At 45.3% G+C, this 576,716-nt stretch overlaps 1 protein-coding gene across 1 annotated transcript; it reads left to right on the top strand.

Moving 5' to 3' along the window:
* The first annotated feature begins 46,690 nt into the window (after positions 1–46,690).
* On the top strand, positions 46,691–458,358 carry AGBL1 (AGBL carboxypeptidase 1). The gene is made up of 23 exons (XM_090028682.1): positions 46,691–46,811; positions 71,676–71,739; positions 74,034–74,180; positions 74,966–75,097; positions 77,919–78,012; positions 121,901–121,938; positions 133,666–133,874; positions 138,389–138,554; positions 139,846–139,919; positions 141,984–142,100; positions 144,539–145,143; positions 146,649–146,732; positions 147,639–147,725; positions 148,196–148,344; positions 152,062–152,149; positions 161,058–161,202; positions 166,602–166,755; positions 207,962–208,142; positions 272,308–272,437; positions 283,477–283,608; positions 293,494–293,670; positions 339,301–339,464; positions 456,815–458,358. Exons 1-23 carry the CDS (start codon positions 46,761–46,763, stop codon positions 457,122–457,124), a joined length of 3,498 nt encoding a protein of 1,165 aa, XP_089884808.1. The 5' UTR covers positions 46,691–46,760; the 3' UTR covers positions 457,125–458,358.
* Positions 458,359–576,716: the final 118,358 nt, after the last annotated feature.

Genomic DNA, 576,716 nt, shown 5'->3' on the forward strand with positions numbered 1-576,716 from the left:
TCCTAGGTATAGCCCTTAATCTCACTGAACCTGTGAGTGCTGCCACTGTCATCACAAGTGACAAATGGAAGTGGTTTTCGATAAGCAGGTTTTGCGAGTGGAATTACTCTGGGCACAAGCTGCCACAGCCTTGAATCTACTCTGCTGCAAGACAAATAAGCAGAAGACAAGGAGCATTTTGCACTGATGCTGAAATTTAGCTGGAATAAATAAACTTGGCTGGGACTGCAGGATGGCTTAGGTGTAGAGTGTGTGCACATTCATGTGCATTCATTTGTGATTGTGTGTGCACACGCATGCTTACATGTGCAAAAAACCATCTATTTTCCTCCGAGGCATTAGGAAAACTGGATGATTCAAATCAGCAGGACACTGAGTAAAGGGAATCTGTCAAATTGTGTTAATCTCAATAAATGAAGCCTGATTCCCTGCATTGACATTTTGTATGTACTGTGCAAAGCACATATAAAATACTACAGTTCTGATCTTCTGGTACCTGCTTTGTACAAATGTAAATTCACCAGATACAGGGCACTAGAGAGGAGAGTCATGTCCAGGGATCATAACATGATAGGAGTTACCAGAAGGAAATGTGCCATTAGATTTCTGCATCCACACAAGTTGAGGTGAGCTTGGTAGAGGCATTGACTGCATAATGTGACCAATACTCTTGCTTGCCTGTAGATTCAATGCATTTCTGGCACATCTCTCCATAACCATGACACAGGCCCATGGTTGTATCAGTGCAAAGGTTCTAAAGCACCAACCACATCATGGCCAAGGCATTGCTTGAGGCAAAGGGGTTGGAGTGATTTTCAAAGATGAGGAACTGCACTGTCAAGTGGAAGGAACCAGCCAGACCACGACAGCATCTAAACTTCTGTTTTCCTGCTCTTATTGGACAGAAACATCACTAGTAAGTGCTGGTTTGGCATTAAACTGAGACAAAGACGTCCTCCTCGGTACTGAAACCTCCATGGCTCACCAAAAGCATCCGGGAATGTCTCCTTGCTAAAAAGGAGGCTTACACCCAATGGAAAGAAGGGGTCATCACCAGGGAGGACTATTCTGTAGTTGCTCGGGGATGTAGGGGGGTAGTTAGGAAGGCCAAGGCGGAGATGGAACTGGGACTAGCTTCCCAGATTAAGAACAATAAGAAGTCCTTTTTTAAATACATAGGGGGTAAAAAGAAGGTCCTGAGTAATGTGGACGCGATGGGAAACTTGGTCGTCACACCAGACGGCAAAGCTAACATGTTTAACGATTTCTTTGCCTCCGTCTTCCTAAGTAGGGACCAGAACAGCCACCTTCCTGCTGGGCCCCCCTTGGGCCCCAGGGGAGGCACACCTGGGCCACGGGTTAGCGAGGATTTAGTTAGGGAGCTTCTGGAGGGGTTGGATGTATTGAAGTCAGCCGGCCCGCATGATCTCCACCCTAGAGTTCTAAAGGAACTGGCCGAGGTCATTGCAAGTCCCCTGGCACGGCTTTATGAGCACTCGTGGTGCTCTGGTGAGGTACTGGAGGACTGGAAGAGGGCCAACGTGGTCCCCATCTTCAAAAAAGGCAGGAAGGAGGACCCGGGAAACTATAGGCTGGTTAGTCTTACCTCGATCCTAGGCAAGCTGTTCGAGAAAATTATGCTGATACACATCCAGGAGGGGCCAGCAGGGGACTGCATGCTTAGGGGCAACCAGCATGGGTTCATCAGTGGCAGGTCCTGTCAGACCAACCTGGTGGCCTTTTACAATCAGATCACCAGATCATTAGATGCAAGGGTAGCAGTGGATATAATCTTCCTGGACTTCCGGAAGGCTTTTGACACTGTCTCTCACCCAGTTCTCATTAAGAAACTGGGGGCTGTGGTGTAGACACCCACACAGTCAAATGGGTCACCAACTGGCTGGAGGGCCGCACCCAGAGGGTGGTAGTGGATGGGTCCTTCTCAACCTGGAAGGACGTGGGCAGTGGGGGTCTGCAGGGCTCGGTCCTCGGGCCTGCACTGTTCAACATCTTCATCAGTGATTTGGACGAGGGGGTAAAAAGCACCCTGTTCAAATTTGCTGATGACACTAAGATGTGGGGGGACGTGGGCACACTGGAAGGATGCAACAGGCTACAATCAGACCTAGACAGGTTACAAGGGTGGGTGGACGAAAATAGGATGGGTTTCAGCACAGACAAGTGTAAGGTGATGCACCTCGGGAGGAACAACTGGCACCATACCTACAGGTTGGGGAACTCCCCTCTTGTCAGCACGGAGGTGGAAAGGGATCTGGGGGTCATCATTGGCTCCAAGATGAACATGGGCCAGCAGTGTGGGGATGCAGTCAGGAAGGCCAACCGCACCTTATCGTGCATCCACAGATGCATCTCGAGCAGGTCCAGGGAGGTGATCCTCCCCCTCTATGTGGCACTGGTCAGGCCACAGCTGGACTACTGCATCCAGTTCTGGGTGCCACACTTCAGGAGGGATGTTGACAGCATGGAGAGGGTCCAGAGGAGGCCACTCATATGATCAGGGACAGCAGGTCAGGCCCTATGAGGAGAGGCTACGGGACCTGAACCTGTTCAGCCTCCAAAAGAGAAGGCTGAGGGGGGATCTTGTGGCCTGTTATAAACTAGTCAGGGGGGACCAGCAGGCATTGGGGGAGTCACCGTTCCCCCGAGCACCGCCAGGAGTGACCAGGAGTAATGGTCACAAGCTGGCAGAGGGTAGGTTTAGGTTAGATATCAGGAGGCGCGACTTCACGGTCAGGGCAGCTAGGGTCTGGAACCAGCTTCCAAGAGAAGTGGTGCAGGCTCCTACCCTGGGGGTCTTTAAGAGGAGGTTAGATGAACATCTTGCTGGGGTCATTTGACCCCAGTAGTCTTTCCTGCCATGGCAGGGGGTCGGACTAGATGATCTGCTCAGGTCCCTTCCGACCCTAGAAACTATGAAACTATGAAACGAACCAACCTCTACAACCAATGCTGATCAAATGCCTGAGTTGGTTGTTACTGCAAGTCCAGCCTATTCCACTTACCACTGGGTAGGTCTTGACACAAGAAACACAAGTCATGTCAAAGCAGCTGATGCGGAGTAACTCTCCTCCCCCTTTTATTGTTATACAATTTGTCTGTTCATCTACATTTAGTCATTTTATTTTCTGACAAGACTGTAGCTGCTGTCCCTAATGTGCATTGTTCAAAAAGGAAAGTGTGTGTGTGTGGGGGTGGAAACCAGAAGTTGCTATATGCATTACTGAAGCTGCAAAAGACCCGGCCTGTGTTGAACAGGGTCCCTATCTTCCTGGCTTGGCAGTGCACTGGGAGTCCTAAAATGGACATGAAAGTGAACATGGAATTGGGAACGCTCATTGAACAGACAGCTTTGTTATTATTACTTTTATTTAGTGATGATGTTGTGTGAGGGTGTGCAGATATTGCAGGCCAGAACAGAGCCACGTTATCCAAGGCATTGTACAACACACAGAGTCAGGGTCTCAGCCCCAAATAGCTTACAATTTAAGTTCACAATGCTACTTTGAGCAGCGGGCAGTGGTGGATGATATAGAGATGCTACCCCTCTCCACCCTCTTTTTTTTCTTTTTTTGACCGATTCTGTCTCCCTTTTTTGGTGATACTTTTGCTTCTTTTTTTTAATTGATCAAATGTCTTCTGGAACTTTGGGCCTGCTTTTCCTGTTTTATCTCGGAAGCAAATAAGACAGATTTATGGCTCCCTGTAAAACCCCAACCTTGTTTATAAATTGCTTGTGATTGATTAAGTAATAAAAATGCTTTTAAGACAGGGAAGTAAATCTTGCAGCTAATTGCTCAGAGCTTTACACTATAACCTTGTTACACTGCTTGCTGCACTCGGGGCTGGACAGCTTTGCTATTTCCATCATGCAAGAAAGTCACATTGGAGCAATCATCCATAGCCTTCTACTGTATCCTGGCTGTTAAGAGACACAGACCAATAATTAATGGGTTGATAAACAAAGTTAGTGATGTATTTGAAACACAAGAACAAATCTTTTCTTTTCAAAGTTGATTTCTTATGTGGAGGTGCTTTCCTATTCGGGCAAGCCACCAAGTTCTAGGCATGGTTTGTTTTAAAATCAGCAGAAAAGTTCACCCTGTTCCTCCATAGCAGCCTAACCATGGGGCACCAAGCAGAGAATCCACCAATGGTGCTGGTTGCAACCACAGCTTGAGACACGGATGAAAGGAAAGCTAATGTTCAGAGTCCCATATGGTTAAACTGGAACCTCCTTCGACTCTAAAACTTTTGGGCGAGAAACTTTTTTGTTATGTCTTTGTACTGCATGGAGCGCAATTGAGTTCTGGTTCATGGCTGAAATTCCCAAGCACCTCTACTATGCAAATAATAATAATTATTGTTGGGGAACCACAAAATCATTTTCCCTTTCAAGCTTTGCAGACCACCAGCGGGGAAAGGAAGAACTGAGGACTATCTTACTGAATTCCCTACTTCAGCAGTTGGCACCAGACCAGAATGACCCGGGCTCAGTTCAGAAGTGGATGGGTCGGTGGCCATTAGCACCTGCCTGCATCTGCTGCTTCTCTCTGTGGCAACGTGGGTAGAGTGACCACTGCTGAACACTGCTGAAGCCCCATGTCCACAGAACGGATTGAATGGCTCTGCCAGCCTAATCCCACTCCCTGAAGCACAAACACACTGCTTCTGCTTTAGGAATTAGCCCAAGCAGAGCAGCATGGGGTGATCAAGGAGGCCACTGCAAGCATGGCAGGTTTGCTGTGCAGACATGGCTTTGGTGTGGTGATGCTGCTCTTTGTTGATCCCTGTCCTAGCCTCGGTGGGATGGTTCCTGTGGGTAGATAAGCACTGGCACTGTGATGCAGTGGTGAAGTGCTAGGGCATTATGAGATGAAAAACCTCTGCTTGCAACATGTACAAGCCGCTAAGTGCAGAACCAGTCCGAACCAGTGACATCCAATCTGACCTATTTATTTAAAATGCAAGGTACTCAAGTTACCAACAGCAGATATACCATTAATTAATCAATCTATCAGTCAATCAATACACAGGCTGCTCTCTCCCATCCCTGTCTTGAGAGGGATCAAAATTAGACTTCCAGAAATAACATCAAAGCAGCATGGAACACGTTGCAGTATTGGACTCCAGTCCAGATCTCATTTGGGATCTCATCAATCTAGCGAAGGCTGTTGTGCTGACAAGGAGCACATGATTAACTCACTTCTGCAGAGAAAGGTTTAAAGTGTCTGGCCCTGTCTTCACATTGACTATATGAAGCTGTTGCTTTCTCTCGCTGGGATGTGAGGCAAAAACAGCAAGAATAACAGGGATGGGAATACTGCCAGGAGCAGACAATCCTAGCAATCCATTCATATGTTTCATACAGTACTGAGAAAAGCATGGACCATCTCCATCAGCTGGCATAGCTAGATGAGTTCTGGAGTTCAACGCACAAAGTAGCTTGATGTACAGAGATAGTAATCCCTGGGAACGAATGGCTACAAAAAAGATTGTGGCCGAGTAGGAGGGACTGAAATGGAGAGAGAGTTTGTATCTCAGTATCCAAGTCATTAAGGAGTGTGAGAAAGATGCTTCCTCAGAGGTTCAAAGACCTTCTGTTCTAAGTGAGGAAGAAACACTCTGCATAACTCTCAGAGAATGGAAAGGGCTATCAGGAAAGAGTACAAAGCTCTGAAATAACCTGCCACCAAGTCAGGAATGATCTAAAATACTAAATTGACGCAGGGGATCCAACCCCAGCTACTCATGCAGAATGATGTCCTAGGCAGGTCCCTCGACACACTGCGCTGACTTTTGATAGATACAGTCTGCTACTGTCTTGGACATGCTGGCAATGCTTATATTGCTTTTTTGAATGTGAATGTAAATCTTGGAAGCTGAGCGGCTCCATTCGGCATGAGCATTTGTTGGGCTCTGACAGCTCTTTTAATATTACCTTTCCCTTTTCTGGGTAATCTGAACCTGCCTCAAATGGCACCTTTGGGTCCTTCTTTTATTTTACTTCCTGAATAGCTCTTTGAAAAGGAAGACCCAGTCTGTGCAGGCCTCCTGTCATCTCAGGGACTCTGTGGTAGTTGGGAACCTGTACAGACCTGAGTTCTTCAGATGCAGAACGGCCTTTGATTGCAGCTGAATTAATTGCTTTCATTGCTGCATACCCCTTGATTGTGGGACAGCAGATACACAGCACTTCCTCATCTGAACAGTTCCATGTAGAACAAGCTGTGCTGCTCCAAGCCACTTATTTGAGCAGTGGTAAATTTGATTTCCTAGGAAGTCCTTCCCCAGCTGTAAGAGACCACTAGCTGCGTGCCACCAATGTGAGCATACTTCAGTCTTTGCCAGCTCATAAGGAGAAATGCATCTACAGATGATCTTCATTAAAAGCCTGAGTTTAGCTCTGCTTCTGCTATCTCCTTGAGAAACTTCAGATGCCAGCCATGATGTGTACGTTCTCTCCTTTCTCTTTCGTTAGTGACAAAGCAGTCAATTAGTCTCTTAAGTCTGTGGTGCCTCCCCGGTAATCATCTGCATCAGTGGTGGGAGGCTGATTGCCAGGGATGATTGCAGTATCAAGGGTGCTGATTACAGAAGGTTTATTGCAGTGTCTAGGGAAAGACTAAAAATCCTCTGATCCTTAAATCCAGTGTGGATGACGTGTCCAGCTGCTGTGGAGAGCTTGTCTGCAACCAGATAAATGGCTCTCTCTCAGAACACACTCTCCCTGTCCAGTTAGGGCAGAGATCCCCGGGCCCCGCGGACAGACAGTCAGTCAGCATTTGCTGAGCCATGCAATAGGGCCCTCAGTGGCCACATGCAGTTCCTGTAGCCAGCAGGCATCATTGACAAGATGCAACATGGTGTGTGTTTTGCCGCAGCTGCAATCTGGATTGTTGCGAAGATCCCGACGGAGGGGGTTGGCTGCCCTGTCTGAAACCTAGTCAGCAAGGCCCGCAGACGGCAGATGGCAGACCGTAGCATCGCTGATAAGGAACGTGTCTGGTGGTAATGTCAACCTCCATTCCTCACACCAGAGGGTCTCCTCCATGTGGTCCTGGTGCGGCAGTTTGGACCACACTGGGTGTCGTGATGCTAGATGTGCAGCAAGTGGACTTAAGACATTGTCGTATAGCAGCAGAAGAGAGCTCCCTCCCTGTGCCCCTTGCAATACCATGCCAGTTCCTTGGGGTACACTGTTCCTAAATTGAGTCCGTATGGTAACTCATCATCCCTGGCAGTGGCACGCTGTGGGGGCTAGAAGTAGACGCAGCGTAGTTGCATTGATAGAGCTGTGGCCAGTCTAATTAGTAAGGGGAGGGGTACCCCTCCTCATCCATTGTGTTAAATAGGTCCCTGATGTACAGTGTGGACACAGCCATGCTGCTTCTACTTGAAGAATTAGCCCAGGCAGGGCAGTATGGGGTGCTCAGAGAGGCCACCGCACGCACGGCAAGTTCTCTGTGCACACATAGCCTTGGTGTAGGGCTGCTGCTCTTTGTTCAGTGGCTGTGCTGGCCCCGCAGTGCCTTGCACAGAAACGCCCCTCCTTTGTATCTCATGGTGCCATGATGGATTGCAGCACGGTGGGATAGCAGCAGGGGTCTTAGAGCAGTACCTTCTCCAGTTCACAGAAATCCAGTCCGTTCTTTAACTCTTATCTAACAGATCCCATGGATAGGGGGTTTTCTTCCATTCCTTTTCTTTCCCTTCCTCCCCAGCTCTTGTGTTTCGCCTTAAGCACTCCCAATACATCCCCTAGCATTCTCTGTGTGATTATCTGAGATCCAAGTGGTGAGCGACTACACAGGTGGTTGTAGACAGGACAAAGTTGGGCTCTAACGAAGTGCCTGGTCACTGTGCACATAACTTTACTCCCTGTCTCTGGCTTCACACGCTCTCTTTAGCCACATGCACACACATCAGAGATTTAGTTTTTCAGGGATGAATACTTCCTGCCTTTCCACTGAATATTAATTAAATAATAGCTTGAGCCAATCAGTCAGCAATTTAATAGGTCGCAAGGGAGAGTTTAGTATTCCCAGCCCCTACCTAGGACCTGCTACTGGTTTACACAATGAAAAAAAACCCTGCCTGTCCCTTTGGACTGAATTGCAATCAGTAAGTCCATACAGCAATTGCAGACACGAAAGCAGGTTTAGGCTAACAGGATTTGTCTTCCCGTTTCACAAGCACTTAGAGAAAATTAAGTAGAATTCACATTCAGGGTAGAAAAAAGCAGAGCATTTTATTTTGCTGGCATCATGTGCTTGCAATAAAAGTGTCTCTTTTAATAAAAATCAACGACGACTTAAAATATACAATAAATGTTGCAATATTAATAAAACATGCTCCACATTAAATTAGACTTTACTGTTCAACTTGCACTGCTATTTACAGCCTGCATTTCAGGCCTTATCATGCTTCCAGTGGAGAGTGAAATCGTCTAAAACAGCTGTCAGACGAAATAAAATTAATACGGTCACCACTGCAAATAAAACACAACAGAATCCTTGAGATTCCTAACTCTGAACATAGCTATCGCTCCCAGACAAACTAAACCCAAAGGGTGCATGTGTGAAACTCAAGCATTGATTAAAATTACTTTTCAGATAACAGTCCTGTATCAAAGCATCAAAGTCTGCACAAACCGGCAGAAAAGGCATCATGTAGTGTCTGCCTGTCTGAAAGTCCTCAAGAAACATTAGGAGGTTTAAGGTATTGCATTTCTGACAAAAACTCATATTTGCAAGTTCACCTCCTACGGTGTACCTACGCAAGTAGTTTTCTAACCGTGTGTTTCTGTCCACGTTTCCAATCCTTTTAGCTTTTCTTCATCCTGGGTGCAGGAATTTGCATCAAGCATTTTGGGCCAAATGCTGTTCCCACTGCCTCCCAGTTTGTACCAATATCGTCTGTTGATTTAAATGGATTTTACACTGATGAGGTTGCTACTTGCTAGCCATATTACTCTGACGACAGGCAGACAACGGGGTAGAAATATACCTTATAAACTAACTGAATCAGAGATGCACACGCTTTTGCGAGCCACAGCAAACTTCATAGAAATGACTGAGAAGCAGGGCTGGAAGCATTAGCACAGTTGAAATCCCCAGCCTTTAAACCCAATGCCTCGGAGGGAGTTTAAGAACACCCTGACACACATAGCAGAAAGGGGGGTGGGGGAAGCAGCCAAACCCAGAAGCATGGGAAATACCCATATTAGATTTTATCAGATGCACCTCTACCCTTCTTTCTGATAGTACTGTATATGCAAATGGTAAGTAGGGCATATGCAAATGCCTCATTTCTCTATTTCCACTTTACCCACGTGTGAAAATAAGATAGGCAAATGTGGCCATGTTGCATGTCTTAACATAGCAGAAAATTCTGTGGCAATCATGTAATGCTGCATTCGGGTCGCAAGAGTCCAGAGGAGAGCCACGCGCATGATCAGAGGCAAGAGAATAGGCCTTATGAAGAGAGGCTGCAAGCCATGGGACTCTCCAGCCTGGAGAAGCACAGCCTCAAGGGGGACCTGGTGGCAGCCTGTAAGTACATGAGGGGCACACATCAGGATCTGGGGAAGTCCCTGATCACCAGCACGCCCCAAGTGATGATAAGGTCCAAAGGTCACAAACTCTTCCCAGACCGTTTTAGGCTGGACATAAGGAAAAAGTTCTTTCCTGAGCCCCCAAGGCCTGGAATAGACTGCTGCCGGAGGTGGTACAAGCACCTACTCTGGACTCTTTTAAGAAACATTTGGATGCTTATCTTGCTGGGATCCTTTAACCCCAACTGATTTCCTGCCCCCGGGGCGGAGAGCTGGACCGGATAGTCTTCCGAGGTCCCTTCCAGCCCCAATAGCTATGAAATCTATGAAATATTGCCATCCTCAGGAGGGCTTTGCTTTGTGGAGGAGGACAACAACTCAGTTTTAGATCAGGCCAAAGACATTTGGACATGCACAGGATGGTGCAGACGGGCTCCAGAGAAAGCTGGGTCTGGGCTCTCAAGGATGGTAGAAAGTGAGTGTTGTAGGGAGGAGGGGAGAGGGGAGAGCATGAGCTAATCTGTCTATCTATCTATCTATCTATGTTTCTTTGGCAAAACTAGACCACTTATCTCAGTAGTGTTTTTGTGCTGATGCCATGGAAACCTTGAGGGCATGCACAAGGAAACATATATGGAGGCTGTTTAGTTCAATAAAAATGTTTTTAGCTTAACCAGTGATGCAGACACAGACCTACACAGAGGTTTTATTTTTCCAAATGAGTCTGGACCTACTAGCTAAAAAATGAATTAACAAGTAGGTTTTACAGAACTCTTCCTCTGATTTTTTTGTCTTTCAACAAAATTATTTTTCAAATGGTTTTTTGACAAATTTCACTTCCTGAAAAGCATATTTTCTTACCGCAAGCTGGGGCATCTCTTAGTGGAACAAAATGATGATCATTTTGAAAATCATCCTTGTTGAAAAATTTCAGTCAGGTTTCCTTTAGAAACATTTCAGGTGATTTACTCACTGAACGGGGGAGGCAACCTAGTGACAGATGATGCAGAAAAGGCTGAAGTACTCCATGCCTTTTCTACCGCAGGCTTCACAGGCAAGGTCAGTTCTCAGACTACTGTACATCTCAGCACAGTTTGAAGAGATGAGCAGCCAGAAGTGGTGAAAGAACAGGTTAGGGACTATTAAGAAAAGCTGCATATGCACAAATGCATGGGACCAGACGCAATGCACCCAAGGGGGCTGGTGTGATGGCAGAGCTCCTGGTCATTATCGTTGAAAACTCATGGTGATTTGCAGAGATCCTGGATGATGGGAAAAGGGCAAATATAGTGCCTATCTTTAAGAAGGGAACAAGAAGGATCTGGGGAACTACAGACTAGTTGGCCTCACCTTAGCTGCAGGGGAAAAAAATCATGGAGCGGCCATCAAGGAATCCATTTCTAAGCACTTGGAAGAAAAGGTGATTAGGAAAAGTCAGCATGGATTCACCAAGGGAAAGTCATGCCTGACCAACCTGATTGTCCTCTGTGATGAGAAGTCTGGTGCTGTGGACACAGGGAGACCAGTGGATGTGGTGTACAGGTAACCCTCGCCATTCACGGGGGATAGGTTCTCGAGATCCCCGCAAATGGCAAAATCCGCGAATACCAGTAATAGGCTAGAAGACAGTAATTGTGCTAACTAGCAATAGTAATTGTGCTAACTGATCGCTAATCAGCTGATCACTAATCTCCCTCTAATTTCTTGAAATGGCTCCTTTGCTCTTGCTCTCTGTCTCATAATCAGCAGAGGTGGTGGCTGAAGGACTTGGGGGGGCTGACAGGGGAGGGATTGCAAAGGAACATCGTGATGGGAAATTGTTCAGCCTTTTTCTGGAGGTCCTTATAAATTTCTCGGTAAGACTTCATTGCAGCCTCAGTTTCCCTCTTAACCTTAAGGCTCCAGTCCGTAGAGGGATCATATTCAAACATTTTGTCAGTGAGCTGTTTGCCGTATGTGAAGAGCTCGGCCGGTGTTCCTAAATTGAAATTAGGTCTTTCTCTCTCTTCGATTTCGTTTTCATCATCTTCATCACTACTTGTTATGAGTTCTGCTAGGTCCTCATCAGTCAGTTCCTTGGCATGCGATTCAATCAGTTCTTTAGCCTCCGATTCCTCCATATCCTCAAAACCCTCCCCTCCAACATCATGGGCCATTCTCACAATCCTTTTGATCACCTCACCAACAGATGGGAGACCAGTGAAATCTTTGACTGCTTCCTTCACAACTCCCTCCAAAAGGCACTGGTGTTGATGGCTTTATTTCATCGTTCGACTCCTTTATGTTAGTGATGGAGTTAGCAATGTAGTGCTTCCAGCACTTCTTAACTTCAAGCATTTGAGCACCTTCCAGTGCATTACAAATTTGACCGAAGGTGTGCCTGGTGTAATAAATTTTGAAAGTGGCAATCACATCCTGGTCAAGAGGCTGGATGAGGGAAGTTGTATTTGGCAGTAGGAAAACCACTTCCACATCAGGGTGGGCAAATTGCAGACTTTGTGGGTGGCTTGGTGCATTGTTCAAAATGAGTAGCACTTTGAAGGGGAGCCCTTTGCAGTCTAGGTATTTTTCTACCTCTTGGACGAAACAGTTGTGGAACCAGTCCAAAAAAAAATCAGCCATGACCCAGTCCCTCCTGTTACACCTCCAAAAACCCAGCAAGCTGTGCTTATTCTTACCCTTTAATGCCCTGGGGTTCAATGCACAGTACAGCAACATAGGTGTCACCACGCAGTCACCCATGGCATTAGCACAGAGGAGAAGGGTTAGCCTGTCCTTGGCTACCTTGAAGCCCAAAGCTTTCTCCTCCTCCTTGGGAAGGTATGTTCTTGTCGGCATCCTTTTCCAAAACAAGGCAGTTTCATCCACATTGAAAACCTGTTTGGGCTGGTAAACCCTTTCCTCAATGATTTTAAGAATCTGTGGGGGACAATCCTGGGCTGCCTCATGGTCTGCTGATGCCGATTCCCCCATCACTTTAATACTCTGTAGGCTGTGCCTCTTTTTAAATTTCTCAAACCACCCCTTACTTGCGGTGAATGAAATTGCACTGCCATCACTACCCCTCTCACCACCTGATGCTTCTGCAAAGTACTTCCATAAGCTTAAAGCCTTTTCGCAGATTGCAGGGCCATCCATGGGTGCTCGTTTCTGTGCCGTATCTTTAATCCAAATGCTTAATGCTTTTTCCATTTTCTCCATTATGGGATCATGATTCACACATGACACTTTTGCACTAGATGGAGCACTTGCAGCAATACTATCCCTTAAGTTTTTCTCTTTTTTCTTAATGCATCGCACAGTGGACTCGTTAATGCCACACATTCTACCTACTGAGGCTGCACTAAGTCCATTTGCAAGCTTATCCAATAATTCAACTTTCTTGCTTAAAATCATCGCTTTTTTTCTCTTTTAGCCTCTCCCCCACTCACTGCACTATCATTTCCTTTTCTTTTAGGTGCCATGATTAAGGGTACGCATGGCAACAAAGTGTGATCATGCTGCATGAGGAGAGAGTGAGGCGCACCTCGAATATTTGAATCCGTGAATCACAAGTCTGTGAATGAGTTTCCTGTACTTTGATTTTAGCAAGGTTTTTGACACAGTCTCCCACAACATTCTTGCAGGCAAGTAAGGAAGTACAGGCTCGATGAATGGACTGTAAAGTGGACAGAAAACTGGCTGGAGCATTGGGCTCAGAGGGTAGTTATCAATGGCTTGATGTCTAGTTGGCAGCTGATATCAAGTGGCGTGCTCCAGGGGTTGGTCCTGGGCCTGGTTTTGTTCAGTCTCTTCATCAACAATCTTGAAGATAGCACAGATTGTGCACTCAGCAAGTTTGCAGATGACACCAAGGTTGAGGGAGGAGTAGATACACTGGAGAGTAGGGCTAGGACTTAGAGTAACCTAGATGAAGGATTGGGCCCAAAATTATCTCATGAAGTTCAACAAGGACAAGTGCAAAGTCCTGCACTTAGGACAGAACAATCCCATGCACCGGTGCAGGCTGGGGGTGACTGGCTGGGCAGCAGCTCTGCAGAAAAGAACCTGGGGGTCACAGTGGAAAATAAGCTGAGTATGAGCCAGGAGTGTGCCCTTGTTGCCAAGAAGGCTAATGGCGTACCGGGATGCATTGGTAGGAGAGTTGCCTGCAGGGCAAGGGCAGTGATTCTTTCCCTCTATTCAGGACTGGTGAGGCCACATCTGGAGCACTGTGTTCAGTTGTGGGCCCCCCACTACAGAAAGGATGTGGACAAGTTGGAAAGAGTCCAGCGGAGGGCGACAAAAATGGTTCAGGGGCTGGGGGACATGACAGATGAGTAGGGATCTACCTAATCTGGGGGACTGCCTCCTTATTTCTTGGGTAGAACACAATCCCGGGAAGCCATTTTATGGGTGGAGCATGGCAGGGTCTCCATGCCTCTGATTGGCTGAGGGGTCCCAGTGGCCCCTCTCCTCACCACTGACTGGCTGCAGGAACTGCCTGTCATGTGGCCCTGCCCCTCACTGTTGATGGGCTTTAAGGGCTCTCCATCATGAAGCCCCACCCCTCCTCATTGATTGGGGGAGAGGGATGGGACCACATGACAGGCAGTCCTCACAGTCAGTCAGTGGCAAAGGGTAAGAGTGGCAGCCGTCTTGCCTGCAGCCCTTCAAGGAACAACTTTCTCACTAAAAGGATAGCAAAACACTGAAACAGGTTACCCAGAGAGGTGGTGGAAATGCTGTCCTTGGAGGTTTTTAAGGTCTGGCTACATAAAATCTTTGCTGGGATGATCTAGTTGGGGACAGTCCTGCTTTGAGCAGGGGGTTGGACTAGATGTGACCTCCTGAGGTCCCTTCCAACCTTCATCATTTATGATTCTATAATTTAACCAAAAAAGAAAAATTCTGAGAGCATGGACCCTTTTTAAAGAAAACATTTGGAATAAAGGATATTTTTAGACTAAGATACATTCCTACGTGGAAAAAAAATCAGTCAGTTCTAACCAGAAGGAAAAATTAGAGTCATCATGGACTTTTTTTTTAAAGGAAATTTCAGTCAGGAAAAGGCCATCCCAGGTTCCTAAAATTAACTGAAATGCTCACCCTTCTCTTTGCTGCTACATATTTCCCATGATCTTTACTTTTTTTAGCAAATGGTCCCTTTAAATACCAGTAGTCATCCAAGTCATAAAAACAAGAGACTGTCTCTCTAAATGACATTTAACAAATACTACAGAAGTACATCCATAAGTTTTTTCCTGATGTGTCTGGATATTGGTGGAGTGAACTGGGTCAGAATTGTGAGTTTTTCCATATGGTTTTTATTTTTGCAAAATATTTTGTATCATTTCAATCCTCCAATTAGATAAACACACACAAATGAGCTTACCTGCTATGATATAATCGTGGCTACTTACAATATTCTGTTGTCACTATGCTATGCACATTGTGCCACGTGAGATTTCCTGGCTGCCACATACATTAAATTTAGATCCTCTGCTTCAGGACTACTGGCCTAGATCATTTGAACTCAAGGAGGCTTTCCAGTGGATTTTTGCAATATGGGGCTTGTGATGCACAGCTGAGCAGTTCCAGCTTCTGCCATAGGAAGACAATGCTGAAGACTGACACTAAAACCCTTTACTGCCACAGCCTGGTCGATGAGAATTCCCATTACAGGATATCCAGCACCCTTAAAAACCCATATTAAAGAAAAGTCTGCTAATAAATGACTCCTTAATCTACTAGAAAAAGGCAGAAGGTGATCCCTGGTGGAATGCCAAAGATAGACAAATTTAGACAGACAAACAAGGCACGCATTTTTAAGTGAGGGGCATTAACCAGTGGAACAATATAGTTAGGCACATGCCAAGTTCTCTATCTCTTGACATGTCTAAATCACAACTGTGTATCCTTCTGAAAGATATCCTATAGCTTGGGCAGAAGTTATGGATTTGATGTTGGAATTTCTGAGCGAAATTCAATGGCCTGTGTCATTCAGGAGGTCAGACTATTTGATTGTAATGGCCCCTTCTGGCCTTAAACTTCATGAATCTATATTGTACCAATCTGTCCTTTTGAATGAAAAGAGCTGGATGAGGCTACTTCCAGATACTTTCAATATTGTATGGCAGCTACTCCAATGAGCTCCAAGCAGCAATAGTCTACGCTGAATATTTTGCCCCTTTGTTATGCTTTACAGTGCTGTGCCCTGGGTTACACCTGCAGGAGTCACTACCTGCACAGAAAAGCCTAAGGCAGACAGGTGGGCTTCTTGCATCAAACAAACCTGTCTAAGCATACCTGACTCTGCATGGGCAAATGGGGTGCATGCTCTATTTTGTGATTGCAGTTAATGGTCTGTGCAAAAAATAAGCACAAAACCAGAAGAGCAACTTTAAGCTGGGTAAAAAAGTAGTTCTGGTACCACATATCATGTTCTGATACCAGAATTAACAAGAAGTATTAACCTCAGTAGTTGGGCTAAACCCTGATCTGGTGTACATGCTATGACTCCACTTAAGGAATCGGTGCAAATTTGGCACATAGACTTTTTATGCTATAGCATCATGCACATTAAAAATAGAAAAGACTTATGGCATCTCATAATTCAGCTTCTATCTACCCACCCTTTCTACTCAGGATTTTTCCCTATAGACTGTTGAAGGGTGAAGTTACATGTTACCCTTAGACCATAATAAATCTATCGAATGTTAAGCAGTGTCAAAGTTAGAGCAGTTGCATGTTAAGGGTTAATACCACTTCTTGCCTTCATTGCTCTGAATTGCCACTAGAGGGTGGTTGAGCAGGGGTATAGCTAGGAACCAGGACAGCTGGGCTCTATTTCTGCTTGGAGGGAGGAGGAGACTTGGAGAAGTGCATCCTGGGATGATGGAGGACTGGAAATTGCTCATTTTATCTCTGTGGAGCAGATTGAAGTTACCCTAATGCAACCTAGGTAGCACGGCTCAGAGTTAACCCTTGCCTGAAGTAACCTAACTTTGAGATGCTCGGAGGGCAGCTCACCATGACTTTACAAGCTTTAATATGCAGATAGCCCATACTAAGGGCACTTAAAACATGAGTAAGTCAGTGGTTCTCAAACTTTTCTTTTTGTGGACCACTTGAAAATTGCTGGGGGTCTTGGCAGACCACTTAGAGTTTTTTTGTTCTACAAATCAAAGCACACAACTCATATTTTAATATCAGTAATCTTACTTTTCTAATGTGGTGGAAGTGCCTTTTTTTTGAGCAAAGTTCTGGGAAGTCAAGTGTAATGTTTGTCAGCTTTAGCCTTAGGTCACCTTTCTGTGGACCACCTGAATGGAGCTCGTGGACCAGTGGTGGTCCATGGACCCCAGTTTGAGAACCTCTGGTCTAAGTGTAATGTGTAACTTCACCCCCTGAGGGTTATTTATTGTCTCTATAACTTTTAATGTCACCCCCTAGCAGCAGACCTCCCTGTCCCTTCCTGAGGAAAGCTGTCTATCTCCTGCAGCCTGATCTAAAGCTCACTGAAGTCAATGGAGCCTTTCAATTGAATCCAGTGGACTTTAGGTTAAGCATGGGTTTAAAATGTGTCAGTCTGTAGGGAGGGCATGGAGGTGGTCTTGAAATACAGCCCATAATATCCTATTAATTAATTTAATCTCATTGTTCCATTCCTTAATACCACTCTAAATAATTTCTTTCCACCTCTGCTTATTTATACTCCTCAGATAGATGTGGTTGTTGTGTACCCCATTAGTTGTTTAGCCAAGCTAGGCTATTTTTACTTATGCTAATCTTTCCTCATAAATCATTCGTTCCAGTTCTCTAATCATTCCAGTTGCTCTTCCCTGCGCTCCCTCCATCTTGCACGCCGAATGTACTGTACGCCCTTTTATTTCTTCTGAAACATATTTTCCTGTTTTAATTAGAAGTGGCAGGTGAGATCATGCTGGTGATGGATGGAGGGAGCCAGCGAGTCACTCCAAGTACAGACAGATGGTCCAGGGGGTTCTTCTTTTCTTCCAGTACTCAGGGAAGTTGCACCAATAGTTTCATTGGCAGGAAGAGGACTGGAAACACAGACAAGGCAGAAGTGACTGGTGCTGTTCTAAATGCTTTGAACCAAAACTGACAATGCACAAAAATGTTTCTCCAATTTTGAGTATCGGGCCTGAGACTAGGGGTTTTTCTGAGGATCATGACACCTTCCCCCGAACTGCGGCTGACAGTGGTTTTGCATATGCTGATACGTATGAAACACAAGGGCACATGATTTTTGTAGGCCCTGGATAAGGACAATGAAACCATTTGCAGTGAACTTTGGCAGCTTTTCTGATCTAATGCCAGGCCTGAACTTTACAGTTCCTCCAGTCTGAGAGCTGTGGGACTTTGGGACGGTTGGGATCTGGATTAAGTTCTATAGAGGCATTGCTGGGCGAGCCTGCACCTTGGGTGGCAATGGCAGACAGGGCTGAAGATTGGCTTTTCTATTTCTACTTGGAGCACTGGCCAGCTACAAGGCTTCTTCTTTGCCACTGTCATTCCACTTTCTATTTAGGGCTGAGGGATGATATAATCAGCACCCAGCATGCCTGAAATGGACACGGCCAGGAGTTATTCTCCACTTGCATAACTTCGATGAATCCAGTAGGATTTATGCCTCCCACTCCCCAGGCTACTAGAAGCAGAGCCAATCCCGCCTGTCTCTTCTTTATTATCCCTCTTAAAGTTTATGTCTTCAGATATGGTCTGGTTATGAGTTAACAATACTGCAAAGATCAATACCAGAGTCTGACTAGGGGAGCTCAAAACATGTTCATAAAAGTTAAATTAGAATCATAAAATGATTATGGGCACCATTTTTTTTCCTTTACTCTGCTCCCTATTTTAGATGGCTGCTCACCTGCTAGACCGGAGTTGCTCACATCTACATTCGCTGTCCTTGGCTTTGCCATAGCTTTGTAGCTGGTACAAAAAGGGCCAGATGCTATGCCCATTGGAGTTCAGGGAAAGATTCCCTATGATTTTAATGGGCTCCTGGTCTCGCTGCTGTTTTCTGTATTTTTACTGTCTGGTTTCCAAAGCAGGATTTTTCAAATGTAATGCTCAGAGCTGATCTCCAAGACCTAGAAACACCAAAGGCAGTCTCATGTTCAGCCTTCATTAAAAAGAAAGCTGCAGTCAGTGTCTCTAACACAGTGGTCCTTAACCTTGGTAGACTTGTGGTGCCCCTTGAAAAATGCAAGCTCTTTGTTTTCAATCATTTTCTCAACAATAGAGCAATTCTGCTGTTGCAAAGAACTCAGAAAGACCACAGCAAGCCAGCATGTTTTCAAGTTATGTTTTGGTAGCATTTAGGTGATGGTCCAGATATGCAAGAAGTAAGAATAAAATATAAATATACCCACAAAAATTCTTGCTTTTTACACTATGGACTCCTATCTGAAATCTCTGGGTTTATCTTGTGAATCATGCACGTTGCATGGCACCCTGTGGCACCCTTGAAAGGATTTCAAAATCCCACAGGGTGTCGCGGCACCCTGGTTGAGAATCACTACTGTAACACCTCAGGCTTAGAGGTGTTAGAGGGCTCATGCTGGATTGTCCCTTCATGTCCCAGTGGGGAGGATTTTTTTCCTTGAGTTCCTACTTGCTCCACAAGAGAAGCCACTTCTTGCAACCTTTTCTTGTGTTCCAGTTATTTCTCTTCCTTCCTGCCTCAAGCTGCCTCCGTTCTTCTGGGTGACAGAGCCAAACCCATGCTTATTCATCTACCCACCTGTTCTGTGGGATGACTGGGCTTGCATCAGTTGCTCGTCCCCCTGCTACGCATTAATGCAACTCCACAGACAGGAGAGGGCTTACTTTCTTCAGAGCTGTGTTAGCCTGGATACGACAGGGTGCTTGACATGCTTGTGACTCTAAGGGAGAAGAAGCTTACAGGTGTGGCAGGGGCTAATTAGATAGCCAACTTACAAGAAGAGGGCTGGGCTTGCGACATATAAGCCCAGGGCCTGAGTAAGTCAAGGAGGCTGGCCCTGGGAGCCAAAGAGTGAGGGGTTCCTTGCAGCAGTGCTCCTGGGAGAATAACTGAGCCCAGGAACAGGCCAGGCCTTGTAAGAGGTAGGCCTGGAAACAGGAGCAGGTGATCTTATGACACTATGACTATGACACTATCCCATAGCCTGCAGAGGGGCAGCAGAGAGTGGTCCAGGGTGCCCGAAGCCCGGCTAGTGAATAGAGCACAGCCTGAGAGGGCAAAAGGGCCCAGTCTTAGGGGCTGAGACCATGGCCTGAGAGGGTTGTGGAAGGGACTAAGGCAGGGTAACCACCCATCTCTAATTGGGGGGGACAGTCCCAGAATGGGAACCTCAAGTCCTGGTCCCAGGCTGCATGACTCCGGGACAGCATTTGTCCTGGATCTGTGGCATCATGCAGGTTGCGTTCTTGTCAATCCTTCTCATCAAGGGAAAGGGCCTGGGCAAGACCAGGTGCATCCTACAAAGCAATACCTGGGTAGTGTTGCCAGCAGGGCTTTGGCTTCTTCAACCATGGGATGTACTTCCAAGAAGAAGGATTGCTGGGAAGAGCTGGGATCCACCTGACGAGGACAGGAAAGAGCTTTTTTCCAGACAGGCTCACTAACCTAGTGAGGAGGGCTTTAAACTAGGTTCTCAAGGGGATGGAGACCAAAGCTCTTAAGTAAGTGAGGAACTAGGAGACCCGGAGGTAGCGCAAGCAGGAGGGGGCAACAGAGGAGGTGGTCTCATACTTCCTGAGAAATTAGGGCAATCGACTAGTTCCCTCAGGTGCCTGTACACAAATGCACGGAGCCCGGGACACAAGCAGGAAGAACTGGAAGTCCTTGCACAGTCGTGGCACTGTGACGTGATTAGAATAATGGAGACTTGGTGGGAGCTCACATGACTGGAGTACTGCCATGGATGGGTACAAACTATTCAGGACGGACAGGCAGGGGAGAAGAGGAGGAGGAGGAGTTGCACTTAATGTACAAGATCTGTATGATTGCTCAGAGCTCCAGTATGGAACTGGAGTTTGACCCTAATTCAGAGACTTTCAACAGGCCTAAGGGGAGAGCAACAACAGTGATGTTTCGGCAGGGGTCTGGTGTAGACCACCAGGCCAGGAAGAAGTGGTGGATAAGGCTTTCTTCAAACAGTTTCCTGATCACAAGCCCTATTCTCATGGAGGACTTCAGTCACCCTGACATCTGCTAGGAGGGCAATACAGCAGTGCACAGGCAATTCAGGAAGTTTTTGGAGAGTGCTGGGGACAACTTCCTGGTGCAAGTGCTAGAGCGGCCAACTAGGGGCCATGCTCTTCTTGACCTGCTGCTCACAAACAGGGAGGAATTGGTGGGGAATGTAGCAGTGGATGGCAACTAGGGCAGCAGTGACCATGGGATAATTGAATTCAAGATCCTGAGGAAAGGAAGGATAGAGAACAGCAGAGTAAGGACCTTGGACTTCAGAAAAGAAGAAAGGGGAAATTGTTGGTCCCTTACTGAATAAGGGAGGCAAACTTGTGGTAGAGGATGCAAAAAAAGCTAAAGTGCTCAATGCCTTTTTTTGCCTCAGGCTTCACAGGCAAGGTCATCTCCCAAACTATTGCACTTGGCAGCAGTTTGTGGAGGAGGTGAGCAGCCCTCAGTGGTGAAAGGACAGATTATGGACTATTTAGAAAAGCTGGACAAACACAAGTCCATGGGGCCAGATGAAATGAACTTGAAGGTGCTGATGGAGTTGGCTGTTATCATTGCAGAGCTGCTGGCCATCATCTTTGAAAACTCATGGTGATCAGGAGAGGTCCCAGATGCTTGGAAAAAGGCAAATATAGTGCCCATATTTAAGACAGGGAAAAAGGAGGATCCAGGGAACTACAGCCTTACCTCAGTCCTGGAAAAATAATGGAGCAGATCCTCAAGGAATCCATTTCTAAGCACTTGGAGGAGAAGAAGGTGATTAGGGACAATCAGCATGGATTCACCAGGGGCAAGTTATGCCTGACCCACCTGATTGCCTTCTATGACAGGGTGACTGGCTCTGTGGATGTGGGGAGACAAGTGGATGTGGTGTTCCTTGATTCTAGCAAGGCTTTTGGACAGTCTCCCACAATATTTCTGCAGGCAAGCTAAGGAACAGTGGGCTGGATGAATGAACTCTCAGGTAGATAGAAAAGTGGGTGGCGCATTTGGCTCAAAGGGTAGTAATCAATGGCTCTATGTCTAGTTGGCAGCCGGTATCAAGTGGAGTGCCCCAGGGGTTGGTCCTGGGGTCTGTTTTGTTCAATGTCTTCGTTAATGACCTGGAAGATGGCATAGAGTGCGCCCTCAGCAAGTTTGCAGATGATACCAATCTGAGGGGAGTAGTAGACATGCTGGAGGGTAGGGCTAAGATTCAGCGTGACCTAGAAAACATTGGATGATTGGATCAAAAGAAATCTCATGAGGTTCAACAAAGACAAGTATAAAGTCCTGCACTTTGGGCAGAACAATCCCATGCACTGGTAAAGGCTGAAGACCAACTGGCTAAGCAGCAGATCTGCAGAAAAAGACCTGGGGGTCACAGTGGATAATAAGCTGAATATGAGCCAGCAGTGTGCCCATGTTGTGAAAAAGGCTAATGGCATACTGGGCTGCATTAGTAGGAGCATTGCCAGCACATCAAGGGAAGAGATTATTCCCCTCTATTCAGCAATGGTAAGGACACACCTGGAGCACTGTGTTCAGTTTTGGGCCCCACACTGCAGAAAGGATGTGGACAAATTGGAGAAAGTCCGGTGGAGGGCAACCAAAATGGTTCAGGGGCTGGGGAACATGACTTACGAGGAGAGGCTGAGGGAACTGAGCTTATTTAGCCTAGAGAAGAGAAGACTGAGGGGAGGGTGGGGGAATTTAACAGCAACTTTCAACCCCCTGCAGGGGAGTCTGAAGAGGATGGAGCTGGACTGTTCTCAGTGGTGGCAGATGACAGAACAAGGGGCAACAGTCTCAAGTTGCAGCAAAGGAAGTTTAGGTTAGATATTAGGAAGAATTTTCTCACTGGGAGGGTGGTAAAGCACTGGAACGGGTTACCCAGAGAAGTGGTGGAAGCTCCATCCTTAGAGATTTTCAAAACCTGGCTAGACGAAACTTTGGCTGGGATGATCTAGTTGGGGCTGGTCCTGTTTTGGGCAGGTGGTTGGACTAGATGACCTCCTGAGGTCCCTTCCAACCCTAATTTTCTATGATTCTTTGATTCTATGATCCAGGGGAAGCAGCCAGTTTCCCCTTGCAGGCTGGCAGTGTTCCAGCCTGCAAGGAGCTGCTGCAAATGGGATGCAGGGGGTGCCGTGTGCATGTGTGCACCTGCATGCATGCACATGGCTGGGAACAGTGAGGCAGCCTGGAGAGCAGCTCCCTGCAGGTAAATCTCTGGGAGGGTGTGAGGAAGGTGTGAGGGGAGACAGCTTGAGGGCTCCATGGTGAGGGAGGGAGTGGGGCAGGGGCTGGGGGTGCTGCTCAGCCAGGGGGATGCATGGGGCCGGGGCAGGGGGCAGGAAGGAGCTACAGGCAGTTTGTGTGGGGCGAGGTATGGGAGGGCATGTGCCCTCCCAAGTTTGTGCTTGGGGTGAGGTGGATGCGGGCTGCTTGCTTAGACCTTGGAGCTCCCCTCCCTGCTGTCCTGCCCCTGGGAGCCCCGTGCTGGCTGTGCCACCATGGCGACATGTCCCCTTCCTGCCTGGCAGCAGTGGTGGGGGTGGTGGCGTGGAGTTATGCCCCATGCTGTTGCTGGGCAGGCAGGGGGTGCACAGCTGGCGCGGGGCTCCCAAGGGAAAGCCAGCAGGGCAGGGAGCCCCGAGTCTGCACTGAGCAGCCCACATCTGTGCCTGCTCTGATCAGCTCTGGTACAGTTGTACTGCTGCTGCTGGCAGCAGTGGAAGGGAAGGCGGGTATGTGTGTAGTGAGACTGAAGGTCAGGGACCGGTGCTGGAGCCAGGGAGCATGGAGATCTCCACTGGCCTAGGACTGGACCAAGGACTGGGGGTGACAGCTGGAGACTGAGTGGGGCAAGGAGCCCATGGCTTAGAAGGACTGGGAGCCCATAGCCCAGGAAGGGCATGTGCTAGGATATCATCTGTGAGGCATGGGAAAGGGTATTGGGAAGGATGGAGCCCATGTAATTAGCCCTTAAAGCAATGACCACAGGCACTGATGGCCATAAGAGTAAGACCAGGCTTGGGAAGCCGTGGGGCAGCCTCCCTTTCCTCAGAAGCTAATAACATCAAGGCATGATATTTATCCTCCTAATACCGCTGCAAGATAAGAGAGCTCTGCCATCCTAGCTTTACAGAGAGAAACCAACAGGCACAAGGCAGTTAAGTCACATGCCCAAAGTTATACAGGAATCCTGTATAACCAGAGGAGAGAACTGAACCCAGGTTTTTAGTAGGTCCCATAACCATTGGGTCACCCATCCTCTTAAAGTACAGTATAGCAAATGCCAGATGGGATCTGTAAATACCTGCCAAGGTGTTTGTTAGGATATTAGTAACAATGAATTTGTGTATGTGTGTGCACCCATGTGCATGGACCAGTGGGTGTGCTGCATGTGTGTGTGTGTGTGTGTGTGTGTGTGTGTGTGTGTGTGATGCAAAATCCCTCTCCGAACTGTCTTTAAACAAAAACACTCCTCAGTGATTTAAATTCCTTTGTAATCTGATGTAATGATTAGCAAATCTCTTCACTGTCATTTTTCTCTTCAACATAGCAACGAGCAGCCCCTTCAGTGGATTAGAGAAGAAAATGTCAGCTCTTGATGTGGAAACGAGCCGGCCGATCATCTGCAAACATCAGGGAGGAGCAGTGAGTGAGAGAGACCTGAGTGAAGGGAACATGACATGGCCTTTAATTTGGTCACAGATTTTGGTTGCAGAGAAGAAAATGCACGGTGGGAAGTGTTCTCAAAGGGACAGGTGGTTTCCCATTAGGGATGTGTAGATTCTGGGGATGTAAAACAGGGAGTCCTTAGGAGTAATGCATTATTATAATGTTATTTCATGTCACCAGAAGTAACACCACAGCCCATTTTAACTGTACCTTCCCCCCTTCTTTCTGCTTCACCTCTTGCAGGCATTGATTTAGGGAGAAGGTATATTTTCCCTTTACTCTATTTGGTATATCCCACACCTAATTCTTCAGGACAGGTCAGTGGTAGGATTCTGGTTTAGCTGAACCCAAACTCACACACACCCTAGAGCAGGGGTAGGCAACCCCTGACACAGGTGCCAGAGCGTGGCATTTGAAGACATTTTGCTTGGCACATGTACCTCTGGGTGCATGGCGGGGAAGGGACTGGGGCTACATGGCAACAACAAGGATTGGGCCCCTCATGGCTCCCCCGCCATCCATCCCTGGCTTGCCAACATCTTACAAGTTGAAATTGTGGGTGTTTTTTGGCACTCTAAGAAAAAAAGTTGTCGACTGCTACTCTAGAGTCTTCCTCTCCCTCCTCATTTGTTTTCTGAGAATGGCTTTCACCTGTGTCCGTGAACTAGCCAAGGAATGATGAGTTGTATTTCTGTAGCACTTTTTAGCGAAAGATCTCAACTCAGGTAGGAACAGAAGCTTCACAAGCAGGTGGGAGGCAGTTTTGTATTGGTCAACCATTTTACAGATCGGGTAGTTACGTGACTTGCCCAGGGTCATATATTGTAAGGCAGAGTCAGGCCCAGGAATAGAAGCCAAAAGACCTTCCCTCCTTTAAGTTTCCCACCCCCTTCCGTCCACCCAGGCCTGTTCTCTGTGGCATGTAAATGTTTCTAGTACTAGTTTGACTGGGCCAAAGTTTATGGTTCGAAATTTGATGTACTTCAAAAAATGTCAACTTTCAGTCCAAAAACTTGGCATAATTCAGAAAGAAGCAATAGTCTCAAGTTGCAGTGAGGGAAGTTCAGGTTAGATATGAGGGGGAAAAAAAAATCACTCAGAGGATAGCCCTGGAACAAGTTACCTAGAGAGGGGATAGAGTCTCTGTCCTTGGAGGTTTTTAAAGTCCAGCTAGAAAAAGTCTTGTCTGGGATGATCTAGTCAGGCCCGGTCCTGCTTTAAGCAGGGGGATGAACTAGATGTGACCTCCTGAGGTCCTTCCAACCCAACCCTCACTTTCTATGATTGTATACCACACTCCTGTGGTGCCACATGAGGGTTTTAGCTCGTGAGCTCTGCCAGTGCTCAGATAGGAAACTTGCCTTGAAAACCAAGGTGCTTGGGAACTAGAGCTGCAGTGGTGAGTGGGTCTCTATTGAAATTTGAGTGGTGAGTGGGTCTTTACTGTACTCTACTGTTATTTCCTGCTAGTCAGGAAATAACGTGCTATGGAGTAGACATATGAGATTTAGACCTATGGTTTTGGTCACCTCTCTGTGAAATACCCTAGTCTCTTTTTTGAAGCCTTCGTGCTGAAGGATCCCACTTTGCCTACTTAGACCTCCCGCTGTTGTTTCAGGCAGACAAGGTTCTCTATTGTTTCAGTTCATTTTCCCCTTGTAAGATTTGTCAGATGGGGTTTCTCTACTCTGTCATACAGCTTCCATGTTCTTTTCTAGAGGTTGGTGCTCTTCAATAGTAGGTGAGCTGTGGTAAAACGCTTTGTTATAGCTCGGTTTAAAAATCACCCAACAGCAGTGTAGGGTTATTCTTCAAGATGGAGTGCCTCTTTCCATAGCCTGTCTTTCCTCTAATGCAAGTAACTTTCTCCTTCTTTCCCCAGTTCTATACAGAGATGGCTTTGAAACCCCAAAATAAGTTTCTTTCTGAAAGAGAGAGACAGAGAGAGAGAGAGAGAGAGAAAATGAATGCCATTTATTGGGAACAAGGGCCAAGATCCTATCCCACCTATTAGGAGGATAAGCAGACTTCATCACCTAAGTGCAACTCTGTTCCACCCTGCTCAAGTCTCTGAAAACTGTGGATACAAAAAAAAAAGTGAGTTCTCTTCCTTCTCACAGCATTTTGTGACTCAGTCTTGCGGACCAGATGACCATACGTTACCAAAGTGGATACGTTTAATGGACTTGAGAAAGATGGAATAGAGTAACATTAGGTGCCTAAGTCCCTTTGCACCTGTAACAGAACTGTTCCATGCTAGAGTCAGGTGCTCAGACACCCAGGTGGCAGTGTCCTTAATATTAAATTTAATCCATCAGTCAATTGATCAAGCTCATCAATCAGCTGATAAATAAATTCCCATTTCGGTTATAGCTTCATCCAGGAGGCCTGCTGTTCACAACCTAGATCAAATGAAACAAGGCAGGTGTCACTTCAAAGGCTCCGGTCAGAGGAAGAACTATTAGCAGGAATCCACTGAGCTCACCAGGCTGCCACCATACGCTATCAGACAGCAAGGCTTTGTCTGGCTTTGAACAGTATTTGGGGAGGTCTGGCATAGTAGCACACCGCAGTGGGGAGCTGCCTGCAGCTTGGAAGTCTGACAGCACTCCAGAGAGGGGGGCGAGGTATGATTAGTCCTGCAACTTGAGTATTGCTCCAAGGTCCTTGGGTCTCAGCTCATTCCCCAGAGCGCTAGTCTCTTGGAGGCAGGGCAAAGGAGATTGCTGCAGTCACAATGTCCCTGCACACTGAGAAGCAGGGGCAGCTTGCTGTTGCTTTACAGTTGCAGTCACTCAGGCTGTGATGGGTAAAATTTAGTTTCCTTCTTCTGACCTTCTTCCAATTGTTTTCTTTGTTCTCTGATTATAGCCAATCAATGATTTTTAACTGCTGCTATAAACACCAATACTGTAGCTAGACAGCTGCTCTTTATTACAGCAGCATTCCTCAATATTATATAATTATCTTTGCACTTCTGTGCCACCTTTCAGCCAAGCCACTCAAAGTTTCTAAGTCTTATGGTCCCCTTGTGATGTAGGTCAGTGTTACAGAGGAGGAAACAAGTGCACAGAAAGATGATATTGTTCAATCGAATGAGTGGGTGGAAGAGAAAAAGAGTGCAGGAGACTTGATTCCAGTCCATAGCTCACCAGCAGACAACATGCCCTTCCTAATAAGGACGTAGTATTGCACTGTGTATATGGAAATGTATAAATGGAGAGGGCCTGAGTTCCAGAGCAGCATTCAGAATTCCCATGGAAATCAGTGGGAGAACTGAAAATTAAGCCACTACTCACCTAAACTTTCTATATTAAAAAAAGAAAGTCTTTTATAAGACCCTGTAACAGGTCACCCTTCCCAGTGCCATCTTCCCTGGAAATCCACACCCTTGGAGTCTTCTTTGGAGTTCTTATGTCTTGTCCTCTACTCTCCTGCCACGTCTTGATGGAAATTATTGTTCATGTTCTTGTGAGCAGGAAACTGCCTATTGTATTTTGTATCTTGGGGCCTTTTGCCTACCCAGGCCTGACCCCTGTCTTTCTCTAGCTAGGCCTCCCGGTCTAAAACCTACCAAACAGGGTTTGACTCTGAGGCTCTAGCCTTTTCTGGTGTCTTGAGCTCCAATCTGAAGCCCGGCCCTGCCCCTGCCCCAGAGGCAAGGCCACTGGCTCCACAGCCAGGGGGGCCAAGTTTAAGGCCAGGGGAAGGCCCTGAACTCGCCCTCTCCCAGTCCAAAAAAAAACCACAACAAAATTGCATCTCAGGTGGACCAGGCCTCCCCAGCCCTTTAGGATCGTGCCTTCAGGTGCCAGTATCAGAGCAATCCAAATCCTGCACCCCCATGGGGTCCGGTGCCTAGGTACCCCCAAAAAAGCCACACCTTTGCTGGTGCTGGAGTCTGTGCCCCCAAAAGTTGTGGCCTCGCTGGTGCCGGGGTCCCCATTCCACAGTGGGCCCCAAAAATGAGGCCTCCTTCTTCCCCTAATAGCCTCACCCAAACCATGGGTTGTTATTCAATAATTAAAAGGGAAAAATAAACAGTCCCATCCATGCATAATAACTGCCACCAGCAAATATGATCAAGAAAAGTAGCATGCCAGCTTACATTCACAGAGTTTGTGCTTCAGCTCCCCACTGTCAGCTACAGTCCTTACTGTGGTGCAGCTGCCATCTCTTCATGGCTTCCATAGTTCCCCTCTTCCCACCTTCGGACCGCTCACCCAGCTTCTCTGTGGAGCTCTCAGAGGCACTCCTTCCCCTTTGGCTGCTGTTCTCCTACTGTCCCCAGGGTTTTTATAGTCCTGCCCCTTCTGATCAGCTGACTAGCTGGCCAGGCTCAGCATTTAACCCCTTCCTTACCAGCACTCCGTGCCCAGGAAGTTCTGGCCTTAAAGGGGTGGACCTGCTTTCTGGTGACAGGGCTAGGGTTCCCTGTTACAGACCCACATGCAGTTCCTGCTTCCCAGGTGAACAGCTCTAGATGTCAATAGCTACATAAACATAGATGTATTCATATGTATACATACACACACGCATATATACAATCTGAGGTCCCTTTCACACCTATTTTTCTATGATTCTATGGAGAGATTGTTAATGTCTCATGCCCTTTCTCCAGGTATTGGCAGGGAAACAGAAAGTCAGTGCAAGTGCTCACACCAGTACCTGGAGGGATCTTTTTCCTTCACTGGATGTCTCCTTCACTTTATTGTTTATGGACCACATGTCAGAGCTTGTAATATGCAGATCACTAAATATTATTGAACTGGGACTGGCTTTCTGGTTGCACATAAAGGAGACATGCATAATTTCACGTGCAGTTCTTAGGTTAAAAATATGCCTGTTTCTCTTCTGACATTCAAAACCCCTCCTGTTTTCCATGACTACTGTGCAGCCAGGATTGCTGAGTATTGGTTTGCTTCACTGGCACAAGGGGAAAGTTGAAAGTCAATCACAGCAGTGACTATATGGCTTGAGGATTATAAAGGGCATGGTGCTACACACTTCTAGGTCACTGGGTCAAATCCAACCTAATACAGCAGCTGAGAGCCACTACCATTGAATCGTTGACCTACTCATACTCGTTCTACAATGTGGGTTTGTTCACCTCACCAAAACCATTCTCACCCACAGCGCTATTTTTTTCTCTGTGCTAAAAGACCTTAAAGGCTGGATTACTCTCTGACTCCTATAAGAGAGGTTCATCCAAACCAGGATATAGGCACGCGGCAGAGACAGTGATGGGGAAAGGGCCTGGCCTCTAGCATCCCTTGGGCTTTGCAGAGTAATTGTCAGTCACCAGGGCTGTCAGCCTGACACCTCTCACTGAGTCTAAATTCACTTTGCTCTGTAAATAACTGAAGGAAGAAATAAAAAGAACCTGGATAAGGATTAATTAACCTTTTGGAGAGTCTTGCTACCTCTCCAGGTTCTTCCACAGGCTTCCCACTTCCCAGAGCATCCTTTGTAAGTGCTGAAAGGCAGCCAATGAGCAAGATCTGATTCACTGCCTGAATTAATCTATATGAATGACTATGGGATCCATTTCAAAGCAGCATTGAGAATTGGCCTATAAAAAGGCAGCCCAATTTGTCTCGGAAACTACACTGGGAAATGAATGAGGACTTTACAATCTCCTTCAGCCATAAAAAACATACACATCTCACACTGCTGCTTGCCTATTTTAATTAAACCTATAATTAAATTTTAATGCAATGAAGGCTTTCTTTATAAAGAGTCAGCACATGCATTTTTTTTTTTTTTTGCTAATGGAGTGGGGTGGGAAAGTAGATATTGGATCCAGGGTTCACCTCCCCCCAGCCAGTTGTAGGAGAGAAACATGGCTAACCAGGCTTGTATGCTTGTCAGGCAAACATTGCAACAGGAAACAGCCATGCTAATGGCGGTGGGAAAGGGCTCACAACAGGCTCTTCTCTTTGCATATGTATCCTCTCTCTCCCTTAGAGCATCAGTGGACACACACTGTGCCTGCCTTGCAGTTGAGAGGCTATATCAGAGTTACAACTTCTGACCTACAGTTATCAGCTCTATTGTTTCATGCAGTCGTGGGGCAGAACCTAAGACATTCATCCTTCTGTTCCAAAAATACAGGCTTTTCTCCTATTCTTTAGTCAGTACAAACAGGGCTTCCCTCAATCACCTGTAGGGGACAGTGTTATATAGACACATTGGCTTGGCTTAGCATTACCAAGTCACTGAGTTCCTGGCTGGCGAGCAGAATATCTGCCCCAATAAATCTAAATACTGGACGACTGCATGAATGACCCTCCCTACCGGAAGAAGAACATGTACCTTGTGAACTGCCCATGGCCTCAGCTGGCTCAGAGAGAGATAATGAACAAATTGTCTACGGAGGGAAATATTTAGGATTTCAATATTATGGCAAATCCAAATCAAATACTTTCACTGGATAAATGTTCACTAGAAATGAGTCCAACACGATAGATCTAGGTAACCTACTCTCCCGACTTCAGACTCAGTCAGGTGCACACACAAAAATATATATGCACAAAGTGGAGACTTGATAAAAATCTGACCCCAAAGATAAAGGAGGAGCTGAGCATGTGAATGCAAACCAGGGCCTCATCTACTGAAGCTGGCTTTCTGAAAGTAGGGCAAACCTGCCATACTCTCCTTGCTTATAGGAAAGAAAACCCAGAAGCAGAATTGATTTTTTTCTCTAGCTGTTAGCAACACTGTGATTTCAGTGAAAATGAATGACTGTGAGGACTGAGCGAGAAAAACAATTTGATTCTGTTCCTGGCTCCGCTACTGACTCTGTGTATGTCCTTGTGTAAGTCACTTAAAAAGTCTTCCTTGATTTTTCTAAGGGTAACATAAAGACACTTACCCCCAGAGGGGGAGCTGTGAGAAGCGATCAATTCTTTCATGCTGCTTTACAAATGTTAAGAGCTTGACATTGATACACCAGGGATTGACCCAGAGAACCTGTGGAGCTATAAAGGAGGAGTTACTGTAGCCTGAATCTACAGAGCCATGGCTCTGTAGCTAAGGTGTCTATTGCTGAGGGCTGTGACAACTCATATCCTCTGTGACTGGCACAGAGGGGAACTTGTAACACATAGTCACTAGTGGGTTACCCTAAATGTCACTGCTATTCTTCAGCTGAGATTTGCACAAAAATAGGAGGGACTTATTAGTCTTCAAAGAGCTAATTTTTGACACAGACTATTCCACAGGGAAAAACTGAGAAAAGCGTTCATCTGAAATTGTATCAGCTCAATCTTCAGCAAACCCCGTCAAGTGCTTCACTCCAGCCAAAAGGTGTGGTTCAGCATTCAGACTAGTGAAAGCTTCTCTAGGGAAGTGGATGCTTAGAGGCACAGGTAAGAGCTGTATACTCCATGACTTATGTCCCTAATTACCGTCTTTAATGTGTTAACATAAATGGAAAAACAGGGCCAGCTCTTTTGGACAGCATCCAGCCTGGAGTGTTTTCAAGAAACTATTTTCTGCATGATAGTCCAAGATGTGGGACCAAGATGTGGGATGAAATTCCGAGAAATAAAGAGCAGACAGAAGTCAGGAGGACATATCTTTCTAAGAGACCCTCTTGAATTGTTTTCAAAGGCAAGGATCTGGGAACCCTGCCTGCTGCCATTCACTCCAGCCAGAACATAGAGAAGACAGTCCTTCAGTATTGAAGATTTCCTTCTCTGCAACATGAATTCCATTGGGAAACATTTAGATTGTACTGGAAACATCCAATTACATCAGGCATAGGATGAAGACATACCCTATGCAGGGTATGCTCCAGAAAAACAAGAGCACTCAGTATTGACTTGAAGGATTTATACTCACCTAGGCCACATCTACTTGAGACGCGGACTGCACAGGAGGTTGTTATTACTGTGCAGTAGCATTGTGTAGCATGAACAGTGACGTGATGCTACTGCACAGTAGTAACGAGCATAACGAGTGACGTGATGCTACTGCACACTAGTAACGAGTAATGACTGCATGTAGTACTTGTGCATACAATAAACGACTGTGCAGTAACAACTGCGCAGTCAGCATTTTATGTAAATGTGACCCTAGTTAAGGGCAAACAGTATAAAATGCAAATGCATTTATTAAACCTCAATAATTTCCCATTGCTGGAGCCATACCCTGGATTGGATAAAACACTTGACAACATGCAGGAGGGCACGGTCTTTGTGGCTGATGTGATGGTCAGGATTGCAGGTTTAATAGCATAAAGTGATTTTCTGTTTCCTGTTTCCCTAGACATTTCCCATTTCCAATTTTCTTGAAGAATCCTTTCAGCCACTTCCTTTGATGAGCTAGTTTGCATAATGTTAAACATGAATACATAAAAAAGACTAACATCTCCAGCCTTCAGTGATGAATCTGAGCCAATACCCTCTGCATTAACCTGTACTATTGCTCACTGATGGAGAGGCAGTAAGTCTGTGTGTGTTTTTATCCTTGTAATACAAGAAGATTCTGGTGATACAGTTTCAACCTTGTAGCGAACAGGAACAAAACCAAGTCATTCACATTTTTTAACCTTCATTAATCATAGAAGAATAATAAGCAGCAGAACAGGCCACTAACCTGGATGTGCCTTGAGAAAGGAAGACGTTAAAAATACCATCAGTGCTAATTTTTATGATCTATGCCATAACAGAACAGGCCATTCCATTATCTGGTCTGTGACAATGGCCAATAAAGCGACCTTCAGAGGAAGCTGCAAATCTGCATAATGAACTTTTTTGTGCACAACTAACCAGTTTGCTGGTTTGGGCTCAGTTCTCTCTCTCTTTTTTCTACATTTCTTATTCTTTCCAGCCTATTGTTTATGCTGCTGCCTTTGTAATAGAGAACACACATAGCTTTGTGTGATAGAAACACTCATTGTGAGAGCATTGAAGAGTGAGACATATTTCAATCCATCCATTTTAGCGGGCAAACAGTGCATGGCATTTTTCTGGCCTGCATCTTAAAAACTCAATGAACCCAAGTGGTCACTGTCTTCTGCTTTATGTTGGCATTTGCACATATGCAAAGTAGGTGCAACAAAATCAGACTAATACCCTTTTTAACAGATGAAGCCGATGATATAAAATACAAAGACATGGAGAATTAGGGCCAGGAGCTCTCAGGGTAGAAAAATCTTAATTTTTAAGTAAGGAAGCTATACAAACATACACACACACACACATACATATGAAATAATCAACAACAAACACCACCATAACAACCTCTCCATCTCAGAGAGAAAGGTCATAGAATCTCTAAGATCCAACCACCAAATAGTACTAAAACCAGCAGATAAGAGGAGCTATAGTTATCCTTAACTGCGAAGACTATGTGAAAGAAGCCAACAGACAACCCTCTGACACCACCTACTATGAAGAACTAGAGCACATGCCACACACACACGCACAGAGCTAAGTTTATAACCAAAATGTGGCAAGGAGAATATGATTTGGGGTAGAAACATTCAGTGATGCACAAATGAGGAATCAAGGAGCCACTTTTTCTTGTGGCAAGGTCTGTAAGCATTGATAAAAGAGATGCTACTAAGGGCCATGGGGTTTGACACTGCTAATTTAACTATTTCGTGGTTGCCTCCCCTCCACCTACTGTTTTCCATTAAGGTTAAATTGAAACTGTTGAATGTTTGGAGATAGGTGGAATATTCAGCCACGCAGTATGTGTTCTCCCAATATCCAGGCAACTCAGCAACACAGCAAGTGTTTTCCACCTGAATATACCTGGAGCATTCATCAGCACAACAGGTGTCTGCTGTCTGGATGGATCTGGAGTTATCAGCAGCACAGTTGGTATGTCTGGCTTGGAGGAACCTGCAGCATTCAACCCTAGAGCAGGTATTGTGTACCTGATGCATCTAAGTCATTCAGTTGCACAGCAAGTGTATTCCGTCTGAACAGACTGGGAACATCTGACAGCAGTCAAGCAATTAAATAACTTTATTTCAGTCCAAGCTGTATGTTTTTTATAAAATGGGTTTATCATAAATGAGAGTTGAACAAGAGCTTAACAAAATAGATTTGTGAATCGTATGACAAACTGCCAAGGTTGAGGAAGCATAAATGTATCCTGAGAAAAACAATAACTTTAAAAGAATAAGCCCAGGTAGAATGGAAACTGTGTCTTACTCTCCAGTTTCTGGAGACACAAGGAGAGGGTGAAGGTATCTCCCACCTTCATCAAAGGTCCCAAGGGAGGTGATCAGAAGCTCAAGCTGCAGTTTTCCAAGTTACAGCTGACATCTATTCCAAGGATCCAAAAGGCTCCAAAGAGAGGTCGGATCACATGCCTATCCTTTGAGGTACCATGAGCATACTCTCTGCTTCTATTCTGAGATCTCCGGGTTAGCAGGTATTTCCATGCAGGGCACAGCAAGGTCTCTATCCAGTTCTATTAATGCTTTCGGAAAGGCATAGAATTCATGAGCAGGGAAATAAGGCAGTGAGAGCATCACTGGGACACTTTGATTAGAAGAGGGAGGTGTTATACAAAGATCACCTTGACTGCCCAGTCCTGACCCCAACACTGCCCTATCAATCCACTTTGGACCTAACCTGCAGTTAGCCTCTACTCTCTCATAACGTCTTAAAAAATGCCCTACCGGGTCAGACCACAGGATTCCAGCTCTTCCTTCTTATCCATCTCTACCAGGTAGTCCCAAGGTCTCATTAAGATGCCCCATGGGTCTGGGACAGAAGTTTCATAAACCAGTTTGACCCAAATCAATTAAGTCTGATACTACATTCAACCAGGTCTATCTTAAACCAGTTTTGGCCATTTTGAAACTGGTTTATATGCACTGAACGTCTGTTCTGTTACAAGTTGAAGTCAGTTTCTGATCACTTAAACCGGTTTATGCATTACTTCTGTCCCTAGCCATGAAGTACATCTCCAGAACATCTCCATCTGCAGAACGTAACAACATACCAGTAACACAGTACCAGACGGACAGGGCAATGACCTCTCATGAGAAAAAGGCAGACGAGGTTCTTTGGGTAAATCTGATTTCTTTTATTTGGGTAAATCATGATATTGCACAAGAAAAAAGAATTCCAGGCTAAGCCAGCCTGCCCTGCCTCAGACTCAGTCTTGCTAGTCAGAGCTTCACATTAAGCAGTAGCAGTAGGAGGAAGTTAGACTGTGTCTGGTTCAAAACCAGAAAACATTACACCTTTCCACGTGGTAGTAGCAGGAGCTTTGATCCACTTCCATCAACATTTGAAAATCAGGGGGCAGTATTGTCTGGGAGTGGTTTCATTTTCATTTGAACCCCTTCACGACTGCAGTGAAGCACCCATTCCCTGCAGGATCGCTACTCAGAGCAATGAGTGGATGAGGTTTTTTTTCTTTTTAACTTTACATGAATATTTATTATTATTTTATTATTGCTCCATGACAGCGCTGCTTTGGAAGACAAGGAAAACAAAGGGCATGCCATAAAAAAAAATCAGAATAAAAAGAAGAGATTGCATAAAAAAAGAAACAACGTTCCCATTGTTATTGTGTACATCTTGCTTGGAAATGCAGAAATCTGTCAGAGGAGCGGGCTCTGTTGTTTAATCTAAATGAAACGTGGACAGTTAATCAGGTGTTTTCAATACAAGGCTTGTTAGGCAAATTTAGCAGAGCTCAGGCAGAAGTTTGAAATGAAGATTTTATTTTTTTTTCAGTTTGGGTGGATCCTGAGGCAGTGGACATGGGCCTGAGTTATCCTGTGAAAATGCTGGCTGGCCCCAGAACCCCCCCCCCCACTTGTGATGCAATTATTTTTGAAGCATCTCTTGAGCTAAGATAATATCTACCCTAATCTGGGAAGTTTTATCCTCGTTGCTCTTCCAGGATAGTTTCTTACTTGAGCAAAGCATTTTCCTTCTAGGATGGCTATTTGTTTTCAGTTCGTTTATAGCTGCTACATCCATGTTTTCATAGGATCATAGAAAAGGGTGTGAAGGGATCTCATGAGATTATCTCTAGTCCCTTGCTCAGGGCAGGATCATCCCTGGCTAAATACAGTAAATTCTGTATGTTGAGGCAGCTTCACGTAGCCCTGGCCTGAGTCTCCTCTGATTTATTACACTGGTGTAAATAGAAATTGCAGCATTAAACTTAATGGTGTCACATGAATATAAGACTGATGTACTTATGACAGGCATCTGCCCCAGATTGTCTGCCACCTAATCACAGATTTTGTTTTCTTCTCACCTTATTTGATGAAAATGTTCACAAATGTAATTTATTTTTCAAACGCAGATACCTTCATTTGACACTTAATACTCTATTTGAAATGCGAAGCTCAAATGTTGGTCACGTGATCCAGAAGATATTGCTTTGGTTCTTTGACTTGTTAAGAGTAATTCTTTTGGGCTTAATTCCGTTTTGAAAGTATGCGCGCTCATTATTTTTCAGAAAAAGATCTGCGGGGATTCAGACTAGTAAGAGCCTATCAGATGACCGTTTATGTAAAACAGATATGAAGTGGATGTGAATACAACCCAATAAAATGTCATTTAAATAGATTAGTTTCACATTAGTTCCCCACCTTTAAGGGAAAAAAAAAAATCAGTAGTAGCTAAGTTTCTAGGCAGGTGACAAGGGAACTCTTTCAAGATCTTGTCATTTTCCTCAAAACATAACTGCCTAGAGTTTCTAATCCAAAACCAGAATTTATCATTCATTTTACTGCAGTATAACTACTGATAATTCCAGGTTTAGATGGCATCTTTGAAAGGGGATCGTACAGCACTTTGCAAACATTAGTTAAAACTTTTCAATGCTACGACGAGAGAAGCTTTGTGATCTTTGTATTCAAGGGGGTAGAAACAAAATCACACAAAAGTCTACTGGGCTATTGGGACAAAAGTACCAATGGCAGAACTTTTCTTTTTAAAACAGTGGATCTCAACCTTCTTTGTATCAGGCCCCTTTTATAAAAATTGATGGCCAGTCCTGATCCAGTGCCCCTCACTCCCAACTTGTTGTCCCCCACCCCAAGACCCCAGCTCCCCAGTGTGTGCAACCGGGTGGGGGGGTGGGGGGCTCCAAGCAGCCCCTTGCATGTTTTTCTCCTTTAAAGAAGAATCCATTTTTCAAGGTTGTTCACAACCCTTTCATATATTCTCGTGACCCACTTTTGGGTTGTGACCCATGGGTTGAGAAACAGCGTTTTAAAACATTTCTGCTTGTTTTTACTTAGTTGCTTGTTTCCACCCCCTTGAATACAAGGATAAAAAAGATATACTGAGGACACTGTTGCTAGCCCATCTCCAGTAGTATCCCTCTTCTGCCTTATGAGACACCAGTGCTCTTGTCTTGCCTCCAAGTGCACAGGAGCTTTAGAAACATTTACCAGCCATTCCCTGAAAGTCAACCGGGCTACTGGGATGAGAGTATCAATGGCAGAAATTTTCAGCTTTCTAAAAATATTTCTGCTTGTTTTTACTTAGTTGCATCCATGGTCTCATTTTGCTTTCAGCTTCATAGAATCATAGAAAATGAGGGTTGGAAGGGACCTCAGGAGGTCACATCTAGTTCAACCCCCTGCTCAAAGCAAGACCATCCCCAACTAGATTGTTCTAGCCAAGGTTTTGTCTAGCCAGGTCTTAAAAGCCTCCAAGGATGGAGAGTCCACCATCTCTCTGGGTGACCTGTTCCAGTGCTTTACTACCCTCCTAGTGAGAAAATTGTTCCTGACATTTAACCTAAACTTCCTTTCTTGTGACATGAGACTATTGCTCCTTGTTCTGCCATCTGCCACCACTGAGAACAGTCCTCAGGTAGCCGAAGGCTGCTATTAAATCTCTTCTCAGTCTTCTCTTTTCCAGACTAAATAAGCCCAGTTCTCTCCTCCTTTCCTCATAAACCATGTGCCCCAGCCCCCTCACCACTTTTGTTGCCCTCTGCTGAACTCTCCCATTTGTCCACATCCTTTCTGTTGTGGGGAGCCCAAATCAAATAGATAGGATAACCTCTGCTATGAGGAGTTGGCAGTCCAATGTAAGAAAGGATGTAATAAGTGGGTTTAAGTAACAAATGGAAAAAATTGGGAAATGGAGGATAAAAGTGACAGTGATGGCTGTAAAAGTAAGCTAGCTATGTACATGATGGATACACTTATAAGTCAGTAAACCAGCAGATCTCAGTAGCTGCTTCCTATTGGCCGTATGTAGCCAATACTTGCATATTTCTATTAGTACTTTCCAGCTTGTAACCCCCTTCTAAACAGCTCTCCCCTTAAGGGCTGAATCAATTGGGAAACACATACCAGAAGAGATGCAAACTAGTAAACAGCTTGTCCTTCTTGTATGCATGGCATGCACCCCCAAATCAAACTGGTTGAGCATCAGCTTGCTAAAATTTGCACTAACATCACTAGAGGGTGCTATATACCCTGTGTCCTTTTGGGGTTTTTTGTTAATTGAGCTAAATGAAAATCCAACGTATTGCTACTGTTAGTTGGTAGAATTATAGTTTCATACTTTCATAGTAGCTAGAGTCGGAAGGGACCTAGGTAGATCATCTAGTCCGACCCCCTGCCTTGGCAGGAAAGAGCACCGGGGTCAGATGACCCCGGCAAGGTGCTCATCTAACTTCCTTTTAAAAATCCCCAGGCTAGGAGCCTGCACCACTTCCCCTGGAAGCCGGTTCCAAGCCCTAGCCGCCCTGACTGTGAAGTAGCGCCTCCTAATATCTAATCTAAACTTACCCTCCGCCAGCTTGTGACCGTTATTCCTGGTCACTCCTGGCAGCGCACGGGGGAACAGGGACTCCCCCAATACCTGCTGATCCCCCCTGACCAGTTTGTAGCAGGCCACAAGGTCCCCCCTTAACCTTCTCTTGTGGAGGCTAAACAGGTTCAGGTCCCGTAGCCTCTCCTCATAAGGCCTGCCCTGCTGACCCCTGATCATACGAGTGGCCCTCCTCTGGACTCTTTCCATATCGTCCACGTCCCTCTTGAAGTGTGGCGCCCAGAACTGGACGCAGTACTCCAGCTGCGGCCTGACCAGTGCTCTTGGAGCAAAAATTGAGTGAATTGGAAGCACTGGACTTAGTCTGGACACCAGGATTCTCTCTTTGGACTGCCTTTGATACATTGAGTGACCTAGTAGATTTTTGGGGAATGGCTGGTAAATGTTTTTAAGCTCCTTTTCACTTGGAGGACAAGAGCACTGGTGTCTTATAAGGCAGAAGGAGGATGCTACTAGAGAAGTGTTAGCAATTATGTCTTCTGTATGAACAAATGTGTTACACCAGGCTAGGTGGACAATCAGTTTGTCCTAGTGAAACTGGAGACCACATACTGAACCAAGTAGACCCATGTCCAACCCTTGTATGGTTTGGAGAGACCATATGGCCCACTGATTGTCCTGTTTTCTGTATCCCCAGCTGAGCAAACAAGTAAGTTGGCAGTGAACTCTAAGCACTTGCTTAAGTGCCTTTGACATCAAAGCTGAATGTGTGCTCGCATGTTTTACTAAATAGTAGGGCTGTGTGAAGCTTAGGTCCCTGATTTGATTTGGTGGAGATTTGGCCGGATTCAGTGGCTGAATCCCCAAATCCAAATTGAATATTCTCTCTGAATCGGATCAGAATCCTCCGAATCAATTCAGAGAGATTTGGAAAGGTTTGGCAATTTGGACATAGACACAGCTTTAAATGTTTTTTCTACATACCTCCAGGTAGCAGGCAGCACATGAATGCTGTGATGCTGGGGCACATGGAGCGTCCCACAGCACGGGGGGGTTCCCCAGCACTCTTGGAAGCAGACCCGGAAGTGCATCAGAAGTACTTCAGGTCCACTCCTGGGTTCACTGCCAAGCACATGGAGCCCCAGCATCAAAGCATTCACGAGCCGCACTGATACCTCTAGGTAAGAAGAAATAACCATTTAAAGCTGTGTCTATGTCTGAATTCCTGATTCTCTGAATTAGAATCAAATCTTCAGATTTGGATTTGGCTGAATCAAATCAGGGACAGTGATCCGAATCAACGAATCGAATCACTGTCCCTGATTTGGGCCGAATCCGAATTGAATAGGGCCCACTTTGCACACCGCTACAAAATAGGGATGGACTGAAGCATGAGCCTAACATTAAGCATGCACCTAAGGGAACTGACAGAAGTGCAGCTCCCTGCTGTAAGTCACAGTGCTTTACAGAAAGTGCCATGAGTTAGAGCCACTACCCCATGACCCAACAGACATTTTTCTATTGGGTCAGTGGGGAGGATCAAGCTTCACTTTGGAGTCAAGCCAGTGGAGAAGCCTGCCTGCAGCCTCTCTCCCTTAGCACTGCCGCTCCCCTCTCAGCTCTGGTGCTGTCTGCAGTATGGGAGGAGGGAGAAGGGAGGGGGAGGGAGCTGTGGGCTGGGTTTTGCCCAACCTGAGCTGGAGACAGACAGAACTGGGATGGGGTCACAAGGCGGGGGGCTCCAATCCACCCCTCCTCTCCTCCAGCTCAGGCAAGGCAAGCCCCATCCTGCAGATCCTGCCCCCTCCCCCTCCCTTCTCCCTCCTCTCTTCCTGAAGACAGCACTGGGGAGTGGGGCGGCGCTGAACCAGCCCAGCCCTGATTATGCAAGGGATTGACCTAAGTTCCCTAAGGTACTCTACTTTGGAGCACCTTCCTCTGATCTCTCATTAGATGAAGGTCTACTTATTGTGCGATTTCACTTTTAATGCGCTCTGCAGCCATGCATGTGTGTCACAGCATGGCTGTAGAGAGCTTCCTGGGGGTCAATCACTGGACAAATGTCATTTCTGTCAGTAGCCTAAGTGCTTTCCTACAGTGATGCCTATAGAAGATGATAGAATAATGCACAACAAACTCCATTAGCTTTTCCAGATAAATGGGTAAGTGGATAGTTGGCCAGTTCTGGTGAAATACTGGTGACCCTTGTAGACCTGAATCATGGATCTGCTTTTATACTTCATTTCTCATTTGCATTTGAAAATTCATGCAGCAGAAATTGATAGTTTCACACAGCTCAACTGACAGGTACAATTGTCACTAGAAAGAGAACAAAGAGACAATGCAAAACATTCCTTTAAGCTGCCTTTAATTATCAGTAGCTCTTAAGTCATTTTCTGTCGATGAATTAATCACTGTGAGATACAATGTGCTGGCAAAGCTCATAAAAAATGTTTAAAAAAACCCTCTTTTCAGCCCATTTGAGAACACCGTTCCTTGATTCTTCCCTAATACTCACATAAAGTTCTGTTGTTATATTTTATCGAGTCCTGCTAACATGAGACAAAGTTCCCAAGCCTGGCCCTGGCATCAATTGACAAGTGTGTTCATTCTCAGAGACAGATTCCATTACACTCTACAGTGGATGTTTGCATTTTGTTAGGATGACTTGGTAAATCTTTGGGCACATGACAGCAAAGGATCAATATAGCTGAAAAGAGTGGAGTACAGTGTGGGCTGTTACAATGCACACCTCCTTGGTAGCCTACTGTAACATCCTTCTAGTCCAGGGCTTTGTCTATATGTAGCTAATGTGCTTTGGTCTTGCTGGGCAGGACACCTGCCATTCTAAGCACCTGGTGGACCTTTCTTCTTACCTGCAGGACTCCTTGCTATTTCAGTCTTACCTCCCCACATGGCTTGGCTAATTCATTTCACATCAACTAAAGGTAGGATTTGCAGCCAGGCCTCCAGAAGTGAAAGGCTGGTTTCCTAGACTTGTAGCCATCTGCTATAACCTCCCTTACCTCCCTAGCTGGATTTCTACCAAACTATATCAGACACTAGAATGTCCTCTGCATTTGCTCTCCTAGGTGTTGAATGAAATATCCCGATCAAGGTTGTTTGAAATTTCTCTGGTGAAATATTCTTTTGACAGAGTTTTTTCTTTATGAAAATATAACTTTTAATGGCAAGTAACTGTGTATCTTGAAACAATTATTTTTTGCATAAAATCACAATCCTAGAGTTTATTTTATTTAATCACTAACAGCAATAACAACAAAATAGCTTTGTGAATGCAGTCAAACTTACCTGCACCTTGGGACTTCTATGATGCTATGAAGAAAACTCAAACCTCTAAAGACCAGGAAATAGAGAATTAAGATGCCTGGCAACATAACCTTAACTCTGAACCCCTAGTGCTGGCCATTGCCACGATGCTCCCACAATATTTACTTCATTAGGTATAAAGCAGGGTAGAGTTGCACCTTGTAAACTAATCAATTCAGAGATGCATCAGCTTGTGTAAACAACAGCTCAGTTGGTCAGATGTTATGAAAGGACTTGCAAGGAGCAGGCATTCAAATAAAGTGTGATTTCAATACAAATTAAAAACACTGGTTATGACATATCACCCCTCCCTCAAACCTACATGGAAAACCCTCAAACAATTGCAACCCATACTAGAAGGTGACCCAATTCTTAAAGAGATCTTCCCAGATCCACCCATACTAGCCTTCAAACAAGCACTGAACCTTCCTAATCTCATCAGCTGAACCAAACTTCCAGAACATGACATGACAAGAAATGTAAAACCTGCCAGCATATCTCTACTAGCCCCACAATAACTACGCCCCACAACAGAAACATCAGCATTCCTGGATCTTACAGCTGCCTCTCCAGAAATGTAATATATCTCATCCAATGCACCAAATGCCCTGATGGAAAATACATAGGAGAGACCAAACAACAACTGCGCAGCAGAAGGAATGCACAGTGGAAATATAATAAAGACAAGAATACCCAACTAGCTGTGGGGGCACATGTCTCACAAGAAAACCACTCTCTCCCCAGTCGCTCAGTTCTAATTCTCAAAGGGAATTTACAAAACACTTTTCACAGATGAGTCTATGAACTTCACTTCATCAACCTCCCGAATACAAAAATTCATGGGCTAAATACAGACATTGGATTTATGGCACGTTATAACCTGCCAGATATCTGACTCCCCAGGTACCTCTCCACTATTTACCAGCTACATTCATTCCCCTTCCGCTTCCCCTGCCCGCCCCAGCCTCTCTCTCACCTACTGATTCCTCAATTTACATCATCACTGACTGCCTTTCTTGCATGCATACCAGCCTCTGGTTTCTTCATTCCACCCAGGAAGAGCACAGACCAACTGCAGATGCTTCCTCAGCCTGATGAAGTGTGTTTGTGCCCGAAAGCTTGCAAAGAAGAATTTTTCCAACAATTTAAGTTGTTCTAATAAAAGATACCAGATTTTTGCTTTTGTTCTTAGACCAATGGGGCTACAACCTACACCCCTGTACTCCCTGCAAGTCCTTTCATAGCATCTGACAAAGAGAGCTGCTGCTTACGAAAGCTTAGGCATCTTTCAATTGGTTAGTCTCTAAGATGCAACTCTGACCTGCTTTCTGTCTGACTTCAGAGTGATGCCACTAACTTCCTGTCTCTGGTTAGGTCTGGCAGTGTTGAATGGTGGAGGAAGTAGCTTCTCAGAGCTGTGATTATGCTCTGAGGAGAGCTGGGGCACCCTGTTGCTTTGAGCTGCACTTCCTTACCTCCCATGCATGGGATCCAAGAACAGAGATCTATGTTTATTGTGAAGGATCTAGTGTGCCTCATTTTGGTCCTGAGCTTTTTTAGTATGTGTTAGATGTGGGAGACTGAGGTTCAAGTCTCTGCTCCAATAAGTATTTATATAATGTGGATCAGGTCCAACAAGAGAGAAAGCAGGAGAAGCACCTTGGATTAGTCAATAGCCTGATGAGACAGGTGCTGACTTTGCATGTGGTACACTGAGGTCCAAGTCTCCAGTCTGAAGCAGGCAGATCAAGGACTTGAACCTGGGTCTCCCAGAGCCCAAGCAAATGGCCTGGCCAACAAGGCTCTTGTTATCCTGGAGTGGGCATTTTTTCTCTCTCAACTAGAAATTCCATCCTGGACCTGAGAAAGCTTCATTGACGCTGGTGTATTTATGAAGAAGCACTGAGTTTCCACTAACCAACATTTTCAGATGAAAAAAAAAATCATTAGAAAATTCCCCATCAACAGTGGTCCTGAATTCTTTTCCCCTTAATGGGGGTGGGTTACATTCACTGATATAATTCCACTTGTGCTATAAATCACATTTTCCACCCTTATAAGAATTTAATTTGTACGCAGAGTTGCATGTCAGCACAGTTTGCACACCAGGACATGAATTAGGCACACTGTTACAGAAGTTATATAAAGAGGAATGTGAATCAGTATAATGAAAATATAAATGGTACATTAACGTTTCATTATTTTAGACCAAGAATGTCTGACTAAATAAATACCAGGGGGCATGTGAAGTATTTTAATTGAAATTTGTAAACTTCAATGTTGAAAGTTGCTGATTATATTGCAAATTTGCAAATATGTCCTCATTCTGGAGTTAAGCAAGTGAAAGTTTACAGTTTTGCCTTCAGTAATTGGTCCAGATTTCCAGTGAAAACAGGTATTCACAGTAATACAATTTTAAAATTTCCTCTTGACAATATTTAAATTTTTTCAGCGAAAAATGTGAAAATAAGAATGTTGGTATGTTTAGATGCTAGGGTTGGCCATGTCATGAAAAATGTTATTTCCTATGACATTTCTAGGTTGCAAAATGGTCCAGGAAGCATTTTCACAAGTCATCAAAGTTCCTAGTATGATTATTCAATGAATAATAAGTTTATCCATGCCCTAGGCTGCAGAGGAAAGGAAAATAAATACCATGGTGCCTGCTAGTTTGACCTGAGAAAAAAATTATTTTCTGCCCCCAAATCTGGTTAGTAGCTTGACCCTGAACATGTGACAATGTGGATGGTGGTCTTTGGGTCAGAGCTGGGCTTTTTTTTTCTCCCCCAAGAAGAATGCCCAAATTTGCCAAAAGTATAAACTTTTGGAAGGCCACAATTGGCACATGTTCAATACATGTTGCCTGTAACTTTTTAGCCCCAAAACAGTGACTCTATCTGAACTGAGCTTCAGCTGTGGGCTATTAGAGGCTGAGTGAACTTTCCTCTGAAATTCCTGCTGCTGGCCAGAGATGAGTTTAGATGTCTGTATCTCTCCTGCACTCTCAGTGTGTTTCTGTCCCCAGGCAAGACAGTGATAAAGGAGGAAATGTCCTGATTCAAATACAGAGGTGGCAAGAGCTACACCTTCAGGGCAGGGGTAATAGACTGGGGGAAGGATGAATGTGTGGGAAAGCTGGGAGAAACGGAGACTGGAAATAGGAGCTGAGGTTGGGGGACAGGTGGTAATTAGCCCAAGAGAGATGGCTGGGAGCTGAGGAGGGAAATTGAGCTGGGACAAAGAGTTGGCAGGGATGGGATGAAAAGGGAAGGAGCCTAGGACCGGGGATGAGAAACACGGGAATGGGGGTGTGACCGGAGAGCAGGTGCTTGTGGGAGAGTAGATCAGGGGAGGTGAGGAAGGGAAGAACCAGGACTGGAACAATGAAGGTAAAACAAAATATTAAATAGATAGGCGCGTGTCAAGGACAAACCATCCATTGTGCACATTGAAGAAGGCTTGGTCCCATGGAAAAATGAGTGGGTGAGACTATAACTACAAAGTGCATCATAATCCACACAAGGGAAGTGACTTAAGGTTGCACGTTGCTTATTTTAAGTGCTCACCTCAACGTGCCCATCCTGAAGGCAATGTCTTCAGTATGACCTGGACTCTCAGGACCTCTTTGTTCCATGCAACTCGCTTGGCCAAACACCTTCGGTGTCCTCAGCTGTTTGGTGTGGTGGATAGGCATCGGGCCTACGCGAGCCAAAACAACCAACTTTTGCTGTCCCCATGTGTCAGTTCATTGTCAGTGCTAGCTAACGCTGAGAGTGTCTCTGTGTGTGCACGTCTCCAATTTCACTGGAAGGGAGGCAGACAGAACAGTGTCCGCTCCAGGCTTTCTGGAACAGGTCAGCTGGGAATGTCTGTCAGCCAGCCAAGGCTTCAGCTCTCCCTCCCTTCTTCTGGCTTTCTTTGAGGTTTGTGGCTCTCTTGCTTTCTCCCGCTGCCTTTGCCACCCTCCCCACACACCAAACATCCAGACCTTTGCCGAGCACTTTACTTAATCCCCGGGATTCTTTATATAGGAATTAATCTTCCTGTCACAGTGGGAGAGCACGGAGGGAGGGGGTACATTTATCTCTCCTGCTGAAGTCTAGAGTTGCATTGCTGTGATTATTAGTGGTAGCAGTGTGCATGTGTCTGGGATCTCTGTTTAGCTTCTTCGTTTCTTAAACGGGACGAGGCCAGCAGCAAGGCAGCTCTGTTTTCCAGCTGCATGCTAGCTGCTGCTGCGAGAGAGGGCGTGTGAGTGGGGACCAGCATGGCTGAACAAGAAGCCAGTGGCTTGAAAGTTCTTCTCACCACCCTGCAGGTAAGAAGAGCTTGAACTAATGAGAGAGATGCTTGTTTTCTTCTGTAGCCAACAAGCTGTGGCTTCTTGGGCTGAGGGCGTTCAGATAAGCTCCCTGTCTGGCTTGCTTCAAAGCTGCGAGAGTGCAGGCATCCCAGACTGCATCACCCACCCTGAGACCCTCAATCAAACGAGGTTTCACTATGCAGGTGATTGCTTCTACACATCAATTCCTGAGCCTGGGTAGACTGGAGCTTCCCGGTCCTGCAATCTGTCAGTGCTCACCAGGGGACAGAGAGGTGTGAGAAATGACCTGGTTTGCAATGAATGGGACCTGTCAGTAGTGTCAGTTTGAGATTTAGGCAAATATGAAGCACTAGCTAGCAGGATAATAAGAAGGTGGCAGCAGATCTGCCTGGAACAAAGAAGTTCACGCTGTCACGCCGCCCTCTTCAACTCTCTGGGAAGTGGCTATGCACATTCCGAAGAACAAGACAGCAGAGGTACTTCTGAGAGGCTTTGGTGCCACTCACTTCCTGTCCACAGCTGCAGATGGTATGAAGAACCAGGGAGAGGGAGACTGAAATGCTCATCCAGTACCATCAGCACATGCCTGCACCACACACAGGCAGCTCCTTGCTGATGGTTGCGAGCCCATAGTAATGACAGTCCTTGGAGCTACATTTCTACTACATTTCTGCTTATGTTTGAAGGTTTGGTACCCAATGAGGGTAGGAAGAGTTGTGTGCATGCACACGCACACATATACACACCCACACACATACTTCACACCATAAAAGCTCCAGCCTAGCTGTGGCCATTTGTATGAAATAGTGCCTGCTTTGGGCTGGGAACCTGTGGTTTACTGAATGTCATATTCAGTGCAGTGAAATGCCTTTCAAGCATCTATCATTTTGTCATGAGAGGTGGGTGGAAGGGAAAATGAGTTTTGCATGGGCAAATTTCTATAAGAATTGTGTCTAAGACCACTAGAAAATCCAAAAAATCCACATCTTCTTGTGATTCTCTGTTCCCAATACATCTGGCTGGACAGAAGGGAGATAGAGGCTAACAAGAGACAAAGCTTGCATGCATTGCATGTTAATAGTCTGTTTCTCTCACACCTTAACACCTTCAAAGGCAATAGCATCCTGTGGAGTAGGCTGCCACTGTTATCTGTGTAGTTTGGAAATCCATAGTAAAGCGAACCCCAGAACTCATATAAAAGCAGCAGAAATTGCTGCATTGGGCAAAACTAATTATTTATTTATTCCAGCACCTTGTCTCCAACAGTGACCAGACAGATGCATGTTTAGAGGTATAAAATCCCATAGCAGCGTAGCTGGTTTCTGAATCATACCCTGCGGGATGATGTGCCTTGACATGTTTTTCCAAATTGATAAAACTGCGCATTTTTATTAATCATATCAATATCAAATCCTGTTTGAGCCTGTCAGCTCTGTTGTTTCACTGGTATCTGGGGGTACTGAGATCCACAGATAAAAGCTGTGCTATGTTTAAAAAAAAAATCTCATACGATTTTTCATTGGCTGTTCCTTGGTTCTGTTATCTGAGGGTGTAACTAGAAGCACCCTATTTGCCTTATCTGTAGATGCTTATTACTAGGGCTGTCAACTGATTTAAAAAGTTGAGTGCGATTAGTTGCTCGATTAAAAAAAATGTGCTACAATTAATCGTGATTTTAATTGCACAGCTATAAACTCAAAATTATGCACAGAAAAACTCAAAATTATGCAAAATTATGGACGTACTTTGTATGGTTGGGGGTGAGATGTGCATGCACATGTGTGGGGAATTTGTGAAGATGTGGGAGGCTGTGGGTGTATGTGTAGGCACACACATACACACACACTGTCCAGCAGGTAAGTCTGTGGAAGGTGAGGGAAGAGTTGGGGAGGGGGGCAGATTGCAGCCCCCATGGTAAGGGGGGGGAATGGGACAGGGGCAGGCACTGGGGTGAATGGGGCCCTAGGGCCAGGGGGGGTCATGGGATGGAGCTGTGGGTGGCTCGTCCAGGGGCCCAGGGATGCGAAGCATGGCTCCCTGCTGCTGCACACACCCTTGGGGGAGGCATGGGGGGCACATGCCTCATGATTTGTGTGCAGGGTGGAGGTGGGCTGCCTGCTGGAGGCTGGGGCTCTGTGCCCTGCTGCCTTTGCCCCGGGAGCCGTGTACTGGCCACACCACATTCCCTGCTCATCCAGTGGCCGGAGGCACAACATGGCACCGTGCAGCTCCCAGGGCAAAGGCAGCAGGGAGCAGAGCCCCAGCCTGCACCAGGTAGCCCACCTTCGCCCTGTGCACAAATCAGGGGACACATGCACCTCATGCCTCCCCCAGGGGTGCAGGTAGTGGTGGGGAGCCATGCCCCCCTGCTGCCCACAGCTCCATCCTATGACCTATCCTGGCCCCAGGACCCCATTTATCCCAGTTCCTGCCTCTGCCCCACTCCCTCCCTCACCATGAGGACCTTGATCGGGCCCCCCATCCCTTCCCTCTCCCTCCGCCCCTCCCCCTTCACAGACTTACCGGTGTGGCACTGCTCTACACATAGTGTGCAGGCTGTGGCTGTGTGTGTGGGTGCCGCCCCCACAGATTCAGTAAACATTGGCATACAATGAATGAGAAGAACTAGCAATAAAACGTATTTGTGGAGCAGTAGGCAACTTCTGGAAACCCTTTCTAACTCCAACTTGACTGAGGGACCATCTCCTAATTCCCAACTTCTCTAAATTATAACTTTTAGCACTGCAGAGATCAGGGATGAAATTTCTTGATAAAGCTGTAGAGGGGTCTAGGATTAGACTAGCATGTGCTGCTACAGGTCTAAAAGGACTAAGTAGCACAGCTGGGCTGTGTACATAGCAAACTTGCACAGAATCTGCCATCTATATCTGAAATTCAAACCCTTATTATAAGCCCCTTAGTTTCAATAATATTAAACTCATTTAAGAATAAAAAAGTTCTGGCTTATCTCTATTCCACTGGGATGTCAGGCATTTAGTGCTGTGCCAGCAGCAATAGGTTGTTGATGAGCAGAACAATATTGGCATGTTCAGCTTATCCCCCAGGAATGATCACTGGTGTTAGTCCACAATACCATCACATAACACTGCTCCAAAAACTCTGGTGATAAAGGCCATTGCTGGAACTTAAAATAGCTATAAATGTTTGCTCTGCTTTGGCAGCACTGGGTTGTGAAATGACGGCTTTTGTTGATGTTTGCATCTGTTGATGGCATCTCTGCGCGCTGAGTTATTTTGTATGATAGCTCTTGCAAACTGGTCTCATTGTTTTGTGTCCTGTTGGATTTCGTGCCCTTTTACTGGGCCCAAACAACTTCTTTTGATACATAGGGTGAGCTGTTTTGCTAGGTATTTTATTTTCTGCATGTTGCTTGCTTTGTTTCACTGGCATGGCCAGGATGGGGTGAGGCAGGGGGTGGGGATCCCACACCATGGTGGCAGCAGCCCCTTCTTCTCTCCAGCATCTCTGCATTGAAGTTGCTAGTTACACCTCTTGGTTGTTATATACCATAAAGGTGCCTTATCCACAGAGTTTTCTCTCCCAAGAGATCTGCCTCCAGTGCAGACTTCATTGTCTACAGAACAAAAGAGCCCTTTTCCCAACAGCTCAAGACCCTATCGGCTCCAGACGGAGGGAACTTTCCTTCCTCCGGACACTGACCCAGCCTCTCATTACCCTCAGCTTGAAGGAAGGAGTCCACCTTAGAGAAAGTGGCACAAACCCTGGCTTGAGGGAGCCCTTTCCCCCACCCGCTCTAACAAAACCCCATTACACTCAGGCTGAGGGAACCCTATTCCCACCTAAGGCTGGCACAGATCCTGGCACCAGAGCTGTCCTCTGTTCAGCTGGCCCTGGCGTGGAGTATAACACAGAGCACGTATCGCAGACCCGGTTCCGAGTGTGGTTGCACTTAGTAAGGAAATTCACACTTTAGCCATACCAAGAAATTAATTTAATTTCTGGGCTCTTCGAAACTTTTTCCTGAGTGCAATTAGGGAACTTGTTCCACCAAAGACAGCCCAAGCCAATTAAAGGGCCGCATGTTACAAATGCTGTAAAAGTGACAATGCATGCTGTAGAAACCACTTCAAAGCAGCGCTGCTTCTTGTCACAGAAACGTTATGGCAGGGAACACGGCACTTCAGCTCATATCTCTATGTGAAAGCACTTGACTTGCTTACAAGCTTTGTCTCTGAAAATGCAAACTGCAGATCAAAAAAACACTGTCTCTGCCTAATAGGCTTCATGTTTGTACTGCAAAGCAAAATGCTTAACAGTTCAGCCTAGTTCTTTCTCGTGTTTTTTTTTTTATTTTTTTTTTTGCACTTTACCACATAGTTATCTCTTCCACAGATACTGCCTTTCTCTCAGCTCACCCCCTTCCTGGGTGTAGTTGCTATGGTCAGCTCCTGCTTCTCTTACTTTGACCGGTTGACCTGGCAATTCTTGCACCGTATTGAAACTCTTCCTCTTTGCCTACAAAGCCCTACTTTGACTTTTTCAAGCAGTGCAGTGTTTTTACCAAGGCTGGACTTATTTAGAGCTGCTTGCTGTAGTCCCTGTGCCTGTTACATAAACACCCACCTGCACACTGCCCACAAGTGGTGGGAAATATGACAATCAACCTATAGCCATATACCAATGTCAACTTATCTGGAGCAGCTCTTATCTAAATCGGCAGGAGAATGCATTTGAGGACTGATTAAAAAGGCCTTAAAATGACTTCTTCCATTATACAATAATTCTTCTTTAACCCATTAAAGCCTCTAAAGTCAATTAGGGGTCTCTGCAGCTCTCTAATCGTGCTGAAACCTGACATGCAAAGGGTTTATCTTCACTGTGACAACCTCATGTCTTGCCTCTTCTCCTTTCTCTTCCTTGTAATCCAGTTAGCCAAGCAAGAAGTAGGCTGAATCTTCAGATGCCTCCTTTCCTGTCTCTTTTTCTGCTTGTCATGCCCAGAAATGAGATGGCCTATGCTACTATTCGGGATGTCTCATTATTCTGTGGCACTGCATGCCAGCATCGTTTATGGCATCCCAGTTTTTTCTGCCTGTGCTCAGACCAGATGGGAGCTGTATTCACATGCTTCTCAAGGCCACAGCCCTCGTGCATACATTCTGCTTTGCTGTCACTTGCTGGGCTGTTGGCAGATCTTTGGCTGGAGCGCCGTCTGACTGTGCTGGATTGTAAGGTTCACAATTGTTACAACTCAGAAGGAAAGGTGAAAATCTTACGTGTCAATGGAGGATGTGTCTGAATGACACTGGTGCCCAGAAGGAAACAGATACAGAAGCCAGTGTTTGCCAACTTGGATCTCCCTACTTCTTTGCACCGGGTTTTTAAGAGCTGCTTTGCTGGCTGGCTGACACAACAGTTCTACTGTTATCCTGAAGTCAAGTGGGAAGATCTTTGCTGCTTTAGTGACAGTGAATTTAAATGTATTTTGTGCTTATCTATTTGGAAGTGCAGAGGGGATTTTTGGCTTTATGTAAAATAAAAGCTAACTCCTAAGACAAGCTGAGTAACACCAATTCCCGCTGGCTTTTGCAGGGACTGCAGGTGCTTGGGATTTGGATGTGTATTTGGAAGGAGAGCCAGGACTCACTGGCAAGATTTAGCTGAACATACCCAGAGAAAATCTCAGTTTAAAAACAGATGCCCATTATTATGCAAATTCATCACCTTGGGACCGGAATAATTTGCGAGTTGTCACACCTAAAGTGGACTCCTTTGTCCTATGGACTCCCAGCCTGTATCCATGGTCTATCTGAAGGACCCCCTGGTTTTGGAGTAGTTAACACCAGACTGGTTGAGGTGCTCAGGACTGGGCAGCAAGGACAAATGTTGCATTGGATGTCCCAGTAGGTTTCTTCTGTCTTTATTTTCTGTGCTGCTCTTAGTCACATACATTTATGATATAATTTGCTGGAGGGAGAAAAGGAAATTGTGCCTTGTGAAGAGCTCTGAGGGGCTTCCCCAAATTAGTCAAAAAACCTCAGTCTTCAAGGCCACAAGTTATGGTCTCCACCACCCCGCCACCTGCTCCCTTATCCCAAGAGGACTGGGAGGAACTTTTTCTGGAACTTGGCAGCACAAATCCTTCTTCCCAATAGGGCTGGCTTTGTGCAGCAGCCTCCGATTCCCTCCAGTCCACAAAGCAAGAAAGGTGCTAAAAGGACTTGCAGCTCAGTACAAACACTCAACCCTAGGGGAGAAATCTGAGGTACATTTTACACTGCATTGGCATCAAAGGGATCAGACTTTCATGCCACGTCACCAGGTCGGTCTCAGCTGTTCTCCTAACGTAAGGTCAAATCCTTCCATATTCCTACTCTGCTACTTTTCTACCAGAGCCCTGCCTCATCCAGTGCATGTGATGGACCATGCTTTGGGAATGAATCTGTGCTGTGCAGAAAGTGAGGTTGTTGTCTATAGCACCCATGCCTCATTTGCTGTTGAAAGTGGCAAGTATGTAGTGAAAGAAGCAGAGGAGTGCAGGAAGAGAAAGGTTGGCCCTGTAGTGAAGGCAGCTGAATACAAGCTTGGAGAATTAGATTCCACCGTAGCCACTGTGGCTCAAATTACCCAGGTGTAAAGTGGGGTTAACAGTAACACAGCTCCTCACTTCACTTGAACAATTAAATGTTTGTGAAGATATAAGATACTGTAATGAAAAGAGCATGGATGAGCCCTGGAGTACATATATCCTATTTCTGTGCCAGGTCTGGATGTTGCACAGTAAATAATGCATGGTTCCACACACTGAATGACAAGAAAGTAGATGCATTGAGTAGCTATCCATTTGGTGTGCACCATCTGCCCCATGCACCGAATGAATCAACAGTCTTGTGGAAAAAAATAGTGTAATTAAAACCTGACTGCATATACCCATGGGGGCTGAATGAAAGGTAAAGTTGCAGAGCCACCTTAATTCTTGCATTTCCTAACTTCTGCAGGCTTGATTTTACAATCTTGTGTTCCTTTAACATAAATATTTGAGATGTAATATAGCATTATACTATAAAATGTATTGTATTCTTTCAGCTGGATCTTATATATATGCACAAACATTTCAGACTGTAAGACATATAGTAAATATGCTACACAAGAATGCATAATGCCACAATACAGCCACAGCGTCCAATGTAAAAAAGTCATGACTGCAACTACCAATCCACTGGGAGGGCATGACATAATATATATTATAAGTAGGTGATCTGTATAACTATTTATGTATTTATCCATCACATCAATGCCCTTTTTCATATGTCATCTGAACATATCATATTCCTTCTTGTCTCTGCTCCATACTTATTTTCTTTCCCCCGCAGGCATTACAAATGATTTAACTTTGCAAAGCATCTTCAGATAGAGCTTGCACCTAACAATGCTTGTTTGTGTCAATCTATATTTTGCTTGCATTTCTGCATAACATGATTTTTTCAGTATCTTTTCCTGTGTTTTGCTGACATATGACCCCATATTTTCCGTTCAGTTGCATTGGTTCAACTCCACTGGTTTTGAATGGGAAAATGGGTTGGGGTACAAATTATATTAGAGGATGTGTTCTAATTAATGTTTGTTAAACACCACTTAAAGCGTAATGCTGAGAAAGGCAGTCAGGTTTAAAAATGTGTCAGGCGGTAGCACTTCACTTTGAACATACCTGTTAACTTCAGTAGATTTGCAGTGATATGTGGCAGCAACAAAGAAGGCACTTCCAAAACATGCTGGGAATTTTAAAGGACGTGTTGGCTTCTAATCTTGGGGCAATATGGCTGGATCAGTCCTTGTCCTAGGCAGAGGGACACTATAGGTATGTTGCTGAAAGACTGTTTGTACCAGTACAGGTATTACACCAGTAGATTAGTGGTGGTGGAGGACTCAGGCCATGAGGGAACCTAGTTAAACCTTGCCAGCTAGAAGTCAGGGTTTTGCCGTGAGACTCAGCACAGAGAATGGATACGCTCAGGGATATGCAAAAATAAGGGAGCATTTAGCACTAACATGTAGCAGCGTGGGCCGGGTTCTTGAGATGTGGCGCTTTTTCTCAGTGGGCATGTCTACATGTGCACTATAATGTGCATTAGCCTATTTTAATATTCATTAAAGCATCAGGAAAAAACCCACTCATTCGCTAATGCGCATTAACTTAGGCTAATGTGCTTTTTGCTAGTACCTCACAATGGTACTAGAAAATTTAATGTGCATTAGCAAAAGCACATTAATGAATGTGTAGACGCGTCCAGTGTGTGATGGGATAGAGTGCAGGGACCTAAGTCTGTGAGCCACCTTGGACAGTCCTAAATTTATAACTGTATTTATATATCTAGAAGCCGCTTTAGGATCTGGGGACCTTGCCACCACTCCAGCCCCCTGCCTGCATTCCTGTTATCACCCCGGGAGGCAAAATTATCTCTTTTCACCTTTCCCTGTTCTTTTAATAAGTGCTTGTCTAATAGATAGTCTATGCACACCTGTTTATACAAAGAGGGGGTGGAACAAAGCACCCACCCATGGACCAAAGCCATTCTGCATGCCAGAGAGAAGCATATGCTAGTCTTCTCAGTGGGGAGAGATGAGGGGAGTGACAGCTTCAGACAGACAAAATCGTGTTCTGTGCCTCTCTCATTGGGATAAAAACTAAGACAGGGAGGACAGGAGGGGAAGGGAAAGTACAGTGTGTATTATTGCTCAGACTACTGTACGCACAATCAGTGCAATAGTGCACAGACACTGGTTAGCTGGACCAGTAATCTTGGTAATTGTTTGTACAAGTTGGTGCAACTTTGTGCTTCTGTTCCTTGGGACAGGGATGTCTTTGGAGAAGAGTCTGTGGATCTAAGTACCATCAACATTTTGGGGAAGTTCAGTTTTTTCTCCCTTATTTTCATTACTGAACCAGACACTGAATAAACCAGATCTTTGGGAGGGACTGAATCACATCGCAGTTTTAAAGGCTGGGCTCCTCTCTGGTCTCTCTCTATGAAGGAGCTCCTCATTTTTATAACTATAGATTTGGGAATTAATATCTAGCACAATGATTCTCAGTCAGGCACTGCAAGGTCCTTGTAAGAGTGCTGCAGGGTGTTGCACAATTGTAGCACTGTTAGGTATGCAAGCACCTGGGCATGATTACAGGATAAACCTAAACATTTCAAATAGAAGTCCATCGTGTCAAAAATGTTCTGACCTATTATGGCCTTTCTGAGTTCTTTGCAACTGAAAAATTGCTCTATTGTTTTTCTGTTGTCAAGAAATGAGCAAAAGCTTAGAGCTGGCATTTTCCAAGGGATGCCTTGAATCTAATGAGGCGTGCCTTGAGTCTAAAAAGTTTGAGAACCGCAGATTTAGCACAACAAGAAATACCCTTTGAAGTCAAGAAAAAGATAGCTACCTTACTGTTTAGGTTCATGCAGAAGCACCAAATTGTCACCTCATCGCAGCATCTCTATAGCCTTTTACCTGACACTGCCTTGTTGGGTGGTGATCTGCCATCTTTTCAGAAAACCAGATCAAAATGCGTACCTCACTTTTAGGTCACGTTTTTCAAAGAGGAGAGAAAGGCATAATGGAGACTGTCCTGCCCAAGGGCACTGCCAAGCTGTGCAGCAAAGAATGACTTTGTTCGTTTTCAGGCCTGCTCCCGATTCACAGAATAGCATCTGCTTGATGGGAAATTCACTGGGCAAAGCCAAGGCTGTATCCCTCAGGTGGCCTGGAGCACAATGAGGTTGTTTTTTTCTTCACAGGCTATTCTCTAGAAAGAATACAGCTTGGTTTTTCAAGAGGTGCTATAGGTTGGGGTAGAATTCATGTAAGTGGCAACACTTTTAGTGTTATTATTATTAAAAAAAACCCGGAGCAATCTTATCATCCAAAGTCCTAAGGGAAAAATAGCTGCTCCTCCAAAGAACCTTGGCACTTCTTTTTCTTTTCCTTTTCAAGAAAGGAAGTCTGAATGTGACATCTGCATTTTGCTAACGTAGTAGAGCATAGAGAGAGCCACCGTGTTTTGGTTTGCTGCCATCAGCTGCTTTGAGGGGTCTTTCATGCACAGTATTTGCCAGTGTGATTTATAAAACCAGCTCAATTTCTGTATTAGGCCCAACATCAGTATGATCTCTCTAGAAAGCAGACAGAACCAACACCGCCTTCTCCTTTGGGCTCGAGTCTGCTCCATAAGCCAGGCCTGCCATTCTTTTGCTTGTCTTTTGAACACTCAAAGCCAGTCTATTTTGGTGGCTTAAGCCAAGGATTGAGAAGCAAGAGAGCTGGCTTATATTGTTAGGTCTGCTACACATTTTCTCTGTAACTCATTTAATCTGTGCCTCCAATTTTCCCATCTGGACAATTAATGGGGAGAACACTTAGCTATCAGGCTGGGGTGCTGGGAGGCTTAGCTCAAAAGAAGGGCTCAGACTCCATCACACTATGTCATTTAGAAAAGTGACTTGCCCTACGCTAAGCCCGACTCATAGAGTGTGAGAGTAGCCCAATGTTTGTAAAATGCTTAAAACATGGGACTTCCCCTTGAAGGACAAAACTGTAGCATTATAATGATGATATCGCTGGAGCCCTCCCTTTGGTTCATGATGAACCTAGCAAACAACAAGGGCAGAGAGGGAGAGGGAGAGCGCTGCCCCTAGGCCGTGTGCTTGTCATACTAAATACCCACCTGTCTGCACCACAGACAGAAAGGAGGAGGGGGAACTGGGGAGCTGTGTCCACCTGACCTTTCCCTATGATTAAAATGCTGAGCTGATGAAGTCACAGGAACAAACTGAGCTGCCACTTTCGACCCTCCACGCCTCCAGGAATAAACCAGCATCCTGGCTCCAAAGGGAGACAGCTTTGGGGGTGGAGGGAGGTTGGCAAGGGAGAGGAATGCTCCCTTCACTAAATGCATCTATGTCCCATAAAGAGAGATTTCCCCTTTGGGGAGATTCCAGCTTAGTTAGGTTTCCTTGCTCCAAACTTAGAAAAGAAGGTGATAGGGAAGGTTTGGGTCCTAGCCTGTGTTTGTCTGGGGCAGGCTTCCCAAAATTGGGCATTGGGTCTTAGATTGCTTGATGGAGGAAAAGGGATATAGCCGCCCCGCATGGAGACTGGCAGTGTTACCTGGGTGATGCCATGACAAAGCGTTTAGGGCACTGTTTCAGATACAGGAGCAGGTGAACCAACTTGAGTCAAGTGGGAGGAAAATAGTAGTTTTCCCTTCCAGAGTTGTCATTATTCAGATGCTAAGTTGTACCTTGGACCAGTTGCTGGCAGCAGACAAAAGCCCCTACCCATTATTCGCTGGACCGTTCTCCTGCCTCTCAGAGAGCAAGCCGTCATCCCGTCAGCATGCTGCCATGTTGGTCAGAGCTCCAGGACAGAGACATGGGTTGGTCTACAAACAGATTGATGATCCCGTCTATTTTTACTGCATCTGAGCAACTGTAGAATGGGCGACTGTTGAGGACCGTAATTAGGCCCTTCTCTTCCCAAATTTCATTTATGAAAAGCTGCACTAAGTTGTGGGCCTTGTTGTTTGCAAGATCAAGGCTGGGAAGAGACTCTGTCAATTGTTTCTGTAGGTCTTGGGGTGTACGCAGATCATCTCATTTTGCAATGATCCTCCAAGGGTGTGGAGTGCACAGGGAAGCTTCTGCCCCATCATCAGACACCTGACAGTTACCAGATTATAATTGCAAATCCTCAGGGGAGGAAATTCAGAATTGGATCAAAGCCACCACTTGGACTGCAATTCTGAGCAGAACAAAGGTGTGGAAAGTTAAGCTGATATGTCTGCTGCCTTTCTTCTGTGTAAATACAAGACCAAGTCTCTCCTGCTGCTACATCAGAAGAGGACAACAGGCCATGGAGGGTGACCTCTGTTAGTTTAGGTTCTGTCTTCCATTTTTCACATGGCAATTCCCTCTGCTCTATGACATACAGAGATCAAATCCTAGAGGCATGTTGGCCAGGGCAGGAAGCTGGCCTTTCTAAGTTTAACTCTATCACTTTTTCCCTCCAGTGTAAATGATTTTGTTCACAGGACTCATAAAGTGCTTGTTGACCAGATGCACCACAGCTTCATTCAAGCGTGCTTGTTGCAAGCAGCCTAATCAGCACATGTGTGGCTGAAAAAACCCCTTCCTTTTAAATGGAGGCCTATCAGCTTCTGGTGCTGTGTGGCCAATGCATGGGTCATAGTTTTAAAAGAAAATAAAAGGTTTTGTTGCAGCACAGACTGAAAGCTGTATATCTAAATCAGACCTTTCAACAACCTGGAAGCCTTTTGAAAGAGCCCAGGCCAGGCCTTTGTTTTTAAAAGATCATTGTTAAAAAAATTGTTAAAATTATTGATAGATCATTGTTAAAATAGATAGATCATTGTTAAAATTGTTGGTAGATAGATAGATGCTTTTCAATAATGTATATAAATGCTCCTCCTTTTAATACTAGCAACAATATTTCAGATCATTAAGAAATTTAGAATATTATTTGCTATTCAATATTGATGCTATTTGTTTGGGTCCGTCTGATTTTTCACTTAGCTTGGATGGGAAAATTAGACCAGTCACTTCCATTTTAGGGTTTCTCTACCTTGGGAAAATGACCTGTGGCTGAAGGTAGTTGGCAGCAATTTTGTTTCCACTCCTCCTACCTCAATCAGTGTAATCAATTTAATGTCCAGCGTTGACTGATTAAAAGCACTTTAATTGTCATTCTAGAAAGCACATCAGAAACCAGGAGAGAGTGATACGTAGGGATCCTTACCACAGCAATAGAAAGGACTATTTCTACTGTTAAACATACATAAATCCTGGTGCTAAACATACCAGGATATTCCCATCAGGGCATTTCTGCTCTAGCTTGCACAGGTTGTCAACTGACTTACATGTAGCAAATGAGTTACTGTCACACTGGCAGATACAGGGCAGCCTAAAACTAACACAAATGAGCCCAGTACCTTGCTAGACAGGAATCAAAATGATTGAGAAAAATGCATGAACATGGTTATACTTAGTCCAATCAGGAGCACAGAGGAATAAAACGTGATCTGTTTGCCCCCTTACAGCTAGTTTATTTTCACTAGCTTATCCCTGCTGTTTTATCCCCCCAAAAAACAAAAGTGTCCCCAACATTACTCTGCTGTAGTGTCAAAATTTATGCTAGTTTATTAACTGCTAGGGATGCTGGAATTCCTCCAAAGATCCCAAAGTGTCGCTCAGATTGATACATACGGTATCTTGCAAAAACTTCAATTCACAAATCTACTTCTTGAAAGGTTGAGTATTCTTTGGAGTGACCTTGATAAAGTCTTCTAAATGGAGATTGTAGCATGTCTTGCTACTTTTACTGCCACCATAGAATAAAAAAGCTATGCAGAAAACACAGATGAGGCTTTATTAGGCTTGATTTCAGATATATCTTACAAGTTAGGGGTTAACATTTAAATCAAAGACAGGCTTTTATTAAATCTTGTGATTTTATAATTAACAAGAAGGTAATAAAAGTATAGGCATAAATCAAAGAAATACGAGTAAACAGTAGGAGCTAGTGCACATACAGAAATCATTATGCAAGGGTAGGCAAAACTATATAAAACCCTTATTAGAAGAGTATGAAAGAATTATGATGATAGAATAATGGGACTAAACAAAGCTAATTCTGTATAAAAGCAGAAAATAGATTAAATAGAAGGAAAAAGTGAATGATGGTTACATTAAATCCAGTCAAAGTCTGTAAGTATCATAAGCAAGTCATTGCGAAATAACAGGTCAACCCCAAGAGAAATTATCTACAGTGCTAATTATTGAAAGAACAGTAAAGGAAAGTTTAAAAGCTCCTTGCAAAATTTCAGGTGTTTTGATTGATCTCAAAGTTTCTTGATTCTTTTAATACTTCCAATTTGAAAGAAGCGTTTTAAGGTTATATAATAATGTGTTTTACCACTAGTTCTGCATAATAAAGTAATTGCTCTATTAGAGATGCATTAGTAAGAGGAGGAGGAAACGACACAAAGGAACTTTGCCTCAAAAGGAACTTTCACACAAGGGCAAATTTGTTAAAAAAGGAGATTAAGAGAACACTAAAATTTAAAAAAAAAAAAAGCAATTTACTTTGCAAAAGGGATCCAAGAAATTGTGGGATATCACAGTCTAATTGATGTAGATTTCTAAGTTAAAATAAATACCTTTTATTTCTGGCAACTTTAACCCAGAGCAAAACCTTCCCGTGGGTAAAGGCTCTGGCATTGTTCTAGATACCAGAGGTGAAATCCATTCCTTGGCTGAATGCCAGATCAAGATCTATTCACCATGAACTTCCTAAACAGATGGCTTAAATTCTTCCTATTTCTTGCCTGAGCTTTGTGCACAAAGGTGACTATTACTCTCTGTAGATAAGGCCAGATTCAATGCTCCTTGCTTGTCCTTCCCTTTCAGGAGTCAAACTGCAGCATAGGTGACTTCTTGGAGGGTAAGGGTCTTTTCAAATGTGAGTAATGGGAACAAAATCCATCCCGTGATGAATCATCTTCGTAACTGCACTTTGTCGGTAATGTCACAGTGCAGTCACACGGGATGTGACACTTTGTTGAACAGCTGCCCATGTAGGTAGGTGGAAAAGATGGGTCCATAGGGAGGACGTCCTTGTTCAAACACAACTAGTTCTGTATTGTTGTTTAAAGACTAAGGAGAAAATGCAGTAAATCCAGCAGGTGAAACAGGTGGAAGTGCTTGATTAAGTTCTGTAGTTCCTTCCCTATAGCACATTTTTGTTCCATATTTTATTTGAAATGAATTGTAGGTGCTTTTCTTAGCCTTATCACAGATATGGTGTGACTGTGGCCTCACCTCCCTGCACCTTATATTTTACCCTCTGTAAAGTGAGGGACAGTGATGGCAATCCACATCATGGTGAGGCAGGGAAAAGGGTTGGGGGTCTGTCTTAATGTTTGTAGGGAGCTTTGTGATTGACAGCTGAAAAGTGCTGCAATTTATTGTTTTAAACAGTACGGTTCCTTGACAACATAGTGTATTCCTGGGTACACATGCTTTTCCCCAGTTCCATGATATTTGCCTTCAGAAAAGTAATTTTGGTTAGGGATGAGCCCAGACAAAACTTCTGCATATTCATGCTCGCAGATTTTAAGGATGTTTATATACAACTTTGCCATTTGAGCACGTCCCTAAATTGGATCAGTTCAATCCTGGAGTGTGCTGTATTCATTCCTTCCAAAAGGAAGCCCTGCAATGCAATGATCAGCAAAATAAAACAAGGAGCAGAAGCCAAAGAGAAGTGTTTTTTGAAGCGATGGCTTCAGTCCAGGTATCTGGATTGTGAATAGAGTCTAGTTGCCAGACCCAGCAGCGGCCTGATGTGTTACTGGGAAACAATTGCAAAATATCATACCTAGGTGCAAAGGACTCTGAAGGCAGCCATAATATCAGGTTCTTGGGTCTGTACACCGACCTAGGTACCATGTTGCGTCAAACCAGAGAGAGAGAAGGCTTGTTAATGACTTCATGCTGCAGACAGGGTAGAGAGCTACTGCTTTTGGGTGGGTGTATAATACCTGACTTGGTAACTGGCTGGTAACTGGTGCGTTACTAAGCAGACTGCTGGTTACAGTACAGCCTCAGAGAGGCATCTGAGAAGCAAAGAAAAATACTGCTGCCAAGATTTGGGAACAGGAGCAAGAACTCGTCAGACACGTTTCCTCTTCTAGGACGGCTGCCTTGGCTGGCTGCAAGAAGTACAGCTTGAGGGTGATGTGATCCTCCACAGCTGTGAACGCCTTTCTTGGAGGATTAAAGGTGTCACTTAGGACTGTATTCAAGCACAAGGGCCTCCCCTCAGCATTTTTAAATAGACCCTTTTTCTTTCCAGTGCCTTTTTGCATTTTCTAGATCGGTCTGACTCTTCTTCTGAGGAACGTGGAAACCTGAAGGTGTGATAATGGGCCTAGCCGATTCTATTCCAGTTCTTACACTATGCTCAGACACCAGGGTATCTGAGCACTTGCCAATAGTAAGTTGAGTGGGTAATATCCGTCTTGTGCTCCCTCAGCGTTTCCCTCTGGGAGTTGTACAAGTTGTGAAGTGTTCTGCGTTGGAACATATATATACTGTATAGTATATGCCATATTTTCTCGCATACAACCTGCACCTTTCCCCCCAAACCTTCCTCCCTCCCCAAAACTTGGGGTGTGTATATTAAGTGGAGAAGCTGATTTTCTGACAGTGATAGAAGCACCTTGCTTTGATTCCTGTTACAGTGTACCAACTGTTGCATTATTATTCAGGTACCTGAGGGAGTCAATTGACTTGATGGCTCGTTCTTCATTCCACAGGCGTTAACAAGCATCTCTCCTTATTAATGGTCTTGATGCTCCACTCAAAAAACTAACCTTTCTTAGGGCAATTCTGTTGCATTTTTAGCTGCTTCTGTTGCTCCCCTCCTATTTCACAGCCTTGAAGGGTCTTTAGCTCTTTTCAGAATCATAGATCTACCCATGGAGACCTGTCTTCAGAAACAGCTAGGGTTTCAGCTTTAGATAAGCAGGAAAGGGAGGGTGAGTCATCTGAAGATTAGGTTATGCCCCTGCTTTATGCAGCCATAACTCTGGAAAAATATTTTTTTCCTTCATTCTGCATTTCAAAAACAAAGTGCATATTATATTCTGGGGTGTGTTGTGTATGAAAAAGAAGGTATTTAAGAAGCACATACTTATGCATTGTTATATTTTTTGTCAGAAAAGGCAGGCCAAAGAAATGTCCCACGGACTTAGAGCAGTTGGTGTGCTTTGCCATGGGCTTTAGTTTCTGTGGGAATTCAAGTGCCAGTGCCCATTAGCCTGTCCTCATGCTAATTAAATCAATATTGATGCTTTGGGACTGTGGCTATTCCCCTGCTGGCATGGTAAGTTTGCCATACAGATATAGTCTGGTGGAAACATGGAAGGAGGAGGAAGCAGTGGTATGTTTTGTCTATGTTAGTCTATGGGTGGAGATTTGCAGAATGATAGCATAGCTTGACTGGCGTGGTGATGTAGTTAAGCCTGGGAATCACGTTATTCCATCCTACACCCGGCTGATTTCTGGCAACGATTCATAAATCCTGGAGCAGCATTTTCTGTTATGAGTTTAGGAGCTGTAAATCTAAGTCTGTGTATTTACTTCAATGGAGCTGCTGGGTCTTAGTATTCATTCACAACCTAAATCTATCACAAATCTAAATTTCCAAAGTTTGCCTTAGCAAAGGCTGGAGATAGGACCTGATAGGATGTCTCTGTTTAACCAATAAGATAATTGCAATCATTTTTTTGTATTCCAGTACAGCCAAAGGTTTCAACAGGGATTGAGGCCTCATAGTGCTAGATACTAGAAGATAGTGTCTGTGTGCAGTCTAAATAAACAAGACATAAACGTCCAGTGTCCCATTTCCATGTCCTACCCACAGTATGGTATCTAGTGTACAAACCTGCCATTTGAACCTCTCAATCACCAGCTAAATGGATACCAAGGAGAACATTTATAGACAGTGAATCTGCTATTCGGCTGGCCTTCATTTTTGTGTGGGCTTAGTGCTATACCTGCCCTTTTTGCCTGCAATAAACTGAGTGCAATAACCTGATTTGCAAACATAGGCCTCACACAGGTAGGTAGCTTCTGGGTGGGGGAAAAAATGTGGTTATCTGTGAATTCAAACTCATGCTGCCCCACCCAAAGCCAGAAGTAATGATGTCTGACTCCACAGACTATGCAAAAGATTTGCAAAGAGATTGGAAATATGGTAATGCAGCATAACAATAGCTCTCCCTTTGAAGCTAATCAGTTCCGATATTTCAAAAGTAGTCAAACAACTTGGGGATTATATTCAATGATTAATTTAAAAGGAGAATAGATGGAAATCCAGGAGCCTACATCTTGCAAGAGTGACTCCTTTAATTGCTCATTTATTATTTCTGTGGGTGACATAGCAGCTTTGTATTTCTTTCTCCAAATATAATAAAATATTTATTGGTAAATAGCGCACTGAAATAAATTAATGCTGTTTAATTTCTTTTTGGGCATTCTCCTCCTCAAGCAATAATGCTTACATACACAATAAACTTCTCAGTGGTTAATGTGGATCATTTGGTAAAACATTTGCCACTGGGCAAATGCAATACGAGCTCAAGAGTTTCACATGGGAACGAGATCATGCAGAATTCCCTGTCCCAGTGGAGTGCTAAACAGTGGGTGCATTGCTAGCTACACATCTGTACAAAGGACCAGTGCCCAGCTCTGCTCTAACCGTCTGTTCAAGCAGTTTGTTAAAAGTCCAATGACACATTTTGGAGAGGCTGCTGGCAATTGTCTTGCATTGTCGAAGGGCTAGGTTACAACCTTGCAGTCCATCTTGAGTAAAGAACAGCTCACTCTGGCAGTCTCCCAGATGCTCACTAGGGTACTCCCAGAACCAGAAGAAAATATTCAGCATAATAATGGCAACAAACTTTTGGATTTTCCCTATGAAACTAATGGCACTGGCTGATCATTTGACTTTTTAAATATATCAGTGGTATGATGGGGCATTCTCGATGCCTGCTGTATCTAGGGCAGCAGTGTATTAGGAGGAGGCTTGGCTAAGGTAAACGATGGGATTTGAGGGATGACATTCCCTGAGAGCATTCAGATGTAGCTCCAGAGGAAACTATGAGCTAAGTGCAGCTGAGTCCAACAGTGTTTAACTCCCAGACATGCAAGAAAAGTTACCAGCTCTGCTGAAGAGAGGCGCAGGTGAGGTGCTATGGGCGAACCTAAGAGCAATGTTGTATCGTCTAAATCAGGGATGGGCAAAATGTAGCCCAGGAGCCAGATGTGCCCTGCCAGGCTATTTTATCCGGCCTGCGGGGCCCATAAAAATTTTAGAAAATGAATATTTATCTGCCCCTGGCTGCCTGTCATATGGCCCTCGATGGCTTGCCAAAACTCAGTAAGCGGCCCTCCGGCTGAAATAATTGCCCGCCCCTGGTCTAGATGATGTGCTTTTTAGTTTAGCCCTTGAGTGATAGCATGCCATGTAATGTAGCTAGCAGCTGTGGCCAAATGAGTAACAACTTGGCTTAGATCCTAAACCCTTTCAGGAAAACTGTGTGTGGAGAGGGTGATTCTGTACTTTGGCTTGAACTTTCCCTCTGGGAACCTTTTTCTCCCATTTTTCCACTCCAGCTACTAGGACAATGTGTCCGTGTTGTTGTGTGGATGTATATACACCTAACATACATGGATGTTGCATGGAAAATATTAAACAAGAGGAATTTTCCTTCTTTCCCTCTTTCTGATTTTGAATCTGAATCCTACCCACATTACCAGCAACACTTTTTCAATACTAAATAGTGCCTTTATTTTCACAAGAACTAATTCATGGAATAATTTACTTTACACTTCATTTTTAGGCTAGGAATGGATTATGATTTTTCTCAATTTTATTTATTGTTCTAATTATTGTTTTTGTATGAATCCTTTGTTTGTTGCTCATCTAGAACCTGTTGCCTGTACTAATTAATTAAAGGTTATTACTTTTAATGGGAATTAGATGACCAAACCCTTTGATGACTTTGAAAATCTCAGCCTAATTAATCAAAATTTAAGCGGTCTCCACTGGACACAGAAGTCATGGAGCTGGTTTGTCTTCTTGTTGGATGATCATAACTTTTAGATTTGGCTTGCTTGCACGGATCTAATAGCCATTTGCTAGTATGAATATACACTTTGCTCTTCATAGGTAGTCTCCAGTATTCACTGTTTGAGTTCTCGATGTCAGCAATCGGTAGGCGTTTTGCTATTGATTCAATGGGACCAGGATTTCATCCAGTTTCCTCAAACAGGCTGGCCACCAAACTCCTTGATTAGGGTGCTAGTGGAGAGTGAACACAGGCACACTGAGTATAGGTGATAAAATATTCAGAGCAAATAATCAAGATATAATATTTGCAGGTTTCCAACAGGCCTGATTTCAACATTTTAAAAGGTGGTCCTTCATGTCTCTCAGGTCCCATGCCTACTCGAGGTCCTGGATAAAACACTGCAGCAACTCAGAGAGTATCTGGCATTATCACTATTTGTGTTAATGGCTTAGGAAACCCACAACCCAATCAATTAAAATAAACATCCCAGTGTGATAGGATCATCACTGAAACCTTAATATGCAATCATCCACCAACAGAGGAAAGGGATATTGAGAGACGGTGAGAAAAAACTGGAGGGGCAGTCTGGTTTAGAAGAGCCAAATTTTTGAAGGTGCTCAAATCCTCTTTCTCATTTGAAGCCACTGGGTGGGTATTCATCACGTCAGAGACAGGCTCTGAGGGCCCAGTCCTGCTTTGAAGGAGATGATGAGCTCTTTCATTTACTTTATGGCCCCTGGAAATTGAAAGGGGAGCACTTCACAGGAGAGGGCTGTCTTAGAGAAAAAAGAGCCAGAGAGACATGATCTAAGCTAGGATGATACATCACTTAGAAAAAACGATTTGCAAAGTTATTTTGGTAATCTGGAGTATTTTACTGAGTGGCTCATGAAACGATCAATAGGAATGTGGAGCCAACTCCAAAATATAACCAGAGTGGACTCCAAGAAAGTCTAGTGAGCCCAGGGATTTTGATTTTCATTAAAGCCGTACATTATAGCTGGCACAGGTGCAGCTGCCTGTAATGAGACTTTATTTTCAGATGCTTATGAAGTTAGTCAAACACTAAGCATTTGAATGGGGATTTGTTCATGCCAGGTATTTGACTCATGCTGAACATTTTGGAAAATTTCAGGGGAAAAAAATTGCTCGGTCATTTGCAAGAAAACAATTAGGTGAATATATGTTATTTTCCTCATAGCAAACCATTCTAACAGCCCTTCTGGTAAAAAGCTTTTTTTTTTTTAAAATCAGAAATGGTTTAAATTTAAATGGTTGCATGAATTTTTGTCTCTAGGCTTTGGAGTAGGGACTTGAAATATGGCAGAGGAGGGGTCTTCATATCATGGATGTGCCTTGATATTGTTGTGAATATTGTTCACATTTCTCCAAATGTTGAGCTGCTGCAAGTGTTTGATCATGTTCTGCAACCAATGAATGGGACTTTCCCTAGAATTGCTCCTCCCAGGTGCTGGAGGCCTGTGCAGCACTATAAACTCTCAAGTGCGGACCTGAGTGTGAGGTTATGGTAATGAGGAAATGCAGTTGAAGGGTATGTGGGGACTGAGACAAGGGAGCAAGAAATTGTTGGGAAAACTGGAAGAAAGGGCAGTGGTGAGGAATGACCGGGGTTGAAGAAGGAAGAAGACAGATGGAGGAGACCAGGACTAGGATGTGGACAGACTGTAGGCAACAGGCACAGAAGTGGGAAGAGAGGCTTGAGGACTAGGACACATAAGCATACATTTCTGTGACCACGACTCCCCACTCTGAATCTGAAATGAAGCTTCGGCGATCCTCTATTGTTGGCTGAAACCTTCTACCATAGTGCTTATGGGCCAGACCCAGACCACAGAGCCATGTCATTCAGCCCATGGAGTTCCCCTTAGGTCTAGACATTTGGTGGCAGAGGAGCAATGGCAGCATTAATTACTGCTCCCCTTTTGATAATTTTACAGACCCATGGGAAGTGCTGTGGGCCAGATAACATGGTCCTGTGAGTTAGATCAGGCTGGCATATGGCTGGATCTGCCACGCGGGGTTGCACCCATGAACCAGCCTCCCACACCAACCTGCACACTGACCTCCATGCCACTCATCTGGCTCACAGGGCCATAAGCTTCAGCAGCACTGCTCTAGCAGAATGTGTGTCTAATCCCTGCTAGTAGCTGGCCCATGCAGAATATGACCAGCCACCACTTTTAGTTACCACGTGGGCCTTTATGCTGGGTCATTTAGTCGTCACATGAGTGTCTCATTGACCCTGTGGGCACATGATTTGCCACTGCTTTCAGGTACCACATGGGCTCCAGGTTAGATGTGTGCTGTGGTTCTGATGGTTCTTGCTCTTCTAGCAGACCACAGCATGCTTTGAGCTGATGGAATCCCTGTTTTTTTGGTTGCTCTTTGAAAAGAGTAGAACATTACATTTAAAAAGTCTGTATTAAGAGATTATTAAGGTTGCAAACTTAAACATTCAAAAATTGGAAGATGCCAGAAGTAAGTTTGCTTTTTCACCCAAACCTAAAATAGGGAACACACGAGTAGTCAACGCTTGCAAAATGACATTTTAGTGGACTTGCTCAGTCTCTCACAGGGACTCTGTACAGAGGCAGCGATATAACCCAGGTCTGCAGTGTGGCAATCATACCCTAACTGTAACACTGTCATTTCTTTCCCTGTAAACCTCTGCCTCATATGCTACGTACCTTGTAACTTTGGCAGCCAATGAATAAGGCTTCATTAAATATACAACCCTAATTGGTAGGGCGGTGTGAGGCTTCAGACCATGCTTCAGATCCGGAGAAGTTTTGGACACTTTGGCATTCAAAGCAGCATGTCTGGATTGAAGCACTGGCTTTGTGAAGCTTTCTAAAGAGGTTCACAGCTTCTGAAGCACTCTGGAAAAGCTTTGGCGCCGCTTCGGAATTGATTCCCCATTATACCCGATCTGGCCATAGGGTATAATGGGGAATCAATGAAATATCTATAACTTTGTTGTTTTTTGTATGATTTGGATGAAACTTACAGGAATGGTAGCCTCTACTGAGAGCATAAAGCCTGCCACGTTTCAAGAAGATCGGTGCAGGGGTTTGGGGGGAACTGCACCCCAAATTCTTGAAAGTAAAACTCATGTCACATCTACGTGTTACACCACAGGGAGGCGAAAACTGCAGGGGTGGTAGCCCCTGGTGAGGCCACAAAGTGTGCCATTTTCAGTTTGGGGGAAACTGCATCTCAAGCTGCTGACAGGCAAAACTTGTGCCATGGGTGATACTGTGCATGTTAAGGCGCAGCAGCGTAAAAGCTGCAGGGATGGTAGCCCCTGCTGAGGCCATGAAGCTCTGAAGCTTTGGAGCCGCTTTGGCCAGATTGAAGTGGGAACCTGGTCCAGAGCTCCGGATTGGATCACTGGCATCTGAAGTGGCCAGATTTGAAGCCGGATTGAATAGCTGCCTACTCACACAGGCCTGCTAATTAGCTCCCTAAGTAGCACCCTATTCTGATTTTAGCAGTGGAAAAAAGTAATATATGGTCATGTATCATATGTACATACAGTAGGAGGAGTGTATTTAAGTTTCCACTGTCTTTCATATACTCCCTCTGCTCTCTCTCTTAGATAGGAGGCACTTCATCCCCGGTCTTCAGCTACTGCATACTTTGACTGTAAAATGTTTAACATGCCAGAGGTTGTTGTGGCTCTTCAGTGACTGGTAATATGATTCCAAGCAACTAGTGTGCGTAACAGGAGATTAAGTTTCTAAAACATTTTGAGAAAATTCAGAAAGAAAGGTTTCATATATTTCTGAGACATTTGTAATATTATGACAATTCTGGTGGAAGTTCTGGTGGAAGGTGAAGTGGCTGTGTTAGAGACATTGCAGTTTGTTCAACGTATTTGATGTTCCTTTCTAATGACAGGTGCTACAAGTTTGGAAGGTTTCTATTTTATTAGGAATTCTTGTGGAAAGTATAAGTCCCAGGTCCCCTCCCTCGTGACAACACAGACTATAAGCACTTGATCGTTCCTATAGCAGTGAAATCTTTCAGTCTTAAGGACAACGTCCCTGAGCATGATCCGGCCTGCAGACCAGCTTCCATGCCACTCGTCCAGTTGGCTGTGTACAAAATGACTATAGAAATTAAGCAAAACTTTTATTCTAACAGTCTATCATTCACTTTAGTGCAAGATCTGCATTAGATCCTCTCCATCTAGTGTACATCATGCAGTGTCCACATATAATGTCAATTTAGTCCTAATGAAACATAGGACTAGATAACTTCCCTCCTGAAAGTCCTGTTTGCTCTGCTGTTCTAGTTACCAGGCTATAGAATCAATGGATTCTCACTGTAAACTGCACACCTGTGTTTGAAAGCATTTAGGCTGGGTCATTAACTCATCGCATGAGTGCGTCATTGACCCAATGGCCATGTTTTTATGTTCTAAAAGTCTCTATATTGACTTTGAATATTTTAGGTTAGGTCTGAAAAATAAAGAGCTGGAAAAGAATGACTTAGCTAAAAAGAAGATAGGCAAGTTAAAAAAAACAACATCGCCTCAGTTCTTTCATCAACAAAGAATGGGATCGCTAGGCTTGACTAACACTTGAATATGAGGTTGTAGATGGTAACTGAAGCTGCTCCACATTTCACCTCCTCCTCCATTATTCCCTTTGTCAGAGCCGTTGTTAATGCACTGCAGTGTGTGGCTTGTTCAGTTCTTGTTCTAAATTCAGCAGTTTTGTTGGGTATGAAAGCAACTCAGATAGTTTGGGGGAAAGGTGATGAATTAAAGCATGAAAAATACAGTAGCTGGGAAACAGGCAGAGGTGTGTTGGCTTGATATGGGCTCAAGTGGAGTGATTTCATGATGGTTTTTTTTTTTGCTCACTACCTCCACCATGTCCTGATCACTACTTGTAGGAGGTATGACTAGAATGGCCCCAGGAACTATTAGTGCATTAGTTACATGGAAATGCTGACATCTGTCAGCCAGATAAGATGAGGAATACCCACTATGCATATGGGGACACAAATGTCTCTGGACCCCAGAGGCTTTGCTTGTATTCCAACCCTGAATAGCATGAAGTGTTTTGTAGAGGAGATCCTCTGCCTCACTATTTTGAACTCCTTCATAAAGGTGGGCATTTGTGTTCCTGTTGCAGAGTTCCCAGGACAGAGACGTGATCCTGAACATCCTCGGTATTCTCGCTGACCTATTCTCAGTGGGTAAGTAACTGGTGACCTTCGCAGGGTGAAAAAAACAGAAATTCCTGAGGCTGGGTACAGGTCACACTTCCCAATAACTCTGACTTGTTCTTGCCAGGTTGACTGGGCCTGGTTTGTATCTGGAGCCCATCAATTCCTCTTTCTACCTTTCTGGGAGACTGGGGTTTTACTTTGCTCAAAGAAAGAGGAAGTTTCTAATGTTATTTTTAATTTTATCATGTAGAGAAAGGGCCAAAAATGTTTTAAATGGTTCCATGTTGCTGGGTTTTTGGTTGAAGCCATGTTTGTCTAAGGACATAGGCAGGTAAGGTCCTTTGGGTAGATGTGGTATCTTCTTTTATTAGACCAAGTGAGTAGCTGGAAAAAAGTTCTCAGCGATCTTTCCTATTAGGGCTGTGTGAAACGGCACCGTTCTGCTTTGCCTTGAGTTTTGATGGTTCGATGGAACAGAGTTCTGTTTCGAATTTCATTTCGATTCGAAACAGAAAGGCTGTTTCGACGCTATTTCAATGTTTCGCTGGGGACAGGGAATCATCCCAACGGGGATGAGCTCGTTTCCCCAGCACTATGGTTGAAATGTTTTGACTTTCCAAATGTTTTGACTAGCCTCATTTTGTTTTGAGGCTGTTTCGCAGCCCTTTGTTTCATTTCAATGTTGCTGTTTCGACCTCGAAATGAATCGAAATGGTGTTGAAACGAAAGGGCCAGTGAAATTTTGCACAGCGCTGTTTCCTATGCCTGACAAAAGGTGACTGCACCTGAAAGCTTGCTAAGAATTTTTTTCCAGCTTCTCACTTGGTCTAATAAAAGAAGATATCACATCTACCCACATTACCTGCCTACGTCCTTAGATCAACATGGCTACAACCAAAAACCCAGTAATATGGAAGCATTTAAAATATTTTGGTCCTTTCTCTATGTGATAAAATTAAAAATAACTTCCTTCTTCTTCCAGCAAATAAAAGAGATCACAATTACCCAAAGAACCTTGCCTGCCTTAAACGATGCCATGCATGTCAAGATATTTTACATTCCGGGGAGCTTGGAAAGGCTCAAAGTCACCAGGGCCACTAGAAAGTGAGAACCCTGAGACATGAGCAGGAGGCCGACTTCCCAGGCTACGACAACTCAACTCTGTAACAGGCTTCCTTTAATAGCCAAAAGAACAAATGGCTTCTCCTCATCCCCATTTGAATAGGGTAGGAACTATTCTGCAGGGGTGAAGAAACTCAAAAATTCCAGGAAAAGTGTGGGCACAGCATTTGCAAAGGCTCTTCTATTTGTGAAAGTGTTACTACAAGGGCCCCAGTTATGTGGAAGGAAGAGCTGCCAATAGAGCTGAAAACAAAATTAAACTTTTCCCACTCATTCCTCTAAGAAATTTCATTTGAGCAAAAAGTGCCAGCAGTTTTAAGTTGCCAAAATTCAGAGCTTTGTGTGCATTATGTAGTTTCTACAACCCTGTGCCAAGCTTCTCATACTCCCCCTTCATACTCCTTACTTTTCAAAGTCCTGTTAGAGACACTTTCAGTTCAGCGGTGACTCTTTTGTAGCCTTCAGTACATTCCTCCATCAGCTGGGGGGATTTTTTATGGCGAATAGGAAGTACTGTCTCCCCTGAAATATCTTCAGGGGCTAAATATGCTGCTCCCACAGTCTCCCTAGTGTGGGTTACCACAAAATAATTCACAGATGACCAAAATGACAGAGAATTGCCCTGTAGGGCCTCCAGAGCCAGCACTGGTTTCTTTGGAGACTTTTTCTTTTCTTTTTCGTTTCTTTTGCTTTGTTTGAGAGCCATCTCCAAAATTTTCCTAGCATTCCTTGTTCTGAGGAAGTGGTCAGTTGAACTTTTATACCTTTAATTGCTTAACTTTTGCTATCTCAGGGAAGAGCATGGAGCTTTCCACTCCTTTGAAAGCTTTGGGTGACTGCTTATTTCTCTCTAGCCTATTTAACTGCACAATGACAGCCCTAGCTGGATGTAGCCTGTAAAGATAACAACAGCAAGGGCAAGAGACAGCAGAACACATGGCTTGGAGGAGTAGATCTGGGTCTGGACTACAACTTCAGCTTGGGCAGGGTCTGTTTGAAATCCAAACCAGATGCAGGTTTTGTAAATGTCCCTGCATGTAAAAAAAGCCTGACCAAGAAGGCACTGGAGAGGATCATGCAGTTGATTTCTACAGATCCCAGTAAGCATCATCTGCACCATGGAAAGCTCACTTCTTTCTAGGTTTTAGACTCCATGGCAGGAAAGTTTAACCTTCTTTTCTAATTTTTCCCTCTCTCAGGAACAGATCGGAGAATTCACTACATGATCAGCAAAGGAGGCAGTGAAGCCTTGCTGCAGGCCCTTGTAAATGCTGCCCAGACAGCTGAGCCAGACTACAGCATCCTTTTACCTCTGCTTCGTTTGTTGGCTAAAGTAGGCCAAAGAGGTATTGCTTGCCCACAATTACTTAAAAGTATAGGGAAGGGGGAGGAAACGATCCAAAAGGTCACAATTGTGGTCAGGACTAGGATCAGTAAGTAATAGCCTGTATCCTTTAACGAGGAGGGACCTTTCAACTCAGAGGGAGGGATGGCGGGCTGCAAGAGCTGCAGTGGGAAACTGTGATAGTTTCAAATGCTGATGGAAGGAGGCTTGTCCAATGAATATGAGCACAGCTGATGGAGATCATTATGGGTTAGCTGAATTGGTAGACATGCTGCTTTCTGGATCCAGGGTCCCTGGCTGAAAGGACAGGTGGGCAAAATTCCATACGGAGCTTGTAACAAGCTGCTAAACAGCATGTTATATAGTACTGATAGAGCCCAGCTGCTGGGTCGTAAGAGGCTCCATTACAAAATATGACACTTTGCAGAGGCTCTTTCTGCTACTCTGACATAGACTTTATACTCCAATGATGCATTAAAAAGGTATTATTGTGTGTACAGTAATAGATGGCTGTGTTCCTTTCATTTGAGGGACTGTTGTTTAGTGACTAGAGCGGGCCTGCCTGTTTGAGTTCAATGGAGACTGTAACACTGGTAAGTCAAGTGCCTCAGTTTACCCATCTGTAAAAGAGAGAGAGCAGTGCCAGTGTGCCTTGCAGGTTATTTTGAGGTCATAGCAATAAGTATTTGTAAATGCTTTAGGATCCTTCTGTCCTGTAGCATTTTTCCATCTCTCCTGAAGGCTTCTCTTCATTTACTGTCATTTTATTCCCATTTCCTTTTGCAGACAGGAAGTTTGGGCAGAGGGTGCAGATGCTGGAGGCAATTGATGTGACCCTGAGCTTGGCAAGGAAAAATCTAGGCCATCACCTGCATCTCATCCACTGTCTCTGGGCCATGAGGGTTTATGCTTCCAGTGGTATGTGTGCTGATTTCCTTCTGTTTCTAATGTGGGTAAGATGGTGACCTAGCACCTGATGAAGTAAACTGATGCCTAAAAAAGCTCATACCTTTCTGATCCAGTTAGTCTTTAAGGTGCCATCCTACCTTGCTTTCAGACTAACCACCTCTCTGCTCACGTCAGTGTCAAACCCCTCTTTCATTTATCTTGGTGCAAACTATTGACACCTGTAGAATAGGGACTTGTGCATTATTACATATCTGTTGGAGTCTATTTGTGATGATAGATAGCATTGCATACCAAAACTAGATTGATCCCAGGTTCAATCCCTTGCGGCCGCCCTTCTACTCTAGTAGTATTTGAACCTGCCGAGCTGCAGACTACAGAAAGCATAAATATTATGATAGAAAATAGCTTCAGAAAAGGCTATTTAGTTCAGATGATGCAGGGTTGCTCCTATTGTAGTGCTATCTTAGGGCATGACCTACTTTTCTCCCCAACATAGTGCTGGAGTACATGGCACTCCATGTATTTATCCACACAAGCACTATAATCCCCACTTTACAGGTGTGGAAGCTGAGGCACAGAGAAATACATGGCTTACCCCAGGGTGCATAGGAGGTTTGCAGAGTTGCTAGGAACTGAGCACCTGTCCCCAGAGTCCCTAAACTAGGGGACCATCCTTCCTGTTCTCTGTACTGGTCTTAAAGGATGATTCAAGCCATGGGATTTTCAGTACCTTCAGTCATTGTATATTCAGTCCCTCCAAGTGCCTTTTACTCCACAGGTAATACTAGAAAATCATCTTGGTTTCCCCCTTATGGGTTACTCTCTGACCCAGCTGTGCATCTCTAGCTTTCTAAATCATTCCTCCTAAAACCCAGCATCACTAGCACTCAGCCCTGAAGGCACAGGAGTTGTTCTCAAGCTATGGGCCTTCTCCAGCAGTTGGTCCGTCTCCCTGAGATAAGCATTATTTGAAAAGGTGAGTGTCACTGAGCCTCTGACACAGACAAGCAACTATAATGTGCTTCAGTTTGGGTTATACAGCTTCACCACCAGCTGCCTCCTGTAACAAGACCTCTCTTCCCTCCCTCCCCTTCCCCTTTTAAGCATACCTGCATCCCAGTTAAGCTAATACCTGCAGAGTCTTTAGCTGTTAACTTAATGGCAGGACCTAACTCATTCTCCAGGTTGTTAGTGACATCTGAGCATCTCCTAAGGCATAGAGCAGTGTCAAGAAATGGACATAAATTTTAGTGAAAAAAGTGCCTGCATTTTTCTCAAAAAAAAAAAAAAAGAATAATTCAGAAATGTTTATCTAGCTCTGCTTAATAAAGCTCTTGTCGTTACAGTTCCTACATCTCATCTGTGGCATGGTGGGTGGGGATTGATATTGCACTGTGCACTATAGCTAGTGCAAAGGATTTTGCACAAGCCGTTGTGGAGAGCCCTCTAATTGCTCTGTGCCAGGCAGAACCAGTTCTTCCAGGTCCATGCTCCATCTCCAGGCAGCCTGGGTATGAGGACTGTTCTGGGCTAGGCCAAGATTGTATGGAATTCGTAGGAGATGATGTTCCCTGGTCCCCAAAATAAACCTCATTGAGTGGAGCAGTAGCAGATCCAGGAGCATCTGTAGATTTGAAGGTTGTTTGGGGGTGAGAATCTAAGCACCCAACCCAGACTCGTTGAGATCTCATTGCAGCTGCTCATTGCTCTGTGTTGCTGCCTTCCCAGCCTGTGCCGCCAGCCCTGTGTGTGGCATGCGTTGCGGTCTACGGGGAGTGCAGTTCAAGCAGCCTCGTATGCCGCCTGTCCCCTGTGAATGGCTTGTTGTTGTGAAAGTAGCCGGCAAAGCCTTCCAAAGCTCTCCATCAGCAGGATGACTTGGCGGAGACCCGATAGGGGCTGCATAAGTTGATGGGCCCTTTGGCAGCTTCCTGACGGCCAGTGGGAAATGGTTACAAAGCAGCCAAAAATCAGCCCCGGGCTGGCATCCAGGGCACCTGCTGGCTGCTGACAAGGGTGTTGATTTCTTACCCTTTCCCCCTGTTAGGATACCTCTGCCATTTCCCACCCTCTCCCCCCCAAAGCTCTTGATTATCATTTCCCCGTGGCATTTTCTCTCTGCTTATGCAGAGCACTCTCATTATTAGCATCATCTGTGTGAACCCCTGCCCCTCCCCTGCTCTCCCATCTCACTGATTGGTTGAGGGACTGCTGTAGGCTTAGTTTTTCAAGCCAAGCAGCCAATTTCTGTGCAGGTTTTTTTCTTTTTTTAAATCGACAGACTGCTGCATCTGAGGACAAGAACTAACAGTGTTACCAAGGGAAGGATTATAGATAGGAGTGGCTGGTATGGGACTTTGGTTACACTCTGAAGTACCCCCTGACTTACCAGGGTAGAAATAGTGGGGGGTGAAGTAGGAGGGACAGAGACCCTTCTTTCATATGTCCCATGTCTTGAATTGCTCTGGGAAAATGTGGTTTGGATTTGGAGCCCTGTCTTTTGGCTGGGATGTGGCCCCATTTAAACCTAATTTGTTCCTAGAGAATGATTTGTACAGAAGGAGCAGCTCTGAGATGCTGGGATGAGTGCCGGGTTAGGCGTTAGGAGGTGGCAGTTTTATCCTTGAGTGTCACTGTCATTGTTTGACCTTGGATTGCTTTGGACCTCTATTTCCACATCTGTTAGATGCTGTAAGGGGTCTGATCAGGAGCCCACAGAAACTGGGCAATAATTCTACCTGCTTTAGCTCCCTCTGCTGCTCATTCTCCAACTGCAGTAACCCAAGCTTCCTGCTGTGGGTCTAACTGCCTTTCTTTCTCGTTGGTACAGTTACTGCAGGAACTACCTTGGGCATTAATGGAGCCATGGAGCTGCTTTTCAAAGTCATCACTCCTTATACCAAGAAGCACACCAGGACAGTCAGGTAGGGAGCTGATTTGGGCCTGTCCAGCTGCAGCAACTATGCCAAGTATAGGGCTGGATGAACAGGTTTAGCTCAGAGCTATGCCGTTTGGAGCCAGATCTGGATCCAGATGCTTCTGGACACTTGCAGGTGGCTGGAAAGAGCTTGGTTCCACCTGTAAAGGAAATCAGAACTGACCGAAAATGTCACTGCAAATACAAAATGAAGGATTTCATAGGTGCAGAAAGGAATTGCTACTGGGCCATGGTTGTACTTGGTGTTTTATATCCAGAAGTGGCCAGCCTGCGGCATTAGGGCAGCCCATGTGAGGAACGTGGCCAGTCGGGGAGGGGACAGGTAGCACAACAACAGATAGGGCAGGTAACAGAAAGCAAACCAGCAAATCAGGCAGGGAGTAGAAGACAGAGCAGTAGACTAGGCAGGGGAAGAGGATGGGCTTTTGGGGAGGGTATGGGGCTCACTTGTTGCCCCCACACTGTGTTTTATTATCATGCTAGGGCAAGGGTTTTCAACCTTTTTTAATGACTCTACCCCTTCTCTCAATGTTCCAGCTTGTGTCCCTTTTATTTGTTTTTCTTGTTTTTAAGGGTGAGGGGGTGCAGATTGAGGTCCCCGTGGTGATGGAGAGGGTGGGGCTGAGGCTGCACAGCCGTGAGCAGCTCATTCTGGAGGCGTGGAGTGGAGGGGTGGCTCCTGTGAGTGCATGCACCCTAGGAGGGCATTGGGGCATGTGCCTCCAGATCTGTGCTCAGGGTGGGACAGACTGGCCCAGCAGTGGGGAGCGAGTGGGGCTGGCAGCTGCCCAGCCAGGGTGGGGCACAAGACTAAGCTGCATGGGGGGTGGCTCCTACAGCTGTGCACACCCCAGGGGGGCACAGGGCATGTGCTAACAGATCTGTGTGTGGGGCAGGGTGGGCTGCCACTGCAGGCTGGGGCCAGCGCCATGCTTTTCCCAGCAGGGGGCTGGGCTGCACTTGGGGTGGGTGGTGGTAGCACTGGGAGGGGAGTTGTGGGGTCTATGGCGAATTCTGGGGTGGCTGCAACCCTTCCCCACCCCCAATACCTCCCTCCCAGCACCTCTTCCTCCTGCCCTGAGTGCTGCTTGGCCCAACCACCACCAGGAAGAGCCTGGCACAGCTCCGGCCCCAGCCCGCAGCGACAGCCCACCCTGCCCTGTGTGCGGATCTGGGGGCACATGCCCCTGTGCCCTCCTAGGGTGCTCGCAGTGGCAGGATCCACCCCCCATGCGGCTCAGTCAGCCACTCCCACCTTGGCTGGGCAGCCCCAGCCCCACTCCCTTCCCCGCCGCTGGGGTCTCGATCTGCCCCTTCCCTCACAACACACTTACCAGCCAGACCCAGCTTCTTCCTTGGCGGCCTCCATACTGCACTGCAGCTGCGCACACACAGGTGGCATTTGTCAGCCACATTAGGTCTGCGTGCCCCCTATGACTTTTAAATACCCCTAGGGGTCTACGTACCCCCAGTTGACAACCGCTGTACTAGGGACTTGGGTTCGGGTCCCAGCATCAATTCCCTGCTTCCCCATGTCCGGTGGTAACGAGCCCCTTGTATCCATCTCCAAGAGCCTCTCGCCACAACCTGGCCTGAGAGAAATGACAACTGACAGCTCAGGGTCAAACCACGATCGGATCCGGGGGCTTAAAGAAATGTTCCTCTAGGTCAGATTGACAGGGCGGAGGGGCGGGGTAGCTTTTCTTCCAGGCATGGGGTGTTACCTCTTTCCTAGATGCTCTCTGAGTGTTTATAAACTGATTACTTGTCTCCCAGTGCAGTGGTGGCTGTTGGCGTGTTGCTGGGTGCTCCTGGTACTTGTGGTTTGTGCTCATCTGTGAGGGTTTGGAGTGGACTGTTTTGGGGCAATTTGCGATAAATGGTTGTCTCTGAACTGGGCAAATGGATCTGATGGCTTGGGAGGCCCCTGCTATTCCTTTGTTCCTTGAAGCCAAGGTTTGTCTCCATAACTCTCAGATGTGATTGGACCAAACAGGGGTTTCTGGCAGGGAGGTGGGCTGGGATCCTTGTCACTCCAGATAAAATCCTTGAGTCAGGCATAGTCTGGAGTTATTTCTAGCACATGCTGACTCTTATTTCAAAGTGACTTTGCCTGTGGAGAACAGCCCTGCCTTGCATCTCTGGCTTGAAACTGAAGTTAGCCATGCAGCTGTCTGTCCCTGACCAGTTCTCGGGGCAAGATTTACGATGCCTACACACCTATGACAGAGGGAACACGTGGGTGAAGACAAACAGCCTGGGCTTGGCACCAACCCAGCTTGTCACAAGCCATAGAGAGGTCGCGTGCTCCCATGCATGTTTGTACAGTGCAGAGCGTGCACAGCCTGTCTACCCAGGCAAGGTCGTGCGCTTTGGTGTTTTGGATGCACAAGCTCAGCCAGACGTGTTCTCGTGTTTGCTTGTTGACTGCAAAGCACATGCTCGTGAGCCTACATGCCCTGAGAGGGAGGGGAAATTAGCCCATACAGAGACATGGACTGGTCCTTGATTTTTATCCTGAGTGCAGCTAGTTCAGGGATTTCTGCACCACACTGCTGCGTGTTGTGGACATACCCTTAGGGAATCAGGCAGGAGCCTATGGCACTAGACTAAGTGAGTGGCTCTTGTGTTGGTAGTACTGTGGCAGGTAAGCTGGGTATAGACTAGACAGCTGTAGGCTGAGAAATCTCCGAAGGAGAAGAGCAATTAGGTATGTATGACTTCTGCCCAAATCCTGGGTTTGCTGTCCTAGACAAAAGCATGGGTCCAGCATCCTGACTAGTCAACAGCAAATGCATGTTGCTCTGGAAGAGGGTGGCCCTTTAAAAGAGGCTTACACATTGGCCTGTGCTGCTATCATTTTGGCAATGCCAGCACTTGACAAGAAGATTTCTGAGGACTTTTGAACTGGCCTGCACCAATGGCCTTGTTCGGTGTTTGCTTCTTAAGACTTCAAGTGGAGCCAGCTGATGCATGCAGCTGCCTTTGTTAGCACAAATCAATTCGCTTATGCTGTGGTTGCATTTTTGGCTTTTCAGGGGACTGTGAAGAGCTTCAAGCAGCTTTGCAGCTTCTGCTTGTCTCTTGACAGGGCACCTGTAATCCCTGGAGACCTTTACTCCTAGGGTGTGGGGAGACGAGGATGTTTTCTGCAGAGTGGTTCTGTTCTCACCTGCTCTGAAAATATTGTCCCCTGTATTCCCAGGGACGTGTTGGAGCACCCTGCAGCATTCCTCTCGGGCCTTGGATTATGATTTATCTCTCTAAGACTCAGGGCCATGGGGGAATTGGTTTACGTGATGCGGCATGGCCTAGAAGGCATTTCCCCCAGAGCACCTGGGCTCAAATACTGTAGCAATTGCAAATGATTGATGTGTCCATGTCCACACTTAACTTGGAAAGCAAATTCCACTCACTCCCCTGCTGTCCTTTCTGCTGAATTGTTCGTCTGTGATTGGAATAGTGTTAGTCACGGTAGTACGATCGTCTAGCTCTGCACTCTGTAGCTGGGGTACTGAGCGTGACTGGCCCTACACTGGTATCAGTTCAGAAGTATAATGTGGGACTGACTAGGACTCTCTTTTATTTTTTTATCGTGAATTTTGTACTAGTGAAAGATGCCATGGAAAATGAAATGCTCAGCCCACAGCACAGGCAGAAGGAACGCAAGCTTCCTTCTTTGTCCCCTACCCTACTCGGAAATAATGAAGTCTTCAGTCTCCATTGCTCAGTTTCTTACTGTATCTCTGCTGAAAGTCACTTTTTGGGTATTTTGAAGTAGCTTAGGAAATGAGTTGAGGCTATAAAATTCATTCCATATATTGGAAGAAGGGAAAATGGAGGGCCTTCCAATAAACCTTGGACTTGATTTGTTCTTATATTTTTCTAGATTTGTTTCACAAATCCGAATCCTAACAGCTATTTGGGACTTTTCTGCCTTTTATTTTAACAAAAAAAAATCAAAAAAAAAAAATCAAAGTTTGCTTGGCAACTTTCAGTTTTGCCAAAATTGTTTTTACTTTGCCCCCCTTCTTTTCCACTGGAAAAATCAAACCAGAATATTTTGTTTTGATTTAGGTGAACTCCAAGCCACGTGGTTTTTTGTTTTTTTTGAGGGGGGGAGGGTCTTTTGGGCTGTTTTGTATTCAGCTGTCTGCCTGAGCTGCCATGCAATCAGGACTTGTAGTAGATGATCTATTTTATTAGACAAAGAAGATTTTTGCAAAAAATAATTCTTTAATTGCAAGTTTTTGGACGCAAACACCCTTCGTCAGGCACTGGAGAAATTGTAAAAGTTCTCCTGGGTAGAAATGAAAGTTCATATTTCACAGAGGAGCCAATAAGTGCAAAACCCCCTGGGCAGTCGGTTCCTAGCTGGTATGGAGCCTCTCGCCTCCTGTGAGGATCTGTGATGATGCAAGTTGCCTTGAAACAAAGGCAGGAGCAGTGTCTTGGGTTTCAGGTGGTCACAGTTGCTTCCTGCTTGAAAAAACATGAAAATTCCACTTCAAAAATGAGCTGCCATGGTGCTTCTTAGAAGCTGTAGGTCAAATAGGTCACCAAACCTATACCCCCATGAAGCGCTTGTCCCCCTTCTGCTTTGGTACATCATGGGAGATGTAGTTCAGCCCCATAGCTAGCCCATAGAGAAGGAGGCATGGGGACTACAAACTATCATTTACCTGAGGTTTAACTAACATGATCATTAATTAGCAGGAGTCTGGTAGACCCCCAGGGAGCCTTCCAAGAGTCCATCACTGGTGTTGAATTTTAACACCAAGGAGTTAGGAGCAGTGAGTGTCTGCACTGGAAACGGCTTCCTGTTCATCAGTGGAAACACTGTGAACATCAGCCTAAATCTGTGCTGGTTTAAGGGCAGTTTGCAGCCAATTTAAAGGTGTTATTTTTCTCTCTCACTCAAGGGACAGAGGATTGTGCTCATCTCGCCTTATTTGGTGACATTGCTTTTATTCTGTCCGACAGAGGGAGAGGGAAGAGGTCTTGGGAGACGCTGTTGGCATGAAAGGAGGGCTCGAAATGGGATGATAATCCACCATGAAGAGAGGGCTGAGGATCTCTTTTTCTCTTGAGCTCCAAGGGAAGCTTGGGATGGTGACGGTCTGAAAAATCTCAGGCATCCTCCTCACAATTTGCCAGACTACGGAGGAGGGAATGCGTGTAAATAATTTTTTTTTTTTTTTTTTTTTTGACCAACCCCACTTAGAAATCCCTAGAAGAGGAAGAATAACTTGTTCTGGTTGGCAATGAGATCATAGGTTTCTTTTTAGCTTCCAGGAGGAAACTTGGAGAGCAGTAGTGGATGGCCTGGGGCTAGGTGGGTGGACCTGGCTTATTGCATGATCCCTATGGGCACCTACTCCTCCCCTTCTCTTTGCCCTTGACATCTTATTTTTCAGAGCTACATGCCACCCTGATTTGCCTTGCTGCCTGGAACAGCCCGCATCTCTGGGGGCTGATATTATCCTCACTTTGATCAGCTGCCAGGAAGGCAGCATGGAAAATACACCCGCACCATGTCCTCTCTCATCGATATACCATTCTTCTACTGGCCCAGTGAGCAGAGGGACCAAGGTCACTTGAAGAATGTGCTCTGCAGAGCACCAGGTTCAGCGCTATTTATTAAGCCAGCTAAGATAGGGAAACAAGATACATAGTTCTATTTATTTTTTCCAGCCGCAAAGCCCTAGGTTATTTAGGTGCAGACTCTCCTATGCTCCAGTTTATTTTGTCTGGATGTATGCCAAATAGCTCTAATTTCCCCCCTGGACTATGACCCATGGACTTTATTGGTCTCAGTTTGGGGGCTGAGGTCTTCATATTGGCATGTCCTGATTTGTGTGGGTCTAAGCAGCAAGTAGCCATATTTAAAGAAAGCAGCAAAACTTTTTGAAAATATCCACTAGAACTTAAAAAGATGCAACTTATGGCCGTTGGCAGAACGCTCTACGTATATGTGCTATAGCCGTGCTCCCAAACTTTTCATCCCATCATGCCAGGTCTGCCCATGGGCCCAGTCCGGTGTGGGGACGGGTGTGCCCGTGGCTTGATCTGGTCATGGTCCTGGGGAGGAGGGTATCAGCTTGGGCTTGATCCGGCCATGCAGTGGTGGCCTGACCCAGACCTCATCCGGCTATGCAAGGCTTGGAAAGTTGGCAGAGAGGCAGGGGTGGCTGGTGGCCATGTTAATTGCTTCTGATGCCCTGCCACCAGGTTTCCTGACCATTGGGGAGCGCCCCCAGGCCAGATGCCATGGCTCTGTGGGCTGGATTTGGCCTGCAGGCTGTGGGGGTCGAGCACCCCTGCTGTATAGAATGAAACCTTTATTTGGCAGAAAGAGCTGTCTGGTAAGTGTTACACAATGGTTTAAATACCTAGGATGTTTTTAGTTGAATGCTATAGGATTCTTCTATTAGGGAAGGGCTAGTTTCCAAGCAGGTGGCAAGAGTTGGTGTCAAAAGAGTGAGTGATGCTTCTTCTTTTTTTTTTTTTTTTCCCCCCCTATATCTGGGAGCAGACTGCCATTTCCTCAAACTTTAGTAAAAATTATTCAGTCAAATTCCCTTCAGTTGTTGTTTTTTTTTGGTTGCTCAGGAGGTTAAACAATTCTCTGTGACTAACCACACTTAAAACCCTACTTGCTATTTTGAGCCGTGCTAGTTACTGGTAGTTGTCATTTGTTAGATAAGCCACGTGATGGACACATCTCTTCCATGATTGGATGAATGCACTTCAGATGTGGATGCTGGCCAAATGAATTTGAAACTCGGACTCTGAACGTTCACACACATAATCCTGAAACTTGCAATATGGAAAGGTTTGTTCCAAAAATCCTCAAATTACGAGCATAAATTAGACAGAAAATGGATAGAAAAATGGCCAAAGTTGGTTCAGCGGAAAATGAGACCTGTTTTGTGCAGTATTTTTCCATCTCTGTTGTTTCATAAAAGTTCTTCTAATTTTATTAGTATTCCTGGGATATGTAGAGTTTGTCTGGAGGTCGCTGTTCCTGAGAGCGTGTTTCTGAGAATCTCGGCTTTCAAAAAGGAGGAGGGCGAGGGGGAAGGGCACAAAGCATAGAAGGCAAATAAAATAAGCCTCAGACGTATGTACGTGTGGCTTATGGTTTTTGAACACGAAGGGTGCGGCATTGCCAACCCCACATGCCAGAAAGTGTTTTACGCGTCATGGAACTCATGTCAGAATGTGGGAAAAATGGAAAATTTTCTCAGGGGCTTGAAAGCCAGGGGCTGTCAAATTAAGGACAAACACTAAAATGTTAAGCCAAAATCTAGCAATCTGTTAGGTTTGGATTCAATCAGCAGCCATATCTGCCTGATCAGCCAGGATGGATTCATGGATGGGAAGCAAAGAGGCTGAGAGTGCTGCATAGGTGGGGCCTGTGGCATTGCAATACGTGTGCGATGTATATGTATGCTCATAAGAGCTTGCACACGCGGCAGTGACTCTGCTTCACCTCCCAGTTCTGTCTTGCAACATGCTTCTTAGGGCATGATAAAACTGAGCTGTTGGGCTCAGCTGTAGAAAGACCTGTTTAAAAAGCGATTGGGTACCGAATTTAATAAGGGAAGGAGAAATCACAATAGCAGTAGATCAGACAGATGTAGTTAGCTGTGTTAGTCTGAAGTCGCATAGAAAGCGGGAGGTATATCTGCCTGCTTAGAGACTCGCCAAAATAGATAAATATAAAACAAACCTTTGTGGTCTGAAGTTTATTTATCAGATGCTGTGTCATCTGATAAACTGAGTTTCACCCCTCAAAAGTGTGCGAGTGTGTAAACTAAGTCAAGTAGAGATATAAGGTATGAATCTGCCTTGCCTCCTACTGAATCAAGGATCATTTCATGTCTAAGAGGAGGCTTGGGGCCATTCAAATAAAGCAGAGGTGGGTAAAATACAGCCGATGGCCTGGATCTGGCCTGGCAGCTGATGGATCCGGCCTGTGATTATCCCTTCAGTGCTCTGCTTGGGGCTGAGCCCACAGCGCTGCCACCTGCGTTCACGGACGTGGGCCCTGACCAGTGTGCACAGCTTCCAGTGGGGCTGTTCCCAGTGCTGCTCTGCTCCCCTTGCCTCCAGCCGAAGCTTCCCCTTGTCCACTTGCCTGCCTGGAGCAGGGGTGGGAGTGGGAGAAGGAGCTGCTGCTGGGCATGAGACAAGTAGAGCAGCACTTGGCTGGTTGCAGCCACACCAGGAACAGCCCGGGCAGAAGCTGCGTGCTGGATGCAGCCCGGGCCTATCTGCTCCACTTGCCTCCAGTGGCGATTCCTGCCTCAGCTTCTGCCTCAGCTGGTGGGGCTCTGGCTCTGGCTGCCTTCGCCTGCTCTGCCTGGCTGGTGTGATTGGCAGTGGAAAGTGGCCAGGAGCTGGAGCCGGAGCCCTGTGTGCTAGAGCAGGAACAGGAGTCGGAGAAAAAGCAGATCAGCCGTGCTGGCCCAGGCCCTGGCCAGGGCATGCAACTTCTGGGGGGCTGTCCCTGGTACAGCTGGCTGGGAGCTGCTCTGCTCCTCTTGCCTCCAGTGGTGGCTCCTCCTGTCAATGCTGCATTGCTTGGGGCAGGCCGGGGGGAAAGCTTCGGCCAGGCAGCTCCTGCTGGAGGTGAGGGGAGTGGAGCAGCACCTGGCTGGCTACAGCTGCAGCAGGAACAGCCCCGCCAGACGGTGCGCACTGACTGGGGCCAGGGCTGGTCTGGCAGGCATGGGTAGGAGCCCAGTGTGGGCAGGGCTCAGCCCCATGCGGAGCACCATCGGGGTAGCCACAGACTGCATCGCCCAGGCAGGCTCTGCTGCACATGCTCCCTGCCTCCCTCTCCCTCTCCTCACCCCTGCCCAGCTCTTGGGCCCTAGAACCCAGGCAGCCCCCGACATGTGCACACACCCTGCCCCACATACCCCATACAGCTCCCCCCATACCACCCCCCTGCAGGGTAGGGTATGCAGGGAGCATATAGTCATTGCCTGCTTCTCCTGCTCCTGAATATTACTCTTGCCTGCCCACAGCTCCATAGGGAATTTGGTGAATTGTTGTGGGGGTGGGGGGTGGTGATCTGGCCTGCAACAGCTCATCAAAGCTCCCTACATGGCCCTTGGGCCCAAATAATTGCTCACCCCGGCTTAAAGGGTCACTTGAAGCATTAACATTTAGCTTCTGTGGCAAAGAGGTAACTTGTATATTATGACTGATGAAAAGATGCATGAATGGGTCCCAACTGCTGCAGAAGGAAGCATCAGGTTTGACCCAGTGAGGCCAGTTTCACCCTCCCACCCTAACCCTGATGGTAGCAAATGCTATATTGTGTTTCTAGGGCCTGCTCTGTGCATTCGCTGTAGCTCCCCCTCCCAACTGTTCTGTGTTCAGCTGTGTGCAGTTGAACAGCCTGCCCTGTCTCCCTGGCTACTGCCAGCCAGTATTTTGGGCAGGAGAAATGAGCTTGCTGCACCAACATGATGACCTGGGATCCTGGTTTTCTTTGTTTAAAAATCACAAATTCTCTGATTAAAAAATTGCAAATTCTCCAATTAAAAACGCCGAAATCCATGATTAAAATGAAATTGTGCATGCACGCACGCCCATCATGCGTTAAAAAGTGTTTACATAGCCATCCCCAAAGGGTGGCCTTGCCCCTCACTACCAAACCACAGCCCTCCCAGTGCCCCTCACTCACTGAACTGCAGTACCCTGCTCCCCTGGGCCCTGATGGTGCCTCTCACTCCTGACCCATAGCCCCCTGGTGCTGCCAGTGCTCCCCACATTCCCCCACCCCCACCCTGGTGCCCCTCACTCCTGACCCACAGCCCTGTGGTGCTGCCAGTGCCCTTCCCAACCCACAGTCACTTGCCCCCACCCCAGTGCCCTTCACTCCTGACCCACAGCCCCCTGCATCCCCAGCCCTGCTGGAGGGGCCCAGCTGTCCCTGTCCTGAGCAGGCCAGAGCACTGTGGCTCCGATTCATGTAGGCAGTGGTGGAGTGTGTCCGGCCCTAGCGCGGGCTGAGGGAAGAGGAGGGGAGGCATGTGGCACCCTTGCCCTGGGACAGGGCTGCAGTGCCCTGTGGGCAGCCTGGCTACAACCACTCTCCTCCCTGCCCCTCCCGGGCAGAGGCTCCTGGCCACTCAGTCCCTCTGAGTACAGGCGCTGGTGCCCGTGCTGCCGCCTGGCCACGGAGTTCCCCATTGCCCCCCTGCCCCTTTTTCTTGCTGGAAGGGCAGGCAACTCTTCCCTCCCCACCAGTCCTGTCACAGCTGCAGCCCCCACTCCTCCTACCCTGACCAAGTGTCTGGGATTTTGCTGTGCTCCGGGGATGGGATCAGAGGCAGCAGGAGCACCACATGGGTCCGCAGCTGCAGGCAGGTCCAAGTGTGCTCCCTGCTGCCTCCAATCACCCTCTCCCTGCTCCCACCAGGGAGCAAAGGGAAATCCCTGGTGCTTAGGCAGATTTAAAAAAACCCACCTGGACAGTGATCAGAGGGCTTAAAAAGAGAGGGGACATGTCTGGGGAAACCCAAATGTATGGTGACCGTATCTCGGTAGCATGTGTGCACTTGAGCAAAAATGTTATGGATGGACAGACAGACAGATTAAGCCGTTATTAGAATATAGAGATGCTTCTATAGATATAGATGGATGGATACGTGTGTGTGTGTCTATATAGGTAGATAGATACATCTATATATAGAGAGAGGTATCAATTGAACACAATATTTTATCAATATATTTACAATTGTAAAGTAATTTGGAAGCCTGCCAGTACCTCAATCATTATAATAAAATAATTTCTAAGTACCTATAAATTTTGGTATTTGATTTAGGGTTTTTTATCATGGACAATCAGAGCTCCCCCTGTCCCCTTTGCTCACCAGTACGCAGGTTCAGGCCCCTCACTCCTCACCAACAGCCCCCTGCCCTGCCGGTGCCCCTCACTCCCCACCTATACCTCCCTGCCCCCTCCAGCCCTGCTGGAGGGAGCCCCAACTTGCAGGGCTATGGGGCCAGGGACCCAGGTCCACAGCCCCATACCCCTTGCAGCAGTGCCTGAGCCGTGGCTGCTGTCTGTGGTGAAGTGGAGTGCGGAGCCCAGCTCCCTCTCCCCTGTGGGCAGCATGGCTGGAGGGGAGCGGATACGGGCTGCCCGTTGCAGGCTTGAGCTCTCTGCTCTGCTGCTCTCCACCTGGGGCATCCGCAGCCCAGCAGGTGGGACCTGACGGCAGAGCAGAACTGGGCAGAGAAGCTCAATGCTGCCACAGGAGCTCTGTGCTCCCGTGGTGAGGCACCCCCTGCCTGCCTGGTGGCAGTGAGGGGCACAACTCTGCTGCCACCCCCCACACTGCAGAGTGGGCAGGGGGCACTTCTAGGGTGGTGTGTGGTTTGCAGCAGCTAGGAGCTTCCCCGCCTGGCCCCGCTCTGCCCTCCTGTGCTGGGTCCCACCCGCTGGGCTGCAAAGGCTTCAGGGGCAAGCGCAGACTTGGGGCTCCCTGCCCTGCTACAGTGGGCAGTCTGCATCCACCCACAAACCTGGTGGGCATGTTGCCCCCCACTCCCTCCCCCTCGGGAGTGATGCAGCGGTGGGGATTTAGCCCCTCCTCCCTGCCTCCTGTCCCCCAGACGAGCCACCTGCAGTCCTGTCCTACTCCTCACCAGGACCCTGCTGCAGCCCCAGCGCTGCCCAACTCCCTCCCTCCCTCCCTATGGCAGCCTCAGTCCCCCCCCTCCCCTGCCAGGGAGCTTCTTGCGCTACAGCTGCTCTCCAGGCTGCCTTGCGGCCATGTGCATGTGCAAGCATGCACATGCCCATGGCAGCCTCCACTGATTGCTGTCCCTGCTCTGCCCCCAGCCCCTTGCGGGCTGGCACTCTGCCAGCCTGCAGTGCACTCTTCACAAAAGCAGAAAATCCACGCGTTTCTCCATTAAAATGAAAAATCTACATTTTTCTCAGTTAAAAGGGAAAATCTGCAGTTTTTTCCCCCCCTTTTTTCCCAGGGGAAATGGAAAAACCAGATCCCTTATGAGGATGCGTTCTTCAGCAACCTGATATGCTGACTGCTGAAGTGGTCCAGCCCGAAGAATAGTTCTCAGTCAGCTTTTTGTGCATATTTATCTGGCAACAGTCTCTGATAGTAGATTGGAAATGAAGCATCCTTTATTCTTGTTACTCACCAATTTCTCATTAATCTTGTAGAGGTTTTTGGATATTTGATTGGAAGGTAGCTTTCTACTGGACTGTTGCCAAAATGAATCATTGGTTAATGCCCACTTATTTTGCAATTGCTGCATGGTCCTCTTGATCCCTCTTGAAAACTTGGAGAAGGGGCTGAAATACAGCTCCTGAGCTATGTCACTGGCAGAATGACATGCTTTATTTCCAGGTCTAATCTATGTGGGATTTAGACTAGAAAATAAACAGATAAATATTGTTTTGATTTTAGAGCCATGGAGATTCCAGCAGTAGAGAAAATGTTCCTTCTAAAGCTCTCTTTTTATATCGAGTGGCTATTCAATTAGACTAATATCTTGGATGACATGGAACAGAGATAGGCACAGCATTGGGATAAGTAAATAAAGCACAGCATTTGAATTTAATGCAATGAGCTGCTGTAATAGAACAAATGAGGTCTGAGCCAGAGGTGCTTTCATTTATGCAATTCCTTTTCCTCTGGTCTCTTTTTATGGTCGATGTGGTATCTTTCCAAGAATGACTTGCTTTAATATTAATAATAAGTAATAAAACCTTATTTCAGACTGATGGCATCCCTGCAATACTTTGCAGGGTAAATATAGTTACGCTGCAGAATTATGTGTTACTGGCATTGCACTGTTAATAGCAGGAGAGAGAAATTGAAAAATTAAGAGGTAGAAGCAAGGGAGAAAAGAGATGCTTTCAGATGAGATTTGAAAATAGATGAAGAGTCGATGAGGCGGAGAGAAATACTGTACAGGAAGGTTGTTCCACATGGCAGCAGCAGACATAATGCTTATAGAAATGCGGTGCCATCTATTGGTAGCCTCTAGCATGACAAAATTAGCACAGGTAAACACGTCTCAGATCACTGAACACAAATATTTGATAAACAAGGAGAGAGCAAAAAATGCAATTCGACATTTAACTTAATTTGTGTATTGGTTTTTTAAGGGGGGAAATCCGATTTGTTCGACTGACTCTTTTCAATGATAATGTTTTTTCAGAGAAGATTTGTTCACTTAGCTCATAGATATGGATGACCACTCGTTTGTATTTTATTAATGGGTTAGATTTTAAAAGGTAGTATTAGGGTAAATTTTTGCTATTCTCGGTGACTTGACCTTCATGGCTGGAGCTGCTATAATTCGCATCTGGCCTTGTATGTGGCTATGCCTCAGCAGCAAACAAAGCTGTAACCATGGGTAAAGATTGCCATGCTGGATTTAATTTGTGCTGTTAAGACTGGTGGTGAAGCAGCTCAGGCGGGACCAGAGGTATACACTTTGGTTGCCAGCTGATGCTGAAGTCAGTGCTGTCATATCTTCACTACAGTTGTTGTTTAAGCCTGTGGGAGAATGCCTGATATTACAACCACCTCTGCATTTGCCATGAAGAAGCACTCATAGAGGCATAGCTGCTATTCAACCCGAGCTGTTGTCAGCCTGATCCTATGTATGTATTTAGCTTGAGTTCATTTAGAAGCTTTCATACCAGTGGCATCCCAGAGTGCTTCCTGGTATTGAATAATGCATAAGCAATAGGGCAAAATAATAAATTGTAACCAAGGGAGAAGGATTTTGAGCCTTCAGCCTTCATAAGAGAAGGCTGAGAGGGGACCTGGTGGTCATGTACAAACTTACCAGGGGGGACCAGCGGGGAATGCGAGAGACCCTGTTCACCCGAGCACTTCCCGGAGTAACAAGGGATAATGGCTGTAAGTTCAGAGTAGGTTCAGGCCAGATATCAGGAGGCGCTACTTCACGGTCAGGGCGGCTAGGAGCTGGAACCAACTTCCAAGGGAAGTGGTACTGGCTCCTACCTTAGGGAGTTTTTAAAAGGAGGCTTGACAATTACCTGGCTGGGGTCATATGAGAAGAAGTGCAGAGCCCATTTTGGTATTAAAATAAAGGCCAGATTTTTAAAAGAGCCCCTTGCATCCAGCATATTAAGCTCGTCTGCAAATCTGGCCTGTGGTCTCTCTGTGCCGTAGTTTCCCATTTTTCAGTGGAGGTAATCTATCTAGCTCTGCTTCACAGGGGCACAACAATTATCAATCCATTCATGGTAGAGCCATTGGGACAGGATGGGAATGGGATATGGTGGTGGGGTGGAATATGATCAGGTAGAGAGAAATGAGCTATGAGTCAGGAAATCACAGAGTTTGGAAAGGTTTTCTGCACAGGAAGGGCAATGTAATGTGAATGAGGAGTCTGGGGTGGAGGGAGAGGGGAAGTCCTACTCCCTTGCATGTGCTTGGGGGGGCAGCAACAAAGCTGTAGGAGAGCAAGAAATTGTTAAGGAGAGTTGTGTGGATATCCACACGAGTCCTGCTTCTGAACCCTGCCTGCTTGCTCTATCTGCAGTGCTTGCACCACAAACCAAACAAGTGGCCACAGGCCCACAGGTTCGTGACCTAACTGGACAGTCCTCAGGGCACTGTGAATGGGTAGAGGAAGTTTTTAGTAAAACCTATCTGAGTTCTCGCCCCTGACAAGATGAGTGGGCGCCCTCCCTTACTGCTTGCTTGGCTCCATTCCCATGTGTCGGTGAGAGAAAAGTAGACTTCCTCAGAGAGTGCTAAGCTGTCTGATGACACGCCATTCCTGATAAGTGGCAGAAAATGAGCAAATGAGTAGATAAAGCTAAGGGTGCTTGCTTGTGTCTTGGCACATTCATGATAGTCCAGTTGCCCAGGCTCAGAGTAAGGTCTCTGGGGTTTTTTTTATTGAGGGATTTTTATTTTGATGAAGCCCCAGAGCTGTGCTATGCCTTTCACAGCAAGGACAGGAAGGTGTAAGAGGTCCTGGTCTGGAAAGCTTACATCCTAAATGCAGGTGAGGTTAGCAACCAGCAACAGGGAGAGGAGGAGGGCCTGAGAAAAGATGGGGGTTTCACTGGTCAGATCACCAAGTGTCTGTTCACACGATGGCAGCAGGGTTTCCTGACTGGGGTGTTCTCAAGCACCTCCCCCGGCCCCATTTTTCATAATCCAGTTCTAGAAAAACACTGGTAATGCATCTCTCAAGACATTGCATTGGATTCTGGTACCTTGGGTATGGGTTCAATCGTTCAGCAGCCTCAGAGATATACTTCTATTTGGAGGGTGAGAGCAGAAGGTGCAGACATGTCTCTGGTTACTTTTGCTTAGTTGGGAGCTCTCTTTACTAGTAAACTTTTCTAAAGAATTTCCCAGAACTGCTACTGTTTGTTCACCTATGCCAATGCTTACAAGGCTGGGTAATGAAGTATAACCAGGCCTCTAGTATTATTGGGAGGTGGGGGGTGGGAGGGAGAAAGAGAGTTGGATTGAGTCCCCTGGGCTAGGGATAGACATTCAAAAAGCCTGAGCCTGAATTGATTCAGCCTTTGCAAGTTAGTTTAAACTGCAAAGCTTGAACTGATTTGGAGGTGGTTAGACATTATCTTTTTATTCTAGAAATGTAGGCACATGCCTGCAGTGGCTCAGGCTAGAAACTGAGTGGGGTTTAGAGCAGTCCTCCCTTCCCTTTGACAGTACTGAGCTGAGAGGGGTGTGGCCAGGCCCCAGCAGGGTGCTCTGATTAGGGAGGGCTGTAAATTCCCACTCTGCCTGCACCATCCCAGGCTTCTCCCCACTCACTGCTCAAGGGTCGGGAGTGTTGCCAGACTCCAGTCCCGGGCTAGCACTCTGAGGCAAAATGGGGGTGTGCAGTGCATGCATCTGTTGACGATATGGAGCTTTTCAATCTCCTTCTCCCTGTCTGCAAACCTGACAGGGCTGGAAACCAGCAAGGGGGCTAATAAAACCACAGTGTTTATCAGCCTATCAGCAAAACCAAAACTTCTCTCATTAGTTCAAGCTCTTCCTAAACAGCTTTTTCCGAGGAGGGACATTACCAGCTGACCTGTTGATTAGCTCCAAAAAACCCTGTTCTGTCTGCCTTTGTCGTGTCCCAGTGAAATTGGGACATGCATACACACACATCTCCCCCCCTCCCCCAGCATTAGTTACCATACCACATGCCTACGGTCCCTGAGGCTGGGGTCTGTGCTGTGGGAAATGGGGGGGAGGGAGGAATCCTGCTTGAGCAGTGAGGAAAGCCAGGCAGACCCTGGTGTACCTGTAGTTTCCCCTAGAGCTTTGGTTAGGGAGGAGAGGTGCAGGGCCAGCCTGGTCTTTGGAGTGGAGAACACAGCCCAGCCCAGGGCTTCAAGGCATCTGGTTCAACTTAGACCAGGAAGGGGTCTGGGACACGCATTGCATAAACTGGTTTGACCCAGATCAGTTAAGTCTGATAATACATTCAACCAGGTTTATCTTAAACCAGTTTCAGCCATTTTGAAACTGGTTTATGTGCACTGAACTTATGTTTCGTTACAGGTTTAAACCAGTTTCTGATCTCTTAAACTGGTTTGTGTGTAATGTCTGTCCCTAGCCCTATTAGACCTGCTCTGAACAGAGTTATCTGATACTGTTTCAAAGTCTTTAGCAGCAGCTTGTCTACACTACAATTCCCCGTCTCACCAGCAATGATGCTAGCAACAGTGGGAATGTATTGGAAGATTCTACTCGTGCAGATGGGTTCTTTATCATTTATTTATACATTGGAATAATATCTTGGACTGACTTGCATGTGGTGGATGTGATAGAGTATTCAGGGCTCCAAGCTTGCCCTCAGGCTCCCAGCACTGTTTGCATGGATAAGGGTGATGGCTTAATAATGGCCAGGGAGTGAAGCAGTGATACTTAGAGTGCTGTGGGGTGTGAGGAGATAAGTGCAGGCTCAGGCTTGTCCCTACTTGGCTGATCCTGCAGGCCCTCTGCAAAGAAGTAGCTTTGTAATAGATAAGTTAGTAGTTGCCACTCCATTTACAGAAGCTATGAATGGGTGCCTTGAGTCCAGTGAGGAGTGTCTTGAGTACAAAAAGATCAAGAACCAATTTTTTCCAACTATTTAGTGGGCAGCTCCACACCTAGACACCTGGCAGCCCTGGGTAAACTTTTAGTATTGGGCTACACCCTTGTCAGAACTAATGATAATAATAATTTAAAAAAAATACCATATTCAGGCCCCCTTTCTGTCCAGCCCCAGACTGCCTCCCGGTTCACCCATGCCTGTGTCCAGCCCTGTTAGTGGGTCTAATAAAAGACATCACGTTTATCCAAAGAGAACAATTTTAGCATTGTAATGCTGAGAGCAACCATAGGTGAAATGTGATTGAGTGAGGTAAGGAACAGAGTAACTTGACCCTGTCTGGGTCCTGGCTTGCTAACACAGGCAGCGCTCTTCTTGGCAGCCTGATCTTCCAGACAATGCCTGGAATGGCAGCAATGAGAGGAAAGCCTGTAAATACATCTGGAGTGGCGCTGCCCCAGGCTGTGTTGGTGCACACGGGGGAAAACCTGAAAGCTTGAAGAAGTAGCTGGTTAGAGAGACCAGGTCCTGCTGTGTCCAAATACGGTGGAGGCAGCGACATTGGCAGTGGAGTCCCCCTGTTCCTGAAGTTGAAATCTTGCAGATGTCATGGCTCAGAGTGGGCTTTACAGCAGAGCTGCTGCAGTAGTCAGGGTGGTGAGGAAGATAAAATAATAATCAGACGACTCTGGCTCATTTGCTATTTGTTTTTTCTGCCTTTTTTTTTTTTTCTCCTCCTGTTCAGTGGAACAATGTTGTTTGGCTTCTCATGAGCCATATGACACACATTACAATAACAAGGCAATGATAGCTCTGTTCGGCTCCCGCTGCCTAGCTGGGAAGGGTGTTTATTTTTCTGTTTTAAATCTCACTTGTGTGTTTGCAGTCATGCCAGCTTTTACTGCCTTCCGAAGTTTTCTGTGGGGGGGAAAAATAGCCCAAACCCAAGAGCACATGGTTGAGCAAGCCTGATAATGCTCTTATTTTTTTATTTTTTAAATCTGTCAGTTCATTCAAAAAATCTGCACTGAGTCCATGCCACCCTAGGCTGCAATTTGATCTGCTCTCAAATAGGCAGAATTTGACCTAGTTGGTTTTTAGACTGAAGCCTTGCAAGGAAAATAGTAACGTGTTATTGATAGGTTTCGTGACCCCAGTCCCCTCCGTTCTGCCAGTGTAACCTCATGTCTGGGATGTGCAATCTACTTCTCTGTCATATGGCTTAGCAGCCAGGCTTGCTGCTGGTTTCAGGAGCCTGCCAGATAAAAACAGAAGCCCTCCTAGTCCATAGGCATCGTTTTATTAAATTCACCTAAAGGAAGCTTCCCCCTGGCTCAGTCATGAGGGGCCAGACTTTTAAAAGGGTTTAGGAGCTTCAAGATGCTGATAGGAACTTTTTGCCACTAGGCCCCTGCCCACTTCTTTAGGCACTTAAATACTTGCGACTGTCAGTCCCTGTGTGCCTTGCTGACTGTTATCTGGATATCCTTGTACACACACCATTATACTAAAGATCAAGTTATATTGAAAACTGGCTGTGTCTAGTTCTCCCCCTGTATGGAGGGGAAGGGTAGAGGGTAATGACTTTCTCATTCAGAAGAGATATTGGATCTGTGTGTGCTTGCTTTGGGGCTGCTGGTATTTGAGGCTATTCCTATTTCTATTGGCCACTTGTGATAGTGGTTCAACCTTCCAGCACAGAGAGATTCTCAGAAGCAAAATCCTCATTTGCAGCAGCAATGGGAAGCTATCCAATTTGGTTTGAACTTCATCGCAAGTCCCCAGAGGGCTTTCCTGCTTTTTCCATTCCAGCTTGCAGGTTTGATGTGCAGACAGTTGCTGCAGGGCTGCAACAACTGCTCAATTTCCATATCTTGGACCCTTTTCATAGACATGTATTATGCAAGACAACACCATGGCTTGGGAGGCTTCACTTGCCGTGTCTGCCTCCCCTCCAGTAGGACAGAGCTGACAGAATGGCAAAGCAGAGTGAATGGCAAGGCTGCTTCTCTGCAATTCTTGTATTGATATTCCCAGACACGGTATAAACTCCCCGCCTTGCTGTGTGGTAGCAGCATCTGTTTCCCCAAAGACTTTGTGCTACCTGTGACATGCATGCAACGAGCCTACTTAAGTGCAGCACATTCCTAACACACATCCTATATGCACGCTCTATGGACCTATAGGCCCGATGTGTACAATGTGCCAAATTTACATATTTCTTTTGCGTTAAAGAAAAATGTGGAGAATTTGTGAATAAGCTGGTTATTCGCACTGATTTTAGGTGATTGGAGCAGTGAAGATTTGAATTTTTTGGGCAAGGTGGGGGTAGGAGCAAGGTCACAGGGGTCCTGCTTTTAAAAAGCCTGTTAAACACCTATCTGCCTATTCAGACAATTTAATGCCTTCTGAAAAAAAAAGCTAAGTCAGTAACGTGTCTAACTCCTACGTCTCGGACAGAAGTTTCACAAACTGGTTTGGCCTAAATCACTTACAACAAGGTTGATCTTAAAACAGTTTCGGTCATTTTGAAACTGGGTTATGTGCACTGAACTTCTGTTCTGTTACAGGTTTAAACCAGTTTCTGATCACTTAAACCAGTTTATGTGTAATGTCTGTCCCGAGCCCATATGAATTCAGTTATATTTAAGTGTCTAACCTGTATAGTAGTTTTTAAAAAGAACTTGCAACATGCCTATCTTTAGGCATGATGCTTTAAGCACAGAAATAGCTTTGGCCATCTGTAAAATGGGATACTTTGCATTTCTCTAGTACCCTTGTCCATTGATCGGCATGTTGTGTCCAACTCCCAATGAAATTCAGTAGGAGTCAGGGGTTTATGGGATGATTTTTCAAAGCATTTAAGTTTATGAATGGGGAGCGATCACCAGAATAAATACAAATTAGAGTCAGTTGGGAATGGGGGTGGGGTGGGGAGGGGAGCTGTGAAAAACGTTTACAAATATATTTCTCCAACTCCTGCTGAACATTCATTTGGAACAACATTTGGAAAGATGGAAACTTTCCAAGCAGCTGCAAAGTAGATTCACAGATATGTGTAACGTGTAATTCCTGAGTTATAAATGGGGATTATGATACCTACCTCCTCTGTAAAATGCTTAGGGTGGAATTTTGTTTCTCCTTGTGTGCCTAAATGGCTGTATTCTAGCTGCATACTTGGCTGTTCTAGGCCTTGCCTCTACACTGTGGATATAAAAGTATGCCAGGGGGTGGATCCAGAGGCGGTACACTGTTGCACTGCTACCGCCCTCCCCCTTGATTTCTGGTCCACGCAAAAGCCAACTGCCTAGCAAAAAACCTGAGGCTGAACCAGTTCAATCTTTGCAGGTTAATTTAAGCTGCATAGATTGAACTGATAAGCAAGTGAATGGACAGTCGCTTTTGAGTCCAGAAATGCAGTCGCATGCCTGCATTGACCCAGGCCAGAAGCTGGGAGACACTAGAGCACAACTTCTGCTTGGCTGGAGCAGACAGCTTGGGCTAAAGCTAGCCTGCCCATCTTGCAAGCGGCAAGGGGGCTTGCAGGGGGGGTGGACTTGAATCTGGAGGGGATCTGGGACAGAAGTGCAATAAAACAATTTAACTTAAACCAGTTGAGACTGATACTATATCCATCCAGTTTCTCTTAAACTGGTTTTGGCCATTTGAAAGCAGTTTATGTACACTGAACTTCTGTTGTGTTACAGATTTGAGCCAGTTTCTGATCACTTACATCAGTTTGTCACTTCTATCCCCAGGCAAATTGAATAATATAGGCCTTTCACATTATTAAAGCTTCTGGTTTATTTTTCAGTGGAGAAAATATGTCTCATTTTATATGTGAAGATGCACCTCTCCATGTGCTTGCCCCCCTTCCAAATTCTAGATCCACATATGAGCATTCCCAATCAGACTGAGCATGGACAGTTGGGCTATGCTCTGGCTGGGTAGGGACAAGATGATGGGGGTGCGGAGAGAAGGACTCTCCCATGTGGAAAAAGCCAAGGAAGCTAGGTACAGATTTTAGGACTCCTTGCTGAAGAAGGTTTGAAACTGACTTCCCAAGCACAATGCTTTTAACTATCATGCCATAAATTAGACATTATTTGGACCTCCTTCCAGGGCTCCTTTTGAAGTTTCATAGATTCATAGATGCTAGGGTCGGAAGGGACCTCAATAGATCATCGAGTCCGACCCCCTGCATAAGCAGGAAAGAGTGCTGGGCCTACATTACCCCAGCTAGATACACATCCAACCTTCTCTTGAATACCCCCAGGGTAGGGGAGAGCACCACCTCCCTTGGGAGCCCGTTCCAGACCTTGGCCACTCGAACTGTGAAGAAGTTCCTCCTAATATCCAATCTAAATCTGCTCTCCTCTAGCTTGTGGCCATTATTTCTTGTAACCCCCGGGGGCGCCTTGGTGAATAAATACTCACCTATTCCCTTCTGTGCCCCCCTGACGAACTTATAGGCAGCCACCAGGTCGCCTCTCAACCTTCTCTTGCGGAGGCTGAAAAGGTCCAGTTTCTCTAATCTCTCCTCGTAGGGCCTGGCCTGCAGGCCCTTAACCATACGAGTGGCCCTTCTCTGGACCCTCTCCAGATTATCCGCATCCTTCTTGAAGTGCGGCGCCCAGAATTGCACGCAGTACTCCAGCTGCAGTCTGACCAGCGCCCGATAGAGGGGAAGTATCACCTCCTTGGACCTATTTGTCATGCATCTGCTGATGCACGATAAAGTGCCATTGGCTTTTCTGATGGTTTCGTCACACTGCCGACTCATGTTCATCTTGGAGTCCACTAGGACTCCAAGATCCCTCTCCACCTCTGTGCCACCCAGCAGGTCATTTCCTAGGCTGTAGGTGTGCTGGACATTTTTCCTCCCTAGATGCAGCACTTTGCATTTCTCCTTGTTGAACTGCATTCTGTTGTTTTCTGCCCACTTGTCTAACCTGTCCAGGTCTGCTTGCAGCTGCTCCCTGCCCTCCGGCGTGTCCACTTCGCCCCATAGCTTAGTGTCATCTGCAAACTTGGACAGAGTACATTTCACCCCCTCGTCCAAGTCGCTGATGACGACATTAAAGAGTATCGGTCCAAGCACCGAGCCCTGCGGGACCCCACTGCCCACACCCTTCCAGGTCGAAACCGACCCATCCACCACAACTCTCTGGGTGCGACCCTCCAGCCAATTCTCCACCCACCGGACTGTGCAGTAATCCAAGTCACAGCCCCTTAACTTGTTCACCAGTATGGGGTGGGATACCGTGTCAAAGGCCTTCCTGAAGTCCAAGTATACGACATCCACCCCTCCTCCTGCGTTGAGGCGTTTTGTGACCTGGTCATAAAAAGAGACTAGATTGGTCAGGCACGATCTACCTGCCACGAACCCGTGCTGGTTTCCCCTCAGCATAATTTGTCCTGCCGGGCTCTCACAAATGTGAGCCTTGATGATTTTCTCAAAGATTTTGCCAAGGATGGAGGTGAGACTGACTGGCCTATAGTTACCCGGGTCCTCCTTCCTCCCCTTCTTGAAAATGGGAACCACATTGGCCCTTTTCCAGTCCTCCGGGACTTGACCCGTGCGCCACGAGCATTCAAATATTCCCGCCAGTGGCTCTGCAATGATGTCAGCCAGTGCCTTCAGTACCCTCGGATGGAGCTCATCTGGGCCTGCCGACTTAAAGGCATCCAGTTCTTCCAAGTGACCCTGCACCACCTCAGGGTCCACGCATGGAAGTCTGGTGCCTTGCTGCTGCCTCCCTACACTCCCAGGGAGAGACTTGTCATGCCTCTCGCTTAGGAACACTGAGGCGAAGAACTCGTTGAGGAGTTCAGCCTTGTCCCCTCTGTCCGTCACCAATTGTTTCTGCCCATTTAGCAGAGGTCCTATTCCTCCCTGGGCCTTCCTTTTACTCCCTATATATCTAAAAAACAATTTCTTATTGTCTTTTACTTGGGTTGCCATCCTCAGCTCCATGGTAGCTTTGGCCTGTCTAACTGCCTCCCTACAAGCATGAGCAGAAGAGGTATATTCCTCTTTGGTGATCTCTCCCTGTTTCCACTTTTTATGTGCTCCCCTTTTGGCCCTTAGTCTGCCCTGGATTTCTCTGGTCAGCCAGGGAAGCCTCCTGGCCCCTTTCCCTCTTTTACCTCGCACGGGGATCGTCTCGCTTTGTGCTCGAAGGATAGCTCCCTTAAGGCACAGCCACCCTTCTTGGGCTCCCATCATTTCAAAACTACTACTCTGCAGTGCGTCCTTCACTAATCGCCTGAGTTCGCTGAAATCAGCTTTCCTAAAGTCCAGCACGTTCACCCTACTGGTTACCTTACCCACTCGACGCCTTATGTTGAATTGTACTTTTAGGTGATCACTGTCCCCCAGATGGCTACCGATCTGTAGGTCCCCTACTATGTCATCCCCCGTTGCCAATACCAGATCCAGTAAGGCATTCCCCCTAGTGGGACCATGTACCTCCTGCGTCAGGTGGAGGTCCTGTACACAGGTTAGAAACCTGCGTGAGCGGTGGGACTTTGCTGTCTGTGTCTCCCAGCAGATGTCCGGGTAGTTTAGGTCCCCCATGACCACCGCCTCTTTAGCTTTTATGGTCTCTGAGAGTTGCCTCAGGAGCCCCAAATCTATTTCTTCCCCTTGATGTGGGGGTCTGTAGCAGACCCCTACCACCAAATCCTTTTTTCCTTGCCCCCCATGTAGCCTAACCCACAGTCCTTCTACTTCCTCATCCTTTGATTCTGTCTTGATGAGGGTTGATGTATATTGCTCCTTAACATAGAGTGCAACCCCTCCCCCCCTTTTCCCCACTCTGTCCTTTCTGTACAATCTATAGCCCTCAATATGTACCGCCCAGTCGTGGGATGGATCCCACCAGGTTTCCGTCAGCCCCACTAAGTCGTAGTCATTTAGTGCAACCAGGAGCGCTAGTTCATCCTGCTTGTTCCCCATGCTCCTAGCATTAGTATATAGGCACTTGAGCCCTGTGACTGGTGCTTTTGCTACCCCCTCGCTCCAAGTCCTAAAGGGCTTTTTGTCTCTAACCTTCCCGTTCCTTACCTGTGCCGTATTGCTGTCCACCCCCTGTCTTTCACATTCCCAAAGCTCTCTTTCTTCAGGCTGGGCTGTCCTTGTGGGTGCCACCTGGTTTGGTGGTCCACAGCCTCCCCCACCCTCATCTTCCCCTCCCCCCGACGAGCCTAGTTTAAAGCCCGCCGGAGGAGATCCGCCAACCTGGAAGAAAACACACGCTTACCTTTGGGGGACAGGTGAAGCCCATCCCAGCTGAGCATGTCCCTCATTGTAATGTGTGGGTCATTGTCCAGGAAGCCGAAGCCTGCCTCGAGACACCAATTCCGAAGCCGCCAGTTGGTCTCTCGGATGCAGTTCTCATGCCGTCTTCCGCGTCCATTCACTGGTAGGATGGAAGAGAATACCACCTGTGCACCGAATTCCCTCAGCACGCCGCCCAGAGCCTGGTAGTCCGCCATCAGGTGATCGGGGGTTCTCCTGGCCGCATCATTAGTACCCACATGGACAAGGACCATGGGGTAGTAATCGGTGGGCTTGATCCTGGCCTGGATTACCTCCGTCACATCCTGAATCTTAGCTCCAGGCAGGCAGTAGACCTCTCGTGCTGAAGGGTCCTGGCGACAAATGGGCCCTTCCGTACCTCTCAGGATGGAATCGCCTATGACGAGCACGCGTCTCCTCCTCTTCTGGGTCCTCTCGGATCTCTTGATCTGTTTGGAGTGTGAAGAATGATGCATTTCTTCCTGCCCAAGGGTTTCCTCCTCCCTTTCCATCTCCTGCAGAGTCGCCAAGGCCTCGTACCTGTTGAGCTACTGTCTCTTGCCTTTAATAATTCTTGTTTAAAATGAACAGAGGGCAATGCAGTTGCTGCTCCGCTAGGAACAGAAGCCCCAGGGCCTTTCCCTTCCAGAGCAGCAGCCATCTTGCTGAGCCACATACCCCCTTGGTTTGGGCTCAGTCTCCTGGTCCCACATATCTTATCTTGGCTGTCCAGGCAGTCAGCTTCAAAAGGAGGGCTGAAGAGTAGCTTGGATAATGCCTGATCTATGATAAGGTGTTCAGAGTACTGTGCTGGGAAGTCAGAGAAGTGCATGTTCAAGCTCCTCTGCACAAGGTGGGGAGCCTAGAACCTGGGTCCAACCCTTCTCCAACCATTCGGACATTAGGAGTGAAACATGGAAAGCCCTGCTCCTCCTCTTCTGGAATCTGTCTACCATCTGTTAGTCATGGGTTTCTGGTTGGCTTTGTTATGGGTATGTGTGCAGAACTGCACGCCTGCTCATTCTGTGTCTGCTTACACAATTGCACTAGTAGAATCAGTAGCTGCACATGAGTGCCAAAACACTACTTAAGGGGCTAGAAACCTTCAGTTAAGATGCTCAACAGGAAGTAGAATTCTACCTTTGGTCAATGGTCCATGAAAAGCACTATCTAAGAGCCAGGTGTTATTGTAACCCATAATCTTCCCATTCATTCTTTAAGGTTGTATCTGACTTTGTGCTCCTTCCTGCCTTGATACCAGCTGCAGCCAGTGTGCTTGTCTTAGGGGTAGGGGTCTACCCAACTTGAGGAGGTGGCTGGCCAATTTCATGGGCAGGTTCTGGGGCCTGTCACTACTTTTGAGGGCTGATGATGACCAGGGCCCTCCCACGACTCTGGCCAAAGGGCCCCTGTGACCCTGCCTCCCCCCACCCCTGCTGATGACTGGTGGAGAGGGCTGTGTGTCATACAGCTCTGCCCCTCATTACTGATTGGTTGAGAGGGCTATGTGTCATGTGCCCCTGCTCCTCATGACTGATTGGTGGAAAAGGGTGGGGCCGCATGACAGGTAACTCTCAGCCAATTAGTGGTGAGGGCAGGGTTGGCAGCATCTTGCCTATTTGCATTCATGCTGGCAGCCCCACTTCCCCTTTCCACAGGTGGGAACGTGGAGGACTGCAGGTTCCCACTGGGGAGCCAACACTTTATTTTTAGTAAGTTCTCCCTCCTTGCTGCCTCCCCCCCGCCCCAAATTTGCAGAGATTGCCCAATTTGTGATTGCAAAATCTGTACAGCTCTGATTTGGGTAGGTCCCTACTCATGGGTAATTAAACAGATCTGGAGACTCGTAATCAAACTGTGACCCAATGGCAGGATCCCAATGATGATGCAAAACCTTGTGCGACTGAGATGGGGAAACTGGAAGATTATATTGCATGCTTGTTTACAGAAAGCTGGCTCCACTTTGTTCATGCAGTGTGGAGAGAGCTATTTTATTAGCCATGTTTGCCTGAAACCAGGGCCAGATCCAGAATTTACTGTAAGGTGTGCCACAGCACCCCTCATACCTTTGTGGGATGAGGGTGTGGCCTAGCTGGTACTCCCATGTCAGCAGAGGATGCTAAAGAACTGGGTAGAGAGCACCATTATCACTGCAACTGTTGCCAGCTGACCTGAGGGTGAGGTGGGAGCCAAAGCTGCTTTTGCGTCATTCTTGCTGTGGGCTGCAGGGAGTCGCTGTGCAGGGTTCTGGGCTTGATGGGGACAGCAGCAATAATATTCTGGTTCTTCTTTCCAAAACTTGCTTCCCTGCCTGTCTTTCTTCCTCCACCCCCTTACACCATCACCACATCCTGGCTGGACCCATCCCTGCCTGCATCTGTCAGCTACAGTGGGGTATTCTAGGAGGGCCTGCAAACCCATTTTCTTTAGGTAGTGATCTTAAATTTCCTTTTGGCTGGTCTTCATCTGAATAGGGGAAAGGGAAGTGCTATTAAGATGATGTATCTGAAACTAGTAAGATAGCAACATTTTTTTGTGTGATTCCATTAGATTAAAATGAACAAATCCTCTCCCCTCAGTCCAGTATCACTTATTTTCCTTTTTTTAATTTTTGAAACATCCAAAGCATCTTTAAAGATAGGGATATAGGTTGTAGTCGTGTTGGTCTAAGGACATAGGCAGACAAGGTTCTTTGGGTAAATCTGATATTTTTTATTACACCAACTAAAATAGTTGGAAAAATTCTTGCAAGCTTTTCGGTACAAGCACCCATTGTCAAGCTGAGGAAGCATCTGCAGTTGATCTGTGCCTTTACTGGATGGAATAGAAGTCAGAGGCCGGTATGCAAGGTAACCATGGACTAAATATAGACATTGGATTTATGACAGGTTATATCCTGCCTAACATCTGATACACGCCAAGTAACCCCTCTATACCACCTGTATTCTCATCACCAGGTCTACATTCCCCCTTTTTTTCTTCCCACCCCCCTAGCTGTTTCTCATCCATTGACTGCCTCAATTTACTTTTCACTGACTGGCTAGCTCACGTGCATACCCGCCGCTGGCTTCTGTTCCATTCAGGAAGAGCACAGACCAACTGCAGATGCTTCCTCAGTCTGATTACGGGTTTTTGTACCCAAAAGCTTGCAAAGAATAATTTTTCCAACAGTTTTAGTTGGTCTAATAAAAGATATCAGATTTACCCAAAGAACCTTGTCTTTAAAGACAGAGCTAGCCTATAAGTTAACCTAGTTTCTGAGAGTAGGGAGAATTGCACTGTCTAAAAATTGTTCCTTCATGTTTTTAGTTCTTTTCATATCTGTTAAATTTTACTGGTTTTTTTTCTTCCATATTAGTTCATGTAGGTTCATTATTTATTTATTTTTAACTTCACTGTTTAAACATAGTAGAGATATGGCTAGAATAAAAACTCATCTCTGTCATATATCACTGCAGCCTAGTTACACCCAGTAAAGGATGCTATTTCAGTCACTAATGCTTTACATTATTAGAAGGTCTTTCATTCCCAAGTTCTTGATAGACATCCAGTACCTTGGGAATACTGCTGCCTGTGAGACTAAGGGTGGTAGCCAGCGTGCTACACTTTGCGAAAAAGAGAACTCAGGGACTTGAAGACTTTGAAATCGGTTTCCCGATTTGTGCTTGAAAATAACTGTAGGCACAAGCAATGATATTTGGATACTTTTCTAATGGTTTGCTGGCATGGCCAGGTATAGTTGAGCATCTAGCTGATGGCAATTTGCCATCAACCTATTGCACCCACAAAACAAAATGCACTTGCAGCTGTTTGTGGAAGTAACTTTGTGAGTGCAGAATGGGTACCTGATACAGAGCCAAGCCCTCATTATCTTCAGAGAGCTCCTTGCCTCTTTGAGTAGACTGAAAGACTCCTGCGTAGCAGAGGACTTTATATTCAATTGATATTTTTCCCTATGAGGACGGAAAGCTGCAATAATGTGAGGGTGCAATAATTTGAGCCATTGGCTTTAAGGACTCAGTGACCGTGTCTACTTGTGCATTAGCTGTGGCACCAGTTTACCTGCAAATAAATTACATGCAAGGAAATGGTGCCAGGCAAGTGTCTACACATGCAGGGGAGAGGGAGAAGATTTGCTGCCAATCTGCAGTGGGCCCCATCCAAGACCGGGGGGAGCTCCAGGCTCAAGCTGCAGCTGTCAGCAGCCCTCTTCAAAAGACAGTCCTGCTTGCTGCTCTCTGGCCAGCCACTTCCCTGGCCAGGAGCAGCAGGCCCAGCAGAGAGACAGCATGTGGCAGCGCTCTCCTTGCTTCCTGTGCCTCCCTACAGTATGGCTGTGCCAGCCTCTGCCCCTGGCAGTAATGACCAGTGCCCTGAGCTCCTGCTGGATGCTGTGCTGGCCCTGCTGTCTCGCCATGCCAACCGCTGCCTGGCCCATGACTGTCTCACCCCTCCCTGCTGTCTCATGTACAGTGACCACCTGCTCACCTGCCACATACAATCCCAGGGCTGCTGCCACACAGCTGCTGCCTAGAGCTTGCCTGCCTGGCTGGACCCCACCAGGGATGCTGATGATGGACTCCAGGATGTCACCACTGGGGCTGCTGTCACCCTCCTGGCCCTCCAGCCCTACTGCATCTCTGTCAGGCCAGCCAGGATTTGTTGTGGCATAGCCTCCAGCACATCTGGGATAGCAAGCAGTGGCTAGAGGCCTTCTGCATGACCTAGGCCACCTTCCAGGACCTTCTGGAGCAGCTGCAGCCATACCTGGAGCAGCAGGACACCGGCATGCAGCTTTTCGTCACTGTGGACACCTACCTGGCCCTCTCCCTGCTCAAGCTGGCTATGCCTGCCAGCTTGTGGCACACTGGCCACCTGTTTGGTGTGGGCAAGGCTACTGCCAGGAAGACCATCCTGGAGGTGTGCAGCACTCTCTAGGATGTACTAGGGGATAAAGTGCTCCACATGCACGACCCCCTAGTGGTGGTGGTGGGGTTCCATGCCCTGGGTTTCCCTTAGTGCATTGGGGCCCTGGACAACCGCTGCCTGCCCTGGACCTCCTCTTGAGAACATGGAGGCAGAAAGGGATCTTGAAGTCATTATTGACTCCAAGATGAACATGGGCCGACGATGCGAGGTCATGGTTGGCAGGGCTAACCGGACCTTGTCGTGCATCCACAGGTGCCTCTCTAGCAGGGCCAAGGAGGTGATCCTCCCCCTCTATGCAACACTGGTCAGGCCACAGCTGGAGTACTGTGTCCAGTTCTGTGCACCCCACTTCAGGAGGGATGTGGACAACATGGAGAGGGTCCAGAGGAGGGCCACCTGCATGATCCAGGGAAACAGGGCAGACCCTACAATGAGAGACTGCGGGACCTGAACCTGTTCAGCCTCCACAAGAGAAGGCTGAGGGGGGACCTGGTGACAGTCTATAAACTAGGGGGGACCAGAAGGGTTTGGGAGAGACCTTGTTTCCCTGAGCGCCCCCTGGCATGACAAGGAATAACGGCCACAAGTTGTTGGAGAGGAAGTTCAGATTAGACATCCGTAAGAACTACTTCACAGTCAGGGCAGCTAGGAGCTGGAACCAACTTCCTAGGGAAGTGGTGTTGGCTCCTACCCTGGGGGTCTTTAAGAGGAGGCTTGATGCCTACCTGGCTGGGATCATTTGAGCCCAGGTTTTTTTCTCCTGCCCCAGCTGGAGGTTGGACTTGAAGATCTATAAGGTCCCTTCCGACCCCACTTCTATGATACAAGACCCCCATCACTGGTACCTGCTTGCAACATGGAGACCACCCCTATTGCAGCCAGAAGGGCTCTCACTCTGTGGTGCTCCAGGCTGTGGTGGGCTACAGCAGGGCCTTCACACATGTGAGTGCTGGCTGGGTGAGAAGCACCCAAGATGCCGCAGTCTTCAGGAACTCTGGTCTTCTGGGCCTGGTGGAGATCAGCCGTTTTATGCCATGGGGGCTGGACTCGCAGTTGGGTGCCATGGTGGTCCTGCATCTCCTCATCAGGGACCCCACCTACCTGCTTATGCCCTGGCTCATGCAGCCCTATATGGGTTACCTGGACCCCTGTCAGGCCGACTTTAACCACTGCCTGGGCTGGACCTGTGCCCTAGTGGAATGTGCCTTCAGCACCTGCCTTGAGTTCTCTGAGAACGACCTCCCTGGGTCATTGTCGCAGCCTGCATGCCGAATAACATCTGCAAAGCCCAGGGGAAGTTCTTCTGCAAGGCCTGGGTGAAGGAGGAATGGCATGAGGAGGGCATCTGGCAGCAGAAGTACCACCTGCAGTGACAGTGGTAGTGCCTCCCACCCACTGCAAGGCCCCAGGAGAACCGAGAAGCTGCCAGCAGAGGCGAGGGCACTGGGTGTGGAAGGTACTGGTCGCCCACCTCCTCCAGCACTCCCCGCTCTAGCCTGCCTGCAACACCGCCCATGGGACTCCCACCCTGCTGCCAACACCCAGCACCATGCTCACTGAAGACGCATCTCACAAGAACAGGTTTTTATTCCCCTCACCTCAAGCAGAGCCCCTCCACCTCCCAAACCAACCCACCTCCCAACAATAAAACACCTTCTTCCCCATGAAAACTTTGTACAATGTCCTGTGTGTGCCACCATGGGGTGGAGGCACCTAAAAGGCAGAGCCCAGAGACAGCCAGCCAGCACTCCAGCCTCTGGCCATTTCACCTGCTGGTGCACATGCTGCAGCAAATGTGGTGGGCAGGGGACTCACCCAGAGGCGATGGAGGCCGGTGCTCCCCCAGAGGCAGCTGGTGTCAAGGTCCTGCTGCAGGAAACTTTTGCTTTGCACCTGCGTGGAGCCAGGGTGAGCAGCAGACCTGGGCCTAGGTTGGGGAGTGAGGTGGTGCTGGATCCAGGGTGGGGTCCTGGGCAGGGGCTCCTGGCTGCTGGAGGCAGCACAGGACCTTTTCCCAGGCCCAGGTGGGGGTCTGCTGCTGGGTGATGGGTGGCTGCCAGGGCGCAGGAGGGGCTAGGGCTAGGGCCAGGGGCCGTGCAGGTGGCATGAAGGCAACTAGAATGGTGTCCAGCACCCGGTGATTATCTTCCATGACTTGCATTGTCTGGGCTAGGATGGCTTTCTGCTCCTACATGCCTCCACCCGCTTGTGCTCCAGGGCCAGGAGCTGCACCCAGAATTCCCTGTCTGCCCAGTCCTGCGCCTCCTTGTGCCATCCCACGTGTCCTGGTGGGCCATGCCCGCTGCCCGCCAGGTCCAAGCATCCACAAGCCGGTCCTCTGATGCTGTGACCAGGCACCTCAGATGCTGTGGAGCCAGCGCATCTACAGGGTCCTGGATGTGGGTGATGGCAACTCTGAGGCTGCATCTTGGCTGCCAAGTGTGGCCTCTCCCCTGTGTGCAGCTGCAGGCCCTGTAGAGCCGCAAGAATGAAATGCTGCAAACTCGCACAAACAGCTTCTGAGATGAAATGCTCTGTACCAGGGGGTGTGCACTGCCTGACCTCAGACTGGAGATCAGGCATGTATGGGTGCCTAGGGACCACAGTAAGTTGCTGGACAGGGCTGGGCCCAGGTGGCTGGTGGCGGAGTCCCCCATCCCCGCTCACTCCCCTGGGGCCAGCCGGTATCAAATTTACTCACAATTATGGGTTTTTACTGCACCTAAGCATGCACATGTGTAGACGCACACGCTTCCGGTGCAGTAAATTACACTACTTTGCAGTTAAGCATCACCCGGTGTGAATCACTTCAATGGAGACAGCTGCACAATAAACAGATTTTCCTAAACATCCAAGTTGTCCCTTTTTTTTCAGCTGTGTGCAGCACTCCTCAAAGTGTGAGGCAGCGAGGTGGGGCTAGGAGTAAGCATCATGAGGGGGTGGGGGGTAGAGGGATGTCCCCCTCCCACTTGGGCTTTGATAACTCTCCTCAGTCCTGCTGCACAGTGCGGCATACCTGCTGCCTCTGTCAGTCTCCTGAGCATAGGCTGCCAGTCCTGTAAACTGGTGTGAGGGAGTATCTGTCAGGGACCCAGCTAGGAGACCACTAGACTCTTCTTTGCTGGTGACTTAAATGGGATTGGAAGGCTGTTGATGGACACATTTTAATTACATATGAGATGATTTGAGGCTGCAACAAAGAGCTGTGCTGGCTCTGCGGAGAACATTGCTATTTATTCCCTTCCCTCCCCTTGCCTCTCACACCCCACTATAGATTCACCAGGGATAACAGCAGCACCTCTTTCTCTGTGTCTCTTCATGTGTGCCCTTTTGATGGGAAAACTGGGTTCTCGCACTGGCATGTGAAGCCACCCTGGGTAATTAATCTGTTAAGACTTCTATTTGCCTGTGCCCCTTTTAGCCCTTTCATCTTGATGTGAGTGACAAGCTGTCACAGGCAGCCTCAGCCATGTTGGTGACATATGGCCCCTGAAAGGGAGCTGGCAAGAATGAAAAATCTTTGTGAGAGCTCATTTCTACCTTCAGAGGTGGGGCTACCTCTAACCCCCATCCCCTGACCCAAATAACTGCTGGGGCTTTGCTTGAATAGGGATTAAAATGTATTTCTTGGGCAGGCTTGCACTTGAGAGAAGCAATCTAGGTGCTGAAGACCGGTGGCTCAAACTGCTTAATGCTCTCATGTATCATCATGTGCATACGGGTACAGTCAGATTATGTGCATATGAAGGAAAGATGCTTTATGTGGAAGGCTGGAACCCTTTGCAGGAGTCCTTCATGAAATCGGGTCGACAAAACCTAGCTAAACCATTGTATTGTACAGTTGCTTCATCACCTAAAATGACCCCAGCAAGGCCCGGGACATCCGTTTGCCTTATAGTCCCAATGTTGAGGATGAGAGAGAATGAGCATCTGTGCTTTCTGGGCCTCTCTTTTCTCTGGCACCGGTTTCACTTTGGTATAATTCAGCGCTGCTGAAGCCAGAAAAAGAACCGTTGGGATCATCTAGTCCAACCTGCATAATGCAGACCAGAGCGTCTCACCCAGCAACTTCTGCATAACTTTATTTGGAAGTATAGCATTTTTTTTTGTAAAATCAACTATCATTCCCCAGATGCAAATAAAAGGAAGCATCAAGCCCTGTGTCTGTGAATTGAACATAAGAAGCAGACAGCCAATACACCTCTGGTAGTGGTGGGTATCTTCTTCTGTGGCTTTGGTGCCCATCTGCCACTTCACTTTCAGACTGCAGAGACTCCTATGGCTCTTGAGAAACACCATTCTTAAATGTGCAGGACTAAAACCCTACTTACTTGCATGTTGGGGTCATCTGATTCACTGAAAGATATCTAGTACAAACATTAGAGTCGCAAAAAATGGCTACTAAAAAGACATGAGTTTTGATTCAGACTGGGTAGCCTTTATTGAAAAACTGAGATGGGGAGGATGAAAAAGGCCATGCAGGTTCTCTCTCTTTGCTAACTTGCAGCACTGCATCAAGAGCCACCACTGCAGAACACCAGGAATGCCGATCTCCACCTGTTGATGTTGCGAGGGTGATTTCAAACTGCAAGCAGGCTTTGGTTTCAACATCCCTGCTAGTGTTTCGTTGAATTGGTTGGAATGGGGGGACATGGTGATGACTGTTTATGTACCAATCCTGGACCACTGTTCCTAAGAAAATGCCAACAGCGTCTGCGGCGTTTGCCCACCCATATGTCCGGGATCTGTCAAATTGTTATTTCTACATCTTTAATGCAGCTCTTTATGCACATGCCTTCATGTTTAAGGCCAGTACTGTTGGGCCACCAGGGAAATGATTATTCAAGGCATCTACCTGGGATGAGTTCTACCTTCTGTTACAGCTTATAAAGCACCTATTGCCGTGGTGTCTAAGTGTTGTAACTAAATGGCCCTCTGCAGTCTATTGTGCAACTCTATTTCTAGCAAACTGCTTTTGTGACTATGTAAACACTGAGAGTGAAGCATAAATCCCTAGGGTTGCAGATAAAAATACATCCCGATGATGCATATAGCTTGGGTATAGTTTATTTCCTTCAACGCTCTAGCCATCATCCTTCAAGCCTGCTTTACTGTATCTGGTAGCACTTGAAGGTCCCTATCAGGGCTGTGAATTTGATTGTACTAGGTGCTGTACAAATGCGCAGGCAGTCTCTCTGCCCCCACACTGTTTGTCATCTAGTTAAAGAGAAGATACAACAACTGAGTATAGCGAATGACAGGAAGGAAGGAAGGTTGAAAGAAGGTGAGAATGCAAAGACCATGCCGCCTGCCAGCTACAAGCGAAACCTCTGAGCATCAGGGCAGACATGGATCTTGAAGAGGCATTCAGCAGATTGCAGGTAGTGGCTCTGTGCACTAGATTGAGCAGGGTATTTCACGTGCCAGTGTGGAAAAAGTGCAGGGATGCTTACTGCAGAGGTGGACAAGTGGATGCTGAAAGCTTATTGAGGCTGATTTTGAAGAGACCCTTCGGGGTAATATTTCTGCCTATTCAGTCGGTGGCCTCTCTACTCTTGCCAGTTGTCTGGTGACTCTGAAGGGGACCCTTGCCCACTGAAGCTGAACTCTGAACCCTCTACTCATTTCTTCAGAGCCGTCTCATCCTTCAGATGATTGCACTGGTCATCTGCTGTACAAATGGGAACTCACAAAGCTTTCCGACACTGATGCAGGGCAGGGAGGCATTATTAATCCATTCTAAAGACAGAGAAACCGAGGCACAGAATTAACCAATCTCCAGTCACAGTGCGAGTCAGCAGTGGAGCAAGGGACAGAGCTTGGCAGGTCCTGGCTTTGCATCTTTTTGTGACGACTTTCAGGCAATGTTATCGTGGTGGTCTGGAGCTGAACAGTCACTAAGAGAGAGAAACAGTCCAGTTTTTCTGGCTAATCCAATTTGTATTTGGCTTAGAGAAAAATGGACTTTTATCTTGTTGTTGTTGTTTATGGGTCTGACACCCTGAATTTGCAAGATGCATTTGTTGCTCTGTTTGTTCGTTGTAATCCTGCCCTGTTATCCAACCTGCTGATTTGGAAGCACTTCAAAGTCCTTTGTTCTTCAGAGTGGCTGTCTCCACAGCCATTTCAGGGAGGGCCTTTTATGTTTTCTGATTACAGTGTAGCATTTATTATTATGTCTTTTTAGATACGGCAACTTTATTTATGCCTTCTTCCACTGAAAGGTGTGAATGAGACACTTTTGGGAGGGTTGCTTTTAATATCCCAGGGTAAGATTTTAGTGATTTATTGCTGCAAAGAAAAGAGAATCAGCTGAAGACATCTGGGCAGGTCTATGGGGCTTTTCATATATATATTTTTCCCCTCTCATTTCTCTCTGAGACAAATGTAAAGTTTTACACTGGGCATGCTATCAAATTCTCTGGTATAACATATGCTCATGGCTTCATCTTTCTTGTGCTCTGCAGCCTTTCCCTCCTGTTCCTGTCTTTTAAAAAAAAAAAAATTGTTCTCTCTCAGGCATGGTTTATTATCTGTCTTCCCTCCATCTATCCCTGTACCAAGTTTTTCTTTCATCCCATCATTTCTTCAGATGCCAGAGAAGAGCCTGTTGTGTTACCATATGGTGTTAGTAGGTGACCGTGTAGCGCACATGCCAGTTATCTGGCTCACTAACGTTTCATCAGTGCATCTACCAGCTTGCTGCCTGCATATCCCTCTTTCCTCCCCTGCCTGATTTGAGAAGTTATTAGTTTCCCTCTGGAACGTTTTGCATGCTTCGGTTTGTTCTCTGCCCCAGACCCTAGTTATTTTCTGGGGATGCTCACCAACAGTTTGCTCAAAGGCTCTCTGTGTATTTCTCGTTACTCTGTTGTCTTACATGGGAAACACTGGGTCAGATAATCGGCTGATGTAATCCCATTGCAGCCAGTGGATCCAAGCCAGATAATACCCGGCCAAGGACCTGAAACCCCACCTTTACTTTTCAGATATGTCTTGCTCATTTGAAATGGGTTTGTACTTACATTTAAGCTAGAGGGATGTAGAACTGGAAAAGGGACTTCCTGAGTCCCAGAGTCTAGTGCTGTCATGGGCAGCTCTACCACATTATTCTGCTCCTAAGCTTATCAGCCTCCATCTTCAAATTAAGTTAGGTTTTGCTCCCACTGCTCCTACTGGAAAGCTATTACAGACCTTCAGTGCTCTGATGGTTAGAAACCTTCTGATATTCAGCCTAAACTTATTCACGGACAATTTATATCCATTTGTTCTTGTGCCAACATGCTATTTTAGATTAAATTGTTTTTTTTTTTAATCCCTAGTGTTTATTCCCCTTCCCCACCAATGTATTTTATGGAGAACAATAATGTCCTCTCTCAACCTTCGCTTTGCCAGGCTAAATAAGTGAAGTTCTTTTAATCTTCTCGTATAAGATAGGCTCTCTCTATCTCTTCTCATCCTAATAGCCTTCCTCTGCACCTGTTCCAGTTTGAATTTTTTGAACATGGAACACTAGAATGGCATACAGTATTCCAGATGAGGTCTTGCTAGTGTTTTCTACAGTGGTATTAATATTCCCCTGTGACAAACAGAAATTGCTAGTGTTTTGTACAGTGGTATTAATACTCCCCTGCAACAAATAGAAATACCTTCCTTGCTGTGTCTTGGGATTGCTTTTGCCTTTTTCATGGCCACGTGGCCACATTCACACTTGTTGACTCAGTCACCCTGTGATTAGCTCATCCATTTTCCTTCAGCATTTCTCCCAATGCATTAATGCCATTCAGAATATTGGGTTTGCAATTGTCCATAGCAGTATATGGAGCACCTGTACAAATGCACATAATATGATGCGTAACGGACTGTGTATTTCACATTCTAAAATCTTTGAAAATGATTGTGATATGAGAAGAGTGGCAACATTTTTGTGTTTTCTCTATTTGGGTTGTTACAGGAATACCCAGAGGTTCTAACTGCAATCAGGGCGCCGCTAAACTGCTAGCCTCCGACTTAGAGCGCTCCAGGTCAACCTCAGATCTTCCACCGGCTTCCTTTGTGACCTTGGGTATGCTGCTTAGAGCAGATGCTGTTTTCCCTTTGCGCTCCTACATGGCAGTTTCATAGTATCACAGAAGCTGGGTCGGAAGGGACCTTGTAGATCTTCAAGTCCGACCCCCCGCCTGGGCAGGAGAAAAACTGGGCTCAGATGACTCCAGCCAGGTAGGCATCAAGCCTCTTCTTAAAGACCCCCAGGTAGGAGCCAGCACCACTTCCCTTGGAAGTTGGTTCCAGCTCCTAGCCGCCCTGACCGTGAAGCAGTTCTTACGGATGTCTAATCTAAACCTCCTCTCCAACAACTTGTGGCCGTTCTTCCTTACCATGCCAGGGGGCACTGGGGGAAACAAGGTCTCTCCCAAACCTTCTGGTCCCCCCTAGTGAGTTTATAGACTGTCACCAGATCCCTCCTCAGCCTTCTCTTGTGAAGGCTGAACAGGTTCAGGTCCCACAGTCTGTCATTGTAGGGCCTGCCCTGTTGTCCCTGGATCACGCAGGTGGCCCTCCCCTGGACCCTCTCCATGCTGTCCACATCCCTCCTGAAGTGGGATGCACAGAACTGAACACAGTACTCCAGCTGTGGCCTGATCAGTGCCTCATAGAGGGGGAGGATCACCTCCCTGGCCCTATTTGAGATGCACCTGTGGATGCACGACAAGGTCCGGTTAGCCCTGCCAACCGTGACCTCGCATTGTTAGCCCATGTTCATCTTGGAGTCAGTAATGACTCCAAGATCCCTTTCTGCCTCTGTGCTCTCAAGAAGGAAGTTTCCCAACTTATAAGTGTGCTGCTGGTTACTACTGCCCCAGTGCAGCACCCTGCATGTGTCAGCATTGAAGCGCATCCTGCTTTTGTTAGCCCACCCCTGTAACCTATCCAGGTCTTGCTGCAGTCTTTCCCTCCCTACTAGCGTGCTCACCTCACCCCAAATTTTGGTATCATCAGTGAATTTAAACAGGTTGTTTTTCACCCCATCGTCCAAATTGCTGATAAAGAGATTGAACAGCGTGGACCCAAGGACCAAGCCCTGGGGGACTCCGCTGCCCACTTTCCCCCAGGTCGAATATGACCTGTCCACCACCACCCTCTGAGTACGACCCTTCAGCCAATCTGGAATCCATCTGACTGTGTAGGCATCAATGCCACAGTCACCTAGTTTTTTAATGAGGATGGGGTGGGAGACGGTGTCAAAGGCCTTGCTGAAGTCCAGAAAGACTGTGTCCACAGCAACACCTGCATCCAATGCTTTTGTGACCTGATCAAAAAAGGCAATCAGGTTGGTCTGACATGACCTGCCCCTAATGAAACCATGCTGGTTGCCCACGAGCATCATCCCTGAAGCAGGCCCATCACAGATGTGCTCCTTGATGATCTTCTTAAAGAGTTTCCCTGGATGGTGAATTCCAGAAAGCGATAATCGCTATCGTCCAGGTGGTCAAGGACCTGGAGGCCCCTCACCAGGTCATTGCCTGTGGCCAGGACCAGGTCCAACAGGGCATTTCCTCTGGTGGGACTGTGCACCTCCTGAATTAAGTGGAGGTCCTGTATCTCGGCCAGGAACCTCCTGGAACGGTCCATCCTGGCTGACTGTTCCTCCCAGCAGATGTCTGGGTAATTTTAAATCACCCATGACAACTACATCCCTTGCCTTAAGTGCCTCTGCAAGCTGGCCCGAAAATTCCCAGTCCAGCTCCTCCCCTTGGTTGGGGGGTCTGTAGTAGACCCCCACTGTTAAATCCCTCTCCCCATAGTCCCCTTGTATCTTGACCCAGAGCACTTCAGCCTGCCCCCACTCTGACCCCGTTCTGCTGGCAGAGGATGTGTATTGCTCCTTGACATAGATGGCCACACCCCCGCCTTTCCTTCCTTCTCTATCCTGCCTGTAAAGCCTATAGCCCCTAACGCTAACTGCCCAGTCCTGGGATGAACCCCACCACATTTCTGTAAGCCCTATTATGTCTGGGTTTGAACTGGCTATTCTGAGGGCGAGTTCCTCCTGCTTATTCCCCATACTATGAGCATTGGTATATATGCATTTGAGGCCCTGCCTAGGTGCGTGTGCCACCCCCCAAATTGGGAGACTGTCTGGACCCCTGTTTCTTACCTGGGCACTCCTTGCATTTGTCACCTGTCTTGCTTGGGTGGTGTCTCCACGTCTTCCTGCGGCCCCCTCCCCCGGCGAGGCTAGTTTAAAGTTCTCCATACGAGATCAGTCAACCTGGAAGAGAAGACATGCTCGCCTTTAGGAGGGAGGTGAAGCCCATCCCGCCCCAGCAAGCCCCCTGCCTGAAAGCACGGGTCATTATCTAGGAACCCAAGGCCTGCCTGGTGGCACCAACTGTGTAAGTGCTGGTTGACCTCACCAATACAGGGCTCATGTCGCCGTCCCCGCCTACTCACCGGAAGAAGAGAGGAGAATACCACTTGTGCCCCTGTCTCCTTAAGAGAGGAGAATACCACCTGCACCCCCGTCTCCTCCGTTTCTGTGCTGCGTGAGTGGCACACACAGACTGAGCGGCACAGTTGGCTCAGCGCTGTGGCTGGGCAGTTATGCAGCTATGTATTAACGCTCACTGTGGATACATAAGTCACAAAAATATAGTTACCCAGAAGCTGGTGACTAAAGGGTGTTAGATACCAACCTGCGTTTTGGTCCCAGTAGCTGAGTGGCTTGGGTGCGTGTTCAGTCTGTCGGACATGCAGGTTCTAGGCCCCTCTCACCTGGGTAAGCTTTGAACCCATGGGGCCAGCAGGAACATAGCAAGTGAAAGGGGGTGCAGCTCAGTGAGGTGGATGCTGCTCTGGAGAAGAGCAGGCCCTGGGTTCTAGCTTAGACCTTCGCTCCCGCTGAAGCAGAAACTTCTCTGGTACATTACTCACTATACCATTTGATCCAATGACTATTAAATGCAAGAGGCAGTGGCTTTAAAAGGAGTGCTGGATAACAGATCAGATAACCTTGAATATGGTCAGTGGAGCACTGTACTTAGGAAGACAGAGATGCAGGTTCAAACACTGTAAGCAAGCTGGTGTGGGAAACGTGCTAGAACCCACATTTCTAACTTCCTGGCCACTGCGCCTCTTTCCAGCAGCCAACTGGCTGTTGTCTAATTCCTGCAGAAGCCCCAGTATTTTTCCTGCTTTCTCACTGGTGAAATTTCAGCAGCCACTGTGTTGGCTTCCCCCCTCCCCTCCCCCTGTAGTCTGTAATGTTTGTAGTGCTGACGCTGGGTTCTGACAGGCTTATTTTAAAAGAATTTCATTTGTGAAGAAGGTCAGCCTGGTACCTGGGTACCAGCAGGAGCTATTGTGGCATCTTTTCTTTCCCCCCTTAGCTGCTGATTGGATGCACAATAAATAGCTGTTTGGAAATAAATATTGTATTGTCGGCAGCTGGAGGATGATAATTGGTTCAACATGAAAGTTAATGCGATTTATTTGGGGATTTTGTTTGGAGAGAGATTATGTTGTTAGGAAACCATGGGCATGAAGAGCTTCATAGATATTGTTATCTGACCTGCTGTGGGCGCTTGGAACTTCATAGTAGCGGAGCTATAGCACTGCTCTAAAAGTGCAGGCCTGAAAAGGAGAATCTCTTCTGAAACTAGCTGTGTAGGATCTGTGTCACAGAGGATCAACTCTGATCCCATTCAAATGAGATCCCTGGTGCTTCTGTACGCTGGCGTGTCATGAAATACAGGATGCCCTGATACACTGGGTTGTTTTTAGCAGGTTTTCTGAGATGCAAGTGTTAGTGGTCATGGTCTCATTTGAAAACCAGGCGTAGTGGTTGGCTAGGTTCATGCATTGGTCCAGCTGGTGACATTGGTCACCTGTGCATGAAAATGCATCTGTTTTTGTGGCTCTTATGAGATTCCCTAGCTGGCTCTTTTCTTCCAAGGAACTCTCAGCTCAGCAACAGCCTGTGTAATCCACTTGATGACATTTCCTCTTGAATAGGAGCCAAAGCATGCTGGAAAGGTGACACTTTAATGAAGTGCAGCTGATGCCATTGCTGGGTAAAGATTAGGAAAGTCAGTCGGGGAAGGGTGTGAGGGTTGTTGAATGAGGGGTGGGATTTGGGCTTCCTAGTGAAGAGCAAATCCTGAGAGATGCTTAATCTGTTGTGGTCCCAGTAGCTGAGTGGCTTGGGTGCATGTTCAATCTGTCGGACATGACCATAGCATGCAGTCACTTTCTTAGGGATGCCCTTTGCACTAGGGACAGACATCCAAAAAGTCTGAGCTTGAATTGATTCAATCTTTGCAGGTTAGCCTAACCTGCAAGCTTGAACTGATTTGGAGGTGGGTAGACATTCCCTTTTCATTCCAGAAATGCAGGCATTTGCCTGCAATGGCTCAGGCTAGGAACTGGGGGCCACTAGAGCAGCCCTCCCTACCCTTTCACAGGGCTAAACTGAGGGGGGTGTGGCCAGCCCTGGCAGGACGCTCTGATTATTCTTCCCCGCCTTCCCAGTCTGCCCAGCAGGGAATGTTTATCACCCATAACTCAGTGTTTATCAACCTATTAAGAAAACAAAGCCTCTCTCCAAGCTCTTCTTAAACAGCTTTTCCAAGGAGGGACATTAAGCTACCTGTTGATTAGCTCCAAAAAGCCTGTTTGCCTTTATTGCCTCTCACGTAGCCAGCATGTGGTCTGCTAGCTGATGCTGAGGTGTCTGTGTAAGGCAAAGGGGTGGGGGGAATAATCTCTGCTTACCAGGGAAAAGCCAGGCAGATGGTCTGTGCCTGCAAGTCTCTGCTGGAGCTGCAGCCAGAGACCAGAGGGGAGGATCCATACCTGCTGTGGAGTAGAGAGCCCTGCCTAGCCCAGAGACCATGCTGGGATGCTGGGGGTGTCTGTTTTATCTTAAATCAGGAAGGGGTCTGGGACAGACATTGCATAAACTGATACTATCTTCAACCAGGTTTATCTCAAACTGGTTTCAGGCATTTTCTAACTCGCTTATGGGCACTGAACATCTGTTTTGTTACGTGTTTAAACCATGTTCTGATCATGTAAACTGATTTATGTGTAATGTCAGTCCCTAGCCTTGGTGAAATGACCACTCTTTTGTTTGAATGGTAGAGCTGTCAAAGGCTGGCAGCACAGAGCTTTCATGATGGAAGGTTAGAATGCACTTGGCCCATTTACACCCATATTTATTTGTCTCTATTCTTGGATGAAGAACCCACAACCCAGTGGGCAGTGCCACCACTATGGTGAAAATCTAGTCCTCCACCACTGCAAGGGGGTAAAAGGTCCTTTGTAGAAATTCTTGCTTTTACAAAGATGGTTTGTACACTTTTGTGTCTCTTGCCTATGGGATTATGAACATAACGGGACCCCTCAGTTAGTACAGAAACAGAGATGTCTCTCAGGTGGGGCTGGGTCATTGCTCTGCTTCAGCAAAGTTGCTCAGCACTAGCTAAGGGGAAGGATTAAGAGATGGTGAGTATGTCCCCACTATACCCTTCCAGAGATATTGCTTTCTAGCATGCTCTGCCTTCTTACTCCTACTCTGCCCACACCAAACTCATGCACACTAGGGGTACTGTCCCCCTTCCAGTGCTTTGAAGGTCTCTATCTCTGGCATGCCTAGCATGTGTCCTTAGTGTGGCTTCACTGCTTCCTTCCTGGGTGTGGGGTGTGTGAAGCAAGAAGTGGGTAGGCAATACCTGACAGTGGTGCCCTCAAGAGTGCTGGGAAAGTGGTATAGACTTATCCAGCATGTGGTTGAGGTTGTCGCATTCACCAGGATTTAGGAGGTGGGGTTCCACCCCAGGCGCTTCCACCGATTTTTCTCTCTGAGGCCTTGGGCAAGTCGCTTTGTCTCTGTGGGTTCCTTTCCCTTCCAGCCCTTTGTCTGTCCTGTCTGCTTAGATTGTGAGCCACTGGAACAGAAGTTGGCTCCTACTATATGTTTTGGCAATATCTACCACAGTGGGGTCCTGACTTCTGTTGGTGCCATTATGCATGACTGTAATACTGGTAGTAATGATAATAAAGGAAGAGGCGAAAGCTACCAGGGGAACATTTAATTGGGCCAAATGAAATTTCTCTAGTGGGAAGTTGGCCAGAACATTAGAGTTAACATTACGATGGGAAGTGTGAGCCTGAAGTTGAAGGCGGCAAAACGTTATCCTGGATCCAGACCAAGTTTGACTGAGCCTCTGGTGCAGAAGGTAGATGGCTATAGTTCGAAGGTTGGAAACCTGCCACTTCTTTTTTTTTATATATATATATGTGCGAGTTTGTTTATAACACTCAATACAGAGGAGTGTAATGTTCAAGCTGGAGAGCTAATGTTGCTCTTTTTGGATTGAGTCAAACGCAGAGGCCAGGTTTACAGCGAGTACCCAGCAGTGTGCCCCACTGACTGATATCAGCAGGGATCTGGCCCTCAGACTATGAAGACAAACGTTAAAGAAATTATTGAAGAAATTGACACTATTTCTTCATTTTTTCCTTCCCCCAGGGCAGCCATTGAGGCTCTGGCAGCTTTGCTGAAATCGAGTAAGTTTTTTCTCTTTTTATTCTTATAGACTTTCCTTTCTGTGCTGTCTACCTACATAGGAGCCCAATCCCACTTACCGTTCACTTAACCTCACACCCCTCTGAGCACTCTGCTCAGAAACGGGAGGGGATTACCTGCCATACATATTCTGCCATGTTTCCTAGACCCTATACCTCTGTGCTGATGCAGGTAGGAGATCACAATCTAGAGACGAGGCAGCAAACTGTATAAGGGGATGGCAGATGCAGCTCTCATACAGGGTTTAAATTATATTGGTGTTCTTTGTAACTGTTATGTTTCTCCATTCCTATACTGGTGTAATTGGAGCCAAACCGCTGTACAATTTAGCTCTTTCATACAGTGATTTGGTTCAGTTATATAAAGAATGGACAAATACAATGCTTAAATCAGAACTGCTGAAACATTCTCCCAAGTAGCAAATCCCCCGTCCCCTTTTAAAATAGTTTCAAGCAGGTGTGTGAAACACGGCCTCTGTAGCTGCTCCATTCGGCCTGCCGGGCTGTTGGCAGGGGAGGGAATTTGGGGACTTTCTGACTGAGGGTGGTTCAGCATCAGAATAGGCTGCCTAGAGAAACTGTGGCATCTCCACCCTTGGAAGTTTCCAGGAGCAGATTAAGCAGGCATTTGGCTGGGTTGATTTAGTCGAGGATGATTCTGCCTTGAGCAGGAGGATGGGCTAGAGGGATTTATGATGTCCTTCCTGATCCTCCGGGGAGCGAGTCCTGCTGCATGCTCCAGGGGGTGGCAAGGGAGTCCCGTTTACCTTGTGGCCACCTGCCCCCTTGCTACTTGTCCCTCTCCCCCACCACCACATGTGCTGCCTCTGCCGCAGCGGACGACCAGTTGGCCTGTAGCTGATGACCTTGCCTGTGCCTCTGTGGCAGGCCCTGCCCTGCCCCTCTGCAGTTGCTGCTTGCCCCATGGATCCAATCTGCAAGGAGCCCCATGATCTGTATCTGGCCTGGGGTGTGAGGTGAGTTTGACACCTTCAGCTTCAAGTGATGTCTGTCTGCAGCCCCGGTACTGTCGCTTGTTCTGAGGGTCAGGAGAGGCCTGGAGAAGACTTGGGCTTCTTACCAAGTTGGCCACTTCTACCCTACTCTCCCATATTCCCCTGTACCAGCAGATTTGATCCTTACTCATGGTTCAAGCCCTGCGGATCCTAAAGCCAGTCTTGGCAGGTAGCGATTTGCTTTGGTGTAGCCAAGCTATGGCAGGGAGCATCTAACCCTTTCAGCATCTGTTATCATGGGACCCAGCCCACAACACTGGATGGATTTAGGTTGTGCCATGACAAGACATGCAAAACCTGCCAACAATCTCTCTGGTATGGAGGTATCTTCACAGTATAATACATATGGGCACCAAGTGCCCTGATGGAAAATACGTGGAGATACCAAACAGTAACTGCACCCCAGAATGAGCACACACCAAAAACCTATCAAAGACAAGAACACCCGACTACCTGTCTCCAATCTCTCAGGCCTGATCCTCCAAGGGAGGACTCCTGGGTCCCTAGCTCAAAGGGCACCCAAACCCACAGACTCCTGGCTTGCATGTTCTTAAAGTGAACGCTTTACCCTTTTCTGCCTTTATCCCATCCAAGAGCACTTAGCTTTTTATTACCCGAATTTAATAAAGCTTTGATTAAGAAAGAGTGCTCTACTATTGCAGACAATCTCCTCTACAATAAATCATAGTGGCATATTGTCCTCTCACTCTCTCCTCCGCCCCCCCCCCCCTTCTCGCTGTTCTCCTCCCTTCTTTCCTCCCCCCCCTCCCCCCCCTTTTCATAAGCATTAGAAATAAATGCATTTGTGAAAAATTGTAGCCCTGGAAGCGGTACTTAAACGAGCAGGCTGCAATGGGATCATGTCTGAGTCGCACCAGCTCGAGTGATGAATTCTCAAATAATGCTCTGGTATTAACCTTGCTGCCCAGATTTAAAGGTCATATTATTGCAACAAGGAAACACCTTCTGGTTCAGGCACTAAATCTTAATAAGGGGGTGGTGGGGCTACTCCAGAGCTGTCTTCCACTTAAAAGCAAAATTAGCATTTAGAAAAGGTGAAGCACATAGAAAGGAGCGAGGAGAGGCAGAAAGCTCAGGAGGCGGCACAAGCATCTTGATGGTGCTCCTGCTTTAGAAGCAGCACCAGGTGCATCAGGTGGGATCCTGCTGTCCAAAGGTTGTTGATGGGACCAATCTTTCTGCTCCAAGGCTGTCCCCAAGTGTGGGGCAGCTGGCTGTGGAGAATTGTTCTCAGAGGGAAGTGGTGGGAAATCGCTTCATCACTTGGGAGATTTTAAAATCAAACTGGGTCAGTTGTTGGCCATGGAAAGAACGCAGCCCTGGGGGAGCTGGGGATGGGCCTGGGAGTCTAGCAGGGCTGTCTCAGCAATGGTTGCTGGCTCCACAGCTCACAGTAACTCCAGATCAGCTTTCAAGTCATTCTACATTAACTTCTTGCCAGAAGGAAATCTTTTTTGTGCATGTCCATTCTCAGCTCACCTTGAGTTGTGGTTGCTCCCTTCCATGACTTTTCTGCTGGGGAGCATGTGCACACTGGAGTTGCAAACCTGAAACAGCCCATTGGTTACCCAAATCAGATGCTGCCAGAGAAGAAACTGAAATGAGCTGTAATTTGACCAATCTACTGTGCAAAATGGTCCATAAGAAATCAAATCCCACATGGGTGATCAGTACATGGTCCAGATTAGCATTCTTATTCTGTCTTGGAATAGACCGTGTATGAATAGGGAGAGGAGCTGTGGAGAACTTGTCTGTCTTTGGTCTCATGTGGAGGACCTCCATTCCTATTTGTTATTGCCAATATAGATGTGGCCCTGCCAGCATTACCAGTGACATGGAAAAGTGACATTAGGAAAGCATATCGTCTGTTTTTAGCTGGTCTTTAAAGTATTACCTGACTGGAATCAAGGAGGGGACGTCATGTTCGTGTGAGCAGGCGTCTCTTCACAGACCACTGGCACGTGCTTTATAGCTTATCAATTTGTCCACAGTTTAAGGGTCACTGTACGAGATCGTGATTTGGGTTCGTCCACATGCATAGTGTCTTTGAATGGTAATGAGGCTGTGAGCAGAGGGGAAATGTCTTTGAGCATGTGCTTGGAAAATGCTGGTGAAGACAAAGGACAAAATCAAATGGGGCTGATGTTGTGAAAGCAATCTGCATGGTTCAGAGGCGCATTCAGCTGTACGAGGGTGGAAATTTTGGTGCTGGGCACAGAAATGACCATATGAGCCACCACATGCATTGTTCTGGGCACTGGAAAAGTGGCTTGCCTGTGCCCCGGTAGTGGGATTAGATCCTGCCAGGAGTGAGGAGGAGAGCACCTGTCATGCAGAGGGGACCAGAAAGCATCCAGGCTCCGAGGTCTTCCTGCAGGGTAACATGAGCACTTCACATCACTCCCGGTGGAGGCGTTAGCTTACTGGTCACTTACTAGGTTTGGAAAGGATGTCGGAGGGAGGGAAGTTGCTTCTGCTTCTGGCCCACAATTGCAATGGGGAAGGTATCCACTATAGTTTTAACTGAAGCTGGCAGATGTCAATTATGGCAATGTTTCTCCCTTATGTCTTTACACTGATCCATCACCCTGCCCCTCAGGCTTCCTCCAGTCCTTGCAGATACTTTGGTCACCTGCACAGCCAAGGGCTATCTGTAAGCTTCTGTCTCTGGCCTGAGTCTTGCCTCTTTCTTGCCAAACAGAAGCTGATGCAAAAGGCCTGCACGGTGCCGGTCAGTGCTGGGGAACTGTTAGGGCAGCGAATGCGAGGAGCAGGATCTGTCTGAGAGCTGCTTAGGGCAGAGGGCAGCGATGTAAGCAGAAATTAGCAGCCTGTCATTAGCTGGTAAATTTTCCTGCCTGGTGAGTGTCTGGCTGAGCAGAGAAAATGCCAGGTTTGCCAACAGAATAGCTGCTGGGATATTACAGTAAGTGTCTCCTAGGATTTCTGATGAGCTTCACCCTCTGTTAAGAAAGGACTGAAATGGTAATTTCTACCCAGCTGCAGCGCACTGCCCTTTTCACGCTCCCACACGAACAGGACACGGTCCTCAAGCACACTTGCAAAGGATGGGCTCCGCTGCACAGCCAAGTAAAGCACCTCACCAAAAGTCACAAGCTGAGCCGGGGAAAGAGGTGGAAACAACTCTGATCTGCCTCCCAGTGTCATACCACACCCAGAAGGCAACCAGCATCCCCTGGTATTACTGCACTGGCTTTTTTCCCCTTTGGAGACTCAGTGTCATATCCTGTCTTAATTATGTCGCACGAGATGAGACTAGCAGTCTCAGAAGAGGCATCTCTGGGCCCTTTCTTTGGTCAGAAGAAGCCCGGGTCTCCAATAGCTGGGGGCTGGGTTGCAGTTAGGGTTGCCAACTCTAACTGAAACTGTTCTGGGAGATTTTATTTTTTCAGTATGACGTTATGTCATTAATTGTACTGTTCAGCCCGTTCACAGTATCAATCTCCCGGATTGCTTTCAGTAGTCATCGGGAGATGGATGCCGATTCCAGTAGACTCCCGGCCAATCCGGGAGGGTTGGCAACGCTAGCTGCAATTCAAGCTGGAAGTCGAGAGACAGCAGGGGAGAGGGAAGCTTCCACAACCACTGTTACAACACCTGTGTGATCCTCTTGCTTTTCTCAATGCCAAATCGGTACCAAAAGCCATAGTACAAAATCAGGGTTTTTTTTTTTGGAGGAGACGGCGATAAACAACTAGGTTGTTGAAATCAGGATAAACATCTATGTGGCGGGGTCTGAGGGGTTAAACCTGAACTTTCCTGCTTGCCCTGGCCCTGTGACACTACAAGCCAGCTGGTTCGCTCCAGCACCACATGGTGGTGCTCTTATTATAGCTATCCCAGGTCCCACCACTGCTTAATCCAATATTTATTTTTGGTGAGTAATTTGTTTATCAGCAGGTTATTTTAATCTAATGTTGGTCATATTTGTTATTCCTGACTATCTGTGCTTCCCAGTGTTAGCAGCTTGCATGTCTTTAAGGAAATTAGCTAGAGCCAATCTCGGAGTCATTTGCTCAGTGGTTATTGAAGGGACAGGGTTAGGGAGACAGGCAGGGACCTTGATGCCTTGCTTTCCCCGTTAAATTGTAATGAGCAGTTTAAAGAGACAGGCTGCACTGACCTCCCGAGCACGTCTGTCTTCTCGAGAGGATTTTCTAGTATTGGCAGCCGTTATTGCAAATGACCTTCCTCCTCCTTCTATGTCTTGCCTTCCTCTTTTCCTCTCCCCTTTTCCTTTTTTTTGAATTCTTCCCTCTTTGCCCCCAGTCTTTCCTTTCCTGCACCTTTGGCCCCCCACCCCTGACTTCCTCCCTGATATAACCTTTTATTTAATTGTTCTCACTCCTTTATACACTCAAGCATGCGGATTATGTCTTGCATCTGATGGGTAGAGTCTCCAGCACGGGTCTTTTGCACCCTGAAAGGTCCCTGCAGCGGGCAGATAAGCTCGGCGAGAAAGGGGAGGGGAGAGGTCTGCCTTGCAAAGGTTTTATAGCCGGGCATAGGTCCACCTGTGCATTTCCACGTCTGACACCGACTGGAGAATCAGAATCTAGATCTGAATTTGGCAAATGCTGGCTGTGCTTATCCATCACTCCCATCAACTCCAGACTCATCTCTTTGCTCTGGAAAGGGGAGTAGATATCTTGATTCCATTTCCATTCCTGAGACTTCATCACGTGTCTTTTTAAGACCCTGATCATTCAGTGTAAGCAGGAGACTGGAAGGTGGGTTTGGGTGTCCTTTTCATTTCCTGTTCCCACTGGCCTTTCTTAACTCAAGGAGGCTTCACGGTCCAGTTGGGCCGGCTGGCCAAGAGCAGAAGGATGGTTCCATTTCGCCATCAGACAAGTCTTTCCCCATCGGGATATGCCCTTGAGGGTGAAATAATAGATTGGAGATGACAAGATGCTGCATCACATCGTTTATGTCTCTCTTCGTGATAATTGGCTGGTGCCGTGAGAAGCACACGTCTTGGCAGAGGCACAGTGCTTGTGCCACCAATGCTGGGCACCCTTCACAAAGGTCAGAGGCTGTGCGTGGGGGAAGTTCTCCAGATTTCTCTCTCCTTATTTGAACTCTTCAAACAACTTTGGTCTGAACAGCTAAGTTGGAATTTTTGTGCAAACAGCATTTCTCTTGGAATTTCAATGTTCAATTTGGCTTCCATCCAGGAAGAGAAAGGGCTGCGAAAATGGAAAGTAAAGGAGAAAAACGAAACATTTTTCAAACCTCGGACAAGATTTGTTTCTGTTTTGGGGTGACTTGAAAGCTTCAAAGGAGCTGGTTTTCCCTTCCTTAGTCTTGATCAGTTGTTGCTGGAACCTTGGCCAGTCAGAGTACGGTCCTTGGGTCATAATATATCGTGGTGTGACAAATGCCACTTAGGCCAACATCAAAAATTGAAACCAGGACCTGAAAGCATGAGTGCCTACAATGTACAGTAAAGCTGAGCCTGTACCAGATTTATTTTCTTCTGTGGATTGGGCACAGAGGGAAACGTACTGACCCATGGGTCACCTTTGCACCTTTATCTTCATGCCAGTGTGCACAGCTGCCACAATGATAGTGTGAAATCCTAAGAACCAGAATAAATGCTGGGTCTGTAATTGCCATCCTGCAGGTTGTCTGTGCAGAAGGTGGGACATGATCAGGACCTTCCTTGGAAGCCTTGGAGGGTTGGAAACGATATCAAGCGTCTTAATGAAACCACTGGTTTCTAGAGGGAGCTCTGATGTTTCTCACTAGCAACAATGGGCTCACAACAGTTGTTCTCCCTTCGGAGAAAAAGTTTTATGCCCTGTAATCCCCAAGGGCAAGTGCTGGTAGACAGTGGAGAACCGCCCTACTTCTTTCACTCCCTTGGGAGCTCACAGGGTTAATGGCACAGAGCATTTAAGCTCCAAACCATGGAAATGTATGTTCCTGACAAAACGAATCATCGACTGAGAACAACAAAGAAAGCCCCAAAGAGATTTAAATAGATAGACAGAAAGATAAATATCTCTTTGTTCTGCCTACTAAGCAGTGCCTTCCTCATCATATTTCAGGTCGACTGTAATTCAGTTATGAGAGTAGATAAGCCGGGTGCTCTCAGTTGGTCCACGTGTCTTGCTGAATAGCTGCAGAGGGGATGGGATTGGGAGAGTGGGCTTCAGGACCATCACTGGAAATGAGAAAAGCTATGGTGCAGTTGTGACAGCTGGCTAGTGGTATTTAACATTTATCTGCTTGCCTCGCACCCTTGTTTTGGGATCTCCCACACAGCAATCTGTGAAAAAGTTGAAATTGGAGAAGCCTGGTTATTTCTCTTTCATGTGATCCCCTTGCTAGATTAGATACCTCCCTAACTATCTGATACAACACCAGTTGGGGCTCTTTCAGGTAGAATGTACCTGTTACTATTATTTTTTTCTGGGAACAGTTCGGCAAATCATGCCTCTTGTCTCATGGCAGGCTGGCTATGTTCAGGAAGAGAGACTGGCCCAGATATGTCCTCATTTATCCATAGGCAGCAATGGAACTTGAGTGAGAATTTGCAGCACAGCAGAATAAGAGGCAAAAAGGTCAAGAAGCAAAGAGCATTTGACAACTAACTCAGGATACACAAATCTACCGTGGGAGGAACTGACTTCTTGCTGCCTACGAATCTGTACAGTGCTGCTTTTATCTTGGTGACTCATTCCCACCATCTGCATTTTTGCCAAATACCGACAGAAACACAGACAGGTGCATCACTTAGATGGAGAAACCAACAGACAGAGACAGTTGGGGAGGTCTTTGGTTTCCAGCCTACCTTCTGGAGATTTTGGCATTCTCCCCCCTTTGATACTATCCCTGCTTTGTTGACTATAAAACTGAACAGGAAATGCAGAAAAGAACCTGCCAAAGAAAGGAGAGTGGGACAAAACTAATGAGGCGACAGCCAGGAGGACAAAAAGGAACTTCTTGGTGGGACAGGCAATCTTGGTTCATTGCAAGTAATTCTGATCCCAAGTGGTCCAAGTGTTAGGGGAGAAATAATCACCTTCCTGTCCTGGTCCAGCTGAGGGTGTGGGGACAGAACGGTTCCAGTACCTTGCTGTGGATCTAGAGAAGTGGTTGTCAACATTTTGCGACTCCAGGCACCGTTGGAAAATGCAGTTATTAGCTTTCACTTGGCTTTTTGGCTACAGAAAAATAACAGAGCACTTTTGTTGCAAAGAGCACAGAAAGACCACAGCAGATCAGAGTTGTTTTAACATACTGAGAGATTTCATAGGATCCCATTGCTTCTCATGAATCATGTTTGCAAACCTAACAGTGCTAAAATTGCGTGGCATCCTGCGTCACCCTTGAAAGGATCTCAAGGCACCCCAGCGTGCTGTGGCACCCTGGTTGAATCATTGATTTAGCTAGAGGCCTTTGTCCAGGCTCATGGCAAATGCTTCCCCCTGTTGACCCAACTATAAATTGATACCTGGTCATTTGGGGCGCCTATACGTGTGCAACAAAGCTGCTCCAACGCATTGTAATTACAGCGCGTTGGAGCAGATTCAATAAATCGAGTCTGCTGGAGCATGGTAATAATCGTGCTTCAGCATCACGTGCATCAAGTGTCCCATGTTGATAAATGGTGGTGGGGCACTTTAGCTAAAGCTTGTTCGAGAAGCTTTAGTTAAAGTGCTCCCACTGCCATTTTTCAGCAGGGCTGCTAATACACATTACACTCCAGGTGCTTTACTTAGAGTGGCTCTTGGAGCTGCTCTAATTAATGCACCTCCCCCCACTCTCAGAGCTTGTGTATAAATGCCCTTGAGCTTGTGAGTCAAAGGAAGCTGGACATGAAGCTAGCCATAACTTTAGACAGGAACAATGAATTCAAATCCTACCAGCCCTGGGAGTTGAGCAGCCTTTGACCTTTGGGTTTTATTTTGTCCTGTCCCAAAATCTTCCTTTCTTTGGAACAGGCTGTACCCTCAATATCTAAACACTTGCACTGTGAACAACAGAAGTGAGAAGCACTGCATGCAACCTAAGGGAGGTAAATAATAAGGATGCTTTGCCCTTAGACTGCAGTGTTTTCTGTGCATATCAGTGTGGAAAGATGGAGAAAATGGGTGATTCTACATTCAAGTCTGTGGTAGAGCCAGGAAGAGAAGCCAGGTGTCATGACTTTGAAGAAAAACTGGTTGAAAGGCAGGAAAAAATCTGCATGTTGTATTTTTCAGGAATTTTGTGTATGTTGGGAGGTTAGAAATTTCTGTCAATTGTCCACCCTGCCCCCATCCTTGCGGAAAGCCTGATTTCAGGGAAATGGATGCAAGCACTAAATGACAGGGCTGCAGATCCCTGGATTTAAGTTTGATTCATTAGTCTCTTTGCAGTGCAGAGAGCGCTAAGCCTGGTCCAAACTATCCCCACCTCACGTTCCCTGACTCTGCTCTTCCTCTTGTCATGTTTTATACACTTATTGACTTTTGCAGAACTCCCCGAGTAATTCTTCAAGGAAGATTGACTGATTTAAGAGGTTAGTCATCCTGGAGGTTAGTAAACATGACAGCTGGTTGAGGATTAACAGGAAATCATGAATAAAATCATTGGGATTGATAAGGGATTCTCAAGCAATTAAAGTTTTCTAGCACAACAACAAAAAACAATCTACTGAGTGAAGGTCAGAGGAGTAACACACGCGTGGTCTCCTGCAAGCTCACAGTTGCCAGAGCTGAAAGCATGGCCTGAACAGCTAAAGGATGGGAGAGAGGGGGCAGGGACAAGCACAGGAGTGCAGGTCAGAGTTGGGGTGCATCAGCAGAGTTTGGGGGGCAAGGGATTGAGAAGGAATAACAGGTAGCGTGGGGTACCCAGGACTGGAATAACAGTAGGGATGTATTCCCATACCAACGGAGGGCTTCCTGGAAGCAGAATGGCAGGAAATGCTGCTGCGTGCAGGGCCTGGGAGGCTGCAGGTCAGGGCTGGGTGTCTTGGCAGTGCGGTGTGTGGCCTGGCCCTGCTACCTCCTGCCTCCCTGGATAAGATCTTGCTGATGTATCAGAAAACAGACTGAGGCAATTGGAGTTGTGCCCTTTCCTCACCCCTCCTACTATGCCCTCTCTCCTCCTTCCTATTCCTGAGGCTAAGGGCAGTCTACCCTTCACCTCCAAGCTCTGTTCCTGCCCCAGCGACCTCTAATCTCCTCTTCGCTACTGACCTTCCTTGCCCCAAATCTTGTGTCCTTCCTCTCTCTCTTCCTTAATCTCTTTTCCTCTCTTCTCACCCTCCCCTATAAGGCAAATGCTTGCTGATGAATGTCATGCTCTAGGTGTAAGTGGCTCCGGCACTCTGTTTAATGAACTAGAAATGGATTGGAACCTACCAGCCCTGGAAAACCCATACCAAGAGCCATCTGTTGCGAGACGTATACTGATCGGTATTCAGGGAGTTGAGCTCTGGCTTCACATACGCTTCCTGGCCTTATGAGTTGATTAACATGCTCCTGACAGCTTCCAGCGAGTGCTGGAATGAGGAGCACGGTGGCCCAGTTGGGATCATATGTTCAGTCAAGGGCTGCTTTAAAGGGGAAGGAACTGCCTTGAGTTTAGTGTAGTGCTAACCCTGTATACCATGAGGTAGGGCCAGTGAGATGAGGAAAACGTGCATCAGAAAATTTGGGCAGCAGTATCGCCCAGCCTTGTCATTTTATTGCACGTCCCACAGTATTTTCTTGTAGAGCGCCAGCACCTGGAAGCACATGATTAAGGCAGCATCCGAGTCTCAGGCTCTTTAGCATAACCTTCTAGGTCCTACAGCTTGTTGAGCAAACGTACCCGAATAAATGTGACCTGCATATGCCCCCGCAAGACCTAGAAATCAGCAAGCAAAGAACAAGAAACCATATTTGTTGTATGGGTATTTAACACCACCCCCCCAACTCCTAGAACCTGATTAATTTTAACTTAATCTCCTGACTTTGGGGTCTGCCATACAATTTCTGGAAGTTTAAAGTTGGCAATGTGAAAGAGAGGAGGTTGTGGCTGTATACCCCGTCTTGAGAATCGGTGTTCATCTCGATGGTGGGTGTGTGAAAAGTGTAGGTAGGGAAATCAATCTAATTGGCTGAGGGAAGGTCACATGACCAAATGGTGTGTAGCTGTGTGACCCACAGCTGGTCAATCCCTTCCAGTGTCAACAGGCATCACGCTGATATATGAAGATCATATCTTTTCTTAACCGATCGCATTGTATTTCTCTGGCTTTCATCTCTGCCTCATTCCTCTTTCAGTCTGAGCAACATTTATGGTGCTGCAGGTCAGGAGAAAGGTTTATTGGCAGATGAAGGCAGACATGGCTGCTGCCTCTATGCCTTGTTCTACCCCTTGTGGAGATCAAGTTAAAAAAAATACCATCCTTGCCTACTGCTCTCAATGCAGGATCTCCCCCTGGCACTAACCTGCTCCCAACAGGGACGGTCTTTACTTTTTGCTTTATTCTGTACAATGCCGAGCAGATGGCCTGTGCTTAGCAAATAATAAAGGTCACCACACTTAAGTTAAAAGTGGCCAGGCCTGCATGCACAAGATTAAGTGTGCATGTGCACACGAGCATCGAGTCGCCACATAATCATCACGGCAGCGCTAATGGTGGGAAGCCTTTCTCTTGTGGTTTCAGAGTCTAACAGTCGGCGGGTGGTGCACAGAGGCTACTTGTGTGGACTTCTGAGGCTGTATCAGGACTGGCACCAAAGCGACGTCTCCAACAGCTACATCCACATCCGCAGGGGTCTCCTGCTCTGCCTCAAACACATCACCAACATCCGGTCTGGCAGGGAGACTTTTCGCTGTGCTCGAGGCATGGAAATCCTCTTCACCACGGTGCAGGTAAATACAACCCAAATTCTGAAATGATGCAGTTCGGCAGCTGCTTCTGGTCCGGCTACCTTACCCTGTGTTTTCTCAACACCTCAGACTGCTTTTTGTGTTTTTAAGTAGAGGAGACTGCAAAATAGAAACTTCTGTCCTGGAGGAGATTCCAGTGCAATAAAACATGTTCCCTTCAAAATTATTTGGCCATGTCACTAGTTTTACTTTTGTATTCAGCAAATGTAGTACTGGCAGCCTTGGAGACAGGTGGTGAGAGGACAGAGATTGAACAGGCAGCCGTTTCCCTTCGCTGCCTTCCTACCAATGTGTCTCCTCCCTCTTGGCATGAGCTACCACCATAAAGGCTGATTCAGGATTAGACCTGGGAGACTGCACAAGGAATATGACTCGATGGTCTTACTGGCCTCGGCATCGTGTTCTGATCTGGCATTGCCACATCTAGGGGAAGCAACACATCCCTCTTGTCTCCTAGGAAAACCCCATGCAGTGGGGGCCAGTCCTTCCATTTTCCTGCCTCTCAAAACCAACCGTCCTCTAGCTACCCCTCCTCTTTGTTATAGGTACCTTACAGGTGGGGTTGCTTTCCCTTCCTCTGCAGTGTAACTTACTGCTGTTCACATGAGGCATGGGGACCTGGCACACCAATGCCCTTGGCACACTACTGCATCTCCCCAACTTGTGGGTAAATGAGCAGAGATGACCGCAGTGCTATGAAATCAATATCTGCGAGGGCCAATCTTGGCTCATTCCTATCAAGAGCCTCCCACAGTCAATGTTGCTTTCTGAGCTAACGTTTCCTGATAGCTCAGCCTGGGAGCAACACCCTGAAAAGTGAAAATACTGGGTCACCTTGGGTGAATAAACAGGAGATGACACACCAAAAATCCCCCCGTGAAGTGTGAAAACGCTAATCCTTCCAAAGGTCAGAAGTGGAGCAGAAATGACAGCTTGAGGGGTTTCCCATTTGCTTTCTCTGCCACATGCCATGGGAGATTTGTTGGGAAGGGAATCACCAAGGTTAACAGGCCCAGAAATTCACCTCCCTTAGTTGCTGTGTTGGATATTTTCAGTTCTTGCAATGCATCCCTGAGACAGGTGATGTATTCCTGACATCCAGGAGTGGGGGTTAAGGCCCCATGAGGTCCTATCCAAAACCTTGGCTGAGTGCCTCCGCCCCTTGCAAAGACCACAACTAAGTGTGCACATGTCATATCGCTGTCACTGCAGTGCTTTCTTAGCATCCAATTGATAGAGAGATACTGAAGATTGTGTCCTGGGAGAGTGTGCGGGCTGCTCTGAGCAGGGAGAGAGAAAGAACTTGCTTTGAAAGAATGAAGCAGCTGTGAGGTCTCGGGGAGATAGTGTTTCAGCACCTTTAAAAATGTGTTAGCTGTGCTGATTAGCTCTAGACATACCCTGGGGATTGTCTATGACCAGCAAACATAGTGGGAAACATTTTGAGGAAACGTTTTTTCATCAGAATTTGCTGTGACCTGTCAAAACCAGCAAACTTTGCAGAGATGGTTGGATTTGGACAAAGCTCCAGTGAAGCTCTGCTGCTAGCAGGGCTGACCTTAGGGACCTCTCTGGTTCCCCACCTTCTCTCATGACTTTTTGGTAGTCCACTGGATGGGCTGTTGGATTGCTGAGAGCCTGAAAGGCCTGGGAACTCATGTCTGAGGGCCCAGGCTCATGGCTTCTTGTCAGGGAGGGCCATTGGAGTCTGCTCTGTATTGCTTTGTGAAGAACTTGGAAATGAATTTCCTTTCCAAATCAGAATAAAAGCATACGATTTTTCTGTGAAATGGGGGCATCTTTTTCTGCAGGGCTCTTGTGTGAATTTCCATCTACCTTCACGTTTCAGTTAAACTATGCTGGCTAACCTGACTGCGCACCTGGCCTGTCGGCTGAGTCTAGACACCTTGGCCTGATGGACAGAGCTGGCTGCCATGAGAAAGGAACATGTTTTCTGCCCTATGCAAATAAGAGGAGAACTGTTACCTTTCCATACCACGTGCCTGCTGCACTTTAGCCTCATACTATGGCTCCTGCATGAATACAAACACACCCATTCACAACAAAACTCCCATGAGCTGGAGGATAGACTCTCGTAAGGTGCTCTCGTAAGGACACGACCTCGTAAGGTGCTTCCCAGCCCCACTTTCCTATGATCCTATAAATATCACTCTAGTAAGCTGCGTGCATGGTTCATTTTAGCTGTATCTTATAAGATTTGATCTCCCCACCTTTAGGCTGAATCCAGAATATTCGTGTGTGATCATGTATTTCACAAGCTTTTGCAATGGGGACCGAGGAGGTAAGGAAGGGGTTCTAATAAGCACACCTGTGGACCATGTTATGAGAGCATCTCAAAGACTTTTATAAATGCTAATCAATTTAACCTGTCAAAATCCTTGCAAGGTAGTGGAGGGCTTGTCTACACTTGAAATCTAATTTGGATTAAGGTAGACTGAAGTTGAAGCAAAGTAACTGTTTTTGAACAGGAACATGTGTGAGGACTCTGATTCTGCATTTAGCCTCCCTTCTGCCTGCTTAGCTTAGCTCACTTCTAACTGGGACTTGTTTTCCCAGAGAAGTGTGTCTACAAGTTATTTAGGGGCATAGGTTGTAGCCGTGTTGATCTAAGGACATAGGCAGACGAGGTTCTTTGGGTGAATCTGATATCTTTTATTAGACCGACTTAAATAGTTGGAGAAGAATTTTTAAGCAAGCTTTAGGAATAGCAACTCTTCCTTCCACATGTAGACAAATTATCGTTACTCTTCTTTCAGTGAGAGGGAAAATGAGGTAGAGGAAAGCTGCCCAATATCAGACAATAAATCAGTGGAAGAACAGGGAATAGAAACCAATTCTTCTAGGCCGTTGCTCTAACCCCAGGAAAACCTTCCTCAGAGTCGATTTCAGGATTGTCTGTTCTCTCGCTCTTGTTCCTAACAGCTAGAGATCTAGAAATACATATTAAGATTCTTGTAGCTGAGACTTGTAAGCATGTCAGCTTAGATGATTTTTCTAGCCTCCCTACAGGAATCTTGGCTAATCCCACAGAATCTTATAATGCCCTTCAATCATACATGAGGAAATGGAGCAAGAGCCGGTTTGAAATGCAGCAGTTTTCCTGTTATTGCTTCTTACGGAGCGCTTCGGCCTGTTCGGTGAATACCCTGCTGGACTAGTAGAGTGCTTCAACCCTGGCATACTTCTTCCCAGGTGCTGCTCAGCCAGTGGCAGTAACCTTTTATTTAGGCTTCTGCACTTTCCATTTCCCCTGTACACTGGGGGGAAGGAAGTATCCTGATTTATAGTAAGATATCATTTTAATGTTGCACTTCCACACATTGGTGTCTTCGTGGTGCTCTTTGCAGTTTCTGTTCATAGTCTGGGGACTGGATCACAACTTGGGTACTACTGATGGGCATGGTTTATCTTAAGAACCTAGATAGATTGCTCATAGCTACATTTGCTTGCAATCTAATTCTCCCCCATGGACGCGGTGGCATATATGCACGATGACGATGAAATTGAAATCTGTTGGTTTTCCATAGTTTGCACATTTACATTGCTAAGTATTGTGCTGCTGTGCAAAGGCACCAGCTGTTTTGTTCTCAGAGCTGAGGCCTCCAATGTAGGACACGCGCACACATACACACATGTGTGCGTGCGCACCCCCCCCCCCACACTCACGCTCTCGCTCCTGATAGGACTTTACTTTTATTCTCGCCGGTTTTCTTTTCCTTAATCAAATGTAAAACCTATGGTTCCTCTTTTCATAGTGGGGAAAAGGGAGAAGGTAGGGGGAATAACAGAGGTCTGGCATGCTCTTTCTGCATGGAGTGTGTGTATGTCATTAAAAAGGACCCTCTGCCCAACCAAAGTGTATTAGGAGTCTTCTACCAGTAGCTTCTGCAAGTCTTCTATAACAACTGGGAGGTTCTAATAGGAAAAAAAAAATTGAGGCCCTGCAGGAGCTTAACTTTGTGGCTAAGTAGAGTGTGGTATATCTTCTGATTCAATACTGAGCCCAATGCTCCCAGCACAATGCTGGAGGAAGTTGTACCATAGGAGGTGTACGGATGACTCACTTGAAGGCATTTTCAATTTTTGAGGCAGTATAGACCCCAGTGCCATAGTGTGGTGCTAGGGGACGCTGTGTCCTTTGCATGAGAGATGCCAGCAGATGGGGAGTGAGCTGCAGGAGCAGATGAGCTATTAAAAAAAATCAAGATTCTGTTCTCCCATACAGACTTTTCTACTGTGGTAAGAAAGAAAAGAGAGAGAGGGAGAGGAGAAAAAAAAAAAAAAAGCAAACAAACAGGATATATAAGGCATTGAAGCTGCACTGCTTCTAAACAGAGCATTGTTTGCATAAGGCTCTGGCAGCTCTTTAAGGCTTTCAGGGAAGTGACAGTGCTCATGTCTGGGGGTTCTGTGCAATGGGGAAGATGCTGCTGAAAGGCAAACATCTTTGACTGCTGTTCTTCACTGGTGCCTAGGATTGCCTGGCTAGCAAGAGCCTGGATTCTATAGTAACTACAGTGACCCAGATCCTGAGAAAGTGCTACCCCAAGGAGTCTCTGCCTTTAGCAACAGCAAGCAGCTCCTTTTCCTTCTCTCCACCTGGGAGCATCAGCTTTCAATCTCCACGTTCAGGGCCTGAAGGTAAATTGCTGAATGGTAATTTGGGGGAGGGGGTGAGGAAGGTCCAGGGTTTTGGGGAGATGGCAGGGAGGCTGCCATCCAGTCCTGCACTTTTCATTAAAAAAAAATCACTTGGTGGCCTAACTTATCATGCCCCAGAAGAGGGTTTGAATCCTTCAATCTAGTCCATTCTCTAGGACCAGAAGGTGCTGTGCAGAGAATGGATGGAAGGCGGGGAACATGGGATCAGCTCCTCAGATTGCTTGAAAGTTGCAGAAAGGCATGGCCTTGGCACTGAGGAAAGTTAAAAATATCTCCCTTTTCAGTAAACAGGCACTGCTGGCGATCAGCCATTTCCCTCCCTAAAAGAAAAAGCAGGTAGCAGGCAGGATGCATGAACAGACAATGTGCAAGCAACTAGGGCATGCATTTAGGGAGATGAATGACATGCGTGTAATAGGAGTGCCCAAAGGGGGAGCAAATATGTGCTTGTCTAGAAGTCTGAAATCCTTCTACTGCTGGCCTTCACGCTGCATTCCAGTATTGTTGTGGTATCTGATGTCTTTTTTTGGCCTGTGCAAAAAATTTATGCAAATGTTGCAATAGCTTCTTGGCGGCTTCAAATGCTTACCTTACCTCTGTAGGTGGAGTTGTTTGTCATGTTCCCCCACCCCATTTTCGTGGGGTGTGTCTCCTTTCCTCCAAACCATCCTGCTTTCTATAATCTCAGGACATGAACACCATACAAAACTCGCACCCCATCTGCCCAGATAACCACTCACTGCTCTAACCCTGAGTCCCCCAAACCCAGCTTAAACAAACAATACAACCTGTGATCCACGCAGACAAGAGCTGGCTTCTCCATGAGGTCCACCAGGGACTTTGCCATTGCTATTGATTGTCCACAGAAAAATGTCTCCTACTACAGTGTTGGGTTGCTGTGTAAAATGCCTAGCCGGGAAATGTAGATTAAGAGCATTCCCTAATGTGATGGCAGCCAAACTATAACATCATCTGATTGCTTTACAATGATTGCTTTACTGCATCATGGTGATCTTTGACCAGGAGTTGAAAAGCAGTGATTTTGTTGAGGCCAATACTGAAAATGGAGGAGACTGAGGCCACACGCGTGCCACTGTATTTGACTCAGCACTTGGGATCTGATGTGGATTTTTAGTCTTGCATTCAGCATTGTGGTGGCTTGTAGACAGCCACCTATCACACACGGGTCTCATCTTTTTCTGTTGGGGGATGAGAGAAAAGAGGTATTCAAATGGAGGCCACCTGCTCCACTTCTTTTTTACTGTTACAGATGAGAGTGAAGAGGATGGTGAAGAAGAGGTGGAAAAAGACTTTGACAATGATGACCCGGAGAGCAAAGAAGAAGTAGGTATATGAACTATAGCTTCCTTTAAAACCCTCTGTGCACTGTGAAGGACAGCTTTTCTCACTCGGTGTCCTAACTTGTGCCCTACTGACTGTTTTCATCTGAAAATTAGGGGTGGTCAATCGGTTTGTTAGGATGAAGGTGCATTACAAAGTATTTACTTCTTTGTTTGGATGCATTTTAGCTATTATTTTTCTCATGTGACTGGCCACTTAACCCATAAACTAGTACCTTCCAGCTGGGTTATGAAATGGAGGATGAAGAGTGAATTTATAGTTGAGATATTTGGGTGAAGACTAATCACATCTTCTAATTTTTGTCATACTTATGTGACTAACATTTTATAGCTATCTTGTAGGCATTGATGCATAATGACTAGTGCTAACTTAATGAACTTGGCACAGGACTTTCAAAGGGAAAATATTTGTCACCCCACTATTTGATCAGGTCTACCAAAACTGCAATCCTCATGGGACTCAAATATCCAGGCCTCTTATGGATCCTTCCACCAACCCAAACCATCGATGCGTCTCCCAACTAATTCCACCTAGTGCCCTAACCTGACAGGTCCTCCAAATGGAGCCCCAACGCCCAGCAACACCTCCAGGGCCTGCTACTGACTCACCCGCAAAACCACCACAATTTCCTCCAATGCAGCTGCAGCTCCAGATTGGAAATGCTGTGGACACCCTTGCGTTTGCAGGAATTTGTTGATAAATAGAATCATTTCTGAAGTTGTTATCAAAGCAAATTGCTTTTTTTGCTGTGGTTTGGCAGTGCGTGCTTGCTAACAGCATACTGAATTATTTGAATAATGCTGTCATGTAACAGCCATTCATCAATGCCACTTCTCTCCCCCCTCCCCCACAGTCATTCTTTCCCGTTCTCTCATGTGATGGCTGAACCCTTGGCACCATGTGACGCTGAGTCTGGTATCTGATGTGAAGGGGTTGCACATCAATGCACAATTGCCTGTGGATGTGAAAGTTTCAGATAGGATCCTTATCCTTGCTTCTCAGATAACTGCAGATCCAGAAGATTTTCTTCCTTTTTCTTTTTCTTTTTTTTTAAAGGGAGATTAGAAGATTGGGTAAGACCAAAAACTATTTATCAGCAGCATACAGAAATATAAATAAAGTAATGGCAATGAGAAATTGCTGCTTGATGGTTCAGTGATGTGGGTGGGACGGGGTTGGGGGCTTGTGTTCAAAGGCAGGGGCCCTGGAGGAGAACGATGGGGGCTAAGGAGATTTTGGCTCGAAGGAAGAGGCAGGCCTCTAGAGGCTGCTAATTCTTCTGGTAAGCAGCCCGACTGATTGTGCCTGTGATGTGCTCTGGGATTTTGTTCACTCCAGATTACTTGGTTGCTGGGTTTCTGAATCAAAGAAGTTTCCTTGTGACCCTCTGTTTAATACCTGCATGAGAGGGGTTCTTGGTTGCAATAGGATCCTATTGTGGTTTTGAGGTGAATCACTTTTTGGGTGCCCCAAGCCAAAGGGGCTTAATTTTTAGCAGATGGGTCTCCGAGCTTTCTGAAAACTGGGACTCTTTAAAGGGTCTTCATTTGGTCACCTATTACCTGCTTTTGTCAATCTCGTCCAGGACTCCTGAGTTGCAGACTGTTGGTTCCTTATAAACTCTTAGGCAGGTGACTCAAACTGTCGTACATCTATTTGTCCTTCCCTAAAATGGCTTTATTTGCAGTTGTTAACATGGCCGGGGAGATCCTGAGACTCATTTGCTATGTAGCGTTGTAAAAAAATTAAGGCTTGACGTGACCTCGAGGTGTCAACCCCTGCTCAGAGCAGGATCTTCTCCGTCTAAACCGTCTCTGACAAATCCTTACTTAACCTGCGCTGAAAAGTTCCAGTGATGGTGGTTTCACAACCTCTAAAGGAAACACATTCCTCTACTTTAACCATCAGGAGTGTCACGTGTCCGGCGATTCTTAGGTGAAAGGTACTATACAATGGGCTTTGTTGTATAATGATCGACTGCAGGGCAATCCAAAGCACCTCAGTAACATCTTTAATTTATTTCCTTTCCTCCTCCTGCTTTTGAAGGATGATGACCTGGAGACAGATGTGAATAAACTGAGGTCAAGGCCTGGCCTTGACAGGCCAGAGAAGGAGCTTGCACAGTATGAGGCAATGTGTGCTGAACTTTCCCATGACTTTCAGGTAGGAATACATAAAGGAGCATGCAGTACTGGAGGTGGGAGGAGGTAACCATGCAGACTTCTTGTAAGGCGAGACGCTGGGTAGCTGAGGGAATCAAGGGACTGAAGATTGAGACAACTGTCTGTAGCCCATTGGCTTGATTCTAGCCCAGGGTCAGTGAGACTGCCTTTCTCTGTGGCATGGGGCATGGTTCAACCCTTGGGATCAACCGAGCATATTTTATCTGAGGCTAGGCCTGTTCAGTTTAGAAAAGAGGTACTTGAGAGGGAACACAATAATGGTGTACAAAATACTAAATGGGGAAGAGAAAGGGAATAGGGATTTATTATTTACTATTTCTCACAATGCTAGAGCTGGGGGTCATAAAATGGGACCAGGCAGCAGAACATTTAAAACTGAGAAAAGAAGGTATTTTTTCCCCGCTGTGCGTGACTGAAGTGTGGACCTTGCTGCCGCAAGATGTTGTGGAAGCTGAGACTTCAGGTTCAAAACGAGATTGGACAAATTCTTGGATGAAAGGTGCATCAGTAGTGACTAAACATGGGGGTGAGGGGCACAGCCTCTGACGCAGAACTTCCTAGACCTTACATGCTTGAGGCTGCAAGCGGGAGAGGAACGGGAAAAACCTTGGTCGTACCCTGTTCACGCTCCCTTTCAGCATCGACCGCTTGCCATTGTGTGACACAGGGCACTGGGAAAGAGGGACTTACGGTCTAACCCGGTGAATGGCAGGTCTTACGTACTTATGTTCTGTTCCAGTGAATCTCCTGCTGTGGCAGAAGGCATTGGTTTCACATGAGTCTCTTCTGCTCATTTGTGCTCTTTTCTCATGGTGCATTGAAGGGTTTTTTTTATTAGGTGTGTGAGAGGGGCTGGAGTGGACATAAGAACATAAGAAATGCCAGATTGGGTCCCTGTAGCTCTGAATCCTGTATCTCTGGCAGAGACAGGATGCTACGAGAGAGAGTATTTATGCAGGGCCTATTTAGACTGATATGTTCTCTGCCCCACTTCCCTTGTAGCTGCCAGCATCAGGACATCCTAATCTGGAGGTTGCATCCAATGGGTGATGCTCTTGGACAAGTGGTTGCCTGCGAATCCAGGAGACTAGATTTGATGGCTCAGAAAGCCCCTTCAAATTCTATGTTCCTCTGATAGTTTGGCAGCACATTTTGCTGGGTCTCAGCTGACTAAGCCCTAGTGCACCTAGGAAAAAATTCACATTCACAAATGGACATTCATTTGTATGCTGTGGGAGGGGTTTCAACAGAGTTTGTTTTTTTTTTTCCTATAGATTTTCATAGATTTTAGGGGCTGGAAGGGTCCTCATGAGGTCATCGGGTCCAGCTGGAAGTCAGCTGGAATCAAGTGACCCCAGCAAGAAATAAGATGTCAGAGTCTGACTGGGGCATGGAGAGTAAACCACTTTAGCAACCACCAAGAAAGTTGATTTAGGTCAGGGGTGTCAAAGATATGACCCATGGGCCAGCCCCAGCCTGCTGAGCCCTACCATCCGGCCCCTGATGCTGTCTGTGGGTCTTGAGTAGACCCGCAGGCAATGTAGGATGTGCTGGATGGCCTCACAGGTTAGATGTCCAGGTGCTCCAGGACCATGCTACATGAAATACTTACCCCAGTACCTGTCCACTCCATGCTAGATCCAGCGTCCATCCTGGAGTGGCCAGAGCCGGTGTTACATGAAACGCAGCCCTGGAGTGACCAGCGGGTGCCGTGTGCGCTGCGGTCCTGCTTTGGATCCATCCTGGAACAGATGCATATGGCATGTGAGCCCAGTCCTTGGGCCCAACCCAGCCTGTGGATGAGTCCTGTGCCAGCCATGGCCCATGGGCTCAGATGAGTTTGACACTCCCACTTTAGGTCATGGTTGAAGCACAGCAAGGGGGAAGCTTCCACTGCCTTTGGTGCAAGGGCATACAGCTCTAGGTGAGAAGTGAGGAAGAACATTGTTCCATGTGAGGTTCAGGGAGGCTTTAGGGAGACCGATGCAAACTTGAACTTGCAAAGGGCACCCGGGTTAATGTCCTTTCAGCATGGAGAACGCTGCAGTATTTGCAATGACTGTAAGTAGCAAGGACCTTGGCTTCACATTGCAGTTCTGTCTCTGAAAGCAGGGAAAAGAAGAGCAACACTTACTGAATTTCCTCCCACAATTTCCTAGCACACTCTGGAATTGGCTTGAATTACCCATCCAGCTCAGGCTGACCCTAATTTGCTTCTGAGTATTGCTCAGACTGTAACTTGAGGGAACAGGAGTGTTGGCAGGTGGTCCATAGCTTCTGCTCTTCCCTATGTTACGAGAGAAGCAAACTTTTGGGAGGTCTATACATTTAATGTTTTCTCCTTCTACCCAGAAAGGTTTCCTTCTGGAAGGAGGCACCATCTGTGTTTATTTCTTTTCTTTATTTTACTCTTTGAAGGAGTTGGAACTGGAGTCTGAAGATGAGAGAGGCTCAGAGGATGTGCTCAGGAGCCTACCAGTCACTTGTCCTCGAGTCATTCCAAGTGCTGCTTTCATGCAGCAGCAGCGTGGCAGAGGAAAGGACCAAAATACCAAGGGGCCAAGGCCAGAGCCAGCTGAAAGGGCTTTGAAGGCTCCCTTGAAGGGCCCAGAGAAGGATGGGAAGTGTCTTGGTGCTCAAACCACCGAAAATAAAACCACTGGAGATTCAGCCCAAAATGAAGACGGCTTAGGTGAAGAAAAAAGTTCAGCAAGGAGTTGCGGCCTAATGCTGCGTCCTCTCCCAAAAGAGGCCTCCTGGGATGCAAAAACATTTAATGCTCAGTTTGTGAGCTGCTGTAGTCCCAGCCCTGCTGGGGAAGTGGGAGCCTTGGATGTAGGAAAGGGACTTCTGGAGAGACACCAGGGGAATATCCCGTTCCACAGCCCTCATCTCTACATGGCTAAGGCCAGAAGCACCAAGTCCATTCCGGACTACACATTTTTGGCATTGTCTGATTTCTGGGGTCATGAACCCCCATCTTATTGCCAGTCCATGTTGGAGCGGAAATATGAAGTTCAAAGGTGAATGTGTTTATTATCATCACACGGGCTCTCCTGAGCTGGGGATATAGGGACAAGATTCTTGCGGTATGAAGGAGTCTTATATGTCACTCATGTCTTACTGCCTGGCTGGTGGTAGGTATTGATGATCACATTTGTACTGAGTTGCCTAGGTCTTTGCAGAACAAGTTTAAAGCCATACGGGGCGAGCATTTGGGTTACAGGACTGTTCTATTCAGATTTTTCTCTTGAGGTTGGGGAGACTGACATCTAAGTCTTGACACAACTACAAGTCAGAGGCTTATCTCCTGCCTTTGCCATTGACTCCCTGTCTGATTGCAGACAAGTCTTGCTGTACCTCATGGCTTCTGCGAATCTCTGCGACTCCAGAAATACTCACCTGCCTAAGTGCCAAGCGTTGTTATCCTCACTTCATTGAAGTTGTTCAGCTGGCAGGGAAACTTGTATTCTGGAACTGTGTTAGAAGGGAGAAATCTCTCTTGTAACTACTCTTTCTATGGCTCTATGGATAGCCATGTGCTATAACCTTACAAAGCATTTTTCTAAAGCAAGCACAAGTAACTACCAGAGTCCAGGCAGCCTGAGACAGGGGTGATTCTGTTCTCTTAAACTGAGCCGTAAGGCTGAACAACACTAACAGCATGGCATTTACCAAGACCACTAATATCTGTACTCTGTTGAATCTCTGCACTCTGTAAAGACGGGGACTCTCTACAGTCACTAAAATCTAGCAATCCTATTCAGAGTCACTCTCGCCGCCCCCCTGCACTAATGCTTTGAAAGCTGTGCTTTTATGACCAATAATAGCATGTGTAAGCATATAGCTAAGACAGAAATAATCATGTCATGCTTCAGGGTATAAGCTGATTGCTGAAAAGGTCAGGAAGGAAATCTTCCCTACATTATACAATTGATCATGATTGGGGATTGGAGAGGCTCAATTTCATTAGAACCAGCAGTTGTTAGCCTCTGTAGGAGTAGTGCTATAGTGTTGTTGCAGCTGTGATGGTCCAGGGAGTGTGAGAGAGGAAGGGCATTTTTAAGCCTGAAAGCCTGCCTAGCATCTCTGCTAATGGTCTAATAAAAGATATCACTGGACAAATTATCCTTCTCACAGCGTCTGTAGGAGTCAGGATTCTGTACTAAATAGACTGGTAGTTTGCTGCATTATGGCCAATTCATGCTGCTGGCCATGCATGACTAGTGCTACAGGTTGAATAAATGGGGATTTTTGTAATTAATAAGTCATTTCACTGAAAAGATGTTTTCTGGTCAAGGGAGTTATGCAAAAAATTTCACGTGAAAGAACAAGCAGGTGAACTACATTTTTAAAAAATACAATTAGCTTTAGCGTAATTCTATGCAAAAATCCCCATCAAAGCCCTGGAAAAAAATTCATAAGCCTGTTCTGGCTTCAGCAACAAGTATCCCATCCCCAGAATGAGTCTTTCTCCCTCTCCCCCTGTGGCTGTAGAAAAACTCACAATTTTGTCTTTCTTTTTCAGGGCCAAAATATTTGATGATATCCGTCGCCTTATCCAACCAGGTGATGTGATAGGCAGAGTTGTCTTTGATTTAGAAGAGCCCAGGTAGGTATGCCTTGTAGTGTGCTACTATTCATATAACTACCAAATCAGATGACTGGTCATGTGTGTAAAAACAGTGGGTGTCTTTACATGTGCTCTGAGATGGAGGGGGGTGGCACTTTAATTAGAGCAGCTCTGAGAGCCACTCTGATTAAAGCGCCCACAGCATCATGTGTATTTGGCATTTTGTGCTTCAGAATGGTGGTGGGGGCATTTAACTACAGCCCATTTGATAAGCTTTAAAGTGTCTCTGCCATCATTTTAAAGCATGGGGATGCTGAATACACATGACATGGAGGCTACTTTAATTAGCACACATCAGAGAAGACGTCTGGCATGTGCATAGGTACCCAATGAGCCTAAGAGCTAGGATTCGGTATAAGAAGCATGTTGAATGCGGAGCTTCCTAGCCATAGCTTGGGGAAAGGAGGAGTTACTGAAACTACCAATTTGTGGAGGAAAACCAAACCGGATGCTGGGTGTTTTTAGGAGACCAATGGATAATACTACTGTTGCATGCAGCAAGCCACTTGTAAGACCTTATCTTGGGCACAGTGGTAGGCACAACCTCTGATACTTGATTACTGCCCTTGCGAAGAGACAGCATAAGGAAAACCAGAGGATCTCAAACCTGCAAAAGTAAATTTCAATGAAAGATTTGTGGATTTGAAATTATTGTTAGGATAAGGGGAGGCAGGAGAACTAGAGGAGGCCTGGTGAGGGTTTTCAGGGAGAGGATGCCAAAGTGGCTTATGCCAAATGAAAGGGCTCCAAAACAGGGCATGATAGAAACATGGGAGGAATGAATGGAGAACTTGGGAATGGCTCTTTCCCTCACAGGGTAACAAATGTGGAATTGGGCAGTTACTTCTCCTTTAGAGTAAGGTGTATTTCTGTATTTTGTTTCAGCCCGTCCAGCTTAGATACTCCAGATTGTCTTAAATTCTTCTCCAAATTTGAATCGGGAAACCTTCGCAAAGCCATACAAGTGTATGGGTAAGTAGCACCGATGCCAACAGTGCAGTGCCTGTGTAACCTCTGGGCCTACTTAAAATATTCACTAAATGAAAAGGTGAAATGCTAGTGGACTCTGAAACAGAAAAGGGGAGGGAATGCATATCATGTGCCAAGATTTGGGTCACATGAAGCTGAAGGGAATGAAATACTACAGTACACAATGTTTTAATGCTGTGCTAGGGTGGACACAGGTTCAATGACATGTTTTGGTACTTCTGGCTTTGATCGAACCATAGAGCTGGAAGGACCTCAAGGGTCCCCTGGTTCAAGCTCCGTCATGAATAAAGGCTCAGCATGACTGATGGCACCCTCTGAATCACCCATGACTGGGTTCAGCTCCGTTATACAAAGCTCAGTGACTGATATTTGTCTGTAACTGTAAATTCATTATCTCTCACCCCATTCCTGTCATTGGCCCCCAACTCCATTTTGCATATTTTGCTTTCCAGGTTTGAGTATGATTTGATTATGAATGCTGATGTGAACAGCAGCCAGCACCACCAGTGGTTCTACTTTGAGGTCAGCGCCATGAAGTCAGCTGTTCCCTACCGCTTCAACGTTATCAACTGTGAGAAGGTCAACAGCCAGTTTAATTATGGTACGAACCTTCGGAGGGCTGCATTGGTTCCTTGCCATGCAGAGGGTAATGGTATCGGCTCCAACCTTTCCACGTTCTTCTATGCAGAAGTTTTGGCCTGCTTACCTAGCTGTGGTGCCTTCTGAGCCATAAGAGCAGAGGTACCACCCTGGGGCCTTTGGAGTATAGAGCGTGCCTCGTTCCTTTCTTTTGTCTCCTTCCCACCAGAATTCAGTAGACCCCAGCTACAACCTTTCCTCCTGCTATCAGCTTCCTAGGGACTAAGGCTCCCTTCCTCCCCATAATCCCCTCCTTTGCTTCTGGGTCCCATATTGCAGTGACCAGCCTTCTGAATGAGTGGGAGCAAAGCGGGACTCTCTTTGTGCTCACCTTTTTTTTTAAAACCAACCCAAAGGGGTCTCTGAAGGGCAGCACAAGGATCCCTCTTTGTCATCGAGGGCACTGAGAGGTGGGCCTACCATCCACTTAGGGTTGGGGAGAGGGAAGTGGAAAGTCAGTCAAACTGTTTTAGGATTAGAAGTCAGGAGTTTGGAGACTAGGGTATGGGAAAATGAGCCTGCGACGGAAAGGAGGAGGATCTATTTGGGCTGAGTGGTGCAGAAGTGGAAAGAGTTTATGTGATTTGAATAAATTTGGATAATCCTGCAGTAATTATTCCCAATTTTGGAGGCTCACCTAAAAATAAAATCTGATCTTCAGACCTTCTGAGCTTTCTGCCAACATGAATAATAAAATATTCTGTTCAGCTCCGCTAATAGCTTGGTTCACGAGGAAGGATGTGGTGTTATAAAATAGGCAGGCAAATCCCAGCTTTCAGTTCTTCTACAGGCAGGCTGGAGGCTAAACCTTCAGCTGGCATAAGTTGGCTTTAGGTCCATTGGTTTCTGTAGAGCTATGCCAGTGGAGATCAGCTAAGGCGCTGGTCAGTGAAAGAAAGTTTAATCAGTGCAGAATATCAAAAAGTGCCTTCCTTTTGAACCCCTGTGGATACCTTCACAAATCACCAAGGGAACTATCCCAGGATCAATGTACCTCACACAAATAGCAAAGGAAGTTAGAAAGACTTGACACTTGTGTTTATGAGGATGGCTGGGTGAGCAATGGGAAGGACTTGTCCTTTACCCCTGAGGACCATGGTTCAAGTACTGATATAGATCCCACATGAAAATGAATTTTGCATTGTTTTTTTCATTCCATTTGCCTGAATGGCTAAACAAATTGGCATGACTGGCAAATTCAGTACCTAGCAACAACCTGAGAGTGAAGCAGGTCATGAGAGGAAGGGTGTTGGACCCGCGATGGTACCTGTTGAAGCTTATGGTATAGTTCCTAGTGATTTCAGTGCTGTTGGCTTAGTTCCTTACTGGTAGAAGGCTGCATGGCATCTATTTTGATAGAAGTTATGTTTTAAAGATGTTTCCTAACAGGAGACTGAGGGATTGGGAATGGGGAGATGGTCCCTCAGGCAGCAGCTAGCTAGTTACATAGTAGCTGTTAATCAGAGAGACAGACAAAGGGTCTGCAGATATTGCGTATGCTCCACAAATTAAAGCATGTTGTTCTTGTTCACATATGCCTGTGGTTCTTGAACCTGATGATCACTACAGCATCTACCTCTGTGATTATAGCCTGCACCTATCCTGTCACTCTTGTGAGCTTTAAAATGGATGAATATAGAATGAAGAAAGCATGTTTAGGAGGAAAAATGTTCCAGAAGCTAAACCAGGGTGTGATCAATATGTGTAGCTGCTCAGGATATCCTTTTGTGGGTGGCTTCTGCTGCTTTTAGAAGGCATCAAAACCTATCTGGCTTTGCTGAACAAGGCTCATAGCCCAACCAGCACTGTGTGCAATGTTCATTTCCTCTCTGGATAAGAGTTGCTGTTTTTTCACTACCTTCCTCATGTCTGTTCCCAGGCTAAGATTCATCCTAGTTTTCCAAACAATCCTGGTCTCTTGTGACCGTGGCATGGGTGACAAGATTTTACAACCCTGGCTGCCTCTGTGTTGTGATGGTCCAGCTGTCCTCCCTGTCAGCTAGATGGCACTGTGTAATTTTCACATCGAAGATGCACCAAGGAGCAGTAGAACCAGCCAAACTGATAGTCAGAAAGCAAATATCCTTCCCTTTCCCCAGAATGTTTTGAGCATTGTCCAAAACCCAGTAAAAATGGCCCAAAATCTGAAGTTCCCACTGGGAAAATTAAAGCAGAGTCTTTCCTTTTGTCCATCAGCATTGAAATGTTTTGCTTTGAGGCAGTTTGATGTTAAACTGCATCTTCCTGTGCTGCTATGGGGTCTTATGCAAGCTGTAGCCCTGGAGCCGCATATGCCTTTTTGACTCCATGGGCTGGTTGGGCACCTAGGCTGCTCTAAAGCCCCCATGAGGCAGCCTGTTTTTTGAGAACAGATTTGAGCAGAAGTGCATTTTGGATGTCTCTGGCACAGGAAGCAGTAGCAGAATAGTTAATCCTGGCTGAGGATGAGTTTGCATTTGAAATGCCTTTCCTTTCCACCTTCTGTTGCGGTATGGGACAGGTCTGCCTATATTCAGAGCTGCATTTGGCAGCTGTTAAAATGCTGGTGAGTTGTACCAGAGGAATCCAAGGGCAGCAGGAAGAGGAGGAATGGGAAGGTTTTATGTAAATTGCTTTTTGGGGTGGAGAAGGAGGGGGAGCAAATAAGCCCCCAGCATTAATGACCCCAAGGGATGCCCTGTACATCTCGGATGCGAGCCCCCATAGGCAATGAAACAGATGTAACGAGTACCCTGGAGACAGGCCAATGGAGTGGGCGAGGAAGACAAAGGCAACAGGTAGAGAGGGAGGTTAGAAATCTGGATGGGGAAAGAGCTGTGGAGCTCTTCACGAAAGAGGACAAAATATTTGCTGGAACAGGAGGATAAAGCTTGCCTATAGAAAGGGAGTTTTATAAAGATTGGTTCAACTAATTGGCCAAGTGCATCTATGGAGGTCGATGCTTATGGTGTAAGAAGCTGGTCATTAGGGGCATGTCCACACTGCTTTCCCAGTGCTCTTGGGGTGGCTGCCAGGAAGCACAAGCCTGTTAGCCCTTGCACATGTAAGGTGTGTCAAGCCCAGAAATGATGTGTTGAAGCCACTTTAGGGGCATATTCTGTTGCCTTTCTCAGGGACAGAGCTCTGAGACCTGCAATATAACATATAGCACATGATGGCTATCATTGCTATAGGAATTTATGGGGCACCCAAGAGCAGATGGCTCTAAGGGAAGCATATTTGGCCTTCTTCTGAAGCATCCACTGCTAGCTGTTGTTATCAAAGGTTTGGTATCAGACGACACATTGCTCCTTCTCCTTTATGGCACGAGTTTGAATCCCAGACAATGAGATGCCTACTGATTATATTCTGATGCTTCAGAGGATGGCATACCAGGCTGGAAAGGCCTCTCTTGCTTTACTCAGTCCTCATATAAGCAGAGCGGTTTGAAGTCTCCTGCTGTGGAGTAGCCAGTAGGGGAGAGCTGTTCTCTCCCTCTCTCTGGTTTCATCTCACCATATTTTCCCACAAACTGTGGCTGCCTCCAAATCCAGCACAGGATTAGAGTGAAAATATATAAGCCTGTGCTAAAGTCTCTGCTGTGGCGACACAGACAAAGTAATGACAATGTGTGTTGTATTCCCTCTCCCCGCCCAACTGAGGAAGCCATGTCACCTGAAATTGCCTTTGTTTTATGTAGGCATGCAACCGGTCATGTATTCAGTGAAGGAAGCTCTCCAGGGCAAGCCTCACTGGATTCGGGTGGGATATGATATCTGTTACTACAAGTAAGTGCATCAGTGGTGCGTACCTGTTGGGTCCCCTTTCCTTCTTTCTAACCGTATTTATGTTGCTAACCTTCAGCTGCCAGAGCTGCCACCTCTCTCATACACGGTCTCAATTTATGCCAGCCTGCTGTGTTCTGTGCTTCCAATTGCAAGGATCAGTTGTGAACAGGACCCTTCATTAGCCTCCCAGATGAGAAAGGGGGCACGTGGCATGTCCCATCTTCTGGTCTGAAGTGGGAAGAGAGAAGGGGCGGGGTGCAGACAAAATGGGGCCACCCTGAAGCCCTGTTCAGGTGCACCCAGAAGTGCACAGGTGTGGTACCGATGGCTTCTATGGGTGCAGTGGAGCCCCAGTCCAATTACTGGAGAGATGGAGTAGAAGACCTACCAGTTTTTCTCTTCCATCCCCGACTTGTATCATTATTCCTCCAAAACAATGTGCAGCAGCTGAATGCAGCAGAGAGGGTTTCCCAAGAGACTGAGTCACCCATGTCTCTCATCAAAGAGTGAGCTGTGATTTTTAGGTGGTTTCACTCGGGTGTTCTGGAGCAGTGCTCTGCTCTGCCCTTCCTGTCTGTGCCAGGGTTTCTCCTGAAATTTATGCAACATGTAGGCCAAGTTCAGTCTTGGCCTGAGCAACTACTAGTCCCAGCTGATATCAGCAAGAGTTTAAGCTTGGCCCTGTATATTAAAATTAACTCAAATGCGGCCTGATGTAGCCAGTAACCACCTGGTGCTGTGTTGACATCAGAGGAAAATCAGCTCCTCTAGACAGAGCCTAGGATGGTATATGGAAATGATCCCAGAGCAACACTGCAAAGGCCTCGAGTTGGAAGGACCATCAGTCAACTTAGCTATGAACTTGGCGTTCTGCCCCCCAAGTGGCAGACGTCTGCTGCAGACGGCGCTCCCTGGAACTATATCGTTGCCTTTGCGCTTTGCCTCAGCACCAAAAATAATTGGGACAGGGTTTAAATAGTGCTGTTGTAGCTAGAGCTGTCTCTGCTCTCTGCCCAGGCAGTAGTGTCTGAGGGAGTTGTGTGGTAGGCCCTGCCTGTCATTTCATGGCTGTTCCCACTTTATCTAGGTTTCTTGGACTGTTTCTGCAGCACTTTACAGTCTCCGAAAAGCAACAGGTCAAGCCCCACTTTTAACAAGCATTCAGTGATGATTGTGCCTTGTAAAGGACACTGGAGTCCAGCAATCTTATTTTCCAGGTGCAAAATAGGCACCCCTGGCTCACCTGTATCTCGTGAATGGTCATCACTGTCAAGGAAAGAAGCACAAGGGTTAAGACTTTGTAAGTTCAGAGAGAGGCCTGCTACAGTTTTCCCACTGCTTCCAGAAAGTAATCAACAGCACTTAATTGTCAATTGAGAAATAGGGCTTGAAGGGGCATTGATGGCTGGAATAACTGGAGTGACATGGGCCAGAAGGTGATGGCACTGGCAGAGCTAGAGGATGTGTGGGACAAAGTTAAGGTAATTGAAGGAATGTCAAGGTCTAAATTGGGGTTCATTGAAGAGTAGCTAATTTAGGGTTGTCTAAGAATGAAATAACTTTGAGTATTGCACGCCAGAAAGTAGGTATATCAATTGAACTGTATGGGAATCCCAAGACAGGAACAATATAAAATGCTACAGATCAGGATGGAAGTGAATCAATAACACAACATGATTAAATCTTATGTAAATTGTATCCAGGGAATTCAGTGTTTTTAGCTAAATTAAATGGTTTTATCCTGATTTTTATTGGCCTGAGAGCAGGGGAGCATGGCTTAGATTGCCTGCGTCTTTCCAACATTTGAGATCTATGATTTTCCTAACCAAATAGGTCATTCACCACATATTCCTCCATAATGGTGGTGGTGATGATTATGATTATATTTGAATTACCATAGGACACAGGAGCCCCAGAACCACACTAAGCAAAGCATTTTACAAACATAGGACAGAAATATGGTGCCTTGCCCTACGTATCTTATAATCATAAGGCAAGAGCAAAGGATGGATACAGATATAGGGTATACAAGCTAACAGTGAGATAATGCCAGTCGGCATAAGAGGTGATGGTCTCAGCATACCAACACAACACTATGAAAAGGCATTTCCCATGTCACAGCATATAGCAATCTCTTCCTTCTGTGATTGCATAGTTTGGATGCTGTTTGAAAAGCCTCATGAAAGAACCTGGTGTTTTTGTTGGGGTTCAAACATTTGGCATAGGTAAAGGCTTAAAAGTGACTGTTGTCACTAGCAAAAGCAACACTATCATCAGCCCCACCAAGTATCACTGTGGTTACAGCTAGAAAAGTTACCCCCTTTCAGGAGAAACACACAGCCCCAAAATCAGTTCTTGGCAGGAGTAAGAAACAATAAAACCAACAAAACTAACTGAGATAAATCAATCTTTTTGGGAGGGGGTTAGGGTCAGGTTATCTCCTTTCTAACAGATGCCTTCTCTGTAAGGACTTGAATACCCATCTTGCTTTCCCCTAATAACATTCTGCACTGATCTTTTTCTATCTAACCTCTTCTGCCTCTGAGATTGTTCCCTTCAAAGCTTAAGAGCTTCAGACAGATAGCTGGCCCTTGCATGCCTGCTGCCTTTGGATTTTGTGGCATGGCCTCCTGCATGTGAGATAGCATAGGTACCAACAGATGCAGGTTATGCAATGCTTATGTGCTGATTACAGTAATAATAGCCCCTAATGTCATTAACAAAGCAGTTATTGTGGAGTAATTAAATAGCAGCTGACTGGTAAGATTAAGCCAAGGGTGTGCAGTTAAGTTCCTAATCATATTTTAGACCAGAATCTTATCGAGACAATAGGAGAGCAATGCACTGTTCTGGAGTATCTGGTGTTTTACACATGTACTTTAAATTACATGTCAATATATGTTTGCAAGACATCTGCCTATCATCTCTTTCACCTGCTGTTCTTTCTAGGTTCACATATGTACAGCCACGTACGCTCTCTCTCCCGCTCATTCTTCTTCTTTCACTGATAACAGAAGAGCCCTCGGGCATAGAAGCTTGTAGTGTGGAGGACTGCAAGTCACACAACCATGTCTGGAGCAATCATGGGCATCCCCAGGCTGGTTGAAGAGGGAGCACAAGGGAGAGAGCCTGTTTAGTGTGTTTTGGTGCAGGGACCCCACATCATCCCTCAGTCCCAGAGTTATGTTCATGGTGGGAAGGCACTGGCAGGAAGTGCATCCAAACCTCCCTGCCTGCGATTGCAGACTTTTGAATAGAGGTTAGCTATTCATAAATATGGGGAAACTCAAAGGAGGTAATCCACCCACCTACCCCGAGTCCTATAATCCCTCAAGCTCCCCATCTCTGATCTAAAGCAGCCTCTGAGCTGAAGGACAGTGGGAGGGGAAGGCACATATACAAGATGTCTGCATAATACACCTTGGCTGATCTCTCCTGACATTCATCTTCACTGGTGAGAGGAGATGGAATAGCTCACTCATGAAGATGAATGTCATAGCACAGCTCTGCCATCATGTACCTTTCCCATACATCTCATGAGAGAGATTTTATGTTATGGAGAATATTAGCAATGCTGCTGTCAAAAGAAATCTTGATGACAATACCGCTCTATTTTATTGCCTCCCTGGGAAGTGACAGGATACACCCATGGTAAACAGAGTTACAGTTATTATAAGATTATCTAATTCACTTGCTGTGTTGGCAGGTGTTTATAATATGCACAAAATAATATTCCTTTCCAGCATATTATTTAAAGAACAACGGTAACATATTGAGTTGGTGAGACAGTGTTTGTACATTCAGTTCAGCAGTTCATTTTGAACTCATTTTCTAACCCCGAGTTTCCTGGTTGAGGGTGGTAGTGAGATAACAAACCTTTGGTTTGTAGGTCACCAGCTGGAATCCTACAGAGTTCACTACACATTAGTCATTACCGATTACTGAAGCCTAGGTGGTAGGTTGGTAGCATATGTGGCAGGAGACTATGGATTTCACCTCTCTTTGTAAGGCCATGTATTCACTTTATAAGAATAACCATTGCTTTTGGCATTACTTGGCCTCCTTATTGGTTTCCATGAGAGAAGCAAATGCTTAAATATGCCCTGAAATCATATCTTCCCCTCAGCCCTAAGGGTAGTCTCTACAGGCACTTTTACATGTGCTCTGAAGGTTGCGGGGAGGGGGAGGAGCGGGGGGCGGCGCTTCAATTAGAGCGGGTCCAAGAGCCACTCTAATTAAAGCACTGCCACATCTCCTGTATAAGCATCCTCATTAGATGAGCTTTAGTTCAAGTGCCCCCACCGCCATTTTTAAGCTGATACATGAGACCCCGGAGGCAGCTGGAGCACAGCAATCGCCACGCTCCTGCAGACTCGGTTAATCGAGTCTGCTCTGACACACTGGAATTCCAGTGCATTGGAGCACCCTTGGTGCTCGTGTATAGGCATCCTACAGGGTAGTGTGGGCATAGGCCTTACTGCTTTCTTGGTAATAAAAACCATCCCTTTCAAGTCAGTTGATGGAGTTGCTGCTTTCAATGGGATTCGAACTCAAAGAAAAAAATAGTTGCCTTGGCAGGCCAGTCAGGGTCAAGTGGGTATAGCCATCTTGCAGGGGTGAAATTTGTGGCTGTGCTTTTCATTATCACCTTTCCAGATTATCACCTACACGTGGCAGGGTAGCTCCTATAAAATACCACAACGTTGCTACCTCCCAAGCAAGGCAACTATACGGTGCCTCAAAACCCTAGCCCACAATGCTTTGTGGGTATACCTTGATTGGAGAAAGGCTAAGGGACATCACCCTAACAGAAGTGTGCCCTCGATGAGGCATTAGGCAGCAGTTCTTATTTGTTGCTCTCTGGCAGAAGCTGCAACCGTCAAGGCCCTGAACATCTGGACGCAGTCTGGCTTTGGGATTTTCAGTTGGATTCTCCAACCACAACTCCGTCTCGGTGGTCTGAAGGAGGGATGGTAGGTCTTGGGCAGCCTCCGCTCCTCCATACTTTTGCCTAGGCCTACACGTTGAAGGTCTTGGCACGATTCATCAGACATGTGACTAGACCTCTTGTGTGTACACCAGGGTCCAGAGGAGCTGCCTACCCATATTTAGACTGAGGCACCCTCTGTTTCCTGCATTGCTAAAAAAGTTGGTGTCACATGCCCTCACAAGCACTGGAGATGCAGGAACAGGGCTCGCAGGGAAGTACAACCAGAACAGTCCAGATTCCAATAGGGATGAAATGTATGAGGACCAAAAGGGTTCTCAGTGAGAGTCAGTGTAGAAAAATGGTAAATAGCTTAGCTTCCATTTCTACTGGGCCATGTGGTTAGAGATGCCTGAAATTTCCCCTGCCAACTTAGGCTAAGTTGATACCCCGCACTGCTCCATTCCTCACTGCTCCCAAAACCAATGATGTTTTCCGGCTACTTGAATGCCAGAGGTGGATAACAGTACTGCTATATGGCTTGAAGTCTTTGAATTCCTGAGTTTCAGTCCAGCTCCACACCCAGCATGCTCTGTGGTGTTAGGCAAGTTGCTTCACTTTTTGTATCTCAGTTTCCCCATCTGTAAAATGTGGGTAATTATATTTATCTACCTCCTAAGTTCCTAAATAACATGAACAGATAACGAGGTTGTGAGGTTTAATTAAATAATGTTTGCAAAGGGTCTTTGAACATGAAAAGTGTGGTACACAGTAAATGATAAGTATTATTATTCCTATTAATTAACTTTCTGTAGCTGCTGTGTTAGAAATAAACTGCCTGTACAATATGTTTGAAGGAGAACAGCAAGCTTTATGATTTGACTATTATAAAGCGACTCAAAGGCATAATAGATGTAGCCTGCAGGCTGATAAAAGCCACCATTTGGTCTCGTATATTCTTTCTAACAACCAGTTTATTAGCTTCTGGAAAGCATGCAAAACTTTGGGAATATTTTGAAAAGGAAGCGTAAATTAAGGAGTGGAGACCAGATGTTCCAGTTGCTGAATGTATGATCTTTTTCTGCCCCTTGAGCCCAGACAACTCAGAGGTGAAAATATATTCATAGTAAACTTCCCAGCATCATATCACTTATTGTCAGAGGTCAGTGGGATTATTATCTATTGCCTGTACTGCAGCAGCACTTAGGCACTTCAGCCAGGATGGAGCCCTTACTGTGGAGGGTGCTACACAACCGTATTGTGAAAGATTCACAGCCCCATCAAATTTACAAACTGAATGAGGAAAGAACATAACAGCTGAGCAAAGAGCATTTACACAATGGTGTGTGGGGAGACAAGAGCACTGGTAATAGCAACATACGGTTATTTAAGCTGGCTACATGTATAGCTTTGCCTCTTTAGGGATAAGTGAAAAATAATGAAACCCCAGGAGGCTCCAAGTGAAATTCTGACTATCATCATGTAGCTTGTTGTAGTCATCAGGGATGAGCCTGAATCTTGAAGTGATTTGAAGGAGGGCATTTCAGAAATCTGCTCTGAGAAGTTTCTTTATGGCAAAAGCAGTGGGGGGAGGGAGGTGGAGAAGGTGAGGACAGAGGTGGAGTGGGAGAGCTGAGTGTCTGAGGAGCCCAAACACAGGAGCGCTGCATTGCAGACTTGCAATAGCGTCAAAGCTCTCTGGTGGTTTGATTTGAAAGGGGTGGTTAGGTCACGATTACTTTGCATTGGTAGAGCCACAGGAGATGGTAGAGGTTTGTGCTGGAAATGGATGGGTAAAAATATATGGAAGAAAAGTGAGCAGCTTGACTGTCAGACTCATTTCACCTTGTACCTATGAGTTCACCCTTAAGCTCTTTGGAGATGTTTTTGGACTGTTTCAGAAAATCTTGGGACCCCTGCCACTGTACTGAGATTGAGGTCACCATGACTGCCATTATAATATCAAACAAAATAGAGGACAGGAGAAATGAGTCCTTGCTATGTAGGCTATGCATGTGGTTCATGAACCCAGTGGTTATCTAGGGCCACTAGAAACAAATGTTCATGCCTCAATTAAAAATAAGCAGGGGTGAAATTATGGCCCCACTGAAGTTGGCATGTATACAAAGTACTGTTAAGATCAATTATATAACTTAAAATTATATCCATATAGATTATACATTTACATGAACTCATCCTTAATATTACTTAAGATATATATAGATATAAATCAAATGCAGTCATTCAATTTAATTTGTTTTGTTTGCAAATAGCAGAGACATTTAGAGGGGTAGGCTCAGCTGAGCATTAAATCACGGGCTTTTTAATTTGCCATTGAGGCAAGAGGCTGCCTGTACTATTCCTTGCTCTAACCACTGCCATTCACCTCACAAGTGCATAACTACTAAATTCACATGCAAAGAAATGTGCTATTGTGCTGCATATTTCTTATGAAGAAGAGCTGATTATTCTGGAGGATTTGACAGGAATAATTATCTTCTCTCTTCAACCCCTTGAATAAAAACAACAACAGAAAAATAAACTAGTATTGTAAATTTCAGGAGCTGAAATTGCATCTTTTGGTTTCCTTCTGTAGTTTGCATTTTAATGCAATGCTGATGATAACATTTGTCAAAAAAAAAGATGCTTGCAGTCCTTCAGCATCAGAAGGTTCGGCAACAGCATAATTGGTGCAGTGTGGGAAAAATATTGTTTGAAATGTACTTCTGGGTGCAATTTGCTGTGATACTTCTTCCTAAAGTACATGAATTGGTTCTTCATCTCTGCTGAAGGAAAATGTTCCAGCTCATCCAGAAGCCCTCTCTTCATTAGCATGAATCCCTGCAAGAGAAGTTTCCTGAAAAGGCTAAGATCTGCCCTAAGATTCGTGGGCTTCTAGAGAAGAGCGGTATTTCAAGTTATTAAAGGGGAGGGATCCAGTAGGGATCACAGGGTCAGCCCTGGAGTTGCAAATCTGCACAAGGTCAGTTCCACTTCTCTACTGGAGGGATCCTCCCATTCCCATCTTCAATCAGAGGCTTTGCCTTTGATGGCATCCAGACTGCCTGGCTGACATCCATGCACCTCACTGTTTGCCTGTTATTTTATAGAATACAGCTCCTATTCTACTTCCCCATGTCGGGGCCTTGATGCCTACTTCCTTACATGACTTGGGCTCTAACATTTTCTGCTTCTTCTAATTTCTTCAGGGACTCTTAAGCCTAATCCACATAATAAGCTCACTGTCTCTGCCTTCTGAACCAGAAGTGGTGTTGTTATCTCTCTAGGTTGCTAGAGAGAGGGATGAGTGACAGTGATAGTCATCCCTCCTGAAGCACTGCTTCCAGTTGAGTGGGTAGCCTGCCCAGGGTGTGCAGCAGGCTTGAGGGCACTACCACTGGGGACTAAGTTTATCATGTAGCCATGGCATTAAACAGCCTCTTCCATCCCCAGCCGCACCTCCCCAAACCGCATGAGCTCTTACCTACTGATGAGGCAGCTCAGACCTGCAGCCTAATGACTGGCAGGGAGCAGCTATGTCCAGAACTTGACTTGTTTCTCTGCACCTTGACTCGCTGCTTCTTTCTGGCCCCCTCTGACCACCGAGCCTGGACCCCAAGTCGCATGCTTGAGTCTAGCCCTACCCACTGGCACTCGCCATCACTGAACTGCCTGCTTCTCCATGTCTGCTTGCACTCCAGATCCTCTTGCCTTTGGACTGGGCCTGACTTGTGTCTTGCTGTGTGCTGTAAAATGTCCAGAGGCACCGGATGGTGTGGTGCATTCGGTCCGTTTCTGGAATCGGACTGATTACACCTGAATTTGACTTAGAGTTTGTGCAGTGGATGGCTGAGCTTGGAGCCCAGTGGCAGCAGATAGTCGAGCCTTCCTCCAAGAGGAACATTTTTTGGTGGCTCGGTTCTTGCATGACTGCATGGAGACACAAAAGTGACAGCAGCCTGTTCCTGTCTCTTCCTCCAGAAACCATTACCGCTGGAGTGCAGCAGCAGCAGGCGCCACGCAAAGGAAATCTTACTACACGCTTTCCTTCAGTGTTACATTCCCTCACAAAGATGATGTCTGCTACCTGGCTTACCATTATCCCTACACCTACTCAGCACTGATGGTAAGGCTGATGTGTTCATAATGGGAACAAGGGAGGTGGGGGTTGGGTCATGAGTAGCTCTTGATGTGGCACAGTTTTGATTGAATGCTAGGTCTTTTCCATAATGCTCTTTTTTCTTCTTCTTCTTTTTGTATTTTTGTTTGGCCGTGTCCATAGGAACAATCCCTGACGTGAGATATTTGTATGTGCTTATGAGAATCTAAGGCTGAACTTTTTGTTATTGAAACTGGTGCTGGCACCTGATTTATAGTTTTATTTTATTCCCTCACTATATTCTGTGCTGACCAGCATGGCAGCACATTTACCTACACCAATGTGCTGGGTCATCTTGCTTCTCAGGGCACTTCACCAGACAAACCAAACTAAACCAAACGTCTCCATTCACATTGTGCTCCTTGGTCCTCATCCTCAGTGTGAGCTGCTCTTAGTGCTTATGGCAGGTTGGAGGAAGAGGCTGATTTCTTCCCTTCTGTGGTTAATCTTGAACTGCTAGGATATAGTGGGCGCATCTACATGAGATGCTTAATGTCCACCGGCCTAATTCTACTGCGCATTTGTGTAGCTGGCAAAAACCATGCTAATACACAGTAGATTTGTCCAGTGGGCATTAAGTGTCAAACAAAAAGGATTCATCTGCGCTAATGGGCAGTAGTGCTGAGTATAGCACATTAAGTTAGTACTTGTTATTACAGGTACTAAAATTAATGCACTGTAATTATAGCACATGAATGAATGTGTAGATGTACCCAGTGACTCACTGCCTGTGGAGCTGTACTCTGCATTACTGAAGTGCAAGGCCTGCTTCAGATGTTTGCTCTGCACCAGTCACAACTGCAGTAGGAATGGATGCTCCCATTAGGCTGCACTGCTAATATATGCACTAAAAAATATAAACCTCGGGCATAGAGCTGTATTGCCTGACAGCTGTGTTAAAAGGAAGGCTAATGCTCGTCAGCCTGAGGAGGAAAGATTAACTCCTGTGGCTTCCTATAGCTGTTCATTAGCCAGCTGGTGAAGGACATTGGGTGGTTATGGGGGAAATGAATGCAGTCCCCATTGTCAAATAGATGGGTGTGGTATTAAAAGGGTGAAGAATAGAGGGGAGAAGTGGCAAATCTTAGGTGGTCCTTTATTTCCCTATTAAGACTGAGAAAGTAAACTCACCAGAAGCAGTGATGCAGGGAGTTTGGGCTGCCTCTGCCCCTTTTCTCAGCCTAATTAGTAATCTTTGCCATTAATCACCTTTGCTTTGCTTTTTTGCTATGGGCGATAAATGGATGAGTGGGTTGATTTGGGTCCCACTCTACTTCTAAAGCTCTGACTTTTTTGGTAACACCATATTGACCTTCTCAAGAATGGAGAAATCACCCAAGAAAATGAAATGTCCTTTCTAATGTAGTCCCAGCCATGGAGCTGTATGTGTGTAGCCTAGCATGCCTACATGCTCTGTATTAGGCTCATTTCCATTTCAACCACAACCCCCTCTTAAAGGATTCACTTCCATCTACAGATTACAGATGCACTGATAAAGATGTTCTTGGCTGATACTGATGGTCAACAGCCATATTGGCCAATACCGATCTGATTGCAATATGCAGCCCAACAGCTTGGAGAGCGTTATCCAGCTGGGAAGTCTGTGGGGGGTGGGAAGGGGCATGGGGGAGGGACGGAGTGGGAGCAGGGACAGATCCAGGCCCCCAGGGTGAAGGAGGGAGTGGGGCTGGGGCAGGGGCAGGTGCTGCCCAGCTGGGGTAGGGTGCAGGGCAGAGCCATGGGTGGCTCATTTGGGGGGCAGGGAGGGGTCAGGAGTGGGGGGAAGTCAGCTTCCTGTGCTGCACATACCCTGGGGAAGGCAGGGGGGCATGTGCCCCCCAGATTTGTGTGCAGGGTGAGGGCAAGATGCTGCTGTGGGCTCTTCCAGGTGGGGGGGTCTGGTCCAGGGCTGCTCTCAGGGTGGGTAGGGGCAGGGCTGGTGGTGGCAGTGCTTGGAGGGGGGGTTATGGGGTGGGGGTGGGCTACAGTTATTCCAAAATTTGCCATCACCCCCATGTACCCCCTCCCAATACTACTGCTGCCACCCACCCTGCCTGCACCTACCTGACCACAGCCCCAGCCCAGCCCCTTGCACTGGGAGGAGCCCTCTTCAGTCCCCAGCCCCAAGGCCACAGTGGCAGCTTGCTCGGCACACAAATCTAGGGGGCACAAGCGCCTCGTGCCTCCCCTGGGGTGCACACAGCAGTGGAAGCCACCCCCCAAGCCATGCCCCCACAGCCCAGACAAGCTGCCCATGACTTCATCCTATGCTTTGCCCCACCCCAGCTGGGAAGAACCAGCCCCTGCCCCTCCCCCACTCCCTGCCTCACTGTGGGGGCCTTGATCTACCCACCCCTCCCACATCCCTTCTCTCCCCCGTGCCCCTTCCCTCCCACAGACTTCTTACTGGCTGAATGCTGCTCTCCAAGGTGCCAGGCTGTACTCCTGGCTGTGTGCATGCTGCGGTTGTGCACCTGTACATTTTTCTGTGATATTATCGGCCACATTGGCCAAAAAAGATGATTGCCAATTAATGTTAATTTTCCTTTTACCGGTTCTGACATAATATGGAATGATGTATTGGTGTACCTCACAAAATCTGCATTCCGTATTTGAAATAGTGCTGGTCAAGCATATTCAAAACATGCTTGCAAGTCCATCTTACACTAGGTCCATCATTCTTTCAGTCAGTGTGAGGCACGGAGAGAGTTTCAGAAGTTGAACCTGGCATATATTTAAACAATTATTGCAAAGAGAAGTGTATACTACAACCTAGAGAAGAGTAGAGGACTCTGAGAATGAAGGAAGCCTATTTGATACTTTATTATGATGGCACAATATCTATTTGTTATTTTAATAAATATTTATATCTTCTTTTTCTGGAACATAGGCATGTGAGGCTTTGTGACTGTATATGCTGTGGGCATCTCTTGAATATCTCTCCTGCTCCTAAATATATTAAGTGGAGATGAAAATAGGTTATTTTTACTTTCAAGACCAAATCTCCAAGAACCCAGTCCACTTCACTACTTACTCAAGGAAGAAATAATCATTGAAATCAATGCAAATGTTGCCTTTGCCAAAACTGAATTAATTTAAGCTGAGTGAGAACTTCAAAAAGTTGGTGAATGAGAATGAGACACTGGAAAGACCTGATGGGTCAGTAGTCAGACATGACCATCTAAGCAGGATTGTTCTCTCCAATAGTTTCTTAAAAGCAGATTTGACTAGTTAATTAAAAATCATTTGAGTGATGGGACTTGCATGTTTTTCCCATTACTGTAAGGTGTATTGTGAACAAATTCTAACCCATATTTCTGGGCCAGAATGTTTCCTTTTAGCACATTTGTCCATGGGAAACTATGTATTTTCCTCTGGCTCAGTAATAAATTAAACGCGATTAGCAACCCAGGGGCTCAATTAACTATATAGTTCACTCGGGAAGATGATACACTTCCATCTGGAGTTAGTCATTTGGAAACATTTCTAATACTCTATCTATTTAATAACTGCAAACATATTTATAGCTCACACACACACATCAAGGAACCTCACTTGAGGTAGAAGCATTGTCTTTTGGCCATTAGTAATTGGATATATTTTGCAAAGAGCATTTTTTAAAAATGTAAATGCCAAATGTTTTCATGGGCTGCTGTCCTAGCCACAAAAATGGCACATGTGAGTCTGGGATGCATCAGGAAGAGACGGTTTGAATAGGTAATATTACTGATAGTATACAAGGGCATGGGTAAGACCACAGCTGCAATACTCAGTAGGTTCTAGTCACCTGTGGTTCAGAAACATGAACTGAAACTGGAAGAGGTAGAAAAGGGCTACAGAGTTGAATAATAGGGAATGGAGCCTAGCAAATAAGAAGAGCATAGTAGGGGTTGGCTTATTTGCTAGCAAAGCTGAGATAGGATCTGACTGATAACTCTGAAAGCATTGAGCATCGGGGAGTGGGGGGAAAGAAGTATTTAAGATGATGGACAGTGTTGGCACAAGAATAAATAGATATAAAATATTATAGAAAAAATTAGGCTGGAAATTAGAAGAATGTTGCTAACTAGAGCAAACAGGTTTGGGAATAACCTTTCTATAGGAGTAGTGGGGCAAAAACCCCACCTCTTTTTAAAAGGGAGCCTGTTAAATTGATGAAAGAGGTTGTATGACAGCATTGTCCATCACTCTCTGTAGTGGAATACATGTTGGTTTATGAAGTAGATAATTGTGAGTGTCCCTTCCAGTTATATTTGTTCAGGTGTACACTAGAGGACTGGAGTGGAAAGAACAGATGCCTTCAGGGATTGGTAATGGGATTAACAGTCTTATTTCTTGGTTATTAGTTGAAACGTAGCCCTGGCTAGTGACTACAGAAAGCTGTTACCATCTGAGGGTTGCTTGGTGAACTGAGTTCATGAGTTTTAGCTGAGCTTCCAGTGAACCAAATGTCCTATTGTTATGAACCTACTCGGGTATTTGCACTGGACTTCTAATGGAGACCAATACACTGCAACGTTTGCAGTGCCTCCTACACTGCAGTGTCACTTAAACTAGTGAACACAACTGAAACCACAAATCAACAATGCTGTTTAATATTTGAAACAGAGTCACTGCACTGTCCAGGCACTACAGTGCGTATCTGGTGAGTGGGTCTGTCTCTAAAGTGGCAAGTAGAGTCACTTCTTAAACAACACCTTTTCAGGCTCTTTTAAACAAAAATCCTGCAAAAATATTGGATTTCTGTTTAAATGCCTTGAGTGATAAAAAAAAAAAAGATGGCTGTAAACTTCAATAGAAAATAACAATCTGTGTTTCAGGGCTCAAATACAACCCCTTAGAAGACTTTAATTTTTCAATGTTTTTACTGACAACATTCATGAGACCTTTTTGACCAGCTATGAAGAGCTGCTCATGAATTTGAGGGTGGCATCCAGGTGAAGTCCAGGAAATCCTCAAAAATGCATTTATAGCTCTTTTTTTTTTCATGTGCCACTGTACGACCCTTAGAAAAAAAGGAGGAGCAGGTTGCTCTCCCCTGCACTGTATGCATGCAAGAAAATTCTTTACATTAAGAGACACACCAGCACAAGTAAGCTAACATGTGAGCAAGAGTCCTGCGTCTGAGGACAGTGATGGTGCAGCCTCAGTTACCCTGCAAAGCAAGCTGAGTTGCTTGCGAAGGTGTGTGTGGTATGAAGGGAGACGGTCCTGTTTGACAGAAGAATCTGAAGAGGATAGTGGGATGAGTATTAATAGAGGGAATTAGCATCCACATGCCAGGATGATGGGTGCATTATGCCTACCATGACAGAAATAAAATTAGCTTTTAAACTCATAAATGTGCTTCCTCATTTCTTGCTCAGGCCCATCTTGACATGCTGGCAGAAACCAGGAATCCCAAGAAAATCTTCTATAGGCAGCAAACACTGTGCCAGACTCTGGGAGGAAACCCATGTCCTCTACTCACCATCACAGCCATGCCAGAGTCTAAAAGCCGCAACGACTTGGAGCAGTTCCGTAAGTATGCAAGTGAAACATAAAACCGTTTTGGAAAAAGTTACAAAAACTCTGAAAAAATGTATGATGGCCCATTATAACTTATTTTAACAATGAGATGTCTCTCATTATTGGCTTGACACCGTTTTTTGTGTTAGAATTTCTTTCCATGCTATTTCCAAGGAAGGCTCAACATCAAAGCATTTCAGTCACCCAGAAACCATTTTTGACTGCTCAGTTCATGTACAACCTAAAAAATGCTTGTTTTCATTCTGAATCAGAATTAATTTCTTGTTTTCAAGAAACTGCAAAATCCATGTTTTCCCAGATGTAGGAGCAAACAATATTGCCTGGCCAAATTCTCTCTCTTGTAATTCCGTTCAGTCTCCTTGAATGCCCTTGGTAGATTCCCCCAGACACAGTTTTCTTCCTCACCATTATTCCCAATACTTGGAAAATGACTGGTTTATTTAGTGCATTCTAGTAGGTATATTTATTGTGTTTCACCGTAGAGTTAACTCACCATGGAAATAGAGATAAAAGAATTCCAGAGCAAGATGTATGAACTGTGAAATGGCTTTGAGGACTATTTGGGATGCAGAGTTAGGGCTTGTAGATCACTTCCTCATTGAGACATCATTAAGATACAGAGTTCCAAAGGATTTCTGAATCACATCATTTCTTACATGTGCATTTTGCTATACTTCGGGACTCCCGGTGACATCAGTGGGAGTGCTAGACCCATAAATTAAAAGAGAAAAAACATACCAGCATTGATTACTACCATATAGAGCTGGGAGGGAACTTGTACCATTTATGGTTTTCTGCGTCCTTCCTCTTTTTTGAGATGGTGAAAGTTACTGGTTCCATTTTTGATTCCAGTTTAGAGTCCGTAACAACACTGAAATTACAACGTGACTAAAGTATGGTTATGTTTTCTATTATAAAGCATCCGTTGGCATTTCATTTGGGAAGAATTTAGTTCGGTATTAGCACAATTTCCAATTGTAAATGTGCTGTTTCCGGGTGAATTTTTAAAGCAAAATCACAGAAGTTGCCAAGTATACCCTGGATGAAAATTTACCAGTGCTTGCAAACAAACAGCTTTATAGTCTGAGACTGAAGGCAGCGTAAAAGAGAGAGAAACCTCGGTTTCTGGAATGGTTATTGTTGGCTTTATTGACATTACAATAGCACCTAAAGGTCTGATTGGGTGCCCTGATGTGATAGGCACTATATGCTCAGGAAACAAAGAGATAATCCCGACCCTAAAGTGCCTTTGATCTAGGTTAATGGTGAGAGAGAACAGGTGGATAAAACAAACAAATAAGGGGGATAGTGGAGAGGGAGAGTAAGTTAACAATAATATGGGTAAGATTTCAGATGGATATGCTTTTGGCACATTGCAGATCATAACCTGCCTACCTGTTAGCTGCTGGCAATGTTCTGTAAGCTTCACAGCTGAAGCAGGTCTTAATGGGGTGTTTGAAGAACGAAATATAGAATTTAGGAAGGCTTGTGCCACAGGCAGGCTGGCATGGAAAGATGAGCGTTTCTCTGCCCAGATTCATGTTCCTTTCTCACACTGGCGTTCAAGGTGAAAGCCAAGCTATGGATCATCCTCGTGAATCTAAACAGGGCTTGACTGTGGCTCTCTTACCAGGTGAGTTCCTGGGCAGACAAAACTCTTTGGATAGAGGTGATATCTTTTATTAAACCAATTCAATATTTGCAAAAATATTTTTTTTTTCTTTGCAGGCTTTCGGGCTCACATGCCCTTCATCAGGCAAAGGTAGAAGCCTGGGAGGACTCTTACCATCTTTAATTTCTCCTTCGCCTGATGAAAGGCATGTGAGCCCAAAAGCTTGCAAAACATTTTCTTGCAAATATTTAGTTGGTCTAATAAAAGATAGCACCTCTACCTCAGAGTGTTGTCTGCATATGTCCTTAGACAAACATAGCTACAACCAACATCCCTAATTCCTGGGCTATTCTGTTTGGGGTTTTTTGGCCCTTTAATGGAAAATGTTGAAAGGGCTCACTTTTTTTGTTCCAGTTCAGACAAGAAAGAAATTCTGCTTCCTGGCCAGTCCTACCTGGGTGTCCAACTAGATGTTATAGTCACAGTATAACTCTGGAACCTGTGAGTCATGATGTTGTGACACTGCATCGCAGTGCAGCTACAATGGATTGTCTGCAGACACACAGACACAAAAGCACAGAGCCCGGGTAATGGAAACAAAGCTTACAATGTGTTTTCCAATGGTTTAACCCTTGAGACCTGCCATTGAAGGGGACACATGAATACATACACTAATAAGAGGTCCTGGGGAAAGCAGCAAGTATTCAGTTCCGCTTTGGATTTGGCCGGTTTGCAGGGACAGTGATTTGATTCGGTGTTTTGAATCGCTGTCCCGAATAAATTCGGCTGATTCGGATTCAGAGATTCAGCCTCCAAATTGGGCTGAATCTCCTCTGAATCAAACAGGCAGCGGCAGCAGGGTTGGCGGCATGGGTATGGTGGCAGCGAGTAGGGCCCCACCCCCTGCCCACTCCCCCAGCCCCCCCATGGCTGCCCCACCTGGCCCCAGCATCGTTGCACTAACCCCCCCCTCCCCAAACCTCCCCTGCATTCACCGGCTGCCTCTGGGGGCTCGTGGCAGAGCCCCCCCGTGCAGCACAGGGCAGTGAGGATCCCCTCCCTGCTTGGCACCCATGCAGCAGCTGTCACATCATGCAGGTGCGGCATGGCTTGGCAGGGTGCCATGGGCTGTCCTGGAGCTGGGGCTGCTCCGGCAGTCACCTGGAGCCCAGCAGCACTCAGCCCGAGTGGCCTCAGCTACTGGACAGCGTGTGGTGCCCTTTCAAGCTGTGCTGCACCAGCACAATGTGACAGCTTCTGCATGGATGCCAGGTGTGGCGTGGGGGTGCAATCCCCGCTGACTCCCACTGCCCTGCACTGCATGGAGGGCTCTGCCATGAGCACCCAGAGGCCTGATCACTGCTGCTGCAGCCAGTGTGTGGGGCTTTTTTTTTTTTTAAAGTGCTGGGACACTGGGGCTGGGCAGGGCAGCCATGGGGGGATGCTGGGGAGGGGGCATTCAGGGGGTGGGGGAGCTGGGGGAGCTGGTGGGACATGGGTCCTCCATCCCCCCACCCCCTACTTGCTGGCACAGAGCCCAGGTCCAGCTCCCTACGGCGGTGAGTGGGGACTGCCTGAATCTTTAAATCCATTCAGAGGCTTCTGATTCAATTTGAACCTTTTAATAGGTCTCCCTATTCAATTTGGATTTGGAGATTCGGCCCCCGAATCAGGCTGAATCTTCTCCAGATTGAATTGGCTACCGAAGCTTCACACATCCCTACTATTAGCCCTTGCATCATCATCAGATCAGCCAGTCTTCTGAGCCTGAAGCATAGACCAAGACCCCATAGAGTTGGATGCAATACAGATGTATAGGAGAGACCGTCTCTGCCCCCCAAATGCATACAGTCTACATAAGAGACAACAATTGCCTAGAAACATAGTGAAGGGGGTATGGGCACAGGTAATCAGTGAGATAGCACTGGCCAGCATGATAAGCAGTTGATTGTCATATTGCCCTTAAGCAGAATCAAGATATGAATCTAAAAATGTCGGGAGATGTGATTTTGTCTTAGGCAATGAATGGGGATACATTTCAATGCAGCGCACAGTAACAAAAATTGAGGCTAGTAGCACTCACCTCAAAAGCTTGGGTAAGCCAAACTCTTGCCAAAACTGCATGCTGTGAGGTTTTGTCACAAACTCTAATAGGTTTGCCAAAAGGTTCAGTAAGATTTATGAATCATTTGCATAGATGCAGAGCTATGCTCTCGATGGGAATGGCCAGACACTTTAAGATGCTCAGTTTCTGAAATCAAATCCAGATTTTGAGAGAGCTTGGTCTCAGGTTGCAGGGGAAAAGATGATTTTGACTTCTGGTTTTGTACAATTTGCAATTGTCACTAGAATGTCACGTGGAGCTCTGGGGTTCAAGAATTGTGAAGCACGAAGCTCTAGGAACAGAAACCAAAGAAAGTGTTTGTGTGAAGCCTTGTGAAGCAGAATGTATGAGCTCTGCACAGACCCAGCAGTGAACCAACTGAGCTAAATAAGAATACTCCCCAAATAGCATTGTCTGAATTGCTTTGGAAGCTGTTCAGGGCAGAAACGTTGGAAGCCAGGCTGAGTCATTTATCTTGGACGTTCAGAGAGCCATGTCCACCTAGACCATGCCTTATAAATGTCAACACCAGTTATACCATGCAGTGAAAGATATTAGTTGTATTATTAGAGAAATACACACCACGTTTTGTGCTGTTAGGCAGCTTCCAGGCCAGTCTGAACAATCATGTATAGGTTAATACTGTTTAAGCAGCTTTGTCGAATATGGCTTTTTGGGATACACTGAGCCTAATTTTTGCTAGTGTGCGTGGCTTGATCAGCACTTACTCATCAGTCCTCTTGGCCAGTGTGATATTCCCTCCCTTCTTTGGAGTGGTTCGGCTGATGTGGGGGGGAGGGGACCTGTCCATCAGTATATCACATGCTACAAATGCAGCCCACTACGTTCGAGTGAAGAAAGACCAGAGCCTTGTGGGGCTGGAGATTTCCAAGTAAGAACTCCTGCTGCTTGGTACAAACCGTGTGGATATGCCTTCCAGCTAGGGAGGTGACATGCAGCTGCATCCTTGGAGGACTAGGCATAGAGAGTAGTGAATAAAAATTGTTGATGGCCCTTTTTTCTTTCCTTTCTTTTCTAGGGCTGTTGGCTATTCATATCTCCAATGAGCTTTAGTGGTTTTGCTTCCCTTTCAAATTTGTTTTCTGTTTTTTATATGTATATACACACGCACAGACACATTTTCCTTGAGAGATTTTTCAATAGCAGCAACAACACAGATAAAACATAAAGTTTTACAGGGCTGAGTAATTGTTGTGTATGCTCATGCTTTAATGCCCGATAATCCTTTTTTCTTCTCTGTAGTAGAGACATGAGGAGGGGGAACAGAGAGATCACTGCAGAGGAAGGCACTGGAAGAGCTCAGCAGGGGATTGGGAATAATAGGGAAATCAATATGATGATGGCAGGGTTTTTTTGGATAGGGAGGAGTTACTTCAGGCACGGGAGGTGCTGAGGTACTGGTGGGTGGGGGAGTAGGAGGTACTGGAAAGATCAATGTACAACCCCCTCTGTCAACCATGCTTTATTTTTCTCTCTTGACTCTCCTAGGCCGGCCTTGTCAGGCTTTGATTAATGTGGGCCAAGGATGGTTAAATTTGTCGGCGTTGAATTGATTAACGTGCACCTTATTAATAAGGAGCACAAGCCATACATGTTCCCAGAGACTGCATCACCCACAGCCTAGTGAGGGAAAGGGTTTGGCATTTTCTTCTTTCACTCAGTTTATAGAGGCCCTAGGGCTCATTTAAGCCAGAGTAACTTTGTCCCCTTCCTTCACCTCTCCTTAGTTGATTTTGTTACGTTGTTTATACCCTTGAATTATTGCTATGAGGTGCTTGGTCCTGATGATGAGATTAATAGGTAAAGAAACGAGCCCACCGCTCTCTCTGGTTCTCTCTCCATCTTTTCTGTGCATGGTATCTTTATACTGTGGCATCTTCATACTGACAGACAGCTTCACGTCAAAAGTCATCCAGTGTCTCCTGGGGGTTGAGACTGTAGACTAGAAAGCCAGCGGCTGGAAGAGGTTTCATTCTAGCCCTGAAGCCTCCACAAGTTTGAGCTTAAGTAGAGTATAGGACCCTGGTGACAGAGTTGGAGCTGTGCTTTGTGTCTCTTTTGCTTTGCCCTTGTTCCCCTTCCCTGCTCATGTGCAGCTACCAAGTGGCTGTGTGTAGATGAAATGCGGGGTGTGTGTGCACAACACTTTAAAGTGGGCTAAATGCTTTTGCACTGCTTTAATGGTGTTGGTGTTTGCACACCTCTGCGGTGTACTGTGCATTAATTCCAGTCACCGTAGAAGATTCGGTGGCGTAATGTGCCTAACATGACTTGAGGCACAGCAAACTAAAACCCTGCGGAGAAGTTTTAGTTTGCTGCCCATGCAGCCGTGCAGCAAAGCACCGGGCTCCATGCAGCTCTGCGGCTCTGCAGAAAGTCCTGCAGGCAGCCTGGGAAGGCAGGCTCTGCCCAGGAAAAGCAGCAAGCCTGATCTTTTTTTTCCCCTCCCTCCCTGGAGCCTGCCTGCCTGAGCTGTGCGGAGGCCCGGTGCTTCCCTCCATAGCTGCAGTGCCCCCCGGGACTGCCTGAGCCGGGTGCCTGCAGGCGGGTGCTGCTGCTGCCATGGAGGGAAGCACCAGCCATCCCCGCAGCCGAGGGACCACTCCCCCCACTGGCAGCTTGCGCTCCCCTCCTCGCCGGAGAGGCAGGTAAGTCAGTGGGATGTGTGCACGATATGGGGGTTTAATTGGCCCTAAATTGAAGTGGTGATTTTAAAAACCCACTGCTCCAATTTAGGGCCCCTGTTTTGTCTACACATGCCCAATATTGTGGCATCTTTACCTCTCCGCCCAGCACTAAAGTCTCCAGTTGTCTTCTGAGCACTGGGCTGTCTTTTTCCCAGTGTGTAGGGATTTTATTTCAGGAGAGGAAGGGGTTGTCTGCCACCACCTCCCTAGTCCTCTGTCTTATCCTCTTTCCCCCTCTGCCCTCTATTTGCCCTCACACAGTTGTTCTGTGCAAAGGAAGCCTGACAAATTATTCTGAGAGCTTTTCCTCGGAAGACAATAGCAGTTTGTAGAATAATGTAGGAACCCAGGTTTGTATGAACTCCCATGGGTGTGATGAGCTTCCATGCTGCACCTGCCTCAGGTTTAAAGTCATCACTGATAAGTGGTTTTTAACTTAATGAGGGTCATGGGGAATAACTAGTATGGAATAAACTACATTTTGGTGGCTTTGTTCTACTCTGACCCTCGTCAGCCTTCAGAGGGGTAGGGAGGTGGGTTGGAGGGTGGGCAGCGACCATCTCAAGCAAGAGAAGAGGCTGCAAGAATAACAAAGGGTCATATCCTGGTGAGCACTGAGCTCATGCAGCTTCCAGTGAAGCCAATGGGACTTTGAGGTGCTCTGCTCTTCTTTCAGTTCATCCCTGAGTTACCACCCCAAGTGAAGGGAACTGTGTCTCCTCCTTTGAACTGGGAGCACACTAGTTTAGAGTTTGCAGAGTTTGAACCTGTAGCATATTACATGCAGCCTGGTGATCTATGGCCCACATGCTTCTCCTGCCAGAGACAAGTAGGTCCTTCTACCCATAGAATAAACTATGTGTGTTAATTGAAACTTTTGTGACCTCCAATTATTGACTCACTTGGTACCAGATTCGGTTAATTCAATTTTGGAGCAAGCTCCAGGTCCCTTCACAATTTTCTGGGGTTCCTTGTCTCCCACAGTTCAAGTTTTAGGGGTGATGTAGTTTGAACCAGATGTCTTTAATTTAAATTCACTTGTCACAGCTTCTGTTTTACTAGAGAATAAGCACAAGCCCATCAGAATCCAGCCCAGCTGAGCTTGCCTGGCTGGTTTGTAGAACAGACATCTGCTTTTCAAGCAAATTAAGCACAAGCAAATTTGATCTGGAGTCTTTGAGAGAAAATAAACATGGAGCAATGCAAGGACCCTTTTCAGAATAGATCTGCACTTTTAATAAATAAGTTCCTGTATCTGCAACAGCTGTTCCATACATCTAGCCTTACAGGAGAGCTGGGGCATTGGGAGGCATAAAACATGCAGGTTTGAGAAATTCATGCATACAAGATGTACCCCCCGCCCTTCCTCTTGAGCAGTGACTGATAAGTAATAAGTAATTATGGTAGGAAGGAAAATAAATAACCCCAAGTAGTCCCATTGAAGGCAGTGCATATTCAAAGAAACCACAGAAGAGGTGCATACACATAAGTATCTGCTATTATCTAACAGTGAGTGCTTTTCTAATTCAAATGAAATGTTTCTCAAGCACAACTGAACCTTGCTTAGCTAGGTACGGTACAGTCAGCAGGAGCCAGTAACATCAGAAAGGGCTGAGTTACCAGCTGATTAGCCTTTAGGGACAACAGGAAATTATAGTTAATGGCAAAATGACTGGATGGATTAACCTTCCAAAGGGATATAAATAAAAGATCCAACCAGTTAACACCAGGTAACGATCAAAGTTTCATTTAAAAAACTCACACAAACATTTCAGTGTCCTGTCACTTTAATGGATGACAGAATTAAAACCTACAAACTTAAGGCTCCTGGTAAATTAAGACTTTGTTGAAGACAGGGCAGAGTGGTACCTTATAGACCTTATAGATTGTGTAATGTGAGGCAAGCTGAGTATTATGGGTTCATTGTTTCACAGTGCATTGAGGTGGAATGGCTGATCTCTTCTAAAAGAAATCTTTGAAATCTTATTATTTTGTCAGGGTTGAACTATAAGGGGTACATCAATTCACAATACTCCAGCCTTTTACAATGCTTTTCATATAAGGATCTTAAAATGCTTTATGCTGGGCATGTCTACACATTCATTTATGCCAGCTTAAATTTACTGCACAGTAAATTACTGTGCAGCAAGTGGGAATAGGCCGGTGCCTACACATTCAGGTGACTCGAGACTAGATTTAGTCCCAGGTCAGAGTAGCCTGCCATGTGGCCCTGTGGCTACCGTGGGGAGCTCCAGCCTCCAGCCACATGGCTGCCAGCACTTGGGACTAACTTTAGTCCCAGATTTAAGCCAGAAGAGGTGGCCAGCCAGGAGCCCTAGGGCTGGACTCAGGGTCTCCTCCTAGTGGCTGGGCAAACCTAGCAGGGAGGCCCCCTGGGTTATGGCGCAGTAATGTGTCTACACATGTGGTACTATGTGGTAACTAATTAGGCATAAATTTGATACATGTGTGATCAAATTTACACTCCAGTCAGTGTAAGTCACCATATTTACTGTGCAGTATAGGTATGCACATGTAGACAGGCACCTGTACCATCCAGGAATTTTGGTTACTGTGCAGTAAATGTGCATGTGTAGATGTGCATACTATCAGTCCACTTCTGGGTCTGCTGGGAAGCATGCTGGGGGGGCCCCCATGCCCTCCTGACCCAGTGATTGGCTATAGCGGGACCCCAAGTGCCCCCCCAGATCCAGGAGGCATCAGTTGCCAAGCTGAGGAGGGTGTGGGGGGGCCCCCCCTGCATACTCCAAGGTGGTCCACTTCTGAGTCTGCTGCTGAGCGTGCTGGGGAGCCCCCGTGCTTCTGTGGGACACTGCATCTGCCCCAGCACCGCAGCGTTTGGAGCCCCTGCTACCTAGAGGTTTGTAGAACATTTTTTAAAAGCTGCTTCTATGTCCGAATCACCGAATCTGTCTGAATCTCTCTGAATCGATTCAGAGAGATTAAAGGGTCATCCGATTTGATTCGGATTTGGAGATTTAGCCACCGCATCGGGCTGAATCTCTGCCAGATCAAATCAGGGACCGAAGCTTCACACAGCCCTAATGTTCAGCATTAGTTATAGGGGTGGTTTGTTTAAAGTTAAATGTGAGTGGGCCCTGAAGCAGGGTCAAGGGAATTTAAAATAAAAGATGTCAGAAGTAAATGGATTTATAGCTATAATAACTGGTATGTTTGGGAGATATTTCCCCTATGCACTTACTCCCTATGGTATGTTGAAAAAGCCATTCATAATGTTAATGTGGAGAGGCAGTGGCATCTACTAGTGTTTAAGAAAATCTTCTGTGGGGTCCATTTTTGACTCACAAGTCCAGAAAAACTCCTAAAGAGATGCCCTACAGGCTAGGGAGCCTAAAGTCTTCAGAATGTCATTGTGTTATCAAAACTGAGAGACTATATACATAGAGACCTATGGGATGTATTTGTCTAAGTTCCTATAAGGACAGAGAAGCACTCAGGGTTCTGCACATCTCTGTGAGCTATATCTGCCCATTTCCTTGTATGATAACACAAGCCAGTTAGATGGTGTATTACTACTTTGATTTTTTTTCTCTAAAAAGAAAACAAGACCTTTTACTTTTAACTAGAGATTTTCAACAAAGAACAATTTCTGAGCAAAGAACAGCAGAGAATGTGAATAGCAAAGAGGATACTTAAGCAGGATACCGGGAAATAATGATTGTGTGGAAAATGTACACAGTTTAATTAAGCACATTGATTAAATCAATATGATTCAAACAGCTTAGCACTCCAATCAGCTTAATCTCATTAAATGTAATTCAGGCCTCGATAATTGATTAATAATGCATTATAGTTTATGAATTATTGACTTCAAGTTATTATAACTGTGCCTGCTCCCTGCGTGGCAACTGGCACTGCATGTTAATTATGGAAGGCTCATGCTCTTTTCTTTTGAATAACTTTTTCAAAGCTGGAGATGACGTATCTCCTAATGAAACAGGGTTCACATCAGATCAGAGCCTTGTTGCACTTAGACAACCCTCAAGAAAAATGTGCTTCTTCAATAGGGCTCTCATCTGATATCCTTAAAGAAGGGAGGCGGAGATACCTGCTTTTGAGCAGCTGGAGGATTTGACTGTAGCAGTCCGGCTAGGTGGCAGTGTCATGCTGTTCTGGAACAATAACCGTTCACAGCACATCTCTTATTCCAATGATTCTGTCAGTATACTAGACTTCACCCTCTACAATCCCACAGTACAGCCAGTGCTCCTGAAGTGTTAGGCTACACGCTGTCCCATGTTCCTAAGGTCCCTGGCAGATGTGCAAGTGAAGGCACAGTGGGATTGGATGCGGGGTCCCCACACTTGCACATGCATGGCAGGAGGTGTGACTCTGGGATCCAGCTTCAGATCCCATCACACCTTATTGCTGGTGCAGGGGGAGCCTTGGATCATGATCCTGGGTTCCCCCCACACCGACAAATAGGAAGCTCCCACAGCGGGGAGCCCAGCCCTAGCCTGGCCACACGTTCCATTAATGACATGGTAGGAACCAGCTGCAAAGTTATTACATGCATTTTTTGTAATAACTTTCTAGCTTATTTCTTGTTTTATCATGCCATTAATTGCTTTAATGTGTGGCTGGGTAACAAACTGGTTAATTGCATTTTAATAACTGGTTAATTACATCTTCCGTGTAACATGGGCCAGGGGCCTAATGTTTGCATTAACAAGCAGTCCAGTTGCCAGCGGCCCCCGTGAAATGAGCCAACGGCTTCATCTTGTGTAGTTTCTAGTGAATGAGTCCTGTACTACATCACTGAAACTAGCACCGTTGTTACTGCTTTTGTTGGTAGTCTCAGGAGAGAGGCTGGAGACCAAATATAGAGTAGATGCTTCCCTCATTCTTAGAGGTAGTCTCTCTACATGGGATGGGACATATTGGTAGGAAGCAACCATTACCCATGTTGCACATCTTTTGATGGGACACTTGTATCCCGGATTGATTGTCTGTCATAGGTATATGGCCCAAACTGCTAAAGTACCAGAAACTTTCACCAGCACTAACGTTTCCTTAGATGTTTCTTAAGTGCATTTGTTTTACCTTTTTATCTTTTTCCCCCTCTTCCTTCATTCTTTATTTCTGATGACATTTCCAAGGAAACAGGTCATTGTATATGTGAAGAAGTATGTGTCTGTATGAGAATATTATATTGTATTGTATTGCATGTATGAAAAGCTTATGTTTATAGAAAACCAGAAAGAAAAACAACCTGGGGCTGATTCTCCTCTTCTTTATACTGGATTTTGCCCTAAAATAATTCCATTGATTTTACTGGAGATGCTCCTAGCTTACACTGGTGCCAATGAGAGAAAACTGTTGACCTTTCTTCCTTGGACACAGTATCTGGTTTGACTGTCAAGTAGACACAAGCAGTTGTGGAAAATGCAACTCAGTTTTCATGCAGGTCTCTCTATTAGTGAACAAGAGGCTGTGGCTGAGTAAATCTATTGCCTGGCCCAAGTTTCTAGAGAGTTGCAAGATTTAGAATGTGGATTTTCATTATTCAGAAAACTAGTCCTTCAAAGAGCTAAAACCCAGCAAAGCAAAATGAAATGGTGGGAATGTTTGTTTAAAACTTCTCAGGAAACTTTCTTCATGTTTTGTGCCTCTCTGTTCCTGAACCGCTGATTCCAACACCCAAGCCATCTCCACAGCATCCTACTGTAATGCCCTGAACAGTGCTTTGTTGTCTGAAGAAGGAACAGACAAAACACGAATACAGCTAATGGTTTTGGCTGAATGTAGATGTCCTTAGCAATACAGGACAAGGCTGGTTCAGTAGCAAAGCAGATTTCTGAGGCAGAAGCAGGATTCTGTATAAAGTCACACACGCATTTTTGCATAATACATCAGCTGTTTGTTGAGCCCCATGGTCCACATGTTCTTGTGGAGTTGACTTGGCTTGCTCAGCAGTGACAATGCAGTTAGTCTGGCAAAATGCATGTTATGATACCAGATCCAATTAGTCAAGGCAGCCAGCAGCGTGGAGAGAACATGGAGAACACCGAGCTAAGATCTGGAGCTGCCTGACAAATGGGGCCTGGAGCACGGGGAAGTAGTGAAATTCTTCACTGGTAGAAAAGGCGCATATGTTATGCATTTCCCTCCTCCTCTGTGTCTTAAATGATGCATTAGCAGATGCCCTTTTCAATATGGTGCATGATGTTGGTGTACCACAGTGGCTGCTGTCCTGAAGTTCATCTCTGTTCTCCTGTTCCACTTCTGAAGAACCATTCTCTTGAATTTAGGAAGGGCTTTATAGGAAGGGTCCAGTACAAATTCTGTATCCTTAAGCATCAGTGCTACAGAATGTAGTGATTGCCCTTCAACCCATGATGCTTTGTCTTTATTCGTATAACACTTTTTTTCCCCTTTGTCCTAGGGACACCTACTTTTTACCTATTCTGTAACAGTCTTGCTTTGAGGTACAATTGAACAACACAAATAATGAATGCTCTAGAAAACATGAGAAAAGGTTGGAAAAACTGGCATTATTCAGAGTTATAGGATCATAGGAAAATAGGGCTGAAAAGAACCTGACAAGTCCCTCTAGTTCTGTCCCCTGCTCCATGTAGGATCATTGCTGACAGCCCATCCCAGCCAAGCATCTGTCTTACCTGCTCTTGAAAACTGCCAAGGATGGAAATGCCACTATTTCTCTAGGCAGCTTGTTCCAGTTCTTGGCCACCCTCACCATGAGAAAATCCCTCCTAAATCTCCAACCTAATCTTCCCTGCTGCAGTTTGAGGCCATTACCCTTAGTCCTATCCCCTATGGCCACAGAGAAAGGCCCGTCTCCATCCTGTCTATAATTGCCCTTCAGGTATCTAAAGACAGTTATCAAATCCCCCCTCGGACTTCTTGTCTCCAAACTGTATAACTCTAGTTCTCTCAGCCTTTCCTCATAAGTCTGGTGTCCTAGGCCCCGAATCATTTTTGTTGCTCTGTGCTGGACTCTTTCCAAATTGTTTACATCATTCTTGATTTGCGGAGCCCAAAACTGGACACGCTACTCCAGGTAAGGCCTTGCCAGTGCTGAATAGAGCAGAAGAATCACTTCCCTTGATTTACAAGTGACATTCCTGTTAATATAACCCAGGGTCCTGTTGGCTCTTTTCGTGACAAGAGCACACTGTTGGTTCATATTCAGCTACTGTAACCCCTATGTCCTTCTCTTATGTACAGCAGCCTAGCCAGTCACTCCCAGTCTGTATTTGTGCATGCAGTTATTCCATCAGAAGTGAGTGATTTTGTACTTGTCCTTGCTGAATCTCATTCATTGATTATGGACCATTTCTTCAATCTATTCAGGTCGTTCTGGATCCTAGCCCTACTCTCCAGAGTATCTGCAACGCCACCCAACTTGGTGTCGTCCACAAATTTGCTAAATGTGTACCCAGTATTATAATTCTAATAACTAATGAAGATATTAAACAATACCAGACCTAGTACAGGCCCCTGGAGAACCCCACTTGATATATTCTCCCAACTAGACAGCGAGCCATTGATGACTACTTGTTGAATACGTTGATCCAACCAGTTATATAACCACCTTACTGTACTTTCATCTAGTCTGTATTTCCTTAGCTTGTTAATGAGAACATTTTGACAGAGAATGTCAAAAGCCTTGTTAAAGTGTAAGGTGTATCAAATCCACTGCTCTTGCCTTATCTAGAGTGCTTGTCACTTTATAGAAGGAAATCTGGTTGTTCAGACCATGGAAAAATAAACTGCAGAAGAGAAGATTGAGGGGGAATTCGGTAACAGTCTTTGAATACATGAAAGGTGGTTATAATGGGGGAGGTGATAGACTATAATCTTTGGTCAGAAAGGACAGGACAAGAAGAAGAGTCTTAAAGTGCAGAAGGGAGATGTAGGTTGGATATTAAGAAGAACTTTTTCACAAAGAGTGCAGTTAACACTAGAACAAATTATCTAGAGGGGTTGTGGGCCCTCTGTCCTTGGAAATTTTTAAGAACTGTTCAGCAAACAGTTAGATAAGATGGTTTAGATGGGGATGATCTTGCCTCCAGTAAGAAGGGAGTTGGACAAGGTGACTTTCTGACGTCCTATCCATCCCACTTTTTCTATGATTCTGTTTCTTTTTTACAGACTATCCATTTTCAAGGGTCTAGCTGTTTTATGCCATCTTCTCATATTATGACCTTTCGAGTGCTCTTCAGCCTCAGCCATTTTCAGAAATCCTGGAAGCCTTTTCAGCAGGTTAATTAAGCATCTTGATGATGCAAATCAGCATATAACTGCTTGTTGTTATTTCAGTTTGTGCTTGCTTTCTGCCACATGAGTTCTCCTAAGTGCCTCAGAGACTCTTATTTCCAGAGCCTGGGCACTATTCATAAACTAGTTATAAGGATTTGAAAATTACAAATGAAGCTGAAGTAGGTCCAGTGGAGTTCAACATACACTACTCACAATGATGGGAAAATTTACAGCCAGCTCTTTCAACACACCTGTCTAGACAAGCACAGCACTGGCCCCATTGCAGCAATGCTGCAGGACTGTATGGCATGGAGAAGTTACCCAAACTCTTCATTTTCACAGAGGAGGAGAAGATTTCATCCCTGCAATGCCAGAGAGACCTCAGAATAACCTGTGCATGCTAGGTTCCCAATCAGCAATCTGTTTATCTGGGAGAGCTATGAAATATAGCCCAGAAGAGCCGCTGAGCTTTTTCCTCCTTTGGATGGGGAAAGAACATAGAGCTGCTACTAGGTTTCTGATATCAAGCTCAAATCACAGCATGAAAAAACCCGTATTTCATCAAGCAGCACATTTTCCATGTCTGGCAGCAAATTCCAGTCACTCACAGTGCTGTGGGGTATACTCTAAAAGGTCAATGTAGTACTGTATAAATTAGCCAGAGACATTTGAATTGAGCTAAATCTACTGTCCATATTACAGAGGCAGGCTGAGCAAGGGAGGGTATTGTTTTAGGGTTAGGTTGATTGCAGAGGCTGCATAATTTTATGAGCAATAATCACATCCTTGCTAAAATAGGGGTGGCCAAAGCTTCTACCCTAGCATGCAAAGTGGAAAAGCAGAGGTAAGAAAGGAATTCCTTCCATCCGAATACAGCAGTACTTAATTTGTCAAGGGCCTTATCAAGGACATTTTCGTTTCAGAGTAATCATAAGTTGTTAGCTGCTTCTGGAGGCAAGACACCAAATATCAGAATGGGCTGGTGCTTTAAGGGACTGATTTTGGCCTGCCTGTGGCTAATTAGCTGTCTCCAGGTGCTCTCTGGATACTATGTCTGGGGGCTGGGTGATAGACTTAAGGTCACCTGCAGGCCTTGGTTAAACCAACCTGCAGCTAAGCAGAAAGAGTGAAAAACCTCAAAGAGCTGTCGGCTTGCCAAAGGGAGTTGTTTGAGAAGTAAAAGCCAGCCTTGAGGGGAAGGGAGAAAAGTCCTTTTGCTGTTGAGAGCCTTATTAGCTTATTGACTACTCCTCTGTCTACATCTACTATTGCCAAGGTAAATGAGGGGTATATTGCTTTTCCTCCATTGAGAAAGTACAGTGGAACGGAGCGCACTCATCACCTCTGCAGTTCCTCGCTGGGTGCTAGCACTTCCTGAAGCAGGGTGAATGGGAGGTTGCATAGAAATGCCAGTTGTCCTACTCCAGCCCTATTTCTTCTCTGAAACAGAGCAAGCTGTAACCAGTAAGCTTTTTGCACTGGGTGTGCAGGCTGGGCATGGTTCAAGCAAAGCTATTGCATTTTCTGCTACTGAAAGTAGCTCTTCCTTTCTGCATTCCCATCCTAGTAGTGCCTTTCTACTACAAGCTGGCACTGAAAACCAGTGTGAGATGCTCGTCATGTTCTACTGACTCAAATTATTCTCGAGTGTGTAGGGAATAAAGGGAAAGTCACCACAGCAGAGTAGGGGAAGCATGGGGGTAATGGGTCATGTAGTTAGGACAGTCCCCTGTGATGTAGCTGATTCTAATTCATATCCCAGGTTCTGCCTGATTTAGGTCAGGGATTTGAAACTTGGTCTCTTACATCCCAGCTGTGTGCCCTTTCTGCCCACTAATGGATATTCTAGCAAGGCTTTCCTGCTAAAGCTTTTCCACCTGGTATAAACACATGTTCATTAGACTAGAGACAGATGGACTCTGTCTCAGTGAGTAGTGCTCTCATGTGGGCTGTGGAGGATTGAAGTTCAAGAACAGGAACTTGAACCTTGTGCCTTCTGCCAGATGAGTGTCCTAAGCACTTGTTTTTGACTATTCTGGGCTACAATCTCTCTGTTGCCTGTGAAAATCACTGTAGGCAAGAGATGAGAGAATGTATATCTTTAAACTTTGGCGTCCCCAATCAGACTACAAAATGCCATATTAAAGTGAGGATGTGTGTCCACTTACAAAGCAGACTAAGACTCCCAAGTTATTGCAAGGTCTGCCTTATGGCCTTCAGACACTCGGGGTTTTCAATGTCTTTTGGATAGGATTTTAGTTCAAGATGATGCACCCAAGGTGAAAGGCTCCAGGTCTTCTTTCTCCTCTCCCAGGCTGCTTTGCTGTCATTTGGGTTCTCCTACTCCATTCTTATTTTAGTATTTGAATGATTTCCAGAGGTGAGCAGTAGTGTTGTCAGAGAGGAGAAACAATATGGTAAGGAGAATGATATTCATTGCTGCCACTCTGGTATTATAGACCACTCTTTCCCCTACTCAAATATCTCTCTTTTAGACTGTCAGCTTCTCATTACATTTTTTCCTAAGCATTTCCTTTGTAACTCCTGGCTTGGGGATGGGAGGGAGGTTGTTTTTGCTTTTTTTTGTTTGTTTTATTTTAAAGGGACTCTGTACCATAGAGAAATTGTGTGCGCTCTCTCCTGCTCTGTTTTAACTTTGTTAATGAACTCTGCATAATCGAATCAGGTCCCAAAACTGACAGGACTTGAGTATGTTCTGGATCTTAGCTCTGTTTCCTAAAGAAGGCATTTTCTCAGTAACACTTAGGAAAATGATATCTATCAAATCACCGGCGCATTTAGAATTTAATTTGCTCTATCAGTTGCAATTGTCGTGCTACTTAGCTTGGGAAAAAATGTAATTTCCCTGCTACTTCATAATTCGTTTTACAAGCCTTTCTCTTTCTTCACTGAATTCATTTAATGAGCTGTTGTGTGGAGATTGCTGGGTTAGTCCTAGTGTTGCTTTGAAGTAGGTAATGAGCTGGATAGAGCAAAGATATCCAAATCTTTCCTTAAGGACCCGTGGGTTCATGGGGAGCTGGTGTGTGTAGGATGCATCTGCAGGTCTGTTAGGGTGCATGCAAGTTTTGAGTTGAAAACATGAGGTGGTGTGATGAAGTTGCACCCTTATCCTCTTCCTTCCTGCCTAAGATTTGGCAGATGATTTTCCCTGGAGGTGCCTGAAAAGACCTTCTACAACCTTCCTTCTCTCTCCCAACATTTTTTTTTGTTTTAAGCTCTAATCTCAGACTATATCTCCTCATGTCTGAGTGCCCCCAGACAATAATAATGGGTGGATGTAGGTGTCAATACTGGTGCAGCATGGAGGTCAGCGGGTGGGTTTTGAAATAAAGGCAGAAGTGTGTTACCTGAACAGCTGTGCTTAAGGTATGGTAACGGTTGAGATGCAAAAGGAGAGATGAGAGTTGCACTCTCTAAACTGTGTCTATTAAGAGATAATACAATGTATTAACAAGCAGTGGGTTACTTACCTTGCAAAGTGGTTGCTCAGTCCCAAGTGTTGATCAGACAGCCCTTAGGCTCTGCAGGACAGCATATCAATTCAGCAATCTTGAAGATGTGTCCAACCAACTCTCTATACCCTTACCTTCAACTCTCTATACCCTTACCTTTTTATTAGCTTGTTTGCCCAAAATGTATAAGCATGCTTTATGATCATTTCTCCCCATACCTACTGTCTTTAAAACTCTACCTTTATACTCCCAATTATGCTTCACCCATGCCCAAGATGATAGTTGCTACATTGCCTTCTACCTGAAAATCATTGTGGGTTTTAGGTTAATCTTAGGCACCACAGAATTTTTGCTAGGCCTTGACAAGTTTGTGCAAAGGGTCAATGAGCACAGTTTTGCTAATCCTAATTCAATATGGCCTGGGGAGTTTGCAATCTAATGATTTTGCTAATCTTGTTGCTGAGGGTGGGTGGACATGTGGCACTGTGGTTGGGGATTTAACAGGTGTGCTGACTTCAGGCTTCTTGACCAACAGGGGCATCTCTTTATGTCAAAAAGGTGGAGAATCTACTACTAGTGCTTCTTTAGAGCAACTGTCTACCATGCTGTGGTGTGTACTGGTACTCCTGCAGTGTTTTCTTGTTGGTTTTGAAGAAACCAAAGTATGTAAGGTTGGAGCCTCTAAGGTATTGTCTAGCTAGGAATTCAGAACTTGCCTACAAAAAGCCATCTGTCCTTATCTACTTCAAAGTCATGAGACTAAATCCAGGAGAGCAGGGTTCAGTTCCCAGCTCTGTCATTGGCTTCCTAAATTGTCTTGGACAAAGTACTCAATTTCACTGTGTCATTGTTTCCTGACCTCTGAGGATACAATCATAAATGTCTGAGGTACTAAAATACCTTTTTTGATGGGGTAGATACAGTCGGTCATTAGAATCATTGCACAAGAGGCACCCAGGTAATATAATGCTGAGCATGGTATAAACTTCTACACAAATAATTGGATGCTATCATGAACAATAAACCTGTATGAGGTGAGAGGGGAATGAAATAGGAAAGCATGGCAGACAGATGTAGAGATGGCAGACTAGGAAGTGCCAGAAGTACTTTGGTGGCCCTAATAAATGTTAACAGATGGGCGTGAGGAAAGGCAAAGACTTCCTTGGACATTTCCATTCTGTTCTTCTATGCAAGAGAAATATCTACAATATCACAGAACTAAAACTGCATATCATCAACACAGAATCAAAAAAACATTTTAGGGCACAATCCTCCCTTGCTTCCTCTCTTGCATTGCCATTTATACTGCCCTCTTAACTTAAAGCAAGTAGGCATGAAAGACTCTTAGGTGTGAAAAGGATCGCCGATGTCTAGGTCTGTGAAGAATCGGGCCCTTTTGTCTTTCTGTTCCCTGTGCCTATCACAAGGTAGCCAGTATTTCACAGGATGGATGCTTTGGGTGTGTCTACACATGCAAGCACATGCGCTTCCAGCAGCTCAAATAGAAACAGTGCAAATTTGAGCCCGGGCTTTTTGCCTCTGTGCATGTGCCCAGACATGCACTTTGGTGTGGGGTAAATTGTGCCACTTGGGGCAAAATAACCCTGCCTGGCTCCTCCTGGATCTACCGCCAGGGGGAGCTAGAGCCTGGGGCCAGCACCTGTCCTGGCCCCAGCAGTATAAAAAGCTGCCCTGTCCTGGCCCTGGCAGTACAAAAAGCTGCCCTGGCAAGTAGGTCAGGGCTACTTACTTTCAGGAAGTTCTGGGGCCCAGCCAATTGGCCCACCCCTTGTGCCAGCTGGACTGCTGAAGCAGCCCCGAGAGCTCCTTGCACCCTCTACCCACTGCAGCAGTCTGGCAGTGGGGGCTGCTGCCTGGCTGTGACCTGCTGCACACCTGCCAGACCTGGATGGGGACTGCACAGCCAGTAGAGGCATCTGTTCCTTTGGCTCAGCTTCCAGTGTGCTGTGGCTGCAGGGTTGGCCTTTGTGCAGCACTACTGTCATGTGTGCCCCTGCCCGGCCATCTGGGCAGCTATTGCCCGGAAGATGTTCCCAGTGTGGTGGCCTGCTTTGAACTGTCAAAGCATGTTCTCCTGGCCCCAGCTGGCCAGGAGGTCAGCCACCTCCAGTTGGGTCCAAGGTGCCAGCTCTGAGCAGGCTACTCCGCCTGGGTCCTGCCACTGGCCTCCCAAGCAGGAATTCTTGTGTTCCCTATTGGAAAACTGAAAAATCCCTTACATTTTTTTTTTTTTTTTTTTTTTAAAAAAAAGTCCCATAGTCACTCTGTTAAATATCCCAAGATCCATGTTCCTCCACAATTAAAACAAAAGACCGCTATATATAGAGAGAGTGAGAGACAGAGAGAGAGTGATCAGTTGGGCAATGTTTTAGTGATATATCTACAGTGCTAAAGAAATTTGGAAGCCTACCAGTGTCTCCCTCATCATAATAAAATTAATTCTAAATACCTGTATGTTTTGCTGCCCCCACAACAGGGGCCACAGCCCCCCCACCCCAAAAGGGGCCACATGGCTCCTGCAGGGGCTACCATGCCCCCTGGATTGATGCCCCACCTAGCCCCATCCCCTGCTTGCACCTCCAGACCCCGAATGGCTGACCTCCACCCCAGCCTCCTAGCACTTTAAAGAAAAAAAAAAAGTCTTGCACTCACCAGCAGTAGCAGGGGCTCTGGGGCCTTGTGGTAGAGACCCCCTGTCCAGCATGGAGCAGTGGAGATCCCCAATCACACCTCCCACCCAGCCCTGCCCCTGATGCCCCAGAAGTCTGGGACTCAAAAAAAAAATAGCCCCATACTCACCAGCAGTAGCAGCTGTTGTCAGGGTCACTGGGGCCTCATGGCAGAGTCCCCTCATGCAGTGGGGCTCAACCTTGGCTGCCTGGCACCTGCACTGCCATTTCCCATCACATGGGTGCAACAGGAGTTGGCAGGGTGCTGTGCAGCTTCATGTGCTGTTGGGCAGCTGAGGCCACTGCAGCTGTTACCTGGTCCCCATGCTCTGCCACATGGCCCCAGTGACCCCATAGCAGCTGCTATTGCCAGTGAGTGGGGGCTTGCTTGCTTGCTTATTTATTTATTTATTTTTAATTGCTGGGATGCTGGGGCCAGATGGGTCAGTGATCGAAGGGCTTGGGGGCAGGTGGGGGATGGGGCTAGGCGAGGCAGCAAGTGGGGGTGGGGAATCAGGGGGAGGTAGGGGATGGGGCCTTGTGGGACAGCAATTTGGGCGGGGGGTGGGGCTAGTGGAACGGGTGGGACTGGCCACGTGCTTCACCACCAGGGTGAGTGCCTGCCATAGAGATGCTCTGGCTGGCTACCAGAGCATCTCTGGAGGACCAAGCCTCTGGTGCCTACCCAGCTTTTTTCCTCCTCAGTTTTTTTTGACCCCTGGATAGGGGTCTAATTTTGCACCCGTGCTGCAAATTTGTAGTGTAGGGAATGTTTTTTCAGTGTTGCACATGCTTCTTGCAGCATCTCAAATGCTTTGAGATGTGGCAAGATGCACATGCGTGCTTGTGTGGATATGCCCTTTGGCTTCCATAAAGTAGCTGATGCTACTGCAGGTCACTACCTAACTCAGGGAAGGCATTTGTATTGCAGATGATCAGGAAAGTGCATTTAGTGAAGGCCATTCTAGGAACACAGACGTGTAAATCCTGGCCTTTAGCAGTCCTAGCTGTTTAGTTATGTTTCATAAATCAGGTCATGTTGCGTCTGTCACAGATCCCAGATGCCAAATTCCTTTTGTGGCAGTTTTGTCAAGCACTTTAAAAAAGCAAAACAACAAGAGCCGGGAGGTCACCCCAAAGCACAATCCAACTTGCAGGACTTGGGGCCTCAGACCCAGGCAAAAGCAAAGAGCAGCAGGCAAAGAAGGGGGAGAGAGGCAGCAGCAGAGCTTAGCTCTGGCACCCGGTTCTGGCTGCACTCTGAGGGGAGGTGCAATATGTCTGATTTAACATCCTACTCTCCCTATGCTTAGCATTTACTAATTGTGGTGTATCAATGATACAGCAGTCTTGCCTCTGGGCTTACAGACATGTAATATGCAGTGCATGGAAGCTGTCATGTCCACAAATGCCCATATGTAATATATTACCATATTTCCTTGCACACAACACACACAATAAGATACGACCTTGTTTTTGAAAGGCAAAATGAAGAGAAAAACCCGATCTTTCCTTGCAGTAAGTAATGGAGTGGCAGCAGCTTCTCCAGGGAGTTGAGCCTTCTCATTGTTCTGCTTCCTGTTGATCACATGCAGATTTACTTTTGCCTGGTATGTGGTAGAAACTGCTTTTACCATATTTCCTCACATAATGCACACTTGAACTTCTGGTAGATGGAGTGTTGTTTTTTTTTTTTTTCTGGGTGGGGGGGAGACGTGTGTGTGGTATGCAAGGAAAATATGGTATATAAAAATAAATAAATAGAGATGTACCAAGAAAGGGAGTGCTCCCACTCAAATGTATTGAATGGCTGAATAACTTCTTCTGTTACAGATGCAAAGTCACGTGGGCATGTCTCTTCTCCAGTACAAGGCATGCTCACTAGAGCTTCAGCTACATCTCTCCCAGTTTAACTATTGCTTGCAATGAAGGGTCCACTGCCTTAATCATTAACCTTGTAATGTTGCCCAGACGACTTGAAATGTAAGAACTGCAGGCAACCCAATAAAATACAGGCCTTTTTTTAAAAGCAGAAAATAGCCCAGATAACTTCAGGGTTCCTGGAAGCTGTCATCTTCTATGTATGGGGCAGAATGAAAACTAGTGTTATGGGGAAGTCTGCAGAAGTACTCCAATAGCTGTATCAATATGGGAACCTGGACTGAAGAGACAATGAGACTGATCAGCTTAGTTCCATTGTCCAAGCTGAATGAAATGCAATAAGTGTATAGACAGTCTAAGAAAAAATGAAATTAAACCTACAAACACCTTCAATTTTTAGCAATTGAAGGTGGTAGTAGGATAGTAGACAAGGATTATTTTTTTGTATGTTGGCTTTTTTTTTTGTTGCTCCTAACTGTTCATGCAGTTAAGAATAGTAGTCTCTTTATACCTTGAAAACAAGACAGTAACATAAAAAAAGGCTTTCTGATAGGTAAAAGCAGGAAAATAATTCATGCCTGTGCAGGTCCAGCCATCAGGCTGTCATGACAATGATTTTACAAAGATTATCTCTTATTTAAATAAAAAAAGGTTTCTTTTAAAAGCATTTTGATAGTTTCCAGATCTAAAGATGAAGTGGCTGTGAAGTCTTTGCAATGAAATAATGTCTTGGGTGTCTGCGTATTCCTTCAGGCAAGTTTGAAGCAGACTTGATGCTAGGTGTTTTCCCAGGCCATGCAGAACAGCTGCAGTAGGGTGGCAGGATTCTTTAGCAATGTAAATTGGGAATGTTCAGAGCTTTGCTCGGGGAAGTGCTGGGTTAAAGATGCAGAAAGAAAATGAGATCCCATCTGTGAAGCATGTTGCAATATCAGCTCCGATGGATGTGCTAAATATGCCAGAAATTCAACCTGAGAAGCAGCCATCAGTCACGTTGCCAAATAATTTGATAAATGGAAACTTCCAGCCAGGGCTCTTTTTGAAATAAATACATTAAAAATGATCTGGAAAGCCATAGCAAAGTAAATGTGGAACATTCCCTTCTGATGCAGGAGACTTCACTTCACTTCCAAGGAAATGTGGGAGGACATAGGAGTATAAGGAGTGCCATACTGGGCTAGAGCCACATTCTGTATAGCTCAGCATCCTGTCTTTGACAGTGGCAAAAGTGGGTGCTTTAGAGGGAGAGCAGGGTATATGTATAAAGTGATCTACTCCCTCCCTGGCATACACAATTATTGGTTTATAAAAAGACAGAGGAAATATCTCTGACTGTTCTGTTTTAATAAGTATAAATAGATCTATTATCCATGAATGGATCTAGTCTCTTTTTCTGAACCTGGCCATACTCTCCACCTCTACAAACACTTGTGGTAATGAGTTCCATGAGTTAGTGCAGATGTGCAGTATGTGACACCACACACCTGTCTGCATCACTGCAGATGTCACATACCACACATGCAGGTGTTCCCCACACTGCTGTTTTGCAGCTTTTTTGACCCTGGGAGTTCCCGGAGCCAAAAACCCCTGCATCTAAAAAAAAAAAAAAAAAAAAAAAAAAAAAGTAGGACAGCACATATGACATCCAGAACCAAAGCCTGGCCAGCTGGAGCCACACACCAGCTTCTGGCTAGGCTCCCAACTGCAGGATTGCTGTGGCTGGGGTTCCCAGACCCCCCCCAGGACCTCCGGTGTAAGCCTGGTGGGTCCATCACAGTTGCTGGTCCCAGCCTCCACAACCCCACCTGGGGCAACACGCTGTGGCACAGGCGTTCCCTGGGGACAAGTCACAAAGGCACACGTTGTGCTTCTGTTGTTTGCCTCCAGGGAAACGCACGTTCCTGCTCATGTGGATGCACCCCGTGCTCTTGTTCAGAGCTCCACTTGCCTTGTAGAGGAGCCTGTGCAGCTTTCAAAAAGAGAGCCCTTTCCTCAGACTTTCCTGATGGCTGGTTCCTAACAACTGGTTTATAAAAACTTCCTGTACTCGGAAGAGTGGGACAATGGGACAAAGTTTCTTATGAAAGTTATGGGATCCTTCTCAGCGGAAGTTCTCAGGAAGACACTAGATAAGCAATTGACAGGAATAATGCATCCTACATCTGTGCGGTCAGATGGACTAGATGACTCTTGAGATTCTTCCCAACTCTATGATTCCATTATAGGAACTGATGGATTCCTCTTCCCAGAACAGAACAATGGCTTATCTTGCCTAATATTTTCCCTCCTATAGTGACTCGTGTAAAATAGCTTAAAACCCTAACAGTATGCTCCCTTATATTCTCCTCTGCTATCAGGAAAAAAAATCTTTCTACCCTAGATGGGAGTACCTCCGTTAGTAATTTGAAGTGTAAGGGTTGAGCCCCTTGCTCATAGTTATCCTTACTACTGTAATATAGTAGATATTGTAGGGGTAAGGGGGGGAAAAAAAAAAAAAAAAAAAAAAACACAACCCAGTGTCCTGTTTAGCTGGCATAGCTTATTGAGCTGGGGAGCCTACTTCAAGAACCAGAATTGCTTGCTGAATGCCGTTTCATTAATGGTGGAAGAACTCATCCTGGCACAGGGTGATCTGTATTTTAACATGTATTCACATCTGTACAGCTCCACAGCAGGTCTATGAAGAAATTGGATGGGCACAGTTCCCAGTTATGTGAATAACCTCAGGCTCGTTTAACAAAATGCCTTTAAATGGATGGAAGTGTTAAGCTCCTGGAAGGAGCACAGCTTAAACAGGTAGCCAAAAGGCACTAGTTTTTCAGGCACCACCAAGTGTATGGATACTTAACATGGACTCCTATACAGCAGAATCTTTCATTTTCTTTGCCTTTAAGGTTACAAGACATTATAATCCACCAAAACATGCTGCAAAAGAGCAAGGAATTAAGCAGTTTTGTTGTCCCCTTTTGCATGGACAGCATGATAGGGCCCTGGTTGTGCTTGAGTAGAGTGCTATAGTAAAACTCTGCTTCCAAATATACTCTGAATTCACCAATCATTTCCACTGCTCAAGCCTCAATTCTCTCCCTTCCAGCCAGTGCCCCAAACCCACATCTATTCCTTCCCTTTGAACTGCAGCCAGAAGCACGAGACAGCAGAGCACCAGCAAATATGGATTTCTACCTAAAAATGACTGCTAAGCTGAGAACAAAGCAGATCCAGTCTCTGATGTAACTTTTCATGCTTTTTGCAGGAAAAAGTTTCCATTTGTGCCTTTGCCACACCTCATTATTCATAACTGCCTCTACTGATGTCATGTAAAGAACTAGACCCAAGATAAGTACCAGTAAGGGGTGGATGTTGCACCTTCTTCAGGCAGATACAGGGCTTTGTCACTTAGTTTAGGGTATTGCATCTGCAGTGTTGGCAAGCTAGAGATTTCCCCTTTCATCTGAGCCTCCATCTCCCTGCTGCTCACTAAATTCAACAAGCAGCATGCTCCAGCAGATGAACTTCTACCATGCCCTCAGAAGCGCTTTCATCATCTCCTTCCCTTGCCCAACGACAGCTTCACTCCCAACATCCTCCTAGTCCTTTTCTCTGAGACAAAAGGCCCCGTAGGCTTACCTGTGCTTTCTTTTTCAGTTGTACTGGGAACTCTCCAGAGATCCATCAAAATAGGCTTTGTTATTCAAGGAGAAAGATAATTCTATCTTCCTAAACGGTTGTATATGGAAAGGAGGAAAATTTCCTATGAGACCAACTGTGGGTGAGGATCCCTTTCTAAAGGGTAGGATCCAATTTGGGCAGTAGTGCATTTGGAGTTGATGCAATGATATCCCCAAGAAAGGAAAACTACAGAAATCCCTTTTCTTAAGAAGGTGCCTTCACTGTGAAATGTTAAAAGCTCTAGTTCAGATTTGCTCCCCTTTTTTCTTTTTCTGTACTTTCTGCTTGCTCGCACGCTCTGTCTCTCTCTCTCACCCCGCCAAAATGCACATGCGATTCAAAGCCTTTCCAGTTTGCTTAGTGAGGGATACATGATTTTTTTTTTTTTTTAAAAAACATTCCCCAATGGAATATTTCTAGGGCAAAGGAGTGATACATGTCAAATCAAGTGGAGACCAGAAACTTAATTTTTCCTATTGGAGTCGATCTGTGATGCTTTTTACCTGGACAAAAACTGGTATTTTATCCCTCTGATAATGGGAGGCTCTGATTGTACGGCCATCTCATAATTTCTGATTTTGTAAGACTTGTTCCTGTAGGAGGACCTTGAGTTCAAGGCAGAGATGGCCATGTGCGCGTCTTAAAGATGCAGCCCATGTTTAAAAATGACCGGTGCCTTATGCTGTAGGTGGGACTTGGCTTTTGTGGTCAATGTGTGCCCCTTGCTCTTGAACTCTGAAGTCGGGTACTCTTCAGGGATCTTCCTCCCCCTTGCTGCTGGCTGGTTATATCCCCTGGATACTATTTCTTCTTATTTAAAAAATCGGGTAACTCTTCATGTCCAGAGGAGACTGGAGCACTACCACACCTTCTACCACATCACATTTGGAGAACGGTGGCCAGGATGCTCACCTCACCCAACACAAGTTGACCCCATCTGCTTGACCCCATCTACGCAGAGACTGGCTCAAATACTGCCGCCTTTGCTTGTGTATTTTTTGTTTTGCACTTGCCCAGACTAACTGAAGGTTCTGCCAGAATAAAGACTATGGCCTTCAGGATTAAAAACATAAAAATTAGCGAAGAAGAGCAAAACTTCTGCTAAATTGCCTTCAGTTTCTCCTGCCCAGGGCAGGATTGTTCTGCACAGAATCATTGTGAGTGTTTTGGGCAATCTAATTTTATGTGTGCTTTTACCACTCTGCAGGGGAGAGGCTTCCTGAGCCTAGTACATCTCCCTGATATTCAGCATAAATGTTCCTGGGCTATTTCATTCCATTAACCCTGGTTTCACCCCAGTTTAGCATTCGCAACGGTTCCTCTTCCTCCTTGGTGTGTTGCTCTGCCAGCAGGCAGCATCAGCACAGGAGACTGGGCACCGCATGCGGGCAGGATTGAGGATTTCCATGGAGGAAAAGCGCTGGCCTACACATACACCCATTTGCATTGCAGTAATTCCCAACCCATACCCTAACGGATCCCATCTGCAAACCCTCCTCTAAGACCAAATGCCAGCCTTGATTTGTGGAGGGATGCTAGTGATGTCAGTGGGGCCAGAGGCAGCTCTGAGGGCAGTATTAGCCTGCAAATTCAGAATAAATTTTGGACCCTAATTAACTGCCAGCATAAGCAGTACAGCGCCTAGGAGCTGATGACACCATAGCCAGTGGTGAATTTTAGTCCCTTGTGTGTATCTTGGACCAAAGAAGTCACTAGAAGGTGAATAGCTTTTGCCCTGAGGTGGCCAAAAGCTGCCTTGCAAATGAGGAAAGAGAGAAACGAATGTGAGTGGGGAGGGTTGAATAGTGGATATGCTGCATGAAATGTAGAGGTAATAATTTAAAATATTACCATTTTGGAGCTGCAGCCTTATTAAAGTCCTATCTGTCCCACTCAAGCAAACTCTTTCTGAAGTATCATATGTCACCAAAACCCCATTAAACTGTCACACAAATTATCAGAGTTTCCTTTTTCCTATCACTGTGGATTACCAGGGGAGATATTTTTGTGACAATAGAGGCTCTCTCAGCCTGCTCCTCCTGCTGATTTTCGTTTCTGATGAAATCCTCGTTTTGGGGAAATTTGCCTATGGATTTCACAGCTCCTTATGGATCTCTGCGCTAAACCCTGCAACACTAGCTAATCTCTTTTGGGTTTATCCTCTGCCTGACCCTGTATTTTAGATGAGCGGGACTTCAGAGAGCTTGTGGGACTTATTCTTCCATTGCATGTTCAGCCTAGTCCTAACTATAATCACCTTTTGGCTGTGCTCTTGCTTCAGTGTACTAGGCTTCCACTGATTTCAGTCTCTTATTTCTCTTCCACCTGAGTGTCCAATATCCTCATAAGAGGACATGCTTGTACATGTACCCATCAAAGAAATAGCTCCTCCATTTATCTGCCATGCTTTGGAAAGATTGCCTCATTATAGGATATCGGTGTTTCTGTCATACAAGACCTAACTTCAGATGCATGAAATGACTGGCTGTAATGAGGCAGTGGAGAATCCTTGGGATCATCCAAAACCCTTTGAACAAATTCAGCCTGTTACGTTCTTTACGGGAGCTGGGGTTATGTGGCAGGAGTCTCATTTTTGGAGTCTCTCCGCGCATGCAACTCCAGACTCCTGCAATGGGTCCACCACCCACCTATTCTCTCCTGCCATGACTTGATCTTGTTTATAAGTAACAAATGATGAAACTTAGCGGGAAGCTGCCCATTTGTACGCGCCCCAATGGAAGGGGGCGCTGTCTGCGGCTGCTGTACCTCCCCTGCACCGCAGCCCAAGCCTCGCCGATGGTGCTGGAATACTCTCACTAGGGCCATGATACTAGGTCCCAGCCCTTTGTGTGTTCTCGGGGCTCCTCGGCGCCCCTTCTCACTCCCAGGGTCTCTCACGGCCCCCACACTCAGCCCCTTCTGGGGCCTTGCCCGTAACCGCGCCACACCTCAGCCCATTGCCCTGCTCTGCGGCCTATCGCCCACCTCTGGGCTACCCCACCCCTCTCAGGGCCTCTGCCACGCTTCTAGTGCCTCTCGCCCCTCTCAGGGTGTCTGCCATGCTCTCCGTGCCCGTTGTCTCCTTTCTGGGCCTATACCACGCTCCTCACGCTTGGGGGCTCAGGTGGCCGCAGCCGTGCCTGGCCCCTTGACCCTTCTCTGGGTCCTTTGCCCCACTGGGTAAGACACCGCCCTTAGGGGCTGGGGTCCAAAACCCCATACACCGCGCCTCTCTGGCGCAAAACAGTTGTGCCCCACTGGCACTGTGCCTTACTGGGCACCGGGAACCCCCAAGCTGCTGGGGAGCCCCCATGAGGCCTCCTCACACCCCTACAGCCTCACCTGGTCCTCCAGTGTAACGGTAACCCAAACGCAAGCCACCTGGCTTCAACATAAACACGGAGCCTCCTGCTCATAACATAACTCCAAGCCCCTCTAGGGCTCACAACCATACCTCCGTTTATGGTGCTCTCGTCCCCAGCATCATCGCAGCCGGTCCGCAAGGTAAGGCTGCAACCCCCAGCCCAGGCTGCTCAGCTCTGCCACAGCACTCCTGCTCCTGTGGCCATCAGAAGGGTACTGCTGCTGGGCCCAGGCCTGAGCTGTTATAAAGGGCCCGGCCCTGCCCCCTTCCGGTCACCTGACCTATCTGGTTGCTGCGGCAACCCGCACCTGAGCTGCCTCTGGTGATTGGCAGCTCCTTAACTCCCTATCAGTCACAGGTCATCTCCCTGATCCTGTGACAGGTTAATAGACACTCCTTAGTCTGGTGCAGGCTGCATCAGCAAGCTAGATAGCTTGTTGACAGAATACTTTGTATTGATAATAAGGGCCCTAAGAGAAATTTTGCAACTGGAGAGGAGGAGGAAGAGGAAGAGGAAATGCTACGGCAAATCATTGTACTTTCTCAGTCATTCGGATACTAAGGAATCGTAATGACAACGTTGGCTCCCGGGGAAAGGTAGAATTGTCAATAGCGATGCATAGAAAACAGAAGTGGCCCATAAATATTTCAGAAGACAGAGGGATCGTGTAGTCATGGGATGTGACTTGAAGTAAACATCTGATATGATGATGAAATGCTTCCTAGTCTAGCAGTAACTAAGGATGATTTTTAAATGGCATGTACTTCAGCTAGATAACAAAAAACGATAAACAAACAGATGCAGATAATTCACACACGGGAGCTTTGGAAGATATGGCCAAGGCACTCTCTGGACTTGTAATGTTGACTTTTTTTTTTTTCAGTGAGCACTGGGGACATGTTGGAAGGCTGGAAGAAAGCAAATATTGGGCCTATATTTTACAAAGGTAAACAGAATGAGCTGGGTAATTATAGACCTGTCAGCCTGACATTGATTGTGGCCAAAAAAATGGAACAGGTTGATACAGGCCCTGATCGATCATGAATTAAAGGAGGAGAATATAATTAATGTCATTCAACATGAGTTTAGGGAAAATATATGATGGCAAACTGACTTTATCTTTTGATGATGATACAAACTTCGTTGAGGGGAAGAGTGTTGGTTGTAATATACCTAGATTTTTGAAAGACATTTGACTTTGCATATGAGTCAGATTTAGAGTTTTAACTTACAATCACTGTCTTTTCAAAGTCTTTCCATGTACCCTTTGATGCTAGACCTTGTATAGCCTCTTCACGGGGCCAGATATCTTTATATGACAAGCTCTATGGCTTTTTTGACTCCATAGCTTTTTTTTGACTCCATGGCTTTTTTGACTCTTAGGATTGGGCCTTTGGTGTACAGCAACTCAAAAATTTTGGACCAGGATGAGTACTTTAAGTTAAACAACAACAACAAACAAGCAAGATGACCGGAAGTGAGTGCAGTAATCCAGACAAACATCTTTAAAAAAATTCCAACATTTATTAATGGCTGAAGTATAGACAAAAGAGTTCTCATGTTGGCAGAGCCAAAAAGATTAAGAGAGAGTTCATAGACACAGGAGAACCTGCCCAATGTATCCTCATAGAAATCGGACCTGTAGGGCTGGAAGGGACCTTGAGAGGTCATCTTGTTCATCTGCTTGCACTGGAACAAAGGAAGGGACCCTCCCTGACAGATGTCTGTCTTAATCATAACCTTCTGTAAAAGGCTGTTCCAGTTTTATCTATCCTTATTATTCAAAAGCTATTAATCTTTACTGCAAGTGAAGCTGATTTCTTTTTGTCCTGTGCCCAGTAGGCATGGAGAACAGTTGATCACCATCTACTTTATAACCACTCTTGACGTATTTGAAGCCTGCTCATGTCCCCTCTGCTCCCCTTCTCTTTTCTAAACAACTGTGGTTTCTTCTATCTTTCCTCATAAGTCATATTTTCTAAACCTCTTGGCATTATTCCTGCTCTCTGTATTCTCCTTCCTTGTTTGTCTACATCTGTCTTATAAAACGTGATGCTTAAAACTGAACAGAGTATTCATATCTACTATAATCTTTCTCTTCAGTGCTGCTGCCTCGCCAACAATACCTCAATTTGTATTGTTCACTTGGCATCTGTCTTGAATTTCCAATACTCGCTGTAACTACATCTCTGCTGCTGGGCTGCAGCAAAACTTAAAATACAAGCTTCTCGCACTTAGTTTTCTTATTTCTTGTGGCTCTTGGCTGTTTTAAAAGCAAATGTCTAACAGTAGCCTAATTAAACAAGGCAATTGAGGCAACAGCCCTTGTTGCCAACTTTGGAGGGATGGAGACAAGAAATAGCAGCTGCCACCACAGCTGCATAATCATGCCAATGGCACAGTGGCAGCCGGAAATCGCTGCTGCATTCATTCGCCATAGATGCCCCAGGCACCCAGCTGACTTGTTATGCCTCTGATATCTAGCCACTGTCTCCTGCGAGTCGCTTCTTTTTTTATATGGATAATTCCATCCAATTTGTAAGTGGCTATTTACCTATGAATTTGGTTTATCCCTGTCAGTTTTATCACTTTTTAATAAAGCTGCTACCCATGTCCCTCCATTGAGTCGCAATCTGAAGGAAGATGGAGAAATTAGTCAGAAAAGGTGTTACAAAAAGTCCCATGTTCTACACAGTGCTACATTTAATGGCATGCATTAAATTGATTAAAAATGGCCAATTGGGAGATCTACAAATACAAATGGGGCATTATCTGTCATTCCACAAGGCTGTGCAAGGATCAGTTAAGGCCCTACAGGGCTTCATGTTCTTGTGTTCACTTTTTAGTTTGTTAACACATTCATTTCTGATACTGTTTTCTGGGAAAACAAAGATCACAGGGGTGGCAAATCAACAATCAGGAGGACACATCAACAGTATGGTCAAATATCAAGTCATACTTCTAAGAGCAAAGGATGTAGGCCATTTATACAAGATGAGGGACTATGTTGGGAAGGATGTGGAAATCATGGTGGATAATGAGCTGAATATGAATTCACAGTCCAGTGTTGTGGCCAAAAGCATTAATGTAAAGCCGCTACTCAATATCTCCATGCAAGTGCAAGGATTTCATTAAGTGCTTGTGCCATGACTGCCAGAACACTGTTCGGTTCTGATAGCTGGAATTCATGGAGGATACGAAAGTCCAGAGGGGTTAGAGGGGAGCCAACATGAATGAATAAAGAATTCGAGCCCATGCCCTATAGTAGAAGACTCCAGGAGCTCGTGCTATTTAGCTTAACAAAGAGAAGGCTAAGCGATGACCTGATCCTAGTCTGTAAGTACACGGGCAATAAGATGTTTGATAATCAACAGCTCTTCAATGAAGCAGAGAAAGGTGGAATAAGAACCATTGGCTGGAAGTTTAAGCTTGACAACTTCAGATTAGAAATGAGCTGTGTATTTTTAACACTGAAGACAGTTAACCACTAGAACAATTTATTAAAGGTCATGGCGGATTCTCCATTACTGCAAATTTTTAATCCGCCCCCCCCCCCCCCCCCCAAGATATGCTGTAGTTCAAACAAGAATTCATTTAGCGAAGTCCTTTGGCTTGTCTTATACAAGGAGGTCAGACAAGATGGTCGCAACACTCCCTTCTGAACACTACTTTATAGCCTCTGAATCTATGATATGCCTCGAAGCAGATTTTAAAACCTGGCTTGGCAATTCCCCCTGCACATAAAGAGCAGCCATGGCACTGTGTCGAGCTGCACCCAACCTGGGCAGTACATGCTCATGTTTGTGGCTCTTTCTTAGTGGCCAATCATCACTGAACATCTCTGATTCAAAGGCAAATGAATTTATATAACACATGCACAAAAGGAGGTTGCCAAGCAACCTGAAGCCTGAAACACCCCCACCAGGGTATGAAGGTGAAGAACAGGCAGTTCATGGCTGAGGCAATTTATGTTTGTAATGTTCTCATTTTGCCATTTGTAGCAATAATAATACAGCATAGCATATATTTACAAAAAGGGGAATAAAACCTCCCTTGCATAATGCTGGGAAGCAACAGCTGGAACCGCTGATGCATTTATTCTTCTTTTGTCATAAAAGATGCACTTGTCTTTGGAGTGCTTAGCTAAAAAAAAAAAAGGGTCTGCAAAAGCTGTGGTGGGTTGTGGGGGAGGAGGGAAGTTTACCAAGTCCGAATGCACCTGAAAAAGACTCTGAGAATTTGTGGAAAAGTTTTGGGAGGAACAAAATTGGTTAATTAGGAGAGAATTCTGCATCAGTATCTCCCGTCTCCTCTGATCTCTCTAGTCAACAGTCTCGCAACCAGCTGCTTTAATATATTCATCATGTATAATACTTTTGGAGCCCTGTCGTGCCTGCCTTGAACCTTATCCTGTCTGCTGGTGGGCTTTGTGTAGCTGTATGGCTTTTGGGATATTGAATATACCTGTATTAAAGGCAGCGCATGAAATAAGGTCACAATATCACTTTTAGAGGTGGCATGAAAGAAAAATCTGGATTTGAATAGCTTCGAGTTTTGGGGGAGTATGAGTGCTGAAGAAGACGTGGAAACCTACAAAGATCCTGAATTTTTTGTTTTTTTTAATGAAAAAGTCTACTGGATCTGGACGCCTAGCTTCCTTAAGCTCCTTTGAAAATATCAGTCCTACGTTGCATCAATAGCTCTCTTCTTTACAATGGGCAGCATCAAATCCCCAGATGCAAAGGATTTAGAACGTCAACCAGAGGAGGGCATTTGGATCTGCTCTGCAGTCTCCTTCCCTTGAACATTATGATGAGGGATAATGGCTTGACAAGGGGATTTTGTTTTTCCCTTGTATTCCTCCCTGCCTACCAGCTCACCTCCCTGGCTGATGTCATAATCCTTGGAAACATCACCATTGCCTCCGCAGCAAGTGCCGATGATGTCACAACCTGAGAATGGGGACAACAGGCAGAAGATGAAGCAGCCGACACAAACAAACAGTGCAGAAGGGACAAAGCTCCTATTTTTATGCAAATGCCCATATTCATAATAAATAAAGGGAAGGGAAGGAGAGATGGGAAATATGGCATGTCTTAGCAGAATCTTTTATTCAAAAGGATATTGTTCAAAGTTTTTCCAGGAAGTCTCGATGACTTTTTCATCTCTCGCCTCTGGTTTCTGGTGTCTGTTGGTGCCACGTTATATTCTGGGCATGTCGAAATGTAATGCAGTGTAACAAGACATGATCTGTTGGATGAGGCTTTATGTAGCATGAAAAGGTTCCCGTGCTTTTTCTTTTTATTATTTACATTCCCAGAGAAGGTTATGTGCCATGTGGGCTTTGCAAAGATAAATGGCTAACCTGAACGTACTGGCAGCTTCCCCAGAATTCAGCAAGGATTCTGCCTAAGCACTGGCCTAATGCATGTGGAGATCTGGGCTCAAAATTTTAGCCTTGAAGGACCCATGTGAGAGAGGGCTCACTAGTGACTGTTTGTGCATGTCATAAAAACACACATGCAGCTGGGCAACAGTTGACAGGCAGAGGAAACTCAAGACGGGAACAGCAGAGAGAAAGGCAGGTCTTGGGATTTTGAGAGCATGGACTTATCTGCTCGTGGAGCCCAGCACAAAAGATGATGGAAGCCAGAAATGTAGTTTTGGAGCTGGATGTCCAGCCAGGACTGTAATGATAGAAGGAGCTGGAGGTCAGGACTGAAGTGATCAACTGAACTACGCGCAGGAGTCTTGCACAGCTCCTTCAGAGCCCCTGTCCAGTACTTTGAAAAATACCATTCATCACATTTACTGAAACACCACCAGCACAGATAAGTGACTCCATGTGCCTGTGTGTGAAAGCATAGCCTCAGCAGATTTTTAGATACCTGCTTACCGCAAAATTAAATATTTGTTTCTGGAATACTTCAGTTGAACCGAGTTTTATAGCTGTGGCATCCACTCTCTGCTCTATTTACTGCTTCATTAGTCTTCAGGCAGGGTGTGATCTGGGGAGAACAGCAATCCTGCTTTGGATTTATCTGTGGCTGCACATAGAGAGGGAGCATGTGCTAACAAGAGCTGCAGTAGCTGGCAGTGTATATGCTGGTTCGTGCCTGCCCTGCAGCCCTCCGGTGGATGGAAGGGCTGAGCCACTCGCATGTTGGTAATGGGCTTGTTGCTTAGGGTCTGGGAGCTGCAGAAGGAGGCTTCAGCTCAGTTCATGCCACAGAAGTCTCTATTTGAAGGGAAAGCCAAGGGATAGGAATCCCATCCCCTCCATGCCAAATATATAGGGACATAGGCTTGGAAGGGGCTTTGTGGGCCATCAAGTCCAGTCCCATTACCACAAACAGCAAAGGATCTACAAGACTGTCCACTCCAGCCCCTCTTGGATGCCACAGTCACCAAGCACACTTAAGGGGAAAAAAACCCTGGTAAAGAGCAGGGGCTCTGCCAGCGCCCTGCCACACAACATAAGAGGGTAATTTATGCTCAGATGGTCCAGCAGGTGGTATATGTTGGTTGCTGATCATTTCAGTCGCATCTACCAAAATCGGGAAGAGAACTCCTCCCCTTGCTCAGACAGATGAATTTGCTAGGGCCCAACAGCCTAATTTGTGCCGGGTGCTGAGTGTCCTCGACACCCGCTGATCTCAGTGGATAGTGAAATTACTCAACACCTCTTCAAGAATCAGGAAGCCAATAGGTGGGGGAAAACCCCCCAAACCAAACCATTTCCTTGCTGCTTTTGAGTCCATTAGATGTCTGGAGCTCACCTCTGGACACAGGCATGCTCCTATCAGTTTAGTGCCATTGGGTACAGCTGAATCACTAGTGAGCGTCATATTGCTGCGAGCAATGAATTCAGCACCCTTTCGCCTTCCTGCCTTCCTCCCACCAATGAACACCCCACCTATTACGACTGGCAAACCAGTAGCAACCCCTTCTGCAGTTCCGGTGAACAGTTTGTTAGCCCCTGCTCTTTGATTTGACTTCTTTATTCTTTATTTTTGGTCGAGGAAAGAAATAACACATGCTGTGGAAGGAGGCTTCTCAATTAACATGCTGCACTTTCTCTCCACGCAGGGAAGAGATAAAAGTTGTTAAAGCTGTAGTCATCAATTGCAAAAGAGAACACGTTTTATTTTGCTTTGTGCTATTTACAGCTGTTGTCCATTAGGAGTTCTCAGGAGCCCCATTCCCGGCTACAACTGCACAGTCCCATAAGTCTAACTCAGCAATGAGACTGCAAAACAGCACTAAATCATGGTGATGGGAGAGAGAAGGAAATGTCTGGAAATGGCAACATGCAGCTGATGCCTTTGCACAGGCTGGAGTTTTGCTTGTTGCTACTTTAAAAGTACTACAAAGGCAGAGAGTATTGGGAGGTGTATAGGCTGGAACAGAATAGTAATCACATGCTCTGAGGGTGGAAAAATGCTGCTAGTGGCTTTGCAAATGTATCCTGTCTTCTTGTTTTGTAAGTGTTTGAGGTATGTGCTGTATTTTGGTCTGTGTGTGTGTGTGTGTGTGTGTGTAACCCACAGCATGATACAGTATAAGAACAATATGGAACAAATATAAGGCTATTGGGGAAACTGAGTTCACGCTCACATTGCTTTACAGGGCTCATGATATAGCAGCTCTGTGTGAGCTCTCAGATGTAACTCACTGTTTAATACACACTTGCTGTTTGAAAGAGAGAGAGCGAGGACAGGGGAAAGAGAGGGATCTGAGTCTGCATCTGTGATATAACTAGGGGGCATAATTGAACTGCATGTGTAGATCTTGAGAAGAACCATGGCCAGCTGATTAATATAAATGATTAGAAAATGCAAAATCTGGTATCTGTTGCCAGACTGTGCATTCTTGCTTTGTCAGGCAAGTCACTTGACTTCTCTGCACTATATCTATTTTTCATATGGGTATAATAGCTCTCCTTCTCATGGTGTAATTATGAGGATTGATTCATTCAAGTTTATAAAGCATTTTCAAATGCACAGGTAGGTTTGGGATCCTTGGAAGATGCTGTAAGAGGGTAAGTTTCTATGTATTTGTTAATTCAGCACTTATACAAATGGCATCAGCTGAACTGTACTGTCTAAACAGTACTATTTTATATAAGCTATGGTATCTACTTTGCCAGATTTTATGGCCAGTATAATCACTGTCCCATCAAACAATACATATATAAGAATAGCATGTGCGTTTTTAGTTTTAGAAATGATCTGACAGATGTGGACAAACACTTATAAAATAAATGCCGGGTTGTCTAGAAGCAAAAACTCAAAGTCAGTTTGACTGTTAATAGTAGCCCAAGATGGGACCAAAATATAATTTCTGTGCACATTTTCCCACTCCCCTTGTTTTTTCCACAGTTGCTATCCAGCAGGTCTCCTCCCTCTACTCATCACTTTCTTCTCCATGGCTCTTCCCTTCACTTACTCCTATCTTATTGCATTCCCAGATCCTGCCTCCTCTGCCCCTGGAGCATGCTCAGCACAGATGCAATCCTCACTGCCAAACTTTCAGTTGTGGATCAAGAATTTTTAGAGGCATATCACCAGGCCAAATGTGGGGGGTTTTCATGGGAACTGCAAAAAGCATGTCTTTTATATTCAGACAGCTCTCCCAACCACATTTCAAGTCTCTGTTCCAAAGTTATGATGTGATGGACCTTCTCAGGGAACTATTTTGTATGAATTGACATCGGCAAAATAACATTTTTGTCTCTAAACTCTTTCCCAGAGTGAGTTGAATGCTTCATCTGAAACCCTCAGCATGGAAAAGTTCAGCTCTGGCAATTAAAGTCTGACAAAGTTTTACAGGGAACTGAAAACCATTGTCTTCTCATCCAAATCACTAGGCAATCTTAATGGAAGGTGCTACTATACCCACACCTGTAGTGTTTCCTGAAATGAGGGTAATATTTGTCTCCTGCTTTAAAATGGGATAATGGTTGAATTCAAAAACTGTCCTCTTTGCCCATCTTGGTAGATTTTATGTACTGTTTTTCTTCCTTTTACAGGCAAAAAGGCACACATGGCTGCGATACTAGTATTTGTGATGCCCTTAAAACACCAGTCAAGTAGTTATAGCAAAAGATGAGAGAGTGGCCTTAGGGCAGGGATTGGCAGCCAGTGGCCCATGGGCTGGACCAGACCAGATTATATTTAGCCTATGAAGTTCAGCTGTTGGTGGCAATTGGTGGTAGGGGTCAGCAGGGGCAGGGGATATTAGGGAGTGGCGTGGTGGGAGGTAGGCATTAATTCAATCCTGATTCCTGATTTAGGGGTTTCCCATGAGCTCAGGCCTGAACCCAAAATGGGCCAAAACCAGATCAGGTGTCTTTAGATGCTTCAAGTCAACTGGTTTAGGAGAAACTGCCAAGACGCTCTTCGTCCATAGCAAGTGAAATCCTTTTCTGTTTTTCATTTAAGCATCAGTGCAATTTGACATTAGCTCATAGGGCCAAACTTTCCCAGAATGGCCTCAACATTTGTTGCTGCAGGTTGATGTGCTTCTCTACACAGGTGGAAAACTCTATACCATAGCATGTGCATAGCATCATGGAAGCTGATTCACTTCAGTTTGCATAGATTACATAGGGAAAGTCCTGGGTGCAAATGTGGAGGCTGGTTTGCAAATAAGGTATTTATGTTGCCCTGTGGATCCCTCAGGATCTCAATATTACACTGTTAGACGGGATGGCGTGGTGTACAATTGCACATTCACACACTCAATCAATTGGATGCGTGCACGTGCACACACACACACACACACACACTTCAGGCACATTCACATCCAAACTAACCTAAGCACATGCATACCTATCACCAATTCAAGCACATACACTATACACCCCAAAAGTTAGACAAAAATCAATTGTCCATACCTGCACACTCTTTACACATACACAGATCACTAATTCATATATCATACACACAATGACATATACTCCCACACACAACTCACCTACACCTAGATAAGTTCCTAATTTGGATGGCACAGTATATGTGTGTGTGCTTGGGGTACCTGGGATACTTGGGGCAAGGTAAAAGTGAGAGAGAGTTAAAGTGTAGGGAATGAAAGTTGCCAGAACTGAGATTAGAACCCGTGGATTGGAGAGAAGCTGTCTCAGGAACTGAGGCTTGGGGTTACTTAAGGTAGATTGGGGCTGGAAACTGAGGCAGACAGCTGAGATACTGGAGGGGGGGGGGCAGATAAGTGGTGGAAAGGAGGAAACAGTCAGGAAACAGACAAAAACCCAACTTGGGGTTTCAAAATAACAGGTTTATTAAACAGAATAACACACTACACAGCCCCATGAAGTTATTGGTTGTCTCACACATGCGCACGCACACACTCGCAATGGCAGCAGGAGAAAGGGCTGGAGTCCATGTAGGGAAGAGAAGAAGAGTCTAAGTCCTTGGCTGAAGAGGGGGTGGGGATGATAGCTACCTATCCAGGCTGGAAAGGGGTCCTTGTCCAGAGGGGAGGTCGCTGGCAGGGCCTCTGGGTGGATAGGTGGTGTGGCATGGTGCTGGTTCAGAAGGAGAGGGAGTCTCAAAGAGTCACTCTTCACTACCCCTTTTTATGGGGCAGACTACCTCTGATCTGCTATGGGGAGGGCCTGTCCAGGCAATGTCAGTCCTGTCCCAGAGGGCTTCAGGTGTTCTTACTAAGCATGTGCAGCCTGCCAAAATGGTGGGTTACCTCATCTTTTGTGTCTTGAGTGCTGAGGGTGGTTCCAAGGGCTGGGTCGTTGGTCCAGGTATTGGTGTTGATGGTTCAGTCATTCAAAGGGAGCTATTTTTAGCCCTGCTGCCATTGTCTCTCAAGCACCCTCATTCACCCCCATTCATTCAGGAACCAAGTTACATAGGAGGGATAGATATGAGTCATAGGTTACACAACTGGGCCTGTGGGCAGGATGGAGACTTGACAAGCAAAATGGAAAATTATCATGACTTCTTATGCTAACTTACATATGTAGGCCTAAATCATATAGTACCAGTAAAACAGTAATATAGAAAAGTAAAAGTCAATATAAACATAATAACTATACAATATAAAGAAGGAGAAAAAATAAAAGAAATACAACTTGCTACCAAAATAAAATGCTGAAGCCTATCTTATATCTTGGCTCACTTATAGTTATTTATAGGGAATAGAGATGGAAGGAAAGAGAAAGTCAGAAATAGTTGGGGAAGGGGAGAGAATGTATTTTAAAAGGGGAAAAAAAAAAAAAAAAAGAAAACCGGGGTTTTGCTACATTTAGAACTAGGAAATGTCAAGAGCAGGTAGCACTGCCTCTCTCGGGTTCTTTATATTGCTCCATTGAAGAATTAACAGGCAAAATGCCACCTGAAAGGTAAAATGCAAAGCAATGTCACATCAAGGTTTTGCTTTCTATTTTTATAGGCAATCGACCTTATGTGGTTCTTATGGCTCGTGTTCACCCTGGTGAGAGCAATGCCAGCTGGGTAATGAAGGGGACCTTGGAGTTCCTAATCAGCAGTGACCCCATTGCTGAGCTTCTGAGGAAATGTTTCATTTTCAAGATTATCCCCATGCTCAATCCAGATGGAGTCATCAATGGCAAGTAAGTTATAGCAGTCTTTTGCTCGCTATGGGGGGTGCCTCTGGCTGTTGTAGCTGGGTCTGTTTATCAAGTTTTTGCAATGCTATGGATCCCATTATCTTACGCATCCCATTGTCACAGGTAGGGAACAGTCTCCAGGCCAGCCCTATTCTTATATCTCTTGTGTTGGAAGCTATAGCTGTAAACTGCTCAGCAAGAAGAGCTCTCAGGTACCAGGACACAGCAGTACCACTCCCCCATGAGCTAACTTGGATCTGGTTGGCTAGGTGTAGATCTATCTGTGTTGCTAAATCATCAGTGCAGACTATACCTGCAAGGCAGAGATGCTGGGGAATAACTGGCTTTAATTAAATACTTTGTCTAGCCTGAGGCAGGGCAGATGAATAATGATATATTTTACCTTTACCATTTCATTTAAATATCTCCATCCAGCAAATCTCCTTCTTTCTCCCACTTTTTTTTTGTTTTTAACCTCCTCCACATTTCTGGATAGATTTTGAATATTCCCGTGCTTGTGTGAATGCTAACTTTATCATGAGTTGCCTTGAAGTCGTCTTCATGCTACCCCTTTCCTCTTCAAGCCATCATATGCACACTGTCTCTCTACTGACATGAAGGAATCTATTCTGCTTCTGGTATAAAAATGAAAAACATGGCCAAGGAAATACAGCATCTTTGCGTCAGGGCTGGCCAGTGCCCTCAGGTGACATGGACTTGTGTTGTTTGGCACAGCCTTGGATGTCTCTGACTATGGCCTTCATGTATCTGGGTTGGGTAGTGAGTAGTGGTGGAATTACATAGATGGCCCATCTCTATGGTAAGGAAGTCTACCCCTGGTAGGGGCTGAGGAATAAACCTGCCTGTTGCTGATAGCTAGAGGAGCTATTTTTGTTGATACAGTGATAGGGACTTATGTTTCTGGTGCTAATGATCTTAAATGATCCTCACTGTTGCATGCTTGCAGTTTGTTGCATGCTTGTTGTTCCACTCCGTTGCATTGGACATGCAGGAGAATGGTTTTGGCAAGTGCCGAAAAGTCGACGGTTCCTCCAGGCTTTCCTGAGCCTGTGACAGTGTGCTGTGACAGCAGCCTCCCTCGGGGTGCGCTGCCTCCTTCTGCTTCTCTTGCTGGCTGGGTGGAACCCATGAGTGGGAAGGCAGCAGCAAACAATGAAAAGCAACAATGAGAGAAAAATGAACCAACATCCTCAAACTTCCCTAAGTATAATTCCCTGCTTCTGAACAGTTCTCAACTTAAAAGGCAGGGCATGTGTACACCCAAGAAGAAACAACGGTACCGAGACTTGGCAAGTTCGCAAACAGCAATGCTGGCAATGGAGTCTAATCCTTCTGAGTCCGTTGTCTTCTCCACTGGAACACGCTGTCTTTTGGCAGGGCTTAGCAGGATGTGAATTCACACGAATGACAAATGATTGCTATTATTTATACAGAAGCAGTGCTTACAAGCTCCAGTCATGGTCCAGCTGCCTCCCCTTGCCCCATACTAGGTAGTATATAAACATGTAAGATAGACCCTACCCCTAAAGAACTTAAAATCTAGCTGCTTTCAGGTCACTCATGTCTTTGAACCTATCACTTGGTTGTGGATCTCCACTGCTGTGTCTTTACCCCTGCTCTCCAAGAGATTGGCTGGGACATTGACGGGTCTAAGAACAAGTCTGTGCTGGACTCTCCCACCTTGCTCCTTGAGACTCTTTTAGGCTGAACCATCACAGGCTCTAGAGTCTAATGCTCTCTCTCCTGGACTCTTGGGTTGCTGCTTCCCCTTCCCAGTTTACAGGCTGAGGCCTTGTGCCCCCATGCCAGAGTAAGTCAAGGTCCTGTGGATCTCCTGGGCACACAGCTCATGCTGAAACTGGACCTCCAGGCCTAGCAGAGGTCTTATTCACTGGGGTCCGGTGCAGCAGCCTGCTGCCCTCCATGCTGCCATTCCTGCACCAGGCTCTGCCCAACCGTCTTGCCTCCTCTCCCATCAGGCTGTGACTGTACTCTCTGCCTCCTTTAGGAAAACTCTTAAAGGAGCCAGCCAGAGCAGTCTGATCGAGAGGCTTACCTTGAGCATCCCTCCCTGGCTCTGGCTTTTTAATGAGCAGAACGATTGCAAATCTGTCCACTTCAGAAGTGCAGACCCCTATAAATCTCTCCCTGCCTCCCTCTCTTTGTGCCACAGTATTAATGTTGCTCCAGTCCCCTTATCTCAGCATCTTTCCTTATGTAGGAGCAGATTTTTTTTTTGTTGTTGGCAGAGTTTGAAGCTCCTTGCCCTCCCCCCACTATCCTGCGTGCCAGAGCATACATAATACTTCATTGCCAGTCACTGAGATGGATGCCAGCGCAGTGCATTTACAAAGGGTTCCTGCCAGCAACCCAATCGCCTGCTCCCTGCCAGTTCCCTGCCAAATATCCAGCCCAATGGAAGAGTGCTCTCATCCCAGGAGGGCACCACACGGTCACACTTCAGGAGCCAGGTGCAGTAACCAGATGAGGAGGGCCTTGGTGTTTGCCTTGGCTAATGTGATCTGAAAGTTGCATGCGGCAAATGTTCCTCTTATCCAGACATGACTGCAGTAATGTGATTACACTCCAGCAGTGTGGGGCCAAGATCTCTCCTCCTCCCTCTGTCTCCTTCCCTCCACCTTCCTGATCTTTCATTTCATTCAGTGCTTCTGTAAGACAGCCCTATCCTTCAACAAGGGAAGTAATTACATCGCTGTATCTTACTTTAAAAGACGGTGTGTGTCTGTGTATGGGAAAGCAGTGCTCCTCATTTACAAGTCCAGGTCATTAACCGTCACCTAGCAGAACTTGGCTTTTTCCAAATGAGAGAAATTATAAGCATCATGCTGGGCCGGTTGTTGTATGTGACGAAATGCACTGGTTCATTAATCTGTCCCAGAGACCAGCAGTCGGGTGCGGGCCCTGTTAAATGATATTCAGGTAACAGAGCTAATCAATTTTTTGCTTGCATCTTCTAAATGAAATACTAGACATTTAACTTCACTACTCACTGAGATCTGACCAAGAAGCGAACACTATATATAAGCATACAAGGATGAATCGAACAGGCTGAATGATGTTTTGGTCAATTTTAGTTCAAAGAAAAAAAAAAAAAGACCCAATAAAGCCACCCTTTGAGAGAGAACAGTGTGTGTGACTGCAATAGTAGTCGTCTTTGCCTGGGTAATAAAGAGTGTCCCTGAGTGCTGCCCCCAGGCATGGTTTACTCTCAGAAATGGGTCTGGGTACCAGGAGACCTGGGTTTTTTTCCTGGTTCTGCCACTGACGGGCTTTGTAGCTTTGGGTGAGTTGATGCTCCCTTCTGGCCTCAGTTTCCCACTTCATTAAATGCAGGTAATAATGCTCTCCCAGATTTGTGAAATACTTCAAAATCTGCAGATGAAGAATTCTCCACTTGTGCTGGGATGTGGTATGTTTTCTGTTCAGAGCCAACCAGCTTCCATTTTTAAATACTGTATTCATATCTGTTTTTGACTTGTACAGAAGCACAAAGTTTAAAAAGAGCCTGGCTGCAACTTAGGGGGAAAAAAAGTCTTCATGCGTCTCAGAACCTTTAAGTACCTTCAGATGAAGTTTATTATTATCTGAGTTATGCAGTATGCTCTGAATCAGGATCTGCAAGGAGACTGGTACCAGGATTAAACTGGTGGTGCACAGGGAGGTTTTATGATGAAGGCATGTAGACATTGCACTATTATATACTGTTCCAAACCCTCAGCACCCTCCCATTAAAGAGCCTATGCATCCTTACATCCTTATGGCACATCCTTAGGATGCATCCTCCCCTAAATAGCCTATATGCACAGTTCATGCGCAGCAGCATTCCTTGCATTTGTGTGCACATGCACACAAGGAATGTAAAACTCTAGAACTCTTGGTTCAGAGATATGATACTTATTAGACCAACTAAGAAACAGCAAAAAAAAAAAAAAGTCTTTTTCTGCAAGCTTTTGGGCACACATGCCATTCCTCAGGTCCAGGGAAAATTAAAGATGGTAAAAAGTCCCCATAGGTAGAAAATAAACTTAATTTTTGCACAGAGGAAGCTGAAGGTGGAAGTCTGTTCCTCTGGGTCCATGAAGTCCATGAGAGTGTCTTTACATGGGTGCTCTTTGATGTGCAGATAAAGCAGGATTCCTTCCCTGGTGGGGTCAGATGACAGACAGGCAGGGAAGTGGAGATGTAGCAATCTTTCTTGTTGTTCAGCAATGAAGTTTTAAATCCAAAATATACATACACATGCATTCACTTGTAATGCACACATGCCTGTACTCGTGCTCGGAAAAAGGTAGTCAGCATTTTATGTTCTTGGCTGGGCTTCTCCAGACATTGCAGTTCTGGATAAATATCACTATTTATTGTACCTAAATTTAGAGTTATTAATTATATCAGTATAAACCTAATTTATATCACCATAAACAGCAATAATAAATACTGCCAAATGCTAATACCCAGTGCTTGCCAACTGTGCCTATGCTTGATGGGTTTTTTCCCACTTCTCAGAAGCATTAAATTAACAATGATTCAGCCGTGCAGGATCATTGATCACACAGGGTGTGGAAGCTTGCACAGGAATGCTCTTGTTTCACATGCAAACCCGTTCATTCCCTATACAGATTGGATTTCCACACTTCCCATTCCCAATCCTCCTACTGCCGGAGCTTTGCTTGGCTAGCAGTACAATTTTAGTCCTGTCCCTGTTCTTTCAGCCTGTCCTCCTAAGTCATGCTTCCCAGGCCTGTAATAAATTTTGTTGCTCTGCACTGAACTCTTTCCAAGCTGTCCACAACCTTCTTGAAGTGCAGGCCCCAGAGCTGGACACACTATTGCAGGTGAGGCCTCACCAGTGCTGAATAGAGTGGAAGAATCACTTCCCTTGACTTGGAAGCAACACTCCTATTAGCACAGCCCAGTATGCTGCTGGCCCTTTTGGCAACAAGAGCACACTGTTGGTTCATATTCAGTTTGTCTACTGCAGGGCTGTCCATCTGGTAACCTGTGGGCTACATGTGGTCTACAAGGGGTTAAATCATGACCCAGAGACTCCCATCTGGCTGCTGCTTTCCCCCATTGCTATAGCTGTAGCTACAGCTGGAGGCTCCAGTCTCCTCCTCTCTCTGGCTTCCCCCTCTGGCCTATGTCCCTACCCCTGCCCCAGGGCATGGGGCTGCAAGGCATGGCACGACACAGCTTTCAGTGCTGGAAGAGGCTGCAGCCCAAGGTGACTGAGAGGTGCTGTACAGCAGGGAAGCTAAGGGTAGGTCAGAGCAAGCAGTGGTGTGGGGATCAGCAGTGAAAGTTGCACAGTGTAGTGGTGGGGGGCAGCTGGGTGTACAGCGCAGCGGAGGTGGGTGTATGTGGTCCTCAGGGGCAATGATGCATGCTAGTGTGGCCCAAGGGGCATACAGCCCTTCAGCAAATTTAAAAGTTAGTGCAGGTCTACTCCACTTAACCTTGATAGTCTTCATCAAGGACATCAGGCTCTCCAAGTCCTTTCGGACCTTAGCCCTGCCCTCCGGCGTGGCTGCGCCTCCACGCAACTTGGTGTCATCCACAGATTTGCTAAGAGTGCCCTCTGTCTCATTGTCCAAATCATTCATGAAGATATTAAACAAGACATGGAACAAACCCCTGGGGAACCCTGCCTGAAACGTTCTCCCAACTAGTCATTGAACCATTGATGGTGACTCATTGGGTATGATTATCCAATCAATTATGTACAGTACACTCATTTAGCCTGTATTTCCTTAGATTTTTAAGGAAAATGTCATGGGAAACAAGGTCTTGTTTTATACAGGCTGGTGTATCTACCCCAAATTAACTATGGCTGTTTCAGTGAAGCCAACTTGGCAGAGTTTGATTATCTAGAAATGCAGCAATAGAAAAGCCTTGTTAAGTCATGCCCCACGGCCATTCAAGAATTGCATGTTTTCTAAGATGGTATACATCTCAAATGAGGGGCTTCTACTTGGAAAGCCTGATCCTTGATCTCGCATAGTACTCATAAAACACTGAGGAGAGGCAGGTCTGCCTCTGTCACACAAAATGTTAGCTGTGATGCTTTTTTTTTTTTTTTTTTTACAAAAAAGCTAAATTTCTGCTCTTTTTACAAAGCTGAATCTCCTGCATTCTGGCTGGGAGACATGTTGTTTTATTTATGGAACGGAGTAAGCTAATGGCCCTTTCAGCCTCCTCCTGGAGTCAGTTTATAACCCAGAACTGAGATCCAAGGGGTTCAATCTTGAATTATTATCACATAAAGCTTTGTAAATGCAAATGTCCCCAACCTCCTCTTCTCCCCATGCCACCGCTCCAACCCTGCCCTCAACAAGCCTCTTCCCAATGGCAGGGGAATTGAAGAGTTTATTTCCTTTCATAAAATTATGAAGGCTCTTGCCACATTAGTGGCTAGGCTGTGTATTATAGGTACTGGGGGTGCCGGGGGAGGGAGCAGCGGTCAGGGAAGCTGCTGGCCTTCTGTAAAGATAGATCTCAAGGGGCTTTTCAGAGTTTTTCAATATCTGGCATGCTGAGAGGTTCATCTTTGTATAGCAGAGAGGATCTCTAGGCAAGGGAAGAAGGAAGGGCCGTGCATCAGGGTTACTTTACCTGTACACCACCGTAGACTACAGGCTCCTCCTCCCACATCGTCCAGGGGAGCCAGGAAATGAGAATGACCTCTCCAAATGCTGAATGCTTGCCAAGAAGGATTCCAGGAAAGATATTTGTAGTAAGAGTGCTAGCGAGTTGGTACAGATAAACGGGTGTCCCTGGGAACTCCCTTAAGCATTTGAAGGTGGCTGTAGGTATGGATGAATGTGTCCAGGCTGAATGAAGTGTGAGCGTGAGCTGTGTGTACTTATCACTGCCACCTAACCAAGAAGGTTACAGGCGTGACAGGTGTGCGTGGGCTGGCTGGAGGCCTGGAAAGCAGTTGTGAACTCCACCCTGTGGAGGTGAGATTCGGTGTGGGTAGTGAATTTGCTCCTGCCTTTCCCCAGGGGGTTCCCTAGGAGAGGACAGCTTTACAGTCTCTACCCAGTGCTCCATAGGCTAGGGGAAGTTGCCCATGAGAGGCATCACATCAGCTTGTTCCTCAGGAAGCTTGGCCCTGTTCTCCTTGCCAACCCTCCCTGTTGGGAGTGGCTGTGCCTGCCACTTCCATCTCTCCTGGTGGAGCCGAGATCAGAGGCAGCCTGCTTACCAATATCCCAGCTGCTTTGGAGTGATCCAGACCTTATTCCTGCTCCTGACAGCTAAGCCAGGGGTTCCCTGGGAGCTCATGGATAAAGGCTGGTGTGTCTGGAACAAAAGTGAACAAGAAATGCCTGCCCAGAAGAGCACTCTATCTTTTTACTCCTCTGTGAAATGTGGAACACCATAACCAGACAGAAATATGACTGCACCCTGCTTACCACCAAACAACTATAACCAAACTACTCCAACTTTTCTCTGAGCGTCGTCTGCGCATAAAACAAACTGTTCCAAACGGGCGATTTTACCACACCTTCAACTCTCCTAGAAATATCAGCTTTCATTTCTACCCAGGAGAACTTTTATGATCTTTTCTGCTATGTCTGATGAAGGATGTTTGTGCCCGAAAGCTTGCAATTGAAATTTTTAAATTTATTTTTATTTTTTTTTCAGAAATATCGTTAGCCTGATAAAAGAGATCACCTCTATCAGGAGTTTTTTGATTCCTTTTGCCTCTGGACCAATGCGGCTACAACCTGGATAGCTCCCCTTGTGCCCATGTGATGCATGGGCAGAGAAAGGCTGCACCATCCCTGAATGCCTTTCATTATTACACAAAAGGCTGGTGGAGCAGGAGGCGGCATGAAGGCTTCCCGAGCACAAGGGAGAAAGAACGGCTCTGTTTTGTGTAGCTGTTGCCTCTTTTTGCACAGTGCTGAGGTCACTGTCCATCCTTGGCCTTCCCAGAGGCAGGTCTCCCTTTGCAGCTGGCGGCTCTCAGCCTAAGCTCATAGCTCTCCACAGCTCCAGCTGCCTGGGCTTCCAGCGGTGTGTTATTTATTCTGTGCTTTATCTGCCAGAGCTGCCTTGCCCCTCTGAGTTATTAGCTTTATTCGCTCATTGCTAGTGTTTCCTTCTTCGTAAATATGTTCCCATACATCTTTGCTCCTCAGGAATACGCTTTCTTCTCTATTTACTGCTTTCCCCAATACTCCCTTCCCCCAGCCCCTCTCCCTACCCCAGCGGCCCAATAACGGCCAAGGAGATAAATAAGCAACATAACTCTTCCCGGCTATTATTTTGTTGTTGTTGTTGCCCTGCATGGTAATATATATAATAACAAGGAAACAAATCTTATTACTAAAGTAATTACAATAAATAAAAAAGCCGAGAGGGGAGATGAAGGAAGGGGCTGTCAGGGGAGTGATCGCAGCAGGATTTTTTAAATTTTAATTTAGTTGAGATGCTCTCTGCCACTCTGCTGGTATCCTGTTGTGGGGGGTGAGGGGGTTGTGGCTAATTAGCAGCCAGTTGTTCCAACATACCCTCACCTAATTTATCAGGGTATCTGGGCCTTTGTAGCAAGAGCCTGTCTGTGGCCCATGTCTGAGAGCCTCTGTACCAGTCGTGCATTGGCAACTGGGTTTGTTGCATGATGCTTTTGGGCTCCTTGGGGCTCGGTGCCCGGGTCTCTGAGGTTTGGGGGCTTGACCTTTCTTGCTGTTCTTTTCTAGTGGGCACTGCCAGGAGCTGGGGCAGACAAGCACACTCCATCTAAATAGCAAGTCACTTTCCCCACTGTCCAAGCTAATCTAGCAGGCTGGCACAAAGGTTAGTCTTTGACAAATTCACCATCGTAATGCACACTGAGAGCCAGGATCTCAGGACTGAGAGGCAAAGCCCATTGAGTTCAAATACCAGCTCTGACACCTGACCCTTTCTCTCTGCTTTCAGACAGGTCACTAAATCTGGTTCCCCATCTGACAATGATGATGACAATACTTTCTGTACCTCACAGCAGGCTGCAAGGACTAATAAGTTAATGGGCCTGGTATAAACGAATACATCTCTTCTCACCTCAGTCGTCTCGTGTTGGCTCATAGCAAAATCTGGCACATTTGTAAAGCTCTGTGACGCTGCGAAGTGCTCAGTGAAGCTCTTTCTGTTCTTTCACAGCAGGTTGACTCTGATGATAGCAGAGGTGTTCCTCCCCACTTACACTGGTGTGAGGGTGGAGCGGCCTTTAAATACTGTTATTCCATGATAAAAATGACTTGACATTGATTTCTGTAAATGTGGGAATATATGTGTTTTGGGCTACTAGACTAGTTTTTGGCCCTGGGAGGTCATTTTGCTTAAGATACAGTAGTACCATGGAAACGAGGAGACCCTTCAGGTTACCATCAGTGTGGTAGGGTAAAGAAAGGAGTGGGCTTGATCCACAACCTCGGAAGGGAAGAGTGTGCCCATTCTCCTGACTGACAGTAATTTATAATTGCAGATTTCCTGGTGGATGTGTTGGAAAGCCGGGGGGATGGTGTATGCAGTTACAGCTTAATAGATTTTAATGAGTAGATTGAAACATATTATTGCTCTTTTTATTATGTTGTCCTTGGTGTGATTGGGTTTGATTTCCCACATGTTTGTTATTATGCCTATTTGAATCTCGTGCTGTGATTTATTCATTATTCACCTTGTACTCACAGTGTGCTAGGCCCTGTATAGGCAGCAAATCTACACCTAGGGGCCAAGATGGATGTTGATTGGATGGACTGCAACATCACAGATACACAAGGGCAACTTTGTTTGGATATTGGCTGATTATATCTCATTACTGAGCAAGTTGCATTAGATTCAGTCCTGCCTTTCAGCCTTGGCTACTTCCTGTATCTTACCTTATTCTTCCATCTTTTTTTTCCTGCTTCTTTTGTCCACTTCTACCCTCATGCATTTTCCTTTGCTTCTATCTCAAATAGGGAATGAGCTATTGACAATCTTCCTTTTTCCCCTGGTCTCCCAACAGCAATCAGTGGTGACTCTTTGTCTCCACCTCTCCTGATTCTTTCTTGCACTGGATGTGTTGTATTCCTATAGGCTTCACAATGCATGGTTGGGGCTGGGTGGAAGGCAATGGTTTGTTGTGGTGCCCGCTGTATGCAATGGGGGCATTGTGTGTGTGATAAATAGCACCAATTAGTGCTTTGGAGACATTTCTGGTGAATAGTAAATTAATGTCAGTCTCCACAAATTATGTGCAAATTGGGGTCAAACTTGCTGAATTACTTTAGAGGGAGGGCACATGTGAAAGCGATAAAAGGACTAGGTGGTCATTCCCCATTATACAAGGACTGACTTGTCGTGCCCCATACACCGGTGCACCCTTGACCTGCGAGCCTGGGTTGGCACGACTGGCTTGGTGCGAGGAGGGGGATTTATGACCGGGCAGGTGGGTGATAACGGTGAGCAGGAGTCAGGATGATTTAAACACAGCGTGATGTTTTCACAAAAGATTTATTTTACTTACGCTTCTGATGGCTAGAGCATAGGCAGTGGAGTTGATTTATTAATTCAGGTACAGCATGCAGATATCATGTTACCCAGCATTTACAGGGTGGGTAAGACAGTTGCTTCCGAGCGATTCATATAAGCCATTGCAGTCTGCAGATCACCGAGAGCTCTTGATAAGAAAGATAACACCAGAGATAGAGAGATAAACGGGGATACGCCAGAAAGATAACATAGGCGGAGAGAAATATTCGTGCACGATCTGTTCTTCTTGAGTGTATACGCCGTTCTCTGTTCTGTGCTTTGGGCCGAAGTTCTTTCAAAGTTATACTTTTCACAGGTGACCAATTACTATACGCCAATTATAAATAATTAATGAGTTGGCACTTGTGCTTTCTTTGTTTGCTCGGGTTTCATAAAAAAAGGGGGGTTATTTTTACTTGGGTGGTACTGGTTCTGTTTGGTCACAGGATGGCGCGCATAGCATATTTAATTTTACAACTTCATTAAAGTAGTTTCATTTTTATCTGGTCACTATGGGTACCGATATCTCTCGTGCTGAATTGTCAAGGCCAGTTTGTATCTCTAGTATGAGAACTTAAGTAATTTGAAATGAGGCACAGATAGGGGTGTGTATATGCAACACTGTCAATACAGAGGGATAAATTACAACCACAGAGTTTGTTGTGTTAGCTCCTGACCCTTTGCCATCTGACCTTTTGCCATCGGCATCTGAAATCAAAGACTTTAATCTTTGACATGACTGAGGAAGTAGGAAACCTGTATTCAGTTCCCTCTTTCTCATGAAAAATTTTCAGCCTACTACTGATTCCCAGGGGAGTGCCCTCACCATCAGGCTGTGGACCACGGAGGTGGTTCTCCTTCAGTCCTTCTTGCTGATGCGTTTCCACTTTGTATCAATAATTACACATTCACTCTCCATCTCAATCATTTTTTAAGCATCTTGGGTAAAATGAAACTGCTCCAACAGGAGGGAATGGAGGAGACTCACTTCAGAACACCTTATGATAAGATGGTCAGTACGTCCTCTTGAGTGTGGACTTGATTTCAGGTCTTCTACCTCACCAGACAGTTACAATATTAGCTGGAAAGCAACATTCCTGAATTTTAATCCCTGTATCAATGGATATACAAAGGGGAACAGTGTCAACATCAGCAAGAAAGATGGATAGCACCCCCTGGCCAGAATACCCAAGCAGTAGAGTAGTTGGACACTCTCCTGGGAAGTTTGGGATGACCATTTCATTCCCTTTGGAGGAGGAAGGAGCTGAATTTAGGTCTAAAATGTTCTGAGAGAGTGCCCTAACCACTGGGTTACTGAATGAAAGGATGGCACTTTCTTCACCTCCTCTGGTAGGATTGTGAATCTAGCTCTTCATTTCCTTTGATTTTCATAGACTCATAGATTGTAAGGCTGGAAGGGACCACAGAAGATCATTGGGTCCAGCCCCCTGCACCAAAGATAACTGGGGGTTAGGTGACCCCAGAAGGTGCCTGCCTAGCTTCCTCTTGAAGTTTTCTAGGGTAGGTGATTGCACCACCTCTGGAGGGAGCTTTTTCCAATCTGGACGCCCTAACTGTGACGAAGTTTTTCCTAATGTTGAGCCCAAATTGATATTTCAGGATTCCCCTCAGGTGCCCTGGTAAACAGTCGCTCACCAAGCCCTGGATGTAGTCCCTTACTGTACCAGTAAGCTGCTACCCGGTCCTCTCTCAGCCTTCTTTTCCTCAGGCTGAAGAGTCCCAGATCCCTCAGCCTTTCTTCATATGGCTTGCCTTTTAAGACTCTGATCATATGGGTTGCTCTTCTTTGGGCTCCCTCAAGCTTGTCCAAATCCTTGTTAAAGTGCGGTGCCCAGAACTGGATGCAGTACTTCAGCTGCGGTCTCACCAGTGCTGAGTAAAGTGGAAGAATCACCTCCTTGGTTTTGCTGGAGATGCATCGATTGATGCATGCCAGAGTATTATTTGCCCTACTGGCTAGCCTATTGTATTCAAAGTACCTGAAAACAATATGTTTCATTTTAGGTCAACTGGAATGATTCATTCAATGAACAAGTATTTTTATTTTTGGGGGGGGTCCAGCTGCTGAACTGAAAAATTAAATTTATTTGTGCAGCCCTAGCAATAATAACATGAACAGGCCATTTGGAGCCTTAGGAACTGAGGGTTTGAATGGTCAGCAGACATCCTGGAGCTGCACAGGTTAGACCTGAGGACCCCTTCTAGGTATTGATGTACATCCCCATTACTCATAATGTCCTGTTGTGGCGGTGCGTATGTCCAATTCATTGTACCTCAGCTTGTCATTTTATCTGTTGGCACCATGGTCCAAATTGCTGCTCAGTGGACAGAATTACTTGTTTGTTCATCATGTGTGCTGACGTACTGGAACATGGTACATATTGTTTGGTGTTGGAGACCAGAATTTCTTGGCTAGTGGTTCTTATTTAACTTCATCCATTTATAGTTGAGAATAGTTATGCAACCACAAGTATGTAGCAGTGGGCCTGTCTAGTCTGCAGACTCCAGTGTATCATAGGGATACCTAGAGTCGACCTTAGGGGTGAGCAACATGGGCAACTGCCCAGGATATTATGGTCAGGAGGGTGCCGAACACACACGCACGCCTGTGAACAGCCTATTATAGCTTGTTTAGGTACCCTTGCAGTGCTGTTTGGCAGAATAAATTAATCTGTGTAGTGCTCTAGAGGCCAGTTTGGTTACCTTTACTTTCTGCGGTAGGCTGCAGACACGCCCATTGTCTCATCAACCATGCGTTTATGGCCTGAGCTGATTATATTTAAATATTTCTCACTCAGTACACCCTGTCCTAAGAAAAGAAGAAACTTCCTCACCCTTCTGTTTTCATTCAAGTATTCAAACAGCTGTTTGGTAGGTTATAACGAAAGATTGCCTCAGTCAATGAAGCTTAAATCTGAACCCTGAAACAGTGTATAAAACGTGGTAATTCTTTTCACATGGTCTTTTGACTTATTAAAAACATCCATGGGCTTTTATGTGAATAATTATGCTAGGCATTGTAGTCATTTGCCTGATTATGGTAGATCCTTGCGACTAGCATCCACTGAATTCTAGCTTTCTGATCTCTTGGAGATGAGCTGATGTCATGGTAACTCAAGAGACAAAATGCAGTTTTCGTCACCCATCACTGGTCCAAATGGGTATGTCAAAGTCCATGCCAGTGGCAAGCTACAGATACTAAGCTGAAGTCATTATTCCCAGGGCAGAAGAAAGTAAGTCCACAAAATTGAAATCGCAAAAGCTTCACTTTTATAGATGTGTTGAAGAATGTCCACAATTGTACTGCAATATCCGTGCTACACAGAAAGCTGAAATTGTATGGGAATGAGGGTTATTGTCTTTCATAATATATCTTGGTATATTACATAGAACTATAAATTAGGCAATATTTCTGTGTCTATGAAACATGGGCATCCCTAGAGTTTCATGTGACATTTCAAGTTTTATACAACCATTCAGTCCTTTTAAAGTATTAAAACGCATCATTTGTTGTGATATATGCACAGGGATTTGCACATACAGTATAAAAATAAAAGGAAGAAGATATGGTGCAGTCCGGAGCTGCTTTACACTCTGTTTAGCAGCAGTGAATTTGGTTGTGGGTTGACTATGGTCTTTAGCTAATACGTCCCATAGGATTTGCATCTCCCCATGCCCCTCCCCTCTTCTTTTCTCCTTGGGATCTGAATATCTGAGTATGAGAACAGAGGCTGACAAAATATTTGATGAGTCTGATTAAAACATAGGGCCTACAAACCAAAATGGTGCTTGTAGCAAAGGAGTTTGTGTGCAAAATGGTACCCTCATATGCCTGTAGTTTTCAAGATTGCTTGCACAAAAATGTGCCCACAAGCAATCTGCTAGCAGTCAAATTGTCTGTGCACACATTTAGTATGACTGCACATGCAGCAGGTGTAATTGCTACTGCAGTTTTAGCATATCAGCCATCAAATTTAAAAGAATAACCAAGTGCCCAGAACAAACAGCAAGAATCATGTGACAGATATAAAATCAAGTGAGTTGGTGCTGCAATGATGCGACTCAAAAACTGCTGCTGTTTGCTACCAGGCACTGCCCTAAGACAGAAGAAAAACGTGGGGCGTGCCTTTATAATGCTAGAGAGCACATTTGAATCTGGGGATTGCATAAGCCAAACAAGTCTTTTAATGATGCAGCCCAGGTCTGAGACAAGGAACTGAGCAGAGTAGAAGATGAAAAGCTCCTATAATGGTGTAGCCTGGATAGGTCCTTATAGAAAAGTTGTAGACTGTAAGCTCCTGGGAGCTTGGACCATGTCTACCTTGTTTGTTCATTATTTAGTTCAGTGAGATCCCAGGCCTGACTGAGGCCTCTGACTAGCTAATGTAATGGAACTATTACATAAGAATAACTGGGATGCAGTCAACAAGTCTCTACAGTATGACTCTCAGCAATTTGTTGGCAAAGAGAGAAAGCTAGCCCATGTTACTTTAAAGTTGGGCAGAAGGCAGGGTGGAGGTGCAGCCTGATAGACTCGCTGAATCAGAGATGCAGAAGCTTGTGCACCTCTGATTCAGTTAGTCTGTAAGATGCACTTCCACCCTGCATCTGCCAAAAAACCCCGTTATAGAGTAACAATGGCTGACTTTTTCTCCAAGAGTTTTGAAACTAGCTTGAGAACTTTTATCGCAAGAGGTCCAATGAACCATGTAAGGTGATTAAGTATTCTATTATATCCTTTGGGACTTTTCCATCTGGGGAAGCAGTGCACAATGGAGGAAGAGGTAGGCATGAATAATAGAGTCCAGATAGTAAATTCCTCCTTAGATTGGAAGGCAGAGATCAGTAGTGAGGGGTTTTTATCTGTCTGCAAGGTACCACGAATACTTGAAGGATATAAAAATAAACAATTATCGAATACCAACGTATCTAATAAGCAATATAATTCATTACTATATAAAAACAAATAACCATAATCCAATCAGATCCCTTCCTGTCATCTTTTCTTATTCTTTCTTTAATTTTCTTTTGATTAACAATCATAAATCCTTTTCTTTTTGATGTAACATTATTAGGCCATAACAAGGGTCCTTCCGGGTGCAAAGATTCTTTCCTTGCCATGCTAGAATTTGGGATAGATTCAGTTTTAGGTTACTTCCCATGAAGTTCAGGACCTCAGCTCCTGAGGGAAAGAGAGAATGTGCCAGAGCTCCCAGGGAGCTCTCTTTCCCTTTGAACACTGTACAGGCGCAGCTCAAAGTAGTAAATGACTCTTTGGGCAAATGCATGTATTGGGATAATAGCAGTAATTAAAGCATCTCCCCTTTTTAAGGGCCTGCACTCTTTTTTTTATTTTTTGGTCACATCATAATTAACAGAAATCATTAAAACCAAACCAAAAGGCTACAATAAAGAAAGCAGCCTGGGCTGTTCTGTTTCTTCATAGTAGTTATAGCACATACGAGAATGCCAAGCACACTGCAGCCAAACAATCATAAACTATTTTAATACGGTTTAAAAATGTGGAGGAGGAGGAAAAGAGGCTGAGGTAGCGAGGTGGTTTATTGCACTAATCAGTCAGCTGCGCAGAGAACGATTATCGGTTTCAATCCTCGCTCCAATGACACATGGAAAAGAATTTGGTCTCGCAGCCACATCTCTAATGGACGTGGGTCTGCATCAAAGAACCTTAAACATTGCCTCCCAGTTGGCAATGCATCTCTGCTGAGGTGCATATAACTGTGGAAAAGGCATTTGTGACTCAGTTACAGTGGTGGAGTAGTAGGGGGAAAACCCCCCCCAATCCTGAAATCGGATGTCTGAAGTAAAGATTGAGATGTGGTTTGCTATGGGTAAGCACCCAACGTCCTAGAGTAGCATGTGCTGGTACTGGTCAGGAGGATGGATGTTGACTAAAATGTCTGGGGAGTCTTAGATTGGGTTACTACGTGATGCTGCATTGCCAGAGGGATATGTGGAGTCTGGGGCTACACTACATCTGGGCAAAGCAGAGGTGTGCAGGACCCAGAACTAGAACAAAAGGAGGGCAGAGGAGGGTTATGTCAGGAACAAGGGGCCCCCTCCTATATGAATCCTTTCTCGGTCACCATCTCTCCTTTAGTTTCATAAACCCAAATTTCAGGAAGGCAATTTTTAAAGGACATTTTAAAGAGCAGCTTCATCTCTATTACCACAGTGGTTGGTTTGTGCTAACAGTGTGCTCAGTGCCGTACAGTCTACAAAAATTAAATCTGCCACTGCCCCCCAGAGCTCGTACTCTAAAGATATGCAGCAAAAGAGAGCTGAACTGGGAAACCCAAAGGCGGAGCTCATGTGGATGCTGTTTTTTGTTTTATCCCTTTAAAACTCACTTACTATTAAAACGGGATTTGCTTTGCAAAAAAGCTTCATGTTTGGGGAAGCACTTGCCATGCATTTCTGCACAGACACTAATTCCAGCTCATCAAAAGGAGATGAGCACTGATGAGTTGTTCTTCCTAATTCTTTTAAGTCCCAATAATTTCTGTCTCTTTCCCTGGCATGCAGGTGAGGGCACCCTTGAACTGTGCAATTTCTCCATCTAGCCTCAGAACAGCATGTAATCCCATCCATCACACGTTCTTTACAAAATCAAATAGCGTCCTTATCAATAGCTTTGAGCCTTCATGCTCATAATGCTAATACATCTGGGAATGTAAATAAAAAGGAGAATATTAAGAAAAAGCTGGTGTTGCTGTAAGTAGCAGAAATAATCTGAACTAAGTACATCCTTCCATTACACAGTCCCTTAGTAACACAAAACTCAGCTCATGGCTCTTATTTGTAATGAACTGCCTTTGTCTGTGTGCATGTCTACAGGATGGAATATGTCAGCATTGAGCCTGGGTTTGTAATAATAACAATAATACTTCAAGCCTTTTGAGCTTACTTTGCATTCACTCAACGCATCCACCTCTGGGGTTCAGCATGGCATCTGTTGTGTAGCTCTCGTGAACATCCCACTTTCCATTTGCCTTCGTGGGCTGCTGCTTTTTAAACTAGTAGGAGAAGGTTTCCACAAGTAGGTTGGCAGAGTTCATAGTTGCATAGTAGCATACATGTACGGCATCAGTGCTGGAAGAATCCCCTGAATGCCACCAGAGCCCTTGCATTTCTAAGCATCTTGGCCATTGGTGAAAAATGCAGGCCATGTGTATGACATTTGAGCCTGATTTCATATAAGCGCATAAAGTTGCAGCAAATGGATTTTCCAATGGTGACCTTTTATTTGGGGTCCACAGAATATGCGGCCGTTAGCATCCATTAAATGGCATGTACCTCCAGTATGGAAACAATTTGTGTAAATTAAATGAGGTTCATGCACCATTCTGAACTTCCACCCTCTTCTTTGAGCCTTCTTGTGGGTAAAAAGGAGAAGCTTTCTTGGAGGTCAGCCAAAAACATGGCTCGGTACATATAGATACATAAAGTAATCAGTGTACTGTCATACTGTTCGGCCTAGGCTTCCAGAATCGAAGGGATGCAGTTAGGCTTGAAAAATGTGTGTATGTTTTCATGCACAATTACCTCAGTTGCATGTTAGACATTATGAGGCCATTTGTGCTTTTCTTTTTCAGTAATTGTGCTCAAAGTAGTAGGAATTAATTGTGCAAGTTAGGCACACAAATACGTGTGTATTTTGGTGCATATTATCCTGGAAACGAGCTGCCTCAATGAGAAATGCAATTTCTGGTTCAATCTGAAAAATGTTAGCTGTTGTACCTGAGCTGCATGCACTTTCTTGTCCCTGATGGGTAACTCTGATTATATCTTTAATCTAAACTAATGAATGTCTCCAGACGCAAATGATTTAGGCCAGTGGCCTGGCAAGCCGCGAGTCGTTCCATTAGCCCCGCAGTACGAACGCATATGTCCCTAGCCGAGTTATCGCCCTATGCTTCCCACGTCCTCTGCATACACACAAACAAGCTCCATTTCGGTGCCAAACTCTGAACAACTACAAAGCCAAACAGAAATGATATTGTTGCCTCAGAACTCCAGCTTGGCAGCCTCAGAAAGAGAGTTTTATAAATAGTGGGGTTTAAAGCCAATGAAAGACTTGTTAGTGCCTTGACCTGCAGACTCCGTGGAGACTAGACAGGCTACATGGCCTGAATCTTTCCTCAGCATCTCTGCAGAAAGCACCCACTGCAAATCCTCAGCAGAGGATACAAAGAGAACCAACCTGGCCATTGATTGGGAAAATACTTGAATGCTGCTATGCCATGGCATGGAGTAAATCAAAATTTACAGAAGGACTTGAAGTACTTAGCTCGCTCCTACCCTGGGGGTCTTCAAAAGGAGGCTAGATAATCATCTAGCCAGAGTCATCTGACCCCAGCATTTTTTTTCCTGCCCATGGCAAGGGGTCAGACTTGATGATCTGCTCGGGTCCCTTCTGACCCGACCAACTGTGAAACTATGAATGTTTAGAAACAGCCATGTGAACATCTCACCCCTGCAAAAGGGTATCCTCCTTGAACCAATCTCTACAAGGAGGAGGGTGCAACCGGGAAGGGCACTAATAGTGCCACCAACCTGGGGAGTTTTGTCAGTAAATCGTTGTCTAGGAAGAAATTAATTTTAAGTTCCTCCATATTAATAACAACATTAAGGACTAGCATAATAAAAGTTTATTGACTAATTTTCCAGCTGTAATTTGCCTGTGATTCCTTTGTAGCTGTATTATTTTTTTATGAAATGGAAACACTACATACGTAGGCTGCATGATAATGACATAATAAAGTAGAAAATCATATTTTAAAAATCACTCGTGATCTGAAAGGCACTTTAATTCTTGGAGTTTAACACCGTTCTTGCTGGGGATGCTGTGAGTGATTTAAAGTAATATGGAAATCTGTCCAACTTGGGAAATGTTAACAAGTACAAAATGAGTCCATGAAATGGCTCATATAAGTTTGGGTCAGCAATACTGCTGGGAGTCTGTGTAAAATGCTGCAACAAAAACAGAGAGAGGCTATAAGCTTGACTTCCCTGGGCATAACTCCTGGGCATAGCATGGTGGGCAATGTGACAAGCTCACCTGACTGGCGTCTGCTACAAGGTTGTTCAGGGACCTGGACAGAACAAGGAGCAACAGTCTCAAGTTGCAGCTAGGGAAGTCAGGTTTGATATTAGGAAGAATTTTCTCATTAGGAGGGTAGTAAAACACTGGAACAGGCTACCAGAGAGGTGGTGGAAGCTCTGTCCTTGGGGGTTTTTAAGATATGGCTAGCAAAGCTTTGGCTGGGATGAATTAGTTGGGGCTGGTCCTGCCTTGAGCAGGGGATTGGACTAGATGACTTCCTGAGGTCCCTTCCAGTGCTAATTTTTTTATGATCCTAGGATGACATTGGGGCTTCTTGTATGAGGGCATCAGTGGGGCTTCACTGGAAGCCTGAAGAATGCTAGAGCAAAAGGGATAAAAGCTGCGCACACCAGGACTATCATGAAGAAAATGGGGCTCTGAGCAAGACAGATGGAGCGGGAGTTTTAAGTGCAGTGCAAGAGGCAAGGTCAGAAATGGTCCTTAAACAGCTATATCAGCGACTGCTTTGAAGGCAGGATCTGTGGCCATCAGGGCTTTGCCCTCTTCCTCACTGAAAGGAAGGGGATGCATGGTGTAGCAAATAAAGTAAGCAGCTGGAGGGACAAGAGGCAAAAGCTGCGCACTCTTGCGACAGGCAGCATTGCACACTGACCCCTAGGCAGTGCCAGTTTGGCCAGAGTCCGGCTCTGCACTGTTTCCCAGTTAAGGCTGTTATCTGTAGACTCTTGGATCTGCATATGTTAACATGAAAAACATCTAAGTAACCAGGTGATTTGGGTGGAGGCCCATTGCTATAATGGAGAGCAGAATTAGTCACAATCAGTCTTGCAGAATTCTCTTGTTGGCACTCTCAGGTTCCAGCTGTGAGCAAAAATGCTGCAGTAAAAATAGCTTCTAGGTAATTCTGGTCCAGACAGTGCTAGAAATCTCAAGAGACCCTGGAATCATGTGTGGTGCCCAGCTGAGCAGACTTGAGAGCTTTGGGTGGTTGAGATAAGCTGCATCCAGGTTGGTTGTTCATTCAAAGTTTATCTGCAGGGACTCCACGCGTTTTGGCATTTTCCTCCATCCATGATGAAACTTCTTTGCTGTATCACATGGATCCAGATTTGTGACTGGCTAAAGCTGTCTGTAATTAGCCTGGATGCTTGTAAGCTGTGCTCTCCTGCTCCTTTTTTGAGAAGCCACATTTAGTTTTTGCAGGAATTAGGAGTTAATTTTGTCTTCCTCGCTGCTCCAGACCTTTGTGATATTTCCCCCCACTTTTCTGCTCCTATCTTGACCTCACTGATGACTTAATTTAAGGTAAGTGCAAGGCAGGGTGAAAATTAAATAAATAATTGGACTGATAGACAGGGAGGCACTTCGTGTCTGGAAACCTGCGATGAGCTGTGACTTGGGAAATACGGCGCTTCATATTCAAACATTTCTTTTTGATGCATTGGGGCGGTGCAGGAGCCGACAGTGACATATGGCGAAGGCCCTGTGAGTTGGATTGAGACTGTTGTGTGATAAATGACACAGTATGTCAAAGGACTTCTGTTATCCATCATGCTGGCTGCCTCTGAACACAGTGATGGCATGAGTGAGAGAGCAACTAAGGGAAGCAGCAGCCACAAAAACAGCCAGAGGAGGGCACAAATAGGGTCAGTGCAATTCACAAGAGACTAGAGGAAATGAAGAGTTTATGCTGTCACGGTATTTGACATCCCATGAGTTGTCTGCCTGAAAACTCTAAATGAAACTCAAGTGAAACCTCTGCACTATAGCCTGATTGCACTGATACCATACACCAGACCTGGATTCACAAAAAGCATTTTCTTTAGGGTCATTCAGAAGTTTTGCATGCCTAGGCACCAGCTGAACTAACCAGCTGAGATTGAACTTTTGTTGCTTTGCAATTTTGGAATGAACGTGCTGGTGCCCGCTCTAACTCCTCACCTGTGCCTCTCTTCATCTTCCCTCCTTCATATAGTTTCCTTGGCTAGTGTAGATCTGTGTGGTCCAACAGGGTGCTTCATTCGATTTATGCTTTTCCATGCTCGTGAGACCTTGATGCACAGTTACAGAGGGGACGTGCAAACAGCATGTATGGATGGCCTGCCTCGGTTATAAATCATGGAGATAGCAAATATCTATTAGAGCAGTAAGCTCTCTGGGGGTAAGGAATGTGCTTTTAGTGTTTATTCTTATTTTCCAGGACCCTGTGCAGGATTGTTTCCTATGGGACATTTTCTAGCACTTTGTCCAATCAAGTCACAAAAATCACAACTGATGGGAGAGTCTTCCATTGCCTTGATGCAGCCTGCTGTCAGGAAGCTTTTCTCAACATTCAAAGTAGAATTTTATTCCTCCTCTCTGAATCATCCTTTCTCTTGTCATCTTTGTAGTCAAGCAAGACATATTTATTTTTAATCTTTTCTTATAATTACACATACAGCACTAATTGCCTGGAAGGCAGGAAAGAGGATGCACCACAGGGTTTGCATCACAGAATAGAGACATGTTTCTCTAAACCTATTTAATTTGCCTCTCCCACCATCACTGCACTGACTGTCCTTTTGCTGTGTTCCTGTACTGTGTTCTTGAATCCTCAATAGCTATTTCTCCATGGTTTTTTTTGGATTCCTTCAGTCTGATTCTGCTCCTGTGTTTCTCTGTATGCATTAATGGTCAGTGTAAAGTAAGGAACATCGCTGCTCAGTCACTGATTCTAATCTGCAGTGCTAACGTCAGGGCCTCCTAATGGCTTTTTGGAGGCAAAATCACCACGACATTTGGCATAACGAGATTCTCTTGTTGGTGTCTTAAGCAGAGGCCATCCCTGAAATGGGGGCTAATGTCACCTCTTTTCTGACACAAGTGCCTTCCTCTAGGTTCACTGGTGTGGTGCTGTAGTAAGGATCTGGCTTGATTTGCAGTTACGCGGTATGCACCTACCCTATGGTTAAAAAGAGGATTGCCCGCTTGAGGGCCGTCAGCTTGTCAGCTCCCACCCAGAATGACATTCATAAAGCAAGCCAATAAAAATATTGAGAGTGCTCAGCCCCCTCTTCCTCCAACCCCAGCTTGGTCCCACTTTATTGGACAGTGCTGCTTTTCCTGTGCAAACTCCTCATGTGATGAGACACTTATTTCAGTTGTTGACCCCCATCAATGACCCCTCATTGGGACATCAAGTGTGGAGAACCAGGCTATTATTTGCCTTCCACTCACACATTTCTGATCACAGCAGCCAATTTTACTAACGTGTACAGCCAGGGTCATGGAGGGAGAGAGAGACCTTACTGAGTGCACTAGGAATGGTGGCAACACAGGGCCAGGGATCCTGTGGGTACGACAAAAAACCAAAACATGTCAAGCTGGGAGAAGAAATGAATTGCCAAATCAGTGGGAAACTTTACAGTTACAGCCCAGGTGCATAAGTAATAGGGAAGGAAGTGAGACTGAACAGATACCGCCCCCCTGCTGGAACTTGAGCATCAGTCAATCAAGTGAAATATCTAGTCAGAGTCCTCCACCACTTCAGTATCTCTCTCCTATTTCTCTGCTTGCTACCCCTTCTATTAAACATGTAGCTGCTTTGTGCTAGCACCCGACAGCACCCTTGTACAGCACCCCCCTTTCCCTCCCGCCAGTTCCTGTGCTTGAGCTCAAGCTGAAACCAGGCAAGAAATGCAGAAAGGGTTCTGCAAAGGCTACATTTCATCAAATGTCATAAAGGTTAATGTTTTGTCCAAATACGAGCTTTATTGATCCTCTCTGCCCTGCATGTCTATCCTCCCAACACTTGCTGCACTCCTAAAGAGCCAGCACGCACTGCACTCAGTGTAAGATTTGAGATGAATTAGCAGGAGGGTGGCTCCTGCTTTGGATGCCCAAAAGTCTTGATCAGTTGTGCAGAGAGGGAAGTCCCAACATTTTAGAGTTTATACTCATATGTTCTGCACAAAGGCATACATGTGCCCAGCAGCCTTTTCTTCTGACACCACTAAGGCAGGGGAATGGAAGAAAGTGAATCTCACAGAGTTTTCTGCAAACATGAGTTGCATTGCATATTCTTTTAAATTACCATCATGATTTCATTTGATATATTTAACCAAGTACTGTGCATGAAACTGCAGTAACAGCTTATTTCAAGGCACATCCAGTCAAATCTCTTTCTTGTTTTCTGTTGGAAAGCAGCAATCTTCCCTAGGCCATTACTGAATCCATTTATCCTGTTTGGGGCTAGATAATGCTGTGGAGGTGGAGTTGTGGTCATTTGGGTAAAATGGAGAGAGGAGAAGTTAACCGTTATGCCCCAAAGCATTGTTTGCAAAACAGGGTGATGATTAGCTCTCATGATGTAGTCAAATTCGAACTTCAGTTATTGTTGGGTACAATATTCCTCAGTTTCTTCTTCCTAAACTTCCAGCCCAGAAACAACTCCATGTCATATGTAGACAAAGTATCTTATAACTTCGCTTAGCCAGAATATTAGCCTGCCTCTGAGGCAGGTAGTTTATGCTTTAGTGTTCTTTAAGTGCTCTGCCCTAAAGTCCTGAAGACCAAAAGTGGGACTGGTGCTGGACTTAATATAGCTAGTCTTGGACTTCAGAGCAATTTCAGCCCCTGAATATTTCAACATCTACATTATACCATGTAGCTCATAAAAAGCTTGTGGATCCCTGAGAATGAGGAGTGCTCAGTAAATGAAGAGTACTGGCACTATTCTTATCAGCTCTTGTGTCACTTTGCAGAAGACGGGGAGGCAAAGTGACAGGAGAAGACACATCCCAGAATATATTCTGCTGTTCTTGTCTTTTTAATGTCTTTTTTTTAAAGCAGGCTTGATTGTAACATTTTCTCTGACCAGACATTTACCCAGAGCCGCCTGGATTTACTGCAGGGCTTTTCAGCTGAAACCATCATGTGTTAGAGGTTTCTCATCCATAGGAAACTGGTCAATTTATTTTATTAGCATCTTTTCCAGTGCCTGACCCTAAAATAACTGATTTCTCTGTTTACTGTCTCAGTGGGAGAGCTAATGAAGAGGCTTTAGGCAAAATCCTGTATGTTTGTGCCTAAATTAACAGCAACAAGTACCATCCTGGGAACCCTCCAGGGGCTTCCCTCTCCCCCACCCCCCGCCCTTTCTTTTTATGTCTTAGTTATGTGAACAGGCATTATTTAAATAGTTCCCATATTTGTTTGGCTGTTTTCTCCTTGCTGCTGAATTAATATAGGATCTTCCTTCAATGCAGCGCAGCTGGGACTGACCTGTTTTCAGTTTACTGGTGATGTATCTATATGTCTTTCACTCTCCTAGTCAGTCTGTCTGTCTGTCTGTCTGTCTGTCACTGCATTTTTGCTTCAGCATCTTCTCCCTTCCTGTCATTCATTCTTACTTCACTGCTGAAGGATTTTCTCTCCTTCCTTTCCAAACCTTCTCCCTCCCTCCCCTCTCCATTTTTTTTGTTACTCTTTGGGGAGGGAAACCTTATAGAGTCCCTTTGCAACAAAACATGGACGGAAGGATAGGAAGGCTTCAAAGGACACAGTGGGCATGTGTGCATGTTGCCATATGGTGATGTTGCTACAGTGCCTTGCTTTAGTATTTCCTTCTGGTAGTACTAAAACATGGCACAGTATGGGCTCTTACTGTGTCATGCGGGTGGCGCACGATTAGATTTTGCAGCTATATTGCCTTAGCGGCACACTGTAGCCAGGAAGCGCGCCACAATGGCGATGTAGCTGGTCATCACATGTAGACACGTGTGATTGCTACATCACCATAGTGCGCCATATGGTGATGAGTAGATGCACACAGTGTGTTGGAACTTGAGAAACATGCTTGAAGCTTTTTCTAATGAGGTATCCTATTAAAACAGAGCCTGGGTGAAGATGGTTGATCTCACCAAATGAGTGTTCCTTAGGGCTGTATGAAACTTTGGGTGCTGATTTGATTCAGAGGAGATTTGGCTCGATTCAGTGGCCAGATCTCCAAATCCGAATCGAATGAGGGGACCAATATAAAGGTCTGAATTGATTCAAAGCTGTCTGAATCAATTCAGAAAAGATTCAGAGAGCTTTGGTGATTCAGGCAGTCCCTGCCCACTGCAGCTGGGAATTGGAGCTGGACTTGAAGCTGGTAAGTAAGAGAGGGAAGTGGGGACTGGAGGAGGGGGCAGATACATGGGAGGATCCCTACCAGGCCCCCATCCCCTACCTTCTTCACCAGCTCCCCCAAGTGCCCCCCAACCCCTGCCCAGCCCAGTTCCTAGCCCTTTAAGAAAACAAAAACAAAACCCCTGCCTTCTCGGACTCACTGGCTTCTGCAGTGGCCTTGGGGCTTTGGAGGCTCATGGAGAGCCCCCATGCAGCGCAGGGCGGTAGGGAGCAGTGGGAATCAACCCCCACTGGGCAGCAACTGGTGAGTCAGGGCTTAAAAAAAAAAAAAAAAAAAAAGGACAGAAGCTGGGGTGGATGTGGCAGCCATGGGTGGGGGGGCGGCTGGGAGAACAGGGGGTTTTGGGGTGATAATGGCAGAGCCCCCCTACATGGCATGGGGGAGCGGGGATCACCCCCTGTCCAGCAGCACCTGGTGAGTCGGGGCTTTTTTTTTTTTTTTTTTTTTCAAAGAGCCAGGAGCTGGGGCAGACAGGGCAACCATTGCCAGGGCTGGGAGAGCAGGCGGGGGATGGGGCCTGTGTGATTCGGAGATTTGGCCAAGTCAGTTCGGGACAGTGATTCTGAATCAAATCATTGTTCCCTGAACCGGCCAAATTCGAATCCAAAGTGAATACAAGTGGCTTCGCACAGGCCCAGTGTTCCTGGAATCTGTCACAAAATATGCCAGTTTGAAGTCTGATCCCAAGTACCAGACTGAAGAGACCTATATGTGTTTTTTTTGTTTTGCAGGCAGATAGTCCAGATAGACCTATAAATCGCAGGGTGTATCTTTGTTTCCCAAGATTTAGTAGTCACTTTGGAACTCATGGATGCTGGGAAGCTGCAACACTGGCTACAGTCACGGTCAGATCAGACATCCCAGGGCATCTCCGCCAATGTCCCTCAATCTCAGCCTATTGAAAACTTGTGTCCTAAGCGAGTCCTCCACGCCTCAGCTCTGCCACTGTGATCCAGTCCTAACCTGCAGCATCTCTTGCTCTTCCATTCTTTATTCCTTTTTCTACTGCTTTCCAAGTACACCTCGGTCTTGGCCTGCAGATACCGCTTTTGTTTGTGTGGGTGAAAGATAGATTCAGCCAGCTGCTGTGGCACCTACTCAAGCTATGCTCTGTCTTTCTGTTGGGATGTGTCTTCTACTGGCAGGATCTTCTGCCCCTTTATGTCCCAGAGGAGAGCCCAGGCTGAGTACCATTGTGCTGCATCAGCATAGGCCAACACAGCATTTTCCCCCTCATGGTTATTTGGAGCCAGCTGTTTAATATTGCTTAATAAAGACTGTTAAATGGTCTCATTACCAGCATTCTGGTTATCTTTAGTATAGCTTAAATTTTCCTCAGATCTGAAATGAGCTAAAATCCCATTAATAAGGTTCTTGGGTTTATATCTTCTAAACCATAGCTTTCATTTTCATGGCAGTTTTCTTTCATCACCAAGAAATAATAAGCAGGGTTTGTAATTTTTTAGCTAATAATTCAGTGATTACAATATTAACGGCACATTGTGCAAAACAGATGGGGGGAAAGGAATTAGAAGAGAACAAGAATGATCAATCTTGAAAATGGGAGCAGATTTCTTTGCTGCTTCTCCTTGAAGCTCATTTGGCTAAGTGAAGTGGGGAAGACAAATTGGATTTGTTTTAGTCATCTTAAAAATCATGCTACCACTACTCTGTTTGCCTGTGGGATGCATAAAGGGGCTTTGGACTCCATGACTTAGTGCAAACATCTCAGTGGTGCTGCTCACAGCATCTTGCATTTTGTTCCCACTCATCTCACACATGTAAAAGACATCCCCATAGGATCAGAAAAGAACTTGAAAACATTTAGAATCTACCCTGTGGTTTGGGTTTTTTTTAAGTTTATTTAGGTAGGAAGAATGCATGAATGCCTTTTTTTTCCCCAAGTAGTGCTATATGAATGAAACATTGCATCCATGCCATTTGCAGCGTATTCTTCTTGTTGCCATTGGTAGGGAACCTCGAATGAGTTGCTTAGATATGGCCATGTCTGGAATTTAAGAAAGGAGAAGTTCAGGTGGGATATGAGAAGAACTTTGTCCTAGAGGGTAACTGGTTTTGGAAATACGCCACCACAGGCTTAATGAGCATTGGGCTTCATCTGGCTTCGATCCGGCTTCAGATACCAGCAATCTGATCCGGAGCTCTGGACTGGATTCCCGCTTTGATCCAGACGAAGCGGCTTCGGAGCTGCCTTGGAGATTCGCCCCTAGGGTATAATGGGGAATCAATGAAATATCTATAATTTTGTTGTTTTTTGTCTGATGCGGATGAAACTTGCAGGGTTGGTAGCTTCTGCTGAGAGCATGAAGCCTGACAAGTTTCAAGAAGATTGCTGCAGGGGCTTGGGGAGAACTGCACTGCAAATTCTTGAAAGCAAAACTCATGTCATGTAAATATGTTACACTATAGGGGGTGGGGGGGGGTGAAAACTGCAGGGGTGGTGGCCCCTGCTGAGGCCATGATGGCTGCCTAAGTTCAAGAAGCTAGGTGGAAGGGGTTCTGGGAAACTGCACCCCAAATTCTTGAAAGCAAAACTCATGTCACATGTACATGTTAAGCCACAGTGGGGTGAAAACCGCAGGGGTGGTGGCTTCTGATGAGGCCACACAGTCTGCCAAGTTTCAAAGTGATAGGTGCAGGAGTCTGGGGGGAACCGCACCTCAAGCTGCTGACAAGCAACACTTGTGACGGGGTGACCCTGTGTGTGTTAAGGCACAGCAGGGTGACAGCTGCAGGGATGGTGGTCCCTGCTGTGGCCACAACGTCTGCCAGCTGTTGAAGAGATAGGTGTGCGGGGGTCCTGGGGCCCTGCACCTCTAGCTACTGACAGGCAACACTCATGACATGGGTGCTTGTACAGCTGTGTCTGTCTTGGGGCAGTTGACTGTCTGTATTGATTATTTCCTCTCCTTAGTCTGTATATTTGTAGGTGTTAATTGTTGCTCATTAACTTGTTAATACCTACATAACCACAAACTAAGGAGAGGAAATAATCGACAATCAACTGCCCCAAGACAGAGACAGTCAGTTGCACAAGCACCCATGTCACGAGTTTTGCCTGTCAGCAGCTAGGTGTGCAGGGCCCGGCACCTGTCTCCTCAATATCTGGCAGGCTTTGTGGCTGAAGCAGGGGCTAGCAGGCCTGCAGCTTTCACCCTGCTGCACCTTAACACACACAGTGTCACCCATGTCATGAGTTTTGCTTGTCCGCAGCTTGAGGTACAGTTTTCCCCAAACCCCTGCACTTATCTCCTTGAAACCTGGAAGGCTTCATGGCCTCAGCAGGGGCCACAACCCCTGCAGTTTTCACCCCTCTGTGGTGCAACACACACGACATGAGTTTTGCTTTTAAGAATTTGGGGTGCAGTTTCCCCTGAACCCCTGCACCGATCTTCTTGAAACTTGTCAGGCTTCATGCTCTCAGCAGGAGTTACCACTTCTGTACCTTTCATCCAAATCAGACAAAAAATAAGAAAGTTATAGATATTTCACTGATTCCCCATTATACCCTATGGGCTGATCTCCAAGGCAGCTCTGAAGCTTTTCTGAAGTGCTTCAGAGGCTCTGAAGCACTTCAGAAAGCCAAAAGACACCAGCGCTTCGATCTGGACATGCTACTTCGAACACTGAAGTGTCCAAAGCTTCTCTGGATCTGAAGCACAAGCTGAAGCCTCGTACAGCCCTAATGAGCATGGCTGGTAATTATCTAATAGGCCTTTCTCATTTCTAGCTTTGATCTGGAATGATTTGTTTTAGTGTTATATCCACATGTTTCTTGCTCGTAGGTGGGATAACCTGCCACAGAACAGGATAGACTCGGCTAAGAAACAGTTTTGTCTATTTTTAACATACCAGCTCCTATATTTTTGGGGGCTGATTATGTCTCTCTTCCTGTAAACTTCACAGTCAAGCCGAAGGTAATGTACTCCAGCTAATAGATTCATCAAGTTGCAAGGCCAGGCAGGACTACTATGATCATCTTGTCTGATCTACTTCAATACAAGCCAAAGAACCTCGTCATCTAATTTCTGAATGAAGCCCATGACATGTTTTTGAGCTATAGAATTTCTTTTAGAAAAGCATCCAGTCTTGATTGAAATAATGTAAAGTGAAGGAAAATCTGCCACATCCTCAGCTAAGTCATTCTACTGATTGAGTTCCGTTACGGCTAAATATTGCATCTTATTTCTAGTTTTGAATTTCTCTAGCTTCAGCATCCAGATACAGAATCTTGTTGTGCCTTTTTGTGTTCGATGCGTCTTCCACAGGCAGGTACTTGTAGACTGTGATTGCCGCCTCTTAAACTAAGTAATTTTGATTTCTTTAGACTCTCTAAAAGGCACGTTTTCCAGACCTCACCTCATTATCCCATTATTCAGACTCTTCTGAGTTCTCTCTCATTTGTCAACAGCCTTTTTGAAGTGTTGACAAATAATTGCCATGTGATGAAACTAGCATGATTAGGGCAAGTAATGATTTTGAGTCATGTGTTTTCGTAGTATCATACTTGTGTTTTTTGCTTAGGACATTCTATCCTTAGTAGAATGACCAAAAATTATTCCTTGGGTGTTTTAATGTATCTGAAGTTGTAAAGAAAGGTAGGGAATGATAGCTGACTAATTCTGGTGAAGTATCACGTAACAGTTCTCTTGCAACAAGCTAATGTTCCATCTCGGTCTGGTACCCTATCACTAGGATTGCCCAACATGATGTGCGTTAGAGGCTGATGTGACATCAGTTGTTCTTCACAGCAGTATTTTTTGTTTGGTAATTTTACCTCACTGGGATTGGGATTGGGAGTGAGGAAAAAAGATTTTTCTTTTAACCGGTACTGAAGTTATTTTGATGTCTTGGGACATCAGGATTCAGATCCATTAACATTTTTACCCTAAATAATTGACTTAACATTTGCTACTCTGAAGAAAAAATCCAAACAGAAAAAAGCAAATTAATTTTCTCTATAAATTTACTGAAGTTGCTTACTGAAACTAAGCCCACCGGGAGTTGGGAGGATTACTGCCACTGCAAGCCCACTGGGCAACCTTTGCAAATCCATCAGGCTAAGGCACTTAAGGGAAACCACCCCTACCCTAGCCCCAGAACAATCTGTAGGTAAGGCAAGGGCCCTCAATGGGACACTTACGTCCCTATACACCAATGCCAGGATCTTGGGGAATAAACAGGAGGAACTGGTCCTCCTGCTAAACAAGAATGACTACAACCCCCTAGGGATAACAGAGACATGGTGGGACTCTACCTCTGACAGGGCCACAGGTATAGATGGCTATCCCCTGTACAGGAGAGATCAGGCAGATAAGAGGTGAGGTGTAGCTCTGTGTCAAGGAAAGCTACACATCCCTGCAAATTGACATTGGCACCCAGGGAGGATGACTGGAGTCCCCCTGGGTTAAAATACATGGGGAATGTGGCACAGGGGACACCATGGTAAGAATCTACCCTGAGCAGACTTCCTAACCTGAAAGAAGAGCTGGACCAGGAATTTGCCAGGGAACAGGCTGAGGCTGCATGCTCTTGGTGCATGGTTGTCATGCAAGACTTTAACTACCTGGACATCTCGTGGGAAGAGCACACGGCCAAAAACATGAGCCTTCAATGTGATGCTGTGGCTAGTGAAGCGGGCAAAACACTGGCTTGCATCCATAGATGGTTCTCAAGAACATCCCAGGATGTCATTCTCCCGTTGTACTCGGCCTTGGTGAGGCCGCAGCTGGAGTACTGCATCCAGTTTTGGGCTCCACAATTCAAAAAGGATGTGGAGAAGCTTGAGAGAGTCCAGAGAAGAGCCATGCACATGATCAGAGGTCAGGAAAACCAACCTTATGATGAGAGGCTGAGAGCAATGGGACACTTCCACCTGGAAAAGCTCAGCTCAGGGGTGATCTGGTGGTCACCTATGAGTTTATCAGGGGTGCTCACCAGATCTGGGGGAATGTCTGTTCACCAGAGCACCTCAAGGGGTGACAAGGTCAAATGGTCACAAAATCCTCCATGACCATTTCAGGCTGGACATAAGAAAAAACTTTTTTACTGTCTGAGCCCTTGAGACCTGGAATAGATTGCTACCGGAGGTGGTTCAAGCACCTATTTTGAATGCCTTCAAGAGACATTTGGATATGTTTGCTGGGATCCTGTGACCCCGGCTGACTTCCTGCCCCTGGGGCAGGAGGCTGGACTCGATGATCTTCCAAGGTCCCTTCCAACCCTAATGTCTATGAGTATCTATGAATCTATGAAATCTGATCAGTTGCAAATCTTCCTCGCATGCGTGGACGAGCTCTATCTGACTGAAGAAATCTATGGGCTGACAAGAGATAAAGAGTTGCTGGACCTGGTACTGGCCAAAGGGGATGATTTAGTCAGTGACCTAAGAATCAATGGAAGGGATGGGTAATAGTGACCACAAGCTGATCACCTTTACTACCTATTGCAAAGCCAGCAAGTCAGTCAGCAATGCAGAAGTCCTCGACTTTAGGAAAGCTGACTTTGACAAGCTCAGGAGGCTTGTTGTTGAGGCCCTAAGGGACTATGAGTCAACAGGAAGAGGAGTCCAAGAGGATTGGTTGTTCCTCAAGGGAGTGATCATGACAGCACAAGGGGTGTCCCTCCCATCTAGGAGGAAGGGAAGGAAAAGGGCACAGCAACCCCACCCCACCTTGGCTCAGCAGGGAACCTGAGGACCTCCTATGCTTAAAAAGAGAGACTTACAAAAGATGGAAGACTGGAATAACCACCAAGGAGGAATACTCAGCACTGCCCATACCTGCAGGGAGTGAATCAGGAAAGCCAAGGCTGCAACTGAACTCCATCTGGCTTCACATATCAAGGATAATAAAAAGTCCTTTTTCAGATATGTAGGGAGTCAGAAAAAAAGCAAGGGTAACATTGGACCCCTGCTGAACCAAATGGGACAACTGATAACTGACACCCAGGAAAAATCCAAGCTGCTTAATGGGTACTTCACACCAGTCTTTCATCAGCCAAAAGGGATGGCCCTGCCTAGCATGATGTGGGATGGCCAGGGTGAGGGCGTATTTATACCCAGCATTGGTGTAGATCTCGTAAAGGAACACCTTGAGAGGCTGGACACCTTCAAATCAGCAGGTCCTGACAGATTACACTCCAGAGTACTCAAGAAGCTGGCAGGTGTCATAGCCCAACTGTCACGTAGTCACATAGGTGCCCCGTGATTGTGAGGGTGATTGGCAGAGCTGCCAATCACCCAGGCAGCTCAGGTGCCAGTTACCAGGGCAACCAGGTGGTCACATGGCCGGAAGGGGGCAGGGCCAGGCCTTTATATATAGCTTAGGCTGCCTGCCTCATAGTTCCCTTCTGGCTGCCGCAGGAGCAGGAGCTCTGCGGCTCGAGCTGAGTGGCCTGAGTTGGTGGTCGCAGCCTTAACCCCACTAACAGGCTGCGATGATGCAGGGAACAGGATCACCCTGACGGGAGGTAGGACTGAGAGCCCAGGCAGGGCTTGGAGTTATTGTTAGGCGTGTGGAGCCTCTGTTTATGTTGTAGCCGGAGGGCTTGAGTTTACATTGCAGTTTGCACCGGAGGACCGGGTGAGGCTGTAGGGGAGCGAGGAGGCCTCACGGGAGCTCCCCAACAGCTTGGGGGTTCCCAGTGCCCAGTAGGGGCACAGTGCCAGGGGCACTATTGTCGGTGCCAGGGAGGCATCGTATTGTGCCAGGGAGGCGCGGTGTGCGGCGTTACAGACCCCGGCCCATAAGGGCGGTGTTTAGCCCCGGAACGGAGCAGAGACAGGGCGCGAGGCGCGTGGTGTCAGCCCCAGAGTGGGCAAGGCCCCGGAGCAGGGCAGAGACAGGGCGCAAGGCGCACGGTGTCAGCTCTAGAGAGGGCAAGGCCCGGAGCAGGGCAGAGACAGTGCGCGAGGCGCGTGGTGTCAGCCCAGAGTGGGCAAGGCCCCAGAGGGGGCAAGGCCCAGAGGGGCAAAGTAGCCAGGGATAGCGAGCCACCCAAGGGCGCCGAGACTCGGGCGGCAATAGCGCCGGCCCAAGGGTGCCGAGACTAGGGTGGCGATAACGTTGGTAGACTAGGGCGGCGATAGAGCCGGCCCCAGGGGCGCCGAGACTAGGGCGGCGATAGAGCCGGGAGGCTAGGGTGGCGAGAGCGAGCCGGCCCAAGGGCGCCGAGGCTAGGGCGGCGAGAGAGCCCCAGTTGCAAGGCAGAGCCGATGATTAGCCAGGCGCCGGCAAGAACCCAGACCCAGGGAGCGCCGGTATTAGGCAGCGCTAGGGAGCCGGACCCAGGGCGCGCCAGCAGGTAGCTGGGCGCCAGGGAGACAGGCCCAGGGTGCAGGGAACGGGCTAGAGATTGGATCCCGACCCAAAGGGGCGCCTGGTGGGCAAGGAGCCCCGGGGCCCGAGCGAAGGAGCGAAGGCACCCGGGGGGCGAGGGACTACACAAACATCCCCCAGAACAGCTGCGAGGCTTGGGGCGTGCTGAGGGGGAGGTTTGGAGGCACGCATAGCCCTTAAGGCGGGACGCATATCAAAACCCCATTCTGGACTAGGGACAGGACACCAATACCGTCCATTAGGGAACTGGCAGCCTCCACAATATATATATATATATCATCAAAGTCGTGGCGGGCGAGATTCTGAGGGTGCTACGTCACCCTAACGTGACGGTAGGGGGCGCTAGGGGGTTCACGGCCGCCCCTAGCCGCCGCTCCCTCACACCAACCATTGGCAAAAATATTTGAAAACTCGTGGTGCTCAGGTGAAGTACCTGCAGACTAGAAGATCAATGTGGTACACATCTTCAAGAAAGGGTGGAAAGTAGATCCCAGGAATTACAAGCCAATCAGCTTGACCTCAATCCCCAGTAAGATTCTGGAGAAAATTATCAAAGGGACCCTTCTTGATAAGCTGGCTGATGGCAACATCCTGAGGGACAGCAGGCATGGGTTTGTCACAGGTAGGTCTTGCCTGACCAATTTCATCTCCTTCTATGACCAGGTGACATATCACCTGAACAAGGGAGAAGAGATTGACATCATACATCTAGACTTTAAAAAAGCCTTTGATCTGGTATCCCATGATCTCCTCATAGAAAAATTGGCCAGCTGTAGCCTTGGCCACACCACAGTCTGATGGCTGGGAAATTGGATCCAAGGTTGGACCCAGAGAGTAGTAGTCAATGGTAGTGAATCGTTATGGCTGTCCATGACCAGTGGCATCCCCCAAGGCTCTGTCCTTGGACCAGTTCTCTTTAATATCTTTATCAATGAGGTGGACATTGGTGTCAGAAGCTCACTGGCTAAGTTCGCCGATGACACTAAACTTTGGGACATAGCATCCACACCCAAGGACAGCCTAGTGATCCAGGTTGACTTGCATAAGCTTAGTAAGTGGGCAGATACAAACCCGATGGTGTTCAATCCCCAAAAATGCAAGGTACTCTGACTCATGGGGGGAGGAAACCCGCAGCATGCTTATAGGCTCAGCAGTGCTACTCTCACTAGCACCACAGCCGAAAGAGGCTCGAGGGTCATGACTGACCACAAGATGAGCATGAGCCACCAAAGTGATGCCACAGCTGGTAAAGCAAACAAAACTCTACCTCGCATCCATAGATGCTTCTCAAGTAAATCTCAGGATGTCATCCTCCTGCTGTACTTGGCCTTGGTGAGGCCGCATCTGCAGTACTGCATCCAATTCTGGGCTCCACAACTCAAGAAGGTTGTGGAGAAGCTTGAGAGAGTCCAGAGGAGAACCACACGCATAATCAGAGGCAAGAGAATAGGCCTTATGAAGGGAGGCTGAGAGCCATGCGACTCTTCAGCCTGGAAAAGCGCAGGCTCGAGGGGGACCTGGTAGCTGCCTATAAGTACATAAGGGATGTGCATCAGGATCTGGGGAAATGTCTGTTCACCAGAGCACCCCAAGGGATAACAAGGACCAGCGGTCATAAACTCCTCTAACACCGTTTTAGGCTGGACATAAGGAAAAACTTCTTTACTGTCCGAGCCCCCAAGACTTGGAATAGACTCCTTCCAGAGTTGGTGCAGGCACCTACTCTGGACTCATTCAAGAAACATTTGATGCTTATCTTGCTGGGATCCTTTGACCATAACTGACTTCCTGTCTCTGGGGAAGGGGCCTGGACTTGATGATCTTCAAGGTCCCTTCCAGCCCTAAAGTCTATGAAAACTATGAATAGTATAGATATAACAGTGGTATCTTCTAGGCTTAAAATTTGAGTTTGTGACTATCCTGAAGCCTCAGATTCTGCAGGTCACTAGTTCAATGCATAAAGCTATTTTTCCTTGTATTTTTTAAAAATGAAATAGATTTCTTTTCCTTGCACTCTTTCTTGTTCTCATACCACGAGAATGAGTAAATACGATTCCAGATGGCCTGCTGAATAACACTTCTTTGAAACAGTTCTATGCTTTTTAGCTTGAAGGGCATTTTGGTTAACCACAAAGTTATACTCTTGGTTATACCTCTGTAAATCCACAACAGTTTTGTTGAAGCCAGTGAAGCATCTCTGCATTCATGCTGGTGCTACTCAGAGCAGATTCCAGCCTTCACCTGTCTGCCAGTCAGAAACTGCCAATGCAACATCTGGCTTCAGCAGCTGGCAGCAGAGGAAACCCGCTCTGCACTCCCTCAGGCAAGTAGCAGTTCTGTGTAAATGTTGGCCTGTAATTGCAGGGAAGCATTAGTTCCTTTAGCAACTGTAAGAGAGACATACACACGCACAGGGTATGTTTGCACTGCTCAGCTAAACTGGGTGATTGGCAACCAAGTCCAAACACCTGGCGTAGGCGACACCTGATGTGGAGCACCCTGATGGCACAGTTCTGCCCACATGCTGTGTCCCTGGTGTTTATGCATTCGCTTCTGTAGGTGTCTGGGGACATCCCACTCTGGGGTATTTTTTTTTTTGTGCTGAAATGCTCTGGATATTTTTTCCCCAATCACCTGTGGGACTGTCCTTCATTTGGAAAAGGGCAAGAAAAAATGGTGGGAATATACTAGGGGACCATCAGGACTCAACAGTTTTGCATGCATCATTAGTACAAAGTTGTTTATAGGTACATGCAAACCATAGTCCAAGCTCTGACTTAGCTGTGCATGCTGCCATATGTTTAAAATACCTACCAACCACACTGTGTGGACAGTAGAGGGTTAAGGCTCAAACATAGGTAAGAACTCAAACTAATGGCATTTATTAATGGCGCATTTCTGACATCTTTGTTCTTTTGGGTTCTTTACTTGTGTGCTTCTCCCAGCACTGCCCCCCTTCCCCTTTTTCTCTCTTCTTTTTTTCCTATATTTTGTATTCATATCATTCACCTCATTTTATACACTTCTCTATGCTCTTCTTTCACAGCATCTGATGAAGTGAACTCAGTTCACAAAGCATGTGCCCTACATGTCTGTAAGGTGCATATCTACCTTGCCTTTTTCAGTGAAGCCATACCAACATTTACAGGCAGATGGATAGATATCTAAAGAGAGAGAGCCTGAGACCCATTGAAAAGATGATCAGGCAACTCAACTGGACCAGTTCCAAGACTCTCTGAGAAGACAGTTTTGAGTGCTGGGGAAAATAAAGCAAAACTAAAAAAGAAAAAAAAAAAAAAAAGAAAAAAAAAAGTTAAAGCCACTCACTTTTCAGAATGTGATTAGTGGAGCGCATCCATTCAATCATTCTAGGAGTTTTGCATTTGATGAAATCCTGAGCAGTGAATGTAAATAATACTTTGAGGATATCTTTGACACAAAAGCCCCCTGGCAATGATGGGAAACACATTTTGGAATCAACTTCAGCTCAATTTGCCAGATCAGGTTTTCCAGGAAAACGGTCCCTTCCTTCGGGGCTCTGGAGTTACTTCTAGATGAAAGGAAATAAAAATAAAAATATGTCCATCCATCTGTCCTGAGCTTTATTGTTGTCACTTCCTTTGTTTTGGGAGGATTTACTGACTTGCAGGGTAGATGATTTCTTTGAATCAGCTCCTATTACTTCCCCATTCAATGGCTTGTCCTGGGTCCTCATTTCCATTCTCAAAAAAAACGCTCCCCTCACTAATCTGTATAGGATTTTGGTAGAGATACCCCTGTCTTCCCTAGAGAGACTTCTCTGAGAATCACATAAAGTTATTAAGAGAATTTGTAAGGGGTGCCAACTAATTTACCTGGGAACCTACTCTGGAGCCTTGCCATTGCTCCAAATAATATCCCTGTTGAGACAGTAGACAGTTCCAGATAGCATACAAAGCAAATTGTAATGCAAGTGGAAATTGGTGAAAAGTACCTGCAAGAAAAAGACCCCCTGAGACTCTCCAGTTGAAGCAGTGATGTAACCTTGTCATTGAATTGTGTGAGAAACTGTTAGGTAACCTACTCTGGACCATGACAAATTATCCTTGGAGGGCCCACTAGGAAGAACAGAAGTAGCTGAGAAGGAATGTTACAAAGATTAGGTTCAGTAGGGCTGTAGCACTTCATTAAACAAATGGATTTTTGCACATTTTCTGAAGATCTTGGACCTGTTGAGAGAGCTGGTGTCAGCAGAGCAGTAGATCAGTATCTCATTAAAGGAGCTGGGGACATTCAGTTCATATGCCAACTGCAGTAGCTAGCGGCTGATGATCATTCCTCTTTGTGTACACTGTTAAATATGCATTGCCAGCAGAGATCCTCGGTACAGGTGAAGTTCTGTTCCTTCTACTTAGTCAGCAAAGAAGAAACGTCAGTCACCCCAAAGGCACTTAGTCACCCAGGGCTCCTATAGACGTGCAGCACACCTGCTCCAACGTGCTGTAAATCCAGCGTGTCAGAGCAGACTCGATTAATTAAGTCTGCTGGAGCGTGAACATTGATGAGCTGCAGTAGCCTCCAGCGTCAGGTGTATCAGCATCCCCATGCTGAAAAATGGTGGCAGGGTGCTTTTTTTGCATTTGATGAGCTTTAGCTCAAAGTGCCCTGCCACCATTTTCCGGTGTGGGAACACTGATGCACATGACACTCAAGTGCTTTAAATTAGTGTGGCTCAAAAATTAAAGCACCTCCCCCCGAGCGCATCTGTAAATGCCCTCAAAAAGCAACCCATGCCGGAAAGATTTGACTTTCCCTTGATGTTCATAGTGGGCAAGAAGGTTAAGGAAAAGGGAGCATGTATGCACAAGGGAACGTGTTTGGGCTGTTCCATCCTCTGCCACTGATGTACAGAAAAGAGGGTTTGCTCATCTTGTCTGTCTGTCCCTAACTTTGGCTTCACAGTGAAGACTTAGTCCCTGTGGCAATGATACTGTATTCTGTCTTTACTGCAGAAATACAGAAGTTAGCCTTGGAAGGCAGGGAAATAGACTGCTTAGGGAAATTGTGGAACCTCCATCAGTAGAGGTTTTCAAGAAGAGGTTAGATAAGCGTTGATGAGAGATGATTTCGGAAGTAGGAAAGCTTGGAGCGTGCTGTGAAGGGCAGCAGTTGGAAGCCCAGGAGACCCCCCACCCACGCGCACACAAACTCTGTCCCCCATGCACACACATTGCTTGAACATCATAAGAGGAGCTCTTTAGTCCAAAATAGGTGGAAATTGGAGAAGGAAGCATTGCTCTCAGGCCATCCTGATTATGAAAAAGGATTTGTAGAGCTGGGACAAGTTTTTGGAGGGATCGATGATGGAAAGAGGGCTTCTGGTTCCCCAGTTATGATGTGTCATGTGTACATGATCTCCAGTTTGTAGAGCAGAGTGGAGGCTCTTTCATTTTCCCCATTCCTTCTGGGCTTTATTCATTGCCACATGGGGCTGGGATAGCATTTTTCCCCCCTCCTGTTGCTACAAGTGTCAGATTTTGGTTTTTTTCCCACCTTTCTCAGAAACATTGGATGTTGGCTGCAGCCAGAGCTGGGGATTTTGATGGGTGCGCTGATGCTCCTGCTGGGACTTAAACCTAGAAGTTCCTGGCTAGGGGGTCTTGCTCCTCTGCTCAGGGTCAGACAGATTGCTACATTTGGGATCGGGAAGTAATTTTGCCCACAGTCAGACTGGTATGGACTGTGAGGGGTTTAGCCTTTCTTTGTAGTTGAGAGTGTTGGCCTCTTCCTTGCTCCTCTTCCTTGGATCTCTCAAATATATTTTACCAACTACTTCCTGTCCTTGTAGTGACAGGACATTGACAGTTCCCTCATCCCCCTAACTTACCCGTAGCAAGTTAAGGTGTTCTTGATATTCTGGGGCAATGTGCCTGGCAGGTGCATGAGAGGGTTGTTTGTGCAATTAAAAAAAAATTTTTTTTGAATAGGCAAGACAGACACTTATATAGAATAATTTAGATAGGGATACTCCTGTCTGGAGCGGACAGTTGAACCAGAGTCCCCCCTGAGGTCCCTTACAGCCCTACTTTTCTATGAGTCTATTCCCTGCTATTAAAGGCTATTTCATCTCTGTCTCGTCTCTAAAAATTGTAGCAAAGAGGGAATCTGCAGCTGAGGGCAACCAGCACGAAGTGTACTGGAGTCAGCTGTGCCACCTCTAATGAGAGGACATGAAAGCAATTTTATAGTTTACCTTCTTTTGAGTGGGAAGCTGAACACAGCTGTTAGTCCCACAATCAAGGCAGCCGTCTTCTGGATGGAGAGCGCTTCTTCTCCATAAGTACTTCCCTGGAGGAAAGACAAGTTAAGAAAGGCAAGTCCAAAAGAAGTTAAGGAAAAGTAGAGAACAAGACTACTCTGTTGACAAGGGGGTTACATTTTTTTGCAGTTATTACCTAGATACTCATATTATTGGGGCACCCAGGATTGATAAAAGGGCTTCGCTGCAGGATCAGAGGTGGTGAACCGGGGGTAGGGCTGGAAAGAAAGTATCATGGACATTCAGCTACCCAAGATAAATATCATAACTATACAAATATATAACATGACCCATTCTGCTCTGAAGCTGCCCTGGAGCAAATCCATTTAGTTCCACTGACATCTTCTAATACAGCTGCCCTAGATTTGTACCAGGGTAAGTAAAAGCTGAGGTTAGTCCTTTTGGAAGCTAGATATATTTTGAAACCTCCAGTAGCTCTCCATAATAGGCAGATGTAAAGACAAAGCATTGTCCTAATCCGTAATAGTTAGAGACTGGCTGGAAGTCTGAATCATGAAAATTTATACCCTTAACAAATTGGTTTTGTCTTATATCTAAGTTCAGTGCCTGGTTTAAAACTTGGTGCTCAGACAGCTATAATAACACTCTTCATTTGAGTGTATATGTGTCTCTTGGCTTCTGCTAAGTAAGCCCCATTCACCTGACTGAACTGAGGCATGACAAAGTGAACGACTGTGCTAAACAGTTTCAAACCATTTCAGCAACCACAAAAAAAATAGTGTTTTGCTAATATTTACGCACAATTGTAGTTACTGGGTTTCTGCTAAGCAACAGCTGGGAGTTGACAGCCGACCAGCTGTAGCCTGGCAAAGCCAGCACTAGAGCGCCTACGTGTATAAAAATGATGAAACGTCTAGCCCTACAGTTTCCTAATTGCAGCTGGGATTTTGCAGCTGTGGAGTCACACCATAAGAAATATATCCAGCACTGCAATTTAATGAGCATGCTTTTCACACCAACAAATCTGCTTTCTGAGCGGAAGAGAAATAAAAATATAAATAACATGAATCCAAACCCTCCTGACTCCATTTCTTCTCCCAGTGTAGCCCTGGCAAAGTTGCTTTCTGCTACCTGTAGCTTGTAATCATGCATGTGAAGAAACAGAAGCCAGAGCTGCTTTATAGAGGACATCTTTGTGAGTCAGGAAGTAATTTTTTACCCCCCTCTTTGCCAAGCTGGTTAAGCAAATGATCAAGAGAGCTTTCCATCTTCCTTTGAATCATCAAGTTTTGACCTTTGTCAGGTGCAGGACTTTGGCTTTGATATATCGACTGCTTAAATCTCTGTAGCAAATTCTGAAAACATTGGGATTTACTTCCTTAGTTACGTTGCTCTGTATTTTAGCAGAGTGGCCTTATCATTAAGGCATACAACTGCAAGCCTGTTCCCATTCCACTACAGACTCACTGTGTAATTTCTGATATGTTATTAAATTTCTCTGTATCCTTTCCCCCCACCCTCTTCTGTAAAATCAAGGTAATGCACTCTTTTAACTAACAGCAGCATTTGGGAGTTTAATTCATTTTTTCTAGAACTTGCCAAAATATATATGTGTGTGCGTGCCTGCATGTGTGCGTTGGGAGGAGAAAGGGGGGAACTGCTTTGTTGTTGTTGTTTGCTTCTGTTTTATTTGGTCTTTGATTTTAATGAAATATGGCTTTTTCATCCTGCAGAAATTTGATTTACAATACTTTCTGGGGATTCTAGTTAAAGAGAATGAACCTAGATTTTTTGCTTTCGGTTTTTAACCAACACTTAAAATGGCCACTTGGACAAACATTTTCCATTTATACTTTTTTTTTTTTTCCCCAGAACTAACAAAATATTTTGGGTTTTTCACTGCCCTCAACTGCAAAGAATACTTGAGAATGTTCTGATTTCTAGAAGGATGTTGGCGATTGCATTTTCACTGTCACTGCATTTTTGCTAATGAAAGGAAACATTTCCGGGTCAGCTTTAATTAAGGTACAGAACTGTACGGCAGAAAGGTGCTCAAGAGGAGCAAAGTGTTATTTAGTTGAAGTTGTTAGGTTGGATGACTCTGGGACAACAAGTATTTTCTCACTTCCTGATAAATACTCCTAATAGAGAGGAAAAGCTAGGAAGCTAAAGAAGATGTAATAATTAGCTAAATGGGACACATACCAGCTTGATTTATGCTGGCTATAATAGGGAGGAAGAAAAGGAGGAGACTTTGTATCGGCAACTCAGCCTTTACTGTTTACCCTTAGTCCATTGTTTCTCCTCCATGTTTTTTTTTTACAGCAGCAATACCGTGAGCCAAGAATTAATAGCAAAAGGTAGAAAAAGATAATGCTCAGAAAAAGACTTAGTTTTTAAAAGTGCCTTACAAAAATGACAAAACCATCGATAGAGTTTGTGTGCATGCACCCGTGTGCACACGCATGCACTCTTATCTCTGTCTTTCTCTCTCTCCCCATCTCCCCCTTTCTCCCTTTCAATACTCAAAACACCATCACAAAAAGGCTCGTTGCACACTGATGCATTTCAAAATGAGAACTTACTCATGTGCTGATGTGAACATTGACTTTTGTGCAACCAAAACTGTAGATTTCTAATTTCAGAATATTTATACTTTTTGTATTTCCAGCCTGGAGAGAGAAAAGTCTGCTTTGGGTGAGAGAATACCCAACTGGAGTGTAAAGTTGTGCTTATTTCAAAATGGCGTGGCATTTCCTGTTTTGGTTTTTCTGAAAATCGACCATTTCTGGAAAATTGCAATGGAAAGTCTTACATTAAAGGACCTTAATTGTAATGTGATTAATTTGCAGAAGCTTAGTTGAACTCCTTTGCATTCAATTGGGCCACCTCCATTCATGCTGGTGAGAATCACCCTCTTGAGTTTTCACATTGGTGGATAGGGACTACCGGCCTGAGCTGCTGCTTATCAATGTTAAACATTGTGCACAGCTGCATCTTTAATCACCCTGGTGTCTTTAGGGAACAGGGTACCAGGATGAGCATAGAGTCTTAAAAAACAAAAGAATAAGAAAACCTCCTTGGCCCTTGGCTATGGCAGGAGATGTGCCAGGGACTTGCTAACCTTCCCTTTAGCTTTGTTATGATTCTAGGCAGGAAACAGTCATGTCTGAGGAGCTTTTGTTTCATATAGCTACAGGGACCCTGAGCCAGGTGAGCTTCACTCCTCCTTATCTTCCCCTCTTTGTCATTCTTGCACTTGCAAAGACATTACAGCTGCTGCTCTGCTGAAAATAACACAATTAAGTAGCATCCATTTCCTTACTTCATCATCAGAGCATGGGAAGTTGCTTCCCCGCACTCCCACTGCCCTCAGGAGTATTTGCCGTGGCAGGAGCAGCCCCCCACACAGTAGCGTGTCTGGGGGTGTAGGGAGAGAATGGGGCACCTTAACCAATGCTGTTCCACAGAGTATGGAGAGCCAGAACCAGAGCTCTTCCCACCACCTTCCCACTTCTGACTGGCTAGAGATTGCCGGCCTCTTTAGTAGGTGAGACTTGTGTGGTTCTCTGCTGGGTGATTTACTCCCATGAGTCTGTGCAAGCTAACACTGGATCTAATCTTCTCTAGAACAGGCCTGTGTCTCTGAGTTGGAAGACTTTTTCATTCATTGTTATTGAGATTGTATACAGATCACCAAGCTTTTCCACTGGTTTCCTTGAATGTGTCACCACTGATGACAACACATTCGACAGCCTTTCTCCTCTGATCATGCTTTCCAAATTATACTCTTTTCAGAGTCTACATGTTCATTAATGCGCTTTAAATACTCATTTAGTTTAGTGTTTGCTTAATTAAGTACTAACTACTGCACAGCAGCACCGGTGCCCTGTTATTTTGTGATACTGCACATTAGCTTAATAACACTGCCCAGTAGGCTATTACCATGGGTTTTAACTGCCACACTGCTGGGCAGCGTTATTAGGTTAATGTGCAGTAAGTGTCTCATGTAGATGTGTCCTCAGAACTGGAAACCAGTGGCTCAAGGGCTGTATTCCTGCCCTTGGAAACTCTGCAAATCTCTCCCCAAGCTTTGGATTTCCTAAACAGTAAAGATTGAATTGGCAGTGTTGATACTTTGAAGTCCATTTAGAGGCAACTATTTAAGAATAGTCTGATCTTTCAAAGATGCTGCATGTCTTCAGATTCCACTGAGCTTTACTGGAAGGTTCTAGGCAAGTTAAAATGGAAAAATCAGAAATGTACATCAATGATTAGAAAGATCTAGCACTTGTATTTCAAGCACTGGTCCTATTTGTGCCAATAGCTTTTTTGGGATGTGTAAGCATATGTATATACATAATATTATAAGAAAAGTATAATTTAAAACATATATACAAGGTCCTACCATAGCTCAGTTTTGAAGTTTGCATTTATGCTAACACAAAATCTCAATGTCAGACTGCCAAAATCCTTAGGTTTGGCCTGGTTTTTATCAAGAGCCATTGGCTGCTTGTACATGCCACAGGGATTTACTTCAGTTTAATTCTTCCTAAATTGAAGTGATGGTTTTTTTTAAAACATTGCTTCAATTTAGGGAGAATTAAACTGAAATAAACCCCTGTGGCTTATACACAAGGGTTGGGCCCAATCCTTACCTGCCTCTCCAGTGGTGGGGGGGGGGGAGGGGCAAGCTGCCAGTTGGCTGAGAGGTCCCTGAGCTGTGTGTGTGTTGGGGGGTGCTTCCCTCTGTGGTGGTGATGGTGCCCCCGGGCAGTATCCACCTGCAGACACCCAGCCTGGGTGGTCCCTGGGGGCACCATAGCTGCAGAGGGAAGGACTGGCTCCTCCACAGCCATGGAGGGAAGCACCAGGCCCCCACACAGCTCAGACAGGTAGGAAGGCTCCAGGGAGTGGGGAACAAAGATCAGGCTTATCACTTTTTTTTTTCCTTCAGTGGAGCCTGCCTACACAGTCTGCCACCGGGCTCCCTGAATGGGCTGCCTGCCCAGCCCCTGAGCTGCATGGGGCCCGGTGCTTCCCTCTGTAGCTGTAAGGTAGTAAACTAAAACACCGTGGAGGTGTTTTATTTTGCTACATCCCAAAGTCATTTAACGTGCAATACGCTGCTGACAGTGTAAACAGCTGTGCCATTGAAGTGGTGCAAAAGGGCATTTAAGCTGCTTTAAAGGCCAATTTTGTGGTGTGTACAAAGTCCCATTGAGGTCTCTTGAGATTCCAAATGGTTTCCATGAGGAACCATCATCTTCTCCCTGTCCTGTGAATTTCAGCCACAGCTTTGCCCAGCTCTTTGGCACAAGCTCTCTTTAAATGCAGGCTACAGTTGTGCTTAGAGCCTCTCGAGGAGCTGGGTTCAAGTTTCAGGCTTGTCATAATGTTGCCTGTTCTGGAGATTTATTTATTTATTACAAATGTCTTGCACAGCGCTACAAGCCTGCCACCAGGTTCCTCTCCCAGATACTTTATTTTAATAAATGTGTATTGAATGCTTCGTTTAACTTAACTGTTGTGAAGCATCAAGAGACACAGTGCTTGGATGAGCAGTTATGTAAGTGCAATTTGTTGTCAATTTTATTTTTTATTTTTTTGCATGCATCAGAATTAGCATTCAGTCAAAGTCTGGAGGCTCACAGCACCCGTGTGCAGAGGAAACAGGCAAGAGAAAGAGAGCTTAGTGCCTCCGCAAGCATTACCTGTGCCTCTTGGCTTATCCCCAGCTGCTTATTCGACTCACTTGCAGATCAGTCTCCTGAACGTCCTTCCAGCTATCCTAGCTATTCTGGTGTCTGAATTCTGAGAACATACTGAAAGCTCAGAGCTAGGTTAGTAAATACGCTTAATTCAATATGCTTGAAGTTACTGAACATAAGACTCCTGTTTCTTTACCCTGGTGGTGAGGGAATTTTGCTTTAATTAATTAATCGTTCCTTTAAAGGCATGTCCTGGTGAAAGGACAGCAAGGTGATGTTCTCCGGTTATCTCTGGGATTGGTTCAGTCTTCACGGTGGCTGTGGGAGCTTTGCATGCATAGGTCTGCTCCTGTGTAGGGACTCTGCAGCCAAGGGTCTGTGGGAATGTCGTCCTCTGTGGCCTGCTCAGTTCTTGACCTCTCTGCTGCTACTATTAATAGAGGAGTCTCCAGAGCGTTTCTGTGTATATGATACTGCCACTCTATTTAGCAGCTACTGGACTGACTCTGTCAACGCGTTTAGGGTACATCCAGCTATCAAATGAGAGGGACTCACAGTGACTATCCAGCCATTAAGGGTAAAGGTGAAGACGTTTCTGTCACCTGAGATCACCATTACTGGCATCTGATGAAGTGAACTTTGCTTCATGAAAACTTGTGTGCTGTCTCTATATTATTTACTTAGTCTCTAAAGGTGCATATCTATCCTGGTTTCTTCCATCACCTGAGCCACCCAACCTCCTAGTAGTCCTCTTTGGTTATCATGGGGAAAATGCCATACTTTAGTAGGGAACATACTACCCCAGGGTAAAGTATAACTGAGTAGGCTCTGTCTATGGAAGATGTCATGTACTAGCACAGAATGCATATGAGAACTAGTGCTGAATTAAGTAGAAAACATGTAAATCCCAGAATTTCTCTCAGGTACACTGCTGGGACTTCCATTAATGCCAGTTAGAACCATACCTATGCACCGTTATTTCAGAGTTGTTTCTGTATTCTTAATTAGAAGCTATGTTTCAAGTGGGTTTGGCCACTTAAAACTGAAGGGCCTGTAGAAGGGCCCACTTCTCCCATAGAAAAATGTGTCTATTGCAAGAATAAAAAAGAAGTAGAAATGTTTTATAGAAACTTGTTGTTCAGTGGAAATTCACCCTGCAGACCTGGAAATCCTTTGCCAGGCAGGAGAAATATTAACAAGCCACAATTACTTGGCATAATTACCTAGTAACCTGCAAGAAGATATTATTTCTCTGTAGTGAAAAGGTTTTTTCCTTGCAAGTAGTCTGTGTATGCCATGTGAGGTTAGCAAAAAGGCTAAGTGAGTCCTATGATATTATGAACTACCCTCAGCATGAGAACTTCTAGTGATACTGTAGACATTAATAATACGATGCTACTTAAGATCGTATTCATATCATATCATGATCATATGAATATCATATCATATCATGGCTGGAAAAACCCATTCCTAGCCTAAGTTAAAACTTTGTTCTTTTGTCTTCCTTCCACAGCCCCTCTGCCTTTGCAGAGGAAGAGAGCAAGCAAATGATGCACTTCATTGTTTCATGTTATTTTGTAAGCTACCACTCAGCATATTTCAGCTAATGCTGCCTTGTCAGAGCTATAATTTACTTACAGAGGAAGTGTAGTGTATCTTCTCATATGTCAGCCAGTGGCCAATTCTGCAGTAAATCACATCACAGCCTCGCATACAGAGGAGTCCCTTTTAGTGCTTCAGCACTGAGCTGGATAACTTAGCAACAAAAAACCCACCCCATGCCAATTCCCGCTTTGTGAGAGAAGATGGCATCTTCATTGAGGGATGGGGATTGATACCGGAAGATGAATTTGTGTGCTTCGTCAGCAGTGCGAGGGCACAACAGCTCTATCTAATCTATCAATTTCCTCTTTTAAATGGATTATTGGAAAAAGAATAGCTGGGCCTGTTTTGTCAGAGCAGAGGTATGCAGGCTGCTAGCAGGATGCGGGGAAGCTCATGGACTTCTGGACAGACACCATCTTGTTTGCTATGGAAGTGTGACCTGCAGAAAGACATCCTCATTGCTGCTATTTATCAAGGAAGAGAGTTGAGGTAATGGGAAAGGGGAAAAAACCCGGTTTCCCAATTCAGAAGACCAAAGGCCTTTATGGGCAGTATTTCATGGTGCTCAGAGCAGTGTCCAGATTGCAGGCTCTTGGTATAGTGGGCTGCCTGCATAGCAAGGGATAATTTCTGGTCTCTTGCCTAATCCAGACCAGATACCCACAAAAGGTTTGGGTGCAAATGTGCTAAGAAAGGTGGTTGCTGCCAGTGAAACCTGAGGGTGCTTGTACACGTTCTTGACTTTCTCTAGATAAATATATTCTTTGGAGTTTTTTGTCTCTCGCAATGTACCATGATGATTCCCATAACTATTCTGCACATTATGTGTTTCACACTCACAGTTCGTTAATGTGATGTTACAAGTGAAAGACTCTAGATGGCATCTCATAACAGTCTACCCTCCCGACTTTCTCCTACTAAGTTACAGCAGGGGCCAGTTTGGGAATGTAAAGTGTGTCGTGCACGGTGCAACAGTCATATTGTAATAAGCATTAATATTACAATCAATAGAAATGGACCCCCATCCAACTGTCGGGGTCTGGGGGTGGGGACCCCATGCTTGCTGTGGCATGCTCTTACCTGCTCCATTTTCTGGTGCCCAGCACTGCAGTTTTGGGTGCTGTCCCTGAGAACTATACTGGCTCGGTCAATTTGGGGGGTGGGGTCAGACTGTTTTTGCGTTTTGATGCTGTGCAAAATATGCCTCCCTGTATGGCAAGTTCACTCACTTGATGAGAGGTGACTTTATCCATCCCCCACATTCTCCCTCTCTTCCACTGTCCCCCCTTTTCTCTGATTGGCATTTTCAGGCTCAGCTGGCAGTGAACTGCCCTGTCCTGCTGTGGGATGGTATTTTTTGTACCTCACTCGTGACGCATGTTGCAGTGCAAAGCTTTGGGATTCCCAATGCGGGGGTGGGCTGTCCATTGCCAGGCTGACTCACCCTCTACTGGACCCTAATATCATGGAGATTAGAAATGAGACAAATACCTAGCAGATCCCATTTAGGACCCCCAACATGGTATCAAGAAGGTATTGTTTCTTCCTCTGTATTCCTCAGTGTTGTGTGCAGCTCATCCCTGCTACTGTTGAACCAAGGACAAGTTCTGACTGGCCCTGACCCTAAGGATGGACTGGGATATTCTGGCCCCGTGGCTTAGTAGCAGCACGTCCCAAGAGATGTGATTTGTGCTTCATAGCACCTGCAGAGTTTGCCTTGTTTTCTTGCCAGTCATCTGTGCAGCTTCTCCAGGAGAAGCATGAATGGTGTTTCCAGGAGCAGCCATGCCTGTAGGGCTTCTTGGCTAGCTTGGAGGGAAGGGAAATGAAGAGATCCAGATGGAGGCATCATCCCATACTCTTTTCTTCCTGTAGCATTGTACAGCATCACACGTTGCCTTTAATCAACTTGTCTATGTCTCATTCACACATGGCAGATCACTTTATTCTTTGTTCTACAGTGTGGCCGAGGATTTGGAGTAGAGCCCTAGGAATTGCTGTTCTTAGGGCTTCTTTCCATGCAGGAAGCGTGCTTCCTTAACTAATGGGTTTCTATAGCCATATCAGTTATGATGCATTAAGCACTTGAGATTCTCAGGTGGAAAGCACTAGAGAAGTGGAACATGCACTGCTAGCATTGTGTTTTGGTGTGTACAAGTCCAGCTGCCTGGAAAGTGCTGGAGAAGCATCTAAAGTATCTGATTCACTGTAACCCTATGCTTTGTATCCTCACTTATCCTCATGTGAAGTGGATGTAAACCCTAGCCATTCAGACACAGTTGCATTTCACACGGTCCTTGGAAACCCTTTGCTCTGCAGGAATAGATGAATGGGGCTGATCTTTTTAAATCCGTCGTCTACTAAGGTACAGGTGAGGTTGATGAACAAGACTCACAACTTCTTTAGTGTGGAACAAGAGGTAACATTTCCAGTCATAATTAATGCTGCCAACTTGCATCCTCAGCAGGACCTTTGGTTCATCTGATTACAACCTTGATAATATTAGTTGGAGGTGAAACATTTCATTCCATGCCCCACTTATAATGAAATGCGGCTTGATGAAATGCATCCGTGGAGAAAAAAGGAGAGCTTGTAGCAGAGGGAACCGAGCAAGGATAGTGACTCAGTTACATGCGCCAAGCTGAAGGAGCACAGAGTCTGCCTCATTTATCTTAGGAAGAAAGGATTGTCCATTGTGACAAAATCAGTCAGATGTGGAAGGTGAAACACTGAAGGCTCATTACGCTAATTAGTGGCAGTGCTCAGCTGTAGGGAGGCAAGCAGAAGCGGCCAGAGTAATGCCTCAGAATAGCACGTGCCCAAGAGGAAGCATTTTTGCATCATGGATTCATTCATCTATGCCGAAAGGATAAAATCCTACTTCTGCCATCCTGAGTTGGAAGGAGACCTTTAGTGGCATCATTAGTGGTTGGCAGCCAGATGGCACAAGTGTCTCTCAGGAAGATAAGTTCAGCTTTGTGCGCTCATGGTCCAGTACAGACGAGAGGGAAGCAGTGGAAAACTCCACCTTAAAAGCAGAGCAGGAAACCAAGAAGGCACCAGGAGGTCAACTCCACAAGCAGCAAAGAAACAGCAGCCCTTCTGTACCCTTTATGAATCCTTCAGCTGTCCAAAATGGCTAGGAGAAACTGGGCCTTGCCTTTCTACTACTGATGTTTGCCAGCGGAAGAAATTCAGGGTTCGGTGGAATTTTGAGCTGACTTTCCAGCTTTAGTTTCACCATCGAAAGCATGCGATTGCTGAACCACTGTGATAGTCAGGGAGTCTTTGCTGAGAATAAAAACCCATCTAAGAGCAGGGTGTGCCCTACATCTTACATCTAAGATGTACATCTAAGGCACATTAGTCGAGCTGCAGGGGGGCTTTCAGAATTGGAATAACTGGAGTAATTGCAAGCGAGGGTTAAGATGATTAGGATGGTCTTGCACATGTGGGAAGAGGAGTAGAGCTGCAATAGCAGGGCATGTCTCAGGGTAGCAATGAGGTGCACTGGATAGCATGTGGGAGGGGTACAAGGAAGAAAATAGTGAAGGGCTGTGTGTTGAGGTGAGTTAGTTTAACTAGATAAGAGAATCCAGCACAGTGGGCGTCTGCTCTGGCAGGGCTGCAATCCTTCACCTTCATGAGCACTGGGCTTTATTAACACCCCGTCCTTGCCCCCTACATAATAAGAGTGACAGTAAAAAAAAGAACAAGAAAATGCCCAAGGTTTCTCATGTTCTTTTGGTCCAGAAATTGAGGTCTGTATGGTGCATTTTGGAGGCTGGGAAAGAGAGTTATGCTTTTCCCTGAAACATTTAGCATTGCTCACTGTCAGAAAAAATAGTTCTGGACTTATCCATCATGGTGCTTTCAGTCAGAAGGGATGAGTGCAGGTGTCTTGTGGGCTGGGCAGTTTTGTTCATCAGTCACTGTGTACATGCCTTGTGGCTTTTCACCTGTGTTTCATAACAGACAAGTGATAACCTAACTCCTTAATATCCCAGGGCGAGGCAAGAGCAACACTATCACCACTTGTTGGACTAACTGGTAAGAGAACACTTTTCTCCAGAGAGCCCCTCTGGCCAGTTCAATACACACAACTGGATTTCATAAGGAGCTATAACTATCCCACATCCTAGAGGAAAAAGAAATGCTGCAGCAGTGATCCACAGCACTGCAGGAACAAACACCATAAGCATTAGTGTCCTTGATTATAGCTATAGAAAAGGGGATGTTGTCTGCTGTAAACTGGGATAAGGAGCTCTCAACCGATGTCAGGAAGTTTTTCTTCCTTCATCCGTAGCCCTTAGGAACCTCAGCATCTCTAAGATCAGTTCTTGTCCCATCCTGGACCTTCCACAACCCAGGAGTGGCCTGATAACAACATGCTATGCTGCACCTCATCTAAACATATTTAAATCACTTTAAATATAAAAGCTCCCCTGCTTCACGTAGATGCTGTGGCACATGTCCTGTCTGTCACCCTCTGACAGTATGGAAGGATGTGGCATCTCCAGTCTGCTTCTAGTTTCTAACAGAACCTAAATGCTCAGGATTTGGTGCAAATATCTTTCCTGACCGGTATCTAGCTTCATTGTTAATATAAAGTGAACATAATTGTCAGTGGAATCTTCTTTCTGAACATAGCCATGCTAGAGTTGTTTCTTTGTCTCTCTCCCAGTTTTCCTTGCTGCTGAGATGCCTTCCATGCTCATGGGATGGACTTCATAGGCTGCCTGGGTGAAGCTCTGCATCTCTGTACAGGGGCAGAATACCTGACCATTAATCATCCTCAGGCTGAATAATGCAGGCTGGTATACAGATGTCAGCCATCCTGACAGATGTGGATTTGTCCTGATTTTCTTAGACCGCTTTCCTTTCCAATTGTGCAGAATACTCAGAGAGCCCCAGAGTCATCGGGGGACGCTGTGCTACAATGGTGTTGTGTCAGTAGGTGTTGATAATCATGCTGCAGCACCACAACACGACACCACTGTACGGTGACGTAGCACCGTGATGGGGATGTGGAAGTGTCCAATATATCTGTACTGGCCCTTGCTTGAAGGCTTAAAGAGAAGGCTGGCATTAAATCCCAGTCCTCTTAACATCTTCCCCCAGCTTATGAGCAACAGCCTTATTGGTGATGCCGCTTCCTCAGATCTCCGGAGTCTTGTCTCTCTGGAAACACAGTGTCAAAATCTGTCAAGCAGAATAATGGGTTCCTGTTTTCCCTGGTTGTTCTGAGCATTCAGAGTAGCACCACCCCACCACCATAATGCAGATATTCCTTTGTCCTTTTTTGCTTGGCAGCAGCTATTTATAAAGCCCGGCAGGCTGCGTCTGGCCGAGGCTGCCCCATGCTGCTCGAAAGCATCCTGATGTTTGCTTGCATCTACTTCCCTTTATAGATATTCTTATCCCATACCAGCACGGCCGCCTGGTATTCGGATGCACAGTGAATGGTGATGTGGCTCTCTAAATATCAAACACAATGCGTCCCTTTAGATTTGATAGTTTGCAGTGCCCCAGGTACTATTATTATCGGTCCTGACATCATTCACTCGATATGATGGGCCCTGTGTTTCCATTTATCTGTAATGGACAGGAGATTTTGAATCATCTTATCTTTCAACTGCAGCAACATTTTCTCCTTAAAAAGTGACTTCTCTCTCTCTCTCTCCCTTTCCCCATTTCTTGTTTCCTCTCTGTTCAGTGTCTTTCTCTTTTTGCTTTATCCTCGTCCCTTTTCTCTGTATCTCTATCTGTTTCTTTTTGTTTTTCTTTTTTTCCTTCTTTCAATTTACATCTCTCTCTCTCTCTCCCCATTTTTACTTCTCTCTGTCCGTTTTATCCTATTTATGGGCCTCATCCCAAAGTCTACTGGATTCAAAGGAAAGATGTCCAGTCTCTTCCATGGACCTTGGGAGTCACACCCCGGGAGTCTATCAGTCTCTTTTGCCTGCACTCCTCTGTCTATGTGTGTGAAGCTAGAAACCCAAGTGCTTAGTGGCCATGCCTCCACGGTAAAATTTCCCTGGCCAGCAGTGACACCTTTGAGTGACCACAATCCTCTGTATGTGCTGCTTTCTAAAAAAGAAGCAGTGGAGCTCTGTTCACGTGGTGTTTGGGGCAGCTTGTTAGCACTGTTGAATGACAATACCCATTAGCCTACCTGTGGTACTATTTGGATGTGAGTTCAGCAAGCAGTCTGGAGGGCACAGCGCATTGTGCTTGAGGTTGCTGCTGTTGGGTTTAGTAAGTTTACAGTGTAGGACATGGCTTTCTTTAGAGAGAGAGAGAGATCATTTAAATCAAGACAGCTGATACTGAGTGTTTCTGGGACTCACTGAAGAAAGCTCGAAGTAGAAATAGTTTCTATATTTGTCCATTGCCATTGCACATGCATAGTCATTGGCAGACCCATGCTGATCCCAGATGTGTTACTAAGAGCATAGGCTGTCCGTGCTCTAATTCCTGAGGACATGCTGCTGCAAAGCTCAGCATGAGTATGTTCAATACCTGTGTCCGTGCCACCCCCTAGACCTTGCTTTCATTTTTCTAGCTGCTCTCAGGCTTGAAGATTTCCAGGATGCCTAAGGGCTTGTCTACACTTGAAAATAAATGCAGTTTAGGGCAGGGCATGAATTTCAAGCTCAAGGCTGTGTGACTTTCAAGTATATGCACAAGAGTCCACAAGTGGCCGGTAGTGCACTGTGGAATAGGAGCACCTTGTCCCTTCGGAGCTTAACTCACTTTTAAAGAAGCAAACTTGGGAGCTGTTGTCAAACAATTGCTTGTGCATGCGTGTGTTACAAGTTCAGGGAACAGTCTTGCTCAATTCTGTCTTTTCCTATAACACGTTGCCCCATCCTGCTGGAAGAATGAAGAGAAATTTGACAAGGTCATGAGAGGGCCAAGTCAGTATGTGCTGAAAAGTGATGCATCATAGATTTCATGGATTTCATAGATATTTAGGGTCAGAAGGGACCTCGGAAGATCATCGAGTCTGACCCCCTGCCCCTAGGCAGGAAAGAGCACTGGGGTCAGATGACCCCAGCCAGATGTTTGTCCAGTCTCCTCTTAAAAACCTCCAGGGTAGGGGAGAGCACCGCCTCCCTTGGACGCCTGTTCCAGATTCTGGTTACCCTTACCGTAAAGAAATTCCTCCTAATGTCCAGTCTGAATCTGCTCTCTGTCAGTTTGTGGCCATTGTTTTTAGACCACAACAGGTCATTCAGGTAGCTTTGTGGGCACCAGGATCCTTTGCACGGGCAATAATGCCCATTGTAAATATTAAGCCAAATGTCATTGTGAAATCATTTTTTTTCATTACATCCATTCACAAAAGCAGCAAGGTAGCAGGGGTGGAGAATCTCTTTTCTTCAGACCCCTTCTTATTCTGTTTGGGGAAAAAAGGCCTTTGTGTAAGTTCTCACTCCTGCTTTTTTATGAGTGTCACGGAGTCACAGAGGTGCCCCGTGACTGTGAGGGTGATTGGCAGAGCTGCCAATCACCCAGGCAGCCCAGGTGCCTGGTTGCCAGGGGCAACCAGGTGGTCACATGGCCGGAAGGGGGCAGGGCCAGGCCTTTATAACCAGCTTAGGCCAGAGCCTGAGACACAGTTTCCTTCTGGCTGCCGCAGGAGCAGGAGCTCTGCGGCTCGAGCTGAGTGGCCTGAGTGGGTGGTTGCAGCCTTACCCCACTAACAGGCTGCGATGATGCAGGGAACAAGATCACCCTGACTGCAGGTAGGACTGAGAGCCCAGGCAGGGCTTGGAGTTATTGTTGGGCATGTGGAGCCTCTGTTTATGTTGTAGCCAGATGGCTTGAGGTTATGTTGCAGTTTACACCGGAGGACCGGGTGAGGCTGTAGGGGAGTGAGGAGGCCTCAGGGGAGCTCCCCAACAGCTTGGGGGTTCCCAGTGCCCAGTTGAGGCACAGTGCCAGGGGCACTATTGTTGGTGCTGCAGGGCACCATCCTGTGCCAGGGAGGCGCGGTGTGCGGGGTTACAGACCCCAGCCCATAAGGGCGGTGTTTAGCCCTGGAGCGGGGCAGAGACAGGGCGCAAGAGGCGCGGAGTCAGCCCCGAGAGGGCAAGGCCCCGGAGCGGGGCAGAGACAGGGCGCGGGGTGCGTGGCGTGTTGGCCCCAGCGTGGGGAAGCCCAAAGGGGCGAAGCGCAGGGAGTGCGGTAGAGACCCGAGGGGCGCGGCCCCAGAGAGGGGCCGAATAGCCAGGCCTAGCTAGCCACCCAAGGGCGCCGAGACTAGGGCGGCGATAGCGCCGGCCCAAGGGCGCCGAGACTAGGGCGGCGATAGCGCCGGCCCAAGGGCGCCGAGACTAGGGCGGCGATAGCGCCGGCCCAAGGGCGCCGAGACTAGGGCGGCGATAGCGCCGGCCCAAGGGCGCCGAGACTAGGGCGGCGATAGCGCCGGCCCAAGGGCGCCGAGACTAGGGCGGCGATAGCGCCGGCCCAAGGGCGCCGAGACTAGGGCGGCGATAGAGCTAAGGCTAGCGCGGCGAGAGCAGCCTAGCTAGCCACCCAAGGGCGCCGGGACTAGGACGGCGATAGCGCCGGCCTAAGGGCGCCGAGACTAGGGCGGCGAGAGACCCGAGATCCGGGCAGAGGGACCGAGCCGGCCCAAGGGCGCCGAGACCAGGGCGGCGGTAGAGCCGAGATCTGGGCGGAGGGAGCGTGCCGGCCCAAGGGCGCTGAGACTAGGGCGGCGAGAGCGTGCCGGCCCAAGGGCGCCGAGACTAGGGCGGCGAAACGCTCCAGTTCCAAGGAGAGCCGGCGATTAGCCAGGCGCCGGCTAGAACCCGGCCCAGGGGGCGCCGGTAGTGAGCGGCGCTGGCGAGCCGACCCAGGAGGCGCCAGCAAGTAGCTGGGCGCCAGCGTGACAGGCCCAGGGCGCGGGGAACGGGCTAGAGATTGGGGCCCGACCCAAGGAGGCGCCAGGTGGGCGAAGAGCCCCGGTGCCCGAGAGTGAGAACAAGGGCACCCGAGGGGCGAGGGACCATACAAGCGTCCCTCAGAACAGCTGCGAGGCTTGGGGCGTGCTGAGGGGGAGGCTTGGAGGCACGCATTGCCCTTAAGGCAGGACACATATCGAATCCCCAGTCTGGGATAGGGACGAACAACAAGACCGTCCATTAGGGAAACTGGCAGCCTCCACATTATATATTTAACCATCAAAGTTGTGGCGGGCGAGGTTCTGAGGGTGCTACGTCACCCTAAAGTGACGGTAGGCGGCGCTAGGGAGCTCACGGCGCCCCTAGCGCGTGCTCCCTCACAATGAGTTAAAGTAGAAATCCTGCAGCACCTCTTACAGCCTCACTAGGCGTTACTGAAGAGGAAGAGTATTTTTCTTCCTTCTCTGGCAGCAAATCCACAGGTCCATACTAAAGGCCTCTGCTCAGTCACAGAGATGATTCTGTCTACACTAACACCAGTGGGTCTTGCAGCTAAAAAGTCACATCTAAAACCCCTGATGGAACCACATCTGAAACCTTGCCTAGACCAGTAAAAGGAATAAGACCGATCCTGCCTAGATTTTTTTCACGGAAATTATACTACCTCAAAATTCAGTCTAGATTAAGAAGATTTCTGTCTACTTAGAGGTGGAAAGCAAGGCAGTCATTTAGCAGAACACAGATCCAGACCCAACACCAGAACAACAGAATTGCAATGTAGCTAGGTTTACTGTAAGGCAACACATCTGATTGAAGCTGTAAGAAATAGGGAATTGTAGATAATCTCTACAGAAATATGCAGATAAATTTGCCTTTGCATGTTGGAATTCTTTTCAGAGGCAAATGTTTTCATCATTTTCTTTGAGTTTCAGCTAGTCCCAGCCATGGTGGTAAGGAGTTCTGCTAATTCCTCTGAGGGGGAAAGACACGCAAAGCATTTAAAGCAAATCTACTAGCTTGGAACTGCGTGGTAACAAATGCCTTTGGTTTGAGAAGTGAATTTCATTAAATCCTGGCAAACGCACAAAAGCCAGTCTCGGCTTCCCGCTCCCTTTATTTGCTATCAGTACTTAAGATCAGCTTAATATTTTACCTTCACCCTTGGCTGCAAAGCATAACGGACAAAACCCTTATCTGTGAATGTCATCGCTATTAGGAGAGGGAGAGAAAAAAGGAAAGAACCAGAGAATAAGGATGGCATGAAACTTGCAGTTCCTAAAGTAAATAGGCTTTTACAGTAAAATGGAAAAAAAAATCATCATATAATTTAATTAAGGCGCTACTACTCCCCAAGAGCAGTGAGTACAGAATAGTAGACAGCAGGGCTAATATTTAGAAATGGTTTAAAGGAATAAAGATGGCAATCATTGAAGAGAGGTGATCAAACTTTGGTGTGCCATCTCCCATCTCCTACCCCTTTCACATGCCCCTGCATCTTGGCTACATTTTACCTGATGTGCTAATGGAAATGCACTTTCTCCACTGATCTAAAAAATAAATAAGTACACTAAAAAAGGACTTTTTTTAACAGAACATTCACTACTGCTATTGAGATAAGCATACAGAAGTTAGTTGTGATTGGTATGAATATGGTAGGATCAGATTAGCATGAACCTGGATCAGAGGAAAGCCACAGTTTGTATTACAGCAACACAAACCATGAGTTGAAGTCTCAGAGTGAAATTCGTGTTGGGAGTGAGGGTGTTCTGAACTGAATGAATTCACTGTGGAAAAAAATGTACCCGCATCTATGTATTAAAACAGTAGTGTATAAAACTCTTCTCCTTTCGCCTGAATCTCTTCAGCAGTATTTTGCAAGTGAAGCCTTTTGTACTCGGAGGCAAAATGGATAGATTCTGTAGTTGCAAGACACAAAGTCTGAGACTGTGTTACATTTTCCATTTAGGCTGGATGCACCTTTCCCTTTAGGTCATTATGTTAGATATGTGGAAGACTTTTCTAATTATGAGGGCAGCTAAATTACAGTTTACTCTGAGAAGCTACAAAATCTCCATCCATTCCATTTTTTTTTTATAGGTTTTCAGTTTTCTGTCAGAAAACACAGAAACAAATGTTAGCTTTAGCTTGGTTTAAAATTAATCTCTGAATCTGCCTAAGCAACTGCTGTTCTTTATTAGGAATAGCAACTCACTTGTGTTAAAACTCCTACCTGGCCTGGGCTTCTATTTTGGTCTACGTCTCCCATCGTGCACCTTGACATTTTAGCTGCAGGAAGAGGCCTGGGCAGCTCAGGTAAACACTAGCCAACGTCAGTCCAACCCAAGCTGAAAGGTTTTGATTCGTGAACACTGAAAATGTAAAACCAAAATATTTCTGAGTATCTTTTGGAAGTTTTCATTCCATAAAAAGCCTTGCTGGTTTGATTTTGGATGGTCCAGGATGAAAATCAATGTGGAAGTATTGGAATTTCCCCTGGGATGGAAACTCTATTTCTTTTCTCTTTTTTTAATCATTGCTGCACATTGACTTAAGTAGACAGTAGGAGGGCAGGAACTGACCCTTAGTTTTACCTGGTCTCTGGGGATGAAACTATGAAGTAAGGGCAGGTCGATGCAGTTGACTGAGTACAGTGTGGATCCAGATCTATTTAGAGGAGGCCTGGTAGCCAAGCATTTTATATCTGGGGAGTAATATAGCTGTTAATTTTAGTCAAGCTACCTATGTAAGGAAGATCAAGAAGGTAAGACGATGGATAACTTTATTTGATGGGTTGTTAATAAACATGACATCAGGTTGCCAAGTTTTTATGTAAAAGTTTTTCAGCTGTAGTTATACACCAGCAAATTTTGACTTCTGGGGCATCAGCCATGACAAATACTTTGCAACTTAGAGAATGGGTTCATTTATTCATAGATTTATAGATTGTAAGGGGCTGCAAGGGACCTTGCAAGATCAACAGGTCCAGCCCCCCCCACCGCAGGCAGGAAAAATAATTAGGGTTAGGTGACCCTAGCAAGGTGACTGTCCAGTCTCCTTTTGAAGATTTCCAGGGTAGGTGATTGCACCACCTCTGGGAGGAGTTTATTTCACGGTCTGGACACCCTAACTGTGAAGGAGTTTTTCCTAGTGTTAAGCCTGAAACAGTCTTCCAGGAGTTTGTGGCCATTACTCCTGTTTTTTCTCAAGGGCGCCCTGGTGAACACTTGTTCATTGAGCTCTTACTGTATTCCCCTGATATAGCAGTAAGCTGCTACCAAGTCTCCTCTCAGCCTTCTCATTTTTAGGCTGAATAGACCCAGGTCCCTCTGCCTTTTCTCACATGGCTTGCCTTGCAAGTCCCTGAACATATGGGTGGCTCTTCTCGGGACTCTCTCAGGCTTTTCCACATCCTTGTTGAAGTGCGGTGCCCAGAACTGGATGCAGTACTTCAGCTGTGGTCTCACTAGTGCTGAATAAGGCAGAAGAATCACTTCCTTGGTTTTGCTTGTGATGCATTGGTTGATGCATGCCAGAGTATTATTTGCCCTGCTGGCTACAGCATCGCACTGCTGGCTGATGTTCATACTATGGTCTGTTATTATCCGTAGGTCCCTTTCAGCTGTGGTGCTAGTCAGTTTGGCTCCATCAAGTATGTTGGGGATTGTTCATCCCCAGATGGAGTGCTTTACACTTCTCAATGTTGAACTTCATCTGGTTGTGATCTGCCAAACTTGCCAGCCTGTCTGGGTCTGCCTGTATCTGCAGCTTATTTTCAAGTGTGACCACGCTCCCTCATAACTTGGTGTTGTCTGTGACCTTGGACAGTGAGCTCTTCACCTCTACATCCAAATCATTGATTAAGGTATTGAAAAGCACTGGACCAAGCATGGACCCCTGATGGACACCACTGGCCACTTCTTGCCAGGACAACACATATCCCTGGGTCCCACCATGCAGTCAGCTTCCTGCCCCCGTGACTGTTGAGCAGTTCAGCCCACAATCCTTCAATTTTCCTGTGAGAACATCATGGGATACCAGATCAAAGGCCTTTTGGAAGTCTAGGTATACAATGTCGACCTCCTCTCTCCTAACCAGGTGGTGAGTTATCTGGTCATGGAAGGAGATGAGATTGGTAAGACAAGAGCTGCCTGCAATGCAGCCATGCTGGCTGTTATTCAGAATCCTACCTTCTGCAAGCATATCACGCAGAGACTACTTGAATCCTAATTTTTTCCCAAGATTTTCACTGGGATAGAAATTAAGCTAATTGGCCTATTGTTGCCTGGGTCCTCTCTCCTCCACTTCTTGAAGATGAGCACAACATTAGCTCTCTAGCCCTGCCAACTGTAACCTCGCATTGTCGGCCCATGTTCATCCTGGAGTCAATAATGACTCCAAGATCCCTTTCTGCCTCCGTGCTCTCAAGAAGGGAGTTTCCTATCTTATAAGTGTGCTGCTGGTTACTACTGCCCAAGTGCAGCACCCTGTACTTGTTAGTATTAAAACCCATCCTGTTTTTGCTATCCCACCCCTGTAACCTATCCAGGTCTTGCTGCAGTCTTTCCCTCCCTACTAGTGTGCTCACCTCACCCCAAATTTTGGTATCATCAGCGAATTTAAACAGACTTCTTTTCACCCCATCATCCAAATCACTGATAAAGAGATTGAACAGCACGGGCCCAAGGACCGAGCCCTGGGGGACTCCGCTGCCCATTTTCCCCCAGGTCGAATATGACCCATCCACCACCACCCTCTGAGTACGACCCTTGAGCCAATCTTCAATCCATCTGACTGTGCAGGCATCAATGCCACAGTCACTTAATTTTTTAATGAGGATGGGGTGGGAGACGGTGTCAAAGGCCTTGCTGAAGTCCAGAAAGACTACATCCACGGCGACACCCGCATCCATTGCCTTAGTGACCTGATCATAAAAGGCAATCAGGTTGGTCTGACATGACCTGCCCCTAATGAAACCGTGCTGGTTGCCCTTGAGCATCATCCCTGAAGCTGGCCCATAACAGATGTGCTCCTTGATGATCTTCTCAAAGAGTTTCCCTAGGATTGAGGTAAGGCTGATGGGCCTATAGTTGCTCGGGTCCTCCCTCCTCCCTTTTTTAAAGATGGGGACCACATTGGCTATCTTCCAATCATCTGGCACCTGGCCCGAGCACCATGAGTGCTCATAAAGCCATGCCAAAGGCCCTGCAATAATCCCTGCTAGCTCCCTCAACACCCTGGGGTGGAGAGCATCTGGGCCCGCTGATTTGAACATGTCCAGCCCCTCCAGAAGTTCTCTAACCCGGTCCTCCCTAACCTGAGGTCTGGAGGTGTTCCCCTTGAGTCTGTCTTGCATCGTGGTGGGGAAGTCCCAGTCCCTGCACAAGTTGCTCCCATTCCCAGTTGCTGGCAGCCGTGCCAAGGCAGCCCTTGCAGCCCAGTGCCAGGGGCTGTGTCTGGATGGATGGAGGTCTCAGTGGTGCAAGGGAAGGGAGCACCAGTTGGGGCTGAGGTGGGAAGCTTCAGGGTATGACACATCCCCACTATTGTATGGTAATAGGCTATGCTACTATGCATGAACAAGGTAACTGAATTGCAAAGGAAGGGGGGCTCTGATTAGCGCAATAGTGAAAGTGGAATGGATCTTGTGATGTTGCCAGAAACCCCAAGATGGCATCAGAGCCTTGTTTTTCTACATAAAAAATATAAAACACTCATGATGAAGCCTACTATTGCTTTCTCTCAGGCCTCCATTGCCTCTGCTCTTTGCCAACAGGCCCTTTCCCTCCAAGAATCTTCCATCAAGCACTGGCTGTGCTGAGCCTTTGAGTACAACATCATCTACCTAGGGAAATTTGAGGCAGTATGTAGCAATTGTGAGATCTCATTCACTGTACTCTTTTTCCATATGTTCTTTAGTTGGGGGACTGGAACAATCTAGGAGTTGTGGTTGAATGCCATGCAACACTTAGAATATATACCCTCAAGCGCATGTTAGTCCTACTTTGCCAGGCCAACATAAGTGTTTTTCATTATATGTCAATGATTTGAACATGGTGGGGCCCTACCACAAACTCAGATCTGATGAGGGTCCAACTCCTGAACTTTATCACAGTTTCCAAACGGCAATTCCAGTTTGAGCAAAGCCTCTATGTCAAGTGAGAGCCTTTCAGATTAAAACAAAGTGACCACTCGTATTTGCATAATCACATAAAAATATTTAACAGTCCTCCACGCAGCCAAACATCTGGCACAATCTTGCATTTGTTATAGAAACAAAACTAAAACATTCAATAGCTAAGGCAAGACTCTTTTTTTTTTTTGGTCCACTCTGGGGGTGGGAATGCTTAGATTTTATTAATATTTTACCTTCAGGTCAAACTTTCATTTAAAGCCACGTGTTTTGAATAACAGTGCAGTGTAGCATGAAGATCTTATTGCTTTGTGCTTGAGATGGCTCCATTTCTCAAGAGTTGTGGAAGTGGTAAATGAAATATCTAGCTATTTCATGTAGATGCCTACAAATATTCAGAATGGTCTGAGAGATTCGTTAGGCCAAGTGGAAGACAAGGTAGATTTGCACCTTATCTGATAATGAAAATAGATGGCTTTATCTAGTGTATTCATGCAGTTCTGAACTTGGTATTTTAAGAAGGATGTAGAGAAACTGGAGAGAATTTGGAGGTGAATGACAAAGATAATAGAGCTGGAACTCAAACTCTATGAAAAAAGGCTGAGAGAAATTAGGTATGTTCAGTTTGAAGGAAAAGAGCCTAAGGGGGCATATGATAGCAGTTTTAAAATATTTGTGAGGCTGTCATAAAGAGGAGGTGGAGCAACTGTTTTCCCAGGCCACAGAAGGCAGGAAACCAAGGAACGGGCTTAAATTTCAACAAAGCAGATATAGATTAAATCTGTTAGGACAATATGACAATGCTGGCAAAGAAAGGTTTGGAATCTCCTTCACAGGAGGTTTTCAAGAGGCTGGATAAGTATTTGTTTGCTTTTGGAAAAGTGCATTCAACATTTATTCTGGGAGTTGGACTAAATTACTCTTGAGGTCCCTTCCAACACCTACGATTATGATTTGAACTAATTACAATGAGAATGGTCCCCTAAGCTGGGTTTGAAAACCCACTCTTTATGCCATCTCACGTGATACAGACTTTATAGGCATTTTAGAATACTAGAAAAGGTCTTGGGCCTGTTTATCATATGTGCTTGTGTAAAGCGATGCTAAAGTAGTTATTGTAACTCCAACTGTGCAGGTCCTGGGGGGAAGAATAAAAACTGTAGAATTGTTTAAAATAAGCTTTTGTGGAGTTTTAACTCACTCAAGCACTTCTCTAAAATCTAGCTATTTATGCATTCACATCGCATTCACATCACAGCAGGTAAGTGGGCCCCTAGTGCAGGGCCTATCCAGAAATGGGGGCTCTGATGGATCTACTCAATGGCTTTTCTAATTTAAATTGTTTTTTTTTTGTGGTTCCAGCCACCGGTGCTCCTTGAGTGGGGATGACCTGAACAGACAGTGGCTGGCTCCCAGCCCCCTGCTTCATCCAACCATTTATCACAGCAAGGGCTTCCTCTATTACCTGCGCAGCATTGACCGGGCTCCACTGGTGAGTCTCTTTCATCCTCTTCGGTGTCAGTCACTTGTACCCGGCTTCTAGAAAGGTTTCTTTCATTTTACAATCCCGATCCCAATGAATTGGGGTCTCCAGTATTTTTGTGCTATGGGCATGAGGGAGTGCTTGGAGACCTTTGCTTTACTGAGTAGCTACTGCCTCAGATCCATTGAACCAGTAACCCCATATTTTGAGGCTACTGCCCTGCCTGGACTACCAATCTGTGCCTAAGCTTCTCCACTTGTACAATGTGGATAACGATACTCATCTTTCATGAAGCTGTTATTGGTTCTAACATGAACACATCTGTAACAGTGTAAAATTTTGTCAGCCATTATTGTTACTAAAATCATTATTGGCATGTAGCATTTCTGGTACATTAGAGAGAGGAGTTTGCAAAGATTTCTCATCTAACCAAGCATTTACACGTCCAGTTGTGGTAACTACCTGTGGCTTTAGCCTGCACAAGACCGAGTCCAGCACAACAGAATTGAGTTCAGCTCAGGTGTCTACAGCCCATGTAGAAAGGGCTTGAATGTGAACAACATCGTAAGAGCCAGCATCAAAAAAAAAAAGAAGACCAAACTTACATTCTTCCCTGGGGAAGGGAACCTCTTCATCTCCTTTCAGGGAGGGCAATTATGAATGGTGAAGAAACTGCTATGCTTGCATGTGGATTAAGCTTGCAATAAGTAAAGTGAGGATGTTTACTTTCGCAGTGACAGCTCCTAATTGTGGGGAAAAAAAGATTTGTGTGAAAAAAAAATCAGACAAGTGGAAAACTTGTTTAAAAATATAAAATAACATTGATCAGCCATAAACATGACAACATGCTTCTGACTCCAACTGTGACAATGTGAAAGGCAGCTGAGACTCGGGATAATAAAGTCATTGAATAGACCATTCTTTCATCATTGCCTAGTAGTCTGATATCAAAGTCAGAGCAAAAGACCACTGTGTCACTCAGTCTGATTTTAGACCTGATTGGACAAATTGTTGTAACTCTCTGCTCACCTTTATGACCTGATGAAGGATGTCTTGCAATCATATGACTCCCTTGCCCATTCTGCCTTTGTTAGTCTGGACATTTTGGGGGGAAATTTACTTTTAGAAAATGGATGTTTCCATTTTGGGGGCAATGCAAACTAGTAAGAAGGTTGCAATCCAAAAAAAAATCCCATTCTCCTGGAGGCTGTGTTGAATCCACCTTGTACAGGAAGAAGGCCCAGAAGAACATGTCCAAGACCTCTGAGGGAAAAGCAGAAGAGGTTCAAAGTGTTCAAGTGCAGACTCAGACTGACAGGCAGGCGGCAGCAGCCCTATCTGGGGAGTGCATAGGGAGAGACAATCTATATACAGGGGCAGTCGCAAAGTGAAAGAGCTTCCTTCCTGGCTTGATGAAAGAAGGCCAGATGGAGATGAAAAGGTCTGCAGTCTTCCTATCAGCATACCCTTCCTCCATCGCACAAGTATCAAGCTTCTGCAGACATGGGGAGCCAGAGGGAGTCCAGCCCCTTAGAGGCTCAGTTACAAGTTCTCAATCCTTTTCTGTGTGTGGTGCTGCAGGGGGTTATCCCTATTTACTCTCACCCCTACCTTTCTCTCTGTTTCTCCGTGCTGTTTCTTCCTTTTTCTCTCTAACTTATCTGCAGTTTTGTCCCATTCCCACGATGGTCATATCCAGGGACCTGCAAGCCCAGTGCAGGTTGTCAGTGTTCCTGACTGAAGACAGGCTATTGATTAGGTTGTCTCCCTTGCTCTCTGCCTGCATGACAGGCTGTTGGTAAACTGATTTTTCTCTGCCTTTGAAGCATGCATTGATTTTAGTTTACACAGTCTCAAAAATACCTTTTCCTGATTCCAGAAGTAAGTTAGGTTTTTTTTTTTTTTGTTCCAGGACCCTGTGGATTCAAGTTCACTGATAGCCAAATGATTTCTATGAAGTGATTTAGTCTCATTTATCCTGGAGACGTGAGAGCAGATTCTTCAAAGCAGAGAATAGGCAACTTGAAGGAGAAAGGGAAAGACCTTTAAAGCCAACAGGCTTTCAAACCAAAACCAGTTTAATTGGCTGCTTCTCCTATAGAAAACAATAGGCTAAATTTCTCTCCGTCTCTCTCTCTCTCTCTCTCTCTCTCACGTGAGTGCACATAGGTATGCACACACACATGCACTCACTCACACTCCCTCCAAAGAAGAGGCCTCGGCCTCTACTTTTGGTGCATCAGGATCTGCATTTCATTGCTCCAGTCATTGTGGAATTGTGAGTGGCACAATGTGCAGCACTGATGGAGGGATTTGGTCCAATCTAGACATGAACTTTTTTATGAAATTATGAATGATATGATCGTCATGGGGGACTTCAACTTCCCTGACATCTCTTGGGATGAGCACACAGCCAAATCTGACAGGTTGCATAGCTTCCTCACATGCATTGAAGACCTCTACCTAACCCAGGAGGTCTATGGGCAGCTCAGGGGAGAGGCATTGCTTGATCTGGTCCTGACCAATGGGGAGGACCTAGTGAGTGATCCGTGGATTGAGGGGTAGCGGAAGTCCTTAACTTTGGGAAGGCTGACTTTTGAACTGGTAGAATTGGTCAGTCAGGCAATTAGAGGCCATACCACCCCCAGAAAAGGGAGTACACAAAGAATGATCATTTCTTAAAAATGTAATCCTTGAAGCACAGGGCAAAGCCGTACCATCTCACAAGAAATGCAGTCAATGGGCAAGGAAGCCCCCATGACTGAATAAGGAACTCTTGGACCTTATTAAGCTCAAAAGGGTAGCCTACACCAGCTGGAAAACAGGAAGCATTACCAAAGAGGATTACTCTGCACTTGCCCATGCCTGTTGAGAGCAGTCGAGAAAAGCCAGGGCACAAACTGAACTTAGGGTAGCTACAGGAATCAAAAAGTCCTTCTTCAGATATGTGGGAAGTTGGAAGAAGAACAAGGATAGCATTGGGACCCTGAGAGATTCAATGGGGCATCTGACTTCCAATGCCCAAAAATGGGCCAATCTCCTAAATGACTTTTTTGCATCAGTTTTTTACCCTTCCAGGAGGATCACACTGTAAAGAACAACACAAATCAATCTGGGAATGGGTGATGGGCCTAAAATTGATGCGGATCGGATGAGGGAATACCTTGAGAAACTGGGCTTTCGCCAGTCTGTGGGCCCAGATGGAATGCACCGAAGAGTCTTGAAGGAGCTGGCAAACATCACTGCATTCCCCCTTGGCAGAGATATTTGTAAAATCATGGCACTCGGGTGAGGTCCCATATGACTGGAAAAAAATCAGCCATGGTCCCTATGTACAAGAAAGGGAGGAGGGATAACCTGGGGAACTATAGACCAATCAGTCTTACATCCATCCCTGGAATAATCCTGGAGAAAATTGTCAAGGGATCCATCAAAACCAGACAAGCTTCTGAATGCCAGCTAACATGGCTTTGTGACTGGCAGGTCATGCCTAATAAACTCATCTCCTTCTATGACCAGATAACATGTGCCCTGGACAAGGCAGATGACATGGATGTCATATATCTGGACTTTAAGAAGGCCTTTGACCTAGTTCCCCATGATGTCCTCATGGTTAAGCTGGAGAACTGTGGCCTTGATCATCATACGGTCTGATGGCTAGGCAACTGTTTACGGGGTTGGACCCAAGGAGTACTAGTTGAAGGGAGCAAATCAACGTGGCGCAGGGTGACCAGTGGAGTCCCTCAGGGCTTGGTACTTGGGCCAGTACTCTTTAACGTCTTCATCAACCATCTAGATCTGGGAGTCAGATGTGTACTGGCCAAGTTTACGGCCGATTATCAAATTATGGGGGAGGGCGGTCGCACTGCAGGACAGGCTATGATGACAGGCTGAGAGCTATGGGACTCTTCAGCCAGGAACAGCGCAAGCTCAGGGGTGATCTGGTGGTCACCTATAAGTTTGTCAGGGGTGCTCACCAGGATCTGGGGGAACGTCTGTTCACCAAAGCGCCCCAAGGGATGACACGGTCAAATGGTCACAAACTGCTTCATGACTGTTTCAGGCTGGACATAAGGAAGAACTTCTTTACTGTCCGAGCCCCCAAGGTCTGGAATAGACTGTTGCCAGAGGTGGTTCAAGCACCTACTTTGAATGCCTTCAAGAGAAATTTGGATGTTTATCTTGCTGGGATCCTATGACTCCTGCTGACTTCCTGCCCCTGGGGCAGGGGGCTGGACTCAATGAACTTCTGAGGTTCCTTCCAGGCCTAATGTCTATGAAATCTGTGAAGATGAATATGAGCCATGAATGTGATGCTGTGGCTGGCAAAGCTAACCAAACTCTGGCATGCATCATCCAATGCATCTCAAGCAAAACCAGGGTAGTCTTCCTCCTGCTTTACTCAGCTCTGCTGAAACTGCAGCTGGAGTACTGCATCCAGTATTGGAGAGCCAGAGGCAAGCCACTCATGTGACCCAAGGCCTGCAGGGAAGGCCATATGAGGAGAGGCTGAGGGACTTGGGACTCTTCAATCTGGGGAAGAAAAGGCTCAGGGGAACTTGGTAGCAGCCTACAATTACATAAGAGGGGTCTATCAGGATCTGGGAAAACACCTGTTCGCTAGAGCTGCCTAAGGGATAACAAGGTCTAACGGCTATAAACTCTAGGAAGTCCAATTTAGACTGGATATAAGAAAAAGGTTCCTTACTGTCTGTGTGTCCAGGGTCTGGAACAAACTCCACCCAAAGGTGATGCAAGCCCCTACTCTGGATTCCTTTCAAAAAACAGGTGGATATATTTCTTGTTGGGGTCACTTGATCACAGCTGACTTCCTGCTTATGGTGTGGGGCTGGACCTGATGATCTCTTGCGTTCCCTTCCAGCCTTCAATGTCTATGAAATCTATGAACTCTATATCTTAGACATTATAGAACCTTTCAGGACTTCAGAAGTTAAATGCAAGTGCCGCTGCATGAATGTTCAAGTCCCATCCTTGCCCCCTCACAAAGGGAGAGTGCCAAATAGATGGGAGGGACACAACTGTGGTGAGGGAGCCAAAGCAAACACCATCTCTAAGAAAAAGTCCTCCAGGTCTTTAAGATCTGCATAGTGGGGTCAGGTCTTTGGCAGTGTCATGTAAAAAAATCTTAGCAGTATTTCAACCAAAGACTTTGTTAACCCCAAGAGATTTCCACCAGGGAATATAGATGTTCAAACCTGTGTCATCTGCTATAATCTAGTCCCTCTGGCTATACAGTTAGTGCTAGTTGTAAGGGCATGGCCTTGACTCATCAGTTATCCCTCAAAGCATAGTGCGCTAATACTCCCAGAATGAACAGTCGGAGAGGGACAATAGGTTTGTGACCGAATACTGCTCAGTACCCAGGTCTGCTAAAGAACCTCTCCACGAGCTAGGCAGAGTCTCCCAGTATCTCTGAGCTTGGGTTGGCAATCTGTGAAATGGGGGCAAGGATAGTTCCTTTCTCTGACCCTTTTGCTGGGTACTTCACTTTTTAGGGTAGAAGATGCACGTGGTGCTCAATGGGGATATGCTCTCCTTTTGAGGGGCTTTAGGTGCTTGAAATAACAATGTAGAGTCAGCACCAGGACAGTAAGCACTTTGCTGTTGTTTCAGCACTCCTGTCTGAGTATGTCCTGTGCAGAGTTTCCTGCTGCCCCGAGTTGGGGAATGATCTCCGTTCTAGGGTTGCTGAATATTTTTTCCGTGGATATGAAGTGTAGGTGTGCCTGTGTACCCAGATAATAAGCAGTGAAAACCAGGTTGATTTTTTTCTCAACATTTCCCCCATTTTCCCATACTTTGTTTGGTCAGTTTTGGTTTCCCTCTTTATTTCACTGAAAAAAACCCCTGGAAATCTATTTTTATTGGTCACCTTAGGCATATGGGTTTTTTTTCAGAAGGAGAAAAAGTCTCAGAGTTAGAAATTCCATTTTTTGGAAATGATAACAATGGATAAAATAATATAGTAAAAACATTTTGGAAATGGATAGAATAAAGCCATTATTTAAAATCATTGTGAAAGTGGTCTTCATTTTCAGGAGAGAAGGGAAAAAAGCTATTTTGGGGGAGTGGGTTCTTTTTATCTGCTGATCGGTGTTCGAACAGTAGGAAACTCATGTTTCACTCTCTGCTATGCAGCCAGGATAAACTTAAGTAATGGAAAGGCCTTTTCACCCCTGGCCCCAGAACTCCCCGCCTCCGCCCCCTTGTAATTAAAGTTGAGATTCTCAGGTAATAAACTAACTCAAGCCAAAGGGACTCTAACATAATCACCAAATGCCAAGAGCTTCATGATAAAATAAGGCGAGTTGGCAATCCTGAGACTGCTGCAAGCTTGCAGCTTGGACTGCAATAATTTCTTGTTGGGAGGGATGCTTCACTGACTGTGTTAGTGTCTGAGCTACAAGAGTGGATTAGAAGGGAAGCTGGTTGCTTGTGGATGCCAGGTTGATTGAATGTTGCCCCATGAAGCCTCAGGAAGAGTTTTGCTTCTTTGCTGTCAGGCTACAAGTTACAGCACAGGGATTCTTTCCAGGCTGAACAGTGAAGAAGATCCCCTGTAATGCAAGTTACAGTGGCACTGACCCTGCTCCCGTTGAAACCAATGGCAACCCAACAAAATAAGGCCCCGGAAGCAGACACTGCAGATAATCCTTCAGCAATCGGTGTCAGTGATAATCCTACCCTGATGCTGGTGGGTAGGACTGGATCAGCCAATAGGCCCATTTCAGCCCTGTTATTTAGGAATAATCTGCAGGTTTTTCTAGGTGCAAAATTATAGAGCTGGGACTGAGCAGGCCATCTGGTTGTCTGACTAGCTGATCATCCCTGGGTGCTTTCTGATATGTAAAATTATATTTTAGGCAGATAATATATGTGCTTTTTGCATGTTAGTAATGAGCTAAATTGGCAGGTAATTGATACCCAATTTTGCTGGGCGTTCTGCCTCGAAATAGGGCTGAAGCTATAAAATCCTTTTTGATATTCATAGGCATAAATTCCACATAGTACCTGTGGTTAACCTAAACTCTGACTGGATGTTGCTGATAGCCTAGATGAAACGCTAGCTGGAAAAATGTGCATCTGTCATTAAAAGAGCTGGAGAACGCTGGCATTCAGAAGGGGTGATTATAGGGTAATTGCACACATTCCAGACGGAGTTATTTCACTGTACAGTTCTGCAAAGACATAAGCATTGAGTCTCCAGGGTTTGTGCAGTCCTGGGTGTGTGTTTAATTAGAAACGCTGCCCCTTGTGGATTTTCATCCTATTCCTCAGCATTCATGCTCTCTGAGTCCTCCCCTCTCCTTCGCTGGTTAGTGGTGATGGTATAAATAATGCAGGACACTTGCTGTTGGGAAACAAACTGATCCCTGTGTATCAGGTCTTGGCAGTACAGTGCTGCAGAGACAGGGAAGTGTAGGAGAACAGCGGTGAGGTTTAGTAGTGGAGTGGGAAGAAGCTGCAGGGAGCAATTTAAGTTAACAAACTGCTAAGATAACCCATTGGCTGAGGTGGCTGCATGCAGGATCCAAGGAAGTTAGTGCCCAACTCCCCTTGAAATAGGCTGCTTTAATATAGTGTCTATACAAGTGGTTCATGCTTTATTGTATGCCGGTCCCCTGCTCATGGTGATGCTTGTTGCTCTAAGGGTAAAGTTATGCCTTACACTTACACCATACTAAGGACACTTAAAACATGAGTGTCTGCACACTGCAAATTGCTAACTCATGCTGGGTGTCCTCTGAGCATCTCAAAGTTATGCCACTTCAGGCAAGGGTTAACTCTGGGCTATGCTACCTAGCTTGTAACTTCACTTTTCTCCATGGAGATAAAATTAGCAATTCGCACTCCTCCAGCATCCCAGGATGCACAGCTCCCAGCACCACCTTCCATCCAGAGCAGGGATACAGCCTAGGTGTCCTGGCTTCTAGCCATACCCCTGCCTGCCATCTGTCTAGTGTCAAGTCAGAACTGCTCACAGGACCTAACTTTAACACTGGTTAATGTTCTAAAAATTGAGTATGGTCTAAGTGTATCACGTAACTTCACCCTTTAACTGCACCCTAAGTTCAGTTCTTTTGGGTGCTGACCACTTCAGGTCTGATCCAAATGTGGTTGAAGTTAAGCACACAGATATATGAAGCTGGGGAACAGAACTTCACGGTCAGGGCGGCTAGGATCTGGAACCAACTTCCAAGAGAAGTGGTGCTGGCTCCTCCCTGGGGGTCTTTAAGAAGAGTCTGGATGAACACCTTGCTGGGGTCGTTTGACCCCAATAATCTTTCCTGCCATGGCAGGGGGTCGGGCTAGTTGATCTACTCAGGTCCCTTCCAATCCTAGAAACTATGAAACTTTCCTAGATGTGAACCATGCTGTTGTCTGGAACAGGACTAAGAAAGAATAAGAGAAACGCTAGTCATTAGTGATAGCTCATTCCAACAGTGCCAAGAAATCCTAACTGAGGATTACAGTCCATTTGTACTGGGTGCTGGATAGTCATGTAACAACATCAGACCTTTCCCCAGAGATCATGCAAGCTAGGTAGTGGATGGGTTGCAACAGCTGGATGAAATAGGGTGTGGGAGTAGGTTGCAATAAAATGAATAGAATTTAGTTCAAAAGTGGAGGTTTGGGATTGTCAGGTGTCCAGCCAAGGCCAGAGTGTAAAGACCTTTAGGCTTCACAGTAGAGCTGGGTTTGGAAGCGGATAAAGTGGTGAGCTTATGAAGTGTGACATGGAGATTTTCTCCTGCGTGGGGTGGCTGGCAGCATAGAGGCATTCTCTGGAATAGTAAACAGGCCGGCCTTTGAGCCTGGTCTAGCTGACATTGCAGGGAGAGTATCAGATGTTAATAATGCACCTCTAATGGGCTGCAGTTATTTTCTCTAAGCTCATTTGTCTTTGAGGAGAAAAAAAAAGATAAATTACCAGGTAAATATGCTAAAGGCAAAATCTTCACCCCTTGAAGTCAGAAGTAAAATTCCCCCAGTCTCATTCCCACTATCTCTACTTTTTCCCCTTTTCTCCTGCTCCCATCTGTCTCTATCTAATGAATGCATTCTAAAGCGCCTGTTCCACTGATATCTGAAAGTTCCTCTTTGCTTCCTGATTAACTTATCAAAGGTGAATAATAGTTTTCTGGAGCATTGTTGCCTTCTGAGCCTTTTGCATTCTGGTTTTAAAAGAGAGAGCTGCTCTTCTGGTGATATACCCATCTTTTAATGGAGAAATTTCCAAATATTCCTCATGAAAACATGAAGAATATACGTAACAGTGCTGCCTATATTGACTTCGTATCTCTGCAAGCATCAGGATTGATTATTCTTCAAGGCCTGGGTCAATATTTACCTCTCGGATCAATAAATCCCGATTTTCATTTCTATGGGAGTCAATAGAAGCTTATAAAGACAATCTAAAGTTCCACTGAAAGTGAGAATATACTTAGCACCTGGTTTACACAAAGATTGACACTAGAGAGATGAATTAGATAGACAGACTAGAGGATATGAAATGAGATTATTTGCCATGTAGATAGGTCAAGTCTTGTGCTTTGCTTTATAGGAGCAGACGTAGTGATGCAACCGTGTACAGTAACTACTCATGCTATGTTTTCTCACAAATTCTATAGTACAGATTTGGAATTTAAAGACACTACCTGATGATGAATTGCTTGGTAAAGTGCAGTTTTTAGTTCTCATGAGGATAGAAGTGAAATTCAGAAGTAAAAGAAACCTGACAAATTGCCCTGTTATTATGTCATAATTTTCCCTGAACTTGTAGGTTCCTGAGTTATGATGGCATCTTTACAGAGGTGTCATCTGTGCTGCAAATGGAGCCACAACAGTCCATCCCCCCCCCCCCACCTCTGAATTCTCCACCATTACATGGATTGTCAGAGTTTAGGGACAGATTCCAACCTGGGAGATAAATTACAATCAGCTAACAAGGTGTGGAGGGCACTGTGGGCATGTCTAAATCTGAGTAGCAAAAACAAACTGGAAAAATGTCATTGTTTAACAATTGATTGACCCTCTAGTGTCACAAAACAGCCATTTCAAGAACCAGAAATCTTCTTGTGTTATGGAGCATGTTACACACACCTAGTATGTACTGCATATGGAGTATGTTAGCTGCATGTAACACATTTGCACCACTGTCATCTAAGTTATAGGGTGTAAATCTATGTGAGATGTTTCCTGCAGAGCAGACTAATTAGCTCCACAGTAAAGTCTCAGCGTCTACATGTGTGGCTCTGTTAGAGTACATTAAATTGGTACTATCCTACAGTGGCATTATTTAGTGTGCTGCAATTCACGTGTAGACACTGATGGAGCTGGTGGGGGACGAGGTTGCTTTAGTGCCGGGGCTACCTGCCGGCTAGTCCTGCACTGAAGCACTCTCATGCCCCAACCAACCCCTCCTCACCACCTTGAGCCATGTTGGAGCAGCCCCGGACTGGCAGGATGGCCCTCAGACTCCCTACCAGCTGGGGCTGCTCCAACCTGGCTCAATGTGTTGCAGTCCTGGGCACACATGTAAATGTGGTGCCTGGGAGCAATAAACTCAGGTGCAAACTGTGTCAAAGTTTATTCATTCACATGACTTGCACGTATAGATGTGCCCAGGAGATGTAAATGTGGAGCAAACCACTGATGTAACATCCCTACACTAATTCAAATCACTTTACACCAGTGTAAAGTTACCCCACAAACAACCTGCAGTAACTCTATCTCTGCATAATTTGCTCTGGTGCACATGTGTGTCTGCAGCTGTAATCAAGTTCAGTCTACTATCGTGGGGTTGCTGCTTGCTCAAGCTGTTACCTGCTTCTCCACTGCCTACTAGTTGCAATGCATGGGGACAGCAGCCTACAGTCTGCTGCTCCATTATAAACTGGTCACCAGTCCACTCTGGAGTCCACTGTAATTTTTGCTGCTGTGCAAACCAATGGAAATTACACTGATCTAAATGTTCCACGGGTCTTGACTCATAACCATCACTTCCCCTTTTATATTGTCTCTAGGTTTTCTGTGACTACCATGGCCACTCCCAGAAGAAGAATGTGTTCCTCTATGGATGCAGCGTCAAGGAGACGTTATGGCAGGCAGGCTGCACTGTTGACACAGCGGTGGTCACAGAGGATGTTGGCTACAGGGTAGGATTTCATGGTGCAGTGTACACATGCGCGCACTCACACACACACACACACACACACACACACGGAGTCTATTGGGGATTGGTCTTTTCCACAAAGTTTGGAACAAAGTGTGCTCTTCCCCACTGTCCAGAGAAACACAGAGCTGGTGGTTGGACCAAAGTGCATGCAGACAAGGAGACACATCACCTGTAAATGGAACTGTGATGGAAATGCCACCTAACTAATGGCAACAGATATAGAATAATAGAATCGTAGAAAATTAGGGTTGGAAGGGACCTCAGGAGGTCATCTAGTCCCACCCCCTGCTCAAAGCAGGACCATCCTCAGGAGGCTTGTCAGTGAGGCCCTAAGGGACCACGACCACAGGGGGAAGGGAGTTCAGGAAGAGTGGTTGCTTCTCAAGAGAGCGATCCTCAGTGCACAAGCTAAGTCTATTCCATCTTGGAGGAAAGGCAGCAAGAGGGCACAGCAGCCCCCCCTGGCTCTCCAGGGATCTAGCAGACCTCCTGAGGCTAAAAAGAAAGTCCTACAAAGGATGGAGGATGGGATTCACCTCCAAGGAGGAATATTCTGCACTGGTCCAGTCCTCCAGGGAGCAAACCAGGAAAGCCAAGGCTCCAACTGAACTCCAAATAGCTTTGAACATCAAGGACAATAAAAAGTCCTTCAGACATGTGGGGAGCTGGAGGAAAAGCAAGGACAACATTGGACCCCTGCTGAACCAGGTGGGACAGCTGACAACTCATGCCCAGGAAAAATCCAACCTATTAAATGGGTACTTTGTGTCAGTCTTTCATCAGTCCCATGGGATGCTCATGCCCACCATGGGACAGGGAGGTCTGGGTGAGGGAGATCCCCTGCCCTCCATCAATGCTGACCTCGTGAAGGAACAATGACAGATTGGATACCTTCAAGTCAGCCGGCCCTGACAATCTACACCCCAGGGTACTCAAGAATGGCTAGCATTATAGCCCAACCCCAGGCACACATCTCTGAGAGCTTCTGGCGCTCTGGTGTAGTGCCCAAAGACTGGAAGAAGGCTGATGTGGTGCTGATCTTCAAGAAAGGAAGGAAAGTGGATCCAGCCAACTATAGGCCCATCAGCCTGACTTCTATCCCGGGAAGATCTTAGAAAAGTTTATTAAAAAGGCCATCCTTAATGGACTGGCAATACCAACACCCTGAGGGATAGCCAGCATGGGTTTGTTGTGGGTAGGTCTTGCTTGACCAAACTCATTTCCTTCTAGGACCAGGTGACCTACCACCTGGACAAGGGAGAAGAGATTGATGTCATATATCTTGACTTCAAAAAAGCCTTCGATCTGGTATCCCATGATCACCTCTTGGTGAAATTGGACAATTGTGGCCTTGGGTCCACCACGATCCACTGGCTGGAGAACTGGCTTCGTGGTCAGACCCAGAGGGTGGTAATTGACAGAAGTCAATTGTCATGGTGCCCTGTGACCAACGCTCTGTCCTTGAACTCATATTGTTCAACATCTTCATTAATGATGTGGACATTGGACTCAGAAGCAAACTCGCTAAGTTTGCTGATGGCATCAAACTTTGGGGCAAAGCATCCACGCCAGAAGACAGGCAGGTGATCCAGGCTGACCTGGACAGGCTCAGCAAATGGGTGGACAAGAACCTGATGGTGTTTAACACCAAATGCAAGGTTCTCCACCTTGGGAGGAAAAACCTGCAGCATCCTTATAGGCTCGGCAGTGCTACACTGGCTAGCATTATGGAAGAAAGAGACTTGGGGGTCGTCATTGACCACAAGATGAACATGAGCCTGCAGACTTGGGGGTCGTCATTGACCACAAGATGAACATGAGCCTGCAGTGTGATGCTGCAGCTAGCAGAACGACCAAAACGCTGGCTTGCATCCATAGATGCTTCTCAAGCAAATCCTGGGACATCATTCTCCCCTTGTACTCGGCCTTGGTGAGGCTGCAGCTGGAGTACTGCGTCCAGTTTTGGGCTCCACAATTCAAAAAGGATGTGGAGAAGCTCGAGAGAGTCCAGAGGAGAGCCACGCGCATGATCAGAGGTCAGGAAAACAGATCTTACGATGACAGGCTGAGAGCCATGGGGCTCTTTAGCCTGGAAAAGCGCAGGCTCAGGGGTGATCTGATGGCCATCTATAAGTTTATCAGGGGTGACCACCAGGATCTGGGGGAACATTTGTTCACCAGAGCGCCCCAAGGGATGGCAAAGTTGAGCAGTTATAAACTACTGCAAGACTGTTTCAGGTTGGACATAAGAAAGATTTTTTTTCTGTCCAAGCTCCCAAGGTCTGGAACAAGCACCTACATTGAACACCTTCAAGAGTAAATTGGATGCTTATCTTGCTGGGATCCTATGACCCCAGCTGACTTCCTGCCCTTCGGGCAGGGGGCTGGACTTGATGTTCTTCCAAGGTCCCTTCCAGCCCTAATGTCTATGAAATATGAAATCCTCAACTAGATCATCCCAGCCAAAGCTTTGTTTATCCGGGTCTTAAAATCCTCCAAGAATGGAGATCACACAACCTCTGGGTAACTTCTCTTGGTAACATGTGCTGACTCAGATAGCCATGTGTTTTTTGTATGTGTGAACCCTAATTTTGCATAACGTTTCTCATTTAGCCCTTTATAATAACATTAGAAATGTGCCAGTGGGTGTTGCACTATTGAATTCAGTTACCCTGCCCATTGAGGATAAAACCAAGGGCCTATGTCTGCTTTGCACTACACACATTTTCTCATGCTGAAAGAAGTGGGCATCAAACAGGACAAAGGCAGCATTGGCTTAGACCCCACTGCTATAAACATAATTTCCCTCACTGTGTTTCAAGTGACAGGACTCCTAATATAGACTGCATTTGAAAATCCTCCTCTCTTTTTCAGACATGCTGTTTATTCACACTTCACACCCTTAGAAGGTAAAGCCTGACTAGATTTAGTTTTACTCTGTGGGTTTATTTAGCACTGCTGGCCTGGCTTCAGCATGAGGATGTGTGCTGGAGACTGCTGACAGCTAAAGGGAGGCATTGAAGGAGTCTTGAAGAAACTTCAATTTGTATTAGAAGAAAACATGTTACTTATAGTAAAAATAGGAGACTGTTGTTCCTACCTTGGCCATCCATTGGCTGTGGGACTTTGGGCAGCTTAGTGTACCTACTTACACCTCGTTTCCAAAATTCAATGTGGCATAATCAAAGCTGGGGAAAAAAACAGTTCCATTTTGTGAAAAATGTTCTGGTTTTGAAGTTTGGTTGTATTACAATATGAATAAAATAGGAGCAGGAGAGAAGTCTCCATTCCAGGATGGCTAAATGGCCTGGTGGTTAAATCACTAGCTTAGGGTATAAGAACCCAAGGTGGAAGTCTCTGCTCTGATCATGTGGGACAGATAAAACTAAAACTGGGGTCCCTCATGTTGGCTGGTTGAGAGTCAATGGGTCTCTCCATCTCCGAGTAGAAACCACTAGGACCTGAGACACCTACCCAATGGGAATTTCCTCTGAAATGATGCATTGCTTTGAACAATTTTCATTTGGGCAACTTAGCCTTCTTCAGTGAGGGAGTGGGGAGAGAAAATTTTGCAAATCTTCTCTTCCTTATTTTTTTGAACATCTTCAGTATTTGCTTCTAATTGTGCTCATAAACAGCTTAGTAAACTTTGCCATGGAAGAAGTTAAACTCCCCCTTGTTAGTTCTGTGCTAGTTCTGTTGTACGATTTGCACCTTTCCAGAGCAAACGGCAGCCACTCTCCCTCCTTTAAGAATGCCTCATATTTCTCATTACTCTTACAGTCCCATCCAGGGGGAAGATTTCCCAGCAGGGAAATACTGCAGTGCTCCTTGCAAGCTTTCCTTTAGCCAAATCTCTTGCGTCTCACAAGGGGAATGGGGAGACAGCGTATAGTCAGCAGGAAGCTTGAGAAGGCTGGAGACAGTCAGGGGACACATGAGCAAAATTGAAACGCTACCTTCAGCATCTGGAGTGTGTTTGGAAACTGCAGTGATTGAACAGGAGCAAGCCACTGCTCCCATCCAAATGTACAAGGCAGGTATTGCCTGTTCCCCAGATTAAACATGCATATTGCTTCCCCTAGTTCAGCAGTCAGCAACATTTTCTGGTTGTGGGCTGGAATAGCCCAGCTTTGGTTCAAACCAGTCCAGCTAGAACCTGGCTGCTGCCAGCGCTCTTTCCTGTCACCTCTTCTCTTTGTCACTCGTCTACCCAGCTGCAACATAGCCCAGGCAAAGCCTTTACCACCGAGCATTGCCATGGCCCAGTGCGACTGAAACCTCCCCTCTGTGGCCTGGGTCCAGTGACTCCAAGGGCTGGATCTGGCCAGCCATACATTGCCTACTCCTGTTCTAGATGGGATCCAATAGGGGGTTAGGCTGTTAAATTAGAGGGAGATTGGACATTGAGAGGTGGCTGTTGAGTAAAGAATTCAAGCTGGGCTTCTCATATCAGTTCAAGGGAGTTTGATGCCCAAATCCTATTGAATAGCGATTATAGTTGAACACCTAATTCATTTAGGCTCCTTTAAAAAGCACATCTAAATGTTCCCCAGAAAGAGTATTGTATAAAAGAATTGCTCAGGTATGTAGGGATGAAGAAGGCCAAAGTGCAATTGGAGTTGCAGCAGCAAGGGATGCGAAGGGTAACAAGAAGGGTTTCTACAAGTATGTCAACAAGAAGAGGAAGTTCAGGGAAAGTGTGGGTCCGTTACTGAATGGGGGAGGCAACCTAGTGACAAACGATTTGGAAAAGGATGAAGTGCTCATTGCCTTTTTTACCTCTGTCTTCACAGGCAAGGTCAGCTCCCAGACTACTGCACCTGGCAGCACAGTTTGGAGAAGTGGTGAGGAGCCAGCAGTGGCAAAAGAACAGTTTAGGGACTGTTTAGAAAAGCTGGATGTGTACAAGTTCATGAGGACAGACACAGTGCACCTGAGAGTGCAGATGTGATTGGAGAGCCACTCACTGGCTGTTATCTTTGAAAACTCATGGCAGTCAGGAGAGGTTCCAGATGATTGGAAACAGGCATATATAAGGCCCATCCTTAAGCAAAGGAAAAAGAAGGATCCAGGGAACCACAGAGCAGTCGGCCTCACCTGAGTCACTGGGAAGATCATGGAGCAGGTCCTTAGGGAATCCATTTCTAAGCATTTGAAGAAGGTGATTAGAAACAGTCAGTATGGATTCATCAAGGGCAAGTCATGCCTGACCAACCTGATTGCCTTCTATGATGAAATGCATGGCTTTGGATGCAGGGAGAGCAGTGAATGTGATATACATTGACTTCAGCAAGGCTTTTGATACGGTCTTCCACAGCATTCTTGAAAGCAAGCTAAGGGATTATAGGTTGGATGAATGTACTGTAAGGTGGATAGAAAACTGGCTGGATCATCAAGCTCAAAGGGTAGAAATCAATGGCTCAATGTCTAGCTGGCAGGCAGTCTCAAGTGGAGCACCCCAGGGGTTGGTGCTGGGATCAGTTTTGTTCAATACCTTCATCAATAATCTAGAGGATGGGATGGAGTGCGCCCTCAGCAAGTTTACAGATGACACCACACTGGCAGAAATAGCAGATGCACTGGAGGGTATGCCAAGATTCAGAGACTCCTTGACAAATTGGATCAGAAGAGGAGGATTGAACCAAAAGAAATCTTACGAGGTTCAATAACAAGAAGTGCAAAGTCCTTCACTTAGGATGGAACAATCCCACATGCCAGTGAAGACTTGGGACCAACTGGCTAAGCAGCAGCTCTGCAGGAAAGGACCTGGGGGTTATAGTGGACAATAAGCTGGATATAAGCCAACTGTGTGTCCTTGTTGCCAAGAAGACTAATGGCATACTGGGCTGCATTGGTAGGAGCATTGCCAGCAGGTCAAGGGAAGTGATTTTTCCCCTCTATTCTGCACGGCTGAGGCCACATCTGGAGTACTATGTCCAGTTTTGGTCCTCCCACTGCAGAAAACTATGTGGACAAACTAGAGAGAGTCCAGTGGAGGGCTACAAAATATTAGGGGGCTCGGGCACATGAATTTTGAGGAGAGTCTGAGGGAACTGAGCTTTTTTCGTCTGGAGAAGAGAAGACTGAGGGGAGATTTAATAGTGGCCTTCAAGTAACTGAAGCGGGGATCCAAAGAGGAGCTGGACTGATTTCAGTGGTGGCCAAAAACAGAATAAGGAGCGATGGTCTCAAGTTGCAGCAAGGGAAGTTTAAGTTAGATATGAGGAAAACATTTTCACCAGGAGGGCAGTAAAGCACTGGAACAGGTTACCCAGAGAGGTGGTGGAATCTCCATCCTTTGAGGTTTTTTAAACACAGCCAGACAAAGCCTTAACTGAGATGATCTAGTTGGGGATGGTACTTCTGTGGGCAGGGAGTTGGACTAGATGACCTCCTGAGGTCCCTTCCAACCCTCATTTTCTATGATTCTGATACAATCCTAATGAGTGAGGCCTGGCCTGAACTAGGGTGTGTGGAGTGCCAGGCTGCTATGGGACTAAGCATGGAGTTGGCAAGTGGTGCAAAGTCTGAGGCTGGAAGACAGTGGGACAGAAGGACAGAGACCAGAAGGCCCATGAGGCTGCTGCAGGTCAAATAGCCCTTCCTACATGTGTCAATGGCTCATGCCTGACCCTTGATTGATACTTATGAACAGGACCTTTTGTTACCATATAATGAGACTTTGGCCTGCATGGATGGTATACCGGATGTGACATCAAAATAATCAGTGCCTGGCTCCCAAGAGGCCAATGAAGAAGGAGACCATGGTGCTTAGCTTCTCTCTTATCCAGGCTATATGGTGAACTGTGGATCAGTTTCTGTGTATAGAGGCATACTGCCCTTCTGCTATCCATACGGGACCTAGCCTGTGGGTGAAAAGAACTCCCGGTCAAATTGCTTCATTACTATTAAGATACCCGTTAGTGGCTTGTTTCATTTTAAACGTGAGATTGAAAGATAATTAACAGGAAAAATAAATAGAGAAGAAAGAACCATTAGTGTGAAATCGAAGAACGCTGGTAAAATAAAAAAAAAATATTAAATTCAGATTTGCTAATGCTCGCAAGTGAGTCCTACGCACAGAGGACTCTGTTACCTGCTAGCATTTTTATTTAATTAAATGTAAGAGACTGATTAGACATACAATTTCAGTTCTTTTAAAAAGCTAAATTGGCTTGGGAATCTGTTTATGGCACTTCAAAAACATAAATCTGGGTGTTGGTTCAGATAAGGGCAAAATGGGAACAATCCAAAATGTTCACCTATAGCTTAAGCCATTATCTCAGTTTTCCTGAGGTTTATCAACATTTGGTTGATGTGTGCCTGTACACCTGTGCGTGTCTATAATCCCAATTCAACCTGCATCTAGGAAGTAGTTCATGAGAACATATCACTTAGCGATTCCCACATGGCTGAGATAATTTTGGATGCTGAATGTAAACTAAGACACTGAATCTAGGAGGTTGTGTTTGTTGCACATGAATATGAAAAGGAGAGTTTTACAGCTAAACCTGATTATTGGGCATCTTAAAATTTGAGAACTATTTCTGGCAGTGACACTGATTCACCATGACACCTTGGACAAGTCCATGGGTTATTTCTGTACTTCAGTTTCCTCAGCTGTAAAATGTGCTTAATAATACTTCAGTGATATAGTAGGTGTTTGGAAGGTGAGTTCATTAGCAGTTATAGACTTTGAGTTATAGACATTGAGATCTTCAGCTAGAATATGCTAGAAAAATCCAGTGTAGTATTGTTGTTTTATATACAATCAAAGGCATTAAGAAGGATGTTACCAAGGACTTTTAGCTAGAAGTTTTTGGGTTATACAAGATGCATCTTGGAAAATATTGAAGGTCCCCATTCTTCTTCATTCCCAGTTTTAGCCAAACCCAATATTCTCCCGAAGTGTTGTGAACACAAACCAGATAGGACTGAACGACAAAGAACTGGACAGTGAACTGACTAGCAATGGAAGGAGGAACTGACTAGTCTGGTTTTTCTGGAGATACAAAAATAAACAGCTTTTTGGTAAAATGGAACCTGCTTTGTAGAAAAAAGTTTCTTTCCTTTCTTTTTTGTTTTCCTTTTCACTTGTAGGGAACAACACTCTGCTAGCATAGATTGTGTTTAGTTATATCATGATAGGATTTGTCTCATAATTTCTAACTTGATGGTCCCCACCTTTAAATACTTGATCTGCTGGCAATACTCCTACTAATGCAGCCCAGTATGCTGTTAGCCATTGGTAACAAGGGCACACTGCTAACTGATAAATAAGATATAACTACATGTAGACCAATATATTTAGGCTGGAAGTGGTTAAAGTTTTTCACAGGAATAAGTTTTCAGTGAAAAATGCAGTTTCCACATGATCGAAATTTTAATTTTACCAATTTTGTTTTCTTTTGATCCAAGCAATCTAAACGAAATATTTCATTCTGCATCCTTTCATCCTGAATTGGCATACTTCAGTTGGTTTCCCTGACCCAAAATGTTTTCTTACAAGCTAGTGCAACACTAACCCAGTCCAGGGTGACCCTCTCTCCTATGGTCTGAGCTCCTTGAAGGAAAGTATGTCTACTAATGCAACAAGGCTCCCTCTCATACCCGGCTGCATGGTGGATTGTGGGAAAGGTGATCCAGCCAACAAGCCTGGCCCATAGGAAAGAACAGGGGTATCAGGTAGGGATGTGTGAAGCAGGCTCTATTCAGTTTGGATTCGGCCTGAATCAGGGACAGTGATTCGATTTGTTGATTCAGATCACTGTCCGTGATAAGATTTGGTGGAATCTGAAGATTTGATGCTGATTCGGAGAATCAGTGATTCGGACATAGACACAGCTTTAAAAGTTTTTTCCACGTACCTTGAGGTAGCAGGCACAGCTCATGATGGTTGCAATGCTAGGGTGCATGGAGTGTCCCACAGGAGTGTGGGGGGGCCTTCCACATACTTTCGGTCCACTTCCAAGTCTGCTGGGGAGCACATTAGGTGCCCCCCCCATGCCTCCCTGGCTCGGCGATCGGCCACAGGGGGACCCTGGGTGTGCCCCCCAGACCCAGGAGGCACCAGTCACTGGGCCAGGAGGGCATGGGGGTGGGGGGTCTTGTGTGCTCCCTGGTGGACCCGAAAGTGGACCAGAGCTTCTGGTCCACTTCTGGGTCTGCTGCCAAGCGTGCTGGGGAGCCTCCTGCACTCCTGTGAGACACTCCATGTGCCCCAGCATCGCAGCATTCACAAGCCCCCTGCCTCCTAGAGGTATGTAGAAAAAAACATGTAAAGCTGTCTCTATGGCTGAATCTCTGAATCGCTCCGAATCGATTCGGAGAAATTAAGGGTCCTTTGATTTGATTAGGATTTGGAGACTTGGCCACCGTATTGGACTGAATCTCTGCTGAACTGAATCAGGGACGGACGTTTTGCACAGCCCTAGTATCAGGTTGCTTAAAAATGAGTCCCAGGAGGCTTATACCACAAACAGGCTTATACCACAGTGCAGGGTACTGGTGAATTGACTCAAAATTCAGATTTTTGAGTAATTTAAATCAAAACAAAACATATTGATTCAAGAATGTCAAAAATGTCTCATTCTGATTTGAAAATCAAGTAAAAACAATCAGATTTTAGGCCTCAGTTGAGAGGAAAACAAGTGTTGATTATCAGGAATCACCAGGAAATGGATATTAGAATTTTCACACAGCTCTCTTTGGTGTTAGAGCAAGAATAATTATGTAAATTTGTTAATTATCAATAGACAAATAAATATGTATGTATACATGAGTGTATACATACACATACACAGCTGCCTGTCTATTTAGCTGTCAAATTTGTATTCACATTTCTGTTATTACTTTGTTGTAGACCCTCCCCAAAATCCTGGATAAAGTGGCCGCTCCATTCATCATGAGCAGCTGCAGTTTCCTTGTGGAGAAGTCCCGTGCATCGACAGCCCGAGTGGTTGTGTGGCAGGAGATTGGTGTGCTGAGGAGCTACACAATGGAAAGCACATACTGTGGCTGTAGTCATGGGCTCTACAAAGTGAGTACCTCTGTTGAGAAGACCGTCCCTTTCCTCCTTTCTTTTGTGGTGCCCATTTTAATTTGCTTCTTCGAGCTTGGGTCACAGTTTCGTGATTCCCTGAGCCCTTTAGTGGAGTGAGTTCCTGAATATTTGCTGGAATTCCTTGCCATTGCTTGAGAGTGCACAGAAGTTTCCAAATTTGCCTCTGCAGCTGTGTGCCAGTCACCCCTTGACTTGTTCTCTTCAGTGACATGGTACACCATCCACTCTCCAGCCCCACTTCACAGAAAAAGAAACAAAGCCTGGTTCTTGTCTCTCATGCTGTAGTGTAAATCAGGACCAAATCCTTAGATTACAGGGGGGTAAAAAGAGTGTACATCTTTGGGAATCCAACCCCAGATCAGATGCTTTTTGGGTTTCATGACTCAGGAGGAGTCTTTTTGAAATGAAACAATCTCACATCTGCTTCATTGTAGAGAAGAAGTGTTAAGGTTGTGGCAAAATGCTGTCACAGCCTCCTCCTGTTACAGCCTTCCCCTTGCCCTGGGGGTAGTCTGTTCCTCCTCTCTATCTCATATGTCTATGTCTCTGGTTGTTGAGCAACCCACTCAGCCTGCATGACAGGCCCCAGCTTGAAGTGCGGAAGAATTGTCTCATCACCTGTCTGTCAATTTGCTTACCACATTCACTGTGGTGGGCAGGAGCCGTCCTCCCCCCTCCATCTGTTTCGGGTAACCCTGAGTTGTAACCCGAGCTGGAGGCATTGCTGAGGGAAGGGGAGCCTGCTCCTCCTCCTGTCAGGTTCCCTGCCTACCTGCAGGTCATGTGAGTAGTTATCTCACCTGTCTGTCAACCTGGTTGTCTGGGTCACCCTAGCCCCTATTGTTTGGGCACCTACCTCATGGCAAGGGGGCAGGGGCCCACACCACCAGGTGACCAGTATTGCTTTTAAAACTAATTGGTTGGCATAAGAAACGCCTGCCTGATTGAACCTGGAAGGAGAGGTCACTTGAAAGCACCAGGCATCAGCCAACGGGGCTGCTTCTGGTGGGGACTTAGTGATGAGGTCACAACAGGGATATATAGGATCCCTTCTTCCTGGAAGGGGAAGAGGCATCTTGAAGAGACATTTCTGGCAGAGCCATGCTGGAGAGACCCCTGATGGAAAGCAGGGAGAGAGCTCACGGGCTGGAGCCCTAGGCTCTGGGGGCGGGATGGGGACAACAGCTGAACTACTGTCGCTGTCTCCCTTCCTCTCTTTTAACTGGTCATACTACAAACTACCTGCCTCCTGAGGAAAGCTCAATCTACATCTGGATGATATTTATGAGTAAACTACTTGAAACCTATCTAGATATATAGCTTGCAGTACAGCAGATGCATAATCAACAGGTACCTAGCCACACTGTTTGCTCTAAGGTTATTCTTTGATATTGCTCTATCCTGTACCCTACCCCAAACCTACTCCCTGTAACCAACAAATTTCTCCATTGTTCTAAGCATGGTGAACTGGCTAGGAGAGGGAGAGGGGCATGCCTGTGTGTCCCCTTGGTTCGGCTGACTAAGAGAGACCAGTATTTGTGCTCCAGGCCAAGAGAAGCACCCCAAGTTCTTGCAGTGGGTCGATCACCCTTACGGTCTACAAGGCCTGTATATCCCAGGGGGCACAGGGCCATGCACAGACCGAGACTCCTGGGTGGTGGCAGCAGTGATCCCAGGCTCATGGATGTGCTCTGGGAAGGGGGTCAGCTGGGTGTGAGGCGCTCTACGGAGGCACTCGGAGCCTGGTAGGTGGTCACGGGCAGTGAGGTGGGTGGTTCAGCACAGTAGTACCCCCTGCTGGCCCACCACAAAGGCCTTCCTGGTTTTCCATATAGTTCTTGTTAAACTTCGTAATCAGCTCTACTTGCCCAGTTAAATTTCTGCATTATTCCTAAAGTGACCATAAGACCATGATGCTGGAATGCTACAGTGGCCCTTGTAGCTCCTATGATTACCATGATCTGATTAGAATTATTTGACATCTCTGTGGTATATATTATAATTGTATTGCTGGCAAGGGATTTTACAGCTAACCAGTGGGAAGTAAAGCCATCACATAAATCAGACAGCTTTCTCAACTATATTACTAACAACACTGGCAGCTACAGGAGAGTATAACAGAATTTGAATTCCTTGGCTTGCTCTGCCCCTACGCCCTGCAGGTATAGTGTAAATAAAAGTCTCTGTGATAGTGGGCTTTGTAAAGTCCCATCTTATTTTTTAAAGGGAAGATGATGGCCTGATTGTTTCAGCTCACTCTCAGACTTCCTAACTCAAGAAACAAAAACTCTGTTTCCCCTCTTGTGGCTACATGGGCCGTCTTTTTACTCATCGGTAACTCTCTGCTTCTAAGGAATCGTTTGAATTCAGACAGCAGCATCTGCTATCAAATAACAGTGAGATGAAAGAGCATTCTGGGTAACGGTATGCAAATGAGAACACCTGTGCTATACTTTACACATGCAGTTGTTCTTGTTTGATACTAAATGTACTGTAATGAAGCTGGCTTCATCAGCTCAGCCCCATGTGAACACATAAGGCTTGGTTTTTAGAAGATATTTCCTTTGGTCCATCCCTAAGGGTCTGAGGATAACAAAAAAAACCAAAAAGGAATTGGATAAATTCTTGGAGGAAAGGGGCATAAGTAGCTATTAAGTGCAGGAATTAGGGATACAGCCTCTGAAATAAATCTTCCTAGACCTTAAGTGCTGGAGGCTGCAAGTAAGGGCTGAACAGTAGGGAAAAAACCCAGAAAAAACCATGGTCATACCAAGTTCAACCCCCCTTCCAGCATCCACTCCCTGCCATTGTGTGACACAGGATACAGGACAAGATGGACCTATGGTCAGACCCATTAAATGGCAGTTCTTATGTTCTTAATACTTGTGAGTTGAGCTAATACCTTTTTTCCCACCAAGCAGTATGTGAGACAAGCATTTGGGCATTGAGTGTGGAGACTGTGTGTGGAAGAGCTGCCTCCTTGTAATTGTTCATGTGCCTGCAATTACTTTGTGGTAAGTGAAAGCTTAGCTGTGCTTCATTCTGGGATAAACTGCCTGGTTTAGCTTTCATATATTGCAGGATAATTGCAGACACACAAGCAGTTACCAGGAGTCAGCACATCCACAGAGAGTCTCTGTCTCTCGTTAAATGTCTTTAATTTGCTTTCTTGTTCATGGTCTTAAATAATTATAGGGTGCTACAGATGTGGCAAGAGCACTCTTCTTTCTGAATCAGTATTGGTCTAATATCCTGGGTTGGGGCTAAAAGGACTATTGTGCCCTGGCAGGTAGTATTATCATTTCTGTAGGAGTGGGGGAGTTTCTCCTTCTCAGAGTGCATCTACATTGCAGTCAAATGAATGATTGCAGCTGCTGTAGACATAGCCATGATAACATAGAGTGTGCAGCACGGGTACCAGTAACAGTGTGAAAATATTGTAAGAGCAGCATTATGGAGTTCAGGATACATATAGCAGTGTTCAGAATATGGTTACTGGATGTGTTTTGCTATCTGTTCTGAGCTTGGCATTGCTGCAGCTACATTTTATTGGTGCCTGAGGTGGCTAGTCCGAACCCTGGAGAGCTTGTAAGTTTGGAGAGTATAATTACCCAGTTTGGCTGGAGCAACACCCTCTATTCTTCTAAAAAGTGCTAGCTGAGATTGGGACTTCACTTTTAAATCTTGCCTAAATGACAGTGGGCAGAATCCTGACTCCACTGAAGTCAGTGGTAAACTCCTTTTGATTTCACCCTAGGATTTCATCCGATACCTGAGTGACCAGAACATGATATAAAGCATGGTGGACCACCATCATCCAGTAGGTCATTATCCTGATCTCATAGCTCCTGTGGTCCTTGACCCACCCTTGCTTGGTTTGTGAAGTCAGACCCATCCTGGCACAAGGGGAGCAGGACAATTGAGTGAAACCACTAAATAAATGCTGCATTTTGGCATCTAATTCTGTGTTGTTTCACTGTGCCATCTGAGTGTCCTTTGTATATTCTAGAGGCACTTCGGGGCAAGCAGAAGTACCCAGCAATGCCACACCTGGCTCTCCTTTAACAATACTTTGAAATATATGAAACACCTCGTTTTGTTTTGTTTTGTTTTGTTTTCCCCATCACCACTGAATAACTGAGCAGAACCACTGGCAGCAAGCATAGGGATCAGAGTAATTTTACATGTGAGGGCCTGTCACACAAGAAGGAATTGAATCCAGTTTTTTGTAGCCCATAAGGAGCTCTATGAGCTATAAAAGCAGTATAGAAATTTCCGTTCTGAACGTATTGCAAATGATTTCTGTATGTTGGAAAGCAGAGTCCCAGTTGGATCATGAGGTTATTATTCTAAGGTCATCTTTCCATTTTTTTGTTTAGCATTACCATTTATCCCAAAGATGGAGGACTATTAAATATGCCCAGGAGGGGGATTTCTTCCTTCCATCGTAAGAATATAAATATTTTTGCAGTTTCTCTGGTTAAGGCAGCTTTAAAGTAGTTCCAATCATTTCTCCCCCAGTACACTAAGCACCTGATTTGTTAGTATTGAAATGAAATATTATTTCTTACACTGACATTGATGTTGGAGCTACATAAAGGAGAATAAGCTATTTCCTTCAAATAATTGATATTAATAGCTTATTCCCCCTTCTATTTTGCAGTCTTTAGTAGGGTCTTGTTTGTTTGTTTGTTTTTTGATTTAGGCTCCTAGTGCTATTTCTTAATGGGGGGAACAGAGATTTAGTGTCTTAGTTCCACGTAATGCTCCAGTCCCACCCACCGAGCTGAGACTCGCCCATTAGAGTCTGTCAGTGCTGAGGCTATTGAGCTATACACTGTAAATAAATCACCCAGTGGGCTATATTTTTTTCCAGAGGTCTCAAGCTGGACACTGGTTATGTGGCTGCAACTTTGGGCCCACAATGTGTGGATATTATTGGATTTAGAGAGGTATTTAGGCAGTAAAACATCGATATCCTAGGACTTGAGTTCTCCATGAATTGCACCTGTAGTTTTGCATCCCCATTTTATAATGGACGGTTTAAAAAAACAGATTCTAATAGTGACCCCTCCAACAGCTCTCTCTCCTGGGCTAGCAAGTCCTTTGGGTTTTGAAGGTTTTACTCTTGACGCACTTGATAAACACCAACTAAACCTTACACACCTCAGTTTAAAGAGAGGAGAAACAGAGGCTTGGAGGATTGAAGTCACTTATCAAGGGCCATGCAGAGAGTCAGTGGCATAGTTATGAGTAGGACACCATGTGCCTTGAATCCCAGGTCCCTCCCTGTAAGCATTAACCCTAAAATCCCTTCCCCTTTGAATATGATCCAGGTAGTCCATGCCATTTAATATTACTCTTATTATCACTGACACCTTACGTGTACTTACTCAGAAAGCTCTAGTAGACATTTAATAAAGGGTAGAGGGAGACCTAAAAAGCTCCTCTAGATATTATAAGACAATCTACCTGATGGAAAATAAGAAGTTGTTTGTTGCATGTGGATGGCAAGTGAAGCCACCTATACCCTGGAGCAGAGTAGCAAAATGAATACGTTAAAAGAAAATCTAATATTTGTGGTGTGGTGTGGGGGTCCAGGGAAGACATTGTGAAAGAGGTTCCAGGATAGGTTTCCTGTCTTGAACTGATATTCTGAAACCCTCATAAAATGGTTTGTTGTGTCAAAGATAAGGAAGGAGTTTGCACTTATGATATTCTAATGAGAATCAAGAGTGACCCCGACCTCATTTAAAAGTCACTTGACTTCAAATGGCTCAGAATAAAAAAAGATGGTTTATCTCTGTCGAATCGCCCTGTCTCTGTGATCAATGGAAATGCAATAAGCCAGCTGCCCTTAAGGAAGAGAAGCATAAAAACAAAGAAACTATTGATCTTCACTGAGATTTTATTCAACCTAAAAAGAAGGGGAAAAACCCACCTCAACCCTTTTTCATTTTGTCTAGATTGCCAGATTGAGTTTTATAAAAGCAATGTCTCCATTCAAAAGATGCTAAAAACAAAAGTAATGGATTTCCATGGGGATTCTCCTTCCCACTCTTCCCTGCTTAAAACCCTCTGGTTGAAACACAAAAACAATCAGAAAAAAGCCTCTCACCATTCCATCGCCTGCATGACTACTGAGCGCTCAGCCTGGTCCCCCAACCCAGGAATCCTTTCTGGAGCTTAGCTCAAGACTTTGTATTGCAACCTCCTATTTTCTAATATATAGACGCCCCTTTTCATCTATGTTTATGTGACAAGGGATTCAGAAGAGGCCTTCTGAAAAACTTTTACCCATCCTGACAGGGATCGCTGAGTCACTGTCTCAGTGGAATCAAGAAATTGAGTCTCCAGTGGAGTATTTTATAGTTTTCATGAATTTCTCATGGCTTTTATTTCACACCCTTGCATATTAATACATCTCTGCCATTTCCATATAGCACAAGGTTATTCAATATCATGTCACCTGGCATTATGCCTCGCTGCTATAACGTGCTATTTGGTTTCATGCTCTATCATATTGCAGAAGATTATTTAATATCATGCCATACTATGTCATACTGTGCTTGCCACCATTTTTCTATGCCACTGTACCCTCTTGCACTGGACCATACCGCACTGTTCAGTCGCATGCCGTACTCTGATTCTATGCAATGCTATCATAGCCCCATATATTTCAAGTCCATGATACGCTGCAGCATGCTATACCATGCAGTGCCATACCATGTTGAAACAGAATATTGCCCAGCACATGTGCCTGATGAAGGATATAAATCAGTAAGGAAATGATTTCAGCCTCATGCTTTGAAGGGATTATTATAAACAACAGGGAGTAACACAAATGAGTTTTAAAATGATTACAGATATCTTGACAGCGCCCTTTGAAGTAGATTTTACTCATGATATGGATCCCCCTTTGAAGAGAGCCTTTGGGAGAGCTGAGGAAGAGGGGGTATGCTGCTCAGCCTACTGCTTTCGACTCGTAGAAATTGAACAGCTTCAATTTTCTCATCGGTTTTGAGTAGAAGAGGAAAGATCCACCATTTTGCAATAGGGTGCAGATGATGGGAGCATCAGACAGATGGAGCATAGCAAAGTTATCCTATAAAACATCTCTGTCAAAAGAAGATGGAAGGAGCCTGGGGAACATTCCTCCTAAGAGGTGACATTTCCATCACAAAGGCTTCCCCTGTCATATCTTTAGCCACTCCAGGCTTTGGGTGATGTGATAAAAGCTGCAAACGATAGAAGCACTCCCAGAGAACTTCAAGAGGGTAAATAGATTTAAAGGACTCTTGTCACAATTCTCCACTGCTCTGCACTTTGCACAGTCAAGTCCATCAATAAGAAGTGGGTATAAGATGCTACCCAGGCAGAATATCAGTGCTTGACACTTGATTTGTTGGCTAGTGTAGAATGAGTTCAGAATAATTTGCAAAATTTAGAAATAGCTGGGAAGCTCACTATGGCTCGGTTACCTTTCTGAGAGAGACGTCATATCCTTTACTGATCATTCAAGTGCTTATGACTGGATTAAAAAAGAACATTGAGTCCAAGTATCACATGAACGCTCAAATTTTTGGGCATCAACCGCCTGTGTTCATGTAAAGCAAGGAATAGAGTTTGCTTCCTTCATCTCCAAAATGCAAGCTGGAGCACTGTAAGCAACAGAAGAGAGGGTATCTGCCTGATTGGGTCTTCTTTCAAGTAGTTGGGCACAGGAGAGCACCACCAAGGGAATCACTATGACATTGTGCCTGCCTATACTTGGAGCAATGACATAATCAATCAGGCCCAGTATTTTATAGTTTATAGATGGGTGCATTGAGGGACAGAGGAATGAAGTCACTAGGTCAGCATCCCATAATTTTTTCATAGATTTCATAGACATTAGGGCTGGAAGGGACCTTGTAAGATCATCGAGTCCAGCCCCTCCGCCCAAAGGGCAGGAATTCAGCTGGGGTCATAGGATCCCAGCAAGATAAGCATCCAATTTATCTTTGAAGGTGTTCAATGTAGGTGCTTGAACCATGTCTGATGGCAGACTGTTCCAGACCTTGAAGGCTCAGACTGTAAAGAAATTCTTCCTTATGTCCAGCCTGAAACGGTCTTGTAGTACTTTATGACCATTCAGCCTTATCATCCCTTGGAGCGCTCTGGTGAACAAATGTTCCCCCAGATCCTGGTGGTCACCCCTGATAAACTTATAGGTGGCCATCAGATCACCCCTGAGCCTGCGCTTTTCCAGGCTAAAGAGCCCCATGGTTCCCAGCCTGTCATCATAAGGTCGGTTTTCCTGACCTCTAATCATGCATGTGGCTCTCCTCTGGACTCTCTCAAGTTTCTCCACATCCTTTTTGAATTGTGAAGCCCAAAACTGGATGCAGTACTCCAGCTGCAACCTCACCAAGGCCAAGTACTAGGGGAGAATGACGTCCCGGGATTTGCTTGAGAAGCATCAATGGATGCAAGACAGTGTTTTGGTCGTTTTGCTAGCTGCAGCATCACATTGCAGGCTCATGTTCATTTTGTGATTAATGATGACCCCCAAGTCTCTTTATTCCATAGTGCTAGCCAGCATAGCACTGCCCAGCCTATAAGGATGCTGCAGGTTTTTCCTCCCAAGGTGGAGAACCTTGCATTTTTCAGTGTTAAACACCATCAGATTCTCATCTGTCCATTTGCTGAGCCTGTCCAGGTCAGCCTGGATCACCCGCCTGTCTTCTGGCGTGGATGCTTTGCCCCAAAGTTTGATGCCATCAGCAAACTTGGCAAGTCTGCTTCTGACTCCAATGTCCACATCATTAATGAAGATGTTGAACAATATGAGTTCAAGGACAGAGCGTTGGTCACAGGGCACCATGACAATTGACTTCTGTCAATTACCACCCTCTGGGTCTGACCACGAAGCCAGTTCTCCGGCCAGTGGATCGTGGTGGACCCAAGGCCACAACTGGCCAGTTTCACCAAGAGGTGATCATGGGATACCAGATCGAAGGCTTTTTTGAAGTCAAGATATATGACATCAATCTCTTCTCCCTTGTCCAGGTGGTAGGTCACCTGGTCATAGAAGGAAATTAAATTGGTCAAGCAAGACCTACCCACAACAAATCCGTGCTGGCTATCCCTCAGGGTGTTGGTATCTGCCAGTCCATTAAGGATGGCCTCTTTAATAAACTTTTCTAAGATCTTCCCGGGATAGAAGTCAGGCTGATGGGCCTATAGTTGGCTGGATCCACTTTCCTCCCTTTCCTCCCTTGAAGATCAGCACTACGTTGGCCTTCCAGTTTTGGGGCACTACACCAGAGCGCCAGGAGCTCTCAAAGATCTGTGCCTAGGGTTGGGCTATGATGCTCGCCAGCTCCTTGAGTACCCTGGGGTGCAGATTGTCAGGGCCGGCTGACTTGAAGGTATCCAGTCTCTCAAGGTGCTCCTTCATGAGGTCAGCATTGATGGAGGGTGGGGGATCTCCCTCACCTGGACCTCCATGTCCCTTAGCGGGCATGGGCATCTCATGGGACTGATGAAAGACTGACACAAAGTACCTATTTAATAAGTTGGCTTTTTCCTGGGCCAGAGCCTAAGCCAGAAATAATCTGTGCACGTTTACAAGAGAGATGACGGTCATTACCTGCAGAAGTAGAAGAAACAGAAATAGAAGAACTGGAAAGTGCCTAATTCCTTTAATGCTACTAGTATCACGGTCAAGGGTGATCAACCATGAGGGATAGCTGCCACCGCTGATCTGCTGAAACCTTGACCTTTTCTCATGATTTTATCGGTTTCTGCTTTACATCCTAAATTGGCCAGTAATTCGTCATGAATGATTTCTTTAATGAATTTTTTCCATTTCATATCTTCATTGGTTATCCTTGGGCATCTTGTAATTTTCTCTAGTTTACCTGTCAATTTCTCTGAGAAGTTTTTGGTCTGTAATTTATTCCAAAGCAGCTTGCTGCAGTTGTGTGTGAGATTTAATGTTTGAGCGGTTTTGGTCTGGCACATAGGTCACCTGGTATTGTTTCTGTTTCCCAAAAGGATGGCCATCTTCCTTGTAATCACACTTCAGGTGCAGGAACTTGCCAATTCACTTTTTGCCAATACCTGAGGCAAAAAAAACAATGTTTCAACAATGTCCTCGTCACTAAAAGTTTTTACTCAATATCCCCAGATTTGGGCCTCCATATGGGTATAAAAATAATAGGCCCAGGCTCACTAATAGAATTGCAGGCGTGCATATGTAGAAAATGGTGGCAGTATCCTCATAGCTCTGTCTTTGATTACCCCAGTTCTGATCACGGCCTGGTTTTGTCTCCCAAAGGTTGTACTTGTCTTATGTGTCTATGAATTTCAGGTGAATCCAAAGGTTTGGTCTCAAGGGAACACCTTCAAGGTTTGGGTGTTTAATCATATTCAAGAGCAGATGCTGAAACCAGAGAGAATGATTTGCTTTGTGGTTGTTCTCCTTCCTTTTCAGGTGCAAAACTATTTAAACTGGAAGTAATTGTAAAAATAAGAATAAGAAAATCCAAGTTTGGGGTTCAGATCAGTTCTTATTTACTTTTAATCTGATTTAATCTCTAGTTTTTCTCCCTCCAATTCCTGGTGGTGTGGTAATTCCTGTTTACTACCCAAAGCCAAAATTTAAGCCCCGTCTTCCTATTTTCTGGCTGCTTTTATTTCTGCCACTATCTAGCAGTAATTTATTGATGGTTCAATTAGTGAGATGTTCTGATTGCACCCTTTAGGCTTGTACTCATTAGTTAATAAAACCACATATTTGTTAGGGGTGTTCAGGGCCGGGAGCATGGGCTGAGAGGTGTGTGGGTGAAGGTGTGACTGGGGACTCATAGATAGGGGATGTTTATGTTCTGAGCAGAACGTCTGGGATTTTGAAGGACCCGATATGGTTTTTTTCTGTCTTTCTTAATTGGATGTGATTATTATATATGGTATTTTATTATTTGGCCAGGGAGCCTAGAGCCTGTGAGAGGCCTCTTTGAAATCAAAATTGATAAATACGTTACAGTAAATGAAATTGAAAAAAAAATGTTAACTAAGAAATCCCGCTCTCAACTGCCCTCCAGTCTCTTCAGACTTAATGAGCAGATGGACCTTGAAGGTTTGCTGACTTCAACTCCTGTAGATCAATAAAAGAAGCAAATCACAGAGCTTTTATGGCTCCAGAGGTGTTTCCCTATCCCCAGCAACTCCAGGAAAGCTGAAGATTAATAACACGAGCATTTTGATTGGTCTCAACTTCCATGTTGGAGAAGGGTGCACTTTGGTGTTGGCTTTTGGCGGTGACTAAGTCACGTACCAAGGTTCATTCTTAATTTTTTTCTTAAGGCTCTTTAAAATTTAATGTTGTGTTTTTTGGGGGAAGGGGAAAAAGTTAGGTGTTTTAGGTGGAGGGAGAGCTGAAAACCACAGCCTTTCTGTAGGAGAAGGGATGTGGGTTTGGAAAGGACATGGGGGGGAGGAAGGAAGAATCGTCCCCACAAGTGAGTCAAGGGAGTGGGAGTCAGTAGACAGGGAGTAGAAGTAGGAAGAGTTCTTATATCTGAAAATAAATGGTGGTTGAGAAGCATGTTTTGGGATTGGCTGGAGGGTTTGCTCATATGGGGGTTTAGGGAAGGGAGTTGGGGGAAGAGGGAGTGTTGGAGGCCTCAAGTTCTGGGGTGTTAGCTGGAGAATTCAGTCACTGGGCTTTGTCTGTTTATTGTAAGCCACAATAAACCTTTTGGATAGAGCAGGGTACACATCTAATAAATACATAAAATAAAAAGCAGAGAACTGCCATTAAGCTTGTTAGCACCTAAACCATATCAAGGTACCATCAAAACTATATAGTCACTTAGATTTAAACATCGCTGTGTCTCAAGGCAATGCAATAAGACACTCCATATTCCCTGTGTTAAAAACCCTCCATGAGTTATCACTCATGGAGAAGAGAACAGGCCTAGATAATGTTTCTTCAAGTCCTCTCCTGTGTCTGTTTACCATCTTAGGTAAGGTTTCTTTGGAAGCCATGTCTTGCATTGCACCCTAAATGGGACTAGACTTGATCTGTGACATGAGTGTACTCTGAGTGTACTTGATCTGTGACATGAGTGTACTCTGAGTGTACTCTGCTTTTTAGATGTTTCTGTGTTGGGTATATTTCAATCGTGTTACTTAGTAGATGGTCTTCCTGTTGGGCTTTGATTGCCAGGTCAAGCAGTATTCCAGACGTCATGATGCTATGAGGGTGTATTCATGCCAAGATGAATGTGTTTTCACTTTCCACATATACCAGGCAGACACTTATTGTTCATAATGCAGAATTCAAGGCACTGTCTAGTTTGTGGGTGTGGGCCCACAGAAAAAGGCAGTTTCCCACTGGTGCATAAAACATGGCTAGTGTAGTTGTTCTCAAGGTAGAGAAGTCAGCTTCTCATGTTGTACCAGTGAGTTTCTTAATGCTGCTGCCCTTGAGGTTACCTTGTGCTTCAACTTCTCTAGCTGGTGGTGCAAGGTTAGGCTTTTGCCTAGAGTGACACCCCTGGGTGCACAGAAAGCTGGCTTCCACAACTTCAGGGCCTTGCTAGTGAAGGTACTCAAGCTTTGTACTAGCTGGGGTGAATTATAGAGATAAAGAGAGCAGCCAGAAAAAAAGAACTGGAATTTGTGCTTGCATTGTGCCATAGCACTGGGAAAAGACAAGGAAAAGCCCAAGGCAGAGTTCAGTGGCACTTGCTGGCATTGTAGAGTTCTCCCCTCTCTTCCAAACTGAGTGTTTTTAAAGGGTGGCTCATAGAAAAATCCACATCAGTGGTAATCTCAGTGAGTGCAGAACAAGCAAAATCAGCACTCAACAAGGAGAAATGGGGTTGAGGATAGGATATGAATACTTACCTTTTAGTAACACCAGTGGCGGCAGAAACTGAAACGCCCTTTCCCAGCCACTTCGCTGCAGCATAACATTGGATCTACCGAGTACTTGCTATTTCAGTAGAGCGAGTGTATCTCTCTTACGTTCTTTAGAGATGAAGCAAAACTATTCTAGCAACTACCCTAACATGAAGTCTCAGGGCATTGTTCTTGTCTCATTTCATGTAGTTTACCTTGCCCCTTTAATTCCTGCTCTTTTACAGTAAGGATGTACATCAAAAATCTAGGCATAATAGTAAGGGCTGCTTCTGAAGGCAAGTGTTGGGTAGCGTAGGACACACAGAAGACTGGAAGGTAGCAGCATGCTGGACTCTGGCCAGGGCTTGTTATAGGACCTCAAGTCAGGCACTTGACCCTTTATTTGCCTCTACAACTTAATCCATCAGGCTGGGAAATCGGATACAAATCGGGGCTTGGCAGAGAAATGGAGGCTGCATCCCAGCCCAGCTATTTTGGGTAAAAAAGTAGGTTTCAAAAAAAGGAAAACAATGGCCCTGAACCAGAGAGAGATAAAACCTCCTCTGACTTCTTTGCCTTTTGGAGCTGACTTCAGAGCTCACGCTCAGTGGAATCATAGGATCTCTGCTCCCCTTGCTCTCCAAGTGAAGGCCTGAGCCCATGGAGACCCCTTTGGCAGGAGCAACACATCTTAAATCAGCTCCTTTGCCTCTGCTGCTGATGTGTTCTTGAGTGTCAAATGGCTTCGTAACTGGAGAGCAAGTCCCATGCTACATGGTCAAATTACAGTGCTACAAAAAATTATGACAGGGATGAGATCATGACAGATCTGAATCTGCAGAGCTAGGAGGCATCCAGTACTGGTGAAGCCCAGTATCTTTGGCTGGATTCAGAACAACAAAGAAGCACTTCTTCCCGCACTGGTAGGCTTGGCTTTCTCAGCTCTGCTTGGCAACACTTTCTGTTTTGGAATCACCCTCTGATTTCTCATTCTGGTCAGTCCCTACAACCTCCTAGTCCCCCTCGTCTTGCTGATGATGCTATCACTTGGTAGTTGTTAGCCCCTATACATAAATGCATACAAGGTGTGGCAGAAAGCCACCTTGGTTTCTCCCCAAAATCTCTGCCCTGTGACTATGTGATTAGATGGGCCAGCACAGAGGATTCATACCTCAGCCTGTCTCTTTAGGTAACCTGAGCTGGCTGCATTCCTGAGGGAGGGGGAAACCTGCTTCCTCTGCCTACATGATTTGCATCAATGACCTGGGTGGGGGGTTTCTACCTGGGGCGCTGGAATCTGCCTGGTAACAGGTGATGCATTTCAAATTGGTTGGCTGACAGCCAACTGGGGCTGACCTCCACTGGACCAGGTGAATGAGGTCACAGGGGCTATATAGGTTGCGGGGGGGAAGGAGGCCCCCTCTCTCCTCTTTGGCCATGAGGTGAAGCAGCAGCAAAGCAGGGGAGACAGAGAAGCCTTACCATCTGGACCTTGCTCTCTCTCTCACCCCCAGACTCCAGAGGGGAAACTGGAGAACTCTGGAAGATGCTGGTGAGTAAGCTACTCAATCGGATTAGATATTTAGCTGGCAGTAACACAGATGCGTGATCAAAAGGCTACCTCAGCCACACTGTTTGCTCTTTAGGATTTCTAAGATATTGCTCAACCCTGTACCCTAGTTTCCCCTACCCCTCATAATCAATAAAGTTCTCCTTTTTGACTGGTGTGGGAGACTTATTGAGGGGTGGGTCTAAATTATGCCTAAGAGACCCTTTAGGTCTATGGACTAAGGGAGACTTTACTTTTTTGCCCCCTGACTTGGGGAAGTGCCCCAAGTGCCGGTACCGGGTTGAGTACCCGTTGGACTATTAGGCCTGTGTTTCCCCAAGGACACAGGGCCGAGACGGTCTCTTCTTGGGGTGGTGGCAGCGGCGTTACCCCCAGACTAGCGAGTGTGCTCTGGGAGAGGGGTCGGCCAAGCATAAGGCGCCCCTAGGGAGGCATTCGGAGCCTGGAAGGTGGGCGGGCGCAGGGAAGTGGGCGGCTCAACACAGGAGCACCCCCTACTGGCCCGCCACACAAGGAACCTTCTGAGTTGTCAGAGGGGTGGGAAAGGGGCAATTCTTTGGCTGGGGCAGGAAAGAGCTATTCAGTGGCTACAAGTGCCTTTTGTTGTACCAGGCTGGGTTTAGAAAAGAAGGCAGCAGGGATGGTTTAGAGCAAAACACATAGGGAACTGTCTCCACGGAAGGTGGTACCTTGCAGGTGGAAGGGGGAAAATCTGTGTAGGGTCACAGCTGATAACATTTAATCGGATCTGCTGTTATCAAAGAAGAGGTCCCACTGTTTTGTTAACTTATATGAGAGGCTATGTTCTGCCTAGGGACAGAAGGCCAGATCCTGGTGGGAAAATTAAATGCCTAACTCCCATTGATTTATCTTCCACTTCTTTGACCCCAAGAGGTGCTCTGTGTTCTTTAGCTGAATATATAAGGGGTTTCCTGCCAGTAAATAGTAACATCTTTAGCAAGGCAAAATGTGGGAAAAGATTGTAGAGCGCTAGGTGCTTCAACACCTTTCAGGATTTGTTTCAACCCCAAGTCCCCCTGGAAGTGTCAGCTCTTGCAGGGTCAGAAACTAGGAGTTCAGGGAGCAAACTCTGGTTCTGTCTGTGGCACTACAAGCATTAGCATGCTTCCAGGCCCAGCCTCATAAAAAGCAAGTGAGTTTGCCATGAACCCGAGATTCATGGGCATCCGTGCTCACTTACAGCAGAGAACCTCACAGCAAGGGTATTTGGGACTTTGTGGAAAAGTGCATGTGGGCTGCAGATTGGTAGGGCAGGAGCACCTGCCTACCCCCTATACTCTCCATTTGCTGGGCAGATGCTGCTCCTGTGGTAGCGTTGTAGATTAATCATAACCAGAGTTCTCATTTTCAGTGATACAAAACAATACACACTTCCATGCTTACCTGATTGAAAGGGAGGGGGTTGGGATGCACAGGGAGAGGAGACACGGTCTCCTCTCACAATGGCATGCATTTTCCTGTTGTGCTGAGAAACCACGTTCATTAGGATTGCGCTAGCATGAGAAGCTGGAACGTGAGACTGACCCATAAGTTGTGACCAAAGCGTGCCTTCATGGAGCAGAATGTGCACAGGCTGAATGGAGGGCGAATTGGACTTCGTGTGTGAAACTGGTGAGAGTCTGATCTGGTTCCAGGCACAAACTGTAAGAGCATATAGGAAACCACCACCAAAAGCAATTAAGCAAATATGGTATTCAACTATTATTTCAGTTTTACTTGTATAAATTTTCAATCCTTACACAAAGATGAGCCATTATGCCATTTCTTCATTTCAGACCCACTCAATGCAGCTGAATGGCATGACCTTGAATGTCCTTGGGTTTGCATCCTGCTTAGAGGAGACTAATGGGAAAGGGTAAGGGACACAAAAGGTGAAAGAAAAATCCTAATGAAAAAATTAACTGCCTTGTTTTGTGAATCTCTTTTTAAATGCCCAAATATCATTTCACCTCATTCTTTCAAGTTTTCCGTGGAATTACAGCAGCTAGCTTTTTGATTTCTGATGTCTCTCTTGCTCGTTAATCTGGCCCCGTGTGGATTTATTGTACAAATCTATTTGGCAGTTGAAAATTGCCCTTTGATGAAGCTCATAGTCTAATCATGAACTCCTCAGGCATGGAAAATAGGAATAGGGAGGTGGCGACAGCATGGGCTAAAAGAACTGTGTTTGTGTTTCACTCTGCATGGATTTTAGAAGCATCTGAATTTCAAAGCATTCTCTACATATGATTTTCTAAGAGGATTGAATTCTCTCCTCTCATGATCATAGGATCTGCCATGCTGAATCAGTCCGCTGGTCCATGTAATCAGGTATCCTGCCTTTTACAGGAGCCAATACCTGATGGTTCAAAGAAGGCAAAACAAGCCACAATACAACTGATTAATTGTGCTAAGACATAGGAGGAGAATAATTCTTCCAGTCCTGATCTGCCTCCTCACCATTTCATACCTTACAGTATGAAGTTTGACTGTCATTAGCACAATCTTGAGTGAATAATTTACGTACTTTTCTTGCAGTATCTGATAATCCCCACAGCTAAAAAAGGAGTTTAGGGCTGGAAGGGACCTTGTGAGATCATTGCGTCCAGCCCCCCTGCTCTGGTCAGGAAAGACTGCTGGGGTCAAAGAAAATCACCCCAGCAAGGTGTGCGTCCAGTCTTCTTTTGAAGACTTCCACGGTAGGTGCCTGTACCAGCCCTGCTGGGAGTCTATTCCAGAGTCTGGTCACATGAACCATGAAGAAGTTTTTCCTTATATCTAGTCTGAAGCCTTCTTCTAGGAGTTTATGACCATTGCTCCTGGTTTTCCCTGGAGCACTTTGGTGAATAGTTGCTCGCCTATCCCCTGATGCTCTCCCCTGGTATATTTGTAAACTGCCTCCAAGCCCCCCCAAAAGTCTTCTCTTTTCTAGGTGAACAGTCCCATATCGGTCAGGCAAGCCATGTATGGCTTGCTCTTCAGGCCTCTAGTCATACATGCAGCTCTTCTCTGGACACACTCAAGCTTCTCCACATCCTTCTTGAAGTGCGGCGCCCAGAACTGGATGCAGTACTCCAGCTGCGGCCTCTCCAATGCTGAGTAGAGCGGGAGAATAACTTCCTTAGTTTTGCTTGAGGTGCGTTGGTTGATGCATGTCAGCATATTGTTTGCTCTGCTAACTGTAGCATCATGCTGGTAGCTCATATTCATTTTATGGTCAGTTATGGCGCCCCAGGTTCCTTTCGGACATGGTACTAGCTAGCGTAGCACCACCAAGCCTGTAAGTTTGTGGATTTTTCCTCCTCAGGTGGAGCACTTTACACTTCTCAGTGTTGAACAGCATCTACTTTGTCTTTACTGACTACCCATTTATTTTGTCTCTTTTGCTCAAATAACCAGAGCTGAGTGCCAAATCGCTTTATTTGTTTTTTACCTGAGGAACCTAGGGTTCTTCTGGGTGTTGGCAGAATAGATTTGAGTTATGATGTCATAGTTCCCGATGACATTTGTCAGCCAAAAGGGTTAACATTCTCCACCATGAACTTCCTGTGTGAAGATGCCAGGTTTGCAGCAAAATCCCTTCAGGTAGAATTGATCCTTGAACCTAAAAAACCCCAACCGTGAATAGTTTCCCTTCCACCAGAATGCAAATGCCACACATCACCTTCCTCTAACTGTAACCTAGATGTATTGAATCCATATTCAATACATATTGAATATTGTATTGTATTGAGTCTGACATGGGACTGCCTGGGCAGGACGACCTGCAGGGGAATGAGGACTTGGCGGGGAGACTCAGCAAGTATTCCTGGAAGATTCTGGGATCAAAAGCTGAGGGAGATGTGGAGAGTTTGTTGTGGGAGGGTCCAGGCCATTGATCCATGTGCTAGTCAACAACTGCCAAGTAAGGGGTGTCAGTGAAGGACTGAATCAAACTAGAAAACAGGATTAACTACTCCTCAAGTGCCTGTCTGTGACATGTTAGGTGGGGATAATGTGTTATTATAGGATCATTCAGTTGGGGCGGTATAGTTGGAGGGCTCATGCAGCCAATCATGAGACATCATTAGAGATTCTGTATCGTTTTCTAGTAAAAATAAGGGTATTGCACCCAATGTAAGAGAACTATTTGGTTAGCTTTGGCAACCATCAATCCTTTCAGATCATGGTGTATGCATGAGAGGTCACCCAGACCATCAATGCACATGCCTAGGCAGGAGTATGGAGGAGTGGAGGCTGCCCAGACCTGCCACCCCAACTTTAGGCCATTGAGACAGAGTCCAAAAGCCAGATGTTTGTTGTCTTTACAGCAGCTATAGTTGTATTAGCATCCAGGAATCAAACCCAGGCCTCCTGTGTGGCAGACAAGGATCCTGCCACTGAACCACAGGGGTAGTAGGCTCACAGTGCAGTAGACTCAGTGTAGTAGGAGAGGCCATGACCATGTAATTCCACAGGAGACTTGAAAGAAAGAGGTGAAATGATATTTGGACATTTAAAAAGAGATTCTCAAAATAAGGCAGTTAATTTTTTTTATTAGGATTTTTCTCTCTCCTCCTATGTCCCTTACCCTCTTCCATGACTGTCCTCTAAGAAGGATGCAAACCCAAGGACATTCAAGGTCATGCCATTTAGCTTCATTGAGTAGGAGAATCATGGTAATAGCATTCCAGGTGAAGTCGATGACTGTCATGGTTATGGCCTTAATTACATTCAACATGCACAAAAGTCAATCCAAACAATAGGACATGTAATAATAATAATTAGCACCTCCTTAGTCTCTTCTAAATGAGGAAGTCAAAGTGTTGCAAAAGAGAGCAGGCCAAGAAAGATTTCTGTTCTTTGATTTAAGACCGTTTCATGTTGCCTTGCCCTGGAATGAGACTAAGAACCCAGGGGGCATGGCATGGCATGTTTCTAAAAGTAGGGAGATCCTGGTTCAAGTCCCAGTTTTGTCTAATTCTCAGTCACCTGCACCAGCTGACTGCCCTGAGCCCCAGGCTGTTGCTACTGTGATCTGAGTTTTTCTCTGTCTCTCCTGTTGAAGCTATTGTACTTTGAATAAATAATAAAATATTCATCAGGCTAGACAGGGAAAATGAGAGATTTTGATTCTACAACCCAGCAGTAAGAGCACTTACCTGGGATGTCACAGGCCCTATTTCAAATCCCTGCTCCAATGAATACTTAATTTGGAAAGTAAAATGGAAGAACTCCAAGAGAAGAGAGTCTCTTCCTCTCTTTGGTTTTGACCAGAAGGTCCATCCAGGATAAAAACATCATTAAACTTGTTATATTCCCATAAAATGTTTTGCTTCTATCGAAGCACTGAAATAATCCTGGCCATCATTCTTACCAATTCCCTGGTCCTTGAAAGACAAGTACGATTTTTTTTTCTTTTTTTAATTGTGATTTTAAGGGAGGGTGATGGATTAGTAATTAGCCATGGAAGAAAAAAATTGAACCAACAGTTTAAGAAAATAAGGAAACATGAAAGTGTAGCTAGCTAGAATGAAGAAGCTGATGCCAGTGACTCGGAGAGAAGCACTGCTGTGAAGTGCAGCCAAGGTTGAGCTCCCAGGAACGCTGATTTTCAGTAGCCTTTTCTTCTGGGGTTTCTTTGCCTATTTATATATTTAGGGGTCTAATCAGACAGCCAATTTGCCTTCCAGTAGGGAATTTTTATGTTAATTTTTTTCTTAAATCTGACATTCAGCAAGCTGTAGCTGTTGAGGTTGGTTCTCATTTGGAGAGGAAGCTGATAATGTATCAAATTATTTCATCTGGCAAGATAAATGAAAACTGAGTGAAGAGCGTGTTTGGTTTGAAATGCTAACTCTGCAGAAAGACAAGGAGAACTTTCTCCCATATTTGCTTTCTTGCTCTCTTCCTCCGATCTTTGATGTCCTGTAAAGGTGCTGCTTGATGGACTTGATGCCCCCTGCAGTCTAACATTCACCTGGGGTTTGGAGCTGGCAGCAGGGTAATGATTTCTGAGTGACCTTTCAGAGTAGCTGTTTCTTTTTTGCTTAGAGGTGGGGAAAAGTAAACAGGACCTCAGAGGAGAAGGCAGGCCTTCTATAAAAGAGTGACAGAAAGGTCACTTCTCTGACCACAACAGGGTGTCTGTCAGGTGATTGGAAGCATGTCCAGAAATCCAACTTGTGGAGATTTTATGTGAGCAAATTATGTTCCCAATGTTGCAGATATACCATGTCAGCTCTTCTCAGGCAGCTAATCAGCTTAGTGCTTACTTGTAAAGTGGACCAAATGTCCAGCCAGCCTGCAAAACTGCATTTGCACATTTTGCACATGCAGAACTCACAGATGCTTGTTGAGTTCTCTGTTTCATTCACATAAAGGCCTGGTTTATTCTGAAGACCAATATTAAATGACAACTTTCATAATGTGCCCCTTCATGATTAATGCAAAATTTGCTCCTTGAGTGAAATTAATTAAATAGACAGACATTATGCATTTATTAATCATCCATAATTATATTTATAGTATTGCCAGTCTTGGCTCAAGGGAGGAACAGACCCAGAATAACAAGTTGGCAGGCTTGAAATCCTTGGGGGGAACCACGTGTAGGTGGCCTGCGACAGAAAGAATAAGACAAGTTGGGATCAGGATTGCGTTGCATTGGTAATGCAGGCAGTTGATGTGTGTAAGACTGAATTAGCTGGAGGGGCTGTGCACTGGGATTTAGGTGTATGGTTAGCCTAGGACTGAATGCCATAGGTCTGAGCTGTTCTACAATGAATGCTGCAAGGCATTTGGCAGAGTCGCTTTGGCAAGGCATTTGGTGAGTCGCTTTGGCAGAGACAGTACCCAGCTTCATGGGCACTCAGTCCCCATATTTGTTCCAGTGGTGAATGGCAGTGAAGAGCCCGGGCAACTTTAGGAAGCCCCTAATCAAAACCGTGCTGTGCCTGAAGCATGCAAAATTTCAAGCCGCACGCTCTTTCTCCCATCATACCACATGCTCCTTCTCCCATCATATCGGGTGACTGCCATAGGGTACTGAACAGGTCTCGCATGTCTTTTCTGTTCATGAGATCTTGCCATAGTTTACATGGGTCTTTAGACTTGCTGTATGCATTTGAGGATTATCCCAGCCCTGTTTGGCTGCCTCAGGAGAATGGGCTGTGCAGTCGTCTCTCATTGCTCCATCCAGTTGTGCTGCCAACCTGTGAATGACTAAAACAGGGGTTCTGGGACAGAAGTAGCTCAGTTCAGGGGCTGCAGCTCTAGCCTCCACTGGACTCTGTAGCATCTGTCTGTTTTTTATGCTAACGCAGTGTCCACCTCTCCTCCCCTGCATACTGATATCCCGCATCTGTAGTCAGCTTGTCTGTCACTATAAGGAGGGGAGAGTGAAGTTGACAGTGTTGGATTGAAGGGCTGTAAGTGGTTATTGATCCCAGGCTGCTTCTATTCCTGGAGGTGGGGGTGAGTAAGGGTATGTTCATATGTGTGTTTAAATATAGTGCACCTTGCATGTGCCTGCTTGCATATAAAGGATCATGTATGTTTTGCATGTAGGAGGCTGCATGCATAATGTTTCACATGTATGTATACCACAGCTGTTAGTGTCAGCACATGAGTGCTAGGGCACATGAAAGGGCTGAAGGATGTTTATCTAGGTCCATAAGGAAGCATGTGTATGAAGTTGTTGCATATATGTAATGTTACGGGTATGCATACATGTACATACATGGAATGTGGATGTGTATAACAGTGCATGTAGGTGCTCTGCATATAAAGTCTGTGTGTGTATACATGTAGATATCTGCTGGAGAGTGCGGGAGATTGAGGGAGATAATGTCTAAATTAAAACAGAAAAGCGAAGGCCCAGAGTAATGACATAAGTTCAGATTTGATTAGCTTCTGATAGTTCTGTTACACTGGACAAATTCACACTTTTTTGCAGTGACCTTTTCGCTAATGCAGAGCTGGGGGGAATACATCCTCCAGTTTCTTTCCATTTGTAACTAATTAGAATGGAAGTGCTTTACTGTACTGTACTCTAGTCTACTGAAGTGCATCACATTTGCTGCACTGTAACGTATATGCATCCATGCATGCACGCATGCATATTTTACTATGTATATGTACTTACACACACACACACACACACACACACACACACACACCATAAAGATATATACCTTTGTATGCGTGTGCATGTCTGCACAGGGAGATGGGGCAAAGATGGGTGAATGCTGAAGATACTTCTTTCCTCCCCTCCTACCTCTGCTCAAACAGGAAGGGGCAGGCAGCTTCATGTTATTCAGTTCAATTCAGCGAGACTTTATTGGCACAAGAAGTTACACAAACTTTGCCAAAACACCCTCAGGCCAGCATGAATTCGTCAGTGCCAAGCACAGCCTCTTCAGAATTGAGCTGTGCGCTGCATTAAGGGTATTAATCACTTGTGTCCATTTGTTGTTATTCTCCGTCTCTTATCTGGTGGCAGGTTCTTCCGTCACATGATGCCATCTCTACTGTCACTCTCCTTTTCCCTAAGGCCTCTCCTGTCTGATTTTCAAAGGCCAGCCTCATGCGCTCGTCTCACTCTGCCCACAGTGAGCAGAAGGGTCCCTTTAGAAACATGTGCTCGACACTTGAGAGAAATGGGGCTTGCCTTTTAGGTGGTGGGGTCCCTAGACCCTTGGAAGGGTCTTTTGTTAGGGCTTATAGGAGAAGTGATCATAAATTGGATATCTCAGTCCACCTGGACTGGTGTCCAGAAAAGACACTGTAGAAAGAGAGGAACTGATTGATTGTTCCCAGTTAGAAAGGCCTCACCTGATACTTCCATGGAGCTAAGAACAGGAGATGCATTTCATCACCTAATCAAAGTAAGCTTTGTTTAAAATGGGTGTTAAACATCCAGCCCCCAGGCTGAATCAGGCTCATGGAGCACCATAATTTGGCCCCTGGTGCTGCTCATTAACCTATGTGCTGTGCTGGACTGGCCATGTGTGCAGTGCCCAGGATATGCACTGCCCATGGCAGTAGCTGGGCCGGGTCCCAGGCTGCACTGCCCTTGATACTCACTCAGGTTGGTGTCCCAGACTGGCCTGGGTGGGTGCTGCATGTGCTGAATCAAGCACGCAGAGAGGGCGTGGAAGAAGGATCCATGAGCCTAATCCAAGCCATGGACCAGTCCTGTGCCACTCATTTGGCCCACAAGGCCAGATGAGTGTGACTTCCCCAGCTTAAAGCCCAAATTTAAGGTCAGGACAACTCAATGATGGATGCCCCATGAGTGGTGTTGGTTGGGTGGATCTTGGAAAGAGGTCGTATCTCATGAGACATGGGTAGAAGGCATTTTGGTCTGGAGGTTCTGTACTCCTGCTCCCTCTAGACAGATTTGGGGATTTCAGCAGAGAGAAAAGAGCTTTGATAAATTGAGATGACTACAGTGCATCACAAGGGCTCTGGAGAAGCCACCATGGCACCCTTTATCCAGGGCAGCTTGAACCTTAAAGAAAGAGCTACCTAATAGCCAGAATCAGGAAACTATCTCCTTTGGTCTGAGATGCTTAGCACTCACCACACATTTTTCCAGAAAAATTTAAGCAGAAAGTTTCTGTGGGAATACCCCAAAAGCCTAGCACAAACCAAACTCCTTACCTAGCTCCTAAGTGTGCCTTAGATTGATATAAGCAAGATAAAGGATAAGAAACACCAGGTGCATCTACATGTGCAGTGAACTGCACTGGAACCAGAATTGCTGGGCAGTCCTATTGCCGCATGGTTATTTTTAGCTGCTGCTGTAGCAATGAGCTGTGGGTGCAGTAACTTGTTGCTACTGTGCAGTAGCATCTCTGTCGTGGTTCATGCCCAGTGATGTTACATTGCGGTAGCAATGAGCTTTGGCATAGTAGCTCATTGCTATGGTGATATAGCATCTCATGTAGACATCCACTGAGGCTTTTCCATTTTCTTTTGATGCTGGAGGGCTCTGTTCCCACATCCTCATGGTGCTCACATTGACTCGGATAGTCCTTCTCTCTATAGTATCGACAGGATACCAATCAGGATAGTACTGCATGCCCCACCGCTAGCAGTGACATTATGGGTAATTCTGTGCGCAGGGAACTGCACATGCACTTGCCACTTACATCCACCTGCCAGCATTTTGCATATACAAACAGATGTCCACAGACTTCGTAGAGCTAATTAAGACATTTCTGAGAATGTGGCTGGTAACATGTCTCTGTAATTGCGCACAATTCCCTGTGGCTCTTGGGGGGCTCCATTGTTCTGAATTAAAGAGTGTATGGAAAAAGGTGTGTAATTGTGACTGCACTCATGTCTCCATCCCTTAGCGCCAATGTGATGCTGTGACATGGCTTTGGGTGCATTGGGAAAGGAAATGTAAGTAGAAAGGACTCCTGTAGGTTAAGATTCATTCAGGTGCTTCAGAAGGCCTTGGGCCTGAAGGAGACCTATGATGATAAGAGCACTGAGTGCAGGTGTGGGGAATCTCAGCAGAGCAATGGGAATGCAATGCAATAGCAAGAGGTGCAGCGCAGTGTTATGGCTATTCATGACTGTGGCCTGTGTTATTCATCCCTCACTGTCTTAAGCACTACATTCACATACACAAAGGAAAGGACAAGAATGAGATATTGCTTTTCCAAATCATTTGCAAATCGTTGCTGGTTTTCAGTAGGAGCCGTGCAAGAGGCAGGCGGGTAGAGATGCTCCAGTCTAACTCTGTGTACAATGACTTAATTTTTATGTTTCCATTTAGTCATTTTTATTGGTTGTTTCCCAGCTCGTGGCCAAATAAATTCATGTTATGCTGAAGCAAATGCCCAGGAAATAGCAAAACAATTTTTGTGCTATCCCTCAGTATTTATTGGGGGCTGACAAATATAGCATTTGCTTAGTTACTCAGTGTAATGAATTCACTTCCAAAAGAAAGAGATTTGCATTGGGATCTTGGATATCACCCTCCTTTTATAACTCTAATTAACAACACTAATTAGCAATATGTTAATAAATGCATGAACATCATGTGCACTAGTTACAGGAGCCCCCGATATGTGATCAATCTGTGATTCAAATTGCAGTCTGTCTGCAGCCTCTCTGAAGCCCTCCTCCCAAGAAGGGGTGAATTATGTATTGTAGTGAATGTGTGGATGTGCTGGTGGGATATATTAATGTGCTGATATGTTTGTGAGTGCAAATCAGTGTGTTTGTTGGTGCACACGTGGAACATGAATGCACCTGAGTGGGAGGAGGTATCCAGACATGAATGAATGTCAGAGCCTGTCTGAGAGAGATCCACCAGGATCCACCAGGCTGTGTGCAAATGTGTACACAGTGGTGTGTTTTGCATGCATTTGGATATGTGTCTGTGTGTGAGTGTTTTAGTGTGGTTGTATATGTATTTAGAAATGGGAGTATGTTTAGTGTGATTAGGTGCGTATTTCTATGAGTGTGCATCGAGATTGTTGTGCATGTGAGTATATTTGCTGTATGGGGACATAGAGCAAATGAGAGAGAGTCCAGTGAGTAAAAATCTGCAAGCTGCTGTGAAATTGCACCTCATTCTTGTTAAAACTACCCAATTATTTTGCAGCTAAGGCACAGAAGATTTTCCACTGGGGATCGAGAGGCATAAATTGGCTGAGCATATGAGGGCAGTTCCAGCATGGTGACAGTGTGACTGACTGTTACTCTGAAACTAGGAACTATATCTGCCCTGTTCTTTTGATCTTTACAGGCACAAACTCCTACTAATAGCAGCTAATGGAGCCTTTTGTCTTTTCAGAAAGTTCATTTGCAGCATGTGCAGAAACACTTTGCATAAAATAACATATCTTAAATGTCTCTAAAATTTTCTCCCCTGGAGGCCTTCTCTTTCCTCCACTCTTGGAACACAAGAATTGCCCATCAAAACACAAAGAAGCTTCTATCACTAGAGCCAGATTTAGTTGGTTACAACTTTGAAAGAAGGGAAGAGAATCCATTTAGTTAGCTGGTGTGATGTGATCCTGGTCTGATGCGATTCTGTTGACAGCAAAGGGGCTATTGCATATTGACTTGAATACTCTGGATTATGGACATCTCTTGGTGCCAAATTCAGAGGTGATGTGCAAGAAGTGAAGTGTGTTGGTTCTCCAGTGGCAAGTGGACATGAGTCAAAGGACGTGCAAGTATGTGGGCCTCAGGAAATCTGGAGGGAGTCTGCAGTGAGGTCATCTACATGATGAAGGGATCTGGAAGCAGGTGTAATTTATGCCAATGTAGTGCCACTCAAGATAACTTAAAACTAACTTCTGAGTTGGATCCTTTATTTCCAAGGTCACAAGGAAAAATATATAATTTCTTTAGGCTCTTTCAACAGTGATACCATGCATGTATGGGGTTGAGAGAGACATTTTGGGGCGGCTGTTTTGATGCAAGGACAAAGAGTAGAAGTAGCAGAGCAAGAGAGGGAGACGTTAACAAAGGACCTTTTGTAGTTGAAGATCCAGGGAATCCTGATTATCTCACTAGGGTCCCCAGCCCCTGCCCTGGCTTATGTGGGAAAGCACCACTTTGTGCAGCCCATGTGAATATCCTCCTTTGATCATTAAGGTTTGATCAGTTGATATCCTGACACCACCACACCAATAGCATGGGCTTATGATAAACCTGATGACACCAAGCAGAGTATCACTTTGCTATTATTCAGAACCATGATACAGTGGTTGTTGTAGTCATTTCAATTGATAGCCGGTCTCCAGTCAATAGCATGTATGGGTATAATCTGTTCCCATGTTCCACATCCAGACTTTGGACTTACTACACAAGAGTCTTCCCTGGGAAATCCAGGCCAGCTTTTATACAGGACTCTATGTTGGATACAAGTTATTTGGGAGTATTTAGTCAATTCTTTGCAGACTTCTAACCCAGCTGAACGTGCTCAGTATAGTTGCCAGTTGTTTACCTTCCTGTTGCATCTTAGTACATTAATTCAAAGCTCCTGGCACACACTTACCAGCTGAATTCTTTTAACCCAGCATCCTTGCAGCTGGAAGCTAGTGCGCTAACCTAAGACACCGCCCCACCTTCTCCTCCTAACCTCCTCAGGGACATGGCTGGAGCTTTATCTTTCTGGAGGGAAAAATAGATCCACATTCTCAGTTGCTGCAGTAACCGCTGTCCTGATAGAGGTTACCACCTTCCAACACTGCTGCTGTCTGCTGCCACCCTGCAGCAATGCTGTTATCTCTCAAGCTCATGAATTGGTTTGTAGTCTACCTATTGCCAGTCCCACTGCTGCATTGTGGCTGTACTCGGGTCTCCTGGGCTTGGTCAGATCCCAACTGCTGTCTCCCCGCTGTGCAGTGACACTGAGCCTCCCCACAGCCCCTCAGCTGGCTCTCTTCCTGCCTGCCAACAGCACCTCAAAAGGCTTTCATCTTCCCAGTGACAGTGAGAGTGCTGCTCAGGCTTGTCAGTCCCATGGTGGGCAGGCTAGCGGCTGAAAAGAAACCTGATGCAGGAGCAGGACCCAATAAGGGGCTGCAGGCTGAGAGAGGGGCTTGGGGAAGGACAGGTTTGTGTTAGGACAGAAATAAAAGAGGAGCAGGTATTAGTTTCCTGGTGACATGCTGTCTTTCTCTCTTATGCTTCCACCTTGTAATCTGACTGAGACTCATGTGTCACTCTTGCTGGGCATGTGACCGGGGAGAAATTTGGGTTTAGGCAGGGTAGTTTCTTAGATGTTAGGGACTGGAAGGGATCTTGCAGGATCATTGGCCCAGCCCCCCCTGCACTTGGGTAGGAAAGACTGCTAGGATCGGATGACCCCTGCCAGATGGGCATCAGGATGCTTTTTGAAGCTCGCCAGGGTGGGTGGTTGTACCATCGCTGGGGGGAGGCTTTAATCAGATTGTGCCCATTTGTTTCTTGTCCTCCCCTGGCGGGTCTTGGTGAACAGATGCTCCTCCAGGCCCTGATATATGCCCCTACTATAGTATTGGTCCAATGTTTTTTTTTTTTTTTATGAGGGCCCTCGATTTTTTTGTTGTTTCTGTTGAAACTCAACCCCTGTTTCCCACTATTCATATGATATAAGAAAAACATGCCAGTACTCTCAAGTATTAGCCCTAATGCTGCAGCCAAGAGACTGGAGAGAGAGAGAGAGAGAGAGAGAGAAAGAGCAGAGCCTATTCCCAGTTCTTCCACTGACTCTTTGTGTGTCCTTCTTCATGTGACTCAGCTTCCCACTTTGCCCTTTCCATGTCCCAGAGGACTGTATGTTTAATTGAAGGGTGTGTATAAAAGGTTTTAAGGTATGGATGAAGGGTACCGGGGAGGTGCTGTTATTAGAGTGGGACAAAAGGTCAGGCACATGCTGACATGGATGTCCTGATTAATTACTGTACTAATCTTTACAGCACCTTCTCAGCAAATGTAGCTTGTCCTTGTTTCTTGTTTCGTTCATTGTTCAGCAACTGGAAATGAGAAGATGAAGAGGAGAGGACCTGTTTGGAAAGCATTGCTCCCCTATGTGTGACTCCTCCTAAAATGGAGGTGCATTTGGGGTGAACTATCCTTTGTTGGCTTTCCTCACCATTTATGCCAGGCCTTGGTAGAGGAAAGCCAAGATATATTCTGCCCAACAACCATCAAAGAAATCCTTCATCTGACACCAAAGACCAGCCCCTCTCCAGACTAGTTATTTCAGGAGATGTGTGTGGTTTCTTAGGTTCCTGGAAGTCAACCATAATATAAATTGGTGTGGGGGTTTGGAGTTTCCCCATGTCTTTTAAAAGGAAGTTTTGATCAATAATAATTTTAATTAGCTTGCTCAGTAATATGTTTCCCAACTATACAGTTGAGAAGGATGTTAGACCAGCTTTCTGGGCACAAAATGCACTTCCTTAGGCTTGGTAAAGAAACAGGTACAGTTTAAACTAAATATTGGGTCTTTGTCGGCACTTTGTAGTCTGAATTCTTTTTTCTTCATGATGTGGATTTTCCATTCCAAACAGTGAATGTCAATATGTGTCACTTGGAGTAGTGCCACAGTGTTATTGCAGTCGTGATGGTTCAGGGACTATACAGGGAGTGAGATTATTATTATTTTTTTTGGTGATATTTTTTATTGGATCAAATATATGGCTAGGAGAGATGTTAGACAAGCTGTTGGTCAAATTGTTCTTTTTCTCTTGTTTTTTGGGGCCAGATTTACCCTATGAAGGACTGAATTTTGTGACTCATAGTACTTTCAACACAGCACAACATTCATCAAAAGCAGAACATCCCCACCCCTGGGACTAATTTAAGACTGGGAGGAAGGAATATCCTCCTCACCTGATTAACTTTGTCATCCTTTTAAAAGCAGGAGACAGCCAGAAAGCATGAGAAACATGGAGCAGAAGTAGATTAGACTAATTGGTGCCTGAGTCCATTCTATTTTCACAAACTCTTCAAGAGACACCCTTCTGGATAGGCTTTTTTACATCTGATCCCATTTTCAAACAACAGCAAGTTGTATCTTGGTAGCGCCACGTTGTGGCCTTCCTTAGATGGACGGGGGAAGGTCCAAGTAGTAGGCAACTGTCAATCCTCTGGACCACGGTGTACATGTAAGAGGTCTAGTCAGGTACCTGATGAATCTCTTTGTATAGAGTCTTGAAACCATCATGCCAAGACCTTTGATGTGTACAAAGGCAAGGGTATGGAGGAGCAGAGGCTGCCCAAGACCTACCATTCCCCCTTTAGATCATTGAGACAGGATCCAAAGGCCAGACCGAGTCCAGATGTTCAGGGTGTTGATGGTTGTAGCTTCTGCCAGAGAGCAACAGATAAGAACTGCTGCTGACTGCCGAATGCCTCAGTGAGGATGCATTTCTCTCAGGGGGATGTCCCTTAGCCTTTCTGCAAGCAAGGAGTACCCACTAGGCAGTGGGGGCTAGGGTTTTGAGCTGCCCTATATTCACCTTACTCTGGAGGTTGCAACACTGTGGTATTTTACAGGACCTACCCTGCCATAAATAGCCCCACCACATTGCCACTGGGTCCTCTAGTCAGATGCAGTTTGCAGTTATACCCAGGACCAGGTTGAAGGTCTAATGCCTCAAAAACCCTACTGAACTGGCATGCCCTGCCCTCCATGCTTGCTCTTAGCGGGTGGGAAGCAAGAATCAATCCATGATTAAGGCAGAGGTAAACCTGTGCTGCGAACTGCTGAGGCTGGTCGATCCCCAGATACCAGCACGGTCTGTACCCCCAAATTCAGTGTGTCCCCCTTCTGAGCCACATAATGGATTCTGGTGCCCTAGGGAGCATGTCTAGCCTACAGTGTGGGAACAGAAGGCAGAGAAGAGAAAGCAGTGCGGAGAGTGAGTTGAATTTGTATGTGTTTGAAGCCCAATGATCCATCCTTGGAAATGCAAGCAGGAAGATTCCCTCTGGGATGTTTCAGAGTGGTGAATCAAAGAAATGGGGAAAGAAAGCCTCTCTCTGTTTCCTCTTCAGCTTTTGGTTCTGCTTTGTTGTGTTTTTAGTTTCCTTGTGATTGCTTCTGTGTATCAGTCAGGTATTGTTTTCTGCTTGAGTTGGGAACATTCCCTAAAGCTCTTTGGAGTGCGCAGTACCCTTGTTCTCTTTCCCAGGCCAATTTCAGAGTGGATTTTGGCAGCTTACAGAAGTGCTGAATGTTTATCGTCCTGTCTTACATCATCGTTTTGCTGTATCATTTATTTTTTCTTTGACAGATTTTTAACACTGTCAGTCTAATATGCATCAAGGGTTGAAATGGATTACCATAATACAGTGCATTGTGGGTAATCCCATGCAAATTGTTCTGTAGAGAGTCATGCTAAATTATGTTCTTGCACAAAAAAAAGAAGATACAAAACAAAGGTCTTTTTTTTTCTTTTTTTTTTTAACTGTTTGTTCAATGGAAGTCAGCGTAGCTGCCATAGGCAAAGGTTTAAACCAATTGTTTGACGTTCAAAAATGTGCACATCTCTTTTCAGTGGAGTCCCCCCCCGCTTGCTGGATTATGTGCCAAAACCATGGAGTTAGGCATAAGGGTTTTTTAATATATATACACTTGTCTGTGATATTTCGTTTTGAAAACATAGCTAGTTTGTCAAAGAAGGAAAAAATGTGTGTGAGTGTGGGGTGGGGGGGGGGGAACTCCTGCTGCTGATTTTCCCAACACTCTGCCAGAAATCTCTCCAGGAAACATCAGTTGTTATGAACCTCGAGAAGATCTGACACCTCTTGGAAGTGGCAAATCTGATTGTGCGTCAGTTCAGTTCCTCTGTTTCTCTCTTCCTTTCTTCCCTACTACCAAGGTTATTTGCACAAAAGCTGGTTCCTTTGTTCCTTCCCGGTCCATCCACCTCAAGCAATAAGCATATGCAGCAGGTCGAGAAGGACTCCTAAGGAAGTTGTTGTTTGCCCTTATGCAAATGCCCTTGGTGGAAAAAGCACTGAATGAGAAGTCCAGACAGCATGTCATCTGGACTCAACACTGTTGGGTCTTTCTCACCTGTTCCTCAGGAAAGCTCAGAGTTATTTTTTGAGAAAACATTTGCCTCTTGCTGGCTTTTGTCTCTGAAAAAGCCAAAGTGGAGATACCCAGCACAGAGTAAGGGAGTCATAGGTTGTTTCAGCTTCTGAGTCACATCAGTTATATCCTAGTTGCTGTGGTTATCTGGCTTCCCCCCCCCCCATCTCTGCTTCTCTGATCTCCTTTTTCCCAGTTCTTCAGTCTGCTCCTTCGACTCTTCAAAGACCACCCTCCTTTCTAGCTTCCCCACTTCACAAGCTCATTCAGCAGAGAGATTAAACGGAAACCCATCTGGTGGGAATTTAAAGACCTGCCAGTAGTTTGTGAAGGTTTGGGACTAACCCCTGGGCCTTACTGACTCTGCTCTGTAATAAATAGGTTCAGATGTTAAAGTCTGTGTACTGTTGGTGAGTCCACATTCATAGATACCTCACAGCCTGCCTTAAAAGGCACTTTCAGATGCCTGGGGTCTAATGTAATGTGGCCGTGGCCTTTGTTCAGCCATTTTACTCCCATGTAAAGTGTGATCAGAGTGGTTATCCAGACTGATTGGATCAGAGTGCACTGTGTAGTGCAATGGTGAATCGGGCCCTGAAGTCTGTAGGCCACCACTTCATAAGTCCTATGATAGAGGCATTATCCTCATTAAAACGGCCTCCCTGCTGTTCAGCTCCTGGTCTTTGAAATTGAGATTTCAATTTCCATGACCCATCTAAGAAGCAGCCCCCAGCAAAACCAGCAACACCCCCTTCTCTGGCCTCCCAGACATTTCCATGTTTAAATAAATCTCCCTAAAATTGGGCTGTTTCCCTGGACGTCTTGTAAATGCCCTAGCACCACTGTCAAACAGTACGTTGCTGCAGTATGCTCGGCTCACTGGGATTTGCATGTATAGATTGCAGCCGTCGAAGAGGGCTTGAGAATGCTTTTATGTGAATTACACTTTATAGAAGTAAATTTCCTTCAGTGTAAGGGCCCTTCAGATTTTTCAGCTGGGCTCTAGATTGCCAGTGTAGCTTCAAATGGCAAATGGAAAGATTTTCGCTAGTGTGCCCTGTTTATCTATGAAATGTGATCAGCAGCCAGAAGGATGAATAATGTCTGTCAGAATAACAGTGCCGATACCTGTAAGAAAATGGACAACAAGCCCCTTGCTTGGACTTCTCTTCAGCTTCAAAAGAAAGCTGGGGTGGGGGGAGTCCTTTCCTGCTATATATGTCTCTCTTTTTTGATCTGAGCTGGACAATGATGTTTCCTTTTGCCTTTTGCTTGGAAAATCAATGGCTCCTTTCTTGTTTCAGATGCACTAATACAAGAGGTTACAGAGTCATGGTAGCTCCCTGTCGTTGATCCTTAGTGTGTTGTCAGCAATAGGTGGGGAAGCCGGCTTTGATCATGTTAGCAGAAGATGCCCAAAAAGTGTTAGTGGTTTTTTGAAGACTGGGCAGGCATATATAATTCAGAAATAAGATAGTTCTTGAGTTATTGTATCAGGGTAGGAGATAGATTGTGGCAAATGAAACTTTAAAGTAACAAAGGATGCAGTCAGTAGGTGAGAGTTAGTGCTCTAAGTGGCTCAGCACACATTTCCTTCACTCTAGGAGAGCTGCACACAGATCCTGTCTGAAGATAGGTTGGAGTCAGCCTCATTTTCTCTGAACACGGATGCAGCAGACACAGTCACCATGGTATCTAGCACATCTGGCAATGTCTGTGCAGGAGAGATTCACAGCTTTGGGTTGAGGTACATGGGGAGAATATAATGGGGTTGAGATCTGCACTGTGAGAAGTGTGCTGCAGATCAGAATTTCTTGCAACATTGTTAGACGTTACCATTCGCGCACGTTAAATACACTTAAGATGGAAGCATCTGGTATTAAGGCAGGAAAAGACAAGCTAAATGGTCTGAGCCACAAGCACATGTAGATCGGGGTGACATGTGACCTTTGGGCCCCTGCCAGGGTGCATGCAGCAGCAGGAATCTCCCACATGCCTGGATGATCCACCCGGTCTCCAGCCCTCCCCCAGCCCGGCCCAACCGAGGCCTCACTCACGCATTGGCAGGGGGTGCAGAGCGGGAGCATCCCACACACCTGGCTTGGCCATGGCAGAAGGGGTCATGGCTCAGCCCAGTCACATACATCTCACCACTCATACATTGCGCTGCTCCTGAACTGCATCCCAGCTACTCCCCATGTGTGTCCCACTGCTCCTGATCCTTGCACTGCTCCTGATGTGGAGGAGGTAGCCATGGCTACATGGAAGAACCATTGGAAAGCACACAGCTATGGGGCAGTCCTGACATAGCCTACATAGCCATGGTCCTACTCAGCAGCCCTTTAGCAGCAAGTTGGACATAAGCACATCAGTGGGGGTAGTAACCCTTAACGTGATACTGCTCACAGCATGGGCTAATTCTAATACTTCATAACATTCATGCATGAACTGTAATGTCTAACAACACCCTTGGTATTGACAGAACAATAGGAAAAGGGTTTAGAATTGGCACAGAAAAAAATGCTATAGGACAGTATTGAGGTGCCTTGACAAAGAGGGTAAGGCAGAGTTTATTCTGGTCTGGCATTTAGATATATTCCATGTGTGGTGTTCAGGTCTGCAGCAACTAGGTTGGACAATGGCAAAGAACCAGGGGAGGAATAGTAAAAATTACCTTTGGGACAGGACTCCACGGACAAGGTTAATTGGTAGAAGCAAATACTTGCATGCTTCCTGCCTGGCTAGGGACAGACATTTAACACAAACCAGTTTAAGTGACCAGAAACTGGTTTAAGCCTGTAACAGAACAGATGTCAAGTGCACATAAACCAGTTTGAAAATGGCTGAAACCGGTTTGAGATAAACCTGGTTGAATGTAGTATCAGACTTAACTGATTTGGGTCAAACTGGTTTATGTAATGTCTGTCCCAGATCCCTTCCTGGTTTAAGTTAAATCAGAGTCCCCCAGCATCCTAGCATGCTCTCTGGGCTGGGCTTGGCTGTCTGCTGTCCCCTCCCCTCTGCTCCCTGGCTGCAGCTCCAGCAAAGACTGCATGTACGGTGGGGTCTGCCTGGCTTCTGCCTGCTTCCCTCCCCCCTCACCACTCCCTACCTTATGCAGACACCTCTCAGCATTAGGTAGCAGAGAACATGCTGACCATGGTCTGTGTTGTGGCAGACAGGACAAAGACAAACAGGACTGTGTTGGCATAGGGGTTTTTGGAGCCAATCAACAGGTAGCTGATAATGTCCCTCCCTTCCTTTCTTAGAAAAAGTTGTTTATGAAGATCTTGAACTAATGAGAGAAGCTTTTGTTTTCTTAATGGGCTGATAAAAACTGAGTTACAGGCGATAAACACGGTGTTATCAGCTCCCTGCTGGGCTGCTGCAGGAGTAATCCCTAATTAGAGCTCCTGCTGGGGTGTGGCCACATCCCCACTTAGTTCAGCACTGTAGAAGGGAAGGGAGGGTGCTGTAGCACCCCGTGGCTTCTAGCCTGAGCCACTGCAGGCATGTGCCTGAATTTCTGGAATGAAAAGGGAATGTCTATTCACCTCCAAATCAGTTCAAGCTTTCTAGGTTAGACTAACCTGCAACAATTGAATCAACTTGGGCTTTTTGTCTTTCCCTAGCAGAACGTTATTTTACACTCTGGCCAGCGTCATTAACTCATCAGGATCAGACCAGGACCAGATAACATTTTTTCTAGGAAATCTGAGTCACCTGAGGAACAGAGAATCAAAATTACCAACAAAAAATATTCAGTTTGCCATTAAAAAGAGCCAGCAGACTAGATGTCTGCCTGTGCCCGAACCATGTTTAACAAGATGCTGAGTTTGATGCGTGGCATTTAGAGACTTACTTCAGGGGCTGAGAAAAGCACCAAAGACAGTGTTACAGGCACCTTGGTGAGTATAATAATATAAGGACAAGGCAACATAGTCTCTGTGAGCATGAATTGTGCCTGTCTGATATGTTAGAATTCTTTGAAAGTGGTAAGGAAATCAACAGATGAAGGAGAAATGGTGGATAAAATTTAATTAGACTTTCAAAAGGCTTTTGATATAGCCCCTCACAAAAGGCTATTAAGGAAATTCGTGAGCCACAGGGTGAGACTCTGAAGGCCCTGACGTGTATTCAAAACCTAGTTAAAAGGCAGAAATCAAAAGTAGGAATAAATAGGCAATTTTTTGGTATGGAAAGAGGTTAATAGTGAGGTGACCGTAGGTGTCTGTGCTAGGACTGGTGGTGGTCGATATACTTATTAATGACCCAGAAGAAGGGAGAATAATGAGGTAGCAAAATTTTCTGCTGCTGGTGCTAATACTGAATTATACAGTAGTAGGGAAGATTGGAAAGACCTATAGAAATGATGAGGTTGGGTAATATGATAGCAGATCAAATATAGATGGAGGCAGGGTAAGGTACATTTGAAGGAAGAATTTTTAAAGCATTCAGGCACAGGGATGGGTTCTGAGTTAGTTGTATCCACTCAGGAAAAATAGGTAGCTATCATCAGGAGAGTTCAATGAAGATGTCTGCTCAATGCTCTGCAAGAGCAATAAAGAAAAAGTGAATAAGATGCCTTGCTGTCTGAGGAGAAGGATAGTAAACAACCTGGAACACATTTTAATGCCTGTATAGGCATTAATGCTACTACCCCTCCTAGAGAACTGTGTTTGGTTTGGGTCGTTTCATTTGGACAAAGGTCAAGCAGAGCTACAGAAAGTCCAGAAAAGGCAGATGAAACTGTTTATTGGCCTAGAAAGGGCTTCCCTAGGAGAAAGGATTATGAAAACTACGGCTATTTCACTTGGAAGGTGTGAGCATCACATAACTGTGGAAGAGGGGGAATGGGGTCTTTATTATAGGGCTGTATCTTTTTGTGCTGGCACTACTGGCACACACTGGCTGCAAGGATGCTATCTAGCCACCCCTAGGCTTTATGTGACCTAGAATACTACCACCCAGGACAAAGCTAGATCTACAAATTTTGCCACACCAGTGAAGTGTTGCTAGCACAAAACAAATGGGAGGAATTATGGCTGAAATGAACCTGTGCTGTGTTGATTTCTCACTGCGGGTTGGCTATGGACACTGTAGATATATAGCTTAGGACTGGCAGGAATCCCTCCGGTGTGTCAGATGGTGAACTGATATCTGCTGGCCTTGAATGGGAAGTGCCAAGTCACCTCCCTTCCATCCCAGTTTTGTTGCTACCATGAAAGGTTCCCATTCTGCAGTCCAGAATAAGGCATGGGAGGCAGGACTCTTGGACTTCATTCCCATTCCCTTGGTGACATTACTTAAGTCCCCTTTGTATTGTATTTACCATGTAAAACTGGAGGCAAACACATCCCACAGGAAGGTTATGAGGCTCTACAACAAAGGGAGTTATGACAGCAAACTGTACTGTTATTTTAAATATTGAATGCCAGGAACATCCAGGTGCTGGGTTTTACCCTGTAATATAATGCAATGACAAGAGGGCACTTCATGAAATTAAGATGCAACAAATACTTCTGTATGTAACATATAATTAACCTGTGGAGCCCAGTAGTGGAGGGCATTATGAAGACAAATGCCTTATTAAGATGAAAAAAAGAGATCAGACACTTTATGAATAAGAATAGCATCTGCATTTACATTAGCTGGAATAAAATTATAAGGAACATCAATTCTTATGTCCCAGGGCATATGGTTATCAGCAGCTTGGGGTCAGGAAGTTATTTCACTCCAGTTGTAAAGCATTGCTGCATTAAGTATCTTTCTATATCTAAAACCAAAGACATGAACCTGGACGGCATGGACCAGAGGTCTGGTAATTCTGATGCAAACTTAATTGATTTCCACATTTAAGAATGCATCCAGAGCAAAAGCTTCTAGGTCAATAGCAATGCAAAATGCTGATAAGATTGCCCAGTGATTAGGCTGCTATTTTGGGACATGGGAGGTCTGGATCCAGATTCTTGCTCTCCTCGGGTCTTTCTGTGTGACCTTGACCAAATTATTTTGGTGCAGAGCCTAAAAGGTATTAGGTGCCTCCCATTAAAATGCCACAGGCCCTTAGTGTGTCTGTGTCTCCATCTATAAAATGGGATAATAGTACTGCCCTGCATTGCATGGAGAGAGGAAACTGCATTCAAGACAAGTTACTTAGGTTAAAGGGAATGGGGCGATCCCTGTGAATTTCCCAGTCTTTGCATACAAAAGTAATGGTAGGCTGCCTTATATGTATTTGGGCCCACTGCAGAGAATGATGGCCTTTTGGACAAGACACTGTACTGGAATTTGGGGTTAGATCCCACTCTGCCACAGATTCCCTCTGTTCCCTTGGGCAAGTTGCTTAATTTTTTTCCCCATCTCTCAGCTCCCCATTTCGAAGCTCCGGGTCTGATGTACAGTCGTACTTGGAGGCACGAATGAGTTGGCTTTTTGTTTGTCTTTAGGGATACATTGGAAATGTTTAGCTTTTTGACCCCTTGTAATTTTAAAGCTTTCTTCCCTGCATGTCATGTCAAGGGAAGAAGTGCTCTTTGTTCACTTCCCCCTCCCCCTCTGTGGGCACGCAAACATGCTGCTCCATAATACAAAGCCTTCATCACACACAGTACCGTAAGGCTGACAACCCTACATGGGAGGAGGCTGCACATTCACTTCTTTCCACGGGAAATGTCTCTTGCAGTTAGAATCAAATAGGAACTTGTTACAGCTCCTGGCCCAGTTTGAAACAATGGGAGCTCCTACAGAGTCTTCTGTTGTAGCTTGGCATAGCATTACCTCCACCTCTTTGGCTATGTTTGAAAACAGGACAGCTGCATAGGAGAAGGGCAGTGTGGGAGGAGGTGAAGGATCGTTCAGCTGTGAAGAGGGGGTGTAATCCGTTAATGTTAGTCCAGGTGACATCCGCAGCCTAAAAATAGTTCATTGATATGCTACCTGGTGATAAATGGGAAAGCAAACGAACGCTGTGCTTACCTCTCTTGGAAAGTAAGAGCCTGGTAGGAAGTGGGACTGTCTCACCTATATAGTCTGTTCGCTCCAGGAGAATATTCTCTCCACCCTGGCTTTTCACTCCTTAGTGAGCATATCTGAACATTAACCCCATGGGACTCCTTCCCCTACAGAAACCTAATCTTTCTTGTTGCTAATCAGGAAGAGCCTGGGCAGACTCTTGTTCTATATTGCCATGTACCATGTGCAATGATTTACACCATACCAGCTATGGGGAGACTGCGAGGTAGAAGTTATGGGCATGGGAGCTTCAGACATGCAAGAAGTTGGCATAGAAGAAGGAAGGCGGAAACTTCCCCACAGTCATTCTGGAGGATTCAAAATTCATGTGCTTGAATGACTGGCTGGAAAATGAGCCATGTTTTGCCCTGGTCTGGGACAGCCGTTGCATAAACTGGTTTGACCCAAATTAGTGAAGTCTGATACTACATTCAACCAGGTTTATCTTAAACCAGGTTCAGCCATTTTGAAACTGGTTTATGTGTACCGTTTTACGTTCTGGTTTACGTTCTGTTAAAGGTTTAAACTGGCTTCTGATCATTTAAACCGGTTTATGTGTAATGTCTGACCCTAGCCCAAGTGCACTTCAGAGCAGATTTCGAAGGCAGCTCCCCCAACAGGTCTGCGGGCACAGCACTGGCCCTTCTCGTGCACTTTTCCCCAGTCTGCCCCCAAACAATTCAGGATGTAAAATATATTTAAATGGCAAAAAAAGGTCATTTAAGTAACAGAAAAAATGGCATAGGATAAAAAGATTTCCCTGGGTACCCCGCTCTGTTTCTGTCAGTGTCCATCTGTACAGAACAAAGCCCAGATTACTGGGTACTAACTGTGGCAACCCCCACTTTGCCTTCAGTAGGGAAACGTGCCTGCGGAAGGAACAGGGGATTCTACTGTAGATAGAAGGACACTGATGTTTCCTCACTTGCAGCCAATCTACAGGACATAATAATGATGGGCACTCAGAACCAGACACACTTTAGTTAATGATCAGATAGTGGATAGAGTGCCACTAGTTTCCATTTCGTTTCCATTCCTCTGTGTTAACCTCCATTGACCCCAGCAATCCTCTTCCTCCCTTTCTTCTCTTCCAGCAGCTTATCTTACATCTGTATCCACAGCTTCTTCCATTTTCTATTCTAGAATTTCCTTTTCACATACCTTCTCCTTGCTTCATTTGTTCTTCCTGCTCAGCTAATACCCCCAGAATCCTTTGGCCTAGACTTGTGCCTCATTCCTAATTCCTTCCATTGGGCACGGTGTCCCTGCCATGAAACACTGAGTGTGGATGTTCAAGGGGCTGCGACTCAGGAGAGAACTTGTTTTTCTTTTCCTTTTCTTCTTTTTACAGCAACTCCTCCCCGCAATCTTTAAGCACCAAATTCCTGAGTACCTGCGAGTTTTCTTTTGCTGGGGATAAAAGGACAATATCTTTCAGATACAGTCCAAACTCAGCTTAAGAAACAGCAGACCCCAGACACTGAATGTTTCATTCAGTTCACTGGTTTATCTTCTGAAGCCTTTGGATGGTTTTATTAGTATTCTGACTGAGAGCTCACTGATGGAATTAGTGGGAAACCAGACTGTCAATTTATTTATACCCTGCCTTAGGGCATAACTGCTGTGCATGTGTAAAGCTATTGAGATGCAGAGAATACTGTGTGTGTGTGTATGTATATATTGAGTGGAAGTGAGTTTATAGTGGAAAGCTGTTGCCCCAAGGATCAAGCAAGTGATGGATAGCGAGCGAGAACACCTCGATGGTATGTTTTCCCTCGGACTGTTCCTTTTTGCAACTCGGGGAACAGTAGTGGTCCCCCAAATCTCCAGCTGACTGCTGTTTGTGAATGTCTTCCAGCCTGGAATTTGCTAGAGCATTAGTCACCCTTTACTGAGACATCTCTGGTTTTAATTCACCAGGTCCTATGTCCTCTCTACCAACAGCTGAAAGCTGGGAAGCAATATCACTTTTGGCTGCAGGAGGAATTCAGCGCTTATCAATAACGATTCCTTTCTGCCTCCAGCTCTGTAACTGTATCATTAATCCTGGGAAGCATATTGAGGGCAGTTTGTGTAATGATGGAAACATTTATCTGTGGATAATTATTTGATACAACAATGCTGAATGTGACAAATTGTTTCGCAGTGATTTTTTTTTTTTTTTTGGCCAGAGATACAGTGGGTCTAGATCCGCTATTGCTCATGTATCGGCTTCACATAGTCCTCCTCAGCTGCTAGCAGCACTTGACACCCTGGATTACAGTTACAGTAGAGAAGGTGAGAAAAGGAATAGCTTGTGAAGACAGGACTGAGCATTCCAGTCCATCTTGATAGCTAAGTCCTACCTTCCCTTTGATCAACTTGTATATTCTCTATTCTCTAGAATTTGTATTCCCTCAACAAGTAAAAGGGTTGAAACCTTAATACAGATTTCAGGTGAGGCCTGCTCACTGCCTTCTGCAAAGGCATAATTAGGAAGGAAAAGTCAAAGAGCCAGAGCCGACAGACTGGCAAGTGGTGTCTTGGGTCTGCTTTGCCCCACAGTAGCCAAGAAACATCTATCCTGTCATCTTGTAATGATAACGGTGAGTTGAGAGGGGGCCAAGTGAACACAGGAAGATGGGAAACATGATGCAGTCCAGCAGAGAGAAAAGCCACTAACGACCTAGAAGGACAGACCACCACTGACAGCAATTCAGTGAGGCCCAGTGGGCTAGTCCTAGACAACTGTGGTAGCCACGCCACCTTCTCTCAACGGGTCCAGGCCACTCTTACCCTTCAATCCAGTGCTGCCTTTTCCTCTGGCTAAAGCACAGAACATGCTAAACCAAATGTGCCCTTTTCACTTGGGAATATCCCTGCCTTATACATCCTGTAGAGTGTGTTTGTATGTGGCAGGGCTATAAAGGTAGCCCCAAGGGACCATGTGGGCCCTTTGCTGGTGCCGTTGGGACTGGATGCCAGTAACACCATCAGTAGCTCCTGGCAGGTGCCATCAATAACATTCATTTCATTTGTCAGGCCTGTCAGCAGTTATGGCATGCACCCTTCGGCTCCACCCGCTGCTGAAAGCAGAGACAAAGGGAAGGAGGGGGAAGGAGAATGATCTGAGTTAGCCGAGTTAAAGAAAAAAAATCCCTTTGTGTTTGAAGTGAATAAAGTGTGTTAACAAGTAATCCTCTAGCTGAGGTTTCCAGCTGTTACTCCTGAGTTATCTGGTATCAAAGTAATACAGGCTCATGGTACAGCAGCTAACTTCAGTGCACGAGCAATTACAGCCTGATGCTTCTCAGGTATATTACAGTTTTATTATTATTATTTCTCCACTCGTAGTTTCTTAAGGCCTCTTCATATCCTGAATAAAACCCTAGGGAATCATAAAGCCACAGGCAGAGCTTTAGCACAGTTGCTGCTTGGCATCTCCCAGATTGATAGGTATTTAGTGTGTCGCCTTGATCTTGGAAGCAGGGACCTGTGATATACCCCAGGGGGGAGCCTCATGATGTATCTACCTCTGAAGACAAGGCCTTTTCACCATAGAAATGACATATTTCCACTTGGGAATGCCGTTGTCCCGCTCTTTATTTGTCCCATGTACTTTGACCCTGGCATACACAAAATAAGAAGAAATTTTTTTTTTCTTTTGGAATAAATAATAACCTTGTCATCACCAAACTTGCACGGACTCCTAAGTGTTCCCACTGCCTGCCACTTTCAGCACTTGGTTCCTGTATGTCCTCCCTTCTTTCTTACAATTATAACTTGCATTGCTGTGTTGTAAGAGTGATGATGTAGGCATGATGGTCCAGAAGCTATGCAAGAGGCAAGGCTTTCTTTGGGAGGTATCTTTTTTTGGACCAACCATGTAGTTGGAATAAATTTGTGCAAGCTTTCGAATGCCAGGCATTCTCCGTTTGGGCTGTATTGCTGTCACCTGTCGAACAGGCACACAGAGCTCCTGGCCTGGGAAGTTTAGAGTCGAACTAGCCATGCTGGGATAGAAACCTGAGGTGCATCTGTGCTAATGTAACAGACTGGTGGCAACGCAAGGAGTAGGACCAGTTTCTCCATACGCCTCATGTGAATGCCCTACCCACTCCACCACATTGCCACAGCTTAGTCTTCCCTATTACAGCCCATCTGTATTTGAATTGTGAGCTCCCCTGTGCAGGTGCTCATGTTGTGTTTCCATTTGCTTCTCTTGCCAGGGGTACTTTTGAGTGCATATTTCATTTTAGTTTATGATTGATGATAATTGTGATTATTACAAATTCATAATTTTTCCTCAGAGAGCAGGCAAGCATCTAGAATTTCAAATGGTTTGCTATGGAGAGCCATATTCACCAGCTTCACTTGCAGATTGAATTCCCAGTGTCACTTCCACGCGCTGTACCTATCAAACTAAAAATAGGGATTTCCACGCTGCCCTGACTGGCCTTCTGGGCCTGACAAACGTCCACAGGAAAAGCGTCTGCAAGGAGAACTGCAACAGTTTATGAGAGAAATTTCTCCCTCCTTCTGCCTAGCTGCACTTTCTCTGCTTAGAAATAATCGTAGCTCTCATTTCTGCAGAGCTGAATGATCCCTGAGGATCCAGAAGCGCTTTGCAAATCTGACAAACTCTGCACAGGGAGAAAGCCCCTGAGATCCGAGCTCTGCCGCCTCTAATGGATTAATGGAAGTTGCAAGGCTCTGTTACCCCCTAAGATGTCCAGTAATAATACCTGGTAAAGATCTGAGCGCAGACGTAAAGGCCATACTGGAATGGACCTTACACCATCCGCGTGGCTGTTTTTGGGGACTTTTGACTGTTACTAAGGAAACAGTCTTCGGTAATGGACTTGGGAGCGCATGTCAGAGGGGTGGCTTGGCTGCGGAGACGTTTTGTGCTGTAGAAGCCCATCGGATTGATGCTAGCTGAGGCAGCAATTGTTCAGTGATTGATTTTGCCCCGTGTGTGCTAGCACTGAAGAGTGCATTTGATAGGGTCAATACATACCGAAGCTGGGGAATTTCACAGACTCTCTTTCTCTTCCTCTCTTCCATATGTCTGGGGCTTGGTTCCTTCCAGCCGTTACATTGCATCTATGGAAGTCCCATGGATTTCATTAAGGATTACTCGGAGCCAGCGGAGGGAGAATTGGCCCCTTGGGTTTGGTTTGTTTTAGCCGTGGCACTTAATCAGGGAGAAAAACACAGAGGGTTCAAAATTCAGTTCTTTTCCAACAGGGCTCCACATCGCCATGCTTCACCATGGGCCAAGCCCCTTTGAATACTGGGGTATGGAAAATGCAGATCAAGATTTTGCCTCTCTGGACTGTCTGCCAGGGAGACACAGGTTTTTAATAGACTGATAAGCTCCTTGGAGGTGTTTGTTATTTTGTAATTACTTTGTTATTGATTTCTTTAAACAATTCATAACTCGTTAGAAGTCTTTCCCCTCCTCCTTCCTTTTCATCTTGGCTTCTGCTGACAGTTTACAGTGGCATAGACTATTAGCCTTCTCAATGGCTCCAGGAGATGGCTCTTTCTGTAAAGGGACCAAGAAAGAGAGGGAGAAAAGGGAGACATTTCTTAAAATGTCTAGACTTGCACATAGGAACTCCTGGGTTCTCTTACTAGCTCCTCCGCTGTGGCTGCATTCAAGTCACTTAAATCCTCGCCTTAGGCCGTGCATAGACGAAAGGAAGGGCACGTGTGCATGATATTTTAAAGTGGGTTAAATGGTTTACACCACTTTAATGGTGTTGGTGTTTGCATGCATCAGCAGCATATTGCGCAGTAATTCCAGCTGCTGTAGTAAATTTGGCGGTGTAACGCACCTTAAAGGACTTGAGGCACAGCAAACTAAAGCACCTCCAGGGAGTTTTAGTTTGCTGCCTTACAGCCGCGGAGCAAAGTACTGGGCTCCGTGAAGCTCAGGGGCTCTGCAGGCAGGCTGGCAGCAGCCTGGGAAGGCAGGCTGCACCCAAGACAAAAAGAGAGAAGTGGCAAGCCTGATTTTTATTTTTATTTTTCCTGGAGCCTGCCTACCTGAGCTGCGCGGGGGCCCGGTGCTTCCCTCCGCGGCTACAGTGTCCCCCAGGACTGCCTGAGCCTGGTGCCTGCAGGCAGGTGCCACCTGGGGCGGGGGGCGCTGCTACAGGGGGAAGCACTACCCCCCGCCCCACAGTCCAGGGACTGCTCCGCCCACCGGCAACTCATCCTCCCCTGCCCACCACTGGAGAGGCAGGTAAGTTTGGGTGTGTGCACGACATGGGGGTTTAAAGGGCCGTAAATTGAAACAGTGTTTTTAAAAACCCACTGCTTCAATTTAGGGCCCCCATTTTGTCTACACACCCTTAGTTTCCCCAAGTGTAAAATAGAGACTACTTTTCAGATGGCTATGAGGTCATGTTTGTAAATCACTCTGAGGAACAGGTCCAACTGCAGTAAGAGCAAAGTCTGCATATTAAGCGTTGGGGTTGGGTCTGTTTCTTTTCGTTGCCATGCCTTTGGACTTTTCTACCTGGAGCGCCCCTGCAGAGAGTTGTATCAGCCTTATTGCTGATGCCAGTCTTGACTCTCACTTTTTGCTTTTCACCGGCAGGGCCTGCAGATTGGAACTCGAGAGCTGGAGGAGATGGGCGCCAAGTTCTGCCTAGGACTCCTCATTCTGCAACTCAAATCCTGGCCCTGTAGCAAGAAGCTAATGGCTCAGGCTGCAGCCCTGCTGGATCTGGAGGAGGAGATCAGAGACTTCCAGACACAAAGGTCAGAGTAATATTACTTAGAAGGTCCCAGGTGAGATATAGGTTTGCATGGTTTGGTGATCACAGCACCAGCCCAACTACAGGCTGAGAGTCACTGTTAGGGGTGGGACTGTATTGTGACTTTTTGGAGAAGTGGACACAACTAACTCCTTCAGAAACCCACTCTGGCTGGCACTGATATCTTGATCTGCAGTGTATATCAGTAGGCTCCTCTGGGACTTTATACTCCCCTCCTCATGTGGTCCAGTACCAGAGAATGGGATCTCCCTTGAAAGATGTTCTGTCTCTCTTTAGAGGTCACGTGCATCCGTTCCCAACCACTGAGGATATGGGTGGGGAGACTTAGGAAGATTCACTGAGGTACCTTACAGGATGCCACTGTTCCTTCGAGCTGCAGGGAAGGGACTGAGGACTTCAAACTCATATGAAAGTGTGTCAGAAAATTTTAGGTATTTTGTCCCACAACAGGCAAGGCACCTACAACTCGCATTGGATCTTGTAAACCCTGAGTGAGAAGACTTGTGTCTCCTTGGCCCATTTATTGAAACCTTGATCTCACTTATTAGTTTAGAGAGTCTTTTTCTTTTCTTTAAACCACCAAATTTTGCTCTGATTTTGATGGTTATGGCTCCACTGCACTCAGTGGGGTGGACAAAAATGGAGTAGCACCAGCAAAGAGAATTTGACTTGAGTCTATGTCAAAGCAGACAGCACATAAAATCAGGTGTCTTAGGTGATGGGAATGTCACTCTGCAACACTTCTCACTTGCCAGTGGCATGTGTATACATCGAACTAATGTCCTCCCAAGACTAATGGAAAAAGAAAACTGGTGACTGGAGGTGAGTCGAAGCTCCTCCTACAGGTCTTTCATTATGTGATCCTCTCAGTATTATTAAAGCAAAAGGCAATGTGTTCGGTAGCAGAAATGCCCCAGAAATTTATGGTAGGTTTCCAGTCTTCCCCCTTCAAGGATACTTAGCAGCCATTAACACGACCTGTTCTCCATGCCGGGGACCATATTTACAACTTTGTTCATTGTTTTTAATGTTTGTGGATGGAGAAAGGAAAAAGAAACCTAAGGAATAGAGACATTCCTTTGGATTAGTCATGCCTACTTGTTCACGTGAATGTAGAAATGAAGCCATGACCATGTACCCTAAACAGCAGCCGTGCTGCAGACAGCCATCCAAGAAGCAGTTAGTGTGTCATAAGACACAAGCGCTCAAGTTTGGCTGGACAGATGGCTTCCAGGCATTAATCAAGCTGTGACTTTGGATCTAGAGCAGCATAAGCCTTTGTGTTAAAATATGTTCTCATATGGGAGGAACCCTCTCCTCCCCCACAAATGCCTTGTCACCTGGGAGCACAAGGTAAAGCCACTGGATCGGGTAGAGCTTGCCTAGGTAGTCATCCTGGTTACAACCTAAACAGGATATACTGAAGACTAGACAATTCCTGTTTGGATTTTGTTTAGTTATTTTCATTTCAGTTCTTCCTTGCTTCAGGCCTCTTTAATTGTGGACAAGATCAAAAGTGGTTGTACCAATTTAATAAGAAGAAAGCTAGTTGCACATAGCTATTTCTTAATGAATTGATACCAAGATGGGGTGAGAATGTCAGGAGATCTTGGAGGATTCTCATACTGTTGAAATGTTGCAGGGTAAGGATGTGGTCAATTAGGTGCTTATCCCAGCAGAAGCACTAATCCCTTTAACATCTGTGCATTCAGTACCTCACCACAACCGAATGTTGTAGTGTTGCAAAGGTGTAAGAGAGTTTTACTTCTTTGAGCATTCCCAGGAAAACCCGTGCATTGGCTGGGCAGAACTGCTGGCTTGGTGGAATTCTGTTAGTCGAGGCAAAGGTTTGTTAGCTAGAAACATGTTTGCAACCCGGGTCCGGCACTGAAACTTGAATTCCACTCACTGATATACCTTTAAGCTTGTCATAGGCAAATAGGGGGAAGGTACATAAAAACATGAAATGTAATGACATATACGGTCCTTTATAAATAATTAAATGGAAATGAATGTGCAGTGTATTGATTCTACTACAAAAAGCAATATTCCACTCCAGACTATATTTGACTGTAGTCCAGAGAACTACAGGAACCCAGTCATCAGAACGTAGTGTGCAGAGGAGACATTGTTCACAGGCAGAAAAACAGAAATTCCTGGCCTGGTCGACACTATATATAGCATCTGATGAAGTGAGCTTCAGCCCACAAAAGCTTGTACATGTGATCTAGCTAACCGTGGCTCTCTGGTCTTTACTAGCCAACTTTGTGGGAATGATTCCCCACCAGAGCACCTGCATTAGTTGTTATGACAGAGGAAGCTATACTGTAGAGAGCTGTAATGTAGACCTTTTCATTCAGTCTTCTTCAGCACAGTTAGACAATACAGTGCTAAGAACACAACAGCTGTGTTTTAACCAGTTTCCACTGTCACTACCACTTCTTGGGGATGCACTAGAAAAAAAATTTAACTATGAAGTTTCCTAGATAGGTATTTCTATGAGCTTGAGAAAAAGAATGGATTGGTGGTTTATTCTGGATGATGCCTACTTCTGATGGTTACAACAAAGGATATATTTTACTCTCTGCAATTGAGAGCATACAGAGGTAGGACTGAAAGTGCCCAAAGTATTTTTTCCCCTTGTTTTAGGTCCCTGCAGATCAGTTCCTTATACAAGTCATTCACAACCCATGAAGTTTCTTTGGGCATTTTGTTTTATTTACACGTTTTGCACCAGTCCTTGAATGGCGGCTATCACAGAAAGCACTTAGCTAAGTCCCTCACCCAAAAATATCTAGTCCCAAAAACTGACTTTAAAGAGATTATGAAATAGAACAAACACAGTGGTTTGTGACAGCTTCCTCCAACTGAAATTATATCACCAATCTGACAATAAATTAGCATTTCTCCAAAGATAGCTTGTACTTTGTGAGCAAAAAAGGGAACCTTTGTAATATCAGTACTTGGTGATTCTTGCCATAATAGTATTCACCTATTGCACTGGAAAGAAACAGAGGCTGGTGAAAATTGAACATTTCTTTTTTTTTGGTACTTGAAGCTTTTTGCTGAAAAGAAGGTGAAATTATTTCATGATCAAAATTGTCCCCCTTCTCCCTCCAGTTTCTTCCATCTTTATTTTTATCTTTTAGAGGTGAGGGATTTCATTCCAGCAAGAGCAGTCTTTGCTTTCCATTAAAATGAGCTAAATGCACCCAAAGATTTTTGTAAACTATCAAACACAGAATCTATGAAAATGTTACGTCCTTTCATAAAGTGATAGTCAGAAATGCATCTCAGAAGAGAAGTCATCACCTAACAGCCTGAGTGCATAAACCCCCTGTCTCAGTGATGGGTATTTATACACAGCCATAATGAGTGCACCTGCCGAGTACACTCATATACCTGTACACCTGTGACTGATATGGCTGATCATCCTTTAGTCCATCTGGAATATCTTTGTCACAAGATGTATTAAACTAGATTAACACTTAGAGTTAAAGATCAGTGGTTTTCTTTCTATATGCCCTGCTTTTCTGAAGGTCTGCCTGGAATGGTTAACCACTCCCAAAGTTTCATGTTTCAGCGTTTTCATGGGTTAAGTCTGCTTATTTTGTTCACAAGGGAATGGGCTTGCTACTGACATTGTACCACCACTCAGCTCACACTTGCTAGCAATTTCTGAAGTACCAGAGAGCCTGTTTATGTCTTATGCTCTAGTCTGAATCCCTTTATTCCTTTCGGGCTTCATTGTGGTCACCCTTACACCAATTTTTTACCATAGTCACTGTTTGGAAGCCTTTGAATATGGGGTAGCTCCTCCTGATTTATTAAAGGCCAGTGAAGATCAGCTTTGACCTCCCATTGGTACCAGAGAAGTGAAGTTACAATTGAATTTGGGTTTGTTTTTCTCCCTATAGCCCCTTGAGTTGGTACATACATTAAAGTGTCTGTCTGGCCAGTTTCATTTAATCTGTCTGTTTGATCTGCATTCCAAAGTGCCCATCACCAGTGCATACCCAATGACAGGTCAAAGAAGGAAACAAGATGTTAACCAGCCCTGGAGACAGCTGGCTCCCAGACTTAATTAACTAAGTGGCTCATCACAAACTCCTGCAGATTGCAGTTTGTGGAGACAGAGTGTCTAATCCCCCTGGTCTGCTCCCTCCATTGCTTTTGCTTTGAAATCCTTGCAGCTTGTCTCTGGCGCATGCTTCCTCAGTGTCTGGGGTGTTTGGCATTGACTCTATATGTCATCCTCTCCCTCTGACAGCAAACATTTCCACCTGTCAGAGCTGGTATCTAGACATGTCTTTTAATCCTTCCTTTCTCCAAACTGTCTCAGCTCTGTGGATGCTGCTGCCTCTTTCTTTTTCCTCTGCCCAAGCAGGAGACCCTGAGGAGCACTGGACACTGCTTGCTTCTTTGGTATAGACTGTCTCCTTGCACTTGACACAGTTTGTTGAAAGCAGAGGTCATTCAGTTGGAAGGAGGCAACAACAGTCAAGGAAGTGAGGTTTCTAAAGGAAGCGTCCCACCTGAATGGGAAATTTGTCAGGCCAGATCCGGCCAGTGACCCATTGCATTCAGTTTAGCTTACTGCCTCTGTTGTAGCTGATGAATGGTGGACCTAATCAATAATTTGACTTGGTACCTGAGCAAGAATTTCTTCCTGATCCTGCTCTATGATCATCTTCTGATTGCGGGCGTGGCATGGTGAATGGAGCAACTCAATGCAGTGGCAGAGTGAATAGGAGGAAGTACCATTTACTGGCAAGATTAATACAGAGAACTGGATAGCAGCAGTAAATATAAGGTTCAGAATGCCTGACTCCCCCATCAGCTGTGCAACTCATTTGGAGAGCTGGCCTGTTGGAGATCCTGAAGGGTCTTCTCATGCAAGGTAGCTTCCTCTGTGTCAGCTGTCCTTCCTACGTCCCCTGAGGAGGTGTTTCAGGGGCCTGTAAGGGCAAAAGGAGAGCCAGCATGTGGGAATTCATCAGCTCTCTGTCCCTGACTGCCCCTAGAAACAGAGCATAGGAGTGTCCTCTTTCCTTCACTGTGCCCCAACACCGTCTCTTCTGCTGTGCTGACTGTAAACTACAAGCTGCTAAGGTCTGAGCCCAAGGCATAAACGCATCTAATTACCAGATATGTACCTTTTTAAGCCTGCCTTTGAAATTGGCAGTCATGTCCCAGCATTCCCTCTGGACCTACACTACCACTGTGCGATCTCTAGCCCTAGCTCTATAGTGTCTAGCTCTATAGACACTTGACCATACTGGGTAATAGTATTTACTCTGTGTATACTTTAATACCGAGTTACTTCAGGCTTTGCATAACCCTTTTTTATTCAAAGCTCCCACTGACTTTCTACTGAGCATTACATTTGATTAAGGACTAAGGAAAAAAAAAACTGAATCAGGGTCTTAAGATTTTGCCTTGCGTAAGTACTTCCCACACTGACAGGCTACTGGAGCCAACCTTGTGGACTACAAGCATCTTAAAACCTGCCATCCTTATGACATGAAATGAGGACGGGAGAGACTGGAGTTGAATATGTTTCCAAAAAGAATAACTTCCCAATTCCACCTAAATTCCTTCAGTCCTCAACTGATGTGTGCGGTCAATGCCCTCAGCACTAGGGTGGAGGCTGAGTCGCCCTGAAATAATTCCTTGACTCTGTATCTGTTGGTTAACTCACTTCAGACGTTATCCAGTTTATCGTCAGCATTTTGTTATATATGGTCAGCATCCTAAGATGCCTGTTCTAGGACATTTCATGTTCACCCATGTTTAATAGTCAAAGATACACATGGCCTATCTGGGGGCTTTCCCATGCTTGGCACTTCCTTTTACCAGGGTGCATAGTGCATATTTATGTACATAGGCAAGCAAGGTTCTTTGGGTAGATCTTTTATTAAACCAACTAAAAAGTTGGAAGAAAGTTTTTTGCAAGCATTCGGGCACAAACACCCTTCATCAGTTATAGGGAGACTCTGCTGGTGTTATCTGTTCTCCAAGGTAGAAAAGAAGCAAATTTACAACAAGCGCATCTGTGAAAACACAAATGAGTGGAAGTTTGGGAGACAATGAGTAGAGATAGGAGGGAGCGGGGGGAAAAGAGGGAAATGTGTGAAGAAATGCAAGTGGTCAGCTAGAGGCAGGTTACCTGGGGTGCCAAAAATCAAGTTGTAATGTGTCATGAATCTAATGTCTTTATTAAGTCCATGATTTTTTGTATCCAGTAGGTTTGTGAAGTTTGTAGGTTCATCTATGAAAGGTATTTTATAAATTCCCTTTGCGAGTTCGAATTCAGGGATTGGGGAGGGAGTGATTGTCTTGTGAGAAGTGGACACCCACAAGTAATTGGATATTTTTGCCTTTGATGGATTTTTAGTGTGCTTTCATTCAGATATGCAGTTGTTGTTTGGTTTCTCCTACATACTTTCCATCTGGGCATTTAGTGCACCGGATGAGATATATTACATTGCTGGAGGTGCAGGTGTAAGATCCAGGAGTAGAGATGGTTCTGTTGTGGGGTGTAGCTATAGTGGGGGCTGGTGGAGATGTGTTGGCAGGTTTTACATTTTTTGTCCTGGCACGGTCTGGATCCATTTGGTGTAGTTTGCACATAGCACACAGGATATGATTGACTTGTAGAAAATGTTCTGGATGCTGATAGCTTACCCCAGTTCAAAAAAAATATTGGACACATTTTGGAGGAAAGATCCAACAACAGGCATGGTAGATTGGGGTGCAGCCTTGAAATTGGAACTTTCTGAACCTCTGAGCGCTGGAAACTGCAGTGAAAGGTGAGCAGGGGGTGGAAGATCAACCTGTTCAGCCTCCCCTTAGCATCCATGCACTGCAACTGTGTGAGACAGGCTGGTGGGCCTGATAGAGCTATGCTGTGGCTCATTAAATAGCATTTCTTCTGTTCTTCTGTGCGCTTATCTACATGTAATGCCCCTTCTGCTGTGGGCATTCAGTAGGCACTTGCTGAATATCATTTTGCCCATTCCAGGATCTCAGATGTCCATTTGGGGGTTTGGTGCCCAAGGAAAAAAAAATGTCCTCCTGGGTGTTTTGCTCAGCACATCGTCTTCCCCAAGGGCAGAAGTTGGCCTCATAAGCTCATTTTTGCATTGGCCCTTAAAGAACCTTTAATCTCATGTTTTCATGCTCCCCCAGAGCCCTGCAGTGAGCTCAGACCTTCAGGAGCTCTCTGCTGGGAAGATGGAGTGTCGACATGTACTTTGGACATCATGTTTTTTGACAATAGGTTTCATGCTTCATTTGCTGTAAAAGCGATTAGGTTTTAGTCAGCGCTGTCCGAGTAACTTCACATTTGTCATGACCAGGAAGGGGATGGGAAATGTGACTGTTTGCTTACTTGAAGTGGTTCAGAAAGGGGGGAAGGGAAAAAGGAAAAACCTTGCTACAGTTTTCTTTTCTACCTGCTGCGTGAACTAATCATGCTTTTCTAAGTTCCCTTCTCTATCCCCTCCTTTTCCTCCCTCAAGCTCATGCTTAAATGTGTTTTGTATTTGCTGGAGCAATTCTAAGCCATTTGTTCATGAGACGGCTCATATATGTTGAGAGAGGGTTTTGCAAAGTCAATAAGCATGTTCTCCTTAGTCAGCAATTATCTACCCCTGTGTTCCTTTGTCATCTCTCCCCTCTCTTCAGAAGAGATATTTTCTCTCCCAGATCAAATGGCAAATACTCCTCATATTGCTATTAATGGAAAACAAAAAGTTTAATGACTGTTCTGGTCATTGGTCCAGTTGTAGTCTTCTCAGCTCTCATATATTAAGGCAGGCATATCAGTTTTAACCTGCTGTTGTGATTCAATAGTGGAATCCATACCTGTCATGTGGGGGACCTGGATTTGATTCCTGGATGCACACATGACTACAGCCCTTTGAGGCACCAAATGTCTGGACTCAGTCTGGCCTTTGGATCCTGACTCAATGGTCTAAGGGGGGATGTAAAGTCTGTGCAGCCTCCACTCCTCCATGCTTCTGCCTGGGCGTATGCCTGAAGGTTGTGGTGACCTCTCATGCATAGGCCATGATCCAAAAGAATTGACAGATGGCTCATCTAAGATTAGTGTGTAGGCATGTATCTCAAGGGAACATCATCCTCAAGGGAAATATAGGGTACTGCTGCAAGGATTCGATTTTGCATCAGCATTAGGTTACAGGGTACCAAGTTGTTGGATTTCCTGTCTTTGGAGTAGGGCAAAACTAAACCCTAGCTAGGCCTGTGCAAAGAGTTATGTTTCAGTTCAACCATCAGATCATACCTGTATGACTTGTTTGTTTCAGGTTAAATGGACTGTTTTGATTCCAAATGGGTCATATTTAATTAAAACAAAGTCATGGAAAGGAAGGCTGCCTCTTCTTAGGCACCATTTACAAAATGGTGGTTATGGGGTGAGAGGGCATGTCTGAATGACTCAGTGGCCTGGTGATGTGGACTCTCAGCTGGAGGAACCTGCGGTCCATTCCCTGAACCAGCAAATAATGCTTTTTATGTATAGTACAACAGCACTGGCAGAAGGCAAGAATTCTTGAGGGTGATCTTTTATTGGACCAACTGTATGGTTGGTATAGACACAGGCAAGCTTTCTGGTATCAAAGTACCCCTCCTCAGGCTGCTGAGAGAGAAGCAGACACAGCTGAGTTAAATATCAGATGGACGAAAAGCTTGTTAAGTAGAGTCATTATTACCCGTCAAGTGCAGGGGCCAGTGAGTATCAGGAAGATTATAATGGATCATGAACTCTGGGTATGTAAAGAAGTTGGCTGCACCCAATGATCTCATTAGGTCCCTTCCAGCCCTAAGTCCCTGGTGCTTAGTGTCCAATAGGTTGATGACTTTCTGGGAATATTTGCTTTGAACATTCGAATTGTAGGGTTAGACGGAGTGAATTTTCTGTAAAAAAACAAAACAAAACAAAACAAAAAACCCCCCCAAAAAACAAAAAAACAAACCCTACCCCTATTCTAGTCTCTCTGTCCTTTATCTTTTTTTCAGTGACTATTCATTCCAGTGAGCAGTTTTACTTGGGTTTCACCCCATAATTTCCATAGGAGTATTTCATACACTAGATGAGCTATATCATATTTTGGGATAAATATTTGTATGATCCATGGATTCTGATAGGTTTTTTTGTGGGAAGTGTTGATTGTTCTGGCAGTAAAAATGTGTTGGCAGGTCTTGCATGTATTGCTGAGGCAGGTCTGGGTCCCATTAGGTGCCTGTTGTTCATCATGGAGTTTACTTCGGATGATGATGACTTGGGCGAAGTTAGGGTGCTGTTTGAAGGCCAGTAGTTGGGGAGCTGGGAATATTCTTATTAAGGTCTGGTCCTTTTCAAGTACAGGCTGTAGCTGTTTTATGATCCTTCTTATAGGTTCAATTGTGGGATGGTAAGTGACAACCAAGGTTGTATGGGTTAGTGGGGTTTTTTCTCTTGTATTGTAGTAGGTGGCTGTGGGGTAGTTGTGTGGTTCTTTCAAAGATGCAGTCTGTTTCTCTGGCTGGGGTGTCCTTGCTAGTCAAAGGCAGTTTTTCATTTTGGCAAGATGGTTTCACAGATGTTTTCCTAAGAGCATATACAGTGGTATCTGAGGGCCTGACTGTAGCTCACTGTTTTTTATGTGTTTCCCATGATTACTAGTTTTGTAGATCTAAGTATGGTGGCCTGATGGTTTTCTATATATAGTGGTTTGTAGGGTGCCCTCCTGTATGTAGATCATGGTGTCTATAAAGTTGAAGTTGTTATAGGAATGTTCCAGAGAAAGTTTGTTTGAGGGATGGCAGATGTTAAATTTATGGTGGAAGTCCATAAGCAAGTCCAGGTGTTCTGTTAAGATGATGAAAATGTCATCTACATAGCTCAGGTACAGTGCAGGTTTGATGGCACAATTAAAAAAAAAAAAACAACTCCTCCTCCAGGAGGCTTTATGAAGTAGTTGGCATATTGAAGAGCCATCCTTGTGCCTATAGCTTTGCCCGTGGTTTGGAGGGGTGTCAGTTGTTGAAAGTAAAGCTGTTGTGGGTGAGGATTAAATGAATGATTTATGCAATATGTTATAGTTGCAAATCTGAGTGTAGTCCATTGTCCTGTAGGTATCTCAAGCAGGCAGCTGTGCCTTCACTGTGTAGGATATTAGTGTGTAGGTTGGTGAGATCCATGGTTGTAAGTTTGGCCTTCTCAGTGATCTGCATCTTGTTGGAAAAGTTTCTTATACCTTATAGAAAACTTGCTTTTTGAGTGACAAGTGGTTGTAGGGTGGTTTCTATGAATCCTGATAGTGAGGGTACCGTAGATGAATCTGCTAGGGTTGTCTTCTGTTAATCTTTAGGAGCATATACAATGTTCCTGGGGTAGAATAGTAGGATATTAGTGGATGTAGTTTTTTCTGAAGCTGGAATGGAAAGAATTTGATAATATTTTCCAGTTCCAGAGTGAATGCTGGTGCCAGGTCCTCCCCCAGTTCTTTATAGTAGTTGGTCCCCAAGACTTGTCTGTTAGCCTCATTGATGTAGTCTTCACAGCTGAGGATGATGATAGCTCCTCCTTTGTGTGCTAGCTTGATTACTTTTTCATGGTTGGATCTTAGGGACTGTATGGCTTTTCTCTCTGAGGGAGAGAGGGTGTGGTGGTTCTGGCTTTTGTTGAGAATTTCACTATAAACTTTCTACCTGAAACAGTCATTCTAGCAGTCCAATGTCCAGTTCCAACTGGTGCAAGGTTTTCAGTCAGATTTTTATTGTTTGTATTATCAGTTGTGGCATGAAGGTAGTCAGAGGTGGTTCTGTCCTTTGTATGGAAACTGGCCTATGTCTATATCAACTGTACAGTCAGTCCAATAAAAGATATCACCCACAAGAATTCTTGACTCCCTCATATCTCCTGGACCATCACAGCAACAACATCACCTCAACACTGCTAGCATCAGCAGAAGAGATTTGCCACACAGTACCCCAGAATACCCTATTGGCTGCTGGCAAGTGGGAGAGGTGGGTTCACATCTCATCAGGAAGAGAAGAGACTGGAAGATAGGTCTCACATATCCTGGGTGAGTACCTCATCTACTGGAGAAGTGGGTGAAAGAGAAGCCTTGATTCTGTAAATATAGCTGCAATTAAAACAGAATCCACAAACATGATCTGGCAAATTCCACCCAAACACACAAATAGAGTCTGGCTGAATGAAATTGCAGTGAATAAAAATTTCACCCAGCTCTGGCCCTGACCACTCCTGGACGTTAAGAGGCCTATGACATTTTGCATGAGAGCAGGTTTGTTGACTTATTTTTTTCATATATTTTATTGTGGTTAAGTACATTCAGACTCCTAGCCTCCCCAGAACATCTTTTTACATAAGGACATTTCATTTTATTGCCCAGGTGTTTGGAGGCTGGGGTGATCAGTGCTATAGAAATGCCAATACTTTTAATTAAATTCACTGCGAATTGTCATGTTATGTTTCTGGTGCTGGATTTTTTGGACGGAGCAGTTTTTAAATGAAATAACATTTCTAAGAAGATGGGCTAGTGTTGGCATAGTGCTTTGCTGTATGAGATGATCTGAACTGAGGCTATTAGCTGCCTTACTACCCTGGCCAGTTAGGAATCTGTGCACTGGAAATGCTCCCAATTCCTTCAGACATTGTATTATCTGTGACCCACCCCTACCTAACCATTGAATGGGACTCACAACCTTGCCATAGGGGGCACGGACATGCTTTGGCTGTAGCAATGCCTATCCGTTCCAGCCAGAGGAGCAAACCTGGGCTCTAGGTTTAGATCCTTCATATGGCATCACAACATATTGTTGTCATTTACCTTTAGGGAAATGCTTTCTGAAAAAGCAGCTGTACCTCTCTCCTGCAGTCCTTCCCTCCTGTTCAACCTTCAAACTGCAGCATCCGTCATTTGTACTGTGTGAGTCCAGGCCCATTACATTCCTTGGAAGTTCAGCCAAGCAGCAGTGTCTATAAGGAACACATCTGGTATTCAAAAGGACTTCACATAGACTTCCATGGGTGGGCCCCTGTAATTCAGCATCTTAACTCTTTTAACATGTTCCAGACCTGTCCCTATCTTCCTCTGGTTGGATGTTTTATATTAGGAAACAATTCATGAGCTGCATTACCTCTGTGATTGTTATCACATGGCAGTCCCAGAAATGCCAGGCTGGGTACAGATCAGACACATGTACCAAGAAGAAACTAATTAATTAATCAGATAATATCTAAAAACTACAAATAACAAGAAGAAGAAGAGAACAAAGAAAAAAATTAAAAATAGAAGAAATCAAAGCAAGACATTTGCTTTCACAAGAATGCGTTATTTGCTACTGTATCTCTCCAAGGTTATTTACATTTTCCATAGGCACAGTGATGACTGGGCTCCAGAAATAGGCTTGCCTATACCCAGTGAATGACGTCCTTTTTGTGGTAGACTTGCTGTAAGGCATATTATTATGGTCCTGCATCACATTAGACCTTTTCCTATTGATTGGTAACTTATTTTCTTGCATCAGGATAAGTCCCATTAGTACACCAAAGAGTCTTGGCACATGCATGTTTGCATGGAGGGTTTTTTCCAAATGGAATTGTCTTGGTTCTTTGATGGATTCCAGATGCACATGATAGGAGATGAGCAGAACCTTTATACTGGTTTATTGAACTTGAACACCCAAGAGCACATCTCTTCTTTGGGGAGATGAAATGGGAGAATGTCTTTGTAGGAAAGCATTCAGAGGAAATGCATCTCTATCCCCCCAGAAGAAAGCACTTCTCTGTGAAATCAGCATGTATCATGCCTCTAATTAGTTATCCTGTTCATTGTAATTTTCATTCTGGGTGACCTCTAATTAATTTATCCATAGCTCCCAATGGAGTTCCCTGATAAATACAGTTACATGAGGAAAAATTAGATTGGTTGAGAGTCAGAACATGCCTCACCCACCTATAGATCTCCTATGAGCATGGAGATTATAACAGGATGGTAGATGTGGGACCAGGGCACAATGTTCAGATCTGCATTTTCAGATCCACAAGTCAGAACATGGGCCCAGATGCTGGCTAAGGCTGAGTGTGGAATGAACATAATTGAGAGATTCATGAAACCAGAGGAAGAGACCACACACAGTGGAATATATCTTCAGCCTGCCAGTGGTTTCAGATCCTCACATTTTTAGACTGCACAGTAGCAACACATACACTGTTGGCTGTTCATTAACAACAAGGTTCAGAAGACCAGACTGAATGCGTTAGTGTATTGATTATGACAATTAAGAACAAAATAAGAGTGGTGACAGACTTCATATGTGACCTGTTGCTGGATCTGTTCCAGTGCTGATGTCAGGGGCCCTAATCAGGCTGCCCAGCCTAGGTTAATTGCCTAGGCAGTCACACTTGCCTTGAGTCTCTCTGCCTGACAAATTCAGCCTCAGCTAAATGACTGGCTAGCTTCTTGATTAGCTGCTGAGAGTGTCACCTACCCATATATCTCCAGCTGTGGCAGAAAACTCCAAGGCCAGCCATCAGTTTTGACCCTGGGCTGCCTTGGCAATCCTCCTGGTTCCTAGTTTGACCATTTTTGGATTCAACTTGTGGGTTATCCCCTGGGCTTGATAACTTGGCATCTGATTCCCAGACCCTGATCCTGGCTTGTGTGTTTGATTGGCCCTGGATTTCTCTCTAAACTTGGTAAATGGATCTCAGACTGTGACCCAGACCTCTCTCGGGCCCTGCCTTCTTTCATTATCCTAACCATTAGACCAGACTAGCTATGACTCAATCCCTAACAACTGGCCTTTGGTAGAGCAAGTTCAACATACCTGTTGATAAGAAAGAGGGAAGAATTTTTGTGAGTGATATCTTTGCTAACTGATAATTACCCTTGGTCCAATAAAAGATATCACCTAAAAAAATCTACTCTTGATAGAAGAATATCATGAATCCATTTAGTCCCGTCTTTTTGGAATACTTCCTTCTGGCATTATAGTTGGCTGCCTGATTAGCATAAGTGAAAAGCATAATGGGAGTTTGTTTTACAACTTAGCATAAGTACATAGATCTGGACAGATAAAAGCTTTTGTTAATACAACATACATATTATTAATTACAATGCAAGCTAAGAAGCATACAGTGCATGTTGGATCAACAAATCTTAAAATGCCAAGATAAGTGGCCTACAGAAAGCTAAGGCTAAAAGAATCCTTATGACCTGCTGAGCCAGAACTCCGGGCCCAGTCATTCTTTGGGGTGTAAGGATGCAGGGTATGCAACAGACATCAATAGCATTCTGAAATGTGCACCAATTAGCTCTGCTGTGCGGATACTCTCAGTCACTGTCCCCAGCTCTGCTCCTGTCCTGTGCAGAAAGAGCCCAGCAACAGAGAAGACAGCCATAATCCTGTTTTCAAGGGGCCCAGTTTGGTCTGGTATCCACTGTGCAACTGAGAGGATAACCAGTGTCCCGGTACTTGGGTGGCATCACACTAATGCCACCTGGGTATTCATTTAGGGACAAGTCAAGAGAACAGAACTGCAAGTGAAGGAGTAAATGTTTGACGGTAAGGGGAGGAGGGAAGAAAGCAAGAGGAAGAAAGATTCTTAATTAAAGCTAGTGAGTTGCAACTAAAGCAGCATTTAGTTTTAAAAAGGGGGTGGATGAACAAAGTGTCATATTAGGAGGTGAAAGTTGGCACTGGAACAGCATTTTAAGGCACTACAGAGCCACCTCCACTGACATCTCAGTTAGACTGTATATTCTGTCAGAGGCACCAGCTGCTCAGTGTACTGTGATTCTGACTCACACAGAGACCTTAGTGTTTGCTGCCATTCTAGATATTGTAGAGAGAGATGTGCTGGGTCTATAGCCTGAAACATGAGAGAAGAATGTGCAGGTTGTTTCCCGGTCCTGAATTAACATACACATGAATCCAGGCATGCACATGTGGACACAGATATAAACTGACCCATGCACACCCTGGACTTCCTTATCACAAGGCTTCTGATTTTCTTAGGAGATATTGGTTCACATTGCTTCACATTGGGGTGAATGCTGATAAGAGCTGGGCTGGAGGGAAAACCAGAAGAGAAGGGCAGAAGTGAAATGAATACATTAGTCTCCTGCTCTATCTGCAACTCAATAGAGATGAGACTGGATCTGGAAACTTCACCTAAGCACTTCTCATCTGGAGACAAACACCCTGCACTTAAAGAAAGTTCATCTCCAGCCAAAGATCTTCATTTTGTTGCTTCAGGTCAGCATCAAAGTGTAGTGGCAGGGCTGTGGGACAGCCCTGCTCTGGAATAGCAAGAGGCACGGTAGGAGGGGACTGAGGAGTGTTAGCACAGATCTAGGTGTACGATGGGGAGAAGGCTACATGAAGATGGCTGATGTTGCTGCCAGCAGAGGTGCACTGGCAGAATGAAACAGAAGGACCTTGGATTGGAATAATTCTTATGACTGCAGATCACAGCTGAGCTGCGTGAAGAGCCCAGGGCTAGTATCCCAATGGGTGCAGGTGCTGCAAAGATTGGATGATGATGCACTTTGCTATCCCCAGCCCCTCACTCTTCTGAGCTTGAAGTTTATCCCCAATGTCTGATATTGGTTGATTTAAAAGAGAGGAAAGGGAAAAGAAATAGGAGACGCGCTCACTTTTCCCCTGGAAAGTGATGTAATCCATGGTCTTGCTTACTAAACAGTTTGTTGTGTGCCAGAGCATATTCCATTAGGCATCTAAGGTCCTTTGGCATGTACATTTTGAAACGTGATCCTATTTCACTCTGATCCAGTCTATGAGCAAACATTAGTGCAAACAGCAGTTGTTTCATTCTCCTTCTCAGCATTTTGTGGCTCCAGCTTGAATCTAAGGGGAGAGCATGTTATGAAAATAGACTCACTAATGGTTTTTCAAGAGCTCAGTCAGGATGGAATAGGATTGTATTTAGACACTTAGATACCTGTTCAGACACCCAGTAGGTGGAATAGGATTTGACCCTTTATGTTTTAGCAGACCCTCTCTTACCTTTGCAGTAGTACCATGTGTTGGGTAAGTCAGAGCACAGGGCTATAAGGAGGTTGCTGTCCAGCACTGCCAGTGCTGAAAATGAACAAGCTGAAGGGCAGATGAGGCGTTCCCCTTCTCCTCTCTGTGGAGGCACATCTTCGATATTCATCATGCATCAGAGAGAAACCACTCTTCCACAGCCCCAGCCTCACTCCTACTTCCATTTTTTTTTCTTTTTTTTTCTGAGCGTTGTTGGCTTCACACATAAAAACTCAATTCCTGGAAAGTTAAAACTAAGTCTTAAAACAATGGAAGCCTGCTTTCTGGTCAGCCTTGTACCTAAGCCATTTTAAAATGCAGAATCAGTGGCTTTATCTAATGCACATTATTCACCTGTTAGACCATAACGGCTTCCCCTTAAGTATAAACAGGGAGTTACTGTCTGAAAACCCTATCTCAGCATGAGTCACAGTTTGAGGATTTGGGCTTCAGAAGCAAAATAAGGAATAGAAATAGATGAATGCCAGAAAAAGATTCCTCTTTCAGGCCAATATCCTCAGTAATAAGGAATGAGAAGGAGAATACAGAGGATGTATTCTCTACCTATTTGTCTAGTCTGGCTGTTTTATCTGTCTAGTCTAGCTAGCAAGTTTTTACACTATACCCGTAACTATAGTGTCATATATATATATATAGAAGCAGAATTGTTTCTGAAGAGGCTATGCTGTAACATTCTCCATAAAGTGTCAACATCTTATTAAAAGATAAAAGACTATTTCAGTTTAAAGTGCAAGAAAAACCCTTTTTCAAAATCACAACATGTTGCTTCATTCTTCACTGAACTGCAGGGGGCAGTCAAGAATTTGGGTAAAGTATTAACTGGACTTAATTTGTCAGGCTTTCCCTCACATTTTTCTTATTTCTCATTCCAGCATATGGTCACTATTTTTCAGCTGTAAATAAGTGAATCCTAAGGACACAGGCTTTCCCATAACAGACTAGAGCAGTGGCTCATCTAATCTAATGTCCTTCCTTCTGACAGCAGTCAGTGCCAGAAGTTTCAGGGGACAATTCCAGATTAACATGACCCTGGGGAAAAAACAAACCATTTCTATTCTCTTTTCAGCAGTGATTTGCTTATACCTAGAAACACAAGGGTTTGTAGTATTTCCAAATAAATAATGAGAATAACGATAATCCGGACTAATGCTGTTCTCAGATGTTCTTTCTTCACTGAAGCACCTAATGCCTTCTGAAACTCCTCTAGTTCCCATATACTGATACCATGTGATGGTTATTATTATTTTATTTTTTTTTTACAGATTATTATATACTGTGTAAAAAATGATTTTTGATTAATTTTAAATGTTTGGCCCTTCTCCTCCACTGAGTATCCACTGATGAAATGGATAGTTTACCAACTGTCCTACAGCTTACCTCCAGCATGTTTTCCATTGCCCACCTCTTCCCAATATTTCTTAATATTGGGTTTCCAAGCTCCTAATTATTTTTACTTCCTGCCTCTCTACACTATTTTATTTCTGCAATATCTCATTTTTGAGGTAAGGAATGTGAAATGGATATGGTTTTCTGGGTGATAATGCTCCATTTATTTATGATAATAAATAATAGCTCATAATATTTTATTTCCATTGTAGACAGTCTTTTACATCTTCATAAATGAGGTTAAGTTCCAGCCCTCCGTCTTCTTCACCAGCTGTTTGAAATGCACCACAGAGCCATGTGTTATTCCCACCAGGTCTTCTGTAAGCAGTGGTGCTGGAATATGATTGTTGATGAATGGCTGCTTGCCAGGGAACACAGTGCCTCTCAACTGAAAGTGGGTGCATGATGTGATAACTTTTTAGTTAACTGTGGTAGCCCTTTGGGCATTCAGTGCTATCTGTACAGTGTAGACGGTCCCACCTGGTGGGAAGATCTGACTCTTATTTGCTTGCTCCAGTGAGACTTAGGCCATCCTCTTGCCAGCCACTATGCACATAGAAGTGGCTAAAAAGCTGTGGTTTTTTTATCACATGTGGGTAGCAGCAGCAGATGGCCCCTGGTCACTTAAGCCACCAATTCTCCATGTATCTACATATGTGTTCTCTCCGTCTGAGATTAAAAAGCAGATTTGGATGCTTATCTGTTTTTTTCCCTCGGAGGTCTCACTGCCACTGCTAAGGCATGTTCTTTGGATGTGTTTACAGCACCTCCTAAGCATATCTCTGGGAAATAAGCTGCCCCCCATGAATTTGTGGAGTAGATGGCTTGGAGCAGCTGTGCATGCATGGTTTACCATGGTGTTCAGGCTCTGTCTCCCCAGATGCAATCTAGCATGCAGACCCTCTCTGAAACATCTGCTCCACACATTTGAAGGCCTGGATGCTCACAAAACAGATGCAAATGGGTAGACCCTATTTCTTAGGAGCATACCCAATCTCACTCAGGGGGGCTCTGTTAGACACATCCTCACATACAGAGTCAGGCTTCTGCTCATCTCTTTCTTTTAACAAGGTACTTACTGTGTACATGTGCTAGGTTGGATCAGGTCCTATAACTCAGCAGATGCAGGGATCTGAAGCACAGGGAGTGGAGGCTGAATCTGCTGATGGGTTTGCTGGGCTGTTTACTAGATATGGGCAATTTAGTCATTTGTGACTTAGCACCTGAAGATGCAGCAACGCTGCAAGTGTTCTCTTTGGCATCCCAGTGTGGTTAGTCTTTGTTGCCCTTGCAGGCTTATGCTTCCTGTGCTCAGGGCATATGAAGAAGCAGTCTTCACTGGTGTCAGGGGTCTGCAGGAGTCCTTAGGTTTTTTCAGAAGCTAATGTCATTGCACAAGAGCTAGAACTCATTTCACAGGATAACAAATTGGAATCCTTCAGTCTTCCCTCTCCAGAGGTGCCACTCATTTCTCGCATCTCCAGACCTGTGTACAGCACAAGCAGGAGTAGCCAGCTAGACAGAAAGAAGTGACAGAATAAAATATGTATTGAAACTTCGGGGATATTTCCCCTCACTGGTACAAAGGGACCAGCCATAAAAGCAGGACACTTGCTTGTAAAGAGATTTCTCCTACCTTGTAATACCTGCATTCCTGCACTCAGTCCCCTGTGAGATGCTGAGTTTGCATACTAAACAGACTGTTGTTAACCCTGTTTAAACAAGCTACCTCACAAATAGGAAGCAACGTCCTTGATCCATCATTAAAAATGTCCTTGACGCAGTGTCACTAGCAGCAGGGCCTGTGACGCTAATCACTGGGAGCATTGTGCTACCTGGGATGTGACAGAGAAGGCCCCGATAGATCCTGTTTTTATTTATTATAATTTTTCAGCAACTTTCCCTGGGGAAGCATGGTGGGGATGGGAGAGAAATCCAAGGAACATAACCTTTCCCAACCTCGGCTGTCCCAAGAGATGCATGCAATGGAAAGTTATACATGTGCCCAGATTGCATTCTTTAGCAGGGCTTCACACTAGCAAATGTAAGTCCTAGAGAGAAAATAACAAGCCATCCAGGAGCAGGCTCCAGAGTTACAAAGCTTTAGCCATGTGCTCACTCCCCAAATTTATTCCAGGTGCTTATTAACAGTTTAGCATTGTTAAGAAGATGTCAGCCTTGCTGCCACCTTCTTCTACATTTGCATATTACTACCCACAGTGCTGCTTGATTTTGTGCTTTGAAAAGCAAATGATGACTTTTCCACAGCTAGGATATTATTCTGAGCATTTTAAATGTGGAAGAAGAGTAATTATCACCAGAAAGGTAGGGGGGAGAGAACAATTTTCTTCTCTTTTTCAGTATAGTTGAAGGTAGGAGGGAGAAGAGAATCATTCCGATGTGACTCAAGCCACTGCTTGTGTCTACCAAATACAATTAAAGAAAATGGTTTTGAAAACCTGTCAGGGAACCATAAATGCTCAGTCCCAGTGAAATCCAGAGTTTGCTGTGCCTATTTCACAGAGAGGATACCATCTCAGCTGTTATATCAAAGCTTTACTTTCACTCTTTCGCTGACCAAATGGTTGTAAATTTTCATGCTGTCCTGCTGGCTTCAGAACTGCGGGCACGATGTTTAACCGGTCTACATGGTCCCAGGGTAAAGTATTTATACCACTTCACAAGTAGGGGTGTGTGAAGTGGGCACTGTTCAATTCGGATTGAGCCTGAATCAGGGACAGCGATTCCATTAGTTGATTTGGATCGCTGTCCCTGATTCGATTCAGCCGACTGTGAAGATTCAATGCTGATTCGAAGAATCGGTGATTCGGCCACAGACCCAGCTTTAAATGATTTTTCTATGTATCTCGAGGTACCAGCATGGCTTGTGAACACTGCGATGCTGGGACGCATGGAGCGTCCCACAGGAGTGCAGGGGGGCCCTCCACATGCTTGGCGGTGAACCTGGAAGTGAACTGGAAGTACCTCTGGATCCTTGATAAAGTTTACTACTGCCCACTCACCCCGTACCCACTTGGCTGTGGAGGGACCCTGGGAGACCCGGGAGGTACCAGTTGTGGAGCCAGGAGGGTGTGAGGGGGGCCTAGTCCACTCCCTGGCGGACCCGGAAGTGGATCGGAAGTGCTTCTAGTCCACTTCTGGGTCTGCTGCCGAGTGCGGTGGGGAGCTGCCCTGTGCTCCTGTGGGATGCTTCTTCTACCGCAGCTTCGCAGCATTCACCAGCTACGCTGGTACCTAGGGGTATGTAGAGAAAAACATTTAAAGCTGTCTCTATGTCCGAAGTGCCAAATCTCTCCAAATTGATTCAGAGGGTTCTGATTTGATTTAAAGAGATTCAAGGGTCCTCTGATTTGATTTGGATTTGGAGATTCAGCCACCGAATGGGGCCAAATCTCCACCAGATCGAATCAGGGACTGAAGCTTTGCACAGCCCTATTAACAAGTTTCTAATAGCCCTCTACCTGTCAATTCAGGTGGTATTCCAATGAGTAAGTCATGAGAGCATTCACACAGAGGCTTTCATCCTAGAGGCTACCAAAATGCTCCACGTAGAGCCAGAGGTGACAGAAGTGCTCATAGGAGAAACTCAGCATCTAGCAGCATATAATGGCCAAACTCTGCAAAGCATGAGATAAATCCAAGGAAGCATGATCAGTCATGCTTCCTTGAATGGAGTTAGGTGCCGAGAGCCTGCTGGAGTCACTTCACCAACTACTGAAGTCCTTATTGTGGAGCATAGTGGCACATCATAGCATTACACACTACATTGTACCCCATTATAAGTACAAGAGACTGCACAAGCTAGAGAATACGCATGTAGCTTCCATTAGCACAGTCATTTACATCTCTACTATCTCAATAGTGTAAGGTATGACAAAGTGAATCATTCTGCGTGAGTCCCAAGCAGGAAGGGAGTAGTAACCTTTATCAAGAAGGAAGTCCCCTGACAGAGTTAAGTGGATCTGCTGAAAGCCATGTGCTAATCGGTGTAGAAAGTGGACTTCCAAAGAGGCATTCAGTCAGACCCCTATCAGTTGCTGAACCAAAAAACATCTGGAATGTGGAAAGAGTGAAATTGTTAAGAAATCCCACATCTGGGTAAACTGTTGCAAAGTTAGTTCCAGATGAGTAGGGAGCCCTGGGTACAGGTGATAAAGGTTATGCTTTCCTTCTCCCACTTTTCCAGGGGTTGGAGTAGCACTGCATCTTCCATCTAAAACCAGAAATGATTTGGAGGGAGGGAGAATGAGACTAGTGATAAGTCTTGTTTGCCAGAGAGGGAATGATCATTAGCATGGCCTGTGTACACTGTTGAGTGGTTGACAAATGAACCTGCTTGTAGAGATGTGTCCCTTTGGAAGGCTTGACATACTTTTAATCCAGCTGAGGCCAGTACAACATCAGTGTCTATGTCATCCTGTAAGCCTCTGCTAGGATGTATAATTCAGAGCTCAATTATTCTTAGTGATGTTTCGATGACCATATTGTCTCAACATGGACAGGGAGAGATGATAGTTAAACTCCAGTGGCAAAATACATCATTGCAGTCCTCTTCCCCTCTCTAAGGGGTTATTTAAAGTGTTTGGTGGAGAAGTTTGAGTTGCTGCAAACAAATCCTGGAAATGCAGGTATCCTTCGGAAACCTCCTACTCTACCCTCCGTTCCCCTGTTCCAGAAATTCCCCATGTGTTGCTTTGGCTCTGGGACTGAAGATGTGGATGAACTTGCCCTTGTTTAATCCCTTGGAGATGGGTCAAAAGTGTAGATTAATAGGATAGGAAATACATTTCTGCTCCTGCAGTCAGTAAAGGAAATTTGCTGGAACTAAATTAATCATGAAACAGACACAAAGAAGAGAATAGATTAGCAGAGAATTAACTCATTAATTAGATTTGTACCAAAGTTCAGAGAGAGAGTTTCGTCTGAGATAACTGCAGAGTTCAAAGATTGGTGTGTGTTGCTCTAGGGCACATGCAATTTCATTTCCCAGCTTCAATGGATCTGTTGGGTGATGGGGATGTGCCAAAAAGTCTGATAGACCTAGCACAGCAACTGGCAAAATCTACAACTAAGTGCCCAGCACTGGAAGTTGTTACCTCCCTATGCACATCTCTGAGCCATAGCTGATTGAGTTAACACATGGTTGGGGGCACTTTCCCTTCAGTTTAAATGAGCAGCTTGTTACATTTAGATTCTGCAAGACCTTGTGTGGGGAGCAGCAGGCTGTCAGATGTAGCTTTTTCCTGGTGAGTGGATGCTCCACGCAAGTATAAATAAGGTACAGTGCAAAGCATTGTTGTCCATGCTGTATTTCGCAGCCCTCCTATGTGCCCTCTCATTTCTATAAGGTAATAAAAAGAGTGGGGTGCAGGCAAGTTGGAGCATGTTCCCAAGGAGATGTGGATTTAAGTGCAAACCTCATTATACTAATGAAGCACTTAGCTACATGTTCTCCTCTTATGCCTTTCTCCAGCTAGTAGGCAGGATTAATTTGGCAGCCACACCACAGAGCTCTCATTAAAACACTAAACTTCCTGTCCTGAACATTACATTTTACCTTGTTCTTCAGTGTTATTATGTAGCACAGGGGTTGCCAACCCACATCATGCATGCCACAAATGAAACAGGCAGCCTCTGTGTGTGGCGCATGGCAGATCGGGGAAGGAGCAGGGAACAAATAGGACAGGGAGCAGATAGCAGAGCAACAGATTGGGCAGCAGAAGGGGATTGGAGTGGCACTTAGGAAGGATGAAGGACTTAACCTGTGGCATGTATGTCAGGAAGGTTGGTCCCTACTAATTTAGAACTTGTGCTGTTCAAAATCAGTCCCTCTGTCTTTTTGAGACCAGAAACTATGGTGACGGGAGCATGGAAAAATGAAAGAAGAGTTTACTTGTGCTGGCATGTGACGTCCAATGTACTTAGGAGAATAAGGCAAACTCCACTTCTGATCTGTATTCCTATTTATGTTTCAGAAGATAACCACTACTGTCTTGGTGCAATAGGACAAACTGATCCTGTGTGGCCAGCCTTGATCTATGCCAAACTATTCACTGCAACAGAACAGCCCTGGCAATAATTCTGAAGGAGACTGCAATTTATAATGCATTTTTTTAACAAATTAACATGCTGGAGATAAACAACAGTAGAAACAAGAGCAGATCCATGAGCGAATGATCCCCTACTCTCAGACTTGCCTTGTTCCCCCCCTTGCTTTTCAATACCTCTCAGTGTGAATGCAATCAAACCATACTCAGAAACATTTTGAGCTACATATTCAACATGTAGAACTTTCTGGAGGCTGAAATTTTCTGGCTGTTTGACTGAAATTAAATATTCTGATGGACCTCTCATCACCCTCAGTAAATGCCTACTCATTCCAAAATCATTAGTCTGATTCATGAAACACTCAAGCTCTGCAAGTTTCCAGTTCTTGGGTGTCCTGTATCCCAAACGTGTTCTTATCTATATAATGTGTTACAAAATGTTACAAGCGCCAAGAGAGAAATAAATCTATCTTCTCTGGCAGGTGAGATGCTGTGGGGTTGATGGTGTTGAGCACTGATAATATTAACAGATGAGCAGGGGGCACTGCAGTATATGAAAAGAAATATATCTGCTGCCATTATACCCTTTGAAGGATATATGAAGTGGCTAGACGGTGCCCTGCTTTACTCCTGTCTGCTGCAATCTTTCCTCACTCTCGCTTTAGAAGTATGTCATCACTATTTTTGCAGCAGCTTAGTAAATTTGGTTTATACCCCCTGCATGAGGCTTCCCTTGATTAGCTATGTGTCAGTAGCTACACTTTGATTCTGCACTATGATCACTAAATTAAGATTGCAGTCTAGCTGCACGAGCACACCTTTCTGGAAGCAAAGACATATCTGGTGTCTGTTATAGCTCCCTTTTCTTGTTTGACTCTAACCCCTTTCAGTCCAGATTGTATCAGCAGGAAACATATTCTCCTCAAACACAGTTTAATGACAAAAAATTAACAATCCCAACTGAAAATACAGATGGTCAGTGAAAGGCAGCATCAGGTCCATGAAGAATAACATTCACTCTGGAGTTTTTGCCGCTTTTATTCAAATGAATAATATATTTGACATCAGAGCACAATTATAAAGCCTGCATGAATCCCAGGCAGGACTTGATTTTAGTCCATGGAAAGGGGCCCACTGGCTTCAGTGGGCTTTTGATCAATACTTAGAAGAATACAAAGCACATGGCACATGCAGGCAATAAGGTAGCTGTTTTCCTGGGCTCCTAGGCTAAGAACAGGTGTCATTTTTGTTGAGGAATCAACTCTGTTAGGATGTGTCCAGGCACAGCTGATTATACTGATGAGTAAAAACAGACCTCTCCATTGTCCTGCAGGGTCAGACCCCCACCATTCCTGGGGCTTCAGGGGCCTGATCCTATGAAGCAGCGGTCCTGGGTGTCATGCCCCAACATGGGGCATGGCAGTTTGAAATCACACCCTGGAGATCTCCTGCAGAGGGATTCCCAGGTTACCTGTCTGCAAGCATGGAGGGAATACCCCAATGGCTTGAAGACCTCTCTCCAAATCAGGGCAGGGCAGGGCAGTGCAATATGTATGCCCTGGAAACCCCCATCAGGGGGATTCCTGGTGCATGCAGGATTGGGACCCTGAAGCCCTTGGAGCGCCTGCCCAGCATAGTTGGAGAGCATGGACAGCCCAGAGCTGCCTACACTCTCCCATCATATATTAAAAGATATTGGCTGTGGCAAGGGGGCACAGACTATTACTACAAATTGTTGCAATGACAAATTTGGTCATTTGTGGTGCAGTAAAGGGCAGGGACATCAGTTAGCTCAGGTTTTGTACCACCATAAAAAAATGCAGGGCAACACAAAGCTGATGTCTATTCTCAGCTAGAGTGAAATGGTTTAACACATCCATTGTTTCCTTTCAGTCACAACAAAGGGGTGTTACAAAATGGCTAAAAAGAAATCAAAGCTAGTAAGGGATTTAGGGTGGGGGGGAAAAGATTGAATGGGAGAGATGATGACAAGATATCTCAGTGCCATGTCCTCGATTCAGCCTGCTGAAGGGAAACCTGCTTTTCCTAATCCTTTATTGTTCTCTAGACAGCTCTGCTAACAGGGGCCTACCTCCATCATCTGTACTCTTATAAACTAATGCCTACTGATAGCAGCCCTGCTAATGCTTGTTGTGGCTGCTGCGCTGTACACGGCCTAGCATTAATCTGTCACTAATGACTCACCAATGGAAGCTTGTTCTAATGCTATTCCTCTTCATGTTTCATGAGCGTTTTTGTGAGGGGTAAAGTATTTGGGAAAAGTAGGGTCCCATGCCACTAGCTAGCTTCAGTATGTTGCATGGGTAAGTTTTATTCCTAAAATGCCCCATCTCTACCAACTTCCTTCCAAACTGACACATTCCCCCTTCCATTCCTGCTCCATAGCTATATCTATATCTATTTCTACACTTGTACTTCAACCCTGTTTTACTGAAATGGCAATTTCAGTGTTGGGTCCTCATACAACTCCACCAGCGCAGTCCACTCCATTTCTGCAGCTGCCCCTGCTACTACAGTCGAGAGCAGTGATTCTCAACCAGGGTATCACCAGATCCTTTAAAGGGAGCCACAGAAAGTATGAGGTGTTAAGCAGATGAGCACAAGTTTAGGCTCTCCCCCATTAGTCCAACTAACCAGCCCCTCTGTAAGGAGGTAAGCCCTATAATAAATTAGTTTTTGAAATGGGGTGCTGCTCAATTCACAGAAATGATGGAGGGGTACTTTGAGTCTAACGAGGGGTGCTCTGAGTCCACAGGTGGCTGATAGAGGGGGCACAACATTGCATGTACCCCCCCCCACCCCAAATTGGTCCCTGACTCCACACCACTCAGAACAGGGTGTTTTTTTGCCACGTAGGCTGGCAGCATATGGAGCGGGTGGAGGGCACTAAGCTGCAGCACAGAAGTGTAGAAGTGGATATGGGGCTTTTGGCCTGCCCCTGGGCCCACCCACAAATTGTGCCCCGCCAGACTCTGGAGGCACCAGTCACCCCTGCCTGAGTCTAAAATGTTGAGAACCACTGGTCTAGAGTGCGAGCAACACAAAAAACCCTTATAAATCAGCTCAGTCCTGACCTACAACACCTACGAATCCATTCTCAGTTCTCTGTACTGCCCATCAACAGGGCCTGAACTTGAAAGACCTTCCCCTGAGCACTACACAGTAACCCACAAAGAGGTTGACAGACCTCCATCCTAAAGGATTTCTCCAGCTTCATCATTGCGGGCATGGGAGGGAATTGTTAGCACTACTGGCATACTTTCATGTGTGTGTTGGTGTGCTGGTGAGGTGGTCTCTGGAGAGGAGGTATTATCTGCATTATTTGCTTTCTGAAGATTGAAATCTGTAGCTGGACTTTGCTGGTCCTGTATCTTCTCTAATTCTAATGAGGTCCAGACATCAATGAAAAATAAGGAATATGGGCATGGGAAGGGATGGAGGGAGATAGTAAGTCATTCTAAGCAGCAAAAGGCAACCAAAAAGGGATAAAAATGAAGGGTAAGGGAAAACTGGAGTGAATGATGACAACGCCTACATATACTTTGCTTCACAGTCCCAGAACAGGGACCAGAATGGCTTGTCTGAGACTCCCCAGCACAAACAAAAGTCCTTGCTAAATAGCACTTAAAGTTATTTACAGTAGGTGACAAGTTATTTTATATATCACCATTGACGGAAAATAAAAGCTTGATCCTACACTAGGTTGAGCAACTCCACACAATGCTGAATGCCTCGACTCTCATCAAAATGAATGGGAGTGAAGGCACTTGTGACAGGATTGAGTCCTTTATATTTAACAGTATTTGTCATCCATATGTATATAGTCTCCTTCACTACATAGTAGCTTAATGGAGGCCACATCTGGGAAGGTGTGGGGTACCTGCAGTTTATCATGACTACACACAAAATTGCACTGATTTGACTGAGAGTGTGAAGTTGCACCAATGTAGCCCAGTGAATGTTAAGCACCAGAAGTTAAACATCTAAATGATGGAGGAGAAAGATCTTCTGTGGATTCGTACTGAATTCCAGGTGAGGACTAAGAAGAAATCTCCTGCAGGAGCCTGATGAAAAACCCACAGAATACAACAGGAATCCCGTTACCGACTTCAGTGGGCTTTGCTTCAGTCCCCAGATGCACAATGGATGAAAGAACGCGGCGTTGAACAAGGAGATTGCATGCTTTTTAAATTTTGCTTTTCATCATATTTGTATCTAATCATGTTTTGCATCTTTCTCGGAGTGAAACATGCTCTGAAGTCCTGACAGCAATCTGGAGAACTGTAATTATTTCGGAGATGGCGGCCTCTTCCCTGAATGTTGACGGAGAGGAGAAAGGAGCAGCATAGGAAGACGAGTCATTTTCCTCATTCTTTTTCAGGCCTTTGGGGGATGGAGCAGACACATTTGCAAAGCAAAGAATATCAGGAAAGCAAAATTCAGGAAACAATCAAAGGAGGAAGGAAGAAAGAAAGAAACTTTGCCGTGGGTTTCTGTTTTCCCCTGCCATTACCCCAGCTGCCCTCACAAAGACTTTCCTGAATTTTATCCATTCACTGTAGGTTTGGACTAGGTTTGAAGTAATAAGTTGGGAATTACTGTTCTAAAATTACAAGGTACTTGAGAGCCTCTAAAAAATAGAACTGGTGTCATTTCACATGGCTGCTGAATCTGACTCCCCTCGTATTTGAAGCCAATTTCAAGGCTGAGCTCTTTACTGTTCCAAACATTGTAGATTTTTTTATAAAGCTGGCAGGGAGGCCTAAGGGCCCAGGGCTGGAATGACAAGACAGGCTGCAGTTGGGAAAAGAGGTGCATCAGCAAAGCTGGGGTAAGACTGGAAGAGAACGGAGGTAATGAGAGGGAAGACAGAAGGATCTTGTATTTGTGCCTCAGCCTAAGCTTAGATGCACAAAGGTTTCTGCACCTTAGGATTCCTGGGGACTGGCAGAACTTACATATCCATTCCCCATGCTCTGCCTGTTTCCAGCCATTGCTCTGAGCCCCACAGTTTTATGAGGAATCAGTTCCAAGAAAAGCAAGCAGAGATCAAAGACGATGACAGTAAGAAATGAGGAGTTAGTAGTTGTGTTCAGCCTGAACAGCTGTATGTGCAAGCCAGCTGGCTTTTCATTTTTGCATCTGTGAATAAGTTCTTTGAGGACCCAACCAGGTTTGCTGGCAAACCACCATTGATTTGTTCAGGGGCTCCTTGAGAAAATGGCTCTGAAGCTTCAGACCATTTGTCTCTCTGCTCTGCTCCTCCTGTTACTGCACATCACCAGCCATCTCTTTCTTCTGCTGCTACGTGGCATTTGCCTGTTCTTTTCCCCCTGCTTTCTCTATATCATGGGAGCCAAGCCCTTCTAATCTATGTTCAGTAATACATACTAAAGAAGAGATTTGGTTTGAGTTCAGAATAGAAAATATTACCTGGCTTACTTAGACAAGCCTGAGAGAAAGCCAGAACAGTGCTGATCTTTATAGAATCCCGGTTATTACATTGACTTCTGCTTGACTTTTACCCTTGCCATTAAAGTACAGTTATAGTTCAGAAAAGTGACAGTAGAGATTACCTTGGGGTGTCATATTCAATCTCTGTCAATGATGCCCAAATCCAATTTGCTCACTTTATAAGTCAAAGATGATTTTCCCCGTAGGTCTCCAACACTTGGAGCTCTACCTTAGATCTTGCTGTCAAACAGGCTACTTTCTGCTGACTGTATCATCACCAGTAATAAAGAATTCAAAACAAAAGGGTCTGAGCACAGTTCTCTATTCTTGAGAAGTAATTATTTTATACTGATATAAGCGGATCACTGCTGGCCTTTTTTTCCCTGGTATTTCTACTGAAATTCAGTGGGTTTAATTAGTTTTTTCCCTCATGAGAGCCACACTTTGCAGAGGAAATAGCCTCTTTCCCTGAACTATTGGTATAATGGACACAAGCTAAAAATATATATATACTGCCATCCTTCCTTTACATAAATACACATAACTGGCATTGTCTGCTTCATGCTCCATACAGTCATGTTCTTACCATCGAGACTGAAGTTGGGTAAACGAGACATTTCCTGCAAATTAGGGATTGAATTGTTAAATACATTTTGATTGTTTTCTGTATTCCTTTTATGCTTGGTTTCAACCAAAGTTCTAACTGGGAGATGTTTTCAAGGAAAGAGGGACCTAGAAAGCCAGGTTTACAGAGTAACCATGGAAAACAGTTGCAGAGTTTGTGATCATGCAAAACATATTCTTGGTGTTGGAAGTTAAGCATATCCTGGGAATAGTGAAATAGCCAAACATTTGACACGATCCCAACCTACTCATGGATTATTCACTAAGAACAGGGGCACAGATTGCAGACTAAATTATTTGTTTTTCATTTTTCTTCTTATATTTAGGGGCATTTTTTGAGGAGTGAGATGTACATGGGATGATAGTAAAGTTGGACACTGTATAGTAAATGGTAACCTTCCATACAAGCGCCTTACATATTTTAACTATAGAAGGGCCAGTTATGTCCCCTTGCCTAATGTGTTGTATATTATTGGCCATACGTTTTCATGTTCACATATAGACTTGCATCAAAATAGCAGAACGTGTGAATTAGAACCAATGTAGTGATTGCCCCACAGATCTGTGTCTGGACCCCCTTAATTTCAGAATCCAAGTGGCTAAAGTTAATTTGGCTAAAATTGGTGTGTTAACCTCTCTAGCTAAACTGACTTCAGCTTCTTTTGGTCCAAAAGAAAAGTGCTGACAAAGTTGGACCCAAACCACTGAAGAGGTTACAGGAATCTGATTCAGTTAAGGATGCAAGTTTGTATGCTCCAGCCTTTAGGGCAAAACCATCTCCTAGTGCAGACAGGAGGAAGACTCTCAATGAGTTTCACATGGGCTGGATTAGATATGGTAGGTTGCTACCTTGATCTTTATAGATGAAAGGCCAATGCACTTGGTAATGCAGACTGGCCTGAAGAGAACATTGGCTTAGGCTTGCCATCCATTTCACCTTTTGATGTCCTGTCCTTCAAGAAAGAATATAAAAGAGCAAGAAACATCAAGAAGGTGTTTGTGTGGCTGGGGTAAGGGAGCAATTTATTAAACAGGCTTCGAGTGCACCTCTGAATAAGAACTTGCAAAACACTCAATGCTGCTTGTTCATGTCAGCCTTGCTGGGGCTGCATTGTTCTCATTGTCTAGTGTTTTTATGAAAGAATAACTGAAGTAAAGCAAAAGGCCTTTTTCTCTTCACTCAATATGGAGGAAGAAGTCATTTTTCAATGTGGGATAACAAACCCACCCATGAAAACTAATACAAAGGTGCAGAGATGGCCTGCATTCTTCCTGCCCAGCTCCAATAGATTGCTTCTCCAGCTTTGCATTTTGCTCACACACTGATCCTATCAATGTTGAACTTCCTGTGAAATTAAGCTATTGCACCTTGGCTTCTAATTAGAGTAAAACTGCTTTAAAAAAACAAAACAAAAAAATCCCTTAAAGTCCCTTTTAGGAGGATCACCAGGATAAAGGGTAAATACTAAATACAACAGCATTGGGAAAGGGGGAATGGAAAGAAACCCCTGCAAAAATAGACAGGGGGAGGGCAGAATTAACTGAACCTAGACCTGACCTACCATGAATATTCTCAGCCCCTCACATAAGTCTTGGCTTCACCAGGCTGCTAAGTCTTGAATGAGAGCTATCTGTTTCAAGGAGAGTAAAAGCACTGTCATGTCTTCGCTATTTTGGCACCTCAGAGGGCAATGTTCCTTACCACTTCAATGCCAGATTTATGCTTTGCAGCTAGAGCAAGAAAAGCCAGGCCCAGGCCCAGGGATTTATTACATTAATGTTGGAGGCTATGAACTGGTCCATGTGCAAGTGGCACCACAGCCCCTTTTGAACTCAGAGCTCACCCTTAGTGCTGTGGACTCTACATTGCTAAATACTAGTGGAGATTTTTAATTAACTAACTTGGTAGGTACTTTTTCTTTTTGGGGATGGTTGCTTTATCGTGTGCGGCAGAGGCCCAAGTAAATCAGAGGCCCAAGTAAATTACACAAGTCATCCTCACTGATACCAGTCAAGTATGCACTAGCTTTAGTTAATATGAGCTCAACTTACACAGGTCTGAGGGGAAGAGGAAATTAAAATTAGTAAACCCCATACAGCTTTGCATTCTACATAAAAGTGACATGGCTTTGAAGTCTGTTTCTTTGGACCCTTCCCCAGCTCGAAACAAATGCCACTTGCCACAAAGGAAAATTTAGAGGATCCCTTTTCCTAGTGAAAAAAGCTCCTATTTCTAGCTTTGAGGAACTGTGAGATATTGGGTACATCTACACATTCAATTAATGCACTTTAGGTCATGCACATTAAATCTAGTACCTCCATGCATTTTTACACAATCAAGCGCTACAGTACCGGGCACTTTGAAAACTGCCTGGCTTTGCATCACTTGCAGTTGTAAAATGGCACAATGCATGTCAGCACTGAGACAATGGCAGCAGTGTCCTTTTGAACTAAAACACACAGAAGGTGCTTTAGTTCAAAAGCGCACCGTCTGTGCACTGACTTGCATTTCACTGCTTATACAACTGCGTGTGGCACAGCACGGTGCACGGCAGGTCGCGTGCGGAGCACACTCGATTAATCGAGTCTGCTCCGAAGTGGCAGATCTCCGACACATCATAGGATGAAAAGGTATGTGCATAAATGTCCTCCATTGTGAAGCACTAGAAAAATGCGTATTAGCCTATTTTAGTACTCATTAGCTAAAGAGCATGGGTTTTTTTGTGATGCTTTAACGCACGTTAAAATAGGCTAATGTGCACTAAAGCACATGTGTAGACACACAGTGAGCCATAAATTTGTCACTGGCACAGTACAGAAGCTGGCTGTTCATACAGTTAGCAAAGTTTTAATAGGCAAGTTCCACGTTTAGGGGGAAAGGAAACCTGTATTTAGGACAGGTTATATTTCAGCACAAGAATGCCCACAGTTGGAAGCCATTTAGCGGCCAGAGCATTTAGACAGTCCTGGCAAAGATGGATGAGTGCGGGTGAGGCGGGTCAAAGGTTTGTGATAAATGCAATACGTCACATGGCTCTGAAATTTAATACCTGCTTATCAGCACCGTTTATGTAGAACAGACAGATAGATAGATAGGAGGTTAAACAACGACCCACTCCACCTACAGACTGTCAGCTTAATTATTGTGTCAGATGCCAGTGTCTTGTCACTCACGGCACAGCCTTTTTGGTTCAGACCACAGGTAAAAAGTGGTTAATACTGTGTCATCCCCTTCATATTGCTTAAGCAAGAAAAGGGCTCTTTATATTTCTGGAGAGCCCCTTGCAACTCTGACACTAACCTGGTGCCTGCTATGTACCCTTCAAAGTGATGCTTACCTTCTGGTTTTGGCCCCAAACTGCTCAACTTGGGGAGGCTCATAGTCTGATTTCCTTTGACCCACCAGATCTCATGTGGTGGGACTGAGATGTGAGTGGTTCTTATCTACTAATTACCCATATCCTCCGGGGCCCATGTAGTGAAGGGTGAATACCTCTGGTGTTTAGTTATACAGTCACTTACAGTCTTCTGTATGACAAAAAGAGTCTGATGTACCAAATAATATAGTGCCACAGTTAAGGAGAATGCTTACAGGGTTTTGATATTGTCAGTGTTTCCATCTGGTTAGACCAGATAAGGCTCTTAAAGATCCCCTTTTACCACAGATGGTTGATACAGTCAGCTCTTGTTTACTGTGTACAGAGATGGATAGCTGTGAAGGCAGAGCAAACTTTAAAGAGGTAGCTGCTAATTATGAAAATTAATTAGAGAAGTTGCACAGGCTGATCACTAGCTCTTCAATCAATATAGATAACTACCTGACCTGAGTCAGTAACTCAGCTCTAAACTAGCTCATTTCAGAGAAACCACGCGATGCTAACATATTGCTCTTGTGGCAAGGATTAATGGAAGATGCCATAAACCTCTGTAAGTCCAGAGTTTAACAAACCTTCTAGGATTATTTTAACACTGAGTCATTCCAATATATCAGAGTTAATATGACAAGGGGACCCTTTGACCAGTTACCTATCTTTTCTCTTATATGGCACTCGCTGCCAGGGTATCAGAGCATCTGCAACATGGGAGAAGTGTTTCTAGGTTATTTGCATGGCTTCTAGGCTCCCTGATGAGCACATAATAATCCCTTTGGGGATTGCCTGGGAGTAGAAGTATATCCCAGAAGAGACTCAACTATAGTCAGCAAGGTCTTGCCCTGAGGTTTTAGAAATATATACAGTGCAAGATCAGAACCTTGGTGGGTTCAGTCAAGTGACTCTAGCAAGGGAAGTCTGAGTCTAAGAAGCACCAGTTACTTTGCCTTTTGTAAATATAACAGCAGGAGGAAAAATGATCATGCTTTCATTAAGTTCCCCTATTGAAAAAAGAGCTTCTGGGATAGGCATGGAACAGCTGGGAAAGGATGACTACTCACGGTCTGGCTGAAGCCAAGTGTTGACAGCCTGGTAATCTGATCCCACACTGGGAAAGTCTTATTGCCCTGAAGCTTCTGCATCAAGTGATCCCTTAGACAATCCTGCAACAAGTTTGAGTGTGGCATGGTCTGATATAGGAAGAAGACATGCCTCTCTCTCAGCTCCTCCTGTAAAGTATTGCTCATTGCTTGAGATGAAAGGATCTGTTCTTCCAGGTTTTAAACCCACTCAAAGACCAGATGGTTCTATTGTTGGCAAGGACCCTAGCATAACGTAGAATATCCCCATGTATCAGTGGCCCCTAAAGTCCTGCAAGATAGTGTACAGACATGTCCCATTCACATGGGATCTGAAAGAGAGGTGGCAAAATAGTGGCTATAATGTTCCTATGGTGGATTTTCCCTTGCAGTGCAAAGCTACTAGAGTAAAGACCAGGAAGCTACTGGAACGGGGGCTAGGATCTAGCCATGTGAGTCTGAATTGCAGAGGAAGAAAAAAGGGTTGTCAATTCAAATTAGTTTTAGGAATGTTGCAAAAATAAAATAAACAGTTTGGGAAGCTCACCAATTCTTAATGCCCCCAATCACTACCGAATAACTACAGGTTGGCTTATGTTGATTACAGAGCACAGCCTGTTTTAGAAGCCTGGGTCTATTAGTCACCAAATTAAATTTGGTATAAGTAATAGTGAGGCACTTTCAGGTAGCTTTGTTCAGCAAATAATGAAGAGCAGTCTGAAAATCAACTTCCCTAGCCATTTATTCTGTGGCTAGATGGAGGAGAAAGCCATAATAGCAATAACTAAGATTTATATAGCTCTATTCATTGCAAAGGATCCTACAGGGCTTTACTCATGGCATACAAGGAAATTGCTCAGTCTCTGCTGGAGTGCAGCACTTCTAGGGTGGAACACAGCAACCAGTCTACCACAGCCGTAATGACGTCAAGTTTGTTTGCAGGGAAGGAAAGAATAATCCTGGTTGAAGCTGCAGTGGTATTTTATGTAGGCAGAATGTAATCACTGATCTGAAATGTGGCCAACATGCCAGATTTCATGTCTTATTCTTTCCAAACATGGCTAGAGGGCCATCCAGACCTTGATTTTTTCATCTTATCTTAAAGGCAGACCTGGGTTGGGGCCCTGAAATCAGTTCAGAATCATAGCAAGGATGCATCATTGTTAATCGCCGGTGTGACTCCCTTACGACATCTGGGTATTCACTGGAAGGCCTCTCACCCAGGTCCAAATTGTGTTTGTGATAGATGCTGCAATTGGAATAAAATTAGTTGTTTCCAGTTCATAACTGTATAAGTCTTATTGGGGCCGAGTTTTCTTTGCACGTATCCACCTAACATGGCTTTATGTAAGCCTTAGTATTTTTATTCTTAGATTAAACACGTTCAGGGGAGCATTTGTTCCTGTAATTGTAGAACACCTTGGTCAGTGGGCTCCGGGTCTTTGTTTGGGCAACTGAACTCTTTTGCAGTGATGGTGGCGGTGGTGGCGGTGGTGATGATGACGATGAGTGCCATCACTATTCTAAAATGTTCATGTCTCTTGCCAGTTACTCCAAAGGTAAATTTTCTTTGGCTAAAGCTGTCTGTGATGGACTTAGTTTGCTTGTTTTGAGACACTAACAAGATAAGCAGACACAAATGATGCACTATTTGAGCTGGCAGAAATACTGTGTATTGATGGGTGGAGAGGAGTCCAGGTAACTAGGCAGGTTTAGACTTTTATACTATTTGCACATGAAGTAACAAAGGAGCAGACTTTCTGGTTTCTATCTTGTGCTTGAAACATGCTGATTTTTTCCTCTGAATATCCTCCTTTCCTCTCATATACTAATACACTCACTCTCTCTCTCTCTCTCTCTCTCACTCTCTCTCTCTCTCTCTCTCACTTTCTCGCTGTCTCTGTTCCTGAACTTGAGACAATCTGGACGGGGTGTTTAGGTCACCCATCAGTATAGTCTCTCAAAACCATGTGGGAATTTAACACTAATGGGAACATCCCAATGAAACTGTGCACATCTATTTGAGGCTAGGTGCCTGTGCCAATCACACTGGTGAATCAGAGATCTCTTCTCTCTCTTCCAAAAGTAGGCAGCAGAGGGTGCTGCCCATCTGAGTTGAGATTCATCTCTGAGGTTATTTCGGACAGTCCACATCTCTGTCCACTGTTGTACATCTCATTTATTATTTAAGCAGCTTGTTTTCCCAACAGCCACGGGATCCCAGACTGGTAGCCCCAGGAAAGAAGGTGCAATTTTCTTGGAGAAGACAGATCTGGTTCTGCTCCATGCATATGAGTTATATAGAGGAGTAGGCATATATGTAAAATTTAAATGTGTGGAATCTGCCTTTCCTAGAAAGAGGGACTAAAAGATCTGTCTAGGTGAAGGCAGAGCATTGGGAGGTCTGTTGGGATCTTTTACCATGGAGCTGTCATTTCTCCTTTAGTCCTACCTGCAGCATTTCATTTCTTCCAGTGCTGAGCTCCCTATACATCTGTCACTGCACCTCAGACTAAGATAATAGCACCCCATCTTCTTCCATTCTTCAGAAAATTGCCCAATTGCAATAATAAAACTTCATCTGATCCCCTGTTGCTGTTACCTAGAAATAAATGGGTAACAGTTACCTGTGAGCATGGTGGAATTACTGTTTGTCAAGAGAAAAGAATTATGGTATTTCCTGGTACCTCAATAAATAATTGGTCTCACCACTGCTCCTCCTGGAAATATAAGCTGAGGAAGGATTTTGTGATCCAAAATATTCTGAAGTCATTTTTCATTTTACCTCTGAACTGCAAGTATAGGCAATACTGGGTCTTCGAATCCAGCTGCTGTTTATAGAGATGGTAGAACAAGAGTTAGGAAAGTTGCAGCTCAGTATTTTTTTTATTGAACCAACCAGAATGCATGTGGTGTCTGAAATACTCAAATGTAATGATGCAATTACAATAATTGTAAATCTAGTTCAGAGTTTGCATAGACCCTGTTTTATTTGATTTCCGCTCAATCGCTGTTTGTAATCTTCATCACTCCAGGTTTTCTTTTTTTACGGTTTCGCAGACTGGTTTGTAGCAGTGTTGTTAGTTTCTGCATAGCGTGCAGGCATGATGAAGCAAAACAGACATATATTTGAAATGGGGTCTAATAAGACAGTAGGTGTAAATATAAACTAGTACTCATTTGTCATTTTTCAACTCTCTGAACCCTCGCATACTCTGTTGAAAGATGGAACTGTGGGATTTTTTAGCTTAATGAAATAGATACAAATGATGCCATAAATATCTATGGGAAACTTTAAACGCTCAGTGGCAGTTCACAAATCAGTTTTGTCATACAGCTGGTTGGAAATTTTTCATTGAAACAGTTTTTCATGGGAAAGTTCTGCTTTGATTAAACTGAACTTTTGGGGGAAAGCATGTACATTTGAAAGAAAACTCCCACAATTATTATTTTTGAAGCATTTTCTTTCTGTGTCTTGGAAATTTTAAAGGACATTTTTATTTATTTCATTGGGAATTGCTTTGAATATGTCTCCATAAGTTTACGCCTTGTCAGTTGTTGTATTATATACTACAACAGAGCATATTTGCCATGTAAAGTTTCATAAAGACATGTCAGATTATGGATGACTCGTTCTGACATGTCATGTCATAGTATATCACATTTTGACAATATTATATATTCTAGTCAATTATTTTATCTTAAAAAATCATTGAAGGCAGTTTCTACTTAGTACTGATTGAAACATCCTTGGGTTAGTCTGGTATCACTTTTCTAGGGTATTAGAGATATTAAAGACAGCTGCTCATTTTATTAGTGCGTCAAATGGTTATTTTATTTTGTTGTTCAAAATGTTAAAGTGCCTGACTATTTTAATACATTGCGAAAGATATTTTGATATTTTTCTCCAAGTGATATAGTTTCACCAGAGGGACTTTTGAATTTATATTTCAAGAGAAATTTTTAAAAAATCTTGGTTTTGTTTTACGTGCATATGAAAACAAGTTTCAAAATATCAACATTTTCCCACAAACTGGAAATTTTCAATTATGCCTTGCTTATTTATAGACATACACAAAATTATAGCTGGACAAGAGGAGGATGTCTTAGATCACTATGTCTGTGCATAAGCACTTGGTGATGCAGAATTGTTTGCAGTGATTTGCCCACTCTGTTTTCCAGTTCTTCCAGCATCTCCAGGCTCCCAGTTAGAGGGAGATAGGGTAGCACTTTCCAGAGAGCCTGGTGCTACTGCAGCTACACCAGTCCCTGGCTGCAATTATAATACCAGTTGCTGGGTGAAGGGATTCTGCACCACTGCCATAGGATCAGCCACAGTGATAACTGGGCTCGGCAGACCACCCATGCCAGCAGCAGATGAGGAGTTTGACTTCCTAGGGTAGGTAGGACTGGCCTCTCTTTCCTTGCTCCATAATTTTTCCCAGGGAACAAAACCTACTAGTTACATCTCTGCCCTCAAGTTGTAGCTTGAGTAATTCCTGAACACTGTAACCTGTTTTACTGACAGATGTTTGCAGGAAGTGAGAGTTGCTTTATCTTTCTCTTTTGGATAGATGGTGGGCATCTTTGAATGACGTATTTATAGCTATAGCACAAAAGGGACCCACTTTACTTTTTCATGATTCCAAGGAAGCAATTCTTCCTTTCTTCTCATACTGTAACTTGTGGAAGTCCACACGACTTCAGGATTGGACTGGCTAGGATTGGATGCATTATCGTATACCACATAATTCTTTTCATTAGTCTTATGCAAACCATCTTTTAAGACAGAGGGGAATGGGGTACTAATTGCAGCACACAAATTATTATCAGTAGTATTGTTGAAATGCTTGGAGACCCCCATTCGGATTAGCATCTCATGGGGTGATTTGTTTCTGTCAATTAATTAATCTCTAAAGTGCCACCCTCTCCTACTTTTTGCCAGTTAGGTTTGGGATCCAGGGGCCTGGATATTACATCGTGGAATAAAACACCTTAGTAGAAACATATAAATACATTCCTTGAGCTGGAAACACCCACTGAATATATAATTGATTCTTCTATTCTAAAACATGCTCGCACCTTTGATTTTAAGAAGGGTGTTCCATTGCATGGCTATTAATGAGGTTACTATCTCTATTCAAAGCAGCTTCCTTTTTGTGTTCCTCTTAAAACTTTTTCATTTTCCTTGCATGTCATGGTGACCTTCTGGTCCATGTGAATTTTTCAGCTGTAGACAAATCTGACTCTGCCCTCTTCGTTGTTGAAATTGCTCTTTTTACCCTCCCACTTCTCTCCTCTCCATCCTTTGGATTTCATTTTGCTATAGCACATTCTGAACATGTGAGTCAGAGAACGAGGAGGACGGACAACTTTGCAATTTGAGATTTATCAAAAGCTTTTCATTCCAAAATGATGGCATGGGAAATTGCATCATCAGTATATCTGTCTGGGGAAGAGAGAGCAGACAGGAAATTTTTTCTACAGGATGATAGGCTCTAGTATCAGTGTCTGGTCCCTGGAAGGAGGGTAAAAAATGAGAGTGGGAAAATCAGAAAAAAATAAAGGTGGGGATGAATGATCTAATACTTTTTTGGTGGCTGTTACTCGGGGGAAAAGTGAGGCCAGTTTTCTCCTATCCATTTAAAAATTGAAATAGAAATACTTAATGTATCTCAGGTGGGAAATCAGAGAAATCCTACCACTGGTTTTCTCACTGGTCTCTTCCAACAACTCTAATCAAGCCTGCAATTACAGATCCAAATCAGAGCTGAAACTAGGAGAATTACCAGGCTGGATTTACAACTTTTGGGAGTCAGTGTAGCTCTGTGGAAGTCAGTGACATTACACCAATTTGTACAAGCTGAGGATCTGTCCAACTGCTACTATTATTTCTGGCCTGTGTTGCAAAAGCCCCAGTCAAAGTCATATCTTCATAATACTGTCATTATTCAAGTAGAGAGGAAAACATGGCTGGAAGGGTCACTCTTCAGGGTGGTAGGCAGAGAAGCAGGAATGGGTTGTGTGGTCTAAAGCCTTCTAGTTTTGGGGTGTCATTTGGGGAATTTACTGTTGTAGTTTGCCATTTATTATAAGTCTCTCTGAGCTTTTCTGGAAAGCAGGATATAAATCAAAATAATAAAAATGATCATGATAATAATAGTCTTTCCATGGCAAACCTGATATCTGGAAGGCAAAAAAAAAGTCCTCAGATGGATTTTGGGAGAATTGCTTAATTTATGACCGGGTCTAGAAGAGATGGTTATTGCTCCCCATCGGAATACTTATATGTGGCATTTGGAAATGATTGGGGTTTTTTATGTTACAGCAATGCAGGTGTGTTAGTTTGTCTTTGCACATACTCGCTATTCAAAAAGTAGTTCTTAAGCTGAACTTTTGGGGCGCATGGGTACTTAACATATCAGTAAAGAAATAAAGAGCTTTCACGCTCTTGAATTCATTCCATCTTGGTTACCTGGCTGAAATTTATTCCCATGCAATAGCTATTTGGTAAGCTTCATTCCACATTTTTTCATTCTAGTTCTGTGAGCAGCCATCACTTCAACATCTAGAAAACATATATATGGGTAATAAGAATATCAAGTCCAACTATATAGAGAACATATATCAAAATGAACAGGATTTTTGGAAGGGATATAAACATTCATGTTTAGACCAAAACCAAAGCAGTCACTAGTGAAGATTAGGAAGAGGTTTTCATGGGTGAATGGATGCCAACATCATAAGTAGAACTGGCCACATTTTTTATTTCTTTTGCTTTTTCTTCTTTCTTTGTTGAGAAAAATGGCCTTTTTTCCAAAAATTATTGTTTCCATAGAAAAGCACTTTTTCCACTTCCTCTTTTCCATGTTCTTCCTCTTCCCACCTTTTGCATTTTGCCGCTAGAAAGGGAAGGAAGGAAGAAAAGGACAAAAAAAACCCCAACCAGAACATCAAAAGAATTAAAAAATGGGGTATTATTTTTTCCAGTAAAATAAAAAAAATAAAATGTTTATAATATTTTGAAAATTTATCTTGAGTGGAAAAAAACCCAAACAAACTGACAACTTCCAGTTTTGAAGCTCCTCCAATAAACTTTCTGTTACCAGTCTCAGCAGAAGGAAAAGGTACAAGCCACACATTTTCCCATCTTTACCATTGTTCTCTGAAGATCAAATAGAGACTATTAGCATTACAGATTGAGGGTGATTTTCTGACCTTCCTCTTGTTCTCTTCCTGCTCTCAAGATAAAAGATTTTTCCGTTGCTAGCAAATACACATTTAAATAAACCACAATTTTGCTAGCGGACCTAACTTGACTTTACAGATCTCCAGGTACCCAAAATTGCAGAATACAAATTGATGTATTTTAAAAAAAAATAAAGATATCTCTACCACTAAAAAATGCATTCTTGTTATTGTAAAATTAAGTATGGTATAGTCTAATTTAACCTGTTTCTCTTGCAATGTCAAATAAGACATGTCATGTCCAATGTAGTAATGCAAAAACCTACTATGAAAACAAAAGTTGTCACCAGTCCCTCATCAAGATAATCCCATAGGAACCTTTTGGAACGCTTTCTTGGATGCTGTGCAGTCAGATTACTCTTTGCCTGTAGTTTTTCTCAGTGATCTCATGAGCTGAAGAGACTGAGATGGCTTTAAAGGTAGTAGGAGGACATCTCCATGATTACACCGAGCCAGTTGTACAACCGGAGCTACTAAACTGCCTTCTGCCTGGAGCACAGAAATATCAGTGGGCCTTTCCTGCAGTTTTCTTTGGAAAACTGGGATCTAATTTTGGAAAACACATATTTAAATAACCTCCCCTCCCCCAAGCACTTTGTCTTCATTTTGTCAAGAGCTGTCACAAATCCTTTACTGGAAAAGTCCTAGCAGCAGGCGCCACTACATTAGAGAAAATGAGGTGTAGTGCTATTTTTAAACACACTGAAATAGCACCAGACGGTTTCCATTTATAGGAACTTGTGCTCATTTCTCCTGTGCCTGGAAAAAGATAATGATTTCTGTGAAGTAATGAGTCGCACCTCATAAACAGGATTTCAAGTGATGAGCATGGTGCCCTCTGTCATTTTCTGGTATTTGTTTTAGGCTATTTTGACTTGCCCCCAATTATTATTATTATTTAAAAAACAAAAAACAAAAAACAATGAAAGTTTAATATATCTTTTGATCTTTCCCCCCACTTCATTAGAAGAAAATTAGAAGCTGGGAGAAAACCTTGTGTGGAGCTAAATTGTTCCTGGCTAATAAAACCACAGGAACCACGCACAGTGTTTTTTCCCCATAAATCAGCAGCGAGGAGAATTAGGTAGTGAGAGATGGAAGGGCGATGTTTAATCAGCACTTGTAGGAAATCATTAGCTGCACACCCTCATTCTGCCGCTAGCTCATTCGTCATTCCCAATCGCTGCTTTGCCACCAGGCCATTAACATTTCTCAATGACTTTCTAAATGCGGCGAAAAACCAAGAAAGGGGTGAAGTATTGGTGGACATTTTGGAAACACGAGGCTGAATGATATGTCTGCTTCTCTCTCTCTCTTTCTCTGTCTCACTTGCTCTCTTGCCTTGGAGTAAAAATATACCTTGTCAAAAGAGAAGGGACCTGTGGTGTGGGAAGCCATCTTTCCTCTCCACTCAGTAAAACTATGTTGTTCAATAATTAAAGGAATAAGAATTCAGTTAGGTGAGTATAAATCCTCAAGCTGGAATTTAGCCAGGGTACACTTGGTTGCTCCAGTGGAGGACTGTTGTCCTCTTTGCTGGAGCACTGGTTTGATCACTGCTCTGCAGGAAGGGTGCCTCTAATCCCATGTCATGCGTTTCTATCAGTCTTCCTTGAGAGGCTCCCATCCTGGGAGAGACCAGGCTCAGCCTTCTTAGTTTGTGAGACAGCATCTCAGCCTAAGGTTCTCTTTCTGCAGACAAAAGTTAGCAGCATCACTTTCTACCTATAAGCGTTCATAGGCTGAAATGTCTTCCACGTGGGTTCTAGTTACTTCTCAGGAGGAAAGAAGCTACTCTGAGGGCAGACCTTGACATATGTGTACAAGATACTGCTTCTTTTCCCCTACCCCTAGAACTAAGAGGCTTGTTTATGAGAACATTAGCCAAAGCTCCCTACTACACCCTACCATACCAACCACTTAGAGACAGCAGTGGTTGCAAAACCCAAAGTGAAACAAGTAGCAGGGCTGATAAATAGGAAATCTGCTTTAAGAAGTAGCATCTTGCTTGTCAGACATCGTGAGAAATATGGAACAGAGCAATGTATCTGCATTTCATGTTCCTGATGCTTCAGTGAGCTGAAAAAGGTACATAAAGTAAAAGGATGTGCTGAATGCACACACCCAGCTTTTATTAGCTGCTGCAAGGACAGATGTTCCTATTTGTGAGACTTCCTTGGTTGCTGGGGTCTAGTTCTCAGTCACTTCACTTTGGCATTAGGTGTAGACGTAGGGGTGGAGGAATAACTGTGGCTTGAAGGCACCTTTATACTCTCTTTCTGTGAGGCCGCCATGGTTCTGGGTGTCTCCTAGCATCAGGGCAACCTCAGGGCTGCTCAAACTTACACACTGCTTCTTAAAGCCCTCCATGAGCTGTGGGAAGCAGAGTAGCTGTAGTCCAAAATATTCTGGCCATGACCCTTTTCAGCATCTTCCTCCCTCTCAACTCTCCTGGCCTTGCTCCCTTTGTGCCTTCTATTTAGGGAGCTACAATCAGGATTTGCATCTGACACAGGACACCATGAAAAAATGACTGGTGGTTTTAGTCCAGTTTCCAGTGCATGATTATCCATGCCACAACATTACCACAATACATGTATTTGCAAAGCTCAGTGACCTGTAGTACCTTATCAGAAATCGAGCAGTACCGGGGGTGCTTTGAGGGCATGGGAACTCTGGCATGGGTAGGAAGCAACCACCAGCTCCTGTGTGCAACAGACAGTGCCAATATGCACCAACAGGAAAATCCCCCAGTCCCAAAACGTGTTTTGAACTATCAGGGGTGAGGCTATGAAAACATGCATGATTTGGAGGCAAAGGTGGCAATGCTGTGAATGAAGCTATTGCATGTAAAGTCAATCTCCAAGGCTAGGGACAGACATTACACATACACTGGTTTAAGTGATCAGAAATTGGTTTAAATCTGTAACAGAAAAAGATATTCAGTGCACATAAACCACTTACAAAATGGCTGAAACTGGTTTAAGATAAACCTGAATGTAGTGTAAGACTTAACTGATTTGGGTCAAACCAGTTTATGCAATGTCTGTCCCAGACCCCTTCCTGGTTTAGGTTAAACTAGAGTCCCCCACTATCCCAGCATGCTTTTCAGCCCAGGGCTGGGCTGTCTGCTCCAGAGAGCAGAGTTGGCCCCACCCCTCTGCTCCCTGGCCAGAGCTCCAGCAGAGACTGCAGGCACAATAGGGCCTGCTTGGCTTCCTTCACTGCTGGCTGCTCAAGCAGGGATTCCCCCCCCCCCCCCATCTCCCACAGCATGGACCCCATCCCCATGGACTCTAGGCATGTGGTATGCTAGCTAATGCTGAGAGGTGTCTGTGCATCTCCTATTTCACTGGGACAGGCAGACAGAACATTGTCCACCATAGGGCTTTTTGGAGCTAATCACCAGGTAGCTGGTAATGTCCCTCCGCTCCTTCCTTGGAAAAAAGCTGTTTAAGAAGAGCTTAAACTAATGAAAGAGGCTTTTGTTTTGCTGATGGGCTGGTAACACTGTGGTTTTATCAGCCCCCCTGCTGGTTTGCGGTTCTGTCAGGTTTGCAGACAGGGAGTGAGAGTTTGAAAAGTTCAGTATCATCAACAGATGCATGCACTGCACCCCCTCCTCCCCCTTCATCTCAGAGTGCTAACCCGGGGCTGGGGGCTGGCAACACTCCCACCCCTTGAGCAGCCAGTGGGAGAAAAACCTGAGATGGTGCAGGCCAGGGTGGTGATTTACACCCCTCCATAATCAAAGGTCCTGCAGTGGCCTGGCTATTCTCCCCCTCAGTTCAGCATTTTGTAAGGGAAGGGAGGGCTGCTCTAGTGTACCCTCCGGCTTCTAGGCATGTGCCTGCATTTCTTCAGTCCAGAGGGGGATGTCTGTTCAGTTACAGACCCATTCAGCCTAGCCAGGTTAGACTAACCTGCAAAGATTGAATCAATTCAGACTCAGGCTTTTTGAATATGTGTCTCTAGCCTAAGGGTGTGAGTCCATATTGGGATTTAGGGGGACAAATATAACAAGGAGTAGGTGCATTGTACAGAGACTGGCAAGGAAAGGGTTAAACCCCCTCCCTTTTGTGAGAGGAAGGAACCTGCTTTGAGTAGCTGGGGCTGGGCCAGCTGTGGGGAATTTGCTTATTCCCCCTCCTCTGTGCACAGCACGGCACTATAAGAAGGATGGGCTGCTGGTGTGCGTTGCGCTTGCCTTGATGTCCTGCTAAGGAAATCCTAGGGTTTTATTTTAGCTGAAGCCATGTTGTCTGTATGTACTGTAATGTAGACTGAGGGGATTCTGGCTGTCCTTGTGTTTGGCTCTCAAGTGGTTCAGATGCTGTCTGTGTTGATGTTTCAGTTCTGCAGCGACGGCTCTCCCCTCCCTTCCATTCACACTCATTTCCCAGGTAGAGAGGCAGATCCCTTCCCTGCTGTGACTGCCCTGTCAGTCACATCAGGTGCAAAGCCAGACAGACATCCGTTCCTGCACTGAACAGGGTAATTGGCAGCGTAGGAGGCTTTTGCAAGTCTGCTTGCCTAGGCCTGAAGGAAAGCTGGTCATACTGACACAGCAGCCGTCACTTGTGATTGGCAGGCCGTTCTCTCCAGGAACATCAGGGGAGAAAGAGCAAAACCAACTCTTGTGTTTTCTCAGGTGACCACCAACACAACCTTTTCTTTATTTTTCTTATACCTTCTGCTGTCACCAGGAAAGTTCTCAGCAGTGTTATCAGATTCCTCCCTGGAGCTCCTGCCTTGACACCCGTGGAAGAGCCTTGCTGCCAGCATGATTCAGTAAAAGGCACCAGGGACTGAGGCTGCCTTGATGCAGAGCAGGTGCTCCAGTGGTTCTAGGTCCATTTTCCATTCCACCCAATCCTTTCCTGTTTTGGCAGTACTGAAGGGTGCATTGATTTGCCGGAGGAGGTATACGGGATCAACAGCTTTGTTTAGACATAAGGCAAAAAAAAAAAAAAAATCCTTTAATTTCTTTTCTTTTGCTTCCTCTAGTTAAAAATATACCATGCCATGTACAATATGACTCAACAGGCATGTCCCACGGTGCATATTACAGCTTGAGCTGCTGGGGAACTGTGGGAAGTACTCTTGTAGCTCCCACTGATTAACTCAAAGGCAGTAGTTCAATTGGTGTGAGAGGTAGTGAGCAAAGGCACGCTTCTAGTGAGATGCTGTTTACAATGCAAGTCTTTGCCCTCCTGAGTGCACATGCAGCACAAGTGCTGTTCCCAGTTTACTGATCACAAGGGCCAGGTAAACAGCCCATCTCTCCAATACATTCATAAACAGTGAATGAGCAAAAGTCACTGGGAAAAAGCAAAATAAAAAAGACTAATGTGTCATGTATTTAATCAAAACTGGCAGCTACCAACCACAAAACTCTCCAGTTAGCAGAATGTCACTGAAACCAGAGGAAAAGAAGAGGTGCTTGAGAAGACACCCCAGTGTCCAAAAAGCTGATTGGTTTGTATTGCATAAATGAAAAGCAACTATGACATCCACCACAGAGACTTTAGTGGGAATTTGGTCTGGGGAACATAGGATAGGTCAGCCAGCCTCAGTGACCCAAATTCAGAGAGATTAATTAGGACAATAAATTTGATCCTAGAAAGCTTTGCTTAGCAACAGTAACCAAGACAATCAGGAATTTCTAGGGTAGTTGCAAGGATGTTAAAACACAGCAATGTTGTTAACATCTGATGAAGACTAAACAGATTTCATCGCACCCTGTTGTGCTAACACCTGCTGTCCCAGTTTAACAGAGTAACAGAGCAGTAACTATAGGTATCATGCAAAAGGCTAGAGCCTGCAGGTATCAGACTGCTGGGCTTCCCAGGGCTGGTGTAAGCACGTGACGTGTGCAGACACCTTGGTGAAAATGAAAGCATGTTAAAAAGCTTAATTCTGCAGACAAGCTGACTGTGGAGCTTGTGGTTGCAATATAGACCTTTCTTCTTTTAGGCTGTTTGTTCAAGTCCTGCTGAGATCAACAGCATGTTGGAAATATTAGCCTCCAATAGGGTTTTGATCTATTTGAAATTATCCAGTAATTTCAGGCCTGTTTGTCTGGGATTATAGTTGAACTCCTACAGTGACTGTAGGCACTAATTGGCTATCTCTTATTTGTAAGAACATGAGGATGACTGCTACCCTGTATTAGACCAGTGGCCCATCTACCCTAAGGTACTATCCCCAGCAGGGACTGATATCAGCTACTTGAGTGGGACATGCAAAGAAACCTTCAGTTGCCAATTAGATAACTTCCTCCCCAGGAACAGGAAGGTTGGGACAACGGTGAGAGCTAGCTCATTGCACTAGAAAAGAATGAGCTGATGCAGGCAGGAGTTAGTATTATTAGTAGTGTTATTTGCACTACCATAGCAACTAGGAAAGCTGGTCAAGGGTGAGGACCCTGGTGTGCTTGACAGAAGAAAAAAACGATTCCTCCCCTGCGAAGCTTGCAAACTAAGTACAAGACAAGAGTAAACAGAGACAGAAAGATGGGGGAGGGAGTAAAGCAACCGTGACACCACACTAGCATGAGAGCACGAGAGGTAGCAATTATTAACACAGCAGCAGCCTGATCAGTGCTAAGCTGGGGGTGGTGGGGGGAGGTCTGCAGGTCTCCTGACAAAGGAAATGTTAACTGAGGGAACTGAAAAGGGTAGCTGTGCAGATGTTCATGGGGAGCTCTGCCCAAGTGTGAGGGGTGGCAGGCAGATGTGTGTTTGAAAATCCAGCTATGCCTGATGGAGGCTGGCAGCATGGGGTGAATGGCGGGCAGCTTCTTGACGCTCACTCAGGGTAGCTGGTAAGGGAAGGGTAGGCAATGCAGGACCTAGAATGGCTGGACATTAATGGAAGCAAACAGGTGCTCTGGTGAGCCACTCTCCCCTACTTTTGATTGAGTGTTCACCTGCCGCTTGAAACTTTAGCAGGGCCTGACAGAGTCACTGGGTCATAGTTTCATAGTAGCTAGAGTCGGAAGGGACCTAGGTAGATCATCTAGTCCGACCCGACCCCCTGCCTTGGCAGGAAAGAGCACCGGGGTCAGATGACCCCGGCAAGGTGCTCATCTAACTTCCTTTTAAAAATCCCCAGGCTAGGAGCCTGCACCACTTCCCCTGGAAGCCGGTTCCAGGCCCTAGCCGCCCTGACTGTGAAGTAGCGCCTCCTAATATCTAATCTAAACCTACCCTCCGCCAGCTTGTGACCGTTATTCCTGGTCACTCCTGGCAGCACACGGGGGAACAGGGACTCCCCCAATACCTGCTGATCCCCCCTGACCAGTTTGTAGCAGGCCACAAGGTCCCCCCTTAACCTTCTCTTGTGGAGGCTAAACAGGTTCAGGTCCCGTAGCCTCTCCTCATAAGGCCTGCCCTGCTGACCCCTGATCATACGAGTGGCCCTCCTCTGAACTCTTTCCATATCGTCCACGTCCCTCTTGAAGCGTGGCGCCCAGAACTGGACGCAGTACTCCAGCTGTGGCCTGACCAGTGCCGCGTAGAGGGGGAGGATCACCTCCCTGGACCTGCTCGAGATGCATCTGTGGATGCATGACAGGGTACGGTTGGCCTTCTTGACTGCCTCCCCACGCTGCCGGCCCATGTTCATCGTGGAGTCAATGATGACTCCAAGATCCTTTTCCGTCTCCGTGCTGGCGAGAGGGGAGTTCCCCAACCTGTAAGTGTGGTGCCGGTTCTTCCTCCCCATGTGCAACACCTTGCACTTATCAGTGTTAAACCCCATCTTATTCTCATCCACCCACCGTTGCAACCTGTCAAGGTCAGCTTGTAGCCTATTGCACCCTTCTAGTGCACCCACATCCCCCCACATCTTAGTGTCATCAGCAAACTTGAACAGGGTGCTTTCTACCCCCTCATCCAAGTCACTGATGAAGATGTTGAACAGTCCGGGCCTGAGGACCGAGCCCTGCGGAACCCCACTGCCTATGTCCTTCCAGGTCGAGAAGAACCCATCCACTACCACCCTCTGGGTGCGGCCCTCCAACCAGTTGGTGACCCATTTAACTGTGTGGGCATCGACACCACAGTCTCCCAGCTTTTTGATGAGGACAGGGTGAGAGACAGTGTCGAAAGCCTTCCGGAAGTCCAGAAAGACTACATCCACAGCAACCCGTGCGTCTAATGATTTGGTGACCTGATCGTAAAAGGCCACCAGGTTGGTCTGACAAGACCTGCCACTGATGAACCCATGTTGGTTGCCCCTGAGCATGCATTCCCCCGCAAGGCCCTCCTGGATGTGTGCCAGGATAATTTTTTCAAAGAGCTTACCCGGGATTGAGGTAAGACTAACTGGCCTGTAATTTCCCGGGTCCTCTTTTTTTCCCTTTTTGAAGATAGGGACCACAATGGCCCTCTTCCAGTCCTCCGGCACCTCACCAGAGCACCACGAGTGCTCATAGAGCCGCGCCAGGGGTCCCGCAATGACCTCGGCCAGTTCCTGTAGAACCCTAGGGTGAAGATCGTCCGGACCAGCGGACTTGAACATGTCCAGCCTCTCCAGAAGTACCCTAACTAACTCCTCGCTAACCCCTGGCCCAGGCGTGTCTCTCCCGGGGCCCGAGGGGGGCCCAGCAGGGAGGTGGCTGAACTGGTCCCTACTTAGGAAGACAGAGGCAAAGAAATTGTTAAATATGTTAGCTTTGTCATCTGGCATGATGACTAAGTTGCCCATCGTGTCCTGCAGGGGCCCCACATTACCCGGGACCCTCTTTTTACCCCCTATGTATTTGAAGAAGGACTTCTTATTGTCCTTAATCCGGGAAGCTAGTCCTATCTCCATCTCTGCCTTGGCCTTCCTGACTGCCCCCCTACATCCTCGGGCGACTGTAACATAGTCCTTCTTGGTGATGACCCCATCCCTCCATTGGGTGTATGCCTCCCTTTTAGCAAGGAGACATTCCCGGATGCTCCTAGTGAGCCATGGGGGTTTATGTGCCCTCCTGCTCCCTTTGACCCTTGTTGGGATTACCTCCCTTTGGGCATGGAGGATCGTCTCCTTAAGGAGCAACCACTCACCTTGGACATCTGGCTCCCTTCCCCTCTGGGTCCTCAGCGCTTCCCCAATGATCCTCCTTAGCTTGTTGAAGTCAGCCCTCCTAAAGTCTATGGTCCTCATCTGCTTCTGAGTAATTGGGTAACGGCAGCAAGTGGGACATCTGGCAAGGAGATTTTGACCATTTCTTCTGAATGCAAACCTAGCTACGGCAACCTTTGACTTGTGTCACCTCAAAACTAAATTGCTGCCATGCACTCTGAGTGGGGCAAATCTCTAAGCAACTTAACTTAATGGAGACTGTGGTGACCTGGTTCTGAAGCAGTGCCTTTGTATGAGACAGCATGTCACGTGCACAGGAGCTGCACTGGCTGCCCTTCGGCATGTGGATTGAACCTATGGCGTTTGATTTTAGATTGCTTGAGTCCTCTTAGTTGGGAGGCAGACTCTTTTTTCATGCTAGGCTGCCACAAACACGTAAGAACATAAAACTGCCATTTATTGAGACCAGTGGTCCATCTAGCCCAACATCCTGCATCACACAGAGCCTATGACCCTCACTCCCATCCCTGTTTCATTTTTCCGTTGGACCAAGTAATCAGTGAAGCGCCCATAAAGGGCCTCATCACTAAGCAGAGCTCTACTTGATGGGCTTTGACCCATGTTCCACAATGGCATATCAGAAGGCTGATGTCACTCAGTGGCAGAGAGTAGATGCTGAAAGGGAGACTGAACGGGGTAGGACCAGGGTTTTTTCCACTGCTTCTCTTTACTTGCAGCCTTCAGCATTTAAGGTCTAGGAATTTCTACTGTATCCTTAAGTCTTATGCTCAACCCCATTTTTTAAATCTGGCTAACCTGTCAGCTTCCATAGCATTTGGTGGCAATGAGTTCCACCTCTAATCTTCCTCATGACAATTTGTGCTGTTATTTAAAAGAGTCAGCTTAGGACGGAGCATGCCCCAGCAAAGGTCCTCAACAACAATGGAAACGGGCCATTCCTTGGTGGGAATTAGCCTTGGTCTGTTGATTTTTCATGGCACAATGTGAGGACAAAAGTGTATCTATCTCCAGGCAGGATTTACAGAGGATTAGCTCTGTGTGAGGAGAGGGAAGTGTGCTTTTAAGGCAGCTTTTGGTCTCTTGATTCTTGGGATTCTGCTGTTTGGTTTCATTTTTGCTTTGTAACAGGTGTGAGGAGCAACTGGAGCTTTTGTTTTTGTACTGTAGAAACCCAAACCAGCAAACACCAGCTGTGGGCAGGCGCTATAGATGATCTAAACTAGTGGTAGACGCTTTCATCCAGAGGCGGATCTTATTCGTTGGACTTGTTCTTTTCCCCAGCCCTTGATGTGGGACTCCGGTGTTTTGAAGACAAAGACCACACCCTTAACTGCTTTAAATTGGTATGATGTAAATGGAGTTGTACAGTTTCCACCCAATAAGCATTTATTTGGTCCATAAATATAGGAATACAGGACTGGAAGAAGCCTCTTGGGTCACCACGTCCAGTGCCCTCTGTTCTCAGGGCACTGTGAAAATCATCCACTCCAGCTCTGCACAGTCGACAATATCAGAACACCTGACAGAGCCCCAAACCCACTGCAGTGTGCTACAGGGAGACCAGAGAGAGGCGGGGTTACTGCTGATGCACTGACACTGCAAAGGACGAGAAATAGCGAGTGAATCTACACAAGACACGTTAATGAGCATTGGCCTAATTTAATGCACATTACGGGCATGCATGTACATGTGCATGCCTTTAATGTGCATCAAAAATGGCAAAATTAGGCTAATCGCACCTAAATTTGACACCTGCAAATGCAGGTGTCAAATTTAGGCATGATTAGTTAAAGCATATTAATGCACATGTAGACACAACCCTGCACTAACTTTAGTGCAGGGTTTGCCCAGCCACTAGAAACACATGGCAGGGCTGCAGGGACTTGGCACTGGCTTTAGTGCCAAGTGGACTAACTTTAATGCCAAGTCCCTGCACATGTAGACACCTACCAAAAATGGCTTAATGCGTATTAGCTTAATGCACATTAAGTTTAGTCATGCTTCAATGCCCATGTAGACATGCTGAGTGATTCTCAACCAGGGTGCTATAGCATCCTGGGGTGCCTTTTAAGGGTGTTGTGGGGTGTCACACAATGTTAGCACTGTTCAGGCACGAACATGAGTCACAAAATAAACCCAGAGATTCTGGTCTGCTGTAGGGTTTTTGGTTTTTTGGAACAGAAGAATTGCTCTATTCATTTTTTGTAGTAAAAAAAACAAGTGAAAATGAAGAGTTGGCATTTTCCAAGAAGTGTCTTTAGAGAATCAAGGGGTGCCTTGAGTCGAAAAAAGTTGAGAGGCACTGGCTTCGATGTTCCCAGCATGCCCCACACAGCAGAGAAAAGCAAAAATCCCTGCAGCCTTTGCTAATGTGACCCAGGAGAAGAATTCCTCCTTGACCCCAAACCTATTCTATTGTGAGGTCATGATTGTCCAAGCCCCCCCAACCAATGAGCCAAGACCCTCCCTCTGCCCCTGGCATGCCTGAGCTGCCCTTAGCTGGGACACTGTCTTTGTAGACAATCCAGACAAACTAGACTTATGCTGCCCCCTCGCCATCTTCAAACAATAAAGAAAAGCTGAGGGGATGTTAGAGGATTTTGACACACAAGTCCCATTTGTTCAGGCTGATGGAGCAACGGTCATGGAGTTGATTGTAATAAATACAAGGATCTATTGAAACTGCTCTCAGCAGCACTGAAGGAAATGTTCTCCTCCCACTGAAGGTCAGCAGCGAACTGTTTTATCAGTTAAAGACAGTGGGGACATCTCCGCTAAATGTGGCAAGCACCCGGGTTTACCATTTTCCTGTCAGCTTCTGATTAAAGGCAAATTAGCTGAACTTGGATTAACAAAAACCATTTTGTCTTCCCTCTCCCCATCCATTTTTTTTTTTCATTTTAATTTTTTTCATATTAGAAGCCACGTTACATCTCTTCAATAGCATGTATAATTAATTAGGAGACTCAGGAAAACAGTCGTCTCCCCCAGGAATTGCTGTGAAATTGCCTGGCTTCCTCTGCAACTCCCAGGCTTTCAGATTGTTTTACAGGGAAGAAAGATTTTCCCCCTTATGAAATTACTTTTATTTTCCCTCTTTTTTCATTCCCCTTCAAGTAATCTCCTCAGATCCACGTTCCCTTCTGTCACCACGGGACTCCTGTGACTCCAACCATGGTGTATTTTTAGAATGTGGGTTTTTTTCCTCCCATTTCTCCCTTAAAATACACGCTTCATCTCTCTCACTATGTTAAAGCCAGTTATCTCCTGCAAAATTCAAAAGGTGCAGAGCTCTGAGGGAAAAAAAAAAAATCCCACCATTTCAGGCAAAAGAAAAATGCCTCTTGGCCCTCTCCTCTCTGATCGTTACCCAGTTTCATGCTGGGGATTGACAGCCTTGCGGAGTTGCTGTATAGTTTACAAGATGTGTACAGCATGGGTAGAGAGACCATTCATCTTGGTTTGGCTGGGACAGTCCCAGATTTTGGAGGCCGCTTATAGCCAGCCAGTGAAAATTAAAACAAGCAGGCAGAGGGTAGATTCAGACTAGACATCAGGAGGTGCTACTTCATGGTCAGGGCGGCTAGGATCTGGGACCAACTTCCAAGAGAAGTGGTGCAGGCTCCTACCCTGGGGGTCTTTAAGAGGAGGCTGGATGTACACCTTGCTGGGGTCGTTTGTCCCCAGTACTCTTTCCTGCCATGGCAGGGGTCGGACTTGATGATCTGCTCAGGTCCCTTCTGACCCTAGAAACTATGAAACTATGAAAACGAGTATCCCGGGGGTGGGGTGGGGTGGGGTGGGGTGGGCAGGAGCTGTGAAAAAGGAAGCCCTCACAGACAGCAAAATCGCCATCATAGGTTAGCTTGATTAGTGGAATGCCCATTACAAAGGGGATTGTTAACCCCTATGGAAAACAATGGGTTATTAACAGACCATTGACTCCTTAGCTGCCTAAATAGTAATACCAGTGGTGCCTGCTTCAGCTGAGGGAGGGCAGTGTCTTGGATTTCACTTTGTCCCATGTGGTCACCCTGAGCACGGACAGCAACAAGGCAGCTTACCCCACTAATCTCCAAGCCACTATTATCTTGCTAATGACTTCGAGGGGCCACCTCCAGGCACTTGAATGACTTCCCCGGGTGCCAAAGCAAAGGGGTGCCAGTCGGGGCAGGACACGGGCTGGAGCCGTGAGTGGCTCATTTAGGGGCAGGCAGGAATGGTGGGGGGGTTCCCAATGCTGTGTGCACTCCCGGGCAAGCATGGGGAAGCATATGCCCCACTGATATGTGTGCGGGGCAAGGGCAGGCTGCCACTGCGGGCTTTGCTCTGGGTGCCAAACTTCCTTGCCGTGGCATTGCTGCTAAGACTGTGCCTGGGCTGAGACTTTTTCTGTCTTTACAGTGGCAAGGATTTGTGATTGACCCAGTCATGCTCTGAGGGGCACCACCTTCAAATTCCAGAGCAGGAATGGGAAGCAGTCTCAGGAAAGACAAGACTAGCCCTCTGAGGACCCATATCAGGTTAGATACAGAGCACAGTGCACATGGGCAGAATACACTCATGCTGTGCAAATACTCATTATCCAAACACAAAGTTGAGGAGCAGTCAGACCAGGTGCTCCCTATTTTCAAAATAGAGCTTCCATGGGGAAGGGGTGTGGGAGGCAGAGTTGATGTGCATTTGCAAAAGACACATGGTACATTGGCTTGTGACAATGTCTTCTTCCAGCGGCTGCTCCTAGCCACTCATCCAGCCTGCTACTCACAAATGGAAGGAGTTTCTCTTTTAAGCAACTGAGAAGGGACTGTGAAGTCTGATCCTTTGGTCCTCACAGAGGGTGGTGTCTGTGTGCGCAGGAATCATTATGCTAGAGTTTTCTTTGCAAAATGCAAAACAACAGTGGGAAAAGGAATTAAAGCAAGATTTTTGAAACAGTTATATGAACAGAGGCCTGAGAAATAGAGGGGAAATACATGGATGAGTCCACAGGTCTTAGTCTCTCCTAGTAACAGAATGAACAGATGCGAAGTGGTGGTGTCTGGCAGTGAGACGTGGAAGTTGCCACAGGATAGAAGTTGTGTGGCCCTTTAAGCAGGGGTCTGCAGAATATTACTCTCACTATGAAAAAACCACAAACCAAACCGAACCAAACCAAACTGGTAGGAAATTGCGTTTTCAAAGGGAGAAACAAAATCATTTTCCATTCTTGCCTCAAAATGATTTGCTAAAGTAAAAATCAGATTTCCCACTGGCCTTTACATGTGAAAACTCATGAAGCTGAAATCATCTGTTCAGCCCTTTCTCTGGGCTTGAATAGAAAAGCAGGGTCCAGGTTAAGGGGACAGACGTCATGCCCTGCCAGTCCTGACTGCGGCATTTGAATGAGTTTGCTGCTAAGAAATAGAGCAGAGCCAGAAACAAGAGGCATTATGGAAATGAAAACTATTTCTCTGAAGCGTCTATCTTACACTGGCAGAAGGTGATAGTTTTCTTAATCCAGGCCTGGTTTATTGGGATCTTGCATGGCAAGGCATGTACATACCAGTGGTGGCATTGCAATGCGGAGAATGAAGTGACAGAAAGAAATGTCTAAGGAACTACTGTAGATAGATCTCTCCGGGAATGTGAGTGTAACAAAATGCAGACTTCTTACTTTAGGGGGAGTTACATAAAGCAAATATCAGAGAACATTCCATCAATTCCATCTCTCGTTTTCCAGTCACTGCCTGATCACTTTAAAGCAATTCAAAATATGCCAAGCATTTTCATTACCTAGTATTTTATGAGGGTTTGTAGACTATTCTGTAGTAGAATGCAAACAACTGATTGCAAATGGACTAGACTCCCTCATTTTTTTCCAGCTTTCACAATGCCAGGTAGGAAGCAAGCAATGAGCCTTTAAATTATACCTCTTCAAAAGTGCCCCTATTCTATGCAAAACTGCAATCAGGCCACCTCCCTCCCCCTTCCCCCCAGCCTTAATACCTGCAGTCCCTGTTTGTCAGTTCCCCATAATCCATCTCCTTACAGTTACCTTTCAAAATATGTATTTTAAGCCATCTCCAGATAACTTAACTGCCTCTCTGTCTCCTTGTAAGAGAAGGAAGTGCTCGCATGATGAGATAATTGCTGCTCCATTATCTGCAGATGCTGTAGCACTGAAACACCGACTTCAGCAGTGCCATTTTCAAGCCTGCTGGAGTCACTAGTTATAGGTCCTATGTCATTAGAAGTACTGGGTGGATGCACTGGCCTGTAAAGAAGAACAAACATTATGAAACTCAGGGGTACTTTGCGTCGTTTAAGCAAAGGACCTGGCTGATAAAACCACAAGGCCCTTTTAACCAATAGTGACTGCCGTCCCAAGAGCACTGATGAAAGCCCAAGACATATTTTCTCTGTGATTCAGGGATAATGTTGCAGACGCGGGATGGCATATTTTGGAGAGGGCTCTCAGGCTTGTATTTTGGCTTTGTGAGTGATTTTGAACTTTAAAATACACCAACGTTAAATAAAAAGGCTGTTGTTGTATCTAGGAGTCTGACATAATAATTGTCTATAATAGTGTGACACCGTAGGTGTGGATCAAGAGAAGCCAGTATGGTTTATCAGTATCAGTCCTTGCATAGACAGGAATTTTGTGATTTACTATGATTATTTTTATTTTTATTTTTCATTATTGCTGTTGTTTTTTTTATTATTATTATTTAGACCAGTTTTTTAAGGAAACTTCTCCCATTCTCCCTGTTCACTCATTGCAAAGTCTACATTCAAGTTGTTCCTGTTCTCCACTCACTGCTTGATCCTGGGAAGTCCACGTGGGTTGAGGTGCTCAGTGACTTGCAGTACTCTGGTCTCTGGTGTTCCCCAGAATGCAAACCAGCTGGACGGTCTCTAACTCACACCTCCCTGCTGGCTGAATCCAACCCCTGAGCCATATGTTCGACACCCTTAGCATAGCAGAGCACCAGGAATGGGATTTGGGACCATTCTCCTCTAGGTCATCATCTCTGCTTAGTTCACTAGCACAGTAACCAAATGCTCTTACCGTGGCTGAGTCTTGTGTACAGGAAGTGATTTGATCAGTCTCTGAATGTCATCACGCAGAAAGCGTCCATGTTACTACTTGACACATGCTGGCTATCTCAGACTCAGAGCTGAAGGAATGAGCTAGGTATAAGGACATCAGACCTAGGACTTGATTATCAGCTGCTTCTAGATCATGCTTACTGAGTATTAGGGCACAAGATGACAGCTCTCAACCCTGAGGTTAGCCACTTCTCTAATTTAAATCCGCTGGACTAGGACCCTGAGGAATGGCCGGTTAGTCTAGATTTAACAGAGGGCTGTATCCTTCAACTTGTTCTCTTAAACAAAATTCCTGCTCCTCTATTATCATATGTTTGCTGAAGGGATGCCCTTGGGAGGTTAGCGGACCCCTGCTGCAGATGCAGCCCCGATGATGCTGAGAGGACAAAAAAACAAGTGACATTCTAAAGGTCCAAACGGCAGCAATTTCAAGAGCTTTTTATAAACACGAGAAGAGAAAACTGTGCAGTCCATGAGAAAATTTCCAATATCTGGCCCTTTGGGTTTTGAAAAAGAAGTGAGATCTCTTGTTCCCATTAGGAACACCCCCCCCCCCCCACCACCATCCTGGTAATTCCTTAAAGCTTTAGCTGTTTGCTGTATAAGCACAAAGAAGAGGTTTCTAATTAGCATCCACCTGTAGCAAACAGCCTGCCAGAATGGACGAGTGAGGTGTGAAGGGTTGTGGAGACTCTGCACACTGAAGAATCTGATTATTTTTTTTCTGGTTCCTGAAGCCTGGCTGATCCTCCACAGGTCAGTGGAAGGGCACAGCTATTGGCAGCTGGAATTTCTGCATCCTCACTGATGATGCCCGGGATCCAGTACTGTCAGTTCAATTGATATTAGGCTTGCTGGGTTTGTAAAACCATGTGTCACATTGTCAATTATCATTGACTTGCAATGCCCAGTCTTTGAGTGCAAACCATGAAGGAGGGAGGAGAAGATACCTGAAAGAGAATTACTGAAAGTTGTCCTGCTGCAGTTTCTATAACCCGGTGCACAATAAACCCTTCATTAGCCATGGAGGCAGTGCTGAAATTACCCTAAGAAATCAAAGGTTATGTATTTTTGCTAATGAAAGCATCCCAAATGATCCCCTGTGGCCCCATTATCTGGACTGAAGTGCCTTATGCTGTGCTTGCTTGGACTTGGGTTAATTTAGTCACAGGGCAATGAAGCCAAACCTCTCCAGCTGGGTGAGGTAGTAGACATGCAGGCAGCTATAGCTTGAATGTGGGATCTGCCTGGTTCTCCATCTCATGACTGAATGACTACATTTGCATGCCAGGGAAAGCTTGATGGACTTAATTTTCCTTTGGAGAGTAAGTTAAAAAGTGAACTGGCAATTGAGGTACATGTGACAAAGAGGAAACAGTTGCTAGAAGAAAATGGACAGACAGATTGTGGGTTGCAGAAAAGAGAGAGAAAGATCTGCAGCCAGTGGTATGAAATAGTGATTCCAGCTCACCCTTTTTATAATTCATCCTTTCTTGCTCCTGCAGGATCATCCCTAAATCTCAAATGAACACTAATGCATTCGAAAACTTGAAGCAATCTTGCCTCAAGGAAACAGATAGTACCAATAGAGCAAAAGCAACTGGGATAGCTCTTAACGTTGAAACAGTATTTTAAAAATCAGTGCTTATTACCAGCTGGCAATGTTCTTTATTGAAATGTTTGGGTGTTTTCGGGCAGTTTTTTATTGCTTATGCAAGAGAGAGAAAGATAAGATATCGTCAGTCGGAAGCCTAAATAGTATTCTGTCTCTCAGCTCAGAACTGCTGCTTCCTAGCTCCCCAAGCTCTCTCTTCTCACCTCTGGTTTGACTTAAACACTTCAAGTGATGCTAGTCCTTACCTTTTTACACTGTTCTGCAAACACACCTCACTCGTTGGTTTGTCCCTTCTTTTCCAGGGCTAGGTTCAGTTGTTTAAAAAAACCAAGGCAGAATTGATCTAAGTTACACTATTTTCTGTAAGTGGTGTAGTTTAGATCAGTAGTAAACAGAACATACATCTGCCCTTTGGTGAGGTGGGGGGCAAATCTAAGACTGGGTTCCACCATTTTTAAACCAGTTTATGTGCACTGAACTTCTGTTCTGTTGTGGGTATAGACCAATTTCCAATCACTTATACCAGTAAAAGTGTAATATCTGTATCTGGCACAGTACTCTGCCCCTACAACAGCTCCACCAGTTTAGTAGGGGTGTGTAAAGTGGGCCGTATTCAATACGGATTTGGCCTGAATCAGGAACAGTGATTCAATTTGTTGATTTGGATCACTGTTCCTGATTTGATTTGGGCGAATCTGAAGATTCAATGCTGATTCAGAGAATAAGCAATTCGGACATAGGCACAGATTTAAAAGTTTTTTCTACGTACCTCGAGGTACCAGCATGGCTTGTGGATGTTACAATACTGGGGCGGATGGAGTGTCCCACAGGAGCATGGGGGGGGGGGGTCCCTCTACATGCTCGGCGGCAAATCTGGAAGCGGACTAGAACTTCTTCCGGTCCACTTCCAGGTTTGCCGCCAAGCACACAGAGGTCCCCCCCCCCCCCCCATCCTCCTGGCTCAGGGATTGGTCACAGGGAGACCCCGGTGCACCCCAAGATCCAGAAGGCACCAGTCACCAAGCCGGGCAGGCCCCCAGTGTGCTCTCCGGTGGACCCAAAAGTGGACTAGAAGCAGTTCTGGTCCACTTCTGGGTTTGCTGCCAAGTGCACTAGGGAGCCCCCTGTGCTCCTGTGGGATGCTCCATCCACCCGAGCATCACAGTATTCATGAGCTGCCTGCTACCTTGAGGTATGTAGAAAAAACATTTAAAGCTGTGTCTATGTCCAAATCTCCGAAACTTTCTGAATCTCTCTGAATCGATTTGGAGGGTTCCGATTCGATTTGGAGAAATTAAAAGGTCCTCTGATTTGATTTGGATTTGGAGATTTGGCCACCAAATTGGGCCAGATCTCCACCAAATTTAATATGGGACTGAAGCTTTTCACAGTCCTACAGTTTACCTTCATCTAGTCTGCCTGCTGTTTTAATCCTTTGGGTAGAGAAAGTGAGCTAGGCCAATATAAGTACATATGGGTCTTAGACAAATAAAAATTCCCAAGGAACTATCTTAAGCCTGGCCAGCCTTCTGCTTATACATTCAATCATGACTTGACATGTAAAAAAACCTTGAATACCTTAGCTTACTGTGCCTCCATCATAAGTAAAATACTTTTATAATGTGTAATGGACACAAGGCCACATGCCTCCAAGGTGCAAGTACGCAACGTGGAGGAGGAGAAGGAAATCTTCAAAATGAACAGCACCTTCCCTTCTGTCCATTCTTTCTCATGTCTTTTTGTGCTGGAGATCTCTTATCCCTCAGGCATTTTCGCTTGCCCTGTGCAATAAATAAAAAATGTGTTAGACAGTAACAATGGTGCTGTTGATAGCTCTCTATTGATCCTTCCATTTGGCTAGAGCATCTCTGATTACCCAGTGATGCTCCCATCTAATTGCAGCTATGACCAGCTGGAACAAAAGGTCCTGCTTAAATATTTTCAGTGGTATGGTGTCTTTGTTCTCATGACCAAGAGCCCTGGTGCAGGGAGAGGATTATGCTCTGCATTGTCAGATGAAGGGTTATTGGGATGAGAGACTGTGATTGCTAATATATCACTCTGTTTCAGTATGAACAATGTATAGATCAGAAGAATAATGGATGGTGGGCAGGGAGGGACACGTGATGGCATTCTCAAGAAGGTGAGGCATCCTCTGTATATGGGTCTTACAGATATGCTCAATGTTCCTTTTTTGATTAAAAAAAATGGGGTGATTTGATGCGGACCTGATCCAGTGGGATGTTCTTAGCAAACTGTCTGGCTGGCTTTGTGCTTCTAATTTATGTGCTTACTTTATCAGGGCCCTAGTCTCTAGGTCATCTTCTTTGTTTCATGTCTCTACCCTACATTTGACCATTTTGTTATACATGTTTGAGCTTGCTTGTTATGTTTTGTAAGGTTTTCATTGTACATGTGCCTTCAGGCAGTGGGTATTGCATAGTCTGAGGCTCTGTGCTGCAGTCACAGGTGATTGAACCAATGGTATAGCCCCACTTCTTCATTAGTTCCTCGCAGTGTCTGACTTCAGCCTGTAGGCAGTTGAGACTTTGCTACTTTTGCTGTGGTTAGACACAGGGATGGGTCAGAGCTATTTGTCTTATTACTGCAAAATGAAATTCAAGATAAACATCTACTACAATCTGGCCCTTCTTAATTGACTTCTACAAATGCAAAGGTAGACTGATGAGTCTCTAAATCAACTCCTTTCCCTATTTGTTGTGAGAAGTACAAAGGAGCGAGCCCCTTATCAATACTTGTAAATGATTCTTGGTGATGTAGAAAGATAGAAATGTCCTATAAAGGACACATAACAAACACTGTGGAGCCCAGCCATATGCTAAGGAAACCGTCTCCCCCACCTTTCTCAATGAAGGCCCCATCATCCTTTCATTCACCCATTCTCAGAATAACCTCTCTGGCACAAAAAGAAATGAACAGGATTACTCTTAAGGTGCCATAATAACTCATGGTTATTAAATAATTATGGCTCAGTCATATGTTACTACTGAGTTGGAACTACGTGACATCAGAAGCCTTTGAGATTTATATCCTACTGTTGTCTTCCTGTTCCATGGGGGAGAGGGGCTCCGCTGTGCTGTTGACCTGCACCCTAAACAAAGATGTTGCCATGTCAAACACAGATAGATTGTGCATTACCTCTGAAGCCTGGGGTGACAAATGGAAAGGTGGTTGACATAATGAATGGGAAAATGCTGTTTAAAAATGGCCTTTTTAGAACAGTGAACTAAATTGAAGAGGATATTTGTTTAATTTTCATGTTTCCTTCCAATTTTCTAAGGAAACTTTAACTAAATCAACTTGTTTATTGTCCATTTTTCATTTTTTTATTTGTTTTTTGGACAGCATCTTCTCTGTTAGCTTACGTCTGAAGTCACTCCTTTCTCTTCATGTGGTCCATCATTGGGCCTCTTTTTACTTTGATCCTTTATATGTGTGCAAATGTGTTTTGTCACTCTACTTTTCATCTCTCTATTTTTCTCACTCTTTCTGTTATCAGAACTTCCTTGTTTTCAGTTTGCTTACTTAACCTTTGCTTTTGGTGCTTGCTTGGCAGGCAGCTGTTATCCTACTGGGTTTGGTCATTTTACTTTCCTTTGCCACATATCTCTTTTTGTTGTTCCAGTTCTGAGTCACTATCCCTTTGTTCCTCAAGAATAAAAAAGGAATAAAAACATTATTTTTTTAAATGCATCTTGTAAACAAAAAAGTCAATAAACATTCCCCAAAAGATTTCAAGGGGGGAAATGGTCCATTTCTAAAATGAACAGAATAAAAAAAAGTCTCTGACTGTTCATCGGTATTGAGGAGACCTATCAATTACATTACGCATAGTCAACCCCACTGACTGCAATAACTTTCCACCATTCGATTTAAGGATTAATTTGACCCATGCACCAAGTTCATAAATGAGTTTAAGGGATTTTAATGAGACTGAGAATACATACTTTTTCCACCCCTGTCAAAATTAAGTATCATGTACTTTGGATGCAATTGGTTTTATACCTATTTATTGATGTGCCTGTCACATTCATCTAAATCTGGCCTGGGGAGTCTAAAGAAGTTCAGCTTAGTATAATTTACACACTGAGAAAAATTAAAAAGAGATGAAAGTTGTGGTAGGCTAGTCTGCTTTAGATTTATCTCAGGATTTAGGGTCACATTTTGGTGGATGTTTAGGCCTCTAAAGATGTGGATAGCGATATATGAGTGCCTAGGTACCTGACTCGCTCTGATCAGGGTGTGGGGAACAGGGAAGAATGAAAGGAAGGAATAGGAGAAGGCACTTTGAAGAGAGAAAGAAAGAGAGGAAGAATAAAGAGCTACACTTCTACTAGCCTGTGAATTATTCACATGTGCCAGCTAGTAATTACTTATAATGAACGTCTGTGAAGCACTTTGATATGCTCAGATGAGTGATGCTGTAGAAAGTGTGTCCGCTGTTTCCATCTGAAGGATAAGGCTCTTCTATAAAGGAAAGAACTACCCATGTAATTATCCTCTTATGATATGTTTGCTCACTGGCAGGGACTCTAGATGAAGTGTTGTCAGAGTAGCAGATTACTTTTTGAAAATGTAATCTACAGAGGTAATAATCTGATTATTTTTCATGTTGAAGAGTAAAGTGGAACATTGTTGATTATTAGTGGTCCTGACAAATATGGCATGTCAGGACCACCTTCCTTTCCCAAGCAGGTCAGGTAATGCCATCATTGTCAGTGTATCCATCAAGGCCAGGATTACCTAGGTAGTGCTTATGGCCCACACAAAAGGTGTATGTAAATGATCAGTAACCTGTTACCAGTATTATACAGGGATCTGTGGGTGTAGACAGAAGTGCCAATTTTTACCTGATCTGGTCCCAGAAAGCAGTATACAGCCATGACCAAACAGAAGTGCATGGCTACAGACCACTTTAAAAGTATCTGACCCCCTGAAAATGTGAACCCTTATTGTATAGGGGTTCAGATGAACATGCTCCAAAACAGAGCTCATTCTGTAACTTGTGTCTACAGAGCTCCCAGCCTGTTGCTATTTTCAGAATGGGAGGGGAAAAGGGAGTGGAGGGAGTTTGGTTTGGGGTCTTTTAAGCCAGTCCTGGAGGGTTGGCTTAAAAGACCCCACTAGCTGGGGCACCCCAAGAATGAGCTCCCTCTGCTCCCTCCCCCCCCTCCCATTCTGCAAACAGCATCTGAGCTGGGAAGGGAAAGTGGCATTGCTTCAGAGACTGGGCTGCAGGCTCGCAGCCAGCAGCTGGCACCCCCAGCTCCCGGACCCAACAGCCAACTTCTGTTCAGCACTGGAAGTTGCAACAGGGAGCTGCTCAGTCTATGCCCAGTGATGTCTCTGAGCACAGTAGTTGGGATATGCATCAAATAGAAGCCCAATACTTTGTAACAAGTTAATCTTAGAAAAGAACCTTTAACTCACTTCTATCCATAGTTTCTGGTAGCTGTCTTCCGACTTTTGCGGTAGCTTGACACTCACAACTTGCTCTGCCTTCAAAACTTGCCTGTCCACAGGATCAGTCACTGTATAATTAATTACCATACCATCACATTATTGTATGTTTAGTTATGGCATGCAGAATTTAAGAGACCTGGATTACTCAATTTAAAGAACAGTTTAGCCTAGCGTCCCAGATATGAATGGGCTGTTGTGAAAGTAAGGTAATAGTATGCACTAAATAGGTGAAGTAGTTCTTGTTACAGATCAATATCATTGTCGTGGGGTGAAAGGAAAGGTAATTCAATGGTATTACCTTTTTCTGATGGTCAGAACATTGATAACTTCTAATCATTACACTTCTCTTTCACGGTCTGTACTTCGGATTTGTACAGAAGCCCCTGCTCTGTATTGGGACACAGCTCTTTGTGGAATCCATTTAGCATCCACTAGCCATATTAGAAAAGTTGGTCCCCCACAATATTGGAAAAAAGGCACCATTAAAGGCTGAATTTGGTTAGCAGCTATACAGTATCAGATTGAAAGAGTGGACTCATTTGTTAATCCAATGGCGGTTAGCCAATTTAAAACTAGTCTCATTCTGTATAATTTATAGACCCCTTTTTGTATTAGAAATCAATTTCAAAGCAGAAAAGTAATGATGGAGGAAACGAAGGAAGAAAAGACATTGATTTGATTAAAAAATCACTCTTTCCTTTATAAAGATACAAGTTAGGTCTTGTTCCAGTGGTAAATGAAAGCAGATGACATTTCAGGAGTTCCAGGTATGCGAGATATGGGTTGAGAATTAGTGTCAGGGAACATTTTTTAAACAAATTTGCTCCATAAGGGGCCATCAGGTAGGGGAAAAAGGCTTTCTTTAAGTACATGCTTATCACTAGAGAAGGAAATAAAACTTTCATTTTTAGTGTCTCTTTATGTTTTATTCTCAAAATGACCTATGCATTCACCATATCACAGCTTCAAAGTGGACTCTTTTCTCCAAGAAAGATCATGGTGGAGCTTTTAAGTTTCCATCTGGGGGCAAAACTGCTTCAAGAAAAAAAAAAAGGTTAAAAAAGTGAAGAAATGAGAACATTAAAGGCATGCTGTAGTTTTCTTATCATAAGAGATCAACTGATAAATCCCCCAGTTAGTTAAATATATATTGAGTGAGTGATAATATAAAACAGAAAGACAGAGAAAGTACAATCTAGATGGTTCCTTATGGAAAAGAGGATATGCATGACCCTTATTCACACAGGGAAAGTACAGATTCTGTTTGGCTGTCATTTAAAAAAAATTGCTAAATGATACAACTCATGTGTGTAGTTTCACCCAACTCAGTGCAAGTCAGTGCTCACCCACAGCATTTAGTGCAGGCTGGCCCTAAATGTGTGATATTGTTTGTGCACACATATGTGTGCGTGTGTATGTGTGTGTGTGTATGTGTGAGAGAGAGAGGTGAGTCAGGCAGTATGTATCTGAGGAGTGGTAATGGGGTAAGAGTTCCTGTGAATCCTGTGGCCTCCAACTTTGCCCATTTGAGTACAGCTGAAGCTTGTGAGTCGACTGCTTTTTGCATGTCCTGGGCGCCATTGACTGTCTGCCTGTATCCTATCACTTTCAGGATTGAGGCCCCAAATGGTGGTCACTAGGCCTGTGCGAAGCAGCAAGTATTCGCTTCGGATTCGGCTGGTTTGGAGGGGCAGTGATTTGATCTGGAGATTCAAATCACTGTCCTGATTGGGTTCAGCTGAATTGGATCTGAAGATTCAGCACCACTTCAGTGATTTGGCTGTAAACTAAACAGGCAGCAGTCCTTGATGCTGGACACATCTGGCTCCAGCTGGTACGTCTGTTGTGGTGTGCAGAGGGTGGAGGGAAAGAGCATGGGGGAGGGAGGGATTGGAGCTGGGACAAGCTGCCAAGCCGCAATGGGGGGTGGGGGGGACGCAGGACTCGGGGAGAAAGGCAGGATGCAGGTCTGGCAGTGCTGGGAGCCGGGGCTATGCCCTGATGCCACTTGCCCCTTTCTGCCCGGAGCGAGCCATGCCTGCATCACACTCTTACATCCCACAACTCATCACTGCTTTTGCGCCTGCATCCCATGCCCCCACACTCCCCTCCCCGAGCCCTGTGCCCCCCTGCCATGGCTGGGCAGCTTGTCCCAGCCCTAGCCTCAATCTCTCCCCCCATGCCCCTTCCCTCCCCCCTCCACCCACAACAATAGACTTACCAGCTGGAGGCAGCTGTGTCCAGCGTGGTGAGGACTGCTGCCTGTTTAGCCTATGACCGAATCTCTGAAGTGGTGCCAAATCTTTTCTGAATTGATTCAGAAGCTTCCGATTCAATTTAGACCTTTTAATTGGTCTCCCTATTCGATTTGGATTTGGAGATTTGGCCGCCGAATTGGTCTGAATCTCCTCCGAATCGAATCAGCTACCAAAGCTTCACACAGCCCTAGTGGTCACCCAAAGTTGTTTCCCAGCTGATAGGTGTTTCTTGGCTGGTGAGAACTAAGTTAATGGTCTTGGCCCACCTCCAGGTATCAAAACTGGCATCATACTAAGCACTAATTAAGATGTGGACTGACTAACGAAGTGAAAGTTTGACTGGGTTATGGGAATTATCTATTCTCTCACCTCCAGCAACGGTGGGAGGAAGTGTGGTCCAATAGTTCAGGCGGGGGCAAGGACAAGGGTTCTGTTCCTTGCTCTGCTACTTTTTCCTGTATGACCTAGGGCAAATGTACAAAATGCAAAAAGCATTTCTATATCTAGTAGGGACACTGGGGGTGATGAATATCTTAATGGTTGTGATGTGATCACATAATGCAACAATGAGACCCGTGTATGTACCTGAGATAACTAGCCAGAAGCACAAAGGAAGGGTGATGTGCCGAAGTTTCCAGAGCTGCATTTTTAACACCCTGCTGTGCTTCACCTGCAGTTGATCACAATGAACAAAGTTGTGCCCTGAAGCCTGAGGATTGATAGTCTTTGTGTTTTTTTTAAACTTAGCTAGTGGCATTGGAAATGCTAGTCTTTTTCACATAGGTGTCTTATCCTTGCTGGTCTCTTCCTAAGCTATTTGTCCAAGTAATATCATGCAGAAGTGAGTTTCACAGGTTAATTACATGCTTAAAAACTATTATCTTTTACCCATTTTAAATGTGTGTCTTTTTATTTCCAAGTGCCCCTTTGGTCTTGTATTATAGGAAAGAATAAAGGAAAGAGAAGCAACCAATTAGCCTTCTTGGTATTATCTATAGTCCTCTGTCATTTTTCTCATCTTATTCTTCCCCTTTCCACTCTTAATAGTCCTACACCTTTTCATCTTCTTTCTTATAGATTACCTTCCCTACACCTGTAATCTCTCTCTTTCTTTTTTTGCTGCCCTTCACGGGACCTCTTCTCTTTCTACTCTGGCTGTTTTGATGACTAAACCTGAACACATTAATCACACTGAGGTTGCACCATAGATTTACAAAATGGTCAGATATTACCCCTATTATTCTCTCCTCTCTTCTTAATACAGTTTAATGATTTATTTGGTTTTATACTCCTCAAGAGAACTGTTCCCCTTTAGGATCACAAAAATCTGCAGATAATACCTGATATACCAAAATCATTCAGACTGCCCACATAACTAAGGAAAATCCCAAATACACCCTTGGATATTGAAAAAGTCTGGTGTCCCTAGAGAGATGATATATACAGTAACACTCAGGGACCTGCAGGGAAATTTTCATTGCATCTCCAGATACTATAAATCTTCAGGGGATTCTGGATAAATTTTCAGGGGACCCTAAAGACTCTGGAACTCATCAGTGATCCTTCTGGAATGAGCAAAAAACCTTTAGGGCCCTAGGATTTGCAGTCATGGTTGATGAGAGTCCAAATCTAGTCAGTTTATGCTAAAGATGCATAACTCCAAAAACCTGCCAACAGCTTATGGATATTATTAAATTTAGGAAAGAATTAAACTTTTATCTTCTTTGGAGATTAAACAGCTCTCTAGCCTGTAGAAATAAATCCTGAAAACATTTTTGATGATAGCAAAGGATTTAAGTTTGCTGACTGTTTTTAAGAATGAAACCATTGGACAGTGCTCAGTGGGGGCAGATTAACCTTAGCATTCCAGATTTGTACTCATTTCCCAAGCATCCTGAAAATTTTTCTGAGATTTTGCATGGCTTGGCCTCCTGCTGGAAGCCTTCATACAGCCTGATGAAACCTCAGAGTGCAGACGCACAGGACATTTTACCCCTGAGTAGTCTCAATTCACTCCCAGGGGAAAGCAGAGTGGACACATGCTGCACAATATTTTCTCCAGCAAAAAATCTGTTCTCTGGTGTAAAGTTAGTCCTGAGGAAATCAGAAACATGTTCCAGAATAAAAGTTATTTCAGTTTTTATGTTGTGGGTCCATTACCACTGTCAATGTCACTCAAGGGTAGGGATACACTTAATGCAGGCCAGCTCCCTGTCACCTTGTGGTCAGGCACTATAAATAGCACCTATTTTGGGCAGCCAGCTTTGGATAGTTGGTCGTATGCCTTCTTCTTACTGGGTGCATCTACATGTGCACTGGACTGTACAGCTGTTACTATGTAGTCATTTAGTACTTGCTTAAGCAAGTACCAAATGAGTGCGCAGTAACAGATTACTGTGCAGTCCCAAAGCTGAATGGGTTTTCCCCCACCTACTGTGCAGTAGCAACAAGTGAAGCTACTGTGAAGTAGCTTGTTGCTACTGAACACTAACTTCAGTGTCATGGTGCATGCCTGCTGATGCTAGGTCGCCCTAGCAACAAACTATGGTGACCTAGCTAGTCGCTACAGCAATGCAGCATCTTGTATAGACGTGCTCACTACAGAGTAAATTTACTGTGGAGTAAAACCTGGGATGAATTACTTTGGAGGAAATGTGTGTTTGGAGCTTCAATGACATTTTATAAAGGCTGTTACCAAATCCAGGAGGCCATACTAGTTTACATATGTCTGTTTCTCAGCTTGCTGGCAATGCCTCCAGTTAGATCTCCATCACTGGGATACGAGGACATGGCCTGATGGCATCATGAAGACAGTTGCTGATACAAAAACCATTCTCAGATGACACAGTTTTGTCATATGAAGACAGAAACTCTAACATCCCAACTCTGTTGCTTCAATATACTTTCTTAATCTGGAAAATTGTAGAAAATTAGGCATCCTCTTGTTTATAACCAAGAATTTATGATTTCTTATGAATTTCCCTTGATTTTTGGCCTGGTGTATAATGAAATTAAGTGAGCCTCTACATAATGGACCAAATGCTCAATGTACATCTGCATAGCTCTGTTGACATCAGTAGAACCATGCAATTTTATGTCACTTGAAGAGCAGCACTGTTGTTTTTCACGCTAGTGGTACCAGGTGGCTGTAAGCTACTCGGCTTTGCCTTATAGCACATGGTAATACTGTGTGTAGCTCTCATCTTACACAGTTTCTGAAAGAGGGATAAAAACTAGAAAAAAAATATATAAAGCAGTACCTGGGGAGATAAGAGAAGCAGTATGAAGAGAGACTCAGGGAACTACATTTATATAGTCTGGGAAAGAGAGGACACAGTGGGGATATGATCAAAGTCCATAAACACCTTCCAGGGAATAATATAAATAAAGGAAGGAAATTATTTACAGACTCTGATTTCTATAGGACAAGCAGCAGTGGCTTGAAGTGAGGGAAAGGAAGTTTAAATCAGATAATTAAAAAAAAAATTCTTAACAGTGAAAACAGTTGGGCCACTGCTAACAAGGGTGTGGTTTTAGGCACAATTTGATGTAGTGGCATGTGCAACAAATGTATTTGTTCAGTGGCCAAGAATACTAAAACTTTGAAATATAAGTGCATACTTGGCTCCTAAGTCCATTTTAGGTATCTAATTCAAAGTGATGTGTTTTTCAAAGAACAGGGGAGAGGGAGAAAGGAGACTGTGATTCCCCTTGGCTCTGAGATAATCATCATTTTCAGTGCTTTTGAAATTGGTCAAATTAGGTGCAGAATTTACTTACTGGTTAGTTAAATACAAGTTTGGGGGAGTTGGTTTTAGGCACCCTTTCTTAAAATATTGCTTCTGATGGACAGCAACTATGCATTTCCTATAACCTGTTAGACAGCCAAGAGATATTGGTAATATTTAATTATGAATGATTTGGCCTGGTAATTTCCACTGATCTAGAGGTGGAAAGTGTCATTTTTGATTAGCAATTCTCTATGCCTTTTGTCCATCTCCTGATCATGACTTTTTAACAGCATTTGTATATGTATAAATTAAGCAACACGATTGCTTTTTGAAGACATAGGAAAAACAGTTAAAGAAGCTGACACGTTGTGCTTTAAAAACACTAAGGACCTTGAAACTATCCCAGCTTCCAGTCATCAAGAGTATATGCATGGTCTGTGCTCATCTGTAAACAGTCCTTGACACATTGCAGACAGAGTTCATGGTGAAAATGTTCCATCAGGAGCAGTTCATTCAATGATATTTTTCAGGAACCAAGCAGGCATTAGAGCATGATCTCAGAAGAGTAATGCTCAGGTGTGAGGAGACCTTGAGGTCACTTTAAGGAGAGATTTTCAATCCTGCAAAGCAAAGCATTAGTCAGTAAACATTGTCAAGGTATCAAAAACAGAAGTGAAAGGCAATATCAACATATTCCCATGTGATCTCCATGGGGGACACAGAGGCTAAGAACAGACATTACACATAAACCAGTTTAAATTAAACTGGTTTAAACCTGTAACAGAACATGAGTTCAGTGCGCTTAAACCAGTCTCAACCTGGCTGAAACTAGTTTAAGATAAACCTGGTTGAATGTAGTATCAGACTTAACTGATTTGGGTTAAACTTGTTTATGCAATGTCCATCCCAGACCCCTTCCTGGTTTAAGTTAAACCAGAGTCCCTCAGCATCCCAGATGCTTTGCAGCCCTGGGCTGGGCTGGGTTGGGCTGGTCTAGGCTAAGATGTATGCCCTGGCCCAGCCCCTCTCCTCCCTAGCCAGAGCTTGGAGGGAGACTGCAGGCACAGCAGGGACTGCCTGGCTTCCGTTGCTGCTTGCTGCTCAAGCAGGGATTCCCCACCTCCCTGCCATCTCCCAGAGCACGGACCCCAGCCCCACAGACCCTAGGCATGTGGTATGCTAGCTAATGCTGAGAGGTGTCTGTGTGTCTCCAATTTCACTAGGGCAGCAGACAGAACAGTGTCTGCTTCAGGTTTTTTGGAGCTAATCATCATGTCAGCTGGCAATGTCCCTCCACCATTCCTTCCTTGGAAAATCTGTTTAAGAAGAGCCTGAACTAATGAGAGAGGCTTTGTTTTGTTGATGGTCTGATAAACAGTTATCATCTCCCTCCTGGTTTTATCAGCCCCCTGCTGGTTTTTGACCCTGTTAGGTTTGCAAATAGCATAAAGAAGGAGGGAGAGGGAAATGTAAAAGTTCAGTATCACCAGCAGATACATGCACTGCACACTCCCACTTTGCCTCAGAATGCTAGCTGGGGACCGGGGTCTGGCAACACTCCCACCCCTTGAGCAGTGAGCAGGGAAAAGCCTGGAACAGTGCAGGCCAGGGTCGGGGTTTACAACCCTCCTTAATCAGAGCATCCTGCTGGGGCCTAGTCACAGCCTCCCTTATCTCAGCATGGTAGAAGGGAAGAGAGGGATGCTGTAGCACCCCCCAGCCTGTAGCCTGAGCCACTGCAGGCATGTGCATGCATTTCTTCAGTCCAGAGGGAATGTTTGTATGGTTGCAAACTGGTTCAACCTAGGCAGGTTAAACTGACCTGCAAAGATTGAATCAATTCAGGCTCAGGCTTTTTGAATGTCTGTTCTTAGCAAAAGAATTGACCGGGATCTTAAGGAGACTAATGAGGTCATGGAGAAAGCAATGGTAAAGCTCAAAGACTCCAGAAAGCTCTTAGAATTGACCCTTTCCCCAAATGTGTGGTTCTCTAGGACCCAGAAATTAGGACTCCAGGCACATTCCAGAAAGTATGAAAGGTCCCTGAAATCCATAGATATGAGTCATTTTGAAGATCTTTTTGGCATAGGGACCTTACAATTAGAGAAAGAGCTTGGTTCCTGCACCTATTTCCATCCCCCTGCACCATACCCTTTGTAGCAGAAAGCCACCTTGGTTTCTCCCCCAAATCTCTGCCCTGTGACAATGTGATTAAATCTCTGTGCTGTGACCATTTGATTAGGATGGGCCCAGCAGAGGAGACACACTCTTACCCTATCTTTTTAGGTAACCTGAGCTGGCTACATTCCTGAGGGAGGGGGGAAACCTGCTCCCTCTGCCTATGTGACTGGTATCGGCTACCTGGGTGAGGGGCATCTAGTTGGTGGGCTGGAGTCTGCCCGGCAACTAGTGATGTATTTCAAATTGTTTGGCCAACAGCCAACCAGAGCTGGCCTCCACTGGACCAGGTGAATGAGGTCACAGGGGCGATCTAAGTTAAGACTCCCCAGGAGGAGGGGGCAGCAGCCAGGCGGGGGACTCAGAGGAGCTTCACCATCTGAAACTGGCTCTCTCCCCCAACATTCACAAGCTAAAAACGGCCTGCTTCCAAAGGAAAACTTCACCTGCCTTTGGAATATGCTTGTGAGTAAGCTACTCGAGATCTGGTTAGATATCTAGCTGGCAGTAACTCAGATGCTTGATCAAAAGGCTACCTCAGCCAGACTGTTTGCTCTTTAGGATTTCTAGGATATTGCTCAATCTTGTACCCTATTTTCATCCTACCCCGGTAATCAATAAAGTTCTCGTTGGTGACCGGTATAGGAGACTTATTGAGGGGTGGCTCTAAATTATGCCAAGGAGACCCCTTGGGTCTGCGAACTAAGGGAGACTTTCCTTTTTGCCCCCAACTTGGGGAAGTGCCCCAAGTGCCTGTACTGGGTTGAGTACCTGTAGGACTTTAGGTCTGTGTTTTCCTGAGGACACAGGGCTGAGAGTGAGTCCCTTCTCAGGGTGGTGGCAGCTACATTACCCCCAGGCTAGCGAGTGTGCTCCAGGAAGGGGGTCGGCCAGACATAAGGTGCCCCTAGGGAGGCATTTGAAGCCTGGAAGGTGGTCTGGCACAGGGAGGTGGGTGGCTCAACCCAGGAGCGCCCCCTACTGACCCGCCACACCCTTTACATACACTGTGTGCAAGAAATCAGGGAGGGCATTCACGGGAGTAGCGATGAGGCTTTTTCTGTATGAAATGCATGCTTCAATTAATGTGAGTAAGAGGTCTAAGAACCCAAGTGGGGAAAACAAACCCATTAGAGCACCTCATTCATTCAGCATTGCACTCATTCCATCTGAAAGCGAGAGACTCAGCATTGCTGCTCTATACATCTCAGATAAATTTAAAAACATGCAGGTTCTTTAAGAAACCAAACCTGTTCGCCTGTAAGGCTGACTAGAGACAAAGGATGGTCCACTCCATGAAAGGACTTGGATGGGTGTTTCCAGACTGGAGATAAGTGAGTTTACCTTTCTAATCTAACCCTAGGCTACTCACTGTTGTGTCCAGAAATGAGGTTTGGTGTTTCTCTCCATTCTCCAAGAACCCCTAATGACATCCACAAACCTAACAAAAGCTAACTCACAGCATCCTCTCTTTTGCAAAGTCCTGTAATACAAAGCCTCCTTGATACCCATGACATAGTACACTGTCCCTGACTTCAGTGCTGTAACATGCTCTTATCTTCTGGACTGCTTCCTGAGCTGAGCAGGTTTTGCTGTTTCCCAGCAATCACAGTTTTCATTCCTGCATCTAGAGCATGGGCTCTTTAAATTAGGTATGATTTTTTTCTGGCAGGTATGGGGGCTTTCTTGGCTGGAAAATGTCCCCTCCCCCTGATTTTTAGCATTAAAAATAAATAAATAAATCCATTCATATATACACCTAAATGAAAAAAAAAACATTTAAAAATTGAAGCCTGAGCTCCAGGAGGAAAAACAAACAAACCCATTAGAGCGCCACATTAATTCAGTGCCGTGCTCATTCTGTCTTTAAGTGAGAGACTTGGCATTGCTGCTCAATACGTCTCAAGTGAGTTCAAAAGCATATCAGTTCTTTAAAAAGCACCAGCTACACCTTGTCTGTAACAATACTTCACCAGGTGGAGGATGAGAGGGGGCAAAAAAAGCTACCTGCTATGGTCATCTATAGCTCTTCCATCTTGGAGAGTTGCGGGATGGGGGCATCTATTAGAACTGTGTTTTTTGAAGGATACAATACATTTGAACATAGGTGATAGCAAACTAAATGTCCCTTTTTTCTCTACCCACATCACAGTTTTCTATTAAAGGAACCAAAGGGAAAAGAAAACAAAAAACACCATAATGGTACTTCACTGGGGTGAATGCTCCTACAGACCATCAGCAACTGTGGTTTCTATCTTTCTCACAAAGCTATGAACACTGTTCCCCCATTTAGTGTGATTCAGTGAGTCAGTGTCTCTAGAAGCCCCACCATGTGAGGGAAAACTGCTGAGGCATAGCAAGGCAAATATCACCCTTCCTTCCTGGTTTACTTTACAGTCCACAGTGCACCCACAAATTTCCAGTGTACCAGAGATCTCAGACCTTAAGAAGTCTGCTGTTCCAGAGATAGTTGGTGGAGAACGTGGAGCACCAGGAAATTTGAATCAGGCAGCAGAGATAGTGGCATATAGTCTGGGCCTCATAGAATTCAGGCAGGAAGGGAGAGAACTGGGGAAAAACAAGGAGGAAGAAGTCTACAATATGAATGTCTGCATGCGCTGTGGAACTGTCTCCAAAGTCGTGGCTACATTTTAGTTGTAAACACCTACTTATCTGGAATCTTTCCTGTTGAAGCTCCCTGTTGCTAGGTCCCACTAGGGTTTGATTTGCCTCATTATAGTAAGCATCATGGCTATGGACAGAAGTTACATATAAACCAGTTTAAGTGACCAGAAACCAGTTTAAACCTGTAATAGAACAGATATTCAGTGCACATCAGCTGCTTTCAAAATGGTAAAAACTGGTTTAAGATAAACCTGGTTGAATGTAGCATCAGACTTAACTGATTTTGGTCAAACTGGTTTACGGAACTTCTGTCTTAGAAAAGTTTATTAAGGAGGCCATCCTTGATGGACTGGCCCAGGCTAACATCCTAAGGGACAGCCAGCACGGGTTTGTTGCGGGTAGGTCTTGTTTGACCAATCTCATTTCCTTCTATGACCAGGTGACCTATCACCTGGACAAGGGAGAAGAGATTGATATCATATATCTTGACTTCAAAAAAGCCTTTGATCTGGTATCCCATGATCACCTTTTGGCCAAACTGGCCAGTTGTGGCCTTGGCTCCACCACAATCTGCTGGCTGGGAAATTGGCTTTGTGGTCGGACCCAGAGGGTTGTGATTGATGGCAGTCACTCATCATGGTGCCCTGTGACCAGTGGGGTCCCTCAAGGCTCTGTCCTGGGACCCATACTGTTCAACATCTTCATTAACGATGTGGACATTGGAGTCAGGAGTGGACTGGCCAAGTTCGCCGATGACACCAAACTTTGGGGCAAAGCATCCATGCCAGAAGATAGGCGGGTGATCCAGGCTGACCTGGACAAGCTCAGCAAATGGGCAGACGAGAACCTCATGGTGTTTAACACCGATAAATGCAAGGTTCTCCACCTTGGGAGGAAAAACCTGCAGCACCCTTATAGGCTCGGCAGTGGTACGTTGGTTAGCACTAGAGAAGAAAAAGACTTGGGGGTCATCACTGACCACAAGATGAACATGAGCCTGCAATGCGATGCTGCGGCTAGTAAAGCAACCAAAATGCTGGCGTGCATCCATAGATGCTTCTCGAGCAAATCCCGGGACGTCATTCTCCCCTTGTACTCGGCCTTGGTGAGGCCGCAGCTGGAGTACTGCGTCCAGTTTTGGGCTCCACAATTCAAAAAGGATGTGGAGAAGCTTGAGAGAGTCCAGAGGAGAGCCACGCGCATGATCAGAGGTCAGGAAAACAGATCTTACGATGACAGGCTGAGAGCCATGGGACTCTTTAGCCTGGAAAAGCGCAGGCTCAGGGCTGATCTGATGGCCACCTATAAGTTTATCAGGGGTGACCACCAGGATCTGGGGGAATGTCTGTTCACCAGAGCGCCCCAAGGGATGACGAGGTCGAACGGTCACAAACTCCTGCAAGACCGCTTCAGGCTGGACATAAGGAAGAATTTCTTTCCTGTCCGAGCCCCCAAGGTCTGGAACAGTCTGCCAGCGGAGGTGGTTCAAGCACCTACATTGAACACCTTCAAGAGCAAATTGGATGCTTATCTTGCTGGGATCCTATGACCCCAGCTGACTTCCTGCCCTTTGGGCAGGGGGCTGGACTCGATGATCTCCCGAGGTCCCTTCCAGCCCTAATGTCTATGAAATCTATGAAATCTATGTCCCATAATCCTTCCTGGTTTTATGCAACTTACAGTCCCCAAGCACCCCTGGAAAAAAGCTACCAAGGGCTTCCTGCAGCTGGTTTTGCCCCCCTGCCCCACAGCAGAGCCCAACGTGGCACCCCTCCAACCCTGAGCCCCAAGACAGTGCTGGGCAAACCCCAGCCTGGCCCCAGAGTGGAGGAGCTGGAGGGGGCAAGCCTTGCCCTCCACAGCTGGGCACAGCCTGGATGCAGGGAGCCAGGAACAAACCAAGTGCACAGCTCACATGGCCCCAGCCTGAGCCACAACTGGCTGGGAAAGGCCCTGCCCCTGTGGCCTGGCTTGCCCAGCTGGCCCCACCATCTGCAGCCTGAGCTGGGGCTGGGGCTGGGGCTGCTGGGTGGGTCAGCCCAGGACAATTTCACAGCTCCTGCAGCCCCAGCCTGAGCCATGGCTGTCTGGGAAGGGGCCTACCCCTGTGGCCTGACCCAGCCCCTCCACGCCCATCTTCAGCTGCACCTGTGACCTGGCCTGGCTTAGCCTCACAGCCCCAGGCCTGAGCAAGATGGGTGGATGGAGGGATGGAGCAGGGCCAGGCCATGGGGGCAGGGCACTTCCCAGGCAGCTGCAGCTCAGGTTTGGGCTGCAGGAGTTTCATAGTTTCATGGTTTCTAGGGTCAGAAGGGACCTGAACAGATCATGAAGTCCAACCCCCTGCCCTGGGCAGAAAAGAGTGCTGGGATCATAATACGCTAGCCAGGTATCTATCCAATCTCCTCTTGAAGACTCCCAAGGTAGGGAAGAGCACCACCTCCCCTGGAAGCCCATTTGAGAGCCTGGAAGCCCTAACCGTAAACTAATGCCTCCTGATATCATGCCTGAACCTACTCTCAATCAATTTATGGCCATTATTACTTGTGATCCCAGATGGTACCTGAGAGAACAGAGCCTCACCTATTTTCTGCTGGTCCCCCCTGGTGAGTTTATAGATGGCCACCAGATCCTGGAGCTGTGTGCCCAGTTTGCTCCAGGCTCCCTGTGCCCAGGCTGGGCCAGGCTGTCCTGGAGCTGCCGTATCAGGCAGGGCTCTCCCCCCTCTCCTCCTTCCATACCATGGGGGTGGGGTGGCATTTGCATGGCTGTCTTGGGGGGCTGGAGGGGTGTAGCACTGAACCCCGCTGTGTGGTGGGGGGGATGACACAGACGGAGGGAAACTAGACATGGGAAGCCCTTAGTGACTTTTTCCCCCAGCAGTACATAGCCCCTATGGTGGATGTTCTCTGTTAGGGTGCTGTGAGCAAACCTTGTATGGGAGGGTCTGGCCAGGACTCTGGCAGTAGCTGGACTAGACACTACAGGACCTCTGAAGGTCCCTGCCAGCCTGCTTCTCTGTGATTCTCCCCTCCCTCCACCTCTTCTCCTCAGGCCTTGGGACCAGGGTCTGGTTATGCTCCTGCTCTCACTGCTCATCCCTGCAGTGCCAGCTGGAGGTTGGGGTCTGGCCAGAAACTTTCACCGCCCTTCCCCATCCCCAAAACCTGGCAAGGGCTGCTTCCCCCCTCCCTCTCCAGGCACACCCAGGCCTGAGTGGGGTTTTAAACCTGTCCCCAGTGTTATTCAGCATGCCACTGCCTGGCCATGCTCCCCCAGCCAACTCAGCTTTCCTCTGACCCTCCAGCCACTGCAGAAAGGATGGGAGGGCTCACTCTAGTGGCAGAATTTCCAGAATCAAAAGTGAATGTCTATTCACTTGCTTGCTGGTTCAGTCTATGCAGGTTAGACTAACCTGAAAAGATTGAATCAATTCAGGCTCAGGCTTTTGGAATATCTGTACTTTGCCCAACAGGTGCTGAGGAGTCTGCTGCCCACTTCAGCAGAGTGGAAGCACCTGCAGCACTGGTGGACTCTATGTATGTCTGGTTGCTTGCATCTCAGAACATCACAGCCAGAAAAGACCAGAAGAGCTTGTGGAGGATGAGTTTGTCATGAGAAAGGGGGAAAAGGGAAAGAAAAAAAGAAAAGAAAAGAAAAGAAAAATGTGTACTAAAGGGATTAATGATGAAAAAAATAATTTGAGTTTGGTTTGGGTGGGATCCAATGGATCTTTGATGCTAAATGTATCAGCTTCTCCATGGAGAGGTACATTGTCAGCCACTGAAAGCTGAAGCAATTAGAATAAGGTGGACAAACATTCCTATTCATTTTGCATTGTGCTGTTATGGTCTGGAAAGCTTTCTTCCCATGCCCCATCCCAGCCAAGTCTACTCGTTTTTGTCTAAGCTGGCTGCTCCTCCATGACTTCACACTAGTCCTCTCTTCCACAGTCCCTTTGTTGGCAACTCACCTCAGCACAACCTGGAAACCGGGGAACATTGCCATCTCCGTGATTAATGGTTTCCTCCATTGAATTGCAATTACAGGTTTTAATCAGTTCATTATTCCACCTAGTTTTTGGGTCTTGACAGTTATTCTGTGGAAACTAATTGAATTGGCTTCTCCTCAAGGCATTCCTGCAAAAAGATCTCGTCTTGCCATTGGGGATGTTTTGGGCTAATTGGCCAACTCAGATCTGATTTCCTTCTTTTCCCAATCTTTTTTTTTTAAATGGATGTTCTCATTCCCAGCCCATCCCTCCCCCCCAGCCAAAGGCTGTTATTTTTCATTTCTTTTCTCCAATTTCTTTTCCATTAAACCACAAGGTGTAGGCACATCTAGCAGTTCAACTTCAAATACCAGCAGAGGACCTAGGATTTTAACTAATGTTGAGCTATATTCCTCCTCTTCTGAGGATATTTTCCCTCACAGAGGAACTATTTTTCTCTTGTCCTGATTACATTTTCACCAGTGCTGTACTAGGCTCAGGCTTAGTTTTTGGTACGAGTCCCTTTCTTGTCTGCAGTTTTTTTGTTATATGCTTAGAGTTGCAGCGTAATAGTACTTTCACGGAGAGATGTACAAGCAGTAAAGATTAGGGCAGTGCAAAGCTTTGGGTGGTGATTCGATTTGGAGGAGATTCAGCTTGATTCGATGGCTGAAACTCCAAATCTGAACTGAATCAGGGGACCAATTTAAAGGTCTGAAATGATTCAAAGCTCTCTCTGAATCTTTGGAAAAGATTTGGAGAGCTTTGATGATTCGGGCAGTCCCCGGTGGCTGTAGCAGGGAGCTGCATCCTGACTCTGAGCTGATAAGTAGGGGGTGGGGGAGGGGGGAGGGAACCATGGGGGGACCCCTGCCAGCCCTCCAAGCCCCCGGTCCCCCAGCCCCCGCATGCCTTCACTGCCCGCCCCAGCTCCTGGCATTTTTAAAAAAAGCCCCCAGTGGTCACCAGGTGCTGCTGGGTGGGGGGCAATCCCTGCTGCCCCCCACTGCCCCATGCTGCATAGGGAGCTCTGCACGAGCCCCTCAACCCCCCCACCTTGCTTCCCCAGCTCTCCCACAGGTGCCCCGCCCAGGCCAGCTCAGGCCTTTTAAGAAAAAAAAATGGAGAAAAGCCCCAGGACTTGAGGCTCCTACAGCAGCCTTGGGGCTTCGGGGGCTCATGCAGGGCCTCCCATGTGGCATGGGGCAATGCGGGGGGCAGTGGGGAATCACCCCCCACCAGCAGGAGCAGTGAGTGCAGGGCTTTTCTCAGGTTCACCAAATCGAATCACTGTCTCCTGAATTGGCTGAATCTGAAGCGAATACTAGCCGCTTTGCACAGGACTAGTAAAGATCCCTTAGGAGGCAAATTCTTAGAAAATAATTTAAGTTACTTGACACTTAATACCCTAAACATCTGCCAAAGCCCTTACAATTGGATCCCGTTGTACACCACAAACAAGTTCCAAAACCAGTGTCATCATCCAGGGGGGTGAGTTCCAGATGTTAACACAGCGTGAGGAGGTATGAAAGCAGAAGCTGCCGCAGTGTTCCCAGGTATAAGCCGTCAGCTCCCTTCATGTTTCATGGACCACCCAAGTTTTCTTTTGCGAGGTCCCCATGGTTTTATGGCACGTGTTCAAGTCACTTGAAACAGCTGCTCGAAAACATACTTTTCCCATCATAACTGTCTCTTCCTTGGGTTTCAGCTCTTTGTAGAGGTGTCTGTGGTATTGTGCCATTGAGGTGCTTTATGAACTTTAATAGCCAAAAGGTGGCTTACACAGCAGGCACATCATAAGCCAAAGGAAAGCAAATGGGAAACAGCACTTGGGACCTTTGTTAGCTCCATATGTAATGAATGTAGTGTGGCCTGATGACTCAAAATATATTTCTAGTGCCATTGCATGTGAAGGCTAGAGCAATGTCCCAGTGACCATTCAAGAAACCCAGCCTCAGTCTGGTTTCTTTGGGATTCAGAGCTGAGGTTAGCATCTGCAGGCTGTTTTGAGATGTTAGCCATTTTAAATGTGAAGCAAAAGGCTGTATGCTTCCAAGATCTGGATTCCGGTTTTGATGTTTCTATTGCAACAAACAGTGACAGCAAAAACATACTGACCACAGTCAGACAGAAGCTGCATTTTCCCCAGTGCTTGGATCTTAGTGATGCGAGTCACTGGCCACCTGGGAAGCTCAGAGCCCTGAGCTCAGGCTCCCAGGGTAGAGAAAAAGAGAACATTTGTTAAAAACTCTTTTGTTTTCTTTATTTATTTTCAACTGAACACACATACTGGAGATTTGAAGCAAGCCCTTCTCCTTTCCTAGAGCTCCATACATGGCCTATGGTTCCCCTCTAAATGGGCTTGAAGGTTTTCCTTTGTCCCAGGAGGAAGTTATCCCTAGTGCTCAGTAGGGATGCTTTGGAGAGTGGTAAAATTAGATCATAGAAAGCTGGGCATGTTATCTCACCAGTGGGGCCTGGAGATGGAGATTATTGAAGAAGCAAATGCCCTGTCACCCATTAGGGATCCTATTCTGTTATATTCCCCCGCCCCCCTTAATGAATCAAAGCCATTCTGAGCCTGCTTTTCTTTCTCCACAGGAGTCACCAGCCAATAGAGCTATCAGAGGAAAGGGGCACAGTAGCATCCTAGGGTCTATTTTCCATTGGCGCTTTGCTGTAATTAGAAGTCTTTCTGCCCTGATGGGGCAGCTGCAGGCTGCAGGGATGGTATAGAAGTGGGGCACAGACATGTGATACACCTTAGGTTCAGGTTCCTTTTATTAAATGAAGAAATCATAAGATTTCATTACCCAGCAAGAGTTTAAGGCTTCAGTGAAAAGGAGAGAGAAGGTGTACCAGTGGTGCACTGATTAAAAATACATGCCCTGTATTAAGACAGCATAAATGGAATCGTTACTTTCTTAATTCTCGCGCTTATTAAGTTTTAAAGTGACATCAAAGGTACTTTCCCTCTGAATGGTAACTGCAGACCACCTCTTTTAGTCAAGGTGATTAGCGATATTAGTATCAATAGTGATCCTCTTGGTATCGTTAACAGTGACGAGCATTCATCTGGCAACTTGCAGTGCAGTATCCAAAGGGGAGCTTATTAAAACAAGTCTCCCGCCCCCTCGCTCCCTTGCCTTAATTGCCTCATTAGTAATAATGTGAGATCCAAGAAATAACTTCCTCATGGGTGTTTCTAAGATGCATTGTGGAATTACAGACACTAGCAGGACCGAAAGATATTTATGTGTTTTGACCTCACATGGGAAGCTCAGATTTAAACCAAGACGCCGTCGGAGATCAGGGAAGAGCTGCACGGCTTATGATTGCAACCACAATCACTGAGCATGCTTTGCAAGTAGATAGAGCTCCTCCCTAGTTTAAAAGAAACAAACAATAACAGCTCCCCTAATGTGCAAAAATAAAGATCTGTTGTTTAAAGAGCATACAACTGTATCCACTACATCCTGATGCTTTTGACAGGAATCGCAGAAGGAGCAGATTGGATCAGCAAAACTTCACTCAGCCCTGACAGTTTGATTGCACTGCTGTGGAGGATATGACAGATGTTGGAACAGCACGAGCAACTTAAACAAAATGCATGGAGCACAAGCCAGGGCTTGGCTCTTCCTCCACTTAAAATGATTTGCAAGCACCGAGGGGTTGGCATGCAGGGGCGATTGTTTTGCATGTGATGGGTAGAAGGGGTGGGGGAACTGAAACAAGTGGGGGGAAAAAATCACCTCCAGATGATGAAGTGCCCAGTGATATTTGACAAGTGTGTGAAACTGAAAACCTGCTGTTTGCCTTTCATGAAATTATTCAGAAATGAATCATAGCTGGAGAACAGGAGGTTTCTGAGACTCACACAGCAGACAGAGAACAGATAACCAGGGCTTATTACATATACATGTGTAGTAATAAGAGAAAGAACCAAACTATTCAAAGGGGGTTTGAATCTGATGTTTGACACCAAAATCCTTGCTCAGACATCTACATATCAATGACCTGGTTCTGAGACTGCAAATAGACTTCATTTGCCCTGGGATCCTGCAGGCATACAAGACCACAGTCCCTTTTGAAGTCCTTCTCAAGTATATGTGGGATAACATATGGTAACACTTTTCCTGTCTACCCCACACAAGATAAGATATCTCTTTACAGTCTGACTGATTTCAGTTTTGGGTGCTCAGCATTTCTGGCAGTTAAGTTAAACAGGAACAGGAGTTATATACCTGGAGTGCACTCCAGTTTGAACATGTTGGTGACACATCCTCGCACACCCACTTTCCCTATCCTGTGTAGGCAGGTGTCCTGGCTTGAAGGGGGTGGCAGTACCTTTATCATGGAGAAAGCCAGAAAGTCCATAGTTGAGCAGAACACAGGAATTACTGTTTGCTGGAGTTTTTGGTTTAATCTCGGGGGAACCTGTTCCAGTGTTTTACTACCCTTCTAGTGAGGAAGTTCTTCCTAATATCTAACCTCAACTTCCCTTGTTGCAACTTGAGACGGTTTCTCCTTGTTCTATTATCTGCCACCCCGGGAACAGTCCATCACCATCCTCTTCGGAACAACTTGTCAGGGAGTTGAAGGCTGCTATTAAATCCCTTCTCAGTCTTCTCTTCTTTAAACTAAATAAGCCCAGTTTCCTCAGCCACTTCTCATAAGTTATGTGTCCCAGCCCCCTAACCATTTTTGTTGCCCTCGGCTGGACTCTGTCCAATTTGCCCACATCTTTTCTGTAGTGGGAGGCCCAAAACTGGACATAGTACTCCAGATGTGGACTCACTAGTGCTGAATAAAGGGGAAAAATGATTTTTTACTATCTTTTCCATAAGCACCCTTGGGGAGGAGCTGGCAATTCAGAGCTAATTATTTGCTGGATTTGTAACAGACATTTGATAGGAACAGGCTGATGGCATCAAAATGACTTTGTCATCATGGTCTAACTAAGATTGAACCCAGTTCTTTAATACATAAAGATTTATAAATACCCCTGTGTGGTACTCCCAGAATGCTGATGCTATATGAGATGACTGAACTGCATTACGGTGGGCATATTCAGATAAGTGCCACCATGTATTAAAACCTTTCTCTTTCTCCCATCTTCTCCTTTCCAGTTCATGCAGACCTCCTTCCTGAACCTTATTCTACTGTTTGTCCAAAGTCTTTCCACTTATTCTGATTCCATGTCACTTTTTAGGACTTTGATTCCACTAATTCTTTTTTCTCTGTGATTCACACAGCTCACTATCTCCTAATAACTCCCTTATTCCAGTACTTTGGAGGTCCTTCCCTTTCAGTAGCACATAATCTCTTTGATGAGGTTTGACTGCCTGCTCAGTGTTTCTAAACTCCAACCTTTTCTCTCTGTTCCAATAGCTAATGCACTTGTCCTCCCCTTGGTTCACCCCAATGCATGCACATTGTCTCCTCATTTATTGCAAAGACTAACCAACCACTTGATTTTAGACTTTCTCTTATGCTGAATTTCAACCTTAAGCCATTGTCACCATGCACCAAAATATACCTACGGTAAGACTGGGGGAACTCCAGGCAGAGAAGCCTTTGAAATCAATTGGAATGAGGTGCCCTAAAAAGCTTTACAAATCTATTCCTAAGGCTCCATTACTTGAACTTCAAGAACCAGCTCCCTTGCTTCAGAGGTAGTGGGAGTGTCAGAAACCCGACAAGTTCAATGGGCTGTTCATGTTGGGCAGGGCTTTGACTTTTTGATTTCTGCCTAATGGACACAAGCTCTTTGGGGGCTAGGCTACCTTTATTTTGCATCTGATATAATGCCAATTGCATTACTTATTCTTGATGGATAAAAGTAAAATTGCTTGTCTTATCTTCGGCATACTGTTGTCCTTCCAAATTTAGTTTCTCTATTCCGCAAAACCCAAATTCATGGAAGACCTAGCAAATTCATATTTCCAATATTTGATTACTACCAATCCTGAATGTTGCCTGGACACCTATATTTCAACGCGTGGGCCTGGGACTTGCCAGACTATTTTATTGCCTCTCCTCGCACCTCCCCAAAATGTTTCAGAATTGTGCATCATTGCAATGTGACATACCTGTGGGAAGGTCTCATATCAATAAGACACTGCATCCCCACATGCGAATGCTTCATTATGATGGGACCATGCATCATGCTATGCAACAGATGATTTACTATGAGGGACAAGCTGCAAAGGTTGATCACTGGGCCTGTTTACAGAAGACGTTTGTTGCAGAGTTGCCCAATTAGCTCGGTATTAAATGTCTTGGGGTCCGCATGTGCAGCCCTATTAAGCCACAGGAAACAAATGAACTCCACAGCAGGTTAGTGCTGTAAATACAAGTACTGACCTGCTGCAGAGTTTTTTCTTGTGCAGCAACGCATGTGTAGATGCTGATGGGGCTGGTTGGGGCATGAGGATGCTTGCCAGCTAGTCCTGCGCTGGAGCACCTCCAGTCCCTCTGCAGCACGTTGAGCTGGGTCAGAGCAGCCCTGGGCTGGCAGGATGATCCCCTGGGCCTCCTGCCGGCTGGTGCTGTTTTGACCCAACTCAACATGCTACGGTCCCGGGCTCATGTTCAAACAGCACACCCAGGAGCAATAAACTCCAGTTTGATATGCACCAAAGTGTATTTCTTTGAATTAGTTGCACATGTAGATATGCCCACTGAGTTTGAGAAATGGAGGTGGAGATGGGAGAGTAGAGAGGAAGCTCAGCTAAACTTTTCCAGACCTTGAGGAAGAGCTCATTTAGTTTAGAAACTTGCGCTGAGATAGGGGGCTGCCGTTTATATTTTCACTTACCAATTCTCTCATTCCTGGAAATTACATGTAAATTACAAATTTGGCAAGTTTTCTTCTCTTGCTGCTGTAGCTATATATACAACTGGAGTACAAACAGCATAACAAGTAGCATCTTATACAGCAACCGCAATACACAAATAAACTCCGTGAGGGGGAATCCAAATCACAATCTCGGGCATTCATTGACTCGGAAGAGGCTTGGCAAGCAGAATGGGGATTTATGAAAATAAGGTTGTGCCTTTCAGTGATTTTCAGCTGATTTTATGCTAAAAGAATCCCAAGGATCAGAGTGGTGAGACACGCAAGGCTAAAGTCTCTGAAATCCCTGCAGACCTTATTATGTGTATAAGGAGACAGACAGCACGTATCTCAGGGCCGGGAAAGCTATTGCTCTTGATTTAAGGGTAATTAAAGTGTGTGAGTGACAGCAGAGATGACATGTGATGCATCAGGCACCTCTTTTTCCATTTTGCTTCCTGCTTGCAAACTCATCTGCATTCTGAATGAAGGATAATGTCTCATAGCCCTCTGCCTCCATCCTCATAGACTTTGTGCTCCTTTCCTCTCACCTTTTCCCAGCTGCCTTCCATTCTTGGAGTTCTCTGAGAATATCTGATGCTTATCCTCTGCCGAGTGTGTGGCTCTCTGTCCCTTCTCCCAGTTAAGGGATGACAAACTCCTCCAAGACCATTTCAGGCTGGGCATAAGGAAGAACTTCTTTACTGTCCGAGCCCCCAAGGCCTGCAACAGACTGCTGCCAGAGGTGGTGCAAGCACTTACTCTGGACTCCTTCAAGACACATGTGGATGCTTATCTTGCTGGGATCCTGTGACACCAGCTGACTTCTTGCCTCTGGGGCGGGAGGCTGGACTCGATGATCTTCCGAGGTCCCTTCCAGCCCTAACATCTATGAAATCTATGAAGTCAATGGCAAAACCCTGTTGATCTCACAGGAGTGGGAGTCAGCTCTAAGACGTAGGGGTGGGCAAAATGCAACCCACCAGGCTATTTTACCCAGCCCGCAGGGCCCCTTAAAATTTTAGAAAATGTATTTTTATCTGTCCTAGCTGCCTGTCATGTAGCCCTTGATAGCTTGCCAAAACTCAGTAAGCAGCCCTCCGCCCAAAACAGTTGCCCACCCCTGTCTAAGAGCATGACAACTGCTATACTACAGCAGAGTAGTGAGCCGCTGAAGGGAGATAGGTGGGTAAATGAAGGCAGTCACGATACTGAAACACTTTCACTGAAGGATGCTGCTGCTTGAAGATACAGCATAATCATGCAGACAGAGAAAGCGGCAAGGATCTCACTCATTTTCTTCATTCCGTCTAATGTTTCATCTTGATGTAAAAGCCAGCAAAAACTAATGTGAGAACTGCCTATTCTTTATGAACGACCATGGTCTTCAGACATGTGTCAGTACACAACTACCATGATGCTCTCCACAGTTGCAGCAATTATGCCAGTAAATGACTAGTGTTTGTCTTGCTGACTGTCTTTTCTCAGGAAGTCAGTATAATTTTGCAGGCAGGTGTAAAAACAGTTCATTGTGCTCTGACCGGTTAGTAGATTATGGCACCTAAACTTTGCAGCTAACAAGATTTTCCTTCCAAGGAGGTTGGAGGCTATTCCTGATTTGCAAATAAATGTATTTACATTTTCAACATAAAAAAATGCACATGGGGCTAATAATTGCTTATATTACTGTATCTGCCTAATAGCTGAACCAAATTACTTGCAGACTTGAGTTCACTAACAGTGAAAAAAAAAGCCCAAGGCATTCACAGAGCCATTAGGAAGAAAGAAAAGGCTCTGGCTCTGACCTGTTAGAATCATTACCCTCTATGTCCAAGCTAAAGCAAATTGAAAGGTGGACGTGGGCTCCGCTTCAGGTCTCACTGGGCAGTGGGTGGCCCTGCGCCTGCAATTTGTGTCCTAACCTGGGTTTTCTTTTTGTGGGTCCTGGGATAAAAACTCACCATCCGTAGAGCTCTGAAAGAGAAGCCAGAGTATTCTTCAGAGAGTCAATGAGAAGCACTTCAGCTTTCCTAGATAGATATTGTAAGAATTTAGTTGGGGCAGGGCAAAGGTGGAGAGTCCTGACTGTCAGAACTGTGATGCCAAACCTCCCCACATGCATGAAATAACCAGTTATTCTGAAGCAAGAGCCTGTAGGGACAGGAACTTGCAGATCTCCCTCTGATAAATGCCACTCCAGTGGCATGGCTCTTATCTCTTGTTTCTGGAGTTGGAATGGAGGTTAAAGAAAGGCTTGGATGGAAATTGAGAGCTGCAGACTTGGGAATCTCTATTTTCTGACATGACAAACGACACAAGATCAGACTGATGACTGTCATATCACACAAGCAAAGTTAAGATTCCTGCTCTATTCCCTTTCACTAAAACCTGGCATAAAGTCCATTCTGAGGCAAGTTATTCATGGGGAAAACAGAAAAATGTGTTAGGAAGGGAGTAAATATTCATTCTTTGCAGAGACTATGAACTGTTAGTAGCACATAAGATATGGTGAGTTTGACGAGTTCTGGTGCTCTACTTACCCTTTTTGGATGACGTTATAATTATGTTACACCACCGTGAATAGGTTCTGGTATCAAAATAGTTGCTTGTATTATATTGCACTATTCAGGCCTTTAGTTGTTGTGTACTTATGAGTGTCATAGTTTCTAGGTTCGGAAGGGACCTTGAACAGGTCATCAAGTCCGACCCCCTGCCCTGGGCAGGAACGAGTGCTGGGATCATAATACCCCAGACAGATATCTATCCAACCTCCTCTTGAAGACCCTCAAGGTAAGGGAGAGCACCACCTCCCGTCGGAGCCCATTCCCAAGCTTAGCAGCCCTAATTGTAAAGTAATGCCTCCTAATACCAAGCCAGAACCTGCTCTCAGTTAATTTGTGGCCATTATTCCTTGTTATCCCAGGTGGTGCCTGGGGGAACAGAGCCTCACCTATTTTCCGCTGTTCCTCCCAGATGGCCACCAGTTCCCCTCTCAGTCTTCTCTTGTGGAGGCCGAATAGATGCAGGCCCTTTAGTCTGTCTTCATAGGACTTGGCCTGCTGCCCCTTGACTACGCTAGTGGCCCTCCTCTGGACCCTCTCAATGCTAGCCACATCTGTCTTGAAGCGCGGCGCCCAGAACTGGACGCAGTACTTCAACTGTGACCTGACCGGTGCTGCATAGACGGGAAGGATCATCTCCCTGGACCTGTGAGTGATGCATCTGTAGATGCACGACAAGGTGCAGTTAGCCTTACTGACCGCTTCCTCGCATTGGCGGCTCAAGTCTATCCTGGAGTCAACAATGACTCCAAGATCCCTTTCGTGTTAATTTTCTTATTGCTTAGTATGTTTTAAAGTACCGCGTAGAACTGACGCACTGTACAGTTGTAGTTATAAAGAATCACATGCCCTGGAGCTCTCATGACTTATCTGAGATCAGTTGGAGACAGTTAAGACTGAAGTCCTATCAGATCATGGTGAACCTGCTAGACTTGTGGATTAGCTGACTTGGTAATGGCAGGTCATGTGCAAGATTCCCCACAACCCAAGAAGTCTCCTTAGAAGCTTTAGTTTGCTGTGCGTTTTTTTGTTCTGCTCCAGTTCTCTACTTGCAAGCGCAACTTATTAATGCACCTGGCTTTGTGAATGCCCCTGCTTCTGACCCACAGCTCATACAGCTGTTTCAGTCCTAGACCCTACATTGCTCTGCCTAGGAATTATCATTACCATTCTAGTCCTGGGCTAACCCACTCAACTCTGCCAAGGCTTTTTGAACCACATCCTCTGCTCTTCCAAGACAGGGCTGACCCTACCTCACATCCTTTTATTCCCTATCACATGGACTGAAGATGTCAGGCTCCACAGATCCCCTCCCAGTGGAGAGGGGAAAGAGCTCAATAATTCTGGTTGAAGGCGGGGTACTCATATGATGCTATAATGACTACCTGTCAGGGAGATAAATGGTGTCCTTTCAATGGTCGAACGTAAATGGATGAGGGTGACAGTGGTATTTCTTCCATCCCTTAATTAGAGCTTTGATAAGGGAGAGGCATAAGAGGGCAAGCTTTCCATCATCACTGCTTTGTAGAAAGATGCCCAAGGGTAGGAAAGTTTGCCTGACTGCGTTAATAGTTGATAGCATTTGTGCTGGACATTCCTCTTCTGTTTTCTATCCTTCCTATTCCTAGCCATTGTTTTCCCCATTTTTTAAACCTCTTTCCCTTCCTCCACTGCCTTCAGAGTCTTAATGGGAAGCCACCATTAGCTTTAAGCAAGGAAAGCCTTTGGGTGCATCCAGGCAAGCATACATGTGCGTTTCCCCAGGGACAAATAGCAGTGGCACATAGTTGTGCTGCTGCTACTTGTCCCTGAGTAATGCTCCTGAATGTGTGCTGTGGTGCAGGGCAAATTGCCCTGGATGAGGTAGGGAAGGCTGGAGCCAGCATCTGGGTTGGCCCCAGCAGCCTTACCCCGGGGCTGCAGCCATGGTGACCTAGGCACGTGGAGCCTGGGTGGCAGCCAGAGCATGGTACTGGCTGACCAAGCTCCAGATTTTGGTGGCACATGCTGTTTTTTTTTTTTTTGGTGCACTTTTTTTTAATACCAGGATTTCCCAGTATCTAAATTTGGCTTTGTGCTGCAAATACGGAGTACAGACAACAAAATCACATGCATGGGTTGCATTTTGCAGCACCTCAAAAGACTTTGAGGCACTACTAAGTGTATGTGTGCACTCTTGGGGATGTGCCCTTCGGGTCTCCCCAGTACTCTGCCCAGCTATGAAGTTTTCCAGTGAGGATCCTGGTGTACTGTAGGGAACACCTGTGAGGGAACTAGTGTTATTAGGCCCATGTTATAAAGGGAGGGCAATAAGGGACTTACGATTTAGGAGCCATCCTTAAAGAGAGTCAGTGGCACCGCTGGGAAGAGAACCCGGGAGTCCCAACTTCCAGCACGTGGACAACTCTCCTGCCTGCTCTTTAATTTTCACCCCAACCAGACCAGTTTCCCTGACTTCTCTCCCTTCCTCCCCTCATTCAAGGAGACTTAGAAAATGTGGAGTCCCTTGTGCTAGATTCGGAGGTTGTGCCAGGTAGACAGCAGCAACAGGAGGTAGATACAGACAGCTGTGCAGGGGAGGAAATGGTGATATAAATACATGTTTAATTGTAGTTTAATTACAATTACTTACTAGGCTAAGTTTATTTCAATGCAATGCAATTAGAGTGAGACCTTAATTTAATCACAGACTTATCAGATATATTTACCGTAGTTTTCCTTTCCCTTACTTCCTCTTCCACCACCTCCTTTCACCGTCTCCTGAATTCGCCTCAGAGAATTAAACACTATGTCCTGAAGAAAGCACAAGGCATCCATCTTGAAACATTTGCAGTTTTCTGGAGCATGGTGGCTGTCAGCATAAAATGCTCTCTTAGGAAGTTGTGAAACCCCCACTCTCTCCTGGTGCACTGTTACTCTTCCTTAGCAGCTAATGATAATGGATCTTCATTAGCTGGGGATGACTTATCAGGATTATAATTCATCACCGATGGCAGACCTCATAACCCAGCCACTCACAAGGAGTAACTTATATAGGCCTAGTCACAAGAGATGGATTGTTCCTTATGAGAGATCTTTGGAGAGTCTCCACATCCTGTTCCAGGCACTGCTCATTCTGTCTTCTCCCCAGGAGCTAGATGAACCAAGAGTGGTATCTCATTTAAGAAGCAGTGCCTCTTAAACAGCAGATATCAGTTGCCATTTGTCATTACCCATCCTCCTTCTAGTTTCTTTCCCACTCCTCCAGCCTTGCCACTATTCTGGATATGGCAGCGGCTTGATGACCTTGTTTCTTTGCGAGACAGATGCCACCATTGCAATCTTCAGCATTCTCATTAATGGGGACGTGAACATTTTCCTGGCCCAGTTCTGCATGCAAAATCTCCCACTGGGTACTTCTATCAATATTCAACCATTAGGTCAGTAGTTCTGAACCTTTTTAGACTCATGGGCCCCTGGATAGACTCGAGGCACCCCTCAGAAAATGTCAGCCCGTAGTTTTCACTTGTTGTTTGGCTACAGAAAAAAATAGGAGAGCAATACTTTTGTTGCAAAGAACCCAGGAAGATCACACCAGGGCAGAACTTTAACCATGTGAATCATGCCTACACACCTACTAGTGCTTACATTGCATAGCAACGCATCGCACGCTTGAAAAGGTCTCAAGGCACCCCAGAGTGCTGTGGCATTTTGGCTGGTTGAGAATCACTGCCTTAGGTTGTACTTTGCATCTCAAAAGAGCTGCAGTGTGTACATCCCTGTCCTAGGTGGTGCTGCCTAGGTTATGCATTGCATGGGATGGAGTCCCCCTCAACTCTGGATGCAATTAAACTTTGACGGCAACTTTGCCTTTTCCTACCCCTTCTGGGGCAATGCAATAGCTGGGGATGAAGAAGAGGTGCAGCAATTGCTTTCTCTTGAGAATAGAGACTACAGTTGTGAGAGGCCCTTACATGGGGTTTATAGGGATGAGCTTCCTTGTATGCAAACCTCCAGCCTACAGTACGAACCTGTCATAATTTTGCCCCAAATTCCTAATACAACCAACCCCAGGAAGCTGCTTGCTGTATGGCTGTGGTTAGAGCACACTTGGAACTGTGCTGCATTTGGTTGTCTTGTTATCACCTAAAGACACAAAACATGGCAGCAAATTGGTGGAGACTCAGAACAAAGTGATGGGGGATTCAGAAAGGTTAACCCACGAGGAAAGGATAAGTGAAATAAACAGTAGGGCCTAACTAAGTGACAGCAACTGTAAATGGAGGGCTGGTGGCTAACCTGAAATACATTAACAGTAGGGCTGGGCAAAGCTTCCGGTGCTGATTCGATTCAGAGGAGATGTGGCCCAATTCGGTGGCTGAATCTCCAAATCTGAATTGAATCAGGGGACCAATTAAAAGGTCAAAATTGATTCGAAGCTCTCTGAATCAATTTGGAAAAGACACGGAGAGCTTCACCGATTCGGGCCATTTCTGCCCGCTGCAGCAGAGAGCTAGACTCAGACTCTGCGCTGGTCAGTAGGGGATGGGGGAGGGAGGTGCAGGGAGGGGACCATGGTGGGACCCCTGCCAGGACCCATCCCCTGCCTGCTCCCCCACCCCCACTATGGCCGCCCCACCCAGCTAAGCTCCTGGTACTTTAAAAAAAAGTCCCAACTCACCAGGTGCTGCTGGGGAGGGGGGGCAATCCCTGCCATGAGCCCCTGACTCTTCCCCCTTGCTCCCCTGCACCCCCATGGCTGCCCTGCTCTTTAAGAAACCCTCCCACACAAAAAAGCCCTGAACTCACTGGTTCCTGCAGTGGCCTTGGGGTTTCTGGGGGCTCATGCAGAGCTCCCCATGCAGTGCGGGCCAGTGGGGAACAGTGGGGATCGCCCCCCGCCAGGCAGGAACTGGTAAGCGGGGGCTTTTTTTGTTTGTTTTTTTCTTAAAGGGCTGGAGCTGGTGCAAGCAGGGCAGATGTGGGGGGGGGGAGGGGGAGAGGGAAGAGGTCGGGGACTTATGGTAGAGCCCCACACACAGCGTGGAGTAGTGGGAGGCAGCAGAGATTGCCCCCCCCCCCACCCAGCAGGACCTGCTGAGTCGGGGGTGGGGAGGGGGTTCCAAGTGCTGGGAGCTGGGCTAGGCCGGGCAGGCATTGCTGGGGCTGGGAGAGCGGGCAGGGGATGAAGCCTGTTCAATTCGGAGATTCAACCTAATCAATTTGGGACAGTGATTCGAATCACCAAATCGAATCACTCTCCCCGAATCAGCTGAATCCAAATCCAAATCCTAGCTTCTTTGTACAGGCCTAATTAACAGTGCCCACAAAAGAGAGATGGCTTGTTGAAGGTGTAGCTGAGTGGAATACTTCTAGGGGGAACCACAGGGGAAAAAGGATTGGATGAAGCATAGGAAGATTTATGTTGACCATCATGTGGTAAGCCCCATCCCTGGGACCCTATGGGCTGTGAGGGGCATAACCCCCTAGTTTGAGCTACACAACAAAGAAGTGGAGAACACACTCTGGAAAGCAGTCCATATTTCTCATATATATTTTGGGTCTGTGAGCTGCCATGTGCATACTACTTCCAGGCACCACTGTCACCAAAACTGTTGTAACCCAGGCCAAATCCTGTTCCCACTCGAGTCCACACAGTGATGGCAGGCTCCACTGTCTTCTCTTGAAGCAGCATTTGCCCTTCTTTTTCAATATTATTTAACTTGTACTCTCTCACCCTCCGACTGTCTTACTTCTTCTTCCATGGCCTCCAGAAGGACTAGACCGGGAAAAGAACTGGACATGATCATAAAACATTGAAGTTGGTCATGAGGGATTGGTTAATAAATGTTTTATGCTTCCATCTTACCATGTTGGACTGCAAATTACCTAGCCCTATAGCATGGATCTTTGCTTCAAGAGCAAACCCAGCATGATGAAGACTTTCTCTCCCTCCGTTTTTCATTATAGATTTCTGTATTTTTCTTTCCTTAGCCCTTCACATTTTTTAACAGTCTCTGATCAGTTCCAGGTGATCGTAACATCTTTGATGTATTTTTAGTCATGATTCATCCGTATGAGAACGAGAGAGAGGAAAACAAAAAGAGGTTGCAATTTTCATTGTCCTTCCTCTCCCACCCCTGAAAGTACATCCCTCCCCATGCCAATCAGATTGTTGCTCATGGCAGGGGAAGCAATTTCTACCCAGTCAGAGGCTCTTTAAGGACTGAAGGTTGTTGAGTCCTTCAGAAGCCTGTGAAGTGGGTAAACTACAAAGACTATTTAACCCCACATTGTTGTGCTCGGGCTTGTGTTGCTGATCACAGTAAATTATAAAGAGATAAATGGATTTTTCCCCACTTTAATATTTATTTGGCAGTGAATTTTTAAAAAGGAGGCATCTTAACTTATTCTGTAAGTGCAAAGAATGTAGAAGAAGGGAAAGGACAGACAGAGAGTGAAAGGAAACAAGGGGGAGAGAAGAAAAAGAGGGAAGCAGTGAAAGAGCAAAAGGTAAGAAGAGAGAAAAAACAGGAGAAGGAGAAAAAGGTGGAGAATAACAGAGAGGCTGGACTGACTGCTGCATCTTTTCTGTTTGCACATGTACATTAGCCAGCCAAAAGATGCTCTTCCCAGAGGGAGCCCTGTCTTTTCCTGTCATGCAAGTGTGTGCATGTTGTCAAGCTTCTTCCTGCATTGCCGAGTGTAATGATATGTGTTCTAGATTTGACCAGAAATACTGAAAGAAGGGAGGTCTGGTCTTGATGACTTGTGAGGCCCCTTTTGTGCCTATGTTCCTGCTGTGCAATGCAACCAGAGGCAATCCAGTCTTGGAAACAGCCTTTTACCCTAAGATGCTTGTGCCCTGTCAGAGTTCATTTCTCATGCCTCTTCTTTCCAACAAGTGAGAGAAATTAATTGGTGACTTTGTGGAACAGGAGACATAAGATAAGAGCAAAGTGCTTTCTTTTGGGGTCCAAAATCCCTGGCTATACAGTTGTGTTGTGTGTGACAGAGAAAGACTGTAAGGATAGAGAGATGCTGTGGTGTGTGAGACACTGTTGAATAGATAGAGATAAAGAGATAGCGTGGCAATATATGGTAAGTGCTTTAGATAGACGTAGAGCATTAGATTGTGTGGATATATTGATATAATTAAAGAGATAGATACCATGAGCACACGTGGACAGATCCTTTGGACATCGTCTCGGAGAGAAGGATGCTGTAGGATAGAGAGAGACGGTGGAAAAATGGATAAGGCAATAGATAATATCGCAGCAAAGCTCCCCAGGATTGATGCTGTTGATAAATAAGTTCTATAAATAAATACTACAGATAGATATTTCAAATAGCTTACCACTTATGAATATTTGACACACAGACCTAAGAAACTGAATGGTACTTCATCCACAATAAAAGTAACCAAGCAGAGTTACTAAACATGTGTACTATTGTGTTGTTAAACATTTAAGAGATGGTAACAGCTCTAGCAAAAACAGCAGTTTATCACCGGGATCCAAGCTGTTCATTCCTGATGGACACAACACTGATGGTCTAGCAGGGAGCTTCTTACATTAGTGTAGGTGAAAAGCCTGCCACAGGTGTCTGTAATCATGCAGAGCTTCATCCATAATAGAGAGACCTCAGAGCCACTCTGTTACAAATGAAAGTATCCCCAAGTTAATTGAGACTTGAAACCACATTGGAATAAAGAACTCAGTGTTTAGTGTTAAGGTCCTAAGGTTAGAAGTGGAAAGCAAGCCAGGTGTGCATGAGATAGTGCAAAGAATACGAAAGAAGGGAACAGATAGAGTGTGAAAGGAAACAAGGGGGAAGAGAAAATAAGAGAAAGAGGGAAGTAGTGAACAAGCAAAAGGTGAGCAGAGGGGAGGGAAAAACAGGAGAGGGAAAAAAGGTGGAGAATGACAGAGAGGGCTGTACTTAATGCTGCTTCTCCTCTTCTCTCTGTTTGAACATGCACGTTTGCCAGTCTTTGCACTTGCAACTACATTTTAGAGAATAAAATGATACATCTGCTCATGGCATGGTTACCTGCACAGACTTGAATTTAGGAATATCTGGTCCTTGTCCGATTGTTATAGATTCACCAGTAGGTGAAAAGAATTTGTTTCTGTTTAGTTAGTGGCCATCCACAGCAGCAAGGGAAATTCAGGTCTTGGCAGTCCTTTCAGCTCTTCTTCAACACACCTTCGGCTAAATTGCCTTCAGTCACTTGGGTGCCCTATCCCACTGATTCTGGTATGTAAAACACATCGATTTTGTGAATCTTGCCCAGATTGACTTGGGACTGTTCAACTGGGCATTTTGAAGAGGTGTGTTTCATATGAACATCTGTGCTGACATTCCTACCTATCCCATGGTTCTGCAGGAATGCAAGACATCTGAGTACACATGCTTTCCAAACATCATCTGTGCACTAGCACCATATCTGGATTGTCACTCTTCAGCTTCACTTGCTGTCATTGTGTTGCTACCCAGTGGACTGTCACATTAGTTTGTGGCCAATGTCCTGTTCTCTGGTGTCCCTGCGGGTGGTGGCAGTCGACTTACTGTGCTAGTTACCTTTATTTCATGATAATGTAACACAGTTGTGAACTAGGCATCTTAGAAATCCTCCCCTTTCCTAGCTGCATAACTTCATTTTACAGGATCTGATAGAAGGAACCAGAGGGTCATAGGAAAGTAGGGTTGGAAGGGACCTCACAAGGTCTAGTCCAGCCCTCTGCTAAAGGCTAATTCATCCCCAACTAAACCATTCAGCTAGGGACAGACATTCAAAAAGACCAAGCCTGAATTCAATCTTTTCTTGTTAGTCTAACCTGCAGAGATTGAACTGATATGCATGTGCATAGACATTCATTTTTGAATCAGGAAATGCAGGCACATGCAGTGGCTCAGGCTAGAAGTCAGGAGGTGCTAGAGTGAGCCCTCCCTTTCCTTTGACAGTGCTGAGCTGGGCGGTGGGGGGCATGGCCAGGCCTCAGCAGGTCACTTTGATTAGGGAGGTATTTAAACCCTCACCCTGGCCTCCACAGTCCCCAGCTAGGGTATGCCTGTAGCGGAAGCAGCTCTCACCAGGCTTTTCCCAGTCCATTGATCAAGGGGCAGGGCATGTTGCCAGACCCTGGCCCCTGGCTAGCACTCTGAGGCAAAGGGGGTAGGGGGGAAGGGAAGACTGCTTGTGTTGACTGCATGCATCTGTTGGTGATACCGAACTTTTCAATCTCCCTCTCCCTACTTCTTCATATTGTGTGCAGCAAATGGACAAGCACTGCATTCACTGCAAACCAGGTCATTTCTCACACTTCTTTCTGTCCCCTCTTGAACACTGACAGATTGTGGCCTTTGAAGCAAGCAGGCCAGCAGGTAGCTTATCAGAACACAAAGCTTATCAGCCCATCAAGAAACCAAAGCCTCTCTCATTATTTCAACCTCTTCCAAGGCATTTGTAAGGAAGAAGGGAGGGACATTCCCATTTGACCTGCTGATTGGTTCCAAAAAACCCTAAGCGGACGCTGTTCTGTCTGCCTTTGTTCACTGCAATTGGAGACACACACACAGACACCTGTCAGCATTAGCTAGCATGGGGGTGGGGTGGCCAAATGCCAGCTGGGGTCCCTGCTGTGTGAGAGGGGGGTCCTTGCTTGAGCAGTGAGCGAGTGGAGGGTGGAGCAGGGGGAAATCAGGCAGACCCCCACCTCTTTCTCAGCCAGCTGGAGCTCTGGCTAGGACAGGGAGGGGCGGGACCAGCCCTACTCTCGGGAGCAGACAGCCCAGCCCAGGGCTGAAAAGCATGCTGGGATCCTGGGGGATTCTGATTAAACTTAAACCAGGCAGGGCTATGGGACAGAAGTTCCATAAACCAGCTTAAACCAAATTAATAAAGTCTGATACTACATTTAACTAGCTTTATCTTAAACCAGTTTTGGCCATTTTGAAACTGGTTTATGTGCACCGAACTTATGTTCTGGTGTTACAGGTTTAAACCAGTTTCTGATCACTTAAACTGGTATATGTGTAACTTTTGTCCCTAGCCTTCCAGTCAAGTGTTTGTCCGCTTAGGAAGTACATTTATTGTTTTGGTGGCAGGGGATGCTTTTTTCTTGGGTCACTGGTAAGTTTGCATTGTAATGCTCCTGTGCCCTTCCTGAGCACTTGGCTTGCATTGATACTCATGAAGCCCATTTGACAGGAACAGGGCTGAATTTGGTCATATCATTCCACTTGGGACCTGAGGAGGCTTGGAAAGCTGGCCTACACAGCTGAAAGGAGAAATATATTAACCTCAGTGGGTCTCCTCTGGCAACTACCCTCAGCATAATTAATTCTTTAAAGCAGACTTTAGCCATGAGCAGTTCAATTTTCCCCTTTGTATAATGGACATTATATAAACTATATGTTTTATAAATCATTCCACCTAATGCATCCTTGTAACATTTTCCCCCCAGAAACTCCACACACCACTCCATTTTAGCTCACTACAGATGCTGCCTTCAGGGCCCAGACACCAATTTGTGGGGAGAATGAAAGATTATATGTGTTTAATGGCTTCAAATGCCAAATTAAATATGAAATCAGTACTGAACTTTATAATTTATTTCTAGTAAGGATGCTTAATGTTATGGTGAAAGAATCAACTACTTTATGTAGTAGGTGCCAATTGAGTCTCTTTCAGGAGGCAGGAAGCCTTCCAAGGGCTCTTGGGCACCACATGCAGGGAAAGTGATTAAAATCCTGTCAGGTTAAATGAGAAGGGTTTTTTTTTATTATTTTACTTTCCCCCCTGCCTCCCATTTGCCCATCATTTGCCTTTCTTGTTTTGAGCAATTATTTTTTTATTTATCTTCCAAAATACATATTGTACTAATAAATGCTTGATATCAGGGGACACTTCCCAGTGCAGTCAAAATATCAAGATCTATTGTCACCATCAAAGGAAATGGATAGGTTTGTATTTGAACAGGGGTGAATTGATCCTTTTCAAAGGAGACCCTTTTAGAAGGAGAGAAATACTCTATGTTCCCTGACCACAGGGAATAGGATGGGGGAAAGGTATGGCTTCTGAGAAGAGCAAAGCATGGAGAAGATGTTGAAGGGATGGGTCATTTGGAAAGCTTTTATCTTACCTAAGACTGCTGGCTTTTTTGCTCTTCTCTGGCTGTGTTTCTGTGGCCCTCAGGAAATGCAACTGCTTTTAAATGCCCAAGACAGCTTGAGAATAGAAGGAGACTGTGTTGTCTAGTATTTAAAGCAGATGTCTGGAGGTCTTAGATTGGCTTCTATAGTCCGGGCTCCACTTCCATCTCCCTATGCACCTTTGGATGAACTATTTTCTGTGTCACTATTTCAGTGGACTCAGCTTCCATATGATGGAGACAAGTTACTTGAGTGTTTTATGGGCATGGGGATAGTCTAGGAGTCTCAGAAACAAATAGATCAACTAGACGGTCTGAGCACTTACACACCCACAGCATGAGAAGGTAGCCAGCAGTGCCAGTGGATGTATCCCCTTAGAGCTCCATTAGTCCATAAATTTGGGCTGCCTGAGAGAGATCCTGGACCCATCATCAGACCAAGGAATACACTGAGTGTTATAAAGGTGAGGGCCCTGGTGTCCTTGCCAGAAATCCTTGCAGGGAATACTGTGCATATGTAATTCTTCACTCCCTGTCCCAAACTGTTAAATCCAGACTTTTAAAGAACCATTGCATTCCTCCCCAGAAGTGGCTGCAGAGGGATACGGTATAGACATGGAGTCAGATTCTCAATCAGGGCAAATCATCCTCATTCCATTACTTCAAAGAGTTTACTAATTTACATTGCTGAACGCCTGTGTTATGTCTTGTAAAGCTCCTTGAAGCTGCAAGGGTTCTATGTACAGTGAATTTATTGTTTTTAAGTTCCTTCATATTTTGGAGAAGTCCAAAGGCGGATCGATGGAAAATATAAAAGCCATGAGAAAATAGCCAGGTAATATCAGCTTTGAATCCTTGTAGGATAAAGCAGCATAATGATAGCACCTTTCCTGTATCTTACGTGCGTACAGCATTTCTTATACAATGAGTCTATTATTTTTTCATCTAGACTGATCTCTGATCTGATTTGATCTGATCTTAGTGGGTTTTGCCGGCCTGCTGCTGGAGAGAGGCATGAAGTTTTCAAACAAAGTTTTAGGCTTAAGGAGACATCTGAAATATAGATTTCTGGAACTGCTTTCTTCATAGGGTGCTTTCTTAGCTAAGCCGATAACCCATCTTGCTTCTGAGGTGGTTTTCTCCTTGATAGTGAATTGCTTGTACCATGCACCATTAAATTTGACACAGTTTATCATCAGGTTGGCCATACAGAACAGGAGGGAGTCTGTGAAAGCTTGCCCTTCACCACCAGAATTTGGCTTCTCCCCTAGCAACAGCTATAGCTCTGTAGAGACTCAGTGCTACAGCCACGAGAGACAGTAGCAGACATGGCACCGAGACAGGAACAGCATAACAACACAACCCACATTGCAATGATTTGATATGATAAAGGGAACTGAGCACAGGTCTCGGCTCTGGGCAAGGAGTACAAAAGCCCTCTCCAAAGGTTATATACATTCCTGTGAGTGTATATGCGAGCTCTGGCATTTGTATTTCAACTAATTGGGTTGGTGTTTATGATTTTCCTGAGCTTTGTCAATGCCTTGGGGCACGATTTATGGGTGAAACGAATTCACAATCTGGTCCCTTCCTGATATTTCAGTTGCTGTTGGACAGAAGCTACCATGAGAGAAGCAGATGTCACTTAGGTTTGGTGCCATGAAAGAAAGAAAGGAAAACCTAGGGGAAAAAAAAAGTAAATACAAAAGCTAATGCCCAAACAATTAAGTTTCTCCAGATGAATGAGATCTGAATTCCAGCGGGATCAGAAAGCCCAAAGTTTGATACTTTATAACCTCTAGCTTGGCATCTAGCCTTTGGAGTATGCATTATAAACAGACCGACCAGAGGGACAGTTCAGAGTCAGAAGGGAAGCTGGGCATAGAAACTCTTGCAAAACTTGTCAGCTGACCTCATTTTGGTTGTCAAAAGGTGTTTTCTTTTCCATAGGCTGCATGGTCTCTTCCCCTGACCCTTTAATGCAGCTGCGTTTTCATTACTATGAGAATCACGATGTTTCACTTTGAAATATGACCTAGCAGCTAATCATCTGTGCCACAGAGCACCTCTTGCTACTATTGATGTCTGTGGGAGGCCTGCCTGCTCCTCATTTCTTCAGCTCAGGACTTACATGACAGTCTCTGGCAGGATTATGAAAATTAGCTGGGCATTTGCTATCTTCTGTACTGAAATCTCTGTTTGCTGAAGGAAGTCTTTGTCCTCCATTATGCTAGATGGAGTGGGTCTAGGACCATAGACACACCATGACAGAAGGCCACCCATGGCTCTGTTCCCAGTCCACTTCTTCGGGTGGCAGTGGCAGAAGTATCAACCCCAAAAGAGGCAAAGCAAAGGCAGTGGGCCCTCAAAGCACCTAGAATGGACTCCCTTGGTCCCTCCTGTCATGAGGAGCAGTAGGGCTGAGGGTAGGGCTTTCCCCAGAGAGGTAACCACAAGCGTATGAAGGATAGTTACCCTAAAACCCAGGTTGGTTATCTGCTAGGATGAGTGGGTCTGGCCCATAATCACTCTTTCATTCTGCCTGCACACATACCCCTCCTCTGGGCTGGCATCAGTGAGTCTCCAAAGCAGTAGGTCTGGGAATTACCACACCCCTCTTAATGCCATCATTTCAGATTGTTTGCATGTTCGAGCAAATGCCACTGCCTCAGGCAAGTTCAAAGGAGTGCTATAACCTTTTAAAAAGAGATACACATTCAAAACTGCCATCCCGTTGGAGCTGGGTCCCTAGGCCTGGCCCTGCCATGGCTCCTAATCCGTTAGTCTATTCTTTCTGTGCCTGACATTTGCAAGCCCAGTACTTATTCTTACCTGATCTCCTAGTTTCATAGTTGTTAGGAGCTGGAAGGGACCTTATAGATCATCGGGTCCAATCCCTCTGCACTTGGGCAGGAAAGACTGGTGGGATCAAATGACCCCAGCAAGGTAGGTGTCAAGACGCTTTTTGAAGATCGCCAGGGTGGGTCATATTGAGACAAAGCCCCATTTTGCAAGGCACTGGACAAACGCAGAGGAAGAAACTTTGCTGCCCCAAGAACTAACCACCCAAAGACAGAACAGACAAAGGGCAACTGAAAATATCATTATCTTCATGTTCATGGGAACTGAAGCGGAGAAATAAAGTGACTTACCTGAAGGGACTGTGACAGAAACTCAACACACAATTCTTAAACACCAGTTCAGTTCCTTAAGTGCAAGGCTAACTTTTCTCTAGAGTAAAGAAATACATGCTTCTTTCCACCTAAATACTCACTGAGCAAGAGCTGGCCTTTTAGCAAAGGCAGCTGTAAATCAAAGGGTGACGTTAAATGCCCAGGGTAGTTCTCTATGAAATGATTGTTTCACCGCTATGCAAGCTGTGCTCTAATTAGTTCCATCTATCCAAATACGTGGCCCATTTTGATTAAATGAATACTTTTGTAGTTCTCTGTCACTTTCTGTTGCCGCTGCATTAACTCAGAATAACCTTGTGTTTGTGATTGTGTTAGGATAATTTTAGCAGTTTTAGTGAATGTTTATATTCTAATTTTTTTTTAATCACAAGACTACGGAGGGAAATGTAATTGGGATTTTATGTTAAGATTGACAAATGCAGCTGAAGTGGAAATCTGAGCACAGATTTCTTTGTAAGACAGACTCAGAAAATACACAGATTTTACCTTTTTTTTCCTTCTAAAAGAATCATTTCTGTTGGGAGCAGGCATTGCATCCTGGAGACTCATTCTCATGAAGGGAATATTTCAATTTTTATAGGTGTGAACTTTTTTTTTTTATTTAAACAATAATAAAAATTATGCTAGCTTCATAAAAAGCCATAATATATGCCATATTATACACACACAAGATCACAAGATCGGGGGGGGAGGGGGGGCGGGGATACCTGCAAAACTTGAAAGCCTAAATGTAAGTTTTTCCTCTCAACACCAGGGAATGCAGGGATTAAGAAATTGAATATATAGTTTATTAATAAGTAGTAGTGGCATTGCCAATGAATACCACTGACTTCTCATGGTATAAGGCCATCTTGACAGGCCTGCAGAACACAAGTTGCTTTTCTTTTTCGTTTACTTAATGGGAAACCTTCACTCGTGGGCTGAGGGAACATTCATGATGGATGTTCTACTTAAGACTTTTCTGAAAATTGAAGGAGGATGTAAGTGGCACTTCACTCCTGCGCTCAGTTTACTTCTTTTGTGCTAAACCTCTAAATTTCACCCATTACGATTAGTGAAAAGCAATCTTGAGAACGTATGAAGATGATATTGAGACATTTACCTAAAGGGCACCTAACACTGCTTGGAAGTTACATGAGACCAGCATTCTTTGTGGAATTTCTCGTAGGTTGTAATTTTGACAAGATCAGGGAATTTATAAAAATAGTCTCTTCCATGGCACTTTTTGTTAACAAGCATGATTGGCAGATATACAACGACCCGCTCTTCCCTCCCCCACCCCCCCCCCCAAAAAAAAAATCCACTCCTGCACACAGAAATAAGGTTCAATGAGTTTTCTGATTCACTTTTCAGGGGAACAAAGACAGGCAATCATTTTGAGATCTGTTGAAATTAAGGGCAAAAGTTCAGGTTTGTTTTGGTTTGGGGTTGGTTGATAGTTTGAGTGGAGATGTAAGGTCGGGTGGTTAGGGGGACTTTTCCTGTTTTATTAATTAAAGAGATTCTGCCATCTTTGATCTTCAGTCTGTCTCTCAGACAGACCTCATCATGTGTTCCCACCACAAACCCCACCACTGTTTACTCTGCGTGCAAGTTGCATTCCTTTGACCTTGTTTTTCTACCTTGGATTGCAACATGTATACATTAAAATTAAAAATCTACTGTGTGCACATTGCCCTTGGGAGAGGATATGAGAACAGTTATCAGATGTTAGTCATATTGCTTAATACACAACTAGAAGGCACTCAGATACTATAGTGATAAGCCTGGTATAAAAACCTATTTAGAATAGAATAGAATAGAGTCTGGGATGAGGTTTCTGGTAGTTAGTGGCAAATTCATCTCAAGGAGCTTGTGGTTACATAAGGCCCTTTCAGGAGGAATGCCTGTGAAAGGCATGTCACAGCCCTCATCAAGATCTTCTTGCCGGCTGTATTGGGACCCATATGCTGAACCTATATGCTAATATTTTCTCCTCTGGTCTGAGTGAAGTCTAGGCACAATTATCTTCTTTGACTTCTAGGTTTGCTCCCTGTGCATAGACAGTGGGTGCATCTACACGGGACACTTAATGTGCAGTAGCCTAATAACACTGCACAGTAGCGCGTCAGAGCATGGGCAGTGCTAATATGCTACTGCACAGTGTTATTAGGCTACTGCGTAGTAGCATCACCTAAAAGGTTTTCACTGGCACGACTGTGCAGTAACTCTAGTTACTGTGCATTTAGTTAGTTCTTTATTAAGCAGATACTAAATTAAATGTGCAGTAACTGCTGTGCACTAATGAACATGTAGACACATCCAGTTTGAAAATTCTTCTTAAAAGTGGAACTCTGTAATCCTCAACCCCAAGGCGGCTGTGGCATACCCACCAAGACTCCCTAGTAGCTGAAGCACACTCTCCCCAGATTTCTATGCTGGTGAGCAATCTGATTTATAACTTATGCCTTAGGGACCCATGATAGTTGAAGCACAAAGAATGCAGACTTTGCAAGTGTTTCTAGAGAATCACTCCTTACTTTAGACAACAGAAGAGCTATACAAGGCCCTGAAGATGAGAACCATGGTAAGGCGATTCTCTGCTTCAGTCATAACTTCTCTTGAGCATCTGCAGTGATTTTGTTAGAGACGTACAGAAAGTCTTGAACCTTGGATTCTTCTCTGGATCCTTCTCTTCCTATAGAGCTTCATTTATTTACTCTCAAAGGCTGGTGAGAGCTCTTCTTTATCAGGAAACCCAACCCTGCCTCGGAAATGATCCCAGTCTCTGTTGACCAGAGTGTCTGTTAGGGGCCTACTGCTTGGTCACCACCCACCTGAGGCCAAGATTTGAAAAACTGCTTTGATCTGGTTTGCTACGAGGCAGTTCTTTGTCCACAGATGCTTTCACTTGAATGGGATATCATCATGGTATAATGACTTTCCATTGTTAGTGTTCCTGAGAGCTCCTTTGTGTTTCAGCTCAAAATGGAAACTACAGAGCCAATGTGAAGATACAGAACAGCCTTACAATCAAAATGGTACTCAGAAAACAAAACTGGGAGATATAGTTCTCAGAGAGTTCATAATAGGTTGTACATTGACAGGGTCCCCGCAAGCAGTCAAATTGCTTTCATATAAAAAGACTTTCTCATGGAGGAAATGGCAACTATGGATATGCTTTTCTAAATGCAAGGATCTGATCTTGAAAGGGACCTCGGTGCAGTCACTCATTCTTTCTACACCTGCCATTCAAATATTTATAGTGCAAATACTTACAGGATAATGGATATAATTTAGTCATTTGCATTCATTGGAAGTGCGATCAGGTAGTTAGATGTCTGCCTGGCATCAGTTTCAACTGTAGATATTTTCATGCATTCTTACTTGTACCTGAAAAGCTGTGGGCACAAAAATAAAGATGCTGCTTAAAATATTAGATCTGGAAATATCTGGGCCACCCTTAAATGGCTTGCTTTTAAAAATCCCTAAACCCTTGAAGTCGCTCCGAAAACTATGGCGTCTGTGCATGGAATTGTGAATTTTGACATAAAATATATGGGGCCAATTGCTAAGCAGGTATGAAGCCCATGGGGCTGTCTGGATTTGCACTGGTTGAGGCGGTAGTGCAGGAAAACCTGGAGGCCTTTCATTATTTATTCTGAAAAGCATGAGTGTACCAACTAAGCCAGAATCCTTAAAATTCTTCCACCCCGCCATCCCCCGGTGCCAATGTCTCAATTACTAAACGCATCCGTCAGCAATTATGAGAAATCCAGTCATTTCACTGTACTAATTTGGTTGGTGGCTCTGCATTATCAATAATATGATTATCATTTTGAAAAGAAGCTGTTAGGGGCACAGACATCATGACAAAGTATCTGTAACAGGCTCTAAATCATATTTTCTAAAACTGCCACACCATTAAACGACTTAAAGGATTTCAATGAGTTTTAATAAATACATTCAAATACATATTTCTCTGGGTCCCTGGCTGCTCCTGTTTTTACAAGAAGTTCAGTCCATACAAATTGGAAATGGCATTGGCTCAGGAAACCCTGTTTTTAATATGCTACGTCTGGGAGTGAAGTGACAACATCGGGCAGTTCTGATTGGCTGGGGGATGCTGTCAGGTCCCTTTCTGTTTCAAGTGCTGTCTTTAGCAGTGATTCTCGCTGCATGTTACAGGTTCACAATAAGCCAGATTTGATCCTTGCACTTCTTTGACTTCCTTGGAGCAAACCGTGGACTAAGATATTGTTCGACATGAAGAAAGGTAGCAAAGTTTGCCCCAAAGGCAACAGAGCAAGCAAAATGACATGTGTAAACAGAAACTGAGCACTTGTAAGCACTTCTCCAATGAAAATCACACATTCAGGGGACTGAAGTGCTTTGCTCTGTGTACTGGCCCAGTCCTCATCTAGTTTAAATCGGCATAGCTCCCTTTGACTTCAATATTTAGATATAGTGCAATACAATCCAAAAGGGAAAATCTGTATTGCACGCTGGGAACTGAGATACAGGCAGTAATGAGATCCCCAACTCAGCCTTAAATGACATTGCTGATAGTGTCACTGTTGCAGTCATTCAAATGCACGATCCCAAACTGAGGAATTTGCAGTGAGGGTCTTTGTTTTGTGCCCAACCCAGCAGCCGTGCTGTGGGGTAGAGACTAACAGCGTGAACCACCAGAACAAAGCACCAAGTCCATGTCACTCTGTTGAGAACTATACATGATACCAACAGATATCCTGGTCCAGTCTTTCATGTGTATGTGCCTAAACCTAATTAGAATAAACTGCAGGGAAGGAGGGAGAAAGAAAATGACTGAGCTGTGGGGATTTGCGTCAAGTCGCATCGCTCTCTGTTTAGTGTCTGACTTGCATCTGTTCAAGTCAGTTTGTTTTATTAATGCTTATTGGCCTAAAGCTAGGGGAGTGGTGTTACAGATACAGTGTTAGCATAGCACTGACTTACAGGTTTGTCTTCTATGAGGAAGAAATTAATGATCATTTTTAAGCCTGAACTCAGACCCTTGGCTTTTTGCCAGATTTTTGGTCCTCCAAGTTGAAGAATTAGCTAAGAGGTGGAGGGTGATATACAGGAAACGTATCAGTCTGTGCTCTCAGCCTGCCTAGATCAGGAGTGAGAGCTTTGACATCTAAGAAGGTGGGTTAATGTGGGCTTCCCATATTTCCAATTTCAAAAAAAGAGGATACCTGTCGGGTGGGGGAAGGGGTAACATGATAGTGGGGGGCCTTTGCCCTGCCCCTCACTCCCAAGTCACAGCCCCCCCAGCCCTGCTGCTGCCCCTCACTCCCAACCCACAGTCCCCTGCCCCACAGACCATGCTAGTGCCCCTCAGTTCCAACCCACAGCCCCACTGTCCTTGATGACGACCCCCACTTCTGACCTGCAGCCCCTTGGCACTGCCCGTTCCCTGTGCTCCTGACCCACAATCCCCAAGCCCCCCTCATGCCCCTCACTCCCAAACCATAGCTCCCCTGGCTGTGCCCCTCACAAGCATCTCCCGGCTGCCCTGCCCCTGTGAGCAGAGGCACTAACAGGACCCAGCCATGCAGCTCCCTGATGCCCCTCTGCCATTTCCTTCCCCCGCTGGTGGAGCAGGCGCCTCCCCCACCTCGCTGCAGCCCAGTGCCGGGGAAACCTTTGATGCTGCTGAGCAGATCAAAGTCCCAAATCCTGGATATTTGTTGATATTAAAAAACCCCCAACCCGGACAGAGATGAACAACTTTCACATATAGTAACCCTAGTTCATGCCAAGGCAGTAGCCTTCAGTGGGAAGTTTTAACCCCTACAGCTAAAAATGCTTTTCCCCTCCAATCTGTGTGCACTGCCTCTTTTATCTTCCCCTTCTGTAGCCCATTCTGTCTATTAAGGATCTGTTGACTTCTTTTTGCCAGGGTTTTGATCTGGCCTCTTCCTCTCATTCCCAGTTTGAATTTTCTTCACCATTCATCTTCATTCTTATCCTTACTCATCTTCATTCTCATGGCATTTAAGACTATTTCATATCCCAAAAGGCATGTAATGAGATTTGTACGCTGCACATTCTCACTGCCCCAGTGAGAGTGACAAGTCATATACCCACCCAATAAGAAGAATGAAAACACCCATGTTTTACAAGGCAAGCACAAGACATATTAGTAAAATATTGCCTGCGCTTAGGCTGTTGCAAGCCTGAATGAAGATCAGAGGATAGAGTATGCCAAGGTGCAGACTGTTTCGTACTCTGCATGCTTTCCCTGTATTTACAAGCTGTCTTCATTCTCCTCCAGATGATAAAGCCCCACTAGCGCCTTACTGATCTAACTGCTGTACCAGCCATCCATTTTTAATCTGGCCAAATCGATTACAAACATTACAGGCTGCAATTACCCTGGGAACTCCTGAAAAACTAATTAGTACAAGTCCTAACGATGAATTACACCTTTCTCTTGGCTTCATGCAGCAGAAAAACTGTGCTTCGAAAAAGACCAAACACTGCTTAGCCACAGCAAATGGAAATTTGAGGCAGCTCATAATTATGTTCGCATCCCAGATTGCACTCCTCAAAGGATGGGCTGGGGTGGGCAGAAAGCCAGGGCACCTGGCGTTGCCCAGGGCTGAGCTCAGCATTTTCTCAGGAGATGTTGTACAATGTAAAAGGTCCTGGCAGAATGTCTCTGGAAAGGGAAACCCATGGGAGCTTACAAAGTTCATATCATTATTGTTTACTCTGCAGGAACAAAGCAGATTAATGAGATGGGTCTCTAAGCTGGAACCATCTTATAACACCGTGAAACTGGCTCCTGCCTCTGGTGACAATCACTTCTAAACGGAGCCAAATCTGGTTGTCCTTTGATGCAAGAGTGAACCTGATGCGGGGTGCTGGGGAGCCAGTAGAATTCAAAGGAAGAAGTGGGATGATCTATGTCTATGCTGCAGCTGAATTCAAAGCTAATGAGATATAAACCCAGACCAAAAGGACAGAGTTGTTTGCAATAACTCTTAGCATCTAATTTCATCCTTTATTTTTTTTTTTCTCAGAAAACTGTCACTTAATTAAAAAGCATCATTGGATCCAAGTGTTTCCATTAACACCCCAAAATAATACTTTAGAAAAATAGTAGGACCTCTGGGAGGGTGACACTCCAGGCTGATGAGAATCATTTTAGATCTGATCTTAATTATATCTATGACTATATCTGGAGTTTTGCAATGAAACAGGGGGAGAGACTCTCACTTGCCACTGAATTGCCAGCATCCCAGTGTTTACAGCACTCGCACTGCAGGTAGAAGGCCATATACTTCGAGTCTCTACTCACCAATAAAAAGCTAGTCCACCAACAAATAATCCAAGTAAAACTTCCAGCAGGAAAAACCAAGAGAGCCTCAATGGAGCTAGCAGACCGGCAATCAGGGCAGTCACTTGGGATGGTGGAAACAGAGATTCAGGTTTCTGGTTTAAAGTTAATAGATCAGGGTCTCCCACATGGCAGGTAAGTGCCCTAACCACCAGACAACAGGCCATACTGAGGTGGGTGAGTATCCTCCTCTCTGGTCCTTCACTGTGAAAAAAAGGGGTTGGCTTCCCCTTTAGAAAGCCTTTGAAATGCCCCCAAACTTCCTCTGAGCAGAACTGTTTCCTGTCCAGCTTGATTATGAACATTGTATACAGCAGAGATGCATGACTCTATACTGAATAGAGGCCACGGCCCTGCTCCCATGAGTGTGTAATTTAAGTCAAGGGTGGAAGACATGATAACAAAGGAAAGGTGCGGGGGAGTGAGGGGGACGAGGCCGAAGACAGAACAATCAAGCAGCCACGGGGCAGGCTATTGCTGATATCTGAAGGAGTGCAAAGATTTGTACGTTGGATGACACTTCCCCGCAGGGAAGTCTTCATATAATCACCATCAGTAATGGACCCTGATCCTCCTATTCATCTCCCTTCTGGGTCATAGCAATTAGCTATCATATCCGTACTCCTGCTCCCATTGAAGTCAGTGGCAAAACCCACCACAGACTTCACTGGTACAGTAAGGCCATACGCAACTGAGTAAAGAAAAAAAAGCAAAGCTACCATTGCTCCACGAGTGTCATGCCACTGAAAGCCCTGTAAAAATCAAAGACGGGTAGCAACCCTAAGGAAAAGCTACCAAATGCCTAAAAGGGACAGCTGGAGGGGGCCTGTATTTTCCAGCAGTCAAAAATAAAACATGCTTTTCTTTGAGGCAGTCAGTAAAATATAGGAGAGTGGGTGACTTGCCAGAAAAGTAAAATGTGACTGAAACAACCCAAGAAATGCCCTAGGGATTTTTCCTTTTTTTTTTTCCTTGCCCCCCGCATGTATATATGAAAGCAAAGAGAAATTATTTGTCGGGGATAGATCAGCTGTCTCTTCCTTGTACAGTGTGTGGCCATATTTTGTCAGCAAGTATTACAAGGTGTATTCTCTTCTGTGCAATTCAGCAAGACAGCTGACTTCTGAGGTTTGGCACCCTGCTGTGAAATAACGGGTACAATGACTTCTAACAAGGGGCACAGGGGAAGCACCTGAAAGAAATGATTCAGACTGAAACCAAAAAATCACAGTATATTGGCATAAATGGGAACAATGGGCCTTTTCCCCTTCCTCCTCTTGCTAAGTCAGTCAGCACATAGAAATCCTTTACACAAAACAGCGGTCTCTTTCTCTGCATCCCAAAAAAGCAAACACACACACACATACACCTACACACACACTCATACAAAAGCAGAACTAATTAAGATCAAGTCATATCTCAATAAATATGCAAATGAAAAATCAAAACGAAGAAATTCTATTTCCACATCATAAAGTTGCAGCCTGTGGTTGACGTTCCCATAGGCTGCAATAGAGAAGTGCTACAAGGCTATAGACTTTACACCAGTAGGCCAGCCAGTGTGCGTGCATGCTTTTATAGTGATCACTGGGGGTTTACTGGCTGAAGATACATCACCCATTCCCTCTTCCCCCGTATTGAGTTTGTGTTCTGTACTATTCACAGACTATATTTGCTTTTGAGATCATTTATGTAATGTTGTTGGCTTTCCCTTTTGTTTACCTTCCTTAAGACAATATCATTATTCTTTGCTAAATCTGTCTTGTGTCTCCTGCTTTTTGCAGCCTTTAAAAATGTAAGATTAAAAAAAAAATCCCAAAACCCCTTCTTCAATGATATACATGCTGTCAGGGTTGTTCATTAACATGTCTCACCATTTTCATTCTCTCCTGAGGGAGCAGCTCTGTTCAGTGTGGAGAGCCGGCATCTAACGACTTTGGCAGCTTCATTAGTGGGATTCTAACCTGCTCCCTGGCATGCTACATGCTGCCATCTAGCCGCTTATAGAAGCACCTCTAACCGACTTGTTTGAACTAACCCATTTGTATTGCTTTGTTGTAGGTTCTTAGTTACCCGCTGTAGAAGATGAGCTATTGGGATGGAAAATTCTATGTTGTAGAGAAATGTGAGGAGAATTGGCTGGCTTGTAGAGATTAGTAATGCGATAAAAGCCTTTCTGCTCTTTAGTCAGGGGATGATTAGAGCTTGGGTCAGTAGGAAGAAGAAGTTGGTACCCTCGACTAGCTGTGTGTTTGCTATCGGGTAATATAAGGTAGCAGTAACAGCCCAACTGCTCATGGACATGTGTCCAAGTCAGGGTGACAACCACATGGACTGGCGATCTGCCTTCTTATTCGCAATCCCAGCAAAGAAGCCAAAGACCGAATCACCCATGAAGGCAGAATCCTTTTCTGACCCCAGAAGTAGTGCGTCAAGGTCTAAGTTAAAACACAATAGCATTGGTAGCACAGGAAACATTGAACTGCTGCTGTCAGTTCTGGATTTGCTGTATGGAAGAAATGGCAAATCCATTCTCTAGGGGTATCAAGATGTCTCCTTTGACCAGTGCCAAAATTGCCAGGAAATGAAGCAGGAAGATATACACTTGAGAATACCCAGAATCAGTTGTAACCTATTTGTTTTAAATCCGACCCATGTTATCCACTTACTTTCTACTGATCACTTCATTAATATCCTGTAGTTCTCCTTCTCAAAATGCAGCCCACAGGTCTGTTCCCAAGATATAAGTAAGGGAAATGCAACAAGTCAGATTCTCAGTTACACCAGGGTCAATCTGGGGTAGCTACATGAAACTCAGAGAAGTTATTTCAAACTAATACTCACCTAACAGACTGATAATTTGATCCAATATGTACAAGGACTGTGTCTTTTTTAACAAAACACTGTGTCTTAATATATGTATTCTCAAGTACTATATGCAATGGGCAGAGCCTTTTCTTCTCCATCAGACTGTACAAGACTCGATAACAGCTTGGAAGACCATTGAGAAGTTATTGCAGAAATCTGAAGCATATAGTACTCACATGGTGGCAAGGGCCATGGATATCAGACTTCTGTAATCATCCTTTTTGCATTTATTTCTTGGTACAAACCAAGATGTTGCTGATATGGATACTGGAGGGATATGGATATGAATGGATACCAGTCCTGGAGGTTTGGTTCAATGCAACTCACTACCTAGCTACTCTTCTAAGGGCTGATCCAAACTCTATATACCCTTTGATTTTGCTGGGTTTTGGATCAAGTCAGTTGTCATTTCTCCTGTTAAAATCAACTTAAATGCCTTTGAGTTGAACATCTAGATCTGTTATCAAGATATTTTTCAGTGGAGGGTCATCAGGGTGGATGCCACCTCTACTTTGGTCTAACCAAGCCTGACTTCAGAACATGCTGTAAGATTTGTCCTTCTCGTTGGCTTTTGCCTGTTTGGGTGGGTAGCCGGTTATGCTAAGGTCTGTGGTTTGACTGTCTTAAGATCTCTGTTGATATGGATCTATGAATGTTATCTGCATGCACATATATACAATGCCTGAAACATTTAGTGATGGAGGTTGTATTCAATGGAAAAAATTCATAATATTAATAAATAATGTTGCAAAAGACATGGAGAAAGATATGCCATTGATGCAACAGCATCTAGTGGATGAGGAAGAAGCTGTTCTTTGCTAAATGGATATGGAGGGTGAATGCTGCAGCAGGAATGCAGACATGAAAAAAAAACTTATAAGTCTGCACTCCAGAGTAGTAAAAGAACGTAGAGATAAAACATCATGATCATGTATGCATGTCTGAAGCTTCCCAGGACAAATCAAAAGCAACATTAAAAATCATATTTCCTATTGCCTGTTTTCGCTTTTCTAGCTGTTTGGGGTTTTTCCTTCTGTGGTGCACATGTTCAACTATTATAATTGGAATGATCTTCATAGTTGTTAGGGGCTGGAAAGGATCATTGAGTCCAGCCCCACAACACGTGCAGGAAGGGGGCTGGACTTGAGGTTGTGGAAGGCCCCTTCCAGCCCCTAACAACTATGAGGCTATGAGAATGGGAAAGGAGTTTTCCTGCAGAAGAAAAATTGGAAAACCAGAAGCCACAGAAGAAGGGAAATGGTGGAAACAATGTCAGAAAAATCAACCTGAACTGTCACTCTGTCTGAAGAGCATCTGCTTTAGATAATGGAGCATGTAAAATTAGGGAATATGAAGAACCAGAAATAATGCACTTTTAAAAAGTAATGAGTGTACCTCCTAATGGTCAGTTCTCCCCTATTCCCCCTTTTCCTCAAAGGTGTGTTTCCTAGATCGCCGAAGTCATGAGAGAAAGTCAGAAGCTCCTTTCCCTTTGTTTCTCTCTTTTTCATAAACTTCTTTATCTTTTATTCTTGCTTTTTTCCTTGGACACAAGACAAGGCCAAATCCTACCCTGAATCTAATGAGCCCCCCAATGAGCTCAGAGAGTAGAGATTTGCTATCTGGACTCATACCAAAATGCAGATTTCTTCAGTATTGGAGCCTGTCTGTAGCGAGCTTGCTACAGCTACAGAGTCAAACAATCCAAAACTTTGCAGGGGATTCAAAATCCAGGCCTAAATTTAGATATATGTCACGCAACAGTATCTCTATCATCTCCCTTACTTGACCCTCTATGTCCATTAGGTTGCCTTCACCATCCTTTAGCTCTCTGAAGGCTCATTGTCCCTTCTTTCTTGTCCTGCTTCGCTGATGAGGAAGGGAATAAGCATTTTGGATTTCTTCCTGCATCTTGCTTCCCTTGACCTTCCCCTGTCCTCTCCTCTGTGACCTGTAGTTGTACTCAGTCATATCCTATCATTACTTTGTAGATGGTTGACTTACATCTCTACAGAGCAAGCAGTGGAGTCAGACTCTCTTTTCTAAATTATAAGTGGTTGAGTCAGCCTTGGTGGTGCCTAAGTCTCTTCCCCAAACTGTAGGTGACTGGATTTCAGAGCATCTGAGTGCTGTTCTAATAGTAGATACATCTTTTTAGATGTATCTTTAATTTTTAGGTCATCATAGAACAACAGCCAAGATTAAAATTAAAGGGGGCTGGTTTCCCATGAATTTTGCTCTTTCTCAAACACTTGCCATGGTAGCCTGGGTAATTTGGGCCATTTCTGTGCACTCCAAAAAAATCATCAAGCTCAGTGGTCAGACTGTGCAGAAAGCTGGGCTAGCTTTTAAAATACGTGCTACAAAAATTCTCCTGTTTTTGCTATTTTCTTTCCACATCTCACACTCATTTTCACTTGTGAGCTCCTTCCTGACCCAGATTTCTGGGCAGGCTGAAGTGAAGCCAAAAACTATAAAACTGCATAATTATGCATTTATTTAATTAAAGCTACACAGACCTCTTCAGCTTGCAGAAAGTCCCTTATAGCACAGCTCTGAATTATCAAAGAAGGAGTGAGCAGATCGTCGTTGGCTCTTGTTTGCATAGCAGCCCATACACAGTTAAGCCCTAGAAGCTCAAATCACAGGAAAACCAGTAAAGAGAAGAGAGCTCAATACACCCAAGAGCAACACCCCACACCTGTATGTTCTCAAACCTCAGATGCTGGCACTTCTGTGAAACAGCAGAGAGCTGGGAGATTATTCTAGCTGCTGACATGTAAATGAGGAGACCACACATTAAAACTGTGAATACTCCATCTGCTAAACCATTCATTCCCCCCCAACCTAGAACAAATTACAAGTGCTGACTCCAGGATGGAAGGTTGTTATTCCATCCCTCATCCCTCTAAAGCAAAACGCACCCCTGCCCAGAATCAGATTGAAAACAATGACCTAGAGATGAAAGGCCATGTCCCAGACCCTCTGGACTTGATCTGGACTAAAATCATTGACTTCAAGATGAAGGACCATTTTGTGTTTTCTGGTTCCCATGAGCCATCCAGTCCTCTTACCGGGTTAGGAGACAGGTTGGAACTCATAGGCTAGGTGGGAAAGGCTTCCTCTTCCACAGAGGCATCTGGTCTGGTGGTTACAATTATTATATAAATATTACTTGAGGATAATTTAATACAAAACATACTGAAATGAGCATGTGGGCATAGGGTGACAGTGATTGTTCTTGAACACAAGTGGGTGAGTGAATCTAAAGGGCTCGTGAGAGTTCATGTAACATGTGCCTTCAGAAAGTCAAAAAACAGTGTAGGTGACACCAGCTCAGATTCTCCTAGACCTACCTCTGAGTTTGGCCCTGTCTCATCAGGACTTGTTACAAAGGGGTATTGATACTTCTGAACTGGCAACCTTTCTTACCCTCAGGGTCACTATGGTTGATGCCTCTAGAGACTCCGCTTCCTGTTTCCTCATCCTTATGTTAATAACACTGAATTCACACCCAAACACTGTATGAAGATGCCAAAAGTGCTATAAGCCATGGCGGGTTAATGCTATGGTCTCATGCTAAATACAGAACTAACATGATGCAAGTGATGGTTAAACTAGTAACCTCCTCATTACCTAATAGCCTGTCTTCCCTATGTGATATCATGAGTTCCTTAATCTTGTAAGTTCCTCCAGGCAAGGATCAAGTTGTCCATCTGTAAGGCACCGGGCATGCATGTCTAAGGCATAATAACAATTAATATTGTGCCCATTTGGTGAAGCGGATAAATAGCATTTGCCTCGTTGCACAGGTGAGGAAGTTGCTTCCCAATGTTATACTGCACCTCACTGGCAGAGCTGGGAGTATAACCCAGGACTCCTTAACCCACGTTCCTCGCTCTAATCAATATGCAAAACCAGGTCCCCTTGTTGATCTTCTACCTCTCTTGTGATTCTTCAGCAGAAGAAGAAGCAGCAGCAACCTGGAGACCGACGACGAACCTCATTGTGGGGAAGAAATAGATTACAATACTGACAGCTGTTCAGATGTGGAAGGGGACTTCTCTGACCTAGACGAAGAGATCCAGGAGGGCTCCCCCAGGGCAGAAGGGGAGACAGAAGAGGAGGGGACCAGCGAGGGACAGGCATGCAGTTCCAAGGTTCTCAAAGGGCTTTGCATTTCCAGCCAGCCAGCGAGCAATAAAAAAGCTCTTCCTCTGCCCTCAGCATCCCTCAGAGTCTACACCGGGTTTGAGAGCAGCCCCGCATGAGTGGAGCTTTGATTTCCTGAGCAATAAGCAAATGGGTCATTGCTCACTTTTCCTGTTTGCCAGTTTCAGCTTCGTCCCCAGATGCGCTGCCCCAGTTATGCATGGAAAACGGACTTTACGTTTGTGTAAAATAGAGATTTCCTATCTTGTGTGTACAAGGGGGAGTGAGGAGTCACTTGCCCAGATGGTGCAGTCTAGGGACCTATGCCATTCTCATACACGGTTCCCAGTGCAATTATGTTCTCTGGTTTATTTCTCCATGGCTTAGTACAGACCATAATGATGGTTCTTCGGTCACAGTGGAGAAGAAGCAAGAAGCCCACCTATCGCAGTTTCTCCCATTTCTATGAAGTAACAGTTGTGGCCCCAAATATCTCAGAATAGCTTTTTTATTCCATGGGATTTTTGCCAATATATTGTTTTGTTTTATTTCTGAAAAGTGATATTATGTGTCTGAATGTATAAAGCCCTGATCCAAGGTTTATAAATTATTCTAATGGTCAGTATTTGCAAAGCTTCCCCGTGTATGACCATACATAACCCATCCCACGATTATAAAGGGACATAGTAGCCATTATGATAAATCTGGCATTGTGGCATTGACTTCAATGGGAATATTTTTGATTTACATCAGGTAGCTCAGTAACTTATGAGTCAAGCCATTAGTCCATTTCTTCTCCAAATGATCAGATGGGGAAGCAAGAACTGCTGATGTTCATCTAGTCAACATCTCAGATATATATTTCAGGGTTCTTCAGTGGTCATGAAAGCATCATAGGCTCATATGTTGCTGGAAAATCACCCAAATTCTATCGTTAAATAAAAAAAATTGATCTGGTGTTCACAGACTCAGTCAAATTGCTGCATTTTTATACCAATAGATGTGTATGAAGTATTTGTCCCAAAGAGGGCGTATCTACAAGCGCACATTTTCTGTGCAGTAACCAAAATTACTGTGCTGTACGGGCACTATCTGCATGTGCATGTCCATCCTACACAGTGATTATGGTGACTTACACAAACTTGAATGTAAATTTGATACCTACATGGTGCAGGTATCAAATTTACGCCTGTTTAGTTACTACGCAGTAATGCAAGGCAGTCCACACACAGCATTAATGCACTTTAATGCCTGCACATATAGAGGCCAGCCTATTCCCACTTACTGTGCCGTAAATTCAAGCTGGTGTAAATGCATGTGTAGACACACCCGGAGTATAACGGAGGTGACACCTTTTTTTGCAAGACATTTTTCAAACGCAGAGATTACAGGTATCAGGGAGAGTCCAGTTAATATTCAAGACCTTTTTTATATTCAGGATTCTGCTGGTGGAAGTGCTGTGGTGGAGCATACCAGAGAGAGGGCCAGAGAGAAGCCAGGAGGGGATCCTTAGCATTTTAGCCAGGAGCTCGGCGCTGTGTATCACTGGTGGCAAAACCTAAATGCAAAACCTACACGCTGATTTAGTGAAGTTGTATTTTCCAGTAGGTATTCAGTATTCCTATTGCAATAGCACCTCAGAGTTACAGTCATGAAGAAGGGCACCTTGTGCCTACATGGCAAAAACCAGCAAATAATGACAATAAATGAAGAGTCATTGGAGTGGAAGGGGCTGAAAAGTGGGTCCCCTTTCCATCGATGAGTTCCATGTCTGGGTCAAAACAGTCTCTTTCAGTCCCAAGAACAGGAATGACCCGAGTTGCCTACACACGCAGATTTTACATGGAAAATCATTTATTACAGAAGAAGTCAGAACATGGCGGTGACTTTCTAATCCTAGCTCTTTGCTGTGCATTAGAATTCACTAGGCACCCCAGTGCCCGGGGCTTTGTGGAGAAGAGGATTGACATTTTTTTCCCTGTGTCACGGAAACATTTAAAATATAAAATAATAATAAGGAGAAAATCTGTAACAGTACAACGGCACCACAGGCAATGAATGTGCAGTGCTTGCCCTCGCTAATGTTTCCCAGGTCACTGTTAGAGCTGGAAGCCCCCTCATGGTGTAAGGTGCAGGATGTGTGGTGGCATTTATAATATATTATCCTTCCTGTCAAGCAGCTTCATTTAATAGCAGCCAAATAAATGCCAAGAAGGAGCAGAAAACTCCTGTGCAAGCTTCCTCCTCTTAAAAATGAAATGCAGTAAATTAGCCAAGGCAAAACTATCCAAGAATCAGAATGATACTTTGCAACTCTCTGGCACTTTTATTCAAAGGTTTCCAGGCTATAAATGACAATTTGGCAATTAGACTTCACCTCCCATGTGAGATAACCAGACATTGTGATGAAGCTATCAGTGTGCAAGTGGGTTTCTCCTTCCAGTTGTTTGACTTTGGTCATATATGTACATCTCCATCTAAATCTAGCCAGCAGTTCCTAATGTGGAATACCCAACATCAAATTTTCCTTGGTGAATATTTAAAAAATCCAAATGTATCTTTTCCCCCCTCTATAATAACAAATCCAGTAAGAAATGAACAACAAAAAACAAATTTAAACCTTACAAGGACAACCATTTAAAAAACATAATATGGACATAATACGTTATGTCACTTCTGGGTAGCTAGGAAGCTGCTAACGAGCCTTCAGTGTCACTGATGTTCCTTGTTTCTTGAGTCTGTTGACAGCAAGGTGAAACCATCTTCTCTGGAGCCTCCAGATGGATCCAGCAATGCACTTGTGTCACTGCGTCCTCCCAAGTGGCACTCAGGGCAGGACGCGTGCCTCTCTTTTACACCAGGAGCCAGAGCTCACGCAGGACTCATCAGTCAGTGTTTGCAATAGGGCAGTCTGCTTCAGTCTGCCAGATCCTGCCCATTTCAGTCCACCGGATCTTGCCCATCTTCACAGAGAGTTCCCTCCAAATCATCCCCCCCGGGTGTCTCGGGTACACCCAACATCATTGCCTGCCGCACTATAGCCCCACTGACCTTCTCAAGGTGGATGCACTCTGAAAAATTTATTTCGATGGTACAAGGAGGCTGACATTAGTTTTGCTCTAACTCTCATGGGCAACCACCACAGTAAAGGTGGGGCAGGATAGACTGCAGTGCTGCTTAGCCACCCCACTATATACCCAGATTCCCTGGCATGCATGGGGGACTTATGTGGAAGTCCAGACCATCACATCTGGCACTGGCATTCTCGCTCAGCGGCCCTTCGCAGTCACTTCTACCCCATGTCTCAGATGCTGCCTTGCTAGCACCAGTGGAGGTTCTCCTTACACACAAGTGTCACAAATGCGTTGTGGCATGAAGCTCTGAGACCAACCCCTTCTGATGGACACGCAATCTGTAACTCAGCTGTTTTGAGTCTGGGGCTAATAACACCAACATTATGGGTTTAGTCCCTTTATGGGCCAAGAGAATAATGTGTAGCAGAACAAGAGCTAATAATTCGTAGGCTGTTAGCAGTATGATTGTACCTCTGCCTAGTAACGTAATCTGTATGTTGTCTGTAAAGAAACTTTACTGTGCAGACTGAGACTGTTTTATAGTCCAGTGCTGAGTGGCTTTCTTCCAGGTGACCTGGACGTGTACCTGCTCAGTGGAAGCTTCCTGTTTGGATTCAGACTGGAAGTTCAGCTCCTTCCTGTCCTGCTGATGTTCCAGCATCCGGGTTTCTTAAGTAGCAGCCGGCATACAACAGCTCTCCAAGTCTCAATCTCTTTTTTTTGCTGCTGCTCAAAAGACAGCAGCTTGGGTCCTCAGAAGATGAGCTTCTTAGACAGAGCTAATTCATTAGGTATGATGTCTGCTATCTCTGTACAGATGTCCTGTTCTGCTTGCTTCGGTGTGCTGCTTGTTGCACATAATATTGAATTCTGATAAAAGGCTGGCTCACAGGAATGGACACAAAGGAGGTAAAACAGGTGTTCACATTTCAATAGTTTGTATAAGGTTGCTTCAAAGCTTATTAATAAAAAAAAAGATATACAAGTACGGCCAACTTCCACATCCAACACTCACTCATATGCATGACAAAGCATGCACTTAGAAGCACTCATACTGTGCTTTGCACTCTTTGCAGTACAAACACATATTATAATGCCTGCATCCTACGGGATCTTCAAAATTCAGCCGTACTACGGCACCACTCCACAGTACAGCACAGGGCTGGCACGGCACACACCAATCAGCAGAGACTGCATCATATAGGAACACCACAGTACATAGTCTTGTACTGCAGCATCGGGGCATGTCAATGGGCACGTTTCCAGTGAAAGGGGAAAATCCTAGATAACCACCCTTGCTGTAGGTTGAATTTTCAGCAGGGTCTTGATAAACTGACATTCATCACTTATGAAGCAAACCTCAAGGGCTGGAGTCATCCTTGAAGTAGCTCCATTTAAATGAATTGATTTATCTTAGGGATAAACTTATCTCTGTGGGCAAACATCTGGCCTCAGTTATATTTATGAATTCTGCGCTGATGCCATTGACTTCAGTGGAGTTGTCCATGTGGAAACAAGGGCAGAGCATGACTCAGTACATGGGCACAGGTCTAGATATTTAGAAGCAGCTTCCCATGTGGAGGACACAATTACTTTGCCGCTGCACAGGGTGTCAGCTCTGAACACCTGGCACAGCAGCTCAGCTCAGAGATGCAGCTCAGTCTTATTCGTGGCACCTGCAAAATCCTGGGTCCAGACAGAAAGCTGGGTTGAGGCTTCTTAGTCTCCTGCCCATGTTCGTGCTGAGCCGTTGGGCAGAAATTGGTTAGAAACCTGTACCAGAGGATGGGCAGGAAATGAGGTGAGAATGAAACGTAGCAAAAGTGGGCATTGGCAGGAAGGCATGCCAGAGAGCACAGCATGTTGCGCTGGGGGCAGGGAGGTGGCTAATAAGCAGGGAATGCCTCCAAAACCCCTTTCTGAAAGCACTGCTCTCTTTCTTTCCAGCGTGCTGGCTTTTGGCTTCTGCGGGGAAGCTGTCATGCTCCTTCCCAACTTAGGCCCCTAGAGGTCAGGCGAGGGCCTCGGTTGCAGCGCAGCCCGGGCTCTCCCGTTATTAACATTCTCCCTGAGTCATGGTAATTAAGCAAAACTAGGCTCCGCACAGAGGAACGGAAATGCATTGACTTTAATAAAACAGAGTGTAAAACAACTTTAGATTAACTCCAGCCTTGTTTATTCTGGCGCACTTGTCATTCTGGTTTGGTCTTTCCCCAGTGAATGGGCCCATTGTCCCCAGCACCCCGGCACGTCAGCCCGCTTTAGCCCGCTGAACAGCAGCAGAGAGGCCAGTGCCTTTTCTTGCCACGACTGGCAGATACCAAGAATTTTAAAACAACCGCTAATAAAAGGGACGGAGGTGGGTTGCGGGGGGATCTCCCGGCTCTCCCTCAGTCCTCATTCCTCAAGACTCAGCAAAGCTGTCAGATCAAGACACAAGCCAAATATTTCCATAACTGCTACAAGAGCGGGATTGCGGAAGGTGACCAGATTGCCCCATTTCGAAGCTCCTTTTTTTGTATCCCTGCCAGGAGTGTATTAACTTCTTCTCCTAATTCCTTTTGTCTCCCTGGAGTCTCTTAGCCCCTTTCAATAGCTCCCTCCCTCGCCTTACATGAGGCGGTCAGGCGAGGCTGCATTGAGCGGTCCTCACACTGGGCCCTCTGTTTCCTCGGGTGCTGCCTGCTAAGACGTGGTGACGTTTTCCTGTCTGAAATGCTCTGCTGGGTGCTTTGCCAGCACCTGGCAAAATAATATTTAAGAATAAAAGAAAGACAAAAATAGCCACTGAAGCCAGGGCGAAAAATAAATAATTAAACAATAAAAATAAAAGGAATCAAGAAAGCAAGCTAGGAGGGACCAAAATCTAATTACTTTTATCTGCAGTTTATGATGGGGCTGTCGGGCGGCTCCATGCCCTGGTTTTACAGCACTCTGGAAAATAACAATTATAATAATAATAATGAAACGGAGGCGGAAAAAAACCCAAAACCTCATCCTAATGTTTTTGGAGAGGCAGATGAGCTGGAAGCAGATCAGAGAGAGGGAGAAGGCTGCTGCTCCTGTCCCCCACTGCCTTCTCCGTGGCAGGCTCGGAGTTTTTTCATTCCCGTGCCTGCTCTGTGTGTTGAACAGGCCCCTGTTCAGGCTACCTGGAGAGAAAGGAAGGCCTGGTGGTTCGAGTGCTAATCAGATGTGTTATGACACCCAGGATCCAGTCCCTGCTCAGTCACAGACTTCCCATCAGACCCTGGGCCTGTCACTTAACCTCAGTGCCTTGTCTGGAAAAGAAGGATAATAGTAGTGGTTTCTTCCTTTGCACCTGAATCTGCCAAGGAGTTAGAGGTGCTGTGGGGATGAGAGGGGCTGTGATAAACATCTGCATTTTCTCACCTGTACTACAGGGATGTTTGTTATTTCCAGGTACATGCCATGAATTAATGTCTCATGGAAAGCGTGGGTTGCCAGTATGTGAGACGCAGCATGGCTGTTGCCTTAGGCACATATCAACCATAAGCTAGTTCAGTAGCACTCAGGGGTGGGGTTTACTGACCGTGATGTTTGGTTTAGGTGTAGTTTTTTTTTTTTCTTTTTATAGCAAAGGGTAATTCTTTAAAGCACTTCCCTGCCGAGCCATTTCAAGGCCCTGGCCTAAGGCCCTGGCCTCTCCTGACACCTGGTCCTTCACCAGGGAAGCCAATAGACATTTTAAAACTGTTTAGCGGTTTTAAAAGCAAGCAGGATCCAGCAGAGCTCAGGTGGATGCTCATAGCAGGAAAGCTGCTACAAGGCTTGAAGAACCAGAAATGCTCTGCGAGTAATGCAGGGGGAAATGGGGAAGAGAGGAATGTGAGGGATTGAAGCCAGGGTAAGGGGAAAGGGACAAGGTCAGCATTGGAAGAGAGGAGGGAGAGGAGATTGTGGGTAAAGGCAGGGGACACAAAGGGTCCTCTTGTTCCTTGTCCCATGAAGGGACAGAAGGAGAAAGGACAGGCCTCTTTCCCCTTGAGACCAGTGTGAGATTAACACTATCAAGAGGCAACCTAGTACTCCCTGCTCAATAAAAGGCAGCTGCATCAGTGCCCATACTGTCATAGTGCATGCTCAGCGTGGTAGTTTGTGAATGTTTTTTGTGACGGCTAAGCCTGTATCATCTCTGGGCTTAGCTTCCCCCTCTGGGGATTCACATTCCCAGACAGGTTCTGGAAGGCCCATGATACTGCATTGTTGATGCAGCAGCTCCTGGCTACTCTCTTGCTTTTTCTTTGCTTAGCTTCTTTTTTATTGCAGTTAAAAGAGCAAAAGGAAAAAAAAAAGACTGAAAAAAAAATTCTGAGCACCTTGCCAGCAGCCGGACAATACCTCGAGTCTACTAGTAGGCTGTCTGCTCTGCTGTTTTGTTACCCAGGACTCCATTAGCATCATCTGACCAGGCCCCATTCAGGGGCAGTGAGAGGGAAAAAATGTCTAGCTATAAATAGTGTTCACTGCCTAGAGCAAGTAGGTGAGTTGTGGTCAGAAACTTTCTGCCTGGAGCACAGTGATGCTGCTGTACCCAAAAGGCTCTGGGGACTGATGGTGCAGGAGTCAGAGGCGGTAGGGTAAAGGCTGAGGGTGCAGGAGTCAGAGGCGGTAGGGTAAAGGCTGAAGGTAAAGGCCCAGACAGAGACAGACAAGAAGCTAGAAATGAACATGTGGTTGCAAAGATAGTGTCGATAAAGTAGCTTTGGCTTTATTGGCCGGGGGTGGTCTGTTGTGACGGAGATGGCAGTCATTTGACAAAGAACGGGAAGACCATTCTAGGTCACACTTCCCAGCCTAGCAAATTGAGGTTTAAACTAAGTTTGAAGGTTGTCAGTGACAAATATCCACAAGTGAGTAAAATATATAGATTTCAAAGGGCTGGAGGCATAGGAAATTGGAAGAGTTATAGAAGATATAAGGGAGGAAAACCAAATCTTACAGGGATATGAGCCGTCCATTCATCCAGGAGACAAGCAAGGAAGTGTTTTTAGTGTCAGTACATAAACCATACTATGATTTAATCGGCACCACAGAAATGCAATGAGGTCAATCAAAGGACTAAGAATCTTGGTATAGAAAATTTCATCACATTGAAGACGGACAGGCAGGTGAAAAGGCGCAGAGGTCTGCGCTATATGTCAAGAATGCGCACATTTGCTCTGAAGTTCAGGAAGACCAGGTGAATGTCCCTGGGTGGTCCCTGGGTGATGAAGAGGAAGTGAGCAATACCATCCCCATCACATGGAATAATAGATGACACTTTTTTCAGCAACTAAAAGAAGCATCCAAAATAGCTGGTGGTTATGGAGCTCTTTACTTACCTGGATATCTGTTGGAAAAGCAATGCATCAAGACACAGCCAGTCCAAGAAATTTTTGGAGTAGATTTGCAATAATTCTTTGTTTCAGAAGGTGGAAGAAGTTACTAAGGTACCAGCTTCTTTAGATTTCCTAACTAATAGGGAGGAACTGGGTGAAAATCTAAAGGCAGAAGGTAATTTGGGTGAAAGTAATCGTGAAATGAGAGCTCACAATTCTAAGGAAAGGAAGAAGTGAGAACTGCAGAATAAGGACAATGGATTTCAACAAACTCAGGGAAACTTCAAAAAAAGCAGACTTCAACAAACTCAGGGAATCGGCAAGCTGGGTCTCTTAGGAAGTAATTCTAAGAGAAAAAGGAGTGTGGGAGAGCTGGTGGTTACTGTATGAGACTATGTTAAAGGCACATCAGCACACTATCCCTATGCAGAGAAAGATAGGAGCCATAGTAAGGACAATATGGCTGCATCAGGAACTCTTTCATGACCTGAAAATTGGAAAGAAAAGGAATTGTACAAGAAGTAGAAATGAGGACACATGACTAAGGACAAGTATAAAGCAACAGCGCAAGCATGTAGAGATAAAATCAGAAAGGCTGAAGCACAAAATGAGTTACAACTAGCAGGGGATATAAAAGGAAACAAGAAAAGGTTCTATAAATACATTAGAAGTAAGAGGAAGACAAAGAAAGGTACACATCCATTACTTAATGGAGAAAGAAAGCAAATAGCAGATGACAGAAATATTAGATGCTTCACCAAATGCTCAGTTGTGAGTGTATCTTTAACATGCTTAATGAGAACAGGGGTCTGAAAGCCTAAGGCATTGTAAATTTGCACCTTACAAGGTGCAAATCTATCCCGCCTTCTTCTTGACTTCAGACTAACAAAGCTAACTATATTCTCATGGGAAGCCTAAGTAAGAGTAAGAAAAGAATAGGTTAAAGAACATTTTGATCAGTTAGATGTATTCAAGTCAGCAGGGCCTGATAAATTTTGCTTTAGAGTGCTTAGGGAACTAGCCAAAGTAATCTTGCGGCCCTTAGTGATTGACGTTAAGAATTCATGGAGGACAGGGAGGTCACAGGTGACTGGAGAAGAGGAAACATATTACCTAGCTCTGAAAATGGAAAAAGGGTACCTGGGGAATCACTGGTACAGACTTTGATCCCTGGAAAAATGCTAGAACAATTATTAATCAATCAATTCATAGGCATCGTGAGGATGACAAGGTGATAAAAAATAACCACCATGGATCTGTCTAGAGCAAATTGCATCAAGCTATCCTATTGTCTTTTTTGACAAGAGGATTGGCCTTGTAGATACGGGGGGGAATGGTTAATTTGAAATATCTTTTATTTAGCTAGGCTTTTGACAATATCCTACATGACAGGCTCATAAGCAAAATACAGAAATATGGTTTACGTAAAGTTGGGAGTAAAGCTGGTTGAAAAACTTCATACAATGAGTAGTTAGCAATACTTCGCCGTCACACTGAGAGACCTTTTCAAGTGGGGCTCTACAGTGGTCTGTCCTCAGCCTGGTCCTGTCAATTAAGCTCTTGTATGCTGGAACAGAGAGTACAGTTATAACATTGTGTTATAATGCCTCCGTGGGAGTGGTTTCACTCAACTTTGAAACACGAGACTAGAATATGGTCCAAAATTAGCAAGACAAAAGTCAACAAAGATGCATGCAGAGTACTACAGAATAGCAGTGAAGTATCGGTAACGCAGAAAAGGATTTGGGGATTATAAACAACTGAATACAAATCAACAATACTGTTGAAAAAATGGTAACATTCATTTTAGGATGTAAATAACCAGAGTGTCAGATGCCAGACAGTGGAGGTAATTCTTTATCATTCTTGACATTCATAAACTGAAGTATTGTGGCCAGTCTTGGGCACCACGTTCGAAATGGAGCATAGATAAACTGACTTTGGGGGTCAATTTTTAAATGCCAAAAAAAAAAAGAAGAAACATTTATTTAACAGAAATTCACATTTTCTATTAAAAATGGAAAAGTGTCTTGACTCCCATCTGACTCCAGCAGCCTTTTCTGCCTAAGTGCTGGGGGGCTGGACCCAATGATCTGTAAGGTCCCTTCCGGCCCCTAACAACTATGCAACTATGATAGAAACTTTTTCAGCTCTCCCTTTAACAACTCTGCCAGTGCTTCTCAGTTCTGACATATGGGTGTCTCTGCTGTATCTGTCCTGGGCCCCCACACAGCCAAGCTAATATATCTCCTTCCTCATTTACAGAGCATCCTGCTCTTCTGCTCTGGGTTTTTGACCCATGGCTCTCCCACTGGATTTCATATTCTGGCTTGTCTTGAATGTCTCCAGGGAAGAGGGTGCCAAGAAGATTACGTTTTCTGGTGATTTTTTTGTGAGGTGCCCAGAAATCACACTTAGAGCAAGGACAAGACCAGCAACTGCATCTCCAGTGATGCCTGTACATAAGGTCAAAGCCAGGAGCTTCTAATCAGAGAGGCCGGCCTGCCTCCCCTCAGTTGTAAGGGCTACTTTGTACTTTCCAGCTTTACTGGTGCGGAGAGAAATTTTTGAACTGTTGAAGCCATATAGCCTTGTATCGTTGGCATGTGAGCACCGGCAGCAGCACGCTGCTGAACAAAATAACAAGAGGGAAAGAGCTGTGGAATGAAACAAGAATTTAAATAATAGGGTTCTCAGCTCAGTGCAAGAAGCTTTAGCTGTTATTTCCAGAGACGGTTGAGTCATATTTGAGAATAATGGATTTGGTACATTTCTTCATGTCAATGGCTGAATAAATTATTTGCTGATTATTTTATTCATGATTCGACCAGCTCTTGTTACTTCCTCTAATGTGTGTGACTAAAGAATATTAGCCAGATTCTGCACCCGCCCTCCAGACTTACGGGAGGTATCTAGCAAGGAATTTACTCTCCAAAAGCCGGGTTTTTTCCCCCTCCCCAACCACATTTACTTTTCAGCAACTGGCATCAGGATTTGACCCATCCCCTTTAAAACAATTCATTTTTTCACCTCGCCAAATAGGAGGAGTGAAGGGGGAATAGATAGAAACTTATTTTGTTCCTCATGACAAACATTTGTCTTCAAAGACTCAGTTGTCATAGAGCAGTAACTGGCTGCCCATCGGAGGGATGTGATAAACATTGCCTAGCAACACTACGCCATTGAAGCGAAGGCTCTCAGCAGGCTCTCTCGCTCCCAGAAAGAGAGAGAAAGAGAGGCAGCGATACACCAAGAAATTCACTCCTATTTGGCCTGGTTAGAAATGACGCTGCTCACAATTGTTGTAGATTCTGGCCGATAAAGTCCTTCCTGTGGACCGAGAGAATGAGTGTAGTTTATAGATAGTGATATCCCCCTGCCTACTCCCCAGGAACGAAGATAGTTTGGATCCATTCACGTAGCAAAGGTTACTGAATTCTCCTAGATTCAGCGACAATGGGCAAACCACACATCGCAGAGGTGCCATTCAGATACATACCTGTAGGCATCAGGAAGGAATTTATTGGCAGTCAGGTAGGTATTTACTTCTGAAATAGCAATTCTTGCCACCGCCGGAGGTAAGATTCTGGGCTAAGCGGGCTAAGAAATTGATCTTGTTCCACACCTATGTCCTTACCAGACTGAGGGATTTTGCCAGATTTCTAGGCACTTTCTAGTCCTGCCCATGAGGAAATGCAAAGTGAAGAAGTCCTGGGGGTGTTCTGCATTTTGCAGCATTTCAGTTATATACTGTTGCAGGGTACTCAGGTGCTTGCTCCTTTAGGGGCAGGAACTGCCTAGGGAGAAGGCCCTAGTGGGCAGGCAGCAACCCCACAAGTGCTGGTTACTGTGGCAGCAGGCTAATGAGGGAATTCGCCTGCACCTGCAGCTGGTTAGCTGACCGGCAGAGGCAGGGCCCTGGGCCCATATAAACCCCAGGGCTGGGACTAGAGGGTTAGTTCTCTGTGAGCAGCCAAAGGGGAAGGAGCTCTCCTAGAGGAAGCTAACCGGAGAGGCTTGACTGCCTGTTCTGCTTCTGGGAGGATTAAGGGGCTCCAGGAGCTCACCAGGTACCCTGGCCTACAAGGCACGTAGTGCTGGGGGGGGCAAGTTTGACTCTCTTAAAGGGATGGAGTGCACCCTGAACTGCTTGTGTTACATTATAGCCTAGGGGCTCATATTTTGGGTGCTGTTTATAAACTGGAGGATTGGGCTAAGGCTATTGGGGAAGGAGGAGGCCTCACTGCGGAGCCCACTACAGTGTGGGGACCCCAGTGCCAGGGGATGTGGTGACTAAAGGGGTTGCAGAGAGCCCACCACCAGTGTGGGCACAGAGACAGGGCTGCAGAGAACCCATTGATTACCGGAGGCCTACCTAGGCTAGGGCCTCAGAGAGACAATGTGTGAATGCCATCTGTGAGGCTTGGGGCATGGTAAAGGGGTGGTTTTGGAGCCATGCATCTAGCACATAAGGCTGAGGGTGTCCCATAAGGCTTCCATTTTGAGCAAAACCTAAAAAAGGGTCTAAGAACACAGGGTTCAGCAGGGTCAATCAGGACCATGTCTAAACACAAACTCAGGGACAGCTTCCCTATATTATAGTTACCAGCAAGGTGTGGCAAGGAAGGAAAGGGTGCCCATTGGGCAAGGTTGGCACGGTCATGGAGCCCTAGGGCCATCACAGCCGTCCCTGGGGACCCCATCCTGTGACACATACACGTACTTTGCCAAGTACATGGTGAGCTTGGTTACTCCTATGCAACACATAGGGCTTTAAACTAAGTTTGTCAGGGGACAGGGAAGCAGAGGATAAGGAGAACCTCAGAGGAGGGCCAAACCAAGGTACTGTGGGTCAGGGTACACAGGATCGGGGCAAAGGGACTTGAGAGTGGGGGTCTAATATAGACCGCCACACCAGGAGGATGAGCTAGACCTGGAATTCTCCAGACAGCTCTCAGAGCCCGTACAGTCGAGAGATATGGTTGTTATGGGTGACCTTAACTACCCTGACATCTGCTGGGAGGAGCAGTCAGCCAAATCTAACCACTCATATAGGTTCTTCTTAACCTGCATACAGGACATCCACCTAATGCAGGAGGTATATGATCCCACTTGGGGAAACACCTTGCTGGGCTTGGTATTAGCTACAGGGGATGACCTGGTGGGGGATTGGCAGGTAACCTAGGGGACAGTGACCATCAATTGACCAAATCCACTATTTGGCAAAGGGTGGGTAAACTAACCAGCAGGGCTGAAGCATTAGACTTCAGAAAAGCTAACTTCAGTGTGCTCAGGAGATTAGTTAGTGATGCGTTAAAGTTCAAGAGCATTGGCGAAATGGGGGTCCAGGAAGGGTGGTCGTTCCTCAAGGGAGTGATCCTATGGGTGCAGAAGGAGACAATCCTATTGCACATAAAAGGGGGCAAAAGGGCCAAAAAGCCCTCTTGGCTGAACAGGGAAGTCCAGGAAAGCCTAAGGGCAAAGAAAGAGCTGTGGAAACAGGGTGTAGCTACCAAGGAGGAGTATACCTCCCTGGCTCACACTTGCCAGGAATCAGTTAGGAAGGCCAAAGCAAGATTAGAACATAAGCTGGTGACAAAAATTCAGGACAACAAAAAGTCCTTCTTCAGGTATATAGGGAACAAAACGAAGGTGCAGGGTAGCCGAGGACCCTACAGGACAAACGAGGGCAATTGGTGACAGAGAGGGGGGCCAAAGCTGAGTTCTTCAATGAGTTCTTTGCATCTGTATTCCTAGACACAGTCCAAGACAAATCTCCCAATTGGATCATAGATAGACACAGGAGGGACACCAGTCCACCAAATGTTAGCATAGACTTAGTGAAGAGACACTTGGAGAGGGTGGATGTGTTCAAATCAGCGGACCCGGGTGAACTTCATCCAAGGGTGCTGAAGGAATTGGCCAGTGTCATAGCAGAGCCGCTAGCATGGCTTTTTGAGCACTCGTGGTGCTCTGGTCAGGTCCCAGAGGACTGGAAAAGGGCCAGTGTGGTCCCCGTTTTCAAGAAGAGGAGGAGGGAGGAACCAGAAAACTATAGGCTAGTTAGTCTCACCTCTATCCTTGGGGAAAACTCTGGAAAAAATCATTAAGGATCACATTTGTGGGAGAAAGAAAATCAGCATTGATTCACTGCAGGTAGATCCTGCCTGACTAACCTTGGTTTTTTTTATGACCAGGTCACAAAATGCTTAGATGTCATCTACCTAGACTTTAAGAAGGCTTTTGATACAGTATCACATTCTGTTACTGTAAATAAACTGACAGGATGTGATGTAAATAATTATATGATCAGGTGGTGGCAAATTAGCTTAGGGACCATGCCCAGAGAGTGGTGGTGGATAGGTCAATATTGACCTGGAAAGATGTGGGCAATGGAGTCCCGCAAGGCTTGGACCTTGGACCAGTGCTATTCAATGTCTTCATCCATGACTTGGATAAGAGCATGGAGAGCATCCTGTGCAAGTTCACAGATGATACCAAATTTTGGGGCAAAGTTAACACACCAGAGTGTAGGGAACAGATCCAGGTTGTTCCAACCTATGCAGATCCATGGGGAGAACAAAATAGGCTGCAGTTCAACAAGGACAAGTGCAAAGTGCTGCACCTGGGCAAAAAGAACCACCAGCACACTTACAGGGTGGGGGGTGACCTTCTCAGCAGCACAGTGGTGGAAAGGGATCTTGGAGACATAGTTGACTACAACATGAACATGAGTCATCAATATGATGACGGGATCAGCAAGGCTAACCACAATTCACCCTGCATTAGCAGATGCATGATGAATAGGTCCAGGGAGGTGATGCTGCCCCTCTGTGTGGCACTGGTCAGACTGCGGTTGAAGTACTGCATACAGTTTTGGGCACTGTACTTCAAGAGGGATGCGGACAACCTTCAGAGGGTCTAGACCAGGGCCACTCTTATGGTCAGAGGCCTGCAGGCAAGGCCCTATGAGGAGAGACTGAGGGACCTAGATCTCTTCAGCCTTTGCAAGAGAAGTCTGAGGGGTGATCTTGTGGCTGCCTATAAATTCATCAGGGGAGGGAAACAAGGAATAGGAGATGCTCTGTTTACTAGGGTACCCCTGGAGTAACTAGGAACAATGGCCACAAATTGACGGAGAGCAGATTTAGGTTGGACATTAGAAGGAAGTTCTTCACAGTAAGGGTTTCTAGAATCTGGAATGGGCGTCCAAGGGAGGTGGTGCTCTCCCCTATCTTGGGGGTCTTCAAGAGGAGGCTGGACAAGCACCTGGCTGGGGTCATCTGACTCCAATGCTCTTTCCTGCCCAGGGCAGGGGGTCAGACTTGATAACCTACTGAGGTCCTTTCCAACCCTAACATCTGTGAATCTATGAAATGCCCATTGCCCTTCTATCCCATTGCCTAGCAAGGTGCTCAAAGATGGTCAAAGACTTCTACTGACTCCTATTGCCCACTTTATCTCCCTGAGTGAAATGGAAAGCAAATCCCAAAGGGGAGGTGGCACAGAACCCAGACTGAAGAGCTGCTGTGTGGCTAGGGAGAGGAGGTGCATTTGCCTCTATCCAGGGATAGGTCATTCCTCTCTGCCTTCACTCCCCCTTAATAACCCTTCTGATCCTAAGGCTCCTTGGGGCAAAGTGTGGTGCTTCTACAGATATGACTGATACCTCCTCACTTTAGCTCTTGGGCAAGGGTTTTATTTTCAGGTGTTGAGCACTTACCTGGTGAAAATTGAGTATAGCGACTTTACCCACCTCATATTCAAATATATCCACAGTTCATCCAGAATATTGTCCATTGGTCTGCACCAGAAACAGTAAGGGTGAAGTGACGTGTTATACTTAGGCCGTACAAAGGACACTTAAAATGCGAGTGTCCACACACTAAAGCTTGTGAACTAAGTGCCCTCTGAGCATCTCAGAATTGCACTGCTTCAGGAGAGGGTTAACTCTGGGCTATGCTACATAGCTTGTGTTAGGGCAGAGGTTCCCAAACTTTTTCTTATTGTGTAGCCCTTTCCAGATTTACCAGCTGCCCACATACCCCTACCAGGACACATTTTATATTTTAATCCCTGAAATGCCAATTATTATTATAATGAAAATGAAATCAACCGTCACACAATTTCTCCTGTGTACACCCCAGAGATGTATTGCGTACCCCCAGGGTAACCTGTGTTAGGGTAACTTCAGTCTGTTCCATGGAGATAAAACAAGAAATCTGCAGTTCAGCCTGCATCCCAGGATACACTTGTTCCCATCTCTGCTCCCCCACATGGCAGGGATAGAGCCCAGGTATCCTGGCTCCTGGCCATGCCCCAGCTTGCTAGCCCTCTAGTGACAAGTCAGAGCTGTGCACTCAACACATAGTTTTAGCCCTTCATGTGTGACTACTGCTGCTCTCATCACGTTCAAACTTTAACATTGCTTAATGGTCCACAGACTTAGTATAGTCTAAGTGCAGCTTCACCTAAGCTGCATGGTAACCATTAGCCATGGAGACTCTAAATTATGGGAACTAAGAGACAGAGGAAGGCGCAATTACTGCTTATGCCAGCTCTTCCCCAGCTCATACTAATCAGATGTCCCTCATTTTGAGTGGTGTCAGCTAATTGGTTTCCCAAATCACCCCAGCTCTGCCCAAACGTTTTCATTATTAAAAGTTATTTCCAGTATAATTATGGATGCAGATGTCTGGGGGACCATAGCCTGAGGTATTTGTGCAGTCAGTGCCAGTTACAGAGTTTTCCTTCTATGTCCAGCCTACGTCCGCTTTGAGCCTGTTGAAGGTCTTACATTCAATCCCAAGTTGGAGCAACTCATGCTTTTAGCCCTGGCAGTTTGTGAATGCAGAACCAGATAATATGCCATCCATCCTCCATGCTGGAGTTCCCATTTGCACTAAAGGAAGGTGTCTGAACATACTTTAAGTTTACTGAATAAATAATGTTTGCATGACTTCACTTTGCATCTTTGGTACACCTGGGCCTTGGCAGGTTCAGAGGCCTAGTGCAGAGCATGGTTGTTTCAGGCCCTCCATTTTTCTGTGCCCCTGAAGCCATTACGGGACTGTTGCTGAGTTACAGAAGCATCCTGGATGCAGAACAGCCTTGCAAAATCTCTTTAAAATTCCCACTTATGTCTACAAATAAACACAGGGTTTTTTTCTTCCTCTTATGTAAATAAGTCAAAGTGTTTCATAAATAATTCTTCTATCGTTCTTTTTTGCTTGTTTGTTTGTTTAATTGAGGCTTTGCCTTCGTAAACCCTTTTCCTCCTTTGATGGTCACTGTCACTTACACTAAATGAAACAATTACACAGCAATTCCTGAGGGAGGTTTCTTCACTGTGCAATGGACTGAGCCAATTCCGATCTTCCACAGTCAGGTTACAGGCTGTTCGGCCTTCATGTGTTTCACTGGAGTTTTTCCTGATTTACATTGGACTGAGTCCAAGTACAACTGGGCCAGGAGCCTTGTTCCCTTTTTTTTTTTTTTTACTCTTACATTTTTTTCCCCTCTTACTCCCCAGTTGCATGAACTTTTCTGGGACAAAAGAGGAACAGCCCCCTAAGCCCAAACTTCAGTGAAGACAGTATCCCAGCCTATTAGTTCACTGACCTGGATTTTCCATGTGAAGCTTCACAGTCCACCTTCTTCTACCCATTACCAGCTAATGGGCACCTGGCATCATTTCAGCAGTACCAACCGAGAACTCTCTCTTTAGGGAAAAGAAATGAGATAAAAAATGAAAATAGAAGCTGGGAAAACTTCCCAGATGCAGCTGCTCCTTTCACAGTGGCCCCAGAACTAGACATCTACTGTTTGGTCCTGATAAGGAGCGTTACCTCTTTATTAACCCAAAGATGGACGCTCCAGCCATATATATCCTTAAACAACTTGCTATGTTTCATACAGGCACACATATACACCCTTGTGCACACATATACACTTATGCATGCATGCACGCACCTCCCCCCTGCAAGCACTGGCTTAATGTCCTAATGCCCCTGTAGACTCAACCCACTATATACCATGCCCCTTATTGCAGCTAAATGTCCTTATGTGACAATGCCCCAGTGCTGGCCGATTGCCCATTGGGTGCCCCCTGTTGGCACTGGATATAGGACCCAGATGTCTTGTCCCGGAGAGATTGACCATGACCTTTCCATTCAATAATAGGCAAATTTATTGATACACAGTGATAACAGGAAAGAATAATACAAGCAATTCTACAGTTCCCAATCCTAGGGCTGTCATCAGAGTCAAGATCCATCTGGGCAGGATGCGAGCTTCACTCTGAGGTTCTCTCTTGAATGTCAGGTATCAGCAGCCTGGATGTTGGAGGCCGAGCCCTCCTCCCCACCCCTACCCCCCTGCAGTGGGGTGGATGAGACGGGCTGGTGGTCTGCCCTCCGTCCATGGTGACCTCAGATTCCCCTTTCATAGACCCCTCTCAGGGATGCATCTCAGAGACAGGGGACCCTGTGTTGCTCTAAAGTCTCTGCTTTTCTATTCTTTTTCCTCCCTGATGACTCCTCATCTGTGGCTATTGCTGATTGGTCTGCCTGTGGGCATTATACTGTCCATGTTCTGTCTTGTCAGTATATTTCTTTGTTTCACAAGCTCGTCATATGCACCCATCCTAATTTGGGCTTTCCAGGTCTTTTCCTAATTTGGTCTGTTCTCCCCAAACTGGAACCTCAGGCCCCTACTCTCTTGTGCTTTATGAGCTGGTGCCACCTTATTTCATGTTATGACAGTGTGGTATATGGCCACAACTTCCCAGGCTGTGTGTATATCCATTGGCCTTATTGTGTTAGACACCCTGCCTATGAGAACTGGGCGACTGTGTGACCAGGCCTTTAGAAATCAATTCACCCTTTCTGCCACCCTGAGCTATTCTAATGCATATATATTTACCTACAAATCAACTCCCCAAAACAAACCTCTAAAACAAACCTCTAAATACCATTTTCTACCCATCACCCCGTACTGTTGGCTCATCATCCCAAATTGATATCCAACATGCTAGACACACACGAAGCATAAGAGATGTCCTGCTTTGGCCTGGGATTTGGGAAACAGCCATAGCTCTGATTCCCTTGGATTCCTGTAGGTCTCAGCTTCCTACCCAGGGATATTCCCCCTGCAGCACTCTCTCTCTTTCCTACTCTTTCTCCCCTTCTTTCTCTCTCTCCTTTATCCCTTAGGCAGGACACAACCAATATGACCTTAGGGACATCACTTTTTGGCTGTTAGCAATCTGGGTGGATTTCTTTGTAGTCTGGAGGCCAGAATGGGCTTCACTCCTACACTCCAGTACAATAACGCCTTTTCAAAAAATAATTGCCTTCGATTAAAATGTAAGGGTGCCACCTTTTTGTTGTTGTTGTTGTCATAAATGAGGTCTGCAGGCTATGGGGGCCTTTGAAGTGTTTCTTCCTGGCTCATCTCCTTTTTGTTCTTTGTCTTCTTCTTCTCCCAATTATCTACCCTTTCCAGCACTGAGAGAGACTGTTAATTGTCACGTACATGTAAAGTCCTGCCTGGCGCACATCAAGAAGCCTGACAGCCTCTTCATGGGGATCAAGCCGTGTCCTTCTCAAGCTGTTGCCCCTGACCTCCACCTTGCCAGTGCAGAGAGAGAAGGGGCTGCCCAGCTTGCCATAACAGCCTCCCCTGAGCCACTGAGCTGTAATGGCATGAGCCAAAATAGTGCAGTATCTCCAAAAGTCCATCCAAACTCATTTCACTGATGAACTCACCTCTCTCTAGGTTAATAGAGTCCCTCATATCAGCCAACCCCCTTCAGTCTGGCTCGCTGCAATTTGACCTTTGCAAAGCCTTGAGGTTGGTTTTTCCTTTCCCAGCCTATATTAATCTGGTATCAGCTAGGACACTGTGCAGCTTCTTAAAGGAACGTCAGTTTGTTCTGTCTGTATTAAACTTCACAGCTGATTGCAGCACTGGATAAGCTTAGCAATGAGATAAGAAGTATTAATACTCATCTCTCTAACCTCCACTTAGTGCCATGGTGTCTGCACTGAATGCGTAGATAGGACTCTCTCGTTTGTTGCTCTCGAAGTGCTCTGAAAAGGTAAGTGAGAGTTCCTATCCACACTTTACGAATGAAGAAGAAATGGTACAAAGTGGCTGCCTGGCTTGAGCTAAGTCATACAATAAATCAATGGAAGAGCCAGGAAAAAACCCAGTTCTCCTGATTAACAGCCCAGTGCTTTTCCATTGGACCATGCTGATCTCCTTGCTCTAAACTCCTCACCATAGATGTCAGCACCTTAGAGATCACAAGGCGGATGACAACTCCATTACCAAAGGGCCAGGCTTTTAAAGGTTTCAGGTGCTGCACTCCCAGTAAAACACCTTTTGCAAATCTGAACCAAATCCTTTATTCCTCACTACAGTGTGGGCTGTTAATGGCTCTCCTGGAGAAGCTGGATTGTTTCCAGTCCCACTCTGTTTCTCAGGGGTATGCATGTGTGCGCATATTCATGGCTCCCACTCATTTTCCCCTCCAAAGACCAGGGTTAGCTCTTTTCCTAGCTGCTAGAGAGCATGCAATGGCAGCCCAGCTAGGCGCAGTTACTTAGTTAAGGTGCTTGGCCTCAGTTACAAGAATCACTCCAACTCCTTGAATACTGCACAGCAAGGGCAGTTAAACTGAGCAAGAAGAAAAACCTGAGGGCTAATAGCAGCACCATAAATGTTTTGCATTTGGGGATACTTTAACCCCCTCCAGTGTGGCTTTTATCTGTCAAAGGAGATTTTCACCTTGATCTGTGCTGACTTACAAGACAACTTAATGATACCAATGCTCCTAAGTAGTGTAGCTTGCTGGAGAGAGGAGTGCTTTGACTTGTGGTATATTGAGCACTGAAATGCTCAGATCACCCCCCCCTCCTGTATGAGGAACCCCCTGCATAATGCTGATCTGCCCCCTGCGGCGGGAAAATGAGCTTCCGTGCAGAGGGATATTTTTCTTCCAATCATCCTTTTAACACTTTCTCTCTCTTCCTGAGCTTGGAAATTCTTTATTACAAGTCAAGAAAATGTAGCAACTAATTGGGAGAACTGATTTTAAAGAGGCTAAAATGAATCTTTCGGACTTTAGATCTTCTAGTTTCTCAAGCAAGAAAGGATCAGAGCCCTAAAACGTGGTCAGAGATGTCTCATTCTATTGCTGCTAGTACCAGCGTCGTCTCCAGGCTGAATGTTGTGATCCAAGTACAGAAGTGATGCCCATACGCAATACAGGCACGGGCCGAGGGAAGAGATTTGGCACAGTACTGCTTTTGTAGGTGTGTAGCCCCTATAGAAGTTAGCAATAAGGACTTCTGCAAATGGAACAGGTGCAGTCCAGATGCTTGGGGTGGTGGTTTCTGTGATGATGACATCTATGGGGAATGGTGTGGAACCACAAGGCCTGGTTCACAACAGGGAAACCGAGTGCAGCCTGGCCTTTCTTTCATTCCAAGTTCTCTCTTTCCCGTATGGGGTTGCGCAGCTCTGTTTCACAATGGAAGCAAACTTTACAAGGAGACAGCCAGTGGGGACCATTTTTTGGTTGTTCTGTGTTTAGAATGCCTAGGACAATAGGATCTGGGACGGGCTATCTCCCCGGCGAAACTCCTCCACAACTTGTGGCACTCTGGAGAAGTCCCTGAGGATTACAAGAGGGCCAATGTTGTGTCCATCCACAAGAAGGGCAGGATGGAGGACCTATTGGCCAATCAGCCTAACCTCCATCCTAGGGAAAATCCTAGAAAAGTTCCTCAAGGAGCCTATCTGCAATAAGCTTGAAGACGGTAAGATTCTGAATGACAGTCAGCATGACTTTGTCATGGCCAGGTCTTGCTTTACCAAGCTCATCTCCTTCTTCGTCCAGGTAACTCGGCACCTGGACACAAGGTTGACATTGTATACCTTGACTTCCAAAAGACCTTTGATCCAGGATCCCACAATGTCCTCGCGGAAAAATTGGAGGATTGTGGGCTTAACTCCAGAACAGTCAGCTTGGTGAGAAACTGGCTGCAGGATAGGACCCAGAGAGTCATAGTGAACAGATCTGTGTCATCCTGGCAAGAAGTTGGCAACGGTGTCCTGCAGAGATCAGTGCTCAGTCCAGTACTTTTCAACATCTTTATTAATGATTTGGATGTGGGGGTGAAGAGCTCAGTGGGCAAGTTTGCTGATGACACCAAGTTATGGGGGAGCATGGCCACACTTGATGATAGGATACAGATATAGGCAGACCTAGACAGGCTGGCAAGTTGGGCAGATCGGAACATGATGAAGTTCAACATCAAGAAATGTGAAGTGCTCCACTTCAAGACGAGCAACCTGCAACATGCCTACAGGCTTGGCAGCACCAAACTGACTAGCACCGCAGATGAAAGGGACCTGGGGGTAATAATAGACCACCATATGAATATGAGCCGGTAGTGTGATGCTGTAGCCAGTAGGGCAAATAATACTCTGGCATGCACCAATCGATGCATCTCCAGCAAAACCAAGGAGGTGATTCTTCCGCTCTACTCAGCACTGGTGAGACTGCAGCTGAAGTACTGCATCCAGTTCTGGGCACCGCACTTTAACAAGGACGTGGACAAGCTTGAGAGAGTCCAAAGAAAAGCCACCCATATGATTAGAGTCTGAAAGGGCAAGGCATATGAGGAAAGGCTGAGGGATCCGGGACTCTTCAGCCTGAGGAAAGGAAGGCTGAGAGGGTCCTGGTAGCAGCTTACCACTACAATAGGGGAGTACATCAAGGGCTCGGTGAGCAACTGCTCACCAGGGCAACCAAGGGGAAAACTAGGAGTAATGGCCACAAACTCCTGGAAGACCAATTCAGGCTCAACATTAGGAAAAACTTCTTCACAGTTAGGGTGTCCAGACTGTGGAATAAGCTGCTTCCAGAGGCGGGGCAATCACCTACCCTGGAAATCTTCAGGAGGAGACTAGACAGTCACCTTTGCTGGGGTCGCCTGACCCCAGCTGTCTTTTGTGCATGGTGCAGGGGGCTAGACCCAATGATCTTCTGAAGTACCTTCTGGCCTTACAATCTATGAATCTATCCTACATATTGCCGTAATAAAAAAAAAGATACAGAATAATCAGTGGGTTGGACTAAGTGACCCTTGAGGCCCCTTTCTGTTCTGTTTCCCTGTAAACCAATGCAGCCAGACTACTAACAGCCAACAGAAAAAGAAAAAAATGAGAGCCATAATAAATCACATGGTTTTAATCAGTAATAAAAATTACTAGACAAGCATGGGACTCTTACACAGATGAGGGAGACCTGACCTGAGAATTTACAGGACTTGTGTTTAATCCCTGTAGCCCTCTGGCCCACCAAACTTGCCATCGCTGACCCAGTGTACTGTATAGCATAGCCACACACCCATCACTGAGAAGCAGCAACCTGCTACATGGTGGAACCAGCAATACCAAGGGCTGTCCTGCAGTGGAGGCTTCCCAGTTCCCATTTGACCCGCTTTCTGTACCTCCCAGACACGTCTGCAGCCATTGCATCAGGTACGTGTCCTTCACTTCCAGGAATTAGACTGTGATGAACATGAGGCTCTGGTTGCTATGGGGACACAGATCGAGACACGTTGGCTGGGCCACCTCCTCCAAACTCTGGGTACCACTGAGGAGATCGAGCTGCATGATCTGCATCCAGCTTTAGACCACCTCAAATGTGAGGGCAGGCAATTTGGTTCAGCTGCACCTCCAATCAACAGGGGAGGGGGCGGGGAAAGTTTGCAGAAGCAGATGTGCAATACAGAAGGGAACTGTGACCGAAAGCTTAAAGTGGGGGCTACAAAGCACAGGGAGAAACAGGACAGGAAATCCTGCTAATACTGGAGTGGCTCAAATTAGCCAGGGAACTACCACTGGCCACTGGTACTTCCCTTTGCATCACCCTCCACTAGCAGTTTAATCAAGGGAAAGTTCTTAAAAGCCTTGGTGGATGCAACATTTGCTGCTGCAGCAGCCCTGGAAGGTGCAAGTGATACTCTGCTGTCAGTCTGAGTGTTATGACAATTTGATTGGGTCCCAGGAGGGGAGGGTCACCCCAGGGAGGGATAAAAGAAACAGATTAAGAGGAGAGGCATAACAGTGAGGAGGAGTTTAAGAGTAAGGGTATGAGCATTTTTCCCTTCCATAAAGAAAGAGTTGAGGGAAGGCAAGAAGAAAAGCAGCCACACACAGGGAAAGTAGCCAGATGCTTATACATTATGATAAAATAGGGACTAGAGTGGGAACAGCTTATAGTTTGGTTGGTGCTGGGCTCTAAAAGCTGTCAAAGTTTTGGTAAAGAGCAGCAGAAATGTATTCGGAACACAGAGCCTGTTAGAAAAGAAAATGTCTCTGCTGTCTGTAATAAATCAGGCCTCCTTACCAGCAAGGCTGTATCCTGCCTTCCCCAAACAGTCTTGGTGCTCCTGCATGGCCAGAGGGTTTCAATTTGAGTTCTAAGTCTTAAAAATAAATTCTATAAAGCGCTTCCATGTGGAGAGGGGAGAGAATCCTGCCGTATGCTTGCACAGCAGGGTCCCATGCCACTGCAGGTTGTGCATGCTACAGGGGGGCTACTTGCCTGCTGTGAAAATGCACCTTGTTCTGGGGTGGAAAGTGCCACCTGTTCTAACTTCACTACCTGGAGGCACTGGAGGAAATGCAGGCAAAGAAAGAGTCAATTTTCCATACTGGATCTGAGCCAGGACACTGCAGTTAAGCATCTGGTTAATGGGTGTAGAGCTAACTGCATCATACCCTCTCATACCAAGCTGGGACACTGAATTCAGCCCTAGTTCAGAGGAAGAGGTCTTTTAGTGTAATACCACCATCACTGCTGGCAGTCCCAGGGCTCCTCATTGAATACCTCCCAATCTCAAACTGTCTGCTCTGTGCAATTTATCCAAAATCAATAGGCTTCAGCTGTGAACTCCTCACCTTTTTCACCCAATGCTGCTTCTCAGCCCTGGGGAGGCCATTGTTATTCCCCCATCTGGCCAAGGAAGCAGATATTTCAGAGCTGCTTGGGGCTTTTAATAAAGTAACAGTGTCCGAGAAGAGCGCTAGTGTGATGGGTGCAACAAGGTATGCCCAAGTTTCCTCCCTCCTCTCCTTGTATTTTTCTCTGTGGGTTTTCTGAAGCTTGCCCCTCAGGCGAAGAGCTCTCCATCTTGGGAGAGACCAATAATCCAGGATTAGTTGTCACTAGAAGTTAACAAGCCAGTTATTAGGCAGTTGGCCCCAGCTGGAAGCTCAGCCTGGCTCTAACATCACTGATGTTCAAAGCTGTTTGGAGGTGCTTTGTCTCTTGCTAGCACATTGCAGAAGGTGGTTCCTACCTTTCTGGATTTGAATTTCAATGGTAGAAATATTAGGAGCGCATGCTAACCCCCTCCTCTGCTTGCCCATAAACAAAGCCCAGCTCATCCTTGTATCTTTGAAATGTAGGAGTGACACTAAATGTAGTCTTGTCCCACCAGATTTCTCATTTTTGGCATTTGAACCATTAGGAAGCCAGACTCAGCCTTATATTAGTGCTTGAGCCAGCACAAGGACAGAAGAGAAAGCAATAGAAGTTTGCATGTCTCCTATTTAGGGGCTAGCAAGAACCAGCAAGATCCAATCCCTGGCACAAATTAGGACAATCCACAAAGCTGCTTCTGCTTAGGCCATCCCAATGAAAGGTTGCAGGGGTGCATAATCATCAGCCTAGAAATTCAACCTGGCTGCTCACCACCCTCCCTCATCTCACTTGGCCCAGATCGCTGCTCTGTGGTAATGCAATTGCCTCTTGCACAAATGAGCATTCATTTCATTGTCGGGAGTTCCAGTGTGCTGTAGGAGCAAACTGCTAACCACTAGCTTCCATCCAAAGCTTAAATGTGGGGTTAAGCCATTTAGTCCCTTCTGATAAGGATTCACACCTGCAACTTGATTCAAAATGTTATGGGGAAGACTGAGTAGAGAGTGGTCTGATGTACCAGGAGACTTGCAGCAGTTCTACACTAGTTGGAGTTTCCTATTCATGCCCTCATATTGCATTGCATTGCATTGCATTGCATTGCATTGCATTGCTGTAGTCCAAGCAAAAGGACAAGGTGGCCGGAATAACTGAAGCTGGGGTCTCTGTCCTCTGTGATGGAATGGGCTCTGCTCATTAGATAATGGTGAAAGACAGCATTACTTGCAAATGTAGAAAAAATCAGTGTCAGTGAGGAACCTAAAAGTATTCCCAAAATACAGTCTATATGGGCCAGCTGTGGGTGTGACACTTTGCCCAAAGGAGATTTGTACTGTGCTTCAAAATCCCCAGAATGTTTCCTCTGCGTGCCAGCAATGCTGCCTCCTTGCTTGGGTTCAGCTTCATTTTGCTGTTTTTCATATGTAAGCTAATCTTGTCCAAGTTCTGCGAGCTCTCGGTACATATGTGAGGGGAAGAGTAAGGAGATCTGTGTATCAGTTGCAGAAATTATTAGATCAGTTCCCTGATTGGGTGCATGTAGATATTTTAGCAGAAACAGAGGCAGAATATGACGTGTAACTCTGCAAGTGAGGAGCTCACTGCTGCAGGGACAGTTTTCCATTGCTGCTCCTTCTTGCATAAATGACTCAAACCATTTAGGTGCATTACTTTGAACCCATACCACCCTTTTCATGTGAGCCAACAGTATCTGAATGTCAAAAGTATCAAATGCCACAGAGCAGTCTAGAAGGAAAACACTGAGCAACATCATTAAAGCAGGTTTGGAAGATCAATTTGAGTTAAAGGACCTTGTATTTGGTCTTCAGCGAATTTCTCTATGTGCAGGTTTAGGAATGGGGATTTTCATGCAGGGCAGTGAATTACTAGAACCTACATATTCAGAGTGAGTTTCTTTAATACTCGTTGGACTCCTACATATTGTAAGACGATCTTTTTCCTGGAATGAGGAGTTGGTAGTTTTGATCAGTAGCAGCACTGTTTACTTATGACTCTTTCACAAGACACAGAGGAATTCACTATAGACCAATACTGCTCTTCCATAGTTAGGTCTGGAATGGCCAAGAGACAATCAACCGTCTGTTACTTGATAGCACTTTTTTCATTTTTCCATGAGCCTTTCCTATGTGCCATCGTTTTGACTCTTTTTCATGACGTTAAAGAAGTGTTGCTATGCTTTAAATTGAATGTTACACTCAGAGATTAACAGCATTCTTCTCTTTGGTCAACCTTTGACTGCCACATTAAGATACCTGTTTCAGTCGTGGGTGTCTTGTCTTTCTTTTCACCTTTAAACCTTTGGTCCTGTTTGCCATCTTGGAACACTCTGTGCAGGCCATTACAATCTGCAAAACCACCTTTTAAATGTAAGGCAAAAGCCAAAGCCTACCAGTTACATGGGGGCAGTTGTCTATACCACTAGCAGACATGTCTGATCCTACTGCTAAGTTTGGCTTACTTTAAAATATCTTGATAATCACATTGGTTTTCCTGCCATATCTTTGTCGTTTGGATGCAGCAATCTTTTTCACTTTCTGTCTCAAAAGTTTCTCTTTAATTTAGCTATCATATGTATAGAGCATCTGTTGCCCAGATATGAGCTCTCCAGTCTCCTACCTCCTTTGGCCAATGCAGGGTTGTTTCCAAAACTGCTGCTTGCGGCTGAGCACCAAATTAAAAGGTCCCATATGGTAGATTTTCTACAACCTCTTTAGGGAAAATCTTCCCTCTAGGGATTGAATACATTTCAGTTTCATGGGGATATTTTTCTGCTCTTCAGCCTAAAATTTTGTTTTCTTTTTCTTGATTTCATCCCTTTGCTCCTAATCCAGCCACCTGGTACAGATCACTCTGCACAATCCTTCTGCCTCCTTGGAGTATACGCCCTTCAAATATTTGTAGACATTTATCATCTTCCCCCACTTAGTCATCTCTCTGCCAAGTAAGACATATTTAGTTCTTCTAATCTTTCCCTGCTAGTCAATTCCTCCAGTGCCCATAATTCATTTTTCCTTGCTCTTCTTTGAATTCTCTTCCATTTCCTAGTTCTTCTGCACGTAAAACACTTTTAAAAAAATTTGTATATTTAATACACACATGAAGGAGATGGGAAACTTCTTGAGAAGTGTTTGGCCTCAGTCTGATGGGAACATACAGTCAGAGGCAATGTTTTAGGATTTCCGTCGGCTTTGGTTGGGTCTCTCAGGCATCATCAAGGGCACAGCGAACTTCTGTGTCTCTACTCAGCAATTTCTTCCCTCTTCTCTTCCCCTCCCCCAGCAGCACAAAAAAAAAAAAATCTGAAAGGAAAAAAATCAGCCAGTATTTGTCTTTCTCTTTGCTTCTATAGCTCAAGCTTTTAGTAAGACAGATTCAACATATTCAAGCATCACAAGCTTTGGCTCTCATTCACTATCTCTGATGGTCCCTCTCGCAGCTTAAGAGTGTTATACCTGAGTGGTACTCCCAGTAGTGCTCAACTGGGGACTGGAGGTGCCCTATGGGCCAGATGACATTACTCTGTGGGCCAGATCTGGCCCATAGGGTGCCTCCAGGTCCAGAAATTTGGTGGCAGGGAAGCAATGGGGGTGCTAATTGGTGCTTCCCTGCTGTCAGATTTCCAGATCTGTAGGATCTCTGCAGGATGGATAATGTAATCCTGTCCTCGGACGTAAGGCCAGATGCAGGCATGTGGGGTTGGGCCAGCGTGCAGCTGTATCTGGGCACACAGGGTGGAAAGGTTGGGAACCACTCTTCTTAGAGGCTTGTGATGGGAAGGGAACGAGAATGTGAGACTGAGGAAAGGATGGAGCAGAGGATGAGGCAGTAACAGCTAAATCTCACAGTGTCTTGTGAGCAACATCTCTCTATCACTCCAGCAATGCACTGTCTTCAAGTACTGGCACAGATAATACAAAAGGAGCAGTAGAGAGAGCCATCAACCCCACTTCATCCCCTGAAGGCTTTTCCTCTTTGGCCTCATGCTGTCTTTTCTGCCTCCAGGGCTGTGTGAGAACTGCATATTGATGGAGTCTCTTCAAGGATCTCTGCAGGACCTAGTGCATTTAAGTCTTCCCACCCAATAAATTCTTTAGTAGTGCCTTACTAATTAAATCCACATCTCAGAGGGTTCAGCTGGAGGTGTTGTGCAGTTTCCTTGTTTCATACAGAATTGAGTGGTGGGTTTTGAGGTACTTACTTAGGCAGCTATTTCGGAGACAGGAAGGATGGTAGGGGAATGCTCTCTGCTCCCCTGGCCTCTTCTCTTTCCCTCCCCGCCCCCGTCCCTCCGTCCATACCTAGAACAAATGCCTATACCGCTCTCCCTGTACCTAGATCTCCATGCGTAGAGTATTAGCCCATTTTTAAGCACTTCCGTCATGAAAGTGGTCAGAAGGCCTCTCTTAACTCATCAGGTCCAGGCCCTTCTATCCCAAACGACCACATCACATGATTCATTCCATTAAACCAATCGGGCTCCATCTTTAATTATGTTTCTTCCCCCTTTTACTCCTACTGGAAGGCTGTTCAGTTGGGAGGTTGGCCTATTTCTTTTTAAAATGGACTTTTCTTCATCTCAGGCAAACTTGGGAAATTTCCAGTATTTCACTCTGAGGTTTCATCTTGGGCCAGAGATGATAAACTAAAAATACACACTTGGATTTCATCTGTGAGTTCTCACAAAACATACATTTTTCATTTTGTGTCTGGTTGCCTCCCTTCTTGCCTATCGCCCTTCAAGAAAACATAAATCTGTTAGTGAAGGAACTGTTTTCTGTTTAGCAGTATTGTGAGAAGGACAGGAGTCTACAGGAGGAGGAACAAGTGTCTGTATCACCACCTCCGCCTACAATGATGCAGTTGTGCTTTTGATAGCAATCTTGTAAGGACTAGTGAAGAAAGGGCTTGGGCATTTTTATGTTTGTTTTTTTTTACCAACATGTCTTTGAAGACCTGCTTTGTGGGGCCACTGGTGGAAACAGCATTATACTCTCTATCCATATTAACTCATCACCTTTATTATGTATTTGCATTATTGTGGTATGTAGGTCCTTCATGGATCAGAACCCCATAGTGCTAAAAGGGTGCTATCAAAAAAAGTGCTATAAAAAAATTCAAATACAGTCTCTGCCCCAAAGAACATGCACTATAAATTTCTTCCACTGTTTTATTACCATGCTCACCCATCCAGTCTTAGAATATGCAATAGCCTAAGATCCTATGGGATGACAAAGTAGTTTACAAACTAACTATGTATGTAAGAATCACTTCATTTACCACTGAAACGCAACATGACAATTCTTTATTGCTGAATCTCAAGAGACGCATGAGCCACAGTTCAGCAAAGCGTGTGTTTAAGTGCTTTGCTGAATATGGGTTTGATTGCTCCTGTGCTTAAAAATAAGCATATACTCAAGTGCTTTGCTGAGTTGCCACGTGGATGTTTGACAAGTGAGCTCACACTTGAATGCAAAACAAAGAATTGTGGTTGTGCTGTTGCTGGCTATTGCTATAAAGTTGCTAGAAAGACAATATGGGCCCAATTACCAATGGGATTCTGCGAGCGTTCCTCTCTTCCCCAGCTTCTTCCCTGTAGCCTCCCAACCCAACCTATTAATATTGTTGCAAAATTCAGTCTGTGGTTTCTTTATTTCCATATCTCTCTCCAGGTATTACTTCTGATCCTTCTTTCTTTGGTTGTGCATTTTCCTTTTTGGAGTTCAGCCCCTTCCCCGCTCACCTTTCTCTGAGCCTAGCAGATTTGGCCCCATCAGATCTCCTCCTTTTCTGAGGTGTTCCTGAACCAAGACGTGCAAGCCCTTCCCTCATTTCAATTCCATGTAACGGGGAGATAACAAAACGCATGGCCGACTTCTCTAATTAGAGTGTCGTGTTCCTCAAGGTCTTTTGCTGTTGCCAGCCATCCCCTCCCTTATAGCCTAGCCTCTCAGGCATTGTTGGTTATTTCTCCTGCACTCTTTGCCTTCTGCTAAATGATCTCTTTGGGCACCAATTTATATGAGGAAAATGAAATGTGATGAAATATTCATCATTAATTGATCACAATCTTTTTTGTTGTTGCTGTTGGGGGTTTTTTTTATTTGTCTTTTTATTCCCCCTCCATTTAGGTGAAATTGTTTAATTTTATTTAATATCCTCACTTACAGGTTTTTATTAAACTAAAATGCAGGTGAATATTCAATCATGCTTGTTTTCTTGTTGATCATTCATCTCCCTTTTAATTAAAACAAGACAAGCAGAGAAAAGGAAAATAAACTGAGAATAGGAAGATGAGTAGTCAGCTGACCTGCAGTTTCTACCAACAAGAAGTGATAAGGGATGGGGATTTCCTCTTTTTTAATTCAATATATTAGTTCCCCACTCTCAGATAAGCAGTAATGAGAGGTGAAAAAGAAAAGGGGCCCAGTGTCTGTGGATGATGGAAGACTGAAGCTCTGCTCTTCACATCCTGAATTTGTCTCAGAGGAGATACCAGCTCAGACTTGAATTTGTTCGAAAGGAAGCTTATTATGCAGAATTGTGTCAAATGGTGAGGAGTGGTAAAAAGAGATAATCGAAGTCCTTCAGCACTAATTACCTGAGCTCTATAGAAGTCCTCAGCTCCATTCAAATCTGTCTGTCTTTATTCTTTTTTTTCCCACCCCCCCTAAAAAGGATGATCTCTGAGGAATGAATGAAGGCTCAGTTCTGCATGTGCCAACTGAGATGCTGGAGCCCTGGAAAACTGGATTAAAGCAGCAGATTCTCTCAGGCCTACCATGCTGTCTGACCTCTCTTCCCAACCTTTTTTCTTCTCTTTCATTCTTGCATTCTGCATTCCTTAAGCTTCTTCCATTCCAGAAACATTAATTGACATTTCACAACTACTTTGTGAGGTAGACAGACCAATCCCGTCTATCAAATCTCCGAAGAGTGTACCACCTTTGTATTGGCACGTGGGACTCCTCCTTCTCTCCAGTCTTCTGAGAAGAGGGGACGAATTAAATGCAATATCATACCAGCTCTCATGAAAGAAAAAGCTCTGTCCAATACCAAATGATTCATGATTAAGGACTGGAGTGGAGCCAGGAATATAGGTGACAGAACAGAGGTAGTGTTCAGTTTTGGAATAGAGGCATGCATCATTTTTTGCAATTAAAGTCTTTAGATGTGTTTGATTCAGAGGTATTTAGAGTTATAGTTCAAAATTGATCTGAGATTTCTGCAGCTACAGAGAAAAAAGTTAAACCATACAGCTAAAAAAGGAAGATTTTGGAGGAATTTTCTAGGGGGTGGAAGGTAGGCTGAGGGAGAGAATTTACTCACTTTCTCCGTTGGCATTTGGGTCTTTTTCTGCCTCTCTGCTGTTGAGAAGGGAGTTCCCCAGCCTGTAGGTATGCTGCTGGTTCCTCCTCCCCAGGTGCAGTACCTTGCACTTGCCAGTATTGAAACCCATCCTGTTCTCATCCGCCCACCCCGGTAACCTGCCCAGATCTAGTTGTAGCCTGTCCTTCCCTTCTGGCGTGCCCACTTCTCCCCACATCTTAGTGTCATCTGCAAATTTGAACAGGGTGCTTTTTACCCCCTCATCCAAGTCACTGATGAAGATGTTGAACAGTGCGGGCCCGAGGACTGAGCCCTGGGGACCCCCACTGCCCACATCCCTCCAGGCTGAAAATGACCAGTCCACTACCACCCTCTGGGTGTGGCCCTCTGGCCAATTTGTGACTCATCTGACTGTGTGGGCATCGACACCACAGTCATCTAATTTTCTAATGAGAATGAGGTGAGAGACGGTGTCATAGGCCTTCCTATAGTCCAGAAAGGCTATGTCCACCACAACACCTGCATCCAAGGATTTTGTAACCTGGTCGTAGAAGGCCACCAGGTTGGTCTGACAGCACCTGCCCTTAATGAACCTGTGTTGGTTGCCCCTGAGCATAATCGCTTCTGCTGGTCGCTCGCAGATGTGCTCCTGAATAATTTTCTCAAAGAGCTTCCCCAGGACCAAGGTAAGACTAATAGGCCAGAGTTTCCTGTGTCCCCCTTCCTCCCTTTTTTGAAAATGGGGACCCTTTTCCAGTCCTCTGGCACATCGACAGAGCACCGTAAGTGCTCGCAAAGCTGTGCCAGGGATCTTGCAATGACCTCTGCCAATTCCCTCCGCACCCTGGGGTGGAGATCATCTGGACCTGCTGATTTGAACACGTCCAGTTGAATTGATCTAAGCTATGTGGTTTTCTGTACGTGCCATAGGTAGCAAACAGAGTACACAGTTAACTTTGGTGGGGGGAGCAAATCTTAGACCAAGTTCCACCATTTTTTAACCAATCTGTGTGCCAGACTTATTTTCTGTTATGAGAATAGATTGGTTTCTGATCACTTACACCACTAAAAGTGTCATGTCCGTACCTGGCCCTGCTAACACACAATTAATCAAAGCCATTCTCTGGGGCAAGGACCTTGGAAGGCAGTAGTACCCTAGATATGTCATGGTTTGGATGTCTTCTCTACAAGTGCATTTCGAACTGTTCTTTATTTGTGTAGTAAGTGAACGCCATACCCATGTGAAGCTCTGACCCAGTATATGGCGTATTTAAACCAGGTAGGTGATTTAATGTATAGATCACTTACCAATTTTGTTTTGATTAAGTAACTGTATTGTACAGTGCTATCTTTAGATCAATGAAGCATTCAATGCTTGCTAAACACTACTGTTAATTTCTAGTTAGACACAGATGTATAAAAGCATACACTGCACAAGGCCAGTCTCGTACAACTGATATAAGCCATGTTGACTTTTGAAACTCCGCTCCTTTCCCTCATACCCTTTGCAGTTTGAAAGCACATTATGGAATATGTGCACTGGCATAGTACCCCATCATCAAAGTAAATTTGAACACCCAGGAAAGGCCAAGAGTCAGCTGAAGACTGATCCCTGAAATCTTGATTTGAAATCACTAAAAAGAAGCCGGCATGCATCAGGCAAATCTGGAAAATAATTTGCATTTTAAATTTCATGGAAGTAGTTGTGTAATTTCTGCCTGTCGATTCACCACTGTGATGTTCATTATCTGATCATCCCTCCCTGCCACCTTCCTAGCACTAATGTACACTGTCTTCCCAGCTCCTGAATTAGTTAAATGTGTCTGACATTGAATTTGCAAGTAATTGCCATGGCTTCTCTCCATGAAGTATTTCCCAGGACACTCTTGGAAATTAAATGTTACTTCTCGAGCCATTATTTGCTTACTCCATCCATATTTTATTAAATAATTATCAAGTAAGAACGTTTAATTTTAAATATGCATGTTATGTTTGTAAATGAAAGGACTGGGAAAGACAAGAGGCTTATTGGAACTGTGCCAGGGAAGTGGTTTTCCTGCTCTCTCAAATGCATCATCCACCAAGCTGCTGCCAGGATCACAAGAAGATCCTAGACATTGCACTTCTATGCAGTCACCCATGCCACAGCATATATGATTTCTCTGCATGGAAGCTGCAGCTTGTAGACCTACATAAAGACCTACATAAAGATTTTTACGCACTTGTATTTGGTAGGAGGGGATTCCTAAAACTATGAAACTGAAAAGTGATTTTGTTTTCTAGCCCTGAGCTGTCAAACCTTGTGGAAAGGCTCTAATCCACATACCTGAATATTTTTTTGGAATCACCAGTCTTCAGGAGATCTTTCCCCTTTCTGTCTGCTCCCAGTGTAGTAGAAACACGGTGCCCATACTTGCCAATTGTTTCATCTAGATTTTATCCTGCGACTCCCTTGATTTCAATGGAATTATACCAATCCTAACCTAGAGTGCTTAGAAAGGTGACTACATCCTGTAGATGGACCATGTGACTTCTAATGTGCAACATTTACATTTTCTATATTTAAAATATATTTTACATGCTCTAAAAGGTGACCCTTCTATAACACTGAAAGTACATAAAATGTACTGCAGACGTGAGACTCATATTCATACCAATACGATTTGGGGGGTGTTACTTGAGATTTACATCTCTCTAAATAAACCTGTAATCTGGCCTATCGTCCCTTTACTCAAGGATTTTACAATCCAGAGTTCAAACACTGAGTTCTTTATTTGAGATTTACCCAAAACCATCCCACTGAAATCCGACTTTGGCCCAAGAAAGAAGCAAGGGATAAATTTAGCCTCCTCGTTCATGTGAATCCACTTACCTCTTAAAAATAAATGCCCCTGCTTTTTCCATTCTCGAGTTAGGGTTTGTTTGTTTGTTTTCCCCCTCGGTTGCCTTCTCCCTCTTTAGAGCTCACACAACGCTGGCTGCTCAGCTGCTCATTTTTATAGCCACCGCTTGGAATAAAATTGAATATAACCGAGAATGAAATTAGCAGGTTTGTTTCTCATGTGTCTAGTATTTGCATTGCTTTGCCAAGTAACCGTGATGGTGAAATAGTAAATATACGCCCCTTCAAGAAAGGATTTTTCATTTTCTGGCAACTCCATTTGCCTCCTTCTTCTTCTTCTAGCATAAAACCTTTTGCTTCCTCTAAGCCAGAACAAATCCTGTGTTTTCAGTATCTTATCAGCATTGTGTAAATGAGAGCGAGCAGGATTCTGACTGTCATCTCCATGCTTGATTTATGTCCCACCGACCAAACCCTCCCTCTTGTTTGTTTGTTTGCTCATAGATGTATTTGTTTCTAGCCAAGAAGTTTATTTTATCTGCCTGGATTCTGAAATATCCAAGTGAACAGGCTGTTGCTATCCTCAGAGGAAACTGCAAAAGGGAAATCCATTAATGGGATGGCAAGAGATTCCTCCATGGGAAACACACAGTTGCATTCAACAAGAAAGCATGTCATCTCCCATGTTTCATTTTTTCTCTGCCTTGACAAGGAGAAGCCACGGAAAGTGTAAATGGGAAACTTGATCTTTATTCCAAGTGGCATTATTTATTTCTGACAAGAGCAGAAAAAATGCTTTTTTCTTCTGTTACTGTTGGCAGTTGTTTCAATATGGTTTTCTTTTATTCATGTTGCTCCCTTCTGTTTGCCATTGTTGTTGATGTTGTGGCACTTGCTCCTCTCCAGCTGTAGGACGCACGTAGTCAGTTAGTGTCCTGAGCTCTTTTTGCTTCTTATTTTTTACCAGTTGATGGCCAAATGTTAACCAAGTGGCGCTGCCACATATCTCATGTTGGGTCTTGTGTGCCTGTGGGTGTTCTGGATATCAGCACAGTTGAGACTTTGTATTGGGATCTTCATTGGGTTTGTAAGAAAAGTTGGGATCTTTGTATTGGGTTTGTAAGGAATAGATCTAGAGCTCATGTCAAAGGTATGGCCAGTGAGGCCCTATCATCTGCCCCGCAGTGTTGCCCTTGCTGCAGGCCCTGGACTGGCCTATGTACGGCATGCAGTCCACAAGGGCCTGTCATGTGGTGCATATGGGAAAGAGGCCAGACTGGGATGTGTACTGGATGCAGTGCACGGGGCCAAGCCCTGGGTCCAGTCTGGCCCACAGACTGGCTCCATACCACTCATCTGGCCCACAAGGCCTGCTGAGTTTGATACCTTCATTCTAACGGATGCTATTCGCCGCGGTCCCTTGATTTGAGGATGATCTTTATCACGGCTTATTAACTTAAAGTGACTTAAGAGTCCAATCCTGAAGCCACAGGCATGTCTGCAGAAGATGTGGGCCTTTCCGCAAGGGAGAGTAAGCTGCAGGCTGGGATTCATCTGCTTGTCCTTTCTCCGCTCCCTCTTCTCTGCTTTGAGGACAAGATGTTTTACATCAAAATGGGCTGCCACTTGGTTGAAGCTGCAGCGCCATCGGGGTTGGGTAGTAACCAAATCCTCCCAACTCTTGATTTCAGCATCCATTTTCTTGAGGTATGCCTTCAATGCATCCTTGTAATGTTTCCTCTGAACACTGTGAGATCTCAGGCTGTTACTAAGCTGAGATTAGAGCACTTGTTTTGGGAGTCTGATGAAAAGGGTATGTGTCCGGAGCTGGTATTGAAGACATCCCATTCGTATCTCACATAGTCAAAGCAGAATGAAGATGTGTGGTATCCTTAGCCAGTACAGAATGAGCAAATGCATATTGATGTACAGTTAGCCTGGGACCTGACTTATTGTCTACTAAAATCAATTGGCTTTAGTAGACAGATCCACTAACGAATAATGTTATGGCCTCCTATGCATAGCACTTTAAGAGTACTAAGTTACTTGAAGGAGGCTAACTTCTACTTCACACTAAATCCTCTTTATCTTGGCTGTTTTCACCTGCAGAAACTCACCTGTACCCAATTTTTTGGGCCTGTTTGTCTATTGAATTGTTTCATTTTGTTGTTGTTTACCTTTTAATAGGGACCTGGGTCTTCACTGTAGAAAACCAATAGTCTAAAACTTAGTTCCAGCCCAAGGGGAAATGCCACAATAGAAAAATGAAGTGACTCGCCCAGCTGCCATGCGGCATTTCAGTGAGAAGGCCAGGAATGAAACCCAGGCATCCCAACGCTCGTTCAAATGATCTGTCCTCTAGAGAATACTGCCTCTGTGTGTGTTGTGACATAGGGGAGTAGATCAGGGAGGAGTTTGTTCTCAATTGATAAATGAGCCAAACAAAATTAATTTATTCCCATACACAAGGGAATGATTTAACATTATAAGTTTAATGATCATAACTGAAGAGCTCGAGGATAGAATTTCTGGCTCTGCACTTCGCTTAATCGTAGACTAGAATGGGCCCTGAGGCTCTGTGCGAATTGTAGGACCCGTGAAATTTTAAACAGCAAGCAGGTCCTCTCAGGAAACAGAAAGACAAGCTCGTTATTTTGTTTTTCAGTCCACTAAGAGGAGCAGATTTTCAAAAGATACTGTCTGAGGCAATTTGCAACCAGTGGCAAAATCTTGATAGGTTTGTATGATGTTAGAAAACACTGTCCAGTGTTGAGCAGGGACCTTGCTGTGAATCTATCATCCTTGGGTGTTTTACCAAGATCATTAATCTAGCTAGTATATCTCTTCAAAGGGAGGAGTACAGAGGGGAAGGGCAGGGGGGGAGAAGGTTTCCCATATATTTGAAATATTATATAGTTCATAAAGTATATTGACCATCTGCGTACAATAGATGCATTGATGTAAAAAAGTCCCTTTTGTGAAATATTTCAAAATTGGCCATTTCTGTGTTGTTTAAAATATAAAGTGTGTACCTGCATGTGAGGCATAGTATTCTGAATGTATTTGGCTATATTCAAGCGATAATGAATGAGATACATCACAGGAAAGCAGTGTTTTGCATGTTAACAGTGTTAATGAATAAAATAAATGGCATTCCCCACATTACATGCTAGTACTTCTTTTTGGAGTATAACTACTACCGGTATTATTTGTTACTGAATGTATGTGTTTTCAGTATGGTCAATTGACCAGTAAAATATTACCAGTCAATTGATCACATATTTGTTTTGACCGGTCAAAAATTATAGCCATTTTCATTAAAAACAAAACAACAACAACAACAAAACCCTAAAAATACTAAATCATAGTATTTTTACATATTTTTTTCTAGTTTTCTTGACATAAATTATTTTTTAATTGTTTTTATGCATTTCTTAATGGACAATTTGTGCTTTTTCTGTGTATTAGTTGGACCCATTGGCATTTCTTTTACAATTCTTGAATAATTATTTCACTGATCAAGTGACTGAACTTTGACTGGTCAAATACCCAGCCCTAGGTTGCAGTAAAGGGACTTTAGCCATTTGGTGGCTCTTTGGAGACCAAAATGAAATGAGTTTAGTGCACTGTTCTGGTTTTTGATAGATAACTGTCTATATTATCAACTCCGTCAAAAATGGAACCAGTTGGACTCGCCATAAGTAGTCGCTACTCCAGATCCAAGTAGACCAAAATATCAGGAGGGTGGATAGTATTGAGGGAAATAGATATATTCTTCCCCAGGTTTTACCTGAATATATATATATATATATTTTAAAAACTTCCAGAGCATCCGTAAAACTGAAATATATCAGGCTTGACTGGTGGGGAGCAAATTGTTGTGTATTGACTTTTGGCCTGTTCTTGAGTCTCTCAAAACCAGTTTTGTTTTGCTGCTAGGTTTGTATTTTCTTTTTTGCTTAGAAGGAGGGTATTTTTCTAAGCTAGGGGGTCAAATTAAATATGCCTCAGTTACAATATATACAAATGCATGGTTTTTGCTCTTGCCAGCTAACGTTACATTTTTGCAAGTTTTGCAATTGGCTGGACACATCTTGAGGTAATGGCTATCTGCTTACGGGGCTTTGGGACAATTATCCAGGTGGAGGATGATTTCCATTCATGGCAGTGGGACTTGGTGGTGGGCATCAGGGCTTTTGCCAGCATGCCCTATTAGAGGATCAGGACCTTGGATTATGAATGATTCACATTCTTATAATTAATGTCTCTAATGGGAATAATAAAGAAGTGGGAATAATAATGCTACATTACCTTCAACCACAGGAGTTCATTGAAGGAGAATTAGTTAATGGACCAAATTTATCCCTGGTGTAAGCTACATTCACCTGACCAGTATGAGTTTGCCTTAAAAACTCTGGAGATGGAAAATTCTCTGTCATAAGGACTTTATTTTCTACTCATTAATAAAAAACAGAATGGGATCTGCCAGGAATGGTATAAAGACATCCCTGAGGATTTTCTGTATCCCTGAGTCTTCCATCCAGTCACAGGATGCTAAGCAGGAATTGTTTTTCCTACCTGGTAATCAAGCAAATGTTTAGTAGCCAAATAGTGCCATCCTCACTTGCACTGAGTAGCACCCTACTGTGCAAGTAGTTACATTGATTTTCAGTTAAACTATTCAGAGTATGGTGCCTGTAACATACTACTCTCATATTTAACAGGGAAAGAATGATTAATAGTGAAACAACTACCAAGGGAAGCAGGGGATTTCTCTATCTCTTGAACTTCTTATACCCCTAGTGAACATCTTTCCCAAAGAGATGCTTTCATCAGATGCAAACGGTTGGGCTCACTGGATGAAAATCTATGGTTTGTGTTATGCAGGAAGTTCAACTTTGATGACCATTTTAGTCCTCAACTCCATGAATAGAGAATATAGATAGGAGTAACTGAATCTATCCTACTGATTTTCACAAAAATTTCCATTTGCATCTCAGGTGATGCTCTAATTTTAACTGAAGGATTTAATCCATTAATTGGTTTGCACTAAATTACTGTTTTTCAGCCTGCACTCCTGCCATTCTAGTAAAGTAATGTAGAAGGCCAAGTATTTTGAATATATGGACCTCCACCATTAGTGAACACTGCCATGCCCATAGGGTGACACTCAAGTTCTTTGTATGCCACAAAGACAAGAGAGTAAAAGAAATGGAGGCAAAAGGCTAGCTACTTTGACTTCCAGAAGGGTGTCACTTTATAACTCACAATGATACCTGCTGAAGACCACTGTACAATTTGGCTTGTGCCAGTTAACGGTGGACACTGGGTAGGGACTGACAGACATTGCAATGGACTTGGGTGCCTTTCCCATCTGTATTATCAGAACCTTCCCAGAGGACAGTTGTTGCACAAAGAATATAACTTTTTATCAAAATGGCTCCATAATTTTGTTTTGCAGGGCCCACCATTGCAGAGGAGCACCACTGGGGCCCCAGGACGTTTTTTCATTAAGTAGGCAAAGGAAGTTAAGTCTGAGCCATGCGTTATGTTTATCACAGTTGGAGCAGCAGCCACTTCAAAGAGAGTGTCTGGCAAAAAGGACAGACATACTTTAGAGGTGACAAATTAAAGTATTTTAATCCAATTTGTCCAGAAACCATCTGCTAAACCAAGGTTGGCAGGGTCACATCTGTTCGCATCATCTTCATCTAGGACTGACCTCAAGGTGACCCTCAAGTTTACAGGCAGAATAAAAAAGAGAGAGAGAGAGAAGAGGGAACCGCTCCATAGCTGGAAACATCTAACAGCAAGTGAAAGGCAGGTAAACTCAGTGCACTTTCCTGCTCTGTCCAATTATTACAAAAAACATACGGTGCTGGAAACATTATCAGCTGTCTGCTCAGATCAACTGCACTAAAATAATCTTGGGATAGTCTGAAAATAAATAAATCAATAATTGTCAACCCTTCTCCTCCAGTCTTGCATGTTGCTGGAAGGGGGGGAAAAAAAAAAGATGAAGTTAAATCCTTATGTTGACTGCCCCATAAACAAGACCAGGAAGAGACGGTGTGAACATGGCAGTTGCACAGTAGAGGCATAGTTTTGCGAGTCACTTGGCTTCCTCTTTTGCAAAACCCTTCAGAGCCAGATTGGTACTCCACCACCTAGCACACCTTAGGTGGTTAATCCCTGCCAACCCCAGACTCTGGTGTATTAGTAAAGTACTAGAGTCGCAGTCTCAGATCCAGTAATCCTTGTGGTCTGGACCTACACAAGAAAAGTTATTCTGCAGAACTAAACCTTGGCATGCAAAACTCCCCATGCACAAGCAATGTTTTTTTCCAAATTGATGTGGCTGTTTGGGGCTTCTAGTGCATTTTTCATTCCTCACACTGAGGGATAGCATCATTGCTTTGAATTGCAGCATTACAGACCATTTTTCCAGCTGGGTGGATAGGGCATTCACCAAACATGTGGGGCATGGGCCTATCATTTCACTCGGCTGCTCTGATTGGTGTGTGGGAGGGACATGTTATTTAGAGCCCTCCATTTGACCATACAGCAGGCTGGCAGGTGGACAGGATCTGCACAACTTTGTGTGAGATTGAGGTTCGCAGGCATCATCAAACTATTATGCATGAGGGTTAGATAAATGATTCCAGTTTGAGCTATTTTCCATGTGGCTCAGCCCAAAGGGCACAGCTGGGACTGTGATGTATAAGCCTGAAACACATTGGCACAGTGTGATCTGTGATGCCCAGTCAAAAGCCCAAGGAAATGATATTAGCTCAAATGTATTTGGAGATATAATAGTACTTCAAGTCCCTCTCTTGCTCTTGGGTACCATTTCCAGAAACATGCCAAGCACAAACACAACGATGTATTCTTTCTAGTCCCGTGACCCTCCTCCTCTCCCCAACTCTTCACAAATGAACTCTCACTGAAGTAACAGTTGAAAATGCCCGTCCACCACAACAGACCAGCCTTCTCCCACCTCCCTGAAAGCCTAAGAAAAGACCTAAGGACTCATGGTAGAGGTGATATCTTTTATTAGGCCAACTACATTTTTACAAAACAAATAATAATTCTTTAATTCCAAGCTTTTGAGCACAAACACCCTTCATCAGGCATGGGAGGAAAGATGGTAAAATTAAAAATCTTTTCTCCTATGCCTGATATAGGGTGCGTGTGCCCAAAAGCTTGCAATGAAATCATGTTTTGCAAAAATTTAGTTGGTCTAATAAAAGATATCACCTCTACCACGAGTCCTGATTGATTGCTTTTGCCTCTAGACCAATACAGCTACAACCTGGATAGCTAAAGGCATATGTGCATGAAATGGGGACCCTAAATTGAAGCAGTCAATTTTTAAAAATACCCCTTACATTTAGGGCCCTTTTAAACCCATGTCATGCACACATCCAAACTTACCTGTCTCTCTGGTAGCAGGGAGGGGAGGATGAACTTCCAGTGGGCAATGCAGTCTCTGGGCTGGGGTGGGCGGTTTGTGCTTCCCTCCACTGCAGTGGTGACTCTCCCCGCAAGGTGGCATCTGCCCATGGGGCATCACAGTCACAGAGGAAATCACCGGGCCCCGTGCAGCTCATGCACGCAGGCAGGCTCTGAGGGAGTGTGGGGACGAACAGGCTTGCTGCTTTTTTTTTCTTTTGGGTGGAGCCTGCTTCCCCAGGCTGCTGCCAGGCTGCCTGCAGGGCTTCCTGCAGAGCCGCATGGAGCCCGGTGCTTCGCTCCATGGCTGTAGGGCAGCAAACTAACAGTCCTAAGAGGATTTTAGTTTGCAGCACCCCAAGTCATTTAAGGCTCCTTATGCTGCTGAATTTGCTACAGCGGTTGGAATTACTGCACGATACACCACTTACGTGTGCGGACACCAACACCATTAAAGCTGTGCAAAAGCATTTAACCCGCTTTAAGTGTCGTGCCCACATGCCCCCTGTTTTGTCTACATACAGCCTAAGAAAAGACCTGGGCTTTTCAGCATGCCTTCTCATTCAATCCAGTGCCAGGCTGCTTAGGTCTTTATGCAATGAAATCATTTCCACCTGGAAATGCACAGGTGCAGATCAAGGAGCACTGGCATAATATAGTTGACCACCATTTGACAACCAGCCTTGCCATATATTTTGTCAGCTTCTGTTTCCAAGTGTATCCCAGGACTAAAGTACATTGCAAGAGCCTAATAGGAGTCAATTATAGGAGCTAGGCATGTCTCTTAAACACATGAGGCTGTTATATGCATACCTCGGTTTAAAAAAAGAAAGAAGCAGAGACAAGGTGCCTGTACTCTAGCTGCCTTAGTAAGATTTGAGCCATTTCTCATGAACTTCAGCCCTTTGGACATGATCCAGTCATTAAAAAAAAAATCCCATTATTCTATTACAAGGAGCTTGTATAGCTCATTAACTCCCTAGGCTACATTTCCACAGCTTCTTCAGTAGGTGTTTACAGCTTTTTAAAGTCTCTCAATATTTTGTAGCTCATGCAATGCCTAAGGTCAGTATAGCAAGACACTTTCTGTGCATGTGTGTCTGAGAGAGAAGCTGAACTAGCAAGGTTTTAGCTCTTATGGCCCCATTAGGTCAAAAAGCTGAAATTTTAAAACCAAAGCCCTCTAGCTTAGTTGGATACATGTGTCTTGGTTTTTGCCCTTTTGCTTAGCAGCTGTTTTATGCTCATTGGTTTTGCCCAAGGCTGGAAGTAGGCTGGGTCATGCAGGGTCAAAGATCTGGACCAAAACAAGGTAGTCTCCAAGGTAGCTTTGTTACTGTCACCGGGGGGGCCATGACAGCAGCTGAGTCTTAAATAATGCTGCCTCCCCTCCCCATCATGAGGAATCATAATCCACTGTCCTCATCACTTGGGTGTTTATTCTTTTGGTACATGGCTCTTGCCAATGCCTGATACAGGGGCATAGATGCATTTCAGGCTGGGGATGAAGCACGTAGTTTTGTTTTGGTTTTTGTCATGCCCCTAACACCAGTACACCCTTGACCTGCAAGCTTGGGTCAGCACGACCGGCTTGGCGCGAGGAGGGGGATTTATGACCGGGCAGGTGGGTGATAACGGTGAGCAGGAGTCAGTATGATTTAAACACAGCGTAGTGGTTACACAGAAAAGTTTATTTTACTTACGCTACTGATGGCTTGCAGCGTAGGCAGAGGAGTTGATTTATTCAGTTACAGCATGCAGATATCATGTTACCCAGCATTTACAGGGTGGGTAAGAGATTTGCTTGTTACAGATTCCGCGCGATTCACATAAGCCGTTGCAGTCTGCAGATTACCGAGAGCTCTTGATAAGAAAGATAACACAAGAGATAGAGAGATAGACGGGCCGGCAAGACGGGGATATGCCAGAAAAAAAAATACGTAGGCAGAGAGAAATATTCATGCACGATCTGTTCTTCTTGAGTGTATACACAGTTCTCTGTTCTCTGCTTTGGGCAGAAGTTCTTTCAAAGTTATATTTGCCAAAGGTGACCATTTACTATACGCTAACCATAACTAATTAATGAGTTGGCACTTGTGCTTTGTTTGCTTAGGTTTCAGAAAAAAGGGGGGTTATTTTTACTTGGGTGGTACTGGTCCTGTTTGGTCACAGGATGGCGCGCATAGTATATTTAATTTTACAACTTTACTAAAGTCAGCTAATCTCCTTACTATAGGTACTTTATCTTTCATGCTGGGCTGTCAAGGTCAGTTTCTCTCTCTCACATGAGAAGCTCAAGTGATTTGAAATGAGACACAGATAGGGGTGTGTATATGCAGCACTGTTAATACAGAGGGATAAATTACAATTACAGAGTTTGTTGTGTTAGCTTCTGACCTTTTGCCATCTGACCTTTTGCCTTCGGCATCTAAAATCAAAGACTTTGATCTTTAACAGTTTTCTGCTACTAGAGCTCTGAAGTAGTACAACGCTGCCATTTTGCCCAGTGGAGAGCAGAACCGATCCCATTGCACCACCACTATACAGCCAGACATGGTTAGTTTTAAGTGGTTTAACGCAGTCCGACATAACTCCCCCAACCATCAAATTCAAGCTATTGGATCACTAGTATCCATTTGAATTCCATGGTCTGATATTTAAAAAACTTTCTCCCATTTTCCCTCAGCCTCTTGTCAAAAAGACGCAACTTATAAGCAATGGATAGAACAGCAGCTAACCTTCCTAGAAGGCTACAGCTCCTGGCTTGGGCTCCAGGATTGACCGCTGATGGCTTCAGTGATCTTCCTGTTAATTGGTGTATGCGCAGCTCCTAGTGTATATGCTGCTCCTCGTATTTTGGTGAAACATTTCCAGCCGTTTGCCTCTGTGCCTTGCTGTAAAACAAATGAATAACGCATGGCTATCTCCAGGTAAAGTCATGACTAGTAAAGTACTATCACATACTAACAAAGTACCAATGACAATCCTGAGCTGTTATTTGACAATGAAAAGCCCAGTCTTTTTCCTTAAATCCTTATTTGCCTGCATCGGGGGTGAGGGGGGGGGGGTGAAAAAAAAAAAGAAGCTGTTTCGTTCTTTTAACCAGGCTGAGCAAGAGACACGAGACAGTATTGCTTGAGCCATTGACTTGAGTATCAGCAGGTGGCAGTGTTGGGGATGCGTTACTGTTACCTTCGTGCCGACAATTGTTTATGTTATATAGTGATGTTATTAATTCATTGTTGCATTCATGAGGATTTAACAGCACAGCAGTGCCAGTGTAGGATGCTATAAAAGATCTCCAGGGCCCTGGGAAAGAACAGTGGTAAGCAGCAGTGTTAGTGTTGTTAAGAAAGATAAAACAATTGTTCTTCCTTGAGTTTCCCAAGAGGACTCCAACAGGGACACAGCCAGCCAGCCACATATTTTAAAAATGAATCCTTTCAAACACTCAATGTATCCCCAAGTCCATATACAGTAACATGGCTAGGAAGGCTTGTAGGATCAATGCTACATATGAGAGTGATGACAGCAAACATAAGGGAAAACTGTAGAAAATGATAAGATAAATGTTATCAGTTTGATTCCAGTGGTGATAATGAGAAATTAGACAATAAATGATTACAGAAAAACAGCAAAATGAAATCACTTGGGGGGAGGAAGGGGGGAATTACAATGGAAACAGGACTAATTTAGATAGCTGATTATCAAATAGGTTTCACACCAGCCAAAAAGCAACCTGGAAGCCATTAGCTGCACACCCTGTGGTTCTGCTCAAGAAAGGGGATTAATGAGGCTAGTGCCAAACAGGCAGCAGCAGTAATGAATCCACAACCCTTCCAGAGTAATGGTCTTCGCAACAGGTTTTTCTGCTGGCCAATATATCACCCCCTCAAAGGTCCTTTTTGTGCTCCTCTCTCTTAAAACTGCATTAGATGAGCTAAGAACTCCCCGTGGTGTGAAGGAAATTGCTGCCTCATAGATCTCATGCAGCTGGTCCGTGCCCCCTTGGCACAGAGGGTGCTTCAGGATTTGCAGCGACTGGTCTATGGTACTCTAGAAACATGGGCAGGCATAATGACCATAGGCGCTGATACAGTCCTGCTCAGTTTAAAGCAGCCCTTGGGCTTCCCTGTAGATCCTCCTACTTCAGGGCATAAACCAACCCTGTAGAGCAAGACCTTGAAAGAAAACAAACCCAACAACATTCACTCTGGGAAGTTTAGTCCACAATTTCTTGTTGCAGGGTCTTTGTGCCTTCTTTTGGTACAAGGTCATGTCAGAGGCAGTGCACTGCATTAGGTGGCTGCCTGGCCTGCGACGACTCCCTACCTGCCCAAAGTGGCTTTGTGGTATGAAAAATGCTAGGGAACCTGCCTTCCATCTGAGAGCTGCAAGCGTGCGAAGATGCTCCGGGAAGTTCCCGCCGATACGCACAGAATTGCTGACAGCCGTGAGGAGTTTGTGCTGCTGCTGCCCGTGCTGTGTCTGTTCTGCGAATAGAAATGAAAGACTTTGGTCTCCAGGGCTGTCAATCTAGCACCTTTCACCAGCACTAAATTCACTTAAAAGAGAACATTACTAAATATACTGAGTGTGGGGGTGGGTGCCATTCACGATGAACAGGGAATCTCATTTCATCTGCTTTGAATTACATTCGCTTATGATTACCTGAGCGGGCCTTGTTTGCACAGCTTCTTTCAGTCTATTATTGGCAGATGTCTTTGAATGTGTGAGTTTCCTTCCTGGCTTAATCCACATTTGAGTTTTACAAATAGGCTTTTTGGAGCTCTTGTTAGTTACTGCTCTCTCCATGTCTGAAAGCCTCACTTATGGCACTTCTGTGCTTCCCCTTCTCCTTTGGTATCCGTCTTCCGCACAGCACATTCCTAATACTACCCATTCGGTGCAGGCTAATCTGTGTGGAGGGATTCTTCTGTCCAAGTGGCATCCCACTGATGCCATGTGGACAGATGGGTTTCACTACTGCAGATCAACTGGCAGGATCAGGCTGCCTAGGTTGATGGCCAAGGACTCATGAACAGAGATCGATAAAGAAGTGGCTCGGTAGCCAAGAACTTGGTCATGGGAAGAATTGGTTCAGACTGAACCAAAACAGATTTATTTTCAGTTTCTTTGGCAACACAGAGTGAGAGAGTTTCTTTGGGAGCAATCCTAGAAATGTCATTTAACTCAAAACCATTTTCCTTTTTTCTTTAAAAATATAGGGCAAAATTGATGTATAGATATTGGGGCTGTGCAAAATTTCACCAGCTGTTTTGTTTCGATGCTGTTTTGACTCGTTTCGAGCTTGAAACAGCAAAATTGAAATGAAATGAAGGGCTTTGAAACAGCCTCAAAATGAAATGAGAGCAGTCCAAACATTTTGAAAATTTCAAAAAGTTTTGAGTTTCAAAGCTCAAGCCGGGCTTGCCTGCAGGGAAACAGAAAGTAAGGAGAGGGAGGGGAAAGAGGGGGGAAGGACTGCTCCCATATTGACTGTGCAGCTGGCCAGTGACTGTGATCCTTCCCTGAGGTCCCTTCCAATCCCAGTGCTCTGGGGGAGGGATGAAAAGTACACACAGTCACACATCACGAGTTTTGCTTGTCAGCAGCCAGAGGTGCAGTTTCCCAGAAACCCCTGCACCTATCTCCTTGAAACTTGGCAGGCTTCATGGCCTCACATGGTACCATCCCTTCACGTTTCACCTGAACCAGGCAAGAAATGAGAAAGGTACAGGCAGTTTTGTGCTCCCCCATTATAGCCTTTGGGCGAAACAGCGCAACGGTTTTGACAAAACGAAATGGAACTCAAACTGAAACACTGTCCTGTCGAAATGGAACTTGCGATGAAATGGTGCTGTTTCATGCAGCCCTAATAGACATATAATGATAATAGTATTTTAAATTAGAAATTCAAAGTTTTGTTTCAAGGATGTCATTCTCTGGCTACCCCCAAACCAGCAGTCAGAAAAAGTAGCAGAAAGCCACCCGGTGAGCAAGGACATATCTTCAGATGTATATGCTCAGGTATGCTAAAAACTGCTCAACCACACGTGAAGATCTAAATGGATGTGATCATTTTAGAAAGCACAGGGTAGTGACTGGGGTGTAGTCAGGAATTTGAAAGCCAGTTTTAAATCCTTAATTTGCCCCAGGATTTCCACATGATGTGGTTGTGCAAGTCTTTTTGTCTCTTTGTGCTCAATTTCTGTGTCTGGGTTAACAAAGGAATGAAATCACATCTCTGCTTTTATAAAAGTCCTTAAAAAATGAATACATTAAGGACTGTGAGGTGGTAAAATACCACAATAATGGATACTACATAAGTCACACAGGTAGCTGTGGTTTTGTTGTTCATACAAATATGTAACTTCATTTTCTTTTCAACAGAAAACATCCCTAAAACTCAATCTGATTTTCTTTCCTTATATTTTGGACTGTTGCTGTTGCTGCCACCAGCCACAAAGACTTATGGCAGGAAACTTTGCAAGAAATTATCCTCTTTTTTGTCTCTCTTTTAATTGTTATGTTCACACTTTAAATGAAGTGTCTGAGTGGAGGGTTTAATTTAGATTTAATAAGATAATTATTGCATGACAAATAATTATTAAGAACATCTCTACTGAGGTTTACAGAGTTTGTAATAGGATAGCTATCAAGTACCTGGTGGCTCAACTTCAAGAAATATGCTCCTAATAATCACTGGCATTTATTTAACATGCAATTTAAATACTGTTTTAGGTGTTTTATTGCCAGGAAATTATTTGAATCCCTAGATTCCCAGGACTAATAGTGCCAGATCCTTGGTGTGGTGTCTCATGGGTGGCCCTAAACTCAGGCACTGGCGGGAGATTGTATGCATCACAGAGGCAACACTGTTGTGATGCGTCTGGTATGGACTGGTAGGAGCTGCGTTCCCTAGACACAATTTATGGCAGGGTGTGATTTACATGTTAGAGTTAGCAGATGCTAATTCTAAGAAATAGTTTCGTAGTTTCTAAGGTCGGAAGGGACCTGAGTAGATCATCGAGTCCGACCCCATGCCATGTCAGGAAAGAGTACTGGGGTCAAACGACCCCGGCAAGATGTTCATCCAGCCTCCTCTTAAAGCCCCCCAGGGTAGGAGCCAGCACCACTTCTCTTGGAAGTTGGTTCCAGACCCTAGCCGCCCTGACTGTGAAGTAGCACCTCCTGATATCTAGCTTAAATCTATCCTCTACCAGCTTGTGACTTATTCCTGGTCACTCCTGGTAGTGCTCAGGAGAGCAGGGACTCCCCCAGTGCCTGCTGGTCCCCTCTGACTAGTTTGTAACAGGCTACTACATCCTCCCTCAGCCATCTCTTGTGGAGGCTGAACAGGTTCAGGTCCTGTAGCCTGTCTTTGTAGGGCCTGTCCTGCTGCCCCCTGACCATGAGAGTGGCCCTCCTCTGCACCCTCTCCCTGCTGTCCACATCCCTCTTGAAGTGCAGCGCCCAGAACTGGACGCAGTACTCCAGCTGTGGCCTGACCAGTGCTCCATAGAGGGGGAGGCTCACCTCCTTGGACCTGCTTGAGATGCATCCGTGGATGATTGACAAGGTGCGGTTGGCCTTCCTGACTGCATCCCCACACTGCTGGCCCATGTTCATCTTGGCATCAATGATGACTCCAAGATCCTTTTCTGCCTCTGCACTGACGAGAAGGGAGTTCCCCAACCTGTAGGTATGGTGCCAGTTGTTCCCCCCCAGGTGCAGCACTTTGCACTTGTCGGTGTTGAATCCCATCCTATTCTCATCCGCTCACCCCTGTAACCTGTCCAGGTCCGATTGTAACCTATTCCTCCCTTCTAGCGTGCCCACAATCCCCCACATCTTAGTGTCATCAGCAAATTTGAACAGGGTGCTTTTTACCCCCTTGTCCAAGTCACTGATGAAGATGTTGAACAGTGTGGGCCTGAGGACCAAGCCCTGGGGGACCCCACTGCCCACGTCCCTCCAGGTCGAAAATGACCCATCCACCACCACTCTCTGGGTGCGGCCCTCCAGCCAGGTGGTAACCCAATTGACTGTGGGTGTTGGCACCACAGCTCCCCAGTTTCTTAATGAGAACGGGGTGAGAGACAGTGTCAAAAGCCTTCTGAAAGTCCAGGAAGACTATGTCCACTGCTACCCCTGCATCTAAGGATTTGGTGATCTGGTCATAGAAGGCCACCAGGTTGGCCTTGTTAGTCGGTGTTCAGGTAAGTACTCATCATCAGTCACATGTGCAGGCTTAATACCCCTCTCTGTGTACTGCTCAGACCTGCTGATAGAGGGCTGGGGAGCAGGGGCATGGCTGACCCGCCTTTAGTTGTAGAGCCCAGCAGGGTCTGGATCTGAGCACACAAAGTTGGCAGAGTCAGTAGGGATTGCAGGAGCAGGCAAAGAGAGGAAATACCACTATTGGTGCCTCTGCCACTTTTGGGACAACCAGAGCAACAGGGCAGTGATCCAGGGGTGCAGGGTCCAATTGGATTGGCAGAGTAGCAATCTGGAAAGGAGAGGGCAATTTGGGGGGCAGCAGTCCCTACTCACCCACCCACCTCCTCATTCCCCCTTCAGTCCTGCCCCTTTTGCCCCTTCCCTTCAGCTCCCATACCTCTCTTCACTCCTTTACTCTCCCTCCCCACTCATCCTATTCCCACCCACCTCTTGCCTGGCTGTACCAGCTGTCAGTCCTGGAGTCCTGGATGATAGCTAGTCCATCTGGGAGCAGTGTCTCCTGGGATACTGCAGGACTCTAAATTGGTGGTTTTATCTCAGGTGAACACCCAGAAGTTAATTTAACTTAAGCTAGGTAGCACCGCTCAAAGGTAATCCTCACCCAAAGTAGAAACACTCCTAAGATGCTTAGAGGGCACTCGGCACTTGTTAATGAGCCTTAACATGGGATTATTCAATTGAGTGCTTTTAACATGGTCTAATTGTAATGTGTATTCTCACCTGATTTGTCCCTCATTTACACCTCAATAATTTGGAATCAATACTTATACTGTGGTAAAACTGGTCTCAGAAAGGAGGACCAGGCCTTAGAAGTGTATCATCCTGCAGGTTGGAAGAGGCATTGTAGGAAGGACAGCTTGGAGAATGACACCAATACACTTCTGGGAAGCTCCATATGCTGGTGGGGGGGGCTATACAATAGCTCTGAGTACAAACACATAACATAGCTGCATGCAGTGCTCTGAATAAGATCTAGCAGCTAGGTCCCAATGGAGTCCATTTATTACTACCCAGAGCTCTGTGCATGAAACAATAAGTATAGCCTTTTAGGGTGAATTAGATGCTTGAGGCCCAATAGCTCTGTTCTGATGCGTACAACTGTCTCTTAAACCCATGGGAGCTCTTTGAAGATAACCAAAGAGCAAATCTAGGAACAGAAAGCTGGAAGGGACCTTTTGGTTTATGGACTCTAGTTTCCTGCTTTTGTAGGCAATCACATGACACAGTCCCAGCGAGTGAATGCATCCCTTCTTTCTCTAGCTAGGACAAATTAAGAGGGCTATTGGTCCACATTCACTAATCACCAACTGAGGAAAAGGAAGAAATACCTTTCTTCCAGGAAATGGTACAACAGGAGCACACAGAGAGGTGTATGCCTTGCTCTAAAGCAAGCAATGCTGGCCACGGGACCGGACTGATGATTGAATGGGCGTCCTGCCTGTCTGCTTCAATCTGACACCTCCTTTCCTGCTGGAGGGGCAGCATTCTCTTGAAATGAATTTGAAGTTCACTCCCCACTTTACCCCAGTCTGATCTTCAGAGCATGGTACAAAGGTGTTGCTTCCTTGCAATTTTGCAGGATGGAGAAGCCAAGAGCGCAACCTGGAGTGAGAGTGTGATATGCTTTAATTTGATAGCCATACCATTTGGCTATAGAAGCCACCAACCTGTATAGCTTTGTTATTATCACTGGCCCCATCTACATGAGCAGGACACTGCGCAGTTGTTACTGCACAGTCATTTAGTACTTGCATAAGCAAATACTAAGTGACTGTGCAGTAACCGGCATTAATGCACAGTAATGCCCCTTCATTTTTTTTTTCCAGATGCTGTGCACTTTAGCTCACTAAAAATGAACTACTGCACTAGCGGCGCATCACAGTTAGTGCCCACCAACGCTGCTGCACAGCAGCTTGTTGCTACTATGCAGTAGTGTCATGTGTAGATGCACCCGTTGGGGCAGATAGTTTAGTTTGCTGCTAGGATCATCATCCAGTTTCGATTTGTGTTTTCAAAGAAGTTTCAAAGGCGCCCTGGGCCTTTTGACATCCTTACAAATGCAAATAAACAAGGAAATATGCCTTTTTTCCCCAGACTCATTGTGTGCCGCCCAGCAGGAGCACAAATGCTGGACCACTGCTGCAAAGACCCAGCATAGTTGAATACATAACTCTGCAAGTCTGCGCATGCATGAGAGAGAGAGAGCACTGCCTGGAACATTGGTACAAAAGGTGTCATACTGAACAATACTGCGCTCTTCCCCCGCCCCTGTTCCCAGCGTGTTCTTCACTGTTGTCACTGTCATTTGCCTACTGAAATGGTGGCATGGAGCCTCCTTTTCTTTTGCCCTGCTCTATAGATCTATATATTGTCTTAACCTCAGCTGACACAGAAAAGGCAGAACTGCCACTTGTGTAGATTCACAGATTGTTAGGAGCTGGACGGGACCTCGCAGATCATCGGGCCCACTCTATAGGAGATTTGCATTAAATGCCTGACAGAAGTCAGTCCTTTCTCAGCCTGGGGGTTTTCTTTTTTTTTTTTTTTTCAGCCCCAAATGTCATTGTGTATCTGCCTCACCCAGGCTTGACTGGGAGAGTCTGAAGACTTGAACTGAGTTTGAACTTGGCTCTATGCAGATCATAGAGTGTCCCAATAAAAGATTTTTTCCTAAACTCATTATTTATGAGATAAGATTGTTTCTTCTCCTTCCTTTCACCCCCCACCCCCTCCCTGGGCCTCAAATCTTATTGCTATGCCATCTAGTTTAATTTAACCCACAGCAATTAATGTCCTTGACTGGCAGTGTTTAAACAGCAAACAATTTCATCCTGTAAGTGGTAGTTTGCTGTCTGGAATACGAACAGGCCTTCGGAGATTACGTCAGACTATATTTCTGCATGACAGCAATAAATAAGGCACCTGCTCTGCTTGGATGCTACAGGTAGCCAAGCGCAGTTGCAACACATACCTCTTTTTTGCTCCCCACATCATGGGATTGCTCGTGTTTCAGGCTGTATCATGGATATCAGACCCCACACTCACCTTTCTTCCACCTCACCCCTTCTCAAAATGAATTTCATGGGAAAATGTGGGACCAGCCTAGCAACCTGAGAAGGGAAAGACTTCTATGAATTCCCAGAGCAGATGCAGCATGGACAACATTTCTCCTTCCACTCGGTGCTGGAAGAGAGAGAAATTCATTTTCCATATAGTTTATGGGCCAGGCTTTCTGATGCCTTGTTTCCCCTTCATGCCGCCATAGAGGCATAGAGGGGGTTGGAGCCAGGCTTGCAGAATCTCCCTAGTGTAAGCAAAGTCCTGCTGCAACAGATCTCCTTTGCCCATCTCAGCCACCCCCCCCAGAGAAGATGCTGTGGGTCATGCGGCGTAATGGAAAGGGTTATGGCCAGAGCTCTTAGTGCTGGGGACCTGTTACAGTCTAGCCGTATTTACTGGGAGCACCCTGAGCCTAAATATGGAGAAGCAAAAACTGTTTGCCTGTCAACTCAGTTCCTGCATGCCTTTCAGGGAAGGAAGGAAGGGGAATCCAGCCTTCAACCTTTGTTTTTTCAGTAGACAATCACTAAAAGTTCCACTTCAGTTGTAAAATATGGAGGTTTGGGTGGGCTGTCTTTTTTATCGAGTACAACTTGACTCCTTGCCAAGAATGCCTTGGCCAGCTAATTTGTTATAGAGGCCATTAAAGTAAGAGCAGAAAGTAACAACCATTTGGATTAGCTGTGAACATGTCCTTGAAGAATTCCCCATCCTCTTAACAGTTCTCTTGATTCATCCTGCCTCCTCTGAAGCTCCTCAAGTCTCTTCTTCAGGAATTGCTCTGGAATGGATCTCTATGACCCCACAACATCCTGCTTTTAAATGGCAGTCCTTTGGCAGGTCTAGACAGAGAAGGAGAAGATGCATAAGAGCAAGACTGCGGCCATTTGCCAATCTACCAACAGACTGAATAGATCAATAGGCCATAACATAAGGCACTGGTTTGGGAAAAAAATCAACGATGTTACCTAGCATGTCTCACAGTATGGGCTGTGATTTCTGAGGCTTTCTTTGCAATTGTGGAATACTAATTACCAGACCCAAGGAAATTAATTTGGGGCTGTGCCTTTCCCTGGAAGAGTCTGTAAGAAATGCTGATGCCCTCAGAGGATTGAATTCAGGTGAAAGCAGAGTGAACACTATCATGGGTGGATGAACTGCACTTCACCAGTAGTAGGTGAATTTAGGAAGGAGCATCTCCATTATCCCTATTAACATTTAACATTTTCAAACATCAGATTTAAAAATATAGGCTCATTTATTATTTATCCTCTCCCCATCTGATATTTCACCTGCTGCCAGTTCTGATAAGTCCAGCATAGTCTCCCAGGGGGCTTTTATTCTTAGAGGCAGATGATACCACTATAGCTGCAGAGAAATCGGAAGATGGATGGGTAACCTTTCCCTAGTCTCTTTTCCAGGCTACTGCTTTTATAGCTGAGATCTCTATGTGGCCTCCTATAAAGGAAAAAAAGCATGTTTCCTGCCCATTGATGAAATGTTTCATTTTAAGGGAGAGAATGGGGCATAAAAGAAATAATTATATTTAACTCTGTCAAACTCCTAGGTGTATTTCAAAACTGGCTGATCACCTACAAATAGAAGATATTTTTTTTTCTTTTAAAGAAGGTTATTGAGACATAGAAAACTGTTAGGTTTTGTTGTGCCATATGTTTGTGGGATGCTTAATATGCAGCACCTTGCTGTATAGTTCAAATCTCTCCTATTTCATAACATTTAAAGATACTTTAATCTAAAGAATATGAATCAACAATGTGTGTGTGTGTATTTTTTGCCATATACTTCACAATACATGTGCACAAGCAAATACACCCCCCCCCCCATACATCAAGAATAATATTTCTTTCTAGGGAACAGCACAGAATCATAAAAAATGAGGGTTGGGAGGGACCTCAGGAGGTCAATAGTCTACCCCTGCTCAAAACAGGACTGTCCCCAACTAGATCATCCCAGCCAAAGGTTTGTTTAGCCAGATCCTAAACACCTACAAGGATGAAGAGTGCGCAACCTCTCTGGGTAACCTGTTCCAGTGCTTTACTACCTTCCTAATGAAAATGTTCTTCCTAATATCTAACCTAAACTCTCCTTGTGGCAACTTGAGACCATTGCTCCTTGTTCTGTCATCTGTCACCACTGAGAACAGTCCGGCTCCATCCTCTTTTGAACCCCCCCAGTTCCCTCAGCCTCCCCTCACAAGTCATATCCCCCAAGCCCCCTCACCATTTTTGTTTCTGTAATGGGGGTGCGCAAAACTGAACACAGTACCCCAGGTGTGGCCTCACCAGTGTTGAATAGAGGGGAAGAATCACTTCCTTTGACCTGCTGGCAACACTCCTACGAATGCAGCCCAGGATACTATTATCCTTCTTGGCAACAAGGGCACGCTGTTGACTCATATTCAGCTCATTGTCCACTGTGACCCCCAGGTCCTTTTCTGCAGAGCTGTTGCCCAGCTAGTCACCCCCAGCCTGTACCGGTGCATGGGACTTCTCCATCCTAAGTGCAGGACTTCACACTTGTCCTTGTTGAACCACATGAGATTTATTTTGGCCCATTCCTCCAATTTGTCTAGGTTACTCTGAATCCTAGCCCTACTCTCTAGAGTATCTGCTACTCCCTCTAGCTTGGTGTCATCTGCAAACTTGCTGAGCGTACACTCTGTGCTATCTTCCAGGTTGTTGATGAAGATATTGAACAAAACCAGCCCCAGGACTGGGGTGCTCCACTTGATACTGGCTGCCAACTAGACATGAGCCATTGATTACTACCCTCTGAGCTCGATGCTCCAGCTAATTTTCTGTCCACTTTATAGTCCATTCATCCAGCCTGTACTTCCTAGCTTGTCTGCAAGAATGTTGTGGGAGACTATCAAAAGCCTTGCTAAAATCAAGGTATACCACATCCACTGGTCTCCCTGTGTCCACAGAACCAGTCATCTCATCATATAAGGTAATCAGGTTCGTCAGGCATGATTTGCCCTTGGTGAATCCATGCTGACAGTTCCTAATCACCTTCTTCTCCTCTAAGTACTTAGAAATGGATTCCCTGAAGATCTGCTCCATGTTTTTCCCTGGGACTGAGGTGAGGCTGACTGGTCTGTAGTTTTCTGACTCCTCCTTTTTCCCTTTCTTAAGTATGGGCACTGTTTGCCCTTTTCCAATAATCTGGGACCTCTCCTGATCGCCATGACTTTTCAAAGATGATATCCAGTGGCTCTACAATCACAACAGCCAATTCCCTCAGCACCCTCGGGTGCATCCTATCTGGCCCCATGGATTTGTAGAAGTCCAACTTTTCTAAACAGTTCCTAACCCAGGGGTGGGCAATTATTTCCAGCAGAGGGCTGCTTACCAAGTTTTGGCAAGCTGTTGAGGGCCACATGGGTAGTCCCACCTCCTAATCCCCAACTGTTCCCACCAGAAGTCCCCCCCCCCCCTTGCTCCTGGGAGTACTCCTTTCAGCAAGGGGTTTTGTCATCTCAGAACCAGAAAAATACCAAATTATATTCTAAAAATCTAACATCTACAACATTCATTCATTCGATTTCAAAAAAATAGTTTTGTCCTGATTTATGAACATACACATAAACTCTCCCTCACTGCACATGCACGCGCGCACACGCACACGCACACACACATGCGCACACACACGCACACACACCTTTCTGCTTTTCGCCCATTGTACTGGTGTGGTCCACATGCTCCCGCAATCCGGCAATGAAGCCTGGGGCCATGTGATGCTGGAGCAGGCATGCAGGGAAGCCATAAAAGCCAGGGCAGGAAGAGGCTTCCAGTTGTGGGGTGGGGGGGGCAGGGGTGGGGTGAGGCCGGCTCACCTTGTTGCTGGCTTCTGTTGGCTCTCCCTGGGTCCTACTGCCCTTTGCTCTTGTTAACTATGACAGGCAGCCAGGTGCAGATAAATACTAGTTTTCTAAATTTTTTAGGAGTCCTGCAGGCTAGACAGAATGGCCTGGTGGGTTGGATCTGGCCCGTGGGTCATATTTTGCCTGCCCCTGCCCTAACTTGTTCTTTTGCTACTGTTGGCTGCTCACCTCCTCCCCAAACTGTGATGCCTGGTGCAGTTGTCAGGGAGCTGACCTTACCTGTGAAGAGTGAATTGAAAAAGGCATTGAGTACTTCAGCCGGCTCTCCTGGACTCCTCCCCACCTCAGACTGGCTTCCCAGGGGATCCTGCCTATGAGTTCCAAAAGCGAGTCAAAGTCTGATTTTTCTGAAGTCCAGGGTCTTTAATCTGCTGCTCTCCATCCTTCCTGTCCTCAGATTTCCTGAACTGAAATCATCTCGGTTGCTGCTGACCAAGTTGCCACCCACTACTACATTCCCCACCAATTTTTCCCTGTTTGTGGGTCAAGAAGAGCATGGCTCTAAGCACTTGCAACAGGAAGTTGTCCCCAGCACTCTCCAAAAATTCATAGATTGCTTGTGTACTGCTGTATTGCCCTCCTAGCAGATGTCAGGGTGACTGAAGTCCCCCATGAGAACCAGAGCTTGTGATCATTAAACTTCTGCTGGCTGTTTGAAGAAATCCTCATCTACCACTTCGTCCTGGTCTGGTGGTCTATAGCAGACCCCCACCACAACATCACCCTTGCTGCTCTCTTTTCTGACCATAACCCAGGGACTTTCAACAGATCTATCCCCAGTTTCATACTGGAGCTCTAAGCAATCATATGGCTCTTTTACAAAAAGTGCAACCCCTCCTCCTCTTCTGCCCTGCCTGTCATAGTATCATCGTACTTAGGGTTGGAAGGGACCTAAACAGTTCATGAGGTCTCATTCCCTGCCCCAGGCAGGACCAGGTGCTGGGATCATATCATCTCAGCCAAATAACTGTCCAGCCTCCTCTTGAAGACCCCCAAGGTAGGAGAGAGCACCACCTCACTTGGGAGCCCATTCCAGAGCCTGGCAGCCCTAACCGTAAAGTCATGTCTCCTGATGTCCAGCCTGAACCTTCTCTCTAACAATTTGTGGCTGTTATTCCTAGTAACCCCAGGTAGTGCCCGGGGGAACAGAGCTTCCCTTAATTCCCAATGGTCCCCCTGGTGAGTTTGTAAATGGCCACCAGATCCCCTCTCAGCCTTCTTTTGTGGAAGCTGACTAGGATCAGGCCCTTTAGCCTCTCTTTGTAGGGCCTGCCCTGCTGCCCCTTGACCATGCGAGTGGCCTCCTCTGGGCCCTCTCAGTACTGTCCACATCCCTCTTGAAGTGTGGCGCCCAGAACCGAACACAGTACTTCAACTGTGGCCTGACCAGTGCCGCATAGAGGGGAGGATCACCTCCCTGAACCTGCTTGTGATGCATCTGTAGATGCACAACAAGATGTGGTTAGCCTTACTGACCACTTCCTCGCATTGGTGGCTCATGTTCATCCTGAAGTCAACAATGACTCTAAGATCCCTTTTTGCCATCGTGTTGACAAGAAGGGTATTCCCCAGCCTACAAGTGTGTTGCTGGTTCCTTCTCCCTAGATGCAGCACCCTGCACTTGTCTGTGTTGAATTCCGTCCTATTCTCATCCATCCACCCCTGTAACCTGTCTAGATCTAGCTGGATTCTATCCCTCCCCTCCAACATGCCCACCTTGCCCCACAACTTGGTATCATTAGTGAATTTAGACAGCATGGATTGCACACCCACATCCAGATCACCAATAAAGATACTGAGCAGTACAGGCCCCAGGACTGAGCCCTGGTGGACTCCACTGCCCACATTCCTCCAGGTCAAAAATGACCCATCTACCACCATTCTCTGGGTGTGGCTCTCCAGCCAATTTGCCACCCATCTGACTGTGCAGGCATTGACACCACAGTTGCCTAATTTTTTAATGAGGATGGGGTGGGAGACAGTGTCGAAGGCCTTCCTAGAGTCCAGAAAGACTATGTCCACCACAACACTTGTGTTCAAGGATTTTGTGGCCTAGTCATAGAAGGCCACCAGGTTGGTCTGACAGGACCTGCCTTGAATGAACCCATGTTGGTTGCCCCTAAGCATGATTCCCCCCGCTCGTCCCTCACAGGTGTGCTCCTGTATAATTTTCTCAAAGAGCTTTTTGAAAATGGGGACCACATTGGCCCTTTTCCAGTCCTCCGGCACCTCACCAGAGCACCATGAGTGCTCGTAAAACTGTGCCAGGGGTCCTGCAATGACTTCTTTTAATTCCCTCAGCACTCTGGGGTGGAGATTGTCAGGAGCAGCTGATTTGAACACATCTAGTCCCACTAGAAGTTCCCTGACTAGGTCCTCACTGACCCTGGGTCTGGCAGTGCCTCCCCTGGGTCTTTCAGAGATCCCGGTGGGGTGGGGGGGTATGCCTATCTCTCCTGTACAGCCTATAGCCCTTGATGTTTACCGCCCAGTCATGTGTTGTGTCCCACCAAGTTTCAATGAGCCCTACTATGTCCAGGTTTGTGTTAGCTAGCAGGAGGGCAAGTTCCTCCTGCTTGTTCCCCATACTATGAGCATTAGTGTAGAGGCATTTAAGGCCTCCTGGAGGTGTATGCACCACCCCGCTAATCCCAGGACTATCTGGGCCCCTGTCTCTTACCTGGGTATTCCTGGGGGTTGCCTGTCTTGGCTAGGCTGTTCTTGTGGGTGGCTCTCGGAAGAGAATCCCATCAAAGTGGGGAGGGGGTGCCACAAATTGACCTGCAAACTAACCTGCAAACTGCTTCTCCTGTCTGCTGCCCCTGTTCACTAGCTCCCTGGTCACCAAAGACAGGATCTGGTGTCTGTTGCTTGGCTTCTCTTCCTATTCCCCTTCCTCCTCTTACTCCCAGAAAATTGCCTGCAAACTGTTTTCCCTGTTTGCTGCTCCTGTTTGCTGGCACGACCAGTTTGTTACCTGATGCTAGGAACAGTCATCTGTTGACATCCAAATTTCTATCTTGACAACATTTTTATTCAGCTATAATGCATTTATCTTGGAGCCAACCAGTCTGTTTTTGTTGGGGGGTTTAATTAAGTCTCCTATGACTAACGTGGAAAACAATGGTTGTTCTGGTTGAACTGGTTAGTAGAGCTGTGTGAAGCATTGGAGGTGATTCAGTTCGGAGGAGATTCAGCCCAATTTGGTGACTGAATCTCTGAATCCAAATTAAATCATGGGACCGATTTTAAAGGTCTGAATTGATTCAAAGCTTTTTGAGTATTTGGAAAGATTTCTCCATCCCCCCCACTGGCTGCTCCCACCTGCCCCAGCCTGGTACTTAAAAAAAAAATAATTAAAAAAAAAAGCCCCAGGGCTCACGAGGTGCTGCCAAGCAGAGGGGCAATCTCTGCTGCCCCTCACTGCCCCATACTGCATGGGGGACTCTGCCATGAGCCCCCAACCCCCACCCTGCTCCACCAGCCCCCCCCACATTTGCCCCACTCAGGCCAGCTCTGGCACTTTAAGAAAAAAAAGGAGAAAGGCCCCAGGATTCACTGCTCCTGCAGCAGCCTTGGCACTTTGGGGGCTCATGCAGAGCCCCCATGTGGTATGGGGCAGCAGGGGGCAGTGGGGATGGCCCCCTTCCCTGCTGGCAGGAGTGGTGAGTCTAAGGTTCTTTTGTTTTCTTTTTTCTTAAAGGGCTAGAGCTGGCCTGGGCAGGGCACCTGTGGGGGGCTAGGAAAGCAAGGGTGGGGTTGGGGGGGGCTCATGCAGAGTCCCCCATGCAGCATGGGGCAGTGGATGGCAGCAGGGATTGCCCCACCACCCAGCACCACCCACTGAGTTGAGGCTTTTTTTTAACAAGTGCAAGGAACTGGGGCAGGCAGGACAGCCATTGCCGAGCTTGGGGGATGGGCCTAGCCTGGCTGATTCAGAGATTCAGCAGCAGATGAATCAGATTCAGCTGAATCAATTTGGGATTACTTCCCTTTGGGCTTGGAGGATCGTCTCCTTAAGGAGCAACCACTCTTCTTGGACACCTGGCTCCCCTCCCCTCCAGGACCTCAGTGCTTCCCTCACTATTCTCCTTAGCTCATTGAAGTCCACCCTCCTGAAATCTAGGGCAGGTGCCTTGCTGCAGGCCTTTGCCACCTTGTGCTGGATGGTGAATTCCAACAGGCAATGATCACTATCAGCCAGGTGGTCAAGCACCCGCAGCCCCCTCCCCAGGTCATCACCTGTGGCCAGCACCAGGTCTAACAAGGCGTCTCCTCTGGTGGGGCTGTGCACCTCCTGGGTTAGATGGAGGTCCTACATTTGGGCTAGGAACCTACATGAGTGGTCAGACCTGGCTGACTGCTCTTCCCAGCAGATGTCTGGAAAGTTCAGGTCACCCATGATGGCCACGTCTTTTGACCTAACTACCTCTGTGAGCTGACTGAAGAATTCCTTGTCTAGCTGTTCTCCTTGATTGGGTGGTCTGTAGTAGACCCCCACCATTAAGTCTCTTTCCCCTTGACTGCCTTGTAGTCTAACCCAGAGCACTTCCGTGTGCCCCTCCTCTGACTCTGTGCTACTTGATGAGGATGTGTATTCCTCCTTAATGTAGAGCACCACACCCCACCTTTCCTCCCTGTCCTGTCCCTCCTGTACAGCTGGTAGCCCTTGATATTCACCACCCAGTCATGCGTTGTGTCCCACCATGTTTCAGTGAGCCCCACTATGTCTGGGGTGGTGTCAGCTAGCAGGAGGGTAAGTTCCTCCTGCTTCTTTCCCATACTACAAGTGTTTGTGTAAAGGCATTTGAGGCCTCCTGTGGATGTGTGCACTGGACCCTTAATCACAGCATTGTCCTGGTCCCTGTTGCTTACCTGGGTATATGTTCCACTCATCGGTCTAGGCTGGGCTGTACTTGTGAGTGCTGCTTGGTTTAGCAGTCCAGGGCTTCCTCCTCCCTTGTCTTCCCCTTCCCTTGACAAGCCTAGTTTAAAGCCTGCTGGAGGAGATCCACCAACTTAGAAGAGAACACATCCCACTCAAGCATGTCTCTCGTCGTGATGTGTGGGTCGTTGTCGAGGAAGCCAAAGCCCACCTCAAGACACCATTCCCAAAGCCGCCAGTTGGGCTCTGCGATGCACATCTCATGCCGTCTTCCATGTCTGCTCACTGGTAGAACAGAAGAGAATACCACCTGTGCACCTATCTCCTTCAGCACGTCCCCCAGAGCATGGTAGTCCACCATCAGGTGATCAGGGCTTTTCCTGGTGGCATCATTAGTACCCACATGGATTAGGACTATTGGGTAGTTATCTGTGGGCTGGATCACGGCTGGGATCATCCCCATCATGTCATGAATCTTTGCTCTGGATAGGCAGTAGACCTCTCGTGTCGAGGGGTCCTGGCAACAGATGGGGCCCTCTGTACCTCTCAGGATGGAGTCGCTTATGATGATCACTCGATGCTTTCTCCTCCGGGACTGCTTAGAACTTTCGGCCTGTTCAAAGCGTGGAGAGTGTGGAATTGCCTCCTCTCCGGTTGCCTCCTCTCCCTCCTTCTCCTCCAGTTTTGCCAGGGCCTCATACCTGTTCTCCAGCCAGACTGGAGGAACTGGTACTGCTGTTACGAGCAGCCCTGATTCTGGAGGTGACCGTCTGCCACTCTGCAGTGGAGGGCATTTCCCAAGGTTGGCCACTTCCTGTTTTAAGGGAAACTTTTAAGCATGTGATTAGCCAGATTGTGTGCATCCCCATGAGGACACATGTAGGGGCATGTGTTTCCTGTGGGACAAATAGCAGTGGTACGTATTTGTGCCACTACTATTTGTCCCAGGGCGTGCCTCTGTATGCGTGCTCTAGTGTGTGGCAAATGAACCCAAGTTTGGTAGGGGAGGCTGGGGACAGCACATGTGCTAGCCCCAACAGCCTTACCTGGGATCCCGGTGGCCTCCTCGGGCAGCAGTGGCACCAAGCAGCCAATCAGAGTCTGGTTGGCATCCAGAGCATGGCTCTGGCTAACCAGGCTCCAGTTTTTGGTGGGACATGCTTCTGCCATGAGCACCATGTCACTCTTTAGCAGTGTTAATTTGTTTTGGGGGTGGGGGGTTGTTTGTTTTTTGACACTAGGATCTCCTGGTGTCAAAAAAAATGGCTGCACTGCAAATTGGCAAGTGCACCACAGGTGGTTGTGGTGCCTCAAATGGCTTTGAGGCACTGTAAATTGCACATGTGCACTCATGGGGGTGTGCCCAGTGATCAAAAAAATTGTTCTATGATACCCATGTGCATAAAACCCCAGTGTACTAGGTGCATAAAACCCCAGTTTGGTAGGAATATCTGATCAACTCCTGCTTGAGTCCAATAGAAATCAGTGAAACCATGTCCCTAGCTTAAAATTAAGCATATGCTTCATTATTTTTCTAGCAAGTGATATACTGAACCAGAAGCTTGACATATTTTCTGGGATAAGGGCCAAAATGCTCAGTTATCTTCAAGGATTTATCTCAGAGTAAGCAATGATGGGGCATAATCCCACAAGCCAAAGTTTCATGCTGCTACAGGAAAACATATATCCATGTCACTCTGCTTTCTCCTCATAAGAAACAGAAATGCCCAGGAGCTCAATTGTGGTGTCACACCTAGAAGCTAGAGCTCTGCCAGCCCTAATAGCTGCTGAACTTTGGGACCTGGCAACATAAACCTAGTCCAGGTGCCAGCACTCCAAAGCCTAATGGCTTTCTACATCACTGAATGAGATCGTTCCTGCCCTAACTGTGACCTAGTCATTGTCCACAGAAAAAACACCCACAGCAAAATGCTATCCAGGCTCAATCCTTTACCTACAGTTCAAATGAATCATCATGTCTAATGTTTCTCGATTACAGCAGGCAGAAAGAGGTTAGGGAAATTATAACCCTCTAGATGCCCCATAGAAAGACACATTTTCTTGCTGTCCCTATGGTTATAATCCACAAATAAAACAAATGAATGTGGATGGCACAAAGAGTAAGCCACTGTCTTGCTGCCTAGCTGCATGCTGGCATGGAATGAATAGAAAAAAATGCAGTATGGCACCATCACTGCTGGTATTTCAAGGCCTGCTAATGCATACTCTCATCACCGCCCTGAGACTATGGTGGGTGTTCATTACAAAATATGTCCCTGAATTGTGACCCTCATCACACAGCTGGTGTGACAAGCTCTTGCTGCTTGATCAGTGTCAGGGAAAGTGCAGCCCTTGTAAGAAAACAAACACATCAGGAAGGCATCTTTCTTGCACACAGGAGCTGTGCTCACTTTGGGGGTGTTAACGTGCTCATCTTCAAGAAAGTGCACTCTCTCTTTTTTTCCTCTCTCTCTCCCTCCCCCCCCCCCCCCCCCGCCTTCAATATCAGTTGGTGAAATGGGTAAATGGCCTTCTCTTTGTACTAAGTTGCTTTGACAGTTAAATAAGAAAACTTGAATCATTTATGCTGCATGAAATTGGAGGAGAAATATCAACCCATAAGTATCTTATGCTTGGTCCTTAAAAGACTACATCAGGTTTTAGAGATGGTGTTTTAAAGAGGCACGGGGAGATTGGGACAGGCATAGGAGCAAGGATACCTGAAATCTCATCTAATGTAAGTTGACGCAAACTAAAATAATCATGAGTGTAAACACCTGCTTTATACACATGCTTAATGCTTATGCATATGGTTTCCCGTACACAGACCAAGTGTCTGCCAAGGCACTTCAGAGCAAGGCTCTGTACTGCTGGAATCAACAAACTTTATATATCCTTGTGAATTATTCCCCAGTGTGACTTTAAATATTAATGCCCTCCAGGTTATTAATCATCTGGAAGGTAGACTCACCACGCAGTGGAATGGAGACTTTCTCAATCTTTTGAGACGGAGCTAGTACCGCTCTTATCAAAGCTACTAAGCAAGATCTCAGGAACCTCTCTTCTTACCACCCCATGCTTACCTTGTTGTTGGGAACCACTGTTTATATTCCCCCGCACAACCCAGGAATGAGCAGTCAGGGATAAAAGAAACAGAAGGTGTCTGAGTCAGTGTGAGGGCATGCATTAAGATTTGTCTTCACAGGATGTGAAAGCAGGAGTGCTCCCTCCAGACGGGCAGCAGGGCTTGCCTTAGAAGCACTCACTCCAGTCTCCTTTTTGTTGCTGCTGCAGCCTCTTACAAGACTTAGTTTTGTCAGACATAGGGTATGCGGCTCAGATTCCACGCACAGAGTCCTTGGAACTCTTAAAGATTAAAAATGTAGCAAACTATAAATATTTGAAATCCCCTGGAGCTGGCATATGTACTGTCTTTAAGCAGACCTTTTTGATCTGGTATCTGTTTTCCATGAAACAGCAACATGCTTCTTGCAAGGTTTTCTGTGGCGGCAGAGGGCTTTATGCAGCTATGGTGCAGGTCAAGGATCCCTAGCATGCCCTGGTCCTGTGAGTGACTAGGAAGCAGTGGCATGGAGTTGGCTGGCCTCAGCTGGTCCCTTTTCCAGCTTTATAAATATTGGGATTCCATTTGTGCACGTCAGTCTGGCAGTATCTGAGCAATTGCTGTGAAGTGGGGGTGCCCTTTGCATGTGGGTCTGCCTGCATTCACTGTCTGAATGTGGGCAGTGGCTGTTGGTTCAGTATATGACATGGTACAAGTGTGTACAAGGAGGAGGACATGGTCTGTGCTCCACCTATTACTATCTAAGGACAAAGTTCTGCCACCCTGGTCTGCAATTGCCCAGATGCTGAGATTCCTTTTCATGTTGGGCGTGGGTCATCCTGAAGGAAGCTTATGAGTAAAGGGATGGGAATTTCACTCATCATCCATTTAATCCATGAACTGTCCCTTTGTAAGTGGACTCCTGGAAAGGAAGATACTACTGCTCAGTGTAAAGGTATGAGAATCCAACCCTAAATTGGACAGTCACTATAATGTAGATGAGAAATGCTCCGATGAGCAGAGACTAGAGGTTTCAATCTTACTGTTTTGCAGAGGTTGGTCTTGCTTCATTTATTACTGAACAGCATGTGAAGGAAAGCAGGGATTTGCAGATAGTTCATCACAGGAGGATCAGCAATTGCTTGAGCTGTCTCCTGGTAATAAGAGTGTGACTTGCTGTCATCCTGTACCATGAATGCTGCCTTTTGCATTGTCTCTAATAAGTGCTTTCAATTCTGCCCATGAGCAAAGGCAACACATCCAATTGGCTTGCCTTCCACTCCTTCAAGGACCAACAAATGGGCAAAGGCAATGAACACCATGGAGGGAAATTCCCTCTTGAATACAAATGAATAATGTTCAGAGAAAAGATGATACTTCTGCTCTTCATTTATCTTTAAAAGACAAATGAGAAGCTCTTTGTGGTTAATTATAATGTCTTTATTGGCATGAGGGCAAAATATGGCCAGTCAAGAAGCAGCGGCAGAAGATGCTTATATCAAAGCTAGACAACTTTTTTCTTTGAAATGTCTCCTCACTGAAAAAAAATGGCATTTCATTACAAGTCATTCCTTAACTTTCAGTTAAAATGTTTGAAATTTCATTAAAAAATTAAGGTTTAAAAAATATATAAATTTAGCAATCAAAAACTGAATGCCTCTATAGGACAAACAATAACTTCCTGCCCTGATTCATGTCAGTGAAGGCAGAGGGACAGACTTTTGTTTAGCAGCTCTCATGCCCCCTTAAGTTGCAAGAGGAACATATAGCACAGGCTGTATCATAAGGGGATATTTCCTTTTGAATCTGAAGATGGTTCAGAAGGGATCTGTTTCTTCCATCCTGTAATATCTAGGGAAAATATACAAGCAAGCAGACATTTGTAGCTAGATTTATTCATATGCACTAAATTCCTTGAGCTTTCCCCATGATACTGTTGATCATGTTACCCCAGAGGAAGTCCCTTTGTGACAGTCTCTCGCCATGGCTCCTCACTGGGGGCTGAATCTGGCACCTCTTTCATGAAAAGGGTTTCTGTAGACCTTGAGCTGAACCACAGTGTTCATAGCTGTTGGCTGCTAGCAGATTCATTAACCCCTTATTATGGCCCAACTACTAGAGAAGGACTAAGATGGGCATTGCAGTAAAGACCCAGAAATAAAAGGCTATATCTGCCTTTTTGGATCTCTTCCAATCACGGTCTTTACTTTCAGAAAGAATTTCCCTTGCATTGTCTCTATTTGATTTCTATCTCAAAAGGGCACTTCAAGGAAGGTTCTGGGGAGTCCAGTGACCATGTCTATCCTTTTTTTCCCCTAGGAAATATCTGGAATTAATGGATGACCCCCCTGCTATGATAAGCTAGACAAACATCCAGTTTTGCTTAACAGCTTTCAGGTGAGTAATGGCTCAGAGCTGTTGTCACTGGATTTATGACCCAGATACCTTATTCTGGGCAGACGCAAACCTTCAAACTGACCATGTCTTCTTCCATTTGATAATAGGCAAATTTTACTGATACACTATGCTATCAGATAAGAGCAACACAGGCAAAGAAAACAAAATAACCCTCCTCATCAACCAGTTCTAGGGTTCACAGAGAAAAGGTATGCCTGGCCAGTGTCATTCTTTCTTGAATGCCAGCAGTCTTAGAGGTCAAGAGCTGAGGCCCACCTCCTTGATGGGGTGGGTGAGGCGGGCTGGTGATGTGCCCTCTGTCCATGGTGACCACAGGATCCAAGGGGGACCTTTTGCTGCTCTGAAATCCCTTCTTTTGTATTATTTTTCTCCTCTGAGGACTCTTCATTTCCAAGTGTCACTGATTGGTTTCTCGATGTTTGTCATAGTGTTCACATTCTATTCTGTCAGCATATTTCTTTGTTCCAACAAACTCTTGACATGCATATATCTTAATTTGGTCATTTACTGGTATCTTAATTTGGACATGCCACACCTCCTAATTTGGTCATTTAATCAAAACTGGAAATCCCAGGAGTTTTACAGCTGGGCACTGTAACCTCGCACTACCTACTCCATGTTGTGGGTTCACTGTTCATGTTTTCAATTTCCCCAGCCTATTTATCTGCTAGCTCCAGATACAATGGGCCTTGAAGTCTGAGACCATTAAACTTTGTCACAAACAGGCTTTTAGAAACCAGTTAACCATTGCTGTTCCCCTAGACCTTTGTTCTAATGCAATATCTACTTTACCTACAAGTCAATTCCTAAAAGCAAATCTCTAAATATAATTTTCTAGCCATCAAGAGCCAGACTCACTACTGAGTTTAACCACGTTGCCATAGAGGTAAAAGTCTCCCTATTCAATTTCCAACTCTCTTCAAGGCCCTCAATATAACACTGTATTTTTCAACCCCCACTTACTGGGAAGATCTTACTTCAGCACTTACTTTGCCCTTTATAGCCCACATGGTACTTATTTTGTGGATAAACAGAGAACTTCAGTCTTCGCACCGTAAATCTAGAGCTTTTCACTGGTATGAAATCCACTTCCTTTTTGTATTTGTTCTCCTTAAAGGGATACAGATGTGTCTTTAGATACATGTAGTGTTCTGCTTGCACATTTCTAACCTTCTAATAGCTTTGTAATCAAGATTCAATTCTGGCTCAGTACTCCTTTGAAGTTGCAAACCTTTTTGATGAGTGTGTTCAGCAGTCATGGTACTTCAAGGGGTCAAATGTTGCTGTTTCTTTGGCCTTTTGAAGTACTGAAAATAGAAGAGCTAGCTAAACACATCACATCATACAGAGAGAGCTCATTGAGAGCCTGGCTTCTTGTTAATAGCCACCATGATTGGAAAAATAATGTGTCATTCAGACAAGACACTTGCCCCCTCCCCTTTCTGTTCAGATTACAAAGATACCAACTGGAAAGAAGACAAAAGTCTCATGTGTCTCTGGTCAACAAATGCAGCATGACATTACCATAGATTTATTATGTGTCTGGTGAAATGTATGGTTCCCATATTTACTATATATAAAAGCTGGCCAAGACTGACTATGTCTTGTTCCATGATACACCAGTGACAGTCATCAGGAGCAGTGTTGCCAGATGTACTGGCAAGAAACCAACTGTCCCATTTAATAGTGAAATACTCCTGAGTCATGCACTGCTTTCCAGTGTGTTGATATTGTGAAGTAACAGCCTGATGTTACATTGTAATGTAATCAACCTACTGTTGTGTCCCAGGTGACTGGGAGCTACTTAAATCAAGGCATTGAAATTCAATATTGCGGTTTATAACTATGGACTTTATTGATCTTGTCTACACAATGGCTTGATCCAGGAAAGCTTTTAAGCATGTGTGTAACTTTAAGCACTATATACATATACACACATGTGCACACACAATCATTATACATATAATGTTATATATAAATTATTATATGTATAATCATAGACATAATTATTACATTTAAAATAAATTATTTTAAATGTTATTGTGATGTTTAAATAGAATACACAATAATTACATTGTGAATACTTATTCAATAATTATACATACAAAATGAAAACAAATTTAGATGAATCTTTTTTGTGGAATAGAAAGATCCAACTTTGAGTTTCCCTCATGTCTTTAGCCATGCCAGTGCAGCCTCATTGCATCTTGAGACAATGCCATGATAATATTCCATGTCCTGATAGATTTATATCATATTTAATAAGCTTGACTTTGGGAACACGGAAAAGAGAAAATTCCTCTTTGAAATTTGGGGAAATGGTGTTCCCTGACCCCTTCCTCCAGAAGAAAAAGATGTCTTTCGTTAACTGTTTCTCATCCCTAGTCCCTTATAGACACTTCAGAAACATTCTCAGTCTTCTGAAAAAGTTGAAAACCTCTGTAACAAAATGCCCAAATTACATCTGCTTAGGACTCCTGTAAAGGTAAACTGTAAAGTTTAGCTTCTGAGTACCTCTGTTGGGAAATGTTCAGGTAGCCTGAATTTGGCAGAGAGAAATGAATGTATACAACCAGTTTGGCATTGGGATGTGGGACTTTTAATTGACCACAAGTAATGTAGGATGAAAACAACCTTAAGGAAGCTTGGAGGAGAGGGAAAGGGAAAGGGAACCCAGTACCACCAGCCGCATAGCACTGTGCTGAGGTGGACACTGGATTCAGCACTGACTTGTGGGCTGCTGCCTATTCATCTAAACCATCCCTGCAGCACAGTGCCTCCTAGCACCATGCTGTGGTTAACGCTTTAGCATTTGACTGTAGCAATGTGAGGGGCCAAACTGGTGAGCTGGCTCTGTAACATGCAGCAGCCGAGCATCTATAAGGCACTGGCTTGTGCATTTTGCTTTGCTTTCATCCTGACTCATAGTTAGAATTGTCATGGTTTTCTTTTTTTCCCAGGGATCGGTTTTGCTGTTATTCTCCTGCTCCACATGCCGGCTGTAGTGCTCCAAGTGAAGGCTGTCACTTTCCCTGGCTCCTGATCTGCTCCGCGTCACACCTGCTTTGATGTATTAAGTCATCCCTTTTTGGGTGCATTTTTTAATCCTTTTAATTCCTTTGGTTGTTGGATGTTGAAAGACAAAGGGAATAAATAAGTGGAACAAAGACTGCAATGTGTGCTCAGAACGAGCGTTCCTCCTCAAGCACGGGGTGTTTTTGTTTGGCTCCCAAAACTGCTCCTACTCATTTAATCATCTTTCCAAATGGGCTGTGGGCAATAGGCAGTTGTCTGTCTTAAATCAGGTTCAACAGCTGAAGCGTCTGGGGAGTTGGTTAGATTCTCGCCTGGTTTTGAGCTTCAAAATGCACTGGGTAATTAAAAACTGCTCTTCAAAATGGGGATAGTTTTCAAAGCAAAGAGATTTTTTTTTTTTTGCTTTTACTGCTGGGGAACCTGGTGATTCCCTTCAGTGATTTTTAACCTGTCTGGGTATATAAATCCCTAACTGTTGCAAGGGATACTGACTCCTCCAATTGTCAGACACATTCAGGAGGGGGTGGAGAGCAGGCTCTGCCAAAAGCAGGATCAGGCTCCTTGCTGCTTGTGCTCCTAGCATCTTATTGCAGCTGGCTGCATGTCTGGGGCCACCTAGGAAAGGGCTGGCTTGTCCCAGGGGCAGCACAGCGGGGGCAGCAGGAGGGCTGCTGGATGTGGGGAAAACTGGTGGGGATGGCATGTGAGGTGCTGGAAGCCTGGGCAGTCAGTGGGAGAGTTAGATAGGGCACCTGCATGCTCGGGCAGCACCCAGTCACTAGCAGCACACCCGGGTGGCCCTGGGAGGGACTGCCACTGTGGAGGGAAGGACCGGCTTCCCCCACAACTTAGGGGCTGCTTGGCCCACCAGCAGGCTCCAGCTTCCATCAGGCCCCTTGCCATAACGTGTCGGAACGACTGAAATGGTTTAGTCCTCAGGATACTATTCTCCATTTCAATTTAGGGGGCGTAGAATAAAACCTTGGGGATTAAACCCCCATCATGTGTACAAGCACCCCCCCCCCCCGTTACTCACTCTGCTTCCTTTCCCCTCCACTGTTTCACAGCTTCAAAGGTCCCAGGGTCCTTCCCTACCCTATACTTCTTCAGCTTTCTCCTCAGGTCTTCTCCCTCTAAGAAGTCTTCATCACCAGCCTCAGTAGGTCTCCCTCTCTCTGCTGGGCCCAGTGGTGCATATGGCATGCAGTTTCTAATCCAAACACAGAGGTCACTCTGAGGTTTGATCAGAGGTGAGCCTGAACTGGCTTATTGCTGGACTCAACTATCTTAAAAGCAGGGAGACAAAGGGGGAGGGATATGGTGGTGAAATCAGCTGTGTTGAAATCCAAGTTCCATACTTTGTCTACAACACAATCCTTAACATACCCCCTTACAGCGCAGATGGCCATTAATGGTCCTCAAATATAGAACATTCACCCCGATTATATATCCTGTCTTCACGGCTTACGTGACCAACAAAAACCATGTAGCTTTGTACCCTTTCTAGCCATGTAGCCATATACAGGAGAGATGGATATTCTTTATCCTCTCTACATTAACCACTTCTGCTTAGGAAAGAAATCTAAGGCAGCCTAAGGGGAAGTCACTGATCGGCACAGCAAAGTGACTCCTGTGCTCTTGATCCTCTTCTCTATGCAACGGCATTCATGAAACGGGAGGTCGGACGTGTGCACCTTGGAACAGACTAACTGCATGTTAGTCAGCTAGTCTTTCCTTCCTATCACTGAGTCTCCCCAGCTTGGTTCTCTGTGTGATTAGCTTCTCTGATCTCCCCAATCTGAGTGTAAAGATGCAATGATCTGCCATCTGCACCCGCATGGGCCTGCCTAGCAGAAGCAGTTTCTGCTACACACTGCCTGTCCTTTTAAGTGGCTCCAGATGAGAGGCAATGGTACTGTGTTTTGTGTGTTCATAAACATTTATGGGCTCCTCCTGAGTAGCCTGGCATGCAGTAACATGGCATAATTGAAAGTGGATTTGTAATGTAGCGACGGCCTAAGGAGCTAGCAAGGAGCACACTTCCCTGTCAGCCCAAACCTCAGAAAAATGATGGGTGAAAAATTGTTTTCTTGTCTGAGCGACCCTACCAATCAGCAAGATTTACTATCTGCTGCTAAGGATCTGAAGTGGAAACTCATTCAAAGAATAACAGATTGATAATGAAATATTGATTGCTGGAGTGTGACTTGTGTTGATTTTGCCCCTTCTCTTTTTGTGGAGTCCCAAGTACCATCAAGTGGATGGCAATGGCACTTGCTGAAGCTCTGTGGGTTTCCATCCTTTCTAAAATTGACAGCAATTTATTTTTTGTGCACTTTCAAATGTGTGAATATTTCTAATTTTCTTGCGTGCCCCTGGGGACTTTCCTTTGTTATTATTTTGAAAATGAGACAGTGCATCATGAAAAAGCTTTCCACAAAGCAAATGTTTTAATCGATAAGTCAGCACAGCAAGGCTGAAGCACTATAATTTTAGGGGCAACATCAGTGGCTTGTTCATTTCTTACATTTAACAATGTTGCCATCCCTCCTTTCCTCCCTCCCGCGTGGTCTTGCTCCCTGGGAAAGACGAGCTCCAACTTTTGATTAGCTCTGTTCTCTTTTTCTTTTTGGAGACATGGCAAAAGGTGGTGGCCTGTGGAATGATTAGCCTGTGTCAATTTTGTATTTAGAGCAGGGAATTTATTTGTTGCTTTGTGACCTTAATCTAGCTGTTATTTGTTCAGTGCCCATTTGTAAAATGGTGCTATAATGCTTCACAAGGGTATGCTTGAGCCTTTATTAATAAATATTTGGACAGTACTTGAGTTCAGTGGATGCCAGGCGCAATATAGAGGCAATGCCATCATTAAGTTCAGCTGAGGCAGAGTATGGCAAACATTTTTTCCCTTGCTTTACTGGCAGTCAAAATGAGATGACAGCCACGATCATGCCAGATAGTATTCTCTTGGGCACTGGCACTAGGTGAAAAGGGGCCATCAGCTGAAAGTTGTGTTAAATCCTATCTCTTCCCTGCACTCTGTGCAAAAGACACCAGGCATGAAATATTGTAACCCCTGGACCTCTGGAGAAAGATAACTTCAGATCTTTCTTTAGGCAGAAGGATGCTCAGCCCAGCTGGGAGAGTGGGAAGGAACTTCCCAACCGATGAGACTAGACGGAGGACGCCCTGACTGGGGCACTGTATGAAAAGCGGTAAATAGAGAAGCTTTGATAGGAGAGGAAAACAGAAGATCCACTGACAAATGTTTTCTCACTAACCTAAGTCAGGGATGCTGTCCCCCCTACCGCAACTAATAGAAGAGGTGGCAATAGGCTTTGAGAGAAACTGTCAGTCGGCTCAGCGTGGCTGGTGCCAGGAGTGTTTGTTTATACATGTGGAGTTGGGCAGTGGAAAACCTGACTTCATAGATTTCATAGACTTCAGGGCTGGAAGATCATCGAGTCCAGTCGCCTGCCCTGACATTAAACCTGAGCCTTTCTGCCCACTGAGGGAATGAGTGCCTGGCACCTGTTGAGCTTGGGCCTTTTCATTCCCCTTGCCACGTAGAACCGAAATGAAGTGATAATTTGTGTAAATCATCCAGGCAAATCGGGATGGGGACTAATATGATTAAAAAGACCAACTGCTTAGGGCACAGGGGTCGAACTCTCTTGGTCCCCCAGGTCTGAATCAGAGTGCAGGCCGGATCCAGTGGCAGAGCGAATGGCAGTGGTGTGAACCGCAGCAGGTGCCCAAGCTGTGTTCATAATTGCACCCGGCCCTTGCTCGCTCACCACTGACCATGTCCCCAGGAGGGCTCCACATCCCAGAATTCAGCAGTGGTCCCATCCCCGCTTGCCCTGGCCCCTACAGGAGCCCTGTGGGCCCCACCTTTGATTTAGCGGATTAGTGACTACAGTTACTTTTCATCAACACATCACACCCACATCCTACTTGATCCTGGACTTCATTCCATCGTGTCATCTGTCTTCTTCCATTGGACAATCACAATTATGTCAGGCATTTTAGAATGGGTATTGGTGCCCTAAGTCCTGGCTGTAGCAGGTTCATGCTCCATGGGCAGCTGCGACGCCCCCTGGTGGCCGAACAATTCCTGCCCCAGCTCTAGCTCTTCAAGTACCCTCTCACCTCCTGGTCTTGCCTGTCACGTCTATGTTGTTGAACTTAATTAGGAGAGAGGCTGTCTGAGGATCTTTGAGTGAGCCTGTTGGCATTCCTGTATTGGGCTTTGGCCTTCTCAGCTTCCACCATTTTCCTTTTGCTGAGACCTCAAGCTCTAGTTCACTGACCAAACTGAGCTTCGGGGTTTTCAGCTTCCTGTCTCCACCTTGGGCCCTCCAACCTCAGTCTCTGTCCTTCTCAGGCTTCTGGCTCCACACTGCCCTGTTTTGGGCTCTGGCATTGCTCTCATGACTCTGGCTGTGCCTTGAACCTGCCCCCAACAGGACTCAAGGCAATCCAGTTCCCCTAAGGCAGCAGTAGCTGAACTGCGGCTCCTGAGCTGCACGCGGCTCGCTTGCAGGGTACTTGTGGCTTTCTGGAGCCAAAGCCCTGCCCACTTCTCTGCTTCAGAATTGCCAGCTCAGGCACCGGGTTGCCAGGGCTGGGGCTACAGCTGTCACTTACCCCGGGGCGCACTCCCTGTGAGCAATGCCAGAGCGGTTCAGTGCTGCGGTGGCAGGAGCCTGATTCTGTGGTCAGTGTCCAGCTCTTGAAAATTAAACTGGAGAAGTTGGCAGAGCTCTGTGGTTCTTGACCTTCACTGGAAGACCAGATGTGGCTCCCAGGGTGAGTAATTCTGGCCACCCCTGCCCTAGGGTACTAATGGGACCTCCAAACCACTCCCTTAGTCCCAAACCCAAGCCACCAGTTAAACCATTCAACAATATAAGACCCTCGCTGTAATAGGGGACCCTCCTGCGGCCCATCCCCTGTCTGGGGCATCCCACCCTCACCCACCATGCCTTTGATGATAAAATTCCTCTTCTCATGCAGGAAGTTATCTATTTGTTGCCCTGATGACTAGGGTCAAATACACAGCTCTGAACCTTCCCTTATACCATGTCCCATGCCTCGCAGATAGCATCCAAAGCTACTGACAATTCTTCTGGCCTCTTACTTGGCTGAACTCCACCCCTTGCTGGCTTTCTATCACTCTGCCCTACTCTACAAACTCCTGTAGGCCAACTTTCAGGCCCAACTCTGTGCAGCCTTTTGAGCTACCTCACTCACTCACTGATGCACAGATCTTCAGGCCATAATTCAAGCCCTACTCTATGCAGGCATTCAGGCTTTCAGCCCTTCACTGGGCCAAACTCAGCCACTGGCTCACCTAGGCCTTGGGCCCCTTCCAGTGTACCTTGGCACCATACTCAGCCTCTGGCCCATTTAGGCCTCAGGTCCCTCGTGGCATCCCTTGGCCTTTTTCCGCCCCCTTCTCTGGGCTTCTGGAGCATCTCTCTGTGCCCCTCCTGTCCAGCCCTGCCTGGGGTCCCTTAGAGCCTCTTCCATCCCCAACCCTTTTTTCCTGGTCTCTCAAACCTCTCAGTTGTTCAAGTTTTCTTTGAGGGCTAACTGCCCTCCTTCCCTCCCAGGAAACAAGCCCCACCACAGCCTAACTCCTGACCTGACCTGCAGTTCTTCCCCTGCCCAAGCAGTCACTGCAGGTACTAATCCTTGCCACCTGATGATCTTTCCTCACTACAGGAAGGCCTTATGTGGGGTTGCTTCCCAGGCAGGCAAGTCAATTTACTTTCTCTGGAGCAGACACATCCAGTGTCCTCCACTAGGATGTTCTCTGCTGCAAGCGCTCAGCAGAGAGATCTCTCCTTCTGCTTTCCAGGGACAACTGCTCCCTGGTCCTAGTGCTTGTGTTTATATCATGGCCATGCTCAACCCTCACCCAATCAGGGACTTGTCTTTCATTTAGATGACAGCCTGATTTGAGCCTGACCCCACCAGCAGGCAGCACCAGAGCCTGACTGCTCCACTCATACTTCCTAAAGTGGCAAGCACACCTTGTGCCCTGCCACACTCACACAGCCCCACAGCAGATCCGAACATAAATCCCAGCTCACTAACTGTAAGCTCAAAGCTCCCCCTACTCTGGACTACTCCCTTCAAGCTCTCAGAGTCTTACTGGTAGCTCACAGGCAGCTCAGCAGTCAACCAGGCATGGCAGTCAACCAGGCATGCCCTCGCAACAGGCCTTCCAGGGGCTCCTTCCCTTACAGCTCACAGGGCCAGGCCGCCAGCTCTTTCTCTAGCTTATATGCCCAGAGCCCTGCCCCTTCTGATCATGTGCTCTATCAACTGACCTCCCAGAAGGTCACTTATTAACACCAACTTGGCCTGCTTCCCTTGCCCAGTTAACAAAAATCCATCCCTTAAAGGGGTCATTCTGCTTGTCCATAACAGGGTAGGGGTCCCCTATTACAATGACCCTCAAGAAGCTCCATTGCTTTGTCAGGCCCCTACAGTGCACTGCCATCTCTAGTTCAACAGGAAGAGGCAAGAAATGCCACTGGAAATACTACCAGGTTCAAATGAATGTTCACCCAACCGGTCACAGTATGAATTGGAATCCTCTTTCTAAAATAACCAACTTTTTCACATTGCCACCTGTTTCCTACCCGATACTTTCACATTAGAACCACTTTCTAATGTGCCACATTAGAACTCCCTCTATGCCAAAAGGCTCAGCAATCGTGGCCTTGTGTTAACTTAGCAGATGTTTCCAAGCAGAATTCAAGACAACTCTTTCTTTTTCCCTTGTCTCCACTCCCCCACAATCTAATTCTTCCTGCAAAGTGGGAAGTCATTGTTTTTTCAGATGCAAAACTAAAATGTCAGATTTATCAGTCTTCCTCCTCAAGGTGCTTAGTAGCACTGGTCCTGGTTATCTAAAAGATAACCTCAAGCTCATATCCTGGTAGATGTGTAAGCCAATTAGACTCTGAGTAAACAGTTGCTATTTGACTTTTATTAGCTTTATGGACAAATGAAAAAAAAAACCCAACATTTTCAATATTATTAAGAATCATTACACTGTTTGGTAAAGGCATAATAATAATTAATGAATAAGCTATGTTCCCTAAAATGTATTATTCACTGGATTGACTGCTAATGAGAAAATATTTTTATCTAATTTAATGGATCACTTTGAAAGTATTTTATTAAAGAGATGGCAAATGCTTTCTATATTTCTCAGACTCTTCTCTTTGGAAAACTTCTGTCTCCCACTTGCTCCATGAATGGTGTAATCCAAGTGTACCATAAAATGTAAGTGATGTGAGGATGAGGATCTGAAGCATTTCAATCTTGAAGCCACTGATTTGAATCCAGTCTGTCACAGAGTGGGTGCAGGGGTGGCCGTGATCCCGCTAGTGCCCCCTGCCGTGTCAATTAAAGGTGGCCCAGCACCCTCTTCTCGCCCGCCACATCTTTGATCTTGTAAAGTTCAGTAAGGGAGGCTGCCTACTTCCACCTTGACACCGCTGGTATTACCTCCGTTCCAAGTGGGGTGATTCAACACCCCCAGCCTTATGGGCAATGTGTGCCTCCAACCTCCCCTTCAGCACGCCCCAAGCCTCGCAGCTATTCCCGGGCGTTATCAAGCCCTTACACTTCAGCGCCCTACCTGGCGCCCCCGAGCTGGTTTCACCACCAGTGCCCCCTGTCTGGGGCCTATGCCGCGCTTCCCGCTCCCGTTGCCCCCTCTGGGGCCTATGCTGTGCTTCCCACGGTCGGGGCTCTGGTGGCTGTAGCAGTGCCTGGCCCCCTGACCCTCCTTTGGGGTCTTATGCCCTACTCAGGGTTTACTCCTGATACTGCCCTGCTGGGCTGGGGTCAGGATACCCCACTAGCTCCAGGGCTTTTCCCTGCCCCCTTTTAGCTCTGGGGATGGGCCAACACGCCCCCAAACAAAGCCGAGCCCTCACCCTCGCCCTCTCTGGGGCCTGTGCTGCGCCTCTCGCACTCGTTGCCCCCTCTGGGGTCTTGCTCGCACTTTTCCCGTGCTTGGGGCTCAGGTGGCTGCAGCCGTGCCTGGCCCCTTGACACTTTTCTGGGTTGCTTTCCCCACTGGGCAAAATACCGCCCTCAGGGGCTGGGGTCCGAAACCCCGCACACTGTGCCTCTCCAGTGCAAACAGCTGTGCCCCACTGGCACCGCTCACTGTGCCGCTACTGGGCACCCAGGGCCCTCAGATTATTGGGGAGCTCCTGTGAGGCCTCCTCACACCCCTACAGCCTCACCTGGTCCTCCAGTGTAACGATAACGAAACCATGAGCCAAGAGACTACAACATAAACAAGAAGCCTACCGGCTCATAACGCAATCATAAGCTCCCGAGCTCATAAAGTCAGCTCCGCTCTATGCTGGCTCTGTCTTACCCTCGTCAGAGTTCTCTTTACCCCTGCATCATTGCAGCCAGTCAGAGTGGTCAGGCTGCAACCATCGACCCGGGCTGCTCAGCTCACCCGCAGAGCTCCTGCTCCTGCTTCTGCTTCTGCTCCTGCTCCTGCAGCTGCCAGAGGGGAACTGCTGGCTAGGCTCTGGCCTGGGCTGTTTATAAATTTCATAGATTTATTTCATAGATTTCATAGACATTAGGGCTGGAAGGGACCTCGGGAGATCATCAAGTCCAGCCCCCTGCCCAAAGGGCAGGAAGTCAGCTGGGGTCATAGGATCCCAGCAAGATAAGCATCCAATTTACTCTTGAAGGTGTTCAATGTAGGCGCTTGAACCACCTCCGCTGGCAGACTGTTCCAGACCTTGGGGGCTCGGACAGTAAAGAAATTCTTCCTTATGTCCAGCCTGAAACGGTCTTGCAGGAGTTTGTGACCATTCGACCTCGTCATCCCTTGGGGTGCTCTGGTGAACAAACGTTCCCCCAGATCCTGGTGGTCACCCCTGACAAACTTATAGGTGGCCATCAGATCAGCCCTGAGCCTGCGCTTTTCCAGGCTAAAGAGTCCCATGGCTCTCAGCCTGTCATCGTAAGATCTGTTTTCCTGACCTCTGATCATGCGCGTGGCTCTCCTCTGGACTCTCTCAAGCTTCTCCACATCCTTTTTGAATTGTGGAGCCCAGAACTGGACGCAGTACTCCAGCTGCGGCCTCACTAAGGCCGAGTACAAGGGGAGAATGATGTCCCGGGATTTGCTCGAGAAGCATCTATGGATGCACGCCAGCATTTTGGTCGCTTTACTAGCCGCAGCATCACATTGGAGGCTCATGTTCATCTTGTGGTCAATGATGACCCCCAAGTCTTTTTCTTCTGTAGTGCTAACCAACGTAGCACTGCCGAGCCTATAAGGGTGCTGCAGGTTTTTCCTCCCAAGGTGGAGAACCTTGCATTTATCGGTGTTAAACACCATGAGGTTCTCGTCTGCCCATTTGCTGAGCTTGTCCAGGTCAGCCTGGATCACCCGGCCCTGTCCTCTTCTAGCCAGCTGACCAACATTAGTTGCCCTAGCAACCCTCACCTGTGCTGCCCTATTAATTGGCAGCTGTCCTTATTACTGGTGCTAGTAGTGAGCACCCTAGTGCTCTGCTACAGAGTCCTTGTCAAAAGAACTCATTATCATCACCATTTGGTACCATGTATGAAATGTGTCAGTAAGTCCCAGATCAGTCTTTTGTGGATTGTTACACACAAGACACAAGAAGTGCCCACCACAAAAAAACTTTTCACCAGCTTATTCAGAAGATCAAATGTCCCATGAGAACAGATCTGATCTTCTCTCCATAACGGTTTTGAAGTATGCTGTGGTGGTGCCTTAATTCCAATGAAAAATACTGGCCCAGAGAAATAAAGGGTTTCAGCACAACCCTGTCACTGTACAGCCCTATGCAATTAAACACAATTGAAGGTGTTAAGTACAGACATCCCAACCTGATTAGAAACATGACAACCACACTTAAGGATTCATGCCAGGGTTTGAAAATGGATCAGGATACACAAGAGGAAAAGAATCAAAAACAAAACATAAAGCATTTTGAAACCGAAATTAAGAGGTAATGTAAAGGAAACACTAAGCACTTGGAGGAGAAGGTGGTGATCAGGAACAATCAGCATGAATTCACCAAAGGCAAGTCACACTTAACCAACCTGATTGCCTTCTATGACAAGATGACTGGCTCTGCAGATGTGGGGAGAGCAGTGGATGTGATGTACCTGGACTTTAGCAAGAATTTTGATACAGTCTCCCAAAACATTTTTTGCAAGCAAGCTAAGGAAGTAGAGATTGGATGAATAAAGTGTAAGCTGGATAGAAAACTGGCTTGTGAGGCTCACAGGGTGTAATCAATGGTTTGATGTCTAGTTGGCAGCTGGTTTCAAGTGGAGTACCTCAGGGATTGGTCCTGAGACCAGCTTTTTTTTTCAATATCTCTATCAATGACCAGGAAGACGTGGTGGAGTAAGCTCTCAGCAGATTTGCAGATAACATCAAACTGGGGGAAGTAGTAGATACACTGGAGGGTAGTGTGAGGATTCAGCGAGACCTTGACCAATTGGAGGATTGAAATCTCGTGAGGTTCAATAAGGACAAGGGCAAAGTCCTGAACTCAGGGCCAAACAATCCCATGCACCAGTTTAGGCTGGAGACAGGTTAAGCAGCAGCTCTGCAGGAAAGTACCTAGGGGTTACAGTGGGCCAATAAGCTGAATATGAGCCAGCAGTGCACCATTGTTACAAAAATGGCTAATGGCAACCGGGGCTGCATTAGTAGGAGCGTAGCCAGCAGGTCAAGGGAAGTGATTCTTCCCCTCTATTTGGCACTGGTGAGGCCACATCTGGAGTACTGTGTCCAGTTTTGGGCCCCCCACTACAGAAAGGATGTGGAAAAATTGGAGATGATCCAGGAGACAGCAACAAAAATGGTTAGAGGGCTGGGGCGCATGACCTCTGAGGAGAGGCTGAGGGAACTGGGCTTATTTAGTCTGGAGAAAAGAAGACTGAGGGGGGGAAGTTTTTAAGATCTAGCTAGACAATGCCCTGGCTGGGATGATCTAGCTGAGGATGGTCCTGCTTTGAGAAGGGGTTTGGACTAGATGACCTCCTGAGGTCTGTCCAACCCTCATTTTGTATGATTCTAGAAAACATCATGAGAACTCATCCAAGTCCGTTTTTCAGAGAAACGCTATCAGTTAGTTCCTCACTCTGTCAAGCAGGCCTTCTTATGGGGAAGAAAAGGTTAGATCTGTTGCAGAATAGACTCTATAAACTGTGCATGGTTGTTACTTTCTTGCTGTTCTGTCGGTTTGGTCAAAAAAAGAAAGGGGAATAAAAAGTGGAGAAAATACAGCTTTTTGGCATTCTCTGGATACAAGTTATCTGGACAGTCAGAGGTGTGTCCTTTGGGTTAACAAGTTTCCCAATAGAAGATGAGCCCTAGCTCAGGGGCACCATCTGGCTGGTTTGGTCGAGGTCTGCACAGCCTGGACAGAGCTGGATGGCCATTTCATGTCACTGTAACAATGACAGGTGATGTAGTTGATCTTGCAAACAGGTGAGATGCAATCAGAGGCATGTGTGTATGTTGGGGGAGAGCATGCAGGAGGAAAACAGTAGGAACAGAAAGAGACATGAGGGAGAGAACAATGAAGTAAGTTTTCCAGTGTATCAGTCTGTCAGGTCCTTGCTAGTCCAGGGTGGGTGGGATGGTCAGGTGCCCTCCCCAGTATGCTGCTCTGCACTCCCTGGTAAATAAGCTTTATCTGCAAACTCAGTCTCCGGAGAGAAGCTGGAGAGATCTACTAGTCTTTCTCTAGCCAATTTCTTCTGCTGTTTTGATCTCTAAAATCCTTCTTTTTAATTCTTCTTAAAGGGGGGAGACACTGCATTCACCAGTTAAATCTAGTTTCTGATGCACAGAATTTTGTCCATTAACTTCCGATGATTTTTTTTTTGTTTAGCAGTTATGATCCTAACACTGTTTTACACTAATTGCACTTACTGTTTGGCCTGCCCCAATCTGCTGCATTCCCAGCCTTTCCAGAAATGTTTGCTGTGATGGGCGATGGCAACATTGTCTGAACTTTCCCTTGCTTCCCACAGTGAGCTCACTATTAAGGCGAGCTTGGAGGTGCCAGTCATTACAGGTCTGGGGAAGCCTGCTCTGTTGATAGGCTGTGCCAGACCTGGAAGTTCACTCTCCCATTGCCTACAATGATGGAGAAGTATCTTTTTTTTATTGCTAAATTCATCATCATTTGATTGCCACCTTTGTCATAATTTGGAAGTGGGAAGCAACATTTGTGAGGTTAGAATGAAGAGGTAGTCTGAATAAGTTTCAGAAAAATGATTGCATTGATTTGAGTGTCAGTTCACATATAGTTTCATAGTTTCTAGGGTTGGAAGGGACCTGAGTAGATCATCAAGACCGACCCCCTGCCATGGCAGGAAAGAGTACTGGAGTCAAACGACCCCAGCAAGGTGTACATCCAGCCTCCTCTTAAAGCCCCCCAGGGTAGGAGCAAGCACCACTTCTCTTGGAAGTTGGTTCCAGACCCTAGCCGCCCTGACCGTGAAGTAGCACCTCCTAATGTCTAGTCTGAATCTACCCTCTGCCAGCTTGTGTATCTATCTTGTACATTTCTGTGAGTGCCTCATCATCCTAATATGAGAATACCTCTCTGGACTTTACCTTCAGAAGCTCTCTGGGCAAGTGCTTTTATCCTCATTTTAGACATTAGGCCTACAGAGAAACTAAGTGACTTGCTCAAGGTCACCCAGGAAGCGGGATGGCCAAACTGGAAATGAAATCTGAGTCTTCCTGTTCTGTGTTCACATTTTCCTCTTTGGACTATCTGTCCCGTTCTTCCCATTTCTTTATCACTTTAACACACTGCACATCTCTTCTGACAAGGCTTCGTTTTCAGTAGTGTGGGGGCAACTTAAGATGCTCTTGCAGTGACTGACCTAATTTGTGTACCTGGATGCTTCCAAAGTGCAGGAAATCTGCATGCGGGAATGGGTAGTTCTGCACCAAATTGCAGGGAAGCCCTTGATTCATGGATTGGTTTAGTAAATAATAAAGGTGAATACGAGACCTGCATTTGTATAGCTCCTTTAGATATATTTAAAAAGAGCAAAGCAAAACAGAAGTGGAAACTGAATCCACAATCTGGGTTTTGGGTTTCCTTAGTAACAGCTGGATGCACTGGGTAAAAAAAGTATGTGAGGAAGAGATTGGTGGGGGAAAAAAAAATCAGTTTCAACTTGTTTCTGATGCTCAAAGCACCACTGCATTAGAAAAATGCAGAATCTTGAACTCAGATCTTGACAGGTTAAAAAAAAGGACCTAATCACTTTTCACCGCCCCTCAAGTAACGCACAAAATGAATCAGGGAAAGAAAACAGTATTTGTTTCTCAACTAGCCTCCCGGGTCTTTCTGGTTTCCTTTTAAGGTTACCGCAGTCAAAGAATATTGTCACATCAAATGGTTGTGTGAAAATGGGGGAAATAGTTACAGGTTAGCATTGCAAAGCACCTGCCCAACATCTCACAGGCTCTTTCTTCCCCTTCCCCCTTTGGTCAGCAGTCTCTAGAAAACAAGAAACGATTACTGTTGTGCTGGTCTCCCAAGGGGGCAGCCTTGTCTGTAAGCAATTTGTCACTGAGTGCTGTTAAGTGAGAGATCACGTCCTTCTGTTACCCACGCTGTGATCCTGCTGCTGTTGCTGCAGCGGCAGCTTCCCCTCTAGCGCACGCACGTCTACCAGCCACTGGATCTGTCTTGTTGCGAGTAACAGCTGGGGTCCTGCTGCAGTGCACAGCACACATCGACCAGGCAGCAACCCAGTCCTGGGAACAGCTTCAACTTCAGCAGAGCTGAAGAAAATCAAAGCAGAGAGGCAGGGTGGCGTGAAGTTCCTTTGGGCAAATGTCTTCGTCTCTCTGACCCTCTGTGTCTATAGAAGAGGCATAATACTCATCAGCTTCTCCCAGGCAGAGGCAGGAGCAGCACTGGTGCAGGGCCCAGTGCCTAGACTCAATGGCAATGGCTCCGTGATGCCCACCCTTCTCTCCTGCCCTGAGGGATGGCCTTCCTTCTGGGTACCAACCTGAAAGAGGCACAGAATTTACTGTTCCAGCCGTGATGGATGTTAGGGACCCCTGAGCTAACCGTGTCACAAATGGCCTCACCCCTGTAGTTGCCGTCTCTCTCTACTCCCCTGTGGCTCAGACTGCAAGGTCTGTCTGCAATTAGAAAAAATAAAGAAACACACGCAAAGAACATGGTCCTCGGTCAAAACAAGGCATCATGGAAGGTCTGAACTCTCCTCTCCAGAGCTATTCGTATCTGGAAAATGGACCTCGAGGGCAAAATACATGCAGGAAAGTGAATGATGGGAAAATACTTCAAAATGCTGCTGCTTCTCAGTAGAATTTTACCCATCAGCTTTGACATAAGCACCATATTCCAGCTGTAAAATATAATTAGAGCAGTGAATCAGAAAGGAGCTGTCCGTCGAGCAGCACAGTGTGTTCTCAGCCAAGGAGAGGGATGTGAAATTCATGCAAATAGGGCCCAGTTCCTAAGCTTTCTCCTTAGGAAACGGTGTGTGACACAATCAGCAGAAAGCATTTGCACCAGGCTGAAAATTTTCACATGCTTTTCTGAGTCAGCTTTCACCTTCCAGCTCTGCGTTAAGTCGAGCAAACCGCCCCCCTCCATTGCCTCTTGCTTTCAAAGCTCTGTTTATGCAGTGTAAACGTTGCATGGTGGTGCCTCTCTGCTCTTCTGGGGGCAGCCAGTGGCCAACCCCAGTGGCCTGGGATGTGATGTGATTGCAAAGCTTGGCCTGTGTTCCAGGACAGGGGAGAGCCGCCCTTTCACTTCAGCGGTGCCATTTCATTGCTGTCTGCCAGGCTTTACCCAACAATCCATCATCCTATCAACTATATTGGCTCCGCTCATGGTCCCAGAGATGGAGCGAAAGCTGGGTAATTTCCAGGGCTCTCTCAAAATTAGGAAGCTTTCCTTTTCATTTTCTTTGCACGTTTCATGCATGAGGCAGGCATCAGAAGGAGGCAAAAGTCTGTGCGTGTCCCACAGTGCAGGTGCAGCACAGAGGACAGCAACCTTTCCATGCTCTACTTGCAATCCTGGGGCTAGCAGCCCCTTTCCATTCCCCCCTTATCTCCTGGAAATGTAAGAAAGGATTTCAACCTCCATGCAGCCTTCAGCTCCTCGGCCTGTTCACCAAGACTTCCAATAGGGCAGGAGAAGTCCTGCTAAATGGGATGAGTGAGGCTTATTTGCTAGGGTCCATAACCTTCTAAATCCCCTCACATCAGGTGCCATTGTGTTATTGTATCACAATATCTTTGAATCATTACAGACTCAAGCTCAATTTGAGCTGGTGACCTCAAGGTGCAGAATATTCTAGTGTGTTGCACGTCTCCTGAGCCATCTCTCCTGCCCTCTCTTTTCACCAGAGCTGCGTTTGCATGAGTGAAGTGTGTGTGCGCATGCCCACGCGTGCGTGCGTACACACACACACACACACACACACACACACACAATCATTCTGGCTCTGGGAGAAAATGTTTCCATTTTACACCCTATCAGCAATGCTTTGACCCATTAAGTAGTGATTATAAGAGCGCCAATATAGTAAAGCAGCAGATAAAGGCTAACTTTTGCTGCTGTTTCTGCTCTTTTTTTTGTCAGGACCAGATAGTCTGGCCTCCCTCCATGGACCACTACAGCATCTACAAACCCATTTCATTTATGACCAGGTCCAACTTCCTGTATCTTCTTGATCCAAGAGTTGAAAGCCCCCTGGGCACCATAATGGAAAGATATGATGGAGCCAATATTGAAACATAAATGAAAATGTGGGATGAGCTGGGCTCTGTAAAAAGCTATTTCTCTCTATTTTATCCACGAGGAGCATACCCGTACCATGTCCGCGGCACACCCCAGGTTGTCAACAAGAAGGCAATCCCTCCCACTCTACACATGTTGAATTCAGAAATGGCACCACAAAGCCACCCTGAGGATGCCTTCCATTGTTGTCCTCTAAAATGCTGTACACAGGGATGTCCAGAGCTGAACCAGGGGCTGCCCTCTGGACTGCTTCCCCACCACATCTCTGGGTTAGCTGCAGTGTGGAAGAGGAGCAGATAGGTAGGGCCCACTCAAGAACAGCACTGGCAGGAGTACCATGAAAACAGCAAAACATACCCTAGATGTACCCAACTTCCTCTTGATGGACATGTGCTTACTGCTGCCCTGATCCTCATCCCATAGGATCTATACACCAGTAGGTAGCTAACATTAACACAGTGAACACTGTAACTCCTGATGAATGCCCTAGGTAGAGCTTAATGTTTTATTGATTTCCAAGGAAAAACAGCAGCACATATGCGCTACATGGATGATCAGCACTGAATGGGTGAAATTTTACTGTCTACATTTCTTTTCCCTACAACCAATACTTTCCCTCTAGGGGAATTCCTAATTTCAATGAAAAATGCAGATCTCAGTAAATATTTAAAATCAAAGGAAACCCCCTGCTGTAAAGAGGGGATCAATCCAGAATCTGGGACAAGGAATGTTTCCTGCCCAATGGCCAAGCTGACAAAGCTTGTCAGTTCTGTGTCCCCTGAGGAGTCCAATGTCCCTTTTGTTCCTGCAGAAGAAAAGTAATTGTGTGCTAAATGCAAAATTCACATTACAGAAGCACAGCTGGCAGTGGTAGCCCTTTCTAATGCATTTACTTCACCAAGGTAGGTGATTCAGAGTTAGGCATGGTGACTTCCTTCCCTATACTGTGAGGATCTATCGTCCAGCAGGAGCTGGGGCCCATTTTGATTTTGGGTAATTAGGGAGATAAAGAATTGCTAACCTGAAAAAGCGTGTGGGCGGTAGCTATAGGAAGACTGCATATCCACGTCATATGGCAAAGAATCCCATATTGCAGCTGGCTCCCTTGTCAGCAACTGAATAAAGGATTGAGGGCTATTCCTAGAAGAGGTGTATCTTTGTCCCATTGTCCTCCATGCTGTTCCTTTTTTGTTCTCAAAAAGATTTCTTTCTCATAGGCTTTTGAATCCATAGCCTTAAACTGATTCAAGAAATGTCGTGGAAGAGGACAGACCTTTAAACCCACTTTTCTGTGGCCTACGTAAAACAAGACTTGGCAGTTCTGATGGGGGAAAAAAATCAGGATCATTTGAAGAACTGCAAGTAGGCCCAACTTCCCGTCAGACATTGCCAACTTTAGGAATCATTGTGCATAAGTCACCAGACCAGACCTTAAAGTCTTTCTATCTCATCTATATGATCATGAAGTAAATAATTAAATTTCGAATCAGTCCAAGGGGTTGTCGTCTTAGCATTTAAGTAACATCCTTTACAAGTGGAGTGGGTTATTAAAATGCTCACCTGTGAAAGGAATGCTAGGAGGCAGCAGGGAGGAGAAAGCGGCAATGGCTGGTGTCTGATCTAAGCTCAGGCTCCTTTTTCAAGAGTAATTTGTGAGCTTCACAGCCATGTCTCTTTGGGCCTTATTTTCAGTTGTGGCATCTAGCGCATGCTCCCCCAGTATTTCACGCGAGAATGTCTGAGAGAGTTCAAACTGCTTTTCATCAAGAACCAATTGGTTATCAGCTAACTAAACCAGGATAAACCAGGCCTGACCCCATCACCTTGCCAGGCAACGTGTACTCCTGGGTGTCTGAATGGTTCTGCCTATTCTTGTGTTGGGCTTCAGTTGTGCAGGACACTTTCAGTGTCCAGTGGAGCCAGGGGAAGGTGAACGATGTTCAACATTTTCAGGAGCTGACCACTCAGTGCTTTGCAGCAGGGAAGCCAAATGCAGTGAAAATGTCAGGCAACTGAGTGCAGAGCAGGCAACAGCATGACTTGTGTCTGGAACAGTCTGTGACTTGGACATTACTCTGGTTCAGGCTGTGAAGAAGCAGCAGAGTCTGGGCAGGAAGCTAGTACAGGGGGCTCACAATGAGATGCACCATTAGCTGACGATGGCCTGGAAATGGGCAAGAACTATTTATCTCTAGCAGAAACCAGACCAGGCTATAGACTCGAGAAGCCCTCTGGTGCACTGCTGCCTTCCCTTCCCAAGGGCCAACATCAGAACTGTTGTTGTGTAATGTTAAATTGTACTTAATCTTTGCAAGTGACTTGCCCTTCCCCTTTTTTGCCAGCCCTAGGAAAGTAAACCCCTTCCTTACAGTACTAAATCATTCATGGGTGAATCTAGAATTTTGCGAAGTGGGGGGGCAGATGGTGAATTGAATCATCACATATAAAATAACAGTTTTCTCGAGTTCAAAATAAACTTGATGCTTTACTAATATGCTAGGGGCCTAGGGCTGTTTTATGCAGTTTAAGATTGAAGCACAAACAAATACAGTTTATTTGGTATAAGTTTTTAAAAAGTCTGCGGGGTTGTGAAATAGGATCTTTATTACCAAGCAGCTAACAGGAGAATTGCAGAAGAAAGGATAGCGTGATTGGTCGAACATCAAGACTATTATAAAGGAGGGAGGGTCATAATAAAGAGATTAGAAGGAATCGGGTAGATGATAATGAGCAATGAAGTCAATTGACTCACTCACTGATGCCTGCATAGAAATGCTGCTGTCACTGCCAGGCAGTTAGTTTTAAACTTTTGGGGGACCAGGAATCAAAGTGGAGGGTGTGCAACTGCACCAGTTCACCCCCCACTGGATCTGCCCCTGGTATCGTCATTGGGATTCAGCTGTGCTAATGTCTATGGAGCCTAGCATCCAATACACCCTTCAGTGTTTGCCTCAAAGCTGTAGTATATACCCAGGCCACCAGTAGCACCTCAGAGGTTTGTGTACCCTGGAACCAGTGACTGCAGTTTATATATGCCTTACAACTCAGCTTGGTTTAACATATCCCTTATTTTAAAAACTCATATTACAGCACTCCAAAGCAAGAGGCCTGGTCACATCCTTATCTGTTATGTTGTTTGGTACAATTACTACAGAATGGTTCCTTTCTTGTCTATAACTGTAAGGGTATTCTCTCTGGGTATATTTAGGGGAGTGACTTTCGGTGAAGCTCTGATGCTGAGAGGTTCTGGGACTCTTTATAGCCTCAGCAGCAGGAAGATGCTGAGCAGCCCTCGTGGCGCAGTAGGGGCTCCACTAACAACCATGGGACTTTGGCCGTTGTATTATATGGGCAGCAGGATCATACCATGTATGACCAGAAAGATCATTCATGCTCCCACTTTTCTCTAGCATCATGTCCCAACTTAGTGTTTCCAGCATTTCACTGCAGCTCTATCTTGGCCAATGAGTGGGTGGGAAGGGGCCCAAATTTCTGTTCTGTTTAATATATATTACCTCTTTTATAACTGTGTTTGTCATTTCCAGCCTGTAGGCACAGGATTTAACAGCTGCCTTTGCCCCTGAAGGAGAAAGAGGGTAGCTATTCTCTCTTAGCTGTCAATGTTTGGCTTGTTGGCTTTCACGGACTTGGGGTAGGGGTGGGATTTTACCCATGGAGTACATTTCATATTTTTGTTGGCTGTTGCTATGTGCAGCTGTTCAGTTTCCTGGCAGCGGTGTCTGTCTTTCTTTTAATAATAATAATAAAAAGAATGAAATATGCAAAGTATTTTTCCAAAAATAAAAAAAATTCCAGCAACAATGCCAACCAATCAGGGGCTTGCTAGCCAGGATGGCATTGCATGATGCCTATTTGGAATGATCTTCTACTCCCTGCCATACATCTTGGGCTGAAACAAGGTTTCTATGAAATGAATAAATAAGAATATGGAGGCATGAAGAGAGCCACATGTTGCCTACAGCCAACACCACCATGGGCTGTGGTCTCTTCAGATCTCTTAAGCTTCAATGTAGTCAATATTTAAATAAGAAATATCTATGGGAAATCTAAGACATGTTGGTAAGTCAGAATCTTCAAAGGAGTTGGGCAGCTTTAAACCAGCTGAGATTCAGGCCAACTAAATCTGTGACTCTATCTTGCTGAATGCTTTTGCTGTTATACGAATGGCTTGTGCAACCTGTTTATATAACTAGAGAATAAAGAAAAGAAGGGGAAAATGGTGAGAAACAAGTTAGCGTACAAGTCTGGGCAGGCTCAAATCAGAGTTGGGCCCTGAAGCTGAATCCCATCTGGCCCTCATACAATTGATATAGCCAGCGTTTTAAAACAGGAGCCAATACTTAACAGTCCCTGTCCCCCACAGTGCACACGCACACGCACACACACACACACACACACACAATTTTATAACTGACAAAAAGATTTATAAATTGAGAGAGGACTTTTGGCTTCATCATCAGGAGCTTGATTCATCCAACTAGGAGCAGAAACAAAGGTAAAATTGCAATAAGAATAATGAAGGACAAATTCAGTTCCTATTTGAGGGTTCAGGTCTGAGTGCCCCTTGCTGCTATAGATGGCAATGGGACTAGAAAAGTGACAAACCAGGCTCAGGAGTAGCATATCGCAGGATCAGGTCCACAATTTTCTGAGAAGTCCTGATCCCCTCCCCCCCGAAAATCAGTGACAGTTTTGACTCCAATTGGGTCAGGTTTTTATTGTTAACCCTTTATTGTTTTACTCTATCTAGCATCAGTAACTGATTGCAAGACTCAGGCTTTCTAAAACTTTAGTCTACTTTTTGATTTTGCTCTCCCAATCTCTGAAGTTCCAGATACCATTTCCCCTCCTCTCTGTTGCTTAAATTTCTATTTTCCTTCCCCCTGGTCTTTACGAGGACATTATTGTAAAGTGGTAATGCTGAATGACTGCTGCATTGCAACTCATGGATTATGTATCATTGGTCCCTCCACTTACTTTTTGGAAGCTTTCTGAATAACATGTGAAACAGCAGATATTCCTGCTTCCCTTTTTTGTACCAAACACAGGAAAATTGGCCTGATCAGTGGAACACAAATGAGCTCCATTAGATGGACACATGACTTCCAATACATTTCTTAATTCCTGCAGCAACTGTGGCATTTGCAGTAGAGAAGCATCTCTGCCATTAAATTAGCAAGAGATGAGAACCTGCTGGGAATCATTTTTCCATTTTCATTTTAATCAAGAAATTAGTAAATGGATGGTAAACTTAAGAAAGAAGCACAGCCTTTTCCCCCTCAGTGAATATTTATTCACATTTTTACACAAATTCTCTTCACTCCCTTTTTGTGTTTTCCACAAATATTTGAGTGATTGAATTTTACTGGCAGAAAAGTTCAAGGAGAGCTAATTTCAGAGTCACTTGAGTGAATACTCCTGGAAACCAAATGTTATAGCTGAACTCCTGAATAGCTCTGCTAGAAGTGCTTGGAGTCTCGGATTAGAAACTCTGTCATTAGATGTATCCGATCAATCGGGGAACAAAAACAAGTCCATGTGATTCTGTAGATCACTCAGAATTGAAACCCACAAGAATTTAAAAATCAAAACCAAAAAAGGCCTTGTGGTTAATCCGTAGTTTAAAAAAGAAACACAAAAATATTGGCAAATGATGAATACAACAATGAATGGCGTCAAGGAAATTGTTACTAATTATTTGTTTTTCAAGTATGCCAAAACATCCAATTGAGGCTTGGGGCTTTTGTCTGAGGGGCTTTGCCAAGACCTAGTGAAAAACTGTCTCAGCCCTGAAGAGTTTCAGTCTAAAGAGGCAAAAATTGGGAAGGGGGTTAGAGATTAAATGTATTTTCTGAGGTTCAACAGCAGGTTAGTGGCTGAGCAAGGAATGTATTTTGGCCAGCTAAGTCTTGGTTTGGGACAAGCACCACTGAACCAGCAACTGCATTTCAATGCAGAATTATTCTATTTTGGGATATTCTGTGAGCAGAAGAAAAAGGTAAGTGTGTTAGATAAATTACTGTGAACCAATTATTTTGGAGGGTAGTTCGATACAGGTTCTTCTGCTTCACTTAGCACCATGTTGCTCAGCCCTTGCACTGTGGGTTGATGACTACACTTTTCCTCAGTGACCCCATCCAAATAAGTCTCCTGCAGAGAAGTGCTGCCTTGCCCCTCTGCTACCAAACAGGTTAATCAATGGGGTTTTTTTTACCTCTACTGATTCATGTGAAACACTAAGTCTTTCTGTGCCTCCACATGCACTGCTAGCAACCCATAATCTGATTCTTTGTGCTCTCCAGATATTTCCGCTGCCTGTGACACTTGCCTCATCCCCAATTTCAGAGATTATTTTCCTTCCTGTGTAAGGATTAAAGAGCAAAATAAATCTCTTGGTAGAACACAAGTGCTTTGGTTGAAACTTAGGTCATGCGCTCCTTGCTCTCCTCCCGACTGGAGGAAAGCAGGTTGGGTGGGGGGCAGGGAATGCTGAGTGCCTCTGATTGTATTAATCGGCACATGTATGTGTGTTGTTGCTCCAAATCCAATCACTGCTACCTATTTTTTTCCCCCCAAGCTACAAGTGGTAAACACTTGGCTTGGATGAAATGGTTTGTGTAGCAAAGCAGCAGCAGCTGCAGCCCCCTTTTTGACAAGGTAATGAGGATTCATTGCCCTGTTATCGCTTCTTTATTTTGCTTTTATTATTCTGCTGGAAATTGATTGTCATGACTGAGTAGGCAGTCAAATCCCTGATCCCTGATTCCTTTCCCCCACGCCCTACATCTTTGCTGGCCATCTCACTTCAGCCGTCCATGACAGGGTAGATTAAGAGGCAATCAAACGTCTTCAAAGACAACTGATGGAATTGGACTTTGTGTGTGTGTGTGTGTTCAGTTTGGTTGGCTTTTCAGGTGGCTGGCATTGGCTCTAACCTGAGTTTCAGCCCAGGCTGAAGGTCTTAATTTAAGTTAGGATAGTTTATGCTGTGTCCATGCCATTTTTCATCGCCGAGTTAACCCATGCATTGCTGGCCATGACTTTGCAGCCTGCCAAAGAAGGGACGTATGGGGCACATCCAGACAAGCACGATCGTGAGGTATGTGGCACTGCAACCACATCCACAGTGCCACATACCACACAGTCCAGAGTTCTCCATGCTGCTTCATGTTTTTTCCCCTGCATTTTTTACCCCTGGCTCTACCCGGCAGGATCCAAGAGGCCCCCAGGACTCCAGGTAAGGCTGCCTTGGCCAGCCCAGTGCTGGCCCCAGCCTTCCCTACGCCACCTGGGGCAACCTGCTGTGTGCCAGGGAGCGTGTGGCACGGACCTTCTCCGGGGCAAGAAGCGGCAGCAAGGTGCACTGTCGCTACGTGTCCCCAGGGAGCTGAACATCCACATGCCTCTGGACGTGCCCATGATGTGTGGCACTGTTTCAGTTTGCTTCAGTTAAGCTCCACTAGAATTTGATGCCTGTGCTGGGAGTGTGTGTGTGTGGGGCCAGGCCACAATTTTTTGGGACCCCCTGAAAAATATAGTTTTGGGGACCCCTGATGTGAAGAAGCCGGCAGTGGAGAGGGGTGGCCAAAGAAGCCGGCGGCAGCAGTGTCAGCAGTGGGGTAGGGTGGCGAGTGGCCAGACAAAAAAGGAAGTCCCCATTTTTCAATTTGAGAATTAAAAATGGGACCCAGGGAATCGTCAGCCTCTATGTGCTTCACTGATTGCCGGCACTCTCTGGCTCTGCCTGTGATATGAAAATACGGATGGTGAGTGAAGCCTGATAACTCCCAAATCACCTAATCAGATTATCTCATCATCTGAATAAGAAGTGACAAGTGGAAGGTATGACATTAACCGCCACATGTTCAGCCAGCCTGGGCTTTCCTCCCCACAGCTCGTCCTCCTTTGCAGGTCTGTGGCAGCAGGGATGGGGATATCGCTGAGCAGCTGGCAGGATTGGGAGGCAGTGTGACTGGGTGGAGAGGGCACACATCTGGGAGTCAGGAGACAAGTCCTTCCACTCATCCACCACGCGGCTTTGTATAAGTCCCCTGTGCCTCAGTTTTATTGTCTGAAGGCCCTTACTTTCAGTTGCCCAAAGGCGTAGAAGTCCAACTTGGCCTGTTTCATAAATCTGTTTATATAAGGGAGTAGTAGTTTGTGAGAGGGAAATTCAGTGGGTCCAAACAAAAAGCCCTGCTAATATTTTCCAACGAATGTGTTGAGAGGATGTCTGGCAAACATGAGGAACATGATGCCAGAACTCAACAGGCCAAAACTGGAGTGCTGGAAGTTAAACCTAATAGCTGGACGAAATGATAAAAGCCTGGAGAGTCCCAGCTATCACCCCCCTATTGGTGGGGTCTCTAGTTTTACGCATGATGCCACGAAGAAGGATGGCCTGGAAGGAGCAAGTTGTACTTGCTGTGTCCACAGTCTCTTGGGATCTACTGTGACACCATTAGCCTTTGTTGTCCAGGTCACAACAGAAGATGTGACCACTCGGAAACAGGGACTTGTATGCAATGACTACTTCTCCTAGCCTTGATTAAGCCTTGAACGCCACAGGATTCTTTCTCTCACCTCTTCCCCTGTCTCACCTTATTTTTCCTCTTTCTTACTTCTCTCTTTTTGCTAGCACTTTAAAAAAAAAAAAAAAAAAAGGGTAACTAAGCCAGCCAAGACAGCTTCTTTTGCAGCACTGCTGTGACAGCGTGACCAGAAAAGCAGCTAAAAGCCATGCCTTAAACAGCCTGACACTTGCACAGGTTTGCCATGTCTCAGAGTGGTTAACAAGACCATATGTTGTGCCTGGCTTATTCTAGCAAGAAGGCTGCAAGCAAGAGGCAGCACCAGCAAGGGAAGCAACATTTGCCATCTATTCTATTCTTTTCTCTCTGCTTCTGTGCTTGTCTTATTTGGCCTTCAAAGAAATAGGATTAGACGTCAACAACAAGAGCAATAGCAACAGCTCCAGCCAAGCTCAACATTTTTTTAACTCTTTTTCCCAGAAAAAGTTAGTACTGTTTTTAATATTACCTAAACAACTGTCAGCCAGAGCTTTCCTGAGTATCAAGTTCCACGGTACACTCAGACTGTACTAAGGGCATATAAAATGCAAGCATCTTCATGTTAAAGCTTGTTAACTCATACTAAGTGCCCACTGAGTATCTGAGAATTAGGCTACATCTAGTGAGGGTTAACTCTAGGCTGCGATACCTAGTTTGGGTTAGGGTAACTTCAGTCTGCTCCATGGAGATAAAACATACCATTTACAGTCCTCCAGCATCCCAGAATGCACTGCTCCTACTGCCACATTCCCCCGCAAGCAAGGATAGAGCCCAAATAGCCACCCCCCCTGCTCACTAGCCCTCTAGTGGCAAGCCAGAGCTATGCAGGCACAAAATGGTAATGTGAGACTGCTCATAGCATGTTCTAACTTTGAAAGCATTTAACAGGCCACAGATTTAATATGGTATAAGTGTAATGTGCAACTTCATCATGTATATATAGAAAATCCCTCTTTGCAACCAAGAGGAAAGTGAACAAGGGGTGTCTTTTCAAATGAAAGCCTCATTTTAATCCTTTGGATTTCAGATGTTTTAACTGTTTTTATTAAAAGACACAGAAAAAGGAGGAAACAGCATTTTTTAAGGTAATTGTTTGTCATGGGGCTATGCAGCCTGCAGCCTCTGTATATGAAATCCCAAAAATAGTTTAATTGTTAATGTCATACAGTGACAGGGTTCCATTAACGCCCTTAGCCCTGGGGTCCAGTTAATCCACCAAAACTAACATTGCTGTTCCCATAGCTATAAAATGAGACTAACACTTCCTTTCCCCTACCACTTTGTTTTTTTCTGCTAATGTGTTTGTGTAGTAAAAGGTCCCGTTCTCATATGATCCGCTACAGGTTACTGTGGCATTATTGAAGAAACAGTTTTCTTAGCTCAATATCTTCTTGCCTCATATCAGGACAAAAAACAAAACAAAACAAAACAAAACAAAAAAAACACACCAAAAACACCAAAATAATGAACTAAAATGTCAAAGAAATGTTCATGATAACATAAGAGCTTGGCTGGCTCCTGTAACACTCATATAATATTTTTCTTATATAGGCCTCAAATTTGACCTAATTTCTCTGTTTGAAAAGGAAATAGACCAGAAAACTTAATAGGTCTTTCCTGCTTCTACTTTCTGTGATACAGTATTCCCTCTGAACTAACAGGTTGTGGCAGGTGTTTTGTATTCATTTGGGGTGAGAAGTTGCAAGGATTTAGCACACCATATGCCTGTAGCCTGCAGCAGTCAAACGTGTGCATTTACTGTGGCAACCAGAAGTAGCAAACTTACAATGATGTATGTTGCACCAATCATGCAACACTGAACATTATACCTACATCATGTGGCAAGTAAGTACTATGGCATCTGGTGTACAGTGAATGCCTATGAAGGTTAAGGAGAAGCCCTAGTGGCTGGGCACTGTACAGAGGACCTTTAATTAGGCAATCAACAGGAACAACATGGGAAGCAAATCCAGGCATTAGTTTCAGGAGCTCCATTTTGAGAGGAAGCAAACGTGTATGGCACGTTCCGGACTCTGTGTCAGACTCTTAGAAGCAGACCCATCTTCAAAACCTATACTTTAGTTCAGAGAGTCAATTTTTCATCTAGTGTCATGTGTCTAGGATAAGTCTTACTTGTTCTTTTACAAAGAATCGTCACTTAGATTTTTTTTTTAATTCCCTAAAATGATTAGCGCTTCTCATTGATTATCTTCTTTGCTGATTTGATTGGCTTTGTAGAGCCAAAATGAGGTCAATCCCTGGTGGAAGCATTGACAGCTTTTGGTGATGCAATTAATTCAAAACAAATCAGTTTTGTACTATTAATTAGAGGAAGTTCCTGATACTTGGCTCATACTAAGCTAGGCTGAAGTAAGCACTACTATTAAACTGTTGTACCACAAAGCAGTTCATTTATAGAAATGGGGAGAGGCTTATAACAATTTTGGACTTAATTTTGTGCCCAATAAGAACAAGCCATTGAGTCAACTAGCATAGTGTCCTATCTCCTGCCTGCTGCAGAGCAGATCAGTAGGCCATTTTACCCATACCCTTGTATACCAGAACAGGCCAGTACTTCTTTCAAAATGATAGCCTCCTCTCTTTTCATGGCGTACATCTATGACATCTAGAAATGGTTCAAGAATTTTTCAGTTGATGCAGATGAAGGTGAAATAATTGTTAATTAAAAAGCTGAACATGGATTCTAGCTTTGCATGTCATAGCCCACCAATCAATCACTGTGTTCATATCCCTCAGACAAAAGGACACTGCCTCTGAGGAACCGTGACCCCATGAATGAGGTTCTTCCCTACCTATCTATTCCACTGTTCTCTCTACTACAGCTATGGGAAAGCCAGATGTACAATTTCCTAGCATTTTATTCAGCTTCCCCCCTTCCCTCGCAAGGACCAATGGAACAGCTAACCTAATATCCTGCCTCTATGGGTGTTTAAGGCTGAATTTTTCAGCACCTATGGAAGCCTATATAAATCTTCAGAAAAAACTATTAAAAGTAAAGTCAGGATTCTTTCCTAATGTTTTAACACCTTCCAGGGAGCTTAGTTATTCAGGCTTGGTACAAGGAAGAATTTGTCCCATAAAACACCACCAGTTAGGGGCAAAAATTGTTTGCTCTTTTGTGCCAGAAATTGACAACTTGATCATTGAAGAGTACAGACACCAGCAGGAGTTCTGTATATTGCATATAAATTACAATACTTACTTCAGAGGAAAGAAGGTGATATTTTTGTAGGGTTATTTATTTGCATTATGGTTACAGCTAGACAAAAACCAAAATATTCACAAGAGAATCTGTTATTTTGAATCCCTGCCCCTTCCCTCTTCACCCCTCCCCCTCCCCTTTTCCTCCTCCCAAGACTAATATTTCCCATGGGAATTTGTTTCAGGTCAAATGAAATATTTAACTTGATAAAATAGGAAAACTTTGTTTTGACTAGACATTTTCCATTATAGATTAGACATAATAAAATTAATGGATTTCAAAGTTGTTTTGAAATTGGAAATCAAAATATTTCATTCTGGATAGGTCACAAACTTCTGTCCTGGCTATTTCCAAATGCTTTTTTTTTCCAGGTTTTGCTTTTGAAATGGAGTTTTGTCAAAATGGGTGCACTGTCATGAAATGTTTTGCTTTGGATGAATCGGCAAATTCCAATAGGGCTTGTTTTATTTTTCCTGTTGAAAAATGTTAAAGTAGTGGTATCCTGTAATTCCAGTCATGGACCCAGGCCCTCACTGTAGCAGGTGCTGTACAAACACAGACCAAAAGGAAACTCTCTTCTCCAAAGAGCTTGCTATATAGGTGGAAGAAGAAAGGATGTGATAACAGCTAGGGGGACTCATAATAAAATAACAGAACAAAAAGACCATTGAAATATGGTAGAGAAAGAAGGCCTATTGTTAGCATGCATCGGATGATTATATGAGTAGCATTCTTCAGTATTGTCATACAATTGCACCTACTGGCTTCAGTCAAGATCAGGAGGCCTTGTACACAGCACTGGGTGTATCCAGACACAGACATGATTCTTTCCCCCCAGCACTGATTGTCTTTGACTCCATGTGACATACAAGGACAGAGAGCTGTGTGCCCATTGGATACGTTTCCACAAGTACCTCGAAAATATGCATTTATTTTTATTACAAATGCCACCTTTCTCTAGCCACCCTTAAGCCATAGCATTATTTATTGCCTGATCCACAATAGGGCTTAGATAGGTGAATGGCAACAGTTGGCAATGGTTGAGTTCCTCTGGATCCTCTTTGATCCTACTCTTCACTGTTGCTGTTTCCAAGTAGAGTGGCTTTTATTTCAACACTCGCTCTGAAAAAAGTCATTGTGACTGAAGGAGGTGAAAGGACTACCTCGGTGTCCATTTGGCATTAGATTTATCTAAGTAACTGGCTTTTCAGTGTGATGAATGAACAAAATATAATAAATAAAAATATCAGGTTGAATGAAATATTTTATTGGCCTTAAATGACACATTTCATTTTATTTTAAGATGTTAAAAGATTTGTTAAGTCATCTTAAACAGATTTTTTAAAAGACATTGCGTCCCTTGCTGGTGAAATAAAATTCAAAATAGTCCATTTAAAAGGTCAAAATGGGACTTTAATTTTTCTCCTTTTTTTTTTAGTAGAAACTCTTTGTTAAATTTGTTTGCTGCTCTGGAATGGCAGGGGGTTTTGATAAATTAACAATTTGTGGAAAATATTTCACCCAGGGTTAATCAACACCATAAGAGCATTGCCTATAGAAGAGTCACTGTCAAGCAATGTTCGTTGCCCTGTGCCCTACTCTGAAGCTGAGCCTGCTGGCTCGAGTGTAAAAGCGATTTACAGTAACAACCCTTTGGCATATGACACTCTCCTAAAATAACAAAATCTCCCGATCTCCAGGAAATCTCAGTTATCTCAGCTAGATGTCTGCATTTTTCCCATGTGGTTCTTCTCCAGCTTGTTCCAAAGGAACTGAGCTTCATCTTAAATCATTCATGAAGGGACAGTTAAAATGTTGCCAGATTAAAAACATCTTCTTGTTATGGCTGCTGCTGATGTTGTTTTAAATCTCTTCTTGCTGAAAAAGAAGTGATGGAGGCCTGGGGAGGGGTGGGGGGGGATTCGCAGGCATTGGTTTGTAGTGATAATGAAGATGTGAAACAAAGGGAACACAACAAGGGGTGTTGCCATGAAAAACCATGGGGGAGGAGAGAGGTTAGCACCAAACAGAACTTAAAACGAGAGTATGATGGTTTGAAGACGCTGCTCAACTGCTCTTCTCTTCCCTCCCTCTGCCTTTCTTCTCCAACAAGCATATGAATGCCAGAGTTAAAACAGATTTAGACTGGAAATGCAAATGAGGTTTACATGAGGTGTCTCTCACCTGCGGCTGCTGGAGATACCTGGATCTTTACCTAGTGCCTGGGTTGCAACTCAGGTGTGCAGCAGGAAAGGCAGGAGCCTCTGGGCTTTGCCTGAATGGCCCATGAACTCATGTGGAGTGAAATAGGGTTGAAGACCTAGGATAGTTTTACTGGGAGGGGGGTTATTTCAAAGACAGGAGCAGGCCTAATCTTTTGATGTGCTTTCAACTCCTAGTGATGTCCGTGGCACTTGAGGGTTCTTGGCAATCAGCAGGCAGTGCTGAGTGCTTCAGGTCAGGGCACGGTTGGCTCCTCAGAGACTAACTGAACCAGAAATATATAACATAATTTTGCCAGCATTGTATTAGCTTTACCTAAAATGAGCCAGACATCCAAGAGTTCACCAAAAAGGTTTGTCTCACCTCATTGCTGCTGCTACCCAGAGCTAGTCTTAGGGAAAACAGTCAGTGGTGCTACTGCAGGTAGAGGCACTAGGCACATGTGCAGTGGCTAGTATTCGCTTCAGATTCAGCCAATTTAGGTGACGGTAATTCAATTCGGTGACTTGAATCACTGTCCTGAATCGAGTCAGCGGAATCAAATGGGCCCATCCCCCACCCACTCTCCCAGCCCTGTCAATGTCTGCCTGGCCCACCCTAGCCTCATGGCGCTTTTAAAAAAAAAAGCCCTGACTCACCGGCTGCTGCCAGGCAGGGGGATAATCTCTGACCTCCCACGCTGCATGGGGGGGGCTCTGCCACAAGTCCCCAGAAGCCCCAAGGCTGCTGCAACAACCAGTGAGTATGGGGCTTTTTTTTTTAAAGCTGGGACAATGAGGCCAGGTGGGACAGCCACGGGGGAGGGGTGGGAAAGCAGGTGGGGGTTGGGGGACACTCAGTGGGGCTGGGGGAGCAGGCAGAGGATGGGGCCAGGCAGGGGTCCCCTCCTGCAGCTCCCCCATCCCATACTTACAGGCACAGAGTTCAAGTCCAGCTCCCTGTGGCAGTAAGCAGGGACTGCCCGAATCTCTGAACCTCTTCGAATCTTTTCCGACCTTTGAACCAATTTGGACCTTTTTATTGGTCTCCCAATTTGATTTGTATTCAGCTGCTGAATCGGGCAAATCTCCTCCGAACCGAATCAGCACCCGAAGCTTTGCACAGCCCTAATAGGCAAGCAAGTAGGCAGGGATGCAGAGAGCAGTTCAGCAGGGAAGCAAAGTGGCATGTTGTGCCATGTAGGTGGGCAGGTTCTGCCAGCCCTAGCTCCCCCTGCCTGGGATGAGGATCAGCTGGGGTGGGGCAGGGGGAGATTGCTGCTGTGAGTGTGGGCTGCTCATATGTGCATATGCAAGTGTGTACGTATGTGTGCATGCGTGTGTGGCACTCCCATGACCATGGTGCTATGGTGGTTTCCCACATCACCCACCCCTGAGGCTGGGTCTGCTGATACCCTACCTTTGTCTAGCTTCTCCCGTCTTCAATAGAATTTCAGTAGAAAAATGATAGTTTACAGTAGTTGTGAATAGCCTAGATGATTTTCCCCTAAGTCTGCACATAGAGGTATTCCCCTTCTTTCCCTTCACCCCTCCTCAGAAACAACCTCTCCCTCTTCTCTAGAGGTCCTCACAAAAAAACTTCATGCAGATCCAAAGTCCACACCAAGGTGAGATGCAGAAACTGAGTGGACTGGGGCAAGGAAGACGATTTGTGGAGCCTCACAAGCTCTGAATAGTTTGCTCTGAGTTACGTGCCTGAACAGGCTGCACTTAACTTCAGTTGTTCGAGTTTGGAATTGTAGTCATAAAAGATAGAAACACTGGGCCAAATCAGAGATGTCAAAAGAGGTTTATTAGTACAACATGTTGAAGCTGTGGTGAGGAACACTTTCAAAAATACAGATAAATATTGGGGTTAGAGATTAGGAGTCTCAGGAATGATGCATCTATTGAGCTTCCTCTTACTGACCTAACTCTACCCCCTCCCCCAACCATATTAGCAGCGGATTTGGTGACATCTGTATTAACTGCATGTTTGAGCCCATAACTTGTCTATACGAGCCTGATCTAGAGATTCAGGAGCATGATCCTGGTCAACTATAATGGGCCCCAGCAAGCCTCTCTGTCAGTACTTTCAATTTCCCAAGGCTCCGTTGTGATATGTACTTGTACCATTTGTCCAACTGATTAGTTGTGCCAGTTATTATCTATGAACCAGGATCTGGTCGGGGCAGAGGAGCAGGGGGAGGAGGAAGAGAGAATAAGTACTAGGACTACTTTGTTCCTTTTTTGTGATTTTAAGAAGATAACACCAACAACCCTTTCCACCCCCGTCCTCCTTTTACTCTTCCTCATTAATACATTTTCCTCCTAACTTACCAGAGAAGACTTTTTCTTTTCTTTTCAAGAAACAAAATAAAATAAAACATGGAACACTATGGAGACAACAAAAGGTCCTTGCTAATTGTGACTGCAAGCGGCTATTACCCAGGATAGAAACGTTTCTTTTAATGGCTTATGTCTAGATAGGAGGAAGCTTTCACACACAGCCTTACATTTCTGTGGCGAACATATAACAACAAAACAAAACACTGTTCTAAAACTCTGGGAGTTTTTTTTAAGTACAAAAAGGCCCATATGGGCTCTACGGAGAGTTAGGAATTAGCTGGCTCTACAGGAAGCAGAAGGGAGCCACAAGTAACACCTTGATGGCTGCCTTTGATGTGTTACTGCTACTGGGAGTAGAATTTATGGTTTCAGGCCATGATAGCTTAAAGAAAATTAAAAAAAAAAGGAAGAATTCAGCATTTATTTGGCAATATTGTACTTAGTCTTTCAATGGTGTATTAAGGAGCAATTGTTGACACTGTGGATGCGAGTAGCAGGTTAACAGCATCACACTTCTTTTATACACTAATTGCACTAATTATGGGTAAGATCTTGATGTCTTTAATGGTAGCAATAATTTATTTTGGAGACAGGAGTTTTATAGACCATGGAACCAGGTCCAGCAAGAAGAACACAAAAAACAGAAGTGCTACCTCTGTTGCACATCAACCATGTAGTGCCCCTCTCATTACATGCAGATACACACCGCACATAGGGCCGTGTCTGGTGAGCTTTCTGACTCTACAGAGTTGGAGGGCTGGCAAAGCTGGTTTTACCCTTGCACTTCCAGGGAAAAGTAGCACAAGCTGAGGCAAAGAGCATTTTAATAATCTGCCCCTCCACTTTGTGAAATGCATCCTGTGGGGTAGGTTTTTTAAGGGTCACCTCAATAGGGTAAAACCTAGACATCAGCTAGTACAGAATCACGAAAGAGAAATGCTGGAAGGGACCCCTGAAGGTCTAGACCAGCCCCGTGCCTGGGGCAGGACAAACTTCCAGCCAGGAACCTCTGGGGAGTAGTAAACCATGTGCTTTGCTGAAATTCCCAGCATCTATTGCTTAAGAGGACAATATAAATAATGATGAATCATATTAGTAATACTCCAGGACCTAGCTGAGAGACACCACAGTGTGCCCTGCTCACGGAAGATCTGCAAGTTCAAACTCCCAGACTTTGTTCTCTCCTCTGAAGATTATTTCTGCAAAGGGGAAAATGAAGCCTTCATTATATGCTCCAGATTTGCTCAGCCCCTGAAGTCAGTAGGAGTTTTGCTTGAGTGAGGATTTCTAGATTTGGCCTAGTTTAAGTTGGTTTTATCCTTTATTTTACAGACTCTGCAGGTTATTTGCTGCTGAAATGCAAATGAATGTGCTTCTCTTTCCCTTGCTGCTTTCGCTAACAGCTGCCCCTCTTTGAATAAGGAGCGTTCTCTCTTCTACTTTGCCTCATCGTTTTGTTTCCTGCTTGATCCAAGCATGAAGTTCCCTGTGTAGCCCAGGTAACTCAGGTATATAGTCCCCTTCTCCAACTAAAGGGGATTGTTGGCTGGCAGTGGTGCTGTGGGGGAACTGCAGATACTCAGCTTCCCTCTGTCCCTGTAGAACCAGGCCAGGACAATCAGGGGACTTCACTGTATACACATTTATTTTCATTAACTAATCACAATGGAAAAGAAACATGGATATAAACATATGTACAATATATATATAAGATAAGATATGTAAACAAATAACAGAAACAATACCCTCGGGGTAAATGCCATAAAACCTTATACCAGTGCGCCAGATACAAGTAAGTCATGGGTAAGTATCTGATCTGAAACAGATAAACCCCAAAATAAACATAGACAGCCAACAGATAAACCATAGAGGAGTATGGGTGAACAATAAATAAGCCACAAATAAACAACAGGTGAAATAATAGCAACAGGGGGTGCCAGCAGAGCCCTAGGACTCTACTCACCTACTAATTTACAAACATGAGAGTTCAAAAATATAAGGCATGACATCACACCACTTACGGTGCAAGAACCCCAAAGATAAACTCAATCCTGAGGAGAAACCCCAATGCCCTTGGGCTTTTCTGGTAACTTTAGGGGGGCCCTCCCAGTGGGATCTCCCCTTTCAGAAGCCCTTAGCTAACTGGGGGGACTCCCTCTCCCCTGTGGGAATCCTCTTTTCCCTGCAACCCACGACTCCCAGGCATGAAGGGTGGTCCACGTCCTTTGCTCCAGGCTGCTCTCTCACCTGCAGTGTGTTTCAGGGTGGGGGTCGCTGTCCTCTGGAACAGGGCTCAGCTATGCAGGGCTTCTGCATAGGCCCTGTCTGCTGGCTCAGAAGCCCGATCACCGTCTGGCTCTCTGGACTCAACCTTTTTGCTATGGGTCGGAGGCCTGGGCTGCCTCGTGCAGCACCAGGCTTGGTCTGCTCCCAGACTCTCCCTGCAGCACCTCCTGCACCGAGCTCCCAGGCTCGTTCTTGGGGTTGAGGACCTGAGCTACCCAAGCACTCCAAAGATCCTGCTCCACGCACCAGCCTGTGCACCTTGTCTCTGGCCACATGCCAGAGGTTGCAGACCTGAGCCGCCTCATGCAGCTCCCAGGGTCTGGACGCCATGCGCCATGGTACGCACTGAGAGCCTAGCTGCTGGAGTCGTCTGCCGTTCCCTGCTGACGGACATCTTCAGGGGCACTTCTGGGCTACTGCTGTGCCCTGCTGAGCGGCTCTCCTCAGCTCTTCTAAGCCCCGCTCTTCTCTATTCTCTGTCCCGGGTGTGTCCCCTCCTGCTGGGCACGCTCCTTTTATACGCCCCAGGCCTCCGCCCCTGAAGTCTTCCGGACCTGAGTGTTGCAGTCTTCAATCAGGTCCGGGAAGGTGGGGTAACTCTTCTCCCCCTCCCCTCAAGAAAGGGGTGCGACTTAACTCCTCTTGCTGCCTCCTGATTGGGGGTTGAGCTCCACCAATCAAAACAGCAAGATTTCAAGCCCGGGACTCAACCCAAGCTCCAAAAGGCAAGCCTGCTACACCTGTATAATGATGACCCTACTGTACAAATTGGTGACTGTATACCATCTATATGGGTAAACTGCACATATGGCTCGTTGGGAAACAGGATCCATATCCAGAAGCCACGGTGTTTAAGCCCTCTAGCAAATAGGGACTCCTGCTGACTGCAGTAGTTAGAGGCCTTGTAATTCTGCAAGACTCCAGTCACCAAAAGGAGGGATGAGCACAGCGAGCTGAGATGGTTCGAACATCCACCCACTAGGGGACACGTCCACTCTGCTCAGACCTTGACATTGCAACTTCACAGTCATTTCCATGGCAACAGATGGTGACGGCCTTTGCTGCAGTATTAAGCCGAAAGAGAATCTGACTGAAGCCAAGCAAGGGACAGCTGCTGTGAGGAATATTGCCTGAGTACATAGTGCATGCTTTCGTGTGTGTGTGTGTGTGTGTGTGTGTGTGTGTGTGTGTGTGTGTAATGACAGGCGCTGAGAGAGAGACTGACCTGAATTTTGCCTTAGACTTCAGACTGACCTGGAACCAAACTCTTTGGCGGTGCCCCAAAATTTGCATTAGTTTTATTTCGGCTGCAGCCTCTGCCTCTGCCCTTCCTACTCCCAACTGTTCAGAAGTACACTGAATGGTTAAAGACCACAAGAATGGCTTTTCTCTAAGGTTTCCAGCCTAACTGGATGAGAGGAGGAGCTGGAAATCTTATGGGAAAATCTTTTCGTGTGAGATTGGAGTCTGTGAAATTGGCCTGATAGAGATCTGGATAGTCCAGATCAGTGAAGTGTTGCCAATACTCGAACAAGGGCTTACACAAAAAATGTCCTTGTGAGCCTGAGATAAACCCCATGTTCCAGGGATGCATGAGTATGCAGAGAGAAAGGGGCAAAGGGAAAAATTAAGTCATTTGTTTTTCTGTGAAGTGAGGGTGACAACAGCACATGGCAAGCGAGTATAGATCAAATGCACTCCTCCGGCAATGGATCCATTTTGTTCCAGAAAACTATCCTGAGAGTAGTAATGCTTTAGCACTGACTCATTGAAAGGGGTTGTGGGGGGGCTTCAGAGGCATACATTATCTCAAATTCACCTTCTGATTGCTACTAGACACCTGCAAGCCCACTTCTAATGCCATCAATCCAGGCTTTTGTAGGTGCTTCTCAAACACCATCCAGCACTAGTTATTTTCTTTTCTGCTATTAACACTGGGAAGGAGAACCGGATAGGGAAGACTCTGACTGCTACCTACCACCTTTTCTGACAAGAGGGGAATATCTCTACTACTTTTTATGATAGTTCAGACTTGAAGAGTTCATCTACTTGGTTGAGGGCAGCAAGCTGAGGAACACCCTCACCTTGCTCTCTTTTGAGCCTAAAACCGATATCTCAGATCCAGGCACACTGAGTCCTGAACTTTGAATATGAGTTCTGGATGTATTTCTTTGCTTTGAGAAATCAGAGCTCTCCCTAATTTGAAGGCAGAGATGCTTTCCTCCTTGGAGCGGTGTTTCCAACACAAACTGATAATGCAGGAATGAAAGAGTGAGCCAGAGACACTGAAATTCTGTGAACTCTTGAAGCCACTGGGAACTCATGCTTTTCATCAGCTGAGACCAACACTACTGATCTGAGCCTATAGGAGGCTCTTCTGGGCTCATTAGTACCTCTAAAATCACAGCCGAAGCTCCGCTGCTCCAGTGCTCTCATAATCGGCTCCGGTTAACAGTGCAGCATTTCTCTCCATCCCTTCCTCCCTCCCTTCTTCTCTCTGTTTGCTGCTCCAAGATTATTTATATTGGGACAGACAATCGCAATGTTTCGGAAACACTAAGGAACACCACGTAGGAAACTTTGGGTATTGTAGGGATGATGAGACATTGAATTTATTTGCCCAGTCCTATGTGACTGATATTTAATATCACCATATGGAGCTGAAGTCTTCCCCAGGTGTTTATCACTAATTCATCTAAGGGTGACTTTGGCTGTCAGTGTTAAAGTAACACCAGGGCTTTTTTTTTTTCTGTTTTTCCATGTGTACAGTGATCGTCCAGGTTTCAGGCTCACCATCTCCTACTGTTTTTCAATTCTGATGTGACAGGCAGAGCAGGCAGCAAAATGAATGAATCCTGTGAAAAAGAGGCACCCACAAGAAAGGGTACTCTCTTCCTCCTGGGTGGGTGAACAGAGGGGTTGTAACGTGCATGCAGTGGAAAGGAGAATGACACTTCTCTTCCTGCTCCTCTCCAGTGAAATCAGAGGGCGCATCTGCATGAGACGCTTACTGCGCAGTAGCTTCTTACTACTGCACTGTAGCGTCGCCGGGAATGAACCGTGATGCAATGCTACTGCGCAGTAGTAATGAGCTACTGTGCAGTTAGCATCACTAGGCAACTGTGCCAGGATGCTACTGCACAGTAACGCCTCTTCATAGTTTCATAGTAGCTAGAGTCGGAAGGGACCTAGGTAGATCATCTAGTCCAACCCCCTGCCTTGGCAGGAAAGAGCACCGGGGTCAGATGACCCCGGCAAGGTGCTCATCTAACTTCCTTTTAAAAATCCCCAGGCTAGGAGCCTGCACCACTTCCCCTGGAAGCCGGTTCCAGGCCCTAGCTGCCCTGACTGTGAAGTAGCGCCTCCTAATATCTAATCTAAACTTACCCTCCGCCAGCTTGTGACCGTTATTCCTGGTCACTCCTGGCAGCGCACGGGGGAACAGGGACTCCCCCAATACCTGCTGATCCCCCCTGATCAGTTTGTAGCAGGCCACAAGGTCCCCCCTTAACCTTCTCTTGTGGAGGCTGAACAGGTTCAGGTCCCGTAGCCTCTCCTCATAAGGCCTGCCCTGCTGACCCCTGATCATACGAGTGGCCCTCCTCTGGACTCTTTCCATATCGTCCACGTCCCTCTTGAAGTGCGGCACCCAGAACTGGACGCAGTACTCCAGCTGCGGCCTGACCAGTGCCGCCTAGAGGGGGAGGGTCACCTCCCTGGACCTGTTCGAAATGCATCTGTGGATGCATGACAGGGTACGGTTGGCCTTCTTGACTGCCTCCCCACACTGCCGGCCCATGTTCATCGTGGAGTCAATGACGACTCCAAGATCCTTTTCCGTCTCCTTACAAGCATTTAGTACTTAGTCATGCAAGAATGAATGACCGTACAGTTACAACTGCACAATGGGCAGCTCATGTAGATGTGCCCAAAGAGTTCAAGGCTCAGACTCGGCTATGAATTCTTGTTGAATTAGTCCATGTGAACCATATCCACTATGAAGTTGGCCCCTTATTCCCATTCACAAATAGTTCTTGGGTTCTGGTAGCATTTTATTACTCTATTTGCCATTTTCAATATTTGCCTGACAACTTACAGAAATAAATTCCTAGAGGCTGCATGTGCAAATGGCTTGTTTTGACCATTTGCTCCTTACAATTTGCTGGGTGGGATGTGATGGGTTACTAAAGTCATCTGGTCACTTTTCTGCTCCTTCGTGGATGCCTGAAAAGGTTGAACATATGAACAGCCCACCCCCTCTTGTTCCTATGTGAATCTTGATGGATGCATGAAAAACAGCCATTGCATGAACATTAATGTGACCAAAACTGTTTCATATCAATATGTATGTGCAGTCACTCTCTACTATTTCACTTAGGATTAACTATTAGAACATAAGGATCAGTACTGGATCAGACCAATAATCCAACTAGCCTAGTTATCCTGTCTCCAACAGTGGCAGACATGGATGTTATATAGGGAGAGCATCTACATATCTCTAGAGTAATCTATCCCGTATTCAATACCCTCCCTGGCATCCATTTATCGGCTTAAAAATGCCAGAGAAAACATCTCCAGCCATTCTGTTCAATAGCCATTATCAGATCCAGCATCCATGAGTGTATTCAGTCCCTTTTGGATCCTGGCTGTGCCATCTGCCTCCACCACCACCTGTGGCAATATGCAGGAGGTATACTGTCATTCTGTACAAATACAGAATTAAAGATGGTCACCACTCATGGTCTCTGCATCCATAATTTGCCCCAGCAGCTTTTTAAATGGCAGTCTGTTTAAACAGGTGTTTGAATGCCAAGGCTTGTGCATTTTAGGGTTCATCCAATTTCTTTACTGTTCTGCAGTAAGAGTTTACTTGCTGTATCCCTAGCTATATACTCCTAGCTCCCTTAACCATGTTATTTTCCACCTCTGCCAATATTCTTGCTGTCTGCAAGCCATGAAGAAAGTGCTTCCTCTCTGAGCCAGCACCTCATCTAACATGCAATGGAGCGCAGGCACAAGGGTGAGAATTACCTCTGTGCCAACTGGATCCAGTCAATGCTTGTTTCTCCTGATTGCTACATGGAGTGGATTTGATGAGGAGAAGATTGATGGAGGAGTGAGCACAGTTCAGGTGCCATGTGATTTGCTCTCTCAGAGCCTATTAAAGGAAAGATTTAAATGCAACGGTGATTGCTGAGATGATTGGAGAGTTAATTCCAAATGGAGGACAATTAACAACTCCCAGTGAAGCGAAACATGTTCCATGTTGAATCCTGTCATGTTCAGACAGGTCAGTCTCTTTCCCCTGCCCCTACTGCCCTCTCACGATCTTTACTGCACCTATGACTTCCTTTCCCAGGCCTTCCTCTCTCCCTTTTGAAACACGCAGGAGGCAAGTGTCACTAGAGATTCTCCCGGTCTTGTCTCATGCATCTTTTCCCAGCTCCTGACCTGGGCCTGTGATGAGACGATGTTTGCACCGACAAAGGGAAAGGAGTCTGCCAGCTCTGTACGTGTGCATCACCCCCCCACCCACTATTGTAAGGATGAAGAGAACTGAGGTACAAGGGGAGATGGGGAGATTCAATGGACCCAAGAGAACAGGGGAGGGGGAGAAATCCAAGGGAGACACAAACGCCAAATCTCCGTGCCGTTTCCCTCCAGGAAATCTCTCTAGTTTTAAGGTTGACTTTCCTGAGATGTTACAGCAAGACGTATGTAATCAAGGCACCCAACCAACCTTCGCTCAGCCCTCTGGTGACACCAAGCACTAACCATATGGTGACAATGAAAGCACTTTAGTATCTAAACTTTCAGACTTGAATTAAATTGATTTTTAGACATATTGTATTTCCTCCACACATCCTTTCCCCCCCCCCCCACCTTCAAATCATTGCAATAGGACTCAGGTTATAGTTTTGTGTTTGGTGCCTTAACTCTGCATTCCTTAGTTTAGCATGTTTGGAGAACATTAACCCATGACTTCCTGGGTTTTTACATTTGGCTTGGGGATATTTATATCTTTTTGCCCTAAAATCATGACTATATAATCTCAATTTTAACTATATTTTAATATAGCTTTTTGTCTACAAATGTCTTTATTGTTTTAATTATTAAAAATGTTGCAAGCATTATAGAAGAAATCCAATGAAGGGGCTTCTGGGCAGTACTTCTAATGATTTGCAAACAGGTAATGTCAGAGGGAGATCACGTCTTAAAAATAACTTTTAAGAGTAGCCTCACCAGAACATCAAAACAACCAGACAACATCTGCAACTTAAATTTGGTTATAATCGCTTTAAATAGTCAGAGAAGTGAAAATACATTTGGAGGATACTGCTAGTCTTCATATGTTACAAAGAGACTGAATCCCTCCTACAAACAGAAAACAGAACTTGACTTCAACTACAGAGTCATGACTCGTGCCTCTGAAATATCTCCGTCACATCGATATCTATAGCAATGTCTGTATCTCTGAAAACACTGAGGTCTCTTAAGTTTTGCACTAGCCACCTCAGCCATGCCATCATCCTTTTACTGTTAACTTTAAGCTTCTTTACAGTCTTCACTCCCCAACCCTTCTATTTTCTTTATAATATTTGTAACACTCACAAATTTTCAGTCTTATCATATGTTACCCTTTGAGTGTTCCAAGATATTCCTGAGAATTTATTTGTATAGTGCCTAGCACAACAAGAATTGAATGTTTTTCTTGGAGGTTACCTGGTTCAGTAAGATGCTGCACTAAAAGAAGTCAAAATAATTCATAATGATGATAACAAAGTAGCTAGTGAATCTGAAAAATAAAGTTTGGGGATCAGACAATCAGCCAGAACTTTATCTAAACCTTGTTCAATCTCTGCTTATGCTGAGATGTCAAATGCAGAGGTGGTATGATTTGATTCACCGTATGTAGGTAAAGCTCGGGACCTATAATATATATTAGAGGTGCACCGATACAGTTTTAGGGGCTGATACAGATAGCCAATATTTAAGGAGGCATATCAGCCAATACCGATCTGATTTCTGATACAGCTGTGTGCTGTACAGCTGGTAAGTCTGTTGTGGTGAAAGGGGAGGAGGGAGGGAGTGGGGCTGGGGCTGAGGTAGGCACTGCCCAGTAGGCCTGTGCAAAGCAGTGAGTATTCATTTCAGATTCAGCCAGTTCGGGGGGCGGTGATTTGATTCAGTGATTTGAATCACTGTCCCGAATCGATTAAGCCGAATCTGATTCAGAGATTTGGCTGCTGCTGAATCTCTGAATCAGCCAGGCCAGGCCCATCCCTTGCCCCTTTCCCAGCCTGGCAATGGCTGTCCCGCCTGTCCCAGCTCCTGACACTTTTTTTTTTTTAATAAGTTATGCGGGTGCTGCCAAGTGGGGGGCTATCCCTGCTGCCCCTCCACTGCCCTATGCTGCATGGGGGGCTCTGCACAAGCCCCTTGACTCCTGCCTCACTCTCCCAGGACGTCCACGGGTGCCCCGCCTGGGCCAGTTCTGGCCCTTTTAAGAAAAAAACCCATTAACCCCCCCCAACCTGCCCCATTCAGATCCAGGAGCATCCCCCCCCCACTCCCAACCCATGCCTGCCCGGATGAACGGCGTGCAGATGTGGGAGCCATCCCCCACCCTCCCTCTGTGCCCTCCAGGTGAGCCATGCTTCTGTCCTGTGCTCGCCCCACCTCGGCTGGGCAGTGCCTACCCCAGCGCCTGCCCCACTCCCTCCGTCACCATGGGGGGCATTGATCTGCCTCCCCCCCATGCCTCTTCCCTCCCCCTCCCCTTTTACCACAACAGACTTACCAGCTGCACGCAGTTCTCCACGCTGCCAAGCTGTGCCTCTTGCTGCCTGCACGTTGCGCTGCGACTGCACAGATGCACGGAGATTTATTGGCCAAATTATCAGCCATATCACACTGATTTCCAATATAGTCAATTTTCTCTTATATCAGTGCTGATTTGATATCAGACCGATGTATCGGTGCACCTCTAATATAGATATATATTTTTTCCCTTCCTTGCACTTCAGCTGCAAATGCTAAATTCATTAATGCTTTTCTCCAGTTTGCTTCCTTGAACCTTGCTAGATGGTATTTCCCACTTTCATCCTAATTAGCAGGTGTGTGGCAAAAGAGGAAATAAAATGGACTTCAAGAAAAGTTAACACACTATTCTGTTCATCCTTTGCAGGTCCTTTATCAGCCTCTGGGGGATCTGCAGCTTCTATGACTCCAGGCTCCTCAGTAATTAGAATATCCTTCAAGCAAGACAAATAGACTACTCTCCCAGTGGATGCTGGGAAGACTTGTGCAAGGTGGCAGTTGGGTGGAGAGTAGGAATTCAGTGAGATTAATCTTTGGCCTCTTGAAACCAGTGAAAGTTTTATTGTTGGCTTCAGTAAGTTTAGAATTTCACACAATATGAGCTTAATCGTCCCAATAGCATAGAAAGCAGCATTGCCACAGGCAGGATCTGCAACAAAACTAAGAGGAGCATGGTGGTCCTGGAAATATGGATCCCGAGTTACTTCTGGTGTGAAGAGCTCACCATACAAGGTCACCACTGAGTGGATTTAAGCCAGACACACCCAGCTGTACAATGTATGGAAAGAATGCGGAGTTTGGTGTCACACGCTGCTGTTGGGACATTATGTTACACTTGTGTGGGTCTATGAACACACAAGGGGTTGTGTAAGCCCTCTTCCTTGCCCCCAAATTTCCTTAGATCTACTGGCTGAAAGAACAGTGGCTCTCCACAAATACAAGAGCCTGCAGGAATGCAGCAGGTGCGCCAGAAGCAACTAAGTCCTGCTGGAGAAGGGATATGGTCAAGGTATGCTCTTCTCACCTCTGACAGCTGAGGAGGTGATCCAAAACAGAGCCGCTGTCCCAGAAAAGCCAAGAAACCAAGTGCCCTTCTTTAGCACATACACCGCTTCTCCAGAGGGGGAAGTACTTTGTCACGCAGGGAAGCTTTGGACCACCCATGGCTTGGCTCAGTGCACACTTGCAGGGCTCTGACTCCTCACTGATGTCCTGTAAGCACTGCATGGGGGCAGAAGCAAGTTACTGCCCTCTTTATGAAATCACAGCAGATCTGGGACTTAACTGTGTAATCTCTCCTGCATCAGTGTATATATTAGGAGTAATTTCACTGACATCCTTTAACTGCATCCACATAAAACCTTTGTAAGAAAAAAATGAAGGGTCCTGTGCTGTGGATAAGAGGTGACTGCCTTGGGGCATTTTCAGGTGATTTACACTTGATTGTTTCTATTTATTGATACAGGACTTCTGTTTCTCTACCAGCTGCTTAGGTCAGCATGCTCCTCGCTCTTTCCTATACACCAGTTAAGATGAACTCAAACATGCACCTCTTCAAATATCACCTTAAACCTGTCTGTGAATATTTTTTTTTGGGGGGGGGGGGGCGGGGAGGAGTTATTTGTTTCTTTTTTAACGAACAAAAAAATCTAGCTAACATTTTCATGTTTATTAATCTTTGCTGCTGCTTCCATATCTCCATTCCAGCGCAGGTGCCCAAGTGCCAAAAGACTAAATAAAACACTGTTTCCTTGACGTTTCCAGCCTAGAACTTTGTATCTTCTCATTTTGTAATTGAGGATATCTTGTTTATATGTGATTCTAAGACAACTGTGGAGACTCTGAGGACTAAGAGAATTAGTCAAAGATTTGGATAATCTGAATTTCTGGATACTTTAGCAGTCAACCCAAAACCTGTGGTCTACCTATAGTTGGAGGACTACCTGCTGTCCTCCTACTCTACAGGAGTCTCCGTTTCTGAGGCTCCTGTGGTCTACTTATTGCTAATAAGAGACTTCTTTTTGCCTTATCAAGAAAGTATTGTTAGATCTGATAATGTCAGTCATGTTGTATTTGCTACAGACCCTACCTAGACTTACAAACATTGGCATCCATGCACCATACTAAGAGATTTTAAGTGGCTGGGTCCTAATAAAAGTTTGTTTTTGAAGTTGTTCAATGAATTGCTCTGATTTCTACTTAAGTTTAATATACCTGTTACATACAGCTCATTTGCTGGTTAATAGGAGAGAGTAAGCTGTCCACTTTGTATGGATTGGCAGTTAGCCTCAGATTAAATAAGGATGAATATAAATGGCTTGTTGACTCCTAAAACTGGTAGGGAAAAGTTGCACATTACACTTACTCCATACCAAGGGCACTTAAAGCATGAACATCTGCATGGTAAAGCTTGTTGACTTGGCACTAAGTGCTCTCTGAGTATCTCAAAGTTATGCCATGTCAGATGAGGCTTAACTCTTGGCCATGCTACCTAGTTCTCATTACAGTAAATTCAATCTGCTCCATAGAACTAAAATGAGTAATTTGCAGTCCTCCAGCATCCCAGGATGCACCACTCCCAGGCCTCCCCTTGTCAAGGAAATATCTTAAAGCTGGTGCTGCCATTACAGGGAGTTGAAACTGTTAAGCCCAGACAGGCCTCCAGCATGTGCCCCCTGAACGACCTGCTAGCTGCCAATCACAAGTGACCTACTTTCTGGTCCTGCAAAGGCTCAGTGGCCTCACAGCTCTCACTCTCACGCAGGCCTAGTCAGAGTTTCAGTGAGGTAATCAGTCTGGAACCTTCCTCCTAAGCAGTTCCCTGATTGGCTAAGGGGAACTATAAAGGGTCCTGGACCCTTACTCAAGGGGGGGGAGAGAGCTCGGAGAGGTGTGGGGTGTTGTTGGTGTAAGAGTGCGACTTGTCTTTTCGGTCTCGGTCTTCTTCATATTGAGATCTTCGGTTACTGGACTGTTTTGGCCTGGACTTTGACTTCGAGTTTGGATTGTCCTTGTTATCTCGGCAACAATTTCGTGCTTACCTGTTTGGCTCCTGACCTCGGCTCCCATCTCCGACTTTGTCTTCATCTTCTTCGTTCTTCTTGATTATGGACTGTCCTTTGGACTGGCGTCACATTCCCGGCTTCGATCCTCAGTTCATCGTTCCTCACGTTACAGTTTCGTTTGTTTGTGGCCTTGTTTAATGAGCTGTTGACCAGCCCTGGGACTAGCCAGCGAGCAGCCGCCCCTATCCCTAGCGGGTAGATAGCAAGAGCTCTCTGGTGAAACTCGTGGGCCAACAGACCCCTTTTGTTGTTTGTCTATTTGTTCTGTAACATACTGTAACTGAAGAAATCATCTGGGCCTCCGCTGCCAAGCATGAGTAAATAAATCATCCTTGTTACAACTTTTACGTGTGTCCCGTGCAGCTCAAACTCCACCACCACTAATCCCACCTGTTCGTTCCAATTGCCACCACCCGGCTGCACCACCATGACCAATACCGTGAACGTGGCTCGCCAGCTCTGGTACTTTGACACCCCAGAGCAGAGATTGAGTCCAGGTGTCCTGGCTCCTAGCCATGCCCCTGCTCACTAGCCCTCCTGTGGCAAGTCAGATCTATGCAGATAGGAAGTGGTTTTAATCCTAAACATGGGGCTGCTTACAGGGAATTTTTTATGGATGAAATGTTCCTTCATTAAAGAAAAAGGAGATTTGAATTGACTGAAACATTTAATAAATTCTCATTCATTTCAGTGACCATTTTTTTTGTTAAAAAACTCTAGAAAACTCTCAGATAGTTGAAATGTTGTGTCGCAACATTTTCAGAATGGAAGAGTTCTGTTTCTTACTTCTTATTTTCCTTTCTGTTCAATTTTAAAACTTCCTTCAATTTTATTAAAATGTGTTTTAAAAACAATTTAAACCTCCACACTCCTGGGCAGTTTTCTTTTTTGGCTCCAATTTCAACTCCATGAATAGCTTCATTATACAGGGAACCAAGCTTAGAAAGCAGCTTGGTGACCTGGACTTTCTTCCCTCTACCTTTAATATTCAGCTAAGCCAGAAGAACAAGCGTGGTGTGATGCCATGAAATGGCCCCATTGGGTACCCCTTCCTCTCATCTACAGCAGCATGTAGGGTTTTGGTGAGCGTTGGGAACTGAGGGGTCTCTTTGGGAGAGAAAATGAGACAAAAAGAATGAATGTATAGAGCATCTGTTCCCTCACATGGAATACAGGGATCATATGGGGTCAGATTGCATTCCCCCTATTGTATTTACTCATATACAAGGCAACCCTGAAAATAAAACAATCCCCCAATAATTAGATTCTACATACAGAAAACAAATATTTTAAAATAATTTTCCTTGTATGAAATTTAATTACTGGGGGGTCATCTTAAATTTCCCACTGCTGCTACAGGGCTGGTCTGGAACTATACTCCATGTCCAGGACTGCAACAGGGATGGACCTTGCCAGAGCAGCACAAAGATAAGGAGGAGTGCAGCAGGGTGGGGGGAGAGAGGGGGTAGTGGCATGGGGCAGGGGGGAGACTAGGGGCTTCAGGGAAGGAGTGGCAGGGTGGGCAGAGGCAGTGGGAGTTGGGGGTAGAAGACACCTATGGCTCACGCTCCAGCCTCAGCCCCAACCTCAGATTAAAGCCAGAAACACAGTATCTGTCTGCCTCCCTGCCTTCCTCACCCCCTTCTGCCTTGTGCTCAATTGTAAAATGAGGGGCTCCCCCCGCCATGTTAAATATTGGGAAACCCCATCTTCGAATTAAGTAAATATGGTAAATGGACTTCATTAGTGGATCTTTGTTTGTAGCACACTATAATCTTATACTTAAGAGTGAACCACAAAACAACAGCAAAGAGGAGGAACACCCACCTACCTTTTGTATTAACAGTTTTTCAAGGACTTGAGCAAGGCAGAATAGATTTCATAGATTTCATAGACATTTGGCTGGAAGGGACCCCAGAGGATCATCGAGTCCAGCCCCCTGCTCCAGGGCCAGAAAGTCAGCAGGGATCATAGGATCCCAGCAAGATAAGCATCCAATTGTGTTTTGAAGGCATTCAAAGTGGGTGCTTGAACCGCCTCAGGCGGCAGGCTGTTCCAGACCTTGGGGGCTCGAACAGAGAAGAAGTTCTTTCTTATGCCCAGCCTGAACTGGTCACAGTGGAGTTTGTGACCATTCGATGTTGTCATCCCTTGAGGGGCTCTGGTAAACAGTCATTCCCCGAGATCCTGATGAGCACCCCTGATAAGCTTATAGGTGGCCACCAGATCACCCCTGAGCCTGCGCTTTTCCAGGCTGAACAGCCCCATTGCTCTCAGCCTGTCATGGTAAGGTCTGTTTTCCTGACCCCTGATCATGCGTGTGGCTCTCCTCTGCACCCTCTCAAGCTTCTCCACATCCTTTTTGAATTGTGGAGCCCAAAACTGGACGCAGTACTCCAGCTGCGGCCTCACCAAGGCTGAGTACAAAGGGAGACTGATGTCCCAGGATTTGCTTGAGAAGCATCTATGGATGCAAGCCAGCGTTTTGCTAGCTTTACTAGCCACAGCATCACACTGAAGGTTCATCTTGTGGCCAACCATGACCCCCAAGTCCCTTTCATCTGTAGTGCTAACCAGCGTAGCACTACTGAGCCTATAAGCATGCTTCAGGTTTTTCCTCCTAAGGTGGAGAACCT

This window comes from Crocodylus siamensis, chromosome 15 (genome assembly GCF_052110815.1).
Source record: "Crocodylus siamensis isolate JL-2025a chromosome 15, ASM5211081v1, whole genome shotgun sequence".
In the NCBI taxonomy this organism is placed as follows: domain Eukaryota; kingdom Metazoa; phylum Chordata; order Crocodylia; family Crocodylidae; genus Crocodylus; species Crocodylus siamensis.

Coding starts and splice junctions, on each gene's coding strand:
- AGBL1 (XM_090028682.1), top strand. CDS start 46,761: ATGGCTGAACAAGAAGCCAGTGGCTTGAAAGTTCTTCTCACCACCCTG. Junction 121,939..133,665: donor GGCAGCTTTGCTGAAATCGA/GTAAGTTTTTTC, acceptor TTGTGGTTTCAG/AGTCTAACAGTCGGCGGGTG. Junction 339,465..456,814: donor AGAGACTTCCAGACACAAAG/GTCAGAGTAATA, acceptor GTGATTCTTCAG/CAGAAGAAGAAGCAGCAGCA.